The following is a 576716-nucleotide window of genomic DNA, read 5'->3' as shown; positions in this document are numbered from 1 at the left end:
TTAGAACATCAAATTGGGATTAAACAAAATCCAGATTTGATGACTTCTTGGCACTTCTTCCATCAGACTGCATGGCTCACAGTATGCAGTTTTTTTTTTTTTTTTTTTTTTTTTGCTGCATCACACCAAAACATGCAGGTCAGCAGCTTATAAGAAAATAGCCTAATGCAGTGGAACCTGCTGACACTTGGAAAAATAAACAGATTTATGGTGGATCCTCCATCACTTGCTACCTCAGCCCTTATGGGAGATGAATGAAAATGGTTATCTTGTTTACGTCTAAATGCTTGATGAAACTTTGCTTAATATCAGCATTTATAATATAAAGTGCCATGAAAAAGTATTTGCATAGGTCAGGCCTATTTACTCTCTGACCTGTGGAATCAAGAAGTCACTTACTACTAAGTAATTTTCGTTACTGGTGTCACACCTAAACTGTTATAGCTGGAAAGTAAACAAAGTCTGAGGGACTTCTTTTGTTACTGTTATTATGTCCCTCTGTGGCAATTTAAAAATGGGTTCTCGTCAAGTCTTGCGGCCATGACTGAAAGGAATAAGCCTCTTTCATGTAAACGCCAGGGAAACAGAAAGATCATTAAAATTTTTAATAACACTCATCTTAAAGGGATTGATGCCACTAAATATTTTGTTAAAATATTTCTTAATGTGGGATGTTTTCACCTCTGAATAGATTAACTTAATGGCTGGACTTTTCTAAAATGTGCAGTGTTACATTATACTAGTGCAACAGTAAGTTAATTTAAGAATTTTCTTCATATCTTTACAAATGGTGCCATTAAACGTGGGTGCTAAAACAGCTAAAGGGATAACCTGCTGAGGTTAGCTTTTTGGCAAGCCCTCAGGCAAGTCTCAAGACTGGTCCAGCAAATTAACCAGAAAGTTAGCTCAAAATCTGGTCTGTCCATTTGCATTCACTTCTGTGTATTATTCCTCCTGTTTGTGTTTTCTTCCTCCTCCCTTCAGGTTTGAAATAAGCCATCTGTCAAACACCAATGTCAAGACAAGATTTAGCAGATTTGCCCATCAAATCAATTTCACCCTTGTAATGTAACATGGTGACAAATTCATATACACATAGACATGACAAAGTCTGCAGACTCGAGATGCCAGCAAACATCTCTTCCTCAGAGAATGGCGTTATTTGGCCCTAATCAGGAACACAACAGAGATAATTAGCTGACATTGTGTTGCATGGCTATTATTTATTTAGACATCATTTAATTAGTTCCTGGCGTCCATTTTAGTGTAGGATACAACATGCAGAAGTTAACATCCAGTATGCTGACTGGCTTTTTTTGTATGGGCAACACAGCTCAGGAGTTGAGGAACACTGGAAATCTGTGTGCAAATATTTAAAATCACTGAAAAATTTACCCGCATGTCAACAAAACAACCTAGACGCAGCCTAAAAATAATCTCTTCACAGTAAGACTTCAGAAAATGGATGTAATCAAGGTCCACAGTGGGCGTGCCTGAGCTCTGAAATTGATCCGTAGGTACTCATTAAATTACCCTGATTAAATAAGGTATCAAGTCTCAAGACAAGAAAGGCAAAGGCACACAAACATAATCTATTCACAAATCACAGGAAAGCCGAGAGGTGTTTTGATCACAAAGCCTTCCAGGATGCCTGATGCTACCTCGAGGCTCTGTTGGTATGAAGAGTTCATATCAAGACTACCTGCTTGTTGTCACGGAAACTAATGAGTACTTTGACGTTCAGTTGCAACTGGATCAAAATTGTATCTTCCTCAAAGTGCATGACAACGTCTCCGTTTCCTAAAGACATAATGCTCAACTGTGTCTTAACAGAATTTGTCAATCCCAAGTTGTTATGAATGCACATCTTATACTGAAGGAAAGCAAAAGAAGGGAAGAAGTGAATGTGATGGAAGAGTTTATATATATTAGTTGTGCTACCCGGGTGAAAATTTTCCGGAGGACGGACGAGACTGTACTTCTTTGGAAAACATGGGTTTTTGTAGAAGTCTGCCCTGGAGGAAAATCAGTGTTTTCTATGCTTGCTTAAGATGCTTGCTTAAGAATATATTAAGATGTCTGTTTGCTTTCTAAAAATATTTGCACATGCTAGATTCTTATCTGTACGACAGAAACTGATCCAACATGACACTGAAAAAGTAACTTCAACTTAAATGCAGCATTTAAGTAACCTCAACTTAAATGCTGCATATTTTTTACAACTGGGTTATCAAAATTAGATTTATCCCAGCATTTTTTTAAAATAGTAAAATATATTAAACTGTTCCAATAGACTAAGGGATGTTATATGTTGGCACTAATTTATACTGTAGAGTATTACATGTGTTCCTGTATTGTTTTTTTTATTTTATTTTATTTTAAAGCCCGGGGGCGGGGGGAGTCTGAAATAATTGAAAGTAGAAATTCACAAAGAGCTCACTCATGCCGGCCATATTTATTTTGCACAAAGAGACAATGGCTTAAGGCCTTTTAAGTAGACAGTGGGCCATGAAAATGAGCCCCTATTTAAGCCACCTTAGTGTTTCAGATGCCAACAACTTCATGTCATTGTGTTCTTACACAAATGACACCAGAATTGTGGCAGCATCATTGTTTCCTTTTCTCACTTACTCCCTGTTTTGCAACATAATTCCTTTCAAAGGAAAATCAGAAGCAGGTTGACTTCAAACCCGACCATTCAATGCATCTCCGGCACGGCTTGAAAGAGTATTCTCACAAAGGCTATTAATGTCGGACTGTGGATCAAACATGCATTAAAAAGATGGTCTTTATTTATAAATGTAAATGCAAAGATGAAAAAAAAAATAAAGAAAATTAAAACCCCGGCAACTGTACTGCCACTGTGTGGTTCAATTTGTCTGTAGATTTATTCATCTCCTCACACATTCATCTTTCCCCTCAAAACTTTTAAAAAATCACTCACTTGAAGTTCAAGTTTGTCCAGTTATCTATAGAGGAACAGACCATAACAGGAGTCACTTAAATATCTTTAAGATCCGATTTATATCTGTTTGTGTTAGATTCTGAATTGAGAGATCAGTATGTCCAGCAGGGGGCCTGTGATGTCCAGAGAACAAAGTACCAAGATCTTGAATGTCAAGTTCCATTTAAATAAAACAACATGCTTATAAAACATTCTAGAATAGGTTTGCTAATGCGTGTGCCACTCCATATGACAAACCTTTTCTCTGTCCTGGACAACAGAAAATGTTATGTTGATGCTTCTGTGTGGGTATTTATAGAACCAGAGCCACAGAAAGACAGATTTGCAAAGAACAGGACAGAAATAACTTCAAACACTGAGCTTTGTACCTGTCATTAAAACAACAGGGATATGCAATCTATTCATCATTTAGCTACTTTGCTTACCGCTTCTCAATTTTCCACATTCAAATAGAATAGCAATAATAAAACAATTCAAAGCACCCGCAAGTCAAATTGAAAGTAAAGGCAATTTTTAGAGATTATTGACAGAACCAAGGGTTTGTATTCCAAATATTAGCGTGAAGAAATTTAGATTGTGCCACTATAAACACATTTTGGGGGAATTGAAGCAAAAAGTACCTTTGCAGAGTCATGCCTGAATGCTGAATCTGTGCTTGTGTTTGAGTGTGTTATGGGGGAAGTGTGATGCAACGGTTTTCCTGTGTCTTCCCTGTTTCCCTGTTTACACTGTGTGTGGGCATTAATTGCGTATGTGTTGCCAAACTGCAGTGCCTCCAAGAACGCAGATCACATTTATCTGTTTGCTGCAAAAAGAAGTGATGGATGGTTGAAAAAACATTTTTAGAATTAAGAAATGTTCTCAAATTAAAAAAAAAAAAAATCTATTATCTAAAAGGTTTGTAGGCTTTAGTACAAACAATTTTTTGGGGGCAGGGGGAAAGAGACGGTAGTCTACAGTTTGTGGAACAACAATACAGCAAACCAGAACATGATCCATCCCATTGTCAAATCCAGAGACAATCTTTTCTTTGCAGATCAGTCTGACGGCTGCTCTAGGCCAGAGCATCCATTTAAAGCCATGAGAGGCACTCTGAAGCTGTGATCCGTTTAAAGCACCTGTGCTAATCCCTCCACTCGAGGTCAATAACCAGACACTCCCTGAAAGCTAACAAAAAAAAAGTCTTTGTTAATGCAGCTGTCAGACAGACACTAAACACAGCTGTTGCTGACACATATTCACAATGGTCCATGTCCTCTTAGTGTCTTACAAAGTACATCTGTCTACTTTCTAAATCAGTCAAATTTAGAAGACTTTCAAGATTTTCAAGTTTTGTTTTTTTTTGCTAATCTTGCAATTATTAAAGTTCGTATAAAAATGCTTGCTTTAAAATTCCAAACATATATATTTCAATAAAAATGAAACCATTTTCCTCTTGTATTTCCCAATAAAGGGCTACTGTAGCTTGAATCTAACCAGGCTGAACATCTGGACAAATTGTTGTTCTGTGGTGTGAAAGTAATCACTAAATTCATGCTAACCACCTGTTGAAGACCTGTTCTCCAAACAGTCGCCTAGTTCACAAATAAAACTGCCAGTCAACCATATGGCAAACAGCAAACCGACTGCAAAACAAATATCAGTCTCTTTATGTTGTGTAGATATACTGGTTTTACAGCTGCAGGTTATTCAAAAGGGTATGTAAATCCCAGGATTGCATACATAGTCACGTCATCTGGTATATCGATTAATTGCTTTTTTACAGGCGGATCAACCAATATCATGGCAGCAACTCCATGTATTTTTCCCCATAGTTATAAAAGTGATCTGATAGGGATGAAAAGGGACATAAGCAGCTTTGACTTTCAAAATGGTTGTTGGTTTTTGATAGGTTAATGTGAGTATTTTACAATCTTGTGATCTGCTGGGATTTTCATACTCTCTCAGGGTTACAGAGAATGTTCTGAAAACATGAAAATACTGTTAGAAGTGAGCAACGTGGGAAAACGTGTGTTGTCAGAGTGGTTTAAGACTATATAAATAAACTTAAATAGCCACTTAAATCACCACAATGTATGTAGTAGCAAGCTATATCCAATAAAATGCACTTCAGAGTATATAAACACTGAAAAGTAAATTATCTTGCTATAAACAGGTCATAAAATGAGGTAAATAAATTGTAAATTAACAACTAAAGGTTTCATACTGTGATGTGTGAAGAAAAGGAAATCATCAGTCAAGCAAAAGAACTGCAGAAAACCTTGAGGACCCTTGCATAGTAAATAAGAGGTTAGGTAGAAACTAGGTCTGCTTCTTAGACATGCCTAATTAACTGATAATCTGCATGAGTAAGTTCATCTATCAAAGTAAAGGTTGCCATTGTCTGCTGAGTATTTAGGGATGTTAGCATAACAGTCATGAAGGATGATAACAAGCATATTTCAACTCATGAAGCAATAAATGTATGTGTGCACTCCATACTGTATGTCTTCTAGCCCTCATGTCCATCCCAGAAAATCAAACCATTCAAAGATTACTAAAAAGACACTATGGTTTACCTTTCAAATTTTAAATACTATAGTTAGCAAGTAAATTCTACGCATATGACCTATTGGAAATTATCTATGCATATAAATAAGTAAATATATAAATACATGTATTATTTATAAATTATATGAATAATATATATATATTTTTATATGTAAAATAATATAAATAATCTAATTTGGCAAACAGTAAATGGCAAAGAAATAAAGAAATACATAGATAAAGAAAGAAAAAAGAACAAATGAAGGAAAGAAACAATCAAAGGAAGAGAGAAACAAAAGAAAGGAAGAAGGAAAAACTCCAACTCTGGTCAATAAAGAGATCACACCACAAAGTGAGCTGAAAATAGCAGTGTTATACCAAGATAACATAAATACCAAATTTGGTGACAATTGTGAAAAGCAAGCATGCCTCTCACCACAAATATGCTGAAATGTAAGTGTGTCCAACTCATCGAAGAACTACTTATGTATCTTAGGGAGGCAGCAGCAACAATTATCCCTGCTGCTATTAAACTTAAACTTATTATTTGCGTTTATAACTGTGTTCTGACAGCCAAACAGCAAAAGTACACTTTGTTTCAGTTTGCTGATTGGTAATGAATAGAAATAAGTGGGGGGGGGGGGAAGGATGCAGCATTCCATCACTATGTACCCCACAAATTCAGAAACCACTCCAGTCATTTTTTTCTGGCATTTTTAAACTTTGCAGACGCTTCACCCACCTTGCCTTCTGGTGAGGGTCAGAGGGCCCGGTGGTGCCAGTGCATGGTAGCCACAGCCACCAGGTCAGCTGTGGCTATGGCTAAAGCTGACCAGTAGCTTGCCACCGTCACGCACACACGCGTGTGAGTGTGTGTGTGTGTGTGAATGGGTGAATGACTGTAGTGTGAAGCGCTTTGGGGTCGAACGAACATGGTAAGACGCTATACAAGTATAAAGCCATTTACCATTTCTACTTCGAACTATAAGAAATGGATGATGGAAATTTCAAAAGATTTTTAAGTTATTTCCTTTCTGACCTCCTGGTATACTTTCATATAGTCACCAGTCCATGCCTACCATGAAGTTTCGCATGCTGACTTAAATAATAGCAAGGGAAAACCACAAACAGTTTCAATTCTTGACAAAGAGCAACAGGGAAGTCTGTCTCACACTGCCTACATTTCTTCCATCTTCCTCACCCCGTGCCTTCCGAGAGTCATGGGAAACTGGGTGCAGACCAATTACCTCACACTCAGACCATGCTGTTCATTTTTCATCTTTCATTACTGCATGCGGCAGTACTAAATCAATGCAATCAAAGGAGACAGCCCCAGTGGTCAGACAGACAGCAGAAGACAGATAATCAGAATGGATGATACAAACAAGAATAGACGTAGTTGTAAAGAACAATAATAAAAACAAACAAAAAAATAAATAAAATCACCCACACAAAAAAGGCAGGAGCTCACATATGCATTCAAATTTATGTGCGTATTTATATAAAAGACGCACACAGAGACACCGCCAGAGCCACCAGATGTATTTGCACTGTCTATATTTGCACATGCTTAACGCACACAAATGCTGGTACATAAGAGATGAAAACCGACTCTCATAAAGAGCAGGATATTGGAAGCAGCTGTGAAAAATGATCAAGGGGTGACATCAATAACAGGACAGTGCACACAACACAGGAGGCAGCTGCATATTAATTGGACAGGCACCCCATTAGAATTGCTCTTACCAGATATTGTCTCCTTAGAGTGGCTCCATTCAGACGCACAACACAAGGTTGGATTGGAGAAGGTGGCTTAGTTGAATGAAGGGAATGTTAAATAGTTGAATATCAATCACTGTGAGCACTAAAGCAAAGATTACGTTTTTACCCCATATGTTCAACAGAGGTATCCTAAAAAAATTAAATATCAAGAAGTGAAACATGTCACTAAACACTGTGACATTTTTTCAAGCATTGTTTATTAGTTTTGATGTTAATGAATGTTGGTGCGAATGAAAATCCCAAAAAATCACCTTGACAGAAAATTTCAGCGTTGCTTAAGAGTAATATGAAATGTGTGTCGTGATACAGAAATATAGACCTACTGAGAAGTATGTCCATATAATACCTGGACACGATACTTGGTAAGTCAGAACTTTGATCTAGCAGCAGGTCAGATGCATCAGGTAATGATGGTTTTCTAGCCCAGTTTTGGTTGTTTTTGCCATTGTGAGAAGGTTCTGGAAAATAAATCAATTTCTTGTCAGCAGAAATCAGCATTAAGAGTTCCTAAATTACCTGGCTGTGCAAACGTTGGACTTGATAAAACAAGAACCACACTGTGTCTACTACCACACTTTTTCCTTCCTCTCAGTTTTTCTTTGAGCTGCTTGGATACAGCACTGTGAACAGCCAGGTTCTTTAGCAACCCCTCTCCACAAGGAGGGCTTACTTTCCTCGTGGAGAAAGACTGTCATCTGGAAACAATTTATGCCTACCTCATAGTTCTGTAGGTGGGACCATGACTGTTAATCATCTCTACTAACAGACCTGAATGCTTGGATTGTTTGTAATGAGACAAGAGATGAGTTTTGCTTTTAAAATTGAATTTATGAAATAAATTATCTTTTCAATGACACTTTCCCTAATTGTATGGTGATGTATTTTGTGCCATAACAATAAGGAACAGCAATGTCTGTTGTGGATTTTACAGTTCCCCCTTTTATTCTTCAAAACATCATGTTTTATAAGATGCAGTTTCAACATCATCACATTGCTGCAGAATGAGTTTCTAGAGGACGTTTTTAGATCAAGGAAGATTTTGTATACGACTATTTAATGACAGGACGGCACATAAAAATGACAGCCTGAAAAACCCAAGAAAACTGAAGAGAGAAAACACTGTCTGCTGCACAGACCTGAGGTATATTTCTACAGAACCTGGGAAATTACTGCCGAGAAGTGGTCTCATAACCCCAACCTCCCAAAGGTAGAGATGGGTTACTATCAAAGATATTTTGGTAGAATAGTTGGTCTTAGAAATGATTAAGTTTATTGCCTTTTTCACTAGGGAACATTTATTTTTCTCTTCATACAGTTTGTCTCGAGTTATTTTAAGTTAGTTGTAGTTTTTGTTCCTGCCATCTTTTTCTGAGTCTATATGATCAACTTCTAAAATGTAGCATTGGCATTTCCAAAAAAAAACAACAAACAAACAAACAAACAAAAGAAAATCTAATAGTTTCTGTTTTTGCATGTGCATATTTTTAAGAATCCCAAACAGAACCCTAAATGAGGAGCGTTTCTGTTCCAGTAAAGCATTAGGACTTCAGAGGATATTACTTTTAATTACTGCTGAGTCTGCCAACTATAATCACATACGACCAATGAATTTATCACAGTTTTGCAACATTAATGGATCTTACCTTGGGCTAATGAGACTCTTGCCAGAAAAAAAAAGATAATGAGAGCTTTGGAATACATCTAAAACTTTTTAAATTAAGGGAAAAAAGTTCTTAAGTCTTCATGTCTTCCTGAGGAACTTCGAGAGCAGTAAAAAAAATAGGACACAAACCATCTATCTGAAATCCACCACAAAGATTCTGGAACCATGAAAGGCTTACCCTTACTCCTCTTATCCATCCTCAGGCTATTCTGCTGCCTGCTAATAGGCCACTGAGTTCTTCTTCAGTAATGAAGTCAAAAGGTCTGGTTGGTGTAATGAGATGAGGTTTGTGGAGAAAGGATACAAGCAAGACGACTAAAGACAGAAGCAAAGATGTAAAGGGAAAAAACCTGCAGAGTGACCACTTTAACAAAAAGCTGCCAATGAAATTGGAGATGTACAAGTAAGAAGTGAATAACACAATTAGACAAACAGGTTTGTGAGTGTTGGACATGTTGCGCAAGTACAAGCAGAATCTTCCAGGCATTTTGCTCAATCAAAAACATATCAGCATATCAAAAGGCCTTTGATGATACACTGCAGCTGCAGCCTCTTCAAAAAAGATTAATTCTGCTTGTTTAATTAAATCTGAAAGTGCAGCATCTACCGCTAAAATACACCTTAGTGTGTCTGGACCTGTTGGATGCAAATGCTTATCAAAATGCACACAGCCTCTCTCATCTCAGCTCACTGGCAGACCTGATGAGACGAGCTGAGGGAATTGTATCCTGGATCAGGAATGGGAACATTCAGACTGGGTGGTCTTCATATCTACAAACAAACTAGAGGCAGCGCACATCACTGCAGCTATTCACAGCATTAGAGGACCTGGCATTTAGTAGATGTGAGCCTGACAACCTCTGGCAAAGCGCCAAGATTGATGATCATGTTGTAAGGAAAATACAAAGCAGAAGGAGGATTACTAAAGGCAAAAAAAATAAATAAATAAATACTTCACAGGAGCTTGGCATCAGTGGGATGCATAAATCTTAAAACATTTTGTAGGAATTTCCCTTTTTCCAAATTAAGGAAAGCAACATAATGAGTAACGGCAGTAAACTCAACATCAATGTTTGTTGTCCAGGTAGCATTTATACCTTATGCTGCTGGGAAACACTGAATAAATTAGAAAACTATCATCTTGCATGGAAGGAGAGACTGGGAGAAAAGTTCTTGCATTTTCAAATTTCAAAATGATCCACTTGTGATGTAGTTTATTATCAGACTTTAATGCAATATGCTTATGAAACCTTAAATCAAATTTATCAGCAGAAGTCTCGCTTCCACATTGTGTTGATAACTCCTGATAATGTAGAAAAAGGATTAAAATAGATGCATTGTTTATTTTATCGAATCACTGGTGGTGTACTGTATTGGATTGTACATGTTTAAATATGAACTGGATATTTCCGCCTCGTAGTTGAACTGAATTCAAATGAATAAAATGATTATTTCAGACAAATCTTTATCAATGATTCAGACAATTGTATGGAGTGCTGCATATATTAAACATGTAATTTTTTCCAGTTTCATAAGCTTCATGTCATATGTGTAAGAATTACTGAGCAACAGCAGTGAGTCTGAATAGCTAGACTTAAGTTTAAAAGTGTTGTTCATGCAATTTGATAAAAATCTGCAGTCGATTACCATAAAGTAATACCCCCCTCGTCCTTACTCATCCATCTTTGTTTCACACATGCTGTCACACAGTTACATAATCACTTTCTTGCTCGTGTCATCCATCTCTGACTCTGCCATTACCTCAAACACAAAGGCAAATCTGAGTCACATCACCAGAATCCCATCCAATCTGTTATCGGATAAAACACTGAGGGTTCGTATCAGATGCATTTGCATGCCTTTAATTAGCGTGATTTTTTTTTCTTTGCAAATAAAGTCTCTACTGTGCAGATGTATTGTGAAGATTGCACCAGCAGTGCACAGGCAGCACAGTACATAAGCTCATATGTATGCAAATCAGAGGCATTCCGTTCTGGCGGTGGGAGAGGAGTGTTTTGGGTGTTAAAAAGTAGGAGAACCCAGCTTACGGCATTGCAGGACAGAAACACCATCTTAATACTACTGCAAGTCAAGGAAAGTGAGATCACCAAAACATAAAATATTAATACATAACTGATATAATAATTCATATACGAGGAATTATTTATAAATAGAGGTTTTCTTTAACCTGAAGGCCCAGTTAGCAATGGCTGAAAACTCACAGTGGACTCATGTTAGAGAGACTGTATGAGATTTTCATTTGTAACAGGTGAACACACTGATGAGCAAATCTGTGCTTCAGGGCAGAGAGAAATGGAGTTTCTGAACCAGCACATATTTCGTTTGCATTAACAGAACTGCATCTGGAATCTTTTTGAGATTCTGCAGCAGTTATTGAGCCTTGAGGGGTTTGCTACATGGTATTTTGGTCCAGATGTGTCATAGATGTGTTTATTTTAAATATGCAAGCATGCCATTTAAACCTTATAGGAAGATATTATTCCTTTTGTTTTGTTTGTTTTTTTTTCCAGAAAACATAACATTCTACATACCAGTTAATCAATTCCTGTTAAAGTAAGAAAACATAATTCAAGAATTGCTAAAAATACAGGATACCATAATGTTTAAATATTAAAAATTTTACTTCAGACACCAATTTAAAAACAGAGCTGGTTACTGTAATATCAAACACGATTTAACCTAAATTTAATTTGAAAGAACTTTTTAATGTGTAAACTGTTTTTAAATGTGACACTCTAAATCTAAATCAATACACAAAGAACAGAATATAACAATATAACAAAAGAATATCAATTCAAATCAATGAAATGACGTAGAACTCCATTAGTAACAATCATCAACTACTAAAAATATTCCAAATATGAGGACCAGTGAAACCCCAAACACAAAGAGTCATGGATCATGGCAGCCACACTGCTCGACTCAACCAGAGTTTCAGATTTAATATGTGTATAAAAAGTGTGTTGTTGTTTTTTTTTTCAAAAAGTTGCAGAAATGCTAAAAAAAAACAAAAAAAAAAAAACAACCAGTCTGTAGCTGTAGCAGATTGTGGCAGCAGTGAATTGTTTCACTGGTTCAATAATTCCCTTTAAGTGGATTTAAATGCTTTTATCAAACACGTCAATCAAATGCTACATCGTTTTTAATATACATATAAGAGATCTTGAACAGCGACTGTGAGGAGTTTATTATGAGATTTGATAAATGTAACAAAAACAGTAGAAACAATAGTGAAGCCAGTGCAGACATACCACTCAACAGAGATGATATAACCAAGTAAAAAAGTGAAGAGATTCATGCTCTGCTTAGATTAGCATTACCGCATTTAGCTTTAGGTCCTCTACTCCCACACTCTTATAAAAGCTATCTCACATCATTCCACTCTTTCTATATCTGTCTGTCTGTCTGTCTGTCATTCTGCAATCTTTGAATTATTTCTTTCTAACCTTTAGCCTTTAACAAAAGCACTGTACTTGGATCACTTAGTTACAGCAGACACACTTCATTCACCAGTTGGAGCCACCTGTTCTCCCCCCTTTGCGAATCTTCCCCTTTCCTCTTACATAAACAGACATTGCAATGTTGCAATGCACCATCAGGCACTGTTGTGCAACAACATTAAAAATACCTCAGGGTCGGTGAGGAGGAAAGTTGAAAACATAATATCTGAGTTATTCCAGTGTAGAGAATGGAGTCGTGAGGAACTGTGATTTGAAGGTAAAAAAAAAAAAAAAAAAAAAAGAAAACGCTGTTCAGACTCGGCTTTGTATGCATACTGCCACTAAAAAGCTTAGAGAGCAGTCAATAGCTTTCAGCGTGAAAACATTTTTTTTTTCAATCTCGTCTTTCTAAATAGGCAAAGTCAATAACAGCTATCTGTCGACATACCTAAAATGAATATCAAAAATGTAGGAAAAGAAGATGTGGGAGGACAATGAGCATACGTGAAGACAGAATGGTATTTTTAACTCAGGAAAATAAATTCAGTGATACAGATATATACAAAAAATACAAAATTTAGAGTAATTGGCCTCTTTATGTCTTTTTGACTGTTTTCAGATTTGACAGAATCCATTTGAAAGATATTTAAGCCATAATTCGATCACTATAAGTCTCCACAAGCCAGAAATACCATCCTGATAGGAAAGACACGAGGAAAATTACTAGGGAATAAATCTGTATGTTTCATGGGGGATGCAGTAACTATGTACGAAGGGAAAGTGTCCTCAAAAATATTAATTTGGACCCCCTCATATTTACCATAAAAACGTTCTTCCTTCAGCACTACATCTATTGGTTTGTGAAGGAAACTATTCCACTTGACTGACAAGCGAATACTCATACGGCTAAAACTCCACTCCGTGTTTTCCTGGTTACCTACAACAACGGACCGCACAGCTAGTGCAGGCTGCTGAAAGCTGGACAAGAAAACGTCAGTTTCATTGGCTGCAATTGAGATGATTGAACTGCAGATGTGTGTGAAATGTCTTTGCCGAAAGAGAAGTAAAACTGGGTCAAAAGTAGGATCAGGCAAGAAAACAATGTCTCTGTCTTTAAGCACCTCTTGGATTCCTTTTTAATACACTGTCTGATCATGGCAAAATCATGACATTACTGCGGACATACCAAGACATGGCTGACCACAACTGCCCAGGCAAGGACAGCATTAATCAGAGAAGAAGCCAAGAGGCCCAAGGTAACTCTGGAGGAGCTGCAGATCTTGGCAGTTTGCCACAAGCATGTAGGATGAAGGTGCTCCACTAAGATGAGACCAAAATTAAATGTTCTGGCCTACATGCACAACACTAACATGATGAACACCCCATAATATGAAATAGCGCGGTGGCCGCGTCATACTTTGGGCATGTTTTTATTAGCAAGGAACAGGAGGCTGATCAGTTAATGAGAGGGAAAAATGACAAATACTGAAAGAAAATTTACTAGTGAGAGCAGAAAACTTGAAATTGGAAGAAGAGATTTATCTTCCAAGGGGACAACATCCCTAAATACAAAGACAGAGCTATAACAGAATGGTTTAGATAAAAGCATATATGTCTTTGATTGGCAGAGACCCAAGTTCAATTCAGAATTTTTGATCAAACTTGATGTTCACATATCCTTTCCATGCAATCTGACTAAGATGGGTTTTGCTGAGAAAGAATGTCCAAAGAGTTCGGTGTTGATATTTGATAAAGCTAGAACATGCAACGCCAAAGTTTGCACTTCTGTACACCTTCCGGTAATTGTTAAATCTACGACTGAATACCTATATTTTCATTTATAAAACATTTCAAAGCCATGCATCAGTTTCCTTGTACTTCAACAATTATGTTTGAGCTTCTGTCTATTGCAAAAATATGCATTAGAAAAAAAAAAAAAACATGAAATGATGTTGCTAAGCCTATTAGAAAATAAACTTCACATCATCACTTTTAAATAGTGTATTTAAATATGCAACATATTTTTGTTGCATCAATGCTAACAATTACATGCAATTAATTTATTTAGGGGCAAAGGAGACAATTAGCCCTAGAGATGCTTTCTCCGAAGCATTCTCAGAGGAGCTGTAATGCAATTTGTGAATGCTTTTCAGGGAGTTGAGTCCATAAAGCTGTACATGAGGCCAATCGGCCCACGGAGAAGGATTTTCTTGTTAATGAAGTGTGGAGCAGAGCCACTGAGGACAGTGTATGTCACCAGATTTACACCACAGTGGTCCTGTGATTCCCTGCAGCTGTAAAACAATGAGGATGTGATTGGAGTAAATTACGCTGCAGTTGTCAACATCCACACCACTCAATGGTGTCTCACGGTGGATTTTTTTTTTCTTCTCTCTGACAAATTGTTTCTGCCTTTTACCCCTGGCTTACACATGTACAGGCTAGTTTTCTCCTAACCTCCTACGCTTACTTTATCTCTGTGACATTCACTCAGTCACTTTTTTCAAATGTCAAGAGACAACACAAGGGCATGACCACGTCACTCTCTGATTAAGTGCTCTTTCTACTTTCTTATTACTCATTTCCTACTGTGCCCTCTCTCGCATATTGTCCTTTTTGCAGCAACCTTTAGAAAAGTATTATCTAAAAATATACCTATAACTGCTTACAGAAACTTGTAGCATATATACAGTATATGGCTACTGTCCCTGCTGTCTCGAGTACAAAGGTAATTTCTTAAGGAAGATCAAGTGAAGGCTAAAGTAAACACTTTTATAAGACTATAAAAAAAAGTATGTTTTTGACTTGAGAAGAAATTCCAAATCAAGACATTATTCAGACCTCACCACATTTCTAAGCCAAACCTGCTAGTATGAATAAAATTACATTTTCATGATCTTGTGTCCTGAAATGTCCCCGAAATTTGGAGATAGGTGGAAGTAAGATAAAAATGTGGAGAAAACATTCATAATATAAAATATAAGAAAAAAACCTGCGTATGACAGAGACTGAAATAGGACATTCTATCAGACATAACGTGCGCCGAGATAAAAATGGCAGATAAACCTCGAAAATGACTCTTGTGACAAATTTTTCACAGCTTTATTGGTGCTCTGTGTAAGATGCCGCAGTCACAGCGGTAGGTGTAGGTAATGTGTTTTTTTGTTGTTGTTTTTTTATCTTGAAAGCTATTTATATCTGACTGTAACATCTTTTTATTCTTCAGAAAAAAATCAGGATGTTGATTATTGGTGAAAAATCCAAAGATTTCCATTCGCAATATAAAGATTTATATTTTGCTGGTGGTATTGGATGCTCTAAGTGAGATGCATTTTCAGTTGCCAGTTTTCTTTTCTATTCTTGAATTGATTTAATTCAATAGTATTTTTTTTCTTTAATTTTATCTCTCGCTGAGTCTGTCATTATTTAAGAATTAAATGACATGGTGATGATTTGCATGCAATGGAAAAATATTCACATTTTCAGCATGTCGTGTTGCAGACACTTCTTTTTTTTATTTGGATTTTAGAATCATGCATATTGCAGAAATGTTGGCATGCACTTTTGTAAACAGGCCCCTGTACTCTGATGCCCTCACACAAAGTCTAATGCAACCAATTGTTTTTAGCTTAGTTTTTTATAAATATTTCACCATTCACCAAAGTGTAATTTATTCTCCACATTAAAACCAATCCAACTCTACTTATAAGCACTTTTACAACAGGAAGATTGACCAACGTGCTAAACAAACATCATAAAAGCAACAAACATAAAGCAACCAGGCACATGAAAGCTATTATGTGCCATTTTGTTAGAGAACAAATTGTGTAGCTTTTTAGCTACACTATTGTTCAGAAAGAACTAAAAGAAGCACTTTCTGAAGTTTTCCACAAATAAAAAAATATATATGAAAGGTGTTCAGGTCAGATAAAAACATTAGGCTGCTTGACCTTCATGCCAATCTCTATGTGGTAGAAAGATGATACTGTACAAGACCACAAATAGGCTTTCTTTCAGCTGCTGGATCTTGCAACTCAGACCAATAAAATGGGTTTGGAAAATAATATTGGAATAATGCTGGTGGGAGCATCATGCTTTGGGAATGAGCTGCTTCAGCACACTCAGAGAGCCTGAATTGATGGGGTGATGGATGAAGCTGGAGACTTGGCAATACAGGAAGAAAACCTGTTAGGACCGGTAAACGACTAAGTGAAGGTTCACCTTACCAGAGGCTCTCATCACGCAGTCAGAATTACAATTGTTTGGATGAATATTCATGTATTAAAATGGCCCAACCAAAGTCTGGACCTCATATTGACAATCTGTTTTAAGACTTAAAATTGGTCTATTAAGTCTAGAGACACAGAAATACCCTAAAAAACCTGCAGCTGCAATTTCATGAAAAGGTGCTTCTATTAATTGTCTTAGGGGATCTGACTGAAATGCATGCTAATCTTTTCAAATATGAATTTATTAAAAATGTAGAAACAAACAACAAGACGTCCCTTATACTTAACAGAAAACAGTTGGTGGTCTGTAACTTAAAATCAAGGACAATGAGAAAACAAAAATAAAACCCAACCAGCCCATGTTTGAGTGCAGTTATAATTAAATGACCTCCATTTGTGCTGTGGACATAACTACCAATTATACATTTCGATTTGATCACTGGGCTGAAATAACTGAGTTCCTGATGTGTTTGTGAAGATAGGAATTTCTGAATTGCATCATGTCTGATAAAGATGCCAGAAGGAAGTCGTCTTCTTCTTGCAGAGGAAGAAGTGGAACACAAGACGTACAGTAAATGAGAAAGCGGGTAAAAATGGAGGGGAAAAGGAGATGAAAAATGAAGAGGGGGTGATGAAAAGGGAAGGTGTTTTGGAGGGAAAGGAGGATACATAATTGGTTAGAAGGGGGGAAATCAGAGCTGGGAGGAGGGGAAGAGTGCAGAGAGGAACAAATATGACTTGAAGAAAAGGATGACGTGTGGGCGAATGCAACAGAGGCTGACAGACGGCCAGGAATAGAAGGCTAATTAATAGTCAAAAAATGCAGGCAGGCAGGTGTGGAGAGAAAACCACAGCGAGGGGGAATACATGTAGTAGGTTTCCGTTATTTACTATAGAAAGACAGTTTTTTTTTTTTTATTATTATTTTGACTGAAAGAGACCACAACTGCAGAGAAAGTACAGGAATGGGGAGCGGGGATAGACGTAAAAAGGGAAAGACAAGTACGAATGGCTAATAGACACACAGAGCAGAGAGAGGGAGAGACACTGGAATAAAAATGAGGTGAGAAAGAGCAAAGCAGAAACTCATTATCTAAAGGTGAGAAGAGGGTTTCCAAGGAGATTTCAGAAAAAGGAATTTGTAAGAGGTATTTGCCAACACAGTATTATTTCGTTCTTCCCTGCGTTCAAGTTAAACTGCAAACAAAGTTTAATGACTCATAGGGGTTATTCCACTGTAACTTCCCTATCACACAGTATTAAGCAAAGTTATATGCTTGAAAGTTTGCAATGGGTGCAGCTAAAATCACACATTTTTCTCCAAATAAAGAACAGATTCATGGAATTCTGCATGCAGCCACCATGCTGGACGTTTAACCCTCACCACGTATGTGCAACAGTGAAGCGCCTCTGCTTGTGAATGTTGTTGTTGAGCAACATGCGGCGGAGCAGTCGCGGCGAGTTGCGTGGAGAAAGGCGTGGAGAGATGGAGGACGGCGACCGCCGGTGTCCCCGCGGCCTCTCCGGCTGCAGCAGGTTCTCCCGCAGGATCTTCACCAGGTCTTCGTTCAGGCCGGAGTGTTTGGGCATGGGCGGCACTGCCAGGGTGTCCTGGTGGGCCACCCCTGTGCCTCCCTGCTGCGCCATGCCTACCCCGGCTTCACCACCCCGGCCTCCACCAGCAGAAATGCGGATGGGACGTGGGGACCGTTGAGAAAAATGGCAAGAATAAAGAACAAATGCACTAGAGGCGTGCGTTTTCTAAGAAAGTGTCAGTTTAAATGATAAAAACAGCAATAATCCAAAAGTCCTCTCTCTCTGATAAAGTGAAGGGGGAAAAAAATCTGCTGGTATTTTCTCAAACCGGCATCTCCATTTTTCCAAAGGCAAATGAATTAAAAGAGAAGGGGAGCTCCTTTTCCTCCCTTATTCCCCATGAACAAAAAAGAAGCACAGAAGCCAGCTGCCTTTGTCTGCTCAACACTGGATGTCTGCGGTGAAAGTGTAAGAGAGAAGATGAAGGCAGGATGAAAAAAGAGGGAGGGAGAGGGTAGGATGCAAAAAAGCAGGGAATTCCATGTCTAGCTCTCTATCCTCCAGACCTGCAGGAGAACTCCTCCCAATCCAACAGCATAAAGCCCAGAAGAGTTGAACTTCGCTAATTCAGTCTATTTGAGCCTGGACCTGCCTAGCAAAATTCAATAGAAACACATGCCTTAAACAATAATGAAAAAAAAAAAACAGAAGAGGAAAAACACACATCCCAGTATGACCCAGTCCAGTTAGGTCAACAGAGTTCTGGTCCGTTCGGTCAAAGCAATTTCTCTTTCCCTCCCTTCTCTCCCTTCACTGAGAGAATGACTGCTTACTGCAGCCAGTTTATAAGCTACTGCTCCTTTAGAGCTGAGCAGAGCATGAGCGTGTGTGAGTTTTTCAGAGAGGGAGGGAGTGAGAAAAAGAGAGAGAGCGTCAGAGCGTACTTGTGTGTGTATGCAGAGAGAAGGGAAGCCGCGAGGAACATGGAGGGATGGAGGAAGAGATGGTGAGCATGAGTGACAGTTTGAAAAAAAAAAAATTTTTAAAAGCATGCTTTCTTCAATGAATTCAGTTCAGTAACCCTACACAAGATTCCATGTGTGAGAGCCAGGACTCCCTGTATATTCACAAATTACCATTTTATTTGAATCAGTATTTGCACACAGTACTGAAAACAAGAACACATGCAAATGATCTACCAAAACAAAAGTGACACCCACCCCTCTTCTTCTGCTACTCCCTCATAGTGTTTGTTTTCTAGTTGCATATAAAATGTCTGAGAGCATTTTATGGCTCTTAAAAATAAGATCAAATGAAGAACAGAGATGTAAGATGCTATTAAAAATGAAACTGCGTCTTTTGTGACATGTTAAGTTTTCCTGAATTCAGATGCAAGAGAACTGGAGAGAGCAGAATTTTCAGCAGATAACAAGAAGGCTGACTGTATTAGAATGGAGTTGCCCTTTCTTTATCTTTTGAGGTTTCAACCTTTGAAAACATTTGAAGCATTTTCAAAATCTTTGAGTTAAAATAATGATTTAGGGAAATTATGGCTTTAGCTATGTTTATGGTGCTAACTACGTAAAAGATGTATAACCTTCCAAACGCAATTAAAAATGCAAACTGACAGAAGATCACAATCACAAAGAACTGCTGAATGGCAATATTTGATAGGATATTACAGTTCAAGAGCTATTCATTGACGTTGAATATCAGTAATATATTTATGTGGAGAGTTAGTTGGATGTCAACTGGCTTATGATGTAGAACAACACTCGTATGTTTTAGCAGGTAAAATGTAAAAGTTCACTTATAGTTATGGAGACTTTGTATAATTGTAATGTTAGAAAAATTTTATCGCGATCAAAAATATTTGCTCATTTATATGTCAAGTTTCAATAGCCCAAACTATCAAAACCGGTGTCCTGTTTTAACTTTCTGTTATCAACGTTGCAAGTTTCGTAGAGCAAAAGCATCTAGTTCAAATGAATATGTTACGCTTTGGCTTTTCAATAGTGCAGTACGATGCTACTTCCTGCTTAGTCCTACTCTTTGCAGTAGTTTTGGGAAGCTGTCAGATATTGCCTGATGAGCAAAAGCAACTCCCAATGAAGCATTCCAGGAAGAACTAAAAATATAGTTGTAAAAACATAAACACTGAATCTCATTGAATACCATTTGCATTCCTAGGCTTTATGGAAACAAGACTAATGCATTCCTTTTGCTGACAGTGGTAAGCACAGTGGTGATATGGAATGACCTCTACGCCATCAGCGCTGGTGTTTACATGCTCACAACAATGTTAATGTACTGTAATTTACTTATGTTTGTGTTCACAAATGTAGTTCAGCGTGTTAAAATGTTCACATCCGGAAGCATTAACATAGTTCAGCTGATGTCAGTGGGAAATGAGCTTTGGAGTCACTTCTCTTCAACCTGTTTATGCAACAAACTGAGGAGTCAGGAAGTGAGCCAAGGTTTAGAATCTGCCCTCTGGAACACCACTTAAATATTACACCAATTCATATGGAGATATTTCCCTGACTGATTTTGAATCTGCACAAGTGTTTATACATGATATTATAGCTGACACTCACCAACATCAAAGGATTCCTTTTCTGTGACTAATAGCTCTCAGCCTGTTCATGGGTATCCTATTTTATCAATAAATGATGAGGGTGCAGCATCTAGAATTTTTGTGAAATTTGCAAACAGCATATTTAGAGGCTGTATAAGGAAGGGAAAACCTATTTGATCCATGTGATACATGCTGAAATATTCTCACTCCTAAAAAGTAGGTATGTAGTAAAAACATTGAGCTAAAATTTTAGGTAAGCTTAGCTTTTAAAAGTTACACTTCTGCTCATATAACATAACATGCAAGAATGTTTGAAATACAAAGTGAAAAGTTGGAACAGAAACCTGGAATTTCTCATAACATTACATCATTATAACAGTCTGGGGGACATTGCCTACCAGTTTAATGTTCTGTTGATTCAATATTAAATACATTTTTGATGCAATAGAAAGATAATATTAGATACGAACACCGAGCTGAACTAGGAACACACTAAGAATGTTAAAATATACATTTATATTTTAACATAATATAAATTTATGTTAAAATATAAATATTTTAAGCAAAGCAATACCAAAGAGTTTACATGTTAAAATATAAATTTATATTTTAATATAAGACTGACACAAAGTGTTTTCAGGCTACAAAAAAAACCAAAAAAACAAAACATAATAAATAATGTTACAGCATCACCTTTCTCAGCATTAACACCATAGCCTACGTAATTTAATCACCACATAAATCTGCGGTTATGACGGTCTGAAAGGCTGGAATTTTATAATTAATTCAGCTACTCATTATCTGACCACCTGGAAGCACTCACGACACTAAAAGTTCATGTCCAGACACTAAGTTTAGCTTTAAATATAAAAAGAAAAATAAAACAAGGCAGTTACACTACAAAAAAATAATAAGGCAACTGAGACATTACAACATGTGGAGCTACACACCAGGTAAACTCCACAGTATCAGCAAAACATGCCTGGATCATTAAGGAAAGCAATACCAAAGAGCTTACATAAATAATATTAGTGATGTAATTTGAAGGAGGGGCACCTTGAAAGTCTCTCCGTTAGCTAAATCTGCATTTTCAGCTTTAAAAGGTAGGACAAAAAAGACCTTAGATATCACATTTGCCATCGCTCCTAAACAACTGGGTAAGTATAGCATTTAGTTGTTATACTAATGGTAACGTCCAAGATGCTCCTCAATGGTGCAGGCTTCTTTACAGTGCTTTTTGTAGATGAAGTTACATCCCCTACCATTCTCCTTACATCCTCCATGTGTTGTGGCAAGATAAAAAACAAAAAACAAAGTCTTTGTTCAGCCTAGTGAAAATTGGGTAAAAGACAGAGGCTTCCAAGTCATGTCATACTGATACTTTAGGGAGACAGGGAGTCATGGATTACTGATCATCAGGTCCAAGAGACTGATTAACTTCAAAAAGTAAGGTCTTCTGTTACACGCTTTACTGCACTAGTAGTCTGTTTTGTATGTCTCATGTATTTCTCATTTAGAAGACAAAAATGTCAGCTATTTGGAAATGACGTGGAAACTAGAGCGGGAATCTTATAAGCATCAGATTGCAGGTTTTCTACAACAATAGTTAGCTTTGGTAGTTATCCAGCTGTTAAAAGTTTGTGATGCTTACAAATGGCTCTTAAATTATGAAGTTATATATTCTGAGTTGTGTTGGAGTCTTTTACTTGGTTTCATCTGCAATATTTATAATATTAAAGCCAGGTCTACAGAAATCCCATACTCTTAAACCGACACTGACACAAATATTTCTATCTAGATTCATACTTTTTTTTTTCCTTTGGCATAATGCCGGTTAAAAATCCTTCCCTATTTACCTAACTGTTTAACTATTATTACTCCGAAGCAACTGCAGTTTTATTTGACACATAAGGGAAGTTTCACATAGTCAAAGCTGTGTTTGTGAACTTTAGCCATAATGTCGACATTCTATAGGATCGTGCTTTCAAGCTACATCAGTGAAACTGTGGAACCGTAAATGGAGTAGATTGATTACAAGTCTTGCTATGTCTGAGTAAGGCGAGTACGATAAGCTCCTCAGTGTCACTAAAGGAGAAATTTATAGGAGGAGCTGTGAAAGACAGACTCACATGACTCTCTAATCTCCATAAAGAGTGAGTCACTGTTGGCAATGATCTCTCATGCAACCGTCACTTAGATAACCCAAGCTACACAGAAATATGCATAGTTTTCACTTATAATCAGAGTAAACACTGATGATTACAATATATAATTTCCCAATCCAAATTAATATAGACTTTTTTTGTAAATTTGTTGGTCAACATAATCACACCAAAATGCTATATTAAAACCCAATGACAATCCAAAAAATTACCACGCTTTTTTCAGAGCTACTTATGTCTATTACTCTTTATCAGCCAGAAAACATCCATCACTAGACGTAATGTTTCTCAGACTTTTTTTTTTTTGCACTTCCTTTCCACACTTTCTCATTTGGCTTCTGCTTCCTGACTGATTTTCTCTTCCCCTCCTCTGCTTTATAAAATATTTCTCATAACCGCCGCTTGTTGCTGTGCATGACGTCCATGAGCATTTCCCCCTGGTTACCAAGGGCAACATAGATGGAGACGGCCAAGTGGATTTGTCAAGAACTGAAGGCTGAAAGAACAAAAGGAAGAACAGAAACGCCAATCTGCAGAAAGTGAAGGAGATCCATACACTCAAACATAGCTGTACAATGAAAATGCAGCAGAAGAAATAATTTCTTGGTGCTATGGACTAACAAACTAAGTTTAATTCCTTTAGTTTAATTACTTTTGCTGTGGGACTAAAGTTAAATAAATGTTGCTGTAAAGCTGGAGTAATGCAAATTAGCACAGCAGGTCAGAAATCTTCCACAGGACAGTTCTATCCATCGATTTCAGGTCAGCAGTAACATAATTTGACAGAAATTCAGATCAAGGCACGACAAAACACCTTACGGAGAAAAACAACTGCCAGAGTCTCTGAACAACAAAACCAATTTCACCAATGTAGCATCTTATGTGGGAAAGAAATTGATTTTGCAAATATTATAATTGTTAACTTTTTTATAGTCTTTGAAGAACTCCCCCCTACCCCCGCACTCCTAAAAAAAAAAAACTGAAATTCCTAATATGTACTCATCTTGCCTTTGATGCAATTTTATCTCCCTCTCATGGTTGTATAAACCTCAACATTTCAGTACTCAAATAATACATGAAATCTGCATGCGTATTCCGCAAGTTCTGTGCAAAATATTGTTTAATCTCAACAGATTGGGCGGCTCTCTTTTGGCAGCACACAGCATGCCGTCACCTCAGTGAGCACAGCCTGAAGTCTGGTTCGCTACTGGCAGAGTTCACTCACATGAAGCTGTCAAGGATGACTAAGATTTACTACATTTACCTGTTGCTATAGTTACCATTTACAGCATTCAGACATATGATGGGTTATGTGACAGTGCTCATGAATAAGTGCAAACTGTGTCACACACTTTAAAATCACACAGAGGATATCACTAGAAATTCAATTTTAACAAGTATCACTTGACAGGTAAGGGCTACTGTAAGTTACTCCAGGCCCTAATATAACTTCACTTACAGATAAAATACATCAACTCTCCTTATGCAGCTTTGTCTCCCTCAAGTGGACATCTTTAAAAAATCCTTATCCAGGAAACTGGAATAATGTATTCAGACACAATTTGAGTTATTTTCTTCTCAATTATTTTAAGGTTCTGGGTTCGATTCCCGGCCTGGGGTCTTTCTGCACGGAGTTTGCATGTTCTCCCTGTGCATGCGTGGGTTCTCTCCGGCTTCCTCCCACAGTCAAAAAATATGACTGTCAGGTTAATTCGTCTGTATGAATTCTCCTTAGGTGTGTGTGTGTGTGTGTGTGTGTGTGTGTGTGTGTGTGTGTGTGTGTGTGTGTGTGTGTGTGTGTGTGTGTGTGTGTGTGTGTGTGTGTGTGTGTGTGATCGTTTGTCCTGTCTGTCTCTGTGTTGCCATGCATTGGACTGGCAACCTGTCCAGGGTGTACTCCGCCTCGCGCTCACTGACAGCTGGAGATAGGCACCAGCAACCCTCCCCTCCCCAATGGGATAAGAGTGTAAGAAAATGGATGGATGGATGGATGGATGGATGGATGGGTGGGTGGGTGGATGGATGGATGGAAATTTAGGAAACACTGCAAAACACGTTAGTGAAAAAAAAAATTGCAAATATTAAATTAGTTTAAGAAATAAAATTAAATTATAATTAAAGCTCCACTCAAGTTGAAAGCCACAGAGTAAAAATAGGTCACGTCATCATATTTTAGAGGCAGAAAATTATTTAAATGTGAAACAAATTACAATCATTGTTCCAACTGGTTCACAAAGCTCATGAGTCATTTTAAAATTTAAAGATTTTATGTTGAAATTTATTATAAGCCAAGACATTTTAATATAATTTTTACTTAGCCGTTTTTTTATTAAAATAAAAATAAATGTCTTTTTTTCAAACAAATATCTCTTATATTATTTTTATTTATTTTGCTAGAGATTAAAATTCATGGATTTTGATGCACACATGCATCAAAATGCATGGATGCAAGAGGAGAAGATGCAAACTCCTTGCAGCAAGACCACAAGCTGCCATACAAATACAGAACTACTTGCAACAGTGAAAACCAGTGCGGCACCATGCAGCATCAGCAAAATGCTGTATTTATTATATTTCCTGAAGACTGAATGGAAAAGTAACAGATTATCACTGAACTGCGGAACATGACATGAAAGTTATGTTGCAGCTGACAAATATCTGCATGTAAGCAAATGAAATTATTTACTACATTTGAAAGCACTGCATTGCTGCTAAATCTCTACTTAAAAATACATTAAAAGTCAAATTCTTTATGAAGAGAATCACCTGTAGTACTTCCTACTACAGAAAATCATCAGTACACTGAAAAGTTCTGTTAGGTCCCAGCATTTTATTTCAGATAGCAGCAAATTAGACAGTATCACAGAAATCACTTTTTAATGACGGTTTAGTTTCTACTTTTGGCCAACAGATGGCAGCAGTTGTTCAAAAATTATCAGAAACGCACAGCAAAACTTCTCATCCATGTCAAGGCAAGCTGTCCCCCATATGCTGCGCCCAACAATTATGTGGATGTTTATACTACTGCAACTCCTGTTACTCTTTGTCATGTCAAAATGTTGCCCTATTTAGAGCTTGATCAGCCATACCTGCTATTTTATACAGAGAAATTTAGTAGCACCACTGCAAAATGGCAACTCATTATTTAACATAAACATGAACAAACAGTGCCACTGTTTCCTTTTAATTTTGGAAACAGTGTGAAAATGTCTACACATTTAAATGGGGTTAATTTAAGAAATTTTAACCACAATTGCCAAATTTACTTGTTTTCTTTCAAGTGGAGAGAGGTGGGGGGGGGGCTGCAAATGACAAACCGTGCCACAGTAATTATCAGCAGCTCCCAAGGGTTTCATGCAGAAAATAATGATCTCCATGATACTGCATTCTAAAAGAATTATAGCAGCTTTGCATCTCTACCCCACAGATAAGTGCCTAGCAGAAAAAAGAAGCAAAATTTGATCATCAAGATCATGTTAGGTGCAATAGTACAAAATGTCACCTGAAAGCAAAGAGAATGTGCCATCGTTTTCACATTTATTCATATGAAGGAACTGATTGTCTCTTTCTAGGTCTGAAACTCCATACCTGAAAGGTATTTTGTGTGTTACCTTTAATACATGAATATATCTTATTTTTCACACTTTTCTTGCATTTCTGCTTGCTATGCCTTCATCTCTTCGTTAAACAATGAGCTACTATTCTGTGCAGCTGGTACCTCTGGCCCAACGAGAATATTTTTTGGACAGATTTTTGGCTGGAGCAGCAGTACCCAAGCCATCAGAGGGACAGTGGTGTGGTCCCTTGCCCATTGACAGTTAAAGGTCACACCCTTTGTCTCTGCAGGCTTAAAACACACACACATGCATTTTGGCAGATGTGCAAAGAGGTTCATGTCTACCAAAATAGTTATGTAGCAGTGATGGCATCATTTGTTGCTCTGATTTCCAAAACTGTATTTCAGAATGTAAATTTCCCAGCTTTGTCCCTAATTAACCAAATCTGTAAGTCATCCATGAACTGCCAGAGAAGGGGAAGAAAAACTATTACTAATGTAAAGCATGCCCACTCAAAGTGAGTGTGCATCAAGACTGAATAATCACCCATTAAGCTAAAACCTTCAGGAAGTATTTCAGGCTTCACTGCCAGGAGAAAATGAAGAAACAATAAAGAGCCTGGCGGGGATTGATTCAAAGGATCCACCAAAATCCCTTTGTGTGCTGAATGTTGTCTCGGGTTCGGTCGTGCTTGCTTTAGAGGACAGTGAGAGTTGTTATTTAGAGAGTGACACAGTGCCGTGATGAACCAGCCAGCCATGATGAGAGAAAACGGGCAGGGCGGGGGAAAGAACTGAAGGGGACTGGGGGGCAGGGGGTGGAAAAGTAGCAGAACAGCTTGCCAAGCGAGAGGGGAGCTCAGAGCACGTTGTAACTGAAGCGGGGTGACAGCAAATGAAAGTGGATGAATACAAATGACCACAGGGACATGGAACAGGGGTTGAGAGGGAGCAAGAGTTGAAGAAATCGCAAGAAGACCACGGTGGCTTTGAAAATAACTCATGGTGTTAAACACAGTAGTTCCTGGAAGGATGGAAGTTCTGCATATGAATATTTGCCTTATGTAGCACTGGACATATACTGGGCAATTCATTTGCAGGAAATGGCATAGCAGTAATTAATGTGGTAAATAAGGGACTAAGTGTTTCAATCAAGGCTGATGGGTGTCAGTAACTATAGTATTTCTGTAGATTGTGGCCTGATGTGAAGAATTTTTTTAAAGATGCAAACAGATTCTATTTAGAGTCACCAGTCCTTTTCCTGCTCCACATAAATTCACACTCTCTCAACTCACAAACAGCTCCCCAGACTAGCGGTAGCAGCAATTAGCAAACACCTGTTGGAACTGCGCCTCTGCTGAGCTTATTATACAAACTACAACACTCCTAAGAACGGTTGTAAACGGCATGGAAGGACAGGATGGAGAAGCAGTGTTGTGACGATGTGCTGAAGGGAGAGAGTCGGAAAGTGTAGGTGGTCCTTAAAGTGACAGAGGCCTATTTCAAGGTGCCAGTTGCAGACATGATTTGAAGTCAAACATCGTTTAAGTTGTTCTTGATATATCCACCATTTTTATAGCAACAGAAGGTGACATTTACTCAATTGTGGTATAAAATGTGCCTGAAAACAAAACAAAAAAAAAAAAAACATAATACTCCACCTGACGGCCTGTCCTGATTGAATAGGTCAGGCTGTAATCAGCCATGTGTGTGGATAATCAAATTGAACCAACTACAGGTTCAAGGAAACGTGGAGTTTAACATGGCATCAGAAATAGATTAATATAATGTAAAGGTGTGTTTGTGCACCTACCGCTAGATTTGATCTTTCTGAACAATGCAGAAAGATCAATTAAATAGCATTAAATAGCACGGTACTATTTAATGTGGTGAATCAGGCAGTAGTTGTTGCTTATCATGACCTTCCAAGGTCAGATTTGGTGATGCATCAGTCTATTATCCAGAAATAGAACTTGGCCAATTTTCTATTGATCATTTCTTACTGGTGATCAGCAGGTCAAATACTGAAAAGTGTTGGTGTTCTTCCCCTGCTCATAATAATCACAATGAATTACTACTTTTTTTTTCAAATTCTTTGATGCTTTTTGTTTTGAGTATGTGGAAAATCAGATTAAGGTTAAGGATGGATGCTTTGATCCTGCAGAATTAAGCAGCAGCTTTTGTAAGTGCTTTATGTGCTTGTTGCACAAAATGTTATTCTTTTTGTTGCTTTACTCTTTTCCAAAAACAGTGCTGGAAGATGAAAGTTGGGTTAAAATGACAAACAAAAAAAAGCATTTGCCTAATAAGAGATGGGTGGTGCCCCTGTAGTTTCCTTGCTATGACTTTCAAAACAGATGACTGTCTTTTCTTCAAAGCTATGTAAGCAACTCGTCCTGAAACAATCAGCTAGAAAAAGCCTGGTCAATACATCTTTAGTCAGAACAATCCAGCTTTTTTGATTCAGCAATGATTGATTGGTTCAGAAAGAACTTAATTTACATGATAATAATGTGCTCTTCATGGCAAGAATGTTGCACTTTATATCTATGCCACACCCACCTCGAATACATTTTTAATACAGTATTTGAGGTCTCTATAAGTTCAGAGTAAGAGACTAAAAATGGCAAACTTAAAATAAATGCTTTCAACAATTAAAAAAAATAGATACTTTAAATATTTTTATCCTTTGTTGTAAACAAAAAAGTCCTTAACTAGAACTCTACACAAGCTAGCATACAGAGCTGATTTATAAGATCCAAAGATATACAACAGTAGTTAACATTCACAATCGTATGTTTCAATATGTGTAATCCATTCAGACAAGGAATAAGCACCCTGATAATTGGTACTGTGATCCTCATATTCATAGCAACGAACATTTCATTTATATTCAGATTTACTTTTTTGATTAACTCCAAATATATTTTATCAATGTTTTAACATACCAATGGGTATTTCAGTCAAATTCAGCTATTTCTGTGCAAATAATAACCACTAGTCTACAGCAGTCCTTGAGCAAAAACCGCCTGCAGTCACATCAAAAAGTTATCAGACTGAACACAGGCCCCTCTGGAGACATACAGAGAGTGAATAAAACATCAAGAACGGCCATGTTGGGTTTTTCTATTATGTATTTTTGTGTGGAGCTTGCGGCTAAGGTATTGTGAAGCTGCCTCTCTGACCAGGGATGTGTTAATGCTGTTAGTTACAGTCTTGCCTATCCCATGATGGCAAGTCAATGTGTTAGTTGTATTTCTATAAGGAGTTTTCAACTGGTTGCTCTGAGGCAGAATTCGGCGATGTCTTGAATTACAACAGTCTAATCTTTTTAGTTGTTTAATAGGAAGGTCAAAGTTAAAATTTCAGATGTATCCTAACAAAGGTTAATCATATAGAGAACCAAGTCAACCAAAAGTAATCATATTAAAGATTTCCCACTGTAACCACACAACAAAAAAACCCTGCCTTGACTTGCAGAAACTGCATGACAAATAAAACAAAAGACAAATAGCTGATATTTCCAAATATGCAATAAAAAAATAAAATAATTCTGTATTCAGAGTGTCACATTATCCTCAAGAAAAATCTTCCCATATGTATGACTATGGAGATGAATAAAAGTTCATATTTATTTTAAATAAAACATTTCTAGATAGAAAATGATTAATTAAAACTTGTTTTACTAAAGTATCTGAGTCTTTAGCAATTTTTGGTCACGCTTTTCAGATCATCAAAAATGCTATAGAAGATGAAAAATTTGAGTAAATACAAAACAACCTTCCTTTCTGAAACTATTTAGAGTTTCAACACATTATTGTCTCAGTGCAGTATGTAAGTGCACGTGAACTTAAGATCACAAACTGATGGCTGATGGTTGGAGTTACCCTTTATTACAGTGACGATACATGCAAAGTATTGAAGCTGCTTAAAGTGTGAAAACTGCTAATCACTGACTGACTAGGTGGTGTTACTGGTTTCAAGAACTGAACTCATCATTGTTAAACACTGAGCTACTAGGAAAATCAACAAGGTGGTCCAATGGCAGAATGTACATGTTTTTGTGCTGATGAGAAAATGCAGCAAAACCAAGATGAACCCAAATGAGAAAATGCCTGCCATTGTGTAGCTGTTTGTGTTTATCGCAAATCGTGTCATGCAACTTTGCAGGCCAACTTGCTGTGATCTTAATGCCTGCACTCGCGCTAAACTCAGGGTCATTGGGATGCACATGACTGGCTCTTCCAGGAGCAAGCTTAATCATAATTTTACAAGTTCAGTAAAGTCACAGAAACAGGCAAAAACTCTATGCCACGTTTTTTTTTTGTGTGTGTGAACTACTAAGTGATGGGAATAAAAGAGAGCTGAACATTAAAGCTGAGAGAGATTCATGTCTGCTCATCTTATCAAGCCCAGAAGAGCACAGTAAAAAACGAACAGCAGACATCAACTCACTGTTTAACTAAAGATTCAATTTTATGTGAAACTATAAGGTTTTAAATTCAGGCTACATTTAATTATTAAAATACTTAGTACGGTACTTAATTATTTAAATATCTAACATATCTAATTATTATTTTAATAATTATTTAAATATCTAACATATTTAAATAATTAGTTTGTCCACTGATTGCCAGCTGGATCTACCTGTTCACATTTAGACTCTTTTAAGAGATCAAGACAATCTACAAGTGTATGGGAAAAAGACAAAAGAGGCTTAGCATTGAACTGGGGATGTGTGAATGGGAGGAGGGCGCCAAGTGGTAGCTAAGAGTGTGAGTTACGCCAGCTGCCATGAGAGGATAATTCATAAAATGAATGAGACAACTGGGACGCTTGGAAGAAATAAAGATTTTCTTCCGCCCACTTTAAATCATTGTATTCCTCCTGAGGCAGAAATATGATAACATATGTAATGTTCATCTGTCAAATTATTGAGAGTCAACCCTTCAAGGAATCACTATACTGGATTCACTTTATAACAGTATTGTAGATAAAGGTTTTAATCTCATTCCAGACACAAACTCATTGCAGTTGCATGTGAGTGTGTGCCTTAATAGATGCAAATGTCCTACTCTTTGCTTTTCTTTCCACAAAACAAAACAGTGAGAGCGTCCGATTCCTTGGAGAGCAGCAACATTTACCTCTCCACCTCCCACTGCTCATCTACTGCTTCCTTTATTTGCTCTCCTGCTATTGTGTGCTCTGCCACCGCTGTGGTTGCAGAAGATGTGGTGGGCCTGACCCTATCTGAACCTCATGATAGTAAAAAGAGAAGAGGGATGGGGAGGAGGCGAGGGATATTTATCCTTATTTCCTCCTCTATTGCTACCTTAAGGCAAGGTCAAATTCAATGACTTGATGCACATATCTGCGCTCACATGTAACAAGGCAACAAGGTAGTAATTACTGTGCTTAATACTTGCTGTAGTTTCACTTTTGAGCTTTACTTGCTTTACATTTCTAGAAGATAAGAATACATTTTTGCATAATTAAAAAACGGGTGATGCTCTAGATAGAGAATACGTAACAAACACATATCTATGTGAACATTTTAAGGTAAACGTAAAAATGAACCAACATTTCACCACAGTATCGATAAAAGAAAAACTGTAGCCATTAAGCACACTGCAGAGCCTCAGAATTATCTTATTATCATGTTCTTATTTATGACAGATCTCTTTCAGCTAAAGTTCAGGGCTGTGCATGAGAGACTCACATGATCTAAGAGTCACAGCTCCCACAGGCTGAACCTTGATGCAGTGAAATCAATACAAGCAGATCGGCTCTGTCTTTTATGCTTGACCTGTTTTGACAAGTTGTCTCACATCTGTTGGTAATGGAGAATTTTATGCAAAGGTGACTGGAGAGTAAATGTTCTTTAAGAAGAGCTCTGGTGAAAATTTATGGGACTGGAGGTGTGATACTAACACGGTAATGTAATAATCTAAATTTTGTTCCAGGCCATCAAGGAAAAGTCCTCACATTCAAATCAGAGAGCCATCACATAGCAAGTAGGGTTTTAATATCCAATCTATAGTTAAGCCTAAATGTATCCACACCCGTAGCACTTAAAACCTTTGCACTTTTATGCTTTACAGCAAAATGTTTAAGCCGTATCTGAGAAGATCGCATGGATTTCAGAGAGATTTGGAAGCAGTGAAACACATGGATGGAAAATAATGTGAGCAGTGGAGTAACTAAATTTTGACTGTTTTGAAAAGAACTGCGTATCTGAATGACGCTTCCCATCACAGTTTTCAAATCCCACCAATCTTTCCTGTTGAACTGCTGCATCGCCCCTACATCTCTGCCAAAAATAATCGCTAGTTAGACAGACTTATTATGAGCCTCACCCTAACAGCTAGCCCTAAAATGAATCCAGGTGCAGCGCCGTTCTCGCAACAGTATATCATTAGTAAACATCAGAGAGAAGAACTCAGAAAAACCTATTGCTCAGCAGTCTGGAAGAGATAAGCTTTTTTGGGTTAACCCCAGTAGTATCAGTTGAGGCCTCATGCAGCGTCACTGTGCTGTAAAATCACTATACTCTCCATGGCAACATCCACAATGCTTTGTGGCATGGCAGGTCATCACTTAAACTATGTAAACTGTTTGCAACTCAAATTCTGCATATCTCTCAAAATAGGTCAAAAAGTCACTTTTCACACCTCTTTCATGTCATTGACCCAACTACAAACAAAGCAGAATAAGCAGCTGTGTTTATATTTGTGGGAGAACCAACACACCACTTCATAATACCTTTAAAATAGGATTTAGAAAGAAAATGTGATTTACACGACAAGTCAATGTGTGACTCAGTGATGCATTAAAGCAGTTTTATGAACCTTTTCTACAAGTACATACTCAGCGCAAATCGATTCTACTTGGTTATTAGGGTTTTCCATTAGTGATGGTTACGTGGTACTAGCCCCTTTTTAGTACCTACTTTGCCGGGTAATAACCAATTACAGACTGATGAAGCCTTTATTGGATGAAACTCATGTCAGAATAGGGCTCCGTCTGAAATGAAGAATGAACAGCTGCCTCAGACCCATCAGTTGATCCATTACAGACATTAATATAGACATTGCAAAGGAAATAGCCGGCTTAGAGTTTTCTTCATATATCTTATGCCTCATGTGGCGAAGAGACTCCCTTATCTAGCTTCATTTATTAAAGCCCATTTCATTTGACCCTTAAGGGGCCATATCAGTGGCCAATTTTCTATTCCTTCTTTGGAGATGTCTAACTGGCAATCCAGACTTTCAAAAACTACTTAAAGCATGTTAAGCCTTATCTTCCAAGTAAAAAAAAAAAAAAAAAAAATATATATATATATATATATATATATATATATATATATAAACTCTAAAAATGACAAGGCTTTCTGAAGATTCTGATTAAACTGGATAAAGCTGAAAGTTTAACTTTCTGCAGATTGTTTCTATTTACCTGTCTCTCACACTGAAACGTTTAGATGTACGTTTAGCACTGTACGTCTAAACGTCTCACCAGAGCTTTAGATGTACAGTGCTTTTTCTTTACCCCTCCAATTACTTACAACTCTGACATCTGCTCCACTTTCTTCTCATCCAATTTAAAGCTACGAGGCATTTATGCTCTCTCTCAATACTTCAAACAGCAACTGCAGCTCTCATTGAGCCTTTCTCTGCCCCTCTGATGTTCTGCTTGTTGGTGCATTCGTGTACAAGTAGTAACAAGGTCATAACTTATTCATTTATTTGCTCTTAAGCTCCTTCGTGAATATACAGTTCTCATTTGTATGAAGCTATTCATTCAGCAGTGAAATATTTCCGATAAGCACACTAAATTAGATTTTCTTTGATCAACTGAAAGTACGAAACACTGTTTGGCTTTCAGATCAGAACCAACTCAGGCAATTCTAGTCTGTCAACAAGAACATATGTGGGAATTAGTCATTTAATTTTGCTCTACAGCCTCGCCTCATGACTAAAACTCCTAGCTTTAAAGCATATGAGAAATATTTGATGATACAAGAAGCTAAATCTTTGTACATTCATAATCAAATAGGGGGGGGAAATCCAATTTTACAAGTTCCAAAATTGGATTAATTATTTGATTCCTGGACTGACAAAAAGAACCCAACTGAGGCTCATCCTTTCATGTGGTTAGTTTAATCAGCCAGACCATTATAAGGAGGAAGAAAACAATCTGGAGGACTTACTGGAAAGCTCAGGTGCTAAGTGCATGTTGAATCACCTGAGCTGCAGTTCACTTACAGAGTGCCTGTGTGGTTGCAGCTTTCTGTTTGTGCTTGCTTCTTGGCTGGGGAATTGGTTGTGTGGCTGTATTGCTGATTAGCTGATTGGGTGTCCCTTTCTAGGGGACAGAAGACCACAGCACTGGTGAACACATATGCACATGTTAAACTTCTTTCTTCCTTGCCACCTCAGTGAATTTATTGCCACCCCAACCAGACTGGACAAACCCCCATCAAAAACAATGATGTTCTAACTGTCACTAATGTAAAGGTTAGAACATCTTGTCATCCAATAGCTTGTCTTACTCCTTGAACCCATTTATTCACATTGACTTCCCTTTTCTTCTTTCCAGTCCTCGATGGATTTACTGGTACGTTTTAGGATTGCTGTAATGTTGTAAGTTCCAGTTGTTATTATTATTATTAGTTTTTTTTTGTTTGTTTTTTTTTACATATGGACCTACATTTTTCTCAGGCATCCTCTGATACAGGATAGCCTATAGAGGTGATCTGTTAGGACTCACAATAGGTCTGAGCTTATTTTACCAGAGTGCTGTATTTAGTTTATGCCACATATGTGTTCTCTCTTCTGGTGTCCAAATAATCCAAAGCATATTCATTTGTCCAAATAACATTAACCTAAAATTTACACTATTTAAAAGCAGACAGGGTTTTCTGATAACAAAATAAACAATTTAATGGGATACTATAAACTCATGTTATCCGAGCGCTAATGCTACTTTTTAAGTAATGTTGAAGGTTCGCGCACACATTTACATAGTGATGGTGGTGAGCTACACTGTAGCCACAGCTGTCCTGAGGCAGTCTGACGGAGGAGTGGATGCCATGCCAGCACCACCAGGCCCTCTGACCACCCACCACCAGCAGCCAAAGCTGATGAAGTATCTTGCTCAAGGACACAACTGAGACAGATGGAGCAGGTTCGAACAGGCAACCCACCGATTACAGAACAAACTCCTTACATCATCACCCCATATTTGCTTTACTTTATCACGTCAAAAATAATGGCGCAGGAGATCATTTGTATCTCACTCTTGACATGTCCATACTCTAATTATTAGCTTAACAATATGCTTACCCACTAAATAAAACACAACCACCTCACCTCCCTGACAAGAGTCAAATCACGCGATAGTTTCCCTGCAGCTCACTATGGCTTCAGTTTTATCTACTTTTTGGCATTAGTGGGCTTTATTGAGCAGTAATATGACAGGAAACTCTGAGGATAACATGTGGTCTCTGCTCATGCTGTGCCCACTCTACTTACTGAGGCGCACAGTGCCCCTCTATCTTCAAATGTAGCCCAAAAAAGTGGGTTCCTGTCTGTTATATAATTGTTGTTCATTGTCTTGCACACGATTCAAGTTAATCAAACACACTTTCCATCATTTCATTACTAACAAATACATCTATATTTTACTGCAAATTAATCTTAGTATTTCTACAAAAATGTATGAATTTATTTTAAATAATACCTAGTACATAAAATGTTGTTGGATAATAAAAATAAAAAATCTCTGCACATTGCAGCAAAGTTTAAATAGTGAGCAAACACGTAACTGGCCTGTGTTAATCATCATGGGACTGAAGACATAAGTAACCACATACAGAGAGCTTCTTCACTGAGACAAGCCTTTTAACACTGCAAAATACCCTTGGACAAAATCCCAGTAGCTCAAATATTTAGTTTCACCTTCCAGCTTCTTCAACTACTTCTCCAATTTGTATCCATTTCTCTATTAACATTTAACATTTAAGAATGTCAGCCACACTCTAAAAACAACTAGCACAGAGTGAAGTCAAACGAGTGAGGGCAAAACTCATTAAATCAGCAGAGGATATTTTTTTTTTTTTTTATGATAGGAGCTTCCTCCATGATTTTTTAATGACATAACCGACAGCAAATATTTAGCTCAATTAACAATAGAAAAAGACCCAACAAACTAATCACTTCCTGCAGGATTTATGCAATGAATCAAAATACTAATGGGATATTTGCTTCTAACAACTGTAGGAACTATAGCAGTCATTTGTCCACAGAGATTTGGATGCTTTGTCACTCGTGTTAATTATCATCTTTTCAAAGCAAAGTTCAATGTGAGTGTTGTGCAATGCTTTTCACTGCAGTGCATTAAAATCATTCATTTGATTTTAATGCACTGCTTTCTTCAACATTGGTCAGGGGGAAACAGAGAAACTAATTACAATGTTGTTTGCTAGAAGAGCACAAGCTTTCAGAAGCCTGAATGCTTTCAGTTCCACAGCTGCTTTTGATGACATTTACCAATTGTGTCTCAGAGCAGCTTTAATCTGAAACTACGGCCCTCTTAGGTACCCATCGAGCATACAACACAATCAACAATTTTCCTCTGTAAAAATCAAGCAAGCAAGCAATCACTGTATTTGCATAGTGCCTTAAAACAAAGCCAAATGCAAAGAGATTTTCAGATTAATGTAAAAGAAAAATGCTAATTAACAAAGCCTTGAGTGCCATCTTCGTCGAACCTCATATGGGAGCTCACATTATTCTGTAATTATGTGATTATTAAAACAGAAGATAAATATTTATCATTGAGGTAAAAGCTAAAGTAGATGAGAAATTGTTTTTAGAAGTTTTTTTTACATGATACATTTTGGATTGAATGAAGTTGCAAAGTTGTGAGAATATGGTTCACCCTGAGGTGATTTAGTTCTCCAAACAAAAGTTAATTTTAACTCACCTAAAGGATTTGTGTTAGTTAGAAAGAAAATAATTGATTTAATTTCAGTGCAAATGAAGCTGTTTTGAAATCAAACAAAACACAATTTTCGGTTGTTTTGTTTGTTAGCCAGATTTCTTTTTAAAGTGTCCATGTGGGGGATGCTTTTGTTCAATAGGGAAGCTGATCAAAAGTGATGGAAGCTAGGAAAATTGTCAATCTTGAAAGAAGATGCTTATGGTGCAGGACTGGAGACGAACAGAAATCTATTGGGATGTTTTTATGGCTTCTTCATGTGTTCAACTTACCTAAATAAATTGAATGGAAAAACTGTGCCCTCCATCCTATCTAAAAGAGATTAAAATATTTTGAGAATAAAAAACATGTGATGGTCTATCACTAGTCTGGTATAAACAATCCCCTGTTTTACGCTACTTATTTCATACACAGGGTCTGGGCTCTTAGCTGTTGAGAAAGTGATGAGACTTTAGTGTGAGTAATTACACCATCCTGTTCAATCATGTTTCTATAAAAATGTGCAGTCAACATTATATTCTTAGAAATCAAGCTGTTAGTAAAAAAAGAAGTCTTCTTTGAAGTTCCAGAAAACTGCAAAACTGAAGCACAGAGTTTCTTTAAAATAGGCTAGAAACCCGCTTTGCATATTATTAATATGCTCATTCTACAGGATGTAGTCTCATCAGAGTAGACGGCCATGCCTCACCCATGCTGCTAAAGGCCACGGAAAGTATTGGGAACACACACGGGAAGAGAGGGGTGATCAAAATTCTAACGCAATACCATTAAGTTTTTTTTTAATGAAAAATAGCCTCATCACATGATTTTCCAATATTATGCATCTGCTCCTGTACAAATATTAAAAACTGTCTATAATTGATGAAATAACTGGGTTTCTGTAACAAAAACCTCCAGCACTGAAAAGCAGCTTTTCTTAGTTTGAAACTCCTAAACAGATTTTGTCTTTTCTAAGGGTTTACTGGGTACAAAGCTCTAGAACACATGTGTCAAACTCAAGGCCCGCGGGCCACATGTGGCCCACCATGTCATTTTCTGTGGCCCCCGCAGCATTTTATAGGCCGACATTGACTTACAATAGGTTTTGAGCACGAATTGACTACAAACTACATCTCCCACAATGCATTCCGATTGTTACCAGCTAACATTACGGCTTCTCGCCACTAGAGAGCAGCAGAGTCACCTCAAGCTGCTCATTAATTTTCCCAGCGAATAAAACTGAGACATCGACATGCTAACATCAAAATGTCCAAGAAAAGAAAAATCGATTTACAAGTAAGACTGTGAATGAAGATGTGTGTGAGTTGGTGTCAGGGCGGCAGGTCGCGCTAGACGTTACCTTGACCGACAACATAAAAAAAAAAATCGGTCCTGTACTATTTTATCCATGAAATTACAATCATATTAACATGACTATTTAGTCGCATTTTATGCGGTTTAGTTAATATTCACCGTGACTCCAGATCCCATCACAAATTAAACAGATAAATGCATCTACATTTTTCTCGTAGTGACAAAAACCACCCCAATAACTTTTAATAAATTAAATTAAGTGACTTCACTTAAATTAGCATCACTTCACCCGCTGGGGTCTGAACGCACTTCCTCCTGGTTCCCATCTGCAGAAAAATCTGCGCTAATTCATCAGTCAGTTGGACCTGTCTGATCCAAACAGATCAACTGAACTCTGAGTGTTTTACCCTGTGCGATCCGGTGTGCGCTTTTACCAGGATTATTTATTTATTTATTTATTTATTTACCGTGGTTTCGCTTCTCTGAAACGGACAGATGTTACGTCTGCAGGTCCTCCAGACCGCCGCTCTCCTGGGTAACGTACACCAAGAAGTCTCCATTTGTTAAATCCACTGGATGAGTTTCTCCCAGCGGTTTCTAAGTCTTTGCAGCGGCGGAGCCACATCCGCAGTGGTTGAGCAGCGGACTGCGCATGTTACAGTCTAATTAACTTTTGCATTGTTATTTATTTCCTCCAGATAAACTACCGGCTCCTCAAATGGATTAACACAACCCTGCATTCTCTTTAGTTTTCTCTGGTCTGTAATGGAGACTTGAATTTAACATGCCATTTCAACCAAATGTTTGTAATGCGCTTCCTAACCATTTTTTATTTGTAAGTATTGATTTTATTTTTTAGCCAAGCCTCTGTCTCTGCTAATGACATCTTCAATACATTTTTTGATCCCAGGCTTAGTTTATGGACTGAACAGACAGAAAAAGTTACCATTATACATTTTGAAGTGTTGATTTTATTTTTGAACCATTTTTTTTATTGTAAAATGTAGATTTTATTTTTGAACAATTTTTTATTTTAAAGTGTTGATTTTATTTTTGAACCACTTTTTATTTTAAAGTGTTGATTTTATTTTTGAACCATTCTTTAATTTTATAGTGTTCATTTTATTTTTGAACCCTTATTTATTTTTGAAGTGTTGATTTTATTTTTGAACCCTTATTTATTTTGAAGTGTTGATTTTATTTTTGAACCCTTATTTATTTTGAAGTGTTGATTGTCTGAAAGACCTTACACATGAATTGCCCCATATGGGATTTGAACCAATGACCTCAGCATTTCCAGCATGGTGCTCTAACCTGCTGAGCTAACTCACCTACCTTACAAACTGTTGAGTTTCCATGGATTTAAGAAGAACTCACATGATCTTACCAATGGAGATTTGATAAAAGTGCTTATATTCCAATGTTTTCCAAAACAACATACATAATATTTTATTTTCCAGAGATTTTGTATTTTGAAGTGTTGATATTATTTTTGAACCATTTTTAATTTTCAAGTGATTGTATTTCAAAGATATTTTTATTTAATGTCTTAATTTTATTTTTGAACCATTTTTTATTTGTAAGTATTGATTTTATTTTTTAGCCTTTTAGCCAAGTCTCTGTAGAACCATTTGTCTCTGCTAATGACATCTTTAATACATTTCTTTGATCCCAGGCTTAGTTTATGGACTGTAATGTGAAATTGGGCACAATTATAAATCTGACAGTTTGTTCACCAAGTTACTGTGCTCTCTCAGAGGATCTGTGGTGTAAGTATTTGACATTGTTCCATGCCCATTGTTGACATTAGTCTCTAACAAAATGTGGATCATCTATCAGGAACACTCCAAAGAGCATGAGTTTCTGTAGTGTAGTGGTTATCACGTTGGCTTTACATGCAAAAGGTTTCTGGTTCGAAACCAGACAGAAACAGATTTTGCATGTTCTATTCATCACAGGTGTTTACTAAAGGTCAACAAGGGTACTGTGGTGTCATGGTCTGTACTCTGAATCCAGGCATCTGAGTGCAAGCCTCAGTTGAAATTTTCATGCGTTGCATCTCACATCATCAACTTTGGAACCTCAAACTGAAACAAAGCAGAGAAGTTCAGTTCCTGTAGTTTAGTGGTTATCATGTTTGCTTTACACGCCAAAGGTCTCTGGTTCAAAACCAGACAGAAAAGGTTTTTGTAGGTTATGCATCTCTTGGGGTGCAGTGAGACAACAAGAGCCTTCCTCTTTTGTGATGGTTCATTTGCCAATCAACTTCAATGTAGGCTTCTTTGAAATCGAAGCTACTTTACTTCAATTACCAATTGGCAGTTCTATGGCATAATGCATATGTGTCAAACTCAAGGCCCGCCGGCCACATGTGGCCCCCCAGCATTTTATAGGCCAATGATTGACTTAAAATAGGTTTTGAGCACGAATTGACTACAAACTACATTTCAACCAAAGGTTTGTAATGCGCTTCCTAACCGGACGCTCCAAAGCGTCCAGGTCCATAACTCTTCAACACGCTGTCAGCTCCTGGTCAGAAAGACGCATTTAGTTCAGAGACCATGAGATGATATTCAGAAAGGATTTTTTAAATTAATTGATTTCAGTTGCCTCTGAGACTAAATCTTTGCATAAAGTCTATAATGTCTGCCCATGTGACTTGTTTTTATTATTTGTTTGCTTACCTTTAAACACTGATTTAAATATTGTAATTTTTAAACTGAGCAGTAATTGTACATCCATGGAAACTCAAATGTAATATTTAAAACTTCAATACATAAAATCAGTTATTTAACAATATGAGGTGGTGTTTAATTTATTTTTAACATTGTATTTTTATACATTTATGCTAGAGGTGCCCAAGTCTAGTTTTCCAGAGCTACCATCTGCAACTTTAGATGCATTCCTTCTCTAACACACCTGGACCATTGACTCATTATAAGCCTCTACAGAACTGAATGAGGGAAGTCAACCTTTTGTCTGGGGTGTGTTTTAGCATGGATGCACTCCTGATCTGTACCGTCAATGTGGCCCGTTGAGGGGGGCCAATATGCTGAAGTGGCCCTCGGTGAAATTGAGTTTGACACCCCTGCTCTAGAATCTGACTTTTCTGTTCTTTATATATATATATATATATATATATATATATATATATATATATATATATATATATAAACCAGCAGGAAATAGAAGAGGTAAAAGTGGGAAACAGGAGGAAGAGATTGCTTCTCAAAATGAACTGCCAACTTGCAGGCTTACACCTTTAGTTGCTATCCAGCAAGTCAGATTCATTCTGTTTTTGATCAAAAATAAGAGGTAAATCTGAGGGTTATTCCAAACTTTTAGAAATTTGTAAAAATTGTTACATTTTTTGTAACTATCAATACCATTTTGGTTTTAAAATAAAACCAAATTGATTTATTCTTGATCAACAACGGTTCTTTAATACGTTTGTCTTTAGAGCTGGAGAAATCACTCCTCACAGATCAAAACTGCTATCAAACCACATACCACATACTAAAATATCAGAAAGATGAACTCTTCTCTTCAATATTGATAATAGAAGGAGAAATTAAAAAATATATATATTAAATTTATTTTTTGCATCCAGAGAAATGCTTGGCCATACATTTTTTTTTTTTTTTACATTTTATCAGAGCAAATTTGGGAGTCCATGACCTTTTGTAGCTAACAAGCTCAGATGATTACATACCTTGTCATAAGAACCGTCCTTTTTCTTTTCTTTGTCTCACAAGCCATGATTCACCAAGTTGCACAATAAAGACGCACAAGAAAGAAAAGCTTTACCAAGAGCAACGCTATCTTTTGTCTAGTCTGTCTACATGCTTCTGTTCAACAACACCACTGACAAGACAGTTTCCAATTATAGCAACCAGACACTCATGAAGAGAGGCAAGTTTCACTGTTCGCTCAGAGACTCCAGGGGCAACTTACTTTGCCATCACAAAGCCACAAATTTACTGGCTTCAACGCTGTAATCTCAGTAATTATTCTTGATTTTCTTTTAAAGTATTCAGTCTCTTTAAAGCTGCAGTTTGTAACCTTCATAAAGAATGTTTTTTGCATATTTGTTAAACTGTCACCATGTCGTGACAGTACGTTATGAGACAGAGACCACGATCCTCCACCTTCTCCGTGAGCCATTAGTGCCGTCTAAAGAAATGCACCACTCTTAACGCTGTCATTCAACCTCATGTATTCGCTGCTAAATGTGCTAATGGTGGAGAATTAGCGTTACAGGAAAACCGTTTATATGCCGTCATCAATGGCCATGCTAACTAGGCTGAGCATTCACAACAGGTAAAGGGGGGGGAGATGAGCAGCGCCACACGAGATTGTGATTGACAGCGTTAAGACCCCATGTCCAGGTTCTGACTGGATGATTGATTTCTAGTTAGCGCTGGGAGGAGCCAGAAGAGTTTGATTTTTTTCACAGATCATCTGACTCATACCGTACTGTCACAACACAGTGACATTTTCAACATGTAAAGAAATATTTTTTTATTCAAGTTATATACTGCGACAGAGATTTTGGGAATTTATCAGTTTCTTGTGAATCCAACAGTATGTCCTCAAAATATTCGCCTGTAGTTTACTTCTTAAAAAGGCTTCAGTCTCAGTGACTGTTGGTTCTTTTAATTTTTTTCCCCATTGTTGTAGCTTGTTCTTATTTTCTTTGGCCTGGTCAGAGGTGGAGTCAAGTGACAGTTTACAGGATTAGTCTGCCAGCAGCTCTGTTCTTCTGCTGCTCCAGAATAGAAAACGTTACTTTTAGGCTTGTTTTGTCTGAAAGTAAAAAGGCACTTAAACGACAGAAACAAACTTGTATTGTGAAACATTCTTTTTACCTGGACTCCAAAAAGCAAATATAACTCAAATTTTAGAGATATGTATCAAATCTTAAATTGAAATATCATAGAAATGAAAAAAGTAAGAGATATTATTATAATTGAAATATTCTTGTGTGGTGATTAATGGAATAATAATTATTTCATTTTTGTATTTATTTATAGTTGTTTAAATTTTTATGTATGGACCAACAAACTTTATTTCAGGTAAACATTTTCTATCTTCTACATTCAAAATTTGAACATATGAACACAACCTCAACAAACGAGTCCAACCTGCACTAAATTAGATTTTAAAAATCTCTTAGAAACCTCTAGTACCTGCATTACATATTTATATGAACTCTATTAAGACAGACTGTCAAGCCCATGTTGAGGTTTAGGTGTCGATGGTGGTTTATGCCCTCTGCACATTTGCTGCACTTTGAATTTTCATCTCTCTCATACCCATGGAGCTCACTTCATCACCAGAGAATATTATGAGTCTCCATGGAGCACACATACAAAACCATAGTAAGGATATATATACGTATATATGTATATTATGCTTCTGCTCGAAAGGAGATTAAGGGAGACTTTGAAAGCAAGAGCAAGAGATGGTGGGGAAAGAAAAGTTAACCGCTTAAGGAGAGATTAATAATAGCGCCTTCAGTAAAAGTATTTAACTGGAACCAAGACCCCAATCTCCTGCAACATAAGATGAAGGAAAATTTTACCCACATAAAGTAAAGGTATGCAAAAAACAAAAAGAAAAACATAGCTAATATATCCATCTATCCATTGTCTATGCCCACTTACTGTCATCCGAGCATCTTTTAAACACCATAGCCTACTTGAGTTGTTGCTGACCATGTTCATCATTTCATTTCTACTGCATACCCTTCATGTGGTAGCTCCTTCCAGCAAGATAATACACTTTGCTATGAAACTCAAATCTTCTCAATCTGGTTTTCTGAACACGGAAATTTGTTCCCTTTACTCCAACAGTCTCCACAGTCCCACATCTCAGTCCAACAGAGCACCGTTAGGTTGTAGAAGAATGGGAGATTTGCATTTATGTGCAGCCAAAAAATCTGTAGCAATGTAGTTATCCAATTACATTTGTATGGACCAAAGTCTCTGAGGAATGCATCCAGTACCTTATTGAATCAAGACAGTTCTGATGGCAAAAAATGGTTCAACTCGAATCCAACCCAAGACTTGCAATACATACTTACATTTGTGTATGCAAGAATGTAGATCAATAAAACTTTGAAAACACAGATAGGTAACAATTTGAATGTCATTCTTTCATCAATAGACTAGTCTGACTGAATAAATGTGAGGTCATAAAGCTACAACAATCACTACAACTTAAGACAAATAGGATAGAGTTAATCACTTTGTACACGATTGAAAGCCAGTGACTGAAAGGTGCTCTATTCATAGAAATTGCTACAGTGATAAAGGCGATAAGGAGTTACTACTTTAGGAAAGTAACTACATTTATCTCACTGCCATTAAATTATAAATCCGTGTTAAATCAGCAGTCACAGAAAGCATAGACTCATTATCTGCATCATGCAATGTCCTTGTGATAAGGACGCTGCACAAGCAGGCAAGGACAAAACTTATAAAAAATGTGAGTGGAAGAATACTTCTTTTTTTATTTAAGTTAACAATAATATATTTGTTCATGCAAATTACACACAGACAACCCACACCGTTTGTCATAATCTGTTTCAACATAAGGGACAGACAACAGAAAGCTACAGTCTTTCAGAGAGACTTGTTTCTGCTGACGGTAGAGGGCAAGAAAAGAAATACTGCCCCAATATGAAGGACAGTCTCATTAAACAGAGACTCAGGGGAAATAAGCTTGCTTGCATACCTCACCCAATATGGAGCAGAGCATGTGAAATGTTAAAAAACTGTGTTGCTCATCACCTTACAGCCATATTGTGGTGCAAGGAGAAGGAAATGTTGGGATTTTATGGGAAAGTTGTCATGTAATTTGATAGCAGGGGTAGAATTTCTAACAATGGTTGGAATAAAAATGGGTGTCCTTTCTCGACAGTAAAGGCTCTGCAGTTTGCAGCTAAAACAAAAGTTGACATATGATGAACGAAGTCGGATGCAAGAAGATAAATGAGTCAAGATACTGGTGAGAGTTCATGGTTTTATGGTGTAGAGAACAAGTTGTGCAAACCCCAAGCTGAGCCATGTTATGAGTGCACATACTATGTAGGGACATTAAATCCCTCCAAATATTCTACATTAGCTTTGGCATTTTAATAGAGTTGTGTTCCTTATTGTTTGTGATGCTGTTTGCTTACATATGTTCTCTAACAAAAGTCTAAGGCCTTAACTGAACAGCTAGATTTATATGGAGAATAAAATTAATAGGCTGAACTGGTTTACATTTATGGATCTCCTAATAAAGGAGGACAAACACAAAAGAATGTCACACTTGTTAGATTTTTATGTGCAGAAGTATTTTTGAAAACCCTCATTGTTTGAGGTTGTAACATGACACAAAATGAAAAACAAAAAAAAGGGTATGAATAGTTGCAAGACTGTACAAAACAGTTACGCTAAAGTTTTGTTAGCATAGAAAAATAAACGAATTGAAAACCAGGTACAGAAAATAACAATGGCACAAACCTTCTAATTACTAATCTGTTGGGGATTATTTCATTTTAATCCTTCATTAATAAACATTTATGAGACCCTCTTTGACAGTTAAAAAGCAGTGATGGAAAAAGTTGTGGTATTAGTTTGTCGTCATGACATGGCTGTTATATAATGTTCTCCTGTAACTTTTCCAACTTTGACTGATATGTCAGCTTATCTGAGGTGAGTGGTTTGGGAGTATCACCAAAACTGGGCTGATTTGTGCTGAACTATTTGGTAGAGTACATACTGTGTGTTATCAGTCTTCAGTTTGGAACACTCTGTTATCTCAACTTAAACTGTCAGGAAAGTCAGGAAGGCTACACATCAGCAAGAACTCCAATAATAGACATTTTTAGAAAGGAAATCTTATCTCCAACTCATTTTTTCCCACCCTGGATCTGGTTGTATATTATTGCCTCGGGTATTAAGATAGTAGTTAGTAATGCATGTAAAACATTTGTATTTTTGAGAATAACTGAAATAATTCTATTTTGTGCATTATTTCATCTTGGTCTTGTTACTCTCAAAACTAAGTGAAACATTTGCTGCAGAGCATTAACCTCAGAGAGAAAGTACAGGAATATGTGCTGCTGTGAAGATGCGACCCCCAGTGCAGCTTAGGAATGCACCACTTAATTTTAATGAGCTCCTTCACCATCAACCCTGATCCTTCAGAGTCAAAGGTCCTTCAGATGTGACTCAAGGCATGGTTTAGTGGTTAACCACATAAACAAGTCTTAAAAATTAGTTAAGGTCTCCAACCTAAAAAAATCTGCGTCATACCATTTTGACAGTTTAAGGTCCTTTTTTTGTGACGTGCCAGAAAAAGGAGTTAGTAAGCAGAGATTTCTCCAGCTGTATAAAGGGTAGAGTGATATGGTGCAACCACCCTTCACCTGCTCCTGCACACCCAGAAATATGTTTTGATGCAAAATACGCAAACATTCAAGGAGCGGAAACTAAAGAAGCCCCAACTGTTAATCTAATCTAGTCGGTAAGTGATTTTAAATGAAGGCATTGACATAGTGATAAAAAATCTTCTTTGAGTTAGTTTTGTACCATGAAATGCTGGTAACCGTGGTAGTCATACAATGAGAATCTTATAGCAGCCTTGTACCAAGCCATCAGTACAAGATCTATGTGTAGAAAAACATTCTCTCATAATAATTAAGTTTAAGGAATAATTTTATTACTGAACTGTTTAAAAAGACTTCACTGAGTAGAGTATAAATAATTTTTGACGCATTATTTCTAAAATGTAAATAACAATCAAAATTCAATGTGCATTGTCTCATTATCTTTTGAGAAATATAAATATGTGCTTAAAGGGTAAAACACCACAACCACAAGGTGTACTGTTACATAAGAGCTAGTTTATGGAGCTATTGGTAAAATAAGAAAATATAACAGGATGTGATATGAAAACAATACCAAAGTCTCACTTCTTTGGCAGATTGTCAGCATAGTCTAATCTTTCACAATCTTTTCTTGTATCAGCCAACATTCCCCAAGTTCCTACTCTTGGGACTCTCCTAATAGGCCTTTGTTGCCCTATACATCCCGAATAGTCTCTATAGAAATCACATCCAGAGAAGTTAGCAATTGACACTATGTGTTGTGTTGCTCAAAGCACTCCTGCAGCATTTTGACAGTGTCTTAGGGAGCATCATGCTGCTGGAAGAAGCTTCTGTCATTTGGGAATTCCTGTTGCCAACCTTGCTCAGCTACAATTTTCAGGTAAAAACTGGATGTCAAAATAAAGCACATGTGGACAAAAGGTTTTTGCCCAAGACATCACACATCTTCACTGATGAACTACTGTCCTTGCACAGTACATCTTGGGTTTGTTTTTTAAGAAAATGAGATAAGAATTCATTGCTATGCATTATTAGAATATTTTCATTTATCAAGGGTTCAATTTTAAGTATCATGCGCTGATAAAAAGAGCCTCTTGCATTGAATCAGTATTAACTTATTACTTATACTTTTATATTCTACTTTTGTTAAAAAAAAAACAAAAATAAAAAACATTTCAGTTCCTTTTTAGGTTTAGACCACCCAAGGAAGATGTTTGATAGAGTTTAAGATCACAATGTCCTTCTTGGAAGCACTTTAACAATGTAGTGAGAACTGGAAACTTAAAACATCCCATTACTGCAGTGAAAGTGCAGAAGCAATGACCTAGGCATCTTGCGAGCAATGGCAAGTTTTAAAAAAAGACAGCTTTGTCTCCTTAGTGAGGCATTATTCTTATCTTAAAACAGAGTGGAACCTTGAGAAAAATGCACCATTCTAAAGCTAATGGTCGATATTTTTTTCTGACGCTTCAAAAAGAGAATTCTCCACAGTAGATCAGCTCAAAGTAGGCCACAAGCACTTAAATTATAAATTCAGCCATCATTCCCATTAGGCCTCAAAGTTTAAAAAAAAGTATGCCCTGAAAATGTGAGCACCTACTTAACAAAAATGGAAACCACTCTATGCAAGTTTGTTTCCATTTTTGCCAACTCTCTGCAAATATCCTTCTTAGTGCACTTTCTTCCCTGTCCTTCAAGCATCCTCATGAGATCTCATCAAGAAATTAATGCACCCCTCAAATCAAGGTGGCTATGGTAACCATTCCCTAAATGAGCAAGGTGACCTTCTGTGAATGCATTTAGGGGAATTCCAACAGATTATGATTCCCCTATAACTTGACATAACTACATCATTTTTTTACTAATGAATCTATTTTAACATAAAATCAGCCCCCAACTGTAAACATCACATCAGCAGTACAAGTCGGGGTCTGGAGTTCCTGGAGGGAAACTACTGTCAGTAATTTATCTAATGGTTACTTACAGGCTGGGGCGATTTCTACACTTTTCCCCCCCATCAAGACATCTTCAATTCTTTGAGATTGACAGATGGGGAATCATGTTCTGGACATTTTTGAAGGCGGTTGATGGTGTATTGTCAAGTGTCACAGTCTGTGAAGGGGGAATGCTTCAATCTCAGACATTTGGGGTTTTTAGGCAGTCAGCAGGAAAGAAACTGACATTGGTGGCAAATGTCTATCTTCAGAGTTATACTTAGTAAGGAGATACAGAGCCATTATGTCACATTTACTTTAACACATACCCAACACGCCAACTGAATATGTGAAACATAAAAGTACGAACAATAACATAATTTTCACTTATAGTACTCAACTCAACAGCAAAACATCTTGTAAGAAGACACTGTCCATAATTATTGAAGTCATGTTAAAATAATGGAAAAAGAAAAAAAAACTTTAAAGCTACAATTTCATATTTGCCAACTTTTTGATGCAGTCCTGCAAAGTGTCTGGAGTGAATGTACTTAAGAGATCCCAGCCCCTAAATCTGACAAACCCAGCTCCTGACAATTACCCGTAGCTGTTTGCATACCCCCTAAAAAAAAAAAAAAAAAAAAAAAAAAAAAAAATCTTCAACCTTACCAGAGTTGCTCCATCACCTACCACATTGTCAATTTCAAGGCATGTATGGACTGATTAGACAGATAGATGAATCAGACACCTATATGTCTCAAATGATTCCTTGACAAACTTGGTTACAACAATTCTCAAGGCAGAATCTCTGGCTCTGTGCTTTCTTTTTACCTTTATTGTTCGGCGGTCATAATTTTTACCTCATTACATGTTTCATAGGCGGTATCGCGGTCACACAACATGGTTCTTTTTAGATTGAATGTGATGGAGGAAGGAAACGAAGGAGAGTTAAATAAACACCATAGTGCTACAAGAAGAATATTGTAGATGGTGCATTTCTGATTGTTAAAATGACATAGCCTGCAGACATAATCAATTCCTGCTGTTAAAAGTAACAAACAAATTCAGTGTTGTGAATAGTCAAACATGATTCATTCATTTGAGGACATGGGAAAAAAAACTAAATGAGGATCTGCAATAACGAGCAGCATGGGGGGTAGAGTGGCCACCCCATATAGTGGCAATTAGTTCACAATGCAGTCATCCATTTGATTCCCAACTCTGAGACCTTTGCTGTTTGCCTTTCCCCCGTCTCTCTCTACCTATTTCCAATGAGATATGCTGCAACTAAAGGCCACTTGCGCCAGAAAAACACTTCTTATAAAAAACAGAGAACTTGATATGATCTATAATACGGATATAGATTTATACCTATATATGTATACAGTATATAACAAAGATGTCCTTTGTTGCTGCAACATCTGGACTGTAAATGTCAAAAGTTGACTTTCGTTTGGTTTCATTTCTAACATCATTTCAGTTTTCTCTCTCTTACTATAAAGCAGATCAACCAATCAAATTCAGATGTTCCTTGCAGGTGACATTCAATTTTATTGTCTATGATGATGATGATGATGATGTCTAGAAAAAGGCAGGGATATGATATGAATAGGTTAACTAAAGGCAGAGTGGCAGTATCCATCAAGACCAATTCTTCATTCACTCATTACAATAGATGAAATCTGTTTCCTGTTAATAAGACTATAAAGCTATGCCAATATATTAGTCAGTCATATCCCCATTGTGATGTGAATCTTACTCATCAGTTACAATATTTAACTGCTTCTCCAACAGAGAGAAGCAGTTAATTTCAAAAGGGTTTCCTTTTGAAATTAACACTTCCCTTTGGTTTGAAGGGTTAATGAAAAGGGAAATTGAAACATTTACTGAAAGCCTGACTTAGTCATTTTGAATTCAAGTATTCAAGTTCATCACATTTACCACAAAAACTTAAGCAACTGAGTTTTCTTTTTAGAGCTCATGGTAATGTTTTTGTATCTGTAGCTCCCCGGCAGAGGAAAAAATTAGAAACAGTATTTAGTAAAGTTTATTAATTTGACAGAATAGTATATTAGCATAACTTTGCCCTGCCACAGTCAAATGTATCGATTTATGTATGAGCTGCTTCTACCCAGTCAGTTATTTCTCCTGAATAAGAAACAAAACCATAAATTCTTGGAGTATCCCTTTGATTGTCTCTATGCAATAACGTTTAATTTAAACTGCAAATAAAACAGCTGCACTGGTTATTGACATTAACGTAATTAATGTAAAGTAAAACAGATACTAATGTGACTGATAAATTCAGAATGAAGAAAGAAGATTATTTTCGATAGTTGTATACATTTTATATTCCATTTGTCACACTGAACCTCAACATTACTGATGCACAATGAATTATGCATGCACTATGAGATTAGCTATTCACCTCCCACCCAGAAGACCACATCCACACACACACACACACAAACACACATCTCAATGAAAGTATCCAACATGCAAATTAAAGATGACCCCGTGTTTCTTTTGGGGAGTACACTGTACACCACAGAAGAGTTGGCATAACTGCTGGCAATGGTTGACATTTAATTACAACATGATTCATGCCAACATGATTATCTTCAAGTGAGATTTATTCCCCAATTAGATTTTTTATTCATTGTTGCTTTTAAAGTACTAAACCTTCATGTTTAACAATAACTTTGACAACTGTTAAATAATTGCTCCCACATAGCCATAATGAGTTGAGTGATGTAAAGCTGGATAATGCTGTGGACAACGCAGGAAATCAACCTGGGCCTAGAAACATGCAGATAACAACAATCTTCAGAGTGGAAGATGTCAATGATGGAAGATGATGCCAAGTTAGCCTTTTTGAGTTAGATGTTTAAAACATTTTGTCAGGGAAGTACAATAAACTGTACTTTCTCTGATATGGCAAGACATATCTGCAGGTAAGTCAGGCTATGAGAGAGCGATACAGCAAAACATTTGGTGGATAACAGGAAGGCTGAGTAGAACAGAGTATAGGTACCGACCTTTGGAGGTTTTAACCAATGTCTGTCATGGCTCAAGCTTAATTTAGAAATATCAAATTGAGTGTTAAAGCAATGTAGATGACATAAACAAATTTAATTCTCTATGATATACACAGAAATGTCTATTTCTGCAATATTAGCAACACCAACTAACTGTGTTAATTTCTAACAGAGGATGTTTAAGCCAATTTAAAATGACAACTCACCAGGCTGCAAGGCAAAATGGTTGGCCAGGCACAATGTTAAAGTATACACGGAATCATTTGGTCTATGTTTTGAAAGGCTGTCAGACAATCCAGCAAAACAGAGTCCCAGATTCGAGGATCCACTTTCCCCCCATCTTTCTTACATCTTTCAAAATCAGTCCACTAGTACTAAAAACATCTAAACAAGAGAATATATGAGTAATAACAGGGTTTGTAAATGCGAAATTGATTTGGTTCTGAAAAAAAATTATTTAATGTAAAAAATAATAAGTATAATGCTTGGTGAAATATAAAAGCAGTTGTGAAAAATGAGGCCAATTTATTTGGCTTTGTTAACACATAAGCAAAATTTAACAGAAGCAGATGTTCAGGAGGTGAGCATCCACTGCAGGGCTGTTTTCATGACCAGAGAGGGCCAGTTGACATGAGTGTGTATGGCAGTGTTTGAAATGAGAAGAGACAGATATGACAGGAGACATGAGGCCCTCAGCAGGAACGCATTCAGCAGAAATTCACATGAGGAGCAAGAGGAGTCTGTAGGTATAAACGTGAGAGCAGAAGAAAATGAAGTAAAACAGCTAGAAAGAAGATATGTTAATGGGGAATAACTCTATGTTGGCATGGGTTGATGTGCACCAACCAGTTATTTGCAAGTATGAGTCAGTAAATCAAGAAATTAAAAAAATGCATCAGGAAAGCAAAATGATTAAAAGAGAGAGAGAAAGAGAAAGAGAGAGAGAAATAGCAATTTGTTGTTGGGGGGGGGAAGGAAGAATTAAAAGCTGAACAAATATTTAAAAGCTGAGGGAATTATATTGCAGATTACTCACGATGCATAAAGTGTGAAGCTGTTTACGGCTGACCACATTTTCATCCTTCACTACACTTTAATATAAAACTCTCCTATTGTACAAAAACCTTGCCTCTTGCTCTGAGGCCAGTTATTGCATGTTTATGCCATTTAGCATGTATAGTAAGGTCACTAAGTTATTGCAACCACTGAGTTAGATAATATGTTTTACCATCAATTCATGTGAGTGACTAAATCACTTCTAGTGAGTTCTACTTTAATAGCACTGAAAGAGCCAGACGGAGCAAGACTATTCTCAGTTCTCAGCATCTTTATTACAAATATCTAAAGACGCACAATATTAAAACAAGTCGACAGATTACAAAAAATTTACCTTTTTTAATTTGATCGGCCTCCAATGGTGACCAGCCATCTGAAACCTAAAAACTTTGATCATTTTTTAATGAACACACCCCACAAAAGCATTACCACTTCACACAACAAACAAAAAAAGACAACATTCAGCTATTTACATCCCAACCAGCTATTTGAATCCCATTATTCTGTCTTCACCCTAAAGACAAAATAATATTGTTAATACATAACCCCTGGAATCTTACAGCTAAGAGACACTTTTTTTGTCATCAATTGTTGCTGTTTTGCATAAATACTGATTGAATAAGCCAATGTTTTTTGAAATACTTTATTACATGACATTCCAGTGAGTGAGATAAATGCAGCAGTCTTACAATGCTTAAAAACTCAATGAGATTGTGTTAATTTGACAAACTGTTACCGTAAGCCTTCGGAATGAAGAGATCATGTTTTCTTTTTGCTGTTTGTTTGTTTTTTTTCCAAATCAGACTGGGGAGCAAGTGGTGGGTTGTACTGAAACCACTCAGTGGTGAAGGAGGGTGAGAGAACTTTTTTGCAAATTTCTGCCACATAAATCACCACAAAGACAAATCTGAATCAGTCAAAATCGGTATCATAAGGTTCAAGCCTTACAAAAACTAGATTAGCCACAAAATCAGAAATGGTGCATCTCGTTCAGATATCCTGAAAAAAAAATTATAAGTCTTATCTGTCTCAAAGCAATTAGCAGACCTCACAGACCAACAGACCAGTTGCCCACTCAGCCCCAGTCTTTATCGCCCTTTTGAGTGTAATATGATCAGAGCATCACAGCCTGCCAAGAGCTAAGGGAATTACCCGGCATCAAGCGGGTAGTCTACAAAGCCTTTGGCTCACAGCCGCTTACAAGAAAGGCTGTCCTTCAAAAATGGTTTTCATGCATTTTATTAGCCCAACAGATGACCAGTGAGAGAGAGCGAGCGCCAGGAGAGAGCTATGAAAAGCAAATGCCTGTTCCTGCTGGTAAAAATGTCCTCTCTGATTCACATACACTGTCGGAGTTGTGAGATTTCACCATTTCTGCACAGTTCCTCTCTTCTAACAGACAATAATGTTTCCCCAGAGCCCGTTACACACAGTAGCTTGTGTTAGGTGCTGGACATTGTGTAGTTTTGACATTTAATGGATTTGTTCCCCAGGCAGAATTCACTTGCTCCATCCATCAGCACAGCTATAAACAGTTGATGTGTGCATTAAACATTAATTTTCCTAGTTGTTGCCCCCTGATTTCAGATTTATTTCGTTTGGTAAAAGATGACATCTCCTCAGTGAGCAGCCACACTTTTCCAGTCATGCAAAGTAGTTTTTTTTGTTTTTTTTTCACATCTATGCCGATTTGTATGGACATATTAACTGTTTATTAAGCAAAACATGTTGTGCATGACCTCTTTCACTGACTGAAAAGAAGCCAATTAATATGGCACCTTTCTAACACTGAAACAGCTGGAAAATGAACAAAGTTTGTGTCAATTAATGCTTCACAAACATGTATCAGAAGCTACTTGCCCATTAAATAAAGGCACAAGAGTTCAAACTAAAGCTGTGGAGTCAGTTTTTCAACACAGCTTATTGATCAAATGTGTTCAGATTTAAGAGATGATAAAAAGCCTCTAGGTACCAGAGAAATTATGAACAGCCACTCGACTTGTAACACCTTAGATGTCAACCAGGAGCGAAGTATTGCTGTAACATCTAACCCAGAAAGATAAGTGGATGACATGTGCTATTTCTAGGTCAGGCATGTGTCACTCAAGCCGGTTGCGCTCCATTTGAAAGAAACCATCTAAACTGTAACTGACCATGAAAAAAAAAAAAAAAAAAAATCAGCAACCCCATCAGTAACTGTTATATCAGTAAAACCAAAAGCTCTTCATGATGACATAGCCTAATATAAAGGCAAATTAATAATAACAGTTAAACTGCAGCCATTTCCAGTCAGGTTAGCTGAAGAAAACCAGGTGAAACTTTCCAATGGCTGTTCTTGTGTTGAAATCAATATCAAGCAGTAGAACAGACCCCAATTTGCAGTAAGTGGGGGAAGAAAGAAACAACAGCATTTTTTAGACAGCCGTTCAGAGAAGTAAAAGCTCAAGTGGGAACATTATTGGTGGATTATCTCACCCTTTCATTTTGCAAGATAAATGGTGATAAGTTTTTCATCTGGCCTTAATGCTGTGGATATTCAATATTGTTTACTGTATCAGGAGGTCTTTCCATCTTACTTTTGTGTTACCGTAATTTATTTCTAAACATATAAGGAACAACACAACAGCTTAATTAAATGAAAAGAGGCACATGTTACCATCCTAGGAAATAAAAGTAGGACATGCATTTGGTATGTGTTGTGGATATCATACCTATATTTGGGTCATATGTGCACAATAGCTGCTGACTTGTTCACTTTCTGTGCTGTCCTTAATACATTTCTAAGACTTTTCACTAACAGGAGCCAAACCTGAAGGGACTGTTACTCGGCGATCCACAAATCCCTCATGTAGCTCAGAGATTACATGCAGCTCAAACTATAATATTCAGTGGCGCAAAAAGTGGGTATGCAGCGCATGCAACGCATAGGGGCGCTGCACCAGAGGGGGCGTCAAAACCCCGTCTGGAGGGGGCGGCACCCCGATGATGCCTTCGCATACACTTCACCGTGCCCTTACGTTCCTTCACCTCGCGCACATGTAAATGTAAATGTAGCGAGTTTTACCTTTCACGTGTCTCGGGGGTGGGGGAGGTAGAGCGACCGTATGTTTTCTACGCTCCTTCACCCTTATGTACCTTCCTTTGGGGGGGGCACCGATTTATGTTTTCGCATCCACCTGAATAATGTAGTTGCGCCCCTGGTAATATTAAATAACAAGAGCACAAATGTCAGTCTACACTGTGTTCAAATAATATCAGTCAATGTTCAATGACAAGTTGGGTGTTAGATGTATACTACTTATGCCATTCTAAATGCATAATGAAATTTCTAATGAGAATGACTGCAATCAGTAATTTCCAAAACTAAATCAATTTCTTTTAATAATTCAGTATCAGTCAGGGAAACTTCAGCACTGGATCAAAGGAAACAAGGTACCAGGCCTGAAATAGTTTCTAAAAGTTTCAAATGGCAAAAGTTACAAAGATCTTTCAAGCTAGAACTTTCACTCACTCACAGAAAGGCATGCTGTTCAGGTATTTGCCGTTTCAGGGGTGCAGGTACTGTGCTTATAATTCATGTTTCCATTTATACTAAGACAGCTGATAAAATATGGGAGATTTTAAGAAGAAAATCAATTAAAAAAATGAAGAAAATAAGCCTAGACAGTCAAAATATGAAACTAAAACTACACAGTAAGTCAAATTAGCTTAAGCACAATAGTGAAATATGAGCATGTAATTTTGCAGACAGATGCACTTCTGATACTTGAAATGTTGCTACCCCTGGACAAAATCAATTTCCACTACTAACGCAAAAAAAAGGTGCAGTGTCCCAAATCATTATGCACAGACTGGAGTACAGGCGTGAGTTAGAGAAATTTCACACGAGGACCTGTAACAATGTTCCCCACAGACTGAACAGTTCAGTGGCTCTCAGCATTTGTATGAGCCTGATTTTTCACAATGTCGAAGAGGAAATGGTGACTGCTAGGAATGCTGACACATTCTCACAAAGAAATCACAGCATCTTAGAAAATATACGTGTGAGGACCCTACATATCTCCAAGCTAATTGGGTTTTAAAGAAATATTTTCTAAAGAGCAATTTAAAATTATCAATAGACATACTGCTGCACTCAAAGGCAACAAACTAAAAGTTTTGGGTTATTTTCTTCCAACATACCTGCCAGAAAAAAAAGAAAAAAAAAAAAAACACAAACTACTGACAAACAAAACTTGCTGCCAACGACATACCGACAAATCGCCTTTGGACAAAGGCATGAAGACTATACAGTGACTGACCAGGGTATATGTTCATGCATACAAGTGTGAGCACCTCATGCAGAAAAGGGGGCTGACCAGCTCTGATTGGAGATTTAAGCAGAAGAGTTTAAGACAAAAGGTTGGCAACACCTGTTGTAGCACCGTGCTGCTCAAATAGTCAGAGATACACAACAGACTTGACATTACACGTAGTTGCTGCTCTAAAACTTACTTGGTGAATGATGAGCTGTGAAAGTTAAGTTATTAGATGCTAAAAGTCACATCAGTTTAAGATGTCATTTGTTTTGCACAATTTAAAAATTAAGCAAATGCTTATGTCAACAGTGCGTGAACAGCATGCACATAAGATTCAAGATGTCTTATTTTATAAATTACATCTGCCATTCTGACAAGGATAAAGCTGTCAGTGGTACATTGCTGGTCTAACACAACATGGCTAATGAAATTCCAAAAAGTCGCTTCTGTGAAACGTGGAATAAATGCCCATCTGGGTATATAACAACAGCAATAATTCCCTGTATTTTCTTTGGAGTTGTATGTAACAGACTAGAAAAAAGTAGAGAAGTGGAAGAATACAGTTGCATGCTTTTCAATTGTATTTAGCCCTCAATACTTTGATACACCTAACTAAAATCCAGCTCAACCAATTGCCTTCAGAAGTCACCTAATGAGTAAACTGCAGTCCTCCTACTCTTACAGTGCTTACTTGCAAAACCCGTGTTACAAGTTTGTACCATTTTGAGGTGGTTTATCTAAAGATAAATTGTAGTTGTTATGGGACAAAATCCGAAAAAGTCCAACGGGTATAAATTATTTCATCAAGGCACTGTCATCTTACACTAACATCCTCCACATTATTTATTCAAAAGAAAAGGGAGGAACAATCAAACCTTTACTTAGTGAGGTCCTTTTACAGTCCTGTTATGATGTGACTCTAAGTTGGCTCTTTGATCTGAGAAAAATGTTTGCTTTAGTACCAGCACTGTTTAAGCTCTGGAACCTGTTCCCTGGTAAAATTCTACATAAGCACAAGTAAAAAAAAAATCTCACAAGATGCAAAAATACTATAATAATTAGCTTCCTTGTCTTAAATCCTTTAGTTCTATGGCATAAAACCTCACAAAGAAAATAATAGCTCTTCAGCTCATTACCCAGGCTACATAATGTTTGCTGATGAGCTCAATAATGGAAAGTTTATGACCGCAATGTGTTCATTAGACCTTTTGAACTTGCTTCACTCCGAGAAGTGCCGCCATACAATGTATCTGAACTGCAGTGCTGCAGAAGCCTGTGCACTATGTCTGTGATTAAGGCAGTGACTACAGATATTTATAGCTTTGTACCCAATAGCAGTTCCTGCCTCGCTCATGAACACCCTAGGGATCTAATGACATAGCCAGGGGTTATTCTTCGTACTGGTTAAAAGCTTCACTCTGCAAATGCCATTCAGAGTAGGAGGACTGGCTGAAGTGAAAAAAAAAAAAAAATTCAGAGGCTGATAAGTACAGTACAGACTCAGTGAGTGGATTGACTTCCAATCTTTATGTGAAGGGATACAAAAACCCAAATGCAATAAACGTTATCCATCACCTCTTCTCCCTTTGAGATGCTTACATCATTTTTGTTTTGATATTTTGCCTCCCACTGAATCACCCCATCTTGAGTTGTGACTGGACAAAAAGGAAAGCAACCATAATCTTCCTCTTCACTGACATCTCCAAAGATAATGAAACCCCCTGCAGCGTCCCCATGGCAGGAGCAGTCAAGTAGCAGGAGAGGAATGGGAGAGATGCCACCTCCACATCAAATGATGATCCAGATTTTAAACTGAGGTCTCACAGGAAGCCTGGAGCAGAACCGTGGCCCGACTGTGACTGCGACATGTCAGTCCTTTGACCTCAGGACTGCCGATCTTTGCACCACACCAGCTACTTCACCGGCAACAACACAAGTACCTTCCGGGCAAAAATTAACTGTCTCTCCCTATAGGTTAAGCAAATATCAGCAGCATGTGTTAAGCAAGTAGCTGGCACTTCTCATTAGCTTTCTACCAGGGTCCAGCCTCAGAAGTTGTTTGTATCTGCCTGTTATAATCAGCGTATTTGTCTTGTTAGGATGACTTGAAGCTATAACTCGATTGCAGAGGCTTGCATGTGAAGACGTGTGACCTTCTGGTGTCTTTTTAATTGCAGCAGTCGGTCGAAAACGGGATTTTAATGTAAACAACACATGCATCACACACCAGCAGTGTGTAGGTTTAGGAATCCCTTAAAGGAAGCGAAAGAAGCTTCCTTTCTCTTCCTAGAAGTCAGAACAACTTTATGCCTGTACTGAAAACACACAGTCTTGTTTTTTGTGTTTTGTTTTTAATGGCAGGTTAAGGTAGCATTTAAACAAAATGTGTGTTTTTCTTTAATATTTGCACTTACTGGCCCTTTTTTAAGAGAAATAATGAATAATCCAAAAATATCGGAGTACTTTTATTTATTTAGGCCTGATGACTCGTGGAAGGATTACAATAGGGAAGAAAGAGCACTTAAAATATCTTAACCCATTAACTATCACCCTCTGAAACGCTTACATATAAGTCAATGGGTCCATAAGGATGCCAACGTTGTTAAATATAGCATGGTTGTTGGCAACAGATAGGCTGGTCTGAGTCTTTTAAAAACTGTTGATCAACTGTGAACTGTTTCCAGGGTTTTTCCACAGATGTTTTTTTTTTGTTTGTTTTTTTTCAGAGAAAAGACTAAGCAAGAAAACACATCTAGCGAGCATCAGTTTGTGGGCAAACAATGCCCTGTTGATGCAGACTGGTTGAGGCAACTGTAACTTTAATAAACTTCCTGTTACAACCAAGGTATGCAAAACACCTTCTCCAAACCATCCATGTCATACTTAGAAACCGTTTGACTACAGCAGAGGAAGCTCATACAGGCCGTCAATCCTGTCAAGAAACGAAACCGGAGACGACAATTTACACAGACACCAAAGTTGGACAAGAGCTAGGTGGAAAAGTTTTTCCTGGTCCAATGAATCTTTAGCAGCACCTTTTAAACTGGCAGGTACCCACACATTATTTGTCACCTTTTTCCCATAACTGCCCGCTGAAATCTTCCTTTACTTACCCCTGCTGTTTGATTTTCCTCTCGTACCTTTATGATTCTTCTGTTGCGTACTCATGTATTTACATTTCTATGTGTTCACATGTTTATGTACAATTTCTTTAAAGGATTTTTGGCAAGATCATGTTGGTAAATGAGAACTGGCTCGCTAACATTTTACCTAGTAATGTAAAGTTTTTTTTGAGGCAGTTCTAGAACTAATGAAAGATAAACACCTAACTGATGCACATAAAAATACAACTAATTAAATGTCTGTTTTAACAGTGAAGAAAGATGTGGTACACGGGGCCCACGGTTTGGATTTAGCCTGGTCTTAGTACATATACTGGAGAGCGATGTGTGCCTGTTACGCAATTAGCCTCCTGCGTGAAATCTGATTTGTTTGGGTTAATCTAATTGAAGCCTAATTTACCTCGTGAAGCAAATGTGAATGTTGTTTCAGTGGTCCACACTCCAGATGAACTGCATTCCTTATTTTAGAAATATATGAATCAATTTTAAGATCACATGGGCGTTTTTAGTTCAGCACACCAATTTGCGCTTCCACCCTGTGTCCCAGGCGTCCGCTCCCTGTGTAGCCGTTCTGCCTCCGTTTTGTCTGACAGCCAGAGAAGCGAGAGGAGCCAGCGACACGCTTCCTATAGCCGACTTCCAAGGTGACTGAACCGGCGGGCAGGCATCACTCATCCAAACCTGCATTTATGGAAGAAAGAGCAACCGCAGGAAACGGCGAGCCATCTGACACAAACTTCCATCAGTAGTGTTCACTTCAGCCAATGAGCTTGAGGTGACCTTCTCAGATTTCATTACATTTGGTCTTTTTTTTTTTCTCCCTCCTTTCTCTCCCACTCTTCCTTCTTTCCCAGAACAAGTGAGTAATTAGAGCAGAAAATTTTTCCCCACACACCCAGGCTGTCTTTTGTGTCAGGCTGTATATGCAGACAGTTTCACTACAACAGCTGCAACTGCACGGAAAGACCCAGCATATGTTATAGGTGTGCTGTTCTAATCCATATAGTCAGTTCTAATATGGATTATTAGTTCTAATCGTATATAGTCAGTGTGCCCTCTCAGGAGAGGTTGTGGTCATTGCGTAATTAAGGAAGCAATAACACCTCTCTTTATAGCGCATAGTGGCAGCCAAGGGACTAAGTAACATTTGGCTGCGTAGAGATACTAAACCTAAGTAGCATCAATCGCACAACACATTTTAACATCATTGTTTTTGCAGAAAAAGGTGACAAAATGTGATGGGTTCAGGTGCCAGCCCATTTTAATCTTTCCTCTGACCTTTTACTTTTCAAAGCCAGACAATTACTCCAAGCAATCTTTGTCACTGCAGAAGAAAAAGCAATCCGGAGGCATCATTAAATGGACCAAAGATATTTATTGATGTCTTTGGTTCATTTGAGATCAATAAGTAAATTGATTTGAGATCTGTAAGTAAATTGATATATGTTTATCAATTTACTTACAGATCTCTCTCTCTCTTACATATATTTACATATATATATATGTGTGTGTGTGTGTGTGTGTGTGTGTGTGTGTGTGTGTGTGTGTGTGTGTGTGTGTGTGCATGCGTGCGTGTATGTGTGCAGTTTTTCACTCATTGTTTTTGAACTCCAATTATTTTGTTTGTAAACATACTTGCCAACAGTATGTGCTCTGATGTACTTTTTTATTGAAATATGTTGGTTCATATTTTGACAAGTTAATTTCTTTCCTAAAGGACTAACACTTAAAGGGGAAAAGCTGCTGTAGCTTCTTTCATGAGAAAAAGGTTGGAGGATTATCTATTTATTTGTGTGTACTATGATGGATGTAAAAGAAACATGCACTTCAAAGTACATGCTGTTGATTGGTTGGTTTTATGGACCAAAAATTGTTATCCTTTTTAGAGGGAACTAATTTCCAGTATTTAACGTGCATGTATAAAACTATCCGCAATGCATTTAATTTTGTATGTTGTAGTCATTGAGAAAAAAAAAATCTAAATCAGGCAAAATTTTAATCCTTAGTTGAGACTTCCAAAATGAAAAACATTTTAAAAAAATCTGAAATAGGTATCAGTCAGTGACCGGTCAGTGCAAGATTCTCAAAAAAAATCTATTCAATTTCAACATTCCCTTGTTTAGGACTCTGAATCTTTACAGGGACAAAAGTCTGAAAACACATCTAAGTATATGGTTGTTATAATTCTTAATTAATTATGTATGTGTTCTTATTATAACCCAGTCCTCATAAAGCTGACACGTCTTGCCTGACCTAAATCAAACGGCCAGCTAAGCATTTGAAAGCGTCAATGCTTAGAATACTTCAAAAGGGAGATTAGCTTAATTTATAATCATTTTAAGTGGGTTTGGGATAATAATACTGTAACAGTTTATTTTATTTTTTTTATTTTTTGCATTATTCCTTATGCTATCGACCGAACTGCATGTGACATTTACTAGTTTAACCTTTGTCCCCGCGTCTTTATCAAAGCTTTGCGAATATTTTTATTTATTTATTTATTTATTTTTTGCTTAGTGCATTAAAAAAAAAAGTCATGTAAAACTAAGGGTGCGTAAAAAGAAACAAAGCCAAACCTAATCCTCTAAAAGTTGCTACTAAATACAAGCGCATCATTTTAGGTCCACAACGCCCATCTCCACCGCCCGAGATTAAAGAGAAACAAGCTGAGGAAGAGCTGTTTCCTCTTTTGTTGTTGTTGCTGCTCCTTACCGTCGAAGACCTTGAAAGGAGGACGGCCACGACATCCTGGATTTCTTCAGCCCGGGTCGGTGCCCCGTGTCCACGGCGTAAGTCCGGTCCATGTTCCTCGCGCTGAGGTACCGCTCGGTGTCCGAAAAGCCTCTTTGTCTCACGCGGTCGTTCTTGCGTACTGCCAGCGCGTGGCGGAGCGGAGAGAGCGACGCCTGGTTCTGCTGCCTCCACAGATGTTTGGGCGCCTTTGCACTCACGCCTGCTCCGCCGGCGGCAACCAAAGGAGCCGTCCCCACCGTCCCGCAAGCAGGTTCCATCCTCACTGATCCCGTTGTTTGTTTGTTTGTTTTTTTAAAAAAAAATATCTATATATATATAGATTTTTTTTTCCAAGTGAAAATAAACACTTTCTAAACATGAAATCGGAAGAGGTAAAAATAATATTGTGAGAGATTTCCTCAGGTCAGGTTTTTCCCCCCTTTTATTAAGTAAAACATAGAAGCAGCAAAGTAAAAACAATGTTCCTCGGTTTCACGTCCAGTATGTTTTGAGTTCAACTCCATCAACTTTGTCCTTAAAGCCACGCGCAAACGGGACAGAAGGAGCCCAAATTGAATCCATTTACAAATTACTAGGCAAAGCTCTGTGGCTGCAGTTTGGACAGGGGGAAACTGTCCCAGAGTAAGCTTACAGAAAGGAGTTCACAGCTGAGCCCGGTGTCCATCTGCTCCCCGCTTTGTCCGTGCATCTCTGTAAAGTGCATGTGGTCATGCGGCAGCTGTTCAGGACAGTAGTCCCCAAGAAACGTGCAAAACTTCTGAGGGTGATGCCATCCGGACGTGTCACCATTGTTCCTGCTTCTAGGTTTGCTTTGCAGGAACGACAGCCGACCGGAATATATACAACAGGAACATACATTAAACATGAGGGACCCACCCCGAGGTACCTCCCCTAAAATCACCCCGAGTAAAGCAGGATGTGGGATCGGGCATGGAGCCAGGTGGTTAGATGGTGAACAGGTTTCTCCCAACAATAGCAGGCTTTTTTCTTTTCTTTTCTTTTTTTTTTTTTTTTTTTTCTGGTGTTGCAAAATTGGATAGAAAGCAAAATGTTGAGCTTATGTGTTCCATCATACAGATAACACATGAAAAATAAAAAGTTGATCGGAGTAAATAATTAAACTGAGACTGTGCAGGATATGTGTCCATCACTGCAGGTTACACAGGAGTGCAAACATCCAGTCCATCTCGTTAAACTTCCCCTCCTTTGCTGTTTGCCATCAATTCCAGGGCAAAGGTGGACTCATCTTTCCTTCATTTCGCCCTCCCCTAACGCTCACAGTGCAGCTCGAGCCTGTTATCCTGGAAGCTATAACGCTGTTGGCAATGCGGTCGCACATGTTCTAGCAGCAGAAATATAATCCTCCAGGAACAAGGAGAGGGATAACGGAAGTGGCAGGTAAGTGTAATGGTGGCAGGACGGCACAAAGCACACAAAAGACTGTGAGCACAAGCGTAGCATCCAGGTGGACTCCATGTTAAAACTCCCAGACAGAATCGTGTTATATGGAGTCCAACCCATTTGTAGCAAAATGGCAATCCTTCAGTGAACTTTTCTTGGGTTCTGGATGCCTGCAGCAAAACTATCGAGCTACCTGTGAGAACATTGCATAGTGTGCAAAAGGCTAAATAAAATTTCCCAGATTTGAGTTTCAAATACCAGCTATCCTGCTGTGACTTGCAAAATTGCCGAATAATTATGCAATGACTGCCAAAAATGATCTCTTGATGATCAAGAACGATAAAGGTAGGTCCTCTGCTCTCTTTATGCACTTTGTAGCATGTCTCATGCATAATGTTTTGGATTTCTATGACTGCTGTACTGGCATGCAACATAACTGAGACTATGTCATCAGAATGCAATGTTTATGTGTGGCGACCATAAACAGAAATCAGTAACACACTAAACTCTGGGAACAAACAGAAATAGATTGATCCCAGTTTGAGGGCTAAAGAAATTAATCCTTAATTTCACCAACCAAGTTAGACTCCAGCATCAATAGGTTTTCAGAAACATATTCTTATGCAGACATACCCTCGGATCTTCGTCTTTCTGATTTTTATTTTGTTCATCTCCGTCTGAGTTGCATTCCTCGGGGAAAAGGTGCTTCAGAATCCACCTGAGAATGTTGTCATAAGTCACTCTCTCTCTGCACGCTGTTCACTAAAGCCAACCAATCACCTTGAAAGTGCCTTCTTTCCATCAGTCCCAGTTGATTTGAAATTTTGGTATCTATCATCAGGTTTTACAACACCCACTGGCTATTAAAAAGTTTACTTTGCGGAAATATTTTTGTACACTTTTAAAATTTGGTTAGTGTTTTTAATCCTTCTTTAGAAAATCAAAGTTTTATTAATCTGCCCCTTTTTTTCTAATTGATGTATTGGTAAAAAATTAATAAATAAATAGGCACCTCTGCTATGTGCTTTAAAGTCAAATGTCCGGTTCCTGTAGCAAAATGTACTCTGACAATGAACGCTTCAGTGACTGAATTTGTGAATGCATTTCTTTTCTATTTATTTCAGAAAAAGAAACATATCCATGTAAATTACACATAAATAGGTTTATTTGATTTTTGAAACATCATTTTTTAATTTCTTTTCTTTGGTATACATTTCATCAGGAGTTTTTCTTTGTTTATGTTGTGTTTGACTGTTGGATTGAAGATAAAAGCCAGTCCCTGAGGTAAGTACGGTACAGTCAATAATTAGTGATTTCCCCTGACTGCTCCAATACAGATCTCTTTATTCTCACTGGGGTTATCAGCAATGCTTGACTAACTCAAATAAGCAAGTTCTTTAGTTGCAACAATTTCGTGAACATTCACAGACATAATTATGATTGGCACAAGTCAGGAAAAAAAAACATATTTGTGCATAAATATTTTTGCAGTACAAATTATGCTTATTTGCTGCTTTATGTTCCTTTAAACATGGAAAAATGAACCTAATCAGTTCCTCACACTGAGCAGTGCAGAATTTTAATTAAGAGGAGCGGGGCAGGGGAAAGAGCTGGTATTTGACTGGTATCAGAGGGGGAAGAAAGATTTGTACGTCTGAATCTGAACGATCGTGAAATTGTTCTCTTCAATCTGATTCCTAGTATAAAACATACAATCCACATGACAACGTTTTCCTTTTTAGGAAATTTATACTGCATTAAAATTAGATTAATCTCTCGTAGTCCTTGGCTGTTCATTTGGATCAGTCTCAACACATAGTTTTGCATATGTACTTTTTTTCTTGGTTTATTTGTTGAAACTTGTCTATGATGCAAATGCAGAGTCCCGGCTTTCCGAACACAAAAACGTTCATGTATATGTAAATGGAGCAACGTTTCATCTACTGTTTATCAGCGTTGCATCAGTTGTTGTGCCAGCGAATCGTGGTCTCTTTGGACTCGTGGCTGGCAGTGGAGTCGGCTGATGTTTATGTGGGACTATGCTACAAGTCCAAACGCAGTGAGTGATATTTCACAGAAATCTAAAGTGCTTTGGTGGTTGCAGAAAGACAGTACAACAACAGAGATTGTCCTTGCAAAAGTATTCACACTCTTTTAGCTTTTGGATTTTGCTATGTCTCAAGCACAAACAGCATTATACATTTGGATTTTGTCTGCCTGTGAATAGCTAAAACCCATACAATTTTGAGCCCTCCTCTCAGACAGCGAATACCTGCCTATTTTAATTGTCCAAGCATCAAATGTATCTTGATTTGCATTAATATCCACAGTGGAAATATTCTTAGCACTACCGGCTAGTAGCGTGCCACATGCTATTCCAGGTATTTCAGTTTCCCAGTTTCTTTTCAATATTTTAGGTATTTGCAAATAGATTGATTTTAGGTGACTACTTTACAAAGGCTTAATGAAAATCTGGTCCTAAAAAATAATGCTTAAAGATACTCTCCATCCAAGCTGACCGAGTTTGAATTATGTTGCAAAGGAGAATGATCAAAAGAGTTCAGTGCTTAGATGTGGAAAACTGGCATAGACATACCTGAGATACTTTCTCCTGCAATTGGAGTGAAAGGTGGTCTTGAAACAAATAGACTTAGCAGGACTGAATGTAAATTCATGCCACATTTTTCAGATTTTATCTGCCCAAAAAATGGAAAACTATGGATAATGGACTACCATCAAACTGCACATATGGTGAAGGGTTATTGCAGTAAAGCAGAAAAACTATTCAAAGTTTCCAAGGGCCATGAATACTTCAACAAGGCACCTTTTGTAGTAAGAAAAAATGCTTTTGGCCTTGCAATAAGGGGCTGAGATTCTTATTCAGCCACCTATAAATTTAGTGTAACAAATTTCTCTCAGAAGTTGAAGATGGTGCATTTAATGGCATGTCCTCCATCCAGAATGCTAGACTCCAGCTGACTGATGAACAAAGAAAGTGCAGCTAAGATGTATACCCCTTGTTAAACACTCTTCCCATCACCAGTTTCCTCTCTGCATGTGTTCTGATTTGAGCCAGTCAAATTTCATCTATGTGATTTTTGTCTGACAGTTTGACTAAATTCAAAACACCAGGATTCACGAACCTCATATTGTAAAAGATGAACTCAACAGAGCATGAGACATTGTGTTTTTTACACATGAACTGGCCACCTTAGAGTCTTAACCCTATTTTAACACAAGATTTGCTGCACAGAGTATGACTCATCTTAAAAACAACTTTAAAATGAAAAAGAAGCAAAAGTCTTATCTGCTCGGTCAGATTAGATGAGTGTCAGTGAATATCAGTTAACTTTTGCCACAGATTCTTAATGCTAGTTTTTCCGCCATGCATGGCATTTTACATGTATTGTTCTTGATGTTTTGTTTTTCTAAGTGTTTGCTGTGTCCCTGACATGGCTTGCAATGGGAATTCTTACAGACTTCTAACAATTCTTCTCACCAATCTTTCTTAAAAGGTCAAATATTATCCAAAATCTTACCCCGGACTTCTCTGGTGTGTGTGTTTTTTTGTTTGTTTTTTTCACGATGCTGTTCTGTCATTAAAGTTCTTTAAAAATATGTCAAAGGAACAACTGTATTTATATTGAAATTAAACTGGAAACGTGGTCTTGCTAGAGTAAAGGCACAACATGCATCGTCAAAATACACTGAAGATTGCAGTTAGTGGAAAATCTGTTTAAAAAAAATCAACACCTCAATACTCAATAAATACTTTTGCCAGACATGTTGCGCCTGTTCGTTTGTATTCCAGGCAGTGAACATGTCTAAAGAGTTGACAAAATCCAAACCAGCTTTAAAATCACTGAAAAAAATCTATCGCATCTATTTTAAAGTAAAGCCTCTAAAAGATCCACATTATATTTCTGTAAATATGACAGAACTCTTTATAATGATAAAATGCTAATTCAGCTAATACAACAGTGCTCTGTAACATGTTAGGAAAGCTTGCCGATTGCTGATCAACCCATCAAAGTTCACTGACAGTCAGACGGAGGCTGAGCTGCCTCTACATCAAATGCCCTATGCCTTTTTTTCCCCACATTATCAGAACAGCAAGATGAATTATTCAGTACTGACAATGTTTCTTCATTATGAGTGGCAGGCTCTGTCACAGATACAGGTGACTGAGCAATGTAGATGTTCAATGCATCTATGCGGCAGGCAAAATTGCCAAATTGAGAGAACATGTTCTTGTGAATCACACAGCAATTACGAGGAACAGGAGACAGTTTCCACAGATTTGCCGTGAAAATAGCTTTGCTCGCTTGAAATTTAACTACTGGCAACTTATTTTATGTTGTTTTTCTAAGTTTTTGTCATGCTTTATTGCTATTTAAAATACACTTACAGAACTGTAATCATGTTTTTTTGTTTTAAACTGTGAAGTTCAAACAGCATTTTGCTATATTAAGCAGAAACTGACAGCTCATTTGCTGTACCTAAGGTCCTATCATCATCATCTGTGGTAAAAGCACAGAGGGAGAGCTAGAAATGTGAAGGATGAAGCTGGTGTATTTTCCTTCTCATCTGGCACATTAGCAGCCACTGCACAGAGGTATGCAGGTAGCACTATGTGTATAAGTAAGATTCAGAGCCCTTTTGAAGACTGCCATCAAGATCAAAGTTGAGTCAGAGAGGACCATCATTGTCCCCTGTGTAAATGAGAGGATTCTGTCATGTTTCAATGGAGACAAAGTGGGATTTTAGATTTGACAGACAGTTTTGACCACTGACTTCACAGGCTGCTTTAAACTTACTAGCTGTACTTCGATTTCCAAACTGCATCATGATTTCCCCACTGGACCGCCAGCTCCAATAGAGAAGGCTGGCTGGTGGGTATATATAAAACCCTCCAGGAAAAAAAAAAAAAAAAAAGCAAGTAGGAGAAATCGTGTTTTCCTTTGCCAAAACTGACTTTATCCACAACGCTGTGCTAGCAAGAATCTCCAGACAGAAGCTGATTATTTCCCTAGATTTGTTTTCCAACACATTCGAGGGTCATAAATAAATAGCAGACACAGTATGTGTAAAACTGCTTTGTGTTTTACTTTGAAATAAAATCCATTGATTTCTGGTTGCCTTAGCTTGTTATGTCTGTAATGTTCCCTCTTTTACTGTCAGGATTAGTAAGTCACAGAGGTGAGGAACAGAAATCTGTTAGACCTCAAATGTTTGATGAGTCACACCGTCTGAAGCCAGATGGGGAACATTTAAATACCAATGCTTTGCGTGTTATTAAGCCACTAACAGCAAGGATACTTTCCTTTGCTGCAGACTCATTTCATATTTTGCTTTCTGCCCTTTCTGATGCTCTCTGTTCCTGTGCAAGGACACCCAGTTTGTTACAAAGCTGACTTTCTGTGACAATAGACATTCTGTCACCTTTTTTAATTACCACTCTCTCTTTAGGAATAAAACAGAAAGTGCAGACGTAAAAACTAAACTAAGACTTCATAGCTGCAAGAGCATCATTTGCGGGTACATACAGTTGCACTAATTGATTTTGCCAAAATTAATTGATTTTGCCAAAATCAATTAGTCCATCACTAATTGAATTTTTTCAAAATCAATTAGTAATGTGGATGTAAATATTGGCTGTTTAAAGGATGTGAAAGATGATGGGTTGATTCTTTCCGTTCAGTAATTCATTCTTAGATGAATAATAAATGAGAAACGCCTCAGTGGACGTATTTTTTTAATAGAGGTAATTTAAGTAAGCTTTGGTTATGTCCCTGTACTTGCGAAGCATCCCTTGGAGCATTTCAAAACCAGAAGGTCAGTTTTCTGAATTTACAAACCAGAAAACAATTGACTTACAACACCTTTTGCACAATTTATCTCTTTTGAGACATTACTGACTAAAATATCAGGTACACCTCACAAAAGGATGAATTTTACCTTATGTGACATCGCTACTTCGTTATTTTTATAAAGCGGTTGGAGCAGCAAGCCTTGTTTGCTTTCTTCTTTTGCATCAAAACTACCGCCACCTTTTCAGTAGATGATGTTTTTAATACAATCTGTGTGTTGTGACTATCTCCGGTCATTTAGAAAAAAATATCAGTAATTTATAAAAACATGCCTAAGAAATGGCTTGCAAAATAACCCACTTAAAATCAGGTAAACTGCATCAAAACAAATAAAGCCAATTTAAAATCTAGTGTGCTGCTTCACAACTAGACAGACAGTCATGCTGCCAACAAAAAGATTCTTCAATCTGTTGATTAAAGACCTCAAGGGGAAAGAAAAAAAAGCTCTATTTTTAATATCACCAATTTAATTCTCAGGGATTTTGATTAATGTGCGATTCTCCTTGCCATCAAACTCCACATTTTACAAAACAGACTGGCCTCTTGGTTGAAGCTCCCTTAGTACTATGCTGCGTTTGGTTTGCTTAAGACTTTGGTGCATGCAGGAATTGCGAACACTCTTGGTAGTTTGAAAAGGTTTATTGAGATCATAGATGGTTTGGCAGGTGGCAGGAGGAGCTGGATCCCCACTGGAAGAGAAGAAAGAAGAAAGTCTTCGATCTTTGAGATTTTTCAGGAGAAGGAGATGGGCAATGGAGAATGGAGTTCATCTTACTGTTTGGGAGGAGAGATGAAAATCTGAGGAGAGTTAAGTATATCCACAGAAGAGTTTGTGGTAAGTGGATGACTAGTTTGAGTAGAGATTTTTATCCGTTCTCTATGTTCCAGTACTAGCAGGGGTAAATGAATACTAGAGGTTGAACAGGAATGTAGATGCATGACGAAGGTCGGTGTGGAGAACGTACAACGGAGAATCTGGAGAGGTCGAATGAGACCCTGGAGCTTGTCCAGGTAATTCCTAATGTCCTCATCAGACAGCGAAGAGGAAGAGCGATCGAGTAAGAGTCTATTTACAAAATATACAGTCCAACAAAGGTCAAGCAAAGATCATCACAAATGTGAGAAAACCATTCGCCGTCTACTTCAGGGAAACCGCTCTTCTAAATACTCCTTTGTAATTTTGGTCACATGTATTCCATCTAGACCACGAGTGCAAGTGACACCTCACAGAGGAAAGACAAGAGAAACAACACGCACATACAAAAAAACCTTCTTCTCCTGCACAGAACATTGTGAACAAAAACACAATGCGCCCATGCTGAAAACCTGAGCAACACAATTCCAGCTCGTTGTAACACCTTCCACATTTGGTCTTGTCTGTTTTCAAGTGCCCTCTTCAGTGTTCAGTGCAGTTGGGTTTAATTAACTACGGTCAGTGACTCAGTGTTCTTCTTCAGTCAGAACTTCAAGACATGTTTTGGCCTCGTCATTGTGCTGCAGTTTGAGTCAGGGTCCAGGTGATTCAGTGGAAAAATCCTGTTCAAAAACAACACCTCCAGTCTGACCACCGCTATTATTTTCTATTCTGTTTGACTCATTACACATACAGTTCTGGTATTGCCATGGATATAGAATGTGTATCTTTCAATTAGTGGGATCTTTCTTTTTTCTCTTCTCACACTTAACAGTGCAGTCTTGTATAATGGGGAGTTGACGAAACATTGTTGAAATAACAGCAATAGTGACTCAGAGAAGTGTTGGACATTTCCCCACCAGCTGTTGATCATTCATAAAATATTATTTTTGTTGTTTCTTCCGGCTTATTCATAAGCTTTCAGCTATTTGTCCTGTTATAATCCCTGTGTAATATCATCAACCTTCTGCAAGGAATCTATTAAAAACTCCTGCTTTAATTCAATTATTCCAGCCCATGTACTTGGGTTATCTATTCACTACTCCTCCACATCATCATGTGTTAGTTCTCCAAGCAAACACAGACATTAACCCTGATTAAAGGAATAATGAACTCAATTTTTGAAATTTAATTGGAAAACACTTAATGTGGGGAACTCTTAGTTATCACTCATGACTGCAAGAGAAGCACAACAAACAAACCTTCTGCCTCAAATCATATTTCATCTTTTATTGCCTCAAGTTTCTGTCTAAATGCTAATCGCGTATAAGTAGAGTTTAAACTCAAATGAATAAGTTCATGAATTTTAACAGGAGTGGACTAGGACTCATCTGAACAAGCATCAGATGAGGAGCTTCTGAAGGATTGTAGCCAGTAAATAAACTTTTCTGCTGATTAGTTATTGACCGCGCAATATTTCATGGACACTGGAGCCAGTTCTCCTAGACTGGCAGACAGGTCGCCCTTTTTGACTGAATCCCACACAAGTACATGGAAAAGCCATACAAACTCCAAATACTCCTGTTTGGGATTTGAATTCAGAAACTTCTTGCTTCTTGATTAGAGATGGTAAATATTACAGTAATTGGAAAAAAAAAAAAAAACTATTTTCAGCCATTTACAATGAAGGACAAGCACAAATGAAAGCCAAATATCAAGTACATGACACTAATATTCTGTCAGTGCTTCTCTTTTAACTTACTTAACAAAGATCTATAGCTTTAAACACTTCTGTGACTTTATACAAATCTGAAATTATTGCAAACACAATTTGGTTTCGAGCTCAGCCAGGCTGCCACAGGTTTGAAAATTATCAAAGGGAAAGTAGATTGTTGTAGGAACTCTCATTATCTAAGTTTCTTCAGTTAATGCTGCTGTGCTGCTCTGTGGGTTTTGCAGCGTTGTTATAGCCAGACGTGTTGTGTTGTTGCGTTAGAGTTTTATGAAGTTGCTGCTTAAGGTTTTAACATATTGATTTTCATTTTAATAAGCACCCTTTTTCAAAAATTCAGCTCCAGAGGTTGCTGGGTGGTCTTTAGAACAAAGCAGTCTTATTTATCGGCTTTTCGAAGTTGCTTGCTCTGATGCTAATACCCTAACAGATGGCTCTAGATGAGATTGCACTTCACAACAGACCTAAAGATTATATGCAACATCTTGCTGCAAACACTGAAGGACCTGAGCTTCCTCAACAAGGAATGTCTGTAATATCTCTTAATTTAAAAAGGCTGAGCAGGAATACTGTAAAGTGCTGGAGATAATCCAACATATTTATTTTTTTGTGAGCAAAACATATTTTATTTTGGGAGTAAAAAAAATCTTATGTCAGAGCTGAAATGCTTATATTCATGTTTTGCATTTATTCCAGCTTTTCCTGAATAAAATGTGGATCTAACATTTGATTAAGAAAGCAAAGGAAAAGAAAATATGTTAACTCATTGTGTAAGTTTGCACTCTTACAAAATGCTCTCAAATTTGCATGACAGTTTCATTACAATGTGAAGAGGCAGAATATTAGCTAAAAAAACCAGAAATAAACATAACACCAAAGTTAAAACTGATTTGTATGTCATAACTAAAATACTTATTTAGTCTCCGTCTTCTCATTTGGCATCCAGATCAAATCAGATTAGTGACTCTGATCTGATCTGGATCAGAGTCACTGAAGATCAGAGTCAAATGTAAGTTTGCAATAAGTTTTCCTAACAAATGTAGTAACAAAATATATGACGCAATTTGCTAGAGTGACTCTGACAAAGAGCTGCCAAAGCATGCCAAAGACAAAGAGCTGCAGTGAGGCTGAAATGTTCCCCAATACTTTCTTAGTGAGAAGGTGAGAGGTGTTGGTGTAATCATTGGAAAATGGAAGAAATATAATATTGACGGTTCCCCTCAATTTGAAGCTCTATTCAAGAATTTGTCTCAAGTAGTGAGAATTTAGAGAAAGTTGGGGAATTAGGCATGTTGTTGATCTGAAGACAGTGCAGACCAAAGTCATGACATGACAATTTTAGGACACATACAGGCCAATGGATGGTACTCTGAACTAAAATGAACTAAAACTTTATATTCTCATGCAGAAGACAAAAGATGGGTGATGAATTTTGCATCACTGGCCTCTCTGAATACCAACAGTACCAATTAATGTAATCCGGTATTCTTTGTACATTGAAGTCAGTATCTTTGACAACCAGGCTTTTCTCCGTCTCCCTCAATAGAACTTGACATATTGATCTTTTTGATTGTGTTTCCACTTCTGTCTGGGAGAGCTTTGAATACAACTGATTAAGTTTCTGTTCAGCAAGGCAGAATGACGTCCACAGAATCCGTCAGTCTAGTTATGATTTTATGGTAAAAGGCCTGCAGATGCTCTGTAAAAAAAATACATAACTTCTGTATCTGTGTTGCAGTTCAAAGAGGGGGACAAAAAAACAACAACTCACATCTTGAATTTGTTTACATTTTATCACCTTGCAGCTGCCAACTTCAGTCTTCAGCAGACCCACACAAAGTAGTGCATAAGTGTTTCACAGAAATAAAATGAGACATTGCTTTTTGATTTATTTACAAAAAGAATTCTAACTACTGATAATTGCAACAACACATCAGGGTGGGGTAAAACCAGCTTGCCTCATGACGGACTACACCCAGCTCACGTTCTCTAGTAGTGGGTGAACAATCCAACGCTTGGTAAATTCTGCTTCACAATGACAGGAAGAGCCGACATCAAAGGAGCTTTGAGATCCCCAAAGCTCAGGATATTGTTTTGCAACTTAAGGACGCTTTAAACAGAGTTTTGATCCCACATCTTAATCCTAGACTCCCCTGCTGTGTTTTTTGGTCTTCATAATACAGCTGTTTTGTTTTTGTTTTTTTTTACTCTCATGTTCTTTGACAAATTACTGAGTCCTTTGTAAAACTGGTGTAGTTTCTTTTTACAAGAGGCCCATTTGTCAGATTAATAGTACCTTTTGAAAATAAAAGCCTTTAAGCAGGTTCTAGACTTGCTTTTTAATCCCATATTTCTGTATTGAAATAGTTTTTTATTTGTGTGCTGTAATATAATTTTAAATGTTATGTTTTCATTAGATGAGAACAGAAAATGATCAGCGTTAACAAAGCAAAGGCTTTAAAACATTATGTAATTAATCTATATAATGAGAGATTTATCTGCTGGTTTTGGTCATGTGACATCACTGGGCGCCACTTAGTGTTGCAGATTGGTTATACTGTGACTGACTAAGCTTTTCAGGTTTTATTCATTCTATGCCATGTAGTTGTTTGAGGCCCACTTGTCAACATCCTCCTACCTGGTGGTGTCAGCAGAGGTGATGGCGATGAGTGGCGGTGCTCGTAATGGCAGTGTTGTGGGCCGAGGTGGGACTGTGACTGTGTCCGGCTCAGGCTTTCGGTCGCAGTAGTACTGTTCAGCCTGTCTAAAGGCCAGGGGAGGTAGCTGAACTGTCCGGCAGGAGAGCCTCCGAACCATAAAGGGCTCCATGCAGGTGACGGGCCCTGGTTCTGGGGAGTCAGATGACTCATCAGACGCCTGTGGGAAAAGACATGGCTGTTAAAATCTGACATTGAGGAACTGTCAATGTAATTACAAGTGCAGGCTTGTAATTACATAAAAAAATGTCTAGATCTATAAAGGCTGGAAAAAACCCTGGATGGAATATTATAAAGCACCAGTTACTTTTATATTATGTTGTCTCTTGTTCACACAATATCACCAATATCTAATCGAAAGCCTCACCAACTCACATTATGTTTAATATTAGATTAAATCACAAAGGCATCAGTCAGGTTTCTAAGGGCTTTAGCAAGCACACATTTATTCAGGTCAGTGGCAACCTTCATTGATGTAAAATATATTCTCTGAAGCCCTTTCAATAGGACTCTTTTTATTTGAAAAATCTGGACTAAGCATGTGCAGTGACAAAGTGTGCTTCATACCACTTGAACTTTTAACAGTTTTTTCAAGGAACTGCCACATTATTCAATATACTATATGAGGACTTTCTTCTGATAGAAAAACCCAAAGTGGTGTACAATTGTAAAGATTTTTTATTGTTAAGAAATGTGGTGTGTGTGTGTGTGTGTGCGTGTGTGTGTGTGTGTGTGTGTGTGTGTGTGTGTGCATGTTTTCTTTCACTGCAGTTACAGCAGAAGGTCTTTAATATGTCTCTTCTGACATTTTAAGTGTACAAGTTGAAATTTCTTTTCAGTATAGTTCATCTTCAGTCAGACTGGAGTAGGAGCATTTTTGAAGTCAATTTTGAAGTCTTACAGAAAGACTCAGTCTTATGCATTTCAATCTTGGCCAATCTAACAGGCAAATGTTTTTAATCTAAATCATCCCATTATAGCTATAAGTATATTTAGGATAATTATCCTCCTTTAAGGTGAACACATATCCTTGCTGATGTGCCTTATTGCATATTACTGCCATCCCCATGTTTAAGTGGGGAGATAATATGCAGTAATATGCAGTACCAGGTTTCCACCACACAGCATTTTGCATGTAGGCCAAAATGGTTCATTTTAGTCCTGATTGGCTAGATAACTTCATTCAGTGCATTTCCTGTTTCCTACAGATGACTTGTGCAAACACTACAACAAATTCTTTTGACTTTTTTTCAGTAATTCAATCAGTTTGTCAGTTTTCCACATGATTTGTGGAGTGCATAGCTAACATTTGTCACTTGGCTCAGTTTGAAGTTGTTCCACACTCTTGTTTTTTTTTTTGTTGTTGTTGTTGTTGTTGTTGTTGTTGCTGGATTGAACAGTGCTTTGAGAAATGTTAAAAGCTGAAAGCATACATTTATTACCAAACCCCACTTCAAACTTATTCACAACGTTATTCTTTTAATAGTAAGATATTTAGAAAATGATGTACAATTTCCCTTCCATTTCTCAATTTTAAACCACTTTGCATTGATCTCTCCCAAAAGAAAGTCAGCAAAACCCCATACTACTGGAGTTTGTTGATGTAAAGTAAAAAAAAAATTCAAAGGCTATCAACAGTTTTACATGGTATTACACAAAGTATATAGAGTGAACTAAAGACAAATTTGCAGGAGTAATTCTCAGAATGCTTGCAAGAGCCTTGTTGAATTTTCAATATGATTAAGATTGTGCCCTTACTCAAAATAGTACATGAAGCCACTAGAGCAAGGCTGCCTATTTTGAATTTAATTAAAAAAAGTTTTTCTTTGCTGCATCAATAACCTTGCAGATATGGTTCCCAGCAAATGCAAATATAGTAGCCGTGCATTCAGGAATACACACCCGATAGCGTGCTTTATCAAATAGACAGCTACTAAGAGAAATTACACATCATGAATGAGAACACTGTATCCCATTTTTACTTGACAAGAGGTTCAAACACAAAGCGATTCACTTGAGAAGAAGTAGAAGCTTGAAGTGAAAATGACACTGTACAGACAAGAGAGGAGGAGAGTGGGGAGAAAAAAAATACGGATAAGAGCTCCAGCTGCGGGCAGAGACAGGCGCCTGAAAAAAATGAAAACTTTAAACGTCTGAGATGAGACGAGAGTGAGAAGACAGAAACTCATTTTACAGTGGCAAGTTAACCTGGAGGAAAGACATCGGGTGGTCAATAAACCATTAAGTGGTTATCAGAAAAGTTGATTCTGGTGCAGTAATGGCTGCAGCAGAGCCTTCCCTCTCAAAACACTCATCTGAAGCAAGGTTAGCCTTGCTTACAATTTATTGCAACTCTTTCGGATGCTACTTTTGTAAATGAATTAATAAATATATTATATTCAGAACTAAAATTATTGAAGACAAGTTTCCATTCCTAATGCTTTCAGGGGTTTGTAAAATTACTAAGACCCTCCGAATATTTTTCACATTTTCCCCCCTTAAGACCACAAGCTTCTTTCAAAATGGATTTTAAAGTGGAAGGAAATGATAGATGGTTTACATAATCATTCCCAATTAAAAGCTGGAAAGTCTGGTATGCATTTGTATTCAGCCTGTTTACTTTGATATCCTAAAACCAAAGTTTTATAGCAACTAATTGCCTTGAAAAGTTGTCTAATTAGTCAATCGAGCCATCCGGTGTGTATTCTAGCTTCAGTGTAAATCTAACTGGTCTGTGAAAAACCTTGGAGGTTTGTTGGAGAACGCTGACGAACAAACAGCATCATAGGAAAAACCAAGCAACACGGCAGACAAGAAAGGGATAAAGTTATGTAGAAAATTTAATCGGGGTTATAAAATGAGAAAACCTCTTGGAGTAGTTTAGATCTGTGGTGTACAAAGTCACTCCTCAAGGGCTAGTAAACTGCAACTGTATGTCCCTACAGATCAACATACCTGAATTAAATGACTGAATTATTATCCTCATTCACTCAAATTCAACAGACTCTTACTGACAGTTTCAGGTGTTTTAAGGCAGAGGCAAATCTGACAGTTGCAGGACAGCCGCTGTTTCCCTGCTTCACCACACCTGAATCAAATGATTGGCTTGTTAACAAGCTTCCGCAAACTTGATGCCATTCAGCTGAAGTTAATTCCACCCATCTTCAGTGAACGTTGAAGGGAATGATGATCTAAGTCAACACCAAACAGAAGTTCAATGCCATGTCAATTTTGTGATGTATTGTCCATGGGGGAAACCACAGAGGCAATAGGTTTTCTTGGCAATGAATGGCTCCGACCGTATCTTTAAGGATTTAGGACAAACACCAATACACCAGCACACACCAAGGTGTACTAGTGAGGCAGCATGACAAACTGAAACCGATCAGGTGCTATTATTAATCTTCCTGGAAACTACACAGAGCCATTGTTCTGCATGAATGAAAAAGGATTTCTTGTTAATAGTTGGGTCAACCGTTAACATTCATATTCGACTCAGAGCGTTTTTTAAATGGCCGCATCATCATGGACGTCTTCAGAGAGTCAATGTTGTTTCTCTTATTCCTGCCCATTCTGACACAAAGTGCAAGTAGTACAGTAAAAACAGTCAGTAGCACAGTTATGTTATTGCTCTACTGAAAGGGAGTCCAACAGCAACAAAAATATCTGCAAATGTGCTGGAAAACAGAAGGAATATTCTCAAATGAACACCTTTTGGCTTTACTTTAAAAGTTTGTTTGGTTGATTTTGTTTGTTTTTCTTGCTTTGTAGCTCATCCAACTAATCTCCAGGCTACAATCATGATAAGATGTCAGGTTCATGGCATCATATATATTTATCCCATTTGTGAAGCAGATTTGCTCATAGAAGATATTTTAAGCCCGAGGCTTGTAGCTGTGAGTGTTTTTTGAGCCGTATGGATTAGGACCACAGGATCAGGAGATCACAGCTAACCCCGTAGGCAGCTAAGCGTTTAGGGGGGGTTATCCCCTGTAAGGTGCAAGTATGACTGCTGGAGTTTAAACAGAAGGTGCTTTATGGCCACGCCATAGTGCTTACTATTACTGCAGCAGTAGAGTGATGCTCCTCAGGCTCAGAGGAGACCTTTTGCCAAGAACTACACTGGATTTCATCCTCATTGCTTGGGAGTCAGCTTCCTGGAGCACCCATTTGAAAGATATATTCCTTATTATTCACTGACAGTAATTAAATTTGAATGCACCTTTCACATCTATAAAAAAATCCAAAGTGCTTCAGAAAGAGAGAGCATAAAAAAATTGAAATGGAAAAGGCAAAACAAAAACCAAAATGGAAAAATGATTGCAGATTTTATTGAACTGACTGATCACCACATTTTAGCTTGCAAATGTATGATGTACCTTTATGACAGTTTCTGCTTGTTTTTGCCTTGATTTTGTTCCTTTGAATTTCTCTCGGTCTTGAGAAGAAATTACTAATAAAATCAAATTGACTCAAAAATATCCGCACTCCTTCAACACAATCGGAATTACCTTGAACTGCAGAGAACTGAAACAAACTTAGGTGAACTGAATAAAACACAAATCAAATGAACTGAATTGGACTGAACTGAAATTATTTGGGTATTCTACTTCAAGAGATTCAATAGATTCTTGTAAAATAGCAAGCCATGTATACAATTTGTTCCGATATAATGAAATAAGTAATTGGCAACACCAAAGAACTAACAAATATGAATGAAAACTGATTTTAGTTATTTACTAGAGCAGGATTAGACATCAGTTATTTGCACAGAGGTGGAAAATGAAAGAATGAAATTAAAATCTAATCTGGTCTTATTAAGAAAAATTGAATGTCAGACAGCAAAGATAATGCTGAGTGTTTGAAGCTTAAATGTAAGATACAAGCAAAGCATACAAAACGAGGAGCAGAAACTCTGAAATTAATTAGGGTTTTAGCAAACTAAAAAGATTTCACATTTTTGTACCGATAACATTAATAGAAACGGCATTCCCAAGGCCTACAGTAGCAGCATTTTCTGCTGCCCAACACAATACCAACGATGATAAAACTAAATGAGCCAGACTGCATTGTTTTGGTTTTATTTCACTGAAATAAAGACAGGAGTTATAAAGCAATTCTGATTATTAAGATGTCGGAGCTAAAGATTTCTGAGCAAGGTTAAACAGCCCATCTTTCAAGACACTAACACCAGCTCTGATCTGAATAGTTCATGTATGCCCTGCAGCAAGCTGCCAAATAAAATAAAACCCCTTCGGCTGTAAACAAATGCATTTCCTCAGTAGTTTGTGCTCCACTGTTCCCTGCTCCTCACTGCAACACATGTCTCTATCAGCCAAGAAAATTGCCCTAAAGTACTGACTTACATATGTGAATGTGTGGCTTTATCATCCCTCCCCTTTCTGTCACGACAGTTCTGTCTCACCAGCTCCAGCTGACACACCTCGCCCCTCACCCCCACCACCCGTCCACCCCTGCATGCATCAAGATGCCAATCTTCATCCAGAAAGTCAAGCAGCCTTTCATTCCCACATAATTACCTGCATTAGACTCATTGGCAGACGGTGGCTTACAGAGAGGAACGGGGGAGCCAACATGATTTCCCATCACTTTTCAGTGGGCTGTAGGTAAAGCAGGTGGGAGGTGGAGCTAATGACTCATTGAGATTCAATTAGTACTAATCTTAAATTCCTTTCATGACACAATCAGAGACCACAGAATGAACTTATGTAACGGCCAGCTGATCCCTCTCTCCCCTCGGTTATGCTCCCACTTGCCCTTCAGCTGGCTCTAATCCTCTGTAAAACATTCATTAAATTCCCCAGTGTCTCTCCTTCAGCAGCTATGATATTAATTAACAAGGGGAAATATTTGCATACCTAAAAAAGTGAGCATTCAAACTGGTGCAGCTCAGTAAATTAGAATGTCAGCCAAAAAAAAAGTTGAACTGATTGCATAGATTTGCTACACAGAAATAAACACTTAATTGTCACTGAGTTAACTTTGATCCTTATGACTCCCAGCAAAAACAAAACCCAATTTTCAGGTACTTGAAAATTTTAATCTTACATGACACCAATACAAAAAGTGTTTTTTTCCCCTTCCTTTTTTACTTACTTATTTCTACTTTTTAGACATGACAGATGTCCAGCTGACAGTTCTTGACACATTCCCCGAGAAGGTTAAGCTACAAAAGGGCATTGCTGAAGGAGCAATGACCTTTAGCATTGGGTTTTCACTGTTTTCAGTGTTGCATCCAAGTATAACAATGGAAGATTTAGAGGGAAGGGAAAAAAATGTGGTAGAAAGTGAAAGCAAAAGGATCAAATATTGTGAAGCAAAATTCATAAAATAGTTTGAGGGAAGGTTTTAAAGTCTAAACTTCAGCTGGATTCAGAACCTTGAGAATCACGGCTTGCAAGATCATCCAACAAATTAGCTATAACCGTAGCATTCATTGTGTTAGGCCACTCTTGAACCAGAGACACCAGAATTGTCGTACCTGGTCCAAGAAGAAGAACTGGACAGTCTAAGGTGAAATGAAGGTAAACCTGACTATTAGATGGGAATCAAACTCCCAGAATCTGGAGGAAAAGTGAACAGAATCTACTGAAGGGCCAGTGAGGGGGTGCCACAGTGTTGGTTCACTGTAAGAGCAGCTAACAGGTCATTGGAGAGCAAGGTTATCCTTCCCTCTGATGGTAAGGTTTATATAGATGCTGATTTGAGTTTCCAGTAGGACTGGGCAAATACAGCCAGGTTTGATAACAATTACTCAATTTGATTGCAGCAAATTATTCTGACCTGAAAGTCCATAGATAATCTAGGGAGTATTGTTAAGAGGAACAGGAGACGCACCAGATCCAACAATGCCGATGAGATAAAGGTCACTTTTTGAACTACTTGAGCTTGCTTAAGACTTCAGTGGAACCACAGGTTGATCACCTCAATACGGCTTATGCAGTGGCTGACGCAGAACTAATCAGGGCATACACTGTATGGTACATGGAGACTGAGTTAGAGAAGCTGGACCTCTGAGGTGTGTCTAGTGAACCCTTCAGTGCAACATCGGTCTTCTGCACACCGAATGCTACTTGGCGTCCCACAGCACTGCAAAAAGTACCATAATTAGGTTCAAGAAGTTATGACTTTCCAGATTAGGCTATTGTTTAGGCAAGTCAAGTTAGGTTTATTAGTATTGTACATTTTAGCAGTGAGACAGTTCAAAGTGTTATATGACAATCTGAAAGTGGCATCAGAGTTTGGATCCCTGTTGTTGTTGTTTTTTCAGCAGAACAATGAATAAGATGGTCAGTTATTTGTTTCATCTCTGTTTTTATCATTTGGATACTCAGTATACATGTGTGTGTTCCTACTGTATCATGATTATGCACATGATCACTTCATTTTCACTCACTTTGGCTGTCCCTCCTAATGCCTCAAGTGTCTCTCTATGATAAGTGGGATCAGGGAAAGGTTAATTGGTCTGCAGTGACTCTCTTGTGCTCTCAGTGGACTTCATATTATAATCTGTGTTGTCAGGTTGACCTGTTCCAGTGTGGCCAATTACATGGTTTGACCCCAGTGGATGGATTTCCAATAAACATCAAACAAACTTTAATTATTGGGAAAAGCATTTAAAATAAGAGGAAGATTGATAATATACAAAGGAAAGCAAGAGCATGGTCTGAAGCATATGGGTAAATATTTAGACATTTGCATTTTTCATATTGAAAGTCTGCTGTTATTATCTATTCATCTATTCACTGCCTATACCCACTTTCCTCGCAGGGTCACGGTACCGCACAACAGTTGTAGAATATTTTTCTGCAAAGAAATTGCAGTTATTTTTAAAAAGTTTGAAACAGACAAATGAGCTCATGGGAAGTGATTGTCAACCTTGTTTGGGGAGCAGATTTTATCAGCTAAGTTTGCAAAATCGTTACCCTCCCACCATGAAATTAATGCACAATTTCTATTCTAATCAGAAGGTTAGTCACTATTTGCAGCTTGACAACATAGAATCAGTCGGTGCTAATGTATGCATCAGCCAACCAGGATCTCTTAAATGTTGAGGTCTGACTTAAAACATACAACCCTGTAACATGTTAAAAATATATTCTAAAAAAAAATGTATATCTTCCAAGTGAACATGATAAAGCAGTGGGTGTCATTGTCGGCTTGCAGCAAAACGTTCCTAGATTCAAGTCTTGGTTTGCCTGGACTTCTGCTTGGAGGCTGTATGAGTCTCACTAATTTGCCCTTAATTGAGAATGAGAATGTGCATGATAGTTAGTTTTGCATGCCTCTGTGTTGCCCAGTGATGATCTGTTGTACTATTCCCATCCTCTCACCCAGTGAGAATGATTTATGAACTACTGTTCTAGCAATAAATGTGTGTTTATAAACGATATTAGCCCAAGATTTTTGAGACTTTTTTATTAGCAAAGAGCATACCTAAAGACTAACATTTATATGTGATTAGCTACTTTTGTTAAAATTGCATAAACAGTGCAAATTTTTATTTAGAGAGCATTTGAGAATACATGCACCACATATTTGACATTCTTAGCCAGATGCTGTCACCATGAACTATGCACTTTAATGCTAGGGTTAGCATTGTGACTGGGAGTAACACTGAAATAAGCTTTGAAGAGTTTATTTCCATTCTTTATCCAATGCTGTATCTTTCACTAGAAGTGTATGGGCAGTCAGGTGAGTCACCCAATGTGATGCAACTGAAGGAGGTTAATATGGCAGAAAAATACAGGGAACATCATCCAAATGGAACAAAAGTAGAAGCTATATAATGTAAACCACAGGAACAACTCCAGGCACAGAGCTCAAATAAAATAAATCTCAAAATCTGACAGATGATGATAACACGTGGACAGCTTTAGTTGCTTTTTTTTAAATGTGCCCTGTTAACAATTTAATTAGCAAGATGAGCTCTTTAACAGTCATGTGCTAGAAAAACACAATTTTGAAATACAACTTGAAGCAAATATTTTGCAATCATCTATTAGTAAAGTGCTTAATTTTTGGCAAATTGAAGGTTAGCCGTTTTATGATGGCAATTTATCTTCCTGTCAGGAAACCCATCCCAATCAGCTTTTCTGCAAAGGCTAATAGTTTAAAAGATCCAGACGAAGTGATACTTCAGGTCCTTAAATTAGCTCTGCGACACAGTGAAACTCTCTTTTGGTCTCGGTGAAAAAGTACCTAATCCAGTTGATCTAATTTTAGGGGAACAGGCAGTTTAAGAAATCGATGTAAAATGGGTCAGACTCTAAATTGAGCTCTTACCTTGCAAGATTCCTAAAGATAATCTGAGTCGTATTTCACGGACCCGCAAGTAGTCTTGTTTGACAGAAAGTTTGCGTGCACACCAGGATACGACTGCTTTGAATTACTCATTTTAATATCTGCAACCAATATGAAAATGCATCTTAAGGGGCAGCAGCTGGAAAAAAAAAAAAAAAAAAAGACAGCTCACGCTCTGCTTTGATTTACGCTTTTATTATGGAAGTGGTTAAAAATGGATGTGGAATAAAATTTATGAGTCAAAAAGAAAAAATAATTCATCCACTGTTTCTGTAGGGGGTGGTAGCCTTTGATGAAAACTCTTGATGTGAGGCTTCACAGAGATGCAGGTGGTTCAATACTGGCACCATTCAGGTACTTTTCCCCACATCAAGCTCTTCCTTCTCCGAGGGCTGAAATCCTGCCTTATCCTTCATTTTAGAATATTTTTTCCCCTCTCCGCTCGGTCCACTTCTTGCCTTCCACATACAATCTGATGAACTGACTTGATATGAACTCCTTCTCAGGATTTCACATTTCAACGATTCCTGCTGCACGTCAGACATTACTCATTTCGTATCATAATGCAGTGCCGTTTCCAGGCTCGGCCACTTGAGATCCAAAAGGCTTTTTACATGTGAATCTTTTCAAGTTACTCACTCTTGTGTTCACGATCGATGAATTAATTCATTTCACTTAGATTCCAGCGAATGGGAAATGCATCAGTTGAATCTTTTATGAGATTGGTTTGAAAGTGCTCTCTTTTTTCTTTTGACCTTTTCAGAGATTAATAGACCACCAAAATTCAGATGGCGTCGCTTGGCTTTTGGACAATTTCTGGACGATGTCTCAACTCCGTGGCTTTGTTTGGTTTTTATGACAATTACCGTCACCGACAGAGTTGGTGAATTATTAGTATGCGGTGTGTGCACTCTGCAAGAAGTCGTTCCCCTGCAGCTTTCCCTCTTTTTTTTTTTAAAGCTTACAATTATCAACAGCATCTGCTAAAAGTGCCTGAGTGAAACCTGAGGCAAAGCCAAAAGGCATTCTCTCACTTTCTCGTACAGAAACAAATATCATCACCTTTTCGACCTTCACCTTATCACAATAACTTGATGAATTTCTATATTTTAGACTGTATGCATCATAAGTTTATAAAACAGAACTATTTCCTCATAAAAGTTAAAATTCCAAGTCACAGAAACCACTTAGATAACAAAAATATTCACACAGTGTCTTTCTTCCATAAGTCACTTTACAAAATATCAGTTATCATGAGATGCTTCAAGGGATGGATTAAAAAAACAGGAATGCACTCTCTTAATTCCCACCCAGAGGGCAGAGTCAAGCTCAGTCTGTACAACTATTCATGATCAGTGCCATCATTCATCTCTGTTCTCCGATTTTACTGCTGCAATAGATTTTTTTTTATCAGTGGAGAAACTTAAATGGATTCTGGGGAACACCCTGAGGCAAGAGGAGAAGAGGAGTGACAGAAGCAGAAAGAAGTTAACACGGAAAAAAAAGAAAGATGTCAAGGAAACAAGCGAGGTAATTAAAAAAAAGAGATTGGTTTGAAGGAAGTGCAGTGAATCACCAGGCTGAAAAAGACATTTAGTACTCCTGTTTGTCTGAGTTCATTGGCAGCACTCATCTTTTTTTTTTCTTTTTTTTCCTAAAAGCTGTGACTGCGTTGGTAACAAGCCAGAACATTTTATTTCAGGGTTATTGTATGGGTGGCTTTTTTGTTTCAAGTTTTAGAAACCCTGAAACTGCAGAGAATAATTCATTCACAATTGTTTTTTGTTACTCTGCTGTAATAGGAGTAATTTCTCATAAAACATGGTTTTTCTTGCATTTTATGCAGGCACTGTCGGGCTAAAAAATCTGACAGAGGTTTCAGCTTTATTCCACGGCGAGAGTCTCTGGTATTTACAAGCAGTGTAAGCATCTTTACTGCAAAAACAAAGCTGTAAAACTGTGGGGTGATAAAAAAGAAGGGCTCCTTTTGTCTTCCACATTAGACAGATCACAGGGCTTACCAGAAAATTACATTCTTGGCCTCTATCTATCTATCTATCTATCTATCTATCTACATAGACACAGGTTCAAACTTTTTCTGTAAGCTTACCTGTATAATCCTCTATCAAACATCTCCTTCAGCCTGTTATGAGTCTGCTGGTACTGTCATATCAAGTTCTCTCTGTATTTTTAGCATCATCCTACCATATATATACATACACACACACATATAAAAAGCCATAATATTTTACCAACTTCTTCTGCTTAAGTCTCCTGCAGATCCTTCGTTGAGCATTTGAATACTCATGCATATTCTGATTTTGATGTGTTACGTTGTGCACATGTACATGCTCCTATCAAGGTTGCAGAACATCAAGGCTCACAGCACGGTAGCTCTGTAATGTATGTTTCAAAGGCAAAGCAAAACCGTGGACATGACAGCAGAAAACTCTCCTCTTTTTTTTTTTTTTTTTTACGCTGGTGTTATTTGGGGAAAATGTGATATGAGAAATAATGGCAGGAAATGTGCAACATTCCAGGCTGGGTATCTGCTGTCTTTTAGAAGAGTCATGCGGTCAGTGCATTGTCAATCCCTGAATGATAAGTAAAATACTCTATGCATCCTCATTACCGAAGATCAATCAGATAAACGGTAGCTGGGAAATTTTTCAAAATTTCAGTTAAAGTAACAAAAATATGCAATATGTATAAAGATCTAAGTGCATTTCAGAATGAACAAACAGTGATGCCTAGAGGAATGAGTTGTAGCGTCTTCTGCAGCTGTTGTGGAATAGTTTCTGCTTTCAGAGGCCAAGACTGTACCGACTGGTATAAAATAAATAATGAGTATGCACAAGAATGAACAAATTTAATAAAATCACAATTATTGCTATGCAGGGCTGCACAGTGGCGCAGTTGGTAGAGCTGTCGCCTTGCAGCAAGAAGGTTCTGGGTTTGATTCCCAGAACCTTCCCAGTCTTTCTGCATGGAGTTTGCATGTTCTCCCTGTGCATGAGTGGGTTTTCTCCAGGTACTCTGGTTTCCTCCCACTGTCCAAAAACATGTCAGGTTAATTGGCCTCTCCAAATTGCCCCTAGGTGTGAGTGTGTGTATGCATGGTTGTGTGTCTCTGTGTTGCCCTGCGACAGACTGGTGACCTGTCCAGGGTGTACCTCAACCAGAACATTGGCTGGAGATGGGCACCAGCACCCCTCCTGACCCCACAAAGGGACAAGAGTGTAAAGAAAATGGATGGCTGGACAATTATTGCCAGTTTTTTTTCCCCCCACCACCTTAGAGCAGCCTCTTAATTGCTTCCTGTTTGAAAAAGTTGGCTGGAGAAAGACACAGGGAAAATCCCAGAAGAAAGCCAGTTAGGAAATAAGACCTCAGAGAGGAACATGATCTGCAACATAAAGCCAGAGAGGACTTGGAACAAAGCATGTTCATGTGTTAGAATGGCGCAGTCAAAATCCAGGTCTATATAGTTGTGAAAAACTATGCTCAGATATTTTTCTTCCAATTTGATTGAATTTGAACTATTTCTCCAAAGGAGAATGGGCAAAACCATTCGCCTCTACATGGGCAACCCGGATATATGCAGCCATAACGACAACAAAAGGTGGTTCAACAAAGCATTTACTCACGAGGATGAATAGAAATGCACACTTTTAGATTTCTCTTTATTAACAAAAACATAGAGTCAAAACAATTTTCTAATTCATAATTACACCATTATTTGTCTTGATGCATCACATAAAATTGTAATACATTAATAAATAACTTAATAAATCAAGGTCCTGTGTGTGGAATAGTGAATCCAGCAGTGACTCTGTTGGTAATGTTTTGCCTGGAATCAAAGGGACACATTATTCACCAGGAGGTCGCAGTGACATAAACCACATACATAAAACAATGGCAGTGTTCCTTCCTAAAGGATAATGTGGCCTTCAACATGACAAAAATAGTTTGAGAATGCTCTGGGGATCAAATCAGCCGAGGCACGTGGGAGTAAAAGACGCTGCTACTGAACGCACCACCACATGGAACAAATCTGGGAAGCGAATAAGAAGCCAACAATAACTACCAAAATTATTTATACGTTAAAATTTAACCACTACTGCAAGATAAGAGCATTACTAAACAGACTGCCTCCCCCCCCCAAAAAAAACTACATTGCCCAAAGACTGTGAAGCAAATCTTGACTTTAGCCTCCTATTCTTAAATAACGCAGAAAGTAAAGCTGGTGGTGAAATGAGCTTCTATTTGATTGGGAGAATATGGGATGATTTTTCTTCCAAGTTCTGCCCTCTAAATAGCTGTAACATAATCTGCAGAGTAAACACACCAGAGACAAAAAAAAAAAAAAAAAAAAAAAGTCATTAGCGGTGTGTTTTCCTGGAGGGATTCCCCATGTCTTGCTATTACAAAGCTGTGCAATAATACAAGGCAAGATTCAGGGGTCACTCATCAGTCCGATCATGGTAAATGGCAGGGACATGACCTAGAGTTTTCTGCAGCTTTGGGCATTACTGCGTGTTGCTTGATGCATAACAAAATAAAAATGAGATAAAATGCCTGCAACCATTAGGGAGAATACAAACTTAGCATCAGAAGCAGATGGGAAAAAAAAGAAAGAAAATAAGCCTGATTTCTTGGCTGAAGCTATTAAACTAGACAAAGTACATTTTCTTTTATTTCATCATCTGGGCAGAAGGTCATTATCACTGTGCTGTAATGTGGAAACTTCAAGATGTATAGCTGAGCTTGGTAGCAGTTTTAATAAAGGTGTTATAAAGACAAACAATTAGAATCTGCTCTGCTTCAACAGAAGGAAAAGCCAGAAAGATGCCACTCCCTGAAGTAAACAGAGGCAAACCTTCACTTTAAGAGGTCAGCAAACATCTTTGTGTCCTCACAAACGACCTTTGCAGGCAATTGTTTAAACATCACTCTTCATTCATCAACCTCCGGTCGTGGAACGAGCACACCGCCAAACATCTCATGCAAGATTAATCACGCTTTAAACACAGTCAACAGGCAGCGAAATGAGAATGGTTAGCAGGCAATAATGTTTCTCCACACACGGCGTAAATCAGAAGATTAAATACAAATCAGAGTCTGCGCAACCCCTCTACCTATCCGAGTCTAGAATTAAGCAACATTTATATGCAGGCTCAACTCAAAAGAAAACTGCGTGAAGAGCGCGCTGATAAAAAAAAATAAAATTAAATTAAATAATTTGGCCCAGAGAGATATTTTGAGTGCCTGAGGACCTCCCCGTTGTATGGTGATGCAAATCCAATTACATGTTTTGAATTTGCAGCAGATTGCTCCACTGACTCGTGAATAAGCGCGGAGATAAGCAGAGGCTGAAAAGCAACTGACAATGTTTTCTGTGACCCCCACAAATGAGCGGGAAGTAGAAGGTTCTTAACGACGGTGTCACGTCACTGACCTGTTCTGTGTATTGTGCAGCAGTAAAACTTTTGAGAAAGATTTGTGGCACTGCTCAGGGATCACAAAACTATTAAACCAAATAATCTGTCCCAAATGAGTACTTCCATTAACCATTTTTTAAAATTAATTTCCTTCATTAGACCAGACTTGTTCCTTTGAAAATATTTGCAAATAGGGCACTTCAATTCCGATGTTCACAAAAATAACAGTTAGTAGTAAATTACATGAAAAACGATTTTTGAAACTCCTGCTTGCAGTTCTCACAGTCCCCAGAATTGTCACCAGACATTTAAATTCTTGCAATAAACCTGAAGTAGAACTAGAAATTGCCTGGACTCTGCTTACAAGATCATTCACAAACAAACCATTTGATCGTAAAAACAAAATATATACACTTTCTCTAAGGAGTTAAATTAAAATCAAATGATCAAGTGTGCCAACAGATTTAAAGCTGTTTTGCTCCTTTCACGTTTCACCATGCTCATAAAACTGCACTTTAAAACAACTTTTTTTTTTAACAATATAAGAAATTTCATTACATTTAATCACGTTACAGAAAGCAGAAAACATTGATTCTAGTATATTGTTGTCTATTTTCTTTATTTTGTTTGCCACAGCTGTTCTTTTACTGCTCATCCTCAGCCTCTTCTCCCCTTTTCATATAACGCTTCTCTCTGCTGAACTGCCCAATCTAATTTCGTTGCTCTTTTATTAAATATCTTGTCATCCACTTCCCATCTCCTCTTCCTGTCAGCCCTCACCTGCACGTGTTGTTTGGTAACTGGCTTTATCGTTAATTAATGTGATTTTAAGTCAAGACCGATCAAAATCTCCCATCTGCCCGCCCTTGCCGAGCACATTCACCTGCCGTTTTACTGTCATTTTTCCTCATTTCCCTCTGTTGACTTGCCTTTTTCCATGCCATTCACCTGAGCCACCAAGCAAAACACTCGGTCTGAACGCTTTCCCTGCCAGGCTCTAATTGGTGATCAAGATGTGCACAGGAAAGGAGACAGAGGAGCCTTTTGCCCATTTCTGTTCCCTCATCACATTCACGGGGCCACAGTCACATCTGCGTAACCATGGCGATGCTGATAAGGTGACTCATGACTATTCATCAATGGCACCGCCTGATTGGACAACCCCCGGGAGCCTTGGGAAGCGTATTCATCAGTGCAGCCTGTGTCCCCGCTCTACCTTAATGTGCCCCTTGGAACGGTGAGAAAGCCTCTCTGCTGCTTTCTGTTTGTTTTTCACACTCACCTCTCGTCTTAATCGCTTCCTTTAGCTTTCCTCCCATCTCTCTAATTAGCTGTCCCACCCATTCTCTCCCACTGGTGGGAGGTCAAGTCTCATAGCTGCAACCCAGTGACCTGCACGCTTCACTCTGATGAGGTCACCATTCACGTCCACGTCTGACATGAGCTATTACTTTCTTGGCTAATTTAATCATTCATCATCCTTGTTATTTCACAGCACAAATGAATGGTACATCTCAGAGATATCCAATAACTTTTCCCCAGGACACTGTCTTTCAGAACATTCTCTTCCAAAGCCCCCTCTGAGACATCAAATGTGAATCATCAAACAATTTTTGCTCCATTGGTGCCGTTTTATTCCATTTTAAAGGTCATTTGCTCTTGTCTCCAACAGTTTTTGCAGCAACCTTTTCTGTTTGTACAGTCTGCTCTGTTCTGCCAATAGGAGTATCTATTTTTGTTTTTTAGCACACTGGCATGAATCAGTTTGAGCAATTCTTAGAGGCAAAGATGCCATTTGATTTGATTTTTATTTTATTTTTCAAACAGCTGACCTTTGGCTTTCTTTTCTGGCAGATTTGGAGAAATTATAGTCATCAATGTTTTTGAAGTTTATCTGACTACATTTTCAGTCAGATGTTTCCATACAATGCAAAAAAAGGGGAAAAAATAAGGCACAAAGTTTTAAATTTCTTGTGGAATTCTTACTATTCAACCGAAATAGAAAAAATACACATGCAGGATGAACAATATCTATACAACACAACTTACATTTAATTTATATTTAGATATTATTGTATCTGCACCAATCAGTTTTTGAAATAGGTTTGTTCACAATTTTTGGAAGTCTGTATGTGTTTTTTTTTTTGTTTGTTTGTTTTTTGATTGGTTAGGTTTCCTGATGTAGAACAAGGTTTCACAAATTTACAATTCAGTTTAAGTCAAGGTTTAGAAAAGGTAATCCAGGAAGCTTACTGTAAAGATCCGTCATCCACTCCAAAACTATATTTTAAGTTTAATTGGGATCCTTGGCCACCTGTATCTGGGTTTGATCTCGATTACTAAGTTGCAGTCACTGACGGAAGAAAATAAGTTAGGATCTTCAAAAGCAACCTGTGTCCTGGCTTGATGCAGCCTCGCTTCATAGTGTGAGCGGAAGCCGCAACACTGTTCAAAAGAGTTTCCCTTCGCCTGGCGGACCTTCTGCCTTCACACTATACTGCCCCCTTGTGGCGTACTCCACAACCGCATTCACCTCATAATCAACCAAATAAGTAATAACAAGTAATCGCCAGAATGATTTTTCCCTTATAAATGGAATGCTCCTAATAAAGTGTAAATAAACTATTCTCAATATAAATGTGGCTACACAGTTTGGGTGCGTCAAATTAGCAGGTGGCTGATTTGGAAGGAAACATGGAGAGACTATTATCCTAGATACTGTGCCAGCTGTCATGCATGGTGGTAGCATCATGCATTGGAGTTGTTTTTATTTATTTATTTATTGTAAGAACACATTATATAAATTAGGTGAAATTATTATTATTAAGACAAAACTATATCCAAATACTTCAACTCCATGTCAAATCAGAGGCCAGGCCAGGTAAAATTTGCTTGGGTTCTCAAGGAGGACATTAAGACAAAACACACATCTAACACAGAGAGAAACAGACATGTAGGACCCACTGTGGCTAAGTGTGTAATTCTCTTGCACTCAGAAGGTTGTGAGTTCAATTCCACCTCCATGTCACATGTTAGTGGGAGGAAGTGTGAAGGCACTTGTCCCCAAGTGATTTTGGAATGATGTTTCTAGTGTGGCCCCGTGTTTGAGAAACTAGGTGGGGCTGGCAAATGTCAAAACACTTTACCAGCATGGTGGTGGCAACATCATGCTGTGGGGCTGTTTTACTCCCACTGGAATAATGAAGACAGCAACTTGTCTCCAAATTATTCTACCTCGCCTCAGATCATCACGCAGGTTGAATTTGGGGCAGAATTATGTGTGTTTCAGCAGAACCATGATCCCAAACACACATCTGAAATGGTTTAAGAATGGAGAAAGAAGGCTAATACGCTCAATTCCTTTCTCAAAAATGACCAAAATTGTATTATTCTTCCACTGTGAAAAGGTGCAGTTCAAATAATCTATTTAAAAGCCGAAATCAATATTTATGCTGATGAGTTAATCCATCAGCATAAATATGCAGCATAACCTTTCACTGGCACTGTTTTCACATATTATTTCAATACATCCTTAAATAAACTACAGATAGTGTGATAATATGTTAACGTCCGTCTACACACAGGAGATTGAACAGAAACGCTCAATTTAAAGACTGTTTTATGTGTAGATGTTGAAATATGAAACAAGTGTTAAACAGCAGCAGATCTGTTGAAAGACATTTTCACAAATATCTTTCAACATCTTTATCTTATTTGGTCAGACAAATAAGCTAAAGATCTGTCTTTATCTTATTGTCCTTCTCTCGGGAAACAATCTCATGCAGTAGACCTACATTTGGACTTGAACTCAAGGTCAGGAGGATGGCTGGATATCTTATTCATGTCTGTTAGATTAATCCTGACAGAGGCTGCTGCTGCTGCTGCTGTATCTGATCTTCATCCTTCTACTCTTATCTGTGTTGTTTTTGTGAGGATTTGCTGGGAACCTGCCTCGTCCATCCAGATGGACAGAGGTGGGTGATGGACAGCTTGCACACAACTCTGACAACATCGTGTGAGAGACGGTGCGGTGAAGCTGTTGTGGGGGGTGGGAGGACGTGATGAAGAGAATGCAAAATACCAGCTTTGCACTTCTTTTAAATATTTCTAATTTTGAGCTATAAAATTTTTCACTTGGTAGAATCTTACCACCTGAAAAGACAAATGTGTGACTAATTATTATTTTTTGTATGTTTTAGTCAAAAACATTCCATTGAATTGTATATACTTGAAATATTTATGACTCTTCAGCAACAAAGACTTTAATCATTACAGTTTGCAGCTCTGCTGATGTTTGAAAGTAGAAGTAGCTCAATAATAGCCTTCGTTCACTGCAGCAGCACAGGAAAATTATTACGGCTAGGATAATTACTTTTATATTCACTGTGGTATTCTGCATTAAAATATATTTGTTTGTTTGGGGTTTTTTTCATTACTGGTGAAACCAGCTCCATCAGGAACTAACCATGTATAAACTTACCATCAGGAACTCCAGATTCCACAAAAACAATTTTTCTGCAATTCAAAACCTTGGAAGTAAAGCACTTGAATAAATATTCAGTTAAGGTTTCACACAAAATAGATTTTAATTATTGTTTCTCCTATTTGAATACAACACTCACTTATTATGAGGAAACAAGGAAAAATCTCTATTCATATTGTTTGTGGACCACTAATTCTTCAAAAGAGAGGATGAAATTTCTGGAAAACAAATGTCAAGGTGGCCATCAACGTACAAAAAGTCCAGACAAATCAGATGGTTTATCCGCTTGAGTAGGCAGTAGGCCTTCAGACAAAAGGAACATATATTTTGAAACATATTTAATCATAATACTGCTGTTTACAGTGGATATCAGTGACGACCACTATGGACTGATATACTGCATTGAGCTACTCTAGAGGGGACCGATGAAGATTTTCTGGTATTTAAATCCAATTAGCCTTTTATCTTTATCTGAGAAATCAGAAATTAGGGCAGATGAATCAACAAAATGAGACTTCGCTATTCAGAGAAATCAACAGTTTTAGGTGAAGAGTAAAATAGGGCTATTATGGCATAACAGAGTGCATGTTCAAATATGAGGTTTGTACCAGACATAAGCGCCACTATGTCACCCAGCAGAGAAATTTGTGAATATCATGTGGAACATTGTTTTGGAAAATAGAAAATAAACAATTCACTCAACATATAAATTGAGCATCAGTATTCAGGGACGTGCATGTAAAATATTCAAGTAAAAGACCTTTCTGCTAAACGGCGGAGTCAAACTGTCGACTCTGAAAAGCATGCTCAGAATTTCAATCTTCCTACTACGACATGCATCACAGTTATTGGGTTTCGTTGCAATCTCACTGTGCCACCTTAGATGTCAACTGTGGCCCTTAATGGGTTACTCCAACACTAATAAATCCCAAAAGCATAACTGAAATCTGATCCATCCTAAAGCATATTTTTAAAATGAACTATTAAAACTGGTGTTAGCTTACACTTTCCCGCTGGCTGTCGTCCCCGGACCGGTCATCCTTTTGCATGTTGCGGGCCACCTCTGGCAGATCTCGGTCCCTCACAGTTAACTAGAGAGGGAACTAGCAGAGAGCAAACATAAGAAACTGTATACAGATGCAACACCAGACAAAAAAAATATTCTACAAATCAGTGAGCAATTCACATGCTGTCTACATATCTGTTGGTATTCCTGGTAAAGATGTGTAGGAAGCCTTTCATTTAATGCAGAAATATACATGGAACATTTCTAGAGAAAGCCAACCTTTCATCTGAGCACATTTATTCACTCGAGGAGAAATTCACAAGTTAAGAAAAAGGGGATTTAGACAAAATCCCCTGTGGCACACTTATTGACTTTCCTGCTGGGTGTAATTTGTCCCCAGTAGGATGCCTCACTCATACAAAAAGAGAGATCTTTGATTATTCTTTTTTTGCACAGTCCCTTTAAATCAGGGGTCCCAAACTCCAGTCGTTGAGGGCGGGTCTCCTGCAGGGTTTAGATGTTACGTCTGCTTCAGCACAAATGCATCAATAAGTAGCTCGTTAGCAGAACTCTGTGGAGGTTTACTGCGTGCCGAGGAGGTAATTCAGCCATTTGATTCAGGTGTGTTGGACTGGGGATCTGTATCCAAGATCCCTGTGACTAAAAGTTGCAGGGTGGCCCCCTGAGTCCCAGCTGGGGTGAGTTTTCTTCTCTGCAGCTCACCCCACTGGTTTTCTACATGATTTATGCTGAGGGAATGAAATGGCCATAAAAGAACACTGATGCACCATTGTTTGGGTGATTTGAATCAGCGTCCTTCAGAAAATACCAATTTTCTATGTAAATTACATTTTGTTTAAATACTCACTTTGTAAGAGTATGAATTAAGGATGGAAGGGCCCATATGTTCCAGATAAGCATAAAGACAGGGCTTTCAAATTTAAAGTCCATGCAAACTTGACTCAGTTAAGAAATATAAAGGATGAACTAAAAATACTTGAGTTATTTTTTATTTTAAAAGGATCATAAGGGCAATTAACAGTGCAGTTGATTATTATTACTTTTGTAAATTATTTTTTTTCTGTATTCGCTGTTGTGGATCCTCGCCGTCTCCCCCTTTGCAAATTCTCTCGTTCCGTGGATTTTTCTATATAGTGCAACTCCAAATTATTCTCCGATTTTTTTTTTCTCAATCATTCTAAAAACAATGCAGCTTGGAATGGCAACATACCTAGGTGCAACATTACTTGACATGCCATTGGCTGGCGTTTGTAAAACTGACAATCCAGGAGTGCCATTCATTTTCCTTGGCACTAATTGGTCAAGGAAAATAATACATTTTAAACATGATGAACATTTATCGTTTCCTCAGTTTGCGTCCTTTTCAGCAAGTTGGCGTGTGTTTAACAGATCGAGGATTCCTCCTTCTCTCAGGGGCTTTTAGGTAGAGGAATATAAACACTTTGATCTCCCAGACAACCAGATAGGTGTGTGTACATGTGTATGTACGCCATTGTGATGAATGGCCATCATAAAGCGTGTGTGCTTATGTGCGTGTGTGTGTTGGTAACAAAGGAGACATGCTGGGATCTGCTGGCCTATTAGAATGCATTAGAGTGTAAAAGGTAAAGGTCAGTGAATTATCAGCCAGAGTTACACAAGCGTCTTCTGTTTACCTGGCCTAATAACCCAGAGCCTCCACCTGCCCCATGTCTGTCTTCTTTATCTGCTTTCCACATACACACACACACACACACACACACACACACACACACACACTGTAAACACTTAGCCAAGACCAGCGGTGCTGAAATGCATCTGCAACTCCATTTACTGAGTGGAAGGTGTTGTGATCCTGCAAAAGCTTCAAAGAGAAAGAAAAAAATTCAATTCCAATTTATTTTTTGTAAATAACAAAATCTGAGCAGAAACTTTGGGAACAGCGCCTGTAACAGATTTAGACCAACCAATATGTCAGTGGCGGTTGGGAAACAAAACGTTTTGTCCTGCAGCCACATTCAGAATCGTTCACATTCATATTATCTTGGCTCCGTCTTGTTTGGTCCGTACATGGCAACATATGTAAATATGTCTCTGGCAATTACAACCAGCAGATGAGAGACAACAGCAGGCCAAAGTTTCTCTGTTCCTGCTGAGAAAAAAGAAAACGTTTCCCCACATCACTGTGCTGCCATCACCATGCTTCAACATGTGTACGGCGTGTTCAAGGCGATGTCTAGCGTTAGCGTCATAGATGCGGCTTTGCATGTCAGTCATGGTGTTTCAGTTTTCTCTCCCCTGACCAGGGCATCTTCTTCCATTTATTTACTGTGTTCCTTACATTACTTGTGGCAAACTTTGAAAGCAACGTAAATGTTTCTTATAGCAAATTTATTTGTTTGTGTGTGTTTATTTGTTCATCTATTTGTTTGTTTGTTTCATTAATTGATTAAAAAAAAACAGTAATGTTTTAATTCAGTTTCCATCTGCGTTGACCGAGTTACGATACGACTGCCAGATGTTGGTAGATTTGTCGTGCTTTGCAGATTCTGCTCAGTTGCTCTTTTTGTTGGCCTATAGGGGCTGTCTGAAAACCCAGACAAATATTTTAGATGTGTTTACTCTGGAAAAAAAAAAAAAAAAAGCCTTTCATCAGCTGGAACTGCTTTTCTCTGTTTGCGTGTAGCACTTGGCAAATAAAGGTCTGGCCATGGCATGAATTTGAAGAAAGCTGTTAAAGGTGAATTAAATAAATTCTCCTCATTTTCATTGGCATTCGAAGAACATAAACCTTGAAAGCACAAGGTTAATTTAGCACAAATGAAATGAACAGCAGCTATGAGTCTGAAAGTGAACAGAGGAGGGAAAGTGGAAAGCTTTACACTCCTCATCTTAGTCAGCCGCCATTATTCACCATCCTAGACGTGTCACTGAAAACTGCTCTCAGAAGATGAAAAAGGCGATTCCAGTACCTAAATTTTCTTACAGTTTTTTTTTATTTTGATATTTTGAAGACACAAAGCATTCGGTAGCTGTGTGTGCGTGCGTGCGTGCGTGCGTGTGAAATAGATCATCACAGGAGTTCCTGCAGTCGAACCACAGGAGGCTGATTTCGGTCTCAGCTCACAGACTTCAATCCTGGTCAGAGTCACTAACATTGCTGGAAGTGTAATCACAGCAGTTAGAGTACCGACAGAGAAAGAAAATGCTAATTCTGTTGTTTTGTTTTGTGTGATTATAGATAGAAATGAAAAAAAAACCTTTGTCCTTTTTAAATTAAAAATATCTCGATCCCTGTAAGAAGATAAAAGACATATAATAATCATGCCCCCTGTGGGGAGTTTCAAATGGCAGACATGGACTAATACATTATCTTTTTAATAAAATCAATCTAATTTGCAAAATACCGAAGGCAAGGCCATCTTGTGAACTTTGTAATTTTCTGTTTTTATTATGTAAAACAGCCTTGCTGCTGAAATATGCTATACAAATAAACTTTATTGACTGATTGATCTTCTGAAAGGATAACCACAAATAACTGTAAGATTTCTAATAGTTGAAAAATAAAGTTGCTCCTAAAGCTACAAAACAATTACTAGAGATTTTTTGGTAAAAAAAAAAATATTTATATATTGTCATGAAAAAAACTGCCAAAGAAATGTGAAAACATTAATTGAGATAAAATGAAGAATACACATCCATCAATGGCATCTCTTCGTTATCCCCTGCTTTTCTCTTATCATCTCATATAGTACGTTCTGTTTTTACTATGAAGTCAGATCTTGTAAGTGTACTGTTCGAAATGCAACAATATTGCTTTTTTAGCTTACAAAGTTTCTGAAAAATAAGTTAAATTGATGTTAAGCTAGCCAGTGTGTCCATATTCCCATAGTTAGCCATGAACAATGTGAAGTAAAATACATTTAATTTGTCAGAATGTGTCAGCGGGGAAGGACCTATTCTTCTCCCATCAGAGGAAAAATGAAAACTGCCCTCCATAGATGTGATTTCCTCCTATGTCCCTTTGATGCGTCCACTGATGGGGTTTTCAATTAACTTCCTGCCATTTTTGTTTTTGTTTTTGTTTTGGAGAGTGATGATCACTATTTGATCACATTAAAGGCGAGGGTGCAAAAGGGAGCTGAGCTATGGCTTCTCCTCATCCGGCAGTAGAAGGTCGCGGCTGCTCTCAATTTCAGCTGCCGTTTGAAACGTCTTCTTTCTCTTGTTGAGAACCCACAGCTGCTTATTGAATAATCGCTCAAAAGTATCTCAGCCCTTTATTGTACCCATTCAATAAGGTGAGATGAGCCGGCCTCCATGGCAGTGTTGAAAGCAGCCCGTCACTTTTATTCCATTTGGCAGAACAGTGTACGCCACATTAATGAATAACAGTTCCTCTGTTTAATTCGTCAAACTAATTATTTGGCGACAAGCCACAGGAAGATTGTACATTACAGACATTAATATTCAAACTTGGATGTCGAATTGGGGAAACATATCTTTTAAAGCTGCCGCAAAAGTTCCGTCTAAGATTTTATCCAATTAGAATAAATTGCAGTTCATTACGTGCTACATCACAGTGTTTTAGTAAATAGGCAGTGACACTTATCTGAGAACTCCCCACGTACCTTCCAATTATCAGTCTGGCTGACTGAAGTGGCATTCTTTTTTCACCTTGTGGAGCTCGTTCAAAACGCAAATCATCAGCCTCTCTGATTCAGACCGACTTTATTTTAGTCACTGATTGCAGCTTTAGGGCCGCTGTTGAACCAAGTCTAAAGTAAGCTGGGCTCTCGCATGGATTATTACCAAGCAGTAAAAGGAGCCGGTGTTCACAAACAAACATCAGCCTCAACTACCACTCCTCCAGGTGATGCCGCAAAATTTAGAAGTGGGAAGAGACTATTTTTACCCATCGTTGAATATTCTAAAAATAGGAAATCAACGTAAAAACGCAGAAATATCAGGTTACTTGAAAGAGGCTCAACCTTCTGTTGAGATATCAAAAGCTTGGAGATCACTACACGTTTCAAGAAGATAATGATTCTAAGCACACCAAAAAAAATTTAAAATTAAATTCAGATTATATTTGCTACAGTTTTAAATAGGAATGCTGAAGAACTGTTAACCGATACAATAACTTCTCCTCCTAGGTCATTATAAAAGCATAAAAATGTGATTTTGAAATAATGTGAGTATTTATCAGTATCATGTAATTCAAGTCAAAATAAGTTTTCTCTGCTGCACTACAATTAAAAAGCATGCAACATGAACAAATTTGACTTTATTTTAAAAGGCAACTGAAACCATAACAACTGCATGTGTTTTACAGTTAACCCAAAGCCAGAACAGGGGTTTCCATGTGAAGGGAGATTTAACAGCAGTACTGGATTCACCCCATTCCAGCAAACATGGCAATAAAAGCTGCCCTCACAAAAATAGTTATTACAATTATGACTGGGAAAAAAAAATTGCTTACAAACTTTGGAGTTTTTTTTTTTTTACTCCAGAATGTGCACCACCAGTATGACTGTGAACCAGCCCTGGGTGAACTCTAGATGTTTTCGGACCCCCAGGCAAAAAGAGGTCCACACAGCCACAACCTCTGCTTATAACTCTTGCCGACCATTAACTTCCACAGAGATTCATTTTTAGCATCAAGCGACTGTTGGAGTTTGACTTTTCATGTACAAAGACCATTTCTTCTTCTGAACCACTTCAGCTGGCCAGCTGGATTTTATGAAATTGCCAATAATCAACTTTCAGAGTGTCATTCTCAAAATAATAAGCTGGTTTCTCAAAATAATGTGTTTTTCTGACCTTCCAAACTGCTGCTGTGCCGTTTTGCTTATGCAAAAGTCTGAGTCAAGCCAGCCAGCTGCACATCCCTAGGAACACATTATGCGTGTGGAATATTACTGCTATCGTTTCATACACTCTCCATTTCAGGAAATTACAAAGGTCAGTACTTAAAAACATATAGATTCAGTGCTTTTTACAATATCAAAAGTTTACTGCTGCGTATATTGGCAAACTGAGTATGGCTGCAAAAATGCCAATTTTTATTTATTTATTTTTTTGCTCCTCTGAGCATTTCGTTGGTGAGAACAAGCTTTAAACCATTTCACCGCAAGCCAAGCAGGGATGATAATACAATAACATTTGCTTAAAAATGCAAATTAGCTCTCACACCTCAAGCTCCTTGAAAATAATGGTCTTATACTCAGCTCATTGTCTACCAGACCCAAGGGTGAGTTCATTATTTTCTTTTTGTGTGTGAAATCGGTGCCATCAGGAGTGGAGTATTTTGAAAACAGTCTGAAACTCAATAGCAAAACAATAGAAAATGTCAGCACTTTTATTTCTGCAACAGATAAAAAGAATTGATTTGATCACTTGTCACAAAGAAAGGGCATAACTATTATTTATTTAACAATAAATAGAGACATGGATGCTCAATAGTTTCAAAACAATTTTTTAGTGCACTGGCAAAAGAAACTAATAAAATGTGGGATTTTAGTTTTTTCACATGATGTGATATAATCCACATACACAGTGTCTATTAAAATGTGTTGGTAGTGATTATGTTTTAGACATAAGATGCATAAAAATCCATAATTTGCACACTTAAAATTTGCACACACCATGGCAAAAACCAGTGGACGCCTTCCACATGCCGACTGGTTGCTTAGAAAGCATAACATTAAAAAAAAAAAAACAAAAAAAAAACTTTCCTGTCCTACACACAATTCCTTTTAACAGGAATTGTGTGTGCTTTGTTGAGTTGAAAGGATTTTTGAACTTCCAACAGCGTTATGTCCAGTGGGATACAAAAGGATGACCATGTGTTAAAGCACCTTATGCTCATTATTATGGATGTCAGAAGTCGATCCTGTGAGACTACATCTCTTCTGAACTGTCTGAAAAGCTTATTAATGCAAAAAAAAAAAACAAAAAAAAAAAACACAAAGTACAATTTCGATGAAGCTGTGATGGGCACTGCCAGAAAATTGAAAATGGTTAATACTAACATGTCCTTCTGCAGGACGGTGACCGACTACATAGAAATACATTAAAAGTTTACTGAATACAAAGTTAACCTGTGTACACGGCCGTCTCAGTCATGAGACCAAAATCCTGAAGACAACTTTGAAGGTGAGTCGAATAGAGGAGCACAGAAAAGATTCTAGGACTCTGGGTAATATAGAAAGATTGTGCAAAGAAGAATGGTCAAAGATAACATGAACTTAAATAAGCCCTCTTTTATTACTAAATTAACATTTGCCATTTCACCCTGCTGCCTTGATTCAGTCTTATTTTTCAATTACCTGGCTCTTCTCTCAAGACCATAACATTCATAACAGTCTTCACTTTTCTTTCTTTCTTTTTTTTTTTTTTTTTTTTTAGAAATTTCACAGAATATCATTGAAAATGTCCTATCTATTTTTATTGAAAAGAGTAAAGCAGATTGCTTTGATTAATCCAAGATGTCTGCTAGCGCTTGTTTACCGCTTGCTCTGCTGCCCCCATGTGGTTAAAATAAATAACGTACCCTAAATTATGTTGCAAGAGTGGGTTTGTAGCAGACATTCTAAGTCGGGTCAAACAAAACAGACTGACAGTGCTACTGATAAATTATGTGACATAAATTCTAAACTACGGGATATAACATTTAATGTATATCCCAAATATCAGATTTGCATTTATAAGTCTGCAGATATTCTGTTTCGGTTTTTGACTCAGTGACGGACACAAATCACGCTAACAGTTCAGGCAAACATTTAAATGAATGCGATTGAAATTGTAACCGTTTGTAAATAAACCATACTACTTTTTTTTTTTTTTAACATTCTCCGTTGATACATTTTACGGAGGAAATTCCTGCTTTGTTTCATACCGCCACCAGAGGGCTCTAGAGAGCCACAGTTGTTTGGGGTGTTTAACAACTCACAATAAATCATTGTTACCTTTCCCAGCCTCCAGTTTCATAGCACGGTGAAATCATTGCGCAGGTACTGTTTTAAATTTACCTTTCGTTTTCTCACATTTATTCAAAAAGTTGCAATCATCAATCCCAAACCAAAGCACTCTTGCACAAGGCATCGCCGGCTCACTCTGACACGCATTGCACCTTGGCTTAATGACTTCACTGACCCGAGGCATCAGTGAAGCCCCGCAGAGCTCCTGATGAGTCACTCCTGACCATGCAGCCCGGCAGAAAACAGCAGGCACATGGTGCGAGCTAAATCTTGGCCTGCATCTCTCTCATCATGTTGTGATTCAATATTCACAATGATGAATGACTGAACACTGCAGTTCTGCCCAACATCAAGGTCACGGAGTCTGGTTAGGTCCTCATACATACTGGTCTGGGGAGAGAGAGTAGAAGACAAAGCAGCGGTGGGAGCCCCACATAATAAAGCACTGCCATATGTTTGGAAAATCATAGCTTTTTGCGTTTATGTAAAAGTTTTACATAAAAAAAAAAAAAAGTGTGCCTCTTACTCTACCTCCCCTAACGAAAAAGCTTTTATGGAGACACTCGTGATAAAAAGCTTGCATTAGACTGTTTTATGTGTAATATAACCCACAACACAGTTGCATTCACTGTGAAGCTAACACTAGAGTCATGCACACCTGCAGGTAAGGAGGGAAAAAAAAAACCCACACAGTGTCCAAGCACATTTATACACTCTCGCCCAAAGCCTGACATGATTTTTCCTTTAGTACAATAACTTCAGATCGTGTGAATGTCTGCTGTGTCAGTGTTACACAGTTTGTTCCTGTTTTTATCAGGGAGACTTTCTTCCTGAGATTTCCTTTGTGTTTGAAATTCTGCAGGGCAGACTGTTACAGCATCATGTAATCATTTAAAATATATCTTAGAGAACTGAAAGGAAAATGAGGCATCTTGTCACAACCAATTTTACAAATAACATTGAAAATGTTGCTGTTTACTTGCATTTAGCCCCTTTTACACTTTATCCAGGGCAATCACTTGTCTGACAGATCAAGAAAAACGTGGCGAAGTTTGAATCTGGACTAGTTTATGAAACAATTTCTCCAGTTTTAGAATATGTGCAGTGTTTAACCCACGATGTGAATATTGAAAAAGCTATCAAGACGAGTGTCATGTTTGGTTTCCATTTTGGACCCAAATTCTGTCGGCTCTGAGGCCGAGAGGTGAAATAAAGAGCTTTAACAGGACATGGAAGCTGCATGAGTGTGACAAAGAAGGTGCCGGAAGAACCCAGGAAAAGAACAACGAGAACTGATGAGGATATATACTGAGGCAGAGGTGGAAAAGAGAAAGGAACCAGATGAACTAATCAGAAGAGATGTGGGACGGTTACGACAGAATGAGAGCAGGGAAACTGAGGAAAAGAGACTAATTACCAGAGAGGGAGCTGAACTAAGACTCAAACTACAAACCAGGAGGAAAAGATGAAGGTCAAACCACAGAGATGATTGAAGGCAACTAAATGCTCAAAGAACAGAACACAAAAACAAACAAGGAAACTGAACCCAAAGAAATACACCTATATGGCAAACCATTCTAACAATAATGAACACAGGATAATGAACTACATATGGCAAGACACATTGGACATAAACAAATCACAAGGAAATTATGGTTTATAAAACCATAAAAAAAACAATAACAAAAGAAAGCTGAAACCCAAACACCACAGAAGAGTAACAAAAGCATTTGGCCTGAATCAAAGAAGAAAGTCACTGATTAAATTAAATGACACAACAGTCCCACTGGCAGTTTGCCCAAAGCAGCACAGAGGACACAGCAAGCCTGTGGAGGAAGGTGCTTTTGTCATGGTAGAGCAAAGCTAAACATTTTGGACAAAACTTTAAGTGTGAAGGAAAACTAACAAAGCAACCGGAACACACCATAAGATATGGAGGCATCAGCACCATGCCGGAGGGAGGATTTTCTTTCAGCAGGAAAAGGGGAAACGAGTTGATGGAAAGTTGGACTGAGCTAAAAAAACAAAGCAAACCAGGAGGAAAACCAGCTACAGGCTGCACGAATAGATTTGAGACCGAGTTAACCTTTCAGCAAGACAACAACTCTAAGCTTAACCTCCTGACTAACAGGAAAAAAAAAATATTGTCCAATCACCATTTTTTTTTAAACCTCACATTCTTTGTAAGGTAATAAAAGGTTTTATGCACTTACTTTGTCTCTTCCCATAAAATGTGTTATTACTGATGAACGCAATTTTTATGTATTAGAAAAAGATACGAACAAAATATCCCACCCCTTCATATGTGGTATCATTGAAAAGCCCTAAATGTCCTCTCCAGATACCAAAAGGAATTAATTCAGTAGAATGCAGGGGGTGGGAGATATTCAAGTTTAGAAATGTCCTCAACAGAGGACAAAAATGAGCTACTGGTGGTCAGGAGCCACAGAACGGACCAGTCAAAGTCCAGATCCAAATCTTACCAATACAACACTTGAAAATATCATGAAAAAGGTTTCACAAAATCTTGACTCTAGGAGGGTGCATATGATCCACTTTATGTATTTTATTTGTAAAAGAATTTAGAAAAATGAAAGACATTTGTGTGATACTGTAGAGTTTAAGAGCTTGCTCTTGTTGCTGGTGGTTTCTTTGTCTCCTGTTGTCAAGTTTTTGTGCTTTTTTTCAGATTTGTGTCTGAAATCACTTGTGTGTCTTTTGTTTGTTTCAAATAAAACTTCATTTTCAGCTTATCAACCTGCCTCTCGCCTTTGGTGTCTCGAATGTGGCTTCATGCCCTCTAGAGTCAAGAGTAAAGAAGTCCAAAGAGAAACAATAAATGTCCATGTGTATTTTTGCCGTTTCAATTGTTGAAAATTGATTTTCTCCTCTGTGACACCAGAGAAAATATACAGTCCGCTTGAAACCTTGCTGCTTTCAGGTGATTTGTTATCTCAGACTCCCCTTCATGTTACGTAAGGAAGAGCCAGCCCCCGAGGCTTAGGTTGGCTTTGGATTAAACGAGAAGAGACGTGAGCCTGATTAAACATCCGTAATCTTATTTTTATAGAAACATTTCCAGTGGCAAAACCACAAAGCAGTTCTGACTACCGAAGTGATATGAACAGATTGGAGAGTATGGAGAGCATAGAGCAAGTGTGTCGTCCAGAAGAGCGAGAAACACGTTTCCCACCAGACAATATTATATATTATTATAAAATTCTCATGGCAGCCTTTTTTTTTCTATGACTCAAAATTCAAAACTTGTATAGATTAAAAAAAAAAAAAAAAAAAAAGAAGACCACTGGAATAGCCTGGTGTCTTAAAGTAATCCGTCTAGAATCTCTCTTACATTACATTTTATTTATAACAATTTGTAAGGCCAACCTTTAAAAACACACTGATCCACATACTCCAAGTCAGCATATTGTGATGCTTCACATTCATTTTTGATTTTCCTGAGGCTTTCGAGCCAACATCCCTCTGTGGTCACATTGGATTAGAACCTGGGATTTTACTGGACACTTTTACAGCCAGAAAAAATAGGTGAGAGTGGGTAAGCAATACAGTAAAAAAAAATAAAAAAAAATCATATTGCTATTTCCTTTTACACTAAGAAAAAAAGAGGGCTTTAAAAAAAACAGGCTTTAGTGTGTAGGCAAGGATTAAGTGTTTTTGTGCAGATAAAAGAGATTATAAAAGTGATGATAATGTGTAATAGAAATAATAAGATTTTATTCTGTTTGCAAATCTCACCCCTGAACCTATTTTTTATGGAGTTTGCATGATCTCCCACTGGACTTCAGGTACACGGGTTTTCTTCCACAGTCCAAATGAATTACAGTTGCTTATGCCAATTGATGTCTTCAATGTATTTAATGTTTTTCTGTTTTTATTTTGTTTTTAATTATGTAAAGCGCCTTGAAATGCCTTGATGTTGAAATGTGCTATACAAATAAAATTTGATTGATTGATTGATTGATTGAATGCTAGGTTGATAGGGAGATTTTTGATTTGTTTATGAATGTGAATAGTATTAGTTAACATAGTAACACTGCAAACAATGCAGATGTCAGATCTTATCTCAGCATCAGCACAAGACAAAACCACCACGAATAGGATGAACATTAAATTTGTACATCCAAGATCACATACTTTCGATACCATTACATTCTTAGTCATAATCCTAAAACCTCTCTCGATTACTGCTAAAGGAGTGCCACAAGTGGTACCTGTATCACAGTGAACCATGGATCCAATATAAGTAATTAATAACTTCCATCATTAGTGATAATTAGTAATGTCTAGAAAAACATATTTTGAACAAGATTATGTTCAAAAAGATATATTTTTGATCACAATCTTGTTTTGAGGTTCTTAAAGTGAAAATGGAATGAGTTCATTTCAGAGTTGTCCGTTCACGGTTTTCAAAAATTGGATATCGGAAATCAGTAGAAAAACTCTGTCCGGTGCATCCCTAACTCACAGTGCTTAAAGCATGAACCCATCCACCCACTAATCCATACATCTATATACAGTCATATTTAATGCAAGCATCAATGTGTTTTGAGAGACTATTTCTGCTTATGCAACATATCTTCAACTTCAGCTGCATGGTTGTTTATTCTAGCGGCAAGATGCATATTTTCACAACAAACAGCACAGAGATCACCAAAATAAATGATATCATCTTCACATCTTACTATAAGTTGACAACGTAAATACTGTGACAGGTGGTGAACAAGTTGGCTTTACCAAAAAATGTTGTACTGGATAGTAAAAATAATCATTTTTAAACAGCTTGCCCAAAGCAAAGCAAACAAAGCAGTTCAAGAACCAGCCCTTAACTTCTCACTCAGAATCCAGATGTTGAATTTTGCTGTCATGTTAATAAAGGATATTCCTGCAAAGAAACACCCTTGTCTTCAAAAGTAAATCACTGCTACCCATCCATCCATTTTCTTTACACCCTTGTCCCTATTGGGGTCAGGATGGGTGCTGGTGCCTTTCTCCAGCGAACGTTTCGGGCGAGAGGCGGAGATCCAGGGTACACCCTGGACACCCTACATAGTAGATCAATGATAATTAAATTGACAACATAGTGTTTGATTTTTTTTTTTTTAGTTTCATAACAGTTTCCTGAGCTCAGAAGATTATATGAAGTAAAAATAAACAAACATGATATTCACTGATCTCGCTAAAGCTCTGTAAGTAAAAGGGAAATTCAAGTAATTTTGGGTCAGATAATTTATTTTCTGGTACCGAATAGTTAGAATAAAGCTTAGCCAACCACAAACTAGAGGCTAATATACAGTTCACTCAGGTCATCTGTGTCAGATGTTAAAATTAGTTTGGTCATTTTTGAAATACTTAAGTGTTACAGAAAAGCAAAACAGAAGAAATCTGCGAGATAGGCAAATACTTTTCTCACAGCATAATGATAACATTTCATAAATAACAAGGCTGAAATCCGGTTTGGATCTGGAGCAACAACAAACTGTACAACTTGTTGATAATTCGTAGCAGGCCCTGACCTAACAAGAACACAGAATGGTCTTGTTTTTGCGCAACTCCTGGGCCCGCTGGTTTGAAAAAAACATATTCACCAAAAAAGATTCAGAGGGTGGAGGCTCTTTGCAATTATCATTATGGTTCTGTTTCGGGAGAAATGCATGAGATAATCAGTGTCCAATTCTTAAAATACATTCAGCCAAACTCTTGCTGTCAGAAGTACTTAACTGCACTTCCTCTGATTTTATTTAGTCCAGGCGATGCAGTCGTAACATAGTGAAAGTTCAGCTAATATGGTGCAGAGTAACTCTATCCATCTGTGTCTGGTGGAAACTCTGTAGTCAGGCTTGGAACCTTTAGTATAGGCTCTATGAACTTCTTAAAACGTGCATATATAGTCTGTGTTTGTATATGTGGCCTAGTGATTTGTGTAATGGTGACAAACATCTCATTTGATAACATTTAACCTTTCACACATATTTAGTCATCCCCTACAAAGTCCTCCTACCAGCTAACGTCTCATATAAATAAACATCTTGCAAATAGATTATGGTAACTTGTTCAACTGCGTGTTCTGGCTGCGTGAAGTCTGACGAGGATGGATGACCTTCGTGTTAAGGTCTGGCCAAGACAGGCCACAGCAGACTAAAAGTAAAAGGAAAATGTTGTGTACTTGTGTAGCACTTCATCAACTCAAAGCGTTTCACGCTACATTCAGTCATTCACGCGCATATAGACACACTGATGGTGGCAAGCTACTGGATCATAGCCACGGCTGTCCTGGAGGAGTCTGACAGACGTGAGGCTGACATGCACCAGGGTCTCTGACCACCACCAGCAAACAAGGCAGATAAAGTGTCTCTCCCAAGGACATGACAATGGAAACGGACAGAGTGTAACAAGACAAACTCCTACCGCCGTCACCACTGTCAGTCGCAGACCAGGACAAGAGAGGAAAACTATGAGAACAATGAAAGCACAGAAGTATTCTTAGCAGTCATTGTGTTAGGCCACTCCTGAACCAGAGGCACGAGAAGTGTCGTACCTGGCCCAAGAAGAAGAAGAACTGGACAGGTACTCAAGCGGTCTAAAGTCCTATTTTCACATGGCTCAGATCTGCATTTGTGATTAAGCATCAAGCATTTTTATAAATATTGTGACTATGGGATAGAATGGCATTTTGTCTCAGTTTCAAATCTCTGTCTGCATCATTGGAAAATTATTTACATACCTGGGACTGGAATATTTGTTTAATTGGTGTAAGACCAATGTCACTAATTTGTATATAATCATAAGTGTGTAAAAATAGATTTTGTGAAATTTTCTAATTCACGATCTCCACTTTATATAAAATATGTTTCACAGCTAAAACACAATTAATTAGATTATTTATATATATTTTTTTAAAATAAAGAGCTGGTGGAAAATATAGGATCTCTCCATGGTTTTACTAAATATGTGAAATATTTTCTGGGACATGTAAATAATTATTCCATTGGAAATTATGTTTCACAGATGAGTGACTCAAATGAAACTGAGTCTTTTTATATTAATATCACGTTAAGGAACAATAAAACTGCTATATGTGAATTTAAAAAATAAGTTTTCGTTTGGGGGGGGGGGGGGGCCACCAACAGAAACTCAAAGCCTTCCTGGTCTTGTGGGACTTATCTCACAGAGATCAACTCTGCAGCTCAAATAGATCTGAGTTAAATTGCACAATTGTTTATGGAAAGTTTTTTTTTTTTACAGTTTAGGAAAAAACTGTATTATTATTATTATTTTTATTTGTGAAAGCGTCAGGATGCAGCATTCTGGAGATGACCAAACATAAGCATCATACCCCTTCTCTCCAGGGACATCATCAAGCCCCTCTCCCCACCCATTCCCTCCACAGTTCAGGCCATCCAGGCCAGATTGCTGAAACCCATAACTGTGCATATAAAGAAACATTTTAAGTCACTGCCATTTGTTTTTTCAAAGAAGCTCACAAACACAATGACAGGACATCCAGACCAACAGAGGAAGAGGGAAGGCCAAGTGAATTGTATCCACAGCTGTTTCTCTCTTCTTCTTCTTCTCCTCTGCCCTGTCCCTTGGAGGTCACTCTTCCTGCGTAACATTACAAAGTCAACACACACGGACACTGCTGCTTCTGCTGCTGCATGGCCAGAAGTCTTCTCTAATGCTCTTCTGTTTCATCAGCCTTTGAGCATGTTTACGTGCAGTTGTCTTCTGCTGGTTATAACAATGCAGCTTAAGATGTAATGTTGTGGTTCTCTTGATGCCATCCAGCTGGACTCTGGATGTGTACTTATTGCACTGCAGATGGAGGAAGAGAAGGATGAAAGACTGGGAGGCAATCATATTTTATCTTTTTATCTGCTCCGACTTCCATGTCTGCGTAAGTCGCTCTGTCGTGGAGTGCGCCTAAGATGCTTGCCTTTTATGGGCGTGCAAATAGGAAAGACTCCTTCAGAAGTTAAAAAGTTAAGCAGCACACACTGCACCGAATTTATGACAATGAAACCAAACATCTGGAGTCAGGGAACATCTTTACCTAAGCAACCAATCATCCGCAATTGCCAAAACAATGTTTTCCCTCACTCTGAAACTGAAAAACAGGCATAACACCAACAGGCTTTTGATAATCTGAATCAGATTTCCATACATGCCTAGTAAAAGTTAGTGCAGCTCAATGGTCCAAGAATGACCTAAGATCACTGAGTACACAGAGATTTCCCCTCATATTGTTATGAAAACAGCCTCTCCAATAAAAAGGGGCTTGAATAAGTGTTTGCGTGTGCGCGTGTGTGTAACATGTGTGCGTGCGTGTGTGCGTATGCATTATGCAGTGCATCTGCGTGAGAGCTTTGGAAGACTTATGCATGCTCTGCCTTGCCAGAAAATTCGAGGAAAACAAACAGTGTCTTTATTATAGTAATGAATATGCTTTGGGAAGCAAACAGTTTAATTTTCCATTAACCCGCCCCCCATCCACCCGCCCCCCTGCAAAACACTCATAAAATACCAAGAAAGGCTAAGGGAAACCTGTGACATTTCACTTTGTTGGCACCAAACACTGCAGTCTTCCACTGCTGCTTGACCCTTGAACCCTCACCTCTGGAAAATCCTCACTCACAATACGAGCCCCAGCTCAATTATATATATATATTTTTTTTCCCACAAAAAGAGTCATCTCAGTACAACAACTTTTGACAAACATTTGAGTCGACACTGTCACTTTAAGTTAAGGTCAAGCAGAAGATCAGATTTGTGCACACGGCGTGTACGTGGAGACGTTCAAGAAAACAAACCACAGAGAATCCTCTTTGGGAAAACAATGCAAAGCTCTGCTGAGGCATTTTACATTCCTGTAAGTTACACAGAGTTTACATCAGGCCTTTCACTGACTCTGGAAGAACGTGCGAGAATAAAAAGAAATGAATGTTTGCTTCCAGATAATTTACTCTGATGTAGCATGGTTTTTAAGGAGCATTGGAGCAGAGGGAGGTGTGAGCACTCCTGTTGTGTAGCCACTGCACAACAAGTCTAATAGCCACAGCGGTCAGGTCAGGTGTGCACACCTGAAACAAAGAGCTTATTGTGCTGCTTGCACCTCATTGATTCACCCACGTGGAGGTGGAGTGCAGCACCGTTATCTTACAGTATATATTTGCATAGTAGAGGTCAGCCACAACACAGGGCTCTCTGTGTTTCTCGCTGCAGTTAAAGGCAATCTGGCTAACAGACTTGTAGACATTGTAAACTGTAGGCTAACTCACCTGCTGGAGAGGTACAACAGGCTTAGTATGTTGTCACGTACACTTAGGTTTTAAACCTTTTAAAAAGGTATTGCTCAAGTCAGTAACATTTTCCATCATTCCATTCCCATGATTTAAAGTTTTATTCTTAAGATACCATAAAGATTGTTAGAGTGGCCATAGTTTTATTTCCAACAGGATGGATTATGACATAAACCACCACATTCCCTTCTAGCTTGCCATGTGTGCTGCATGCTGCATGGGTCTAAATGTGATAAAATAAGAGTCATTTTTGTGGAACATTAAGTGATGTAACTTCTATTCAAGTGTGTCTTCTTGTGATGCTCTCCATGTTTTCTATGTCAATTATGTATTGGGATGAAAGTCGTAGTATTGATTCTGTTCTGCTGTATCAGGATGGGGCTCTTTGCTGTGACGTCACCATCTTGTTTTATTTTGTTTTCACTACATTTATGGATCGACTCACCATACAGAGATTAATGCCAAATCAGGTGTGACGAAGGTCACACAGTAATTAGCTTGATTAATCAGAAAGTAGTTCAACCTTCGCTCAGTTCAAAAGTTCAGCAAGTTCAAGTAGGTAAATCTTCATCAGTGCAGACAGAGTGTCAGCAAAGCATACCATGAGTTAAACAGTCACTTTATCTTTTTCAGACAAAAGCCTTGTATTTCCCAGCTTCCGTTTTTAGTCATTTTTTTTGGTGAATATTAATAATTGATCAACACCAATATTGATCAGTGTTCACATCAGATCAATTTTAGATGTGTTCCCATTTATACATATGCAGTAAAAAGCATAAAAAGAGCATATAACTTATAAATACTTTATTCATTTCCTGAAATGTTCCATTTTTGGATATTTACAAAGATGATGTTTATGTCAGACTTTGATGTCAACTGACAGCAGTGGCTCCTAAGCAATGTTCTTAAAAAGGCTTTAGGTGTCTGCTGGACATCAAGTTGTTAATGCTACAAATATATAGGAGTTCGATGCTGAAGCCTTAGTTCCTCAAACTTATTTAAAACTCAAGGCAGGTATGTAATAGCGAGGAGGGTGTAACATATCGGTGCTCCACCTGTTGCTGTGCACTACTGTTCAGCTGAGTGAAAGAAGGTTCCAACACTTTTTTTATTCCTTTGTTGCAAGGAAGCTTAATTCTGCAGTTTGAAATCATTTCTGTCCCTAAAAAAAAATCTAGAGAAACACCACACATAACTCTCATTATAAGGTAATGCTGTTTAAAAACAATTGGGAAGCCGCCTGTGGCAGATCTTATCCGACTGCAGGCCACAACCGAGCAGACCAAATAATTACTTGCAACAAAAGCAGAATGCTAAAAAAAAGTTATAATGTTCTGCAAAATACAAAAATGAAAACTAATAAATCTAGCATCAAAATCCAAAATGATAATAAATAAGTACTACAGAAGTAAGAGTCAAAAATAAAATTTTTGCTGTAGCTTCAACAATCAGCGCATTAATTCATTTTTGTTTTAAATAACAACCATCAGGTCATGCTATGCATGTTTGTTTAAATTTCCAGAGTAATTACAGCGATGCGGCGCCATTTTTAATCAACGCTGCCTGTGAGATTCTCATACCATCACCAGACTCAACAAAGTGCTTTGTTTGTTGTCATAAACATGACCATGAACTCAGCTCCTCGAGTGGAGTTGCTCTTAAATTAAAAGGTGAAATAAAAGTTTGGATGATCTCAGAAGAATGCTACAGACATGTCATGAGTCTGCGGTCTTCACATTTGAGAGCTGGCTGGGGTTTGAAACAGAAACAGGTCCGTATGGTTGTCAGAGGATCAGCTGGCTCAAAGATGAAACCTCACGGGTCAAATAAAAGTCATATCTGAGAAAGATCCACATTTTTATCCTCGCTGTTCCAAATTACCTAAAAGCAAGGCCACGCTCACTGATGTCTGCTTTACTCTACAGCCAAGTACACTGATTTTAGTGGCACTTATAAGAAACAGGAATTATTGGCGAGGAAAACATGAAGAGAATAACTGTGATAAGTTAACAAGCTCAGGTGGTTCCTTATATTGGATTCAATTTAAAACCAAAGCCTGAACTTGGGAATGACATTGCTCAGCCATTACCTGTTCCCTTACTTGTATCAGACAGACGTCAAACGAATATGTACTTAATCAAAAGTCTGGTGAATTGCTAACAGATAGTCAAATATATCAAATTTCAATCAAATTTAGCTGTTAAAACAGCTCAAACTGTAAATGTTAGGCATTATATTAGCAGACAGAGTTCTTCAACAGGACGACTTCCATGCTACCATGCAAACTTTATGTTGCTTGACTCTGTGGGCAGTATCAGTCCACCTGATCATCTGCAAATCGTCAGTCCGCTCTAAGTCTGTCAAGAGTGGTGTAAACTTTCAGATTTTCCAACGCGCTCTCATTTGTGTAACTAAAACAAAGATGGTATGCTCCGGTGCTTTTTCTAGGTCTCAGTTCTTTGGAAAAGGTCCCAGCTTATAAGGTGGACTGGAACAGTTGACGCCGTCAGTTGGTTTAACTTTTAACAAGGCATAGCTTAAATTGTCAAGAAAAAACTTGACAATGCACTTAATTTCAAAATACAAAAAAAAAACATTTTTTTAATTCAAATGGGAAATTAAGTAGTAGAGTTTGCGTAGGTTCTGACAGAAGTAGAAAGGATCTCCAGTAGCAGTCAGTAATACAGTCTGACGAAGCCTCTGTCTGAAAACACTATCATTTCATGGCAGACTGATTAAGAGGATGCTCTGGATTGTCTGCAATTTTCTTAATTTTAAAAATATTTTTTTCTGCTCAATCATCTCCAGAGTTTCCAGAGGAGTCTTCAGAACAGAATCAGCCTTCTTTATCAGCTTGTAGAGCTTTTTAAAGTCACTGGTTCTGTTCGCCTGAACAAATCACAGTAGAAGGCAGTGACGTGCGGTCAGGGGAGGCAGGTGAGGCAGAGCCTCACCTGTCATCATGGAAAAATAATATATAATAATAACCTTGTGGTTTGTACTATAAAGTACCCATTTTTCATTTAATTTAACCAAATCTGATGGTTTTTTTTCTCCAAAATCGCTGAATTTTCGCATTTTCCCATTCAAATGCTCAGAAGCGAAGCCGGTGAGGCAGCAGCGAGCTGAGCCTCACCTGGGATTGCGCAACCTCTCGCTAACTGCACTCTTCCTTATGTAGACAATAACATGCAGGAGTCTAGATTTGTAAACCCAATTATAATTAAGTCGGTGCCTCACCAGCTATGACCCTCACCGCACGTCACTGGTAGAAGGGATGGCACACTTCACAAGAATGCCACAATCACAAAGGACTGAAGCTTTCTCAAGAAAAGTCTGCAGTCTGCTCTGTCCTTTCCATTGCTCTGTGGACTTCTTTACCTTTGTACAAAGTACCCGCAATATAGCATACTTTGCTTTAAATAATTCAAACTAATAACTTTAACCTCAGCTCTAAGAAGCAGTGGAATTTGCTAAGTAAAATACCAAGTGACCAGGATAAGTAATAAGCAAATGACAGATTTTTTTTCCCTTGAAGTGGTCTTCTACAATGCGTGTGAAAAACTTATGGAAGTGCAAAGCTTAAGAAGTTCAAGCTGCTTTTGCCTTTTACTAGCAAGTCAGACAAATTGCATTTTAAGTCAGGTTTTGTTTTTTTGTTTTTAACTTTTCCTCTAAAAGTTCTGCTATCTAAAGGGGCAGTATCATGTAAGATCAACTTTTCTGAGCTTTACATCATGTTAAAATAAACAAAACATACCTGACGTTTTGCCTTGAGTCATTCATTTCCGTTTCATAAACCTTTTAATCTCCCGTGGCAACTATTCAGCTGTCCAAAACGCCTGACTGGACCTAGCACCACCGTCCAGAGACAGCAGCTCCTCCTCAGAGCTTGCAGTTTTCAAGCTTTCGAGCTTTTGTCTCTCAGAGCATCGCTCCCCTGCAGCTCCTCTACTCAGCTCTGTCAGACTCACCAGCAGTAATTAGCAAACACCTGATGGAATTATGCATTTGCTGAGCTCTTTATATGAGCTACTTCTCAGTGCAATGCTTTTAAAAACGTTGTTAAAGGGTTAATAGAGGAGCGACGCTGTGATGAATTCTTGAAGGTGGACTTTCAGAAAGAGCAGGACTTTTTAAAGAGACTGAGGCCCAATTTCAAGACATTAAGGCAGAAAGTAAGATTTCTTTTAAGTCATTTTATATAAATATATATAACAACTGAGTGTGGCGTATGTACTTGGTTGCGCAACAAAATGGCTCTGTGCACCTGGAAAAAAACACCTAATACAGCCCCTCTAAATACTAATATCTGTGGAAACTCAAGAGACGAGACAGATTAATCTTTTTTCACTTACAGCAGCCGAATGAAAGAAAACTTAATTTTTACAGGTAGATCAACTCACACACATAATCTGCACTACAGAGTACCATCTACATTCTGTTAGTATTTACCAAAGAGACAATCGCTCTGTTACAAGCAGAGGATTAAATCACTCTAAACTATAAAGCAAACACCAGCTGGGTTGTGTCTTGTCCACTCTGAATTTATGTGGGACTGCAGCACAATTTGGAGCAGGCCTATTTATAGCCAACTATATACCAGCAACATCCGCCACCAGCACCCTGCAGCCTGAAAGTCACACCGGGATGATTTTGGGAGGGGGAAGTCCTTGAGCTCCTCTGTCAGTGCGAGGCATTGCAGTGACAAGTTTGCTGATGAGGTCGGTGACTGGGAAGTCGCACTGCACCGGTCCCCTCTCACAACCCCATCCCTCAGCTGAAGAAGACTACTCCAAGTGTATGCTTTACACCCACAACATAAACACACACACACGCAGCACGAAAGCTCATACACTCCAGTGTGTGCGTGCCTACACATGCAGGCATGAGCAAAAACATTCCCTCCCAAACTCCACGTGCAAGCACACAAGCTGGTTAAAACTGTGCAGGGCTAATGTTTTGACTTTGTGTCTTGCAGAGTTGACGTCAGTCCCTCATGTGTTATTGATTGTTGCTTTGTCGGAAATTTTTATGAAGCCACTGTGGCGTTGAAATACAGCACTACAACTGGATATCAGTTTTCCCAATGACAAAACAAGACACTGAAGCAACTCACCTTAAGCGCTTCAAAAAAATATCCTGGGAGATTATTTCTCCACCTCCAGCTCTTGTCAAGTCTCCCCCCTCCCCCCACTCCCCTGTGCGTTTCCGAGAGTCCCAATTAAAAATCACCAAACAAACAAAAGTATCTGGTGTGCATCTCATACACAGCAAGTCCCACTCTGCTGCTCACTGATGCTCTCTAAAATAAGGAGGGAACTTTGCTCACAGCTGCCAGGTTTGCAGCCAATAACGTCAAATTGCTTTCCTCTTCTTGGCCAATCGTGTGCCTCCCCTGCTCCACCCGCTCACCCCTCCTCCTCTCCTGCCTCCTCCAGCTCCTCCTGCTGCTGCTGCTGCTGGGAGTTCACTTTGTGGTGGACAAACCCAAAGTCTCTCAAAACTGAGATGAACTGCTGGGACATTTACAGGCTAAAGAACACAGCCGTTGTGCAAACAGAAAATGAGACAAGGGGAGAAAATGAGACTAAGTGGGAGTGTTTTACATGTTCTTTGTGAAGAGGTGACTTATACAGCGGTTAATATTAAAAAGCTGTTCTCCTTCTCATTGTTAGCATTGACAAATCTCTGCTTACTAGCTGCCAGTGTCAGACATTAAAAGTATGGGATTATATTAAAGAAGGGATGATAGGGGATTACTTTTGGAGGCAACAAAATAATAGAAAGGCAGCTCATTGAATCCTGTTGGGATTTCCAAGTGTGTCTTTCACCACCAGGAAATAACTCACGACTTAAGCGTAGATATATATATATATATATATATATATATATATATATATATATATAAAGGGGAAACTTCCCTCGACAATACTTTGACACATTTTAGCTTGCCTTGTTGAACCACATTATGCTGCTCTTGCGTAATGCTAAAACAGGCTCTGTCATATTTATTTAGCCATAAAAGCCTTCACTGATAATGCCACCGATGCAGCCATGCAAAGTGAGACATCTTTGTTTTTGCTTTCAAAGTACAAGAGCACTTTCGTTTTACTTTCCAAGACACATTTTCACCTCTATACTTATGAATGTAGACCGATTTCCCCTCACAGGGAGCAGAACATTTTACATTAGGAACATAAGCTTTAATATCAGGGATGAACGCATCGCAAATAATGACTATGTGCAACATGGAGATTCTTTAAATAAAGAACTTCAATCACACCATAATAGGGTGTGTAATGATGTTGCAGAGAGTGCAAAAACAAAGCAGCACACATTATATGCATAGTGAACATCAGAAATAATTCAGCCTTATGAAGAGTGCATCCTGACCTGTAGGCAGCAGGATTCTGTCTTGTGAGCTGTCCTGTTGTACATCTGCAAGAGTTTTAGGTTATTCTTGTCACCCATACAAACAGGAAATCTCAGTAGTTAATTTGGTATTTTGTATCAAATTCCACTTTCAACTCAGAATTTTACTGAACGATATTCATCCGTTCATTGTCTTCTGTGAGACCGAGATCGGGTCACAGTGATCACAGGTCCAGGACGTAGATATTGCTGGTCTCCATGACACTCTCAAGCTCATGTTGGGGGCTGGGATCCAAAGATGTTCCCAAGCTGGAATAGACATACTGGGTCTGTCCTGGTGTCTCCTTCCAGGGGGAAGTGGCTGGAAAGCCTTCAAAGAGAGGCGCACCGCAGGGACACTGATTAGATGCCAGAACCCCCTCAGCTCACACCTCTCAACCTTTCAGCCCTGAAAAGCAGTGGCTCAACTTCAAACTCCAGCACCCTGTGGGACGGGGCTCATTTGTATTTTATGCTTTCGCTCATGCTCCATATCTCATGACCCCAAGTGAGTGTTGGAATATAGACAGACGAGCGCGTCAACCGACAGGTGGATGAATAATGGCAAGACTGGATGACTGAGAACATAGTGCACAGTAAGGTCTCCCCTAGCAAGAATAAAGATACCTTCCACAGCAACCAATGGTGAAAGTCCCTATTTAATTTCTCACTCGATTCAGTTATTCAGGCAGCAGAGTTGGTAGGCCATCGGGGAGCAACCAGGCAAATGGGCAAAAGCAAAGCAAGCAAGCAAGCAGAGTGCCGCTGCACCAGTCTGTCTGGCCCCAAGGTTTGTCAAACTCACAGGAGCGGAATGGGTATTATGCCTGCAATATTCAAATAGGGTACAACTTGTTCCTTTTTATGCGCCATATGTGTAAACAAATGGATATTGTTCTAACTTGACTGAAAGTCACAAGAATGGGGATGTAAGCTGGGCGAGAGGCTACTTGAATGAAAAATAAACTTTTATTACAAGAAACTCATGGAGACCAAGAGTCAGTCAACTGAAGCCTTCAAGACTGATCAATAAGTCTCCGATGGGACTCATGATACATGGCTTGTGCTGCAGAAGCCGACTCCGTCCATTGGGCCAGAACACATCACGTTTGTTCCACTGCTCTGCACGCAGAGAGCCTGCAGAAGTTGTTGACAGCAACCACCTCCGAGGAGGGGAGAGAGGTGTTCTTCATGATGCGAGGTGAGAGGACACCGTGTTCTGGAAAATCCTGCCCAGAGGAGCAAGCACATACAATTATTGCATCTAACGATGTAAAAGTGGAGGTGAGCAGTTAACGCTTGCGAGGCCTGCAGAATCCACACTGTTTGGAAAGCCTGGAGACGAATAAAAAAAAAAAAGAACGTCATGCACGTGACGCCGGGGTCTAACATCACCGTCGTAGGTGATGTTTAAGAGGTGGCGTAAATTAAAATGTCAAACATTAGCGCAAAGTTGAAATAAAAAGGCAAAAGTAAAGGCTTTTTTGTACTGAGAATATCATGCCGTAATCACATAAGCCACGGACTGCAACATCTCCAATTTAGAGACATTATGAAAGAAAGCAGACTCTGTTCGAGTGGTGCAAGCCGTACTGGCAGTATTTCACTCTCCCACCGCAGATTATACCTATCCTTTACCTCTAATAAGCCAAACAACATTGAAAGTTGATTTTTACAAGGAGAAAGACAGGTTAGCATTAGTTAAAGCATCTGGAACCTATGATTATCTAAAAATACCAACAATTACTGTCACATCCATGTTCCTATACGTCTCAGTTCCGCAATTTTCACACAAACTCCTAATGTCCCTGGAGCTTAAGAAGATCCTTAGTTTGACCTGCTTTTTTGTTGTTATTGTTTAAACTTTTTACTCTTTGCGGTCTCCAGCAGCTGCTGTTCTCTCCCACATACTTGGTACTTCTCATTGCTCATTGTTCTCCTTGACTTGTAAGTTTCCAGGGTGCTGTCAACCCCTCTGTAAAGAGAGGATCCGAAGGCACACAGACATGCTATGTTTGAAAAAAAAAAAAAAAAGTGGTCACGATTTGTTCTAAATCACAAAAGGAACCGGGCTCCTGAGGGTGGCACTGCCTCGGAGAATCGTGATCTGGTAAATTACAGAGTCCACAAAGGCAACAATTACTCTCTGCTTTTCCCTTTTCTCTCTTATCTGCAGTCACCTCCTTCTCAGAACAACAACTCTGCCTTTTAATATCACAACCCCGCTGTCATCAGAGGACAGATCAGGAGACAAATGTGTGACAGGTCATATATCTATATATATATCTATATATAGATATATATATATTAGGGCTGTTGTAAACGAATATTTTAGTAATCGAGTAATCTATCGATTATTCTTACGATTAATTGAGTAATCGGATAAAAAAAATTCTAAAATGAAATATTGGTAGGCTAAATCTGGCATAATACCGGTGTTACTATCAGATATCAATATCAGTCCAATTTTTCATATTTGAGCATCCCTAACAGTTGCTTTTTCGTAGTTTAGAAAACTAACCTGTAACAATAATAGCTCACTTTCTAAGTTAACCAGAAGAAAAGTTATAGAAAAATCTGAAATTATATTGAATTTAATAACAAAGAGGCAGGCTCACAAATATGCTTATAAAAAATGTCTACAATCCAGCTTTTAGTTTATGTATTCATCTTCAGTGAGTTTAATAGATTAATTTAAAAAAAAAACCTGTCACGCTTTGGGTTTGAAAATACGGGAAATGCCGCCTGGAGTGGGAGGAGAGGGCGAATGAACGAACGTAAGATGGGTGGAGGGGAGGAAATAGACCAGCGGACTGACAAACCGTTAGACCGGGGGACGAACACGGGGGAAGCAATACGGGATATTTACGACACCTTCACTGGTCACACTCAGAAACTCATCTACCAGCCATGTACGATGCGCTCCGCCACCCGTTTCTTCAGACCGGGATATGAAATTTATTGTGCGGTTCGTCGGTAAAGCTACATTTACACGGTAAGCATCAGCTACTCAGCCGCCCGCCCTGTTCAGGCTATCCGCTCACCTCAGCGCTCTTCCCGCCGTTCGCTTTCAACCAGCAGCCCCGGAGGAGAAATGCTGCCGTACTCCAGGCATTCCCCCAGTCATTTTAAGGATGCTTATTGGTTCCCCAAAAACGATAAAAAGTCGGGCATTATCATCAATCAATAAAATCCCCACGCCAATCTTGAAGATTGGACTTTATGCCGCTGAGACTTAGCTTTTGTCAACAACTCAGAGGCGGAAGTGAGAGCTCCGCGCAACGCAAATGAAGTCCCGGCCGGAACACGGTGCGCTAAATAATAAAACATAAATTAACGAAGCTTCGAGTGCAATTGAGCTATGCAGTGTGGGTCCCTAGGCAAGACCCTTGGAGCTATATAGCCTACCTCATACAATGAGAGACACTGATAAGCATGACATGCCGGCTCAGACGTCGCCCGGCCAAACAAGGTCTGCGTCAGGTGCTGGGGAACCAGAGCACCTTGATGAAAAATGGGCTACTGGAACAAGACGGAAATGGGCGAGAGACGAAAACATGGATCTGTTGGAATGCTACTACTCAAGTAACCCTAGTCAGAGGGGTTACATGCAAAGACTGAGGGTGGAATGGTTACTTCGACACCCACAGTCTACAATGACTGCCAAACAACTGGTAGCTCAGTGTTCCAACATCCGCAAACGGCAACTGCTATCACAACTTGAGATTGACGAGATACAACACAAATGCTACGGCAAGAGGGAGGAGCCCGGATGTAAGGTCAGGGGGGAGTTAACTACAACTCCCCACCCCGAGACTGGGTATGCAGCCCCAGTAATGCAACTGACCTGAGAGACAGAATCATGGCCCGAATGAACACCAGGCATAGTACCATCAGATAGTCTCATTGAAGATGTGAATGCAGCATTGAGAACAATCCCTACCAACACCATAACAGAAACCAATGAGCTGATATACAACTCAGCATCAGTGATCCTTGAAATGCTCGGCTATAAGAGCAACCATGAGACCCAATATCCATCATGGAAAAGACGGTTAGAGGCTAAGATCAAGATAACAAGGAGAGAAGTGAGCCAGCTGTCAGAGCTCCTAAGGGGTGCAATGAAAAGATCAGTACCCAAGAAGTACAGCCAGATGCCCATACCTGAAGCACTCGAAACTGCCAAACAAAGGCTCCAAGCCTTGGCCAGCCGCCTAAAGAGATACACAAGAGAGAATGAAGCCAGGAGGATCAACCGGCTCTTCTCCACCCAACCAGCTAAAGTGTACTCTCAATGGCAGGGTACTAACAACAGAGCAGACCCACCAAGGCTGGAGACTGAACAATACTGGAAAGGCATATGGGAAAGGGAGGCGTCCCACAACAGCAATGCAATCCCGGTAACCATCACTGTGGCAAATGTCCAAGAAAGAGTCTCGGGTATGAAAAACTGGACAGCACCAGGGCCTGACATGATCCATGCCTACTGGCTAAAGAAACTCACTGCCCTCCACGAGCGACTGGCAGCTCAACTGAACCAGCTGCTACAAAATGGGACTCACCCTGAATGGCTAACTGAAGGGCGCACAATCCTGATCCAGAAGGTTCAGTCCCATCCAACTATCGGCCGATAACCTGTCGCCCGAGACTGCAAAACCCAATCAGACTGTAATCAATCCAACCGCTTGGATTGATTACAAGAAAGCCTATGACTCAATGCCACACACCTGGATCATTGAATGCTTAGAGATGTACAACATCAATAGGACTGCTGTTCTGCATAGGCCTGAACCCCCTCAGCCAAATCATCAACAAGACTGGCTACGGATACCGACTTAAGAATGGGGCCACAATCAGTCACCTCCTCTACATGGATGACATCAAGCTGTACGCCAAGAGCGAGCGAGACATCGACTCACTGATCCACACCACCAGGATCTACAGCACTGACATTGGGATGTCATTCGGACTAGAGAAGTGTGGCCGGATGGTTACAAAGAGAGGGAAGGTCGTCCACAGGGGTCTCACTCCCAGAAGGAACAATAGCAGACATAGAGCACAGCTACAAGTACCTGGGAATACAGCAAGCAAATGGCAACCTCGATGAGGTCACAAGGAAAGGAGCCACAGCCAAATACCTCCAACGAATAAGGCAAGTCCTGAGAAGCCAGCTCAATGGCAAGAACAAGATCCGTGCAATAAACAGCTATGCCTTGCCAGTAATCAGATACCCTGCCGGAATAATTAGCTGGCCAATGGAAGAGATGAAGGCCACGGATGTTAAGACTCGGAAGCTACTAACCATGCATGGAGGGTTCCACCCCAAATCCAGCACCCTGAGACTGTACACGAGCCGTAAGGAAGGAGGCAGAGGACTAGTGAGTGTGAGAGCCACTGTCCAGGATGAAACATCCAAGATCCATAAATACATCAAGGACAAAGCCTCAACGGACGATGTGCTCAGCGAATGTCTCAGGCAATGGGGAACAGAGGACGAGGTGCTGGAGGAACCATCATGGGAAGACAAGCCCCTACATGGGATGTACCACCGACAAATAACTGAAGTGGCTGATATCAGGAAATCCTACCAATGGCTGGAGAAAGCTGGACTCAAGGACAGCACGGAGGCCCTCATCCTGGCCGCCCAGGAACAGGCCCTAAACACCAGAGCAATAGAAGCTCAGATCTACCACACCAGACAAGACCCAAGGTGTAGGTTGTGCAAGGAGGCCTCTGAGACAGTCCAGCACATAACAGCAGGGTGCAAGATGCTGGCAGGGAAAGCGTACATGGAACGACATACGACATTTTTTTTATAAACACCTGCAGTAGAATGCTCAGAAATTACAGAATATCTTTGTTCTATTATGATATGTGATATCCATAACATAAAATCACAATAAAATACATTCAGATCAGAGACTGTTAAAATACTTGAATGAATACTTGAACTGTAAATCCAGTAAGTGACCCAATATGGATTCAAGTAAACCAAATCTGTTAGTAATAGAAAAATCCCCCCCCGCCCCACCCCTTGGTTAATCTGATCAGACAGTTTCAGGGAATCCCTTTATAACACAACAGTGATTAGAAACTGACTTGAGTTTTTATTTATATTTCATTATCATTCTGGAGACGTTTTCGTTACTTTGTTGCCTTCTCCAGTCCTAATGTGCAGAGAAGGTGACAGTTCATCTGGGTGCAGTTACTCATCAAGCAATTAACTTGAAGCCTCTGACAATTAGACGAGACAAAAATGTCACTGAACAAATACAATTAGAGCTAGTGGCACTTATTAAAGCAATCAGTTCAACAGACAGAAAATAAAGCTAACTTGAATGTTTATTTTAGCTGCTATTGAAACTTAACTTAAGTCTGACATGAGAAGTGCCACAGATGTTTTTTTTTTTTTTTTACAAGTGTCAAAATCAGTTTTAGTCAAGAGCTGGTCTGGTAATCATTACAGGATTTGATTTGTGAAAGCACTGAAATGGTCAAATGCCATTTAATTCTGACTCAAGTGGGAAAAAAAAATAGACAAAGCATTAAGTAAGAAACCGTAACAACATTTTTAGGTGAAAAACAGTAAGGAATCCTGCTCATTGCCTCTTCTGTGGGCCTTTCTATAGACTCCGCTGTGATAATGACCCAGTTCTCTTGCACTGAAACCAGGAGAGGAGCTGCAAGGGTCGCTCGAAGACAGACAGCCGTTGTTGAAACTCATCATTTTATGGGGCGATCATCCATGCCCTTATAGGGCTGAGTTGTCCTGCTGTCGGTTCTCATCCCATGGTTTGAGCCCTTTAACCCCCTCCACTCAAACTCAGTATTTATACATATTTAACATGAAAAACAAGGAGGGTCTGGTGTTACTATGAGTTCTTTTCATGCATGAATGGAAGCTCAAGTTTAAAGGACAGGTTTTTGTGTTGCTCTGTTGCAGCAGAAGACCAAGCATGTAATGTGTCGTTCTTTAAATTTTTGACTTAGAACACTACTTAATGAGATATATTTAAATGTACTCGATAAATGTCATTAAAATCTCTCAAACCACTTTCTGCACTGGTGGTCTTTCTGCTACTCATAAGGCTCCATGGATACAAATATGTTTGGACTGTAAAAAAAAAAATTGCAGACATATGGACAATCTTAACATGTATTACAGTTATTGATAATAATTCAAACTTTAAAATGCATTTGAAATTGTAGGTATAGCAAAATACATGGCATCGCAGCAAATTTTATCCTAGATAATACATTTAAGCTTTTGTTCATTACGGTTGCAAAGGGTATTGAATCAAATCAAGTTTAGTCTTTCAACACCCTCTACTGGTGACAAGAGTTTATTACAGTGACAACTAAGCTGCATTTGTGGAAAGCAAATATTTTAGATTCTACCAAGTCAGTTTTAACTTTAAACTGTTTTTATCTCTTGACTTTTACAAGTTTTGCCAGGATATTGTCACAAACTGCAATAGATGTCATAGAGATTTAACACAAAGAAACCGTTTACTTCCACAGCAGAAGAAAAATAAACGGTTTACAAAATGTTTTAGAAATACAAGTTTTCAGAAATGTGGCACACAAATGTATTCAGACCCTTTATTTCTCTATAATTGGAAGAATATAACTAAACCCATCTCCGTTCAACTTCTCTGCAGCAGAGGGAACTCCATCTCTGCAGCATGATGCTGCCACCATCATGCTGGTGATGGTGGCAGTTTTGGTAATTAGGCAATTTTGTTTTGACAGTAATGCACTGTATTAGTTTTGTAACATGTTTAGTGCACAGCTTTGGACTAATCTGATGAGAGCACCTTCCATTCATTTTGTCCCCTAAAGAACTTTTAAATTTTCTCTCAACAATTACTTTGATTTTGCCACTCTTCCATACAGGTCAATTTTTCACACCAAAGCTGTGGATCTGTGCACCCAACCTCCTGGCCTTTGCCTCGCTCAGACAGCAGAAGGTATTGCAGGAAATACCTTCTGCAAGGTATTTCTGCAATAGAAACCATACATTTACCTTTTCAGGACATAGGTTAGATCGGTTATTAGTCAAGAAAAAAAAAAATCATTGGATCTTCACTAAGCCTTTCAGAACTCCTTTAGTTTATGGCTAAACATGGTTCTTTTAGTGTCTGATTAGTTCAAAACTGAAATGGTCATGAATTATTTTTCCTCATGAAGTTAAGGCGCTTTGGAAAAGATTATTTGGACAGATTGATAAAACAGATATGTTCACTTCACTGTTCTACACCAGGTAGAAAGTCAAATTTAAATTTGAAAGTTGTTAAACACTGCAACCTAAACTGTGGCAAAATTTAACAGATGGCAGGACTTCAGGTAATGTATAATTTGAATATCAGTACATGAATTCAGAAGCAGCTTCAAAGTACAATCATTGTTTATTTTTACATTAATACATATAAAATACAATATAAACAAGTTTCTTTACAGTATTGTTCATTGGTATAAACGGTTCTGAAAAATTTTGTTTTTAAAAATTACTCGTCTGTAAACCTTTTGGGATGATTTGTGCTTCATTAAAAGATGGAACCTCTTCCACACAAAGCTCAATCCTGTGTCCTCAGTCGCCATAGTGTTACATTCATGGTCACAGTTGAGATCAGTAGATATAAAACTGACAGTCAAAGGCACCAACTATGGAAAACCTCATTAGCACACCACTCAAAAGTAAGAATGCTCGGCCTAAAAATGAACCGTTATTGTGCAGTATGAATCGGTGAAGACTGCAGCTGTGGTTTTAAAGGTCTGTTCTGGATCCTACAAGAACCACGGCAGTCCATTAGGTTTATACTGGGCAGTCACAACGTTGCTTCATAGGAGAACGGAGACAGGAATGAAAACTGATGCCACTGCAATCAGACTTGACTTTTCACTGCATGTCTGTACCATCGGCACCTGCTGTGGAGAAGTGACCATACGTTCATTAACAAAAGTAATCGGTGCGTAGCACGCCGACATCGTCGGCAGAACAAGTGAACTAGACAAACTTTAACATTTCAGTGCACTACTTAAGAAAAAAAAAAAATACATAATTGAAGTCTGAGAAGAAATGGAGATTTAAAAAAAATGATGGGAGTAAAGTTTTAAACTCCAGGTGATCTGCACAGCTGAGGGTCATCCAGTTTCACCTTCAGCAGCTCTATGGTCAGTTTGAGACTTACAGAAAAAGAAAAAAAAAAAAACAAACAAAACATGTATTTAAAGTCTCTGTAGCAAAACATCACCTTCAGCATAAACAGAGGTCAAGTAAAAGCTTTTAGCCTTTCAATATTGTAGGTAAAGGTCAGGTTTGGCTATAATTTAAAGATTGTCTTTAACAGATATAGAAAACAGCCAACATAAATAGTCCAAAAACAACAACAACAACAACAACAACAAAAAAAAGAAAAAAAAAATTGGGTGGCATCCCGCTTCACCACAGTGGTTCGCTTGTGTGAAGGAGGTCAACCCCAAAAATCAGCAGAAGAATGCGTCACTGGTATTTGTCATGGTCTACGTTTCCATTCATGACTCCGTTGGTGTGGTGCGCCCATGTCTGAGCCTGCAGCACTTTAGGCAGCCTCTTGCCCTTGGTGTAGGCGTGGTACCAGAAGTTGAGGAAAAGGAACAGGAAAATCAAGCCGTACAGGCCGATGATGTAGATGAAGATGGGGAACTGGTATGGGCAGTCTTTCATGAAGAAGTACTGGGAGATGTGGGTGGTAACCATGACAAACTGGATCTGAGGAAAAGCAAAGAAAATAAAGTTGGCGTCAGGACACTGGTTAAAGAGAATGTGAAAACGGAATATTTTTAGCAAAAGTTCAGAGTACACACCAGCTGAATGGTAGTGAGGTACTTCTTCCACCAGAGGTACTTCTGGTAGTTGGGGCCCATGGCAGTCAGCCCGTAGTATGTATACATGATAACATGGACGACACAGTTCAGAAGGGCGTGGAAAGTTCCCAATCCACCTGAAACAAGGAGTGTGCCTGGATTAACATCACAATATCACAAATACTCTTACTGTAACATCACAGGGAAACGAGTTCTACCTGGAGCAAAACGTACACCAAACCACCAGGTGAAGGGCATGATGGAGTGATGATAGACGTGAAGAAATGTCACCTGGCTGTTCTTTTTCCTCAGCACAAAGAAGATCTGCAGAACGGGATTCAGTTTAATAACAGAGTAAAGAAACAATCTTGCTGTGCAATGAACACTCGTCTCATTTACCGTGTCAAGCATCTCTATGAACTTTGAGAAGTAGTAAAGCCAGCACGTTGCTGCCATCTAGAGGAGAAAGTTCAGAGTTAAACAATTATTACATGAATACAGATTTACAATAGATGAGGAGCTTAGAATAATTAAAAAAGGGTGTTAAACTAGTCAGTGTAAAAAAAAAATAAAATAAAAGTGAGCTTACCCTCATAGCCTGCGGCGAGTCAGAGTAGTCAACAAGGTCGCAGTGAAATGAATATCCAGTTCCCCACCCTGACATCACAAACTGAAGGAAAAACAGCAAAACATGAGCTAAGAAATATGTTCAATTCATTTTGTATAAAAAAAAAAACAAGTTCATTGAAAAACAAGGAGAAAAAAAAAAGAATCAAAGAAAAATATTGACAAGTTGCAGAGCAGCATTTTCAAGAAAGACGAAAGCACTAGCTTATCTAGCTAACAGTTAAAACCAACTCTCCAACAGTGTAACCATGACTCCGAAATCCGAGATGAGGAAATGCTCACGTTTACTCATCTTTCAGACCAGTACTACAAACTCTGACATGACATCTAAGATTCAAGAGCAATTTACTAGCAGTCAAGTTCCAGGGTCACGCCACGTGAAGAGAAACAGAAGCCCAAACACACCTCATAGCACATGTAGAGTGACAAAGCCACCACACTGAAGTTGTAGACTATAAGGACTCCTTTCAGGTCAAAGCCTTTCCGGTTCTCCATCAGTCGAGGGCCCAGTGACGTGACGAAGTAGATGTAAGCTGCGATGATGATGGTTTGGGGAAGAGGAGACGACATGAGCAGCCATTGTTCTGTCCGTGAATCTGCAACAGGATCGAGAAGTGAGCAAGGTTTACACAGAATGGACAGACTGAATATTATATTATGGAGAAATGGGAACATTTATCAGCAAGACTCACCTGCGTTTTGGATGAACTCATCATAAATGCGTGCAACAGAGGTCTGAAGATTAAAAAACTCCATTTCAGGCAAGATCCCAGCAGTTCAGCCTAAGGGGAGGACAGGCAAAAGGTTACAGTGTCAGTTAGTTTCCCTCAAGTTCACTGACATTTAGAGAAAGGGTACAGCATATGTTGGTGATATTTTTCTTCCACCTAGAAAAAAAAAAAAAAAAAAAAAAAAAAAAAAAAAGCATTTGCATTTCACAGCATTAGACATCTCTGCAAGTGAGGAAGACGGCTACACTGACAGAAATGCAAAGCTGTGTTGAACAGTGAAGTCTATAAGAAGTCAGATATATACTGAAAACTGACCGTTTTCTTTCACTTAATGAAACCAAGCCGTTTCAGGAAGCATTTTAGGAATCTGGTAAGACCTGAATTCTGTTTAGTACCCCATTAGTCACACATAAAGGAATGGAAAAATACAAGCAATTAATGTGTAGGAAGGGGGTGTCCTTTTCCAACAGGAAACAATTCATTTACAGACAAAATGTACTTTTAGTAATTCATTAAAAGTCAAGTGAATCATATCCTTAAGAAAATGTCCACTAGTTTGTGTGTACTTTTATATCCATAATTACAACAATTTTATCAATTATGACAGTCACAGTAAGAAAAATTGTTTTCATGAGTGTCAGCAGCCCGGCATAAAGAGCAGGGTCAGTGAGGCAAACACTCATTCTTCAAGTTTATCCTGACAGGTTTATACATTATTCCAGTAATAACTTATAGAAATTGTGCCAACACTTAACTTGTGCCAAGACAGATTAGTGCCACAGCAGGGGGTTAAAAGAAACTCCATAGCAACTTATTTACTCTAGTCTAATGAAGTGTGTGTGTGTGTTTGTCAGCGGTTGGGGAAACTGTAAATAACTGAAAAAGCAAACATCCCATGCAACACCCTTCTGGACAGGTTTCTCAAGGTGTGCCTCCTTGATTGCAAAAAAAAAAAAAAAAAGCCTGTCTGAGTCTCATCCTTAACAACCCAGTGACATGTCGTGACACGCCAATTCACGTTTCTCTCCTCCTTTTCTTTTCATGGATGATGATGATGATGCAAAAATGCTCCTGCTGCCATGGCGCGCCTAATAATTAATATGTGTACAAAGTTCACCAGAAAAAGAAAACATTTCAATTTAATGCAGAAAGTCTGCAAAACTTAGTCAAACGGTGTCCAATGCCACAATTTGGGTCTGCTTTAGCAAGACATATGATAAGCATACGTGTCAAGCATCCAAGCAATGAATTCACTCGTAGCTCCTCACGTTTCTACGGCACTCCTCAAACACTGTAGCTACCGAACAGAGCAACTATTCACATCCATTAAACAACAGTATGGTGTCAATACAAAACTTACTTTTTATACACACTTTTTAATTTTCATGACTTGAAAAAGTTTTTTTTAAAAAGTACACACCTGTCGCTTCTGTTGAACCAACGCTGAATCCCGTCGAGTTATCTTTCCACCTGTTACCTCTTGGCAAATGTGCTTCCCCTCTGGGTCAGTCTGGCTGCACGGTCCTTTTGATCCGGCGGAAAGGGGCGGGCCTACCTGTTAAGCAACGCCCCTTAATTTCGTTGATTGGTCAATTTGTAGTCCGACAGGGTTTCAACGAAGTTGGTCATTGTTGAGCGATGCCTCATAGAAAAGTATGTACGATTTAGTGAAAGAACAATACATCTTCAAAACACGTAAATTTTGGCTTGAGAAAACACGAGAAAAGGAAAGAGAGAGAGAGAGAGAGATATAGGACTTAATGCGGGTATTTTCCACTACCTTACTTTTGTCACAGCAAGATGACAAGATGAGGCTGAAGAAGATACGCTAAAAAATCTCAATATCTGATCAGAGCAAATTTCCTATCAGCAGTTTGGGTTAGATATTTACAAGGTCACTTAAGACAAAATGTAATACTGAAAGGCATGTTTCTCAAATGAGAGGTTTCAGTGTCCTTCCTTGCTCCTTCTAGAGGGGCTAACAAAAGGATCTTATAAACAGATGTAAATTTCCCCTAGAAGGACAAAGGGAGAATCTGTGCTTTTAATGAATGGTAAGTCTTTTCAAAAATCACCTGCAAAAAAGTCATTATCTGAAAAGACGTCTAGAGCATTGATCACCCTATTTTGCCCTCGGGTGTGACATCATCACATGAGGGCATATGTGAGAGACCAACACAAAATAGAGTATAATTGTGAAGAGGAAGGCAAGTGATACGTGGCTTTCAACATTTACTGATAAAATAAATAAGTGGATGTTTCTGTGTCTGCTGCCAAAATTGCACTGGTTTTAATAAAAATGGCAAGAGTAGCTAGCCATTGTCGAAAGAAGTCTTGTTTGCAGTTTGTCCCAAGCCATGTAGGAGATATTCCAAATATGTAAAAAATAAATAAAGTCCTGGTGAATTGATACTAAATTTAAACTTTCTTCTCTATACGCAAAACTCTATATGTGAAATATGTACCACTGAACATCTTTCTGAACACACCGTGGTGAAACATGGCAGCATCATGCTGTTGGGTTGCTTTTCTTCAGATAAGACATAGAAGCATGTTAAAGGTCACAGGAAGATGGCTGGAGCTTCCCTTTGCAGCATGATCATGCAAACTTAATGGAATTGTTAATATCAAATTATTTTCATGTTAGAATAACCAGGTCAAAGTAAAATAGACAGTTTGTGCCAAGACTTGAACATTTACGTTAACAGGATGTTAAATATCCAATCTGACTGCACTGAAGTGACAAAAAGAAAAAAGTAAGTCTGTAGTTGTCCAAAAGCAGTAGAAACATAATCTCAAAAATATACCAGCAGCTCTGAGAGCAGTAGAATGTGGTGTATCACCAAAAATGATCATAAAACACATTGAGGTTGGTGGTTTTAACATGATAAAATGGAAAAAAAAAAAGTTCAATGGTTTTGAATGCTGTTACAAAGCACCACTGGTTTTCAAAATACAAACAGATGCAGCACCGAAAACGAAATCAAATTACTTTTGAAAATAACATTTTATTGATGTAAAAAAAAAAAAAAAAAAGTTAAAAAATATGGGGCTACAAAATGAGCTCTACTTGTAAAAGGTCCCTTTGGTGTCACTTCAAAATAGCACAGCAACGGAAAATGTATAATTTAGTATCAAATGTTTCTAAACATAACATTGATTATAGTTCTATGCAAAACAACAAACACATATTTACATATTTCTATAAGTTTTGAAGGCTGTCGTCTCTGCTGTCAGATGTTTGACAGCAGCAATTTACATAAACTCAAAAAGAGAATTCCTTACACTAGCTTTTAATTAGTTTATTTGGCGTGCCTCGGCTGTCCGCACATTCCGATCCTTCTTATTAATCTTCATCGCTGCTCCAGTTGTCTTGAAAGGCAGAGTTCACAGCAGAAAGGCCGACAGCAACCTGCGAAGAATTAAAATATCTACATCAGCTTCACATGCGAAGACGACGCATTTCTCTGAGTAGAGCCTTCACAAAAATAAACCATACATGTAACTTACAACATTAACGCGGCAGATATTTGTGATATATTACAACTAACAAGTGTCGCCGTGTTCCAGATAATGCTGACTTGGCATAATTTAAATTCCCAGGATGACATTTGTGGTTTCACTAGAACAAAACCACTCCAGCACGTTTCTGAACTTCATTAGGAGGCGGCTCTATTTTCTGCCTTTATCACCACTCTTCACACAATAATGGTTAAAAAAAATTTATATGAAAATAATGGATGTAATAAAAATCTTTGCAATATCAAACTTGAAATGCCATTTAAAAGATAAATTAGGAAACCTGTAAATCCAAAGCACTGAGATTATTATAGGCTTTACTTTAGATAAACTTTTTTTTTTTTTTTTTTTATTAAAATATTGGCAAACCATGACTGCAAAGGCAGTGTTGATACTGTTGATGTTTAGAGTTGAAATGTAGTTACTGTTTAGGCACTGAATAAATGGCAAACAAACGCAGATGGATTTTGTTTTTATGGGATACAAAAACTGTATAGCATCAATCAAAGTAAGTCACACAAACTGATTCAGGCACGTTGTGTACTAAATACACGTGAAATGTTTTAGGGGCTTGCTTTTTAATCACGCACACTGGAAGCTGATTTGGAAAGACCTGTGTAAAGACAAATATGAAGAGGGAGAGCACTCAAAAGAAGGAAAAACCTGTTTGAGTATTCTCGTCTGAGCTTTGAAACCAGACCTACAGCCTATCCTTTAAAAGGGTGGAGATTTTCCATTGAGCTCAAATCTCTAGTGAAAACAAAAGCAGTCATTAATTAAAGTCAGCTCTATCTTAGACGTTTCTTTAATTTTCAGAATTCGTTCTTCTGTTGATACTTTCAATTTTTAACGGCCTGTACCTTATTTTCACCATTGGGCTCTTCTTCCACGTCTGCGGTGCGGACGACAGGTACCCACGACAGCAGGTTACCGTCTTTACCTCCGCTGTACAGCTCCTGCACACAAACAAGCATCTCTACGTGTCACCTTAAAGTCCCCACAACAATTTCCCAATGGCGCCAGCCTTAAATTCAGTTATTGGGGCCAAGTGTACAGTAATTAAAGGACCTAGAAACAGCCACTCAAGCAAGTTGTCTCCTCAGAGACATTGAGTTAGCTTTGGGAATGATTGAGTTCAATGTAATCGAACAGGAATAAAAGAAAAAGTATGCTTTCAGGACTAAATGTCCTTTCCTGGAACTATGAGGTGATGAGCTGCTAAGCAACATTCTTATTATTCGTCACACGTCGAAAATGTGTGTGTCACCGGATGCTGATGCTACCAAATAAGGCTGACAGAGGTCGAATGACACTCTGCGCCCCTCCTTAAAGACAACTAATCTAAGCTGATCTAATTGCTCTTTTGATAATTTGTCAGTAATATATTTCCATTTGTTTAAAAGTTCAACATGGCAACAAGCCTACATGATTCATCTGAATCTCCAAAACAAAACTTTATTGACATTTAATATACATAAAAGTCAGCAGAAAACTGTTGATGTTTACCAACTTGCCATGCAGTTTTAGAAATTTGTACCATAAAATATATGACTATTACACACAGCATTCATGAGAATATTTAACAGCTCCGGAGTTGTCTTATCTTTTTTTTTTGTGCAAATTTTTAAAATATACATACAAAATTTTACAAAGAATTTAGGGGAAATATTTATACAATTAAAATACTTGTGGGTTTTTTGTCTGTTTTTTTTGTGTGGAGCACAAAAAAACAGATGGAAATAAAAGAAAGAAGAAGAAAGAAAAATAAAAAAAGACATAAAGAAATGTCAAAAGGAAGTGACAAAGTGAGGAAGGGAAACATAAAGTAAACAACTTTGGGGCTATTTGACAAAAAGTAAAGTTTGTGAAAACACATTAACATTTATTTTGAACCACAACAGCCTAGAACTATGAGGGGCCGTTTAGGACAAAATTTACGTTTTGTCTCTCACACACTACCAAAAAGTCTCGCATACTCCAAAAAAGTTGCCTCGCATACTCAAAAAAATTACGTTTTGTCTCTCACACACTACCAAAAAGTCTCGCATACTCCAAAAAGTTGCCTCGCATACTCAAAAAAATTACGTTTCGTCTCTCACACACTACCAGAAACTCTCGCACACTCCAAAAATTACGTTTCGTCTCTCACACACTACCAGAAACTCTCGCACACTCCAAAAATTACGTTTTGTCTCTCACACACTACCAGAAACTCTCGCACACTCCAAAAAAGTAGCCTCGCATACTCAAAAAAATTACGTTTTGTCTCTCACACACTACCAGAAACTCTCGCACACTCCAAAAATTACGTTTTGTCTCTCACACGCTACCAGAAACTCTCGCACACTCCAAAAAAGTTGCCTCGCATACTCAAAAAAATTACGTTTTGTCTCTCACACACTACCAGAAACTCTCGCACACTCCAAAAATTACGTTTTGTCTCTCACACGCTACCAGAAACTCTCGCACACTCCAAAAAAATAGCCACGCACACTAAAAAAATACTAAAATGTCACACACACACAAACGTTAACTGTCTCGCACTACTAACAGCTCGCACATTCACAAACGTTAACTTTCTCGCACACATACACTGCTACCAGCTCGCACATTCACAAACGTTAACTGTCTCGCACACATACACTAACAGCTCGCACATTCACAAACGTTAACTGTCTCGCTCACATACACTGCTACCAGCTCGCACACACACACACACACACACAGACGTTTATCTCTCACATACACAAGACTAAAGTTGAACACACAGTACTAAGACTCGTTTTTTGAATGTGTGAGAGCGAGACTTTTTTTGAATGTGTGAGAGCGAAACTCTTTTTGAATGTGTGAGAGCGAGACTTTTTTTGAATGTGTGAGAGTTGTCACGGAAGAGGCGGGGCATAATTTTTGGATCAAACTGCGCATGCGTAGATCCTAAACCTTAAGTTTCGATTGTTGACTCACTGTATGTTCTATTACTTAGTAAATTTGTGCTATATATATTTTAAATATATATAGAACGTTTAATTTTCTTGTAGATTAAATGTGCTATAGAAATAAATGAATTTGATTGATTGATTAAAAATAGCAAAATTGCTGTAGTACAATCTGTCCACTGGGTGCCAGCATTACAGGAATTATTAAGAGGTCTTGAGAGAAATTCTGTTCCCCCGTGAAAATATGTTCCCTGTGACGGGAGCGCGCATTGCAGCCAGAGACGTGGATCCGGTGAATCTGACCATTTTCACGGCGCTTCTGATCGATTTCTCGGTAAAAACTACTCATATGATCATATCAATGTGTAACTTTCAGTTTAATCGGCAGCTATCAAAATAAAAATACATACATAAATAAACGAGGTCTGGTGTGGAGGTCTTTTTTCGCTGTTTTGTGTTATTTTGAAAGCGAAGAAAATCGATCTTTTTTCAGCTTTTGTCTCGTAAGCCTGACAAATAAAAGTCAGTCAACAAACACAGGTTCCCAACACATAGTGTGCATTTATAAGTTTTCATTTCTGATGAAGGAGGAAGGAGATTAATATACCTGCAAGATCTTTTACTTTGTTTTCAAAATATTTGCACTATGTTTGACATTTGTCCTTAACATAGTTTAATATAAGGTAGCTATTGAAAGATAGTTTCAATATATTTATATATATTTAAAAGCACAAATATACTAAGTAATACAACATACAGTGAGTCAAAAATGGAAAATTATAGTTTAGGATCTACGCATGCGCAGTTTGATCCAAAAATTATGCCCCGCCTCTTCCGTGACAACTCTCACATTCAAAAAACGAGTCTTAGTACTGTGTGTGTGTGTTCAACTTTAGTCTTGTGTATGTGAGAGATAAACGTCTGTGTGTGTGTGCGAGCTGTTAGTAGTGTATGTGTGCGAGAAAGTTAACGTTTGTGAATGTGCGAGCTGGTAGCAGTGTATGTGTGCGAGACAGTGAACGTTTGTGAATGTGCGAGCTGTTAGTAGTGTATGTGAGCGAGAAAGTTAACGTTTGTGTGTATGTGCGCGAGCTGGTAGTGTATGTGAGCGAGCTGGTAGTGGTGTATGTGAGCGAGAAAGTTAACGTTTGTGTGTATGTGCGCGAGCTGGTAGTGTATGTGAGCGAGCTGGTAGTGGTGTATGTGAGCGAGAAAGTTAACGTTTGTGTGTGCGTGGCTATTTTTTTGGAGTGTGCGAGAGTTTTTGGTAGTGTGTGAGAGACGAAACGTAATTTTTTTGAGTGTGCGTGGCTACTTTTTTGGAGTATGGGAGAGTTTTTGGTAGTGTGTGAGAGACGAAACGTAATTTTTTTGAGTGTGCGTGGCTACTTTTTTGGAGTATGCGAGAGTTTTTGGTAGTGTGTGAGAGACAAAACGTAATTTTTTTGAGTGTGCGAGGCTATTTTTTTGGACTATGCGAGAGTTTTTGGTAGTGTGTGAGAGACAAAACGTAATTTTTTTGAGTGTGCGAGAGTTTTTGGTAGTGTGTGAGAGACAAAACGTAAATTTTGTCCTAAACGGCCCCTCATATAGAACAATGCATCCATCACAAACAAGTATTTTCTGTATCAAGTTCCAGTTAAAAAAAAAAAAAAAAAGAATCATTTTCAAGTGGACAGATGTGAAACTGAACTTTTTGTTTCAATTTCATTTGGTGTTCCGCAGCTAAGCTGAAAGCTGAGAATAATTTCATTCTGCTGTTCAGTCCTGAACTGTCAGCCAGTTCAAGCAGATGTCAGTTGCGGATCTTAGTAGTGACGTTACAGACTAAAATAAAACAGTCCTCACTGTCCTGACTTATTAAAAATGAAGCATTAAACTTCATTTTACATTTCTACACACATTAAGTTTAATGTGTGTAGAAATGGTCTAACTGAGGTAATTATGAACAAACTGTGGGAATTGTGAACAAACGGGAACAAACGACAAGCAGCATGGGAGTAACTGCTTCTTCAGCTCCACAGGAACGCCTGCATTTAAATTTATGGATGCAAATGTTGACACGGGAATCTTATCTGTCAAAGGGAGTGGCTGTCACATTGAGAGCTGAGGTGATGGGTTTATGAACTAAGAAGACAGACAACCTGACATGGACTTTCCAAGCACACAGGAGAGAAACGTCGGACCGATCCGGAACTAATGAGTCGTGCTGATACGGGGCCACGTGTAGCCTGGTACTTTGGAGAGTCTCACCTGGTAGTCTGGGTGAAACTCGCAGCAGTCCACGTTGTTGTAGTGACCCCGCAGCATAGTGATCAGTTCTCCTGTGTGCAGAGCGTACACCGCCACCGAGCTGCCGCACGGCACAAACACAAACTCTGGGCTGCAGCCGTGAGACACGGAGAACTGCAGCCGTTTACGGCTCTCATTGCAGACCTTCCCATAATTCACCTGAGAGAAACAGGAAAAGAAACTGGATGTGTGGGATGGTTGAATTATTTAGTTTCACGACTGTGAAACTAAATAATTCTCATTGCTAAAAGGTTAAAAATGTCACTGCACATAAACTAGAAGAATATATACAAATGGGCATATTACATCATCACCTTTTCTCCTTGGGTCAAATTCTTACTTACTGTAGCTCTGATTCACTCCTTAGACATCTGGCTAAGGTGGTTCAAGGTGTCCTATTACATAATCATTACTGAAGTTTGACATTTGACCCAAAGAGATGTTTTTTTGGCCTTTAAGTAAAGACTGTGCCTCAGTTTCATAAGCTTATTAAATGTGGTGTCTATTTATCACATACTTTTATTTTACATTTTAACATTTAGTAGCCAGGTTCTCAGAAAACAAAAAAAGGAATGCAGTAAGTTTTATATATTTTTACTTGCCATTTGTACATGTTTTGAGAAGATGCTCAGCCAGTGAAACTGGTTTTTTTCTTCTGTAGCTGTGTCTTTTGAAATGTAAATCAAGGATGGCTATGAGGACAAAATCAGATTGCGTGAACCTTACCAGTGTGTTTTTTCCTGTGGTGCTATTCCATAGCCTCATGCGGTCATCTGTGCCGGTGGTTAGGAGGTAGAGGCCATCAGAAGTAAAACGCAGACCATTCACTCTGCCGTTATGGGCTGTGTTTTCTAACCAGAAACATGTAAAACATTTAGATTTGAATGTTTTCCTCCACTTCTGCTGGACATTTACGACAAAGTTATTTTTTATTTCAAAAGGTATTGGCGTACATAAACATGTTTCAATAGAGAACTATTTTTATGGGTTCAGTAATGTGTGTGCATCCACAGACCTTTCAAAATTACAACAATCCAGTCATTTTCCTATCATTTACATTGATTTATGATATATTTTTGTAACATTTATGTACAACATAGTACGACTGATGGTTAAAAAAAATCACAGGGCAGTGAAAATAGGTATGATAATTCTTGAAGGTGTCTAAGCCCATGATAATTTACTATAACGGCCTGAATAATTGGGAAACGAACCTGCCTGTGACGAGGCTTTCGACTTCTCTCCGTTGTGCTGATCCAAAGTGAAAAGACTACCTGAAGCTCGCCGCACATCCCAAATGTTCACCTTGCTGTCTGCACTTAGAGGAAGGAATAAAAGACATTATTTGCGCACTCACTTTCTCCTTGTCCGTACATGACAGAAGCCAGTGTGTTTTAATTTCGACTGGCATCTGCAATAAAGAGAAGAAGCTCAATATTGTTTATTTACAACAGTGTTTGTACCCTAATTCTTGTTTTTAAAGGTCAATTTTCTGTTGGGAATTACCATGCTTGGCTCATTATAACATCCGTACATTACTCTAGGCTCCTCGCTGTGCCAGTAGTTTTCAAAATCACTTACAATCCAAAGGCAGAGTGGTGCACCGATCCCAGTGGGTTAATTAGCAGGTCTAATGTGGCATGAAAATAGGTGGGGACTGTATCCACCATATGCTAAACTGACAGCGCCACTAAACCACCACATTGCCTGTCTGGTAGGGACGTGTTACCATTATCCTTGACTCTAAATGTGGCCAGATGGCTGGGATGTCATATGCCACAATCAGCTGGGCCACACCATAGTGGAGATCGCGACAATTTAAATTAGCATCGTCTGTGTACGATGCTCAAACTGCAAACTAGGTTCAGTTAAGAAAAAATATACATACTGCTGCAAAGCAGAGCTTACCTGGCAGTTGCTAAGATGTTCTCGTATCTTGGCGACCACCGCACAGCCAGCACTTCTGCTCTGTGACCTGGATATGCAAATATTATACTGGTTAACACATAAATATGGACGCAACCACACATACTGTGCAAATCGACAGCTTACAAAGGTTTAGAAAATTTCCATTAGAGATGCATCGATCATTTCTTCAGGGATTTGAAATGATGGCGAATTTCTTCTAGGTTGACTGAGCTGTGATTGCCAAGCTCCATACTGATTTTAAACTTTATTCATCAAATACACCAAAACAAACTACAACCATTTTGAGTTTCTAAGTCAATAACCAATAGCTTGTGCTTTGATAAATGTTTTCTGTTTTCACTGTAAATCAGATAAAGGATAATTTATCTTTTAATAACCTTTGGTGCATTATTGGGTATAATCTTAAAATTCCTACTTTTTTTATTATTTCAAAACCGCTGCCTGCATCAAAGAATTTGCAGTGCATTTATTTTTTTATTTTTTTATCTTTTATACGTTAACATGTCTTTGGAAAAGAAGAATCGGAATTAGTCAAAACTGGAAAAAAAAAATAAAATAAAAAAAAGAGAGAAATTTGAACTAATCAGTTAAACCCTAATTGATGCATCCCTTTTTTGTGAATGCATTTAGATGAACCTTTAGCCATGTGCCTAGTTAAAGCTCTGCTGACAAACTGACGACAGCCTCAGTTTTATCGTCATGAACTTAGAACGCCTTTTTCTCTTGTGGTTCCTCCCATTAGGGTTTGCGCAAGACTGGTTATTCTGCCTTTCTCAAATGCAAATTTGTGTCTAATACAACTTCTTTAAGATCCAATAAAAATGAAAGCACTTTCTTTATTATCCTGAATTTAGTCTATGCCACTAATCTATGTAAAAGAATGTCAACTCTGAGAAAAATACTCATCATGCAACTTTAAGAATGTTTATTATTCAGGACTATCAACTATTTGCGTGCTTCCTTGAATTTCTACTGCAAGACTTCACCAAATATAACATTTGACCAATTCTGACTGTTAAATCTATTTTAATACAGCTCTATTTATTTACACAGAGCAAAGTCACAAAAAAATATATATATATATACACACACACACACACACGCACACACACACACACATCTAATCTCAAGGCTATTCACAGAACATACAAATTAAAACCATAATCAGACGTCTGCAGTCCAGTGCGGTCCACATTCAGTTCCGATCACTCCCAATATTTAGTCGATTTAGGTCCAATTACATTTACTCTCATTTGATCCCAAATATAACAGTGAAGTCAAATTCATTTGATGATTTAATGCCAAGAGGTAAAAGTTATCTATTTAAGGAAGTCCAGATGATTACATCAGTTTTAACAAAACAATTATATTCTATGTTGTAGCTATGTTTTATGCACAGAAAGATGGATCTTATTTTAAACATTTTTAAATTGTCAAAAGTTATTGTACAAAAGAACACAAACCCTGAAGAACGTGGATCCGTGAACCAGACTTCAGGTCACAAAGTTGAATTTTAGGGTTTTTGGTACCAACTGGAAGCACAGACACACACACACAGGTTTGTCTTAAATTACAACAGTGATAAAAGAGAAACAGATGATAAGCACAGCCCTCAAAGTATATGATACCAATCATAGTTTATTTACGTGGTTTCAAAATAACAATTCTTCCTATTAGCATCCAGCAATTACCCTCATGTAAATTCTGTCAGAATATTTTTCACAACATTAAAATTCTAGAATCTTACAGATAAGATTTGGTTAAAACAACTGGTGATAAGCGACAGACTCACACACCCTCTTCCTTTTGAAGTCATGAAAAAGGGAAACGCAGATATACATCATTCACAAAACCAACTATTGCTTTAGATGGTGGTTAAAGTATGACTTGATACAAAACATTAAATATGCGAGTTCAAATTGCTTTTCAGGAAGTTTCCTTTAAAAGCCTTTGTTTCCATGGAAACAAAACCACACTGTGGGGGATGCATGTAACCTGTTTGACAGGCCTGTCTGAGAAGGAACACCTTTGGTCTTGAAGCAGGAGGCAGGCTGAATGTACTGGTTTCTGTATGCGACAAGGAACTTATCGGTGTATTTGTGAGAGGACACACACTCAGCAGGCCCGACGAACCTGCTGGTCCTGCTTCGTTATCCGGGAACGAGGAGATTCCGACAATGCTTCTCCGCTGAAGTGAGCTCATATGTAATCAGTTTCTGATCCTATTCTGTCCCCTCCGGGTTGATGTCATTTCACAGCCTGAGGTGCGTTGCGAGGGGTTCTGTCTGTGTTGTTTTGTGGAGCAACATGTAGCACAAAAACCGAAACCAAGGGATTTCTGCCCTTGGTTTTGTGTTTGAACACAACGCAGGAAGCGCAAGAAAATTCTGAGGATGTTTCGTGTTAATAGGATGAGCAACAAGTCACGGTGAGAGAAAACACACCTGCGATGAGACTGTGCTTCCTGGCAATGGGCGACAGGTGGTGACTGTAGACATTCCCCTCAAACTCAAAAACTTCAGCTGGCTAAAACAAAAAAGCAACAAAGAAAAAGGGAGCAATTTAAAATCGGATGATTAATTAAACAGATTAATTGAACAACAGAAGCCTTATGGTTTGGTGTGGATAAATGTCAGCAGAAAAAGAAGAAGAAAAAAAAACAAAGATCATTGAAAAAAATGAATATAAGAGGGAAAAGAGAGAAGGCACAGCAGCTCAGCGCTCACTCGGGCAGCCACTGGTGGTTACAATGCAAATTCTTCTGCAAACATGAAAAGCTTCTGTGTGCTCCATCTGTCAGTGAGTGCCAGCACGAGCATGGACTGTGCCAGTGGGGGGAGGAGGACAAGGGGGTTGGCGGGGGGGTGGTGGGGGGGCGTTGCACAAACACTCAGTCACACACATACAGAGGAGGATCTGTTTGCATACAAATGTCACACACAAAAATGGAAAAAAAAAAAAAAAAGAGAGACAAAGAGAACAACAATGCAAAACACACAACACATTTGGAAAAAGGAGAGAGCGTGCATTTGCGTGGCGCTCACACACAAATAGAGTAAACTAATTAAAAGGTTAGTGGGTTCTTTTCTGTCCCTTCTGCGACCTTTAGAGGCAACCGTGGTGCCAGCGTAATTCTAGCACAGCTCTGGGCCTGCCATATGGGACGTAGAACGGAGGGACGCATGAAGCAGAAAAGAAGAAAGACAGATCGAGAGGTGGAGGGAAGTGCAAACAGGGGGAATCAATATGCTGAAGTTATTAACGTAAGAGGTAGACTGTGAATATAAAAAGCTTACACACCCTGTAAGGAGAAAATTTGTGGCATAGCAAAAGAAATCAATTCAGAAAATGTACGTGCTCTATAACACGGACAACTAAGTTAAAAATCAAACAGATGTTTAAGGTGAAAAATAATAATAAAAAAGCATAGTACTGTTGTTGTTGCATAGTTGTTGATATTTGGCCAATTTTCTTTGAAAAGTGATCCAATTTGTCAACTTCTAAAATAATGGCCAAAGTCAAAAGGGAATTTTTTTTTGCTAGTATCAAGTCTGGCAAAACATGACTTATTATTATTATTATTTTAGGAAGGTGACAATAATTTAGATTATGCAGGCATCTACATGCATCTACTGTGCCATTTGTTCATTGACTTGGATCAATGCTCTGAATAATTCTTGTTATCACAGATATAAAACTTTAGTTTTCTTGAAGAGGCCTGGAGGTTTTTTGATCATGTGGCCCGACATTCATAAATCCCTCCACTTTCCCTGAGGCACCAAATCAAGTATAATGAAAAACAATTATTTTAGTAATCTATTATTCTATCAGTTATTCTGAGAATTAATCAGACGTAAACACTGGCACATCTGCAGATTTACGGTAATCACGTAAGATTCACACAACTTGAAAATACATAAAAATTGCAAATAATTCAGTTTTTTTTTTTCAGTAAGCAAAACATTGCTGCTATTGCATCTAAGGTGCAATAACAGCATTCATTTAGTGAAAACTTGATTATTTGTTGCTAAGTATGCATCTACAGCTAAAAAAAATATTAACATCAACAAGTGAAAAGCTCAGCCTTTTTTGCTTGACTTAACCATCAATACAGTGTAGGGCTGGTCTGTTTTTTTTAAGGTTTTCCTATTTTAAATGCAACATGTATATATATTTTTTGTAGTTTTGGCTTTAACTCTTCTGGGGACTGATACATTTAGACAATGAGATCTCTTTGATGCATTGGATGCATATCAAACGCTATGGCATAGAGGTATTGTAGTAAATAAGTTATGTAGAGATCATGGCTTACCTTTAAAGTCTCTGTGTCCCACACTTTCATGGTCTTGTCAAAGGAACTAGAGACAAACATTCCTGTGTCATAAGGATACCACTGAACTGTCTCCACACTGAATTTGTGGACATGTCGACTTGACCTGTGAAAACAAAAATCATAGTCAAACCCTCCTGACATAACTACACTAAATAGTGTTTTCTGTTCATGTTTTAGTATTGGTAGGACATAAAAATGAATTACTGTGTTGTGTTACATCCTTGCAAAAAAATCTTGTGAGCAACTTGAAAACAGAACAATAATAGATTGCTGCCCTCTAGCGGATGACAAAAATAAGTTGCCATTTACCTTCCAACAGTCCGGACAGGTCGGCAGGTGTACTGTTGTTTCCCACTGTGGTTCTCCAGGTCATAGATGACAATAACTCCATCTGCCCCTCCAGACAACATACTAACAAATGGGAAAATATTTATTCTCAAAACAAATTACTTTGTCTAAATATGTATGAATTTTACATGACTCCCATTCTTTAACATAATTTGCTGCTTGTAAATTGGCATTTAAAAATAGAATACTGCAAACATGTTGCCCTATTGGGATCTTATCACTTTTTCCAAGAATATTTTCTATTAGATTAGTGGATAGCTCTGGTTAACTACAAATCCGAGTCTTAATAATATGCACAGGTGTAACAGCATAGTGATGAAACAAAAACTTGAACTGCAATAACATTAATCTTGTGCAATATAACTGTAGGGAAATGATAACTGACTGAACTTACTATCTGCCTTCAATTGCATCAATGTCAATGGTATTAATCCCATTTCCATGAATCCGGTCCACATCTCTGTCAGGATTTAGCTTCAGACTGAGGACTCTGACAGATACAGAAAGAGAGAAATTGCGTGAAACCTGATATTAAGACGACAGATTTTGAAAACAATCTGCTGAATAAACATTGGGGTACAGAAAAAAGTTACAGCTATCAGCTTAAAGGCTGATTTATAAAAGCTAGAAATATTTGCCACAAGACGTGCAATTTTAGTCCATGCCTGCTTCTTCGTATTCTTTACTCATATACTAATAGTACACATTATATTATTATAGTTGTAAAGCAAGATGATTATAATCTAATCATCTAATAGATATTTGATTCATATCATCACTTTCCACAACGACTTTTTGAAGATCTTATTTAATTTTCCTTCAAGATGAAGAAAGTATTTTTGAACTGAATTCAACTTCGATCATTACAGCCTTACTCTTTAGACAAGGGGTTCCCTCACCTGTCTGTTTCTGACCTACAAAATGAAAAATGTATCAGGGTCATGACCCTCGAGGGTAAAAGAGAAAAATTATTTTAATAAAGTAGCAAAGAAGAATTTAAATATACCACTTTGGTACGCTTCCTTTGAGATATTCCAGTTAGTATATAAAAAATTATTTAGCATGATGATTAACAAGATGTTTAAATAACCAATAAATATCACGCAGATACTTGAATTAGAAAATCTAATTTATATTAATCTTGAGTCATTAGAACTTCCCCGTACAACAGTGTCGCAAGCCATTTAACTTAACCAGCTATAAACGATTTACAAACACTTCAAATCTACCAGAGAATACATCAGCATATTTAATATTCATCGTACAGTTTCCCTCACCTTCTCGTTGACTCAGCACGTCTAAGTCGCAAAGGGTCATCCACACCGGCCTGTCTTGCTGATAAGAATCCCAACATTGCATCAACTTGAGGAAATTTGGTTGTAGAAATAAAAACTCACATTTATTTCCACCAGTGGTATCTAAAACAGCTTAAAGGTTAGCATGTCACCGAAGCTAAGGTGAGTTTACTCCGCATGTAATCCATGCGGAATACATGCGAATTATATAAAGCATTTTAAAGCAAAACGATTTGCGTTAAACCATTTTACGCATTTAAAAAAACGTCTAAGTACTGTAAGGTGCTATTATTGCATTTTTGATGGTTATTTTGAACGAAACCTAGCTAGCTTCACATAGGTTCCAAACAATAAGCCGCCATATTGCCTAGTGACCCAAAAACAACAATAACGGCTGTGATTGGTTGGAGCAATGTGACTGACCAATCACGAAACGGGATGCTCGCCGTAAAGTGAAGCTGTCAGAAAACTTGTCACCGGATAAACCATTGCTCTTCAAAATTCTCAGGGTGTCCTCCAAAAATGAGCAGGATTGCTGGGCTCCTACGGCGAACCTTTGGAATAGTACGTGAACACGTCGGGACAGATCACCTTGGGAATAAATATTACTCTATTCCCGAACAGAAGACGTGGACAGGTATCAACACTTTTGTTAAAATTAGCTTGTCCTGATTTCAAGTATAAAACGTACACATGCAGACATCTGAAGCCAACTTTGGAAACCGTTCGGTAAAGTTTTAAACCAGACAATGTAGGTCTTGCTCTGTTAAGCTTCTCTTGCTCTGTTACCTAAGCTTCTATAATTTCTGCTCCATTTTTATTATCCAACTTTAAATTAATTCTTACGAAGTTAGAAACAACAATTGTGGATATTTAAGTTCTTCATTCGCATTAATGTGACATTGTTCTCTTGTTTACTGTAGATTATGACATTACCCTTGCCCTGAATCGGTCTGTCCTTACCCTTTTGCCGTTGTAGTACTCAATTATCGCCGCTAGATGGAGGAACAGTCCAAATAGCAGCCAAGCAGTAGTTCTGCGTCTGATTATTATTTATAAGGAGGCCCTGCTGAAACCTGGTATCACTCACTCCAATCAGGAGAACTGTGTCCATTGGAATATAACAGGGCTTCCAAACTCTATTGCGAGAAGTTGGGTGAGTCTTTCCAAACAAAAATTGCGTTTGGGCCCTAATTGTCTCATAGTGTGGAGACACTGATCATGGCGACCACAACACAGTTATTGAATGTTTGTTGGCATTAATAGAGTTCCTTGTTGTAGTTTGAGATGTATTGCAGCTTATACTGTTACATTATTTTCAAAAAAACAAGGCAATGCATTTAAATGTAATTGCATATCCACTATGGCTGGCAAAACTATTCATTCCTCTTGAAAACATGGATTTTATTGGAATGTTATGTGACTGTTATGTGACCAGCATAACCATTGGCGTTCAGAAAGTCACTCAATTAGAGTCTCGGTATAGATACAACTGTTCTATCAAGGCAAACATGTGGATGAAGGTGCCATGGTCAGTTGAGGCCAAAATTAAACATTCAGACCACTATGTGTTACAGAAAAATAGCACTGTACATTAGCTAGAACACATTATGGCCAGTGTGAAACACAGGAGTGTCATGCTTTGGGCAGCAACTTTTAGATATTTCAGAAGAGGTGCAAAGACAACAACTCTAAACATAAAGTCAAAGCTATAATGAAATGGTTTAATGCATATTAATGTAAAACAAAAGTCGCCTCAATAAAATTCAGGAACTAGAGATTCTTAAACTTTCTGTTTGAGAATCAGTTGCGAGTCTTGAACATTGGATGTTCATGGACTTCATCCAATCTGATACAGGTTTGTTTATTTTTCAAAGAAAAATGAGAACATTTTAATCTCCAAATGTGCAAAACCTAGTAGAGATACTCCCCAAGGCACATGCCGCTGTGATCACAACAGAGTCTACGAAATATGTACTCAGGAGGGCCGGATGCTCATGCATACCAGTCCTGGTTTTATAAATTAATATGGAAAGCAATGTCTTAATTTTCTTCCGCTTCAAAATTCTGCACAACTTTGTGTTGATCTAGCACATAAAAATGGTTTGCAAGGCCCTGCACATACATACACTTTATATCCCAAGTGAAAGAGCAGAGCTTTTGTATCTTTCAGTCACCCATTTCTCGCCAGTTTAGAAGAAAATGTTTTGCCATAATTAATATGACTGAGTGGTTTATGACATGAATGCATTCCCTGCTAAAGAAATGAAGCCATTGTCTTTGCATCCTCTGTTTTGCTGTGGAAGGATCCACCTCTTGCGGATTAAGCTTCTGCTCATTTTTTTTTCTCCCTAAACGTGACTTTATTTTATTTTTTTGGTTCACCTTTTCTCAGCAGTTTTTGCGGGGGAATCTTTCACCTGCATCGTATTTATAATTCATTACAAGGTAGCTCCTCCACCCCTGCCTGTCAACCTATTCAAATGAGACATCACAAAAGCTGCTCTCTAGCATGCTTACAAGGTAATGTATGCACTGTCCCATTGCTAAGACTCACAACTGCAGATAGGCTAGCTAGTTTATGTGAAAAAAAAACAAAAAACTGTTGAGATAAACACAAGTCTAAGCAGCAGGAGGGCACAGATAAATGCTTGTTTTTGCATTTATAATAAACATAGAAAGCGAGTGTTGCATCCGTTTGTCTCCATTCAACCTTGTGGAACTAAATCATATGCATTATTCAGTCCATATGTCTTGCAGAAGCTAGCTTTTGATCTCAAACTGATAGGCCAAGCATGGGCTCAGGGCCTGGAGGCACAGACCACAGGGCTTTTCACTCAAGCGCATAAGTTTTGCTCGAAATAGGTGAGGAGTTTCTCTCTCTTCTGTCTCCCCGCTCTGTCTACCCATTTGTCCATCTCTCCACATTTACCCATGCTTAGCTGCTTCCATTTTCTACCTCTCTCCATCCGTTAACTTTTTTGAAAACTGGGGCGTAAGCAATTCTACGAGCCAGAGGTGGACTGCGTGTTAGGGCTATAATGGCTGCCATGATAGAAAAAAAAGTTTTTATGTTTGTTTTTATGTGCATTTGTCTGATTCGATTTCAACAACTTCTATTTAGGTTGTGCTTTTTTTTTTTTTTGTTGCCCTTCCCCTTGTACTTCTGCCTCTACATTTTTTTCCCTCCCCTTTGAAGTAAGTCCAGTGAAGATTCTATTCAAAACACTAGCATAGAGGGATAGACCCAGCAGAGAGCCTTCTAAATCCCTATCCTCAGATGTTGCTCCTCATCAAAATGAAAGGGCATTGGTATAACGGGGACTTCTAGAGGGACAGGGGAGGGAAACGAATCTCGGCTTCTGGTCCAGCAGCTTTAAAGAGCTCACAGAAAGAGCTGCTCTGCAGGCTGCGGGGTTCCTGTGAGTCTCGCCTACAAGAAGAGCTGCTGACAATGTGGCCACTGGTCTTAGAAGGTCTTTGCCTTGTCGCTGTTTTCACTATGCTGAGCTGAGAATCTATATTCTCCCCCCCGTCTTTTTTTACGTGCACGTCTGTCCCCTAGGCCCATCTCTGCCTCACTCTGCATGGGGGCACCGTGTCACGCTGCCCAGATGAAAGCCTGAGCGCTTTCTGGATGGGCTCATTCGTCTTCAGCAGCCAGACCCGGAGTCCCGACGCCCGCCTTCCCTTCCCGTTTTTTTTTTTTTTTTATTATTTAGGGAAGCGAGAGGCACGCTGACATTATCGGCTGCTGCAGGCACATTTGAAAATAATTGCCTGTATGATTGCTATTTTTTCTTACCTCTTTGAGGAGGTGTAGCCTTTGTCTTGGAATCAATGGCTGCTCAATACCGGACAGGGGAAAGGCAGTTTCCTTTCATGTCTCAGTGAAAGGGATGTATTTTTAGCGCTGTTCGTTTTAGCCATGTGTGTATGTGAGTGTGTGTGTGTGTGTGTGTGCGTGTGCACGCGTGTGTGTGTGTGCCATGCAGTTTTAATCTATTGGTCCTCTTTTGCTGTGTGGAGAATGGAAGAGATTCAGAGGTTCTTCAGAGGTGTGCCACGCAGGCTGGAGAGAAAAGAAGCATTGACTTGTCGTCCTATCGCTGTCTCCTCTCTCTCTCTTTGTCTATTATTTATTAGTATCCCCAGCTTGGTTGTATGAAGTGAAAAAGTACTCAGTTCTGCTATTTTCAGGACGGGGCGACTCTTGAGGGGGTGGCGGGGGGAGAGGAAGGAGGTGTTCTTTTGCATTAGTGCATCTGTTAATGCACCATGACAGCTGCACACCTCAAATTTGTGTTTTTAAAGAAAGTAGAGAGGGAGGAGGGGAAAAAATATCATTAGTTGTGTGTTTTCTCTCCACTTCATGCCCTAACACACTTAACACAACAACAGATGGCTGTGTGTCATCAGAGCGTTGATTCAAGCCTCATATTTCCACGCAAAGACTCACAGCGGAAAGAGACGAGGGTCCAAATGGCTGTTCATTCTGCCACAAGTCATCCCCTGGGTGTGATGAAGGAAGGTCTATCCCGCCATAGGACACCGAGTCAGTGTTTACAGGAGCGTCAGTGTCCAGAACCGCCACTGTAAATCATGCTAATTGATCAGAGGCGATGCAATGCGTGGGGGTTTAAATGAGGGTTCTTTAATCATTATAGGGTCTAGCTCATCTAGCTCCGTGCGCCCTGCCAAGAGCGTATTTGCATGTGTGTCTTGTGGCTCATCATGGAGTGACTTCGCTTGTTCATTAAAAAGGCATTTGAAGAAATAGATGCTGAAAATGAGAGAGTGGCCGCATTTATTTTCAATGGCAGAACAATCCAAGTGGGCTGTGATCCAGCAACGGGGTGGGGGTGTGGGGGGGAATTCAAGTGTTTTGGAGGTCCATTAACTGCTGCCTGTCTGCAGTGCAGCTGGAGATATACAGTGCCTTACAGGAGTTTCCGTTCTCGTCTGAACTCTTTTCTACATTTTCTCATCCTAGAACAACAAATGTCAATGGAACTTATTAAGATTTTATCTAATGGGATCAACATAAAGTTGCGCGAAAGGGTGAAGTGAATGTAAAACCATGCATGGCTTTCAAAAATTATTTTCCCCAAGAAAAAAGTAAAAAAATAATAATAATAATTAAAATTAAGCCCTATTTACTCTTAGAAACTCTAAATAAAATCCAGTGCAACCAACTGCCTTCAGGCTTCCTCTGATTGTCCAAATATTCAGAGAGGGCCACAAAGGTCATCAGGAAGACAAGGGTCAGGGATAAATCTGTGGTGAAGGTTACAGCTGGGTTATGCTATAAGCAACATGCTACACTTTGAATGTCTCACAGCACACTGTTCAATCTGTCATCTTAAAATGTAAAGATGTAAAGACATGACTGTGCATATACTGATAGAATTAGAATTCCTATGTCGTCATTTAGCAAGAAAGCACAACAAAATTTAATTAGACTGTTGATTATCCAGTCCAGAAATCTGGTCCTTATGAAAGGGTGGGAAGAAAAAAAACTATTGTTGAGAGAAAGGCAGGGCACACGCTGGACAGATCGCCTGTCCATCACAGGACAACAGAGAGACACACAGGACAAACAACCACACACACACTTTTACCTTAGGGCAATTTAGAAAGACCAATTAACCTGACGGTAACAGTCAAGTTTGTGGGCTGTGGGAGGAGGTCAGAGTACCTGGAAAGAACCAACACATGCATGGGGAGAAGATGCAAAATCAATGCAGAAAGACCGGGATTCGAATCCAGGACCTGGCAAGGCAGCACCGCTACCAACCGTGGCACTGACCAGTTTTCCTGAACTGAACACTGAACCTTTTAAGCAAAATGGTATTTGTTTAAAAAAAAAACTACTAACTCTACACCTTGACATCTCCATCTTTACTGTGAAACATGGCAGGTGTAGCAACATGGTGTGCGGGTGGATTTATTCAGCGAAATCGGGGAAACCGGACATAGTTGTTGAGAAAACGGATAGAGGTGAATACATAGCAGTTATAAAGAAAACCTTTTAAAGGCAACAGCAAGTTTAATACTGATGAAGATAGAGCCAATTGAAAATTGATATTTACATATGCTCTCCAATTAGGGTGACTAAGCTTGAACTTAGTCAGCCTACTTTAATCTAATATATATACTGACATATAGTCTACTTTGTGTCAGCATATCATATAAAATCCCGATAAGATACTCAGAAATGTAATTTATTGAGTTTTTTGTCGTTTTTCCTTTCTTTCTAGCCTACATTCACTGTATGATTTACAAAGAGAAGGAACCAGAGCGTTAATGTAAAATAATAATATTCAGCTAGCCTAGATGTGTTTTGACACCCGAGGACTCTTTGTCGGTCAGAAGCTCAACGTGGAAGACTGACAGACAGGTAAGGCACAGCAGCAGACGGCTCCTGGAGCCTGCCACTGCTTATTCAAGTCAGAATATTTTAATAAAGCAGACAGGCAGAGAGAAATCAGGCAAAGTGGAAACGGAAAGGAGAAAAGATAAGACCAGGGGAAACTATTGGAGGGTGGAAGAAAGAAGGTGGGGTACATGGGATGAGTGACAAAGAACAAAGAAGGTGCTGACATATTGGGGTGAAATTATAGAGCGGAGTGGAGGAAAGAATGGATGGAGTAAAAGTGAAAGGAGGGTTTCTGACAGGGTAAAATGAGTAGGTGGATATATGCAGGGGGAACGCGAGGTGGTAGCGATAGGTTAATGGTGAGAGAGTGGTGGTTTTTGAAGATGTAATGGAGGGAAAGGGATGGAGGGAGCATGGAGGATTGGAGGTGAACAGAAAGGGGTGGACAGCTAGGTTTGTGAACAACATGCACATGGGCCTCAGAGGAGGTGTGGAGGAAGGAAAGGAAAGGAAAGGGGGGGTTCAGACCGCTCCAAAGCCTCACAAAGGATTCTGACTTCCTGCCTTACCGTAGTTCCTTTTACAAGCCAGTTAGGGGTTGGTGAGTAACTTTGTAAGGATGGGTGGTCTCAGACAGAGCGGGCCAAAGGATCACTGCCACCCTTATGTCTGCCTGCCTTTGGGCATACGATCACAAACGGATTAAATTGAGGTTTGTATTTTAAATTAATAATTCCCCCACATTCTATCATAAATTGCTCAAACCTCTTTGGGAACAAGAAAGCGTCTGATAAATTAAACTGATCATTACTTTACGCTCAAGCTCCTCCCCACTGTAGAACTGATGGAAAACAATGACTGGCATTTTCCTTCTAAACCTCATCCCACATCACTAGGCTTTAGTATAACAGGTAACCATGGTTACAGGCTTCACATATGCCTTCCATGATTTATTTTTTTTTTGCCCCTACTGGAAAAGAGACTGTGAGGGAGAAAAGAGGGTGTCCTTATTGGGCATCGTCACCCCTGTGTATCAGTGATGCTCATTGGATCTCTCCATCTTCATAAAGCTGTCTGTTATGATGCAGGCATTCACCCATTCCCCACACACAGCTCAGCTGGAGATAAATAAACTTGGCTGAATGCGACCTGACAGGCCCGCTCTGTCAAGGAGGCTTTTTTTTTTTTTTTTTTTTTTTTTTTAGTTTTTGCTTTTCTTTTTGTCCCAACACTGCGAGTCCAAAACCTTCCCCGTCTGCCTGAGAATGTTGCTCTCTATTGAGAGATGGTGACATTGCAGTTGGATCCTTTTAACACTAAAAGTTCTTATTTAGACTTTTCTCCCGTTTTTTTTTTTAGTCTGTTGGATGGGCTTTGACTGCTCTGGATAACCGCACCTGAGCAGGGGCCAGCCCTCATTAAGAGTGAGAAAAATGTGGGTTTATCACCACCGATATGGTCCTTGCAATATCACAATTGCATGTTTTCTTCGTATCACGCAACTATATTTACAACAAACATGCACAAAAACTGCTGCCTCATTCTTCACTTTGGAAATTGCTGCTTTCAGTGTTTCAGGAAATCCAAATGGTCAAAATAACTCAATCAGTGGGCGATTCAGAGGAGTCTAGATCTAGAAATTATACTTAGTCAAGGGCAAGCCGGGGTTGAAATTCAGCCCAGGAGCTTGGTTTGGACAGGCCTTTAATCTGATTACGCAACGGACAAAAGTGGAAACATAATTTTAAGACAAATGTATAAAAACACAATATTTTTTTCCAACAGTCAAAACTACGGTGTGTTTGTGTTTAATGACAAAATTAAAAACAACAAAAGTTTATTAAGGAAGCAGCTTATAAAAATCAAAGCAAATATTAGGGAACCAAAAAAAATCCCATAAGTTAAACAGACCTATTACATTTATTAAGTGAAATTATAGGTTTTTAGACAGTTTCAGATGTCATAAAGTTTGGACCACAATCCTTTGACTTTAAAACGTTAACGCATAACATCCCTAACCTGCTGTAGTCGTGCTGCTTGTTTCTAGTGTCATCGCTCACCTTACCCCCTTCATCACAGAAAGTATCTGTTAATTTGATGCAACTTGCCGAGTCCTGCAGTAACTTTTTTGTTCTTTTATCCCAAAGTTTTTCAGCCCCACCAATGTTTTCTCCTTACTTTTTTTTTTTTTGACAAATTGGAAAGGACCACTCATATCTCCATTTAGTATGGAAACTATCACAACTGCCTATGAAACTCCAAAGTGGCTGTGCTGATGGGCTTTATGGTGCAAGAAGAAGCAACAGGAACAAACCAGGCTTTTGGGAAGCATCATGAATCCCTGTACTTACAACAAAAAATATATAGACAAAAAGTTAGTTTCCTTAAAAAACAGCGCCTTCTTGTAGTTTTTTTGTTGTTGTTGTTGTATTTTTAGCTGTTTAGGAATTTGTACGGAATTCCAGCTGTGCAAATTCCTATACAGAAATTTCCCTGCAGGAAATTTTCTGTCCTGCAAGAAAATTTCTTATCGAGTTCTTTGTGTTCCTCCGCAGAAGTGGACATTTGCATCTAAACGGTAATTTATGTATCTGGTAAAGGTTATGTCTGAGAGCTATGCCAGTTGGACGATGACAAGGGTAAAGACTAGGTGAGCATGGTCTGATATTGGAGTGGGATGTTGCATTCTGGTACGGCACAAATGAACACGGTGTTTTTAAGCTGTAGATGTCAGTGCGGTGATAAAGGGAGGGTGTGACAGAGTCCACCTGTTGGGGTCTGGTGCAGAGTGTGTTTTAAGGAATGTCTTCCGCCGTTGTTGAGCGACATGTTTTCCCCTGACATCTTTCTCTGCAAGAAAAAAAAAAACAAAAAAAAAAAACAAGACACAGCAGAAGAGATGGTATGAAGATGCCGGGGATGACATTGTGGAGGTGAACAACCTCTCAGGCCGCCCCCAGCGGTACTCACCTGGGAGCTGATGTGTGAGATTGTTTGGGGGGGGGGAAGGGGGAGTGAGGGAGTGAGGGGTTTGCGTGTTGAAGCAGGTGATGGAGTTTAGTGGGGTGTGTTCAGGGTTCAAAGAGCAGCCCTCGGAGCGCATCATGTCTTATTTTAACGAATGGGAAGGGTTGAGGTACGGCTGCCACGGCAACCCCCTCACCCATCCTGCTCCTCCGCTTCCATCCTTCCTTCTTTCCTCCCTCCCTGCCTGCCTTCCTTTTCCTCTCCCCTCCCCCAGGATTCACAGCCAGCCTCACAGATGAGTTGTGCTCAGACAGGTGAGATGGCTCATGAATATTTATGCCGTGGGATTTCATTCCTCCCTGCCGCTGGACCCTCCCCCTCCTCTCCAAGGCGGTGCTGCGTTTGTCCTTCACGGTAAAGAGGCAGCGTCCTCGCTCCTGTCCCTCAGGTTAATCTGCCTTGCTCTCTAGCCAGTTGTGTGTTGGTGTGTGTGTGTGTGTGTGTACAGGTGTGTATTTGACTAGTAAATAGGCTTCCCCCTAGTGAGTGATGAGAAGGCAGATGTGTCACAAGGGGGCCCGCTGAGATTGTGAGCTCCTAACATCCTTCATACCTCTCTGTGTCTCTTACTCAAGGTGGAGAAAGAACTGTGGAGCAGACAGATTACATACTGATGGACGGATGTGGCAGGAAGAAGTTATTCTACCATCAAAACATGCAATATTAATATATAGGTATTAAGATTTACTCGTTTATTAGATTTTGGATTCTTTTGATGAATCAGGTTTGATCCAGAAACATGAAGAGGCAAAACTCGGTGAGCCACATTTAAAGAGCCTGGACACAACTTCCTCTGCAATTGCATTTAAAATGAAATTTGTAATATGTTGTTTTTAAAATGTTTAAATGCAAATTCACTGGTTCTGGGAAGCAACCTTGAAAAGATCTGGTACAGTATGGTCTGACCTTAGTAACGTTTTAAGTCATGGATAGATGAAAAGATGTGCAAAACCCTTTAACTTATTCACTTCTCAAGCTCTAACTGTATTTCACTGGGATTTGGTGCGACAGACCAACAGAAAGTAGTTCTTGGTTGTGAAAAAGAAGGTTTCAACAGTTTTAAGCACAAATAAATCTGAAACAAATGTGCGTTTGTATTCAGTCCCCTGGGTCATTACTTTTGTAGAACCGCCTTTGGCTGCAGTTACAACTGCAAGTCTTTTCAGGTGCGTCTTTATCAGTGTTGCACATCTGCAAACAAAGTTTCTTGCACATTCTTTTGCAGCACATCTCGAGGTCAGTCAGATTGAATGGTGAGCTTCTAGGAACATCAGATTTATGACTTAGCAAAGATCCTCAGGACGTTTTGGCCGGTTGTCTTGCTGGAAGGTAATCCAGCAAAACTGTTTAGCCCTCCAATCCAGTTTAGCTCCACTTAATCTTCTATGCCTACCTTTTACACAGCATGACGCTTCCTCCACCATGTTCCATTGTGACAAATTTTTCAGGTTCATGTATAGTGTGTTTTTTGCATGAAATGACAAAAAGATCATTGGTCTCATCTGATTAGAGAACCATCTCCCGCCTGTTTGCCGTGTCCCGTGCACAACTTGTGTAAGAGACGCAGCAAACATATGGGACAATAAACTGGAAAACCCTTTTCCAGTTTATTGTCAACTATGGACACTGCTGGTTGAGCTCAAGATATGCAAAGCACCCAATATTGTTTTATAAGCCCAACTCTGTATTAAGCCTTTCTCAACTCACAGGTTTGTGGTTGGGGAAAATGCAAATCCAAATAAATGCTGTTTGTACAACACTGTTTGTCCATCACAAACATGCTGGGAGGATCCAGAATGTATGTACAAACAGTATTTGTCACTAAAATCCAGGGATAAAACCTGTACTGGCAGTGGGGTTTAGACATGCTGCAAAATCATCGTTACAGGAGTGGAAGCATGTCGGCGTTAAACAGGAAGGGAGGGGGGGGGCGCATGGGAGGAGAGGGAGAAACACAGAGGAGACAGAGAAAGGTAAGCTCCTCTCTTTATGCTTATTATTTAGGCATTAGCTCGCTAAGCACATTGCATGTGGGGACTTTAATGCAATTTTCCATTTCATTCTGCTGCCACCCACTCCTGATGCAAATATGGATATGATCTGTTTATAATTAGCATACCTGTTAAACGCCTTAGTTAGTATTGCCTAGAGAATCGCAGCCTTTTGTTTGCAGGCGGTTGTCTATGCCGTGCCATCTTGGGAGAATTTCAAGGAAGCATTTTCCCCGAGAGACATCCAAGATTGGTTTTTGCTAGCTAATTGAAGGATCACATTGTTCATTTTCCCCCTTTTTGCTATAGTTTAGCAGCCGAACAGGTGAAATCTGGTGCTTGGATGCCGGCGAAATCCATCCGCGTGCTGAGCCGGAGCCTGCGAGGGGCCTTTTGTGACAACCTAGTGGGAACCAAGGCAGAACTAAAGCATTACTAGCCTAATTAGCTGACCTGATTACTGCACGGACTGGATGGCGTGTGGAAAAGAACCATCCTCACAAGACATAATTACAGAACAGCACACAGGCGCTGATTTTCGATGGGGAACCCAGGGCCGTGAACAGAACTCGCGTCGTCACTTTGGAGGGCCATCGTTTATCCATCCCAGTGCCAGAGCTATCTGTTATGGCTGAAGTAAACATTAAGGCCATCAGTCTGCGGTGCACACGGCGCTGCTCGCATCCATTTGTCCGTGTCCAGTGAGCTGCGGAGAGACTGTGATGGAATCCTGACAGATTGTCTGTGTTTTGGAGCGTGTTGTTTTCTTTGCCCATACATTTTTCTTCTTCAAGCCATGTTTGCCATGCATCATCACGCGCTCTCTCTCTTTCTCTCTCACTCACTCTTGCTGCCTCCCTGCTTCTTCCTCCTCCCTCATCGCCTCATCCCTTCTCAGATAGACATCTGACTACCTGTGAGGAGAGAAACTATGGAAACACAGAACTTGTTATTTTTGAACACGACTCGTGTGAAGACGACACGGCAAAAAGCTGGCTCTTTCTTCTCCTGTCTCTCTGCGGTTCCCCCTCCCCGCCTTCGGTCGCCGTCTCCATGTCACTGTGTGCCAGCCAAACTTGTCTAATCAGCAGATTTGACCAAAATAATTGGCAGTGGCCTTGCTGCCAGCAAGCGTCGTGCTGTATACAGATAGGGAGAAGGAACGCTTAATATTCCAAGCAGCTCGTGCCTCTCCTGTTCCCTCTGATATCTGACCTCTTTTGTCTCCTGCTGGGCTTGATGTTGATTTTGGAGGGCATTGTTAGCCAGGGCGCTGTGATTGGAAGAGGTAGCCGGTGGAGGGGGGCCGTGGTTGGTTGGGTTAAAGGAAAAGCCCATTTGCATAAAGGCTTAGCCCAGATTTGGAGCCACTCAGCGAGATCTGAGGAGAAGGGCCCGAGGGCCGCGAGGTAATCATCCATGGCCTGTCACAGCGCTGTCATCCCCGCGTGGATTTGTCTGTGTGTCTGGAGAACATTGTGTCTGGACTACTTTGTGTTTATATCCCTTTGCATTTGGTGTGCAACACTGGCGAGCACCTCCATCAAATCACACTTGCTGTCTTTTTATTTTTTATATATATATATATATATTTTTTTTTCCCTTTCCAGGGAGGCAGGTCCGTGCCAAGCGGATGGTGGAGGCAGCCAATCCTGCAGAGTATGAATATATGGAGGGCAACATTCCGATAGAGTGGGAAGGTACGTTTGGGCTGCAGAATCTGTGCCGCATATTGTACTTATCACTAATTTTAAACAAAAAAAAAAAAAAAAAGCTAAAATAAAAGAGAATGACAGATCCATGGCTTCATCTTCTGGGACCTTGGCTAATCCAATGATTTAGTTTTCTCTCTCTCTCTCTCTCTCTCTCTCTCTCTCTCTCCTTTTATTTTGTAAGATGGAATGGGGGCTGGGAATGAGTTTATCAAAGATGCCTTCTGCCGGCGTTATACAACAGTACCATAAAAAAGTGTTTCTTACAACTGGATACAAACTGTTCCCTGTGTCTCAGACTGGCTTTATCCACCTTAAACCCCCTCATCCTGCCTCGCCCCATCCCTCATGCATTTTCATCAGGATGCAAATAAGAAACGGATAAAAGAGGCACAGAATCCCCATGCTAGCTGGAGCAAGAGTTGCAAAATCTCTCCCCCTCTCTCTCTTTCTGGCTCCCTTTAACTTGCTCTGCTGTGCAGCCAGCTCAGCCAGAATAGAGCTTCCTCCACAGAGGGAGGGAAAAGAGATGTGATGGAGAGAGTTCTGCTGAGGAGCGGAGGGAGGGATGGAGGTGTGTATGAGGAGTGACGGAGCATGTGCTTTAAAATCTGAAGATCAAGGACGATGGACGTGTCTCGCTGACCCGGTTCTGCCAACACAAAATCCGAACTGATGTTTTGTATTTATCATGAACTATAAGCTTCTTTAAAAAGTTGAATAATTTTCCACATTACACCACATCTACAAATTTTCATGTTTTTGGTTGGGAATTTTTTGTGGCTGACAAACATGAATTAATGTTTTTTTGTTGTTGTTTTTTTTTTTTTTATTAGATCTGGACAGTGTGGTATGTATTTGCGTTCACTTCCCTTTGACTCTGACGCAGCTGAATAAAAAAAAAGAGTTTAAACAACTGCATTCAAAAATCAATTTCATAATACATAAAGACCATTTGTGAATAATTTCAGTGGAAATCCATTTGTTCTGTGGAGGCTTCGTAAGAATGTTGGTGAACAAACAGCAATGTGGAGGAACGGGAGCAGACTGGTCAGGGAGGAAGCTCTGGTGACGTCTAAGGCAGGAATATGTTATAAATGTTCAACTTTGAACTTGTTTCATAGGTTTGATCAGTTTATCATCCAACAGAATACAACTTCAAACCTAACAAGACATGATTCAAAGAAGGCTGAATGCAAATGCACAACACACTTCAGATTTTTATTTGTAAAACATTTAAGCTCATAAATTCCCCCTCCACTTCACAATTATGAGCCACTTTGTGTTGGAACGTCTCATCTAGTCCCAATGAAACGCAGACATGTGTTGTGCACTAAATGTGAGGGATATATATCATTCAAGTGATAAGAAGAATCCTGTTGCAAGGCACAGTAGTTCTGGATGCTTCCGGTTTACAAAGTCACATAAAACGAGACCAAGTGAATCAAAAGCTGCGTATCAGTCCCCAGCAAGCATGGAGGCTTCCTCAGTAATGCCGGAGCTGCAGCCTTTAAATATGACTGCGGGTTTTGTTTGTGCAGCGTATGTTCGTGTGGGTGTTCTCACTCTCATGTTTTTTTTTTTCCTTCTTCTTCCTCCTCTCTTCTCTCCTTGCAGCTTGGATCCGAGGCAGACGGACGGAGCCTCCCTCCATCGAGGTACGCTCTCCCCTCTCCTCCCGCCCCGCAGTTCCCCCGCTGTGCTGATGGTTGGACTCTGGGGGACTAGTTCCAAGGGAACGAAAGAAGCAAAGCTGGAAAGAAAAAGCTTTGATTTGTTTTATCGTACTGAATCCAGGAACTTTAGGGGACAGGTGTTAAAATAAACAGCAGCTGAAGTGCCTTGATGGTGAGACTGAGAGCAGAAACAGCCTCCGAACAAGGAGGCTCACTGACACCGTGTCCCAGTTTACGTTCTCTTTTTCCAACAGAAGCCTCCATCTCGGCTTTTTGTATTTTATTTCTGGCACTCTCCGAGACGGGAATGGTGAAAGCGTGCAGTTTTTGTTTCCCCCCCACACACACACACACTCCCGCTCCTCTCTCTGGGTTTATTGCTCTTTAAATGCGAGAATGCTGGAAATTATTTGGCTGGGAAAATGTGGGCCTATAGGAAATCCTTTGGAAGGCCGGTGCTCAGGCACTCTCTCTGTCCCCCCCCGTCCTCTGTCCCTGCCAGTAGCCGGTGCCATCTCCTGCCTTTCTTTTTGCCAGAACATTCTCTTCCAATTTTCTGCCTTACTTCTGCCCAATAGCTGCCATCGACAGCTGGACGGCGGCGATGCGGCCAAGGCTCCACTCCCAGCACATTACCCTGCCCCTTGTCACGCTCCCTCTTTTCCTGGTCCAAATCGACATAAATTGATTGGATTAAATCCTGTCATTAACAGGCTGGAAAAGCAGCTCAGTATGTTTGTCTCCCTCCCCAAAGCAAGACTTTTTGGCCATAGTTTCCCCCCGCCCCTTTTTTTTTTCCTTCTTTTTTTTCCCCAGTCCTTCAGTTTTGCCAGCACACAACAGCATCATGCCCAGTCCTCCCTTCCTCTTTGGTTCCCACAGCCAGGGCAAGGCTAACATCACTGTGAACACTAGATGCAGGGCTCAAGTGGGTAACTATTGCACCGGTGCACTGTTCATTTTATAAGCGTTTCCAGGATTTAAATTGGTTTCCGATAATGCAGTATAAAAGCCTCCTGTCCTTTCAGTTTACCAATCTGTTCCAAGTGCTACATTTTTAAGAAGCGGTGATTATGTCGCTGCAGGTTAATGGAAAGTTACGCTTCTGGCTCAACAGAAACATCTGTTCATGCAAGGACTGGATTAAAACTTTATTTCTCTTCTGATTTGGACGAGTGCGAATCAGATGCTCCAACAACAAAGAGAGGTCCTTGATTAAGGAGGGAAGCTCTCATTGCTTTCATTTGAATGTTCCGGCCAGTTATCTTGTGGTCACTATTCTGGTTTTCTGCAGCGTTTTTGTGCTCTCATTTTCTTAGGAGTTTGAAGCTCAGCACTTTAACCAACACATATATTTGTTTTATGATGAAAATTAACTAAAAGTGTCAAGATACATATACCAGATGTTTGAGGGTTTTTTTTTTGTTTTGCTCTCATACTAGGAATGATGATGAGAATTAAATCTAAAAAAAAATAAATAAATAAAAAAATAGTAGGACTTGTTTAGTCATGTTAAAAGAAAATTTCAAGGAGGATTACATTTATTTTATAATATGTTATTTTTGCATGTAGAGAATCATTTTCTCCAAATGATTCTCTACATTTAGAACTTTTTTTAGAAAAAAAGTTCTAAGATTTTTATTTTTTTTGAAATGTTCAGATTATTAAACTTTAGTTTTGTTCCTACAATAGAGGTGTAAACATCTTGGATAGCTTTGTGTCCTATTTAAAGTAGTAGTGTTCTAAATAATTGGGATTGCTTCTGTCTGTGAACTGCAGCAACTGCAAACAGTGCTAACCCACAGACTAAACAAAAAAAAAATCTAAGTTACTTCGTAATTTCCTTATTTAATCAGTCTGAATGTATTTATTATGCACCTATGAAACTTGATATTATAACCTTGTGGTTTATATAGGCCCCAGGTTTGCTGCCAAAGCAGCCCAGATTTCTTAAGGTTTGGACTTTACTCTCAATGGATACAAACCGCTGCAGACTGCGAACTCTCCACCCTCCATATCAGCTCACATCCTTCCCATTCCCCGTTTTACCTTCCAACACAGAAACTTTGAGCACAACATTACTGCCCTATATATTTCATCCACTAACAGGTGTCAAGATGAATCGGTCTAATTCATTTCACACGTCAGTCAGTGTTCACAATGTTTCGCCTGACCTGTCATTATCAGCCGAGACGTCATCACATTCCAAAGACGGTTAAAGTGATTTCACGCTGCTTTTTATTTCTCTACGATCTTAGAAGCGTTTAAACGTTCCCGATAGTCCGTGTAAAGAACGTAAACGCATGTGGTTTGTTACTGCAGGAGCTGATGATGAATGAGTCCCAGAGGAACGAGATCAAGCTGAAGGCGATGGAGCTGGAGGAGAAAGATCTGGCACTACAGGCTAAAGAGCACGAGGAAGGCCTGGTGGCGACTCCTGCGAGGACTGTGGCCAAGGGCCACGCGTCCGCCGCCGTCTTTGGCAAGGAGGAGCTCAGTGAGGAGCCAACTAGCACTGCGAACAAGTTCCAGCCCGGTTCCTGGATGCCCACCTCAAAGAAATAGCTGGAGACCTCCACAGAGACTGAGACATGAGACAGTGCAAAGTAAAATACAGTCCACAACGTTAGCAGTGAGTGCTTTGCTTAGGATATCAAATTGAAGACTTTAAATATAGAACTGATCTGTTTTTAAGTTTAAAGAAAGCCTGAAATAAATTAGTGTGATTTTTCTTTAAAAGGTCCAACTGGTTGATAGAACCAGTCATTCTGTCAGACTTTATTTACAGAGCACTTTTCTTACACTCAGGTGCAACACAATGATTTATAAATGTTAAAAACAGAAAGAAGGGACAGCGAACCACAACAGACGCAATGAGATTTATCAAAGTGATCAAATCAGGGTAAGTGCAGTTGCATTATATTGATAAATCTGATTTAAACAAATGGCCTCCACGTTTCTACTACCAAAACGTACAATAATATCTCATTATAATTTCATAAGCAATCCTTTCCTTCATTCCAACAGATTTCTGTCAAAATTCAACAGAGAATCACATTGGGGGGGAAAAATTGCAGTTGGAGATGTATGTATTATTTTATAAATGTTGCCTAAAGATACAAAAATAAAATTTGCCAACTTAAAAATTGACAACAGATTCACGCCTCTGCTGTTTTGGTTTCTAAAGACAAGTGCAAGAAATAATTATTTAAAAAAAAAAAGGCTTGGATTTTTAAAATAAAATTGTTTTAAACGTTGTCTGGTTTCCCCTTTTTTTTATCATAACGGATAGGCTTCTGTGCTATAATGACAAAAAGGACAGGGACAATTAATACAAGAAAATAAAGCAGCTGATGTGCAAAATGAATGTGCTGAAAGCATGAAATGGATAGCTCAATTTGGAACAACTGGAATGTTTTAATAACTGCTTCTATTAAGATATTATGGGTTAAAAAAAAAAAAAAAAACTTTTAGAATTAAGTAAATTTAACTTCAGCTGAACAACTCGTGAAATATTGCAGTCAGTGTTTTTCAGCACTGGTCCTCAAGACAAAGTGCCATGCAGGTTTCAGCAAACCTGATTTTAATTGATAGCTGATGAACAGGTTGTTGCTGAACTGGAACTGTCTGAATGACGCTTTGGAACAACCAAAAGCCGTGCGAAAATGTAGAACTGATTCTGTTTTGAAGGGCGGTCGTACTAAATATCGTTAGGTTTAGATTTCTCCAGTATTCATTGTTTGAAAGATTTTCATCCATGCATCCATTACAGCTGCTTGTCCTTAAGCCATCTGGACAGGTTCTTCTAAATCTTCTGTTTTAAAATTCCATCGTTTTTCATATTCAATCTTCAACATGTTTTCTGGTTTACTTTTTTTAGACACAATAGCTGTTGTGATACAAATATTTACCAGTCAGGGTTTATTAACAAAAACAGCAGTACTGAGTCAGCAGTGTGATGAAGGGCGAGTTCACAGGGTTTTTACAACAGGCCAAGTTTAACTCAATTAAAACCCAAGACAATCAGATCAAAATCTTTTCTAATTGCTGTTCCACAAGTCAAACAATAAAAAAAACGTAAACTTTCCTTCATATATCAAAACTAAAAAATGCCATCGTTTTCTGTCAAAGACTTCTACAGCTTTTAAGTAAAAACCTTTTTAGTTTGATATTCAGATAAAGGTTAAATATATTTATTTTGATTCATAAATGGGGATAATCTGTTAATTCATTCATTAACCTTTGATACAAAACAGGTTTCTTTTGATATTAACCTTAAAAAATAAGAAAAAATCAAAATAGTGGTCGGGGCAGTTAAAGCAAAAAAACCTTAAAAAGCCAGGAACAAAATGTTCTCCGTAATCAAACGCATACAGGAAGCTCCTCTCAGTTTTATCTCCATCTGGATTTATTTAGAAATATGTTTCAAAGTATATCTTCATTCAGATCTGTGATGTACAGAATCAAAAGAACCAAGTATTAAAGGCATTTAATTCTATTAACCATGAACATTTTATTGATCAGAAAGTTTGAGTTTTGGTAGCAAGTAACTGACACAAAACATCTTCCAATAATCATCATCATCATCATTATTATCAGGTTAATTCAGGAGACCAGGGATGTTAATATGGAATGCAACGTTTTAGCAGCTGCACAAATAAAACCAGAGATCTCTGTAGAAAAAGTGAAGCAGAGGACCACCGGGCTCCTGCTGACCAGAGTCCCACAGGGACAGCACTGTCCACTGTTAAGCCCAAGGGGCCAGCGTCCTTCCTCTTGGACATGAGGCATAGCAGCCCGGTGTTGACAGCAGGGCTGGGACGAGCTCGCTCGGTTCCTTCACCCCCTCCATCGCGACCCCCCCGTTCCTCCGGCGGCTTCAGTCTTTCTTCCTCTTGGCTTTGTTTATGTTTTCCTGACGCTTCTGTTTTCTCTTTTGTTCGCGGTCACGTGCCTCGATCATCTTGGCCAGTTTCCAGGACAGCAGCGCGCTGGCGATGAACAGAGGGGTCAGAGCCAATATGACGGTGGTGAGGAAACCGTAGGGGTCTTTGGCAGCCCACTCCACAACATACTCTGCCCATGCTCGCACATCAATCATCCTGCTCAGCAACGGCCAGCGTCAAGTCAAACCTGAAACAGAGACGACCGTGAGCAGCTGAGGGCAACGAAGACACATAATCAGCTTTCCACAACAAACTTTAATATATTTTACTGGGGTTTCATTAATAGACCAATATGAAGTAGCACATCGCTAAGAGGAGTAAAATCAAAAATAAAAAAAACATTTTAATGTACAAATGACGTTTAAAGAAGAATTAGATTATAAAGCAATATGCAGAGTTTTAAAAACCTCAGCTCAGTTCAGTCATATGCAAGCATGTGGAAGAAGGTGATCTTAGATGACACCAAATTTAACACCGAACGCCATTTTCAGATGCATCCCTGTCCCAATCCACTCGAGTCAAATGACTGACTCATTATCAAGCCTCCGCAGCAATCAATGAAGTGCTGGAGCAGCGAAGCATCTAAAAGTTTTCACACAGCAGCTTCCGAGGAGACAGGAGTTGGAAAGCCCTGATTTGTGTGTGAGCATGTCGGTCCAGTCTGACTAAGCTCGGGCTGTTTTGCAAAGAAAAATATGCAAAAATATCACTCTTTAGATATGCAAAACTGCTAAAAGACATAGCTCAAAAGACCTGCAGCTGTTAATTTACAGAGGATGAATACAAATGCAAGCCTCACTTTTCAGACTGTTTTGTTGTAACGTTTGAAAACCATGGCGGAAAATCTCCCCCCCTCCCCCCCAAGAGTCTGTATAATGACCAAATATGCTCAACAAAATAAATGAAAAGCAGTTTATAGATAAGCAGAGCCGTGATTTAGTCATTAACAGAAAATCTACCCACAAAGCTTGGCTGGCCGTTTCTTGTTGAGGTTAACTGCAAATTTAATAGTTTTGGGTCCGAGTGCACAAATGTTTGGCTTCACCTGAGAATCAAGCTGGCAAAGTTACACATTTTGACAACCATTTTAAGTGAATTTAGATTTTAGAAACATCTTTGAGAAAGAAAAAGAAAGAAACGAGGATTAACAGGTTCTTTGTTTTAATCCTCAACGAGAGGCATTTTATCAATATGCTGTAATAAAACAAGCAATAAAGCCTTACTGCTTCCAGACTATGTCTTTACAAAAATTTGAAATGTCAAATTTGAAAGAATGTCAGTTTTTAACCTAGAATTAGACAGACACACTGAGTCAGGTGTACTGCACAGCTCACCCTTGGACCCCTAACGACAGGCCCTATTCTACCGTCTGGTTCTGAACAGGATTAAACAGAAAACAGATAGATGTTCATCACACCTAACATTTAGAAAGCAGCTTTGGCAAGTAAGTCAAGGTGCAGTAGTACATTACTAAACTTGGGGTTGAAGAGGAGGCTGACCTTGAATTTGACGGTCAGGTGAGGACGGTTGTGAAGTCCAGTTTTTATCAGTTAAGGAAGTTGGCTAAAAGAAAGAAAGCTGTATCTTTCTTTCTTTTAGCCAAGAAAGAAAGTTAGGACTTTGAGACAGTAATCTATGCTTTCATTACTAGGCGACTGGATTACTTTACAGGCACTTTATCTGTGGGTTAGTGATTCCTATATTACCCAGCTACAGCGAGTACAATTTGCTGTGGGATGTTTTTTTTTTTTTTTTTTTTTTCCTTATTACTATTATTATTTGGTGGTGCTAATATGAGAATATTCCTCTCATTTTAGCCTCACTCCTACATTTTAAAGTTGTTGTATTTGTTTTTAAAGCTCTCCGTGGTCTTGCCCCTTGCTACCTTTCCCAGCTGCTGAACTATTACACTTCCTCCTGCTCATTCATGTCAGCTGGTCAGCTGCTCCTGAGTCTGCCTGAAACAAGCGGAAGCTAGCGGGGAGCATGCTTTTAAAATGTGGAATGACTTAAAACTGCACATCAAACAGGCTATTTCGCTGTTTCTTTTAAAATCACGCCTTGTTCCTATTCTATGTTGTTGTTTTTATTTTATCTTTGTAATGATTATTTTATGTATTATGTGCCTTACTTTCGTCCCTCTAAAAATGTAAATCAAGTTGGACTAGATAACAACTCAAGCTCAAAGCCATTTTCTTTTACTTCTAGCTGCTTTTATTTACAGCTTATTCAAATAAATATTAAAGAAGAATGCATAGCTAATAGTTTTTATTATCATGAAACTACCGTAAAATCGTGAAAAATTCGTGCTACAATGCAAACTCCTGTATTACTAGTCTTCCCAAAGTGAAGTTGAGTAACTTTACTTACTGAACCCGACCGGGGCTTAATATATGTATGTATGACAAAATACTGTGGTTTTTATCCACCAGCTTCCTGCTAATGTTCAGAAAACACATGACCATTTGCTAACTAGCATTATCCTACGTGGCTGCTAGCACTTATCAAAAGCCGAACGGTTCTATTACACTGGATTAAATCTCCAACCAACAACCCAAAACCGAAAGAAAATCATCTCCGTTATAAAGACTGACTATGGATTTCATTGATTTGATGAAAAATTATTTATCTGAATTGCGACTACTATCGAAGCTAATAAGGCCAATCTGCAAGGCCCCATCTTTCGAAAGCAAAATCACTGACTTTCGGCAAAGAAGCATTGCAACATGAGGAAATATTATCTACTTAAGATTTCACAAAAGTAATAATGGTTTAAAATCCAATATAAGAAATAAATTAACTCACCAAAGTGCATAAATATGTGTTCACATCCGCGATAATAACCACCAGCTCCTCCCTGTTTCGCTTAAACCGTTTCAACATTTGAGGCGTTCAATAAATTTCCCTAGAAAGGGGAAAAAGCAACTCGTCTTTACTTTTTTTTTAATTATGAGCGTTTCTTGTATTTTGTTTTATAATGTGCACTTACCTATGTCTTGCATAACTTTGTAACATGTATCAAAGAAAATGGTGTGAGCTTTAACAGAGATAGTGCGGCAGTGTCAACATTTTGTGAACTATTTCAATTTTAGGAAATCCGTGCCATGGTATACCAAAGAGGCCGTGAATGCAACACAAGTTTTCGCTCGTGATAGGATATGACGTATACCGTGGCTGATGGGCAATGTAGTCCTTTAGCTTTGAAAACTAAAAATATTAACAAGTATCCCTAATTTTGCATTTTTTTCAGCTTTTTAGACTTTCATTATCACTTTCTGTCGAACCAATAGTTTAAATGCCTTGAAATAAAACGTTCATTTATTTCAGAGCTTATCAAGAACAACTTTTATGCCCACTTCCAATGTTAAGTTAGCAATAAACCCTGATGTTTGGTCTAATAAAATAAGCTTTTTCAGAATATGGTAAATGTAAGAATGAGTTGTTGTTGTTGTTGTTGTTTTTGTCGATATAGAATATCAGGAGCTCTGATTTACTAGCAATCACTGGAACACTATCTCACTTCTGAATTTTAGAACCATGGATATGAATAAAGGAAATCAAAAGTGTTATGTTTAATTTATTTTTTGTTATTTGTGAACTAAAACACAAATTGTGTTGTTTTAGTGAGTGTATATACTTCATTATGTAAACCATAAGTGTGACAAAATAGCTGCAACAAAAGGATGATTACAGCCTAATGGTACAAAAGACTTGAATAACAGACAAGTGAATTTTCCTGCAACATACTGAACAGGATGACATTTATCTGCTGCTGAAACATTGAATAATCTGCGAAACAGTTTTGACAAAGTTGAAAAAAGCAAATTATATAGCAACAACTGTAAGGGGAAAAAAACATAAGACTTCAGTGGCCCTCTGAGAAAAATTACTAACATAACAAAGGAGGACCTGCTGGCTTTGTGAACTTCCTGTGGGGAAGTATTGAAACCAAATCAGGTTAGGCCACATCTGCTCTGTCCATACGGCATGGATCTCTTTCAGAGCAGTTCAAAGGCCAGCCTTTTTAGACTTACTCACAGAGGATGGAGAGGGGCAGCTGAGAACACATGCAGCAGATAGAGGCTCTGCATGCACACATCCTGGTTTACCAGCATAGTTTTGGCCAAGTTTATAGACAATTTAGAAAAACATCCCCAAGGTGGTTACTTTTTATTTTTTTAAAGTTGCATTCCTTTTAGATTCACATGTCTAACCACACAGTAAGACCCAGAAGGTAAGCAATGCAAAGCCGCCCCTCCCTAGCTGCTGGTGAGTGGTTTGTTGAAACAAAAGTGAGGCTCTTTACACTATGAACATCATTTTAATAATTAAAATTAATTGATCATGTTTGGATTACTTTATCTAATGTATGGGTAAGTGGAAATGATGCACTATGAATTGCAAAACATAATGCATTTAAACTGCCTTGCAAAGAGTACTAAAACCCCTGAAACCATTTTATTTGCAGAAATCATTGTTATTGTACAATGTTCTTGTTAAATAAGCACATAAATTGAATAACTGAAATTGACTAACATAAAGTAGTATTTGATTCAGAAGTTAAAGAAAAACAGTTCGTGATTTATTATGTTTTTCATGAATAGAAACCTGAAAGATGTGGTTCACATTTGTGTTTTGCCCTTCTTTGTCAAGACTTTGAAGACCACCTTTCATGGCAATTGCAACTACAGATCTTCATCTAGAAACTCCTATCTTCATCTTTGCATATTACACACGGATCACTCAGATTGGAAGGAGAGATTATTTGAACTTAAATTTCTTCCTACAAAAGAATCACAGTTGGATTGAGGCCTGAATTTCTCCATTCTGAAGAATGAATGTCTTGATCTGAATCTTTCCTTTGTAGTTCTGGCTAAAGGGTTGCTGCTGACCTGTAAAGCGAACTTGTGTGAATGCAACTTCTTTTGGGACAATGGCTGTCTTTTCCTATCTCTTCCATAATATGCAGATTTTTGCAAAAATAATGATGAAGCTATCAACATATTGTCTCTCCTGAACTTGCAGAGTTACTATGAGTCTCGTAGTGGTTGTCCTGATAAATACAGCTCCTGCTTGCCTTGTCAGTTCAGTTGAATGGCTTTGGAATGGAATGGTTTGAAATACTTTCTCCATTTTCAAATAATGGATCGAACTGTTGCCCTGCGACAGACTGGCGACCTGTCCAGGGTGTACCCCGCCTCTCGTCCGGAACGTTAGCTGGAGATAGGCACCAGCAACCCTCCTGACCCCACTGAGGGACAAGGGTGTAAAGAAAATGGATGGATGAAACTGTGTTCTTTGATATGCGTAAAGTGATATTGTTTTATGACCTTTATAGCTTTACTTTAACGTTTTCTAGAGCTTTATTCCTGGCCTGTCCCCTTCCTTCGTTTTAACAATGCTGCTTGTTCACTGATGTTCTCTAGCAAAACTCTAGGTGTTCATAGAATAGATCTAGCTTTACTTCAGTACCTCTGTTTATGAATAAGGTGACTTGTGAAAGCCAGTTGAGAAACTTGATTTTATTTAGGGACATCACCTTTTTCTTTCACATGTATTTAATACTTTGTGCTTATTTATGAAATAATATCCAAACAAAATACACTGAAGATTGTAGTTGAAACAGAAATGTGAAAAAATGTAAGGTCTGTGAATATTCATATATATGCACCGATCTTTAAAACCGTCAGTGTGCAACCCATTTTGGTTTCTGAAGATAGAATGGTGACTCCCTTCAAAACACACATGTTCTCACATGGTGAGTAGCTGCTGAACTCTTCCTCTTATTTAAGTCACTGTTTTAAAGCAGTCACAATATGAATCTATCTCTTTCTTGGTTTCTTGGCATTAACTTTTCAACTTTAACTTTTTTGCAAATGGAAATAACAGTGTACCAAACAGCTGACCTATATGTGAGTGATGTGACCAAAGTGGACAGGCATGTCCGCTTCATATCATAATGTTCCTCCTCCTCCTCCTCTTCCTCCTCCTACGGCCCTTCTATCTCTGACAGCTGAAAGTCCTTTTAAACCTAAGCTACAGAATCAACCATCAGTTATTGAAGAAACTGGAGCTCTGGGTGATAGCTTATCCTCCAAAGATGGGGTAAAGAAAGTCAGTTTTCTTGGCCCCTTTTACCCCTGTGGGAAACTTCGAGGCCGCCCCTGGATTAAGTCCCCGCCTTTAAACTCAAATAAAAAGGAAACTTCAAAGGCCGTCGGCCGCCTGGGCTCCGCCCTCGCGCTCCCGGACGGCTTCACAAAGGATTTGCCGACGTTCGGGAATTCCGCCTCCAGTTCCTTTTATAGCGCCACTCGTGCGCTGGCTGCCTTCCAGGGCCCCGCCTATCCTCGTTACTTTGACAACACAAAGGACTTCACGGAACTCACAAGCTCCGCCCACCTCTCCAAATAAGGGCAGCCTCTCCATGTACGGCAAACAATCGGTTCGAGATTGCCCTTTTCTCTTCCTTATCCCGTTTATATGATCGGAGAGGAACTGCGCTTCAGGTTGGAAGCGGTGCGATCATGGCCGAGCGAGTCCAGCAGCCCCCAGCCAAGCGGCTCTGCTGCCGGCCCGGCTACAACCCGGCATGCAGGCAGGGGCAGCGGGCTGGAGGAGTCCCGTGCGGCGGCGCGGGGTCCGCTCCGGGAGGGTCCGGGAACGGGAAAACGCACAACCCCGAGTCGCTGCTCGACATCGCGGCGCGCAGAGTCGCGGAAAAGTGGCCGTTCCAGCGGGTGGAGGAGCGGTTCGAGAGGATCCCGGAGCCCGTCCAGCGCAGGATCGTTTACTGGTCATTCCCGAGAAGCGAGAAGGAGATCTGTATGTACTCTTCTTTCAACGCCGGGGGAGAGGAAAGTGGATCTAGCGGGGACAATAATGACGAGACCCAGCTGCCTTTTCTGCGGGGTGTCACTCTGCTGGAGGGTGGCTGGGTGGACAACGTATTGCAAGTCGGTGAGTGGACTAAAGCGTCACAATAATGCAGGAAAAACAGACTGTAAGAAAGAAAACATATCTCACTCGCCCTGTTTGCTTATTCCCGTGGACCTTCCACGGGGTCTTGTGTTTCTTTTCCACAACCGTGCCTATTATAAACAATGCAGGGTATTTCCACACCAGTCTACCCTATAACTGTGTGAGAAAAGCCTATTTTCAGATAAGCCCGTAATTTTAGCCCACTTCTCCTTGTTTCTAACCACTGAGCTGTGCGCATTGAATGGCCCCCGAGCAATTCCAATTGGAAGCTCAGGACTTTGTTCCTATTTTTGTGTCTTTCCAGCTCTCCATGCCCCCACCAATGGGTACGCAGACAAAAGCCCCCTATATCTTTTCACCGCTGGCTAAATAGACGATATTTAGAAAGGCTGGGGAGGGACGGCGATTTAAAGCCACAGTGCTTCTATTTTGTTTGCCAAACATCTTTGTGAGACACACTGAAGCTTTTTTTTTCACCCCCCACCCCCTCCCAGCTTCTCCAACATTTATCTGAAGCCCAAGCTGCATGCACCTACACAGACAACGATTTGTTGTTGTTGTTGTTGTTTTTGTCTTCCAGCTGCATTATTTGTGGTACAGCTAGGAGTAAACAGAGGTGCTCCAGGCTCAGTAAACCCCCTCTGATTCCCTGCCCCTCTTGGCTAGCTGGCTTTGCCAGAGCCCGAATATTTCACTAGATTCGTCAGTGCAATAGACTCAGCTGTCAATCTGACTCCCCACCCTTGGAAGCGGTTCAGGATTCTAATCCCATTACCCTCCCCAGTTCATCTGAATCTTAATGCATTCTGTAAACAAGATTTTATGCATGATCTTCCTCCCTCCTTGCCTCCCTCACCATCTCCATCTCTCTCTCTCTCCCCTTGTTCCCCCCCTTCCCTTCCTATCTCACTTCTTGGCTTACTATCTCCCCCCTAAAGAATCTGTGGAGATGGCTTCAGCTCTTGTGGGCTCAGAGAATGTGCAGTGCACAATAGTAGCCATGGAGCAGACAGACAGGCAGGCAGCTCTCCCTCCTCTCTCTCCCTCTCTCCCTTTCTCTCGCTGGCCTGTTTACCAGATTCCCCAGCATTAGGCTCATTTATGTGCTCACTCTTTTTGGGGCTTGAGGAAACTGAACACTCAGCCCGGGGTGAAATAAAAAAGTATGAGGCATCACTAAGTAGATAAGTGTGTGCGCTTTGGGTTAAGTAGTCAGAAAGAGGGGAACGAGGTCATTTGCAACTAGAGATCCACCGAAGCGTCGTCCAGAGGTTGGAATCAGCCAAGTTTTCCCTGTTTGGCAGGTAAAACGTTGGGGGGGGGGGGGGGGGAACAACAACAACAATATATTTCTGGTTTCTAATTAATGCATCAAAGCTAAGAATTCCCACCTATTTTTTTTTTACTAAAATGAAACCTAGTAATTTTCTGATGACGTGTTTTGATACATACACAGAGGGAAAGTTTTCTAATTCCTTCATTTTCTGTTGGTTTCAGAACTACCACCTCTACACATGACTTTAATTTAATCATGTGTTATAGTCTTCAGATAAAGAAGAAACAAATAAAATCGGAATAGATAAGTCAAAGAAATCGCCTGCCTATTGTTTTGTCACTTCTTTAGGATTCCAAATCTAAATGGGGGGGAAAACAAAAAAAGAATCTCAACGGCTCGTTTTGGTAATTGTTAGTTAATAAAGCTTTTATCATTGCATCTCAATGAGTTCTCAGTTTGGACGTATTTTTCTTTCTTTTTACTTTTTTCAATTCAGAGCCAGTCCTGCCACCAGTATTTGTCACAAGAGAGGAAAAAACATTGGCGACACTCAGAGACCGGAATCAGCTTTTTTTTCTCCCCATGTTTCAGCTTTAATTGGTGATTGGCAGATAAAATGCTGAAAAATCCAACTTTTTTCCCCCATGACTTTAAAGTCCATCAGAACTAGAAACTCTCACTGTTTTTGGTTTATAAACTCATCAACCCGTAGCATTGGCGTTGACGCCCATTTTTTGAGGTCAATAAAAGCTGATAAAGGTTAGGGAGATGTGTGCTTTAAATCATGAACGATTATATTGTAATTCCTTAATTATCAGTTTGATTCAAAACTACAATTAATAGAAATCTATCAATAATCAGGATCAGCAGGTCAGACCAAAGAGAACATTGGTATCGGCCAGGAGGAGCCGGATCGGTGCAACTCTGTTTTCTGTGGCCGTCTGTGTGGTTCTCTCTTTTTATATATATATATATATATATATATATATTTTTTTTTTTTTTTTTTTTTTTCTTTGGTGACTGTGTGTAGGGGGGTTTAAAAAAAACACAGAAAGAGGTTGCACACACACTCACACACACGCACGTGTTTGTCTTCATCTGTGCGGGCTGTCAGTCTCATCCCGCATGCTCACAGAGTGGAGAATGACAGGCGAGAACACAGCAGGGAGGAGGGCATGTTATGCTGATTGCGATTTTTGCCCCAGAATTTCTTACACTCGCTTTCTCTCTCTCTCTCTCTCTCTTTTTTTATTTTACTAGCTGGGGAAAGATAAAGCCAAGGAAGAGCAAATGATAAATAAAAGATGCAATCTACTCCAGGGGACAGGCAGCCACTGGAGGATGAGGGCTTAAAAGCAGGACGAGCTCGGGAGGGTGGGGACTGGGGGCTTGGTGGGGGTGAGGGGTGTGTGCGTGTGTGTGTGTGGATGTCAGCCACATCACACACCACATGTATTGGCCCCATCAAACACATCCACTGGGTCTGGCCTGTAAAAGAAGCATGGGCTGATTGCGAGGGTGTGTGCAGGCGAGTGTCGGTGCATGCGTGGCTTTGTGCGGTTCCTTCTGTGTGTTTGTGCTGTCACTGGGATGGGGTTCAGCGCTGATGATGAAAGACAGTAGCGCAATAGAATAGACGAAGAGGTTATTGTGTACGGAGGCGGGAGGGGGGAACTAATATACTTCAATGGATCTGCTGTCGCCGTATTCCTCTCCTTCCTCTCCAGTCTCCTCCTCCTCTGCCTCCCTTTGCTCCCAAGTGAGCAGCTATAAAACTCTCCATATTTACTCCCCTAAGGCCAACTACCAGCCCCCAGTCTCCTGTGATTATTTATCTTTTTTCTCAACGACATTAATCACACGCTTTTTCTTTTTTTCCTTTTTCTCCCCTTTTCTTTTGCTCCATCTCTTTCCACGCATCAGTGCCGCGAAGAGAAGAGATTGGAGGGGGTAGCTTTTTTTTTTTTTTTTTTTTTTTTTTTAAAGGAGAAGAGCAATAGATCGGGTGATATCAAGAAAAAGAGGGGAAGCCTAGAGGGAAAAATGTGGGTGGAAAATGCAAAAGAGGAAAGAGAGGCATTGAAATGGTGATTGCAAGTGAAGGGAATGTATGAAAGTAAAGAATGAGGCTCAGAAATGGGGAGAGAGTGAGACAGATAGCTTGTTCTTTCTCCCATGCGAGCTCATCTGTTCCAATGCCAGCCTTCGGGATAAATATTCATATATGAATGCAAAGTGTTATCTAGCAATCCGCTGCTCCTCGTTTATAACGGGCTCATACAAGCCAGCTCCAGCCCGCACCTCCAACCCACTCCTCCGACTGTCAGATCACCGATGAATTTGTCACCTGCCGAGTGCCGAGTTGTGGAAGCTCAGCCTTAACAAGGCCTGGTTCTAAAACAGATTTAGCTCTTGTTCAAACATTTTGAGCTTAATCTGGAGCCTAAACAGAAAATAATTCCATGTTTATTCCTGTTTCCTTTCCCCTACAAAAATACATTGATCACAGCGTTACTAGCATGTTTAGTACGTCATTGTGCTTTGACTGTAAAGCACTTTGGTCCACATTTGTTGTTTGTAAATGTACACACATAAAATTGACAGCTTGGATCTGAACGCTGGGCTTCCCCAGTTTACTTTTTCTGCTGACCTTTCTCCTGTTCTCCATCCTCAGTGAAACTGTATTAATTTGGGCAGAATCTCAGTAAAGCTGTTCTCATCCACATATTTTCATCATATAGTTGTCAGAAGGCATATTAAGTCTGAAATTATAGTGTACGTTTGGCAGATCAGACTATTTGCAGCCTCCCGTAAAGCACTACAAGGTTGGTGCTCCTCTTAAATAGAGTCCTGATTGCATTTTAACAAGCTGACAAAAATGTTCACAGCAACATCCGTGGTATTCTTTCGGTCCTTACTTACCTGTGCGATTGTCAGAGAGAAAACCCAGAGGAATATGAATGCGTTAAAGTGCAGGTTTGTTCCTGTGCTAGCCTCTGCAAACTTACAGCTTGACTCACTCTCTGTCTCCCTGTCAGCAGCAGGCTCCCACACAGAACAATTACAAATACTGTGCAGACATACCTTGCAGTTTGGATGCTTCGGGCATGGGCCTTCTTTTATAGGGAGAAAGGTATGCATTACACCCATGATTATCGAACTGTGGTACAAGTCCCTCTGGAGGTACTTGGGTTGTCTTTAGCTATAATCAGAAGAAATTTAGATAAATCAAAGCTAATTAAAAGCCAAAAAGACGAGTTGTGCAGCACATTCACCTTTTCTTCAAAGAGAAGCTGCTCAGAGAGCTGCAGGGGACGATGTTTCCCGATCTCTCAGCATAAACTGAAAGGAGATAAAAGTGAACAAGGAGCAAGTGATGGTGACAACTTATTTACCTCACAAATGTCACCATACCCAGCATACCAAGTATGTTCCAGTTGGAAATCACAGCTAAGCTACTTTTAGCAACACTTATTTATACCAATATGTATGAAGTTCAATAGTATTGGGCATACTATTGAACTTTTAAATTATTTAATGTCTGAAAAACCCCAAAACTGACAGTGTTGTCGGGATTGTTACTTCTACCATTTCCTCCACTGTTGATTCCACGAGAGAGTAAATAAATATCTTTAATTTGAAAAACAAAAAACTATGATGAAATGCAGTTATTGTATCAAGTTTACTGATTAAGTGAATCGCACTTCTTTGGCTAGTTATCTAGTTATCTGCTCACACAGCAGTTGCGAGTTGTACTTTTCAGCAGTGTTACATCAGTTGGAGTGATGAACAGGGATGCTTTACTGCCACGCCATGTCTTTCTTGTTATTTTGCAACATGAAACATTTTCAAAAAGCCAAAGTGGTATATCTTCTAAGCGAGGAAAAAGTTTAGTATTCTTCTTTCACCCAGCTGACCGGCAGCGCACAGCAACAGGTGAGGGAGGTGCAGTGAGCAACTAGAGAAAATGGTCACTCCTGCACTTTCTCTCGCACGATGTCGTGTAAACCTTTGAACATTTTTGAGTCCGTAACTGTAAAACTTTTTTCATGTACTTTAATACCAGTGACGCACATCGTACCTGGACCTACCAAGCCACCTTGCAGGAGAAATTGTCATGAGGTGATCAGAAACACTCTGCCGTTTCTCGCTGAGTTTCACCTTCTTTGAACTTATCAGTCAGTCTGATCACGGTGGCAGCCGAGCATCAATCCACTGTTAAAGCAAAACTTCAAGACCTGCCTGTTCTGTTCTGATCGCAGCATCTGTTCTCCTCTTCCTTTGTGCAGTTTAGAGTCAGCGGCTCATCATGCTTGAAAAGAAAGGCTAGCATTACGGAGCCCCATCCTCTAATTATAGAATTCTAATCCTATGGCTCTAGCATGGCATGACAAAGCATGTTTGCACTTCATTACCTTCCTTCCTGTTTCAGCCCTCCAGTCAGGGTCAAGTTCATCTCCTCTTGTCTCATTTATTCAGAACATAGACAGCCCCGCTCCTCCTCCTTTTGACCCTTCATCTTCATATCCCTAACCCCCTCCCACCTTCTTTGTTCTAAGAGGTTAAAAAAAAAACCCATAATGCCAAGCATCATACACACACGCACACACACACTCACACACACACCCTTACTATCCTGTTACGGTAAGCCCCATGTCCCCAAGGAGTGACATACTGATGCCTGGCATATGTCGCTCTCTGCTATATCATTAGCATAGGCTACATGCTACAGCCTATTTATCCAGTTTTCCCCGTTAAGCTAATTTTTCACATGAGGCTGCATGTCATTTTTATCACACCGCTGCCCCAAATCAGAGTGATGAGGTGGACACTTTGAGGCTGCTTTAAATTCAAGTAGAACGGAGAGCAGAGTCGCATATCCTGTCGACTATTTTTGGTGTGTTTTCCACGGTGGTGTTGCTGGAAAAGATAGCCTGTAATAATTTGCTTCTCCCCTGCCTAAAATATCGCTGGATGTCCATGGCGGTCATGCCTGTTTGAGTGTGAATGTCATCCTCCTCTGCTCCACCTATTTCAGAGACAAATTGGTGTGTGTGTGTGTGTTGTGTGTGAGGAGATCTGTCTTTTGCGTCTGCATGCTCATAACTCAGGTTAATTTGTTCACGCTCTGGAGAATCTTAATTAGGTTTCAGCGTCATCTACTCCAGTTCACCCCCTTTTCATCATGATGTCAACGGGATTGTGAAATAACAAGCACAAGGATGCTTCTTTTTTTTTTTTTTTTTTTGTTTTTCCAGACGGTTTGTTTTTAAAGTCGATCATCACATAGACTTCTCTTTGGTTGGATCTCATTTTTTAGGGTTGTCCTCACCTAAGCCCTTCTCCTGCACTTATCCCGCAGCATTTAATTCAGGTAATAAATATAAAGTGCTCCACCTAGAAAAGACAGTGCCCTTAAAGACACTGGTACATTATTTGATCTCTCTGATTACTGTGTACGTGCAGTAGATATGTTATATAAACATGGCACAAACCTGCATGAGGTTCTCATCATAAGATACCCTTAGGTAAAAATACCACAATTTCACTCTCTGGCAGTTTTATGGTATTTAATTGCGTCTAATTAAAACCAGAAAGCAGCTATTTTTTTTCTTACTGGTGCAAAAGTTGCATAACTTACGTTTTGCAGGCAATACTTATTTATTACATTTATGTATCGTTATTTTGATTGCTGAGTAGAATATTGTGCATGTTTTGTTGTCTTGCTTGAGTAAACGGGCTGATATTGAGTAGTTATTTTATTGGGCTGTCTGCTTGGGGAGCCATCTTTAACAACCAACTGTAGCTTAGACAGTGTTATCGTAAAAAGAGTGATGGGTTGTGCTCCTTTCGTTTATTGAACATGACCAGTCATGATGTTCTTGATCAAAAACAAAAGAGTATAATTTGTAAAGGTGCTGTACCACTGCTTTGTATTTTGCCATGTTCCATGAGTCTAAGGAAATGAAAGGGACTTTATGGAACTTCAAGCCCTGTCAACTTTTGTAGTGTGACAGAACAGTTTATGTTGCCTTTGCTATGCTGTCAGTTACTTATTGATGTCGTTTTTTCCTTCCTAAAATTTCTAATTAAATTTCAATGTTCTGTGAGTGAACACAATTGGTTGGTTAACTATTAGTTGAGCTAATCAGAAAGTAGGTCATGCCGTCAGTAACACAGTCGTAATAAAATTGATGCCATAACGTAATTTAGCATTGAAATGCAAGTCAGTTGCACAATAGGGTTATGCATAGAAAACGTTTTATAGCCTTCTTTCAGCTAGCTGAATGGCAGGGTGCAGCAACAAGTTGACACCAATAATCAGCCCTGGCCTACCAACAAAATATTTGAGACCGAGAAATACGGTTTTATTTTTGTTTTTAGTTTTTTTTTTTTTTTCAGTTTTATTGTTTTTAAGAACTGAAATGATAATCATGGCTGTTATGACAATAAAATATTTTATACTAAGGTATCGTCAGCTTGTTTTTTCTGTGTTTTTGCTGATTAACAGTAAATAACTGTGACTCCAAATAAGTTATTTTGTTAACTAAAAGTTAATTGAGAAAATATTCATATTTGAAAGGATTTTTGTGAGTATAGCTCTTACGTCTGAAAATCCTTGTTTAGGGCCAACAAAGATATTTCCCTCTTCCCTCCCTCTTTGCATAAACAATTGCAACAGTATGCCCCTTAGAAATGCAGGGTTGAGGACTAAGAATGAAGGACAATGGGTGAAACGGGATTCAACATAAAACTCTTATTCATCTCGAAGGAAAGCTGTGAGAATGCATGCCAGCTTTGGCATTCAGCATTCTTCTGAAGATATATGACAGTTTCTGACATTGTAATACAGCATGAAGAAAGACAACAAAACAAAGGAGTGAAAAAGAACACTCTGCGCAAACTAGTTGGCTATTGTTTGTGTGAAAAAGCTCTAAGCCAAAAGCCAAGGAGAAATTTGGCTTAAAGCTTAAAGCAACATCGAGCTCTTTTGTGAAAGAACACCCTCAATTTCCGTAGCAAGGCTTTCAAAGGGCTTCTTGAGGACCCACATTGACTTCTGAAGCATTTTGCTCACGAAGGTGCAGAATTTGAGATCCAAAACTTGAATCTTGCATGAACATGTCTTCTACACAACACGGGCAGGCTCTACAGAGATTTTTTATTTATTTATTTTTATTTTTTGGTGTGTGAGGGCTTATTCTCCCTGTTTGTGTGTGGGCTGTTTCTTTGTAAGTGGGTGGATCTGGTTTTGTTTTGCTGTTGGACTGGAGCAGTTCCTTTATCTTTTTACAATGCCCATTGAGAATGAGCCCACATGCCTACCACTGACAACAAGGATACAGAATGCTTTAAAACATGCTGTTGTCATGTGGGAAACCATGTTTTTCAGGGACAAAACTTTTGACTTTGAAGCTAAAGAAATACTGGCATGCTATGATGTATGGTTCGGAAAAATATTGGCAACCCTAATTGGATCTCAAATATCCTATAGTCATGAGAACAGATATAACCTTTGGACACAAGTCCACGGTGAGCCTGTGGACGTAGCAATTTGGTCCAGGATCTGGCGCCTCTGGTCTTCCCTTAGGCATGTGACTAACCCTGAGCTTGTATCATCATGGAAACATGGCTTAGCCCAGAGCAACTATAAACATCTGGCCGTCCAATAGCAAGGGGCAGCAAATAAATGCAAGCGAAGGTTCTTTAGAGAAAATGTCCTCGCTGTCTGGCTGTGTGTATCTTAGTGGACAGGAGAAACAGATTCCAGTCTTTTGTCCCCTTGGGTTGGATGAATGGAAAGACGAGGGGATACCTTTCAGCTGTTGTGTAATGGAAACACATTAGCCCAGCCTGGCTTTGTGTCGGCCTGTCGGATCCTGCAGGCGGACACAAAGTTGCAGGCTTTGTGTCCGCCTGCAGGATCCGACTTACTTTGTTTAACATGTGTAAATGTTAAACAAAGTATGCCCTGTGTATGCTCTCTGTATTTAGTTCTAGTTTAACATAATTATTGTTTAGAAAACATTGCTTTGCACAAATATCATATATGTAAGAAAGTATTTAATTCATTCAAAAGGAAATTAAATATTTCCATTCCAAAAAGAAAGGCATCCAGGAGGCACTATAAAGCTAAAAATGTATGTTTAAAATTGTGTTCTGTTGCATAAAATCAGTTTGACTGTCCTTCTTAACTCTTCTTAACATTAAGCAGTTTTTTTTATGACAGTGCCACCTTGCATATATTGAGGATCAATTTTCCAGAACATACTAAGCTTTCTCTGCTTTGTCCCCACATCCAACAACTTCAAAATACAGACGTTAGAGAAACTGCCTCATGATCAAGAGACTTTCAACTCAGTGAACCTTAACTGTGGACTCACTGGTCAGAAACTCTGGATTAGCTATTTTCAGTATCAGTGAGGAACGTAAATTGGTAAACACTGATCTGTAATAAGTAGCCTGTAGTTCACAATTTAAAAAAAGGAAGACAAAAATAGTGTGACTAATATATTATGTTGTGTTTTCTAAATAACTAATCAAAATGCACGAAAATTGGTTTAGGCAGCTGTGATAAACTGGTGATCTGCTCAGGAAATCTGTCTGCTTGGCCTCTCTCTCTCTCAATGATGGATGGATGGATGAATGGATGGATAGAGGCTAAAGCTTTCACAAAAAGCAGAGGTTAGAAACTGGCTAGAAATGTTTGGTCAGTGGACCTCAGAATCGCCTCTGGATATATCCTTCCTATATGGCAAAATGTATTCTTCTGAAGAGTGCCTTATTCACTGTCCTACAATCTTTTCCTCCTGTTTTTATTTTCAGCAATGCTCTACCCAAGACATACATTTAGACAGCCCTGGCACCTTCCACAGGGACCAACGTCTGGTTCCCTTATTTTCCCAGCCCGTCTACCTGACTGGAGCCAACCTCTGTCCCAGCACTATTCCTGGTCCCAGACATAGTCGTTGCCTCCCTTCCCCTCTTAAATCATCACTCCGAAGACCAAGCCTATCTTCCTTGAATCTGCCACACTGCAGGGCTTTTGCAACCAATGCTTAAGGACCTCTCCAAACACGCACTACAAGAGTTGCATGCATTAGGCCCTATTTAACTAAACCAGCTAAAGTAATAAAGTTCCAGCCTGATCTCTGTAATGTCTGCCCACGTCCCCTACCCCAGTCCAGCCTGGCTTGTCTCCTGTCCCAGACTGTGGCTGCTGGGTGTGCGTCAGCACAGCTCTTCGGCTGGCTGAGTCTGTCTAGGAATCCAGTCCTGCTTCCACAGAGCTGCTGCCCCTCTAGTCTCCGCCAGGCATTGAGGCACAGGGAACAGAGGATAGAAAGGCTACTAAATTCACAATGACAAGGGCCCTATTAAAAGACGTTTTTTCTATTTCATTTAATGACTTTTATTACTAGCCGCCCCTCTCTCTTCGATTTGGCAATAATAACAACAGGGGAATGCAGCTCTCAGCATTCTCCTATCTGATTGTGCCGTTTGCTTTTATTTTATTTTAATGAATTCCTCTTTGCACCAATGGGATGCTGAAATAAGCACAAACGCCCAATCCTCTACTCACTGCAGCGGAGGATTCTTGCATTTTTAAAAACTTTATATGTATGCACATGATGACAGTATAAGTCAAACAGTAAACACCTCATAGTCTTTAACCATATTACCAATAAACATCCTCTCTACTTGGTTTAGCTATTTTACCTGAGGAGGTAATAAACCTTCAGAAAACCCCCCAAAGGTTATAAATATTGCTTGAAATTTTTAGCCATATTTTTAAATTACATCCCAATCTCTTTGCTTTTCTTGTTCGTAGGTAAACCATTTTGTGCACATTTGTGCACTTGACAATTGCATGTGACTTTATTTTTTTGTATATTATTATTTAATTGTACATTTCTGAAGTATGTCTTATTAGTAATATGCTTAACTCACTGAACTCAAATTAAGTCTAATCAAACCAAAATACCTTTGACGACCTCTTGCTGGTAGATAATATTTATAGGGGTCCCGTAACCTCTGTTGTTTTGTTTCCACCTACTTCTGTGTGAAATTTATCCTTCTACTCTGAGACTGTTAATGCATCAGTTCAAATCTGCCAGAGGGACTTTGGCAGTTTGACAAGCGATGATTTAAAGTAATTTTTAAAAAATGTACTTATGGTTTATTGTAAGGAAATGCAAGCATTTGATTTCAATAAATATCTGTCAGCAGAAGGTCACTTTTGTTCATCTAGTGTGATCGGGGGCTATAATCTTTCATATTTCATAAACGTCAACTGGCCCAAACATCAGTGAAAGGGAGTGTGCAATATTATTAAGCTTACAAAAATAATATTAAATTCAATTCAATTATACATGAGATTTGAGAACTGGCAACATGCCCGGGGTGTATTCTGCCTCTAGTCCAATGACTGTTTGAGCTAACCACTATTCAAACCCCTCACTCGTCCCCACCTCACGACCCTGCATGGATAAGTTGTTGTAACAACTCTTCAAGCATCTTCATAAACATGCTTGACGAGATTCAAGCATGTTTATGATCTTTTTAAATCATAAAACACTCATAAAGATGCAAAATAAGAAAATGAATTGGGAATGGTTTGCTTGCCACTATTATACCACAGCTGTTTGGGCATTTGGTTATTGTGGGTCAGGATCAAAGCTCATCTGAACTCTGGTCCAGACAAAAACTAATAAACTCTAGTCCACCTGAAAATGTTGGTCGCATTTCACTTGAACCAAAACCGTGACGTAATTTGCTTCGAGTAGGTGACGTCTCCAAGACATACAGTATGATTTGTGATTTTCCAGGTAATTTTTCCAACATGAGCTGGAAAAATTAAATAGTTGCTCAGCGATTTTAACATTTAATGGGTAGGAAGGATAAAGCAATTATCTATTCTATTTTTTGGTGGTGGAAATCAACATTTGATGTTTTCAGAATTGTTTTCTTCCAATGCCCAATGACCATTTCGGCTACCTCAAGAATTAGTATTAGCATTGTCATTAGCTGAAACTAAATTATTAAAAGGAGAAACTTTCATTTCAGGTGTGACTTTAAAATTAAAATAAGAGCTAGTTTTTTTATTATCACTAAATGCTAAAGAGATTGCCATACCTGTCTACTGCTCATGCTGGGCAGCTTTTTGGGATAGCCAAAGTTTTAACTGCATTAAACCATCCAGGTAGTTTGGTTTCTTTAAAAAGTGCAGTGTCAAAGTGACCCAAACCAAATGAAGGCATGACATTTTTGGCAATCACTCCTGCTTATCAAAAATATTCCTCTGGACTATTTCAGTGTGAAACAGTCCAGAATTGCTGGGATTTAAAGTTTTGTCCCATTTAGGACAATAATTTCCTAAGTAAAGTAATATCTTTACACAAAATATCAATGTTGGTATATGTGGGTGGATTCATTTTGTACCTAAATAAACTCTTTCAAAGACTCACCCAGCTGAGTAAAGTTAGACTCTTACCGTTTATTTTACCTGAATACGAGCATGTGAGTGTATGAGTCTGTGTTAATGGCTCGGTGGAAGGGTTTATGGCCGTGAGTGTGTCAGACTGAATAAAGGTGAAGCATGTTAATGATAAGAGGGTGGATGACATTCCCGTCTGTCATCACTCCCACCCTATCTCATTTCCACCCTTGTGTGCACGCTCTTGTGCCAAAAGGCTTTAAGACACACACCAACGAGGCGCCTCAGAATAAACACCGGCTGAGGCCATGGGTTTACCTGCCACTGACCCTCACTCTTTGATGGAGGTGTTCACTCATTGACTGGCCTCTCCCCCGGTTATTGAGCTGGCCCAGTGCTGACCTCCTCACTTGACCCACAGGGATTTACTGAAGTCAAAGGTCAAGCTGGTCAGACTGTCCCTCCAGTGGCTGATTACTCTGCTTGAAAGACAGGCCAGTGCTTCCATTATTGTTTTCCAATGAATAGCACATGACCGAAGGCAAAGATCACTTGAATGATTGAATGTTGTGCTTTGCACATCCCAATAAGCAGTTCTTCACCTGAGAGTTCAGTCTGGCAAAGGACAATGAGTATGGCCTCTCCGTTTGTGGAGCACTCTGGAATCTAAGCCAGACTGAAGTGAAGAGAGAGAGAGAAAGGGGTGTTTCACCCCCCTTCCACCTCCTTCTCTTTTCTGCTCAGCAAGCTCAAGTGCCATGTGAGCTATGTACTGTAGTCTGAAGAGGAGGAGGTCCTGGGAGTGGAAGGTGCCTCTGGCTGTGCCTGGTCCAACGATGTCGTGGCTGTGTGGCATGTGAGACATGCATTCATTACCCCATTGCAGAGCCAGGCTGAATAGAGCTGGAAAGGCTCTCCAGGCATGAGAGCAATGGAGACAAAAAGAAAGAGAGGGATTCAACAAGAATGAGGGCTAGGATTTCAACTGATGAGGGAATTTAGTTTGCCTTTCTAAAGAGTTTCGTCTTTAAGGACTTTCTCCAAAAAAAATTCTTTAGTCATTTTCTTTCGAACTTGGATTTTTTTGGGCTCTTTAATCCTCTTGTCATGTTCCTGCCTTTTCTTCTCCTCCTGATTACTTCATTCCCACCCTTCCTACCCTCCCTAGCATCGCCTCCTTGTGTTTACAAGTTCTCATGTTTGCTGTTCATCCTCCTTTTTGATTTTCCACTTTTATTTTCGAATCTCTGAAGCAAAAACTCAGTGTGTTAGCATGGCCTCCATCTAGACAGAGCATGTTTCCACACTCTGTCTTCTGTCTGCACTCCCCAAACCAGGTTAGTGGCCTCGTTAACTCCTGCTCTCAGTGCTGGTCTGTATCCAGACCTCAGAAGCTGCTTCTGTTATTCTATTCAGAAGCTAGATTTAGCAGTGGGTACACTTATGAGATAAACATACTTATGCTTGCATGGTGTTCTTTTTTTTTATTTCTCCGACTTTATTTGATAATCCTGAAATTACTGTTTTACCTTAAAATTTGTGGCTGAGTTCCTTGAACATGCTGATAGTCCAGGGATCTTGACTTCTGTTCAGGGAGTATTACTCATAGCACAAAAAATATGTCTGTCTAGTCTTCCTGTTGTAAGTCATCAATTTTTAGGAGCAAAAATTATGTCATACTGTGTCTGTGTGTGTGTGAGAGAGAGAAAGAAAAAGAGTAGTTGTTCAACCTTCTTGTTATCTGTTACAGATTTTGCTCTCTCTTGGTCTCTCCCATCCTGAATGAACCACCTCTCTTCCTTGTGTCGTAGAAAATAAATCTTTCCGTTCAGCAGTTTTATATCTCATTTGTGCTTTCTATGACTTAGTTTCTAAGTGCCTGATTGAAAAAGAAAGTATCTAAATTATTCCCTCATTGTTAGCGTCCATATGGAAGAGTGTTATCAGGGTGACCTGGTCGTGTTTAGGTATGGTGGTTACAATGATCGGAAAAAGGGTTTGATTTTTAATTGAATACAACATTTTACTGTGAAACATTCAGACTTTATGTTGTCTGCTAAAATTGGCAATTGGTCGGTTTGCTCCTTTGACAGTTGTACAAAAAGCAGAGAACAAACTTTTAGTGCACTAAAGTATGAAACAATCAAAATCACAAAGCACAAAATGGCAAAAGAGCGAAATGACTAGAACTTAGCTGAATCTGGCTTTCTTTCATAACAGCTTGTAGAAAATGTGGTTTCCTTTTAAATGGTATCTTACACCCGAAAATAAATGTTTTTATCTTTATGTTTACGGATTTCCCAGACCTTTTTATTCACATTGACTCACAAATCAGGATATAACAATGGAGTTAATATCAAAACAATAAACAGCTTATAACCACTAATCAAGTTCCGTCAATGTGACAGGTGTGACAGTGTAGAAATAGAGTGCAGAAAGAGACAGCAGTAGGGTGGATGCCACGTAGTTCATTGATGATTAAAAAGGTAAGTTCGAGTCTCCTATCTGTCACAACTTCAACACTAAAATGTTGTTGCCAGCTTGCAAAGCTTATCCATTGTGCATGCACTAATTATAAAAAGTGTATTTTCAATATTTTCTGACCAGTTTCATTTCAAATTTCTTCTTAGAATTTCTGTGATTCCTCTGACTTCTTTTTAAAATACCTTATTTAGATTGAAAATATCTCATTGCCAGTCTTCTTCCCTCAGTAAGATCTTCCATACCTGATGGGGTTGTTGTCAGTGCTACCTGGTACACCACAAGTATGGTAGGGTCAAGGGCTGCACGCACTCAGGAAAATATTTAATTGCAATATTAATGCTGAAAATTGAAATGATAATATTGATTAAGATTGACCAACATTTTACTGAGACTCTCCTTTGTTCATTGTTTCATATCATCTGCATTTGTTTTAGCATCTCCATTAAGATAGAAGTCAGGTTGGGGTATTAAAGACAGAGTCACTCCAACTGGCCAAATATATAATCAATATGCATTCAAGCGCAATGTCTGAGACTTGTAATTCAATATGCTATGAAAAACTTTGTCCAAGCAGCCTTTTGAGATTATAATTTAACACGCTCTGAGATTCTGATGATGATTGGGATTTGATTGATATAGTAGTTCTGGTATGTTCACTGGTTGGAAAATAATGAAATCTTTGAGTTTCAAACCAGCTAATCACCAAAACCTCCCAATTCCTGTCACCAGCATATTTCACTGGTGACTCTCTGGCTTTACTAAAGCTTTTTTATTTTATTTTATTTTTTGTACCTCAAGTGCATAGTTCAGCTACTTTTTTGGTGAGTTATAATATAGTAGTTGCTTAAAATTTGAGGTATACGTAACCAAAAAAGGGCGGAGGCCACTTTCTCCCCTCAGTGGTTCATGTGGAAATACATCAAGTTGAATCTGTGCCATGTTCTGAAGAGTAAGTAATTTCCATTATGGTGGAATAAACTGATGTTTTAGCTTGGCTTTGGAAAGAAAGAATGTCTGCCACAATGTGTCATTACCACTTTGTCTGCATTTTTTTGCCCAAACCTCACTATCCTGGCCTGGCTGTCTTTCTAGCCATGAGGTGGCTTGCTGCTGTCCCTCCTGGGTGGCTACATCATTTACCCCCCCACCACCATCCCATACCCTCCTCCACAGCCAGTGACAGCCTCAGCCCAGGGAGACATGGGTAATGGTCCTCTCTGATGTACACCCTGACTCAATTGAACTGGATGGCAGACACACGCCTAAAATAACAAAAGGAGAGGAAGGAAAAAGGGGGGGATTGAGTGGAAAGAAGGGGAGGGAAGGATCCAAGCGATCGATAAAGCAGGGACACATTGCCTAATAAAGATTTATTTCTTTTTGTCCCCCTCGCCATTCGCCTTGGCAGGGCTGAGAGGGGGAGGAGTGAATGTGATTAGTGGACTTCTTCTCCCAGGGTGCCTCTGATAGCGTGTGCATCTGCAGCAGTACGTTTGCCCCGATGCGTTTTGTGTATTTTTACATCTCTCGTGAGTTTATCACATGTGTCTGTCTCTCATCCCAAGAGCGAAGGGGGTTAAAAACAGCCTCCGCCGTTTGTTCAGCCAGCAGTGGCACTAGCAGCTGCAGCTGTGTCCCTGCCCCTCTCTGCCTCTCTTCCTGTCAGCTAATATTTAGTTAATCTTTGGTCTGGGACCTACGGGACTGGCCGGAGCTCCTGGTGCCCCATCCATCTCGCACTGATCTATATTCCACGCTGGATCCCTGTGCCATTAACCACCACCGAGGGGGAAGATGGAGCCGCAGAGAGGTAGAGCACAGAGGAAAGGGCAGATGGGTGGAGGTAGAGCCGCAGAGAGACAAGAGAGTGATGGAGAGGAAACTATAGAAGGAGGAGGGGAGCTGTCTTCCATCTCAACACTAAATGAGAAGAAAACGGTATTCCAGTTGTGGCGGAAACCTCTACTCCTAATATTAAGGACATGTCTGTGCAAAAATAGTGTACTCGGTTGCGTTTTTAAAGCATTAAAATCCTATTTCCAGCCTGGGAGGGAATGCTGCCTCATTGTGTACCAAGGAGCAGGTGAAATTACAACCTCAAGCCAATCTTAAGTGTTTTTTAGGCATGGTCCGGTTACCATTATCCAATTATTCAAAGATTTAAAAAAGTTATTTTTTTTCTAAACCATTACAATTATGTGTTATGCTGCTCCTCAGGTTTAATGTAGTTGGTGAGAAGCCAGAGAAAATAGTCTCAAAGGCTGGAAGTTTTTCAGACTGTATGGAACATGGAGTAACGTGGCATTGCCCCTCCTGCACCTGTTGACACACACTGCCAGACAGCCACCAGGAAAAGAGGTTGCTACACATTTCTCTCACATATAAGTAAGGCAAATTTGACAGTATAGAAATACTGTCGGTCCCAAAGAACATGGCTAGTTGAGGTATGCAAACCAAAGCAACACTTTCCATCATTCAATCTAACCTAACTGGTGTCATGCTTGAGTTCATTACAGGCATAAATAAATAAATAAACAAAAAAAATATTTGTTTGTTTTATTTATTTATTTTTTGTTTGATCTGCAGATTTAAATTTTGACCAATTCACATTTTTTGGTTCCTGGAAATATCAGATATAAAAGAAAACCTGTTCTTTAGGTTTTTTGATATAGGAAGGAGATTTGAAACCAGTAGAAAATGAAGGAAATACAAGCTCATTAGCATTTTTATCTCCCTAATCTGTAAAAAAAAAAAAAAAAAATGTTTTTCAACTAAAAGAAAATTGCATCAAATCACATCCTGTTAGTTGATTTGTTCATTATGTGAAAATGTTAGGAATTCTACGTTTTGATGCATGAGATGAATCTCTTTTTGTGTTTGATCTTACCGGAGCAGAGACAATCTAAGGAAAATCGCCTGATACCGACATCTGGCTGATTGATTGGTGACTTTTTGTTTGAAACTGCAGTTGGCAAGCTACAAACACAAACTGGCTACCTCAGCAGATAGCATGACTAATTTAAAAACTGAAATTAGCTTGTCATGCTTCTTTTATAGAGGATAATATTCCACGTACATGGTGGCCAACTCCAATCCTCGAGACCCAGTTGGCTGCATGTTTTAGACGCTTTTCTTGTCCAACACATCTGTATCAATTGAATGGCTTATTAGCAGGCTCCTGCAGAATGTGAAGACATGTTAAAGGGTAATTCAGTCATTTGAATTGCCTTTGTTGGAGCAGGAAAACATAAAACGAGCAGAATGTTGGCCCAGGCCCTTGTGGGCTGGAGTTGGCCACCTCAGTTCCATGAGTGGAAAAACTACTTCTAAATTTAGCTGATGACTTTTTTTTTTTTTTTTGTCAATGTGTCAAAATAACAACTGCACATTATTGAACCTGCGTCAATGAATATGTTATAACGATTTAAAAACACAAGGAGTATTTCTAGCTAAAAGCAAGGTCAAGTTTTACAACTTTGTTTTAACATTTCTGCATAAATAATGGATGATACTGTGACACCACAAGAACCCTTACATACACTTAAATTCAACATTCAATAAAAGGGTGTGACACCTGTTATTGACTTATGTTATGGAAGTGATTCCAGGTGCGACAGCCGGCCTGGAAACTAAAAGGAGCACTTGGCATATACAAGTGGATACTATAAAGATGGAGGCGGGACAAGGAAGGCGGAGTTGGACCAGGAGATGGAAAAAAACTGAGGCAGAGAAGCAGGAGTGCATGGACTCTATGCAATGAGTGGGCCACTTGGTTGATATGCATTGTGCAGTTATCAGAGGATCCACCTGCGAGGGCTCTGAGTGCTGAGTCACTTACGAAGGCAAAGACTTAATGCTTCTCTGCCAGATGCATGGTCCATCTCAATGGAATATAATAGGCTGTAAAGTGCTTTGTAAGCAGTGACTGCTCGCCTCATGGCTAACCCTCGACTTTCACTCTCTTGAGCCCTGCTCCAAACCTCATTTTATCACTTTTATGGAAGCATGGTGTGTATTTTTTTCTGCTCTAATGACATTTATTGTTTGCACTTTTCCATTCCCATTCGTTTTTCCGTGTTGCATCCCAGTCGGCCACACGGAGATGTCTCTTCTCACGTCTTCATTCTGCACGCCCCTTTCAATCTTCTCTCTGCTGGCTTGTGCACATGTGTTTGAACGCAGGCACCTGTTTGAGATCTTAGTGTGTATGTGTGCGTTTAGGGTCATGCCTGCGGGTCATGCGTAATGAATAGCAGGGCTGTTGTTGAGGCACAACTGGCTGAAAAGGCAGCAGCCAGAGAATAGCTCACCAGTGACGGAACGTGAGGAGGAAGAGGAGGAGGCTGGATGCAGAAAGGGAGGAAAGGAATGAGGGAGCCGGAGAATCACAGAGGAAAGAGAAGAGCGGTTGCAAAGCCACTGAGCCCTAACCACCTTCTGTCAGCCTGTCTGCTCTCAGCGCTGTTTTCTCTCTCATAGGAATCTAATGGCTTTTCCACTGTCCCCTTTCCAAACCTTCACCTCCCTCTTCTCCTCCTCCTTTTTCTAGTGCTGGACTGTTTTCTTCCTTATTCCTCCCCATCTCCTTTGCCAGCTTGAATTCTCGCATGCAGTCTCTGTGCTGCCTCCCCTCCCATTCAGCCTCCTTTTGCGTCCGTCCAGCTGTTGGCCAGGGGAACAGCTGACTAAATCTAAAGCTTGGGGCCCCCGGCTCTGGCCTGGGCTCCGGCCCCAGCTCCACTCCCCCTCCACCTCTGGCCTACAGCCCTGGCTCCTCTGAGCAGCCCCTGCTCAGCCTTGGCCCTGCCTCTGAGCTTCAACTCCAGCTCTCAGCGGTTCCCTCCAACCAGCCCCCTCTGTCCCACCTTGTGGCTAAGAAACCTCAAAACCCTTTATCCTTTGACCCTGTCCTCATTTTTTGTCCCCACTTCCTACTTTTTTGTATTTCATTTGCTCTCCCTACCCTCTGCTTCCTGCTCTGACAGGCTGTAGCTGGGCCCCTGGTACTGTCCCAACATATCTGGACCTAGGCCTCCTCCAGGCTGGCAGCAGTTCAGTTCTCTGGCTCCAACAGTTAGCCACTGTAGCCAAGCATCTTTCTCTCTCTGGCTAGCCACTGTAGCTCGTTGCTTTACTCTAAGCAACATTCAGCTTGCGCATTTGGTTAATTCTGGCTCGGCATTACCCCGCAGAGCTTCCCGACTCTCTACCCATCTCTTTGTTTCCTCCGATCTTGTTTCTCTGCATCTCTTTAACTCGAGCAGACAGGCTCAGCCCCGGCACAGGCACAGAAGCGTGCATCCAGCGAGAGTGCAAAGCATATGACACATGATTGGCAGCAGGGGGAGGACGGGGACGAGCAGTGAAAAGGGGAAATGGGCCTTGTCACTTCTCCAGACGAGCCGCGGGCTTGAGTTTGATCGCTGCCCTGGGAAGCGAGCCTTTGTCCCTCCTCCCCAACCTCTGCGGCTGTCAGAGCAAACGGAGCAGGCTCGTGTGATTAGGTGCAGGCCCAGGTTCTGCCATCACGCTCACGAACAGACACCTTGGATGAAAGACACATGTCAGAGCCCTTCCTTCTCTCTGACGTCCAACTGCTCTGAAATGACTGACTGAGGGTTGACAGACTAAGGTTCAGAGTAAGCCCCTTTAGCTACGCTGGGATGCACGTTCCCTTTGATTGAAAGTGGGACAGTCGAACTCAGGCAAGAAGATACAGTCAGTTGGCACAAGCTGAACCTCATCAGAATCTTCCATTGAAAACCCCTCGGCTGTTCAGCTTCTCCCCATCTGTCTAATGCCTGGCACAGCTTTTCTTCACCCGTGTTGCTACTTTTTGTTGTCGTGTTTTGGTTCTACATACAGTAGGTTTGTGGAGAAGAAACTTGGAAGTAGTAAAACATTTTCCTTTGGTGTCACCTTTTTTTTCTCTTTGACTGACGGATATGGAAAAATGAAAGCAAACCGCACCATGACACTGACTTCAAATATTCCTGTGTTTCAACAGTTATTAACAAGGATGCACAACAATCTGAGGTGTAACGGTACATCAAGACGTTGCAGGATTTTAGTCATTTTTTTGGGTGGGTGGGGAACTGGGAATAGTTAATGTGAACTTGACATTTCCAAGCTAAAAGTTGGAAAAATTCTTAGAAATAGTGCTTTTTAGGACCTTATGTTGCAGTAGGGAGTTGGACTGCTAAGATGAGTATATAGAAAGTTCCTGTTTTTCATACTTGGCACTAGAATAAGATTACAACGAGATTCTCAAACCCAGACACCGTGAAGAAAATGAAACGCTGCATAAACAGCCAATATCACATGTTTTTGGTTTACTGCGATTAGCTTTAGTTCATTTTGAAAGTTCTCAAAATCTCTTTGAGAAGGTTTCACACAAAACAAAGATCAGTGTGCTTGATAAGCTCAACTTTTTGGTTGGTGATGGTTGCTAAAAGTAATAAGGCCTTAGTTCAACCAGGAGGTTGAGAATCAGGAGCTATTGAGACCAGATAAAAGCAATTAAAAATACTAACTTCTTGCATTTAAACAAGTATAATAAAGGTTGTATAAGGCTCAAATATGTGTGAGAATCTCTATTCAGATTTGAATTGTCCGGTTCAGCTTTTTAACGAAATATTCAACAAATTTAGTCCAGATTCCTTAAAAACAATAAAATTGCTATTTTCTTTGATGCTTGCTTTGCTAGCAGCTAATAGGCAGTTTTGATATTCTCCCAGTTCTTACAAATCATTCATATCTTTCCTTTCACTCAGTTTTCTTTTAGTTCACAGAAAAGATTTCAAAGTGGTGAAGGCTTCTTCAATACTCCGTAACTAAATGTTATTGACAGGCATGATTATCAATGTTTTTTAACTAACTGTATTGTCAATTAACAATTCAGGAACTGCTTTATTCTTCAGGGTTTCCGTCAGTGTATTATAAGCCTGGCGGGCCACCAGGTTTGTCTTATTAACCACCAGGCTATGCATTGTTGGTTTATTTCAGGTTTTTTATATTTTGCGTTTTTAAGATTTTCTAGTTATTTGGTTGTCTGTCAATAACACATAATTACCTAGAGATATTTTCAAATTTTCTGTCAACTTCAAATGTAACCCGCTGGATGACTGCACTGGTGCCTCTTCTATCGAGCATGGCAAGATTTCTGGGGGAAACCTGATTCTTCATTACAAAATAAAAGTCTTAAACATATACATGGTGCCAGACTTAGAGCATCTCATACACTAGACACATTAGGCAAACTTTTATGCTGACAACTGAATAGTGCTGTCAATGGAAAAATATGGTGTCATATTGCTATGATAAGATGTTGTATTCCTAACAGCCCAAATCAGATGGGGGAATGCAAACTTTCTCACTGGCTTCAGATGTGCTCCTATTCTGATGCCAAGGATGTTTTACGGACCAGTGGAACATTAATTACCTTGGTGTAAAAGCCAACATGAACTAAGCCGCTTGGTCACGCTCTTCTAACCTTATAGACTTTCCCTCTGTCTTCCCTTTTTATGCCGTCTCTCGCTCAGGACGGTACCCATTGACTGCCGCTGACCTAATTTGGGCAAATTTGACTGACCTACTTCATGGGTGAATGCTGACTTGCAGCGGGAGGTGATTCCCTCACCCACATTCACACGTACTATTCTCCATCCTCATGATTATCATGCGGCCCCTCAACCTCCTGTTGCGAATGCTCTAGTACAGGGCAATTTGTGTGCTTAAACACACCCTCCTGTTCAAATTTCATCCTGCACTGTTCCCTGAGCAATCTGCCTTCCCAAATGGATGTAATGAGGATCTAAAAGTCCAAGCACATCATAAAAATAAAGAAAGTATTTGACTTTTGTTTCGGATAGTCTCAGAGGTGACATAGTCCTTCACTTCATGAGTCACCCACGAGACATAATCAGCATAATTGTGTAAGGATGTGATTATTCACTGGTCATCTGTGCAAATGCTAATTTGAACAAATTTAATGAAACAGTCTTGAGAGCATTCGAGGGTACAGTTACAATTGAGGTAATTCTTTTATGAAGTTGAAAGTGTAAAGACTATCTATCAGACATGGTAATCCCATTGGAGGATTGTCTTTTTAACCGCTTAAAAATTAATTTGTGGGTCATTTCGTCTCAATTCACAGTAGAACGGACATGTTAAATTTCTGGAGTTTTCTTATTTTTGTTGAAAAGTCATTACAGATGGAGTATTCCTCTCAGCCCCTGCTTTTTATATAAATGCCATTAAAAAAAACAGTTGAATACTAATGGAATACAACTCAAAGCCCTAAACTTTCCCACTATTGCTAACTGTGCTGGGATCTACACCAACAGTGAAGCTGTTATGCTGCTGAAGAAAAATCACATCTTTGACTGCAAAATAAGGTCTTGAGGAAGTCATATACTGTACAAATAAAATAAAAGCACTGAGGTATGCTGAATGCCTACTGGATAGCAATGTAGTCTGGAATTAATCCATACTGACCACAATGAACTAACCAGTCTCAAAGAGTTTTAGCATCTTTGTCACCTTTACCAAGTGTGGCCATGAAAGACAGCATAAATCCAGCTAACAAAATTCATTATTTGCAAGCTCTGTTTAAATGCATGGTATAAGACATACCACCCAGGCAGTTATTTATGCAGCATTGCACACATTGGTATAGCAATTAGGATTTAGTGTATGTTGTATATCTAAATTATGTACAAGGTATTAGCATTTCATTTGATCACAATTACATCGAAGATTCATGAAAATAATTGTCCATAAAAACGATGATAAACTGTGGTTTAAACATGTTGATGTGAAAGGGTTTGTGCACTAGTAAGAAATGGGAGTGGCAAGATTGGTGCAAAATAAAAATAGATGATGGAGAGAATTGACTCAGGGCGACCTAACTCTGCTTCAGCTGTTTATCATGATGTATTTAATATCAGCACCATTGCCTCTTGTAAGCGAAAGATTAAGTGTTGCGCAATTTTTGACTACAATTCCAGAGATTGCATAGATGTTTTCAAAAACAAGGGAGCCCAAATCTGTTTCACTTAATTAAACACAGGTAATTTCTTCCTGGCCTTGTGCAGCCAAACTAGTTCTGTGTCCGAAAAGAACAAAAAAAAGACGAATTTGTATTTTTGTCTCGGCGTGGACCTGCCTGCTCTCCTCTGTACTCTGACATGTATGCACAATAAGAGCATCAACAAATAAAAACATATGAATACAAACAAACTCAGAATCACCCCAGGGCAGATAGATATGTGTAGTCATGGTAACACGTACAGATGATAACAAAAGAGGGGAGGGGGGGATTATTGTCTCCCTCTTGTCCAGCAGGGTGCAATTTATCTTAATGTAGCCCATGAAAGGCAGCTATTTACATGAAACGAGAGCTGTTTCTGGGAAATCGAGGTCTCTCTGAAGGTTTTGATGTCAGCTGCCTGCTTTTAGCTTGAGAGTGGAAACCCTAACCATCCAGTGAAGGAGAGGAGTAAGAGCTGTAAACCTACCGAAACGGCTTGCTTCCCTTGTGCGTCTGCTGCTCTTCACCCCTGAAAGTCTCTCATTGTTTCCCTTCGATGCACTAGAAGAGGGGCCAGGCGTTACGTGTGATTTCAGGCGCTTGCTGTTTGCACTGAGTGAATCTAACCCGCTTGCTTTATAACTTATCCTTTGGAGAGTGATGCTAACATCAACGTCAATATTTACAGGAATCGCCCGCAGGCAAGCAAATCGACCACCTCCATTCAGCAGAGACACGTTCAACCTTTTGCCCGCTCCCCCTCCTTCCCCCCCCTCCCCCCGTCTTCCAAGCCTCACTCGTCTTCATCATCCTGTTTTCTGCTCGACGACGCGGCTTTTCTGTTGTTTGCTGACTTTGTCCGCTTGTTCCGGTGAGGTGCGTCCTGCATACACGTGCGAGGGATTTCTGACGGGGCCACCGTGGCTTTGAAACAAGGCTGAGCGGCTCGCTGTTGAGATGCTGGATGACGCATGTCAAGCGATATTAAACCTTTCCTCCTCCCTCATTGAATGCCCCTGCGCCCCCACTCCGTCCTCTCGCCACGTCTGCCATGGTTAGTGTGAGCTATGACACTTTTCACTGGGGCTTTTCGGGGAAAGAGGTGCCACATCTGATGCACAAGGCCTCACGCCTTTTTGTGGAAGGGGCAATTCGGTCTGCAGAAAATCAACACACAGGAGCAGCTGAATGCGATTTGTAGCTAGCTCACCCGAACATCTGAAAGGCTGACCTGGGGAAAAAGGTGAAATTGGGCGAAATTGACGTCAGATATCGAAGTACAGTAAACCTAAAATCGGCACAGGGATATCTCATTACTTTCACAATTATTCCCCTAGATTTGCCAGAGTATAATAAAAAGAGGTGGTCATACTACCTTTTCCCCTTTTTTTTTTTTTTTTTTTTTTTTTTTGAACGTGGAGAAAACAAACAACTGTAAGTGTGACCTCGTTGACTCCAGAGAGCGAAGGGTTAAACACGAGTCGGCATCGCTGCGTTACGCAAACTGGCGGCTGGCTGGAGCTGAAAGGGGAAGTGCTGAGCTCAGAGGAACACTGGCTCAGAGCCATCCCTCCCCTCCCTACTCTGAAACTCCCCTCTTCCCCACCACACAACCACCCTCCCCCACGTCCTCCCCGCCTCCTCGCTACAGCTGAGCGCTCCCCATGCTTCCCACCGCCAGGCGTGGTGATGTGTGTTTGTGTGTCTGTGTGCCTGTGCAGGAATGCAGCTTCCCCCTCGGCTGGGGCCTGCGTTTGTGTGTGTGTGTGTGTGTGTGTGTGTGTGTGTCTGTCTGGAATGATGCCTCCCCTTGTCTACTGTGTGACGTCAGTACACACAACGGGTCAGCTTAGGGCTAGGCAGCATTCTCTGTGTGCGTGTGCGCGCGCGCGTGTGTGTGTGTGTGTGTGTGTGTCATGGGGGTTTGGTTGGGGGGGAGTCTGTTACTGGAGAGAGAAAAAGGAAAGAGGTGGCACTGTTTGTGAGCAGAAGGAGGCTGACTGCAGGGAGTCACTGAGGCCAGTATGTGTGCATGCATGAAGGCACTAAGAGTGTGTATCAAAGGGTGGAGCCGTGTGTGTGCGCGCGTGTGTGTCTGGTGGAGTGTGTCGAGTGACTTTCCAAATGAAATGGGAAGGGTAAAGAGTGTAAGGTTATTTCCCCGGCATGGAAAAGTAGACGTGAAAAAGTGCACAATATTTCATATGTGCATGAGACCATTGTTGTTAGTGGCCTAGCATTTTATGATGCAGTAAGCTACCATTTACTTTTAGTGTCCTTTTGTGTGCTGTGTTAACTTAATTGATGTATTTTACTGGATCTTGTTACGGTGTGACATTTTTTTTTAGATCTTTGGCATGAGGCTGTATGTGTAAGGCTTCTAAAATAACTTATTTTTTTACAGCTATACTAATATTACATTTTTTGTTAGTTTGATTTGATACTTGGAGAATACAAGAGAAGGGGGTTGGTGTATTGACACCACTCTGACTCGCTAAAACATGGATTTACCTTGTAAATGTAATATAAATGCTGTAAGCTGATATTATGAAGGAGCTGAGCCAGCACCAAAACACTTCTTGAAGACATTAGCAGAAATATTAGGAAAACAAAAATGAAAAAAATAAAAATCTGTTGGCAAAATATACAGCTAAGAAGCTGAAGCAGAAACATGATGAATAAGCTAAATTGAAGCAGAAACTCATTATAGAAACAATAAAAGGAAAATAAATCTTTCAAGAAATGTTTTAAATAAGTATAGCCAAAGCCTGGTCAATAGCAGGAGTAGTAGAAATCCAAAAATGGCAGAAGCTGAAGTAAAAGCAGACAGGCAGAAAGGTGTTGAATCAGCTGACCAGGACTCACTTTGGTCCAACCATTTGAAAGCAATATCAGCACCAAAAAACTGTTTTATTAGTATACTTTGCCAACAATAAACTTAATTACTGTATAAATAATTGAGGGTCAGAATATATTTTAATATAATAATTATCAGATTTTTTTTTTCTTGCTCAGTCTTTACTTTCTTAAGAGACACTACCTCTATGTTTTATATCAGTACCGTCACAGCTAACTAGCTAACACAGTCATAGCATATCCTATGTTACAGTGGTGGTAATATTAGCTAATGCTAATTTACTTTATCTACCATTGTCACAGCATCTTACTTTTTATTAGCTAGCATGTTTACATTAGGGTGTTGGGCAATGTTAGCATGTCAGCTAACTACTTTCAACAGAGGAGCTTACATGGATTTCAGAAAACTGGAGAAAGATGTGGTGAGTTTGGTCTTTTCTGGTGGCATGTAATTAGAAGGAATTTAAACCACAGGATGTGATGTAAAACTTAAGCAGGTTTGAAATGAAATACTGGTATGCTGTGATACTCTGTTATCAGCTGATGGCATCTTACAACTTTACAAATTTCACTCTGAGGCGACTCATTGAAGAATTTATTTGTAAAAATTCAAAGAATTATGCGAAAGATCCAACGTAAGCACATTCCAAAACTAACGAGTTTGTGCATTTTGTATTTTAACCAGATGAGTTCATGAAGACACTCACTCACTTTCTTCATCCCTGCACGGCATCTGCTGCATAGGTTTGTCATTAAACGCATAACCTAGCCCTGAAGTAGCAGACAATGGCTTTTCGATGGATCCCATTACCTCGGCGTATAGGATGCGTAGCTCTACTGGGACCCACCTTTGCTAATTGCATGCATTTTTTTCCACCCAGCTATAATTTCATTCACACTAATGAACCTTGCACACGGACGGGCATAATGTATAGTTAATGCACATGCAGGAGATGGAATTAGCAGGCATCTGGCTTCTCCAGTGTCAGAAATTTGTTGAGCTGCGACCTAGAGTGACACAAGTCAAAGATACTTGGACCTAAAAGGTAAAATGAGATGAAATTGTTAAACAGGTCCTTACAGGTCCCTCAATAGCCCAAGTCCCTGATGTTATTGACTTTCCTTACTGGTCAGCTTTCGACAGGCTTTGTGATACATCAGCCAAGCAGTAACACCACCCCTGCCTGACAAGCCCAATCCAGCAAAATTAGAGTCTATTTTGAAAGTGATAGTTGGGAAAATTGCAAGTCATTCCTCATGTACTGCATGGCAACTAAGTGGCAGCAGCCAAGCAGTTGACTGTCATTTTAACCGCCAGCTGATGACAACTCCAATCACCCACACATCCATCAGTGCACACACAGACACATACACGCATTCAAATATTCCCTGCCATCTCTCTGAATTGCATTCAGACTTTTTTTTTTTTTTTTTGCTGTCAGAATCTCAAGCTGAAGTAAAAGCATTGAAATTCATAGAATATCTCAAAACATTAATTTATGCTTGCCTCTGTCTGTCAGGATAACTGTGAGGGTGTGTGTGTGTGTGTGTCTGTGTGGGTGATAACGCACCCACAGAGGGGAAAAAAACGTATCACTCCACCAGTGGGTTCAAGGCATAAATACAGCAGCCCCTGGAGCTTGCCAGTGTTATTCCAGCCTGTCCCACACCTAGGACACACATGCACACATACGCCTGAAGCAAGGTCTCCTGCAGAAAAGCACTGATCTCTGTTTATGGTCTCTGTATGAGTTCTTCCTTATAGGACCACACACACGCATGCATGTATTGTTGCTCATACAGGCCTACCCTCCAAGATGCTGAAAGGCCTTATCTTGCCTTTGTACCCTTAATAATTGGAACAGTTCAAGGAGCCGCCATGCAGGAAATGCTCTCTTTAGCTGTGGGTGGGATGGGGGTTTGGAGGTGGTTATTGGGGGTGAGTGTTGGGCTGCCAAACAGTTCTTGACCCTTCCTCGACCTACACTGGAGCGTTGCTTTTCTTCAATTGTGGTTCAGATCGTCTTTCACTGGGGCCTCTCAGTTCAATCCAGCCAAATGGATTGGATTCCAGTCCAATAGCCTTCCCTCTGTGAGGTTTTAGCAGGCTGTCTTTGGTCAACAGAGAGTGGGATCCAGTGTTAACGCTCCAGCTTCCGCAGGTGGTCCCCTTTGGATCAGGGAATCAGTCAGATTTAGGTGTTGATCTGTTTTTCTGAAGCTCATGGGGTAACTTGATTTAGGTAGTAAGTTTCATTTAATCCTTGCAGGTGAGTAAGTCCTAAATATAAACACTCACTAGTCAGTATATTGGGCATAGTTGTTTATTTAGTCAAAGAAAAAAATGAAAATCAGGCAATCACATGGCAACACTGCATTTAGGTATCCATCCAAGAAGGCAACTTGCTGAAGTTCAGACCAAGCACCAAAATTGAGGAGAAAGGGGGCTGACGTTAAATGGCATCACTGTTGGTGTCAGGCTTGCTGCTTTTAGTATTTCAGAAACTGTTCATGATTTTCATACAGAGTTTACAGAAATTGGACCAAAAAACTATCGACTGGGGTGAAGTAGTTTAGATGTAAGTGCCTCGTTCAGTTGAGAAGTCAGAGAAGGAATGGACAGATTTGTTTACTTTGATAGAATTACACTTATACAAATAACCACTGATTACAACTAAGTTATACAGAATACCATCTCTGAAAATAGAACGTGTTAAACCTTGATGGGCCGCGGCAGCAGAAATCCACGCCGGGTGTCACTTCTGTTAGTTAAGAGCAAGAAATCAAAGCCGCAATAACTATTTGGAAAAATGTTTCCTGGTCTAACAAGTTTCGAGTTAAGTTTGGACATTCAGATGGTGGGGTTAAGGACCCAGCATGCTCAGGCCAAAATCGAACTATTGTCAAGCAGTTGCAGAACATTTGTTTACATCCACACTTTTCAAGATTCACAAGATATACCGAGCCATGCTCCTGTGAACCTGCTCCTGCTCCAGTATATGCCATGGTGTTTTGTCATATATGCAATTTACAACAAACACAGCGACCATAGCAGAGAGGAAAGACTATGATGAGTTCTCAACTTTGAAAGAAATAATGGTTCTGTTCTTTTTTTGTTGTTTTTTGGCAAACCTACAAAAATGAACAGAAAGCATCGGTTGGCTCTTCGCTTGCGGCCTCGTACGAGAATTGAGTGGAGACAGTTCAGTGTTTTGATCTAACTGTGTGTACTTCCTCATGGCCTCGGACAATCACCTCTCAAAACTATCCATGCTGAAAAACCAGCTTCTTGAAGTCGAGTAATTGGGACTGTTTTTAAACATACCCACAAAATTCTCACCAATCACACAATAGTTTTTCACAAAGGAGGTGAAAAGTTTGCCAGGGGATTGTGACAAGTAGGGGCGGACGACATGAGGCCGAGAACAAAATGATGCAAATTTTGTCACGCGGCTGCAAAGATGTGTGAATCGATTTTGGCACTTCTGTCCGACCTCGTAGAGCGCTTTGTACCAACTGAACATCGTTTTCACTCTTCCTCAGAAATGTTGCTGACCATGTCTGTTTCTTTATACCCACCTTCTGATGGATACTTCCAGCAGGATAATGCACCGTGACACAATGCTTAAATCATCTCAAGGTGGTTTCCAAAACACAATGATGGGTTCACTGTGACCTCCACAGTCCTTGGTACAAAAGCTGCAACTCTTTAATGCCGTCGCGTAAATAAGGACCAAAATCTGTGAGCATTTCATTAAACACCTTTCTGAATGTATGTGTCAAAGATGTTCTGAAGGAGGACTGACCCGTTACTGACAAATTGGCGAGTGAATGTATTTTCTCCGATATCCTCTTTCAATTTTCCTTGACTTGCTTTTAAAACCGGCTTTTTGTCTCAACTTCTTAGTTTCACAGACAACCGTTGTGTATTTTTATTCTATCACGCACAAATCCGGTAAATGAATGCTGTCTGAGCCACAGGGTGCCATATTAGATTTAGGTGACAGTCATTCATAAACCAATACAGCCAATAAACTAAATGACCTTCCCACTGTTAGGGCTGAATTTTCTCCATTGACTTGGAATCTTAATGTGATTGTGGAAATATATGTATGTTGCAGAATCTAATTTAGTTCAGTGATTTTGCTGCACTGGTGAGCAAACCTCTGAAGTCGGGCCCTGATTCCTGCCGTCTGCCTTCATGTGGGAAGCATAATCTTGTTTTATAGGGATATTATGAAAGTCATACTCTGATACCGGTGTTGAACTTGCGGGTTCCGGGTCCTTCTCTTCCTTTTAACAATAAGAGGAATCCAACATTTCTGGAGCTTTTTGTGCTGAATGGACTCTAGTGCTTTAAGCACTTCGTGGGTGCAGTACAAAACTGCAGTAAACGCTCATTTGTAAGATTTCTCTCATGAGGGTCCCTTAAGAAGTCGGTGGGCCACTGGTATTTGTGGAATCTGCACACGGACACACAAAATACTGTGCAAAATAATTAGGCCACCCCTAACATTTTAATACTTTGCTTTAGAGGTGCCTGGCTTTCTTGTAATCTTTTGAAGTGGTCTAACCAATAATTCTTCAGTCCTTCTTTAGGTCTTTCAGTTTTTCCACAGTGTTTTGAACATGTTGTGAACAAAATAAGTCATTTTATCTTCATGAAAGTCATGTATTTGGGACTGAGGAAATAATACAGCAAAGACCTGAGACAACACTCAAGAGATTAATCATGTCTTCTGTCGACTGCATGCCAAGTTTTCAGTTAATAGTCCTTTGGGAATTATCTTATTGGAGAGAATATATTTGTTTCTCTCTGTCAAGCTGTGGCACTTTTGAAAAAAGTTCCATGTACTGAATTTTGAAAAAAAAAAAAAAAAAAAAAAAAGTATTACCTGGTGCTAGTCTTTTCACTCCCTGAGAATTTGAACTTTTGTACTTCTGGTTGTCTTGTGCCTCTTTTCTTTGAGTGCAAAAAGAAGCAGTTTGCAAAGGAACATTTCATACAGACCTTGAAAATCAGTTGTGTTATTTTTTTACTTGTACTTGGAAGTCAGGTTTTTTTGTGTGTGCTCCAAGTCTGAAAAGGAGTGAAAACATGGCTTGAAGTTGTAATCAAAACTAGAAAAGTTGGAGGTCTCTGCTTCAACCTTAATATCTCTTATACTTAAAAAAAAAAAAGCTGAATAAAGCATTTATTAGCGCTTTAGGCAGTTTTTTTACATGAGTGACACACCAATTGTTTTGTATTTATTTATGTGCATATTGTTTTTTTTTCTTTGCTTTTTTTTATGGATAAAATTGGCATACATTGTCTTTGACTTGCACTGATAATAGCAGTTAGCACCAGAATAATCAGAAAATCCCAGCTATTTTCCAACTTGGAACTAGAAGCCACTCAACTTGAGTGTATCATCCTTCCCAGATTTACTACAATTTACTCCCAGTTAGGGATGTCATTGTGAAACCATTGGCATTTTGCAGTGGGATATTAATTACTGTCTTTTTTAGATTGATTAGATTAGATTAGGTTGTTAGATTAAAACAACGGGAATAAGAATCTCTCAAAAAAAGCCATTTAAAATGCATTCTTTTTTTATGTGCACATTTTTAGCCCTGTAATATTTAAAACGTTGAACGACTAAGAGAAATTAAGGTGTACCGAATGGGGAACAATATTTTATGGGTGACAAATGTCACAAAGGGAGCACAATATGGTAAAGGGGAGAACTGACCAGGATTTAAGCTTCAACTTTTCATATTGGGTGAAAAGGCAGTCAGATTCCGAATATATTTTTTCAAAAAGATCTTCGGAGGGTTTGAAGAAACTTGAAAACAAGAGAAGTATGGATCTCTCAACTAAAAACACAAAATGATGGGGCACGACTCTAAACCTAAGCATCACAATGTATAGTCCACATCTTCTCCATCTCGCTCACTCGGTCACACGCTGTTCTTGCAACCTTGCACTGTGCCTTGTGCCAAGTGTGATTTCACCAGGGCGGTCAGAAGGGGTTTCTAGGGCAACCTCACAGAGGCCTCGTTCTAAAAATGGCCACCATGGTTACTTTGAAAGCCAACTCTGGCCTCTTGAACATGTGCTGAAAAGAGCCGAGAGCGCCACTCTGGGAAGGGATCTGGGTGGATTGGGTAAGGGGGAAACCAGGCTCTCTAATAGCTAGCACATGAGACACTGAAGGTTTCATACCCACCCATCCAGGAGTTATGGGAGGTGTGTGCATGTGTGCGCGCGCCTGAGCAGTAATATCCCTGTACTCAGCGCTTGGCTAAATTAAAAGGGCATTTCTGGCACAAGGGGCATTTTTTGGTGCCCAGACGATTGGACGGGGAAAGGCGAAACTCATTACCTACCCATCTGTCAGAGACTGAGAGTGAAAGAGCTGTGGGAATGTGGACTGACGGAGGGAGGGATGGAGTAGGGAGGGGGAGGAGATGCAAAGGGCTCGGAAGGTGAAAGAGCGAGAATGTCCGATAAAGCAGGGGGAAACATGACAGAATCACCCCCCACCCCCTCGACACGCACAAGCACACGCACACACACACACACACACACACACACACACACACACACACACACACACACACACACACACACACCTCCAGCTTCAAACCTGCGAGTCTTTTATCACCGGTTAGAGTTTCCATGTGTTTTGAATTTTACAGTGCATCGCCGTTAATTTTCCCTTTGAGAAAGAAAACATTTGCAAAAGAAAGTGCAGCTGCCTTTGTAACCTTCTACTCAGAATGTGTCTGTGTGTGTATGTGTGTGTGTGTGTGTTTGCTTGCATCTGAGGGTGATTTTTCTTTGAGCTCTCTCAGCTCCCACATGTTTTTGATGTTCTCTGTTTCTTTTTCCTCTCAACCAGGGGCCACTCTTGAAATTCTCTTCACACAAACAAACACGCACTTGCAAACACACACATATCCATACGAGAGGTATCACTGATTATCAAACGCTCATTTTCTCATTTGTGAGTCGCGTCGCAGTAAAATAAGTTGCTTTTCTTTCTCTCTCTCTCTCTCCTCCATGGGCCAGCTGCGGCATGCGAACCTTTTTGTCTCGTTTAGGATTGTTTCAGTGCGGCTCCTTGTTTCCCTCCGTCTCCCGCAGCTGTAGACATCTAGGCTTTGATCACAGCACATGCGAGGAGCTGCCATATTCGATCCACACCCCTCTTGTGTGGATATTGTTAACGAACATGTGCTTCCTCTGCCAGCTGGCTTTCAGAAGGGGAAAGCATATCTCTGTGGCAATGTTTTGCAGCTCTGCCTTGCATCATATTTGCAGCCAACACTTTATAGTTCTGCGGATAAAGAATTAACAACCAGGCTAACTGGCATATTCTGTGACAGTGCAATTTATGTATAATCCATCCATAAATTCAGCCATATTTCCAATAGTCACCAAGTCCTTGCAGTTCTAGCACAGTGAACAAGAGGGAGTTTACTCTTCAGATATGTTTGGAGCAAATAACTGAACAGATACGTTGTGGGACTTGGGGAGGAAGCTGGAGTATCCAGAGAAGATGCATGGATGCCCAGAGAGACATACAAACTCTGCACCAACAGTGTATTGTAATTTTGTTTTTTTTTTTTTACTGCTTAGTAGAAAACTCAGTGAGAACGTCCAGAATATACACAAAGTCTTTCAAAAGTAATTGGAACCCTTGACCATTTTTTGCTTCTATTCTGGGATCATTTTATGTGAACCCAACACAAACGAGAATGTAGTTTTGAAGTCAAAGAAAATTGTTACTGACTTTTAGTTTTTTATCATTACAAGTCAGAAAGTTCTGGTGTGGTTTTTCTGTTGAGCATCCCAAGATGGATACTTTGTAGAACCACATTTTTTTGTTGCTATTGTCTTTTATTTTAGTTTATTTTTTACCAGCTTTATACATCTAGATGTACTTTGCAAGAATTTCTATTCATAGTACTTTGCATGTAGGCTACAACCAGAATACCTTGTTTCACATTTTTGCTCTCTTGTTGCAAACCGCCAGTGGAACTTCTTTTGGTCTATCAACCAAGGTTTTCTTCCAGTCATTCTCCCATAAAAGGCCAAATTTATGAAGTCTACCATTAATACTTTTCCTGTCAACAGATTCTCATACCTAACATGGGGCTCTGTACAGTTCCTCCACAGTTTTCATACAATGGCTTCTTCCCAGATTCTTGCATGACCTGTTGCTCTGGATTTTTGTTCGCAAAAGATCCACATATGTGTTTTTTCTGCTAGCAATAAAACATGTTAAATTGTTTGGATGTGCAGATGTTTCCAATGCGCTATATAAGGTCCATCAACGCCGTGCTTTATTTTTACATGCATCCTGAGGGCATAAGCAAGGGTTATGATCTTTTGTTTACCATCCTTTTCCTCGTTCTTCACATCCACCTGCGTTCTGACTGCATCTCTAAAGCACAGAGGATGGAGAGCCACGTTGACCTGACCTCCGTTTAGCTTGCTTGTGCAATCATTTCCATCTATAACCCATGAAAAATTCAACCCTTGCTCCTCCCCTCTCTCACCAGAAAAAAAAACAAAAAAACTTTGATGTAGATGCATTAACACATGCATCTACATCGAGGCTAGTCAGCGCTCAGCCCTTTGATAAACACATTAAAGATATGTGTGTCTTTGCCTGGTGCACATGAATTGCACATGTTTCTCCTGAGTACATGAATGCATTCATAAAGCCGCACCAAACCCCTCCCATTATTAATAAGTCATGATCTCACACTGCGTCCCGGCACTTGGGCGCACGCCTCAATCTTTCATGCGTGTGTGTTTTACGACACAGCCGGGGGACCCCACCTGGCTCATTCATATTCATCCCTGCATAATGAGTAGCCACGCCTTCGGATAACGCAGTCAAAATGAGATCAAACAATATTTTCGAACAAGAGTCTGTATAATTCATGCTGGTACAGGCTTGTGCTCACCGCTTCGCTTCTTTTCTCAATTCCACTTGTCGTTCATCAGAAGTTTCATCCATCTGGGTGGATTTCTGTCAGATTAATCTTGATTGTCATATACAGGTGCACCGTATTATAACTTGAATATTAACAAAAAGTCGAGCTATTAGTTCAAAAGATGAACTAAGAGCGTGCATTTTGTCAAGTTGTGATTAATGGGCACAGATCTTGATAAAACACAATGGACCAACATCAGGAGATGTTGGTCCACAATCATTACCGATTGTGGAAAATTCACATTGAGTCTAATGCAACTCAGACTTTGTGCCTCTTAATTTTTCTTCCAGGCTCAAGCAACTGATAGTTTCCAAATGAATTGCAGACATTAGACTAAGCTGAAAACAAGACATTGGACCACTGAGCAAAGTCCTTTTCTTTTTTCTTTTTTTTCCCCCAAATGATATGTTGCTGATGTCTCTGGTTTAGGAGTTGTTTAGCACAAAAAATTCATGGGATACAAATGTGTGTGGTGGCTTTTGAAGCTCTGATTACAGCTCAGTCCACACTTTGTAAATCTCCCCAAACTTTTGAATGGCTTTACTACACAATCACCTTAACACTACAGTCAAACTTGCTGCTTGTGAACTTTTTTCTTCCATTTAACTTTCCACCCAGGTCTTAGGATGTAGCAGTTTGAGAAAAGTCAGCTTCTTTAACAACACCCTTTAGTGATAGGCTCCTGTTGGGGAGAGTGTAAATAACTGTCTGCTGAACATCCGGACAGCCAGCAGTCCATATATCATATGCTTTAATATCCTCAGAACAAAACATTCCTATCTTAAAAATCGGTGATTTAGGCAACATTATAATTTTCTTATAAAATGTTTTGGCCAGGGCTGCGCCACTGTGCAGCCCTAGAGCTGTTGCCTTCCAGCAAGAAGGTTCTGGGTTCGATTCCCGGCCCCGGTCTTTCTGCATGGAGTTTGCATGTTCTCCCTGTGCATGCGTGGGTTTTCTCCGGGTACTCCGGTTTCCTCCGACAGTCCAAAAACATGACTATCAGGTTAATTGGCCTCTCCAAATTGCTCCTAGGTGTGAGTGCATGGTTGTTTGTCTCTGTGTTGCCCTGCGATAGACTGGCGACCTGTCCAGGATGTACCCTGCCTCTCGCCCGGAACCATAGCTGGAGATAGGCACCAGCAACTCTCCCGACCCCACTGAGGGACAAGGGTGTAAAGAAAATGGATGGATGGATGTTTTGGCCATTAATCATCAGAATGAATCAAATTAAAGACCTGAATTATAGAACTCTTTATGTCATAACTTTTCAGTGTATTCTACATCAGTGGTCCCCAATCCCCGGTCCGTGGAGCGGTACCGGTCTGTGGACCAATTGGTACCGGCCGCGCAAGAAATAATTAAATACACTGCTCAAAAAAATAAAGGGAACACTCAAATAACACATCCTAGATCTGAATGAATGAAATATTCTCATTGAATACTTTGTTCTGTACAAAGATGAATGTGCTGACAACAAAATCACACAAAAATCATCGATGGAAATCAAATTTATTAACCAATGGAGGCCTGGATTTGGAGCCACACACAATTAAAGTGAAATGTTCCCTTTATTTTTTTGAGCAGTATATTTCCGTTTTATGTATTATTTGAGTCTGGGGGATCTTTTATTTTGAAAATCCTTTAACCGGATTCTCTCGGTTACTTGCGCGCCAACACTGAGCCCACAAGCAGCAAAATGAGTAAGAAACAGATCAGATGTCTTTGGAAAGTTTCTTTGCAAAGGGGAAAAGGCCCAGAGAAGAGACAGGAGAATGGATTTATCCCGAACCGGTAGGTGAGTCAAACATTACAAGCCGCTCTGAGTAACATGCGGCGACCGGCTGCTAATGAGGCAACGAAGCTTCAAACTGCTTCACCACGTAGAGACCCAGCAGGCTGTGGATATGAGCAACACTTCGGGTGTTGTTGTCTCCATCACTCCCAGATGGGACCGTCTCGTTGCAGAGAAACAAGCTCAGGGCTCCCGTTAGTCATTATCGTGAGTTAAAATTTTCACGAAAGTAAAATGTTCGTTTTTGTGGCGCATGTGTATCTTATTTTGAAGGGATATGTAAACGTTACCATAGCGACCAGAGTCAGAGAGCGTTTGGGCAGTGGTCGAGAGGAGACGAGTAGAGCTTGTGAGTCTTAAGTCTGGTTTTGACAGCAAGATTTAAGAATTGTTGGCCGATTCTCCAAACCTCTGTGATCACAGAGCTGATAAAAATACAACAGGTTCGATCGGTTCGTGTCTCACGGCAGGAGCAACACGAACCGATTCCAGTCACGAACATCGCGATTCCAGAAGAAAATCCACAAAACCCCCAACATCGCATACGGGAATTTAGAATAACCAAACACGAATGACGATGTAGAAGCAATAGTGATAGTTTGTGGAGTCATTTTAAGAGATAAAAGACGTAACAAAAAGAAAAGGCGGTGGATAAAAGAGACGGGAGCAGGGCTCTATTTGCTGCACTATGATTTGGAGGCGACTATGTTTTTTCATAGTTAACACTTTTAACTGAATAAACATATATAATAATGACCTTTACATATAATAATAAACATTTCCACATATCATCTCCGATAACCACCTGGCTCACAGTTGCGCGATATGTGAGCTGTTTGGGATTCCCCTCTGTTCTTACGTCACCGCGCTTTCTGATTGGCTATCCATCACATTCAACAGGTTGTATTCTTGTTCCTAGTCAGGGGAAACCCCGCAGGCTGCGATAGAAAGGCCAAGACAATCCAAATTGGGTATATTCAGGACTTAGCGGGAACACCAACATGCAGAAGCCTAATCTGACTGTTCAGCCCTCCCCTCCCCCCATTAACCCCCCAGGCCGCACCAAAATTTTCGAAGTCTTGACCGGTCCGCGGTAATAAAAAGGTTGGGGACCACGTTCTACATTGCTCACCTGCACCTGTATTAACATCCTGAGAGTCTTTGGTCTTCAATAATGTCACTTAAAAAAGGACACGTTCATTGAGCTGATCAAGCGATTAAATTTGCAGGTAACTGATTCTGGATGCTGTGTGGACACAGAGCTCCTGACATTATCGAGCTTCTGCTTAGAAATGATTGGTTCACGGAGCAACGGCAGTAGTAGGAGTAGAAACTAGTCCTGGAAATCACTTCTAATAATAACAATAATAATAACAACCCCTATCTATTGAAAAAAAAAATCTATAACAATTCCTCTCCCTTTTCCGATTTTTCTCCAGGTTTCCACCTGAGCGGCACGGTGACAGATCCCGCCACGCCCTCGTCCCCGGAGCTCGTCTGCAGCGTCAGCGTCAGCTTCGACCGCTGCAAGATCACCGCCGTGACGTGCACCTGCGGCAACAAGGACATCTTCTACTGCGCCCACGTCGTGGCGCTGTCACTTTACAGGGTGCGCAAGCCTGAGCAGGTCAAGCTGCACCTGCCCATCTCGGAAACGCTGTTCCAGATGAGCAGAGACCAGCTGCAGAAGTTCGTCCAGTACTTGATATCGGTCCACCACACCGAGGTGTTGCCCACGGCGCAGAAGCTGGCCGACGAGATCCTGTCGCAGAACTCTGAGATCAACCAGGTTCACGGTGAGGAAACCAGCGTGTGTTAGAGGATGGTTAGGATAACGTGCCCATCTGCTGTTGACTTGTACCTTCCTGCCCCTACAGTCATAGATATTGATTGTCTGATGAAGGTAAAGTGTGTCAGGATCAATGTTACTTATTAATGAGATCCATGTAGCAGAGCAGAGACTGTAATCAACACTGTAGACCAATTTAGGTCTTAGAGGAAGATGAGGAAAATAAAAAGCAAAGCAAAAGATGGAAAGAGAAACCCACAGGGGCAGGAAACATAAGACTACTAAGAAAGAAGATGAGCTACTGCTGAGTAGCTCTGACGAGAAAAAAGAGACATCAGAAATAAAGACACAGGAAACTGACTTGGAGGAAGGAAATATGAGGAAACCGAGGGAGGGGGGCCACAAAGAAAAGAGTTGTGAGAGGAAGAGACAACATGAGCAAAGAGATCAGCGAGACCAAAGAAACCTTTTAACCTTCTGAGAAAATCTCTGCAAATGCAAACCAAAGGCATTTTCACAGTCTGGAGAATCAGTTTCTGTCAGGGTCCAGAGCTGCCCTGTCACACATGTGCAAGGGATTAGGAGATTGTTTAGTTCAAATGCATTCTGCAAGCTAGAAACAATCTGTCTTCTCAGCGTCAGAAGAAAATGCAGGATCCCACATGATGCCTTGCAGTACGTGCTTTTAATTGCTTCAATATCTACAATCTAGCATTGTACATGTTAACTTCTTAAACAAAACACTTTATTAGCATTCTGCAAAGTCACATAGAGGAAACTACCAACACTTTGCTCTTGGAAGCTGCCAGACTAAAGTCCAGTCAGCGAATGAAACATATTTTCAATAAAATTAGAAAAATTAAACTCTTAAAATGAGTGCATTGTAAAAAAAAATCAAATCAAATAAGAAAAGGTCCCATGCTAGTTTGTCTTTTTTTTTTTTTTTTTTTACAAGAATGCCAGCACTATATTTATTGGTGCCCCTAAACATTCCTATGAAATAAATATAGATGAACCATTCTCATCATTGATCATTATTTACTTCTTTTTTAAGTGGACAGAGAATCAAGTAGCCTTCTAATAAATGACTTCCTGTTTCTCTGGGTTGTAAATGTGAGATGACAAAGAGTCCCACTTCCTTTCACTTACTCTTCAAAATGGGAAAGACAAAGAAACAGAAAACAAGTAGGTTGTTTTAAAACAACTAGGTTTGTGACAACCGACCATGGACAAAATGCTAAGGGAGGCAAAAACATTCAGGTTGCTGCTGGAGAAGTGCAGCAGAAAGGAGGATCCCAGGTGAACAAAATGGCTTAAACAGAGACACTGAAGCAACAGTTAACAGTTTTGTGAATTATTTTATGCTGCTGTAATTTTAAATCAGATGAATACATGTTTGTGTTATTCTTAACTTGTGTTGTACTTCTCGTATTAAAGATGTTTCTTTTTATTTGTAATTTTAAAACTCACCAAGGTTGTGAATTAGACTTCAGAGTACTTTTGGCTAGGATAATGGGTTTTTTTTGTTTGTTTTTTATGAGTGTTGCATTGTTTTATAAATTGATTAAATAAATTCTAAAGAAATGAATAAGCTTGACATCACCAAAAATATATTTTTACTGGTTTTACACATCTTCACCAGGGATGGCATGATCATAGAGATCATAGGGATCAATGCTGGTGAAGTACAGTACATTCAGGAAAACCTTTTGTTTCTAGGTTGTTTTTGTTTTGTTTGTTTTTTTGTCTTTAAGATCAAACACAAAATAAACAACACATATCCTACCATGGTGTGAAATAACTCGCTCCCCACCTCTGAAGCTATATTTGTCATCAAAACAAAAGGCTGTGGGGGAAATCCAAGTGCTATGTGCTTTAAGAGTGTATGTTTTTTTTTTTTTTTTTTTGCCCGTACAGGGGCCCCGGACCCTACAGCTGGAGCCAGCGTGGATGACGAGAACTGCTGGCACCTGGACGAGGAGCAGGTTCAGGAACAAGTCAAGCTCTTCCTGTCCCAGGGAGGCTACCACGGCTCAGGAAAGCAGCTCAACCTGCTCTTTAGCAAGGTTGGAACCGCGTTCACGTTGATTCATCCAGAATCAGAACAGAAAACACACTCACACACAGCCTGTGTAGGTTCACGTCCCTCCCTTTGAGCTTTCTCGGGTCCTTTCAATAGATATTTTCTCCCACTCTCTTGTGCATTTGCATCATCCTTTACTCCCTCAAGAAATGGGAATAAAAGAAAGCACATAATGCACATACATTAAAGGGCAGACCGTGTCTTAGCTCAGGCTAATTGTAGGAGTGAAGGAACAGAAGATAAAGGGAGAAAAAAACGAGGTATAGAAAGTGGGAAGCCTTGCACTACACACCGTATATTAAACGCTTACATGAGAGATGTTTGCCTCACTCAGTTGCCTGCTATTACAGTGGCTGAGCAAGGCCAGCATTAATGCATTGTGTGCTATGTAAAGACCGCAAGCCAAGGCCATTATCATCCAGCTCGCCTGGCTTTTAGAATGTCTCTCAGCTCCATGCACTTTGAAGCCAGTTATCTTCTTTAATATAACACACACACGCACACAATGACAGGCACGTTTTCTCAGCCACCTTGCACAGATCCTTAAGCGCCCACACAGAGCTGCGTCTGCACACTTGTAATTCAACAGCATCCTCCCCAAACAAATAAGTGAGTAGCAAAAGTTAGGAATCCATTCTCTCTCTCCTTTTTTTTTAATCCCACACCTTTTTTCTGTGATCTTTTGCTTTAAAGAATATACAAACTCTTTGAGAAATTGCAGAAAAAAGAAAAAAAACCCAGAACACAACAACAACAAAAAACAACTATTGAGGCAAATTTGAAAAGGTGTTTGAGGCTTATTTCAAGTAAAGCAGAAAAGAAAAGGCAAGGACAAGGTTAGAGAGCTCTTATGAATACTTCAGAGCAAAGCCAAGCTACATAAAATGAGAAGAATTTCGTCACAAGACTCGTTGAACAGTTTTTTTTTTAATTTGTGGAATAATTTATTGAGTTGACCATGAAAGGTGGTGGTCATGAAAGCTGGCATGTCTTTGATGCAAATTTTGCATCGATTTTATTCAAGACTGGCAAACTTTTTTTTATTGGTTGGTTGCAATCCTCAACAACTTCAACATTTTCTATTAAAACCAAAATTAAGTCAAAGTTTTTTTTTTTCACTCTGTGAGGTTATTTAATAAATTCCCTCACAAGTGGGGCCTGGAAAAAACACACAGAAAGTAGCACTCATTTTTTTTACTACTGAGCAGCAGCAAACAAAAGTGACACTCTTTAACACATGAAGCTTCATACATTCATGTTTTATGTGTGCATCAGGTATAATGCACGCATGAAAATCACTGACCAGGAGATTTCTCCAGCTATCTGAAGCAACACAGCCCCTCCTTGTTGAGCACTGCCGGTCAGCTGGTTGAAAGAGACCAGCTAAATTTTTTTCTCCTTTCAAAAAAGTCTGAAATAGGCTGTTTGAAAATATTGCCAATCACACTCAAAATTTTAAATATTCTGTTAAAAAAATTACATTTCTCAAGTGTTCTTACAAAATGTTTGTGTATGTGTCAATATAACAATAAAAATAGCTAAATCCTTTATACCCCTACCAAGATGTATTTTCATTCTGAAGCTACACTTCATTGTTTTTTGACTTTCAACTAGTTGAAAATTGACTATACATTTTCTTAATTTTATTTATATACCTGTCTTTGGGTTACATTTGAATCTATGTTATAAAAATTAACTGACCTAATTTAGCCAAGAAATATGTTTCTATCTAGAAAGGAACATTCCAAAGCTTGCATAGCACAGGGATAAATAAAAATAACTTGTCTGGCTTTGTTTACATTTTATTAAACAAAATGCTTCATAATAATTAGTGGGATAACTGTTTTTTGGCATTAAAACAGTCAAATGCTTCTTATAACAACTAACAGGCCTCCAGTGGTATCTCTCCCCTTTAGCTGAAATACAATAATAACCTGTTTTTTCATGTCGTCACACCATGATAATCTCATACCAGCCCATCTAGACTCAAAGTAAATTGGGATTAATTGAACCTTTGGATAAGGTTTCCCCTGAAACCTGATATCCTAAATTTCATATTCTAAATTTAGTCATTGTAGCTGAAGCATGAATATGTTCAGCTATCATGTCCGCTGCTTGTTGTGCATGTCCTGGTATAAACTGTGTGTGTGTGTGTGTGTGTGTGCGCGTGCGTGCGTGCGTGTGTGTTTCTGTCCCGTCCCTCCCTGTGTAGGTGAGGGAGATGCTGAAGATGCGCGACTCCAACGGAGCGAGGATGTTAACACTGATCACAGAGCAGTTCATGGCCGACCCTCGGCTGGCGCTATGGAGACAGCAGGGCACCACCATGACCGACAAGTACAGACAGCTCTGGGACGAGCTCGGTGAGGGGGCCGGGGGGGAGACGACGACGACAACAACACACACACACACACACACACACACACACACACCTACACACACACACAAACACACACACCTCTCCCCCTGTATACACAGGAACTGACAGATTTAGCAAGATGGGTGATCGAACCCAGACGTTGACACAAAGGCACAGAGGCATGTTTTTGTTTCTGTTTGTTTTCTTGTGCTTTTATGTCCAAGAAAGCCCACAGTCTCCGATGCGCTGACTCGTCGCTGACAGCCCGGTTCCTCTCCCTCCCTCGCTGTGACTGTAGCTCTGGCAGCTCTAGACGAGATCTACTTGAATTAAAAGCCGTTTAATGCAGCACACAGAGCCTCACCTCTGCAGTGTTTTCAAACATCTCTCCTTATATTCGTGGTAGATGTGACAGAGAGCCGCTCGGCAAACGCCGACACGGTTTGAACCCCGCAAGCCCGTCAGCGGGACGGCAGCCGCAGCATCTCCCATCATTGCTGCTCTCCCCTGGCGTTGCTGTTGTTGTCGCCGTCGATGATGAAGACGGTGTTTGTCCTCCTCTACACTCTGTGAAGACAGCGCGGTGATCTCGTCTGTTTCAGTCCCACGTATTTTTGGACTCTTTGAAGTCCGCACTTCAAACCTTTCTTGCAGAGTCCTTATCACTCCACCTGATGTGTGAATACTGCCTCTCAGCACTGCTATCCCCGCTTTTGTCTTTCTCTTCTTTTGAGTCTCAGCTGAGCCACAACCACTTGTCCTTGCCCATGTCTCGCTGATACACACACACACACACACGCACACACACACACACACACACACACACACACACACACACACACACATATATATATATATATATTTTTTTTTTTTTTGCTTTTTTTTTTTTGCTTTTTTGTGTTGCAAATCATTTCCACTCTTGTTTTTTGTGCTCTTCTGTCGCCATAGTCTGCACATACTGTTCCGTCGGTTTCAGCCTTCACATCCCTTCTCTTTGCCCTTGTTTCGGGTTTTCCTCCCCAAAATGTTTCTGTCTGTTCACCCGCGCATCTGTATCAAAATCACACACTCACCGCAGAAGCGTATGCATCTCCAGCACTCTTGAGAGTAAAATCCCTGAATGTTCTCGCTTCCCCTGAGACTGTGCCGTTTTTCACATTCTGTTTGTTCCAATGTATTCCAAAATGATGTGTGTGCAGGCAGCGTTGCCTCTGGATAAGTCTCGTTCTGTCTGAGCAGAAAATGGCGGCAGCAAAGAGAAAGAGTTCTAAGGGATCAGATCCACTGTTTTTTTGTTTTTTTCCTGAAAAGCAAAAAAAAAAAAAAAAATACTCCTTTAAGTTTTTGACCTTACACGATAGTAGCTGCTTTTTAAAGCTCAAAAGACACGCTTTCCCACTTATGCCGACATCATCCTCATATACACTAGATTAAGTCTGTGCGTTCGCTGCATGTGCAGGCGCCCTGTGGATGTGCATCGTGCTGAACCCCCACTGCAAGCCCGAGCAGAAGTCGTCGTGGCTGCGGCAGCTGCGCCGGTGGAACAGCGTGGACGTCTGCCCCTGGGAGGACGGCAACCACGTCAACGAGCTGCCCAACCTCACCCACTCACTGCCCCAAGGCGCTCACGGTAACCAAGGTTAGAAATCTCATGTGTCACATTGTCACAAGATTGGTACACATTTGAAAATGATCACTTTTTGTTCAACTGAAAGGGAAACTTTCCATTGAAATTAAAGGAGTTATCGTTCAGCCTTAGTTTAAATTAATCAACCAGGTTATTAAATTTAATTCAGTTTATTTATGAAGCGTCAATTCAGTTCAACCACACATGCAGTCCAACTCATTTAAATCTCATATTAAAGAGATCTCTGAGGTTTTCGTCTTTCACTCTGAAAATATTGCCAAAATCACAAATATCCTGTCCAGGAGTGATTCCTGAAAAACTAGTCCGTCAACATGGTATTTTATTTAGATTTTATTTTATGCTCATACAAATTTAGCCATTCTCCCTAGAAATTGATAAATGCATAACTGCATAAATAAGCAGATTTTAAAGCAGTTTTGAAGACGTTTGAGCTCAAACCGTCTCCTTCCTCTGCAGAGATGCGTCCCCACCGGACTGTGTTCACGCGAGCCATCGAGGCCTGCGACCTGCACTGGCAGGACCGACACCTCCAACACATCATCGCCAGTGACCTCTATGCCAACTACTGTTACCATGACAACCAGGAGGGCTCCCTCTTCGACTCACGCGGCTGGCCTCTGTGGCATGGTGAGTCTGCATATATATGTAGGTTTCAAATGACTTATTTAAACACTGAAATTGGGCTCCGACCATCAGACAGCAGGAGCCGGGTTATTAAGGTGGGACTTGTCTTTTCCTCAGAACACGTCCCTACGGCCTGCGCTCGGGTGGACGCCCTGCGCTCACACGGTTACCCCAGAGAAGCCCTCCGTCTGGCCATCGCCGTGGTGAACACGTTACGGAGGCAGCAGCAGAGGCAGCTGGAGCACTTTCGACGACACAAAAAAGGTAGCTGTGGGATTTTGTTTATAGGTTGAAAACGTCAGAGCCGCCCTAAAAATTCACATTTATACCCGCCTCTAAATTAGCTAAGCAGAAATGTTAAAGCTTCTCTTCTGAAGAAAACTGCTGGAAGGTGTGTGGTTTCATGCTGACACACCAACTGATGAGTAGAATCGAAACTGATGATTTGTATTAGGACAGAGAAAAAGATGCAGACGCGGATCGCAATTCCCTCCTCTGCTGCTCCTCCGCTCTTTGGTGGTTTAAAAAAAAAGAGCTGAAACAAAAAGAGCTAAGCTTTCGTTTTCTCAGTTCATCTGCAGTCTTTCGATGCCCAAAAAGAACGAGATGCCTGATAAGAGCGGCTGAAATTAGCTTTCACTCTGGGGTGGCTGGACTTAACCTTTGAGATAAGGTGAGGACATCAGAGCAGAGCTCCTAGGCATCAACATGAGTCATCTGAGGTGATTCAGGCATCTGATCAGGATGTTAGGGGTTTTTTCAACTGTAAAAAAAAAAAAAAAAGAGACTCGGTGTAGCAGGCCTCAACCTCTCTGGATAGACTATATATCCCTTCTGGGCTTGGACCGTCAATGGATTGATCTTGATGGTGTCAATTTGGAGTGCATGGATGGATTTCCAAGTAGATCTTGTACCACTTTATAAAATAAATCCCAGTCATTCAACAATTGCTTGAATATCTGTTCACAGAGTTGCTCCATAAAGGCCACACCTCCATAACGAACATGGAGGGCTGGGTGGGACACCCTCTGGATCCCATCGGCACCCTGTTCAGCACCCTGACGGAGTCGGGACGAGCGGGTGAGGAAGGCTCCAACACCTGCTTAGACCTCTCAGGTACTGAAGAGTCACATGAACAGCAGTAAACACTAGTTTCCACAATAGATCCATAATAGATCTGCTGTTATGGAAGCATATAGAGGACCATGTGCATTACGAAAAAAGTATGATTTCTATTGAGGTTTTCTATTGTAAAATGTACCAAATAGGGATGGGCGATACAGACTTAACGTGTTATTACAATATTTTGTGCTGCCATTGTGATAATAACAACTATTTGTTACTAACTTGGCTGCGACTGCATGGCACAGCAATCATAGTTCCACAAACACAAATACTGCTCTCGAAAAACATATCCGTTTGTAATATGGTTCTTTAGGACTCCAGTCACATAAATTGATGTGAGTTTTATCACTAAACTGCTCACACTGACTGCATTTGTTCATATTTTCCAATGTGTTGATACTCTTATTGAACAAACAATATAGACAGTTGGTAGGTAATAAATTTAGATCCTTATTATAAGGATCACAGTATCACAGAAATGATAAGCAATACAGTCGTAATATTTTCTGTTCTGGGTACTAAAACTCTCCTTTCCTACGCGTGTGGTTGTTCAGTCCCTCGTTGCCTCCTCTGCTAACAGAAATAGCCCTCTACACTAAAGAGGAGCAGTTAGCACAGATTCCCTCCTAATGTGTTCACATGCATTTCACATGCCCACTTAGAGCTGCTTTCGTAGGATCTGCAGGGAATGTTCATGCAAACTAGAGCCATCTAGCATCCAAAACCCCAGAGAGTGACACAGACGTCACGGCGTTGTGTTCGCAGACTGCTCCAGCGTCGTGAGCCGAGCCGATCTTCAGCGGATGCCCGTGCAGCGGCTGCTGGGAGACGGCGAGTCGTACATGGCGCTGGCGGTGGAGACGGCTCTGATCGGCCTGGGTCAGCAGCGGGTGATGCCCGACGGGCTGTACGCTCAGGAAAAGGTGTGTCGCAACGAGGAGCAGCTGTTGGCCAAGCTGCAGGAAGTGGAACTGGATGACTCCCTGGTCAAAATCTTCCGTAAACAGGCTGTGTTTCTGCTCGAGGGTAAGGAGAGCCACAGATTGATTCTTTCGGCTTTTACCGTCTGTTGATTTTTATTTCTCTAAATTTCCCTGCAGTCCGCTCTGGTACAAATGCACACAAATATATACACAGCAACGCCTCCTCCCTGTCATTTCATAACCTACCCACACACAGAGAGCCAAGGCATTCCTGCTAAAACAGGAAAAACACATTTGACTCTGTCTCACTATTTATTATCCTTTCATTTTGTGGCGCAAATAGAGGCTGAGCCGTCCTGGGCCAGACCAAAATGAGCTCTTTACACAGCAACGCCAGGGGTATTGTGTCAGCACACATATGCCGGTACACACAAAAGCGTGTGAGCGTTTACAGGAGCTGGAGCTGGAAGAGAGCGAGTGGGTTGTGGGGAAGAGGAAGGAGGGACAGAGGTGGTGGTGGAACCGACCGAGTCAGACTCGGCTGCAGTCCCCACCCAAATCCCAGCCCTGCCTCGTCCCCGGCGCGGCACGACCACCCACCTCTGGCTCCTTCGCTAATAGAGCAGCTCGGGTCTGAGGCCGCTGCGGGGGCCCCAGGAGGCCTGCAGCCGCGCCGCTCTGTGATGTGGTCTGCGGCTTAGAGGCCCGTGGGGGTTTAAAATAACCCACCAGAGATGAGGGGGCGCGTAGGAAGATGCGGAGGGAAGGAGGAGGGCACGAGGCCAAATCCACACACACGACCATATGTGTTTTGACGTCACGGTTTTGTTTAAATGCCGCGTGGCTCCCCGCTTCCTGTCTGGAAGGGAGCGTCACTCCTCAGCATGCCACAGGAAATCATGACTCAGTCTTTTTTATCAGCATGAAAAGTTTAAATTCCTTTAGTCTTGGTTTGCCGCAAACACATTTGTTCACCAGCGTGTTGCGTTATGTCGGTTCTTCTTCACAGCTGGTCCGTACTCTGGCCTCGGAGAGATCGTCCATCGAGAGAGCGTCCCCATGCACACCTTCGCTCGCTATCTCTTCACCTCTCTGCTACCTCATGACGCCGAACTGGCGTACAAAATTGCACTGAGAGCCATGCGGTAGGTCTTCTTGTAAATAAAGTTAATCCCTGTGAAGGTTCATTAAGACTTCAAAGTTGGAGTGAACTCCTTAAACAGGGTCCCGCTGGGGTTTTTAAAACGTAATGTGAATAATACTTAAAATATAATCAAAACAAAACGTACATAAACCCAAATTAAAAAACACATATATTTTGTTTTTGTGTAAATAGTATAAAAATGTATTTCTTTTTTTTAATTTTTATTCATTGTTAGTTCCAATAGGTTTGATCAAATAGAAAGAGAAAAGTTGCTTAGTACAGTGCTAATACCCTTGCTATGACCAAGATAAATGCAGCGGTACCTCCCTCCCCATGTTTAAGCCTCACATCAGAGCAGCCTTTCCTCCGGTTCCACGTCTGTTCTACGTTCAGCCAGGGTCGCCCCTCTTGGCTAACGTGTCCAAGAGGGGCGTCTGATCTCTCCATGTTTTGCTCCCGCGTGTTCTCAGCTGTGGACGGCGTGCGGAGCATGCGCGCGCGCGCGCGCTAATCGCCCTGCGCTGCTCTGTTTTGATGTTGTGACTTGTGGGAGCTGGATCCGTGAATATTAATTACATTAATGAGAGTGTAATTAGCGCAGCTGTAATGAGGAGGAATCACACGCACATATACTCGAGTACACACGTCGAGGCAACGGGGGAGAGAAGGTGGGGTGTGGAGGGGTAATGTTTGTCTTTCTGTGAAGCTAAGCTGAGCTGATCAGGATAGTGGGGGGGAGAAAAGGCGATCATTTTAACGGTCTTTCAGACTGACTCGGTGAAGGTACTGGTGTGAAATAAAACGCTCTTTTCTGGTGTGATTGGAGATTGTGATGTTAGTGCAAATTCAGTTGTTGTTCTACTCGCTCCTCCCAATGAGCAGGGACTCACACAGCCGGCCAAATCGTGTCCATCCCAGCGGTAGCGGACAGGTGGTGTTCGCCTCTCCACACGTAAGGAGCGCCTGAATCACTGCTGGCTCATCCCTTCAAGGCAGTTGCCTCACTTTCCCACACTGCTATTGACAGTTATTTTCTATTTTTGTAAAATACATAGAACAAAACAAAACAAAACACTGACGTTTTACTGCAACATGTTAAAAACAAAGCCACCATAGAGAGAAAAATATAGTAAAAAGCCAAAAAGAACACAAAATAAATGTGTTCAAAAAGTGCTAACCTTTTTCTTCTGGGTCATTTTTACTTTGAAGTCTTAAGCAGTTTTTAAACTCTTAAGAACATTATCCCTCCCATTCTCCACCTCTTGGCAAAGATCATTGCACTTGCATGAAATTTGAACATTATGCAAATTATGTTATGATGTCATTTAGCGACTTTTGTGCAGCTGAGGAATTAGCAACTCTGGAAAAGGAAGTGAGTGTCTTGAAATATAGCAGAAGGATGACAGACACTTCTAAACATGTTAGTATATAGAAAAATAACATCCTCCTTATAGCAGGCTGACAGGCTCTGTGTTTTATCCAGCTGGTTGCCTCCAAACCAGAGTTCCCAACCTGCTTTTAGTGAGTTGGCCACTCTCTCCCCATCCTCACCACTTCCCCTCACCTTTTCCTTTTTGTCCCCTTGCTTCCTCCATCCTCACTCCTCCGGTGTGAAACCGGCGATTTAGAATAATACAGCCACTTATGAGTGCTCCTGGGAACCAGAGGTGTCTACTCAGCACATAATGAATGTGTGTAATGTAGCGTAGTGTAATGTGATAGCATATACCTCCCCGCTCCCACGGGACAGCGGACAGTTAAATATAGAGGAGGAGGTAAAGTAACCAGGTCTCTTTTAATGGCCCTATTATAATACTATCATTGATAAAAGAGGAGACAAAAGAGTCGAGCTCTTCCTCCCTCACATTGTTTTCCCCCCCCCCTCTCTCCTCGCTTTTTAAAATTTGTCTTATCTGTCACACTTGCTCCACAACTAACTGTCTTTTTAAATGAGAAGTCGGACTGGCATAGTATGCGGTTTACTCAAAGCGCTGTGTGTGTGTGTGTGTGTGTATGTGTTGCTGCGTCTTGGATGAGGTTAATTAGTCGGTGTGACACCAGCATATGCCGGCCGATGGCTTGGTGCGAGTGACCAGCATTAAAATAAATAAATAAATAAATGAAAAGAGGATCTGCCTGCTGGTTCACAGGCTGCCCACAATTTGATTTCCGCCAGAGAAACAGAAGAAAAAAGTCACTGCCTCTTCAGACTGTGCTCATCTTAACTGTTTGTGAGCCAAAGAGAAGAGACCTGCTGTTATCGTGGGAGAGGTCCAAATGAGATGCAAGTTTTCCAGATCTAATAGTGCTGGATTTTTACTGCATAATACATGGTCTGTAAGCAGGGGGAACTTTTACTACAAATTGCCAGAATTTTAAAGCCAAATATCTTAGGCCTTTAAATGTTTACTAATTTTAAATAATTTGATCTTGTTCCAGTTTTGGCCAAATATTTGCTGCATTAAATGGAACAATCAGAGTGCTTTTGCATGTTTGCCAGGAATGTATCAACGCTTTGCCAAGATTTGTAGTTCATCCTAAACACATACACTGCCTTGCATAGAAGCATAGCCACTGAACTATGGCTTTAAAAAAATGATGCATGCATTTAATTCCATGCATTTGTATTCGTTGACCTTTACTCTTCTACATGTAGTATGTCTATTTGTTTTGCAGCATTCATAAACAAGGTCCTTTAAAAGTGCTTTGCAGAAAAATAAAGGACCAAAGTTAAAGAAAACTGCAGCCTGCCACTGAATGAGCTCTCCAATTCACCGAGAGTCTCCATGCATAAAGCTGTTTTTGAACTGGAAAGCCCCTTCACTGACAGACTGTTGCATCCTAATGTTAACTTCAAAGCTAATTTATATATCTGATGAAATATCATCTGATTCTTATGCTGAAATAACCACTTATCCTGTATATGTTGCCCTTCTACTTTTAAATCCATCCATCCATTTTCTTTACACCCTGGTGTAAAGAAAATGGAGGGTTGCTGGTGCCTCTCCAGCTAATGTTCCGGGTGAGAGGCAGGGTACACCCTGGGCAGGTCGCCAGTCTGCACAGAGACACACAACCATACACACACCTAGGGGCAATTTGGAGAGGCCAATTAACCTGACATGTTTTTGGACTGTGGGAACCAGAGTACCCAGAGAAAACCCACGTGTGCACAGGGAGAACATGCAAACTCCATGCAGAAAGACCGGGGCCGGGAATCGAACCCAGAACTTTCTTGCTGCAAGGCAACAGCTCTACCATCTGTGCCACTGTGCAGCCCCTCTTTTCAGTCTTTGAATGAAATGCTGATGGCAAATTGTCGTTTTAATCATCGCGCACACTTCGAAAAAAACACACACAAAAAACCAAAAGAAAGATATTCCGTGTTTGGTCATGTACGACTTGGTCCTTGAAAATCTCCCCTTGAAAGAGTTTGTGTATACAGTCGCGGTCTTCCACCGGATGTGTCGCATGTAGCTGATAGATGTGTGTTTGATGAATGGTGAAAGTGAAGGCTGTTTACAGTCAGAGCGGGAAACGCAGCATGAGGTAAAGAGGTCAGTCGTCATGGTGATGCAGAGCAGAAACCCAAAGGGCCTCAGGATTTAGGTAAAACCTATCAGGACTGCTTTTTCTCATCATCTCAGTTGAGCCTCTTTGCTACAGATTTTCTTTATAGTTCGTCCTGTTTGTGTCCATAAATAAACTTTGGCCATCAGCAGCCTTACAATTTTGCCTGCTATTCTCCTACATGACTGTTTATGAAATGTCTAATTACATGTGCGTATCCAGGGACTGTTTCCGTCTTCATACATCCAGCTCACGAATACCAGAGGTTGAACATTTCTGTTTGTTTCATAGACAGAGAAAATATTCCACTTTGTTTAAAAAAAAAAAAATCTACAATGGCTGTTTGATATTCTTGTGCAGATTTGGCTTCTCAATGTTTTGTTTCTAATTCTGAAGTGGTCCTCGTGAATAAAATATTGAATTTCACATTCCTTCTGTTTCACTAATAATATAAAGGTTTCATTAATTTAAAACCATAGTGTCAGGTTAGTCCTTCAGCTTAGCACCAATAGGAGTCTATGAAGCAGGTGCTAACTTTTAGCATAGTTAGCAGACACCAGGGTCAAACCTTGTTTCTATGATGAGAGAATAGGCGGAGGAGGTGGAGCATAAATGCCTCGGTTTTGACCTGAACAACAAACTGGATCTGCATGAAGTGACTGAACATAGTTTACTTCTTGAGAAAGCATATGCGCTTCAAGATTTGTAGCAAGTTGCTATGAAACACTCTACATGTCTCTTGTGGAGAGTGTAATCTTTTCTGTCATTATCTGTTGAGGAAGCTGTATCAGAGTCAGAGACTTAAAAAGGCTCAACAACCTGATAAAGAAGGCTGGTTCTGTTCTCGGGACGACTGTGGAAGCTTTGGAGAGGATGGTGCAAAGAAGGATTTAGCATAAAATCAAGAAAATTAGTCAAGGCAGCACTGGGCATTCTCTTCATGAGACCGCTACACAACAACATTGTCTTCAGTCGGAGGCTTCTTCAGAACCACTGTAATACTGACTGCTCTTTGAAGATAATTGTGTAGTATGTTTATTCCCTCTGGGACCAAAAAAGTCTTTTTGAATTGAACTGATCTGAATCATCTCAAAACTATTTCAAAACTATAGGTTGTCAAGTTCACATCATTGCTTATAAGAGCTAAGAAGCAGATTCTCACGTTAACATTGTTGGCACCTAACAGTTATCTACTCGCCACATCTTTATGATTTGCAGAATGATCTACAAATCATTCGTAGTTTGCTTCTCATTCTGTGGCTTTTTAATTTCTTTTGCTTAGTACCCAAATGCTGCCAGATTAAGGTATTATCAAGCATTGTCAGCATCTTTATTAGACAACTTTGTCAACGCAACAGGGATATAACCCAAAAAAATGATACCTTTTGTACTTCAAAATAAGTGTCTCATAGATGCAATGTATCATGTTTTTAAAGAATCTGTTTGCTGTTACATCAGCCCTTTATTTTAGTAACGATGGCAACTCTGATGCCAAAACATTTTTTTTTATCTTGTGTTTCACTCTATCATTTCTTTTTACTTCCAGATTGATAAATACAGTAACTTAGTATTGTTGACCAAACCAGAGATATTATTTGCTGACTTCATCAACACAACAGGGCAACAGTTCAACATGTGTATAAAACATAAACACAGGCAGTTTTTAATTAATCTCTTCTTGGTGTATGTTCAGCCTTTTAAAAAGTCCTCAGACCGATGATAACGTTAGCATTGTTAGCTGCTAAAATATTAGTCACAATGCAGAGTTTTAGGATTAAAGCATTTCTCCATTTACTTGGACTTATTCCAGCAGATGATGTTGTGTGCTAGCAAACTTCACTTTGACGAAATAGCGTAGCACTTTAATATTGCTTCCATAGTCTTTATAGTTATTGATGACACATTTCTATTTCAGCATGGTTGTAAAGAAAAGCGGATTTAATTTGTTTTCATCACACTTGTCAATGTCTTGAGAGTTTGTTTGGCAATGTCCCAGCGTTTAAAACGTGTAAGCACTGTTTGGCAGGGGGTGCAACATGCTCAGTGAGAAAGCATCACTGAATAAACTGTCCTTGTGCTATTTTATCAAGCAGCCCACAAAGACTTTTTCAGTCCTTTTTGTAATCATTTTTTGTCTTTTGTTTTCTACTGAACAATAACCTGGTATAGCTTTTTCCTCCCAAACCTTTTGAGGAAACTATTTTTCAGTCCTCTCAAGTTCTTATCCAATGGAGGCCTCTGGCTCTCTGGTGAAAACCAAACAAAGACAGGAATGTTGATGAGGCCTCCATCTTTACTCAAGGCTCTCTCTCTTTTTTTTTTTTTTTTTTTTAACTCTGCTTTGCTTTGCAGTTCTACACCCCAGGAATCTTTCTGAAGGCCCCAGTGTGGTAGAAGCTTTTAGCAGCTCCTCAGTTGTATGTGGCGTGAACTCTGCCGTTGCTGGAGCTCGCAAGCAATCTCTATTTTGCAGCAAGTGCTGGTGTTCACACTTTTGTTGTGTGTTTTTTTTTTTTTTTTTAGCACTTTTGCTGTCTGAGAGCTGAGCCCTCCCCTTGTGCTCTTGTGGGCAAAAGTGAGCAAAAGACAAGACTGTTTTGTTTTTTGTTCTTGTACATGCCTTCACTCACGTGGCAACAAGATCACATGCACTTTGCTCTGAAATTGAAACTGGCATTTAGCATCACGTTGCTTTTACCAGGCAGCTTTGATGTGTTTTCAAAAGGGCAGGTGTGTGTGTGTGCGCGCGCGCTCGATGTGGGTCTCTTTTCACTGATGTGTGTTGGTATTTGTTTGATGTGTGTCCAGCCTTACAGGGCTGGAAGGTGAATTCCTTAATTTCCCCACGGACTCAATTAGCTTTGTGATTGGCTGAGAGAAGGCCAGGTTGTGCCGTCTTCTGAAGGAAAGAAGACATTTGAAACTGAGGTGGGAGCAGAGGCAGGAAAGAAAAAAAAAAGTGAAGTAGAATAGGAGATGAGCAGGCCACAGTGGTAATCGTATGGGGCTCCTGATGCTCCAGAAGCCTCGGCCCCGTCTGGATTATTATAATAAGAGACAGAAACCTGAGAAGCTCTTCCATCCTCCAGCAGGTGTTGCACAACTCTGACTTCATTATGACCAATTAGAGTGAAGAAAATACTAATTATACCTTAGTTTCTAGGTGATTAAATGGTAGGTTGAAAGTAAATTGCAGGGATAGGGTAACTGAAATCCCCCCGGTGGCGACTTGAGTCATTTTCATTTTGAAGTCACACTCAAAGCGCCATAATGAAGACTTTTTCTGTCTATGCAGTATTCCTGTCTGACTGCTTGTTACACTAGGAAGAAAGAAGTGATTTCATTATGATGTTGATCATTTGGGCAACTTTAATGTGGTTCTCTCTGATCACCAACCCTCATTTATCTTTCTTCTGCTTTTTTCCCCCCCCCCCCATCATTTTGCGAAAGTTTCTAATTATTAAAGTAAAAGGAAAACTTTAAAAGTAATGTCATATTTTTAAAATGGAAAAAGTATCTCACAAAGAACACCTTTTTTTCTTTTTTTTCTTTTTTTTAACTGTGTCTCTCCGTCAGGTTGCCGGTGTTGGAGTCCACGGCATCGTCCGGTGACCTCTCGCGACCTCACCACATTGTGTCTGTAGTTCCCAATCGCTACCCGCGCTGGTTCACCCTGAGCCATATAGAGTCTCAGCAGTGTGAGCTGGCCTCCACCATGCTCACTGCAGCTAAAGGTGCAAATTCACTTGCTTCGAAAAACAAGGCTTTACTCTCTTGTAGGCATTTCTTTATTTACTAAGATAAAGACACACCTAGCTTACTTGATGGCCAACTTCTCTTGCCTTTCCCATTTTAAGAAATATGGAACTTCTGTGTTACATCAGAACTATACCCCAGGAAAAGAGGAAATGAAGCATTATTAATTAAAAGCTTCTACACCTTCGGAGCCAATTTAATTTAGACACAAATTGCAATAATGCCTGAATTAGATTATTGCTCTAGGAATTACTAGCGGTACCAATAATTGTGGCACAACTCATTTTGTTGACAATTACTTCTCAGTCTTTTGTCCCCTACCAAATAAAAGTTAAATAACAGTCCGTTTAAAGTTTAGTTTAAGTTGATTAAGTGATGACCTTACCCTAACTTATTTCTCGGCTTGTATCCTCGTAGGTGACAGTCGCAGGTTGGAGACGGTCCTGGAGTCCATCCAGAAAAACATCCACTCCTCGTCTCACATCTTCAAACTGGCACAGGATGCTTTCAAGATCGCCACTCTCATGGACAGCCTGCCGGACATCACTCTTCTTAAGGTTTCTCTGGAGCTCGGACTGCAGGTGTGCAAACACATAGTGGCCGGCGGCAGAAATGGCCACCCGCTTCTAGCAGTAATCACAAATCAGACGGTTGGTGGGGCTCACTTGTGTTTGGCACCTGAGGCTATAGTCACTGATAAGCAGGTGAAACGGTTTTTATCTTCTTAAAAGTTTCAGTTTCCTGTAGTTCCTGTAGTTCTCTCTCTCTCTCAAAAAAAATCCATCTCCTGTAAGTTAAAAAGTTTTTGTACAGACACACATTTTGAAAAGTTTTTTTTTTTTTTTTAAATGTCTGGACATGTTCTTGCACGGTTTTAAAGTTCTGTGTGTTGATTCGGTTATTTTACCAGAATCCCTGTTCTTTTTTGTAGTATTATGTTGTTGCATTGCTGCGTTTTATATTCACCAGTTGCTGTGAATGATGTAATCATGCAAATTCTGCACTGATTTGTTTTGCTCTTAGGAATAACATTTGTTCTACAAATTCTACCAACGCAGTCTTCCTGGACCATGAGCTTCTAATCATAACTAAGCAAATACTTTTCTATTTTCTTTCATTTTACCCTCAATATGTTGCATTTAAATGATTTAATTCCTGCCTCAAATGATCGATAGCATTCTTGCACCATGACTTTATTTTTATAATAGTTTCTTCAAATATTTATTTTATGTGTCGGTTCCGTTTTAAATGTGTGCATGTATTTTGCTGAAAGGAAATCTACGAAGCAATGCCTGAAAAAATAAGCAAAGATTATAGCAACAATGTGTTGCAATATCTAAATCAAAGTCCAGACCTCAGTATCACTGACATTAACCTCTATGAACGTAATCAGGGTTGTTAATGAGATTAGTTTGGACCAAACCGTAATGGAAAAGCTTTCCTGCATGCAGTGTTTTTATGTGTTTTGGCATTTTATAAATCCATCTGTATCTGCTCGATAGCCTGCTGCAGAATTAACAAGAGCTGGAAAGGAAAACAGTTCAGCCCTTCAGATAATGAATTAACTCACCTGTCTCTCCCTTCTCCATCACTTCTTGCCTCCTTCAGGTCATGAGAATAACACTGTCCACGTTGAACTGGAGGAGGAGAGAGATGGTTCGCTGGTTGGTCACGTGTGCCACTGAAGTTGGTGAGTCTTATTCCCATCATGAGCTAGATCTGCCGCTGTTCTCCAAATTTAACCTCACCTATTGTTTTTATTTTTCCCCTCAAAATGTGTCCTCCAGGTGTCTATGCACTGGACAGCATCATGCAGAGCTGGTTCACGCTCTTCACTCCCACAGAAGCCACCAGTATTGTGGCGACCACTGTCATGTCCAACAGCACCATAGTTCGCCTGCACCTGGACTGCCACCAGCAGGAGAACCTGGCCTCGTCCGCCCGTACGCTCGCCCTGCAGTGTGCCATGAAGGACCCCCAGAACTGCGCCCTCTCCGCTCTCACACTCTGTGAAAAAGACCACATTGCCTTCGAGACAGCCTACCAGATTGTACTGGACGCTGCCGCAACAGGAATGAGCTACACGCAGCTGTTCACCATTGCGCGCTACATGGAGCACCGCGGCTATCCGATGCGAGCGTACAAGCTGGCGACGTTAGCCATGGCTCACCTGAACCTCAGCTACAACCAGGACACGCATCCGGCCATTAACGACGTACTGTGGGCCTGCGCGCTCAGCCACTCGCTGGGCAAGAACGAGCTGGCCGCCGTCATCCCCCTGGTGGTCAAAAGTGTGAAGTGCGCCACCGTTTTGTCTGACATTTTGCGGCGGTGCACGCTGACCACCCCGGGCATGGTGTCGGCGCTGCACAGCCGCAGGAACTCTGGGAAGCTGATGTCGCTGGACAAGGCGCCGCTCAGGCAGCTGCTGGACGCAACCATCGGGGCCTACATCAACACTACGCACTCGAGGCTCACGCACATCAGCCCGCGGCACTACAGCGAGTTCATCGAGTTCCTGGGGAAGGCCCGGGAGACGTTCATGATGGCTCACGACGGACACATCCAGTTCACCCAGTTCATAGACAACCTGAAACAGATTTACAAGGGCAAAAAGAAACTGATGATGCTAGTTCGGGAGCGGTTCGGCTGAGGGCGAGGCTCCTCTTCCACTCTAGTACTTTTCTATTAACTTGAGTCTGCCTTTTGAACTTCTTTTGGACTAATAGACAGGTAAGAGGGATGTGACTTGTAGAATGAAGCAAAAAGAGAAAGGAAAAGATGACAAAAAAATCAAGAGCCACATGCGGTATTATTGTTCTTGCTGTTGTTATTGTTATAAACATTATTGCTATTATTATTATTATTATTATTATTATTATTATTATTATTATTACTACTTATGTGTACAGAAGCATTTTTTTTTTATTTTTAAGGAGAGAGGAAATTTGTCACATTGTGAATGTTGTGTGTACTTCTCTACATGTGTGCGAGATGAAAATGAAACGTGAAATGGCTTTTTTTTATATATATATATATATTTTTATGATTTTCAAGCATCTTTTTGCTCCCCCCGCCCCTATTCTCAGTGTATACTGAGTTTTACGTTAATGAGTGGCTGAAGCCTTTGTACAATAGCGCTCATGTTTAAAAAACAAAACAAAAAAAAAATCAAGAAAGAAAAAAAAACAAAAAGCAGACCAATTTCAACGTCTCGGTATCCTCAAAGAGAAACTAAGGCTTTAAAATGACACAGAGCACCTCCCTTGGTCTAGGCCCCTGCTGATGGGCACTGGGCAGCATTGCACAGCTTCGCTCGGCTCGGCACAGCTTGGGTTAGCACTGACTTAAAAAAGGCACCATCAGCATTTCCTACCACACAGCAGCAGCAGCACTTGAGCAGCCGTTAGCTTTCTCTGGGTCACTTTCCACACAACAATGCTCTTAGCTAACTCTTGTCGTTATAATTACTGTTATTATTATTGTCGTACAATTTTACCCACGCGCCGCAGTGGCGACGCGTCAAAAAGTGAAGTGTTATATCTACATTAATGCAGCGCGTTGCAGGCGGAGTTCTTCATTGCTGAAACCGGGCTGATTTATGGCGCTTTTCAAAAGAATTTATACCTCCTGAGCTTTCTCACATTTGGATAGCGTTGGAGACACAAACATCAATGTTTGATTTTGTAGTTCTTGTGTTGGGCATATTTGTGAAGTGGAAGGAAAATGATACGGGATTTTCACATTTTTTTCTGAAACAAATATCTGAAAAGTGTGCCAGTCATATGCATGTATTCAGCCCCCGTGAGTCAGTACTTTGTAGAGTTGTTTTGGGCGATGGCTCTACCAGATTTACGCATCTGGAGATGTTTCTTCTTTGCAAAATATCTCAAACTCAGTCAGATTGAAGGAAGCATCAATTAGATTTATGTCTGGATTTTAATTTGGATTTGAATTGAAGCACCGGTGTTGCTATAGCAGCATGCTTAAGGTCCTTATTCTGCTGGAGGGTGAACCTCAACCTAAGTCTCCACCCTTTATTTCTTCCAGGATTGTCCTCTATTAAACTCGGTCAATCTTATCCACTCTGTCAGTTTTCTTTCTCTGCTCAGTAAGCACAGCCCCACAGCATGACTCTGCAAACACTCTGTTTCATAATAGCCGAGTTGTTGTCAGGATATTGTTCATTGTTGGTTTTCTGCCAGACATAGTGTTTTAGATTGCAAGCTGAATGTTTGATTTTGGCCTCATCTGACCACATATTTGGAGTGTTCCTCCGTGGTTTGTGGCAGATTGCAGCTGGGATTTTGTTTTCATGCCGTTCTTTCAACACTGGCTTCCTTCTTGGCAGTCTTCCTTAGAAGCCTTACTTTTGGAGTGCACAACTAGGTCAAGGTCAGTTTTACGTAAGATATTTAAATAAGGATGTTGTACCAAAGTTTTTCAAAAGTCAAACACAAAATTACTGAACCTGTATGCTGGACACAACAGGGAAACTGCAAAACATGTTTTAAAGCAGTGACTTGAATTAGAACAAAAATACAAGGAAAAATGGTAGTTGTCTTGTCTCCCACCTGAGCTGAGGATCTCTGTATCTCCTCCAGAGTTCCCATAGGCTTCTTGACTGATTCTCTGAGTAACACTCTCCTTGTCTGGCCTGTCCGTTTAGGTGGATGGTCATAACTCGGCAGGGCTGCAGCTGCACCACTTTTTTTTTTCCTCTTTTCAGATGTTTGAAGCTTGGAATCTTGATTTTTTTTTTTTTTCAGAACTTTATCCCTGACCTGTCTAGTGTGTTCACTATTCTGTTCACCAATGTTCTCTAGCACTGAGTAAAGAGGGGCTGAATACATATGCACGCCACACTTTTGAGACTCAAAGTCAAAGAGTATGAATCCTTTTGTAAGCAGCTGTAGTTGCGGTTATTTTGCGCAAGAAATTCCTGGGGGGCGGAGGGAGAGATGGCTACCTCATAATGTGGTATTGAACCTGCTCCCAGTTTTTGCGTTCATATTTATTCACTATGATAGCTCACAGTGTTAATTTAAAAAAATAATTTAAAAAAATGTTTGAAATCCAGCGTTAAACGGAAACAAAGAGTCGGAATCCTCCTGAAGTCCCTTCTCTGCTCTGCTGCCCCTCCCTCTTCCTCGCCGCCCTCACTGTAAGGTGTTTTCAGCCGAGGCCAGTGTCACTCCGCTCTGTGCATGTGAGTCACAAACATTTAGACTTTCTACTGTTATATTTCGTCACGTGGAACATTCAGCAACCGGAACGTTCTCAGGGATTTTCTCTAGGCAGGAAAAAGAAAAAGAAAAAAAAAAAAAAAAAAAAGGTGGAACAAATCGAACGTCTCACTTCGAGGATGAAAAAGGAAAAAAAGAAGAAAAAGAAACACGACATGAGCAAGCATTTATTGTACTCTGTATATATGCCATAGTATATGTCTGAATATGGAGGATCTGAAAGTATATGTTAACTAATTTATACAGAGTATTCTATGTAATGTGAAATACTTGAAGCCGCTGTAGTTTGCTCTCTCCCTCTTTCTCTCTCTCTCTCTCTTTCTCTCTCGCTCTCTGGCTCTCCATCGCTTTCTCTTTTTTGTCTTCTCATTTTTTTCTGTTTTGTTCCTCTTTTGTTCAAATTAACATATCAGAAAGACTAGCATGACCTCCTTGAAAGTATTTCTTTTTGGACTTACAAAGCCACAAGTGTTCATGTTTGAGACCCTGGATTTTTTTTTTTTTTTTTTAATCAGAAATGCAAGATTTCTCTCAGAGAGGATGACTGTACTTCATTCCTGCTGATTGATGCGTAGAAAGGGGAGGGAGGTAGACTGCTTCAGGTTGCTGGTCAGCACAACCAAGAGGTTGTGAAGATACTGACGCTTTTTTTTTTTGCTGTTGTACCATGAAATTCTTTTTGGGAAAACGAAAACAGCATAATGTTTTTGTCCGTTCATTTCAGAATGTTTCTCAGCTCCATCTCATTTTGGGGAAAAAATATAACAACTGCCAGAGCAGTTTTGTCAAAAGAAAAAGTATTAGGATCCCTGTCTGTAATCGTACACAGGTTCAGAGCTTCAGTATGACAAATCTAGCTTTTAGAAAATGGAGTCTCCTCAGTTCTCCCTTCATTTGCAGCAGCATTTCCAGAGTCTCCTCTGCAAAGCTCGCCGCTCTCGTCCCATAACTAGTCTTTTTTTATTTATTTTCCTTTTGACCGTACTTCTGATTTTTTTTTTTTTTTTTCTGTTTTTCATTTTTGTCTTGTCTGTGTTGTTGTGTTGATTAAAGATAAAAAGCAGCCTTTTCTCTTGCCTTGTCTTAACGCTTTAAAGTAACCAAACAGAAGATCTATCTAACAACCAAACGCGTTCGAAAGAGGTGAGAGACAACCAACCTTTTTGGTCCCAGCTTTAGTGTCCTTAATTAGTAAGTGAATGGCTGTGTAACTCCATGCTTTAACAAAGCAATTCCTCACGCGTGTTTGATGGGAAAAAAACAAAAAAAAAAAAAAAAAAAAAAAACGTCGTCCAGTGTCTCTTGTTCTCTTTGGAAACAGTTTCCTCTTGAGTCGTCTAGCTGTTTTTTATTTTTTTTATTTTCTACTCTTTTTGGTTTGTGTAGGAATCTTCTGCGCTCTCATTTTATTTATTACAATGACCCATGTATACATGCTTATGAAATTAAGATTTGATACACCGATATCAATTTATTTATGTAACTAAATCACTGTTTTATAATCTTGTTAATGAGTCAATAATTGATTTGTTTTTTTGTTTTAATAAAAGTTAGTTTTTTGAACTGTAAATTGTTTTAAAGCATGTTATGTCATCAACACACTGCAAAAAGAAAAATATCTCAAATTTACGGTAAAATACTGGCAGTAAGCCGCTTTATATATCTGCAGCCGGAAACTGGTTATTTACGATAGCTTAAGATCATTTAGTTATGCCCAGGAGACAATGTCAAAGTGATTCACCAAATTTGAGTTAATTGGAGGCATGCTTTAGCATGCGTTTTAAGGCAACAATTCATTCCCATTGCTTTCTTGTGCGACGCCATTGAAAAATGCAGCAAAAAGATCAAGCAAGAGAATTGAGGACCTTCACAATTCTGGTTCCTCCTTGGGTTAAATTTCCAGACTGCTGAAGTTTCCGAGTTCATCTGTTCAAACAATTTTCTGCAAGAGAATGTTCATGAGGGAGATGGATTCTGTGTCCCAGAGATGAACCGATTTGGTGCAAAATGAGTTTAAATCAACTCCAAACCGAAAACCAGAGGCCTTGAGAAAATGCTGGTTAAAGCTGTAGGGGAGTTTTTTTGTTTTTGTTTTAAAGTATTTTGTAAAACTTGGAGATGGACTGACTTTGGTCATCCTGAGATATTTTAGATTTTTTGAATGGTTTTATTTGACATGTAGTTTTTTTCTTCAAGAGAAAGACAGTTTTTGAGTATTTTGAGTTCTGTTGGTATATGTTGGGCACATTTTCCTGCACTCACATTTTGTTTCAGGACAAGTATATAGTATAAAACTATTGCATGTCTAGTATGTGTCTAAACTGGTAACTATGCGAGGCTTGTTTGAAATATTACGGGGTGGAGCAGAATATATCCTCAAATTCTGGAGTAATTCTGAACCTTTTCGTGGATTAGACGAAAGCCACAACAGATTTCAGCTCGTGCATTCAAATGCATCATTTATTTGGCATTCATGGAATTAATGAAGAGATATAAATTTCTAATTAACACCGTAACATTTTGATTCAGAGTGTTTGTCACGGAGAATTATGGTCACGCGGCCTTTGAACCCGCAGGCTCACGCTGAAGCGAGAGCCGGTCAGGCCTCCATCACACCAGCCGTGTCAGAAATAAAGGCAGAGATGGATCACTCTCTCTGGCAGCAGCTCTCACACCGTCATCTCAGGCAAGCTCACGAGGAATATGAAATGTATCAATTGATATTCCCATGGTCTTTGTAGCTTCTGTCAGGCAGCCAGGCTCAGCCAACCACAATAACCTGTTTACACGTTCCCAGCGCTGACAGTGGTGCCACAGGATGACTAAATCAGTGTATGCAGTTTGTCAAGTGTGTGCCCGCTTGTGTAGACATGCTGTTTGTGTGCTGTTTTCTTGTTTGCATGCCTCTGTATGTCTGCGTATGGTTTAATATGATGCGTGTGTGTGTGTGTGTGAGTTTGTGTGCTTAGGTCTTTAGGGAACCAATGGGAACAGGTGGTAGCTCCAGACTAAGGGAGCTCCTGACAGCAGCAAGGTCCCCAGACTCCCAGCCCCTCATTAAACATTGACACAAAAACACTGCAACTGTCTGTGTGTGAACAGTAATGAAGCGCAGACGGCTACACCGGCGTACACACTGCAACTTAGCGCAGCACGAGCCCGCGACTGTGGGTTTGCCTGCAAGTGTGTGTGCGTGTGTGTTGTCCATCTATGGGCACTCATTAATGAGGTACATTTGTCTACAGAGGTGTCCACTCGGATATTGAAGAATTTGTCAGGTTTAGTAACAAAAGCAGGAGTCTGCTGTCGGACGCCAGACAGGACTGTCCATTTCTTATGTGACGGATGCCTGCCTGTGAGAAATTCTCTGTGTGCATTGATGTGAGTAAGCATACACTTACTTTGTGTGTGTGTGTGTCTTAGCCTACTTCCTGTGTGTCTGACCTGTACTCAGGTCCCTGCTCACTTCCAGTTGGTAATGACGTCCCCTGGGTGCAGCACAGCACAGCAGCCTCCTCCAGTCTGTCTTATTCTATACTTCTAATGACATCATGATCACACACTGGGCCCTTTCATGCCAAAAGCCCTCTTCCTCACCATCACCATCAAAACTCCTTCTATCTGGAGCACTCATCGTCTCTTCTCTTTGACACACACTCTCGCTGCACCATGACTCTACATCATGGTCTTGACATTTTCTCATATAGTAGGTCCTTTATGTAGCTTCCACACATAGAAAGCAGCCATTGTTTAGAGTTTCTGTGCTGCGCTGTGGAAAAGTGTTTGGCCCCTTGCAACTTTCTCTTGCCTTTTTGTTTGAGGTTGTCAAACAAATTGCAAAACGTGGGTTAGGATGGAGTACGGTTTTTAAATTTTTGTTTCTTTTTAATAACCAGCCTGTGCAAAAAATGTCTCTTTTGTTAAATCATGAACTTAACTGTGATTAGCAAACTTCTGGAAAGCTTCATTCAGTTTCAGTAGCCTCAGCCTGGCCTCATTACAACCAAGAAAACACTTACAGAACCTGACAACCTGAAGTAGACTAAAATCTAAAAAAATGAAAGAACTGTTAAAAAATTCTTTCATTAACATCTATAAGTCTGGCAATGGTAACAATCAACTGCTTTGAGAAATCAGCTAAACAGTTTAATGTATTTGTGTGTAATCTAATCTTCCAAGGTGGCTTAAATAGAATTATATTTATATGTAAGAATGACCTAGTCAAAGTCAAGACCTAAATCCAATTAAGGATTTAGGTCTTTAGGTTGTTAAGTCTTAAGTTGACAAGACTTAACAACTGACGGTCACAGACACTCTTCACCCAATCCAACTGACCCAACCGAACTTTAGCAATGTTTCAAAGCAGAAGTGGTAAAAGCATAACCCAAGAGACTTTCAGGCCTGCTACCACAAAATATTTCCTACTTTTTGCTAATCTGCAAAGTAGAATCTCATTGAAGTCTGTGGTTACAGTGTGTGAAAAATGCGTAAAAGTTCAAGGGGTTTGAATGCTTTTGCAAGGCACTGTACGTCCAGAACTACATGACAGATAAGGTCGCCTTTTCTAAAAGAAAGACAGCGAAGGATTCTTTGAGATGCTTTGAAAAAAGGCTCATAAAATGCATTTGATGCTTTTGACATTGAAGTGTTCGTGGCGTCTTACCCTGCATGAAAAGCATAAAAAGCCTCAATGTTTACTCTGGTGCCAAAGTTAAACTGCACTGTAATAAACCTTTGGAAACAGCTGCATGGAACCGTTACTTGTTAAATATATATATTTTCCATATAAATAAGTGATAAACAGAAAAATAGTAAAAAATAAAATAAAATAAATAGTCCGAAACATAACTGAGAGTGAGAGTCCCACAGGACACCTCGGTGAAGTTCAGCATTTGCATTACCCAACTAATCATACAGGAGGAGAAAACAGTTTTGGTTTTCTGATGTTTTTTTTTTTTTGCTCTCCTTCTTACTCTTTTCACTGAAGCATGCCTTAACTCCATTTTCCAGGCTGCAGCTGTGAGAAGCGGTTTAGATTTTAGATTCTAAAGTGCTTTCTGCCTCTGACAAACTTCTCATCCTTGCAGGCAAACAGCAGAAATCAGAGGGCCACAAAATCGCTGTTTGTTGTTGCAGGCGGATGGAAGTCATGCATTCTGAAGAGGAAGCCCTCGGACCAGCTGCAGTCCTGAAAATGTTAGGTTCACTTCAGTGAGACTTTAAATGTCTGCAGTGCTTTGACCTTGTAATCTAATTATCACAATTCTTACCAAGCTATTTTTTTTCCTGCTTCTCACACATAAAATCAAAGAAAAATTTAACGCTTCCTTTCATGTACCGCCCACCATCTAATAGGTGGCTCAACGGAGAATTAATAAGGGTTATTGACATCTGTGTTCAATATATGCCTGATGGGTGTATACAGTGTTGACAAAGAAAAGACTTAAAGGCAGGGCCAGCCAAAAACTAATGTGCTCAGGGCCCCCAAACTGCCAGGAGACAAGTAGCATTGTCCTGTTTACAACTGCAGATCTTTCAGATAATTTCAAAAATAAAACTCGTTAATCTTAATATTTCAAATGTCAACAGATTTTGGCTGAGGACCGTGACTGTTCTGCTACTACTCCCCACCTGTCTGCAATCTTCTCGTTGTCTGCTGAGGATTGGAGGAGCTATGAGACAACCTGTCTTCACCAGATGATCAGTAGTCAAGCACAAGTATGCCTACCTCTTGAGTAGTTTACCATCCTTAAGCTTCTTCTCTCCTTGTTCCAGTTTATCCTCCATGCTATCTGTGCCAAATCTCTCTGTTGCCAGATCATCATCCCCTTCACGGCTGTCCACAGCAGCTTTTTTCATCCTCAGCTACCATTTACCTGCCCACTTTCCGACATACTCATAAAGGTTTGAATTTGGATGACATAAATAAGTTGTTAGTTGAGTGGTGATGATTGATGTTCTCCTTAAACATGACACACTGTTGTTTCCTCTCAGCAGTGGTTCTTACACGAACGGCACCCTGAATAAGCTCCAACGTCTGCGGTCCCAAACCAGCTAAAGTCGTAGAAGCTGTGAGATTCTGAACTGGGTCAAAATACAGTTTGGTTCTGCAAAAAAAAAAAGCATGAAACATATTCTACCTTTTCTCAACACAAAAGGGTGCAAACTCTCCTTTCCAATAAGCATGCAGGCATTAATGGTGAATTGAATTGACTTTAAGTGTATGAATATGCATTGACTGGTGACCAGTACAGGGTGCAGCAGGGTTTTGCACAAGTACTTCTAGAATTCTCTCCGGCGCCACACAGGGCTGAATAGAATTATCAGGTTAAGAAACGGGTTCAGTAATGGATGACTGCACTTTAACCGAGACGTTCAGAAACCTAAGAAAAACAGACATACAGAAAAACAATAAGCAAATTGTGATGTTAAATGCCCAGGATCCTGATAACTCACTTCATTTCACAAGCATTCAATGGTTTATGCAAAATCAGAGGGATTTTCAAGCACAAGGGTTTAAGAATAAGCTTTATTACCTCCAAATCCTCCAGAGTTTTATCCTTATCAGTGCTCATTTGCTGATCTACTGAAGTCTAGCAAGGAAAAGCTCTCAGCCAGAGCAGTATCTGCGAGTGCAGTCTATGTTCATCCAACTCTGCCTCCATCGACAAAAGGTCCAGGGCCTTTACGGTGCTTCGAGCTTGCTATCATTACAGGAGTACAAAAAGAGGATCATAGACATGTGTTCTTCAGCACAGCCTCCAGCATCGGCCCAGCCACCACAGGGACCGTCTCTCTTTGCTTCCCTTCACGCAGAAGGCCGCTGGAGTTTGATCTCCTCTCTCTTCCCTCCATTGGCCCCGAGGCGTCTGATTAAATGCTAATTAAAGCCGTTAGCGCTGCTATCACTGCTGCTAACTCCCCTCTCTCTGTCACAGAGATTAATGCCCCTCGTTCATCATCCTACCTCTCCCAGCCCGAGTACCTGCCCGCCTTGCAAAACCTGATCAAGTCATCAGCCCCCACCAAAAACCCCTTCTCCCTACGCCCCAACCCGTCGCGCGAAGATGGACGAGGGGTTTAAATTTTAATTTGAAAATTGCCCTCAATTACTTCTGTGCCGACCACTTGCCGGAGCTGCTCGTGCGCTTGAGTGGGAAGGGGTTACAGCAGCGGGTCAGTGGCCGTGATGAGCGATAAGAGGACATTAATAAGAAAGGCAGAGGTTCATTTAAAAGCAGAAAGGACAGTGGGAGCAGCTTTCTCATTATTTAACTCCCCCAGCTTTATTTAAAGGACTTTATTTAAGGATACCAAGTTAATGTGTCCTCCAGGACAGACGGTTAAAGCGCCTGACAGAGTGAGAAAGTTACGGCCATAACTTACACCCTGAGCACACACTGCGGTGCCATCTTTTTTTTTTTTTTTTTTTTTTTTTTTTTTTTTACCTCTTCTGACATTCTCACCGTTTTCAGCCAGAGCACAACGAGCCTCAGAGGGACATAAAATCTCAGAACAAACTTACACACGTCATTTAATTTTATTCTTTCACAATTTCTGGCCCACAAATGTTTTACTGGTTCCAGTATTGGTAATTATTATAAGCTACTGGAATACACAGAGCTTTGTGTGACAAGTCAGCCAAAAGTCACTGGAACTGATCTGGTATTATGTGAGGTTTGGCCTGGAACATGCTGCTACTCTGAAGAGCCTCATCTAGTTTTTGTTTCATGCATGTCAGCTTGTCTTATCTCCGCTCAACTTTCCTAAATGATCAAATTTTGTCTCCTTTTATAGTCAAACTTGAACCAAACAGAGATTTGTTTGGATTGAAGAGCCACAATTAGCTTGAATGAAGCTTTATTTCAGAAAGTGCTTTAAAGGTCAATTTTCAGGATTTTTCTAAAGTGAGGAGCGACAATACCACTTGGCGCAATAATAAACTGCCATTAAATTTCTCATCCAAGAGAAGTCTGTCTGAACAATTGCTGCAGTGGCCTCCTACCGCAATTTTTTCTGGCGAAGTAAGAACAGTCGTAACCATCATTATTAAAACATAAAGGACTGAAAACATCAGCCCGTATGTAATTAATAAGGCTGAAACCAGATATTTAGATACACCAAGCAAAAAACACAAACACACTTTTTTAATGTCTGAAGTTAAACTAGACTAAACTTTTATTGTTTCAGGTTGTTTAGATTATTTCTATTTGCTAAATGGCTGAAAACTTAGAGTGAACTTGTTTTTTAGGGACTGTTTTGTAACTTTGTTCAAATTCAGAAGTGTAAGTACACTTTTAGTATAGATGATTAGCCAATGACGTCAAAGAGATGTTACCAAAGACTATCCAAATTCAAAGGCTCTTCCAAATGCATCCTACAAATCCATTCCCTGATTATAAAAAAATGCATCTGGTGTATAAATTGTAGCCTTACCATATCCCAAGATGAATCTCAGGCTGAACAAGAGAGTTTTGTTCTTGTTGTAATGATGGCTGCAGGAGGAGAGGAGTACAGTTTTAAAGATAAGTTTATTAAAAACTCACAGTCCAAATACAAGAACTTAAAGTAGTTGTGTTGTTCTACTTTTGCATAGGCAAACTCACTATTTGTTTGTGAAACATGCTGAGTGAAACATGGAAACTGTCTGACATGAAATTTATTTAAAAAGCAGAAATGCTATGCCACATTATGTACTGTTTCTTCAATTCATTTTTTACGATGTCTTACCTATGTTACCTGTTTCTGGAGTTTTTAGTCTGAAAAATGCAGAAGACCATTAGTTTCATCCTCCAGTACCAGATTATGCTAAGTGAAGCCTTGTTTTCTACTTGTAAGACATCAACCTAACAGAACCTCATGTCAAAAATCCAAAAATATCCCTCGTCTCGAGCTTCACATTTTCCTCCACCTAGAAAGAAAATTGTGCCAATAATTTCAACATCCAAGGATTTCCAAAGACAATTAACAAATATGGAAAGATTTATGCACCTTGCCTGCTCCCAACCCAAAAATATTTTTCATATCTTGCTGTTGTTGCCAACTTCTTGCCGGATGGCTGTTCAAAGACCCTAAATCTATTTGCCTGTGTTTATATATTGTCACACTAAAAGCTGAAAAATGGAGGAAAAACGCACTTGACTCCTTTTTCCCTCTCCTGTAAAACATTCCTTAGATACAAAACATAAGTGGAACTGGTTGCAGAACATTCATTTTTTGTATTGTTGACTAAAACTTCACATTTAAAATGACCCGAGACTGCTTACTGCAGCATTAATCGCCATCAGGGTCAAGGTGGGAAGGCTCCACAGGAAGAGAAAGTCCTAACATTCCAGTGCTAGTTGATTAAAAGCCTAAATGGGAAGCAACATAATGTCCCCCGCTCACTCCATCATCTCCTCGCTCCTTCTTCTTCCTTTCTATCCGGCAGCAGCTGGCAGCATGTGTCCAGCGAAAAGGGAACAAAGAAGGAGGAAGAGAGACGGAGGGGGGAAAAAGAAGGATGGAGCGACAGGAAGAGGAGAGAATGAGAGCATATATCAAGGCCGCTTTCACTGACATTTGTGCTCTCGGTGCGGAGAGGCCCTATGAATATCAATATGAACCCATGGAGAGGAAACATAGTCCTTTCCCCCCCCCCCCCCCTTCTCACTGAGCTATTCATGCACACAAGAAATCCATTCAAGTCAGCGTAATGGCCGGTCTGTGAGCCTGTGCACGGCTGTGTGAACAGTGCTGCTTTGCCTCAACAGTTTCCCTCTCATGACTGTGGCTTGTGTTAGTGAAAAACACTCTATGTCAAGTGCAACTGTGGTGAGCACTACAGTATGTAAATCAGATTGGATTAAATAGATGGCATGAGTCGCAGAACCTCGGCTACAGCTAGCAGCGCTCGCCGTGTATTTTCTGGTGCATTCACACACTCTTTCCTCACCTCTTCCTCTCCTCTTCCTCTGGTGCTCAGAGATATACAGTCAAAGGGATGCAAATCTACCCACATCCTTCCTCCCGCCCTCGCCCTCCCCCATCTGCAAGCAGATAGCCCCAGGCCAGTCCCAGGCCTTTCTATATGCAGAACCAGTGACAGGAGTTATGCACTGTTCTCCCCGGGTAACAAACTGCTCCTTCCATAACAAGCTGCAAGCCCGACTCTCTCTGGGCGGCACATATGAAGCCGCGTGTGATTGGTTTTGCACGGAAATAACAACACAGGAGTTGTGGGATTGCTGCCTCCACCCTTTCGCATTTAGATCTCTCCTTTCCCCGCACACCTTCTGCAGCCGTAAAAAGGGTGTGCATTTGTGCGATTGCCGACGTTCCAATCCGAGCTTATTACTTTAAGTTGTCTCCAGTCCTGCCACTAATCCCTGCCTTCTTCGGGGAGGGATAACAATAATACAACAAGATCCAGAGCTCCTAATGAAGTCCTGCAGGGTTCCTTGAATGTGGGAGAAAATGAGAGAATACCGAGAAGCGTGAAGACTGAGAGAGTATTGATCGAGCGGAGACCAAAGCTGGACCAAGATAGGAGGAAATGATGGGGGAACGAGAGTCCGAGAAGGGGGAACTGAAAAGTGAGTGCATAAACAGAAGCGGAGCATGGTGGAAAATAAATTAGGGCGTGAACGGACGTGGAGGAGAAGCAAAGGCGAGATTGAGAGTGGATGTGAAAGTTGAGCGCGGACACAGTGTTTTCTCTTCAGTGACCCAGCATAGCAGCAGCTAAAAACGCATCAGCCCTGACTCGAATGGGTTTCAGACCCAGACCGATTCCTCCTCCTGCATCTCCCCCGCCAGACCCGCAGTTCGCCCCTGGGATTGAATTAGGCCTGGCCCATTATGCTGTTGCCATGGGGACCCTGACACCTCCACTGACGAAGCGAGAGCCACGCAAGACAGAGCCGCTGATCAGAAAGTGTGTGAAAGTGTGTGACAGTGTACGTGGGTTTGTGTCAGTTGCAATCACTCAGAAGAAGTGTGTGTCTGTAGATATCACTCAGTTAGGAATAGACTAGAATCAGTTGCTCCTTTTTTAGTCATGCGTCCGGATTTTTCACGCATTAATATGATATGCTGCAGCTTCATCAAAACCCACTTTATTCACATAATGTCATTCAAGACTGCTTTGTTTTAAAGCGCAACTAATTAGGTTTGACATTTTATGACATGCAACAGGAAAATCAATGAAAATCCCTGTGAAACGTATTATTTTTCATAGAGATGTCACATTTTGAGTCCTCACATTATTATAGCGGTACGTTTAAATTCTAGACTGACAGCAGGCAGCTGAAGCTACACAACGCCAAGCATTTGGTCACAAGAGTATAACTATGCATGGATTAAAAAGCACAAACTGAAGTTGTTTATTTCCACTTTCACCACGTGCTTGATCAGAATGAAGGATTGCCGCAAAGTCAGTGACATGATGCAGTTTACTCAGCTTCTGCTCTGAGTGCATTATGGCATGACTTGGATTAAACTGGACTGTATGAAGATAGATTTTGATGGACGGATAGGTGGGGTCAGGAGGAGGAGTTTTGTAGAAGAAGCACAGTAATTGTGCTGCAAAGTTTTTGGGGTTATTGTCTACAGTTTCTTGATTATCCCAGGTTGTTGTTTTTTTTTTGTCTCATTTTGGTGATGTCCTCCTGGTCTGATTTTCATGTTGTGATATTTTGTGACCTGTTTTATATTGTGGACTCTCTTCCTTTCATTCCTTAAGAGTTTCATTGAATCAAATTTTATTTATTAACCTTCATCAGCCTACTTCAGGAACTTGGGCCTGCAGTAACTGCGCATACCTCACACTACATATCTGACATATCTGTCCAAGAAACTGCGGAAGTGGTGAAAGTGGATCAATAGATGTGGAAAAATGCAAAATCTCTAAAAGGTTTCAAAAGATACCAATCTTTGATCATACAATACGTTAAATTCAATGCTTATTTTAAATCTTTACTTTAATTTAAATGCCCTTAAATAAAATCAAGTTGTTGTTTTTTTTTTGAGAATGCAGCTGTTCCTGTGAATGAAGGCAACATTAAGCAATCCAAGCATGTTTAGTTGTTGTAAAGAGGACATTTTGTAGTTAAACAGAGAATCTGTTATTAACTAATGTGCAGATCCCAGAGGAACTGTGTTCATAACATTTAGTATTTAGTGAAGATGCTGCACAACCAATTTACTTTTTTTCTTTTCTTTTTTCAAAATCTACATGTATTCATTACACTACATCTGTCCCCAAAGACTGCATTTGCGGTACACATCCCTGTTATCCACATTTAATGTTGTCAAGCCACTCACTCACACACACACACACACAGACACACACACATACATATACACAGTTGGATGAATTCTGAAAGTGGAAACCTTGTCTGTCTTTCCTTATTGGAATCTTGTCACCAACGCAGTCCTAATGGATGGCCAGAGAAAGGATGCCACCCACAGCACCATCTGGCTAATGCCCCGTCCTCTGCTTATGAATTACGCTAAATTGTGCCCAAGAGAGAAAAGCCACATGTTCATTATGAAAGCTGCAGGGGTATTAGAGATCCCTAGAGTCGTGCCAAACGAGCTGCATGTCACAGGACGCCGTGACACACAACACGGCGCCATGATGGGGAGGAAGTGAAAAAAAATCCCAGCCTCCACTGGTTTAATAGGATGCATTCATCAGAAGACCTTGACTGAGCTCTGTCAGGGTTGGTTTTCCATTGTTTCAATGATGATCAACTGCTTTGTGAGGGCTGAATATTTATCGTGGCCATTTGGAAAGTCATGTGGTTTCACACTCCACACGGGCTGTTGTGAGTTGAAATCAAATCGAGTATACTTTAAATCCTTGAACCGAGTTTATGCTGCGTTTTATTTCAGTTGGAAGACCTTCCTGGACTTTGGATTATGCCGCACTCACATTAACCTTCTTACTCCTGCAAATCCTATTTGCTAATGGCAGGGTTTGTACCCTGAATTTGGTATCCTGATGCAAAAAAATCAGCAGTTTTTGACCTCAGTGCACAATAAGGCTTGCCTGGGGAATTAAGTATGGGTCATTTTTGTCATGAAATGATGAAGAGCAGAACCCAAATCCAGGGAGCTGGCAGATGAAAATAAACTATTTTATGTTAAAAAGGAAAGTCTCAGGAATACAAGGGACAGCCAGGTGGCAACACCAAGAGGATGCGACGCTGAATGAGAACCAAGTGGCATTTGAGCTCAGCAGCATGATAAGGCTAGAGAGGTGAGTTGACAAGTGGATGGGAGACAGCTGGGGGGGGGTGAAGGCAGCTGAGACTCTGAACACTGAAAAACAAACACTAACAACACACTAAGAGAAGTAAACAGAGATGCAAACGTAAAAATACACCATAACACAAATACTGTACAGCAGACTGAGAGACAAGAGGTGAGAAACACTAAAGCACACAACACAAACACAAGGAATCTTAAAACGAAGTAACGGGGTGTCAGTTAAAAGTCCTTTTGACAATGCCAGAGAAAATTGCCCTTAAAAAAACTGCTCCAAAATTGGTATTATTCCTGAATTTTGGTCATAAACAAGGTACACCTTTTCCATCCCCTGAAATACACTGCTCAAAAAAATAAAGGGAACACTCAAATAACACATCCTAGATCTGAATGAATGAAATATTCTCATTGAATACTTTGTTCTGTACAAAGTTGAATGTGCTGACAACAAAATCACACAAAAATCATCAATGGAAATCAAATTTATTAACCAATGGAGGCCTGGATTTGGAGCCACACACAAAATTAAAGTGAAATGTTCCCTTTATTTTTTTGAGCAGTCTATATTTATATATTTTCTTATGATGTTGAAACTTAATTGGCTATATATATATATATATATATATATATATATATATATATATATATATATATATATATATATATATATATATATATATATATATATATATATATATATATATATATATATACTTTTTTTTTTTTGCTTATTTTTTTAAATTGTGTACTCAGGCTACAGGGAACACAGGTTGTAATCTAAAAAGGCTTTGTCGTTGATGCAAACACATTTTGTGCCCTGAAAAAAAAACAGTGTCATTACTCAGGCCGCAGGCAGGCTCTAAACCGAAACATGATAGCCATTTCGAAGCACGATGCTTACAACATAAGCCAGTGTAGGCAAACCACCATTAGGTGTCTTTTTCTGTGCCCAGGCCATCGTGACACCAGCCCAACAGCATCTGTCAGTCCCTGCAAAAACTCCCCTGGCACCATAAAAAACCGAGCTTCCTCAGCGAGAGAACCGAGACTGGAGAACCCAGTGGGGACCCATACGACGGCAGGGAGAGAAATAAAATAATCTGCTGCCTTTTTCCCCTTCCACTCTTTTCATTCCACCACAATGTGCACCATGCATCGCCGTGAAGGCAGATGGGGGAGGTGGAGGTGGAAATAAAACATGCATGAGTTGCCTGCAGCCCAGGAAAATAATTACTGTCATTTAGCAGACATGTAGAGGAGAACAGTGCGGCCCAGTGTGCCCACAGCATATCGCCACGCCGCCTGCATACCGATGAACTGGAAGGAAAGCTAAGAGGTGGGATGCCCTGAGTAGGAGTGTGAGTGTTTCCCTGCTCAATGGTAATGGACGCCATTGTTTATTTATGTGGTTGTTTTCTTATGTCAATCACATATGATAGAATCCTGCTGCAATCACTGGAAATTTGACAGACTTTTCTTTTGATCTGTTGCGCTGACACATTACGGTGAACTGCTCTGGCTCCGGAGGCCTCACAGGACATGAGGGGTACTGTATATTTTTCAGAAGATCAGAGAGAGAGAGATATTTGACCTTTGTGTCTTTGCCAAGGCTAAATCATCTGCTCTTTATCTCTCTGTTTTCCTCTGTCACTCATCTCTTTCCTGCCCCCTTCCTTCACATCTGTCCATCTTCCTCCTCCTCTTCTTTCCTCCGCCATCACTTCCCTCTTCTTTTTTCTTTTTTTCTGCCTGCAGACAGAGCACACCAAAAAATTTATAGGGGGTGGAGGAGAGCCAGCGGAGGTCAAACGCGTGAACGGCTTCCCGTCTGCCTCTCCTATCATTCTTTATGGCCGATGTAGTGGCGGAGCCTTCATTACCCTGAATTATACGCTGTGATTATTACCTCTCCCCCTGGTCTATGCAGACCGACCCTGGCCTTATCGTCTTATCATCTTACCCAGGAGGAACATAACGCACCCAGCTATGGATATAACACAACATCTGCCTTCAACATGACTCCGCTGTGTTTCTTTGAACTTTACAGGCTTACATCCACAGCATGTGATGTATGGGGGTGCATGACTGGCATGGGTTTATTTACAGAAAGCTATATTGGGCTGCAGAGGCAAATTTCTGATGCGGGTGTGGGACTGACTGCTGTGTATAATCTGTGGGTTAAACAGATCCCCACATGACTGGAAATCTGAAGTTTTGCTCCCTGGTGCTAAAGTGTAAAACCATCCACAGTTGTTCCACAGCTCTCTATGATCTTCACTGTACCTCAGAGGAAATTGGATCCAGTTCCTACCTCAGAGTGGCTTGTTAAAGTACTCGCACCCATCATCTGCTGTTTTTTTTAAATTTTTATTTCATTTTATCACATTTTAATGCCACAGCCACAGATGTCAACGTATTTTCTTAGGATTTCTTGGTTTACATTTGTCTGTAAGCCAAGACAAATGTGTTGTATAGCGGTGAAATGATGATGGTTTGTGAAATGTCTGAAAAGTGTACATTTGTATTCAGGGCCCCTGAGTCAATAGTCTTTAGAAATATTTTCTGTTGCTATTTCTGCTTCACTTATTTTAGCGTTGTGTCTCAAACATCACATCACGTTTTTTTTTTTTGTATCTCTGGCTGTATGTTTCCAGTTGTTGTTCTTTTCCAGGCTCCAGGTTTTCATCTGTGACTGTACTGTATTTACCTCCATCCATCTACCCATCTACTCATCATCTCTCTGGTATAATAAAGAGCTTTTTCTGAGGAATGATGCTGCCACCACCAGGCATCACCATGTAGATGTTGTGTTTTGCGTTGTGTGCCACAAGGGTGGACCAAAACTTTAGTTTTCATTTTATTTGGCCAGAACACCTGGTCACACGTTTCACATGTTTCAGTTATCGCAGATATTGTTTTTTATAGCTCTCTTTCAAACACTTCTTTCTTCTTTTCCATAAAGGACAGTTTTTTTTAAAAGTAAAAACTATTAGCTGTTAGACCTGTTACAGTTTTGACCGTTCTACTGTGTTTGTCAAGATCCTGGTTTGAGTGTGTGCTTTGTGTGTTTGTGAGACTCTTTCTCTTAACCGATGATCTCTGCTGGAGGGCGTGGCCTGCCTGCTGCAGACTCCATGCCTGCCTGCAACGACCTCATTGCCTGCAGAGGATTTGAGGGGCTGCCAGATGAAGTCTTTTCCAAATCAAAACCCTCGGACCCTCCGACAGGGGAGATCTGAACAAGCATTCAGATCTTCCCTGAATGCTCACTCACTCTTTGGTCATCTGCTCCAACTTCATATTCCTTAATGCCCACCTGCCTGCCTACGCTCCAACATAGTAGTATGCTCAAAGCCATCAAGGTGTCACAGCCAGGATCTCCACTCACCCCTTAACATCAGTTCACTTCTTCGAAACAACAACACTGAACTCTGATCCAAGCCTCCTTTCACTTTTATCTCTGTAAATAAAGTTTTGTTTGTTTGTTATTTTTCCCGTCCTGGTTTCTTCTCACCATCCTGCATGCGTGCCAGGATGTTATACAGAAACATGCAGTGCTTCCCTGTTTTTGTGACGCTGTTTGTTCGCTGATGTTGTCTAACAAACCCCCTGGGACCTTCACAGAACAGCTGGATTTATACAGAGATTATATTACGCACAGGTGAACTAAGTAGGTATTTGCTAATTAGGCGACTTTAATTTATGGGGAAGGAGGCTGAATGCAATGCATGTTGATTTTTTAATTCAAAAACACATTAATCACATATTTGTTTCTTCGACTTCACACTCAGAAAAAGCATTGAGGAACAAACGCATTGCAGGTTGCTGTAAAGACGCACTATGTGAAAAAGGTTTAAGTGGTCTGGGTAGTTTTTAAAGGCACTGTATAATCTTTGTTTTGTAAGATATTTTCCACTTGGACCCACAGCGACTTCCATATGCTCGTTTTGCAGCTCTTTTGATTCTCATCTGGTTTTGATGTTTATGAGAGAAATACAGCGATGATCCAACTCCAAAGAAATCTGGCTGAAACGCTAAAAATCTTGTTCCTATTTGTGAAGAATTTTAGAAACTGTGCAACTGTGATGTAAACCGTGCAAAATCACAAGGTCTGGACTCGTGTTCTTGTTGCTCCTTCCCTCATATTTGTTTCCACTACCGAGGAGCCTGTGTGAAGTCTGATAATGCGGGAAATCAGCAGGGTGTTCAGTGAGCAGCGAGCGCCGGCGGTCCTGATATAGTGTACTTTTCACAACTCATCTTTTGAGTGGGCACCCTGAGAGAATCGGTGTTGTATCATGGAGCTCATATCAATGCAGAGACAGAGAGGGGGGGTAGCTGTCAAAGACTAGATGACACGGACAATGCAGTAGACTTCAATATCAAGGCGAGGCACCAGAAATACATCTCTAGGTGAAGATTTGTCTTACACACGTGTCAGTGTAATATAAGACAAACAGGATCAAAAACTCTGCGTCTCGAGAGGTTTGAAAACACACCTGGTGCAACTTTGTGTGTGCTTGTATTTGCTTTTCCACATGGAAAAGTGTCATCCAGCTGGATGACGCTGGATATATGTAGTACATATGTTGTGTTTCCTAACCTTTTACACCTTATTATCTCACTAAATGAATGTTGAAGAAGCATTTTAGGACCATGCAACTCAATCAGGACCAAAAATGTTCATGGATTAAACGATTAACAAAAATCTGAAAGAAAATGTGATCAACTGCACGGTTATTTGAATAGACAGCTGTTCTTAATGACAACATCCATCCACAACTTAAAGGGTGAGAGGGTCAATGAAAGTCTTTATAATACAACATTTACCAAAAACTTGTGTGAGGATGGCATTCGTGGCTTTCAGTTTGGCCTTTAACGCCTCAACCTCAACAAGCTGGTGGATCAGAGACTTTAACAAACAGGCACCAGTACGTCCACGTAGATTACCCCACCTCTTCCAACCTCACACTCAGCACAGGAAACCTCCAAGTGCTCAATCGTGGCCTCTGCTCTCTGTTTACCCATGACTGCAGGGCGATCGCAACAGCAGCATCACAGGCCTCATCAATTATCACAAAGTTGGGGCCTGCAGAGAGGAGGTGGCTGGCAGTTTGGCGCAGGAAGGACAACCTGATCCTGATTACTAGAGATGATCTTCAGGGACTTCAAGAAAGTGAGGACAGATCATCCAGGATTGAGCATAAACAGCCAGTAAGTGGAAAGAGTCAGCAGCTTTAATGTTGGGGTCCACATCTTGAATGAGCCTTAACACTTTACACCTGATAAAAAATAAAAAATAAAAACAAAAAGTTCAAGCTTACAACAAAGCTGCCTGTTTTGTTAGCAAAGAAGCTCCTGACTAGATTCCACCGATGCACAACAGAGACTGACTTCCTGTTGCATAGTGTGGTACTCTGACTGCACTGTGGTGGCGAAGAAGAGCCTGCAGTGAGTGACTAAAATGGCCCAGTGGATCATCAGATCCCCACAGCCTGGCACTGAGAACATCTACTCAGCACGCCTGCACAAGCATGCAAATAGCATCCTAAAGGACCCCACACACCCAGGATGCTCCCACTCCTCCGCCCTCCCATCCGGCAGAACGAGGGCTCACAGGGCACACACAACCCAGCTCAGAAATAGCCTTTAGATGGTGGATACTCTGTTAAAACAATCACTTCGAAAGTGGATGAGTGAGAGACAGAGGGCAGCCCTGCTGTAACTCTCAATTATGTGCCTCCTGCTTATGTGCCTTTAATGTCGTTTTTAATCTTTTATATTGTTTAATATTTGAAAACTTTTGTATCAGTACTTTGCTGTTTCTCAGCTGTTGGACTGACCGTTGTCAACATAATTTCATTGTATTATCATAAACTGACAATAAATCTGCTCATCTGCGTATCTTATCTGCCAATTTGCAAACTGCAATTGGCAGTCGCAAACTGTAGTTTATGCCACTAGATGTCAGTCCAAAGCTCTGCACTGCGTGGATCGTCATCCTAAACTGCCCATTTGTAATCGGCAAAATTATTACCGACATCATTTCTAACAATGGAAAATAATAAGTGGAGCACACGCATTTATACATTTATAACCAGGCTTTTATAATTTGTAGAACCACGTTTATAGAGACACTTTTATTGAAAAGCCAACTTTCACACACAAATCAGCTCTTATTTACATTATTAAACTTGGCTAAATATAGCAAGCATCTGAAAGGAAGTAACCCAAGTCTTTCTTATGATTAAAAATAAATTTGTTCAATGGAGCACCAAATAATTTAAAAACCATATGCCTGTTTTTTAATAAATGTGCAAAATCCTTTTTTAAATTTTGGACCTATGATTAATAGCATCCTTTTCCTACAAACAAAAATATATATATTAGATTACTTTATCTGCTTGATTTTAATGCTTAATATATTCTTGGTTCACAAATACTTTTGACTTGACAATTTTGTCCCACATGAGTGTCCAAAAAGTTTGGACTCTTTCTTTAATAATGTATACCACACATTCTTTGAGCCTGTTTTCATATATGAGAGTAGAATAGCAGATCACTTATAATAATCTCTTCTCCACAAGTATGTTTCTTTTGTTCATCAAAGTTGTGTGAGGTACGTCTTCTGTAACTTCCTTTTTACAGGGCCTTTATCATCATGTTTACTCGTAATAAAGATGAAACTGAGCTCAATATGGTGCTTTGCTGCACTCACAAGGCAATCACCTCCATCAGTGCAGTACAATTACCCACCGTGTTGTACTGTATCATGGCCAAAGTGTAAGTACAGACTCAGCAGGGTTCATAGCCCTTATTTAGGATGGCCCACACACACACATGCGCACGCAGTCATCTCCCCCCCACCCCCCCCCCCCCAGTGTGGTGCTATATCAGGCAGTCAGGCAGGGAGTCAGGGAGCAGTAACAGGGCTATTAGGACTCCCAGGGACCCTATCGATCTCCTCATTGATCCCCTCCTGCCTTGGCAGATCCAGACAAGCATGTGGGCTCACACGGCTACCATCTGAAAGAGCCATGAAGCACTACAGACAAGAGCACACGGAGCAGCAGAAGAAATATTAAGTGAGGCTTGAAAGTTACCTGTAGTGCCTTGCAAAGTATTCATGCCTCCTGAACTTTTCAACATTTTGCTAAGTTGCCATTGAAAACATCAGTTGCCCTCCACTGAGATTTTATGTGAGCAATCCATATAAACCAATCCATAATTATGAAGTGGAAGGAGAATGATAAATGGGTTTCAATGTTTTTTTTTTGTTTTTTTTTACAAATAAAATACATATTCAACCCCCTCTATTGTGATACTCCTAAATAAATATCCGCTGCAACCAACAGCCTTGAGAAGTTGCAATATAAATCCAGCCGTTCTGCGAAGGACTCAGAGGTTTGTTAGAGCTGCTGAGATTCACAGCACAGGTGGGAGAATCTGTTGAGAGAGCTGCACAAAACCTGGCATTTATACACAGAATAGTGAAAAAACACAGCAAAAGAAGTTCTGTTTGAAATTAGCCACAGGCCACGTAGAGAACAAATAAAACATGTGGAAGAAGTTGGTTCAAAGCCAAATAAAATTTCCTTACATGCACAAAACATTACATGTAGTAGGATAAAGTGAGAAAATGAACAAATCATCTTCACAATAAAACATGGCTGTGGCAGCATCATGTTGGGGTTGCATTTTATTCCACCGAACAGGGAAGATGTTACGTGTCAATGGGAAGATGAATGGGGCAAAATACAGAGCTGTTCAGAGGCAGCTCAAAACGTCAACCAGGACAAAAAAACCCTGGACATAATGCCACGCTACAATGAAATGGTCGAAGTAAAACCATGCACTATTCAAGTGTTAGAATGGTTCAGTCAAAGTACAGCCCTAGAGCCATTTGAGGATTTGTTTCATGTTTGAAAATATATGTTCACATTATGCTCTCCACCCAGTCTGACTGAGATTCAGCTAATTTGCAAAGAAAAATAAGCAAAAGTGAGACCTGGAGAGACCTCCCAATGTGGTTACAGCAAATGATTCAGGGTGCATTTGTTTAAAAAAAAAAAGGTTTGAAAACCAAGTATCAGTTCCCTTCCACTTTACAGTTATTAGCTAATTTGGAGATATGGTGAAGTTTGTAAACATAGTGTAACAAGTCTAAGTAAAACCAGAAAGTTTTAAACCCTCATTTCCTCCTTTGTTGTCTCCCAATCTCCTCCCTTCCTCCCTTTAAGAAAATGTTCTAAAATATTTCTTCCTCTATCACACATGGCTCTGATTTTATAAAACAGCTATCTGAAATCATCTCCAGATCCATAAAGTGACACTGCTGATTGAGACTGGAGTGAAAGGTTTCACCATTATAAAGATGTTCTCTTAAAGTTAAGAAGATTTATAATCTGTGACAAAATGGGCAGAAAAACAAAAGAAAAAACTTGGCCACAGTTTGCAGAGAGAAGGAGCATCATGGTGGTTATTGAAACCAGGCAGGCTGGAAACTTCACTATTCCTCAGGCTGGCTCATATTAACTTACATAACTGAAGGCATCAGGTATACTTTAGCACCTCAAAATGAGCTCATCAAGCTGGTTGCTGTGGGGGAAACTGTGTGTTTCAGACAGTTGCTTCAAATCATCCTAAACCACATGATTACCAAGCAAGCAGCACAGCAAACTTTCCCTCTTGCATTGACAGCAGTGGTCGGGTGGGGGGAAAAAAGATAATGCAACACTGCCACAAGTGGAGCATCACTGCAACTACATCTGTACCTCTCCACCGGTCATGCACACACTGTGATTTATGTGCATAAATACAACACCATCGGCTAAACAATCAAATTGCTGATATGTATTGAGTTAGTGACCATATAACAAGTGAAGTTGTGTTCTGCTGAGCGTGCAGTCTGACCCTGATTGATGACGGGGGGTGGCAGGTCCTCATCAGGGTCCATCTGATTAATATCCGGCCCTTCACTCCTTTCCTCGCTACTAATGGCTCCCTGCTTCATCCTGTCTATTATTATCATTCAATAATGAGATCTAAAAGAAGGTATATATGTGTGTGTGTGTGTGTGTGTGTGTGTGTGTGTGTGGGGGTGTGTGTGTGTGTGTGTGCAGGTGTGTGTGTGTGTGCGTGTGCGTGCGTGTGTGTGTGTGCGTGCGTGTGCAGTTGTGTGTTGCACATTGAATTTATAAACAGTGTACATGCATCCTCTTTTGTATTAGAACATGTGAATAAATTAGATTATTTCACAGCTATGTGCAAAATTGATGTTTTAAATATTTATTAAAAAGTTTTCTGGGTACTCCGGTTTCTTCCCACAGTCCACAAACAGACTGTTTTTTTCTCATGTGTCTTTGTGATGTCCTGTGAGGGAACAGGTTGCCATAATTGATTGATGTATTAATTTTGTTAGATTTAGTAATTGTCTTAATTCAGTTAAAAACAAAAAAGTTAAATGAATTGTGTATGTGTAATGGTTAAAAACCCTACTTATAATTGTGCTCAGATGCTAAACAAACAAAAAAGAAAAATGGTCAGGAATTGACAAAAAAAAAAAAAAAACAGTACTTAGACAAGATGCTTCTTCAGTGCAGTCAATTAAAATATACATTCAGACGAGCCTTATTTGTCAGATTAAAGTAAATTTTAAAATATTATCCTTTAAGCAGGTATGAAATGTAGTTTTTAAAGCCCACTTTTCTGTATTACATTTTTTTCTTTATTGTTCTGATGCAATTTTCCAATCTTAAATGTTTTGTTTTCAGCAGCTGGAGGAGACAATTCTTATAATAATAAGGAGCTATTGAAATACATACATTTTTCAATAATACTTTCATTTTTTTTTTCAAATATGACTGTATGTGCATTGCATGCCCATGGTTTTATTTATTTAAGGATAGTTTTGGCTCTGGTGTCCTTTATTAGAGCCCATTCATGATTTGTGCCCTCCACCCCCTGCGCCACCGTCGCACTCTTTCCATGATTTTATAACTTAATGTGCTTTATATCTCACCAATTCAAAGTGGCCATCAAAGCCTTCAAAACAAAAGCTCCAACTCAGAGCTTTTCCAAATAAATAAAATAAATTCACTATGAGATAGGATTTTCTCAACCTGCAGTAAAACCGTTGTAATGATTCAGGCACCGACATCCCTCTAAAGACCAACGCATTCCCAGGAGAAATCAGATGAAACTTGCCTCTGAATATGTGCCTAATCTGTGGCATGCACAGGCAGAAAACTGCAGCATCATTCAAGGCTTCAGTTTATGTTCTCAGGGCAACCGACCAGACCAGACACTGTGTGATAGCTGTGCTAGAGATAAAAGAAGTTGTCATCATCTTCAAAGCCCTGTAAAGTTCCTGGGCTGTTAAACACAGCTCAGTATCGCATCTGTCATGATTTTATATGCTGCACCAGGCTGCAGAATGAGTGCATCAGCAAGTGATGTATGGCTTGCTTAGCAATAATTAATGCCTTGATTCAGACTTAATGTTTGGCAGCTTCTGCATAGTCTGGTACTGTGTAGAGTGTCTTGTCAAAAGTATTCAAACTCCTTGAACTTTTCCGATGTTTTCATGTTATGACAACCAATAGTGGATTCGTAAGAGGTTTCTTTTTACCACTGTTTTCTTGTTTGTTGTTTTATCTTTCTTTTGAGTCATGTAAAGCACCTTGAATTGCCTTGTTGCTCAAATTTGATATACAAATAAAATTGCCTTGACTCCATGTGACACACCGTCACTAAATGGTGACGGTGTGTCACATGGAGTACACTCTACTCCGTATCTTTTTGCAATGGCTCCAGGCAGCAACTTTGCACAACTAGAAACACATTTTTCCTCTGGTTTCCTTTGAAAAACAGTTCAGACTCAGATTGGAAAGAGAGCAATTTTGAACTCTTTCCAGATGTACTCAATTGATTTGTGACTGTGGCATAGGAACACATAAATGGGTTTTGATCTATATCTGTCCACTGCGGCTCTGGCTGGATGTTGTCCTACAGGAAGGTACGTCTCCACCTCCATCTCAAGTCTTATCTCGTCTCGAACAAGTTTTCTTCGACAATCTGTCAGTTTACGTAGGGAGCCCAACACATGGCTCCCTGAGCTCTCTGAGCGTGGATATAGTTTTTTAATTCAATGCCACTTTAAACTTCTTTTATTTCATTCCTGACTTGTTTGCTCTGTGGTTTTCATGGTGCAATAACGTTCTCCAACAAACCTCTTAGACCTACGAAGAACAGTTGGATTTATACCTAGATAAGAACACACACACTCACACACACACACACACATACACAATTGGTTGCAATGTATATTTATTCAGAAACATCAAAGTAGAGGAGGATGAACATAAATGCCATATTTTAATTTGTAAAAAGAAAATTACTATTTTCTTGCACTTTGCTATTTATGCATTCCTTTGTGTGCATCTCTCACATCAATCACAACAGAGTACAAGTCATGCTCATTATTGCATCAATGTGTGCAATATCACAATCACAAATGATTGCTTGGATGCAATATTTGGTAGGTTCATGTATTTCAAGTGCCCTGCACACCATTCCTCCATATCGGTGATATATTTGTCCTGTTGTGTGAATTTTTCATTGTCATCTACATCATTGTCACAATGTTCAGCAATGCTATGGTAATTACATGTTTTCCTCATATTATGCAGCCCAAATTAGAGGGTTTGGACTTGTGTCAAATGGTTTCCATTTTCAGATGATTAACTGAGGATTGCTCAATATGATGCTCAAGGCTTAGAAATTGTTTTATAGCCTAACTCCACTTTAAACGTCGCCAGAATCTGATTTCTGAAACGTCTTCAGTCTTCCGCAGTCTTCGTGAAGCCGTTCAATCACCATTGTTTTCTAACAAACCTGTGAGACCTTCACAGAACGGCTGGGTTAATGCGCAGATGAAATAACACTTACCACACACTTTTCAGATTGCCTGACTGGTTGTCTGATTTTCCTCCCATTTCACAACAATGCCCTGCGTTTCCTTAATCCATTGTATGAAACATATTATGTTTGCTGTTGCTATGCGAGAAAATTCAAAGGTTTGAGAATGTCACAGTTCTGAAACACTGGGGTGTGTTGAATAGAATGACAATGCACTTATGGAAAATCAAGATATTTCTCAAGCTGGACTGCACTCTGATATGATTGATAAAGTTTATTGAGCAATCAACCTCGATGAGCATTGAGGAGGGTGGCGACCTTTCATTCATGAATATGAAACTACTTATAAGGGCTTGAAATGATCCCATGATGATATTGTGCAACATATCAAAAGCAAAGTGCTCTACTGAAAGCAAAATGACAAGGAATGAAAGAAGGATCCGTATCAAATATGTAATGCTTTGCAAAAATGTTACCCACAAAAAAAGTCCTAAATAACAAACCCCATAAGCGCTGCATGGTGTATTCATATTTCTGCAGAGACTCATGACAGCAACAGAAAACCTGTTAAACTGATTCATTTCTCCGGCTCATATCCAGTTTAACTATTTAGTACTGACATTTTTCTTTTTTTTTTTGTATGACAAGAAAGTTAGAAGAATTTCAAATGGAACATGTAACAAGCATCGAGACCAAAGCATCCCGAGGACTTCATTGAACATGTTGGGTTTGAGTAACTTTATTTAAGGATGCAATTATGAATACGCAGAGTGCAATAAAAAAATAACAATAAATAAATAAATAAATAAATAAATAAGAAAATACATTCACAAAAAGGTTAAAGATCTTAAGCACTTGCAATCCATCAAATTGATGCTGACAGAAGTGAAGCTGAAAAATTGGGTTATCTTTGGTTAATGGAAACATGTTTATGGAAACATTACCCAGGACCTGTGCAAAGTTTTGTGTTAAAGTTCTTTGAGAAAAAAATGTTGTGCAATGCTGTGAGAGTTTACAAGCACAGGGACAGGGGAAAAAAAATCTGTTTGCTCTGTTTATTGAACTTGGACCATGTACCATGAACTTATAAACTAGATTGATAATTGTATTTCTGTTTCTTTATTTGTATTGTAATATTTAGCTTACCTGTTGTCTAACAGTACATTTCAGGTGTTATAAAAGCAGTAGGATATTAGCAACTGAGAGCTTAAGATGGAATAATGTAATAAGAAAAGATGCGTCTTTGTCCTTTTTAACAAAACTGGCAAAAATGAAGATTCATAACGTCTACCAAAAAACGGTGTCGAAAAAAAACTTGACACCTTCATTGACTCTTGCTCCCCACTACCTCGCATGCCCACTGAGCCACAGTCACACTTGTTAGCCTTTTAATATCAGTAAATGATAACCTGAGTAAATGAAAAGCAGTGTTCAAACAATAAAAAAAAAAATACCAAGGAATAATACTGAAGGACAAGAATGATGCAAAAAGACTACCGAGACTCAAAGTCATTAGAATCAGGGCCTTTAAGTGCTTCACATATATAAAAGAAATTGCAGAAAAGTTTTCATACCACATCATCAACAAACTTTAGCCTTTAGCACTAGCATTATTGTTTTATTTTTTTTCCCCCCCTAGTGTTTTTGCCAAACCACGGGAAAGATCTCTCTCATACTTGTGACCTCCCTGCGTTAATATACAACCCAGCCGGGAGGATCTTTGCAGCCACTTTCTTTTACAACCGACACACGTGCTCACTGAGATGTGTGTCTAAGAGGTGCCGAGACATTTTTGAGCACATTCAATTATCTGAGATGTGAATGCACTGTTGTCATTTAGAGGACACCTCCACCGTGCACCGAAGAAGCAACGTACAGAACAATTCAGCAGTCATGGACGTGAAGAAACAGCTGTTGTCCTTTGCCCGCATGTTCTTACCTTCTGTGGGATTTGTGTTCACGTGCATCGGAGCCTACCTGGTGTCCCAGCAGAACAGGCCAGGGTTCGATCACAGGATGGTCCCTGTTTACATCATGATCATCTTCGGCTTCCTGGCCATGCTCATCGGGGTGTTCTGGAGCCTCTGCCACATCATGAGGAGCAAGATGTACCACAGAAGAAGACACGACAGTGACATCCAGATCTTCACAGTTGAAAGGTGAAACAGCCAGTAAATGCTTGCACTGATTTTTTATTTTTTTTTTCTTCATGTGATCACACTTGCATGTAAAAGAAAATAGCTAAAACTGTTAGTGTTTTTGATAAACCCATTCTTTCTGAACGCGGATCTTCTCTTCAGCAGGCCGAACTCCTTTCCTCCTCCGTACGAAGAGACCCAGTGTCCCTTCGACGTCAGCCCGGGCAGCATGCATGAGGAGGTTGTATCAGTCGATGGAGTTCCCGTGGTTTTGGATGTTGCACCTCCACTCTACACCCAGGACAGTTCAGAGAGTCCAGACTGCAGGTGGAGCTGGGAGCCACCACCTCGATACAGTCAGGTGGTCCACACTGAACACAGTTAGAAGGATGCATGTGAAGAGATGCTTCTTCCAACACCAACGGAGAAATGGGTTTTTAATCTACTCCCTAAGAGCGAGGACCACCAACTAGGAGAAGGTTCCCTAAAAAACGATGGACGTCACTAAATTTGTGACTTTGCTTTACTGCAAAATGACATCAGCTGCTGTGTCAACGCCCAATCTGCACTGTCTCAGTGGACACGGTTTTCTGGGACTTTACTGGGTGAAAACTTGTTGCGTTGGAACTGAAATGTGTGTTTAAGTTACTTGAATGATTTTGCTTCTGGATCAAAAAGCTGTTTTAGCTTTTTAGCACTCTGTCTTGGTTGTGTAACAAGCAAGTCGGAGAACTGAATAACACCTCTGTTATATGTTTTACAGAGTTATATACTTTGTTTTACAGAGTATAAGATCGTAACATTTCTGAAAGACGTTGCACCCTGTCGTATTGCCTGTGTAATAATGTATATTTTGTTCCTCAGACGGTCTTTTATAAAGGCTCAATATTGTCAACATTTCTATATTTATTCTCAGATTTTTATGTTGCAACACATTAAAACAGTTAAATTGTCTTCAATAACTGTAAAGTTTTATGTTAAACCTGAAGTTACTTTAATTAAAACAAATCAGTTAACTTATTTAGGCCACAACTAAATTCATTTACACCAAACTAACCTGTAAGTAAGTAGAACAAACAGTACAACCCAAAACAAAATGCAATACTTAACACATATTCACCTTTTACTCTCTTCCATTTGATTGCACTTAGTGTTATTGAAAAAAATATAAATTTTAGAGTTTGGCTGCATTAAAACTAGGGAACAAAGCAAAAACATAAATAAATAAAATACTGATACTGAAATGCATGAGTGAGATCAAATTTAATTTATCGTTTTTTAAAAAGCCAAATCGTGGCGGATGTTTTATTTTGATTCTCAATCAATTTCACATAAATAGGAACAATACAGATAACTGTTTTCAACCTGTTGCTTTTAGAAACCTTACAGGGCCTGATCGGATGAACCAAAAGCTCCAGGGAAAACATCAGACACTTGGTCTTCTCACAGTTTAGCTGAAGGGAAAATTGGGCAGCTAAAGAAGATCATTTTGTTTATGAATAGTCCCACGAAATGACTGTGGCTACGTCGTTTAGTCAAGTTATTCAAGTCAAAGGTTGCAACCACAACATTATAAAAGCAAAGAAAAGATTAACTAGTACGTCAACAGAACACCACAGCTCAGCAGTGTTTGTAAAGAAACTTCAGGAAGTGTCTCATGAATTTTAAGTATTTCCTTAAATCTCCTTCAAATATCCCACCATATCTGTGCGTATGTCTATCACGATCCCCAGACGGGTCGTTTATGTTCAAAACGCCCCGATGGTTCACTTCGGCACAATAAGCATTCAGGTGAAACAGTAACCAGAACTTCATAGCCGCCATGTTTTTATGAACTTTACGAATGTGATTAAAAAGACTTGTTTTTGTTAATTACATGATTATATCAAAATATCATTTTATAATGCCCCTTATCATTTGCACTCCAGGATTCATTTTTTATAATCAAGGATTTGACTAGGAGCAGCACATTCAGCAACACCAGCAGTGACGCCTGGCACCATAAAGATGGAGCAATAACCTGTACGGACCGACGGCTAACGTCTGCATGGCTGAGTGAAAGCATCCTATTGAATATCTACTGGCTTTATCCTCAAATCAGAATGATGGCAATCAACATGTTTATGATGTCCTGCTGTCAGCGTCTCATCGGAGCGGTGTAAAGATCAAACCTCATAAGCTCTTATCACAGCTCAACGGCTTCAGTTTGTTTCCTCTTCAGCTGGAAAACAAGAGCTGTTCAATCACAGCAAACAAGTCCAGCGATGAGGACACTCCTTACTGAAAATCCCCAACATGCCAAAGGGCAACGAGAAACTTTTTTATTTTTTATTTCCTCTCAGTCCGAATGCGCACAAATGTTGATTCATGAGGAAGCTGTAACTTTTCTTTCTCGTTTTGGTAAATAAATTACTTGCAATGTGTAATAATAACAAATGATATGTGCACTGTAAATTAAATGTTCAATATTAGTGAAGTGATAAAGAAAAAATAATAAGCTGACACTAAGCAATATAAAAAAAAATCAAGAAACGTTGATATTCTGTTGTCAGGTTTGTGTTTATTGCTTTTTTAGCTTCCACTGTGTAAGTACTGCATTATTTCAATTTGCTTCATGTTTATCAATAACTGACTTTTTATTGTGAACAAAAATGAACATAGATGTGCAGCTGTGACACTTTTGTCTTTGAGAGACAAATTCCAGCAGAAAAAAAAAAACAAAAAGATTCTCGGGTTAAAAGCTGTTCCAAGCAAAGTGAAGCTGCAGAAATAAGTATAACTTATCAGTGTGGGCATGATAGATGCATATAACATGTGCGTGTGTATGTGAGTGTGTGTCTTCCTCATTTTCTTTTAACTCATGTGATGACGTTTGGGCCGCGCCGTCCTGTCCTCTCATGAATGTTGGAGATCTTCAGGGCGATGGCGATGAGAGGACCCAGCACCACCTGCAGAGAGAATAAAACCCAAAGTAAAAACCATATGGGTAACACTTTATTTGAAGGGGTGTACCTAAGACTGACATGACACTTTCATAAACATGACATAACATCTGTCATGAACCTAAAGGAGTTTTTTGGTAAATAATGACACTTTTAATGCAAAATTGCTCTAAAAGTTGCATTAAAAGTCCATTAAAAGTGACAACTTTGCATTAAATTATCATAATTTACAAAATCATGCAAAGTTGGCACTTTTAATGGACTTTCAATGCAACTTTTAGAGCAACTTTGCATTAAAAGTGTCATTATTTACCGAATGACACTTCATGACAACTGTCATAAACATTCATAAAGACTTTGTTATGTTCATGACAGGTGTTATGCCTTAGTCTTATACACACCCCTTCAAATAAAGTGTTACCAAAATGGGTAGGTAGATCATTGTTTCACTCTGAAATGAATTAAAGAATTTTAACAAATGAATAAATAAATAAAAGAAAAAGAATAGCAAAATAAATAAATAAATGGCAAATTAATCCATGGATGATTTGTTTCTTATTCATGCGTAATTCTTAATCTCTTAATTGTTAATAATGCATTCTCAACAGAAAAGTTCACGATAATGGAGTCAAAACAAAACAAAAAGTTTTAATGAAGACAAAAGCGGTTTGCCCCTGTTCCAGGCGAAAGCAGGAGAAGCGCGCAGGTCCTTCTGCGCGTGTAGCAGATAACACACAACTCCCCCCACCTGAGTCTCTCTGCTGTGTCTCTCAGGGTCTCTCTCAAAGCTCTCAGCATAAATGCGCATGGTGGCACCCGTCCCTCCTCCGCTGCCGCTCATCCGAAACACAAGACGGGAAGAGTCGGTGAAGATAATCCTTAAACCCTAGAATTAAAATAACAATAATTATAACCTTTTCATTACCTTTTTCCAATTCATTTAAAGGAGTCTTTCTGACCATTATCTAGGTAATTTTCTTTGGTTAGCTATGTAATTCAATTTACACAACATATATAATTAAATGCACTTTGACCAGGATTCCATGTGTTTATTTCTACAGTTGAATCCCTGATGTGCATTGAAAGCAAATTTCCACTAGATGTCGCTGTCACCGTGCCGTTTGCTGGGAATGAGTCATTTTAACCATGTTCAGCAATTAAACAGCAATATTTTTAAATGATATGATCCTAAAAAAAAAAAATTCAAATATGATGCCAGATTATTTGGAGCTACTGAACTAACTCCAGTTTTTTTTTCTTTTTTTTTTTTTTTTTTGAGAAAAGAACATCCAGAGGCCCGCAGTTTGTTGTGTTCATCTGTTCAGCAAACAGGATTTTTTTTTAATTTATTTTTTTTTTTTGTGATAGGTTAGTTAACCTTATCCCCTGCATGGTAACATAAACATAATAAGTTTACTTAAAGCATTATATTGAGAGAAAAAAAAAATGGTAAGAACTTTAAAATTTGTTTCCTTGCTGGTAAGTTTAACAATAGAATACCTTTATTTCATCTGTTAGCTTTTCAGAGATTTGTCAACAATATTCCCCACCTCAGGCATCAAAAGGTAACAACAGTTCAATTCAGTTTTATGGATTATTTTTAGAACAAAAGTCACATGGGCTCTCCATGCAGTCAATGACGGGGAGAACATTTTAGACCATTCGCTGATAAACAGAAACCTCTGGAAAACTCCAGTTCCTCACCTTTATCATGACTCTGGACGTTAGGAGGGAAGTGGAAGCAAATGTTAAAAGAGAGTCGGTGATAATGAAAGATGTCCGCCTGTCTTTCTGTATCTGGGAGCGTGCCGGCTCAGCTCTAACAATAGAGCAGCGGTTATCAGCGGGCCGTCAGACTAATGCTTGTTAAAAGCACCATCTGCTGCAGTGCTCAGAGGCTACGTCTTTAAACGACGTGGATTTTTCAAAAGATATTCACACTCCATCAAGATGTTCCACGTTCTGTCATGTTGTAACCACATCTTCCAATGTGTTCGATTAGGATCTTATTGTTTTTTACGGTACAACATTTTCAGAAGTCTCACCCACCTTACCCTGATACTTTAAATAAAATCTGGTGCAACCAACGGTGCATGAAAGCACCCTTCACCAGGCACAAACTTTGTAAATAAAGCCTACTTGTGTGTCATTTAACCTCAGTTTACATCTCAGAGGTTTGTTGGAGGACATTAGCGAACAAGCAGCATCAGAAAGATCAAGGAACGCAGCAGACATCTCAGGGAGAACGTTGTAGAGAAGTCTAAAGCTGGGTTAGGTAGGGGGAAAAAAACTAGCTTTGAACACTTCACAGAGCACTGCTCAGTACATTATCTGAAAATGGAAAGAGTTTGGCATGGAGGCACACATGCCCCAGACAAGGCTGTCCACCCAGTTGACAACTCTAACTAATGCATGCTGTGACTTAAGAGGCAGGGGGAAAAAATCTAGTTGTGGAAAGAAAAGAAAGTCAGAGTGTTCTCTGCTCTTAGTACCCATAAAATTACAATGACTTGCTGAGAGATTATGCAACCTAACTTAAAACATCCAGGTGAACAAATACAAATCAAAGTAAACATAAAAGAAAGAGCCGACCCCCCTAATGCAAATGCCTTCGTCAAAGACAAGTTGATTATACGTTTATCTCGTGAAGAAAAGTGGAGATGAGAACCGAAAAGATGAACACGTCGGTGCCACATTGCACAAAAACAGACAGCTGAATCTAGGGGCTTAAATCCATCCGTTCTCTGTCTGATATGCAGACAATGCCAGATGAATTCAGTAGCCAACAACAGAAATGCTGCCATGCAACTGCAGTGTAAATCCTCCAAGCATTGTCTGGCACATCTCTGTTTGAACGCGTTTGTCTCGGCGCGCCTACTTCCTCCCCCCTCTGCGATGGAGACGCTGCAAGAGAGACGACAGCTGATATAATTTTGTCCTGGGAGGAATGTGAGTCATTAGGGGCTGACTGGGTTGCTGGGGATTTACCATTTCGGGGTGACCGACTAACTAGAGATGAGGCCTGCTGCATCCATCCTGAGATGTGCTTTTGCTTTTGCAACCCTAAACTGAAACGCTCAGAGTGTGTGCATGTATGTGGGTTGACAATATTCTTGGCGGGAGGGACTAAACCTGCTGAAATTGAGATTGAGCAGGCATTAGTTGTTGTAGCATTAGTTTCAAAGAAATACAAAATGATCTCACGTTTGTCTGCGGAATAAGAAAGAGAAAAGTCGATTGTGAAGACTTGAAAGACAGCAAGGGAGTTAAAAGGATTGTGACAGGAAGGTTGCACTAACCAAACGTGTTACCAGCGTGTGTGGAGACCTAAACTGTGTGCTGTGTGTATATAGACGAGTTTATGATTTAAAACTACAGATAAGATGTTCATATCCAAACGAAGCCTCGCAGTGGGTGGTCTGTAGGGCAGGAAGAGGGAGAACAAGGGCAAGTGTGAGACCTTCATGGGCCCATTTAGATTTTTTTTATTGCTTTTTAAACAATTTGTCTTGTTTCTCCAAAACCTTACCAGTATATACACAAACTTCATAAAATGTGGTCGAGTTGTGTATTATGAATGCAATTTTCATTCCACTTTCCACTTTTTATTTTTCTGTTAACATGCATTTTGTATCCCTTTTTAGTGACACCTTCACTGAAAAATGATTTTTGAATGAACGACCTTTGCAACCGGATTTCCGTTTTAATTGTATCAAACAATCACCGATTTTCTTGAGTTTTAAAAACTTTGCATGAAAGAAATGCTCCCAATTCACACTTTAAAGATCATGAAATACCCTAATAAAGCACTTGTTTATTTATTTATTTCATAAGGGGTTAAAAAGTTAGAAAATATATTATTGTTTATTTAAGACGAGAGCAGAAGTTAATAATGGCATTCGCAAAATGCACTTTCTGTGACTGTCTTTAAAAGAGCCTTTGTTGCATCCATTCCAACCACTGATGGGTCAACCTATAACACTGTTTAGATTGTCATGGCAACTGTTAGGGTGGAATATATTAGGCCATATCCAGTGAAAACCAGATGATAAGTGCTAAATTGTTTTCCCCTTTATAAACATAAATATTGCCCCACCTTGTGTAAGGTGGGGCAATATTGTAAGGTTTTATTAAAACCTTAAAGCCTAAGGTTTTAATAAAACATTATTTGTTTTAACAGTTTTGGGAGTTTTTTATTTATTTCATTTTATTTTATTCTTTTGTAGTTTGCAATTATTTACAGTTTATATTTCTTCAGTGCTCAGTTTTATCTCAACTTATTTTTTTCATGTGACATCCCACATCTGGAGCTGTCTCACACTGACCTGGTTCCGAGCAACTGTCCCGTCCACCGGGTCGATGTACTCAAAGTTCTCCGCCTTTTCCACGCTGTAGACGTGATCTCCAACAGCAAACTTCTGACTGCTGAAAGCCTTGTCGGAGATTACTGTCTCCAGATCCCTCATCAGGTAAAAGGCTGCACGTGGGTCCAAGCCTTCATAGTCAAACCTGAAAGTCACAAACAGACAAATGGACACGTATATTCAAACGAGACATTGCTAGGTTCAGAGGGCTGAAAAAACTGAATTCTCAGAGATGATTAATGAGGGTGAATGACTTATATTTTCTCCAAATGCTGACAGATGTTTAAAAAATCATGATCATGGATGGTCCTTATCCTAACTCATTTGTCCTTGCCACTTATGTCTTGTGGGAAATGCTTGTCAGTTTATAAAAACCTTCTGTGGGAATATGCAGTACAAAGCTAGAGCAGCTATCACTGGGAACGCTTTCTGCACAAACTGTCACAGGGGAAAGGGTGAAATAAGGACAAATTACATCCGAGCGAAACCTTGGCCTACTGTACTTATTTAGCTTTGGTGGACTGGTAGAAGAATGGAAAGCATGGTTACTTTTTTTTTTTTTCTTAAAAAAAGGAAATTCATGAAGACATTTTAATGGGCCCTGTCACCTACTATGACCACTACACCATAGTAGTGAGCTTGGCCCAGCAATTCTGTTTTAAGACCGAGATCATGTTATCAAAATAAGACTTTTAGTAGTAAATTTTAAACATCAGCAAACAAGCTTACATTAGCATGCTGCTATGAAAATAGCCTTGCTGAAGTAAGAAAATGACTGACATACTAGGATTATCTGACTAAAAAGTAAACTGTGAGCTAACAGAATTAAGCTATGCTATGTGCTATGCTAATACCAACTAATATCCTTTTACTAAACCCTATATTCCATCATTAGTCTCATCTAACTTAGACAGCATTACCTCTAATATTGTGATTGTAGCATTTGTACTATGACTATAAAATGCTAACATTGCCTACAGCAGCAACTTTAGCATTAGGGCTAACATGTTAACATATGCTTAAAGTAGATTTTATACCATCAGTTACTTAAGATGCTAAAATTAGCTAACTGCAGTAACATTCCAATGTAGTGAACATATTAGATTCTGTAGATCCTTTCTGCACCACCATCCACAACAAACCTGAATATCCTTGGATGTTATGTGCAACATTTAATTTTACTTTAGGATAAATAAAGTATTATTAAATTGAATTCAATGTGAAATCTATACCTAAAATGCTGACTTTAAAATGGATTTGAATTGCAAACATTTACTTGTTAGTTCACAATGCACTGGATTGCTCTCGAGTCATTGCTATAGCCTTCAAAATTTGACTGAAAAGATGAAAACACAACATTATCACTGCATTCAGAAACAGATGACTGAATGTCTTTCAGAGATCATCACCTGCAGAAGTAGTTGCGTCCAAATCTGGCCCAGTGTTCCCTGACAATCTGCTCCACGCCTTGTTTCCTGGCTGCTATGATGGACAACCATGCCAACACTGACCACAGGCCATCTTTCTCACGAATGTGGTCAGAACCTGAGGAAGAAAAGGAAACAGGATATCACATTTCTCGTGAAATTTGTTGTATAGTTTCAGACAAAGCATCGAAAGAGAAACATTTGTCTCCCATAATCTCGATGTTAAGCAAACTATGGAGAATACACCCTAATTAAGATAAATGGCGCTGTTTAAGCAAGAACGCACCTAATGAAACATTGTTGATACAGACTGCATGTGTGAAATTGCAGGGCGCTTGACTACCCAATGCATGGGTGACTTCCATATATGTGAAGAGGTCACTGACAGAAAAAAAAAAAAATATTGAAATTTTTGAGAAAGTCTGAGGTAGATCCATGGTTACTTTTGTAAAACAACGCTAAACCATTTTGTTGACTTAGAACAGGCAGGGTTCATAAACAACCTTCCTGTGTCAGGCCTGCCTGCCTGCAGCTTCTTTCCAATTAAAATCATACGTCTCGTCTGATAAAGCAGAAAGCTGAACGTGGACTTAGTCAAAATGGTGAGGGGCAAAATTACCCACAATCGGTCTCTGTTGGGAGTTACAAAGAGTTGCAAAAGACAACGGCAAACATGCCAACACAAACGAGGTCTGCTGCTTCCACTAGACACAGACATTCACACACACCAAGAAGACGATCACCCCCAAAGTCTCTTTCACAAGAAGGCTTTCGACAGAGACAGCTGCACCATAAAGGTATCTCAAAGGTTAAGAATGTGACAGTAATGCTTCCATGTGAGAGCCAGAAGTGGGAAAAGGACTCCAATGTTTATGGGTGTCTTTCTAAGTTTGCTACATCTGTGAACAGAAAAAAAAAGCATCTTTCTGTCTCTTCTACTTTGTAAATTAGCATATATAGTTATTTTCCTCATCACGGACTGAAAAGATGAGAAGAACTGTTGATCCCTGTGTCCGGCTCCATCAGCGTACAGTTGTTAGGAAACTGACAGTTGTGATTATCTAAGCCCAGCTTTACTGTCTGTCTACCCTTTTGTCTGTCGCTCACTTTCAAAGAGGGTCACCCTGTAAAACAGATTCAAGATCTGTATCGTCAAAGCACAGCTGCACTCATTAATGAGCGCTCGTTGCTGCAGCGATTTTCGTTTTAGCTCAGCTCTGCCCCTTCATCACCTGCTGCTAGATAGCCCTTAAAAGCATGTTAACAACTTTTCTCTAATGTTTTGACGAAAATATTTTTGAACAAACTCCAGCAGATGATTCATTAATAGTTTTGCTTCTTCTTTTTTTTTTTTATCTTAAGATCAAAGGCCTGGATAATGAGAATCCCAGAGCACACACAGCAACGTTGCAGTTCATTCTAGTGAAGAGCGGGAGCGGTGCACAGCTCTAATGATTTACTCTGCAGGGCTCTCTCGAAGCTTTTTGCCTTACAAGGACAGACAACGAGTGAGCTCCCAAAGTCCTCTGGGCTCTCAAACCCTCCGTTTACTCTCCTCTCATCTCGGTCGACACTTCTTCGGTTCAGACTCGGCCACCGTCTGTTTTCTTCTCTCGCATTCTCACCTCTTAGAATCCTTCTGCTCATACCGCCCGGTTTTACTCTTTGATCCGTCAAGTCGAGTCGACCAGAAAAAGACAAAATAGAAACGTACCCTAGTGGGTCAGATTTAAAAATGACAAAAGATCAACAGCAGCAACTAAAGCGCACGATGTGCAGAGTTTGAATTGTTAAAATATAAGTTTGAGTTAAAATGATTTCTGGCGTCTACAGTGTGTTAGCGTGCCTCTGAATTTGCATTTACTAAAAAACATTTCCCGTGGGGGCTTGTCGGCATGTTGCGGTGATTCACGAAGCCCCTGTCTCCTTTTATAGCAGAGGAATGAGGATTATTTACACATGCGGTCAGGGTCACAGCCTTATCATCTATTAGAGTGCTCTGACTAGGGCTGAGGGCGACCAGGATGCACTGCTTACAACTCTAGACCTGAAATAGACCGAAAGAGAAGCAAAGCTGCGACACTTAGGCTGACATATGATCACTTGCCCGTTTGGCTGTTCCTGCACTGATAATTAGATCCCATACAGCGCTTTGCAAAAGTGTTCATATACGTACCGTGAACATTTGCACATTTTTCCCAATATACAAACACAAATGTCAATGTATTTTTCAGCGCTTATGTGGTAGAAGAACACAAAGAAGAAAAGAACTGCGAAGTGTAGGGAGCATGCTTTTCAAATATTTGCATAGATACAAATCTGAAAAGTGTGGCAAAAAACCTGACTTATAGAGTCAAGAGAAAAGCTCCTGCTTAAATGAAGCCAGTAAAGTCTCTTCTGAAATATATTTAAAAAATGCAACGGACAGAGGAATGGTGGAAGATGATCCGATTGGAGAAGACAAGAATTCAGCCATCTGGCTGACGGCAGTTATACAGTTTGATGGGAAACTAAGCTTTGGATCCAAATGTATTGACAGGATTATTAGTTATTGCATTCAAAAAAGTCTACATGACTGGAAAGAAAAAGAAGAAGAATTGAAAAAAAAAGCCATTTCATTGTCTTTTTTTCAGTATTTGCCACAAGCCATCTAGAGAAGATAGCATGCACAAAGGAGAAACAGGTGAAACAAAAATTAGAAATATTGTCCTCGAAGCAAACAGTGGAAAACAAACACTTCTGGAGTCTAATCCTGTGCTGGACTCTTGGGCTATTGGTTCTTCTGTAATATAAAGCCGGAAAAAAGATTTTAAAAGACCTTCAGAAAACCTACCAAACTCTTGATCAAAAACTTAGAAACTTTACAAGGAAGTTTATGTCCATAGATGAAAAACATATCAGATTAAAAGAGGTTGAAGACTTCTGCACAAGTACATCTGGAGTAAAGTAAAAACAACTCTGTAGAAGCTGGTCAGTGCAGTACTCCAAATGTAGGATTGTTTTTAAGGCACCTTGACAACAGTTGATCCACTAGGGAACGGGGTGAGGGGAATTTCTCAGGCCCAAAACCTCACAAATCCTCCACGTCAGTCCACAGATTTGCATCTATGATTCGTTCTTTCCTGTCCAACAGTCCGGTTCTGCTTTTGTTTTTATTATTTTAACTGCACAAGACATTTTAGCAATCGCAAATCTCTCTTTATGAGCCTTTTATGTTCGGAGTGTGTCCTTGTGTGCTAGATCGTACCAGTTCCAAAGCTCTCCTCCCCACATAGGGAACAGCGCCCAGAATCCATCAGGTTCCCAAAGTACCTCCAGCCTGTGGGAGTCTCATAAAGGGCCAGCTTCATGGCTTTGGCTACCCTACAAACAGCACAGAAGAGAGGGAGAGAGGGAGAGAGAGAGAAGCAAAAACAAAGTTTGTACCTTTGCTTTTATCAGATCAGAAGGGTGAGCCTGCAAGCAAATCCTCTGACCTTTCAAATAAAGCAAACCAAATGCTGCATGACAGCAGCTATCTGCCAACAGTTCATCCAATAACTTAATAAGGCAAAACACTGCAGGAACAAAATGAGTCAACCTTTCACTCTATGTGCTCTGAACACAGGCCATGTAGTCTCCAAAGAACAGGAGAAAAGAGGGATTACGAGCCGGCATGTTTATACATCTTATAATGGGGTCATTATAAGAGTGAGCTGTGTGTTTGTATGCGTGAGTGTGTGTATGTCAAATATGTGCGAAAAGAAAGGCAAAAGGAGAATCAGGGGCTTTTCCCATAGCAAACCGCTTTTCCTATGAAAGTTTTTTTTTTCTGTAAGAAGAAAATAACAAATTTCTGGGATTAATTTTCCCAATTACAAAATTGAAGTCAAATAAAAATTCAGAGTTGATCAAGTTTCAAAAGTGCCAGAATTCAGTAAATAAATAAAATGCTAATTAGATAATTATGCGTGGTTGTTTAAATAAAAATGAAATACCAGTGCACAAAAATAAAGTCAGGGGAAGCAAAGAAATATAAGAAGATATTTAAAAAAGAAGCTTTAATTTTCATGACATGTATGTGGTTCTTTCGGGATGTGAGAGAGAGAGAGAGAGAGAGAGAGAGAGAGAGAGAGAGAGAGAGAGAGAGAGAGAGAGCAACACTTCAAGCAGAAAACAAGAAGGCAAAATGAAATATAACAAAGTTTGGCTACAGTAGGAATAATAAAGTACAATGTTATCATCGACACTACTTGTTGCTACCCACACACCATCGATGCGTTCTCTGTGATCACAGCAGAATATGCCTACTCCAAGATTTCCTGAAGCAATATTCAAACCAGCAAAACAGATGTTTCAACCAAACGGGCAAAAATGTGGACATGTCGATCCTTGAAAACCCACTGTACCATGTCTGAATGTGGGTGGCTTTGTAGGGTTTTTAAGTGGTGGTGAAAACATCTGCATAATAATCTCAGACGTAAATAAATCCCTGCAGTGTTCGGTGCAGTTGTTTACAAGTTAGAAGGGATGAATTACCAAATATGAGTAAACCAGCTTGATCTCCCTCTGGGGATGCAAGCACTGGAACGGAAAGCCTGGCATTCCTTAAAAGAAAACAAACAGGCCCCTCTGATGAGCCTCTGCCGTTTTAAATAGCACGTCCACCGGCCAAAATAAGCCAAGAGTCTGAATGCAGGAGGGTCGGCTTTCAAGCTAAATTACAGACAACAACAACAAAAAAAAGTGTGAAAATCAGTTCACTTTTGCCCTGATAACTGCATCGATTGACTGAGAAAAAAAAAGTCCAGGACATAAACAGCTCACAGTTAAAGTAACTCCACACTCCGTTTGAGCAGCTGATTAGTGAAGGCAGAGCTCTTTATTTTGCAGCTTGTTTCTTATCTTATCACACATTTCCAGAAGCATTTTCAGGGTTGTCTGTACCTCTTATGTCGCTCTGGTTTCAACAGTGGCTTGATTATATTGTCCTGCTGCATGACCCCAAAATCAGGAACCTTCGAGTCAAGTGAGCCTTTGGGGCAGGGCGGGGTGGGGCGGGGTATATCTGCTGTATACCACCTTGAGCGTATTTGACAAACACACCATGCTATTTTAGTCGAGTAAACAATGTTTGCCAAAGAGGAACAGTAGAAGGTTTCTATTTACATATTCAATCCTCTGGTGCCATTTTGAAACTAGCTTCCCACAATAGCAAATGATGTGCTATGAGATAAGTGTCAGACGTGATTTTGTTTGCAGTGGTTGCCAAAAGTGCACATGCATCTTTTAAAATTCACAGATTGATTTTTGCGATATAGAAAAAGAGACCCGGTTAAATATTTTCAAATGCAAAGAAAAGAAAAATTGGTTACAAGGAAAATGCTAAAATATATATATATTTTTAAATCAACTAGGGTGCATAATCATGCACAATCTTAAATAATATTTTGTCACCCTGCAGATCTGCTGTCAGATATAGTTCTTGATCTCAGGCTTACACCATTTCAAAACTGTATTTTTTTGTGGTCATCTTATTGCTTTATTTACAAAATAATAATAATAATAATGCCTGGTCACACTGTAGAGTTGAAGACTAAAATAAATCAAAGGTTTAGGGCCAGATCTGGCAGGAAATCAAAAACTATTCTTCAATTTTAACCAAAACAGTGGTACTTCCATCACGATGCTGCTAACCCATTTTTCACTGTGTTCATGTTATTCCTTTGCAGACGTACAATGTTGCTTTTTGTGCCGACAATAATATTTTAGAATTATGCCCAAAAGTTAAAGTTTGATTCAATCAGACGGTAACTGAATCATGGCTTTGGGAGATTTTCAGTAAGGCCTGGATGCTTTCTTTATAAGAAAAGTGTTTTATTTTACAGCCCCACTTCATGGGCCAGATATCTGAACATCTGCTTGTTGTCACATGCAGAGAAGCTGCATTATCAGGACGTTTCTGCAGCTCCTGTGTCTTGTCTTTTAATCAATTCTAAAGGAATGTCCAGCTTAAGACAGTATTGCACACACTGCTGTTGACAAACAAAACAAGGAAACATCTTCAAGTTTTCAATGCTTTCAAGAGTTCGTAATACAGAGCACTCTAAGAACACTGCTGGAAGAGAAGCAGGCCCGCAGCATCACACATTTATCACCATACGGTGGACATGAGGGGCTTTTTAAATGACAAACCAACAGGGAGTGTTCGTAGCAGAACACTTTACCGGTCAAATCGGATAAAAGTTCCTGGTTCCTGGAATAGTCTCAGTGGCTCTTAACAAACTCCATGAGTATGTTTTTAATGATAAAGCCACTGCAAACAACCAAATTGCATGTAGGTAATTCAATTTAATTTAATTTAATAATGCGAGCTGGAAATTGGAAAAGGGCTGTTAAAGTCTAAGTAATTGTCTCTACTTTTGCTGCAGTTCTCCTCCAGCAGGCTTGAGAAAGATTTTGTTCCCTCCTTTACCATCCTCATCCAGCCCAGAGAGCATTGGTTAAAACAAATGAGCCTCTGTCTCATGTCATATTCATACTCTGAGAAAACAGAAAGACATGGATTACCAATTATAAGGTCCTAGAAAGTCTGATCAACAAACACATATACAACAGCATATACATTCTAAAAATCTCTTCAATTACATTTATTTGGGTTGTTGAGGGCTCCAGTGATTTTCCTGAACACAAGATTCCCCTCCTTCTCCTCCCACTCCAAAAATTGAACTAACATGTGCAGAGTTAGATCTTGCAATTATAACAAAAGTTGGATGGATTTTAAGTGTGCGATTAAATCAGAAAGTGAATGAAAAATACTTTTTTTTTTCCTCATAAGTTAAACCTGATCTACTTGTTAACTGTTTTCTCTTAAGAGCCAGCTTGTTGACAAACAAACTCATAAAATACCACCAATAACGAAGCGAGTGCAATAAAGCACTGCTTGGACTTAAACCTCACAATGTCACCCAATCAAAAGCTGCTGCAAAACATGAGCACTTTTTGAGCTTGATGTGAAACATGTGCCTCAACAAAAACTGGCACTAAAGCTCTGGTCCTGTCGGCTGTTGAGCTGATGGACCACGGGGTCAGGAGCAGGGAGAAGGGGGGGGAAGTGACCCATAGCTGGAACACCACAATGGTAATAAAAAAAACCCTTAATTTATGAGGTGAAAGTTAGGAGGATGCAATCGCTTTTTCTGTTGTTCCTTCATTCTATATGCTCAGGATGTTTTCCTTTGACACCCAAAATGGTTATTTTTAAGGATTGCTATGAAAGAAATTATAAATATTTTTTAAATTAAAAAAAAAAAATTGTGGTAATCCATTGTTAATTTCATTTCTTATAAAACCAAAGCAGTAAATTCACATGCCAGTGACTCAGTCCTCTTCCATCCCTACATTCTTGAAGTCAGCAGACGTTTCCTTTAAGATGTATATACTGCTGTCCTCTCCTCCATGTCTGCGTCAGCTGTTTCTTTTTTCAGTTTGTGTCAAAAATGGCAAAAAGAAAAAACAAAACAAAAAAACTCAGGCAGCACAATCATAGTCAGTCATCCCCGTAGGGGTTAATATAGTTGGTAAAAACATGTCACCTTTTCAGCTGATAAATTCCTTACATTTCTTGAATATGACTGTACATTTTTCAAAACACAAACAATTGCACACAGGTTTTGCAACACGGTTACGTTTCTACAACACTGTGCTTGACTAGCCAGAAACACAGAGCAGGGGAGGCTGGTGGGGGGGGAAATCTCAGTCGAAACTCCCAGAGACACCATCCTAAAAAGGCTCACACTTGGGTCGACTCCAACATCGCACACACCACACCACCAGGCATTTCAACACTTCCTGGAGTTTGTCAGAGACATGCAAACTTTTCCCTGAGTGTTACATTAGGAACATGAGAGGTAGCAGTGCAACTGAGAGCTGAGCAAAGTGAGTGTTGCAAGTGCAGTGAGCATAAAACTATAGGTGTGTGCTGCTTTACGAGAGCACAGTGCAGAGGAAGGTCAATTATTCTAACGGACATTTCTCTTTTTGAAGGACACAAGAAGTTGCATAAATGCATCGCAAGGATGAGAAAATGGGGCCACATTTTTCTTTTACTCACTTTTGTCTCCTTCTTATTCAGCACAACAAAGACTTTCTCTAAAGCCACCCCGAAGCTTTGAAAGGTCAAATTTTAAATAAATGCATAGCTTTACAGGTATCTCATTAAATATGAAGGTCCACCAAACACATAAGGACAAGATCAAATATGGTCTTGCCGACAGGGACGGGGCGTTTGTCTTAAAGCAGGGCATGATTTAAAGTTCTTGTTAAAAATTCTCAGTAAGCGTTGAGGTTTTTATCTGCATTTAATTACAGAACATTGGCCACTCATCACAGACTAAGGTTTTCTTGTAGAGTTTGCAATCAGTAAATTAGATTTCAACTAATCTCGTTAGAAACACTGTTTTGTGAATATATTTATAGGTCTGACTGTCTGACTTGTATCCCTTCTGATTAGTTAACTCTTTAACAACCTGTTTTCTGCAGGCAGCACTCAGAGGAGAGCTCCTCTGGGACTTCTCCAGCTGAGAGAAACATTAATGGGGATAACTTTAGCTTCGTCGCAGGCGTTCACTCAGCACTCTTTGCTCGACTCTTGTTTTAAATGACAGGAGGTATTTATGGACAGAAATCAAATCAAGGGTGTGTAGGAGAAGGATTTTTATGTGGTCTCAACATGGGGAATATCTCTTTTTTCAGATTTCGAGCTCCTCAAGAGTTATTGTAAAAAAAAAAAAGTCATCGTATCCTCAGACGACTCCTTCCTTAGTGTGGGTTTGTGTGCTTGCTGTACCTGTCGAGGGCTGCGCTGGTGGCCATACTCCTAGCAAAGCCTCTGGCGCCGTGTTGTCGGAAGTAAGGGATGGTGGAGAGGTTCGCAGCTATGACTGCAACCGAGTCCGAAGGGTTCACAAAGAAGCCGTTTTCTCCGAGGATCATGTACCGGTCCTGGTACGGACGCATCATGCAGGAAATCAGGAGTCACATTTAGATAATACATATTGTCTTTTAGACCTGGAGGCAATGTGAAAGTGATTCTTGTCTCTGACCTAAAATAGTTAAGTCTGATCACTAAGAGACCCGCAGCTGATTTAGAAGCCAACAAGTCGGAGTGTTGATATGAACACCTTACCCCATCTGCGTCAAACGCCGCTCCAAATCCAAACTCGCCCCCTTTCATAGCATCTACCAGAGAGGTGGCGTAGGTCAGGTTAGGCTCCGGTGGTCGACCACCAAAGTCCTCCAGGGGGACGCAGTTGACCGCAGAATTGGCCGGTGCCCCAAGCTCGTCACACAGAATCCTTCTTACATAGGGACCCATCACTATGCCGACCAACAGAGGGAATATGTGAAGCAAGTAGTGAAATTAACTCGATTTGTTCTAAAGTTTATTACACTGGGTGCCAAACTCACCTCCATTCATGGCATCTATGTGTATCTTCAGCTGATCTGGTCCTGTGAGGAGACTTTTAATGGCAGAGAAGTCAAAGATGTTTCGCAGCATTTGTAGGTAGACTTCAACTGAGTCTACGATCTCCACTGTAAAGACAGAGGAAACTATGTAGGACTGTGCAGCATTGATTTCTGAAGTATCTCAAATATATATTATCGCACGTAGAGGAATATATATTTGCACATCATGCATGAGCTTTGTACCTCTAAAAGGTTTGAACTTGTTCTCAAGATCAAACTCTTGCCTTCCAACCCTTGAGAGGTCAATGCGCAGATCTGGGCAGATGGCGTACTCCTCCAGAGTCCGGCTCACCTGAGAGATTCTCTCCATCACCGTGTCAGTAGACGGGCCTTCCAGGCAAAAATTTGTATTCAACTTAACACCCAAAAACCAATTGTTTTCAACTACTTCTGATGTCCAAAACAAATGCAAAGTCTTCACCTCCGTTAGCCACGTTGAACTTAATTCCAAAGTCTCCGCCGGGACCTCCGGGGTTGTGGCTCGCTGTGAGGATAATTCCACCAATTGCCTTGATTTTCCTTATGATGCATGACACAGCAGGAGTGGAAAGAAGGCCATTGAGACCGATTACCAGACGACCGATCTGAATGGAACAGAGGGCCGTCAGAAAAAAAAACACATCTGAATTTTACTTGTCAGATAAATCACCTTGAAAACCGTTCATCCCCTTGAACGCTTCCAGATTTTGTTGCGCTACAATCTCAAACTTCATTGTATTTTGGAGGGATTTTATGAGATAGACACCAAAGTGGTCCATAGTTGTGCAGTGGAATGAAAAGAACACAGAAATTATAAGTATGTATTTTCAATGAGGTTTATTATTATTATTATTATTATTATTATTATTATTATTATTATTATTATTATTATTATTATTATTATTATTGATGTGAAATAAAAGAAAATGAAGATAGAAATGTGGGAGGCAAGGGAGGAGCGTGGAAGTTTTTTTTTTATAACATTAATATTTCTAGACATTTTTTGTTGAGATTTTACAAAGACCACCACAAATTTATGCATAAATAGGAAGCAGAAGGAAAATGAAACGTAGTTTCAAACTTTTTTTTTTTTTTTTTTTTTTTACAAATAACAAAAATAAATGTGGTTTCCGTGATTAATACCCACCACCATGCATCATAGTAGGATGGTGTATCCAGGGTGGACGGACAGTGGTAGTTTTTTAACAAAACATTTGACTTTGCATGCCTTTGACCAGAACACTCCTCCTCATAGTTGCTGTGTGCTGTGTCCTCTTCATCACTTGTGACAAACCATGACCAGTTTTCTTTCAACAACTGCTTTCTTCCTGCTGCTCTTCCATGAGATTCATCCACCAAAATTGTGGATCTCTTTACTTCCTCCAGAGTTCCTACGGTCCTTGTGGCCGCTTCTCTGGTTAATGCTCTCCTTGACCAACATGTCAGTTCAGGCTGTTGCTAAAGTCTTGATAAGTGACGGATCAAACACAAATCAATTTTTCAGAACTTTACCCCAGACCTGTCTGCTGATGATACCATTTCTTAACTCATGCTCTCTGACAAACCTCTAAAGTCTTTGGTTTTATCTCTTTCTCTCCACTTCCCACTTACGAGCTACTTTGTTGGTCTGTCACTAAAAATACAACAAAAGTTTTGCAGTTGCAACATGACAACATTTGAAAAAGCTCATGTTAAGAAGGCACTCTATAGTATATATTTGCATAAAAATCTCTAGTTTTGACCCAAAAAGGTTTAAAAGAAAGAGTTCCCAAAATATTGTATCAGTTTACAGGGACTAATTTACTGTTAGCTTTATCAAGTAAACGATCTCCACCCAAGTGGGTGCAAAAATATCAAGGCCACACTCTCTATTTATACTTTGCATGCTACTTATAAAGTGCTAATACCTACATCCTGCACATCGGCCGCTCTAAATAAGAGTTCCCTCAACACAAAGGAATTCATCCTCCTAAGAAAAAAAAATTTTTTTTATAAAGGATAGCTTGGGGTAGTGAAAATCTGAATTGGTGTGAACTCAGCTATGAGTGTAAATTAAAAGGAGATGGAAGGCCTGGGTTTGTGTGCCAAGTGTTGATGCTTTATAGTTGGGTCTTTTCCACACACTGTGACAGGGGTATCCCCAGTGTGTACAGTTCTGCTGTGGAGAGGTGTAACAGTGCTGCGGGGGCGAGCTGCTGGTGTGGCCGAACGTAGGCAGGAAAAGGAGCAGGATGGATGGAAGTGCTGATAAGGCTGACATCAGGAGACATTTGGCCAGGGTCAGCAGAAACATAAGGACCGATGTCAACAAAAAATTATATTCCCTTTGGCTCTTTTTTTCCTTTGGAAGTAGTCCAAGGTAAACTTCTCACAGCACAGAATTTTGGAAGCAACTCGGGGAGTTTCCTCTGAGTTTTCTTAATCTCTCGTCATATTTTTTGTAATCAACAGCTGACATTATTATTACAAGTTTCTTCTTGTTCTGTAAGTGTTCTCTAGGAAACCTCAGAGACCTTCACACAATAGCTGTATTTACAGTGAAATTTACCAGATGAGGACTCCGTTGAACAATTAAGGTAATTTTTTACTACAATTTCTTGAGCTAGATTTTATTTGCGTCATCTAATCCGAGTCTGAGGGCAGACCAGAGTCCAAGTTGTAGTTCAGGAGGATTATGATGAAGCATATTTAATTAATAATAATAATAATAATAATAATAATAATAATAATAATAATAATAATAATAATAATAATAATAATAATAATAATAATAATAATAAACAATCTACAATCACTTGGGGGGGAACACACAAGGAGTCAGGTCACCAGACCAACAAAGGGAAACCAAAACAACAGGGCAAAAGTAAGAACCCAGCAGTGTGTGAAGGAGAATAAGGAGGTTAAATACTGAGGAACATGATTACTAGATAAAGAAAAGACTGGAAACAGAATGAGGATGTGAGGAGAGGGAGATTGAGGAAAGGACGTAAATGAACATGAAGAGAGTAGAGAAGAGAAAAAAATAAACCAAGGGAGAAACACTGAGCAAAAGAAAAGGCAAGAATGAAACTAAGTGATCAAAAGTGGAAACAGAAACAAACCCAAAAAACTCAAACACAAGATCACGACAGTTTGGGATTATCAGAGTAAATATATGTCACAGTTTGTTTTTTTTTTGTTTGTTTTTTATTTTATTTTTTTTTCTATTTGAAAAATAATTTTCCTTCCACCTCACAAATATTCACTACTTTGTATTGTTTCCCCCTTCACATTCCTTAACGAACACAACGTTTATTATAAATAGGGTCACTAAATGTCAACCAACCAACTGTGACACAATGTGGGACATGTGCTGAAAGGTGGTGTGAAAATTTATGTTTCCAGCCTAAAAATAAACACAACCAACAAGGCCATAAGCATCACAGATTAGTCCTTTAACATTAAAACCCACAGCCCTATAATCTCCATACTTTTAGTGTAGCGATTGTTTTTCATAGCATTTTAAAAAAAAAATATTATTCTACTTTATATTTTCTAATTAATTTTAAAGCTTTGTGGGGGATTTCATTGGTTGTGTTTCCAGGATTGTGTGAAAGATTTTTCTTTTTTCTAAAGGTTGGCCTTTGGGCGTTGGAGACTTCCCTGCTTTATTCATTTATTGGATATTAGCCAGATATTAGAACACACTTATTCTTATGTGCTGCTTAAAAAAAGAAAAAAAAAAACAACAAAAAAAAAACACACAGAGCCTAGGTGGGACATAGTTTGAACTTTGGACCAAATGACTTAAGTACTGCACACCCAAATGATGTATAATATTTAGTGAACTTCTCCAGCCCTCCTTACCCCATTGGCAGCTGCCATCTGCACTATCACCTCGATGGCAGCCCGGCTGAAGTAGCGGCCGTCGCTGCCCACCACCATGGTGCAGCCCTGTCTGTCCCGCAGGTCGATGGAGGACAGGAGGCTCTGGATGTAGTTCTGCAGGTAGTTCTTCTTCCCCTCAAACACGGCAGTCTTCCTCCGCAGCCCGTTGGTCCCGGGCCGCTGGTCCTCAAAGGGGGCGGTTTGGACCGTCACCACCGGGATGGGGCTCGTCTCCATCCTCCGTCTTGTTTTCTATCGCGACCCAGCGGGGTTGCAGCAGGCAGCTGGGAATAACCGATCACGAAGTAAAAAAAAAAAAAAAAAGGAAAAGAAAATTAAAGTTGGAAAACAAAAAAAATTGTGGAGTCAAGGCGGCTGCTTACAGCTGAGGAGGAGACCGAAAAAGTTTATTTTCACCGTGACAACTTAAGCCAAGAGAGGAGCATCCCTCTATCCTGACTGAGTCCAACAGCAAAACCTCCGCTCAGCTGTTAGACTGCTCCCTCTTTTCCTAATAAGAATGAACAACTGACGACAAGAGGAGAGGAAAAAATCAGGGAGGGACTGAGCTTTCAGTGTTACAATCAGCTGAGCCTCACGCCAAAAATAGACATCTGACCGAAGGGAGTAGAGGAATTGTGGTGGGGCCCGGAGTGCAACCGGACACTACATCTGTGTCTTGTACTGTCCTGCCACCCCGGTGAAAAAACACACTGAAAAAAACAAAACAAAAAAAAAAACAAGTGGTTAGACTTTAAAGAAAAAGAAGAAGAAGAAGAAGAAGAGTGTCACGTTTTGATTAGGGTGGTGAGGCTCTCCACTCAGGATGGCACTGCCTAGGGGCCTCAAAAAACAAGAAATTAAAAATCATCAAGTTTTTTTGCACTAAAATGAGTCTTCTATAGATTATTTGCATGTCCAGGCAGTGCGAATGGGCACCTATAGAATGATATTGTTATTCACCTCAGGTGACCAACGGCCATGAAGTTGGTATCTAATTTCCAGCTTGAAATTTCAGCCTATTTTAAAGGCTTCCTTCTGTATGGAGAGAAACTGCAGTTATTTTAAAAAAAAATGTATACTGGTCATACCTGGTCATCTCACTCAACTCAAACAGTCTTTAAAGCACTATTTGAGATTTTGTAGCCTTATATTATATTGTTAAAACACAAAAATATCATTTTAAAAGCTCTTTTAAAAGGGTTAATCTATTTTTCACTGTTTGCAGATGTTTGAAACATAGTTTCATTTATTATTGTTGGGTAGAGCTCCTTTGGTGGTGAGATCAGTGTGGCTGGTTGTGTGCAGTGTTTGAATGTAGAGGAAGGGATTTCCCAAGGACATCGTTCATCCAAGAACCACTTATGTTTATAACAATGTGAATACTTGTTACTCAGATTTGAGTGAATATTTCTTTGCAGAAATTTTGCAATTTTACCAGCTAATAATAGATGCATATACCTTGCTAACATTTCAACACATTTTTTAACAAATAGTCAAACATAGCTTCTTTAACAGTTCTACAATTGTATTAATTAAAATACACCTGGGTTATTTATCTCCTATCTAAAGGACATACAGGTAGCAACAATAATAAAGAACCACCAGCAACACAAATAAGTCAATTTCACTGTGATATGTTGGTTTAAGTAAACTACTCAGGTGTAGATAAATGCAAGAGGAACAGACAGAGTGAGCATCCAAGAAATAGTTCAACTTCAGAATATGTGTGGGAGAATATAACGGTCCGCAAGGCGTGATGGATCTAACAGTGAGGAATTCAGCTGTTTTAACTATTTTATGTCATTCACTTCTGTAAAAGTTAGTGCAACAGCCTTTTTATTTATAATCGAGGGTTTGTGACCTGGCCGCTCATCTTCAAATCTATGCATGTTTTAAGAAACAGTGCTACCTAGTGGACGGTTAGAAGAAGTGCACTTTTTTTCTGTTTAAAGAAAAGATGCATTCTTCAGATTGGCTAAATGATTTCATGAAACCTAAACAAAACAAAAGAGTTTATTAAATTTTGCATTTCACTGTCTTATTGATAAATAAAGTATATATAAAAAAAGAAGGATGGCAGCTAAAACTTTAAGAAAAGGCTGCTAAACACATAACAGGAAAATCTGACAATGTGTGTAGCCAGGATGCAGGTTAAAACTGCTAATTAATAATTCTGTTCCTAAAGATATGTTCTTTCTTTAGCATTAAACCATCAACTTCAGTTCTTTATTTTTTCACTTTTGTATTTCAAACTTCATCACATTTGCATTTGGAAATATGTTTGATATTTAACTGTATTTTTTACTTCGTATGTTCTTGCTTGTGAGTAGGTCTCTGTGTTTGTTTTCAACTTGATCATTGCCACCAATGCTACCACACCACATTCTAAAGTAGTAAACGCAACAAATATATTTCTAACTTTTCTCCCTTTTCTTCCAATCCAACCAAGTGAAAACCAACTCAGAAAAATATTTTATGAAACAAGAATATTTTAATCCTAAATACAATTTTATAGGCTTTAAAAAAAAAAAAATCAAAATTCCATATTTTTTTTCCAACTCATCACGAAACCAAAACATATTTTTCAAACATTTATTTTGACACCCTAGTTGGTATAAAAACAATAAAACAACTATTTTGTATCACCATCCAATATCACAGATATATTACCACTCTTCTTATTTACATTACTCCCTTTAAAGCTACAGGTAAAGCACATAAATATCATGCAACCAAAGTATTTCTTTAAGAAACAGACAAAAATGCAGACTGTAAAGTGTCTCAGGTGGCCTCAGCATAGAGGAGCAGAACGTAGGAGATGCTCGTTTATTAAAGGAGCAGTGCTCGGCATTGCAGGCCTGTAGTACAGGGGAGTCTTTAAAGGCTGCAGGAGCGCTGGTACCAAACGGGATGCCGGGTTTGACATCAGATGGCCAAATCCAAGGCCGTCGTGAAGAGAGTGGGGTGGATGTGGGTTTTGTGCACTGCTGGGAGATGGTCTGCTCATGATGCTGTCGATGCTGAATGAGCACTTTGCTTGCGCGCCAGACTTTGGCTCTGTTACGCACGGCTGCGCTCTGGAGTCTTTAGGCCCGCTGCGTTTCCCGTTAGCGTTTAGAGCACGCGGAAAAAGATGGAAAGAAGAAGGGGGCATCATAGTGCCATCCTGCAGGGGTATGTACCGAGCAGGAGCAGCGGGTAGGAGATTTACCTGCCCCTGCGCGCTATACGGCTGTCCGTACGGCCTGTAGCTGCTCGGGTTGGAGTAAAACAATCCGCCTCTGCTGAATTCCGGCTGGTTCCTCTTGAATCGCTTTCTCCTGCGCAGGAAGCTGCCGTTGTCAAACATATCCTCAGACGCGGGGTCCAGAGACCAGTAGTTACCTTTCCCCGGGTTCCCGGGCTCCCTCGGGATCTTGATGAAACAGTCATTGAGAGACAGGTTGTGTCTGATGGAGTTCTGCCAAGCTGGGAACTTCTCCCTGTAGTAGGGAAACTTGTTGCTGATGAAGTCGCAGATGCCACTCAGCGTCAGCTTCTTCAGTGGGCTCTGCAGGATGGCCATGGTGATGAGAGCGATGTAGGAGTACGGAGGCTTTACCGAGCCGCTCTGAGCCTTCCTGGGCGTCGGAGCGTCCGTGCTGAAGCTGCTCTCGCTTTCCCCTGAGGAGTCGGGCTCTGAGGAGTCAAACTCGGCACCAGATTCTGTCGAAAATCCAACGTCCGTGGCGCACTCGGTCCGCAACACCAGCGGGTGGACAGGCTCTTCACCGCCCTCTATATCAATCTCATTCTCTTCCACAGACAGTCTAGTTTGGTGAGGCGCCTCAGATTCACCGGACAGAATCATAATCGCGCCTAAACTTTGTGTGCCAAAACAAGCGTAACGCTGCGTCGTGCGTAAAAGCGCGTTTGTGGTCTGCCCGTCTAAATACAAGGCGGTTTGCGGTAGTGAGCGAAGAGGTTTTATAGACAGAGATGCTTCTGCCCCGCAGGCCAGTCCCATTAATCCTTCGGACCTATCAGATCCCCCTCGCTGCAGGGGGCCACAGCAAGACAGGGCGGAGGGGAATGCCTGGTTGGTGCGAAAGGTCCTTTCGCCCCAAGAATGGCCGAGTGAGGCATTCTTTAGGATACCTGTTAGTGGGGAGGTAGTTGGAACAAGACGAAGAAAGAAAGTAATTACTAACAGAGGCGCATCCAGAAGTGTTGGAAAGGGAAGCAATGTGGGGGCGCCTAACAATGCTGAAGGCTGAGAAGAACAGAATTTCGCCCTTAAGGGAAAAATCATCAAGTTGAAATTACCCACGGGTCACAAATTTTTTTTTCAAACATCTTAATTAATTGTGATTTTTTTTTAAATTATTGTTTATCTACTCAGGAATTAAGTAAACATGCAATATTTTAAGACACAAATTAACTGTTGCATGGTCTTAAATTAACCAAGTTCAATTTAAGCTTTCCTAAATAAAATCCCCCCCCCCTTTAGTTATTTGTGACAAATTTTGATTACAAATTACCACACTGGTGAGGTGGGGGATGTGAGCATGATGGGAGTGCTGGGTGTTAGTGATTCGATGGTGACATGCTCTTGCCACTTAATGCAGCAATACACTGTAGGCCTCAGCAAATAACATCTCGGCCATTATAAAGAATAATGTATGTCGTGATACTTAATTATCACACAAGACATTTTTTTATTGTCCTATATTTTATAGGCTAAGATCAAAGACTTGCCTCTGCAAAGAGGATATGAGAAACCAGTTTCTCTGCTTTACCTCTTCAAATAAATAAATAAAATAACAACAACAACAACAATAATAATAATAATAATAATAATAATAATAATAATAATAATAATAATAATAATAATAATAATAATAATAATAATAATAAACCATATTCAAGCGTGAGATGGTGGATTTACAACCTCACACCTAACTCGTGATAAGAAACCTATAGGGCTCAGTTTTCTACCTCTAGATGCCCCGCGGGTGGTGTGACCGTGAGAATAGCGGTGGGATGGGGCTTCCTGCAACCAGCGGAGAGAACAGGCAGTATTTGCTCTTAATGACGAAATCAGCATGAGAATCAACAAGGAAACGGTTCAGCTGCGTGACACAGCTCGGGTTGGGAACACGGAGCTAAAAAGGCAGCGCTCCAAAACCCCCATCGACACGAAGACAAAAAAAACACAAGAACAACAAAAAAATTTCTGAAGGAATTTAAAGAAACGTGCCCATCACTTTGGACCCAGCGTCTAGTCTCGCAGAATAGACTTGTCCAGGTCTGACATGAATTGTCCACCACTAAAAGGAAATGACTGAATATTTATATCAGGTTCAAAATCATCGTGCAATGGATGACCTGATTCACCACTACTGTACAATGGATAAATCCCAAGTACATTGCAATCCGAGACTTACGACTATAAGCTTCGCACATGTGGTTCTCACTGACGGTCCAAAATAAAAAAAACATGAAGACAGTGGGTAATTGTTTATTTCTAAAACATTTTCAACCTTCATACTAAGGATTTTAAGTTACACACAAAAATTCAGAGAAATAATAATTTTATGTAAGCAAAACATGAATAGTCACAGGAAATATGTATTCTTCCCACAATGCATTGTGAGACCTGGCTCTGTGCTTGTTTGTGAGACTACTCACTGCCTCTGTCTGGGACCCGTTGTTATTGTAATTAATTATCTGCACCTGGGCTGGCTCTCTCTGTCAGACAGGACGCTGGAGACAGAGTTTCTATACTTGTGAGACACCCAGCGTCGGTCTCCAGGACCCTGACAAAAAACCATAAGCCCTAGCAAAATTTTAAAAACATTTTACAGGAGCAGGCATGTGTATCTATGTCATGACCAACTTTGAGATCAATAGGCCGATATTTGTGCCTGTGAGGGGGAGTTAAAAAGAGTTTTGGAGTCAGACCTCCACTGTGCTGTGTGTGTGTTTCAGAGAGAAATCTTAGTGATTCTGTGAGACACTCAGCCTCAATTTTTCTCAATTTATGTCGTCATTTTAACTCAGAATCCCACTAAAAGTAATAGCTCCCTTCTCGGGATCAAGCTGAACGTTTCGATACTTTTGTGGTGGTACACGCTGCTGTACAAGCCGCATTAACGGTGACGGAAGAAAAATAAATAATATCCAGACATTCTAGGTGCCTGCCATGCAATGCATGGAGGCAGTGACTGACTTATTTAGTAAGTCAGCCACTGTCTCCATGCATTGCTATGGCAGGCCCCAAGAAACACACTGCAAATAATCAACGAGGAAGGGCTCCACCTACTTCCTACTGGGTCTGTTATTCTGTGTGACAGGGCTGCTTCTCACATGCTCTCATCATGAAGAGCAAGGGGGAAATTATTTGCAATCCATAAACATGCAACCAGTATGCATGCATGTGATTTAACTAAAACCTGCAAATGTCTGTAGTCCTTAACACCAGAGTCCTAAACTTGATCGATGCTCGAATGCTCAGTAGTTATTTTATTAATAAAACAGGAAACCTGCCATTTAGTCCAAAGAAATGATCTGATTTGCTTTTACCATACAAGCCCTGGAGGGTCTCTCTGGTCTTCTGATGATACTTTAAGTGAAAGTTGAAACTCATTCTTTTGTCACCTTTAGAGCAACTTCCTTTCAGAACAAAACATGTTGTTATTATTATTTGATGAGGATATGACAAAAAAGTGACAACACCAAATTTAGAAGAAAATTTTATTTAAATTAATTCCAAAATACAGAACTGAAAAAAGTCTGACATGGATACAAGTTCAATTGAGTGTCAGAAATGTAAATACTGGCAAGCTCATTTAAAGTTTCCTTTAAAAAGTGCAATATGTTAATAACTCTCTTTAATCCCTTAGGAGTTAGACATTTTTTTCACTTTAGTTTTTCACTATTTCCAACTCTGGCTTTTTCTTTAGTAGAAGTTGTGATTAAATATAAGTTAAATAAGTTGCAGTTATCTTTACTTTCTATTCTTCCCTTCGGTCATTCATAGAAGAAAATAAAGTTTGAGAAGCATAATCAGTTCTACGAAGTCTGCCATAACCTTTTTACCACACAATCAACTACAGAGATTTTCCACAAAGGAACTTCAAACTCCAGCTTTTTTAACTCCATCCATCACAACAGTAGAAATAAAAATCTCCTGCAGGATGTTCTTGTCCAGGTTCTTTCCTGCAATTTAAAGTAAAGGCAAAAAATAAATGTAAGACAGCAGAATAAAGACACAATCATGTTGAAAAATACTGGACACACACCTCAAACATTTTCTCATTTCTGCTACAATAACAGACTTCAATGTATTTTGGGACATTTTGTGATACTTTGACAGAAAGTAGAGAATAACTGTCAAATGGAAGAAAAAAAAAATTATTTGAAGCTCTGGATTAATGATGTTGTCCTGTTGGAGAGTGAACCTCTGCACCTGACTCAAGTCTTTAGTGCAGGTTTCAAAGAGGCTTTACCTGTATTTAGTGAAGTGCTGCTACTGCCATGTTTCATTATGGCGATAATCTGAGCAGGGTGATGTGCAGCACTCTTCTATGAAGGCCAAATTTACATTTAAGTAGCAATGTTTGAGAATATTATTCTTGCTACAGTGTTGCACACTCTTTATCTGGAATGACAAAATAAATTCGAATTTGGTTTTGAGCAAACAACAGTTGTCCCACTGACAGATTCTCCCACCTGATATCCAACGCTAATCCAGAGTCAACATAGACCTCTTATCTGCTTCTGTGGCCAATATTGTTCATGCAATAATAAAAATTACATTCTAGCTTGTGGTTGTATGATAAAAATGAGAAAACATCCAAATGGGCCTGTGTACTTTTGCAAGGGATTGTACCTGCAAATCCAACCTTCATTTTACAACCAACTTTAATGACACTAATCAGTGTAAAAAGTAATGCTAATAATAAAAATGATCATTTATGATGATTTAGTGGGATATGTTTAATGAAGCCAATGACTAAAATGTGTTATTGTGTAATAAAATCCAAAACATCATGTCATAAATTCACTGAACCCCCCCAAAAACAACTTTAAATTCATTAACGACTTTAATCAGTTTTTTTGACAACGATGTCTAAAAAGGCGTCAAGATGTGTGTGTACATGTGTGGGTGTGTGTGTGTGTGTGAGCTCACCTACCTATAAAGACCAGCCTGTTCGTGTGTGGGTTTTCCTCCCAGAGTTGTGGAGTCTCATTTAACTCGTATAGCTCATGGACCCCCTGCAGCATTACTTGGTGCACTTTGCCTGCAAATGATACTATACCCTGAAAACACACAAGTCACAAGTAAAACATTAAGCGGCCTCAAATGAACAATCCAACTGGTTAATAGATAATAAAACAACTGGGGAACTATTGTGCTCTGCCGTACCTTCAGCCGGATGACACTCATGGGTTCCCCTGCTTTGTTACAGAACTTCTTTTCCCAAAGCAGATCCTGTCACAGTGGAAAATGAGTGTTTACGTTTCAAAGAGTGCAGTGGTACCAAAACTAATTAGCAGCGGCAACAGGGACAAGAATAATAGATTGCGTCTTTACTTGGATGAAGGTATTTAGGGCATCTTCACAGAGGTCTCCCGTCACCTCAAACGTCGCAGTTAAAATACTCTGGAGGTGATAGAAAAAAAAAAAAAAATTATATATATATATCCCCACATTACATCACACTTATTATACCCACAAGATATTAAATTTACTGGGTAGAGAAATCCTGCAAAATGCCATGGAGTGGATGAAAGGTAGATTTATGTTGTTTTACAAAAACAAATAGTAGTCACGACATTAAAACTGAATGCTTCCATATGAAATGCAAAGCTCTATCTGTATTCGATACAGAATTTGTTGAACAGCACTGCTGCTTTAATAACTTCGGATTCTTATTTTCAGGAGCTAAACATTTATTTACAAAGACGTTTTCAGTTTAGTGAGACTAATGGTGAGCGCTGAACAAAAGATGCACTTTTTACGCCCCGGCTGAGGACTTTGTCAGTGAACGTGTCAAAACCCACGGCCCCATTTGGCACCCAAAATGGAGCGACGGTGTCTCGCCCTTTGCATCTTTCTCACACACACGCTCGCCCCTCCCTCTTTGATGCTTCCTCAAAACGTTAAAAAGGACACCTTGCAGATATTCGGGGGGAGGTTTGGGTTTTAGTGCTACAGTTACACACTTCCTTGTCATTTGGTATAACAACAGAAAAAGCAGCATTCTCATTTACATGAAAAGAGGGGTGTGATGGAGGCAGTGGTGGTGGAGGTGTGGCCGTGTGTCAGGGGGGTCTGAGGGACAGTGGGGCTTCATGCGGGAAAAGGAACTCGGGAGAAAACACACAAACAATGGTGTTATTTACCCACCCGAATAACCCCCGTCTGTCCTCATCCTGTGATAAAAGTTCATGTGTGTAAAGCACAACGAACTGCAGCAGAGCGTCATTTGGCGTGGTACTGCCATGTGAAAAAATATTAAACAGGTCCAGAAAAATGATGGCTGACAACATTTTGAGAGCCTTACAAAAATATTTAACTCCGTCTGAACTTTCTGCATACTTTCCAAAAATACAATAAAATAAATCAATGTATTTTATTGGGATTTTATACAAAATAACATTTTCGTTGGAGTCCACATATATCTGCTGTTGCACAGTCACGTTTTGTAAAAGTTCTTTTGTTTTTTGAAACTCAAAAATACATGCACGTTCTCAACTATTTTTTAAAAATTAACCTAGCCAGTTGCACACTTGGACTACATTATTCTTTAATTATATATTTGTGTTGAAATTTTGACTTCATTCTGCAGTATTTTATCCTTTATTTTGTTGCTACATATTTTATATTCTATCTTTGTGTGAACCTACTTACTTTGATTACCAGTCACTTTGCTGCAGTAGAATTTGCCCCGTTGCGGGACAGTACATAAATTTCTATTCTGTTTTATGTAAAATTGAAAACCCACCATCCTCACTTGGAAAAAAAATAATGCGATAATGCGATATCTTGCTGTAGAGATTGAAATTTGTGGTTTCAAAGTTACAAATATCTAAAAAAAAAAAAAAAGTTAATGTTGCCGGGGAGATCTTGCTAGTCTAGAGCAAAGGTGCTTCAGTGTTTAGGTTGTTTTTAGCTCCAATTGACTCCATTTGTAATCTAACGCGAAAACATCAAACGCATCACACAAAAAGTACAGCAGGGCGGGAGATTTCCCTGAAGTGTTGAAGCCCCGGGGTAACGCAGGGCTCTGAGAGCACATTCCCCTTTATCCTGCAGGAAACGACGTGCTCAAATAAATTAACAAACTAAAAATATGGTAACACCCTCAGATATGCACAAAGCAAACTCAGATCGGTGTAAACAAACCTTGTCCAGGTGTGGTCTGGTCGGTGTCACAAGCTGGAGCTTCTCGGTGAGTCTTTCAGATCAGAGAGATAAATAGACATAAAAACTTGTTTCCAAATGTCATCCAGCAATTTTATCCAACGTTATTTTTCAACATCTGACAACTTGAAGAAACATTTTGAAGTTGTTAGGGTATGTTAGACTTATTAATGATCAGATAAACCAAACTTTTGTTTCTGATAGTTTGAGCTTTACACTGCAACTCATGTTTCATTAACTACCTTTAACATTAAAGATGCTTGCTTAGTTAAAAAAAAACAAAAAAACAAAGCATGTAATTCATTATCTTTTAAATTAAATTCTATCCATTTAAAAGGCTTGGAGTATGGAAACATTTGAAATTCCCACCTACAGAAGAACTTTTGCTTCCGTCTTTAATGTCTACTTGTGTTGATGCTTAATGACGTCCCTAAATGGAGTTGCGAACGCTTTAGAAATGGCAATTAAATCCTTTGGGATACTGACCACAGCTCCCAAACAAACCATTACCCCCGTTCCCTCTGACCTCACAAGGAGGCTAAATGTTGTGTCCAGCTGCTTGAGCCCTCCGTGCTGCTAGTACCACACAGGCAGAGCTTCAGACGGGGGCCGGGGGACTTCAAACGGCCAGCATGGGGCAGAAAAACGAGGAGGGGCCAAGACTCAAAAGGCAGGGGGAAAGGAGCTATCTGTTGGGACAAGGAGGACTCACTGGGTGCCAGAGGACACACACAGCTCTAATCCTCTGCAGCTGGTCGAGAGACACTGACTCGGGGCATGTAAGGGAGCTTTAACGCGGCGGCCGGTTCATTCATATGAAGGGATGAACACCGATTCTATTCATGAGAATGAGATTCAGCTGGGGTATACAATATGATGACCGTCCTGCGGTGTGATGGGGGGGGTGGGGGACGGTCAGTCAAAAAAAAAAAAAAAATAAGGGAGTCTGTTAATTAGAGAGAAACATAGCAGCAGTAACAAAGGCTGATGTCAGATAAACTAGTAACAAAAGCTAACAATGGAATATAAGTATTTTTCCCCTGCAGGTTTTACAAGTACGCCACATTATTAGTTCACATGTTGCATAGTTTTAGACGATAAATACCGAAGTCACAAGATGCATAATTTTCTTTAGTCATGAAGCATTTCTCTTCGTTTAAGAAAACGCGTGCATCAACACGTCAAAAGAAAAAGCTGGCGTGTTGATGCATAAGGGAAAATCAAATATCTTCACACTGACTCCAGTTCTCCTCTGACAGACGTCAGTTTGGGGACAACGCTGTGCAAAAAGCAGCTGAAATACTACTTATTAAGTTTAATGAAGTTAGTTTAATGATGGAGCAGCACAATTTTTCCTGTCCATTTTGTCTGTACACAATTAAAAGTAAGCTGAAAATTTTTAGGAGCAGACTTACTTCAGCTTGTGTCAAAACAGAGTGAACATGCTACCAGAATCCGAGCATTTTCATAAATCATGTTTTCTGCTTCATGAAAAGACCATCAGTACAAGACGGATGTAAATTTACTGAAGATGGACACAGATATATCTTTTTTTGAAAGAAAAAGCAGATGTTAAATGCAGTGCATTATTTTAAGTGCATGTGAAAAGTAATTATTTTAAAGAAGTCAGTGCATGTCCAATCTTAAATGAGTCAGATCATCATCAGGAAGATTTTTCATTTCAGACATCCTTTGTAAGTATGTAACTAGTACATTACTGCAGTAAAGTTTGTAAGTAAGTAAAGTTTAAATCGTGCATAAACTACTAAATTGTGCACATTTCTCTGAACAACAGCAAAATAAAAAGGTGGCAAACCAAACTTACTTTGCTCCATCCTGACAGTCGAATGAATGCAGATCCAGGACGTCACAGAGGTCCACTCTGCAAAGAGGATAACATTTTCTTCCATTTCATTTAAACTTAAAACAAACCACAAGAATAATTTGAGCTTTGGTCCTAAACTAACCCTAAAAGGTAACAACGAGAACTAACCAACAATAAATGCCTCCACAATACTGTTTCAATTAACCCCTCGCTGAACGGCCTTTCATCTGTTCACCCAGGTCTGAGCTCTGCAGGAGGGCGGCGCAGAGTCCAAACACACCCGACCTTTCATTTGCACCACCGTGTGTTAGGCCTCTGCGGGCTGCTACGCATGCATTTGTGTGTACGCACATTCAACGTGGAGCCACCCTGCAGGCCCCGGGGTCAGAGGGCAAAGACTTGTGGGTAACTGGACACCAACGTGGGGTTGATGTTTACTCAGGGCGCTGTAGTTTGTGTTTGCTTATGTGCACGTCTCCTTGTCTGAGCTGCTTCATCTTTGATACAAAGATCTGAGCAAGAGTTATGATGAACACAGCAGGACAGCTGGACCACAGAAAAAGCTACTTAACCTCATCTCAGAGAATGACCCTTTATTTGTTTGAAAAAAAGAGGGACTCACCTTGATCTCTGGGTCTCTAAAATCTTAACAAGACCATTTATAGACCTGAGGTGAGAGAAAAAAAAATTACAATCATTCGAATTGACAGCTCAGCCTTACTTTTAAACCCACATCAGTGATGGAGGATTGGTTGTAAGAAGTTGCTGTGGACCTGACAGTGTCTCGAACTTGGTTCAGCTCCTCCTCCTCCACCAGATCTGTCTTATTGATAATGGCGAGGTCAGCAAGAGCAACCTGTCTGAGAAGATATTAAGTAAAAACAGAGTGAATAAGGTAAAGGTTCCTTTACCATCAACAAATCTTTACTCTTAAAATTCAGAAACACTGTTCTAGCGGTAATAATGGACCAGGATAAAGTTTTGCCCAGTCATGTTTGTAAACTGTTTTTTTTACCCTTGTTAGCAATAATTGACCTAATATCTGAAAGCCAGCTTTATTCATAGTGTTTTTGAACTCGTCCCTATGTTTTTTAAAAAGTTAAGGAAAAGAATATATTTTAGTGCATGTGCCTGACTTAAACAGCATGTTCTCTAATCTCTCCCATTTTGAAGAGTAGCAAGGTCTGAGAAGAGAAGAGTTGAGCAACCCCAAGAATAATACTGTAGGTTCAAAAAGAAACAGCATGGTTTTCTCCATCAAGACATGGAGTAAGAGGAGGCAGAAGTTGTTTTTCAGACTGGGCGACTCAAACATGTTCTTCCTTTCTGTTCCGTTTGTGCCCTGTGTTCAGAAACAGAACAGAGGATTAAACTACGAGCTTTGTAGAGTTCCTATGAAGTAAAAATTGTTCCCACCTTTGTGGATCTAAACTTAGCAAAACAGAAAAATAATAGTCAGTGATCCAGAAGTGTGCTGATGCAGCAATTCACCATCATCATTTTGACTATATATAAAAAACTAACTAACTAGGTAGGAGTTAAAGAGTGCATGGTTGGCATGTATCATCTGTTAAAATTATTTATATTTAAAACAGAGAAAAAACATGCAAATTAGATATTTAATGTTTTTTTTTTCATACTAAAAGCAGAAACTTTACATCTAGATGCTTAAACTTATTTTTGTATAGTGCTAAAAAGAGTTTTCTTATATTGGCATTTCTTTCACATTAACTTAATAAACCGAATTTCAAACTCAGATCAGGGCTGTTCATTATAGAGCACTTGAGGAATTTCAGCTTTGACCGAAATATAACCTTTGCTTTTTTAATTGTTTGCATTGATAGTATTTAGTGAGCAAGAGAAACAAAGTGAAAAAAAGAGCAAAAAAAAACAACATAAATTTCAGTAGTCAGACCTGGATGCCTCATTGACAAGCCCTTCTGCTTTTTCCTCTTTTAGTTGCTATAAAAGAAGAAATAATAAAGATGTTACACACAAATTCTCAAAATTAACTTTACCATATTATAGGAGACATCCCTACAAATACCAGGCTTGGGATTTTGTGTGATAGACCAACACAAACTAGTGTGACATTATAAAGTGGAACCACAAGGGTATATTGTTTTCAAAGGTTTTTGCAAATAGAAATGTGTGTAATCAGAACCACCATTTGCTGGAGTTACACATGCAACTCTACTGGAGTACGTCTTTACCAGCTGAGCATAGCTAGAGGCTGAAATGTTAACCCATTCTGTCACAAGAGAAACACAATATGTTCGATAGATAGGTAAATTTCATGGAGGTGTGGGGGGTGGGGTGGTTATTTTTAGATCAATATCAAAAAATAAATGCAATGGGAGGCAGGTCAGAGGACATGACAGGCCCATAGCAATGGTCATTCCTCTGATATCTATTACTCTGCCAACATGAGTTTGATTCCCTCCTATCTGTCAGGATTCCCTTCATCTTGCTTCACAAAATGCCATGAAATGCGTCACTTCACTGAGCATGACACCTCTAAATTAGAGCCCATTATCTGGGTGTCACTTGTCTTGTTCCTTTTAAGTAGCACAAAAGAGGCAGGATGTGTTTGTTCACTGAAAGGAGGGGAATGCAAGAATCTCAGAGGTTAAGCAGACCGCTGAGGATGTAAGAAAAAACAAAAATACAAATAAAATAAAATCTCTGCTCCTTCTGCCACTGCACCATGGTAAATATAAAAATCTTTTCAGGTTGCCTGATTAAACCTGTAGAATTGCTATTTTTTCTTGTTTTCTTGTGAAAATCAGAAAAACTACTGAAGAATTTACAGAAGAATAATCTTCGGTAACACTTTATTTGAAGGGGGGTGAATAAGACTGTCATGACACTTTCATAAACATGACATAACACCTGTCATGAACATGAATAAGCCTTCATGAATATTTATGACTGTTGTCATAAAACGTCATTCGGTAAATTATGACACTTTTAATACAAAGCTGACATTATTCAAAATGTCTTTGTTATGACAACTTGACATTAACCAATAAATCATTACTGTTTAAACTTTACCTTTAATAACATAAAGATACCTAATTTTTAAAGTGCAATCAGTAATACTTTTATAACAAATTTATATCAGTAATGATTTAAATACCAGGGATTTAAATTATTCATCCCTTTGAATAATGTCAACTTTGTATTAAAAGTGTCATAATTTACCGAATGACGCTTTATGACAACAGTCATAAATATTCATGAAGGCTTATTCATGGTCATGACAGGTGTTTATGACAGTGTCATGTCAGTCTTATTCAACCCCCTTCAAATAAAGTGTTACCTAATCTTCTCTCAAATGAAGCTAAAGAGTTTTTATCCTGTGTAACTATTAAAACAAACATCTCCATCACATACCTGAAGCCCATATTTGGCATCAATGACGGTCACAATCCCTGCAGTAGGACAAGCAAACACAAAAATATCAGAGCATGAATCGAACACTTCTTGTTCTGAACCAACGCTCCATTTCGGTGTCTGTCAGTGATTCTCTGAGCTGTTCAGTCTGAACAGAGAACGTAGTGAATGAGCCGGAACAGAGAGAACGGCTGAGCGTTTAGTGTGAGGAGCAGGGGCTCATTCATTCAAACACACACACACATCCCGAAATGAGGCAAATAAACAACAAAAGTGGGAATTGAGAGCAAACTAAATATAATGTAGTAAATATTGAGTTAAAGCTGCGGCCCACTTATGACAGCTAAATATTACTTGGGCTAATGGTTCCAGTGTGTGGCTAACAAGCCTGCTGCAAATGGATGCTGACCAAAAAAAAAGAACCACATGCATCAAAAGAGACACCTTTAGGCTCAAAGAAATTTAGCAGCTTCACACAAATATTGAGTAAAGCAACAATGTTTGGATGACTCTGCATGAGGTTTTCAAATCTAAGATCTACCAGCTGTTAAGCAGGGTAGAGGTAGGATCATGCATAATGGGGCACGACCTTTGGTTTCTCAATCTTCACCCCGCATCAACAGGAACATGGTTGAAACAAAGGGGCTCACAAATTAAAGAATTAAAATAGAAAAAAAAACAGATATTCACCATCTAAGTAGACATCACTGCCGAGTTCTGCGTCGACCCAAAACATGGAGGCCACAGCTCCTGCAAAGAGGAGTTCAGTATATTAGGACAGGAAAGAAGGAGGGAAAAAAGGGGAAGATTAAAGCTGGACTAGTGTGAGAACAGAGATAAAATTCATACATAACCTTGCCAATATGCTAATATATGCTAAAATTCCAGTGTAATTGTGTAAAATTATTTGTGCACATTATCTCAGAAACCAAAGGATTATGTTAATCAATACGGAAATTGGCCTAAAATTTATGACAGAAGCAGGATTTTTATTTTCTGATTCATTAAGGCTTTAGATTTTAAAATAACAGAAGAAGAGAACTTATGAAAATGGCTTCTTGTTTGATGAACAATAATACTTCAACAAAATAAAAATAAACATTTAAAATGCCAGCAAGAAGAAATGAAACTGGAACCAGATAGAAAACATGACATTTTAAAGTGAAGAGAAATGACTTGATGTTTGCTTGCTCTTATTAGGAATTAATCTACTTTGGGATTTTCCATACTCAAACTTTTTTTTTTTCAGGCAGAGCCCAGAAAACCGGAAAAAAAGCAATTTCAGAAGCCATCAATTGTTCATGTCCTTATGGTTCATTTGGTTTGTTTCCATTTCGCACTTTTGTCAAACTGTCAGGTGAGGATAAGTAATAATTGCAAATATATGATGGATGCATAATGCAAACACAGTTTTTGAATGGCATGTTTCATATAAGTCATCCAACCTCCCGCCTGAAAGAACAGAAGAGAAATCTCCCTGGAGTCTTTATGATTGACAGCGCTGCCGGAGCCAATGACAGGCCTGTCGGGGGCCATAACGAGCCAATGACGAGGAAGAGGAGTCAGGCCAGCCCCAGTCTGAGTCTGCTCTGTTTGTTTTGACCGAGAGCTGGGGTAGCGAGTGTCTGCCTGTGACGCTACCTCCTGACACCTGTCACTTAGCGACACGCCACAATGCCCCCCCTTTAATAGCTTAAAGCTCATTTCCAGATTGGCAGCAAAGAGATGAACGGACAATTAGATGCTTTTCAGGATTCCCCTTGGTGTTGCTGTCACAGCAACATGACTCTGTTCTTCGGCTTGTCAGAAAATGTCCAACTTTTGATGTGAGATTTACAAAGTATGTGGTGAAACTATCAATTTGGACACACAAACAAAAAGAAAAAAATAACTTGGTAAAAGATGGATTCAAAATGAACTGAAATGAAGAAAACAGTTTTACCCTTTTGTTTAACTCTTGTACAACTTGTAACGTGTAAATTAATCTTTTATTCTAATAGTATTAAACTGAAATTTTTTGAAAACCCAAAGTTTTAATAGGAGGAGACAGCAGACGAAAAATACAATATTAAAAAAAAAAAAAAAAGGTTTTGTTCACGCTTAAAATAAAAATCTTACATATCATCCCTAACATTCCCTTTAAAATCAATGCAATTAAATGCTTTCTTAATTTAATCTTTCCTATTTGGAGTTAATCACTACATCTGTAACATTTTTATGGTTTCAGATAGTATAAACATCAGCATAGAACAAAGACAAGAAAACATACCATTCAACTAGATACTGTTTGCATAGATCAGGAAACAGCTACATTGCTGCATTTAAAGCAGTAAAGTTAAGTGACTGATGTTTAAATAGACAATATGAACAGTGAAAACCAAGGCTAGAATTGAGTTCCATCAGTGAACTCAATTGCGCATTGAGTTCATTGATGGAGAACTCAATGGATAATGTGACAACCTGTGGTCTTCACTATAACATGATCAGCCAATCAGGAAACACAAATTTATAGCAACTTGCCTGAATTTATCTTCATGTGCGTTACCTGGATCAGCAAGTCCTGTTGTTTCTAAAAGAATGTAGTCAAATTTTCCTTTCTTCTCCATCAGGTTTTCAATGGCTTTGAGCCCGTTGTCCCTAAGTAAAGAAAGGAAAACAATCAAGCAATAACAATGACCAGGTAAAAGCCTTGATTTGAAAAATACTGAAGAAATCATCTTTTTAAAATAAAACAAGCAAACAAGTACAAAAAAAAAATCCCGATAACAGTTTACAGACATTTTCAAATCAGTTTGATTGATCTTTATAAACAAGAATATAAATATTTTTATTCTTCCATGTGATTTTTTTTAAGTTAAAATACATTTGTGACAAAAAAAGTCTATATTTTTATCAGTGCATTTGAGATGAACTGTAGTTCCAACGCATACTTGACAGAGCAGCAAAGGCAGCCATTTCTCAGCTCCAGCCACTCCTCATACAGCTCCCCTGCTTGACTCACTGCTAGCGACTTCTCAAGAGCGCTCCCTGCAGGAAGGGGAAGAAGGTGCAGAGGGGAACAGAGGTTAGGCAGCTTTTTCTTATCTGTGTATTCCATAAACACATAAACTCAAATCCCGTATTGTCGAGAGCAGCGGTCTGTAAACTTTATAATACAAATAGACATTTTGCCTGTACTTCAGCTACATACAGCTAATTAGGTTTAATAACCTTTCAAAAAATAAAATAAGTTTTAATAAGAACCTGCAAAAAATGTGCTGCAATTCTCAAAGAACCACCATTTTATGTGTTTTTAAAAAGAGAAAAAAAACAACATATAATTCAGTCTTCAGTAAGAATCACAAGTGAGCCTTCTGCTCCTAATCACAGTTGTATTTTCCTGTAGATAAGTATTCATGTGTAAATTATAGACATTTCCCTATTCTATTCCCTTGTGTTGGTTCTAACCTATTAGTTAATATTAGTCCAATGAAGTAACGCACTTCTTTTCTTTGCACATTAGCTGTTCATAGCACAAATGCAAGATGTGACTCAACCACCTACTAAACAGGCTGCATATGTTTTCAGTTAGGTTTTACGTCACTTCTTCTCCTCAATTACCTTCTCCAAACTCATTGAGAATAACAGCAATCCGCTTATTGTGTTGTTCCGTCAAGATATAATTCAGCAGTGTGGTTTTCCCGGCACCTGTAAAGAAATGGATTTTATGTTAAGGTTTTGTGCACACACAACGGTACATATGCAAGTCCCATCAGTCATATTTATTATTTCAGAGCCTGAGTCTGTGTTAAGAACTGGCTCAATGCTTCAGATTGGGAAGGAGGTTCACGTTCCAGCAGGACAACACTAAATACAAGGCCAGTGTGATGATGGAATTGTTTAAATGAAATAATGGTCATGTGTTAGATTGTCCCAGTCATAGTCCAGACCTAATCTGTGGCAAGACTTGAAAAGAGCTTTCACAAAGACTGAATAAAAATGCACACCAGACATTTCAGATTTTTTTATAGTAAAAAAAAAAAAAAAGGACAACCACAAATTACTTTTTATTGGCCCATCACATAAAATAAAATGCTAAAAAAAAAAAAAAGATCAAGGGGTATGAGTACTTTTCCAAGGTGCTAGGTCTGAGTTAACAGTCCTGCAGCTTTGTCTGAGCTTTTAATCTCCTTATTTAGTCCACATCTCACCCAGGTAGCCGGTGATAATGGTGACGGGGATCTGCCGAGCTGGGAGACCAGGCTGGCTGTCAATGGGCACCAACTCTGGACAATCATCCTCCTCCTCCATTATGTAAGCTTAACTGGGAATAATGAATGCAAAAGTTACATTAATTTGGCCACATGAATGTAAAATGCGTGCATTCATAAACAACTTACATAAATGTTAATATGATAAAACAGATGGAATGAAGATTAATATTGACTCAAAATTAGACTTGGTGTTTCTATAACTTAATTCCTGGCGAGGCTGTTAATAAATGCAAAGCCTAAACAACTCACTCACTACTATGTTAGTCGAAATCTAATCAATGATAAAACAATGATAATAAACACTACATAAACATATAATCCTCCTACCTGGTGGGTGATCACGGGAACATAAGTTATTAATTTACAAAAAGCGTGAAAAAAAAACTACCTCGGATTGACAACTTTACTCCCACAAAGAGCTTTACAGCCCCTCGATTTGTAGTTATGACGGCGTGCCACGTTAAATGTAGTCCGGTAAAATCCTCAAACTGCAGCAAAGGTTCCGCTTCATTCTTCTGGTTTTACAGTTCAAGAATCGCCAACTACTAAAACTAAAACAACACATCGAAATGTAAAATAGCTGCGAGTTTTAAAAAGCAAAACGTGTTTTCGAAATTAAATAAACGAGAATTTCGTTTTTCAGCGTGTTCTGGCAATAGTTTGACAGAACCAACGGACTTCCTCAATGTACACAGTGACATAAGTCAACCAGAAGATGTCGACAAAAACATTTTAAATGATCTTACTGAACTCACTCTCATGGCAGGAATGATCACTAAAATGATCGGGAAATGTGCAAATATTGTTTTTACTAATACATTATAATGGTCCATTAATTCTGCACTTTCAAGACTTTGCATAAAAATTATATTTATCAATCACGATTGTTTATTTTAGTTTATAATATTTAGTTAAATTATTTTATTATTTATTTATTATATTATTTTTATTTTTAAAATAAAGGAATAACAACAGTCAATCTATCTAAATATAGACATCTTAACATATTATGATAACAACAAAAGTGCTTCATTTAACAGAGTTCTTTGTCTAATATTCTGTAAAGATTATTTTAAGAATTCAAAAGTGACATTAAACCTTCAAATGTGGTTTGAGAAGGTCGGTATAATACTAATAGGATAACATATACAACTCAGACACTGTAGGTCAGTCAAGTTCAAAACAATTGTTTTTATTAGTTCATTATTTGTTTCCTTTCCAATCTTAAAGTGTGGCTGAAGCAGGTCAAAATTATGCTATCAACATATGCAGCACATAAAGTGTGAATATTTTTCAGTGTATCAATTTGAATGAATATAAAAGTAAGATAACTTACAGATTCTTGTGACTTCCCTGCAATCTTTAAATAAGTTATTAGTGGATAGTTGTGTTTTCTAAGGGTCTTCTAAAAAGTTTATTTTGTTTGACTCCTTCTTACTCAAACATTTTCAGGAAAAACCCTGTACATTTCATATGAAAAGCACCATGTGATGCCTATTCTTAAAAATCATGCAAGTGGGAAAAAAATTACTGAAGCAGTTTCTGAAAATAAATAATGTGTCTTTAAGAAATAGAAACAAATCCAACAAAAGCCTGACTCAGCCAAATCAACATTTCCATAAGGGTCCCATATGGACAGGAAGTTGATTTCACAATGTACCCCAGATGGCATTGTCCACATGGTTCTAAAAATGGCTTCATGATAATAGAATATAGTTTTGATTCATTGCAATTTTTAGCAATGCATCAAGTGAGACCCAGGTAAGAGCTACATATGTTTACTACTTTCAACCCAACCAGCTTTAGTCTATTAATTCAAGTGGGTCCTCTACTACAGGCCCAGTTAGTGAATATCCAACCTGAGCAAATCCATATGGTTCCCATATAAATGTTGGCTAGGAGAACCTTAGAACCTTAGAGATCTGCTATGTGGTTGTACTGTCCTCAGCTATTTGCTGAAAATCTAATTGGGAATTATTTCTTTGATTGTAAAACATTATTTTACAAATGCTGAACCGTGTTATTGCTTGTATTTACAGATGTTTTTTTATGGGGAGGGGATGAAAAATTAGTTTCTGCACCTTCTGTTATTAGCTGTAGATTGTTGATCCACTTTTCTCCTCTTTTTTCAGTAAGTTTTTTCAAGTGAACTCCCTTGTGACCAACTACCTTCGAAACACGAAAATAACATTTACCTTTCTCTCTATTAGAACGGTTGGAACAACGTACAGGTCACAGATTTCAGACATTTTGATGCTGGATCAACAGAAATAAATGGGCTGAATTTACTTCCGGCCCTCCATCTGCATTGGGTGACGTCGGTGCTACGTCATCTGAAATCCAGCAATTAGTCAGGCCACTTTAAAATACTAATATGCAAAAGTAGGTAAGACTTTTGCGCAGTACACTCACAAAAGGCAGCTTGGGGTGAAGTAAGATTTTCCAACATGCCTCAAATGCCTTTTAAATAAGAAAGATAACTTTTATTACTATTTCCATTTTTATTTACGTTAAACCATTTTAAATTGTTACGCATAACGGGGGTCCGTACTTAAAAAAATAAAAAATATATACAAATAAATATAAAAAAAAACATATTGTAAGACATTTCTGTGGTAGCCTACTCTTTTGTATTCAAGGAACACAGGCAGAGCAAGATGACAAATTAGCAATTTTAATTAGTAAGCGGTTTGTACAAAATATATATAGACAGTGCGGTTTGAGTTGGGGGGAAAAACTGCGCTTAATCGCAAAAACTCTTGAGAAGGTAACATGTTTGACATTAAATGAGTATTTTAGTGTTTTAGTCTTGCTGTGTTGAGGACTGTAGTAAATAATTTCAAATAAATCAATCTAGTAAATCAATCTAGTAAATAAATAAATAAATAAATAAATAAATAAATAAATAAATAAATGTCTGGTAACGCTCATGTCAGCAGCGAGGGAGCGCATGTGCCTCATGCATCCACCCTGTCTGTCCCATTCTCTTCCTCCTCCTCCTCCTTCTGCCTCGCCGCCGGTGTCAGTCTGACTCCCTCTATCTCGCACTTAACTCCCTCGACGGGATACCTCAAAGCACATGCGGAAGTTTCCACCCCGGACAGCTGCTGCTGCCGCCGCCGCCGCCGCAGCAGCAGCTCAAATGAGCTTCTGACAGTTGATCAGTAGAAGGGGAAGCAGTAACAGCGAGGAGGTGGGCGAGGCGACACCGCCAGGAAACGCCACAGCCGGATCCGCTGGACTGGACATCAGACCCGCGCATGGCTTCTCTCGGCAGCGCAGAGCGACGGGCTTTCGCTCTGAAGATCAACAGGTAAGGAAAAAAAAAAAAAAAAAAAAAAAAAATCCTTATGATTTGTTTTGATCCTTCGGGATGAAAAGAGTGAATGCAAAACTGCCGAGAAATAATGGGAGGGTGCAGTTTGTTCAGCGCGGAGCAGGCAGCCACATGTGAATAATAAAAGCTGCAGGTTGATTCACTCTGCCCCGGAAAAAGGCAGCCTGAAGGGCTATCAACTGTCCCAACTTTTCGCCAACTTTACTATGGAAGCCTTATTAAGACCTGTTATAACAGGCTTGGTAATATTGATAATGCTATCTTTCACAAGTTCACTCTAATTTAGATTTTGTTTTTTCCGTCCCAGATAATGGTATACATTTAGGAAGCAAACCTTGTGCTTTACATCTGTCCATGAGTGTCATTTCCTCTTCTTGACCATGCAGATTCTAATGTGATCATTTCCTGTGGTGAGTTAGCTCTGACAAGTCCAGAGAATTGGTATAAATGAGGGATGTGTGATCATAGTTCCTACTGTGAAGCTGACCAGGTGGGAAGGAAGTATGCATATGGAAGTCTATTGTGTCCTGTTCCTTTTCTGTTTTTTACTTCTGTTATGATTAGACCTGCAGTGACTCAAAAGCGTGTGTGTTCTGTGTAATATTGCAGAAGTCTGACAGTGCACTGGAGTTCATTCACATTGTGAAAGTGGATAAATAGAGGAGGGGTTATGTTTTCTTCATATTGATTCCAAAGTATTTTCCTTTTCTCCCTTTTGGTTTGGTGCAGTGAAAGTAATAATTCTTTGCAGTAGTCGCAAATGAATGAGTTTGTCAGCGGTCCGTGGGATCGCTTCTTTGTTTCCCCATGCGCAGTAATAATAGAGCTGCATTCTTGATTGAAATAGCCAGGAGAAATCGTGGTTCTCTGCTTTTGTGCTGCGCTGTGCAGAGCTGAGCTCAGCGGTTGGGAGATCAGAGAGAAGTTGGGCCAGAGCCTGAATGCAGTGATGAGCCAGCATCTGGGCTGCCTAGACCATGTGGTACTGTAGCATTGCAAGGTGTTTGAGCAGATTTATGTATTGACTGTGTAATTTCATTAAGCCTCAATGGACCAATTGAATGCAATAAAACTCTGCAGTTTGCACCGATTAGCAGATAAGAGATTTTTAGCTGTTGCAGTTTCTTAATGTTTTATGTTGCTTTAAATCAGGGATCTGGTTGCTTTCTCTCAACAAAGATGCTCTTATTGCAGTTGTTATTTTATCTTAACCTGCTTTAAGTTTGTTCACGTCACCTCTAACTTATCTGCGGTGTTTTTTTGGATCTTCACGTAACAGCTGTACTTATTCTGACATTAACCACAGGTAGACTCACATTTACTATTTTGGTGACTTCTGGAGGCTGTTAGTTGCACCTTAAGGTTTTATTTAGGGGTGTCAGAGTAAGTGGGGGTAAGTGCGATATGCTAGCCAAGCATTTCTACATTTTATTTGCGTACCTCTCACATAAAATCCCAATGAAATAAGCTATAGTGTAAAAAAGTTTAAGGTGGAAGTATAATTTTCCTTTTTAGAGCACTGCAAATACCTCATGTCAGAACGAAAGACGAACTTTATAAGATAAGAGTTTAGCTGCTAAACTCTTATCAGTGAGCAAATCTGTAAAAATTAGATAGAGAAGAGTTGTCAGATAATGGAGAATTTATTTCTGCCAAAAATGCTTTCTAGGATGTAGCCCCACATGTTTCCATATTATCTCCTTGGAAATGCTATAGTGCAAACAAGCTTGAGGAAATATAATATGAGATAAGAAAACCTCTGATAAAGGCTGCACACTTGTATGTTAAACTATTTATGCATCTGCTGTGGCTTGAGCAAGTGCTGCTATTATTGGTGCTGTAATGCAATTTGATAACTAATCAAAGGCCAGGTGAGTCCTAGGATTCCCCTCTAGACCCAGTGGAGGTGGTGAAGGGTAAAGAATAGGAACTCCCTCCTGGACAACCTCTCCCACTCGTTGCATGTTACAGCACTGGAGAGCTCCTTTAGTAACAGGCTTCTGCATCTTAAACGGACATAAGAGCATTATAGTGGGTCTTTCCTCCCTGCAGCTGTTTCTCACTCAATAAGCTGTTTACATTTCTGCTCTTCTTACTCAGGTTTCAATAATCAACAATTAGACAACACATTTTGTATTTTTTTTATTTTATTTTATCTAAATCATCTGTACATTCCTTAAAATCTACATCTTCTACATTTGCTATTTATTTAGAATTTTAGTTATCTTTTGTTTGATATTACTATGCAGTTTCTATTTTATTTGTTTATTGCTGCGGTTACAGTTACATTTTCCCACAAAGGGACAACTAAAGGATTCTATTCTATTCTATTCTATTCTATTCTATTCTATTCTATTCTATTCTATTCTATTCTATTCTATTCTATTCTATCAGAGTGATTCATTTCCCATGAATCAGACACTCACATCCATGGCCATGTCACAGGATAACAGTGACTCTGACTAGTGCAGCGCCACTTCCTTGTGGATTTTGTTTTACTGTTTTAAGGTAAACCTAATGTTTACAAACTACTAAGGTGGATAAAAATAAAGCAAGATACAGTGTATGATTTGTAAAATGTTATTACAACAAAAAAAATGTTCTTCTATTTGACTGTCATGCTCTCACATTGTATAAGGACACTTTTGGCTTGCTCTTTATTACGTTATTTTGGTTCATTGTGGTTTTCTGGTTTAGCCCCGCCACAGCATTTCATTCAGTTTGTTGTTGTGTTGATGACCCACTTTTAGCCAAGAATTAGTTGTCAGACAGACAGTCTTTTTATGTTAAGCATTGCATTTAGACATCACAAGTTCGATTTCGGGATGAATTAGCTACTTGGTAACTGTTATACATTTTTACCACTTATAAATAATCTTTTCTCATTTTAGATCAGATTTAGACTTTTTGGAAATTGTCTTATAGCTGTCCCCCGATTATCTGGCAGCATGTTGGTCAGAAGTTGGCATACTTTTCCTTAGTTTCTTCTAGATTTATCTTTGAACTCTATTGCTTGGGTCCAACATTTTGGATGTCCTTCCACAAGTTTCTCACAAGTTTGCTGCAGTTGTGTCATTTCTTATGACTGAACTTGTGCAAGTGAGTCAGTTTTGTTAGCCACCCCACTCACACACTCGTTCAATCAGCAACACCCAGAAATGTTCTGGGTGTCGCTGATTATTACTTTGTGACGGCAGCTTCAAAACCCTTGTTTCCTTAGACCTCTTTGTAATTAATTTGGTTGTGTGTTTAGCCCAGTTGTTTATTTTGAAGAGCTCTTTTTCCCTAATCTTGTCTTGAAATGTCGTGTCTATATTTTCTTACAATGATGATGATGTTGTGAGGTGCACCAGTCCTTCCTGCAGGAAAACACACTTACAGCATGATGATGTTGTCCCTTTCGTACCTGACAGTTGGGAAGGTGTTCCAAGTCATGCAAGTTCCCCCTTTTCCTCTCCAAATGTTACAAAGATTATCAGACACTTCAAATTTAGTTTATTTCAAATTTAGTTTATCAGCCCACAGGACATGCTTCCACATGTAGTGTTTTTGTCCCCGAGTTCAACTGTAAACTGTAATCTGTTTTTTTTTTATGTTGCTTTGGGAGTAGTGATCCCACTGAGGGGCCTTTTTAGAAGTTGAAGTTGATGAACGAAGTAAACATATCTCATTGATTTAATTTTAAGCTTTGGGTGCATTTGTCAAATAGCTGATAAATACAGCAATAAACCAAAGGGAACTTGGAAAGTAAGCCAGCCAGTCACAAAGAGGAACAGCAGACACAAGTTGAAACTCTAGTGTTAGAGTAAGATGAAAATATCTTTTTCTTATCATTTATGCTGATACACATTTGTAGACATGGTTGCATTGTGCTTATCAGGCTGAAACAATCTTTTGTTTATGCACCCCATAAAATATTGTATAGTCTCAGGAGCACCTCCTTGCCTCCACATCTTTCTGTCAGCTAGGCGTGTGCGAAGGAAATCCTGCAAACTGAGAACACACCATCACTCACTGGTATCACTTCACTTTTCAGTGTTAGGACAGGAAATGTGTTTCTTGATATAGGCACCGAAAAAAGGGGAATGGAGAAGAAGTTTGCCTGTTAACAAATGCAAGACATTCATCATACAAGAGATGCCTGCTGAGTTTAGCTGGGAAAAGTAGTAAATATTTAATAATCTCTCATTTGAACTTGATGTGATTTAAGAGCGTATGGTAACAGGTGTGAGGACAGCTGTGGGCATGCAGCCTCTATTGTTCAATACTTCTAAGTGGAGAGGGGGGCTCTGGATTGTGTTTCATCTGATTTCCTATGGGTTTTCGGCAGATGTCATCTGTTGACCACCAGGTCTGTTGGTGGGCCGCCCTGGTACTGCTCAGTAAAAGACAACGCCTTCAAATCCAAGAGACTTTAAGCAAATTCTGCCTTTGTTTTTATGAAAGTCTCCTTTGGACCCTGGTTTTCACTTGAAGCCTCCAGCGACACAATTCTTGCAAATGATGGCTATGTTAGTGTGTGCCTTCCTTCGAGAGGAAGTTGAGTTGTGATGCTACTGATAGCAGTAAGACCCATTAAGTTTGGAGACGTATGATAGGATGAGACGGGCAGAGGGGGCCATCTATGTGGTCCTCTCACTTTTCTTGTGTATGCCACTCTGCTTTTCTTGATCTCTTGTCTTTTCTTCTTGGCTTAGATTAAAAGAGAGAACTTTGATTCTAAGGAGAAGGATTTTAAGGTTTAGGGAAACACTCCTCTCGTAGACAAACGAATAGGACTGCAGACGGTTTTCAGAACAAATTCCCTCAGGAACTGACTCGTTAGGAGTAAAACCAATAGTTTTGTTACATGTTTACATTGATCTAAGGCATTATCATTTATATTTTAGGAATTCACCAGCAAATAATAATAGAAGTCTTCCCCCAAACTGTTAATCTTTTTAGATTAAGGCTACAGTGCATAAAGTTTAGAGGACATTAATTTATCTCACTTCAGTTCTGTTTGAAAGATAACTGAATGGAAAAAATGTAAAATGATATAAAAGTCTTTGCGTTTTTTAAATAATATTATATTATGCGAATTGAATAAATATAAACAAAACCGAAAATTTATTAAACAAACAAACAAACAAAAATGATTATTCAAACAATGGAAAGAAGTACAATCATTCAGCCACTTTTATATTGTCTTTAGAGCAGAATTATTGTAATTTCTTTCTTGGTTTGTTTTATAGATAATTGGATGTGAGTAGCAAATTGATGGATGAATAAAACTATCTTTGATAAAAAAAAGCTAAGTTATTTTTAAAATGTAAAAATAAAATAAATAATAAAGGACCAGCTTCTTGAAAGTTTCACACCTGAGGAATAAAAGTCACCATATAATTGCTTTAAAATAAATCTTTATAGTCATGCAATGAGCAAATGAAGTACATATACAAATATATTAAAAACTAAAATAATAAACCATTAACTGAATACAATGAAACAATTCCAACACTTTTATTATGTTACATTTTTAAGAAGTATCTGTGCACCATTAAATGTTTCTGATTTCTTGTAGAAAATATTTTCTTGTATTTGGAGCAGATATCATATTGGCATTCCATTTCTGCTGGAGATTGTAGGGGCCAGTTTCAAGTTTAGCATTGTAGGCTAGTTTCTATGTATGACCTTAACAGATTAGAAGTATCTTTTATTGTCCAGCAGTGGGGAAATTCAGATGTCACAGCAGCAAGTTAAAGTAAGTTGGAACACGTATATGTTAAGGCAAAAAAAACAAAAAACAACAAAAAACAAAAACTGTGCATCAAAAACAAATTTACAACATAAGAAAAAAGATTCTGTACACTGATTAAAATAGCATACTCAGATAACAGCAATAACATTTTGAGTTTGTTTGGAACAGTCATGGTAATAAAATCATACAGGTGCTTGAAGGCAGGACCTGCAATAAAGCACTTGTGTGCACCTAGGATGCAGCAGTCTGTCACTGAAGGAGCTCTCGAGTTCAGCAACAGCTGAAACAGCAACAGATGGGCAAGTGGACAAATGTTAAACTCACAATTTAAAGAAATGCGTCTTTTAGCATTGTGTAAAATAGAAAGTTTAAGTCATTCTCCCAAGGAGGTTTACCTTTTTTAATGTGTGTGTGACTAAGAAGCCTGAGAGTGGTTTAAGAAGTATGTTAAATGTCTCTGAGTTCAGTGCCTCAGGGAAAATGTAAATGTTAATTCAAAATCATATCTGACTTACAAGTACCTAAATATTGTGGCAGTAGGATGAAGTGGTATGTAGAGAAAAAAAAACATACTTTAAAGCACCAGATTTTCAACTTATAAACATTTTATAAAACAAAAGCCCCAAACAAGCAGTGATGGTTCACATTCAGCTTGAAGAAGAGGTTTGGGAATGGTGCCAGAAACGCTGACAGGAGCCCACCATGCTCTCAAACAGCAAGTGTAGGCCTGCCATGTGTGACATAACCAAAAGCTCCCAGCTTGTTTCTACGCAGATGCATAGTAGATGATTTTAGGCCCACAGCATATGCTGAGATGAGGTTTCATGGAAAATTTCCTGACACATTTTGGAAATCTTACCACTTTAACGACGGATGATCATTTTAGGAATTTGTCCTCCAGTGACAGTCTCATGCTGTCATCATCGCAGCGTTGGATTTCACAAGCGGGTTCTTAAAATCTTAAAGCTTAATAGTTTGAAGTTTATCTAAACTAGGGAGAGGTGAAGGATATGGTCTACATGCCATAAATATTTCACATGAAAGCTGTGCATAGATTGAAATTATTGTTAAAAATGCTCTGCTTTGCTTTTGCACATGCCCGGTATATTGCCATGAGGCTCTCGCATGGTCAGAATTTTTTTTTTTTGAAAGAATGGGAAAATAAAAGTATCTTTCAGGTCTGATTATTTATTCAGAACAAAAATGGAGGATAAAAATATCAGCATTATCAGACATCGTTCCTTGTCCAGTTCTCTAAAGAGCCATCTGTCTGTTTGAAAAAATGAGCTTGTATGTCTATTGTCCTGAAAAACAACATTGAGATTGGCCAGAATTAGCAAGTCAGACCTCATAATCAATATTGGTCAGGAAAAGGCTGATTGCTATTGACTATAACTGAGTCCACTGTATACAGAGTGGTGAGTGCTGGAGCAAGGTAGTGATTTCAGATATCAGAGACAGGTACTCCAGTCTGAGACTTGGAGGATGCATTGGCCCCACAAGATGCCACCCTGGGCGGTTGCCCATGTCGCACATCAGAAACCCACTGCCATAAAAGACTGTAGTTCATTTGTGAATTCCTTTATTGTGACTTTTATGTTTAGTGCAATACATTTCTGATGACAATATTGATAAATATGGTAACAAATTACATACAATACAAACACGTAATTCAAAATTTTGAAATTGTGACATCCCTATTATTATTGAATAATTATTGCAGAGATTAAATACATACCCTGTAGAAATGAGGTTTTCATCCAATAAGACGGAAATCAAAGACTTGACTTGTGAACATGACCAATTGACATGTTTCCAATTTAATTATGTAGTGTGTCTGATTTGTTGAAAGATTCATGTTTTTATTACTTTCTTTTTAAGTTCAAATGACATCATGTCATTGAAAGAACAGTGACGAAGTGTGCATTTTAGAGAGTGCCACTTTGACTATTTTCAGAGATTTGCAGTAAGGCAGAGATTTTGTGTTTTGATGAGGTTTAACGTCCCAGGAGCAGCAGCTTTTTTAGACCAAAGTGGTTACACTTTTTTTTTCCTTTTCTTTTGGCAGTGGGGTTTTGACCTCATTCATAGATCTCATGGACTTCTTGTCCTGTCATCCAAAAGCTCCAGATGTACTTCTGATTGTCAAATACTCCTTCACTTGAAGTCTTGACTCTGGGTTTGGATCCTCACAAGAACTTGTGTTTTTTTTTTTTTTTTTTTTTCCAGAAGTTTCGATGCAAGCTGCTTTTGGTAAAATGACAAAATCCAAAGCTTTTGTTTTTATCCTCTTGACTGGAGCTTAGCTTTTATGTGACAAAAGATGCCCAGGGAGAGGCCCGCTGAAGAGAGAGACAGCTGTTGCCTGCCGTCACAAGCTGTTTGCTTACCAGTGGTAAAATAATGTCAGCTTGGTTCTACTGGCAAGAGCTGATTACAGTTTTCATTCCCTGGTCTTTTTATAGATAGGCCCCTAATGTCAGTCATTGTTTGTGACCTAACAATCTCCCTTGTGCATGCCTGCAAGATTTTGTGCCTACAAATTAGACATTTTGTACATGACTTGTATTGAATTGTAGGTTGAATCATTTTGGTCTTTGTAGGACTGATGAAACATGCAGAAAGGAATTAATGCCAGTGTTGTTAGGATATTACTTTGCACTAAGGATGTCTTCTCGGGGAGTCATGTTATAAACTGTCTTTCAGATTTTTAGTTGTCATTTAGAAAAACTCAGCTTAAGCAACAAAGAATAAACCATTATTAAAAATGTTTTGTTTTTGTTTCAAAGTTTTTGTGTTAACAGGATAAACTAGAAAAAATAACATATCTAAAAGTATACATTTTCATATTGATCTGGTAAATTATACTAGCAGCAGATTTATAATTCAAAGACAAGTCATTTTGACTAAATACAAGGAAGGCCTATAAAAAATATTCACCTCCCTGAATGTTTCACCCTTTTCATTGATTTTTGCAAATCAACCACGATCAACAGAATTTGGCATTTGCAACAAAATCATTTACAAAATAACTATGAATATTTGACACAAAAATAAGTGATTGCATCACTTACCGTCTTCAAAATGACTGACCTAATTCAACAGAGGTCCAACCAATTAGAGCTAGTGGTTTCACAAGGGGTAGAATGGAGATTTTCTGAATGCAGTGATTGTTGTCCAAATATATCTGTGTCTGGGAGGTCCATGCACTGGTTAATCAGTATTTCTGGCTGTGATTACAGTATGAAGACATCAGAACACTCCAAGGAGATCAGAGAAAAAGTTATTGAAAGTATCACTCAGGAGATGGGTACAAAAAAAAATCTAAGGTACTGAGCATCCTATGAAGTTCAGTTAAGTCATCAAGAAATGGAAGGAATGTGGTTAATGTGTAAATCTGCTCAGATCAGGGAATGGATACTTCTTATAAACACTGTATGAGTCTTGTAGGGCACAAACCACAAATGACTTGAACCTTTCTTAAATTTTAGTTTTCTTAAATATTCAATTCTCTTAAACGTTTGCGCATATTTTGACACTACAACCACACACCTCGGGGTATTTTACTTGTAATTTCTGTAATAGACCAACAAGGTGTGTACATACTTTTGTAAGGTTGTGGCATTCCTCTCAGAAATCAGAAGCATAAAAAGTATACGGTGAGCTTGAAGAGCATAATAAGCTCCTGACACAATCATTAGCTGGTCTGCTTTGGTGCAAGGTGCAAACATGCTGCTTCAATAAACCAGTTAAGTGACCAACAGCACTGTGGATGTTTGCAGAGTCAGGTTGTAAGACTGTGTGTGCGCACTGTTGTTGTGGTGGGTTCTGATGATTTCAAAGCAACTTTTGCATTCGTACAAGCTGCAGAGCTTCATCGTTTGGCCTTGTAATAGAAATGCACCGAAGGATTCTTGTGGAAACAGAATGTGTGTGTGTATGTGTGTGTGTGTGTGTATGTGGTGTTTTTTGTCCATGGTAATAATAGCTTTATGATCTCATTTTATTTCTTGAGCTCACCCCGTAGAACTGTTTTAATCTTAGTTTGCAGTGATGTTTTGCTAAACGTTGTCTTTAATCTTTTTATTCAACCATTTTATTTCATTGGCAGTATGGCTATGTGTTTGAATAAATACCACTGGCCTGCTGGACTTTGCTCTTTGTGTAGATTTGTTTGCACACCACCCATGCCTTGACCTTTTCTGTACTGACTCAGCTTGTAACGTGATTTATAGGGACAGTGGAACAGGAATTGAACACCTTGATATAAGCAATATTGGATCTTATATAATATTAACTGTGTTTACATGCGAACGAAGCTGAATGAAGCTGTCTTTCTGATCTGCACATAATGTGTTTTACTACAGCTTCATAGATTTTAGTGTCCTGACACTCGCTCCTAACATTTTGTTGTTTGTGGTTTGTGGAGATAATTAGTAACAGTTATGTTGCAACAGGCTTAACAAACTCATGAGACTGACCACAGGGGAAGCAGCCAGCAGCGTGACCCATTTGCTCAAGTCTTTTGCCCTTTAAATATTTGCTGTGTGGATGTATCACAGTAAAGCACTTCTGACATTTGAACATGCTAACATAGGCACTTATCAAACCTTTGTTAATATGCAGACAACATATATATTTTTTAATTAGATGAAACAAGTAAAGGATTTTTTTGTGGAAGGTTTGGTCAATCTCCCATGACATGGTAGATTAATTATGAAAAAATAGACGATGAACCCACTCTGAGGATATGGAATGTGAGGAACAAACTGGGGCACTGTCTCCCAGTTCTTGTTCTCCCTTCCTTTTATAGGGGTAGCTCTTGGAAAGCACAGACAAACACTGTCTACCCAACATTTCTGAATACTCCTTTATCCGTCTGTCATGCTGATTTCCTGCTTGGTTTGACCCTTGAATCAGAACGCCATCATTTAATCCAAAGCTGGTTTATTTTCAACTTGACAAAGCATGTCAATGTCAATGGAAATCTGCTAGTGGAAGCAAAAGCATAGATAATCCAACTCAGAAATTAATGGAACACAATGTGTTTTAGACCAAAATTGGATCTAATATTATTTAAAGATATATTCTTTCTGAAGGAAGTGGATGAAGTTTTCAGAATTTTTTTTTGTAAAGTCTGAATCTGTATCAAATCAGAAATGCACTAATGTAAGATTTTGTCTTTTAAACAATGATATTATTTTTTTTTATCTGTGATCGATTTTTGACCAGCTCCAGTTTTCTTGTAAGAATGACAACAGCTGAATATTTGTTTTAGTAAACTCTCGTAATAAAAGTCTAAAGTAAAATGAAACAACAATTTCTCCCAAAACAGAGTTTGTTGCCTTGTCTGACTTATTTTCAAACATTCCACAGATGAGGAAAGTCTTCACTCAGTGTCAACTTCCAAACCAGGGAGTGTTGTTGTCAACGCAACCTAGAGTATTTGCATATGGTGTGTTGGCTGAAAAGAAGCTAATTTCTTGGTGTATCTATAGCTCAGATAAATTATGCTAATTTCCTTTTTTCTGCCTTACAATCATAAGGCAGAAAGGCCTTATAAATATCTGTTTCTTATTTGCATTCCAGGCACAGTTCTGCAGAGGTTAGACGGAACTTCATTGGGAACTATGGCTTATATCACAGTCGGTCCAACTCCAGCTCGTCTCCCACGGCCTACGTCAATGTGGTGAGTTTCGTTCTGTAGGAAAATAATACATTAGTGTTTGAATTCAAACCTGTTTATTTGTTTTATGAAATTTTAAATCAGGGTCGAAGGAGATCGGCGGCAATAACGAAACCAAACGCTGTTTCTGCTAGAATTAAATGTGCTCGATTTATTTCCCCACAGATTACAGCAAAATAACATGCATCAAACACTGTTACTGCTAGGACAAATATGCTCGATTTATTCCCCACAGAATACAGTACAAAACACTCTATGACTAAACACGTGATGCTCGATTCATTCAAGTTACCAGCACTTACCTCGTGAAACGTGGCCGGAGAGCCTTCGGCCTAGAGACAAAGTAGCAGCATCAACGTAGCTGGGCATTCGAACGCGACCCACAGCAGACTCTGACCAAAACCGCGGGCTTTTTCGTATTTTATCTCTTAAACAAAGGGATGTCTGCGTGCAAAGGGGGAGTGGCCATCTCCATCCTTGCAGGCGAGCCATCCAATCAGAGGTAGCCGCTCTCCGACCATGAGCCAATCATGGGCTGAGAGCGCGAACCAGCAGACCAATCAGAGCCCAACCCAAGTCAACCAGAGCTAAGCACGCCCTGTTCACGTGATCCATATGAGCACAATAATCTGAGCAGAATAAGTTTTATATCAAATTATAAAGCAAAGAACAAGTTAAAAGATAAAGAAAAGATAATAAAAAGAATAATGATTATCAAAGAACATAAAAGATAATAAAAAGATAAAAATACAAAATACCAGATCATTATTCTACTGATATCCCACATCATCATCTTAAAGTATGCCTTTAAAATATTCAACTAATTCTGAGATAGCATAACTGCATGCAAAGGAAATGGAATATTTTTTTTTCACTGATGTTTTTTATTGCTTTTCCTGCTATTTAATATAAACTTTAAGGATCATCACACTAAAACATTGTAAATGTTTCATGCCAATAATCTGTTGTAATATTGTTATGGTTTGCAGAATTTTTTGCCCCTAATGCAGCACTCTAACAGCTTTAGTGTTTGTAAGCGTATCATCCTCACATCCTCTTTACTGTCATTAGCCTGGAGAAAGACTGACTCAGTGCAGAGTCTAGTCTTGGAAATTATACTTTAAGTCCCAAAAAATCTGCAACAAAACAAGAAAATGCCTTAGCAAAGACGACTGTTTGAATCATCACAGTGGATGGGAATAAGCAGGTCTGTCGAGTAAACATGCTAAATAATTAAAAAGTAAAATTATTTTGCTAATTCAATTTGAAATACACAACTTGCATATTAAAAGGACTCCTCATAAATAGTGACATGTTTCAACTGTTTACTATTGTTCATTCACATTTTTATGACTTAAAGTTAGTGATTACACAATATCTTATTTAACAAAATCAATTTTTAATTATACTTAATGATGCAATATTGTCTGTTGTTCAGAAGATGGCAAATAAAATCATTCAGAAGGAAAAAAAGACACCTTTCCTAATGGAGCTAGTTGCTCAGAACGCTTTCCAAACATTTTAATAGAATGTTGGATGGAAGAACAGCTTTGGTAGAAAACAATGCACAAATGCGTCTGCAGTCTTTAGTAGGTTGAGAAGTAAAAGACCATTTTAAGAGTTCAGAAGAGATTCACAAAGTGTGGACTGGACCGGAGTCAGCGAGCGCCACCACATACACATCTATATAATTCATGCTCTACAATCACAGGTGTCAAACTCCAGTCCTGGAGGGCCACTGCCCTGCAACTTTTAGATGTGCCTCTGCTGCACCACACCTGAATAGAATAATTAGGTCATTAGCCGGCCTCTACACAAGAAGGAGGTAATTAAGCCATTTCATTCCAGTGTTTTGTACCTGTGGCACATCTAAAAACTGCAGGACAGCGGCCCTTGAGGACTGCAGTTTGACACCCCTGCTGTTGTTCTACTCCTTGTATTAAGTCACTCCTGAAGCAAAAATGTTAGAAGTTTCTCATCTGGTCTCAAGAGAAGAAGGAACAGACTGTTTCTGAGTGATCCAAAGTTCTTTGTTTTTTAGATGAGGGTACATTTTGCTCTTATCTTTGGGAGCTACATTTCTGAGAGGGACAGACAGTTTTTGCAATCCATGATGGGCAAGGGAGGTAGGTCATCTGCTAGTGTTGGTCCACCTTGTCTTCTTAAGTCCAAATAAAGCACAGACATCTATCAGAAAGTTTCATGTTTCTCTCTGCTGGCAAGCTATATGTGAATGCTGATTTTCACATTTTCCAACAGGACTTGACACCTACCCACTCTGCCAAAAGTACCAATGCCTCCTTAAATGAGGTATTAATTGAACAGCAAATTTGTCTGACCTAAAATGCAACAACAATCTATGCCATAGACTATATGGCATAGGCGTAACCTCCATTACACCTTAGGAGAGCCACAGGCTAATCACCTCCATGCCACACTGCATTAATGCATTAATTAATGTAAAAGGAGCCTCAACTAGTATTGAGTCAATGCCCTTTATTTCTGTATGCAAGATCCTTTATTTTTTGGTATTATGTATTTTTGGTATTATGAATTGTTTGTATTTGCTCAGAAACTGATTTTTTTTTTTATCAGCTCTAAACCATCATTATTCAAAAATAATTGAAATAAATTCTTTAGGATATATCACACAGTGTAAAAACATCTACACGAGTTTTATTTTTTAAACCGAATTTCTGAAATGCATAATCTTTTTCATATTATTGTAATTCAGTGAGATGTACCTTGATAACAATACATGTTTCCTCAACATGGTTTGGAAAACTCTGGATTTCTTTCTACATAGCATCGTTGCAGGTTGGAGCATAGCAGGTTGTTATCACAGCTCTTCTGAGCAAACAAACAGAATGATGCAGTCTAATCCTGTGCAGGGATTGGTTCCCACACTACGCTTCAAGATTTCCTGTGGCTCCCTTTGAGTCCCTGTCTCTGCCTTCCAGTGTTTTATCTTCCACTTCCTTCTTCTTTGTTTTCTTTTTTTTTTATCCTGGCTTTTCTCTGTCATTTCATCCTACTCCGCTGCTCTACATTTTTGTCACTCAAAAGTTTACCAAAGCTCTTAAGTGCTAAGTCTCCTGACATATCTGTAGCGTGACTTAGCTGAAACCCTGTTTTACTTCCCTGGGTTTGATCCTTGAGCTTCTCAGCTGACGTGGTTTCGGTTGCACTACTTAGACCCTTCACCCCACTCTTCCACCTCCACCTGCTGGCATCCAAGACTGTTAATCTGTAACCTGCTTGAGTCGGGAAATGGGTCAGCGCCTAGGCTGCCGACTGGCACTGGATGGGGCTGTTTACCTTTGAGCTTATGAGGGGGAGCGAATGTTTAATATGTCTGGATTTGGCATGCAGGGAGAGAGGTTTTAATGCCATAATCTCTGGGACGGTGGTTTTCTTGTTATTCAGCAGTGAGAGCTCAGGGATGAGTGAGGGATATTCACTGTGGCAGTTGTGCTTGGAAATCTGTGTGTTGCCGGTTGAGTGTTATTTTAGTTTTGCTGCAAAAACGAAGAGCTTAAACGAAAAGCTTTGCATGATATTGTGTGCTGCTAATGTTTGCCCCTGTGTAATCTGTTCCTGTGTTGAAACACTGGTTGAAAATGGGAGCGCTTCAGTGATGTCACTTCCTACAAAGCGTTGGTGGTTTTTAAGCATGTTCAAAGTTTGTAGTCTGAATTTAAGCTAATAGAAAGCAGGTGGTGCCATCTTTTGCTCCAACTGGTCCTGATGTTGGATGCTTCCCTCCACAATTCTCTGTAGTTTTCGTCTTCTATGAATAAGAGGATGAATGTAAAGAGGATCTGTTTGCTAGCTTGTGGTTTGGTTTCAGTAAAGAGCAATCAGCGTCAGTAGAAACGAACAGTAGTACAGGTTCCCATATCCGGACTGCGCCATTTTGTACACTTCCTCTTTAAAGTGGCACTTTTCAGTTGTGAGCAGGGTAAGTCTAACATATCTGTTTGAGCCGTGCAGGTACTAACAGAGACTTTAAAGCTATGCTAAAACGCTCATACGTCTGTGGCGAGGTTAAATTAAGTTCTACATTTTAAAAATGCTGCTTGTCTACGATTTCTGTTTGCAGTCTCATCTGGCTTGATGGGGTGGATTTCAAATAGCAAAGTGTTGGAAGATTTATCAGTTTCTTGAATAATCATATCTGATGTGTACTGAAAATGTTTAAATCAGAGAATTCATTATGTTGAATCTTGGAGCATTTTTTTCTCTTTTATCCTAATAATGAAGCACATGAAAGGTTGCAGTTTGTATCATCTGGCCGATCTGCTTTAAGAAGTAGATTTTGCAGAAATATGATCATCATCATTGAGAGCTGATTGAATACTTAAGGAGTTTTCCTTTCTCCCTTGTGTTAACTCTGCAGAGCACCATTCACAGATTACAAGCATGCATGCATTAGCATTCATAATTTTTTTTTTTGGGGGGGAGGGGGAGAGTTCATGCTCTGCACTAAAATAGAGAGAAGCTATGCCGTGATGATTGTTCTAGCTCTGAGTAAGACTGCCTCATTTGGAATCTTGTTGAGGCACACACCATCCCTGTAGAATCGAGGCGCTTCACCTGTGTACACAATATTATGCCGCGTAGCTCTTTTTTCAAAATTGCTACTATTTTGTAGCTTGCTTGCACAGCTGCTCGTGTCATTAGTTTTGCAGAGAAATGCGCTTCAGGGTGCGCGGATGTGCAAAAACATGTCTGCAGGCAGACAGAATTTGCTCTGCCCGTAAGAGTTGCGTAGAACAATGACTCATGTTGTTGCTGCAGATTTCCCCACCTCTCCTCTGTGCACATACTGCTCATGAGTGCGTGCATGACATTTGCTATAGTACCTCTGTACTTTTATTTTCCTCTATTTTCACCTCCCCTATACATAGTTTTAAAAATACTTTCCTAAACCCTTGTAGGAGCATAAGCATGATTAAAAGCTTGGGTGTTTTTTTTTTTTTTTTGTAAGCTGTTCTAAATATTTATATGCAAGAAGATCCTATTTGTCTTTTTTGCATTTGTGCATTGCCTTTGTAAGCTATTTTTAATATTTCAGAAGGAGACTGTTGTGTTTCTGTAAGCTGTCTGCTTCTGCACCCTGTTGACAGATTGGAAATCTGCCCAATTTTCTGTTTCTTTCCTGGAGGTTCATCTTTTTACCAGCATAACCAGCTTTACCTGATTACTTTCTTTCCTAATCAGTTGGACATTTTGCTACCAGTTGCCTTACAAAAAAGGCTCACATAACCATTGATCTTGGGGATTTGTTAAAGTGTGTATTGAAGTGATTATATTAACTATGTGCAGAACTGCCTTTATCCCTGTATGTTGAGATAATTATAGATTTCCTTTTAATCTACCTGAGAGGAGAGTGGGGTTTTAGAGTTTCTGTCTAAAAATAGGTTCACTAAGAGCAGAAAAGGCCCAGCTGTCTAAAACAAGTCAGGTTTGTACCAGTTACTATTTATGTCTGTGTGTCTTTTGTTCCTAGACAGGTATGAGCTATTAGAAAATAATCATGATTCAACATGTTTGGTCCTACCCCCTTTTTTTTCTAAAAAAAAAATCTGCACTGTTTACAGAGAATTACACAAGTATACATGCTAGCTGAACTTTTTCACATATTCTCAGATTACTACCATCAACTCCAATGTATTTTATTGGCAGTTTACACAATAGACCAACGTAAAGTAATGAATAACTATGAAGTAGGAGGAAAATGAGCCATGGTTTCTCTTTTTACTAATAAAAATATAAAAAAATGTGATGTGTACACCAGACTAGCTTTATTGATGCATTTTATATCCACCTTTTTAATCCTTCAGATATTTTGGAATTTGTCTCTACTTCCTTTGCAACATTTTTCACCCATTCACCCAGTTGTGCTTATTCTTTGCAACAGATATTCCCCACCTGAGCTGTGAATATCTGCAGCTTCTCCAGAGTTACAGTGGTCCTCTTGCCTGCTTTTCTGATTAACTTTTTTCCCTGACTAGATTCGACGAAAATCTGTGGCCCTAATATTTTCTTGCTTTCATGTTGTTGAATGTTGCCATGGTGATCCCACGTCTCACTTTAGGCTCACTCAGATCAGTATCATGTGAGGGTGTGAAAGTTAGCTACAGTTGCATCCAAATGGACAGGGGTATTTATTTTGACATCAAGTTGCACGCAGCAGACTCTCGTCTGCCGCCTTCCGAAAGTAAATTTGTGCGACTGTGTTTAGTTTCAATTCAAAGTAAAGATGCCGTAATATATTTGCAAGCTGCACTTTTCAGATTTATGAAGAATTCTGAAGGTATTATTTTCTTTCATCTTCACAGTTGGTCCACTACATTACTTCCATCTAAAATATATTGGAAGTTGTGCTTATAATATGACGAAAGTCCTGCACAAACTCATTAGCCAAAATATTAATTTATTTGCATTACCTAGGGTGCTTATACTTGTAATCCTTTAAAGAAATCACATATAATAATTTTTTTTAGTAAATAATTCATTTCTCTGGAGATGCAAAGCTTTAGTGCTTACTTGATTATATTTGCTGCTAAAATGCCTTAAGATTCCTTTAGTCTCCTTCCATCAGAAAACTTAACTTTCATATCTATGACCTCTGGGTTTCTCAGCCTCCGGCGTATGACGCAGTGGAGCCATTGGACCTGGAGGAGTTCCTGATGTCACAGTTAAGAAGTGAAGACTCAGATCTGATGCATGAATTTGGAGACTTCCCTGACGATGACCTGAAGGTGGAGCAGGTGGAGAAGGAGCGACGTACCATCCGGCACTCTGTCCCAGAGGACGGGTGGGTTAAGAGCCAGAAATCATCAAAGAGAGGAATATTTATATAATGTCCTCACAGTTTCACAATCACTTAGAGAAAGACTTTAAGACACAAGGCTTTTATCGGAATGTTTTCTTTCATTTCTCAAACTATTTTGTAATTTTATCTTGCTAAACATATGTGTCCTGCACCTTGACCATGACTCTCAGATAAGCTGAGACGTAGAATTAATGGTTTTCAGATGTCTTTGAACGTCTGCTTACATATTTGCGTGTCTACATATTTTTTTTCCCCTGTTCTCATTCCTTTCCTTTCAGAGGCGACTTAGATCCACATGTGAGAGATTGCGTGAAGAGTTACACCCAGCCATGGCTGGTTGTTTCCAGAAGGTAAACTCTCCAACTTTGTTTCAGTCCAGTGATCTCCATGTTTCCCCGAATGACAAACTCCAGCGTTCTGTACATTGCATGCTAATCCTTGTTGTTGTCTGTGTTTGTGCATGTAAAGGTGCCAGGGGGATGGCTGGAGTGCATATTCAGAGCGAGTCGGCCTGCATAAAGTCCTGCATAAGCAAATCTTTGAGTCTGATTTCCAACCAGAAAACAAAGACAAACCAGTAAGAAGCCTACTTACTTACAGCACTCCTTGTATAGCATTTTAATTCCAGCCTCTTTTGAATAGTTTAAGCACCAAATAGTTTGTTAATCAAACTAATGTGAAAGAAACTAATGTCTGGCTGAATAACCTAGGTTTATGGAAGGTTTTTGGCCTTTATTCTCTTTTCAACGATGAACAAAGTTTGCGGGGAGAGGCTCAATGCAAATGCAAATGTAATATTCCGGACATCATAGCATCTGTTTTATCACATGACCACCTAGCATGTAAATATATTTGCATGCTGGCCATTGAAAATAGCTGACAGTCAGGTAGGCATGAATCACCTCTGCATTCAGCTGATGTGATAATGCAGACTTCGTATAATCTTTTTCATCTGTGCATGATTAGATGTCTCATTTGGTATTTCAAGTAGCTACTGACCCTTCAGAAAGATGCCAATCTCTGCACACTATGCTCCTCGGAGTTCACTCAGCGGGCCACAATTGTTGCTGTTCACTTTCACTGTTCACTTGCAGTTGACTCTGGACTATTTAGTAACAAGTGAACTTTACAACTGGACTTATACAGGTGGCATCCTCTCACAATAACAAATTTGAATTCCCTGAGCTCCTGAGGATAACCTAGTCTATCACAAATGTTTGCAGAAGCAGTATGCATGCTAAAGTGCTTGTTGTTGCACTTATGGAAGCTAAACTTCCCTTGTGCTTTCAGTTAGTACACACAGTTGAGCTGACCTCTCAAAATCCAGCTTGCTCCCATGTACATGTATATGGATAAATTAACATTTGTCCACTGTCCTCGTAGTCAGACTGTTTTTTTTAAAGGAGCTGCAGGAAAAGCGTGGTCTCTTTATTTAAAGTGTCTTTTGTTGAAGACGCTTCACTAAGAGCAGTATGGCAGTCCATACTGATGAAGGCCTGAGAAGCATGAATGTGAAAAGCAAGGGGGTGGGTTCTTTAATACCGAACACAACAGCGTGTTGTTATTCTTATCACTCCCTCCACTGTGAGAATGGCTCTTTCAAGTTTAGTCGGCCTCGTTTGCACAGAAATAAAACGTGCTATTTGCCCAATTTGTTTAACGAAATAAGTTCCTCATGTTGTAAAAATGTGGAAAATTATAAATTCACCAACCGATAATTAGCTGCTCAGGTCACTGCCTCATTTTCCTAGTGGTGATTTATTAGGCCAACTTCCCACGCTGGCCCCTCTGCAGATTTTCTGTCACAGAGTGACCAAATCCCTGGCAGTCCCTGCCACCCAGCTCCCTTAAAGCACCACTTCCACCCACTGCTTGCTCTGGTTAATCATCCAAACCCAAAGGCCCCCTATTACTGCTGCAGGCTTCCCATCATGTCTATGCCAGAGAGAAAGAGAGAGAGAGGCAGAACAACACTATTGTCCCCTGTCCTTGGTCCAATCTGTTTCAACAAAAGCCTCGGGTATGTGGTGTGATGGACTCCTGGAGCCTCGACAGGGCGAAGCTTTACCAGGGTGGCTGCTCGGTCAGTCCTACCCTGTAGGGTAACGGCTTGTATCTGGGCTTGATGGATGATGAGAGTGAAAAAGACAAGAAGAGTGGGGGGTGGCATGAGAGAAGGTCCTCATCATGCAGTGTGGCTGCAGAGGAGTCATGCCATGCCCAGTAGCTTGGTGTTCATGCCAGGATCAGAACTTGCTCTTTAAACATAAAAAGGTATTGAAATTAAAGAGTATTTTCTGTTAATCATTTCATCTCATCATTGGGATTAAACTGATGAATGAATGAATTTCATTACTTTGCATGTACATTTGCAAAGAATCTGTCAAAAAAAGATGGATTGTCTTTTTTTCCCAAGTCAGGGTTCTGAAAATATAATCTAAAAACACGGCCTTGTCCCAACACTCTGTCTTTTGGTGTTGAAGTCCTGGGGTTTGCTCCAAAGAGCTCTTGTGTAAACAGTTTAGGAAATGACCTAGCTATGAGTGAACCTTTTAGGAAGGTTGTATTATTTTAAGATGGCTCCAACCAATCTGGAAGTACTTTGATACTACAAATGGGTTTATTATTCAGACATGATCAAAGATGATTCTAAAGGGCCTCCGAACATATCTGTATATCACAAAAAGGAAATTCACTTGATTAGTGGAAGTTCCTGCTGCTTTCTTCAGTCCAGATGTGTTGCTTGCAGTGTTTTGGTTGTCAAATAATCATCAACTCCAGAAATAAATGAACAGATCAGTTCTGTACTCTGTGCTGCTCGGGACAAATTGACCACATAGCCACCAGTACTTTTTATATAGAAAGAGCAGAAAAGGAGTACAGTAGGAACAGTGCCATAACTATTGTTTTCTCTGGATATTCAAATTCACTTTAACTTATCAAAAAACATTTCAAGTGTGGTCCTAAATTGATGGCTTATTGATAAATTGCTGATATTAACTTTTGTATCAAAAACTGGAGTCACAAACATTTATTAGAATTCGGAAAATGTTTATTAAAGCCTTAAGGACCAAACAACAAAGACTTGACATCACGAATGGGTTTAACTGTCTCATCAACACAAGCTTTGCCCGAACTTTTAATTTTGAAATACTGTTCAAGCAGAAAATTAATATTTACTATCTAATTATAATTTAACAAGAGGAAGTCGTATCTAAATGTCTTTTAATAAGACTTTCCTCTACATCTAAATATAACGTTTCATTCAGTGTATTCATATAGCGCCAGTTCACCATAAATATCGCCTCAAGGCACTTTACATAAAAGATGGTCATCTTTTCTTCATCCATCATTTTTCTCTCAAGTATTTTCATTCCTGTCACATGAATGTGATTCTGCTGGACCACGCCTTCGCACCAACGTGTGCTCCTCCATCTTTGCCTCAGGTCAAGTCCCCGACTCTTGCAGGGCTGAGCGACGACTCCAGCCGCACGCTGACCTCGTGTGATTTTAATTTGCGAAGCCTGGCTCCGGACCAGAGGGTCGAGGGACTGCTGGCCTTCAGCAGCCACGAGGAGCTGGATCGCTTCAACCAGGAGGCGCGGCATGCAAAAAGACATCCCGAGGTGTTTGCGCTTTACCCGCCACCTGATGAGGTGAAGTATTCACTATTTAGCTATTTAAATATGTATAATTCACATAGTTAAATCAACCAAAGCAATTAATCAAGGTTTTATTTGTGGAGACTTGTGCAACTTTTAATATCAATGTTGAACGCTGACCTTCACTCTGAGCAGATTTGAGCTTTGGTTTTTGATGTTCCACATCTGCAGAACATCAAATATTTAGGAAAATCGGCCCTTGCATTGTGCAAAAAACATTTTTCTGAAAATATAAATTTTCTTCCAGTCTGTCCACATCTGCTTTTCATTTTTTTGCTTCTTTTTGTTTTTGTTCTAGGACGATGCGGTAGAAATCCGGCCCATTCCCGACTGCCCCAAAGAACACACTGGAGAACGCATCTTGATTCGATGCCAGGCCATGAAGTATGTCATACATTTTCATTATATTGTGGGAGGGAGAATAGTTCTATCATTTCATCAGCTGCTTTCTGTTCATTGTGCACGGTGGGCAGAGAGCCAGCAGTTGCTTGTTTTAAAGTGAAAATCTTCAAGCACCCTATTATGTATGAAAATAAACTTTTCTGTTTTATGTAGCAAATAAGACACTGATGGATTTAACATCTGATTGTTACTTATGAGTCTAAGTAGATTAATAAAAAGGAATTAATTGACAGACAAAGCAATACATCAGGGTGGAGGACTGCTCTGTGGAGGGGTTCCTCCCTAAAAAGTCTGTATTCCTCTCTCTACTTGCTGAATTTTTCTGTCTTGCGCACACACACACGCACGCACGCACACACACACACACACACACACACACACACACACACACACACACACACACACACACACACACACACACACACACACACACACACACACACACACACAGAGAGACCACTCACATTTTTTCTGCCTTACACTTTTCATAATGCCTGTCCCTGTGCAGCCCATACAGCTGCCAAATGTCTGGGTTAATTTCTCAAATTGCAGTGGTTTGGCATCCGACTATCTGACCCCCTTTTTTTTTTTTTTTTTTCTTTTGATCCCTCAGTTCAGCATGTCATCATTTAACGTTGGGACAATTGGTTCTTTCCTGTCACGACTGCCGTTTACAGGAAGAAAATATATTCTGAGCTCAACTGTAAAAACAGAGTTCCACTCATTGGCCATACTTAATTTGCATATGTCCTCTTCTTCCTTCACTTTAAGGTTTGAAATTGACATCGAGCCCATTTTTGCCACCATGGCCTTATATGACCTGAAAGAGAGAAAAAAGGTAAGGAAACTCGTTATTTTTGCAGAATAGCTACTCTTATTAGGGAGTACTAGTCTGCTGGGTGTGTCCCAGTGTTCTCATGTCTACATATGCACAATGGTATTTCCTCACATTAATTCTAATACTAAAAATGGTAAATGGACTGAACTTATGTGGTGATAGTCATAGGCCTGTCGCGATCAATGGTAAATCAATTAATCGCACAATAAATTAAACCTTTCGACCTCATTTTAATTATCGGCTTTATCGTCTCTTCCTGTCTTTTTTTTTTCTTTCTGTTGATGACACTGAATGAAAAAAGGCTCAACTCCGGCACTCTTCCTTATTGTAATGTCCAGCGCACACTACACGAGTTGTTGGCGGACTGTCGGCCCATTTCCAAAACCTGACAGAAATCCTAGGTATAACAGTTCAATCGGGTTTGTTGTGCCGTGTGGTGTCCAGCCACATGGGTACAAAATAATGGCTACAAGTCCAGTTAACTAATTTTAAAACCAGGCATTAATCAATGCTTTACTAGAATCTACCTGTGATGCATGTGGCTAGAGTCAGTGTAATTTTCTGACTGAATGAAAATCATTATAACCTATTTATGACACGTTAACGAAGAACAGCTGAAAACCTGCCGGGTTTTCAGCTGTTTGGCTCCAACTCCTCTCCTGGTCATTTCTATATTCTTTGACCTAAATGTTGAATAAATATTAATGTTGTTTCCACATATCATCTCCAATGTTCGCTGAGCTTCTGTGTCAGCTGTTTGGGATTCCCCTCCGTAATTTCCCCTCTGAAAGCTCAGAGGAGAATCCACGCTTTCTGATTGGCTACCTGTCACATTCAACGGGCTGTGTTGATGCTCCCAGTCAGGGGAAATCCCTGATTTAGATTGGAACGGCCGGACGATCCACCGTAACACACCACACACTGCAGGATGATCAGTTACGAAATCACCAGCGGCCAACGTTCTAAGATTGTCATAAGGGAAAAATAGGAGCAAAAAAATAAAAAATAAAAAAAATCGTGTATTATGAACCATTGCATTAGGTAGTCGGATGTGCCCATCTTCTCTATTTAAATCTCGTGATTACTGAAGGGCAACTCTTTTGGTTGAATGCAGTATTTATTTCCACTTTGGCTTTATGTTATTTAGTTTTTATTCAAGTACGTTTTTTGTTAATGGAGACTGAGAATCCATTTTATTTTTGTTTTTGGTTGTTTAGTTTAGTTTATTAGTTCCAGTGTTACGTGTTCTTTTGAAAAGGCTTAGGGATAGGGTTAGGTTTGTTCTTGCATGGGATGGCAGGAAATCGCATGCGTTAATAGTCATTTCCATTAAATTAGTGTCACAAGGTCTCAAAACAATATTATCGTTTATCGCAATATTTTTTTAGACAATTAATCACTCGGCAAAATTTGTTATCGTGACAAGCCAAGATAGTCATTCAGCTATATCCTTCAAATCTTTGTAAAGATGTAGGACTTGGGAGGAGGTCTCACTTCTCCCTCCAGTTTGACTCAGTTTGAGCTACTTTTGTATGACAGAATGGGGGAAATTAAGTTTAAGTCTCTAAAGGAGGGAAACTGATAGAGATATCTTGGATGATCCGCAGCAAAGGTGGTTCTACAAAGTATTGACTCAATGTAGTGAATGCAAATGTGTGCCAAAAATTTCAGGGTTTTTATTTGAAAGTCTTTCTCCAAAACCATTAAACCTTCCTCCTGAACTTCACAGTTATGCACTGCATTGCATTGGTCTCTCACATAAACTCCCTCTTGCACTGTAAATGGAAAATGCCAAACCAGAGCAGTTTATCTTGTGAGAGTTAGATTTTTTTTTCTTTTAGGATATTTTTCATCTTTGTTGATTTGAACTTGTGCTGTTTCCACTTTGGCCTAATAACACCGGTTTTCACACAACCTCTTTAAATTTGCATAGGGAAATACCACAAAGCAAACCTTTTAACATCTGAAGTCAGTTTTACTGCATGAATATGTATTAAAAACAGAAGTAAACGCCAAATACCATGTATTACATGAGCATGCTTTATGCAATATTCTGTAGATAAACTAAATTAGAAAACTGAATGCTCAACACGACATATAGGAAAAAATATATAAGCTGTTGCTTAAAAAAAAGAAAACCATATTGTTTGGCAATTGGCAGCCATAAATTGCTTCCAGTGATTTGAACAGAGGCAATATGACCAAGTAAATCTTTAGCTTTAAAGTGAATGACTACTTGTAAATGAATAGCTTAAGAGACGTCTGGATTTACTTGAGTGAATATTTTTTGGGAGGGAAAGGAATGGAAAAATTATGAGCATATTGACCTCTAAAATGAGAATTTTCTATTGACCTTCTGCCGTTCTGCTCTCATGGTTTTTGTGCTGCTCTGGAAGATTAACAGCATTAAGATACTCCAATGGATAGAAGAGAAGAACTGAAAATTACCACCACAGAAGGAGATTTATTAGCATATATTTCCGGATGATACACCAAACAAAAGCTTATTATTGCCCACCTCCTGGCAAAGATTAGTAAAAAGCCTCAGAACAAGTTGATGTTTTATTGCTGTTGTATGCAGGAACTGTATTTAGAATTGTATGTCAAAGAACATTCGGGGGGGAAAACGAGACCCATTGCGTAATGGGTTCCACACCGTACTTGACAGTAGCTACATACTCATCATTCAAATTTCTAAGTATTTGTTTCTGAAAAGTTTAAACTTGGTCTCATCGAACCAAAGTGAACAATTACATTTAAAAATACAGCAGCGTTTAGCAGACGCTGTTGTTTGTGGTGTAGGACAGAGCGGGCTCTTTCCTGGTAGGTCTCTCAAATAATCGGTTGGCAGGTCGACAGCTGGTATTTAGACTAGGTGACACTCTGATTGACTTTAGGAAATGAAAGTATACAATAAAAAGTGGAAAGAGAGGAAATTTTAGGGGTCCCAACAAATGTGGCAATACCCTCTCACCTTAAATAAATTATATTGAAAGTTGGTTTTCAAAAGGATAGTTAAAAAGATATATATTTTTAACTATCCTAGGCTTTTTAAATTCATTTTCACCAGGAGCGCAAACAAGCCTAGAGAGCACATTAAGTTAAAAAAATGATTACAAGTAACGTGAAGTTGCAATTCTGATAGTATATCTTTGAGGCGGTGAAACGACTTCCTGTCTGTTACTATGGGTAAAAACAGACGCTGACTGTTGAAAAGTCATGAAGCCTGTCTCCGTCTGCACGTTGAGCAAACTGTCGCTCTTGTTTTGTCAGAGGTGATTACAGCTGAAACTACAAACCGATCACTTTTGACCTACTTATCTATAAAATTGTCACCTTTTTTCCTCCTCTATACATTTCTGAAGCTCTCCTCGGTATGCTTGTTTAGCCTGTTTTTCTCCGTTTTCAGTGTTGTGGTTAAAAATAGGTTGTTTGTTGCTTGTGTTGTGTTTTTTCATGCACCTCTCAGGCTGTTTTACGTTTGTGAAATCTGCAGCAGATGTTCATAAAATTCCACTTAATACTCTGGGTTATTAAAAAATGTCCTTCTTAGAGCGCAGAGGCAGGCTTTGGCCCAACAAGCGGCCTACTTAGGATTTCAAATGTGCAGATGTAAAACAGACAGAGGTTTTACATTAGGCATGCAAGCAAATGAGCTTATTTTTACAGCAAGAAAGAAATTGATTGTTTACAAGTATTTCCTATTATGAATGATGACCTTTGTTGTTTTGTAATAAAGTTTATTACCAAGATATATCATTCCTTAAGAGCATTCCTCTGTAGTCAGCAGTATAAGGTCAGACTCATGCAGTTTATGCATAGAAAATTAGCAGGCATGCTAGATTTTTTTATTTTTTCTCCAGTAGTTTTCACAAAGATTTGTTTTGATTGAAGCGGTTGGAAGATGAGCGTGCTACGCAGATGCTAATTCAAAAGCACCAGATGTTCTCCGTCTGACAATGCAAAGCTTGTTGGTGCAAGGCGGACGCATCACTCTGTGATCAGAAACGATGTCATGTTGAAGAGGGGTTATTGCATTCCATGCGTCTCATTTCATCACAGTTTAATAGTGATTTGTAATAATGATTCTCTCTAAATATTAACACAGTGAACACTGGGCCTTTGTTCAACATTTAGCGAGTAAGTGATGCATGTCTAACTGTAGAAGTCGGCTGGCTCATATTAGCAAAAGATGAATAGTTTTTTTTTAATGTTTCAAAAGTAAAGTAAGAAAATTATAGCATGCAACTTATTCATTACCGTTAGTCTGATAACCTGAAACAAAATACAGTGCAACTAATTACCTACAGAAGTCCATCTAATTGTTGAGTTTGCATGTTTTCTATTGGTTTCTCTCCTGCCATTCACGTAATGACTGAAGATAGAGCAGCTCTGCGGGTAATTCTGCATATATAAATGGATGGACGTCTTGCAAGAAGGTGTATTTGCCATGAAGCAGAAAAACCCCCAAAACATTTGCAGTAAAAACAGACGACATGGTATGAGGTGTTTTGTGATAGATGAAACGGATTAGACAAAAAGACTGCGGCAAAATACTTAAAGTTAATCTTGATGATTTCCAGCTACCAAACACGGCAGGTTTGGTTTGTTTGAGTGTGTGCTGCTCTGGTCAGTGCAGCAGAGGTATGTGCAGTGTTATGGACAGAGGTTAAAAGCCCTGCAGTGAATAGGATCACATGACACGCTGCAGATCCGGTCAGATCAGAACATTTTCTTTCTGCCTGCAGGCTGTAATAAAAAAAGGGAGAAGAGAAGTTGCTGAGTCAGCAATGCTTTTTAATCAATTTATTGAGTCTGCTGCTTGTCCAACGTACTACTCTTCTCTTTAAAAAAAAAAAATCTGTTTCTTTCATCTTATCACCCAGATATCGGAGAACTTCTACTGTGATCTCAACTCAGAGCAGTTTAGAAACTTCTTGAAACCTCACACTCCACATGTGGATCACTCCACCCTGGCCAGATCTGCCATCTTCTCTGTTACTTACCCGTCCCCTGATATATACCTGGTCATCAAGGTAAGAATAAAAGAACTGATGTCCTTTAACAGTCGTGTGGAAAACGGCAGAGGTTCCTGGGTTTAAAGAAACCCTATAGTTGAAATCTAAAATATACTGCGCTCCCTGTAATTCAATGCATTATGAACCTTTGCCAGCAAGATATCGATTTTTTTTAGGGGGGGGGGCTTAAATGTTGCAAGCTTCTCTGATTACTTGTGTACATCCTGTCCGTGTTTCAGATTGAGAAGGTCCTCCAGCAAGGAGAGATTAGTGACTGTGCTGACCCCTATTTAACAATGCGGGAGAGTGACTCTACGAAGGTAAAGTAGCAGAGCAATCTGTTTGTTGTGTCACCAGACTCACTTCACAGAAATAAGCTGGCCTGTTTCTTTCTTCCCCTGGTAAAACCAATGATTCTTGTGGGTTTATTATTTAACTCTAAAATTAAAAGTAAATGTTTGGCTTTTTTTTTCTTTCTTTTTTTCAGAACAGAGACAAACTTGAGAAACTGAAGAGCCTGGCAGAGGCTTTCTGCCAGAGGCTGGGCCGCTATCGCATGCCTTTTGCTTGGGCGACAGTTAACATCATGGAGGTCATCTCTCAAACTGCAGCCTCGGACCGCGATGTCACAGATTCTGACAGCGTGAAAGGAGGTGTGTACGAGTTTGTTCATAGAAGAACCTGCTTCAGAGTCATTTCCTGCATGTGGTTTTTCCATCACATTTTGGAAATTTACCAGAAGATCCAGGTTATGTTTTATTCTAAATGAGTACAAAGTATTCTTGGGCACAACTTCTTAATGCTTCCTTCACAGTATATTCACATAGGGAACACATTTTCCAAATGTTGATTTTAAATGAGCCTGGATGTCCCGTCAGGTCCTTCCTATCGACTGTAGCAGTATATTGCTGGAAAAAAAAAGCAGGAGAATGGACTAGTGGGAAGAAATGTCAGACCAAAAAGATTTCTGAAAGTCCATCCATCCATTTTCTGTACACCACTGTCCCTTAGTGGGGTCGGGAGGGCCGCTGGTGCCCATCTGCAGCTAACGTTGCAGGCGAGAGGCAGGGTTTCTGAAAGTCATGCCTTAAAAAAAGATTAAAAAAAAAAAACTGCAAAGACCAGCACAGGGACTGGTGAGATGTGAGAATTGGTGCAAAGCCAAGATGGAAAGGGGATAACAGTGATCTGCAAACAAAATCAATTGTCTATAAAACTGTCTAGTTCTTTATACCCTTTTCTAAATTAGTACGTCTGGATATTCATTAGTGATATCAATAAATCATCTCTCGCATGTCAACTTTTCAGCTAATTGTACTCACTTGTTCTCTGGCAGTATTGAAAAGTGTTTCCACATATTGTAAAAAAAAAACCAAAAAACATTGTTTCCTTCAAAAATCTGTCATAATAAATTCATTTTACCCGAGTTAATATTTATTCAATCTTTTTTTGTTTTTTTTCTTCCTGAAGGTAAATCCAGCAGCATGGACCGGAAAGCGCAGCTCCCCAGGAGGAACTCCGAGCGCTTCACTAGCATGGAGGAAGCTTGTTATAACGTTCACACTTTCAAACCTGCAACCATCACCATCCCTACGATTTTCAAACAGGTTAGACAGCCGAACACAGAAATCAGACTTTTTTTTTTCTTCTTCTCCTTTTAAAGCTAAACTCGACAAGATAGATGTCGCAAAGACACAAGGGCGTGTACCAGCTTGCCCCTGCGGCCTATTATGAAAAGAAAAACGCACTGTAAACGTATCAAGCTCTTTTAATGTTTCTGCGTTGTAGTTGCACCTTTTGTATATTAGTTACTTTTAGACCTTTTCATTTTTGCCATTTGTGTAAATTTATGGAAAAAAAACTAACATTGCGTGTGTTTATGTTTCAGGAAGGGGATCGTCTAAGTGATGAGGATTTATTGAAATTCTTAGCTGATATTAAGAAATCCTCAACTCCACAAAGAAGGATCAAGACAATACCAGGTTTTTCCTCATTGCATTTAACTACTTGATCTGTTTACTGGCTCTCATGCAGCAGCTTTTATTTATTTATTTTTTTTCACAGAGAGTAAAGAGGAATAATGCAGCTAACAGTTCTCCTTAACAGTTCTCCAATTTTATGCCACTCACACTGGCATCAAACTGATTAAGAAGGTTTTTTTCTAAAGTAGAGGTATTGATCTGATATCATTCATGGCCAGAAAGTGCATTTCACTGAAGGAGTGTTTTTTTTTTTTTCTTTCCCCTCTCTCTCGCTCTAATTATCGAGTGTCTGTTTCTTGGCTGATGCAGTATTTATTGTGCCGTATAAGCAAACTTTAAATGATCGTGTCTTCCAGGTTGCATTAAATTGGACATGTCTCCCATCCACGACACGCCGCAGGCCTGCCTGTCCACCGAACTCATCCCGCTCATACCCGTGGCTGAGAAAAACATCCGTCCCATCAAAGAGGTGTTGGAGTTTCCCTCCAGTGAAGTTTACGTCCCTCACAACATTTACAGGTGGGTTTGACGTCTGTCATAATTGTATACAACAGATCTTGTTGGAAGTACAACAAAATTCAAAGGCTACATCAAAGTCCTGTTTGGCTCTACTATCTGCTAAAAGTAAAAGAAAAAAAAAGTGCTGTTTGTTGAAGTGTTTTGCTCTGCTGAAGCAGTGAAGACTCCAATTGCATTTTAGAGAAGAGAGACTTTTGCTCTTTCTTGATTGCCATCTCCCAGTCCAAGGCACAATAGTGGCAGACGGTTATCAGCAGCTTCTGGTCGATGTTTTCCTTCTTGCGCAATCTCAGGAAGTGCAAATATTGCGTTGCCTTCTTAATAACAGCCATGGTGTTAGCAAACCACGAGAGGCCGGGAGAGATTTTCGTCAACTTGCCACCAGATAGCTAAAGATATATTTGCCACAGGAGCGCCATCTAGTGATTTGTTTTGTAATTGCTTTTTTTCGCTCGCATATTTCTTTGGATTTTTTTTTTTTTTTTTCTTATGTTATAACCAGGAAGTCTCATCCTCATTTCCTCTGTTTCTCTGTAGGAACCTGCTCTTTGTCTACCCTCAGAGACTGAACTTTGTCAACAGGCTCACATCAGCAAGAAATATCACCATCAAAATCCAATTTATGAGTGGAGAGGACCCCAGTTGTGTTCTGCCTGTGAGTGTAGCTGTTTAAAACCATTAAACACGCTGAAAGTTGACATTGTGAAATAAATGCATTCATGTTTTTATTCATTTTTATGTTCCTTTTTATCTTTAGGTTATTTATGGGAAATCCAGCGGCCCTGAGTTGTTACAAGAAGTTTACACGCCTGTTACATACCATAACAAGCAAGTACACATTATTGCATATATCCCTGATTCCTTAAATGTCGGGCTTTGTTGTGATTTATAAAATATATACATGCAAGTATGAATGAATAAATAAAAAAAAAATTAAAACTTGACATTTGGGAGATTTGTTACTGTAGTTCATCGGCATGTTTGTTTTGAAATATTTAATCCTTAAAGCATATTCATTTCTCAGTTTATTTTGTACCATCTTCCCCTTTTAGAAATCCCCTGCTTCTATTTTTTTCTTTGTTTTACAATATTCATTATTCTATTACATTTCAAAGGACTTCATTCTCTGTCCTCACTTCGCCCTACTTTCTTTTAATTCTTCTTATTTGATAAATCTTTTTTTTTATCATGCAAGTGTTTGTGGATTTCTCCTCTCTTACCCTCCAGTCTCATCTTCTTTTCTTTTGCGCTTTCTCTTGTTTTATTGTCTTTCTCAGGTCTCCAGACTTCTACGAGGAGGTGAAGCTTTCCCTTCCCGCCCGTCTGACGGAGAGGCATCACTTGCTGTTCACTTTCTACCACATCAGCTGCCAACAGAAACAGAACCAGAGCGGCAACTGCGAGACCCTCATTGGATACTCTGTGAGATTTAGCTTTTCTCTGATAACGCTCCTCGCTTCAGTCTTGAAGTCGTCAGTCTTTGACTATGCTGATCTAATGAATCTGGTGTTTGCCCTTGGTGCAGTGGTTGCCCATCCTGAACTGCGACCGGCTGCAGATGGGGCAGTTTTGTCTGCCCATTGTTCTGGAGCGACTTCCTGTCAACTACTCCCTACACACTCCAGAGGTACACACAGCTAAATATGTGAACTGCAAATGTAGCCATACCACTTGAACTTTTTCACATTTTGTAAATCTTGGTGGAATTTGTCATAATAAAGCTGGCAGAGATGCATCGTTTCAGGCACTAACACATTTACTTTGAAGTTAATTGATTTCCAACACATGACAGAATAAATGAGGTTAAATATCAATTTAAAGGTGTCTCTAATTACATTTTTTGGGTGGATATGATGCATATCTCTCTAAAAATTGCACATTAAGAATGGTTTTGCAGACTGAAATAAAAAATTGTTCTGCCGTGTTCCTTATAGAGACTTCCACCCCAGGTCCCTCCGGTCAAGTGGATGGAGAGCCACAAAGGGCTTTTCAACGTTGAGGTCCAAGCTGTGTCGTCTGTTCACCCTCAAGTAAATACAAATTTCAAAATTTTACTTGTTTCACAGACCAGACAGATCATCTTCAATTACAACCTGTTTTTGCTTTCTAACACGCCTTTCTGCGTCCTTTTACTATGGCTTCTCTGAAACAATCATCCCTTTACTGCACCAGGACAATCACTTGGAGCGTTTCTTCACCCTGTGTCATGCGCTGGAAGGTGGAACAACATTCCCCGTGCGGATCAAGGACGAGAAGATTCCCGAGAACAAACTGGAGCACGAGCTGAAGCTCAGCATCATATCTCTGCCCTCCTCTAATTTAGAGCCTCTGGTGCTTTTCCTCCACCGGGTACTGGATAAACTTTTCACCCTCATCATGCAGCCCATGGTCATAGCTGGCCAAACTGGTGAGATGTCACTTAAAATAAGATGTTTCTCATATTTTAGAGAAAATTGTTTCATCTTTTTACTTATTTCTGATTTTAAACTTCTAACCATATCTATGTGCGTATTTGTGCACATGTCTCCCTTTTTTTTTTTTTTAGCCAATCTGGCCCAGATAGCCTTTGAATCGGTGGTGTCTATTGTCAACAGCCTTCATAACAGCCAGGAACTATTCAGGGACCAGCTGGGAAGAAATATCCTCTTAGCAACCTACCTTTACTGGGTCTTTCGTCTTCCTGATCCCCCCCGAGACGTGCAGAATGCCGGTAATGTCCTCATCACTTCAGTCACTGAAGTGTATTTACTGCCAAAATCTCCAGATTTGTGATTTCTATGGGCGTTTTTTGGGGGCTCTTGCCCTCAGGTCCAGCAGGTTCAGCTCCATCATCAGACAGCCGTTACATGACCATAGGTCCGTCTACGGCCGCCAGAGTCGGCAGCATGCTCCTCCAGTCCCGGATCCGCAGCAGCAGCAACCCCGACATCCCTGCTCAGCAAGCTTCAGATGAAGATGCAGAGATCAAAGACATTCTCTCTGCAAAGGTATTGATTAATTTGACCAAACCAGATTGAATTTGAAGTGTTGAGTGTTGGCTTCAGAAGCGCATCAAGCCCGCACATCATTATCTGGCCATTTTCGCTTACACAGCAACACTAGTTTACCTAAACTTTTAACTCTGAAGAAAAATGATAAATAACACTCACATTGCGACATTAATATTCTTGGTAATCCCTGACGTAAAACAGCACCGGTTCAGACTGATTTAATGCGAAACAGGTGGACGAAAAAAAAAAAATCTTATGTATGTTTTACAGAGTGTATGTAAATATCTGGTTCTATCTGTAAACGCCCCAACTTTTCCGTTTATACAGAATTTACTCTTCAGCCCCTCTGTGTGTGTTAGGTATTGTAATAGGCCACCACTTAGCCAGTCTAATGAAAACATCCATCATAGTTTGATGGAACATTTTGTCTGCAGGGCCTCAACTACCCGGGCAGCCGCGTGTCCACCTATGTGGAAACCAGCAACTACCAGAACTCTGCAGGAAGCACAAGGCCGTCCAACAGAAAGGTACCGACTGAAAAGAACAGAAAGGCTGCAAATCTAGTGTGATATACATGTTTGTTTCTTATTCGGTTGGTTTGTTGTTTGGAAAATTAGCAGAAGAGAGAATTGTTTTTGGGGAAAATAGAATAAGGATAGGATACCATAAAGAGAGTTCCGCTACTGGTCATCTGAGGACTCATTTCTTCTTCTTGCTGTGCGTTACTACTATCAACAACTATGTGGTAATTAAAATATGACCTCATTCTTTGTTGGACAAGGGGACTTGCTCTTTTAGGAAATGACAGATTTAAGTTATAATCTGCACACACACAGAGGAAAGGTGTGGGAAAAACAAATCAAACACCTGCAGTCTGGAAAATTCCCCATCCATTATCCTCTATTAGCCACAAGGTGGGAGTGTAACATTGAGGACATTGTGTTCGGTCAGAGTTCAGTCAACACTGTGGATGCACTATTTTTCACTACATTTCATTTTCTCTATTACAGCAATTTCACGAGGAGCTGGCTCTGCAGATGGTCGTCAGCACTGGCGTCTGCAGAGAAAACGCTTACAAATATGCCTGGTTCTTCTTTGAGCTGTTGGTCAGTGTCATTTTTTTATATTTTTTACGACTCCATGTTTGAGTTTAACTCGCAAGGCAAAAAGTTAAATAAACGTATGACTTTAAATATTGGTAATAAATGGGGTAAAAAATCCAAAGGATTCAAATTAAACATTTACATCACTGTTGATACCGACAGTTGCCGTTTGGACATTCTTGCTGTCCGCAAGGGATTGCACAGCCTGGGAGGGGGGTGGGCATGGAGCAAAGGAAAAAGGAAAAGAAATATACTTTGTGTAGAATAGAGTTTTGTATTGCTAATACACATGCCCAACAAATTCTAATGGCAAAGAGAAGAAAATACTCCAGAACACCACAGGTGGCTAAGTAACATTGAAATTGGTGTAAAACATGCAGGTTAAAATTCAGAACCAAACTATTGTTTGTTTTAAGGAGTCTACAATGTTCTCTATCTCAAAATGTTCAGACCTAAACTTATGTATTTTATTTGTAAGAAATTCTTAAAGCAAGATTTAAGATTTGTCAACCCTTTTTTGTAAAAAAAAAAAAAACCCAGAAAAGATAATTTTTCAAACTTGAGCTGAATTTTCTGTTGCTGGCTTCACATGCTATAGAAGTCAGTGTATAGGCGAAACCACAAATATACTCTATAGTTTATTACATGTATTGTTAAAATATGTATATTATATTGTACATAATATAATATAAATAGGGCAACATTTTTGCTGGATTTGCCTCTGATAACAGGAGAGTTTAAAGGCTGCTCTTTATAAAATTTTAAATGCCTTCAGTGTATATTTTTCATCAAAATTAAGGTGTTTCTACTCCTCTAAAATAAGACGATTCTAACATTTAACTATGTATCTGAAAATCTCCATGGTGTCAACCCATTTCCAAATACTGACTGTGTGGTTGCTGCATGTGTTTGGGCTTTTTATTTTTTTTTTTTTATTTTTTGCCCCCCTCCATGTTTTCCTGATGTGTGATTCCTGTTTGTTTCCTGTGTGGCTTGTGTAAACAGGTGAAAAGCATGGCTCAGCATGTGTCTCAGCTCGACAGGTACACTGTCCCCCGAAGGAGCCGCTTCTCTGACAGATTCAAAGATGACGTCACCACCATCGTCTCTGTGGTCACAGCGGAGATTTGCACAATCCTCGTCAAACAACAAAAGGTGACAAAATATAAAGACGTTTCATCAGCTGAGCCAACAACAAGCAGATTTCCCTCAACTCGAATCCCAAAGCTGTTTAATAGAGCTTCTGATCTCTTGAGCTGGGCTGTTTGAGTGTTCATCTTCTCTGTGTCCTCCAAACAACAGGGAGCTGGAAGTGCTAATTAAATTTGTCTCTGTGGTAACAAAAGCTTGGCTTGCTCAGCTAGATGCTTGTCGAGATCCGGTCAGTGCAGCTTACTGATTGCTGTTTGTTGACTGTTGTTTCAGGAGGTAGAGCAAGCAGAGAAAATCAACATCAGTCTGGCCTTCTTCCTCTACGACCTGCTGTCCCTCATGGACCGAGGGTTTGTTTTCCAGCTTGTGAGAAACTACTGCAACCAGGTGAAGTCGCACTCGGACGCAAGCGGAAGCATCGTTTTAGATTTAATATATACAATTTTGTATAAAATAACGTGCCTTGAAGATATTGATCATTTCTCTCTTTTTTTTTTCACTTGTAGATGTCTGCTAAGAGCGTTTCAATGCCAACTTTGATCAGCATGCGTCTGGAGTTCCTGCGAATCCTCTGCAGCCATGAGCACTACCTCAACCTGAGCCTCTTCTTCAGCAACCCGGCTTCTGCGCCTGCCTCTCCGTGTCCGTCCATTTCTTCGCAGGTGTGCCCCACTTGAGTGGAAGATTTCGAATTTGTATCTAAGGCCATTGAATTTAGGGCCGTTTTAAAGCTAAGCGCGTATCTCTGCATAACACATCGTGGCTGTAAATGCAATGTAACAAAGTTGCAGACCACTTTATCTGACTGTTTCCCTTTCATTTCATTGTTTTTTTTTTTCTCATTCAGAGTTCTGGCTCCTACCAGGAACAGCAGAGGATCTTGGCGTTGTTTGATCTGTCTCAGGAATTCAAGCAACAGCATTACCTCACCGGTCTGCTCTTAACGGAACTTAGCGCGGCACTTGACATGGAGTCAGAAGGGTAGGGAGGAACTCTGTCAAATTGTTTCCAATTGTTTTTATGCTACTTTCAGATTTTTTTTAATGTTTTGTATTCTGTATCTTCATCAAATGAGGAAATGTTTCACTTTTTGTCACAGTAAAACAAACAACTCCTGGATTTTAAATGATTGTCCAGTACTGGGTAGTGCATACTGACGACAAAATGAAATGTAAACCTTTTTGCCTATAGCTCGGTGTGGCAGAAAAACTAACATGGGAAACTCTTTAAAGACCAGATTCCCAGGATGAAACATGGTGGTGGCATCATTATGGTGTGGGGAATTCTTGGAGAAAAACTACTAGATGTTGCAAAACGCTTCCAGTGATCCTAAATTCAAACAGAGCTACAGTTGAACGGTTTAGTTAACGCATATTGTATTAAGTGGCCCAGTCAAAGTCAAGACTTCACCTTAGTCAAGAATTTGTGGATAAACTTGAGACTGTTTACTCTTTTCTCTTCTGTCTGAGCTTGAGCTGTTCCACTGACTAGATGTGTAAATCTGGTTCAGATGCACCCCAAATTACTTTTAACCATAATTGTTGCAATGGATAATTTTACCACAATGCTGATGACAAATGCATGCCACACTTTTCAGATTTTTGTCTGCAAAAAGTTGTAAACCACCACTATCTTTCGAAATTGTTTGTGAAGGTCTATCATAAAATATGCTTTTTGTGTTTGTGAGGAATATGAGGAAATGTGGAAAAACAGTCAAGGAGTGTATTCAGTCATACTGATTGACCTTTTTTTTTTTCTTCTTCTTTTTGCAGGGGGAAGGTTCAAAGAAAGGCGATCAATGCAATTTACAGCTTGCTGTGTTCCCATGATCTGGATGATCGTTGTGTTAAAGCTGATGTCAGAGCCAAGGTGGCTGCTCTCTACCTCCCCCTGGTGGGGATTATTATAGAGTCGACCAACTACCTGGATTTCACAGGTATGTGGAAAAGTATCGCATCATGAATCGATGACAGTTTTTTACAGTATTTGGGATAAAAAAAAAACAATAAAATACTCAAAGTGTTGGTGATGAAGATACTGTGGAATCTGCCATTAATGAGGTTTAACAAAGTGAAAGGTTAATGCCTTTAATCATCAATTAGCCACAATGAAATAACTTTATTTTCCATCATCCATCTTTCTTCACACTGACATAAATGTGTTAATGCCGGACTCTATTGTCTGCCTTACGTCTACTTAAGACACGGCAGTGCTGAACTTACAGCTGTAACTCCTCTCTGCTTCACTTAAATTTGCCCGGCTCCTGTTTGTCTCATTCAGTTTGTGACACGCGCGCCGGCAAGAACAAGACCGGCGAATCCGAGGATGACCTTGAAAATGTGCCGCCTATCAATCAGTCTGTTGCCATGGCGATTGCCGGGAATCCCTTCAACACGTTGGGGCGTAACGTTCTCATCTCCATGGCATCCCTGGTAAAGTTTATGCTCCCAATTGGAATGACGATTGTAGAGTTTTAAATGGCTTTATAAACTTTTGGTGAGTGTTTTGCTTCCCAACAGGTGAGCTGGGCAGATGCTGATTGATTAGCTGTCAGAGCCACACATGCACTTCATCCATCCTGCAAAAAAAAGAAAAAAAAAAACCCTCACTCATTCACATAAACACGCACATCTGTGGAAGATGGTTTATGGCCAGGCATTGCCGACATAAGTGAACAGGGCCGTCCTCCTTGACAAACACATCCATCAAGCTGTGGCTGCAACAACAGCAGCACAGGCACCAAAACTGAGCACCGCCATTCTCTTCCACTCCAGAACATGAATCAGTCCCCTCCGTATGTTACGAGAAATGCTGTTGCGGAAAGAGCGGTTTTCACGTGAACAAGCCCTCGGCCTGGTAGTTGTCAGAAACCGGAGGAGCAGCAGCCAGAGCGCCGGTTCCTCACGTTCAGGCAGCATGCCTTCAAACAGAATATGCATGAATCATTTAGTCGCTGCAGGAGAATTGGTAATGCGCACATTCAGATAAACAGTGACACGTTTTTGCTTACATGCGATGGTGTTCAGTGTCGGTTCTGGAGAGCATTGGCTCAGTTCAGCTCCGGACAAAAAGAGACTTGAGTAACCGGGTTGTAGGTGGGACACATAGGGCAGTGGGAGCTTAATGCCTACATTTATCAAAACTGCCACACAATGAAGCAGCAGTAGTCATCCACAGCAGTGATTCATCATCACACGAATGAAGCTAAATTAATCTGCAGGAGATTAAAGGCCTGTTGAGATGAGGAGGAGCCGTACTTCTCTGAAGCCAGAGTGAAAGAGCTGACCAATCACTTCACAATGGGGTTTAAAGAAGCTTGTGAATGATATACTATTAGATGCACTTATTGATGTACCTCAGCTTGACCCCTTTGAAAGAGGAGTGTGGCATGATTTTGAGTTGGGTTACCTATAAAAGGGGTGCCAAAAGATGCATGCATAGACTTGTATCTCATAAAGCATCCAAATGGGGGATCAGAACCAGAATAAATGTGAGTGCTACTTAAAAATGTTTCAGATGATAATACATCAACTTTGTCTTGAATTCAATTCATTAAGCATTTTAAGAAACGTTATAAGTTTTGTAAATTCTCAAATGCTACAGAAGCTAGCATGATATAACATTTTTCTTACATGTGTATAAAGTGGTTTGCTTGCAGATCTGAAATGAAAGAGACAATAAAAATATGCAGGTACAAAATGGTCTTATGAATTGACAAAGGTGCGATTTGACCCGGAGGCTAACCAGACGCTTTGTCCACTGTTTGTTTTGAAAGTGTAGCTCAGACAGAACCAACCAATGACCCAAGCTGAACTCGGGTTTATGCACACACATGCTGCTGCAGACTCCAGCCTGGGGACTCTTCAGACATATAAATACGTTATAAATCAAACTTACATTTTCCCTTATTTTGTATATAATATAATTTGTATCTGTCTGTCTTCATGTGTTCCCAGCAAGGTAAATCTGTTGCCACCCTGGCTGCAGACACCAGTCGCCACCTGCTAGTTTGTTTCCTCTGGGTGATGAAGAATGCTGATAGAAACCTTATCCAGCGCTGGACCGTGGATATGCCTCCTTCACAACTCAATAAACTGCTGGAGCTCCTCACTATATGTGTATCTTGCTTTGAGTACAGGGTCAGTTCTGGGGCTTTTTGTTTCTTAATAGCGCAGCTGGAACAATTTTCCTTTACCTTTTTTTTTTTTTTAAAGGATAAAATGAGCTTATTCTAGTTGTATTTTTCGACTTTCTTGTCTGCATTTACATATTTTTATTTTATTACAAAATATTCAAATTGTATGAGTTGTGCTTTCAAACTGGTGATTTTGTTTTTGATGTGCGTCTGCAGGGTAAGCAGAGCAGTGACAAAGTGAGCACACAGGCCTTACAGAAATCTCAGCAGGCCAAGCTGCAGCTAGAAGAAGCCCTGCTGAGAGGAATGGGAGCCCGTGGAGAAATGATGAAACGGGTTGGAGGTAACACGTTTGTTGTTGTGTTTTTTATTTATTTATTTTTTTTATTTTAAGGAATGCAACTTTTCTTTGATGTCTTGTCATATAAAAAAAAAAAAATCTGCAGAACAAAGCTTAAACAATTTTCACATAAACTCTCTTCAGCATGAAGGTTTAAGCAATTTTTTTTCCAATTAATGAATTCTCAACTAGTTTTTTTTAACTTAAGATAGGCCAGTGTAGGTTTGCAATAAATATGCATCTTGCATACAGGGACAGGTTCATATACTGAATAAAAAGCATAGGTAAGTTTGTTTGACAGTCTTCTTACTTTCTTTTCCTGTTTATTCATAACTTCCGTTTGAAATCTTGACAGGAACGGACAGAACTGTGGGTCAGAGAGAGAACCTGCGCTGGAGGAAAGACCTCACTCAGTGGAGACAAACAAACGATCGGCAGGATAAGTAAGATTACCATCCGTGACTTCTGGTTTTACTCTAATTACCAACCCCTATTTCCTACAGTCAATATGCCCTATTTTTTTTATTTTTATTTTTTTGTGTGTGTGTAACCTTTGTGTCGTCGCCTTTCAGAACAAAAGCAGAGTTGGACCAGGAGGCTCTCATCAGTGGGAATTTAGCCACAGAGGCTAATCTTATAGTCCTGGACCTTTTAGAGACCATAATACAGGTTGGAAAATTATCTTTTCATAGTCACATTAGGACTGTCACCCAGCTCACTGAAGTAATACAATTTACGGCAAATTACTTCAGATACAGATTCAAAGAAATGAAGAGAAACAGAATTATAAAAAGAAACATTGAACTGGCATGAAAACAAGGAAACAAGTTGTACAATTGCTGATCTAAAGGCTTTTAAAATGAAAGGCAGCTTTTCCAAACCGAATAAATTATGGTTAAGATTTTCTATAATTATATGTAATTATTACACTTGTAAGTCTTTTTTGCCAGTTTTTTAGCTGCAGTGATGGCATGGAAATGTTTTTTGGTGTGGGTGTCATCTCTTCCCTAATTTATTTCATAGCGTCTTCACAAACCTCAAAATCAACATTTGGATAAAACCTTCCTACTTGCTAATGTGGAATAATTTTGGCAAAAAGGTTCACAGCAATTTGCTTGGATTCAATCCCATTTTGTCCCTTTTCCCTTATTCTTAATATTGACTGGATGTGTTTGTGCTGTAAGGAAACCTCTACTAGCTGAAGCTTTCTAGCCCTTGGAAATGTGGCAGGAGCCAGGCTTTCAAATACTGTCACAAACATATAAAAAAAAGTAATTCGAAAAGTATTTTTCTATTTTTATTTAGGAATTAAATTCTTGTGCCCTGCAAGTACTTTACAACTTTACAAATTTAGCCTACGTTGCGAAAAGTTTTTAACACCACCGGTCTACACTCACCTGGAATTTTACCACAATGTTAATTCTTTATATAAAACAAAGTGCAACATTTTAAAGTATAGGCCCACGTTTTTGTTGCACTGGCAGAGATCAAAATTGTATGTTCAGTCTGATCCTGGTGAGCTTTTCGAAGATGATGCCAAAGTACAAGGAAAACCTCAAGGTAAATCAGGGTGAACCATCAGTTATTCCAAATAATAATAGATAACAGTGCAGTTGTCTCACCAGATGTTTTAATCTCGGTTTGACATAGTCGGTTTGCTGTGTTGTGTCCTCTCGGTGTTTATTTACCGGGTTCCACCCGCAGGTGTTTCTATCTGCATTTAATGACTAATTTCGCCATCTGCTCTGTGTGCAGGCGGTGCCGTTAAATGAGTGTAAAGATAGCGTTGTTGGCGGCGTGTTGAAGGTGTTACTCCACTCTCTCACCTGCAACCAGAGCACCACTTTCCTCCGTCACACCTTCAGCACACTGAGAGCACTTGTCGTCAAGGTAGTTGCATTATCATAATCGTGTGTGTGTGTGTGTGTGTGTGTGTGTGTGTGCTTTTCTGAAAAGGATGCCGCGTGTGTGGGTTGGTGTCATTACGCAAACATTATCCGAGTCTAAATGAGATGTTCTTATTTGTTTGTGTGGGTGTCAGACCGCTGATGTAAGCTAGAATTATAGACGTATGTAAGCACACCGCCTTGTAGAGCACACCTGATGGTTTGCTTGCGTGCAGTTCGGAGACCTGTTGTTCGAGGAGGAGGCGGAGCAGTGCGCAGATCTGTGCCAGAAGGTGCTTCAGTACTGCAGCAGCCCTGTTGACGAGAACAGGAGCCAGGCATGTGCCACGCTCTATCTCATCATGAGATACAGCTACAGTAATGCCAGCGTAAGTTAACACACACACACACACACACACACACACACACGCACACACACACACACACACACACACACACACACACACAACAGAACATCTCCTTAAGCTTTGTAAAAATCCTGCTTTAAAAGTATCCCTGTGCAAAGATGAATTCATAGTCTGTGAAGTAAATTTACAGCCTTTCGAATGTTTTCATACCTCTTTATTTTTTTTTTACATCTGATACCTCAACATTTTTTTACTCATATTTCATTTGATAAGCGAACATAAATTAACTTGTAATTGTGAAGTGGAAGAGAAATTTTGTATTTTTTAAATACATTTTAGCAAATCAAAATCTAAAAAAGTGTGGAATGCTTTGGAATGAACCCCTATAAACATGCCTACCGCATGTCTGTGCCACCACCATGTTGTTTTACCACAGTGATGGTGTGTTCATTGTGGTGTTATAATTTACTTATGAAACAAAGCTCTGTTCAGGCCTCCACTGACCAGAGCCACTTCTTTCATATGCTTGCTGCATCCCCTGCATAGCTTGTGGAAAGGTGCTATTTGTTATTTCTTTTACTCAACAATTTGTCCATCTCCAGTTTGCCCTACCTGAGCTGTGGACCTCTGCAGCTCCTCCAGAGTTACCGTGAACTTTGTGACTGCTTCTTTCATTCTATTCTTTCTTTGTTAGATCTGTTTAGATTGGGTGTCTGCAACCTTTGCAATCCCAAAAATGTTTATAGATATCCTCTAATCTAAATTAGCTTATGGACTCTTTAAAAACTATTTATTTACCTGTATTTTCTTTTTATCAGACTAAAGAACAAAAAAACCTCAAGCTTTAACAAAATGGTAATGAATACATTTCCACTATTGAATATTTGTGGAAATTACATCAACTAAGTTGTGACCAAAGGACAAATATTTTCTGCACTTAGTCATTCTGTTGTGTAAATTGCAAAAATCACATGAAAAGACTCCGAGGGTTAGAATTTCTAGCACCTCATTCCTTAGCTCTTTAAAATGTTTGGCCAGAGGTGCCAAGTGGCTTAGAGATGGAGCAGACACGCAGTATATGGAGGCTATAGTTCTCGATGCAGCTGTCCCTGGGTTTATTCCAGAGCCCCAGTTATTTACTGCATATATCCCCCCTTCCCCCTCTGCTCTTCTTCCTGTCAAGCTATTCATGAATAAAGCCCACTAGTGCCACAAATTCTTAAAAAAAAAGAAATTAGACAGACATTAATTAAAGCAAGTGCTAAGGGCCCAAAGAGTCACCTGTGGCTGTGCAGCAGGAGGCTGCAGACTCGTGTTTTAAAGTGTAGAAACATAAATTACAGAACCGTAAACAAATTAAATTTTATGACACCAGATTCTATTAACTTGTCCCTCCGATAACTTCTCAAATGTTTTAAGGCCACCACAACACTTTGTGTAGGTGCTTTTCCTTCTACTTCACAATTATACTCTAAGTTGTGTTGGTCTAAAACCTCACATCCCAGTAAAACACATAGAAGTTTGTGGTTGTAATGTCACAAGTACTCTTTGCAAGGCATTGTAAATTTTGTGCCGGTGAGAATTCAGAATGGCTCCCTGCTTCAGACCCACTGAAGCAACGAGTCACTCAGATCTTTATCCTATCTGCTCTTCCTCTCTGCTCAGCTTTAATGTCTTTTCCATGTCTATTTTGAGCGTGCAGGAGAAAGTTCCTGGTGAAGGATGTGTCTCTAAGTAGAGAGCAGAGAAATATGTTACTGTCTGTCTCCCTATGTTCTTACCCCTCTTTAACTAATGACACCCCTTGTGTGTGTGTGTGCGTGTTTCGGTATATGCGTGTGTGTGTACGCGTTTGTGCCACACGGGGAAGGAAGAGAAGGAATTTCAAAGGGCCCGGAGAGAAGAAAATCTTGATGAAGATAGAGGAGTGTTTGTAACAGAAGTGAAGCAGCAATAGTGGGAAATGAAAAAGACAGATCTAAATGGAGTCGCGAGCACAAGACGGAGTATCTTCTTTCATTTTCTTCACCGGTTCGATAACTGCTGCTGCAGTCGATATTTCCTGTGTTTACAATCTGTTCACTTTAATCAAAGTCAGGCGCCTGTCTATGGAACACGCTTACACGCACATACATACAGTATCTCCACTTTCTAGGGAGTCTTGCCCCTCTTCGTGTCCCTGTTTATGTTTGTTTATACAGTGTATACAGAAGGAGCTGTGATCTGAATTAGCGTAGCAGCCAAATGAGTCATCCATACAATGTTTACCGTCTACCTCTTTCTTTGTTTATGGTCTGATCCTGTTTTCCACCCACATTTTGCTCTCCATCTGTCACAGACGCCTATTTTTTCATCTCATATTTACCCTTCTTTGTTTAATTTTGGATTATAACAATAAAATGAGAAAATACCAGGAAGAACACATCCAGTTCCAGTTCTGGCAAAGTGAGAATAATAGCCAGAAGTTAGAGGGAAGAGGGCCAGATGAAGCTAAAAATAAAAATAGAAAGAATGACAAAGTGGTTTTATGTGTTGACTTAAACTGTCGTTAAGTCCGTATTGTAGGGCAAACACACACATGCACACACACAGAGTTAGAGGGCAGTGATGAGTGGTGAGCCCCTGGCTCCATGCTCAGTTGAACAGAATGGGGCCGTAGAGATGATCCATGGGTGATTATGTCTCTGCTAATGGGAGATCATTTCCCGCTTAGCCAGTCATGCTGGAGATGGATGGGACATCTCGCAAGCACGGGCACCGTCTCTTTCGCACATTTGCTCAGAAGATGGAAGGGTGTTTGTCAGGCTCTTGTTCTTGGCCAGGTAGTGTGAAAGAGGAGGAGACAAGAAAAGAGAAGGGGGGGGGGGAAACAGGTATTTGTTCTTCCCGTTTTAAATGGGTTTAGTTCATGACTGGCTGTTTCAGTCATGTATTTACAATTAAGTTAATTGTAAGCAGATATAGATTTGAAATTATTTCCATTCAACCAAGAAGTTTATTTAACGTAGAAGATTAAACAGACGCCTCTCAAAAAATAATAGAACAGTCTAACTGGATTTTTGAACAAAATCATAAATAAATTACATGATATTTTATCCTCTTCAGTAATCAAAGGAATAATTCTATATTGTCATCACACCAATGAAACCCTCGTTAATTCTTTACCAGCTTTCGACATGCTGTCACTGGTATTTTGACAATTCATCTTTGGCGATGAGCTCCAGTTTCCTGAGGTTGAAAGGCCCCCTTGCCATCATTTCAGAGTTTTGCTCCCATTGATTAGGATGTTTTGAAATGACAGCTTAGTGGTGATTAAAGTTGATGTTTTTCTCGTTTCCTCTTTAGTTTGGATCTATTGGTGATCCATTTCTTTGAATCCGATTCAGTAAATTTATTTCTAATAAATCGGCTGTTTTTGGATTTGGTTGGATCTTCGCTTTTATTCATTCATTTATTATTGCTCATTATTTACATAGTGCAGACTTTTATTCTTCACATGAAAGTGAAGTTAAAAAGCACCTAATTCTATCAATATTCTTTGTGAATCCATGGATAATTCACATTGTATGGTTAATTGTTGTGTGTTTTGCGTTCTTCTCAGAACTTTTCAAGGGTGAAGATGCAGGTCACCATGTCACTGGCCTCACTGGTGGGCAAATCATCAGACTTCCAGGAGGAATATCTAAGGCGCTCCCTCCGCACCATCCTGGCTTATGCAGAGGAGGATGCCGAGATGCAGAACACCCAGCTGCCCTCACAGGTGAAGGCTTAAACACAGAGTCAGAAACCACGAGCAATCCCGATTAAATGTTCTAAAAAGCATGATCTTACTCACATCTGGATGTTCAGGTGGATGAGCTATTAAGAAACCTCAACAGCATCTTGTCAGACACTGTGAAGATGAGGGAGTTTCAGGAGGATCCCGAAATGCTTATGGATCTTATGTATAGGTAAGAATGATGTAGAAAGAGGTACCTCCTTCTTTCAGTCTGCCTCTCTATATCATCTTTTTTTTACATTTTGCTTATCATTCTCTTTGTTCTTCCAAATCCCTCAATGCTGGTTCTTATTTCTCTGTGGTCTGCGTTGTTTAGACCCTATTTGCTGTCTTCACTATGGTAACCATGTGGTAGCAGTTTAGTCCTCTGATCTGGTTTTGTGTATATGCAAAACTAAACAGCGTGCGTACAAATGCGAGAGTGTTTGTGTGCATTTGAGAAGGAGCAAGTGGGGGATGCATCGAAACAAAGAGAGCATACATGTGCTACTGTTGATTCTGGCACCCTACCTCGTTGTGACTCAGTGATGTATCGTGTCTTATTTGTCATGCAACTTTCTGTTCAGGCTTTGCTAGTCACCTGGTGAGTGGCCTGCAGGAGGACCTTCACCTACTAATTTTTTTTACATGCACCTAAACATGCATCTCTGTGCACTTAAAGTAGATGATTGACAAACATTTGAGATGCAGAATACATTTTTACTTGTAGTGCAGTGATTCACTTGTTTTTTTTATTTTTTATATATATATATATATATATATATATATATATATATATATATATATATATATATATATATATATATATATATATATATAAATAATAAATGAGTCATTTCAGATTCAGAAAATATTTTATTTTTCTTGATACCACTTCACTATAGTAGCTGAATTTTATGTTATAGCTCCCACGCTGGTCCACATTTTGCTCCAGTATTATCAGTAGGCCTAACATTTACTCATATTTTCTACATTTTATTTGGAAGACATTTAATTTATTTCTGTTTTGTCTTTACAGTATGTGGAGTGGAGCTGTGTCATACTCTTTATGTTTTCATATGAGGATTTGAGCTGTGAGATATTTAAGATGTTCATTATTTTCAACTAAACAGCTGTGAACATCATTTTGGTCTATCTCCTAAAATCACAATAAAAACCTTGAAGTTTGGGATTTTAATCTGATGAATTGGGGGGAGGGGGGAGCTTAAGCGGTTCAAATATTTTGCAATGTACTGTAAATGTGCTTCGTACTGCATATACAAAATGTTCCCACTCAGTGCTCTTGTTTGTGCTGCAAAAGTTTTTTGTTTTTTTTTCTCAGTTGAGTTGCTCTCGAGGCAGATTTTAATCTTAATTAGACTTGTAAGCGATTAAATAAAGGGTAAAAAGGAGGGAAAACTTATGCTCTTTTTCTCTTTACCCTCCAGGATAGCAAAGGGCTACCAGACGTCTCCTGACCTCCGTTTGACCTGGCTGCAGAACATGGCAGAGAAGCACAACAACAGGAAGTGTTATACCGAGTCAGCCATGTGCCTGGTCCATGCTGCTGCTCTGGTGGCTGAGTACCTCAGCATGTTGGAGGATCACAAATACCTTCCTGTTGGAAGTGTCACCTTTCAGGTATGCAGAGAAATGGCAAGAAACACATTGAATGATGCTGGAGGAAGCGATGGAAAATGAGGGAGGACAAAAAACCCCAAAGTATCCTCATTTTGCAGCCAGCTGACCTAAAGCGAAAACAAATGGAAAATAAACGGCTACAGCGGTTCCAAAAATGATGGCTCCATTAATGAGGCGTTTCTCATACAAGACCTCTGTAGTACCCTAATAGCACAGGACACTGAATTCTACATCAGTCAGCAGTTCATTGATTGGATGATAATCCAGATGGTTCCCTCTCGCCGCAGCAGGACACATCCTTTTAAGCCACTTGATTGATTATTTGATTAAGTGGGCTAACTAATTGATTCGGCGACTGATTTTTGTTTTTCGTCACAGAACATTTCCTCCAATGTGCTTGAGGAGTCAGCTGTGTCCGATGACATCCTGTCCCCGGACGAGGATGGCGTGTGCTCGGGACGGTACTTCACGGAGAGCGGCTTGGTGGGATTGCTCGAACAGGCCGCTGAGCTTTTCAGCAATGTAAGACATTAAAGATATAGCAATGCGAAATATGTACCGCCATCTGATATCATTGTAAGGATTACTGTAATTCTTCACAATTTTGAAAATATCTGGTTACATGTGTTCTAAGTGAAATGCAAATATTGATGCTGTTAATTTTATTTGGCAGCTCTTACAATTAATTATATTTTATTAACATATCATAATCTCAGCCTTTAATCTGAGAAAAAAATTGTGAGGACATTGCGAGGATATTTCAAAACATCTTTTAAAATATAAAAAATAAGTGCATGCTATTTTTTTTAGGGTAATTGTGGTTAATGGGAACTTTTCATGAATAATTCACCACTTCCTGTTATTTTTTTCTATTTGCCAATCTGATAGATGAGGAACCTTTATTATTCGGCCTCTATTTGCACTGAGATCGGACCAGTGATTGAACTGGGGTTTAGAGTTACCAAGTCTCCATAACAACCATCATAAACCAACTAATAAATAAACAAACATTACTATGTGACGAAACAACTGTTTCGCATAACTGTTTCATTAAACAGTTGTGTGTGAGGGAAACTTGGAGTTTGTTGAACTCTGTTGTGACTTGAACTGGAACCATGTGCATTGATAAGAACAAGTCTTTTGGAATGTAGTTCCCCAATAAACATGCAACCAAAGAACCGCCATTGTGGGGTCAAGAGGAAAGCATTTAGATCGTGGAAGGAAAGGATGATCTGAAAGGGTCTTAAGATTGAGCTTTTCAGCACCAAACACTCAGGGGATCAGATGCAGCCTTGTTTCTATTCAAAAGGGATACTTTAAATCAAAATCTAGTATGCCATAACAGTACACTGAAAAAGGGTCTTCATTGGGTCCTTCAAGAGGATAATTATCCAAGACTTGTAGTCAAATCAACACAAAAATGCAAGTTCAAACTCCTATGGCCTTGTCAGTCCCTAGACCCATATCCTATTGAAAACCTAGAGAGATTATGCCAAGAAGAATTCCTCATTGAAAGAGGAATCATTGGAAGAATGATTCCTCTTTCTGTATGATCCAGTCTTGTTAAATGTTCTAAATAAAAGCCTGAGTGACATCCTGTTGTACAGGAGGGGTGCCAACAACTGAGCCACGTGTGACCTATAAGCTCTTCATAGATATATGGTTAATCTTCATGCTATATATATTTTTTTTTCATTAGGGTGGTCTCTATGAGGCAGTGAATGAAGTGTACAAGATCATCATACCAATCTTGGAGGCTCGAAGAGATTTTAGAAAACTGGCTTCCACACATGACAAGCTTCACAGAGCTTTTGATAACATCATCCAGAAGGTAAAGACTATAATGAAACTTCTAATTTATTCATCTAGGTGATGTTAAACATACAATAGAAAACCTTTTTTTTATGAGGCTGGGAGCCATTTTATAAAAAAAAAAAGCTTCTCCTAATTATGGCTCTCAAAAGGAATCCTCATGTAAAAATAGAATTTGACATAATAAAGAAAACATGGCACACGTGCCATAGCGATTAAGCTGATTTAAACTCTTCTTGTTTTCCCCGTCAGGGCCACAAGAGGATGTTTGGCACCTATTTCCGTGTGGGTTTTTATGGAGCCAAGTTTGGAGACCTGGATGAACGGGAATTTATTTACAAAGAGCCTGGAATCACGCATCTGCCCGAGATATCACACAGGCTAGAGGTACAAGGGACTGAACTGTATGTGTGTTTTGACTGAAATGAAATGGGAAGATGGTGCCCAGCTGGACTGGTAGAATCCCACAACAGCAGAGGGACTTTGAGTGAACAGCATGAGAGAGTGCAATAACTAGCAATTATCCATCTGTTTTTCGTGAGCCTTTTAGGAGCATGGAAAAATCATTTACATGCTTGTGAGGGGAATTAAGTCCATATAATGTCAGCATCAAGCATTCATCTCACCAGGGAATTGGCTATGCTGTGCTTTAGAATATCCTTCAAACATCAACATGGATTAGCCCAAGATATTCAGTATTTTACAAAGATTATATTAAGTTAACAAAAACTTTCTCTCTTCTCAGAACTTCTATAGCCAGTGTTTTGGAGATGAGACATTGGTGATGATTAAGGACTCTACACCTGTGGACAGAAAACTGCTCAACCCCAGCAAGGTAGGTCTCTGTACTACTGTAATACACAGTTTTCCACTGATGTCTGTCAAACATCAGTGAGTCAGTATGAAGTTTAATGGCTGAAACTGACCAACAGATAATAGACACTAAGCGGTGGCACCGTCAAACACTTTTCTGCTTTGTCTTGGTTGTTTTGCTTCTTTCCTTTCCAAAATAAACCAAATTTATTTGCATTTAACTGACAACCCTGTCCTCACTCAATATATTTTTGCAAAGTAAATACAAAGTCCTTGGTGCGTGTGGACTGGATATCCGGTAAAGTATTCCTTACCCATATGCAGTCCACACAATCTTACTCAATTTAAACTATTCCATCAAGAGTGCATCATCAGTTTTCAACGAATGTGAGGGGAAAACATCAAAGCAAAGCAAAAACCTGAACTGCACAATGCGCTTAATCTCAGTTCTCAAATAAACCACCACTTCTGTCTAGGCGTATATTCAGATCACATACGTGGAACCCTACTTTGATGACTATGAGATGAAAGACCGTCTAACGAACTTTGAGAAGAACTTCAACCTGAGGCGGTTTATGTACACCACGCCCTTCACCAAGAGTGGACGGCCTCGGGGTGAGCTCAACGAGCAGTACAAGAGGAAGACCATCCTCACCACCATGCACGCTTTCCCCTATGTCAAGACACGCATCAATGTCATCCAGAAAGAGGAGGTCAGTTCCATTAATAGTTTCTAACCACTTTCAGCACAACATGCTACACATATTTGTCCTGGTCTTTGTGGAATAATGGAAATGCGATTATTACAGCCCTTAATCATAAAAATGTTAAAACGTTAAATCAAAAGCTTTTTTGAAACCATGACCATGACATGGCTTTTTCACACAGTCATGATCAGCATGAATGTGTGAAACTTTATTGCGGCTTCATACCAGAGACCAAGCCATGCATGTTTGGCATTAACACCATTACATCGCAATAATTTTACGTCTTTATCCCTTCTAGTTTGACCTTACTCCTATAGAGGTGGCCATAGAGGACATGCAGAAGAAAACTAGGGAGCTTGCAGTTGCCACACATCGGGAGCAACCCGATGCTAAGATGCTACAGATGCTGCTACAAGGCTCTGTGGGAGCCACTGTTAACCAGGTAAGCAGGGTTTCAGATTCACTTTTGATGTGCTAGCTGGTATTAGACAAATCTGCAGTGCGTTTCAAAATAAAATTATTTTAAACAGCTGTTGGCATCTTAAATCAGGTTTACCATGATGGACATTATTAGTGCGGCTGACGATGATGACTCTAAACACCAGTCTCTGTTTGTAAGAACTCCTAAGATGACTCCTGCTCTGTTTTGTCATACAATGAACATATAGCAAACTAGATCACCTTTATTTCTGTTATTACATTTACAATTTTCATCTTAGTCCAAGTCTGCACGTGAGACAAAAGACAGCGATCCCACATCAAAGCTTTCATCCTATCTATAACCTTAATCCTTCCTTTGCTTCCTCTTGATTCAGTTAAAACGTCAATCCATGGACCCTTTCTCCTTTCATGTCTCTGCTGCGTGGCGTGTTGAACCGGAGGTCTCTTTGATCTGATAGCTTCCAGGTTCTGCCAGCATGGCGAATGTTGGAGTAATGACAAAGCAAGCTTCAGTGTCTCCGTTTCCTTTCTCCCCTTATGCTTTATCTTCCAGCGTCTTAATCTGACAGTTTCTCTCGCTCTGACTTGATGGTTGTATACATAACGCTAATGCTCAGCAGCTTGGTAAACATATAACTCCTGACTGTAATCAGTGCAGGAGGCTGGATTTCTGCGTGTGCGTGGACCTGTAGCTCAGACCCAGGACTGAGGCCCAGGCCCAATGCATTTATGATGCTAATCAGAGCTGTTTAACTGTGCCTGTCGTGATGCGAGCTTAGTGTGAGCGTTCTGTGGTTTTATGATGAATATAAGTTAGGATAACAAGATTTCATGCTGGGGAAATGGCAGCCAAATGGTGGCGGTACGCAGGCTTGGCGGGGACTTTAGCCATTCAGTACGCTAATCATGTCTCCTTCTCTGATCTGATCTCTTCCTCATGCTTTGGTTTAGTGCCTTGTTTCCTAGTTGCATTAGACAATAAGTTCATTTCCCCCCATTTCTAAACGAGAACCATTCTTATCCCTTCTTTTGTTCATATGCTCCCAAGCACTTCCTCTCATTCCTTCCTCTGCCATGTTTTCCTTTCTCTTTCTTCCTCCCTCTCTAACTTTGTCCCTTTGTGTTTTGTTCCTTCCCTCCACTCTCACCCTCTCCGCCCATGCTGCAGGGCCCGCTGGAGGTGGCCCAGGTCTTCCTGAATGAGATCCCGGCAGACCCCAAGCTCTTCCGTCACCACAATAAACTGCGCCTGTGTTTCAAAGAGTTTATAATGAGGTAAGACAGGAGCAAATGACCACCACCTTATGATGCACACCACAGCAGATTCATGCAAAATTGAAAAAGGCAGCATAAACATACTGTACTTAACCACCACCAGTGTGCGACTGACTGAATGTAGTGTGACGTGCTTTGGGCTCCTCTGGACTTGGTACAGGGCTACGCAAGCACAGGTCATTTACCTCATGTAGATGCTTTTTAAGTGAGTGATAGAAGTTCATGAGCCCTTTTTTATTTCACCAGTCGGTCTGTTTAGTGTTTTTGGTTAATGGCAACAGCTGACAAGAATAAAAAAAGAAAAGAATCAAACTTAAAAGAAAGTCTCTTTGTAGAAATGTCAGTATCCCAGGGACTGTTTTCCCAGGTCCCTCTTGAAAATGAGATCTGGATGTCAACGGGGTTTACCTGGTTAAATAAAGGAAATAAAAAAAATATATATATTTTTTGGTGACGACTTGAAGAAAGTAAAAATCCTCCCTAGACATTGTGTGGTCTTATTGCTTAAATTATGTTAATGCAGAAGGCTAAGGGTTTTTCTAAATTAAATCAAGTTATGGTTAAAGAATATAAATTGACAATTAAGTTTTAATCCTGACTTTCGAAATGCAAGTTTAAATTTGGGTCAAAGTGCCAGTCAGCTATAATAAAAAGAAAGGCCTTTACTGTAGCAGTAAAATCTCACACTAATACATTTGAAGCATCATGTCTTTATTAGAGGACAACAGTAAAATAATTCATTGTTTTTAACCAAATTACCAGTGGAATAATGGTTTCTATCATTACTTGTAATGCTTGGTGCCGTTCCCTTTTACCAAATAACATTTGGTTAAAAGGTTGGAACATTCAGAGGGAGAGATCTGTGGCCATTCCTCTTTACGGAGTTTTGCAGGGTTTATCCAGAGTCCACTCTTTTTGTTCTTTCTACTTTTTTTATTATGTTGAAAAACATGTTTTCAGTTTTCATGCAGCACTCACCACGTTTTATTAAAATGTCCTGCTTTTTCAAATAGTCTGTAATACCATAAACTCTGTAACACTTACTGGAACCTTTGAAAGTGACACAGACTCCTCACATCACAGATCTTCTGCCTCCTTTGCTATGTGATGGCAGAACAAAATGTTTCTCATCCAGCCTTGTTTGTCACAGTTTTGTTATTTATTTTTATAGTTGCTTCCTGACTTATGAAGGTAGACACTATAGCTGTTCAATATATTGCAAATATATCATCATGGCAACTTCAGTTTGCACAATATTCATATTGCAAAGGATTGTTTGGAGTGCAATATTTGTTGGCTGGTATATTCATCCAACAATATTCTCTTCACATATTGTCTTCATGCTAATGTACTAAATACATTTTCACAGAAACAGATGATCACACTGGACACAATATTTCCCAAAATGCTGAAGGTCAGAGAGTGATGGAAGTGTAGAATAGAATGAGGGGAAGGAAGAAAAAACACATTTTGTGATTATCGTCATTGCAGTATTCACCAATATTGTCACAATCGCAAGATTTTCAAAAATTACATATCTTTAGTAGACACACATATATATGCCTTTTGAAATGCCAAGATCTCTAAAATTTTGAACAGTGACTATAAACAGTGGCTGAACTCCTCCCCTGGTGAACGTTTCTGAAAGTCAAGGCTGAATTCTTTAAAAATGTTCAGTGTGAGATTATGCTGCTGAAGTAAAGAAAAATAATATATTGTAAGAGTTTTTACACATCTTTGCCAGAGGTTTCAATGTCTCTGAAGGGTTCTGGTTTTGTTCAGACTATTTCAAATTGAGTTAAAATGTAGAGTTTTCCTACATTTTGTATATCCTAAATGCAATCTTAACCTTCCTGCTGGTGTCAGAGCGACACCGTGGATGTTTGTGCACGGGTGTCTTCATGTTTGTGTTTCTGGCCACTCATCTCCTGTGCATGTGATTTCTTTCCTAAAGATGGTTTACATTTTTCCAACCAACATGTTGCATCCAGCTGCCTTGATTGCTACAAGCAGGTTGGCAAATATTTACACTAATTTCAGAAAGGTTTATTTTTCTATTTTAGATCCAAATCCAAACAAGACAGCATATGATTGGTATCCTAATCTTCAACAACAAAAAGCTGCTCTTAGTTTTGTTGTATTACTTTTACTTCCCAATAGATTTAATGTGTTGCACCTTAAACAAAATGTCCGTCCATCGCACAGTGATCGGTGCTATATCGGATTAACTGTGTGTGAAATTATGAGTTATAAAACCACCTTTAGATATAAAAATACTTATAAATTATAAGTTGTATTTAAATTACAAGTGTATGCAAACAAAAAAACAAACATTTAAATGAAACTGGTAGCAAAAAGATGATCACATGCCCACTATGATCCAGAAAGTAGCATTTCTCCCTTAGCTAATAAGCAAAGGCAACATGTTTTTTTGTTTCCCATTAAAAAGTCAAAAGCTGCTTCACTTCTTCTCCTATGTGCCTCTTAAAAGCACAAACTTGTTCTAACCTGCTCTTGTAAAATACATAATTGTAGAGATTAGGACTTAAACAACCAGGTTTTTAGAGGGGGGTTGATTGATTAATGAGTATGGGCCTGCCTATCTCGAGCTTTGTGTTGCTGTGACTGGTTTGTAAACTGCCTTTGGCATTAATCTATTAAGCTGGAGGATGATGTTTGACGCATAATGCAATAAAATGACTTTTCTTTCAGACCTAATGCTATTGACTTAAAAAAAATAATTGCCATCGCTATGATTAGTAAATCAGGCCCTGCTGTGTGCAATTTGATCTCGGTATGAGTAGCGCTTTTATTTTTTGAAGTGTTCGAATTCTTCTGGGTATGCAACATTTGTGAACAAATAAAGCATCATAATGAATCCCAGAGTCCCAATCTGGGAGAGCATTAATCAGAGAAGCAGCCAAGAGGCCGAATATGCGGCAGCTCAGGAGCAAAACCTTGTAGGAAGCTTCAAAAGACTTCAGACTGGGGCAACAGATCACCTTACAGCAGGGCAAGAACCCTCCACATACACACCGAGTCAAATAGTTGTCTTCAAAATATATGCAAATACTAAAACTGCCCAGTCAAAGTCCAGATCCTCGTAAGATTTGTAGCATGACTTGAAAACACACACTGTGTATTCAATCTGACTGGGCTGAAGCCGTTTTGCTAAGACGAACGGGTACAAATTTAACTGAAAACGAGTTGATGGAGTATAAATACTTTTCAAATGCACTTTTCCTCAATCTTGATTTTGATTGTGTGCTTGCAGTGCTGGAGATTTTTTTTTATTTTTTTTTTTTTATAATGTCGCCTAGGAAAATACAAGGATGATGCCTGAACTTGTGCAAGCAGATTTTACTGTAAAAGACCATCCTTATCTTTTGATTTACTTGGCAGAGTGATGCCAAATATCTAAAATGTTCATCAGATGGAACGTTGTTTAGTCAGTCAAACACCAGCAGATGTTTTGTGACTCTGCCATCATTACCGCTTTTACTGAACATTCTTACGCAACCCTAGAGTTTCCATATTACCTTCATTAAAAGCTAAGAGATAAACACAGACATGTGTTTGCAATCAGCGCCTTCTTTCTTATTTCCTACGTCGGGCTCTGTATGTTGGCCGTTAAGACATGTCGTGATAGAGCACCGTGGAGAGAAACCACACACTCCCTCTCTGCTCCAGATCCTTTTAGTGCTTTCCTTCATAACAAGGCTTTGTCCTTTTTCTAGCACATGAGGGAGGCCAGAATGTTTTATTTGTTGGTTAGTTGTTTTTCCTCTGCTCTGTTTAACTTTGCTCTGGGTCATGCGCGGTCTGTTTCACATTTCAGCAGGAGTACTTGGAAGGAATCCAATCAACATATGGAAATTCCCAAGAGTCTAATAAACTGGAAACCCATTTAGAGATCTGGTGTGGAAAGGACTCAGATTTATGTCAAGTAGTTACAGGACATTGTTAGCATGGAACACTGTAGTTATTCTTGAAGGTTTGAGTGGGAGAGAGGGGATTATGAATAGATCGGCTGCTCAGGATTACTTCTGGAGCTCCTTTTAGCTTTAAAGTTATTTTATATATAAAAAAAATGCAGTAGTGAATGAACTTGTTTTTCATTTCATGCTGTGGAACCAAATTTTGCTTGTGACAGCTGTCTCGCATTGTTTTGCTCTTTATCTTGTAGGTGTGGTGAGGCTGTTGAGAAGAATAAGCACTTAATCACATCAGACCAGAAGGAGTACCAGCAGGAGCTGAAGAAGAACTACAACCGCCTGAGAGAAAACCTGAGGCCCATGTTGGAGAGAAAAATTCCCGAGCTTTACAAACCCATCGTCAGGCCTCGGCTGGAGAACAGGTGAGCCAAGCAAGCGTTTTTTTATTTATTTTTTTATTTTTTATTTTTATTTGTAACAAAGGAATAAAGACAGACATTTTATTTCAAGAGTTTTATGTATTTTCACCAATAATGCCAACTTGTTGAGATTCTGCGTCAATACCAAATTACTTTCAAGCACAGCTTCAGTAAAGACTGCCACTCATTAGGTATTTTTAGAGTTAATCATCATGAGCTTAGTAGATCTTTCACTAAAATTCAGGTTGGTTTCCGTGCATGTCATTAAACAGCATCTATGAGACAGTTTCTATTAGCAAACTGCCTGGTTTAAATGTGCTAAAATTAGAATATTCTCCTGATAAACATAAAAATGTGATTCCTCATTTTTCCCTCTGGCTGTATTTAGAGAAGTTAAAGAGAGGACATTTTCAAAAATAATAAAATAAACCTTTTTGCAAGAAATGTATATTAGTATGGCCTTTCTATGAACTGATATGGAACAACTTTATAAATCCCATTATATTTGCTTTACTTTGTAATCCTTACTAATATTATTCCTTGTTGTATTCACATTTTTCATGTCTTTTCTGATCCATTGTCCAGGGACTCTTTCAAGCGTCTGAGTTTCCGCAGAACTCTGGAGGAAAACTCCTGAGGTGCCTCAGTTTGTTGGGAAGTGCTGCAGAAAGGAGAGGGAAATTGTCACAAAGTATAAGACATAAAAGAAGATGAGCTGAAAAGATCTGCTGGTGACACCTTGGAAAAAATGAGGAAAAAGGCGTGTCAACATGGAGGACTCAACTTTTCTTTTCTTTTTTTTTTTTGTAAATTCAGCATTGTGCATACATGCATGACCACTTTTGTAATGTTATGTATGCTGTATAAGAACAGAGCACAGAAAAAAGGATAAATGGTTATCCTGACCAAAAGCTTTTTAAATATTTCACTGTAAAATCAAGTCCTGATAATGCTGCAAACATTTTCTCCTGGTCAGCAAAGCTCTTTTACTGACCCCAGTGTTCATACTGTGTATATTCTGTTAATTATTGTGTCTTGTATGTATGTACATCTCTGAATGAACATGCTGATTTACATATGGCACAGAATAAGAGTTTTTAGTGATCAACAGTTCTGGTTGGCACTACAGAACTTCTGGGTTTCTATGCATGGCGTTTTTTTAGTTTAAGCAGCAATTATTTGAACTGGATGGATTATGCACTGGAGAAACATGTACAAATTTCTGCGTTTGCTTGTATCCTTGTCTTGCTTCCTTACTTCTGGACATCCAGCATTTAACGAACAGGAGCAGGAAATCCTCACTGAGGTCTAAACTGCAGTTCGCAGATGCATAAAAGCCACTTTTTTTTGTATATAGTTCCACTTACAAAAATTAAAAAGTGTTTTGCATTTTATTTGATAGCAATCTTTTTGTGTATGTAGCAGTTCCAGTGCCAATTTTAAAATGTTTCTTTGTATCTTAAATGAGAAACTTCAGAAGAATTGCAATATTTTTGAAAATCCAGCCAGCACAGGCTATGCTGAAATACTCTTTCAGTAAAGATTTGCAATACCTGCTTTTGAACAGGAAATTTTGCTAATCTTATTTACGTACATGACTGCTCAACCTGTTAGTTTTATGTTCTAGGTCACAATGTATTTAATGTAAATGTGTTTATTTTTCATAAATAGAAATACATTTCAAATACATTATCATTGCTCAGTTGATTGTATTTATTAGCCGTTAGATTTTTTTTTTAATGGCTTAGTAAAACAAAGTCATGGAACTTGCTGTATCAACTAAGTATTAATTAAAGTGCATTTCTATTTTTGAACTAATCTAAATCTGTGTTGTAAGATAAATTTGTGGCATTCAAATCTGTTGTGTATTTGTTCATACTGTTTGTTTTACTAAATTAGGAACCTCTGTTAAGCACAATCCTTATGCAGAAAGTTAATAAATTTAACATATGCATATTTATGTTCTTTCTATAATGTCCAGTTTGTTGGTATAAAAGCATTTTGAGTTCTGCACTAAAAATTACTCTAGATCAAATGTTTTAGTGTTATAAAAAAACGCAGTATTAAAAGGAGCATGACCTACTACTAAATACATCAGTAAATAATTTAAGTGTATCAAGTTGATTGAAACTGTAAGCAAATTAGCAATCATTTAATAAATATTGGCTATTGATGGCAAAAACTATTTTTAATATATATATATATATATAATTTTTTTTTTTTTTTTTTTTTTTTTTTCATTTTTGTTTAATGATTGCAGCCTGTAGCACATAATAAATGTATATTATTCTCAGATCTGGGGACATTTGTAGTTTTAGTTGGGCAATCAGTAGGATTTTGTATTTGTGAAAAATATGTGAAAGCTGTCAGAAGCTAGACACAGAAATATTACATTAACTATCTGTCATTGATTTTAGTTTTTTGTTTCAACTGATTATTTCCCAATTAAAAATAAAAATACTGACCTGATGCAATACAAACAAATGAATATATGTTAAAACAAGATTTCTTTTGAGATTTGAATGATTTAGATGCGATTTTATATGTTTTTGGGTGTCCTTGAAGTGCTATGTAAGTTAGAACTACAAGACGAGACTTCTGCCGTGGAACTACAAAATCTGCTGCTGTCGCTTTATGGTGACGACATCACTGCTGGACTTCGACATGTTTGACTGCTCGGTAGTAGAAGTCTTGAACGATAAGCGCTTTCTTGTTGTGCTCTGCGGTATGTTAGCAGTTGTTTGCAAATTATTGCTGTGCACCCTTATGTAGAGGGGGAGCGAATAAAGCTTTAGAGTCTCAACAGTTCCAGTTCTGTGCACTTATGCGATAAATGACCGGTTTTGTGATGTAAAGTTAGCTTTTTATCAGCAGGTAACTTCACTGTTTAGTCTCCACACAATCATATGCAGTTCCTGTTTTAGCCGTAATGCTGACAAAGAAGTCTTTTGTGATTTTGTGCAAACCCTAACAAGGTAGCGTGCTTCGTTTTTATCTTTTATTTCCGCACATAAGCCATAAAGCTTGTGAACTTTTTCACGTATCTCGTCACGTTACAGCCACTATCTTTAATGCATTTTTAATGGGATTTTGTGTTGTCGGACATTGACAAACCCAAAGGGAAGTATTTCGAGAAGTAGAGGTTGAATGATATGTAGTTTTTGAAACGTTTTCACATTACAATCTGAAAGGTGTGGTGTGCATTTTTTATTCAACCCCCTAGTCAAGTTCGGTGCACCTGTTATGCATATTTTAGGCGTTTCCTATCTTCCAAACAACCGCCTTAATTGAATGGGTGATTAACAGGCTTCTGCGGCATTTATTAGAGGTTTCGTAGTCATTTGAATAAGGTGTTCTGGGACAGAAACACATCTAAGACGTACAAAGCAGTGGTACCAGGTTTGGGAGTCACTGCCTGCGGGATAATAATACATATTCTATTATATGGCAAATACTAACAATATTTGCCATAGATTTTTATTCCAGAACTAATTATTGGTCAGAAAATTTAAAAAAACGTGCCTTAATAAAGAGTTAGTAGTTTTAAATCCAACAGAAAACAAAGATGGTGAGATTATTTTTTATGTAGTAAATGTCTATTATATATATATATATATATATATATATATATAATTTTTTGTGTGAATATGCATTCACCCATCTACTTCAGCTTACTGCTGTGACACATGAATTTTAGCACTGTGAAACAATAAAGGGTATTCTTTTCTATTATATCCATTTATGAATCAAACCTTATTTCACTAGTTTAGAGGTGCCCAACTCCAGTCGTGCAGAGCTACTATCCTTGAACCTTGCATCTCTTCTTTTAAACATCTGAACCAATGGCAGAATTACCTCATCAGCATGTCAGCCTGTCATTTGACTCGGGAGAGGCCTGGTAATGATCCATTCATTTGATCCAGGTGTGTTGGAGCAGAGACGTATCTAAAAGATAGGTTATTTGGAGATGTAGACAATTTTTAATTTTTTTTTTAACAAAAACAGAAGCTTAATATGTCCACTGTGTTCTTATGTTCTGATTTAGCCAACTTCTCCTCCACCTTGACCTAATTTCAGTGACATGGAGCCAGATGGGGAGCTTAATCCGGACACAGACGACCTTCCTCTCAGAGCCAATACTAACCACATACTTGTCAGACATTACGTATTGGATCTAACCGTTTGTTTTGACAAGAAGATCATCAGTGGCAGTATTGTTCTGTTCCTTGAGCCTTGCTCTGCTGAGATGGCTAAAACTAAGGCTGATATTGGACCTGAAACTGGAAATGGTGCAAGGCAGGAACCCAATGAGGAAGGTACAAAGTTTGGAAGTGACACTCAGGGTTCAGATTTATTTCAGAGCTCCAATGCTGAGGATTTCACCTTAGTGCTGGACTGCTGTGACCTTGAAGTGTCAAAGGTGGAAGAGGTGGACACTGATTCTGTATCTGCGGCATTGGGTTTTCCCCTGACGGCTGCATCTGAAGATATTTCAGTGGACTCACAAGCAGGTTTTATTCGGCACCTTTTCTCCATGCCCTCTTCCCATTGGAAGGAAAAGCATCGGTTCTTTTCACTGTGCAGCCGGAGCCCTGGCATCCAGAAGGGCAACTCGCTTCACTTTCACACAGATCGCTGGAGTTTGCAGGTGAAAAAAATGGGGGTCACAACTTCGCAGGACTTCCCCCGTATTATTAGGATCTACTACATGACAAGAACACTGGGAGGCTCAGTGAGGTGGACCAAGGACCAGGACAACAGGTTTGCTTCTGTGCTTCTTAAATCGCATTCTAACACAACCATGTTAAAGATGATATTATTCATTAATTAATTCACAAAACAAAAAAAAAACAACAAAAAAATAAAACACCTCAGGCAGTTTGCAAACTATCTTCTTCAGAGACGGGAGGTTTTCATTGCTCGTGTGAGTTTTGTTGTCCTGAAAGGAGGTTTGTTTATAATTTACCTTTGTTTACCCTTCCAGGGAGTGTGTTTACACCGCCGGCTCTCCCATCAACAACCGGGCCCTCTTCCCCTGCCAGGAGCCTCCTGTTGCCATGTCAACGTGGCAGGCGAGGGTACGGGCCCCCAGTGACTGTGTGGTGTTGATGAGCGGGGAGGAGGAGGCTGTTCCAGCGGAGGACGGGGACACACGTAAGCTTTGAGACCCAGGAGAAGTCAAACTCATTTTAATAATCTGAAATGTTTGTTAATTGTGTGGTGAAATATGTCACTCCTTGCAGTCTCTTGCAAAAGTATTTGTTGAAGTTGTTTGGATCTGCATTATTGCAAATCCTTCCTCCCAGCAGCTATAAGACAGCATGACCATGACTGCTCCCAATAAAATCAACGAGTCTTTATAGATTTAGATTTAGTTGATAAAAGCAGTTGAAGAACTCTTCGTGTTAGTGAAGAACCGTTAGTGACTTAAACAGACTTTTCAACCCTGTGCATGTTTTACAACCTGAAATTTCAAGATAAAACATGCACCTACCTGGAATTTTTTTACCCATCATCACTAACTACTCACATCCCCTAATGTGTATCATTTAATATTTTGAATGATGGCAGACGATTGAAAACGTGTAGCAAAATCTGAACTGAACATGTATTAAAAAAATGGTAAAAGGAGCAAATGTTCATATGTTTGTACATTAGTTCTTTTATACTTTGTAACTGTGGATATTTTTGTTTATTGTACATCTTTAGATTTCCTCACCTGGAACTATTACGTCACAATGCCCATGCCTGCGTCCACTTTCACTTTGGCTGTGGGACACTGGTGCCGGGTTCCTACAGAGACTCCTTCAGCTCTGGAAAACGAGGTTGAAGGCGGGGTGGGCTGCAGCTGCCTCAAGGCTGAGCTTGTGTCAGAACTTGCAAAGTCTCCTGGTGAAGTAGTAAGAGGCGCTCCACGTCAGATTGGCAGGTATTTTAATGGTTTTCCTGTGTCCTTTTCTTGTTGTAGGACCTCCTCTTCTCCAGACTGCTATTAACCCAAGTCTGGCCTTCAGCATTCCTTGTTGAAACTTTCCCTCTCACCAGACCAAAAATGGTTCAGTTGAAGTTAGGGTGATGGATAGTGTTCAGAACATAATTGGCTTTTTATGAGAAATGGGTTAAAGGTGGAGCTGCAGATCATTGCATTTGCTGGCTAGGGGAAATTATCTTTGGAGAGAAAAAAAAACCTAAAGACATCATATTTTTTTATAGCAGTACAGGAAATAAAGTGTAGGTTGGAACCATTAGTCAGGTCCAATTCCCACTGTGCAGGGCAGGGCTGTGCCGGTGTTTCCCTCTCCACTGGCTGGCAGGTTGGCAAGTCTGCCAGTAGTTTCCAGTAATCCTCCGCCTCTACTCATGGTTTTTCCTCCAGTAAAAACGTAGCCATAGCACAGAGTCTGTACAAGGGACGTCTTTATGCTCATTGAATGGCTGGAAGGAAACTTGGCTGTAGCTCGGTACCAATGGAAAGTTCCTGAGTACGAGGACGGAGTAAGTGGTGAATATTGGGTTAGGGTGAATGAGATTGCATGTCAGCACTTAAATATTTTGACATATTTGTGGTTTGACTTCATGCAAAAGTATTCATACCCCTGACACTCTTCCCATACTTTGTCAAAATACCACACACTTAAATTCATCTTATTTTGAATTTATCTGAAAGACCATCACAAATTATAGCATAATTGCACAGTACAAGGAAAAATAAATGATATTCAAAATGTTTTTTTAAAATTAAAAATCTGAAAAGGCTGACATTCAGTTCTATTTGGCTCCCTTTGCTTTGACATTGCCACTTTTAATCTAGTACAATCACTTGTCACTGGAAGTCATCTAATAAATGATGAAGCATTTGTAGTGGCAACATTACACTGTCTAACTCCTTGGCATCTCACATTGAGTAGTCCATCACCAACAGTAGCTCTTTCCAAGAAGCAGCTCAGGTAGCAAAATGTGTTGACAAGACTACTGTTAGTCGCTTGGTGTTTCTCAAATCTGGCCTTTATGAAAGAGTGATAAAAAGAAAGCCATTGTCAAATCTGAAAAAAACAAAAACAAAAAAACGCAAGAAGTCCTTTTTACAGTTCGCTAAAAGACATATTGGGACAAACTGATGGAAGAAACTTCTGAGGTTCAATGAGATGAGTATGAAACTTCTTGATCTTCTTATGGAACACTAAATGCAGGGAAAAATAAAACTACATTTGATCCTGAACACCACCCTCACAGTAAAACAGGGTGGTAGAGGCTTTACACTGTGAGAATACTTGATTTCAGCAAGGACTAAGACGCTTTCCTCAGTTATTGAGAAGATGGACGGAGCTAAATATAGGGCAATAATGCAAGGAAATCTGTTAGGTGCTGCAAAAGAATTTGAGTTTTGGCCGGGATACCAAAGATAAAGCTGCAGGGGAAAGGTTTGGATCGTGCCAATAGTCATGTGTTTCATGTGTTAGAATATTCCAGTCAAACCAGAAAGGTGGTTCTACAAAGTGATGATGTCCCACAAGAGCTGAAATACATATAACGCCGTCCTGATTTTATTTTAAATAAAAAAAAATTTAAACCATATCTCTTTTCTTTCACTTTACAATGAATAACACACTTGTTTGTGTTGGTCTGTCAGATGAAATCCCAATGAAAACATTGATGTCTCTGGTTGTTATGTGATCACCTTTTAAAACTCTAAGTAGTATGAATACATTTGCAAGAGGCTGCAAGTGTTTCTTTAATTATTTTGAAAGAAAAATTCCACATAATGAGTTGCGTCACTTCCAGATTTTTGTATACTTAAAATGATAAATCCAAAGAAACGGTTATTAATTTTAAATATTTTTTCTCCCCCCTTTGTTTTTATCTACCTCAGCAGAGACAAGGCCACCAACTCAGACTCTGCATTCTGTCACTCTTCCCTTGGGCATAAGGAGCTCTCTTTAACTGATTATTCAGGCATGGAAGATGACGGCATCTCTTGTTCCCATGGCGACTACCCTTGTCGGTTTACTGAACGGTCTGCTTGGTCCCAGCGGGTGGTTCCACACCGTGTATTTAGCCCTGCCTGCCTGCTCCAGAAGGCCCAGGTGGGGTTCCGACAACTCAGCTTTGAGACTTCGGCTAATTAGACTTTAAAAGATTAAGGTCTGTTACTGTTGGTTAATGTTTATGTCAGAGTGTCATGTGTTTTTTTTTTTTTACTTTTATCCCATCAGCACAAATGTTACTCATTTAACACACTAATTTGAAACATTCTTCTTGTACACAAATCAGTAGAGCTGACTTGACACAATGTTTTACAAAACTTAAGTAAAAGGCGGTGGTGAAGAAGTACAGCATATTTGCAAGCTTTTTGCATATCTCATGTATCATTTTGTTAACACAATTAAGACTGAGAGAAGCTTGGGTTTGAATGTATTTTTTTTGTTTTGTTTTGCTCTTATGGTTAACATAATTTGTGTTTTTTGGCAGATGGGAATCCTCAAGCTGCTGCCTCGATGCTTGGCTGCAGCCCATGCTGTTCTAGGAGTTCACCCTTTTCCCCGTCTTGACGTCCTCATCGTCCCAGCAGGGTTCTCCAGTCTTGGCATGGCCAGGTATTCACTTGTCTGTCTTTGATTAGACAAAGAGAAATGGCAGAAATTTAACATGAGCAGGTAGTACGCTGGTATATGAGGTTGATTGTATTGGTTTCATTCCTACACCGTCATTATTTTCGAGTTATGGATACGAATGAAACTGAGAAAAACCGTATGGAAACCAGACCAGAGTTTTATTCTTTTCCTCTCAAACCTTTGTTTCTTTCCTTCTCTCATTTCTTGTTCCTTCATTCCTTCTTTGCTTTCTGTTCGTACTGCTATCCCACCTTGTGTCTTTCGTGCCATCCTTGTCGGACCTTCCTTCTTCGTGACCTGAATCTTGTTTTTTGTGTTCTTCCTCTTTTCCTCTGATCATTCCTTCATTGTATGTTGCATTCTTCCTAAGTTGCCATTCTTATTTTGTTGAATTTCTTCCGTGCCCCTCATTTTTCCATTTATCTTTTCCTTTTTTTTTTTTAAACTTATTGCTTAACTGATAAAACAGAAAACTGACAGAATTAAACGACTGTACATTTCCTGCCAAAAGGACTGGTTAAATATCAGACAGAACTCAACTAAAACTAGTTAATGGTTATAAAAAGTACATGGCTTCTCTGTTAGGGGACTTTTACTTGTATTACTGCAGGTGTTTAAGCCTGTATGCATTGCTTATAACCCAATGTCTACAGGATAAAATCTACACCAAATTATAATTGGTTTATATATATATTTTTTGTCACCTTTTATTCAAGTTTTATTTCACTTGTATCCATGTCACTGGTAAGTAAATAGAAACTTCCAACCACCAATGTATCTGCACATGAAATTACAGACTCTGAAGCCAAGGGGAAATAAAGGTTTCCAGTAATCTTTTGCATCCTTGTTAATAGTTGTGCAGAAAGAAAAGCAGCAGAGCTCCTTGACAGAAGGAGCATCTCAAAGCCAAACCACTAAGCCTGCTTAATATGGCCACTGTGTTCCTTTAAGAACTGATAAAAAAAAAAAATCACAATTCTACTGAAGTCTTTTAAGTTAAATTTTTTTAAGTTGTTTTGGGACTTTGGAAAAGCAGAACTTTATCTGCTGAGATCGTCGTATTATCCGTATTAGCCTTTGTTCGGCAGACACAGGCTAATGTTGTCAGACAAGAGTTTGAATTGTGATGTTGTCGACTAATATAGATATAATCTCAAGTGTCTCTTTTTTTTTTTTTTTTTTTTTGGCCTTCGTTGATTCCTGAGGGGAATATCTGACTCATAACTGCTCAGTGTTACAGAATGTTTACCAGCTATTAACAAAATGGTTTGCTAAATAGTGCATGGTGGTTTGTTTACAGGGGGATTTAATGGCCTTTTTTTTTAACTGAACGCCACTACCTTCAGCATTTGTAAACAGCTGTGATAAAAGCAGTAAGAGTGAACCTTAACGGCTAAGTTGCTGTGTGAGTTCGGTGAGCTAAAAGATACTGAAAATGCTCTTCATCAGGGATTTGTGGAGGTGGCAATTATCTGGGTGCATTAAGTGAGACCTTTCACAGTGCATGTGGTTATTTTATCTGCTGCTGAAATATGGATTTATTTATTTATTTATTGGCAGTTCTTTAGTTTAGCTAATTATTTTTATTTTATTTAAAGTAAAAAAAACAACACATTTTTCACTACTAGATTCTACATTTTATTTTGCATACAATATACACATCCTGGTGCTTGTTTTAAACTTACTTTGTGCTGAGTTTTTCCTCTAAAAATCTCCAGACACTTATTGTCACATTAATTTTCAAACTCTTTTTTTTTTTTTTTACACTGTCTTATTCTGCTTAGTAGATATCCACCTCACCGAATGTCTTTCTGCCTATGTCCTTTCTTAGATGTCATTTCCATTCCAACTTGCCACTGCTTCTAACTTGGTACTTCTGGCATACTAAGTGTGTTTACTGACAGAATATATATCTGCCATTTCACTTTTAAATTTAGGAGTCAGTGAAGGTGGCATTGTTACATAGGTATATGTATAATGATTGTAAAAAAGTGTATCTGTGTTAGAAGCTGTCTTGATTTTAAGGTTTACTAACCCTGTTTTCTTGAGGCAGTAGCAATATTTGGTTTTCCTGAGATTAAATTACATACACAGATGGACTCTGTTTAGTAATTAGCAGACTTCTTATATCAGTTCCTTATACTGGATTATATTTATATACATTAGAGTGAGGAAAGGTGGATTAAAATGTACCCCATACTTTGAATTGTATGAGTAAAAATCTAAAAAAAAAACTATGCATCATTTGTCCTCCACTTAACAAGTATGCACCAGCTTGGGTTGTTTTGTCTTCTCCAGTAAAATGTGCAAAGGTACATTTTACCAAAATAAACTTTATTTTCTTATTTTATTTATTGTACTATTTTCCTCTATTTTTGTTTAACTTGTACACTTCATATGTCCATTTGTTTTGTTTTTTTCCACTAAAGCATTGGTCCTCTCAATGCTCATTTCTGCACAACTTATTTCTGTTTAAGCTTGAAGTTTTACTTCTTGTTTCTGTCTGCAATTCTTTAAGCCAAAAATCCCTGTACACCAGACCCCGACGTTTTGTTTAGTGTTGAAGTGGTTTGGAAGCTGATCAACCGCTGTAGACGTTTCCACCCTGCTCCTTTCGTATGTTTATCCTCATCTTATCATTATTCTTTGCTTTGTTTTGCCGTCTTTTTTTGTTTGAAAACCATCACTGCCTTTCTCATATCCCTGTCTCTTTGCCCTTCACCAGTGTTGCTTTCATTTTTCCACTTTTCATCATGTTAGGAGATGAAAAGTGGACCTTCATGATATCCCATTTTCCATTCTGTTCCCTTCACTTCTATATATAACCAATAACTTCTTAATCTAGCCTCCAGCATTCCGACAACAGTGTCAGTTTTTTCTGGAAATCACATCTTTCTTTTCAACACAACTGTTTCTGCTTGTGTTTGGCCTCCGTGTGGATGCAATTAAAGGCTTGTTAATCAAGATAATTTGAAAATTGATGCAAAATAAATGCCCTTGATGCCTGGCCTTTTTATTTTAAATGTTACTGATAAAGCGGTGTAATTAGAGAGGCCTATTAAACATCCCAGTGTCTGTGGTCTGCACCACAGTCTTTCATTTTTTCCTCCATCTGCCTTTCTCTTTCTTGCATGTTGGTCTCCCTCGAGAAAAAGTGTCCCAGACAGGATATGAGCTCAGACCAGAATTTGTGTTCTGCTTTTCTGACGTCATGGCTAAAAGTGGTCTTTGTCAGAGATATTTTGAACGAAAGAGGGCAAACTCGGTTACAGTCTGGGCATCGTTTTCAACCAAAATACAGTGTTTCCTTTGATCAAAGTGAACCTTTTCCCAGTGTTGCGAAAACTTGCCTCCGCTATGTTTGCTTTGAATGAACTTCAAGTGCTGACACAGGGGCTGCTGTCTGACGGATGTTTTCGTTTCCTTAGGCGGAGGGCTCCCAAGCAGTTCTCCTTCTTTCCTTAGCTCGGTAGGCCGCTTTTCACTGCAGATGACCAAGAAGAGATTTAGGGCCTTCATTAAGCTTAGTATAGCACCTGCACTGACCCCCTATAAAACTGTTCATGGTTCTGAGTCCAATGTGAGCTCAACTGTATCCACCCTTCAACACTGGTGGCTCAGTTCTGGATACCAGTGCACAAAACTGCAGGGCTGTGCCATGGGAAGGCTGGGAGGTCAACTGAAATTGAAGGGTAGATTAAGATGGAGATGAGAGAGGGAAATTAAGAGGGCAAAGGCGGGGTTCACAACAGGCCAGCGGATCCCCAGGATGTGGGAGAGGATGTGTGGATTATTCCCAGCAACAAAAGCCATTAGCCCCTGGAAGGACTTCAGAGGCTGGTGCTATTTAATCTAGAGATTGGAAGGTATGTGGGCCCCAATTGTTGGGATGGAGCCAAGTGCTGTTTTTCTGTGCAGTGCCCCAGTGGAAACAGCAGGAATGGAGGGGGGCTTTGTGGCCTGAGAGCTGCAGCAAGAAGGCACAAAGCTGTTGCAGCGTGATACATGGAGGGAAAACAGTGCCAAAGGAGGGGCAGGAGTCACAGTGGCGTGACGTTTTTGGGCTGAGATACGTGAGGAAGGCAAGTAAACCGAAGATTAAGAAGTCGGGTAAGGACATGTATGTGTTCAAGAGCTGTGACAGAAGTGCTGTCCACCCACGAGTTGTTTTCATTCACGCAAAGATACCTAAACTTATGCAACTTCACAAGATTGTGCAGCTAAGCTCCAAGCTTATGATGGAAGCACCAACGTCTTACCTCTTTTCATGCTGTAGTGTCATACAAAGTTCACATCCCTTAAACTTTGTCATGTTTTGTATTTTTGGGAGTTGAAAAGTGACTCCTTGTAGAGCCACCATTCACTGCAATGATTTTTTTTTTCTCTCCCTTGTTTTACACATCTAGCGAGTGAAATTTTTGCTTCTTCTTATAGCTCAGACTCTGGTAGGTAAAATAAAATAAAAAAAAAAAAATCCCCTTCTCACCCTCTGCGGGTGGTCTCTTTCATCCTCTGAGCTCGGGTCCACTACCAGAGGACTGGGAGCTTGAGGGTTCTGTGCGTTTTCGGGGAAACACGGTATATATTATACACAGTAGTATCTTGGCTGTATTTATACAGCCAAGATACTACTGTGTATAATATATACCGTGTTTCCCCGAACGTAAGACAGTGTCTTACTTTCTTTTTATCCCCAAAAGCCCCACTATGTCTTACTTTCAGGGTATGTCTTATATTGGAAAAAAAATGTCGAATTTTTTGTTTTAACCATAAAATTAACATTTATTAACAACCTGAACAGTATTGTATTCCCCACAAAACAGTTTTATAAAAGGCGCTCATTTGGATCAGACGGAGGCGGCAGACGCGGTGACGTATGGAGGGGGGGCGGCGCGCAGCTAGATGAGAGGTGTTTCCCCGAAAAGTAAGACATATGTCTTACTTTCGGGGTACGGCTTATATTAGCTGACCCCCCTGAAACCCCTGATACGTCTTACAATCGGGGGTGTCTTACTATCGGGGAAACACGGTATCTATTTGTGAATAGCTATTCTTTATGTTCCCCCTGCCCACATATTCTCCATTGGACCAAGGTCTTGACTTTGAATAGGCCATTTTAACGTATAAATACCCGTTGGTGAACATCATTTCATTGTAGCTCTGGCTGTATGTGTGGCATTGCCATTTTACCTGATGGTGAGCTAATCTTAATCAGTTGCTGCTTTCAGTAGATTTCTTTTTACTCAGTGCTTGTCCATCTTTATGTCAGCTCTGGACAGCTTTCCTGTCCCTACTGAAGCAATGAATCCCCACATCATGATGCTGCCACCAACATGTTTTACCAGGTGTATGGTCTGTTCAAACTGATGAACTGTGTTAGTATTTCTTCAACGTCCTATTCTTTCTTTTCAACAGGACTTTGTTTAGCTTTCTTTCAAAGGAGACTTTCTGTTACTGAGGGCCTTTTGATTCTTTCTCTGATTAATAGTCTCTGTTCCCTGTCTTGGTAGACATGTGTGGGTAGGTTGCCGTTTTGCTATACTTTATGCATTTTCAGGTTGATGACTTTACAGGGCATTGCATTAGTAAAACTTAAGAGGAAGAAATAAACAGATGGGTGGTTAAACATTGATTGGACACCATGAGGAAGGCTTAAAGTAAATTCTGACACAGATGGGGAATCCCTTACAGTTGAATCTACCACCAGCTTGTATAAAAAGCCCATTGTCCTGAGTAATTGAAGGACATGGGAGTGATGTGAGCCAAAAACTTAAATACCAAGAGTTTATTCAGTGTTAGTCATATTTAACCGCCCACTGTTTGATGAACATAACCAAACAGTATATATATATATATTTTTTTGTTTGAATTTGTACTATTCTTTCTCTTACTTTTATGTGCCTCAGCTCGTACCCTTTCTTCCTTTTTTGAATGCATAATCTTTTAATCGCATCAAGAACACGTCATTTGGGTCCGACTGGGAGCGACAGGAAGGGCACGGCATTTCCTCTCGCTCTTTGAAGCTGACGTCTATGTGTCCCACAAGTGCAGACTGGACATGCAGGACTGATCTTAGATCAGTGTGCACCCAAATGAAGACATGTCCAACATCCCCGAAGAGAGTGGCAGTTTCCCCCACCCAGCCGTGCAGCAGGCTTCTCAGTGGTGTGGGCGATGTGGGGTTTGTTTTTGCTTCACTGCTGATTGACAGATTCCTGTGGTTGTGTTTGTGTTGTATGAATGTGTGTACTGTTTAAATAATTGTGTAGACGCGTATTTGCTTGCAGTGGCATCATGCCGAAAGAATGCTACACAGACCATTTGTAGTCTGCCGTTAACAGGGCCAGGTCAGTGTTGTTGCAGATGGCATGATGAACACTCGTAATTGAAAAAAAAAAAAAAAAATCTCTCTGCAGATCTGATCGATGGCGCAATTAGCAGTTTTGATACCCTTAGCAGTCATTGCTGTTTTTCAAGCTGAAGTTTAAAAAACACACACACACACACATAACAAGGCTGTTACACTTTTCCCTTTTAAAAGCAGGATTTTCCCAAATATGGAATTTCCCATCCTGTTCTTTTGCCCCTCTTATCTCATGGGGAGTGCCAGGCTTAAAATATGGTGAGAAAAAAGGACCAGCTTGCTTAACTGCTAGTTCCACATGCGATACAGCACAACTGAGTGGCCATAAATTTGTCAGTGGCGCAGGTAAAATTATAGCTGGTATATACCTCTTGACCTCTATAAGTGGCAGAAGAGGATTTTCAGCCTGACTTAAGTTGATTGCGCTGTTTGTTTATGGACTAGCAGGAAGTTACATCGACTATTGCTCCCTGTTGGGAGGAAGTAAGGAGCAGAGGAGTCAGGACCCTAGAGTATAATCCACTATTTGAGCTCTTTAGTGTGACACCTGGGCTTTTCAGGACCAGAAGCGAGAGAACCATATTGTCTGAGTCAAACAGTATGATGGACCAATTGATGGTTGGCGACTCAAACCCAGTATAAATTATGTATTAGTCAAATAGTCAAACTGACTGCTTCCATTAGTTTAATATTAGTTTTCACATTTGATTTACCCATATTTTTCGGACTATTTGTCCCACACTTTGAACCATGCGGCTTTTCTGTGGATTTTTCTTTAACCACCAGGGGGCACTTTAGCAGGTAGTGAATCATTGGAAGTCAAACTTGGAAATCAAAGAAGAAAGTGCTCTTTCTCTTAGATCAAGCACATGCTAGCAGCAGGCACGACTGAGAAATTTCTTCAAACTCATACTCCCTCTTCATGGAAACAACACGAAGAAGTTCATATGATTCAGCTTTTAAGTTGAAGGCTATCGATCTGGCAGTACAGGAGGGAAATACGTAAGCTCGGCATGAACGTATCCATGGTTCGGCGTTGGAGACGCAGGGCTGCGTCCCTGTGAAAAACAGAGTGGCGGAGATATCAGTGGCTTATAGCAAAGTGTACGTTTCCAGTTTCAAAAAAAAAAAAAAAAAAAAAAAACTTCATAGATGCGGTTTATAGTAAGGTGTGTTCTATAGTCCGGAAAATATGGTAGTCATTTATTCCAATAGACACATAGGATATTTTATACTTTCAAGCAGTGAAAGGAAGCTTTTTTAAGGATCTCCTGAATCCAGCCTCCATTTCCTCTGTGTAGGAGGCAGAGTCTGAGGAGTCAAGGGAAGGTGAGTCCATAACCCTGGCAGAGGTCGCTGTAGATTAAAAAGCTCCCTCCCAACAAGGGTGGACAAGCCCTGCCCTGTGTGCTGTGATCTGTGTTTTCTGTGTATTTATTTTGAGGTTTTTCTGTGTTTATTAGCCTGTTCCACTGTGAGTCTCTGTCTTCCCTGTTGATTGTTCCCAGCTGTGTCTCATTTCTTTGATTACCCTCCCAGTGTATTTAGTCCCATCTGTTGTCTTCATCTCTTGTCGGATCCTCGTTGTGTGTAACCAGCCTGTTTCCCTGTGCCGTCGTGTCTAACCAGCCTGTTTCCCTGTGCCGTCGTGTCTAACCAGCCTGTTTCCCTGTGCCGTCGTGTCTAACCAGCCTGTTTCCCTGTGCCGTCGTGTCTAACCAGTCCATTCTGCCAGGTTCTTGTGTTCCTGTGTATATCATCATTAAATCATCTTCACTTCATCCTGGGTTTGCCTGCGTCTTCCCTCACCTCATCACCAAATCACCAATCATGGCACTGTGATGCTGAAACGACAGGACATTGTGGGGCAGCCGTGGGTAAGGATGAGATGGGTTAAGACCGTGATTCTGGATAAAGGTTTCTCCAATTAATTTAGACAGCACGGCGTCTGGTGGCCCCTTTACTGATAAGATGAGGAACTCTATCATCTGAGGTGAACTCAGAGTGGAGCCATGGCTTCTGCTTGTCAAAAGGAATCAATTTGGGTGATTTGGGCATCTAAAAAGGACGACTCTTTAAAGAGGATTTCTGGATGTGTCTCACCGTGTGTAGAACTTGGGGAAGACTCAAGTTCTACACACGTGGGCTTTCTGGTATTCAGAATGAACTGGAGCGGGATGTCTGGGTTTTTCTCCTGGACCAGTTATCGATGTGATCCGACATCAGACAAGCAGATGGATGAATGAATGGACTCACAGAAATCACTCAACAAACAAGCAATCTTGAGACAATATAGGGAGCTTTATGTTTTCCAACCTGTTGGCGAGAGATTCCATGTAAGCATCTTATCCTTTGGGTAAATATCAATTTGAGATTTTCTGATCAAAATATTTTTATTTATTTATTTTTTTGTCCCTTGTACCGATTTAAGATAATTTAAGTTTCAACCCCCAGTTAACAGTACATTTAGGATACTGCAGTATTCACTTTTCCTGACAGTCACACATATTTTATCCCATTCAAAATTTCTGCACAGCACAGCAGCTTTAATATTCCACTAAAAATGGGGTTAATGAGGTTGAGATGTGTGTCAGCTGCTCATTAACACCAATGTTATTTGCTGTGCTCTAAGGATGAATTTGCCCAGCTCACAAGTTAGAGAGAGGCCTCTTTATTTTTAAATCCTTTTAAATCCTATTAAAATCTTGTATACACACTTCTGTCCTGCATAGTAAGCATATACTTATTCAATTATTGCTTATCAATTAAGCTGTTGGCATTAAAATCACTGATCACAAGTGAGAGAGGGGAGAAGCCTGAGTGCAATACTTTTTTCCACATGACGATCAAGGTCAAGTAAAAGAATCACTTCTGCAAATTTAGCCACCGCTTGCTAAGATCTTTAACAAAAGCGCAACGTTTTCTGCTTGTTACCACCTCTTGACAAGCTGCAGATTAAAATGAAATCTTAGCTTGTGGTTACAACCTGACCTAAATACTGTTGTTTTTAACCTCCACGTTAATTTGTGCAGCTCTTTTTTTTGTTTTGTTTTTTATTTTAAAATTCCTCGTTTGCTCGTTTCTCTCCTGTTGTCTCTGTGGATATTGTCTTTTTTTTTTTTTTGCTCTCTTCTCCAGTTTGATCTGCAGAGTAACCCTAGAAGTGTGTGACACAGACCGGCTCTTTCAGGAGGCTGTCGAGGAGTTCAGGGAAGGGAGGGCAGCATCCAGGGGGTTGAATTCTTTTGGCACAGAGGACATAGCTGTTAATCAAACGGTCAAGAATAAGGTGTTTCCTTTCTTCCCAACTTGTGTGGATCTCCCTTTTGACTATAGACACACAAAAACTGTAGGAGTTAAAAAAAAAAAAGACGGCACATGCATTCTTGCACCTGAACAGAAGGCCTAAGAGTATTCTGTGTGTGCTTTTAAAATGATTGCAAGTAGTTAATATATTTATCTTGTTTTTTTTGTTTTTTTTTCTGTGCTGTTGTTCTGCTCGCTTCCTGTAGACAGCACACAGGAAAGCTCCTAACCCCATAAGGAGAGGCTGCTGCTATCCATCTCGTTTTGCTTCCTTGCTCCTTTTTTTTTTTTTTTTTTTTTTTTTTTTCCGTTGGTGGGACCGTTCTCTGTACACTTAATGAAGATAGCAGGAGAGCTTTTGGAAGTGTTTTCTTATTGCGGCAGCATTCCTTTCCAGTTATCTCAGGCTTCACCTTTCTCTGCCCGTCTGCAGTGTAAGTTTACCTCTGTTCCTATCATTTCCCCTCCCAACTGAAAGAGCACTCATGACATTGTGAATGGGTAGTTTTTGTAATAAATACAATTCTCACTTGTTTTAATTTGCAAGTGACTCTATGATATACATCTATTGCAACTGTTGAGTTGTCACCAGATATTGGTGAGAGATTGATGTGTTGTTTTGAACCGATCTGAGATGAGAACATGCAGGCAACAGCTGGCGTGTACTAATACATTTAACACTAACACAGCCAGACTCTGCCATAACTCTGGATTAGAGTCACTGGAAAGACAGGCTTGTCACCGCACTCCTATTTCACTAACGCAGGATACATTCTCTGAATTGATGGATAGTTCCATTGTGTTGAGTGTGGTGGGGAGGAGGAGGAGGTGCTGCTGATCTCTGAATGCATCCAGAGGTGTGTGATAGTAAACCCTAAAGGCGGAGGGTAATTTTATTTATCTGTGAAAAGCCAGACATTTCAAATGTCCAGCGGTCATTATGCGCTGAACTGAAGAAAAAGAGACATCTGAAACGAGTGCTGGGAAATGTTCACCGGACAGGTTTAGATGTCGGGGAGGAATTGTACCGACCTGTGGTTTTGTTTAAATTATAGAATTTAGCAAAACATATGTTAAACATACAGTGGAGAATGGTTGTAGCTATTATAACTGCAATGATGATGATGATGATGACAATGACAGAGTTTTGAGTGTAAAAATTAAAACACGGGTTAATTTGAACTTTCCAGAGGTTTTCCTTTACATACGTTTAAAATTTTAAACTCATCTTAGTAATATAATGCCGTGAAAAAGTAATTGGCTAATTTCAGATGACTTTTTCTTATTTTTACATTCTTAATTGTTTAATATCATTCAATAGATTATGAGATCAAATAAAGGTAACCAGAATACTGTAAATACAAAATGCATTTTTCAAATGATTATTTTTTATTTTTTTTTAGGGGTTAGCTCTATCTGAACCAGTCTGGCCCAATGTGGAAAAGTAATTTCCCTCCAAACCCAATAATTTGTTATTTCACCTTTGAGGGCCACAACTTCTTCCAGACACATGATGAATTTGTAATCAGTCTTAAATATTGCTTTAAAAAAAGTCCCACTATTCTTCGTAGAATAGTTTTAATTAAGCTTTATAAGCACTGACAACCTGTCATATAATCTTTACAAGCTTTAAATACAGACTTTCACTAAGCCAAATGTGAAAGTCTGTATTCAAATTTGAATGCCAAAAAACTTTTTTTGGCATTCAGAAGGGAGTGAGCGCCCCACTATTAGGGAAGTATTGGATTCATCCATTTTATAATTAAACAAGAGGAAAAATTATATTTTCACATAGGGCCGCATATGTTCGTTTGGATTGCCTAATGTCTTATTAATCAAATAATCATTGGGAAACTTTGTCTGATATCAAACTTTTGAGGATCTGACACAAACATCTAAGTCCAGAAAATAAAATAGACTTTTTTGATTGCATCATTTGTGTTAATGTGTCATGTATACTCATAATATAATCATTAAGAGACTGTAACCAACTATAAATTAGACCTATTGTATAATAAAATGAGTACAATTTGAAGAATTAAAGAAAAAAATACACATATGTAACCCAAATGCATTAATGCCTTTGCAATAGGCTAGTGGTGACAGCTGTTCAACACATATCCGTCATACAAAAGAGCTTTATATTAGCGAGTCTACATGCCGTTGGAAGGGTGAGATTCTTGCAATACTTTCAGTGCTAAGCTTTTCAAAATATATGGTGTGGAATGCGTTTGTGTGCCCATTTTGTTTTCAAGCCTTACAATGCCATCCCTGTCTTTTGCTTTTTTGTAGAAATAAATGAACCAATGTCATCTGAAATACAAAACAGTTGCATTTCAGTTTTTAACATATATTTCTAATGAATTTCAGTGAAAAATAATCATAAAGCTGCCCAAATTGCACAAATAATTTGATCAAATATATTTTCAGATAAAAAAAAAAATCAACATATCCTTAGATATTGGTTCTGATACCTGTTTTGGCCGATAGATTCTATATGACATTTTATTCCCCCTGACAACATTTATGACACAGTAACCCCTGTTGGTTTAAAACCAAAATATATAAAACATCTGTTGACGTTGTATTAACCTCCCAGACCCTTCAGGTCTTTTGGTTCAAGCAAGTAAAAGCAGCATTTAGTTTTTATACCAATCTGAAACAAACGTCAAGAAAACTGCAAAAATGCTGAAACACTGTGGTTCTTAAGTCAAGACTAAAGTCCTATTTGTTTACAGTTGCCTTTAATTAATAACAACTAAATATCATGAAGTGTAGTCTATTTTAAGAGATCATTGTTTTTCTTTACTTTGCCTTTGAAACGTAATGGGTTTCTTGTTTTTGCTTTTTTTTTTTTTTACATTTTCATTCTAATCATGTGAAGTACTTTGAATTGTCTTGTTGCTCAAAACAATTCTTTTAGACTTTCAGGGCATGCAAATGTTAATGTGTTTGCATGGATCTGTAGCTGGCAGCTATGCCTCATGTTTTATACTTAATCTAGGATTAACACCACGTTCAGATCAAGTTTGCTTGCAAACATCCCCGACCCTGTTATGTCAAAGTAAAGTCAAAATCAATCAGCTAGAGCTTAGTCTTAACCAGCTGGCAACTCAGTCAGGTGGCAGCCTGAATGCTCCATTTGAGGAGACACCTCTGCTCTCACTGCCTAATTTCACTTCAGTCCCATCATCATCCATCTTTCCATTCTGTCAAACACTTCTCCTATAGCCTCACCACACTGAGACGTCGCAATTTCCATCTCCTCACTGTCCCATTCGCTCGTGTTACGTAAGGGAGAGAAAATAGTCTATGTATTACCCTAAAGGCAAGAAAGTGTCTCAAATTATAATCCTGTGAAATAGATTTTGTTCAGTCCTTTTTATTAGGGGGTACAGTGGAAGCCAAAGGAGGACTCAGACTGCTGTATGATGAGTGATGGGGTTTGCATGCTAATGGAGGCAGTGATAGAGGAATGTGGGTTATGAGAAATAAATGCCATGTCTACGTCTCCTTTAGGCTGATTGATGAGGTGCTTGCTGTTGCCAAATCTACTCGTACTGCAGTGGATTAGTACTCATTAAGGCACATTCTTTTCAAATTAATCCTATTAAAATGTGTCGTTTTGGGACAGTATATGACTGGGTTTGAAATATGTTGCATTTAGATTTGGTCTTTTCTCTGAAGTTTGTTTTGTCTACTCTCTCAAAAAAAAAAAAAAAAAAAAATCACATTTATTTTTGCTTTAATTTTACCGTGTTGATGCCCATGGCATTAAATATATGCAGGTTTTGTGAATTTGAAATTTTCATGAGTTTCCCCCCCCCCCCCCCCTTCAGGTCATATTTTTATGTGCCTAAAAAACAGCTATTTTTTTGTCCCTTCTGCAGTCTTTGTGCCCCTAACTCCTATTAAAAAACATTTTTAAATATGTTATCATTACCATTGCAGTATTTGTTTTTTGGGGGGCTTTTTCACCCATGGTGTTTCCTGTAAAGTCCATTATTGTATTATTTCCTATTCGAGTAAGTTCATTTTTTAAGTTCTGTTAATCCTACATGTGGTGTGGGGGGGAAGGGGGGAATCACATTTTTGAAAAATTAAGTTTGCAAAGGAGAAAAGATTGAATTTGCTGCACTTTTTTTTTTTTTTTGACACCGTCAGTCTTGGATATTACCATCATAAAATTAAAGGTGCATAATGGAAATGTTCAAATTATTATTTTACTTTAAGAAAGACTTACCTAAAACTCGTGCTTCGGAAGTTAAAATTAAGGAAAATTCATTAAAGGGATGGTATTATGTAAAATCAACTCAACACATACATGGAGTGTTGCTTTGACTAATTTTTGCATGCGGAGAAGTCCTTCTGTACTGTTTGGCAGCCATTTACGAGTGTTGACGCCTGCTCAATATGCTGTCTATTTACCCAAAGCTCCACCTTTAAACTGTGAGGCACGGTTAAGTGTGGGGATGAGCACAGGGGTGAAACGGGGTTATGGTCAAGATGAGGGAAGCACTCTTGCTTACTTATAAACTTTGTCACTATAATTAGTGACTTTTTATCAAAGCCCAACTAGTTTTTCCAGTATTTTTGGAGACTTCTACGGCGAGAACGCTCTGCGTATCTTTTGCAGCTCTGCTGTATCCTGACCGAGCGGTAAATTCTCCCATGAGCACCTCTTGCTTCATGTCCCTCAGTCAGTCTGACACAGTAATCCACGCTGCTGCACACCATCACCAACAGTCAGAGCCGAGGAGACCCATTCCACTCCATGTCTACATTGCAAATTAATCACACATTGGTAAATCGCTGTGATCAATCCTCGCCACGGCCAGACTTGGTATTCCTATTCCTGGATGCTGTAAAAGCACGGAATCTAGAGCACACAAGTAGAGAACAAAAATAAAGAATACCCAGCATAAAGAGTTAATGTATACATTGTGTGTAGCATCATATACAAGTCACTGTCATTGGGACATTCCACTTGTGTGCTGTAAATGTTTCTCCAAACATCCCAGCTGACCCAAATTAAAGTAGGATTTCACACTGCAGAGCTTCAGTTTCTTCAGTGTTTCTTCTTGTTTGCGCATGTCCTCTATCTTTTCTGCAATTTATTTTCAGGCGCTGATGCTGTGAGGTGTGTGGGTGGGGCTGCTCTCTAGGGGCCCCTGCCTGGCCCATGTTCATGTGATCAGGCCCTACATGGTGTGGCATTTGGACTGGCCCTGTGGGTCCCTGTCTGGAAGCAGGGAGCTGTTCTGCAGCCAGTCTGGAATGCCAGACATTTGAAGTTAGACTTGTTAAAAAAAAAAAATGAAGGGTGGTAGGAGTTTGGTCAAACCGGCTCCTGTGTCTAAAATAGCCCACAGACTCTGTCCGGGTGGGAGGGGAGTGAGACAAAGCCTATTCCCGTAAACTATGAAAGGACACTAAAACCTTTGTGTGAATAGAAAGGAATGGACGTGTTCTTTTGAGTTCTCGTTTGTTATTGCTGCTTGTTACTGCCTCTTGTTCTGCAAGGCACCTGAAGTAACTGTGAGTGAGAAAGAAACGGAAGCTTCAAAGATAATGCAAAAACTGTAAAGTGACATCTCTCATTTTACAGACAGAAGAAGTAAATAAGATATGCTGTTATTTGTCTCCAAGCAACAAGATCATATCTTTGCACATTTTGTTGAACAGATGATGATGATGTGGCAAAGGTGCCATGAACAAGAGCTGTTTTCTGGCTTAAAATGCTCAGGATCTCCAGTCATGATGAGAAGAAAGTTGACCCTTTGTCTAATAATTTTACTAATCGTATAAATGTAAGATCTTATACTCATGCCTTCAATGAAAGAGCATTTGAAGAAGAAATTGATGTGAATTATCAGTACATTTTTGAAATTGCCTTTTCAATCCACTTCAAAGTATACACACAGCATAATGTAACTTTTATCTTTATTTTTACTTATACAGTGCTAATTATTACAGCAGTGTGAAGACTGCGTCCTTATCTAAAACATGCTAAGACTAATAAAAGTGATAGTTTCTCACACTATAACCATATGTTGATGATAATTAATACTTTGATAATAGTAAAAAAGTATGTGCTTACAGAATGTACAGGTATGCCTTTGCCACTTCTCATACCAGTTTTTATTCTTTTTCCACCAGATATTTTAAATACTGTTTATAATAAGTAAAAAGAAAAACTAAAGAAACATTTTAAAACATTAAAACTAGATTTATTGCTGCTATTCAATCATTTCTTTCAACTTTGTTGAACTCCTCTATATTGCTTTGTGTTGCATTTAGTCGTGTTAGCATCTTGCTACACATTCCAAGAGATTGACAAATACAAATTTCCACTTTCAGCTATTATTTTTTTATATTTCATAGATCTAATTGCTGTTCTGTCAGGTTTTGTGCGTGTGATTCTGTCTGTTTTTTTTTTTTTTTGCTGTTTTTGTGTCATCGTAATTATACAGTAATTACAGCTGGGACACGTGTTCTCTGGTAGAGAGGGAAGCTTATCTCTCAGCGTGGAAAATGCCTCAAGGCTCTTTGTTTACCTTTCTGGGGGGGGGTTTCCCATGACAGTCTGTTATAGCATATTTCTTTTATCTTCTTAAAGTCTTTTGGTACTTTGTAGTCTTTAACATGATGTTCGCCATATATCCGTTAGTGTTAAGCTGCGACTTACACATCCGGTACACACACTCCACTCTCATCATCCTTTTCCTTGTCCCTCTCCCTCATGGGGCTTTTTTATTGGTGTCCCAGCACTGGTCTGAGCAGGGTTGTGGATGTCATTTACAGGACTACGATAGGGCCCCTGCTGCATTATGCATGGAAGTGTCCCGCTGGGGGAAAAATGGCCTACAGCCAACAACGATGGATTGAGGGATGAATAATGGATGGAGAGATGGAGCAGCAAGACACTATTGCAATCTGTTTCTTACTAAATTGAAGATTTGCCCTATCTCACACCTCTGAAACTCAGGGCCAAGTTACCTGCTGTGAAGTGGTAATGTTTGAAAGTACAGGAGAGTTTTTAACAGTGTTATATTTTGTGTTTGAAAACCCACTGAGATTCTGCTATCAGAGGAATACCCATCGGGTATTTTTTTTCCTCAGTTGATTCTGGTCCAACCAGTTATTCTGTGTTTCTGGACATGTCGTTTCAGATCTGTGTTGCCCTTAACAATAACTAGTGTTATGTTGAGGTCACACAAATTGTATTTGAAATAATTCATGTTCATATTTCACCGCCACAGTATTTTGAGGCAGAAGACGTAAATGGCATCAGGCTTTACTGCTGTGGGCGACCATCCCTGGACCCAGAGATCAGAGAACGGGCCATACAGATTTAAGCATGGCTATTCCCACTTAAATGTAAAATTAAAGTAAAACAACGACAAAAAAAAAAAAAAATACAGCCTTTACTACTAAGACTGTGGTAAAAATGCAACCATATATAAAGGGAAAAATAAATAGTGAATTATATAGCTTTAGTTGTTTTGGGAGTTAATGGTACCTGCTTTAAAATGTAAAATAAAATGTCTTGTTACAATTGAACAGCAATAATTCATCTTATCATGGAGCACTCTGCACGTCACAAAGTTTTATAAAGCTGGTGACTGCTGCCAGCGAGCTGCTACGTATATTTTGTTGCTGTGGAGCTCATACAGCTAAAATCTTTAGCTTCTTTGCACTGAGCCTGTGAATCTATTGACCCTGAACGCTATAAATTCACGCATTACTTATTCTTTACTTCTCCTTGATGCATATTCAGTTTCTACAGAGTTCTGCTGCACAAGTGTCATGCAGGTGAATCTGAGTTAAAGTCTGAATGAAAACATCGATTGAATGGATCTGCAATGTGTTAGGCTTCTGCAAACCTGTTTTTATCCTGTTGTAAATGCTTAACTCTATTACTTTTTGTCTATTGTATTTTTACATGGAACACAACTGAATGCGTCACTGACGGTTTCAATTCCAAATGGACTAAAACACAAATTAAAGAAGGAAATGAAATTACAAAAATCACATTCATAAATGCAGATATGGATAGTTGTAACAAAAAGTATTTCAACCTTTTACCTCTGGTAGGTTTTCTCAGAGAATCTAGTCCAAATATTACATATTTGGACTAGATTCTATGTAATAATAATAATAATAAATTACATTAATTAAGATATATGTTAATAATTAAGACATACATTCTCCTATAGATATATTATCTGGATATTTAATAAAATATGAAATTTCACAACTTGTTGACCAATACATGTACATTGCAGATTCAATAACTCAATGTTTTTCTTATTGAGGCAATATTTTCAGGTATATTTACATAGTCTTTGAAAGAAAAAAATATATTTTCACATATTTTAGTGTGTTATGTAAAAAAGGAATAAGAAAATAAATGCAGAGTGGTAATTTGTTGAAATTATGCATATGATCGTCTTATCGAAGCTCCATTTAAATAAAGAGCTCACAATGTATACAGTTTTAAAACACAATTTGATGTATTCCTTAAGGCTCAGAAAGCAAGTGCGAAGTAGAGAAGCGGCGATACAAAAAGTAAACAAGCTGCTGTCAGCAAGAGAGTTGCAATATCAGGAAACTCAAGCTTTATTTAAAGATTGCTTCAGTCACAGCTCCCTACAGCTCTCAAGGTCACCACGTATTTGTTCTGAAACTCTGAGTGAGCCTTAATGTGTGTGTAGTATAGGCATACCGACTGACACCAAGACAATGATCTGAACTGACAGCTACATTTTAAACGTACCGACACCCTTCAGCTGCCATTGGCTGCTGCCCAAATATTTAAGCTCAAAAGTGGCGTGCAGCACTCTGACGTTATTGGAGTCATCTTTAAAGATGTTTGCAGACCCTCCAAAATGTGTGTGTGTGTGTGTGTGTGTGTGTGTGTGTGTGTATATATATATATATATATATATATATATATATATTCTTTAATTCAGAACAAAAAAGGCATTAAGGTTTTGTCACTTTTTATTCAATTTGCAAATACAACAGCTAAATTTACAATTTCATTTCAGGCTAATTAGTTTCTATTAACCCTGAGTGTGTTGGGGTTTGAAGTATATATATATATATATACCATATATATATATATATATATATATATATATATATATATATATATATACCATATATATATATATATATATATATATATATGGTATATACAATTATTGTGGTAGCATAATCATAAGCTAAAATGTTAGTTTTATTAATTTCTTCAAATAAACTCTGCAGTTATTGATACCTCTGCAGCGCTTCGTCTTTGGACAAGCAGAGGGGAATCTCTGACAATTTTTTATTTTTTTTTTTTCTTCCACAATCTCTGTTGATCACCCAGAGTCCTGGCGTCCTTTTCTATGCTCTAGTCTCTTCAAAATCATTTCTGTTGGAATTATGTCAGGGGAATGTGATGTTAAGAAAGAAGCATAAAATCAAAGATTTTACCACATGGTGTTGTTCAGCTAAAATGCCTGATCATATTTTCTGTCCACACATTGCCCGGGCCTGCATTGTACTTGACAGTGGACACCTCATCCACCTGGAGTATTTCTTGGTCAATGCTCAGTAGGCATATCTGACCAAAATACTGAGTTCAACAAACCTTAGACCTGCTTTTGTTTGTCGATTAAAAGACAGTGAAGAAAAACTGTTTAAAAAGAAGCAAATTGGCAAATTCAACCTGAAAGATTGCGGTTTTCAAACCTGGCTGTATAGATTGATTTATGAAAGCACACAGACATTATTGACTGTTTATTAGGATAAGAGGATGCAGAGATAATGCTTATGTAATCAAGGAAAGCAGACGCAGACAGAGGCTATATATGCATAGATCTGTAGTGTTCGTCATGCATGTATCCCTGCCAGATCCCCGATGTCAGCTAACGCCAGTCAGTGTGTCAGTGAACGTGAAAGATGCTGTTGTTATTCATCACCAGCGTGGTGGGATGACACGATTTGTCACTGTAGTGATGGATTCCGTCTCCCTCAGAGGAACATGTGCAAGCGGCGTCTCTGAAAAGCTGTCTTTGTGTTTCACACTCGCTACCTCGAACACACAGACGCTGCTGAAACTGACAACAAAGAACTGCTTGTCCAATTGTGCAGGGAGAAGATTACGCTTTCAAAAAAAAAAAAAAAATTATCAGACTAATGTTAGCATCCTGTACTCTAGTGAGAGCCACTGTTTGTGTAATGAGGAAAAACAGGGAATTAGATCAGAGGTGCTATCTTAGGAATAATGCCCATAAGACTCTCTTTATATGATGTTGACATGTCTGTAAATAACAAAATAACTCTAGCCTGCCTTTCGTCTGATGTAAGAGTCCTGAGGGAAATGCAGAGTAGTTGTTTCTCAGATATCTGATTTTGTTTTTCCCTCCAAAACAGGTCAGCAGATCCATCCTGACCTGCCTCTTCTCACTTCTTTTCTTCTATAATCGACTCATCTTGTCACTGGAATTAGGGGATGTCCAGGAAAAATGATCTCTTTTAGTAGATGATGTTGATTTTTGCTTGATTACAGCAAATTATTTTATAAGTATAATTTATCAGCAATAAGAGCATTTAAGCTTAATTTGTCTGCAGAGAGCAAACTGAAATTTTACTGAGGTAAAATAAGATCTCAGGAATCTGAAGTAGAAATGCACTAATTGTGAGGCCAATTTCTGATTCAGATTTTTATAAAGCTACGTTATAAAAACAAAAATTTTGAAACTCACCCCATGATAAAAAAAAAAAAAAAAAAAGGCATTCGCTCATATATGAATGCCTTTGATCATATAAGTGGTCCTAGAGCGTTTTCTTTTCCCCAGTGTCCTTCTGGTGGTTGTTGTCATTTCCGAAGTAAGGGGTTGTTAGCTTGAAGTTTCTTCCAATTATTGGAAGAAACTTTGCAGAAAACTCTGCACCAAAAGTGTCCAAGTGGAGAATTTTCTTTTCTCCTCTTGTGACATTTGCACTTAAAGTTACGGATCTTCTCCAGCTCCGTCTTCAAATGTTGTGATAACAATGTTAAGTAGCCACGAGTTCCTTTTGAATGTGCAGCTTATTGGCTGAAACCAGTACCAAAAAGTGTGTGCATAGCTAAACAACAATGGTATGTTAATCAGCTATGGGTTTCCATTTATTTTAAATTGTGACCACCTGGTCTGGTGCCCATTGCTATGTTCTATATATATTCAAAAATGTTCTAAGTTGTCTTCAATACATTTTAACATGTTTGTTGCTAGAGTTGGATACAATACCCCTTTGAAGGAAAAAAAAAAAAAAAACAACTTGCAGACCTACAGTTTGCCATAAATTTTCTCACATGTCATGTCAGTGTTATTTGTGACACTAAAGGTCAGGTGAGAGTGAAAAGGTCTTCAGACGGTCTAGTGTTTTATCTGAGTCTGCAGAGAAGGATGCCATTCATTTGCACCTCTGCGACCCCTCTTCCCCATTTTTGCGTTGAAGACTTGCCTCCTTTTCATGCACAGGTGGCCCCCTCGTCCTCAGGGTCATCGCAGCTTGTTATGTAAGAAAGCAGGGAAAAAAAATTCAATGAATCTTCTAGCAAGATCTTGTTTTAACAGGTTTTTGTGATTGACAGTGTTATTTGCACATTTCCAAGATAAAGTCTCAGAATCTGGACTAATAACTAATAATGGCATTCATATGAGGAATGATATGAATGTTTTATTTTCTCTCTATTCCTTGCTTTGTTCCAAATGTAGCACAGCCACTGTGGATTACTTTATATATTCCAAGTAATAAGTTCTGCTTCTGTTGATTTCCAGGCTTTTCATCTGATGCAATTTATGAAACTTTTCTGCAGCAAAAGCATTGGCTACTACTACTTCTCAGGAGTCCTAATATTTGTATTAATTACTATTTATTCTCAATCTAATGCTCCTTTTACATTTTTGGGCCTAGAAACTAAACAGCTACTTAACCTCTGACATTCACTATTGCTTGTCAGCCTGCTGGTACTTTGTTCAAAGAACTGGTTAGCAAATCCCTTAAATCCTTTGGTGATGGATGTGTTTTAAATTCCTGTCTGTATGCTGTACTTAATGTCTGCCAAGTTTAGTTTCATAAAAATTAGACATAACGGTGGAGTTGGAACTAAGGAAGAATGCATTAAATGTTGGCTTAGATCTGGATCACTGAGAGCTGTCAGTCAGCACTTTTGCCCGTCATACTCCCAGCTTTGCAGAGCAGAAAGCACTTCACATATGCACATGATTTTTGAACCATATTTTAACTATTTGACGTCTAAGCTAGTAATTTTTTTTTCCTGAGTGGTTCTGCAATAAAGTGAACTAAGAATCAGTAGCATAATCAAAATTTCACAAGTGTCTATGCCTGTTATGGTGCAAACTAAAATTGTATTACAACTTATAAATGTTTTTCTTTGGTAGATCTGAAGATAAAAATCCAAACTCTTCCCTTCAGAGAAACGTAACACAAAATATTTTAAGAATGGGGTGTGGTTCTTTACTTATCACTAGAGTGCTTGCCACAGGCAGTGAAAACACTTTCACTGTCAAATCTAAGATGTACTCGCTTAAATAGCGATACAAATGTAAGAATATCTAACACATTATTGTACATATGGAACTATATATATATATATTCTTAATTCTCATAATTCAATAAGTCTCGTAATTTTCAGATTTGTTCAGATTTGTCTTTGCCTTCATGCCTTTATCAGATTCAGAAGTTGGTCAGAGTTGATGAGGAATATAAATGGAGCTAAATACAATTCAATCCTGGAAGAAAACCTATTTGATGACGCAAAAAGATTGAAACTGGGCTGAAAGGTCACCGTGCAGCAGGACAACAACTCGAGGCATTCAGGCAGAGCTACAATGTATTGATTTAAATCGAAGATCAACAATTTCACAGACATTGTTTGTTCAGTCTGTCTGAAAAGAATAGAATTTTTTAAAAATAATAATAGGATCATATTTATGTCTGTAGATGCACAAATCTGGTAGAGACTTTCCGCACTACTCTGTTTCTAATTGCCACAGAGTTCCATACTGTAAAATAATGTTGTTAAACAGATGGGGAGGCCATAATTCTTAGATTTGATTTTGTAAAACATTTTGAAAACTTTTATATCTGTTACACAATCATATAAAAATCCATAAAATTATACTATTTATTGGTTTATTTGACAAAGCACACTAATGTTTAACATTTATTAAAACTTACGTAGTTCAATGGAAAAGGCAATCATTTCTCTCTAATGCATTGTTGCAGTTTCTAACTCCTTTTCACCAGGTTACTCAGTGAAACCGATCTTTATGACTCTGTTATCTGACTAGTCTTCTTTGCATGCAGACATGACATGTTTTTCAAGGTAAATATTTTAAGTGCAGTGCCTTTTTAGGGTGCATGAAGGCAGTAGGTGAAATTGAAAACCACTTTAAATACACCCTGTAGTGTCAAACAATCAAAACTAAAGCTGCCCAGAGTACATTGGCAAAATCAGCTCGTAGAAAGCAGTTAGCTTTGGCATGAACGCCTGATGAGTAAGCTGACCATTTCTAAATATAATGTAGAGGATTGTGTAAAGAATGGGCGGCTTCTGTTCTTGTTGGAACACACACGTGGATTTGTCTTGCATGACGTGCAAAGACTTAATTTACTGTAATCCTAGGTGTGGAAGAGTAGCTCAAAGACGCTTGGAGGACGCGTCATTATGTCCTTATCTGCCTTTGTGCCGTGTTTTTCCTTAACCAGTAATTTTGTTTGGCTTGCTTTTTTCTCTTACTTCCTTAATGTCCTCGATCTTGACACATTTAATTCTCAGATTTCATGTCCCTTGTGTTCTGCAGCCCCCATATAATTTTCCTGTCCCAGAGTGTGTTGTGCAAGGAATGTCCTGGTTCTGGACTGAACAGACTGACTCTGAGTGGATCCAGGATTTGCCACGAGATTGCCCACTCCTGGTTTGGCCTGGTTATTGGAGCCAGAGACTGGACAGAGGAATGGATCAGTGAAGGCTTTGCTACTTTCCTGGAGGACATTATATGGGCCCAAGCACAACAAGTACTTATTCCTAATCATAAATATGTTCTTTTGTTTCAATTTTATTCTCAATTTTCACATACTTTTGAAGGTGTGTTTTTTTTTTTTAATCTAGTAATAAATTCATCTGTCAGATTTTTTAAAGTAGGATGCTGAAGAGAGGCTGCAAGCAGTTATTATCCCCTCTTTAGTAGCTATAGGTGTCATATTACCTCATTTTATCAATACATGTTCTTTCTCACTTACTAAGCAGAGTAGGGCAAATTCTTGCAGAGATTTTTCAATTTTATAACAACTTCAGTCTCATTTGCAGTTGATTTTGGAAAAACAGATGCTTTCATCATGGATTTCTTTTCACATTTGTGGTTTAAAAGCATCTTGAATATACCACAATGAAAACACTTATCAGCTATGTCACAGGGAGATGGTGTGTAAAAGAAGGGACCAAAGTGCTGAAATGGCTGAAAGTCAAAGGAGCTAGCCAAGCAACATGGAGGAGGAGGAGATTTCCAAATCCAACTACAAAATAAACCATCTAACATAATACGTACAGAGTTGGACAGCAACAACCCCTCAAAAATATATATTTTAGAAAACAGTCCAAAAAAAACAGGGAGCACATTTCCCGTGAACTTCAGTTTTAATCTTCGCATGCACATTCTGATTGCAATGTTTTTCTTTTCGTCTCTTGTTCCCTTCTTAATCCTATTGCTCAGTATGCTAAATAAATTTGGCCTTGTGAAATAATTCTGACCGATAAACACTTTTTTAATGTCTCCGATACTTTACGCAGTATTGGAAACATTTCAGTCTGGTAAATATCTGACGTTTATGTGGGGTTTTTTTTGGAGGGGGAATCTTAATATTTGCCAACATCTGACATGTTCTTTATTCTCTCCATTTTCTCTGCAGCTCTCTTCACGACAGACTGCAGAGCAATTTGACCTGAAGGCGTTGTTGAGGTGGAGGCGACTTTCAGATGAGTTGCAGAACTCAAATGAAGAACTTCAAATTCTTCGGTGTGTACCTCTATTTATCGCTGGTCTGCTGCTTTGTGAAGGAATTAGGAAATATTAGTACAAAATAAAAGCTTATGTGCTTTTATTTTTTGAGATGTACATTTACTTGACGACAGACACGAGTAATGTGTAATGGTACAGAAATAGAGAAAACGAGTCTGTTTTCTGTATTTTGTGCGTGTGTGTGTGTGTGTCTAAGTATAAACTGTATGCATTCCAGGGGAACAGGTGTGGCAAGAAAACATATTGAGGTGTGGTGCACCATCATGTCTCAGAAAACTCAACACATTGAAGACACCAGGCATGCACTAACTCCTCATCTCATTCTGACAATGTGGGACCCACACCCTGTTTGTTTTTATCCTGAGTGGAAGGAAATTGTCATCGGGCATTACAGCTGTGAAAACCCCCTTCCAAGAGTTAACTTTTTAAATATCTATAAATACACATATGAACATTTTAGATGTTGAATAAAAAACCTTGGAGATGGAGGGAGCTCTTGTATTTATAATGAAGTATTGATATTCATGCTTGTAAGAAGCAGTAGAAAGTGTAACAGATTGCGTATTATTGATTTCATTGCACCTTTCTGTGAAGCTTACTTCTGGCTGTATCACCTTAATTAGAAATGTTGTCATCATACAATACAATGACCTTGACCAGAAATCAAATTAACTGTCTCTGAACAGTGAAAAGTGCATGGGCAATTTTTTAATAATTATTTTACTTATAAAAGGTTTACGTCAATCAAAGCGGACGCTGTTGAAATCAGAAGCTTTTTTCATTCCTAAATTATTATAAGATTCAGTGACTTATATGACAGCTAAGTACCGTGTCATGAAGGGTTTCAGAGGACAGCTTGTAGTGCGTAGAAATACACAATCGCAAAATAATTAGCACCCCTAGTAAAGAATTTTGAAAAAGCCTTCATATGAATACCACATAATACCATCTTAATTAGAAAACACTTTATAAACAACAATTCAAGCTGAACAGTGTCAAAAGAATTACTTGTTTTAATGCAACAGCATAATCCCACACATCTTTAATACATTATTTAATATATTAATTTATTTAATGAATTCAGTTTCATATAAAACTAATGCCACTGTAATTCAAATTTGTTTTACTGTAAGCAACTGGAAACATTTTTATTATCAATTATCTCTAACCACTCTTAAATCGGAAAGGCAAGAGAAAATCGACTATTTTAGTGAGGCAGATGCACGTTGACCTTTGCAAGTCGGTAAATGACTAACAAGAGAATATCTTCTCATTTAAACATTTCCATATCTACAATCATAACCATTATTTATAAAATGTTAAATAACAAAATCTGTGATAGATGGGATTTATCTTTCTAGTCACGGTGAGCAGGATGGTAAGACCTAAAAACACCCCCAAAGCTCATGTTTTTGGAACATCATATCTCAGTAAAACTCATATTTTAAAAGTTATTGCACACCTATTTATCAGAGTTGCCAGTAATATTGGAGGGCACCATATGCTATCCTCCAGCAACATTCTTTCACATTCATTGAACAATTGGAGATTTGCTTTCTGAGATAAATGCTCAAACCTGTAAAAAAAAACAACATTTGAAATATTTGTCTTTTGTTATTTTGCTTAGCAATAGAAAACCAGTAGGTAAGCTGGTGTATATAGACCAGACACTTACAGTTTGAGCAAGTTGGGAGTCAGTATTGGGAACTGATTAGGTAAAGTTATGGAGCCTAACATGACATTTACTTAATAGGAAATGTCACAGCCATGTTTGCAAATTTCTAGCCCGCAGTTCATGTCTAAAGTATGCTACTGGTATAATCTTCAAAGGTAAACGATGTTTCAGTAAAACAACTAAATATGCAATTAAAATCTCCCTCTGTCTGCCTACAAGGGTGTTCCTCTACAAGGCAGACATATGATTAAGTTGGATTAGGTTTTTCGTTTCCTGCAGTATTAAATCATTGTGACTTAAGTTGCTGTCACACAGCTTCTTATCTTTCCGGGTACGTTGTTTCATAATTGGTTTAAAGATACAGAAACAAAGCACATTTTGTAAAACATCAAGTTCAGTGTGAAATATTTGTCATGTCTATAATTTGCCACAGTTTTATACAGTAGCTGCACATTCAACATTCTAATGTGGAAATGTTCATCACTGCAGACAGGCCAACTGTATTGTGTTGCATTACATTAAGTCATATTATTGGGTTGATGTATATTGGGTTGATATATATATATATATATATATATATATATGTGTGTGTGTGTGTGCATTCTGTGGTATATATGGAATGTCTAAGTTGCAGCGTACATGAGAGATTTGCTGGGATCATTTTCAAATGACTAGTAAGGAAAGTAGAGGGGCTTACCATCTTTGATACTTCTGCATAGCTCTCTAAAGAGCCCAAATTGTTCTTGGCAGAGTTAGATTGAACTGTTGAGTTACGTCTGATCTGGCGGATTGATACAGTCAGCAGCTTCAAGGAATGTTTCTTTCTTCCTGCCCATCTGACGTAGATGTGTGGAAGCAAACACGCATCTAAAAGTTGCAGGACACCAGCCCTCCAGGATTGGAAGTAAAGACTTATGCTATAGTCTGTCAATATCTGTGAGCATAACGTTGTTTCACAATAATAAAAAAAAAACCCACTTCGATGGCCACAAATGTTTAAAATCTACGACCTAGGCATCCATACTGCTTTTACAAACATTTGTTAAATTAAACAAGTCCCTCTTAGGAGCTCATTGAATTCTGGTGTGGTACTATGACAGTGTAATAAGTCCAGTCATAAAAATTTAATTCCTGCTTCCTCAGTCAAGTTTTATTGATATTATAACAAATTAGAAACAATAACAGCAACTTAGTCATGATGTGTTAGACCACATAAAATCATAGAGCAGGGTCAGTGGAGGTTAATAGTGCCAGTTTCCTCGTAGTCAAAGGCAACAGACCTTCAAACTTTATATGGAGCATCATGGAGTAAGTTTACATGGCTGAGCAGCTCTATTTAAACCTTCCATAACCAAATTTAATGCAAAGTACCAGATGCAGTTGCTACCAATACAGTCCGGAGCAGTGTGAATGCGTTCTCTGAAGTGGCAAATCATACTTCTTTTGGTTAGTTTGATGAGTCGCTCTAGGTTTGGCAGTTTCCAAGAGGACAGCAATGACCTGACTGTGTTGTCTAAAGTGTAATGTTTGGTGTAATGTAGGGGGTTTTTCAGGAGTTAATCTTGGCCCCTTGGTTCCAGTGAAACTAGATGTTATTGCTTCATGATACCAAGAAATTTTGGAAACGTTTATGCTTCTGACTGTCAGAACAGTTTGGAGATGGCCTCTGTAGTTTCACTAGTGCAGTGGTTTCCAAACTTGGTCCTCAAGTACCCCTGACCTGCATGTTTTAGATGTGTCTCTGTCCCAACACACCTGATTCAAATGATTGTATGACTTCCTCTGCAGACACCAAATGCTACAGAAGCCTATTAACCACCCATTCATTTAAGTCAGGTGTTTGGAAGCTAGGAGACACCTAAAACATGCAGGGCAGGGTTACTTTAAGACCAGGATTGGGAACCACTGCACCAGTGCACCCAGCACTGCTCCAGAAATGAGCAGTGCTGGGTTCTCTTGTAGTCTTGTAGTGTCTGTTATTTTTGTCACACATTCTTCAGCGACGTCCAGTAACTTTTCTTTTATTTCCATGAGCTGTCCTTGAAAATTACACCACCATGAGGTCCTAGTAACATGAACAAAATGCTAAACCTATTTAGCATTTTGTAAATCAGCTGTCAGATTGAGCAGACAGTAATTGCTTTACAGTCTGCAGGTCAGTTGAGAATGCAACATGTGCTCACATTCGTACATTATTTTGTTCACGTAAAAAGAACAGTTTGGATATTGAAAGAGAAATCTCCGAATATTTACTGTGGATGTAATCATTATCCCAATAATTGCGACCAAATTACATTGGGTTCCTTCCAGGAACTCCTCATTAGAATCATAAAGACATTAGAAGGACATTAACATCCCAGGAATACATTTTGCCATTTTAATTAAAGATTTATAGGATAACTAACACATTGCAGACTCTGTCTGATGGATCGGATAACGGTAATAAGTTCTGCCTTGCGCTTGTGGATGTACATGAAATATTATTCTCTCCTTTGTCGAACAATAGGGGGAGTGTTGCCATAGTGTGAGGAGTTGTAATTACTCTGTGAAAAATGTTTCATGTCAGAGTACCACCCATGTAAAACAGACAAAGGATTATTTATTTATTTATTTATTTTGCAGAAAAAAACACCAGATGAGCAGCGTTGCTTTGACTTCTAATGATCATACTGATATGGCCGATCGGCGTAGACAGAGATGAAGAGCATCATCCTCTAAGCTCACCAGGAAAACAGACAAAAGCTAGATGGCAGGTTGTTCTTTTCAAGTTCAGTAGGTCACAATCGACAGCCTATGATCCAGCAGGGGCCCCAGTGGCCAGTGTTTATCAGACCATTTCAGATGAGTTATATTTAGGGCAGCCCGGGCCAGACGCCATTCTCCCTGCTGATTTACTGGGCTGCTAGAAGCGCTGCTCTACCTTATCCGGTTTCCACAGTCAACCCAGTGTAATTTGTCAGGATATGGCTCGCGGAGCTATAAACCTCTTTGTGTTTGTGTGCGAGTGTGTGCGTTTGACATTAGGTTCTGTCAGTAATAGCTCCCGATTTCCTTTCTCGCTCGTTCTCTCCTTCCCCAAACTCGGCCCCACCCAGGTGCATGCAGAACAACAAATGCACAGAACAGCCTTCCCCTTTTGCACACACACACTACAAGTCAGATATGAGCCCTGTTTATTCAGAAATGCATTGATGGATTGTGGGTTGTTCAACGCAGCGATTGGTTTTTTCAACCTGAAGCTTTATCTAATCCTACGTGTTAAAAAGAGGCAGAAAGTGAGGGATTTACAGGTCTATGAAGTCAATATGTGTTATCCACCAGTGACGGATCAACAATTTTCTCCTGTGTAACATGCACACACAGTGGAGCTGTTTTCTCGAGAAATACATGTCCTGTCACTGCTTTTATTTCTTTAGCCAAAGTCCATCTTTTTTCTCTGACTGGCACACAGATATACACACACACACACACACACGTTTGTTTTGCTATCTTTGTGGGGACTTTCCATTGACTTCCATTCATTTCTACTCATTTCTACAGCCTAAACCTTACCTTTACCCTTTTCCTAACCCTAACCATCACATACCTAACCCTAACCCTAACCAAAACTCAATTCATACCTTAGCCCTAACTCTGACCCCTGACCCAAAAACAGGGTTTCCCCTCGTGGGGACCAGGCTCAGGTCCCCACGAGGAGCGACTGGTCCCCACAACGTAGCATATGTCAGGAAAATCGTCCCCACAAGGTATTACAAACAAACGCACACACACACACACGCACACACACACACACACACATTCGCCCATGGATAAAGGATCCCCTGTTGTCTATAACTGAGCCTATGTTATCTTATCATCACTAACAGACTGATATGGACACTTAGAGCTGAGAACTGAACAGATCTGAGAGGAAGTAAAAAAAAAATACAAGTGCGTCTTGACAAATTGGAATCATCTTAAAGGTGATTTTATTTCAGTTATTCAATTCAAACAATGAAGCCCATTTATAGATTTGTCAAAGAGATGTGAGATTTCATGTTAATTTATGGTGATTATTGCATGTTGGTAAAAAAAAAAAGGGAAAAAAAAGACTTTTAATACAGAATTATTGACACAAAGACATAAAGTCCTGCTGGTAATTTAAATTGGCATCTTGTTAAGCTTGTAAACCAAGGCAGACGGCTATGGTGACTTTCAACTAAACACAGTGAACTAACACCAGGTGATTACGTAGATCCCCAAACCATCACAGACTGAGGATATTTCACACTGAACCTCATGAAACTTTGATTCTGTGCTTCTCCCTTTTTCCTTTGGTCTCTGGGATCTTAAGTTTGAAATGAACTGTAATCTACCTAATTCCTTTTCTCCTCAGCCCAGGTATGACCATCCTGTCTTTGTTTGCAACTCAGGAGTTTCTATGCGGCTGTTCTTCAAGCTCCGAGTCCAGCTGCAGTCCAAACCTCCAAACTCTCAAATGAGTTTTGCTTCACAATCCTCTCAACGCTGTGGTTTTCATGGTTGCTCCTGCACCTTTTCTACCACACTCTTTTTTTTTTCCCCCAATAAACTTTCCAAATAAAACAGTCAGCTTCTTTAACAGTGCCGTTCTGTGGCTCACCCTCCTTGTAGACGTCTGCAGTCAGCAGTCTTCCCCATGATTGCATATTATAGTCATAACATCAAATTTCTGAATTAAAATTATTTTATTTTGTAATTTCTGAGAAATTTACTTTGGAGTTTTCTTTAGCTGTAGGCTTTAATAATCAAAATGAACAGAAATTACCTGAAATATGTTTGTCATAAATCTGCATAAAATATCAGTTTCCCTTTTTGAACCTATTACCAAAATATACTTACTTTCATCACAATACAGGATACTAAGATATACCTCTTATTTGTTGGCAAGTAAAATAATAAAACACTCAAGTGGTTCCTTCATATTTTAAGGTAATTCAGTTCACCTCAGGCTGAGAATATTAATGCAAACTTTGGCGCAATTTCCCCAAAGTCTCATCTTGAATAGAAATACATCCTCGGATGCACGATGAAAGCTGTTGCAAGTGTCCAGTCAAATTTAGAAATTCCAGGAAGCTGATGACTTCCTCTCTCAGTCTGTTTAACAAACCAAACATTCCTGTCTCTCTCCTGTCCTCGATTTCTCCCTCACCACTTGCTCCTTCTGCCAGCCGCCGCAATCTACTTCATCTCCACCCGTACCCCACTCTTCTGCTCATCGTGTGGGAGAGACGGATGAAAAGTTTGACTGTTGACTCATTCCTCACACCCGAAGCCATACCTGGTTTATCTGAATCTCTGGTTTGCGTGGTCGATCTCACTGCTCATCTGTTTTTTGTGCATACGTCCGCCTGGTCTAGTCATGAAGCGCTCCCGTAGAAAGGTGCTAGGCAGTGATGAAGGGGGTATTGATCGCTGGGCCAGGCGCCTGCTGTATCGACTCGGTGGGAGGGTGATCCTTCAAGGCCCTCCTATTGGCACACGGAGTTAATCTGCTCATCCTGATCGATGCCAGCTAACTGAAGCTATCACTGCACGCCGTCCCATGTCAGGGCTTTGTTTGCCCGTTTCTTTATTGGTTTTATGTGTGTTTGTTGGTGTGTTTATGGAGGTTTAAGGCATGATTTGTGCTTAGGTGACATAAAATGCTAAATGCAGAGTTCTGGTAGTCAGGGGTGCTTTATTTGTGGAAGTGTTATATGTTTGCATCGTGACTCATAGGTAGTAAAGTCCAAGTGCAGCATTGTGAGGTCATATAAAGTCTATAGTACTCCATTATAAATCTGAAGCTTGAGTTTCTGCCTGCCTCAGGCGATGCATGGCAACTGAGCAATCTCTTCGTTCACAAGTGAGAGATTGCCTGACTGGGTGGATTTAGTGATGCTGACAGTGAAGTCTTGATATGTAGAAACTGTCGTTTTCCTGCTTCTGAAATGTCACTAATATTAGTGTAATATGGACTTTCTGTCCATAGAGTCTTTGTCTTTATCTTCTATTTTGTTCGTGCACTGTTTTTCTTCCCACTACTCAATGACTGCTAGTGATGTTAAAGCCATACATTCAAATGGTTCAATTCAAACAACTATCACATCTGAGATGCAAACACAAGCTATTTATCACAAATATTTCTAGAACTATGCTCAAACACATGGCCTTTAAGATAAGGTTCTTTGCCAGAATCCTCATAACCAATTTTTCATCAAAGATGGCCAAATCTCTACATAAAAAGCAAACAAATAGAAAATATGGGTGAAAATCTAAAAATGTGTAGCTTGAATAAACAATGTAGCAATTGTGTGACAGTGTGTAACAATGCAACTCCAGTTCATTGTTAATCAGAACATGTATATCAATGTCTCCTTAAGGGGAGTTGAAAGTTTGTAAAAGTTTTGTGTGATTTTGTTTATACTTTTACTTGTTTGTTTTCCTGTAGACCGAACATGGACAGAACTGGTCAAGTCAGCGACTCTGGCTCCTCCACAATCAAACACGCTCTTAACCTCGACAAAACATTCATGCAAGTCCACTATCTCAAGGTAAGAGACTAATGTATTAAAGACAGGAAGGAAATAAGAAAATAGAACCAGAGTTATACAGAGGAAAAATATATAAAGTACTGGAACTGCAGCGTTGGCATATTAAATGATAAGAGTGATTCTAGATTGTCCTTTCAATTGTCCTGCCAAAAAGCTCCAGTGTGCTTGGACCCGCCGTTGAATTTATTTGTGTTTCTGTGATGGATCATGTTTTGTTCCCTGCCTAGGGCTACTTCCTTCTCAGGTTCTTGGCCAGTGAAGTTGGGGACCAGCACTTAATTGACTTCTTCAGATTATTTGTGAAGAAATACCATGGACAACTTGTTTTGTCTCAGGTGAGACTGAAGTTCTTTTAGAGGAATATTTTTGTCTGCTAGTATTGATGCTTGGCAAAATTGTGATTTTGCTTTAACACCTCCCATTGGTTAAAACAATAAAAAAGGAATAAAAAAAAAAAGAATAAAAAATTTGCGTATGCATGCTATGTTGGATTTCAGTCAAAAACCCTATTCTATTTCAACAAGTGATGCCATTGTCACTGTTAAACTACATTAAGACAGATGGAAAAAAAAAACCCATGAAAATATCTCAAATTTTTCCATATGCAAAATGGACCAATGCTTTGATGTGGCATATATATGTCTTTTTTTAATTTTTCAATATTAGTGGTTGCAGCTTATATTCAGGTGCACTCAATAGTCTAGAAATCATACTACATATGGTTATAAAGAAACCACAATATGAGTCATTTTCAGGTGTCGTTTTCACATCTCTCACTTTTTGCCATGAGTATTTCCACTGACTTTGTTTATATGAATGACTGAGAAAATGGTAATTGGTGTCAGAGAAAACTCAAGATGCAATTACTTTGGGAGAAGCTTAGAATTTTCTTTAGAGTTATGATGCCAACATTATTGCTGCCTGCTGACACAACTTTTGTATTACAGCACCTTTCATTATAACCTTACCACGCTTGAAAATGCTAATAAAAACACTTAAAATGAGAGAAATAATGTCATTCTATATTTAAGATAGCATTTCAAGTTGTGCAGCCAATTGAAGACCAATTTTAATGTTCAGCGTTCAGCTCCGTGTATGAGCAGATATGCAGACGTTTATCCTGCTGACACCAGCACCTGAACAATAACACCTGGGAGTCTGTACGTGTGCGCGTGTATGCATGTGATTCATTCCACCTGGCTCCTGCATCTGCAGTGGCAGATTGAATCTTCTCACTAAATAATGGATGTAACATAAACATGGTCTGACCTTGCACACTTGACTTAACATCAGGTATGCCTTGCTGTCTCTTACACTCTTCCTCCCACATCTCACTTTATGCCTCCCCATTTCTTCTCATCGTGTTTTTTTTTTTTTTTTTTTTTTTTTTTTCCCCCTTAACAGGATTTCCTGCAAATGTTCCTGATTACCTTCCCACACTTGGAGAGGTATGTAAGTGGCAGCAATTACTGTTTAATTCATGAATTATATGAACCTCTGAATCCATTCCCCTGCGTTAAAGTAGGGGATTTCCATTCCAGTCAAATAGCAGAAACCTTTAATAATCTTTTCTTTTTTTTCTCCCCAAAAGTAGCTTAAGCATTTTAGTCTTGGATGATGATGATAGCTTAATGTGAAATAGGCAGGCTTCTGTTGATTTACTCTCTGTGGAGGTCCTGGTGTGGAAACAATCAGTCTAATAAAGCTTCAAACACCAATCTGGCTAACTGAACAGTCTCATCCACTCTCATATTAATTGAAGTGTAAAAGGATAACTGCTCCTCCTGCTCTCCTCCTCTCTCATTTTCTCTCTGTCTCTCTGCTTTATCATTCAATTCACCATCTTTTCTGATTGCCTCATTAACCTCTTCCTGCATCTTCCCGTTTCTCGGTCTGTATTTCACATTAGCTCTCCCAACCTTCAAACTTTCTGTTGCAAGCTCTGTTTTTGCCTCACCTTTTGTCTGCCGTGAATCTTGTCGTCTTGCCTTCTCTGTCAGGTGGAGCGTGCTGCTGGACCAGCCAGTAATTGATTGAATTAGACAGAGAGAGTTGGGCACAGTCAATATTTGGATGTGATCCCTCTGTCTGTAAACAACACAAAAAGACAAGAAGGATTTAGGATCAAAGTACCGGTTTGTTGAGAGTCATGGCTGCCTTTTGCATGTTCATACATTAGTGGATAAAGTAATCAAGACATAATCAATATAGGATTACGCAAATCTATACAAAAGATAGCTTTTTCCTGAGATCTCCATCCTATGTAAACTCATTTCTCTGTTAATTGCCAAATAATAATCTGGAAACCGCAATAAAGTTGCCCCTCAGGTACATGAAATATGGGTAAATTTGAGCCTTAAATGCTCCCGTGAGACCAAAAGCTTATGTCTCAATACTTCTATTATGAACCAATTCATCTTGCCAAAACCTAAGGCTTTTCTAGTAAAGCCTGTGATGTTTGTGCAGATTGTAACATTTTATGTTCATTGTACATCTGAATATGGATTTGCTAATGATCATTAAAAGCCATATATTATAACTTTTTTATATAACTTTTCCTTCTCAGCTGTGCTTAGACTAATTGTCCATATCAGTTAGAGGAGGAAATAAGGGGGGAAATTACCACAAAGCAGCTGGTAATTCCAAGGAAAATTGCTAGAGTCATGATGTTACATACAGGACACCAAACTCTGGCATCAATGATTAACACAGCGCCTACCCAAGAACAAAGTAGTGATAACAAATTCTCTTCCTGGAATGTGGGTTTTTAAGGGGAGGACTTATCTTCTGACTTCTCTGGTAAGGAGGATGAAGTCAGGGGAAATGTTTTCTTTGAGGCAGTGGCTGGGAGGCCAAACAGTCTGACACCACATCTGTGGAAATAAAAGTGGTTTTTGTCAAGCCTACTACCTGTTATTTGCCATAGCCTTTAGATAGTTGTTCTATTTTCTGATCCAGTTTTAGCCAGCATTGCCATTGATGAGCATTTGCCAGTGTTCCTTTTTTTTCTTGGTGCTAAAGATGCAACTGAGGGGTTTAGGAAATGCGTAGAGAAATATTGTAGCTGCAGTGAATGGAAACAGCTGAAAGTCTCGTCTTTCTACACATCGTCAGTCTGTGTATTAATCCTCACAGTTTATCTGCACCATGGTAATGTAGCGGTCCAAAATGGACACCTTGTGTCGTACAACTAAGGCACAAAAAAAGACACGTCAAGTTAATGTGAGAAAAATGTATCTGGAATTTGTTTTAAAATTATTCTTGGAATTGAAAAAACAAGGAACATTTTGAATATAATTTATTTGTGTCAGACTTTAGTGTGCTTTCAGGATCTAAAATATTATATCCACCATGTAAATTACCAAACATTATCATTAGTCTGTATTGTTAGCAAAATAACTAAAAATTACAAAATAAAACTCAGCCGATGTCAGTGAGCAAAGAGTAAAGCCTGGTCCCTACTAAGTGCCTGTGAGCTTAATTTATTTTTAGCCACACTAACTGTGGCGTGACTGATTTGTCTGTTGACCCCTTGTCCCTGTTTAGACATATTTACAACCCTCACTGACATGCTTTCGGTTTTGCTTGCTAGTATTACTTTTTGCATAAATTCACACAGCATAACTGACATTTAATGAACCTTACTGCAGTTTAAATTTGAATCTGGGAGACGGGATTTTCAAGTAGCTAAACTGAAAATTAACACAAAAAAAGAGAAGATTATTTTTTAAAAACCACCTCTTTAAATTAATATTGAAGCACTATTTAATGTCTAATTCTGTAATTCTGAGTAAACAGTAAAAAAAAAATACTATTTTGAGGAAGGTCCTATTGGAATATATTTGGCAAATGTATAAAGCCAGTAATTGAGCCTCTGTTAGGGGAGCATAGCTGTAAAAATAAAGATGGAAATGAGAACATTTCATTTAAAAAAAATGGCCTCTTTAATGGACTGAATCTCACGGCACACAGTAAAAGCTTCAGTGCGAGAGAGTGGAGACTTTTTTTTTTTTTTTTAAACACAGCCAGAAAGATTAATAGTGTGGTGAAGGGTATGCCGTATGGTTACTCTTCTACTCTGCGTGTGCTTCAGAGTTTGCATACCTACTGCTGACTGCTTGTGGAATGTTTGTTTGCACACACATTTGTCTTTGCATGTTGCTTCGGTCACTGTGGCGGTTCTGTCCGAGACGGTTTTCATCCACTAAACATACACTTTGTCTCATAGACGCAGCTACACTTTTTCATACAAATGTTTGTCTGCATGACATGCATATGTCTAAATCCTATTCATTGTCTGTACATGTCTGTTTACTCTATCTTGTATAGGAAGACGGGTGTGTCCATGATTTTTTTTGTTTAAGGTGTTGGCCCAAACTCAAGCCCGCCAGAACCCTTCCAGCTTTTTCCCAGAGACGTGTTTTTTAAAAGGGTTTCTTGGGCAATAACAATCATCACTGTAATAATAGGAATAAAACTAACACTTGTGCCATTGTGTTCCAGAAAGGGCCTCACCCTCAGTGCTATTTACGCCGACTGGCTTGATCGACCGGGAATTCCAGAGGTATGAGAAGTCTCTTTTGCAATCTGCCTTTTTAATGAATGAAAGTGTAAATTTCTAACTGAGGCTTCTGCTCTGAGAATTTATTGTATTAACCTTTATGTGCCACAGCAGAACTGGCAGGACTTTAAAGACAGTTTCCCAAAAATTGTAGTTCTTCATTTTAAATCAGTGATTTCTTTTTTTTTTTTTTTCTTCTTTTTTGGTCTTACTTCTTTAGTACTGTTGGTGCAAACATGCTGTACCACCAGATAAGGAAAGACATAACACTGGAGGATATCTTTTGAACATCTCTAAACATCTGTGTAATACAACTCTCATAATCAAAATGATGCCCCCTATTAGATGTAAATAACTGGATAAATACTCCAGCTTAAATGTGGTGTGACTGTTTGCCAGAAGGGATTGAACAACTGCTTGATGATGATTGCTTTCCTGCTAACAGCTTTTCCTGGGAACTGGAAAAAAAAATATATATGGATATTTATGTAGAAAGATAAATATCTAGATCACTATGTCAATTAATTTATTTATAAATTATTTATCTATTTATATTTATCTATTTATAAATTCTAAAGGAGGGTGTTCAGCCATCAATTACTGAGTGATTCGCTACCATTTATTATTATTATGTTTAGTGACCAATTACTTCTCATAAAGGGTCAAGTTGTTGTGATTTGGATAGCTTTCTTTCCCTTAATAGATAAAATAATTATTTAAAAACAGCATTCAGTTTCCTCAGGTTTCCTTTATCAGATTTTAAAATGTATTGGATCACCTGAAACACATATGCGAGACAAAAAAAAAAAGGCTAAAAAATGAAATCTATGTAATTGTAAGTTATAGATTGTTATTTTATCTGAGCAACACAGCTCCTCCACTGGCCTCTAGCTGGGAAAAATACCCCCAGTCATAGATTATTGGATTACAAATACACACCCACACGATCAATCCACTTTAACGGCTTCTTCAATTCTCCTATTTCTATGGTAACTGATCTTAATTACCACACAGCGTACGTGCAAATTTTGTGTCTGTGTTTTGTCCTTTTTTTCTTTTTTTTTTTGCATGGCTGTCTGGGAACATTCACCTTCTAGATTACGTGCTGATGTAACTAGAGCCTTTCAGGGGCCTCTGAGGGTGGGAAGGACACTGTGGAGGGGACTTCTGTTTTCTCCTACCTGATTGGATAAGGGTTGAGTGCTTCTGCACAGGCTCGCTTGTTTATTTATTTATTTTTGTTTTGATGTGCCAGTCACTGGCTAAGTAGATCAGCCAGATCGATTAAAACCTCTTACAAATGCGAGCACTTGTCCATTGTGTACACGACACACAAACACATTTAAAAAAAAAAAATCTTTCCCGGGTTGTCTCGCTCTTTATCGCCGCAGACTCCCTTGTGTTGCTCCACAATCTGGTCTGGAAAAAAAAAAAGAGGCAGGAAATGGTTTGGCCTAATAATAAACAATGACACACACCAATCCTGGAAAAAGGGATGGGGAATGAGAGAGAGCCTATTTTAGATATTTTAGTTTAGATGAGTAAGCACTCCCTTTGGAGGGGGATAGAAGTAGTCTCAGATACGATGGCTGAACATAGGCCAGCCTTGATGTGCCAAAACTTTCATTCTGATATATTTTTCTCCAATTTTTTAAATCTAAATAATTATTAATTAATATGTTTTGATTATTGTTGCATGTTTTATCTTGCAAAAGTGCTCATACTCTTGTGAACAGTTTCATATTTGTTCTCATAACAATCACAAACATGAATAGTTGTGAATGTAAAATGAAAAAGACATTTTTATATGAAAGTCAGAAAAAACAATTATTAAATAAAACAATTATTACATTTTATTTATGGAAAGTCATTTGGGGTTTGTCTCTCCCAGCTGTGCACATCTGGAAAAGGACATTTCTGCCCATTCTGTCTTGCAAAGAAGCTCATGTTCAGTCAAATTGGATAGAGAGGATCTGTGAACTAAGTTTCAAAACTTGCAACAGATTCTCAATTAGATTGAAGTCTGGACCTTTGATTGGATCATTTTAACACTTTTGGTCCATGGCTGGTAGCAGGCCATAGACTAAATTGAAGATGTCTCTTTTGCCTTGTGGCTTACTTGGTTTACATTAAACAATGACATACTTTCTTGTTTTTTTTATTGGTTTTGGTTTGTTTCATTCTTTTGTTCACTGCCCCTATGAAAAGACAGCCCCAAAATATTATAGAGCTATATCTTTTCATGATTCAAATCTTACATAGGATTTGTCTTAGGTTGGAGTTTCCAGAAGTAATGCAAACCTTTCTAAAAATAAATAAATACATGCTGGATTTCTTTCTGTACTCAAAAAGAAATGCAGCAGCCAAAACTCAACGATTTGTCAAAGTGTGGACATTATAGAAAATCTGAAATAACGAGTTAGGTTGGATATAAAAATATTAACTCTCTGCTCCTTTTATTTTTTTTATTTTTTGGCATGTTTTGACATCAAAACATGCAAAAGATACCAAATTTCCCAGATTTCTAGACTAGGATATGTCATTCCTATTTAGGAGTCTAGATTTTAAAATGCACAAGATCTAAGCCAGACCAGATGTCACAAAAACAGGAGCAGAATACTTTACCACTATCCAAAAGTCAGAATCTGATTGTTTAATTACATGAGACCTGCAGAAAATACGATCTAAAACTACTCAAGCTGTTTAATATTTTGTAGTCAAATGCAAAAATTTTTATTAGAAGTTAACAAAAATAACTGAAATAAAAATTATTTCTAAAAAAACCTCATTTTTTTCTGAAAAATGCTTCAGAACCCTGTAAATACAGAAGCAGAAACATCACAGAAGATTCATTAAACCTACATAAAATATAAACAGATATTTTTTGTCAGCCTATGAAGTGTGCATTTGTGATATGTAACCAGAACAATGACATTTATAGGGTTAGAGCTACACATTAGAAAAACATCAGCTTAGATCAATCCACATTTTCCTCACTCGGATGTTTCTGTTCCATGAACACAACAGTCAAACCAGAAATTTATTGTGAGGCAGAGCAGTAATAGCATACCAGATACTACATGCATTCAGTCCTTTGTGATTGCATTATTATGAACATTGACATTTGCATTGTGGACTTATCGTTCAGCTCTTCATTGACTCTATTTATTGAATAATACAAAAACTCAACCAGCTCAACTCATATGCTAAGGGGGTTCTATTATAAAAAAATATGTTTTTCTGTGCTGATAGTCTCACAGTTGGGACTGGCAGTTGGGTGTCTGCCAACTCAAAACCTCAGAAACAAACAACCCAGACCTGTCACTTGTTTTTGAGCCCTTAAGGTTCAGTGAGCTGTTCAGACTTACAACAGAAATATATGTCACTTCTTCTGTTCAAAGGAGAAAACATCCTGCCTTCTTATTTTTATCTCTTCCCAACTTTTTTGTTGTTTAAGTCACAATGACCGTATCTAAAAAGTGAATGGAGATTCACTGATCAGTTTGTGGACGATTCTCGGTCTTTACAAAGCTTTGTAAAGTGCTGATGACATAATGTTTAATTTATTTTTTGTTGATTCCAGTTTCTCTTTGCGATCCATAATTAACTTTATTTTAAAAAAAAATCCAACATTCCAGGCTATTGGTGATCATTAATTATTTATATTAGAAATAGAGGCAAGATCACTCAATGTGTGAGAGAGAGAAGTTGCTGTAACTCAGCCTTTTTCTATATTAAAACAGACTAAAAACTTTACTGCATTGACATTTAGTGTTGGAGACGAGCATCTGTACACTGAAGAGCAGTCTCTTGACCTCTAATTTACCTTTGAGTTTTCCAAAGGTTGCCAAATTCCCAAATCCAGCCTCTTAAGTTACAGAGGATGAAAGCTGAAAATGATCAGAGCAACTTGTCTGCAATATGTTTAGTCTACATGTTTTGCTTAAAAGTAGCAGCCTGACAGAACAGCTTAGCTTTTGATTTCAATAGTTTCCTTTTAAGTAGCTTCTTATACTCTTTTTTTTAATTTTTTTTATGCTTCCTCTGATTATCAAATGGCACATTGACCAGTAAGGTGGCTAACTTTGAGTCTTCCACACTGAAGAGTGTGGAAGTTGTATGGTTTAGGCATGGCACGTTCATTAATTGGAAAAATATTCAAGATTTGCCTTTCACACTTACTGACCAGAGGTCAGGGAAGGTCAATATCATATTCATCTGGTTCAGGTCACCAGTTAATTTTTGATGCACCTTTAAATCTTCATTCTTAAGTTATATATTATTCACATAACCATAGACATCAGGACAGTAGTAAAACTCTACCAGTGCCTTGTTAGTGGTATTGGTTCTATGTAGATTTGATCTACCTGGCAGGTCACTCCACTATGTTGCTAAGGTGCAAAATCTTACCAGTGTAGACGCGTTAAACACATGATGTCATCCATTGTGTCCGAAAATGAGGGACGTTGCCACAGTGCCACTATTTGTTCTCTACATACACTCTTCATTTAGAAACTGATATGCTACAAATGACAGTTTTGAATCCAACAGTTGACATGATTTATCGCCTCCTTGTTTGCTGAAGGAACGTGAGATGAGACCTTTAGATGTCGTCTAATATTGATCCAAAAGAGAAACGCAGCACAGCCACAAAAACAGGACCAGGGTGTTAGATGTAGACAAAGGGCTTTTTGTCCAGAGAATAGTTGTTGAGATCCAAACAGCAAAAGAGCTATGTGTGGTATCCTGTTACACAATGCCAATTTACTGCCTCAACACTCACTACATTCTATACTGCCCACTCCAACACCTCTCTCTCTGCCTCAGTACATCTGATGCTGCTGAAGTACCTTTGTTTTTTTCTTTTTTTTGTTTTTTTTAAGTCATGAAGTACTCAGGCATGCAGTTATACTACTGTACTTGGTGTGTGTGCACGTGTGCGTGTGGCTATGGTAACTATGATAGCTAAAATGCTGCAAAGGCATGTGTGGGAACATCTGTGAAGTGTGTGTAATGGGCAGAAGATGCTGCTTCCAGCTTGATTATCAGAGCGTTTAAAGGTACCTTGATTCCATGCACTACTTTTTGTCCCCTTATTTTCTCAACATCATCATTGCAAGCGCCCAGTATTATTGTCTAGAAGGAAAGCTGAGATCACTTCATACTATTTCCCAGCAGACTTTATGGGGACTCCGATTTGGTTTTCCAGCAGAACTTGGCGCCTGCTTGCATTACCAAAAATGCCAATACCTGCTTTAATGACCGTGGCATCACCAGATCTAAATCCATAGATAACTTATGGAGTATTATCAAAGGGACGATGGGAAACCCCATACCTGAGAATGTAAATGTGATTGGAAAGCCACCATAAAACCAGCCTTAGATTAAAACGTACTGAAATGCAGCTGTATAATTCACTGCACTGCAATCTTAAGGTGAGAAGCTCTGGTCAGGGCTCCTCTCTGTACGTAGGTGTGTGTGTGTGTGTGTGTAATCACAAATGAATGAATGGATGAAAAAAATAAAACAGAAACGAGGAATGAAGTGAATTGTCCATTCTACTTTTCTCCCCGTTTTTCTCTCCTCTCCTTCACTTTCCTTCTGTCTCTCCCTCCGGAGTCAAGTAGCGAGTTTCCGTCAGGAACAAGTGATAGCGCACCCACCTTCTCTCCCTTTCCTCCCACCTCTCCTCCCTCCCCTTCCTGCTTCGCTCGGTCTCTCTCTCTGCCTCTGCAAAGCATTCCTCTCCGTCCCGATCACTTGCCCCCCCGGCTCACTGCTCTCCCCTTCTCCTCTGTCGTTCAGTGGCTGCATGAAAGGAGCGCCGTATGGTCACAGGCGAGGCTGGTAGAAGAAGTCAAAGCAGAGGTAGGCGCACAACTCCTCCGCTTCTCTCCTTTTCTCTCTCTCTCTCTCTCTCTTCTCATCTTCAGGGAGTGGCAGACAGTCTTCAAGAAAAGCGCTCAGAGTGGAAATATTGCACATGCTTGATATGATTATCATCTGATTTTCATCAGTCTTCTCTTTTACCAAGTTAATTCCCCCTTCTTTGCCTCCTCAGGGCTTCCTTTATTAATTTCTGGGCTTTTTAAAAATTGTTCCACGTTTTATTTCACATTATTTTGATATAATCTCTTATCTCTACCTCTTTCGCACTTTGTTTACCTCTCTTTCCCACATTCGCTCCCCGCTTCAGTCTCTCCCTCTGTCTGCCTCCGAGAGGAGTGCAGCGCGTGCGCGCACACAGCGCTGTGCATCTGTTGCGTGTTGTACTGTGCTGCCTATCAGATTTCCCATAATGCTCCCATGTTGTTCTTAATTTGCCTATATTTTCACATCCTCGCATTCATCTTCCTTCTAAGAAAGATAAACTGTGCATTTTAAGTTTAAAGCACCAAAATGGCTTCAGTGACTTTATTTAAAAGAAGATCTATCATATTTGGGTCTAAATGTTCATAGGTATTTCTTTGTTCTATGTCATTCAACCATATTCATTTATTCCTTTTCTTGGAAACACGTGACGGCTGCGAATTGAAAGCTGCTGTGCTCCGTTTTATTTATTTTGTCTTCGCTGGTTGTTTATGTTAGTTGAGTGCAGAAAAGTTGCAAATGAGTGCAGGGCTGTTTTCGCAGTGTCAATTTTTGTTCACTTTGCACTCTGATGAGCTTTCTGACTGCTCTGTCGTCCTGTGAGCGTTGTATCTGAACTCGGTGTCTGAGAGCTTTTTTTTTTCTTTTCCATTGAACAATGACCACTTTTCTCTTTCTGATGTTCCACTCTCACCTTTATTTAATCTTTGTCATTTTTTTTTTATCCTCCACCATCACACTGTTTCCCCCTGGCTACTCCGTTTGTTCTTTCTATCTTTTTTCCCGCCTTCACCTCCTCACCCCCACCATCGTCTCTCCTGCAGGTTGTAAAATGGATTCTCTCCAGTCGGACTCACCAGGCGAAGGGCAGAAAGCGGAAGAGAGCAGAACCCAAGGTGAACTACAAAGAGGTAGGCACTCTGCAGCATTAAGTCTGTTATCTCCTTGCTCGCTCTACTTCTTCCTCTTCAATGTGGCCCCTTTTTATCCTTAGAGGACCTTTCTCTTCCCAAACTGCTGTCGGTTTGTCTTTAAACGTTGCTGTGATTTTTTTTTTCTTTTTTTTTTTTTCTTTTTGAACTTCAGAGTAATTTTGTTTGTCGGACAACATGGTTATCCCCAACTCTGTTGATGTGTTGTGTCTGAAAGGACAGACAGCCCTGTACTTTTACAGTCTGCGTTTATGTCCTGTCCTCCGCTGGTGTGTGTTTAACCTTTTAAGAGCTTGTATACATCACATAGTGTGTGTGTGTGTGTGCGTGTGTGTGTGTGTGTGGTCATGGTCAAAGTGGATGTGGTGTCTGTGTTTTCCTGGGTGGCAGCCACCATTGAGCCCTTACATTCAGAACTTGAAGGAATATTTGAATATTTTAAAGTGTAATTCTGTGAAGTTATTGTCTGTCCCCTTACCTACTGTAGAAAAAAATTGTTACATCACCATGAGTTTGCAGAAAAGTGAATACACCTTCAGATCAGTGGAACACTACCGGCTTATGGACCGAACCCGATATTTCCACAGCAATTCAATTTAGTTTTTTTAATCTACCACAAATTCAAAACAAAAAGTTATCTCAAAGCATTTCATGAATAGTCTAATTTATATAAAGAAACACAGCTATGCCCAAAATTGTTCAAACTCCTTCCAGGTTTATATTATGCAAAATATTTTAATGTGATCAACATATTTCTTCTGTCTGGACGTAATGATAATGAAGAAAATTTAAAAATAGTAACTGCTTTTGTGGCTTAATCTTGGAAAATAAAACCACATTTTTTTATGATGCAGTTGTAGAATGTATTTGAAACTGACATTCAGTTATTGATAGAAGTTGTTCCTTCTGTGGTTTTGTCCATTGAAAGACAGGGCAATTTTATCCTGTATAGAAAAAGAACACGAAGTTCAGCCTGTAGACAAGAGACTGCTCATTACTGATTTCTTAGTCAAGTGATGGCCTGGTTTCTAGGGGTAATGGCAATATTTGAGGCTGCTGGCTCTATTGAGCCACTCGATTGACAAAACTTGGGACAACTGGAATAATTCTTCAATCAAGAAAAACACCTGGAGAAGCCCTGGAAAGCACCATCTTTGAATAGTGTTTTGCAAAAATGACAGCCATACGTTAAGTCCAGTCTTAAAGGGAACGGATGAGTAGCAGCAGATTAGGTGGATTGGTGCAGATTGCAAAGTCAGCCACACCAATATAAACCAGGGTTGTTGCTGTTAGTTTCCCGCAAGGATCATGTGACCAATCATGATTTTTGTTGAAGGCCAAACTAATGGATGGACACGAGCGTTTATTTCATAAAGAACTGGTTATGTGATCTATTTTCAAAAAAATTCTTCCAGAGACAGAAGACCTTGCCACTGACCACCGTTTGACCAATCAAATGTTACCCACCATATTGAAGCATTATATTTAGTTGAGCTATATAATTATGTTTAACTAAAACAGTTGTTTGAATTGACCAAAGTCTCATGTTTTATTTCATGTTTAGTCTGTGAATTAAAACTGAGGCTGCAAATGTTAAGAGGAAAATCTGACCATGTTTTCCACAAACTAAGCACACCACTTTAACTCTGACCTCCACAAATAAACACTTTTTTTTCTTTTTTTTTTTTTTTTTAGAAAAGCTGATATGTCTTAGGTTAACTCACATCTCTCCGTTTATGAGTGCAGAGTCGCTGCTGGAGGATTGAATGCGATGGCTTGTGTAGCTTTGGAAATCATGAAGCAAAAGACGAGGGCTTAAAGATGAAAGCTAATTTTTCAAAATAAAAACTGCATGTTTGGGCTTGTATGCAAAATAAGCACATTATGCATGTTTGTCATCCAGTTTCTCTGAGATTTTTCTTAACTTTTCTTCAAACAGAAAGAGAAACGACATCTGTCTACTACTAGTTATACTAATGTGAGAGAAATTTGCTAAAAACAAAACTAACACTTTACAGGTAGTCTTTATTTTCTCTGAGCTTACTTGTTTCTGCATTCTTCCTGTCAGTTTAAAGTTTTAATAACCACATAAAAAGGTAGAAATTCAGTGGAAAACTGAGGGGGGAAAAAAGCACAGTTTTGCCTGCATGTGTTGTGTTAATTAGGAATCTCTGGAGACAGCTAATCCCCTCCACCCACTAATTGACACACACACACACACTCGCGCACGCCTGCATCATTAATGAACACACACTGATCTATAAGCCACCGAGGGCCAGAAGTCATTAGCGAGAGTAGAGCGGCTTTTATATATCACTCACAATACGCTCAGATGTTGTAAACTGTTGAAAACCTTTTCGAAACCACTCATCTTTTTCTTTTTCTTTTTTTTTTTTACAACACATTTTATCTCATGAATAAGTTAGGCAAGCACTCCTTGGTGTCATGAAATAAAATCTTGCCAAGACAGCTGCCTTTATAGACTTCTGTTTTTTTGTTTCTTGAACACAATGTTCTCAAGCTTAAAGCATTTGTAATTGAAGAAATATTAAAAAGATCATTTAAACACGTCTAAGGTGATTCTTAAACCCATTTGGCGTCTCATAAAATCCCGTGTCGGAACATGATGAGATTACCTTAAATTCCTGAGTTTGCTGTGAATAAAATGCCAGCGCAGCCACCGCCCCCCTCTTCTTAAAACCACCTGATACCTAAATGTCTGGCATATTTTACAACACACACGCACGCGCACACACACACATATACACTTACTTCTGAGAGGCAGCTAAAGGGCCCCTTCCTGTTGGGGTGAGGGGGGCTGCTGAAATCAGCCTCATGAAAGAATAGCCAATTACTGTCCACTTGGCCATACACAATAGTGAGAAAGAGGAGGGAGGCGCAAATGGACGGACGAATGGAGCGAGGGAGCAGGGGGGTGGGTGGGAGGTCAGCGTTTGAAGTAACACCATAAAAGCCAGTCTGAAAGGAAAAACGGAGAGACCCCACTCCCTCCCCTGCGGACCGACCCTCTCCACTCTCCTCCCCTGTGTCCCCCTCCCCTTCTTTTGTTTCTAGGAACAGTGAGTGCCCCATGGATGGACCAGGTGTATTTTATATTACTCCTTCATGTACTTCAAACACCCCAACAGCCCTGTTCCTGCTAAGCTCCCTCTCTCTTGATCCTCCTCTCTCTTTCTCCTCCCTCCGTCTACCAGCCTGTTGCAAGGTTATAAATCAATCAGCAGAAGTGATCGCAAAAGGCAATTGAGGACGCTCGAAACGAAAGAGGCAAGACGGTAGAATGTGATGTGGGAGAAGAAGTTAGGGTATGGCAGAGATGAAGGGAGGGAGGTTTTTTTTTTTTTCAGAAATTTGGAATGAAGAAAAAATTAGACAAACACGATGCAAACAATGGAAATCAAAATCTCGGAAAAAGGAAAAATACTTGATGAGATGGAAAGGGTTCAGGTTAGGATGATTTTTGTGGATAAATAATGACTTTTAAGCAAGGACCCTGGTCGATTCGTTATTGCAAAAATATTGAAAGGTCATGAATGTGTTAGTATCACATGACAAAAATGATATATTTTTCCTTTCAATTCAATTCAGTGTTTATATACCTATACAACATAATGTCCCAACAAATGTCATCTCAAAGCACTTTGAGATGACAAACAGGACAAATTCTTATCCAATTAGATTCAATCCAATTTGCTCCAGATGCAATTTGAATCTATCCAGTTCTTTTCAATGCAATTCGTACAACCGAGTTCAACCCACATTATAACACAATAGCGCCAAATTCAGTTATTACATTTTGCCAATTGATGAAAGTTGTCTATCTTAGGAAGCTCAGGTGATCGCATTGATTCACTAATTTTGTAGCGCTCTGTCTTCCTGAGCAAGCACGTGGCAGCAGAGGAAAGGAACCACACAGGAAGAAACTTCCAGTACAACCATGCTCCCTCAGAACAACCATCTTCCATTATTAGCTAAGGGCTGAGAGGAAGGCAGGAAGAAGACACTGAAAAACACAGAAGCACTGGGCCAGGAGTGCTTCCTACTGGGGAAAAAAAAGTGGAAGGTGAAGGTAATGGCAGCCAAAGCTCCATAAACTACTCCATCCGTGAATCAAACACAGCTACATACAAAAGCACTGGAACAGGCGAACCTTTTATGGGAAAGAAAAAAAAAGTGACAAGGTAGCGGCAGGAAAAGCTCCATCCAGGAAAGCATATTAAAACTGGCAGCAATAGGTTTGGCCATAACTCCAACCAGTGTAGATACACAAAAACAGAAAGTCTGAGACAGTGGTACTTTCTATATGACAGAAAAACAAAAATAATGCATAAGTTGAAGCCATAAGACTCATCAGATGTGTAAAAAGAGTTAGAAAGTGATGGTAATGATGGTGAAATGGTCTCATAAGGTGGATGTGTAGACCGAGTCGGTTTTTGTATTTCTCATTAATGACATCAGGGACCATTAGGAACATGCACACATGTGCACTCTCACAGAGATCTGTATATGCGGGTATCCATAGTGGGTTCCAGACGCCCCCCACAGAGTAGCCCCAGATCTGGTCAATATTGTAGAGACAAAGTTTATTACCAACTTCCCCTTGTTTCAGTTTCAGTTACCCTTATTGATTAACGAGCATCATAACCTGCACATCTGGCCTTTCTATTTTTTATTTTTATTTTTTTTTGCGTACGAATGCAACTTGTGTGTGCACGGCAGTTGCGTGTGCATGTGAGCAGTGTGTGTGGAGAGGTCTGCAAAAGGATATTAGTCACGCCTGCATGGTAATGGGCCTCATTTTGCTCTCATTTTCAACTGCGGTCACTTTAATGAGAGGGTCCATCTGCCCCTGCTGATCAGGACAGGAAACCCTGTGGGGAAATTTTTAGGGTAGCAAGGGATCTCAGGTCAACTAATGACATGCCTTTCTTCTTGGTAAAGGTTTACATTAGGAATTGTAATTGACCCGGTTTTTACATTTATTAAATTCCATGTTAACCTGGAGAGCATAGGCATCATCAAAGGCTTGAACCCTCTATGAGACCTTAGAGTAACTTTCTGGGAAAGTGTGTTCAATAATCTCAGGCTTTCATGGAACAACTGGTCTGTAGAATGGGCTCAATGGCTAGCAGATGCAACAAAAATTCCTATGCTTAAGTTTTAGGCACATAACATGTCCATCTGCACTAATCCGACTGTACATTCAGTCTTTGATGTTACTGAAAGGTATGATCTGCATATTTTCAGCCTGTATTGTTCTGATTTACACTGCATTTGGTGCAAATATAAGGCGTTGCATGTAGGCAGTGTTTGTACAGCTCTTACCTTGGATAAACAAATTCCAGGGAATGGTGTAATCCTCAATTCTTATCATTCCTTTTTAAATTACTCTGCGGCACACTATTTTTAACTTCACACCTTCAATGATTACAGAAGTGTTCAGAGCTCATTTCCAGGAGACTACTTCCAATTAGCTGGAAAATATAGAAACATCATATGAGGAACATAACATTTTAAGATACACTCAACATACACATGCATTTTTATGCACTAAGTTTCTGCAGAGACGGATTAAGTAACAATCCGGTTACAAGAATCCTTCTGTGCACTGTAGATGCAACAGAATATGTAGAGAATGAGTCAGCTCCCAGTTCAGTGTCGATTGGTCTGCTCAGGAGGATGGGAATCTGCATCACCCTGATCGATGGGATCAGTTTATGTACAGATTAGTTACAGCAGTATACAAATATGCTTATATTATTAATGAATTTATCTTTTAATCCAGAACCTTTAATTACATTTGATTACATTTATTCTGCAGGGAAACAGTTTCACACTAAGGACAATTTCTGGTGCCACGATTAGCTGCACACTTTACAATTCCTTTAGAATAAACGTAACAGGCGATTTTTAATTGATAGTTTAAGTTGCTTAGTCTGTAAACGTTGACTTGAATATCAAAACAATAATTTTTTCCCTATATATGAAATGACTCAGAGGTCTATTCCTCTTAGCCTCTCTTTAAATAAAGTTGCCAGTATGTGCATTCAGAACAATAATTTAAAAAACTGAAAACATCTATAAATGTGACAATTAACGGTGGTATACCTGAAAACATTGTGGAAAAAATACATCACCCATAGTTAATATTCCATGTGTTTTGCGATCTGAAAGTATAGTTTTTAAACAAATAAATTGGGGAAAGGTATTGTTTTCCTGCAAGCTCCATTACAAAGACTGTTTTGGAGTTTTTGTGTTTGCCCAGTCATCGTGGCATCATTCATTTCTATTTTGGAAGGCAAGCTACTTGGATCAAAAGCTGCAAAGCAGCTACTAAATGGACCTTGCAGTGCTGGTGTGCCGCAGGGACAATGCTGCCAGCTTCTATTTTTGCAGACAATGTAAACCCACAAAGAAATTAGCTATGTTTGAGTGCTGACTGAAATCTCTTATGCTGTAATGAGGTGTGATGCTGATGGTCGGACGGGGTGGGGGGAGCGGCCATGGTAACTGGAGCCCCTGTGTGGGAGAGCAAAAAGGCCCTGATCAAAAGGTTGTTCATTTGGGTGGGGTTTGCAGGTGGTGCACATTATGAAGCTATAAATAGAAGATTTAAAAAGAGGAGGAGGTCAATGTAGAGAATTATTTCAGTCTGTTTTACTTGCCGTTAGTCTTTCAATTTGAAGTAGAGATAATTAAAATTAGGCATCCGATTAAAAAAAAAAAAGGCTGTTTTTGTTTTAATTGCTTCTCACACTTCTGTGCGTCCTCAAACTAAAAATAGCTAGTATTTTTTTCACTCAGCCAGAAGAAACCTACCTTACTGGTACTTATTGTACCAATATGAGGTAACTTAACTATAAGTTACATCACACCTAAGTAATACTTAACTATGGTGTCTCCCATGAACTCTGATTATGTTGTAAAATGGGAGGGGCAAACTTAGAAAAATGCAGAGCATGATGAATATTGTAGTATCCGACTGGCTGATGAAACTAAAAATCTCCCAATATGTGTCACTGTCTTGGTGCATCCCCACTTTGAAAAGTGGAAATCAAAGTTTTCAAGGTGAAATAGACGAGCAATGTAATGCCAGCACGCTGTTTCTTTTAAAGGAATGGAAGAAACATTTGGTAGTCCAACATTTTTGTCCTCCTGTTTCCCAGTCTACCTGTATTTATTAATTTTTTTTATCAGTACCACTTGAAAACACAATCCATACCATAAATATAGATATATTTTTTTCTAACACAGCATCTGCTTTTGTTTTGTTGCTCCATTCAAGACTCAGCCATATTTGGCATCCTCTCAGTGTGTGAAGTGTTGACACTCACACATCTGGTTTTCCCCCTACATCTCTTATTTCTCCAGTGCACTGTCAACTGTTTCATTTTGTCTTCCTCTCTTCCTTCTCCACTTTTCCTAATCTCTTATGCCTTTTATCACAAAGTCTGTCTCACTCTTTCTGTGTCTGCCTCTTAGTGTGATTTATTGGCAATGAATCAGGGATGAGGGAGTATGCCGGAGGAGAGATGGGAACATTCAGGGAAATGGCTGTTTCCGGCCAGACTCTACATCAGGATGGGAAATGGTTGGAAGAAGAATGTCTGTGTGTCTGCATGTGTGTTTCTCCATCAGTAGGCTGTCTAGGGGATCAGCTAAGGGCTAATCTAGAGCACTACTGCTACTACCAACGCACCCGTCTTCACATGAAATACATTTTGGTTTTTGCTCAAAGAAGGTATTCCACGTGTTCTACTGTATAAATCGCAGCAAAGATTGTCAGGATAAACAGAGGTGCATTTATTTCAGTATTAGATTCACTTTTATGTGCCAAGTTAAGTTTTCCATCAAACCTTGATATGTTCTGGGATGGTTTGTGTTTTTCTATCCAGTGGGAAAGTAAAATAAATGAATAAATAAATAAATAATAGAAGTTTGTATTGTGCAGCTGTTTGCTTGGCTGTCGTTCAGAGCAGACATTGCCAGATTAAACAGGTGTAAAGTAAAAAGTGACCACAGGGAAGAGGAAAACAACCTGTGCTCGGTTTCATGCTTATGATTTTTGCGTTGGCGTGAAGGAATGTTATTGTGTGCTTGAAACTTACTTCTCATCAGGGTTTCAAGCTTCTTTTTCAGTTGCAGGCAGGATGAGAAAACATTCTGGTGGTTTTACAGATAGACCAGACTGTTAGAAAATATTGAAAAGAAAAGGAACAAAAGACAATCAAAGGCAAAAAAAAACAACAAAAGGCTAAACCCTGGACATCTAAAAAGTCAACAGAACCAGAGAAAGACAACAGATCAATAAAAGCATTCTGGTAGCTTCATAAATTTTTGCTGTATCTTTTGTGGAAAGTGCTGATCGGGATGCAATCTGTGGGAATCAAAGGGTCAGTGCAGCAAACAACAGCGGTTTGATTCAAAGGACACTTCTAATCAAAAAGCTGTTGATCCACTTTTAGCTGCAAATAAAACCACGCAGGTCAACTGTGTGATTGAATAAATAAATATTTAAAGGTGTCCCTTAAATACAGCCATGCAGAGGACATGAACAGCTGTGTGTCCATCTGTGTTTCATGCCAGCTTCTCACCAGCAATGTGCAGTGTGTGCTTTGCTGCAGCACCTGCTACAACCTCCACAGTGTTTCTACATGGTGAAATCTTTGTGTTTGGTAAAGCAGACACTTTCATATAATCAGTTATTTATATAATTTTGATATCTATGATGAAAATATTTACTCAAATGCTGATTTCTAAATATATTCAGGGTCATGGCATGACTCTTTCACACAATCCTTATTATATGTTAAAAGAAGTAGTATATGTTGTACATGTATAGATGGGAATTTATGTGAAATATTTTTAAACAAAATACTTTGTACTATAAAAACGTTCATTAAAATTGAACTTTAAATATAAGTTTTTAGGAGGTTATTATGACTTGATTTTAGAAGTCCGGCTCAATAAAGACACATTTTGTGAGTGAAAAGCCAAATCTGAGGTGTTCCTTGCTCTGCACATCCAAGTTAATCAGGTAAAACATCTTATATTTGGTTGTGCCTACCCAAAAATTACCAAATGATTCAGTTTCTTGGCGTGTCCTTTGACTGGAACAATCCTTATAAAAACATTTGATTTATGAAAACTAGGCAAAACTTTCAAAACTCTGTAGGTTTCCAGTCTTGCTGAAACTTACAGGCACGTGACTGTCGGCTGATGTGGAGTCCCTTATCTATCGTCACGGCAGTTAAAATGCAAACGATGCTTCTCAGCACATGCTGAACACATGGTATGAAACCTGCCTAAAGCTTCCCCTATATAACATTTTTATTTCATGCCGTGATGTCAAAAGATATTTCTGCATGACTTGAAAGTACAAGTCACAAGACGCCTGGTTAGGTAGCTGACAATGAGGTTTCTTTCTGAAACAGATTGAGAAACCAATGGGAGGAATGAGCACTAAGACTACATGTAACTGTGTTGTTCAAATGTGGTATGAGAAGATGCACATTTACTTCCAAAGGTAGAGAGGAGACAGGTGTACTTGTGCCATGTTAATAAAGTGTTGTAGATAAGGTAAGAATGTTAGAGGAAGAAATCTGCAGAGTGTATTTCTCATTCATCACTCATCAGCTGTTCTGTGTTCAGGGTCATCTAAAGCTCATTGTCTGTCTGATCTCTTACAAGAACTTCCTGTCCTCTCACTGCTATGTGGGTAAATGAGGAGGTGTGGTGAGAAGTGGTTGTGTATGGACGTCTTTCTTCTGCTGTGAGAAGCTTGAGCACGGTAGATATGCCAACTAAGAATTGCAGCTCAAGCCTCTGTTCCTCTGGAAAAGTGCTCAGCGGAGACACATGGAGTGTAAACCCAGGATGATAAAAAGGTGGTTGTGTGATATTTTTGTAGTGCATATCTAAAATATCCAAAAGATGCATATCCGTGAGAACATGCAGCTTGGGTTGCGAAAATACCTAGATATGCTAGTGACTGACATTTGCAAAACAACCAATCCAGGAGTGCCATTTATTTTCCTTGGTCCTGATTGGCTGTGACCTCTAGAGCAATGATAAGGAAAAATGTAGACATTAGTTTCAGTGGTAGTGCTAAGGCAGTTTCCACTGTTTATATTAATGCATCTTAAAGTATATTTGGTGTGGGAACTGTTACGCTAGGCAGGCCTAAAGTATTCATGGATTATAGCTGTTCCTGCTCTGTTGTTGTCTCTAACCCCCTGCGACTACTGTATAGCAAAAGTTTTGCTTTTTATCTTATACAGGTGTTTTGTATTGGTTTGCAGTGCAGTGCTTTGACTCGTAGCTAGTCTATGCATTTGTCTGGTGTAGTTCAATCACTGTGCTATGCAATTATGTTTTTCTGAGCACTCGCTGTACATCTGCATCATAGATCGTTCAAGATAGAAACATCTCTACTCTGATCGCATAAAGTGGTTCTTTGAACCACAACTAACTGAAGGTTCTGCAGTCTGAACATAGCTTGAGGGAGAAGCTCAAACAGGCATTTTATTGAAGTGGTCAAAGAGAACAAACATACACATACACACATACATATGCACGCATGCACGTGCATTCGGAATCCCAAAAGCATTTGAGTGTCATTAAAGTGCAGCTGTGTTTGCCTTTCCAGCACACATGGAAAACATATCGAGGATGGAGAGGAAGAGAACAGCTTTCTAAATATGTTGTCGACAACGCATACAAAAACTAGTAGCCAGTAAACTCGCGCAACTGCACATAATTCTTTCTGGAAACCATTCAAACACAAATTTAGACATTTGGTGTAATGCGGTGCAATAAAAATACAGAGCTGTGTGTAGGTCACAGGGTGTTGAAAAGCTGGTGACACTTTAGACACATAAAGTGGAGAGTCATGGCAATATTGGGCTGAGCTGTAAAAGGGAACTGGCTTTTTAGTGGTGTGAAATGAATCAATACTTTTCCCATAAAGCCTGATTTAGGCGTCACCCAGTCGCTTTTATAGGTACTGTATGTAATGTTGTGTCTGCGCACGTCTGAGAATGCTGCATATTGAGTGCTTTAACATCTGTCTTTGCTGGTAATAACCGGGGAGCCTACAGCACCCTCAGACAGACATAACACATTTAGCCTCATCAACAACACACATAGGCTTGCACACAAAGTAAAGGCAGCCATATGTGCTACTGGACCAGTTAGAACCGAGTGGACTAATGTCAAGCAAATGTCCCCCCCCCCCCAAAAAAAAAAACATTCTTCTTGGAAAAACTCATCCACATTTTCACATTGATGACTGCAACAGTGTTTTTACAGGTCTGCCTAAACAAGGCAGACAGTTGCAGCTGATTCAGAACGCTGCTCATCACATTCTCACTTGAACCACAAAGATGCAGCACATCACCCCAGTTCTAAAGTCCAGACACTGGTTCCTTGTAGCTCAGAGAACAGACTTTACAATACTTTTGCTGGTTTATAACGGAATGGCTTGGCATCAAAATCTTCTGGTTCATGTCTACTCAACCCAAACCAAACCAGTAAATCAATTTTTGTTTTCCAATACCATCAACTTTGTAAAAAAGGTAAAAAAAAAATATTATTATTGCAAGTATTTGCATCCATAATGTAGGTTTGTTTGCCTGTAAACCAAAAAATGGAGGTCGGGGGGCACAAGCAAAGAACAGTCAGTCTAAGACAGATTTTATGAAGAGCATATTGTTGCCAAATATGGCATTGTGCAAAAAAACATAGATTAATACTACAATCAGATGAGACATATAATAATTTACATCCTTTACATTCCAATTCATCTTTTACAAAAATAGAGGCTAGGATGTTTTTCTTTACTAAATTCAATTTCATAAATGTCAGAACTATGAAAAAGGAATTTAACGGTTTCATAAATCAAATCAATATGCTCTTATTATTATTATTTTTTAATAGCAGCCAGAAACTCGACTCGTTTCTATTTTCTCTCACATTGAACAATGAAAGCAGAAAATCTTTATGAATGAAAAGTAAGAACGAGGAAATTGAATCTATTATTACCTGAGAAATAAAAAGATTGAGGAAATTCAATTATTAAATCATAAGGGAAATGTTAAATATTAAATCATTATGATTGTTTATGAACATATACATAACTATTGCCTTAAATTAAAACAGCAACCCGCATACAAAGACTGTTCCTCTTGAAGCTGTATTTAATTCTGTAAACGGTGTGGTGTGATGATTTATAATTACATTAAATAAGGGAAAAACAGTCGCTACATGAATGATTAATGCTTGTTAGTGATTATTATTTAACCAGCTCTTTCAGTTTGGCCATAACAAACGTTCAGATGGAAAACATCGTTTTGCAGTCACTTCATATGACAAAAAATCCTACTCTAAAAATATACTTTTACATTTCTGAATTGGATGGAAAGTGGAGAGTTTTCTCTGAGAAGTGTTTTTGTGAGGGGTTCAGATGCAGAAAGTGTCGTGGATAATTTCAACAGTGGCATTTGAAATATGTCCTGCTCAAAGGGGAAAGACTCCCATAAAACAGAGGTCATACAACACTTAAGCAAAAATTATTTCTCGGATGAACTTGTCTAATAATAACAGAGAGGCGGTTCTATTAACACCACCCACGGGGACAAGCACACTGTAGATTTACAGCCTTTATCTTCATACAGATCTTGTGAGATCCACTTTAAAATGAGAAGAAAATAAAAGGCCATCAGCAATTCTCCAGGCAACATTTCCTACAAATTCCTCAGACTGGGAAATCATGTCCTGCTAAGCTGTAGCATATATTTTTTTTATGATATGAGGGTATGTAAAGTACCTTGTAAAAATATTACCCAATGAATATTTTTAACATTTTGTCACTCTACAACCCCAAACCTCAACATATTTTAACTCAAAGATCTGCATAATCTACAGAAGTTTGATCTGCATTTATATTCAGTGCCTTCAGATTCATACATAATCTTCCTCCGTATCGTGTTAATATAATAAATCCAGTTGCTTGATGAAACATCATAGAGCAACTGGATGATATTGGACTATCACTAATATTCTAAAATAGAGAATATTAGTGGAACAAAACAGCATCTGGTAAACCAATGAATGCAGCAGACAGGTCAGGAATAAACTTTAAGTGAAATTTAAAACAGGGTTTGGTAAGTATGACAAAACTGTGAACCCACCAACTCTTGCCTGCCTAACTAAACTAACGTTAATTAGAGATTTAGACCAAAGGGGTCATGGTGACTCTGGAGGTGCTACAGAGATCCTCGGATTAGGTGGGTAAATTTGGGATGCTGCATTTTATAGACTTTTATTTGTAAAAAAGAAACTCTGAAAACCATGTATGCTTTTTTTGTTCTCTTCCCAAATATACACTACTTTTTGCTGATTGTTTATATTTAATCCGGTACAAAAATCCAGATTTGGGACTGGCCTGTGACAAAACGTTGAAAAGTTTAAGGGGTTTGACTTTTAGAAGGCTTCGCATACGTATCCATGTGTGTTTCCATTATTCTGTCCTGACGCTCATCATCTCTTTCTTTCTGTTGTGTTCTGCCATCATCTAACCTTCCACCCGCTTTCATTATCATCTCCCATTGTTTCTGCGTGTGGCTCGATGTGACTGTGCATGGCTGCACAACTGCGTGCGTCTGTCAGCCTGTGCCTAGTCCACCCTGAATACCTCTGTCAGCTCAGAATGCTTAAACCAGGCCAATCTGGAGTTCACGTAAAAGACGACACACACGGGAGTCAAACAGCTCACACACGGGTGGAAAAGCCGTGGAGCTGCAGGGGAATCCGGCCTCCTCCTGAACACAACCTTTCTCTGACGGTTCTGCTAGCCTAACCCCGCTGTCTCCTCTCCTTGCCGTCACTCCCACTTTGGATCCGACTCTGTCATCCCATCTTGTTTTCTGTTTTTTCTTTTTGTTTTTTTTCCTCTAAGGCTCTCAATCTCTGTATCTCAGTGTATCTTTCAACAACAGTAGATGCTATCACTTTGCGCTGGAGGTCATTGCCAGTGCATGTTTGTGTTTTTACCCCCATTATTGTTATCGTCTAATTTAACGTGGCTTGAATAGACAAATCCTTGCTGCCTGTGTGTGTGTGTGCGCGTGTTCACGCGTCAATGTTTCTTACATGCTTTTTGTATTCAGTGTGCACGCTGACATTTGTAAGACGATCTGCTGCGAAATGCCACGGATCCGACAAAAGTTTTCTGAGCCTTTATTTTGTACGTGCCTCTGTGCAAGCCCTTTAAAGCCTGGTAATTATTAGGATCAAATGTCTTTTGCTTGTTACGCTGATGTCTACAACTCCTTTAAAGTAACTAGAATGAGGCTGAGTCAGTTTTTTTTAAAATTATTATTATTTCTTTCATTTGATACTTTCTCTAAGAGAGAAAATGTAAGTGCAACCCCTGGCTGCTCTCACCTATCCAGAATCCTGACAGAGCAAATGACATTGGGAAATGGAGCCTGGCCTATTTTCAGCCAACGCCACTTTTCATTCTTCTTGTTAAAGACCTAATGTCTGCAGGGAGTGGGCAGTACGAAATCAAATTAAAAGTAAGTCTGAAATTGATATTTATGTTAAGAATGTGGATTCTCTTAAATTCTTTAACTCCACCTCATTATTTAAACATCTTAATTAAATAGGGCATTTGCCCTGTTATGAAGAAGGAAGAGCTAAGCCAAAAAGCAAAGCTTTTGATTTATCCATCCCATCTACTTTCTGTCCCTCCACTCTGGTCATCAGATGCATAAAGATGTAAGTAGCTGAAAAAGCTTCCTCCGTGAGGCGGCTAGACTCAGACTTAAAGAGCTCGATCATCCAGAGAGAGATCAGGGAAGAGCCTCGCTCCTGTGCGCTGAAAGGATTAAGCCGTGGTGGTTTGGGCACCAACATGCATCAGGTTTTTCAGACACATCCAATAACATTAGGCCCTGGGGAAGACCCAGAACTTGCTTAAGAAATTAAAAATGATTTTTTTGGTCTAGAAATGTTTTGGGATCTCCTAGCATTAGCCAGAAAGTGTCGTTGGGGGACGTCTGGGTTTTCCTCCTGGACCCTGAATTTTCCCTGTTGACTCAGAGATTTTAGTTTTTTTAAGATCGCGCAGAATCGCTGGACAAAGCTATAAAAACTTTGTTTGCCAAGACGGCAAATTGATGATGGATGATGATGACTCCTTATTTAAATTCCCCTACAGTACCCTACACAGATCCACAAACCAGATAAGGTCTTGACCTGGGAGTGCATTCTCAACCAGAGCAACTTGGCCCACTTTAAAAAAAAATAAAAAAGCCTAGAGTTCATCTATTCTGATACTTCTGGTGTGGATTAAACAGTGGAACTGTTGTAAGCCTGAAAATGTGGACCCTGGTGAGGTTTGATGCAAACCAAAAGGTGAAAGTGACGCATGATTTACAAACATGATCAGAAAGTGTACGCCATGAAACCAAAGCCGAGTTCTTCTTCTTCAGTCAACTGACTGACAGTGAGCAGCAATAAGTGAGGAGGGACAGTGCATTTTTGGTCTGTAAAGGAAAAAACACTCTTGTCGTCCACATTTGAAGGATTGTATGATTGATCATTTTAGTAATTGCAGATCAGTGCATCTGTGAAACCCTGATGTACCTTAGACGGGAAAGTGGCCCATGTTTAAATACTGTGTGAATAATTTATGATTTACCAGACAACAGACTAAACGCACACAATTTTTTTTCTATAAAGGTAATTATAGACACTTTCATTGGTCTCTGAAGTCAAGATTATAATAGAAATATTATGTTGGAACCATATTCCGGGTGTGTAAAGAATTAACTTTGTGGAACATGCGGAGAAACACGAGTCTTGTTTTGTATATTTTAAGAACATAACTAATTTTAATTTCCAGTTTTTACTGAGGTCCTGCTACACTTGCGTGCTACCAAGGATTTTCTTCAGTGCAACATCTCACTCTAGCTTACAAAAGTCTACGACTCCACAATGTGTTGCTATAATAGTTAATAGCTGAAATATTGTTCTATGTAACAATATTTCAGCTCTCATACACAATTGGATTTTTTACTTATCTACTGATCTATTTGTTTCTCTGACATCGTCTTTGTGCAGCCATACAAAACGAGCCTGTTCTCCACCATCCTGTCCGCTCACCTCGGCTTTTGTTTAAACTAACGTCCAGCTGTTTGGATGTGTCACAGGATTACAAATGCTACAGATTTTTCCCCCTCGCTCACAAACAGAAGTGTCTTTGTTCCAGTTTAGTTTCAAAGGCCCGTCTCTTTCAAAGGCTTATGGGTGGTGGCGGCGCAGGAGGGTAAAAAGGCCACCACAGAAACCTGGGTTCAGTCCTCTGTGGTGGATCCTTATGGTTATAATAAATAACAATAACAATGCTGTGCATATTATATTTTCAAAAAAAAATTACCCAAGTACTACAAATGTGAAGTTAAAAGATGTTGTATAAATGAAACTCAATTTACCCTTTAGGTGAAAACAGTGGGAAGAGCGTCCTTTTTTATATTAGCAGAAGCTCAAATAGTGACTTCAACTAACCTATTAGGGAACTTGGTGAAAAAGCTAGAAAGATTAATTTGAGGCCCGTGCCCTTTTCGTTTGAGAAATTGTGTGTTCCTCCACTGGGGAAGGCACACACCGGATCGTGGGAGGAGGAGGAGGAGGAGGAGGAACGTTAAGAAGCAGGCATCCACTGGAGACGCTCAGATTTGCAGCGTGCGTCAAAGCACAAAGTGCCATAGATTAATTAAACTTCCTCTGTTTCAGGGGCCCGTGTGTGTGCAGTGGCTATGAGTCAGAACGGTGATGAGTAGGAGGGAAAACACGTTAATTGCCCTCGGATCAGTTCCAAAATGCAGGAAGACAGAATTTTACATAGCAAACACCCAACCTTCTTCAGGTGCAAAACCTAAAAATCAATTAAAATCCCCCTTACGTCGCTAGTGTTGTGCTTACTCTAAAGCTGTGCGGTGTTTTATTTTTGCACTTGTGTTTTACTTGCTATGTCTCAACTTTGTGCCATTTTAGCTTATAATACCATAACACCAACAAGGCTATATGTTTGGCATTGTCCTGCTGGAAGGTAAACGTCCATCCCTTTGCTGAGTCTTTTGCTATCTTTCAGAGGTTTTGTTCTAGAATTGTGTTATTTTTTTAGTTTTGATCAGTTTCTGTGTCCCTGCTGAAGAAAAACTTCCACACAGCGCCAGCACCATCTTTCCATTATGTGGTGATGAATCCCACAACAGTGTTGTTTGTTCCTATATCTTAGCATCGGATTTACCGTTTCTTTTTTCTAAAGTTGCAGCTAAACATTGTTCAGGTGACCACCAGACGCACACAGGCCAGTCAGATATTAGGTATTTGGGAAGGAAAGCACACGCTAAAGTGTGAAATCTACCCAGCTCACAGAACAGTCCTCGTTTCCCCAGAGGCCTCTAATGATTAGCCGTGTATCTTTCATGCCCTGCATATTCGTTCCCATCATTTTCAAAACTGGAGATCAGTCCTGACAGTCGGCTTATTGTCAGCCTGTGTTTGTTTGGAGAAAAACATTGAGACAATTGATCCCAAAAGCGATGATTACAAGGTCAAAACGTCTGAGGCTTGTTGTCTTTTCTCCCTTTGTTTCTCAGTTTTGGTACTTCTGTTTTGTGTGTTTTGATTAGGCTCCAGACTGATTGCAGCGGTTAAGATTCATAAACACACAATCTTTTGCCTTATTCTGCTATCTGCGGCTGCTGCGGTTGTTGATTGGAGCCGTCGTCGAACCGAACGAGGGCTATTAATGATCAAATTAAAGATAGACAGTCGGAGCCAACGGTCATTGTCGAGGTCATTTGCGCTGTAGCAGCAGTACGTGCGACATCATTTAATAAAAATGATGGAACAACATGCAGCTCTGTTGCACAAGTTGAAAGGTCAACATGTGACTCATGGGTAACCTTTCAGTATCTCCTGTAGGCCTGTTTGCATTCTGACCATTACGCAAAATTGGTTTACACATCCAATATGAGCAACGTGTTTTATGTCCCTTCAGACTTTGTGGATCACAAAGATTGCTGTATCATTGTGGTTTGAGGAGGGCTTTCTCCTCTATAGTCACTTATCATGGTTATAGCGGTCCTCACATTACAGTCTGAATAAAAATCTCTCATGGATGTTTCTAAAAATGACCCCATGACGTACAATGCTTCTTATCATAATCCTTGAACTTTTTCTCTTACAAACACAAACTTAAATATGTTTTACTGGGATTTTGAGACCAACAAAAGTAGTTAATCAGTTTGGAGTAGAAGAAAATGATACCTGTTTTTTTTTTTTTTAATTTAACAAATGACATTTTTACTAATTCTATTATGTAAAATAGCTCAAGTTCAGATTTGATGGAAAGAATCAGTGCAAATCAATTCTCAAAACATCACTTAGATCTGTATTTAGGAACAGGCTTTGACTGATCATTCAAGGAAGTTTCCCCACAGCATCATGCTGAGTAGACATGGTGAGTTCTAGGCGATATTCAGCGGCGATATTCCCGATCTGTGCAGTGTGTTCCTTGGCCTTCAGAGTAAAGGGCACACCACAGTATAGATTTTGTTTTTTAAAACCTTCTGAGATATTTTATTCTTATCCATTGATTTTACAATTATGGATTCCATTGTGTTGGCCTACCATTTGAAATCCCAATATAAAACACTAAAATTTGTGATTGTTACATAAAAAGGCTCGAGTAAACCTTTTGTAATAATTTTGTACGAATAATTTTGTTGCAAGTTTTCAGTTTGCAGTTTTTTTTTAGCACCTGTGTGAGCCAATTTAAAGTGGATATTTATAAAGGTGTCACATCTGTTTACATACGTGTCCCTCCTGAGGACCTAATACTGCCTCCACAGTTCCACCTGACAAGTGATCTGGGCCCCATGTGCAGAATTAAGGCAGACAAATATATTTAAAAAGGGCAACAGAGGAGTGTTTAATTGGCCGAGCCAAGCACAAGAGTTTGCCCCATTGAAAAGGTGTAATGAAAAGATCTGGAACAGAGACAGACAGCAGACGGCGTTGGAGACAGAGGCAACAGAAGAAAGAAAAGAAAGGATCTGAGTGAAAGAAAGAATGAAACCTTAGTACCTGAGGGGCGGGCCGAGTCCTTTGGCCGCCGGTGCCAGAATGTGTCTTTACGAGCCTGCGGTCAGAAAGAAATAAAAGGCAGCCGAGTGACTGAATGGCACCACACACAGACGCACACATGCACGAACGATTCAGCGGCCGCTCAGACATTACAGTTTGCTTTTATAATGTCACAGTCGGTCAGTGTCTCCAACCCCCCATATTGATGCGTGGCTCAACGAGAAAGACCTCCCACCCCCTGTAGGTACAGAGGTAGGGGTACGTATTGCTGAAACATCTGTCTTCCTTTAAAGCCAAGTCATTTCTAGTCCAATTTTATTCACTGTATAATGTCACAAGTCACAAATTTAACTCAAGGCTCTTTATGGATTTTACGGCCTCCTTCATCCTCTGCAGGAAAAAAAATAGCAATTATTTCACAGTGAATAGGTTTTCTGGTTGACTTTTAGTAAGGATTTCCTGTCTTTGTTTCTAGCCGTCAATTCTTTTGATCCCATCCTTTGTATTAGTCCTAAACTATCAAAATAAATGTTATATCTTCAGGTATAAAATAGTATATGCTATAGTTTTTCCTATGGCCAATGAAAAGTGAGATGATACGCAGGTAGGATTCCGTAATCACAACAGCAGGAAAAACAAGTGATGAACACGTCAACTGTTTCTCAGTGAATATGATTTTCTGTTGACATGAAATTAACACCAGATGTTCATAACAACTCGAGTAAATCCACACATACAAAATAGTTAATTTATCTGTAATAAAGCAGACTCTCTCAAGTAACTACTGAACTTTATGAATTGCTTGGTAGAAAATCCTTTGTTGGCAATGACCACTTCAAGATAAAACTGAAGACTGGGAACATCTTCCATGCACTCTAATCTTCACTTCTGTCCATAAAGTTTGCAGTTAGTTGATTGACTGGTGCGTAATAGCAGCTTTATCTTCTTTCTTTGAAACTAAGACTTTTCTTGGTACTACATTTGGATTATTGTCAAGCTGATGGATCCTCCATGGTTTCATTTGCATATTCCTATCAAGACTGTTATGGTACATTTTTTATTAATCTTTCTTTCAGTAAAATGAAATGTGTTAATACCTTAAACTAAAAACCAATCCCACACAATGTTTTCACCTCTTGTATTTACGCATTATATAGTACCGTTTCTCCTCCAACCATGCTGTGTGCAGTTGTACCCAAAGGGTTCAGTTTGGGATTTAATTTGTTTGTCCTTATGTTTAGCAGCAAATCTTAAATCAACTTTTGTGTATTTTTTTCTCAGCTGTGGAATCTCGCCTAGGGAGTGTGCATAGAGGCCATTGTGGTTGAGTGCATAGGTTGAATTAATTGTTTGCATGGAAATCCTGTATCTGTTATTTCCAGGTCAAGAGCAGGTTCTTGGACAGCTCATCAGAATGTTCTCTTGACTTCTCCGTCAGAAATCGTTTAAGGAACACCTGTTCATGACTGGTTCATGGAGAAGTTGTGCTTTTTGCTCTTTTGGATTATGTCAATTTACCAGGTGGTTTTGACGTTTAGAAACATGTCTTTAACCTCTGCCATGAATGCAACAATACGATTCCAGATGTTAACTTAAAAGATTTTAAACCCTTTTTAGGGACTAATTCATTTGACATTAATTTCCACTGGAGCTCACTGGAACGGTTCGCAGCCGAGTGTGAAGCGGCTGGGATGAGGATCAGTGCCTCCAAATCCGAGGCCATGGTCTTGAGCCAGAAAAGGGTAGAGTGCCTTCTCCGGGTCGGAGGAGGGATGTCCTGTCCCAAGTGGAGGAGTTTAAGTATCTCGGAATCTTGTTCACGAATGAGGGACAAAGGGAGCGGGAGATCGACTGGTGGATTGGTGCAGCGTCTGCAGTGAAGCCGGTGCTGTACCGGTCCGTCATGGTGAAGAGAGAGCTGAGTCAAAAAGCGAAGCTCTCGATTTACCGGTCGATCTACGTTCCCACCCTCATCTATGGTCATGAGCTTTGGGTCATGACCGAAAGAACGAGATCACGGATACAAGCGGCCGAAATGGGGTTTCCTCCGCAGGGTTGCTGGGCTCTCCCTTCGAGATGGGGTGAGAAGCTCGATCATCCGGGAGGGACTCAGAGTAGAGCCGCTGCTCCTCCACGTCAAGAGGAACCAGTTGAGGTGGCTCGGGCATCTGGTCAGGATGCCTCCTGGACGCCTCCCTGGTGAGGTGTTCCGGGCACGTCCCACCTGGAGGAGGCCCCGGGGAAGACCCAGGACACGGTGGAGGGACTATGTTTCTCAGCTGGCCTGGGAACGCCTTGGGGTTCCCCCGGAGAAGCTGGAACAAATGGCTGGGGAAAGGGAAGTCTGGCCTTCTTTCTGAAGCTGCTGCCCCCGCGACTCGACCCCAGATGAAGCGGAAGAAAATGATGGATGGATTAATTTCCACTGACAAAGGGACAGGAATCCTTTCTATTCCCGCTGTCAATTGACTCCATTACCTGTTAAGTTATTTAATGAAACTAACATATGTATTTTTTTCTTTGTATATTTGGATTAGTTTGTTGCTGATGTCTGGTGTAAATTTCATGTCAAGAGCCTCATTATACATATATTTTAAGCAAAATCAATTGGGTGTTTCATTACTCATTGTCTGTTTTGTATTTAGTTTGTTAAAGCAAAAACATAAGATGATGACAGTGAAGATTAATTTTGCAGGGTTGACCATGTCTGTCATATGTCTGGCTGCAGTAATAACAAGAAACATTTGAATCGACTTTCTCAGGTGTTCTGACCTCATTTAGCAAAGGGGATGTAAGTGACAGATTAATAATTTGAGTCCGATTTATTTTAAAATTAGAGCCTCCTGATGGAGTACAAGGTTCTGCCCCCCTCAAACAGAAAAAAAGTGGCGCCAAGTGTCATTACCACAGAAATACTGAAGAAGTGATGGATTGCTGGGGAGAAAGTACATCTTGGCACGTTCAACATTTTCCAAAGGAGCAGGTGCAAGGGGATCAGAAGCAACTTTCATTCTATCGTCTTCTCATTCTGATTTTTTACTGATAGAAATACCATAAATAGAGGTGTTTTGTATGAAAAGGCAGGTTAGCTCAGGTTTCCAATCATTGTCTATTGCATTAAAAATGCCTCCACTCCACTGGGGATGGGTTTGTCCTTATTAAGACATCGCACCGACTGTTGTTCCTTAGGTGCAGACTATGCCAGAAAAGCTCCCTATGAGGTAATGAACAAACAAGACTGTTTTATTGTATTCATAGCTTAAAGTGGACATCATTTCCTGTCTTTACTATTGCTGTGTGGCATTGAGCTGTCAGTCAACTAACCAGTCTGTATTTATACCTACATCCACACACATGGGTGTTTGTGTGTGTCATTGTTCTGTAGAGGTTTAGAGGTCAGTGTGTGTGAGGGGACATTTCAGCAGCATATTTCCCAGAGGTCCTAACAAAGCTCAATTCAATGTACAGATGGCGAAACAGACCTCCGTCAGCGGATTGTGAACACTGGCGTGTTAATTGTGTTATAATGGAAGATGATGCCGTCTGGAAAAGTTTGGAATTCGATTTAGGTGTTTTCCAGGTCTGGATAAGTATAGGAAAAAAAAAAAGTAGACTTTGGGAAACATTTAAATTTCCAAGTCTGAGCTGTAGGATTTTCTATCTGTCTTGACTATCAGCTCTTGCGTTACAAAACAGCCTGAAAACGTAGAACTCTGGAAATTCTGGGAAAAGTGTGTTTATTGCATGGATTCTGGTCCTAATATTCCCTGCCAGCAAAAAAAAAAAAAAACTCTCTATATGGCTTTGACTAAGCAAACAGGTGAAAGCCTCACAGTGGAAATATACTGCATGTTTACATTCAGACAACCTTTAACCTGTAGCTTTAACCATAGCTGTCTCTGTGAGTTTTCTTAGTTTTTTTTACAGCATGAATCATGTGATCAGGAAGAAATTACTCTTCTCTTTAGTGTGAGGCATTTTGTAGAGAAATCTTGTCTCTACAAAAAAATATTGTCGAGAGCTGTAAAACCTATTCAGCTCTTTTTAAAAATTATATCTCGCTCAGTTTCAGAAATATGTTTACTATAGAATTCTTGTTCTAGTGTAAAATTATATAAATATTTTTCCCTTGCTTTAGATTTTGCAATAAAGAAAATCATCAAGTCTTTACTGAGAGAAAAACACATAAAATTGCAGTAAATTCTGCTGAAATTTGGCAGAGATGTATAATAAGAACAACATATAAAGTGTAGGTTTTGCTCAGTGTTGTTGTGTAGGGGATGTACAAGTAAAAGTGGCTCTGGAGCCACATGTAGCAGACCCCTGGTTTAGGACGGAGGCTAAATGAATTTCCTAATCCATCATGGTTGAGACAGGAGAATGACGGATCTCAAGTTCCGAGTATCTACTTAACAGAAAATAAGTTAAACATTTGTGCCACATTAGTGCTGGTTTATGCTGCAAAACCTTTTTTTTGTGCTACTTGCATTATATAAAGACATGAATAAAATTTTTCAGACATTACAAAAGCCTGGTAACATTTATTTATTCACGAGGCATTTATTTTTCACCACTGAGTGAAAAAAACAGATTTGTCTAATTTTTTTTTCTATTTGTGAAAACAAGCTATTGAGAGCTGTGATATATATATATATTTTATTTTATAGAGAAATTTTTAAGAATTAATGTGGAGGGTGCTGTAGGTATAAAAACTATTGGTTGAGAAAAGTTTATTTAGTTTTTAAGAAAAAAAAAATCATCTGTGCATTTGTTTCTCTCCCAGCTTGTTTTGTATGACACAAACAGAAGCTTAATCACTGTGAAAACATTTCTGAATTTTTCTTGTTCACTCTCCTAAGTTTTCGTCTTTTTTTTAAGGTTGCAAAATGAACACCACAAATTTGAAGGAGCACAGAGAAGGAAATTCCAGGTGTAGGAAAAAGTAGCAGAGAACGTTGTGTGAATAAGTAATCTGCTTTCAGGCACGTGTTTTATTCTCCTGAGGGGTTCTTTAAGGAAACAGTTCAGGCCATCTTGAGGCAGAAGCGTGGGAAACAAATTACTCGTATTGGACTTTGTGGGGTGGAAAAACAGCTCCTGATATTTTCCTGTAAATTTTAGCTAATTGTAAGATTGAAGTAACAGAAAATACGGTCCTTCTTTGCCAGCAACGGCAAATCCCGTGTCCCTGTTAAAGTGCAGGATAGTGTTTGCGGGCGCCGCTGTTAACTGCTGCTGAAGTCATGAACGGGTTACGTTTGATAAGGGAGACGGTTCCATCCCTGTCTGCCATGAAGTGCACGCTGTGTGTGACGGGATAATAACAATGTGAACTAGTTTCAAATGTATCATCATTGACCAGGAATTTGTTTCTGGAGACACTGGTGCAGACGTATTGATTACCGCCATAGCAACATAAATACATACAGGCAAAACAGGACCTCACAGTCACGGCGTGCAGCGAGGTTGTGTGAGCGCTCCTGTGAGAGCGGTGTTTTATTGCTGCCAACTGCTCATTTTCAAAGAGTAGGGAGGGGTGGGTGGGGTGGGGGGCTGAGAGAGATCATGGGTGGGCCCCAATGAGACTCATTGAAGATGGAGACGTCACTTCAGAAAACACTCAGCCTTCACAAAATGGAGGGAAGAGAGACGGAAAGAGGGAGTCAATAGAGGGTGAAGGGAATCCGGGATATCACATGTTAACTATTGTAAATGTGTGTGTGTGTGTGTGTGTGTGTGTGTGTGTGTGTGCGTGTGTGTTGCAGCAGCGCACCGCCTTGCGGAAATATTCATACCTCTTCAAATTCTTCAGATTTTGTACCGTCACAACCAGTAATCTGTTCATATTTTATGTGATGGTTCAACACAAAGTACAACATGATTGTGAAACTGAAGGGTAACAATAGATGGTTCCCAAGCTTTTTGCTACAAAAAGTACAGTTTGTTCAATTGAAAATCAGCATAAATCCAGCTGTTCTGCGAAGGCTTCAGAGGTCTATTAGGGAACGTTGGAGAGCAACCGTGAGGATAAAGTTGCCGGTTGCTTTAAATCAGGGTTATCTTTTAAAGCAAAGCATCAAGCTTTGAGCACCTCACCCTGTTTGATCTAGAATCTTAAAAAATAAACAAAAACTGACAGCATTAATCTTAAGTAGCTGCCACGACTGTTGACAGAAAAACTATTGGCTGCGCACTTGAAAAACCTGGACTTTATTGAAAAGATGGGAGACGAAAGTCACTGTTGAGAGAACAAAACAGATAAGCAAAGAAGCATGAGATGTCTTTTTTTTTTTTTTTTTTTAATTTTCCACAAGCAATGCAAATCTGGTTGGAGTTAATGGGAAGATGGGTGTAGCTAGGTACAGGGCAACCCTGGAAGAAAACCTGGTTGAGGCGGGGATGGAGGGTTACCTTCCAGCACAACACAACCCTAAACATGGTGCCACATCTACAACGGTTCATGTTAAAGCACATTCATTTTACAAAGGTTACTTTTACAAAGTATTTACTCTTTCTTCTGATGTTTATTTGTAAAATTTTGAAAGGCATGTATTACTTTCCTCCTTTTCACATAAAATACCAATAGAATAAGTTCAAGGTTCCTGTTGTAACGTGACTTAAGGTCGTCGTTTATGACATTCATGCATGATTCATTCACTCCAACTTAAGGTAGGATGTGTTGTTTCTTTCTCGCACTCTGCCTCCTCTCAGTCACACACAAACTTCATACTCATTTTCACATTGGTCTCTATGGGGCCTCCAGCCATTAACTGTGTCCCAGGCTGGGAGCAGGGGGGGAGAGAAAGTGTTGGGTGTACCCAGCAGGGAAGGCAGGCAAGGCTGGGCACAGCTGTCCCCAGAGGAGGAAGCCACTTTCTCATATCTCTGCCTACATGGTTTCCCAGAATACTCGTCTCTGAAGATTTTAGTCATCTGAAAAAGAAAAAGGCTGTTTACTCCAGGACAACAGGATAAAAGGAGGCAAAAGCCAGAAATTCTTGAAAACATTTGTTCTTTTTTTTTTTCCTTTCTATTTTAAGACCCAGAAATGATTGCACTATGGGATTCCAACGCTTAAAAAGCATAATTGTGCTAACAAAAATAGACTTTTATAGCACTGTTTATTCCCAAACAGGATTCCTTCTTTTGGTTCAAAGCTAACACAGACGGCATCCCTGCTTGCTTTCATCTCACTTCTCTGTCTTGCTCTCCAATCGTAATATTTTCGCTTCGTCTCGTTTTCTCCTGTAATATTTCTTTGCAGCCCAATATCCTTCCACATTATCATATTTATTTATTTAGCATCTCTCATATTCCTGTGTTTGAGGAGTTCAATTAAGTGCCAGATTTCTGCTGATTTTCTTCCGTGAAGGCACAGAGAAGAAGATTAAGCTTTCAGAAAACAATACAAATGTGCTTGCAAGCAATATCCGGTATTTAAATTATTTTGAAAGCTTGGATAATTTTGCTTGTTTGGTGTTGTTTGTTGCAATGAAGAAGCTTAGACGTGTAATCTTTACTAGTGTGTCAGAGTAAGTTTCATAAGTGAGCCTCTACTGATGTTATAAACCGTTTTGTCTCCTCAGCTGACGACGGAGCAGCTGGTGATGCTTTTGGAGCTTCTGCTGGAAGAGTCGGAGCTGAGTGTGTCATCGATGCGCGCGCTGCACAAAACCTACAATCTGCAGAAACAAGATGCTGAGGTGAGACACAACGTGCACATAAGCTCAGACAAGTGAGCAAACATAACCAAAGTTCTCTGAACTCGACTACAGGGATAAAAATCTTGTATAAATTTCTATACACCTTGGAGTTTTCAAATTTTCTCATTGGATTAAGGTCTGGACTTTGACTAGGTAGGTCTAACACCTAAATATGCTGTGGTTAAAAACAATATGCAATTGCAGCTCTGCCTGTATGCTTAAGGATGATGCCCTGCTGGGAGGTGATAGAGAAGAGAAACATTCCCACAGCATGATGCTACCACTGCCGTGTTTCATGATCACGGTTTTTAGTTGGAAAAAAAAAAATTAAACATCTTGAATTTTCCATCTGCATTACATTAGGGTCCACTTATCCACTTTTTGTAGGTAATAATAAAGTCATTGAAGTGAGTGGCTGTGATGTGACAGAATACAGAAAAGTTCAACTGTGATGAATACCTTTATAAGCCAATGTAGGTTTTATATGTGTGTATATATATATATATATATATATATATATATGTGAGTGTGTACTTTTAAAACAGTATTAAAACAGTATTTGTATATTTTTGACTGTATAACCAAGTTTATTTTGCTGTACAGAGTTGGTGTAAAGTACAGGAAAACACAGCTGTGGCAGAAACCCGTAAACTGTCCACACCAACCTCTGTCGTTAACACATGGCTCATTTTGAAAAGGAAAAACTTGATACATATTTAGGTTTTTACAGCTTCCTATTAATTATACGAGCTGTTTTTGAGGCTGCAGTGCGTCTAATGGGACTCAGATGTTTTGTTGTGGAGTCACTTGAGCAGTTACTGAACTGAGTCCTAATGAGAAAAGGTGCATTAAAATATTTCAATAGAAAAAATTGCATTGTCTATGACATAATCACACGAATCAAAAAACCGTATCCTTTTAATTTGTATAATCGCTCAGTGGCTGCTTATCGACCTCGTAGTAACAAAACGAAGGCCGCTCTATGTTTGGCCTCGGATCCAGCTTTCAGGACCAGGAGACTTCCTGGCAGATAAAATGCAGATTCTCCTCCACAATTTCCAGGAAAAAAAGCTCTCACTATTTGCTAAAAATAAGCAGGACCATTACGCAAGTAGTGATGCGGAAATAACACACTTGCAGAAACATTCGCACTTACACACCTCTCTAAAGGCAGTGGCGCTGCCCGGGGTTATTTGTCTCATTCTTAAGAGATTAATCAATTTCAACTCTCCTCATAAATCCGGTTATTTATTTTTCTGTGTCTGAAACTTATTTTCTTCCACTTCTCACTCTCTTGTACCACATTCTCTTCTGATAAATGATAATTCATTTGTATAAAACTCTTGGATTAAAACAGATCTGAGTGCCGTTTCAGTCACAGATGGGAGATTTCTGGAGTTAATGAATATTGGATGATATAAATGGATGTTTATGATTCTAAAAGGGAGCTGATAATACAATCACTTTGTAATGGTGCTTTGTCAGATCGAACAGCATACATGCCACCTCCTTTTTTGATAGTTTCACAACATAACATATATATATATATATATATATATATATATATATATATATATATATATATATATATATATATATATATATATATATATATATATATATATATATTTTTTTTTTTTTTCATTGAAATATGATCACAGCATGCTGTTACATAATGTTTCACCATATGTTCTTGTGCTACACAAATATCTGCAGAGTGCCGAGACACTGTGGAATAAAAGTGATAAAGCTCGTCTTTGAGCAGAAAATGCTGCCATGTAGCATTTTTGTGACTGTGAAAATCTGAACCAAAGTGAGAAGCTGACTGCCATTGTGCGTGCAACCAGGCGGCTTTGTGTTGGCTGTTAGTGGCCATGAATATTTGCTGGTGGACCTGTGTGCATATGTTTGCATGTAAGAGTGCGGGTGCGTGACTTTGGCCCACTTCCCTCCTAACCTGGTGTGATTTGAGGTCGAGTGTAAATCTACCTGTGCACGTTTGGTGGGGTGCACATGTGTGAAAGGCGACTCATTCTGTTAAGTTTGCTGACCACAGGTTGCTCTGGAGCAGTTCAAGAATTTGGTTTATGCTGAGTAAAAAAAAGCTGTCAACTGTTGCAGATCCTTTTTCTCATAAACAGTTATTATCTTTTGTGTGAGTTCTGATCTAAGGGTAAGATTATGTAGGTTGCATCAGACATCCTTTAGGTATTTTTTTTTTTTAAATACTTTCTGTCCTGTCAAATTGTTACAGGATTTTGCTCATGTGGGTTGTAGTCTGTTGCCTCTGAGGAGAGATGGGACAGGTGGGCATTAAATTACAATGTTCCAGCCTTATATTGTTATATCACAGTGTTTACACTGTGAAACTGAATTCACATCATAGTAAGTGGATTAAACTTTATACAGCACTTTTCTAGTTATACTGACCACTAAAACTGCTGTACATTGGAGCTACAGTCACTCACAAATCTATGAATGAAGTCCATTACCATGTTTGACATTTGATAAAAGTATCAGAAATAACAACTGTCAAACACTAACAGACAAAAAATGCTATTAACATGATTGTTGAGACATTTACTGGCTGGAAAAACATGTAAAGTTGGAGATTTCTTTATCTTCCATTTACATTTTGTGCATGATAGCACGAAATTAGTGACTAAATTAGTGCCAAAATTTCCCTCCCTCCTTTAGCAAGCAGTTGGGACACTTTACCCCTTGGCCGTATTGTTTAAAATGTAACTGCCAGGCTGGCTGATAAATGGTAAGTGGTAAAAATATGAGAGTAAATTACCAATAGGTGACGATCGTCAATCATCATGTTTCAGAACAAATTAATCAAGTGAAAGCTCATTTGAAATGTACATACTTCCCCGACCAATGATGCAGACAAAACAAACCTTCCTGAAGTGACCACTGATCCAGCAGATAGCAGTCAACCTGCACTAAAAAATCAAGCTCATACACTATTAAGCAGAGTTTGGAGCATTTAGATAGCAGCAAATAAAGACAAAAGATAGTCTGTAACTCTGCTTGCACACTGAATATTTAAGCAACAGTTGTTGTTCCTGTGTGTGATAACACCGGGGGTAGAGAGGAGTGAAGGGAAGAGCGGTGGTGCAGTAATAAATGAAGGAATGTCACTGCGTAATTGCATGTGCTGTCAGGAAGAGGGGCCCTGCGAGAGGAAACATAGTTTAAAAAAAAAAAAAAAGGGAGAAGAAGAGGTGCACCAAGCAGCTGCTGTGCCCCAAGGCTCTCCCCAGGAATGTAACCCAGTATAGTCAGCAGCTGCTGGGGCTGCACAGGCCAGGAGGGCAGAACTGGCACTAGAGGGTAAACATATTGTGCACACTCTTGCAAACACAGGAAGACATATTTCTAGAGGGAAATGGAGCTGAATTTTTTTAATTTATCTCCTTTTCGAGTCCTTACTAAATACAACTTAATAAAAAACAAAAAACTAAACTAAAACTAACCTTTTTGGCTTCCAAATGAAGCATTGGTCGGTCTCAGTTGTGACACTGCAAAGTTGAAAGGAGAAGGATGTAGCGTTTTAAAGACTCAAACTTCTGTTATGAGAGTGAAAGCTTGAAAAAAGGCCTTGGAGGGATCACTTCTGCTCACTTTCTAAAACCTCTAAATGAATTCCTGTACCTTTTCTTTTCCCCAAAGCTTGAGCTGCTGAGATCAAATCAATCACCAGAAATCCCACACTGAATTCTTCAAGGGACTAGTTTATTACCCTGACTCTATGGAGACACTTTGAGGAAGACTGAAAACACCCACGAAAAATGCAGTCAAGGGGGAAACAGCAAAGCTTTAAAAGAATTGATGATGCTTTAAAAGATTTTTCATCTCGGAATTTTTAGCGCTCCTCAATATCTTTTATCGTCCTCTGCCAGTCTCCTCAACAAATATATAAATGTGCATACACACACACACACGCACACACACACACACACACTCATGCGCGCTCGTATCAGATGATGACGGATGATGGTTGAGGCAGGGACAGAGGCAGTCTCTGATCTCTCCTGTAACCGCAGCAACAGAGCTCCTATTGATCCCCCAGGAAAAAGGCCAGGCTGCAGCTTTCACAAACGCACACACACATACAGTTAAACAACAAATACACAGTCAGAAAATCAAATTGAAGTTTCATCACGTGTTTAGATATTATTTTCAGTCTTAACAGAAGCCCAGATCTGTTAATTCTACATTAACCTCTTGAAATTTTTAAACGAATGAACCGCTGTATCCCACCTCTGATCCAATGACCACTGGAGATGGGCAGCAGGCCACCTGCGACCCTGCATGGACAAGCTGTTCCAGACAGTGGATGGGTGAATGGATTTTTAAAGAAATGTAACATTCAATACTATTGCGCTTCTCAAAGATAACGCAAGAATGATTACCAAAATTTACTGACGAGTCGACTAAAGACGTCAAAGAAAATCAAGTGAAGTCGGGTTTATTTATCGTACATTTCATACAGCAATTTCAAATTCAATATGCTTATAAATAAAACCATAAAACTAGGTCATCAAACATGGACAATTTATAAATCCTAGCAATGACAAGATATGTTGTTTAACAAATTGGTTGGGTGCTATGGCTGTGACAATGAGCCTGTTTTTTATCCCAAGACGCCTAATTTGCAGCGGCACTTATCCTGTGACAATGAATGTCTACAAACTAAATTAACCCTACGACTACATTGGCATAATTATGGCACCGCTTGTGCTGCCTTATCACCTACTAGGCCATGTAGCTTGGTAACTATCTTTCTTTAAAGCCCACAGGTGTTGCAAAGAAGGGAAAATGTACAATATTCTGAAATTGAAATTTAGTATTTATCATTAACAGTTGTTTATTTTCCCCCTGTTTTGGTTGCAGGTCCGACATCGCTGGTGTGAGCTGGTGGTTAAGCACACTTACTCTCAGGTTTACTGTGATGTTGAGGACTTTCTGCTTCATGATCAGGTAAAACATTAGCATTAGCCCCCTATTCTATAATCATTAAAGTCATGTAGAAAAGCAAAGAGAAGATTTAGAACAAAATGTGTGTGTGTCTCTGTATGTGTGTGTGTGTGTTTCAGGCGATGGGTGTGTATCTTTACGGGGAGCTGATGGTTCAGGAGGATCCAGAGCAGCAGGCGTTGGCTCGTCGATGTCTCACGTTGGTCCAGGAGGAAATGGACCAATCAGCACGCAGAGTTGTGGAGGAGATGATTCTGTGACACTGGAGGTGAAGTGTCATTTTTGTTTAGCAGATTTTTAGTTTTAGTCGCTCCTACAGGGTTTCTGTTACTCTACTGAACAGTAGCTTTTAGTTCTGCTGGTTCTTTTCCTTCCAACAGTTTGAGCAGAAACTGCTAACTTTAACCAACACGTGTCTTAAAAGTCCAGAGACTTCACTGAAAATTAATATGCACTGGATACGTCAGGGTTCTTACTGAAACTTTGCCTTATTTGACCTGGTGCTCTGTAGAGGCACCTGATAAAGAAAGCTCTGTGTTGAATCTATTTTGATCCAATCGATCCAAGCAGGGAGTCTACATGTGAATTTGCTGGCTACCTTTACTGCGCATTCCTTTCTGACCTGTAAGTGAGCTCCTAGACTCGTGAGGCTTCACGGCAGCACCATTACCATATTTGTCAGAGAAGGAATTTGGGAATTTGTTCCTCAAACAAACTGTGCTGGAAGACAGTAAAGCAGAGAAAATGGGTCAGTGAGCATGTGCTGAAGGGCTCAGGATGGTCTAGACTCAGTTTGGAGCGATTTGCACACAGTCCAGCCTGGAATTCCTCCACTGGGTGTTGTTTATATGCATAATCACAGCTGTCAACTAGTGGCCTCCTGGCTTATCCTGAGCAGTGAGGGGTTTCTTACTCTGGCACTAAATGAAGGAAAGATGAAAAGTTTCCTTCTCTCATTTGGAGAGAACGAAAAGGGAATCAGAGACTGGTGTGCAAACAGATCACCTGGATGTTGGACAATTTAAATAATTATAGCAAAATGTTAGAAGCATACCGGTCAGGGAATTATCATTTTTCCAAAATTGCTGGATATAGTTGTCTTGTCTTGTGTTGATGAATTTGAAACAGAAAGTGCCTGAAAAATCACCCTTATTCATGAGTAAATCCAACTGTTTTCATTTTCTATCCAAGAGCTTTTGTCAATATGAATCAGCAAGCAGGTTGTTTAAAAAAATGTCCTAGGTGTTAAAAAGAAAAAAAGACTGTCACTAAATTCTTAGCACAATGGAGGAATAATAAATGCTGTAATGAATTAGTAGTGTTTAAATTAGAGCCTCACAATATTAGGAAAACATCATTAAACATCACTAAATATAATGAAGCTATAGAGAGCCTGAGGGCCTGGCACTTAAAGTAGAATTAACTATTATTTACTGTGGTCCAACCAGTTCAAAGGAATAACAGTTCATTTGTGATATTCTTTTACAGCAATACCTTAAATGTTAATGAAAATGAAAGGCAAGAACAGCTATTTCTACAAATGTTTTATAAATACCAGCTTAAGGCTTCAGATGACAGGTAGTAAAGCTCATCATCTCATGACGGTTTGCGCGACACAAGGAAAACACGACCTCGCAACGTTTTTGGCGAATATTATGATGAAGCTATTTGTTGAGATGAATTACTGCTTTCTATCTTTTCTATTGGCAAAGTGTCCCAAACACTCATCCTGAGCTCTGTGGTCACAAGATCTATATCGGGTGTGGGGATTAGGGACAGTGAAGGTCAAATATATTACTGCCCATCCCAGAACCTTTATGTCTGGCACTTAAAATATTATAGCACACTAAAAATGATATCTTGGCAGTTCTTTGCAGTAGGAAGTTTGTGCACTTTCAAGTTGCAATATCAATTGTAATTTGATTGATGTTGATACTGAAGACTGTTTACCCTTTCAAAAATGTCATATTTAAACGCTGTTGCAGATGTAGCTTTTGCAATTCTGGTAAACATGTGTAAATAGATTTTAAATAGATTCACCTTTAATTTATAATAATCCCACATAATTTAAAAAAAAATCTATCCTTTAAATCGATTGCAATTATTCAGTGAGGGAAAATGGCACAATAAGAAATATTAACTATTTGCACTCTTTGTAATCTGTCCAAAATATCTATAACTGTACAAAATGTACAGTTTACTTATTTCTAGAGGATATAAATATGATGCAACACATAGGCCCATTTCTCTTGCCAGTGGCCCTACCAGGAGCATCTACATCTGTCTTGCCACCAAGAACAGTAAGGTACATAGTAAGGGAGGTATACAGGAAAAATCACAGTTTACAGTGAAAGAACTGCAGCAATGATGACATATTAGGGTCAAAAAGTTTAACACATATGTTAATATATAAATTGGTTATTTTTATTGATGCCACAAAAAGCTTTTCCAGTCCTCAAACATAGCCATGTGGAGAAGGCGAAACTCCACTGGGACTGTAACTGGAACCACTGGTCAAATAAGACTAAAATTAAAACTTTAGGTTCGTCTGGCGTGCTATGAAGAATATATGTGCAAAAGTTGTTGCATAGTATGAGGGAAGTTTGTCTTCAAAGGCCTTGGGAACCTTATTAGAGTGCGTGGAGTAAGGAATTCTTATTCAATTTTCATCCATGGCCATCAGAGTCCCCAGACCTAAATCCTATAGAAAACCTGTGCGGTAAACTTACGCTTTAAGTAAAGAACATAAGAGTATTCGGGACGATCCAAATTATGTTTTCAGTTCCGTTCCTGGAAAGCCAGTGTCCTGCACATTTTACATGCCTCCCTGTTCCAAAACACCTGAATGAAATGAATGGCTCATTACCAGCCCTGCAACACTTGACATGCAGAGGAGGTCAGTCAGCCATTTGATAAAGGCATGCTGGAGCAGGGATACACCTAAAAGTTGGAGGATTGTGGCTCTGGAGAACAGGAGTTAGAGGCCCCTGATCTGGATCTATTCTCTACAAGAGCAGACTAGGTGCTCAGCAATAAATGTGCCTCTAGGGATTTTGGTAAAACAATTATTTCTTAAAATGCCATTTATTTTTTCCACACACTGAGCAAATACACTCAGATAAAACATTAGCTTTTTCAAAAGATTTGATTAGAACGCTGTTATAGAAGACTAATTTATTTCAAGGCTTTTTACACATCTTCACCAGATGTGGCTGATGCCGTGTCTGAAACTTACATGAAAATTACATGATCATAAAAAAATAAAAAAAAATCCCACCAAAATATAAGCAGGTACAGCAAATGATCAAATGGAGCTGTGTTATTATTTCTCCTCCCTCCACCTAATAACACTCGAGAAGGCATCCGTGACCTTGGTTAGCTCAGACTTTTCCAGAAGGTGCTGCTAAAAACTTGTCCAGCATCAAATCTCGCAGCTCTGAATCCGCTTCGTCGAGCTGCCACGGCAGGCTTTTATCTTCAGATAGTTTTTTTTTTTCCCCTGCATTTGCTCTAGATGCGAAAGGATTTCTTTACAATTGTTTGGCATCCGGCTCTGTCCTGATAAATCTCGCTGACACAGACACGCTGCCACAACCATTCCCACATCCTTCTGCCATTCCTCCTCCTCCTGTCACCTCAAAAAGAGCAGAAGAAGCATTTAGAGATTAATACTCCAACTTTTACTATGGCTTCCCCTCGGACCGACCCAAGCAAGCCCCCATAAACATCAGTGGATCCCACTGGTCATCTGAGATCTCACTCCAATTAAAATGATGGATGAACAGACCTCCTTGCTGCCTTTTCATATCTCTCTGTAGGGAGGTGGATTTATGTTTCCTTACTCAGTTTGTGTTCCTAAATCGTCTTTTTTTTTTGACAGGGTTCCTCCACAGTCTGGAACTTGATTTCAGCATTCTCAAAGTTTGAATAAGCCTGAAAAAGGAAGGCAGAGTATTAAGAAATATGACATTTCCAGACTTTATTCCATGTTCCAGTGGATCGTGGAATGTTGTCCTTCCTCCTTGGGTCCTACCTCGCTTGCTGTCATGTCGTCATTCTGTCTTCAAGCAATTTATTGTGTCCTTTATTTCTTTGCTCCTAGATGTCATTCTGCTCCTTGTTTCTTGTAACCACCTTCCTTCCTTATGCTCTTCTTTCTTTACTTTCATCCTCCCTTACTTATTTAGGTCCTCATGTTTTCCTATCTTCTTCTGTCCCTTCATTTATACCTCTTTTCTTATATGTCTTTGTTCCCAGTTTCCATTCCTTGCTTTGTTCCTTACTTCCTTCTGTCCTATGTATCATTCTCTTCTTACTTTCTTCTTTTACTTCTTCCTACCTCCCTTTCTTGTTTTTGTCATTCTGTTTTTCCTTCCTTCATGTCATTTATTGCATACCGTCTCTCTTTCTTTTTTCCTTCTGCTTTCTCTCCCTTCCTTGCTCAAGCCCTTCATGGCCATGTTTTCTTACTTTCATTGCTCCTTTCTTCTATTTTTTTTTTTTTTTTGCAGCCCTCATTATGCCCACTGCAGAAATATAATTTCATTGTAGTATTTGATATTTTAAGAAGACTGAACTGGTAAACCGTTAGATATTGACATAGAAAATGTGTAGGAACCCTAACTTGAACAGTCCTCCCTGTACCCTTTGCCCCAAACAATTCAGTCTCAATCACAGTGGATTATGTTGATTTTGCTGAGGCAGGCTGAGTGGGTTTTAACTGAAAACAACATGTCTATGAAGGCGTGCTCTCTCCTGAAAAGCACAACTCTTTAGAGTATTAGGGTGGTCTTTCTGTACCTTTTTTTTTCGTTTTTCCATCCTTCCCTGCTCGCTGTCTTGTAATTTTCCTCCCCCCAGTACATGCCTTTGGAATCCCTCTTGATCCGCTTAATGAGGGGCATATCGCCAGGTCAGCCAAGCGTGGCGAATAGGAGACGAGAAGAAGGGTAACCAAGGAAATAGCGGGTGAGAGTAAGGCAGTGAATGGTCTGCAGTTGTGGTCTTTCACGGCTGAGTTCTTATGGCAGACGTGAGGGGAGAAAAACAGGAGGCCAGAGCAGAGAAAGTTTTTGCTTTCAGGGTGTTAGCAGTGAACTGGAGTCTCATTCAGCAGGTAGAGAGAGAGAGAGGGAGGGAAATGAGAGACAGAGAGGAGATCTTGTTCTTTCATGTCTGGGCTGTGAGGGTTCCTGGCGTGCTGATTTGTGGCTTATGATAAAATCACATTGCCAGGGATTACCACACAGTCCTGACCCCGCCGGCTGCTCTGGCAACCAGATCTCCTCCAGTGCACAAACATCTTCACGCACTTACACACTGAAGAAACCAGAACTCTAGAAGGCCTGATTATTTAAGGGTTTGCGTGATTACGTTTGAGGAGACGGTGATTTGAAATGACGACGATGAGGGGGACTCATCAGCACGATGGTTTGACCACACGTCAATCACCTGGGCCAGCTTCTGAAGCCTCTCTCCAGCCAGATACAGAGCTTAGCTGATTGGTGAACAGTGATTGATTTCCTCTTTGTTCACAGTGGCTAAGTTCTGCACCTGAGGAGAGCTTGACCCAGACAGGGAGACAATGGGAAGAAAAGAAATGTGTGTAGAGACAGTGGAGCCGTATTTTTCAGCCTCTTCAAAGTCCCAGAATCTCTTTATCTTCCGCTTCTTTGCCGTTTCTGGATCGTTTTTCACCTCTTTCTTTCGAGCTCTTATCCCAGTCATCGTTTTCCAGAGCCTGCATGTAAAACCTCCCCACACACATCTCCGCCTCCGCTTTGATCCATATATCCAGGATGATTCTGCACATGATGCCTTTATCGGGCTCCGTAATCCTGGCAAAGGTGGAGAGCCAAGCACCTTGGTGGGTCTACTTGCTGTGTACTAATGAGGCCTACTGAGACCCTGACTCTGCTTACCGACGCTGACATAGATTTAATCAAATACAAAGCAGCGACCACAGTCTGACTCGTCATCATAGTTCTTATTCTGCACGACAGTCTCTTTTCAAGGCATTCTGTCAGTCAAAGTCAAAGTTAGACCTGCCAGCAAAATATAGCAGTGCTTCCCACTGATGCAATATAGTTAAACTCAAGTTACAGTGCCTTGCAGAAGTATGAATAATACTTTTTTTCCCTCTTTTTACATTTTGTAAAGTTGCAACCACAAACCTCAGGGTATAACGTTAGGATAATGATAGGGTTAATCTCTGTATAACACTATAAAAAATTCAATATTTACTGCAGCTGAAACTTGTAGTAACGTGTTGTAATATAAGGACAGATCTTTGGTTGGACGCAGTAATAACACAACTTTGGCCTAGACGAGGGGTTATTTTATTTTATATGCTTTATTATATACCTTGTATCTTATTTCTTATTCATTCTGTCAGTGTCCATACCATCAAAACTATATGCAAGATTCAATAAAAAAAATATTTTAAATTGAATATTAATAAAAATGCAACAAATGGGATGTAAAATGCAATTACATAAAAGCAAAGCTGTTATCCCACGTTTTAAAGAGATTAATCACAGCATTGTACAAAATAATATACATTTATAGTATAGATTAATGCAAAGCGCAGCATAACTGTGAAGGAAGAGGAAATTACATGGTTTTCAAAGTGCAAAAAGGTTCATCCATCCATCCATGGATCTATTCAGATAGATAAATTGATATGAGACTTTCATGACATTTTTTCAGCTAAATCACCTTTTCTTGAAAGATATGCCCCCAATTTATCCCATGGGTTTGTTTTGCACAAAATAGGTGGAGCTCCAAACTCCCATATTGTTTAACTTCACTTAAAAATCAACAAAGTAAACATTAGGGTGTTCTAAGAGAACTATGATCCATAACACACATCAAAACTTCTTTTGGAATTTAAAAAGTATGGTCAACACAAAATGTTTTTTTGTTTTTTTTGCAACTTGCTAAGCTAAATTTATTCTATTTGCAGATATACAAGTTTGTATGTAAATATATTTTTATTAACTTTGTTTTCTCCTGTATATATAATTTTGACTCAATTTATTAGAAAAAAAAATCTACACTAAATTCAAAATTGTCCACTCAGTCACTGTTTTTCAAATTTATTATGTATAGCATTACATTTTTTCATTATTACAAAAAATGTGGTCCAAATAAATCATCAAAAGCCCAAAATACATTTATTCATGCAAATGAGTGCATGTATGCTTTTAATGAGAACTCTAAATGCTAAGCTTGTTATCTATTAGGGGAAAGAAACACCGACTTTCTTTTTTGAGAAATTAGTTTTCTCCCTCAAATATGCACCAAATCTTGGCAAAAATGTTTAAAATGTACCATTCAATATCTCTCAGGCCTCTTAATTCATAGCTGTATTACAAAAACTGAAGGCTGAACTACAACTTTCTGAATTTACTGGGGAAACTTTGTGTGAAGCTCTTTCTTGGCTTGTTGCAGTTCATTTTTACTGCCTTACAGTTCCAAGATTTAAGGTTCGAGTCTTTAATGTTGGCCAAGTCAACTTACTCACATCCTCACAGAAAAAAATGCAAACAGTCCTTCGACTTTGCAGTCAAACTGGGAAACAGATGTAAGATTTAAAAACAAACCTGATTAAGACATTTAAATCACTTTAACCCCCCTCCTCCCCCCCCAAAAAATAAAAAAAAATCTTTTTGTTGCATAAAGAATCTGGAGGTTTAGGCTTAAAATGACGTTGGTGGTGAAAAGTGCTGCTGAGGCGTCCCTGGCTGATGTGCATTGATTTCTGATCTAATCTGAGCCTGAGGCAGCCCAGATACAGAGAGGCAAGTTCTCACACATTCCCACTCAGAGAGGGAAAACAAGGCCAAGACCTCAAAGATGAATCTCCTGATAACATTTTCAAGGTTCTTCAGCGGGTTAGATGTCATTCTAACTTTATTGGATCCATTAAGTGTTTTTATACTGTAGATTTAATTTGCATTACGTAAGCGTCTTTTGTTTAGTCTCAGACTCTGAGACCTTGTAAAGCACCTGCTGGAATTTGTAGCTTGGTCATGCGACATGCTTCGTTTGGAGATCCTACTGAGAGAAGACTCCCAAATTAGCGGAAAAAATAGATAAAAACATAAAGGTGCTGTGCAAGAAGGTGCTTGTTTCTTTAGCAAACCCATTGGATCAATAACTGTCTTCACATGTTGAGGTCAAAAGGGAATCACCATGAAATTAGTCACATTACTAGCTGCGCAATATTTGCATGTTCTAACTAATCAAAAAAAAAAAAAAAAGAAAAAAAAGAAAAAGAAATCTCCTTCCAGCTAATCTTCTGACAGCCAATCTGTTGATATCTGAAGCTGGGATGTTTGCTAAAGAGTGTAAAATTCCATCTTAAAGCATTAACTTCAGCTGCATCGTATGTGTGTGCAGTCTGCGAAGAGTCTGATGTGTAACAGGCTAATTGTGATGCATTTCTAGATCACTCTGCTCCTTGATCTAAGCCGTCCGTGACAGATGGCTGAAAATGAATTTCAAACTGGTCAGTCTTGGTTCCTTTTTTACATCTTCTGCTAGAATATATATGGAGTGAGGAGGTATTACAGCGCTCTACATTGGCGACGACAAAATGACGACTAAACGAGGACAGATGTGTGAATTAGCAATGAGGGCCATGTGGAGCTTGCCATTTTTAGACCTATATTTAGGGCCTGTTAAAAGAGTAATGACCATCAAAGACCTATAAAAAAAGAAAGAAAAAAAAAAGAGGAATTACCATCAGAGCCTGAATCTAAAGGGTGATTTATTACTCTCTAATGGGAAGGGAAATGGTTCTCTGCACATCAAAGGATCAAGCAACGCTGTATAAAGCTTCCGAAAATAAACTGATTTGCCCCACAAAAAGCCCACATCTTCTCCTCATGTGTGTTTAAACTGATTGTCTCTTTTATGTCAAGTGCATTTCAAAAAGCTGAAATGCATTGGATTGCATTTCAAAGAGCGCATTGGAAAATTCTTTAGTCTGAAATGAGGCAGTGTGTGGGCATCAGAGAAGGTGATGAGATGTGACCATTTTGCATTTTACACGGCGTCACACAGATATTCACATCACAACACAACCACAACTCTGTGTGGATTTTATATGACGGATTGATACAAAGTGGTGAGAATTTACAAAGTGGAAGGAAACCTGATTATTGTTTTGCCTCTTTACTCTGGTGTTCCTTAATAAAACCGAGTGCAACCAGCTGACTTCAGATAACACCTGACTGGTAGTAGAGTGTGTAGTTTCAAGTCAGCATAAATTCAGCTGTAAAGGCCTTAGAGGCACCAGGAAGAACAAGGAACATGGCAGACAGATCTGGTACAGGCCAGTCCTGGAAGAAAAGTTGACACCGCAGTGAAGGTTCACCTTCTGTCAGGACAGTGGTCTCTTCCACAAAACATTTGTGTCATAAATTTGCCTGGATGAACCACTTCTAAGCTAGTTCTGACCATTTATATACCTTAAGCGGAAGATGCAGGATAACGGCAGTTGTGGTGCGGCTTCGTCATTAGCGAATGGTATAAAATCTGCGTCAGACATCTCTCCATGCATTTCTTTCAGTACAATAATGTCGGATTAACTCAGCTTAGCAATATTGTTTTTGCCTGAGTAAATACTTCAAATGCTCATGCTTTTCAACCCTGCGGCGGTCTGGTTGCTCAAAACATTTGTCAGCACTAACTCAGCTAGAGCTGGCTTGCCCTTATACAAGTCGGCTGATAGGCAGGTGAAAAACTATCTTTGCTTGGAGAGTCAGAGGTATAACAGCAGTGTTCTTTCTGTGCCAGCTTTGCATCAGTATTCTCGAACCACTCTGACCATTCAGCCAAGAGCTTCCAACTATGCTGACGGCTACAGAAATTGAACAGTCAGGTGAATCGGGTTTCTGGTAGGTTTGCATTGGTGTCATTGAAGACAAAGTACAAAATAATCTGTTCACAGCCAACTTTGGATGAGAAAGACATTTGGGCTGGGATTCCTGTGCCTACTGAGCTGATAATCAGTCCTATAGAACCACTGGCTCAGTTCAGCAGGAACAGGAGTCCAGTCCACTAACAGCAGGAGCAAAAACCGGTTCCATCTGGCACGTCAAACAAACAGCCGATGCTTCATTCAGTTGAACTGTTAAAACTTTAATTTGATGCAATTATCAGGAAATAAGTTTAAGCTTTGTTTAATACTTGTTTTTGAAGGAAACCAACTGATCTGTAAACTGCACATCACACACTGGGCCAGGGTTACGCTCCATGAAAAATAAAACAAAGTACACCGTTTATGGCAGCAATAGATCTGTCAATGGCTTCATATCGGAAGCGCCAAGACTACTTACTACGGAAAGAAAAATGGAAAAAGGAGAATAGAGTTAATGGCAGCAAAAGAGAAAAGTTCATACATATTAGTGCCACTAACTGCCAGTAAGCCATACATATTAAATCTTCATCACTGATAAATATTTGGACAAATAAACTACAGTTTAATGCGTCGTGGCCCAGATTGCTATGGACTCTAAAATTATTTACTGATCTGCTTGAAACTATGACCAAATGTTACACAATGTTCCAATGCGTGTGTCTTTTATGGTTTTTTTGTAGGTTTGCAGAATGTGGACAGAGACAAGAGTTTGGCCTGGAGGATGTACGAGGATCCAGCATTCGCGCCGTATTTCTCTGGGACTCTGCAGGAACACCAGAAGGCTGCCTTTGTGCTCTACAGCCAACTGGAAAGCTCCAGCGTATTCGATTACAATGAGACTACACAAGCTGTCAATAGCGGAACAGCTTTGTCAGGCAAAATAAAAACCATCATTCTTCATTGTTTTTGAACGATAATGGAGGAAAAATGGGGATTTCACAGATCAGACATGTTTAACACTGTGAGCTTAAGTTGATGCAGTTGCCATAGGTGTGTTTAGGGATGAGTTCACATCTGTTTAGTCTTAAATCATGATCTGATTCTCTGAAGTTTACACTGGAAATTCTTTAAGGGAAGGTAAATTTCACAAACGTTATTCCTACTTTACTCTTGACTGCAATAAGACTGACCCCAGACAGCTCAGGGCATTTTTCTGTGTTGGTTTAATGAATTTTAGAAAAGTAATATTTTTTAGTAAATAAACATTTCCACAAAAATAAATGAGTTGCTTCTTGTGTTTTCTGTTTATCCTAAACTCAAATTCCTTTATCCCAAAGTTTGTTTGTTTTTTATATCACACAGGGGTCTATTAATGAGAAAATGACAAAACCAGTATAAACCAAATTTAAAGAACTTTAGCCAAGTAGGTTAAAATAAAGTAAACTTGGCTAAGTCTAATGTAAGAAATGCATTGCTGTTTTTGTTTTTAAAGTTGCAGGAATCTACTTATAACATTTCATCCAAATTTGTGGGACAACTTCAAAATAAAAAAAGTTAAAATGGTGCATGACTAGCCAACACCTGCTCCCTGTGGCAAAGTTTCCATCTGGTCCAGACAGATGGAATACAAGCTACTTTGAAAGATTACATCTTTTTAAACAACAAAAAAAATCAAAGCAAACAGAAGCAACTAAATTCAAAATCTGGCATGAGTGAAATTTAAATATAAGTTTATCCTGTAAGAGAACAAAGCAAGTCAGTGTTTCTCTTTCTACAAGCACATTGATACAAATCACAATACCATAGGAAAATCTATTTTTGTCAATAACTCAGTTCAGAAAATGCTCTAAGATTCTACACAAATTTTCTGAGGTGAATGAGCTAGAAACCATATCCACAAATTAATCAAACAAAATAGTTGAAATCCTGTGTTTTGACATAAATGCATCTCTTGTCTGAACACATACAGGAAGGTAGATAGATTTTTATCTTTTCTTTTTTCAGGTGTAAATAAAATAAATACAATTCCACTGTAAATTTACAAATTAAAACTAAATATCAAGGAAATGTCTACATTCTTCATAGAAATCTGAAATATTAAGTATATATGCATTTACATTTGTGAGTTTGTTATAGTAAATGTGATTCTTCCCAATTACAAAGAAATACACAATACACAAATGAACAGAACTATTTACAGTTTATAGCATACTCACAATAATCTACTCTCCATGCACAGTAGGTTTGCACAGGTAAAGCACAATCACTGGTACTGTTGGGTATTTCTTACTGTTGTCTTGCGTTCAGCCTGTGCAGTTTGATGGGACTTATATTGCAGAAATTTAGTGAGCGGGCAGACTGACACGTACACGCAGATGCTTCCTAACACGGGCATCTATCGCTGCTCAGCAGTGCTTGTGGGACATGTAACTGTCTTACGTATGTGTTTATAACTCTGTCCTCCACATGTCCTGTAATCTGTCCTCACTGTGCTGTTTTCAACAACCTCCCGCCAACGTAGGACAACACAGCTATGTGTCAGTTTGTGAGCGTGCATCTGGCTTACATTGGTTTTTTTATTGTGTTGTGAAGTTCCTCGATCCTGAGATGAACTCTGTCGTTTGCAAAGCTGCCTCGGTCATTCAGTCTGAGACGCAGCGAGCTGAGAACACGTGCTGCTTCATCCTGCAGACCAGACTGATGCACCACCTGGAGTGACACACACAATCAACAAGTCGTCGCCCATGAAAGGCTGAAAAGAAAATGATCTGGCCTCATCAAACCGGTGTAGGAAAAAAGGTGGGATTTCATTTGACAGAAATAATTCTGAAAACCCACAATTACCTCTGAGTAACTCAGAAAGCATCTTTTCCCTCTGCTAACCCTTTCCTTAAGTTACAAGCATGTATTTGTGCCTGAATGATTCATAGCTTACTTTCAAGTGGTTTCACAATTAATGAAAAAGAATCTTAAAATAGTTAGGTATAAAGACTGGACGGAAAATGAATTTAAAAAGGAGCCAGTTTCCAAAAGTTTTTGGAGACCCTGAGGAAATATTGTTGAAAACCAATTTAGGTAATCTGAATAAAGTCTGGCTTCTTGGAAGCAAAATAAAACAGAATTTAGGGTGTACTGCAACTATTAAATAACCAAGATGATGGTTAGATTTTATTTTAAGCAGATGTTCTTTTTCTTTCATCATTTCAAACTGCTTGGGCAGGAAAGAAGCTGAACCCTAGACCAGTTTCGGATTGAAGAAAGAAGTTCAGCCTTTATCATCCCCTTGTAATAAGTACAAGATAAGATGAAAGAAAGAGAGTGTTAGTTCTTTACATCCAAAAAATGAGGTATTGAATTAAACTGTCCTTTCTTTAGAAGTACTCCCTTATCCCCTTAAGGGCTTTTTTACCTACTTTATAAGAACCAAATAATTATTTTTAAACATTTTATGCACTTACTTTCTATTAACCCTTTTTCTCATGAAATAAACAATATATGTTTCAGTTTTTCTACAGATATTTAAATTCTGGATAGGTTCTTTTTTACAAAGTTAAAGCTGAACAATCAGGAGCGCCTATGTAAAGGACATAAAGAAAAAAGAAAAAAAAATCTTAGTGTTTTACATATTTTTTGTGATTGTGAATGTTTTCTTGGGTTCTGTACCAAATGTTTAATAAAGAAAAAAAAGAATGTGACAAAGAGTAATAGTAATCAATAAAGCGCTTGAAACCACATTACTGAGAGTATAAACAGTGTGTAAATCAAGTGTTTTCATGACATGTTTTCATCAGTACTACTAAACCTTCAGCTGTGTTGTTCCCTACTACCAAACTTGTTCGCTATATTAACAGAGGGTCTTTTAATAGATGGCATTGCTTAGTTTTCTTCTGATTGGGGAATTTAGGCCTCCTACTGCTCATCTGTTAAAGTTACTGAACATTTTATTGCAAAAATCAACTAGTTGGTTATGAAATATATTCCACGCATCCCACAGCGATGCGTGGAATACAAAGGAAAAAGACACATAACAGTGCCTTGCATAAGTATTCATAAACTTCAGATTTTTTTCTATCTTGTCACCACAAATCTTGATGTGTTTTATAGAAGTTCTAAAAATGATGAACCAACCAGAAATGAATAATTCTTAAGTCAATTTTTAAACATGAGAAAACTGAAATGTGTGGCATGGTTTCCCCCTCTCTTTTGTCTTGATCTGCACTTTAGAACAAGATGATTCTGTTTGCTTTCATCTGCCACCGTAGGTCTAAGTTTAAGTCTGGGGACGTTTTCCAGCTGGAGGGTAAACCTCCAATCTCGCTGCAGGTCTCTTGCAGCCTCCAGAAGGTCATGCTGGACATGGTGTTAGAGTGATATTGTAATTTTTTTTTCCCAAAACATTCATCTTTGGTCTCATCTGACCACAGCACTTTGTTTACATGCTTGCTGTGTCCTGTACATGGCTTCTTCTTTGCTCTTCCAAAACAGCCTGTTTTCTGGAGTGTATGACTAATATTTGTTTAGCAGAATCTCCCACTTGAGCTCAAGCTCCTCAAAGTCACAATAGCCATCTAGGCAGTTTCTCTAAATAATGTTCTCTTTACTCTGTAAATTTGACTAGAGAGAAAGCGATGGTCTTTCCATTTTTGAATGATGGATTGAACAAAGCTCTGTGAGCCTGCCTGTCTTGAACTTTTCGCAACTGTATCCCTGACCAAGCCGAGTCAAGGCTTTCTACCCTTTACTTGGATTGTCTCCGGTCAATTTTAAATGGGCCAATCAGCGAACAGAAGGAGAAGTTGTAAACGATGATGTCGATTTTCTGCACTGTTTTAGAATTGTTGTCTGCCTGTAGTTTTACCAACAGAAGCGGACCAAGTGTTGGAAACCCTTCCAAATATTGAATTAACATTAACAGCCGCCTTGTTCGGATCAGCACTTCTCTCTTTGCAGTGGAGAATATTAGTAATTGGGTAAAATTTACAACCTCAACACAGTCTATACCTGTAAGAAGCAATTGTTTCTCAACAGCCGAGAGCCCAGACCAGCTGGATCTAGTACGAGGGGCTGGTCTTTACCAGACTACAGTAGAACAGGTTGAATATAAAACTAGTCTTTCTCAACATAGACTTATTTAGTTGAAATCAGGCCCGAAAACCATGTACTTTTGATTTCTTGCATAGTTAGGGTCTTCTTTGTGTTGGTCTGTCATATGAAATCCCAACAAAATACACTAGATTTTGTGGTAACAGGACAAATGTGATGTGGTATGAAGAGGTTTAAGGGAAGATTGTTTCCTCACCTTCTGTGTAATCTCTGCTGATGTACTCTGTGGAAGTTGACCAAAAGTAGCAAAGTTAACCAAAAGGTTAAGGGTCAACGATGGGGCAAGTGACGGCTGCTGGGGTTTCGGTGCCAGCAGACTGATAAAAGACTGCAGGTGGTCAGCAGGCAGAGGATGAGCTACAATGGAGAAAAGACTGTACAGGTGGTCCCACGCTGCTTTGGCTTGGACCTGGGGACAGAAAGGTCATGTGACTAACTGTGACCTTCCTGCAAACAAAGATCAACACACTTATTAATTAGAAGAGATAGAGAAGGTAAGCCTATTGCGAGATGAGCGTGTCATCGTAAGGGGCGGTGAGTCTCCGATGGTTATGAGAGGAGGCGGACAAACTGGAGACATGGAGACAAACCTCAGGCCAGCTGGCCAGACGCTCACTGAGAAATCAATACTGCATTCCCCTTTTCACCCAGCTCCCCTCGCTCATCTGCACCGCCTCCTCTTCAGCTCTCCACTACCTCTCACATGGGAGAGAGGATGGGGAGGGTGGTGTTGTCATCCATTATTTATTCTTTAATGTGTCTCCCTTCTCTGTGTTGGCTCTTTGGCTTTCAGCAACACCACACCTGTCTGCAGGAAAATAACAGGCCTTCCACACCGTTGCCCGGTTGAGTTATGATGCTGCGCAGACTTGATGAGATTTTATCCACACTGTGTCCACTCAGCTCACAAAACAAATGTCAGCACCTTATAACTCTGTTCTTCACAATTTAGCTCTGGCAGAGCAACACAACGCAACTGAAGTTCACAGCACCTCATAACTCCTCAGACAGGCGAAAACAGACGTCTGCATCACATTTGAAAGCACTTTCATCTAGTCAGTGACAGTTGGAAGCAAAAGGATGCGCAAAAAGGACAATATCGTACAGGAATACAGCACCTCGCAGAAGTATTCATATGCCTTAACATTTTCACTTTGCAACTGAACCTTCAATGGATTTTGGGATTTAAGGCAATTGACCAACAAAAGAAGAAAATGAATGCAAAGTGGAAAAAAATAGCTCAAGCTCAGTCAGATTATATTAAGTGAGTGTGAGCAGTCACATTTAAGGACTGCCACGAGTTGGCAGGTAGCCCAAAATGTCAACGATGGTCTCCATTTGACGGACTGATTTAACTTGCTTGGTGACGGTAAAAAAAAAAAAAAAATGAAAGCAACATTAGCATTCCATCACAGAGTATAAAACCACCTGAAAGAGAAGAGGTTCCTTTCACTATGGTTGTCCAGATACAAAAATCCCCAAAAACAAGAATAAAACCAATAAGTTAGGTGAGAAATAATAAGTATTATACAAATTAAATCAAAGACCGAGTTAAAAACCACTTTTTTAACCCTAAAGAGTGGTTCATAGATCTGCACATAAATTTGGTTGTTGCGGCCCAGATGTTGAAAGTTAAGTAACGTCCTTTTAGTTCAGTTCAAGAGTGACAAAGACGTTATATTTATAATATATTCTATGATTTAGCAAAAACTTTTGTTTATATTCTCTATATATAAAACAAACAACATCTGTTAAACTTAGAGAGCACTACTGGTAAATTTGACTCGTGAATCAAAAATAATTTATCAAAGATTTCAGAATTCAATTTGAGACTATTTTAGACGTGAGCATCATTCTGAAACAGGCGATACATTTTTTTTTTTACCCTTAATATATTGAAGTGGTCAGGGTGTGTATGTGGATGTAATTTTAAGAATGACCTAAATTTATTTATTATGAGCTGTCTATATCAGGGGTGGGCAACTCCAGGCCTCGAGAGCCGGTCTCCTGCAACTTTTGGATGCGTCTCTACTTCAACACACCTGAGTCAAATAATGAGGTTGTTAGCAGGACTCTGGAGAACAAGACTGCACTAAGGAGGTGATTCAGCTGTTGGATTCAACCGTGTTCGACCAGGGAGACGTCTAAGCACTCCAGGATCAGGATTGCCCACCCCTGGTCTTTAATCTGGTCTTTCAAACCATCAAAAGGCCACAGCTCATCCAAAGTTATCATGGACCTTCACATTTAAGTAGACAGCCAATGTCTCGCCGGGTTTGCCGTTGTGCCAAATTCTCAGGCTATAACAGCACAAAGGTTTGGAAAACATATACACTTTTCAGATTCTTATTTGAACACAGGTGTGAAAAACATGCATCATATTTTCTACTTCATAATTAAGAGTTATTTTGTATTAGTCTATCACATAAAATACATTGAAATCTGTGGTTGTGAAGAAAAATTTTTGCAAGGTACTGCAAACGCCATTTATGAGAAAAACTCTCACCAGCTGTGAAGCTCTGTGGTGCCACCTGTTGGTGGGATGATGATAAAAGGTCAGTAACCAGAGGAGGGGACCACAGTCTTCGGGACCTGATGTGACTAGCAGCTGGACCGCCACCTGCACCCAGTAGGCACACTGAACCAGCAGGAACCACGCCTCAAACACTTTATGGTTCCCTCTGTAGGAGGAAGAGCAGCGACCACAGGTTAACAGGTAATTAAATCTTTCATGAACATTTGGGTAAAAACAGTTTGGTGGTAGAGAAAATCACCTGTAATTATTTAATTGTAAAAGTCATCAGCAATGTCTACTTACTTTCACCTTGTCAAGATGAAAATCGTGAAAAGTGAAAATATTTCCTTTTTGAAATAAATGAGTAAGCAGGGTGCGATGGCTGTGTAAAACCAAAGAATCCTAGAGAAATTAGACCACGGTGCAATGCAAACAGAGCAGTAAACAGCTCATTTACTCAAGTGGTTTGGGTGGTCTGGTTTAATTCTTTTAACACCCTGGCACTGAACCCACCCAAGTCTCAGTTTTTCCACTATGCTATGCATCTCCCACTTTCATAAAAACCCACTGTGAAGTCATAATTTTTAGCCCAATAGTTTTCACACAAGCTCGTGAACTAAAGCTAAGATAAAGCTTAATAATAATCAATCTGATTAGTCTGAAGCTATTAAATCATATTAGTTTCATAAATGAATGACAACACTAAGTGTTTCTAGCAGTAGAAATAAACCCAACTTCCAAAGAAACTGTCATATAACAAATTATTACAATTATTGTCACTGTTGGGACAATTTACTAAAAGTCAGTGTTGCTCTAACTGAAAAAAATAATAAAATCAAGATAAGCATAATAAAAATAAAAAATATATATAAGCTTTAAATGCATTGCAGATTTAGACAAGCTGTTTGGCTTCTGAAATTTTTTTTTTTTTTCTAAAACGGTTGACTGACATGTTGTTCAATGGACAGCTGATCAAATACAAGACACTATGCTCTTTTTATACATCCATCCATTCATTTTTTTGTACACTCTTGTCCCTAGTGGGGTCCTGAGGGTTGCTGGTGCCTATCTCCAGCGAACGTTTTGGGAGAGACGGGGTCACCCTGGACAGGTCGCCAGTCTGTTGCAAGGCAACACAGAGACAGACAGGATAAACAACCATGCGCGCACACGCACACACACTCACTCTCACCAGCTGTGATTAACCTAACAGTCATGTTTTTGGACTGTGGGAGGAAGCCGGAGTACCCAGCGAGAACCGGAAATATACAAATCCCATGCAGAAAGACCCTGGACTGGGAATCAAACCCAGGACTTTCTTGCTGCAAGGCAACAGTGCTACCAACTACGCCACTGTGCAGCCCCCATGTTGTATTTATTTTAACATATTTTAAATATTATTTAATATAAGAACATATGTATATTTAAAATGTTGGTAGTGCAGCACACAAAGTGATTGGCTGAGTAAAGAAAAAGTACTGTGAACAAATCTGTGTCAACTTCACTTCAAATCAACAGTTAAATGATTAAAATTTTGAGTGTCCCAACTAGAAAATCAACTCAAACTAATCAGAATCGGCTTTAGAACGGATACCGCAGGCTAATAACAGTTTTGAGGCAGCCTTCCTTAACCTCAGCCTATATTAAGTAACTCATAAAAAAAAGAAGAGTTCAAGTTACAAAATCTGAAATTTATGACATTCAAGCCTTTGACATTGATTCAGCAGTAAACGATACCATTTTTCTTAATTTAAAATCTAAAAATAAACAAAAAAGGGATCCAAGCAAAAAATAAATTAATTAAACCCACCTCCACTGCAACTATCTTCCTGCCAGGATGTTATCTTCTTCTATGATGACAACATCCTGCTTTGTTCACTGCGACAGACATATTCTCTGTCATGGTTAACACAGGCAATGCAACTGAAATTGCTAAAACAACATTTTGTTCAACAGACATAGGGATGGGTCGGCGTCCTAACTCTGCAATAAACCTGATAAACTTCAAAGACAGAAAAGTCTCTTCAGTCATATTAGTGTCCTAAATATGCATGACTTTTAAAAAGAGGAAATCATTTACAGAGCTGGAGTGAATATAAAAACTGTGGTAATTATGGACTGCTGTGACAAAAATAGATTGTAAACAATTTGGAAATTAAGAATGCTGCAGCAGACTACACCGAGCTGCATAGCCGTAACACTGAAGGCGATGTGAGGAGTAAAGATGATTCTCACATTTCCTCTAATACCATCATTTCTCTCCTCATCCTCCCTTCCACTTGGCTTCAGCATACCAACAGCAGCAGCCCTCTGCAGGGCCTTGGCAGCAGTAAGGCACTATTTACCACCGCTGGCTCGCTTAGAGACTTTTGAATGGAGCTTCAGATTCAAGCGGCGGCGGCGGCGGGATAATAGGCCCCGTTCAAAAACCGCATCCTGAGGGTATCAAGTCACCCGTCTCCATCTTTACGACATCATCTGTTTTTCTTTTTGTTTTTTTTTAAAGCATGTTCCCTCTCCTTCCTGCCCCCCAATCTTCCTTTAAAAAAAAAAAAGTTCATTCAAGACAACTGTACATGTTTTCTTTTTTCCATGGCGATGTTATTTAATGTGTGCACCTTCTTCCTGCTTCTTGTCCTGAACTACTCCTCTCACTATTTATTGGACTTCATAACGTCTGTTTTTTTCCAATGTGCTTTTTCCCCCCCAAAGCTAATGGCCTCTAATGAATGCTTGGAGAAGCCACACTGTGCTCCAGGACCGCTCTGCTATGATGCAACGGGAAATTACTGACTAACCACCATCTCAATGGCAACTAATGGAAATAGGAGCACCATGCTGAACAGGGTTCCAACATGTTGCTGGAAGCAGACGCACATTAGCACATTTCACTGTCGAGTCTCTCTTTCTCACCTGATGTTGCCACTATCTGAGTCTTCCTCGTCTTCTTCCTCCTCAGTCAGCCTCTGTAATGAGCTGCTGACCCACATCAAGTGGTTTTTCAAACTCTCCTGAGGCATCTCTGAAAGAAAAAAAAAAAAGTACATTAAACCGATGTAATTGCTATTTGTGTTTTTTAAAAAAGGAGAGAAACACGTCTAACTAAATTTTACTCCAAGATCACGATTAGTGTGAATGTTCTACATTTTTTTTTATTTCCAGTACACTTTTTGCCACTTAACTACTTCTGCATACTATGTGCTATTTCAACCATTCAACTATTACCTTATTCCGATCGTTCAGACTATGTATTTATAACCGACATCTTCTGTGTTTTATGAAATATTCAGCTTTTTGCAATCATTTTTGGCCTCTTTGAAGTGCACAGAACATCCCATAATTTCTTTAAAAAATCTGTTATAACCTCATTCTATCCCTCATTCCTTCCCTCCTTCCACATCTCAGTACAAACTTAAATCCATCCCTTTTTCCAAAGCTAATTCAAACCCTCCTTCCAACCCTGCTTACAAACAATGTTCTGCACATATTTCTAATAGTCTTTGGCTGGGATTTTTGCATTGACTGAAAGTTTTCCCTTCTCTTTTACAGTTTTCTTTATTTGCATTTCGCAGGCTTTTGCCTTATTCTGCTGGTTCTTCCCATTTCTTACATTTCGGCACATCCTCTGCAGTTGACTTCAAATGCTTCTGTAGTTTTCACTTAACATATTCAGCTTACAGCCCTCACATTGCATTATGAAAGGAAATGCTATTTTTTCTACTTTTAATTACAATTTATACATCCTTTGTATCCCACCTCTGAGTACAAAATGAAGCTGATGCTTCTTACCACGGTCTAGTGACAGGAATTGTTATTGAACATTGTAAAGACAATTTATATCCAATTACAGGAATAAACTTAACTACAACACAACCTGCAACTTGTTTACAGATTGAAAATGGACAAAATAGCAATGGCTTGGTAATAAATGGGTGTATAAAGTGGCAAAGGACTAATTAATGCTATTTCTCTTGTTTTTAAGTTGCAACTCTTTCATTATTGTAAGTAAATTACTTATATTGCTGCTTTCACAGTGAAAGTTCACAAAGTAGTTTACAAAGACAGCAAAAAAAATAAAACATGGCTAAAACGACAAAAAAAAAAAAATTAAAAATGAAGCTGATGCTTCTTACCACGGTCTAGTGAAAGGAACTGTTATTGAACATATCTAAGGAGACTCTAAATTCAAGGATACTTGAATGTTATGTCTTCAGCTTGTTTTGTTGTTTCATTGTTTTTGCTGTTGTTATTAAAAAGAAGAAAATAAAACAGCTATCAAGTTGTGTTGATGACCAGAGTAGAGTTAGGAACTGCATTTTGGGAAAATGCTTTTCCTGTAACAAGGACATCTTCCCACAACAAGATGACATTTCAGCTCGACAAACAAACTAACAAATATCTGAGGGTCTCCTTGGGGTAAGTATTAAGAATGCAATGCTATTTGTGTATTTATGACTTACACAGGATGCGTGAAACTTGGATCCTTCACCTTTTTACAATATCATTACTATTCAGTCCCTAGTGAAATATTACCTTTCACCACAAACACACACACACGCGCGCACACACACACAGAGTAATAATTAACTGTGATTTCTGGCAGGGCTTCAGTGTGTCCCTAAATGGCTCCATTCATGTAAATAATTCCTGCCTGTGGGCCAGTCTGGGCATACACTGATAAGCAGCACTCCTGCACTCACCTACTCTGCATCTCTTCAACCGTACACATTCCCCCACATAGAGCTGTTCAAACTCCAACACTTACTCAATGCAGTTAAGCCTCTCTGTGTAACTATTATCAAGCCCATGAGCTGGCAAAGCAAATGATTAAACCTGTGTATCGATCTTGGAGAAGTAATGACACCTCACGTCATAGTAACTTCGATGTCTGACAAAAATAGTTACTGTATAAGCATGTGACATATAAAGACACAAACTTGAAGAAAAGCTGTTTACGCACTGCCAAATAACACTTTATTACACTATTAGTCACACTGGAGAGTTTTGTGCATTTTTCCCAGGAGTTAAGGCAGACAAACTCAGTGAGGATGTATGAGCACACTGACCTGAAGGCATGGTAAAGAGAGGAATCAGAAGACTTGGAGGGGACTGTGGGAAGAAGGCTTTTAAAGATGCAGATGGCTGAAATAGAGGGAAAAATGTTTTAACTGAATAGTGGAGATAAGACTTCACGTCACTTTCTGCACCCTTCAAATGACATCCTGAAAGGTAGGGTGATAATGCTGGAGCAAATGTTGGAGCAATGTGTCGTCACATTGCTCCAAATAGAAATTTGGACAACAACAAATGACACAGAGGTCCATACAAACACCATAAGTCTTCCATCGGCTCTGATTGCTCCTACCGCAAATATCAATATTAAAAATCTAGGCTTTTCCACTTACACATTTTTAGATTTTTTTTTGTATAAGTTGAATCAAATTGTATACATTTATTTTGAAAATGCACATAACACATTGCATTTGAACTGCTGCAGTCTATCCTCGTAGTCCATGGAATCTCTAAGACTAATCAATCGCCTCTGATATGTTTAGTAGACACAATCATGTAAACTGAACATATCTTTAAAAAATAAATGTATCTTTTTAATAAAAAATACAAAAAATGTCTAAAAACTGCTGTGTGTGTAAAGAAAAGACACTTGATGCAGTTGGTCATTGAGAGTTTCAAACATTTCTGCGTGCTACAGATAATTTCTGTTTCACTCTTGATTAAACCTGGTTTTTAAATTCACACATGCTAAAATAATCCAAAGTATGGAAATACTTCAAGTCAGACGACAATGAATGGAGGTTTGAATGTCCTGTAAGGCAAAACTTAAAAAAGTTTTGTTGAAAAAAAATACTATTGAGGCTTTAAAAAGTAATAAAAAACTAATTGGAAACATAATCAGTTCAGTTTTGTGTTCCAATAACTGTATCTTCCATAAACCACAAAAAGTGACAAAGACAGTGTCTGAAAAAAAAAAAAAAAGATTATTTCACATCTTTTCTTCCAACGCCACAAACTTAGATGGGCTCAAATTAAAAATCATTAACAGACATACCATGTCAGGGTTGATATTTTCCTGTTTCAGATTATTTCAATTGTGAATTTTGTAACATTTACACATTAAAAAAAAAAAAATGATAAGACAGTTTTGGCACATAATTCAGACCCACTTCAAAACTCGAAATTGAAGTTGACTAGAAACAAACAAACAAAACAAATCCAATGATAGAATTTAACTGAAACCAAAATTGTTAATGCCAGAAACTTGAAACTCAAATTGTGTAGAAGTGATTTAAGGAACAAGAATGGCATCAGAAAATAAAGCGAGTATTTAGGAACTCAGTTTTAGTTTTTTCTTCTGGAAAAACAAAGGCATTAAATATGAAAAGAAACCGTTATCTATACTACATGGTTTCATTTACCATACTTAGTCAAACCTACGAAAACAAATAAGCTATTTCGATATTTTTTTAATAACTTTTTAAAACTGTGCATCACCCTTGTACTTAGATAAAAGTTATGGAAAATATACAGCATTCACCTTGTTTCGTAGATAGTACGTGGATTTTCAGAGTACCGCATTTACTGACTGCCTCTTAATATTTATGTATGATATGCAGGTGCCAAATAATTACAATATGGTCATACGTGACTTCTAATTGGATGATAAAGCAACAGAACCATGCTAAGGGCTGAAAGTTTCAAGCTAAAGCACACAGTGACACACCAGGGCAGCATATTCGCCAATCACTCCAGGTGATTATCTGGACAAAGGTTTTACGTGTAAATTAATCATTTGAATTCATTGTCAGTCGAGTAGAGGTGTCGGCTATGGGAGTGTAGTGTGAATAGTGGAGCTCTCAGCTGGAGATGAAGTGATAATGATGGTGAAGATTCATCAGCAGTGAATTTTCCTGCTGAGTGCAGGAAATTGTTCTCCACCTTAGGTGTTCAGCTAACCCTGTGGTGTAAAAATAAGCTTTTCTTTTTTTACTTTAATAATGAATCATCTTCACTTACATTCTGAATTTTGTAGAGATTCTCTTCTCTCAAGTTACTAGATACTGAAGATGATTTTTTGCTTCAATTATGAAAAGGAGCTTAAACTGCAGCGTCCTCACAAAAACAGTCTTCTGCACAATGATTATGCAAGGCTTTGCTGTCTGTTATTTTTGAGTTTTTCTAGGCTTTAGCTACAACAGATTATGTACAAAATCTTTCCGCTTAACATATAGTGTGGCTTTCATCACACAACCAAAGACTTCATTCTCTAGCATGTAGGGAAAATAGAATGTAGTATCAAGAAAATATGGACATTTAATTTCCTTCTGCACATTATTTTCTTTAGCAGAGAAGTTTAGATCTACAGATATTGTTGATTTTTGTGTTCATTCTGATTGCACTTATTAGTTTGTCATAATGCAATATCAATCTTTTTTACTCTTTCCCCTTTTTAATTTTTCTTCCATCTTTGTCACTATGAGAAAAAATAAAGTGCTTTACTGACTCTAATATTAAGCCATATAATAAGTAACAATGTGAGTCTCTTTAAAAAGGAGAAATAAATTTAAAAAAATAAAAATTGTCTTACCTGAGGCTGCAACCGTGAAAGCTCCATGAAGAAGCATTTGGTAAATGTTTGAAAAACATTCTTAACACGCTCATTCCTTTCAGTCTGTTTAAGAACAGTCCTGCCAAAAGTGGAAAAAAAACCCAACATATAACTAAAATATTCAGCAAGAAACTAAGAAATAGACTATTGTTAAATGACGTCTTAAATTCAAATTAAATCCACTGCACTTACCTGAAGATGTCATTTACAACCAGGAATACTGAACAATGTTGAGCACAAGCTTTAGGCTAAAACACACAAAAGGGGCAAACTTCACAAGCTATGGCCAGACATGTTAAAATGCATCTACAATATCAGCAGGTGTCAGAAAACAATGGCAACAATAAATCACTTTTTAACAAGAGTGCTTAACCACCAGGTGGCACTGTTGGACCATCTAAATGATTACATTTGAAATCATAGTTTCTCTGTTCTCACTTTCTCCTCATTAAACACTCAGTTTCCCACTCTGTCAAGCCTCCCTAACACTCCCACATACTCATTTTCTCATCTCCTCTTAATCCACACTCATCATGTGTTTCAGATTTAATACATTCTAAAACGCCCCAGTGCAAACATTTAACAGCTGTACCGTGCATGTCGCCGAGTCCCTAATTATCTGGCGCTTAATACGCAACACATATAATACCATGTGGTTCACATGTCATATACCTCACAGGCTTTACCCCAGCAGAGCAGTACAATAAGAAGAGATGAATGCTTCTTAATGTTGTGCTTCCTCCTTTTTTATTGTTTGTTTGTTTGTTTTCGCTTGATTTACTGGCAGCTGGTGGAAAAGCAGTGATTTGTGGTTTAGAACGCATTAAGAGTTGGGACTTCATATAGTGCAGGTAAAATATATAATGGACTCTATGTCCATATATGAACAAATGAGGAGTAACCTGATTAAATAGAGGGAATAAAACCGGACATAGTATCAGTAACAGAGTTATTAAATGAAATGGACAAAAGACCAGGGTAGGAGTCAAATTATAACAGAATTAAACAACAAATAGTTCCACCAAGTGTCCATACACTGTAATTACAACCACAAAATACTCCAAACTAGTTTTTACCTTCTTCTTATAAAACAAGACCAAGCAATTGCCCATTGCATGTCTCTGCTTGTATGCACATCAGAGATTAGTTACCAAATGGCTAGCATAAAATTGTACATCCTCACTTTCATTCATGGATGTGTGTGAAGCATCAAGGATCCCGACAGCTGCGTTTTTAGCATCCTCCTCCATACCTTACGACTAACACTTCACAGAGAGTCAATTACAGCACACAACAAACATCCTGTTTCTTTTAGCAGTCTGGGGCAGGAAGTGGGTGTTTATTGTTATTGGGCCCTCTGCCTGGGTCAGAAGGCGGGAGGAAAAGCCAGAATGAGGAATGCGAACGCATTTTTATGTTTCCTATTTTTGACTGTAGTATAAACAAGTTCGAGAAAGGCAGGCAAGCGAGGGGACGGACGGAGCCCAGACATCTCAGATTTCCTTACTTTTTATTTTTGTGTAGAAGTATCCCACACAGTCATATAAACAGACACATGAAACCTGAACCTCCCTTTTTCTTAATAAAAACACAATGCCAGATATAATGTAATAATCAATACAATGTGAGTAGATGATGGACTGGATTAACACAAGGGCACATAATTAAGAGAATACATGGGGCCCCAAGACACTAGAAAAGGAAAAATTCATCCTTCAGGTATCAACCACCGCTTTGTTACTGGTCAGTTGATTCCATTTGGAGACGCAGAACAAAACCTAATCTGAATAGGTGATTAGCTGATTAGTTCAAAGCTGATTAGTTCAAAACCTAATCTGAACAGATTAGGTTTTCGTTCACTTACAACCAGGAGTACTGAACAATGCTGAGCACAATCTTTGGAATATTTTGTGGATATTCCATATGCTTTGGAATATCCATAAAATATTGTGAACGATCAAATAGTCTTAAGAATTCTGCAGTATTTATAATATATCACATGATCATTTTAGGCATCAGTAATTGGAAAAACAACTCGAAACAATTGTATTGCAAAAATGTGCAACGGTATTTGTTGATAAATACAAGCATTTCAGCTTGATCAGCCATATGTAAGGGCTTCAGGAATAAATAGTTTGACGATCTGATGCCCCCTTTGCATGTTCAGACTTGTGCAATGGCACCATTATTCTGATCTTTAGGAGAAAAATCTAAAGGAGAGTGGCCAGCCACCATGCCTGACCTTTAGTTCAGGCACACTTGAAACTAATTTTATGACAGAACAGTTACTCAAAATGACAGATTTAATCAGATTTATCTGGCAGGTTTAATTTATATATATGTAATAGTAAGCCAAATGAATATGCACTAGTGTGCACTGCCATCTCTTAATTTGTGAGAAGTATCTCTATACACAAAGAGTGTGCAGTTCCCCTTGACATATAAACAGGTTAAGTGGACCATCACTACTGAATAAAACAAGCAGCACCGCCTCACAAGCCTGATTAGTTCAAAACAAAAGGTAGGTAAGTTTGTCTTTCCCACTTAAATTTTACTGACATTCCTAATTGCCAAAAAAATTGCAATCAGAAAGTGAGGTAAGCAAGATGTCAATAATAACCTTTGTGTGAATAATTTTATGGATGTGTACAGAAATTTGGCAGCGACGACATACAGAAAGCACGCTTTGGCAAGATTCAGAATTTGCTTTATCAAATTTCTGCTAGCGTAGTTTCTGTGACGAATTAAATTCCTTCACACTGATCCTAATCTCCCAGTGACTAAAAAGTAAATCTGGAAAACAACTTGCATCTAAAAGTTAGCCTCTCTTTGGGCAACAAATGGTAAACATATCACTGTATTGCCGAGATGAAGTTCAGTAACGGCAATTCTAAAATAATAATAATAAAAAAAAAGAACATATATGAAGCCATATGAAGTGACGAGCACTGAGCCATTGAAGTGATAGTGAGTATGATATCACACAGCCAAATGATGTGAGATGTGGTCTGGAGCTTGCCAAATTATGTGAGAGGCAAGCAGAACAAAAGCCAAATAGATCTGACAGGCAAAGAGCTCGATAATGACCCACCCCAAAAAAAATACAATGGAACATTCCTAAGATCCTCACTTATTAAAATGGTTTGGTTTCAGTTTACAAAGTGCTTCAAAGGGGAACTGAACACATATGGATGTGTGCAATGGTTTCTCTTGTGAGACTCTTTAATTTGAGGCAGATGAGACGCGGTGTACCAAAAAGCTAATTTAACAGGAGCAACATATTTATCAGAAGCTTATCAAAGGGATCAAGTGTTATCAAATCAGGCAGCAGAGAAAATCACAAAAATGCTACAGCACAAAAGTAAAGAAATTTATCTTCGACTCATTGATAGGCAAATTAGAAGTTATAACAATTCAACAGTTTCACATTTTTCTTTCCTAGGACTTTTTATATATATATATATATATTTTTTTTTTTTTTTTTTTTTCACTCGAGTGTGTCTAACATCTAAAACATCTTTATATTAATTTAAAAAATGTAAAATACAAGTTTGTTTTTGTTGACACCCTGAAACGCAGGGACAAAATCTGTTTAGAAACATTCATTTTGTATTCTGTCTCTTTAACATCCCTCCTCACTAATCACTCAAGCTGTTCTACTTGGTCAAACATGGTAGCGTATACAATAGTGCTTCGACAGTTGTTTGTCACGTCCCACTGTCAGATGTGGGCAGTCGGACACGTTTCTATAATCACGAAAAGAGGACTCACCAATAACGACTTCGACACTTGCTCCTCCACCTTGCTTGGTGTTGATCCTGCTGCAGTAGCAGACGCCAACAGATTGAGCACAGCTTCCTCCAGGCTGGGTAAGCTCTGATACCACAGGGAAACAACTGCCTGCTCGTCCAGTAGCAGGTCGCATCTGGAAATATTTGAAGGGCTGTATTTTAAAATAAAATTTTATATTTTTGACACTATATTATATTATATTATACTAGATACTATTAGCACATATGCTAATGGTAACTTGATCCTTTTTTTGGCATTTTCAGGAGAATTGAAGCAGGCAGTAGAAGAACCACTAAAATATCTTGCAGCTGAAAGTGAGGAGTAGGAAAAACCTTACTCAGACGTGATGTCAGCGACGGGTAGATGGCTACCAGAAGTGTTTCCCTGCAGCTATTTCAGTCAAAAGGGGGTAAAGCCACCTCTTAGGTAGGAGGGTGTTCTAGCTTTTTTTCCTCAGTTGTAATCATTTAAGTAGAATTAAATCCCTTTCATCTCCAAATTGGACACAAATATATTAAGATTTATGAATAAATACTTGAAAACTGTATTCAGTTAGATTTTACAGCATTTCTGAAAACCTCCCAACTTTTCTAGTAATGAAGACTTTACATCCTTTTTACAACTGTGGTATGAAATAGTCCTTAATGAGTACAACACTGCACTCTACTGAGACACTTAGCATATTTTTCTCAAATATGGCAGCACAAGCTAAAAATGCAGTAGAAACATTTGCTGTACCTGGAGTAGGCAGAGTGTAGAGCACCAAGGAAGTTTTCACTCAGACCTTCTCTGATGCAAGTCATCTGCTGCTGCAGCAAAGCACCAATAAGAGGAGACACTTCAGGACATGTGATGAGAGGCACACAAGCCTCTGATGCAGCCCAAACACTGCCACATGAACACCTATGTGGAGTTTGAGAAACGTTAAAGAAATTTATATTATTGTGCAGACAGAACAATAGGAGGTGAAGATTAGACTTAATGTTTGCTTATGTTTCCTGCATAGCTTTGTTTTTCATTTAAAGTCAACTTCTTCATAGTTCCCCTAAAAAGCACAGACACAGTTGTAATGTTCTTAACAGAACTTTTTATTGCAACTATTTATAGTGTTTATTTCTTTGCTTGTTTGTTTTTTTGTAAATAAAGTACTGTACATTAATGAGGCAGACATTAGATCCTAACCTTAAGATTCAGACCACAAGAACAGAACAAGCTAAAAAAACGAAAAACAAAAAAACCCAATAATTTTATCTTTTTGAACTCAAATGATGTTAAATTAATTTACTAACGTTATAAAAATCACAAATTTGTGAAACATTTTAATTGTGGGAATGTGATGCACTACTGCTGTGTGTAACTGATCAACAGATACTTGAACGTCTTTTTGTATTTATTTTATTTATGCATTTTTTTGTTTTATTGATCAAATTTCTTGCAATTTCAGTCAACAGAACAGAAACCAATCTACCATCAGTACAGCTTGTTTGAATGTGAATTATATTTACCCCTTATTTGTGCTGCTCACAGAACACTGACTATTCCCAATGCTTTCCTGTATTCTTGTCACCATCTGAAATGTAAGAAATCAAAATGAAATGCAAGTATGCTTGTAAAGAGAAGCTGTAAAAACAAAATACCTTTTTCAGCACGTTAAGATGGTACTCTTTGGTTGGCACTGCTAAATGCTTCATCAGTGCCACGGCTGCACCATCTTCTTCGTCTGTAGCCAGATGACACAGGACTTTCTGTGGTGGAGCAGAAGAAACAATATGCAGCAGAGGTTTGGCACCTCATGAATGCAACAATTTTCCAAAACCAAAAGTTTCAATACAGCAAATCTAATTGGTTGCTGGAAAACCAGATGACTATGTCAGCATCACATCATTTGAAACACACGATTGGAGAAAAGGTATTCCAATAATTAAGTATGAATGTAAGGGGCAGCATACAAGTAGAAGTAGAAACGAGCATTCTTTGTAACAGACCCTTGCCGTTTTACAACCGGGCCTCATGATTCACAAGAATAATGAACCCAACCCATAATCAGCTGCGAACAATGTTGGGTGAAATGAAGCAAAGGAATCCACTCAAAGTATATGGTAAGAACATAAACTGGACAATGCCAACTTTATTAATACAGTAATTTTTTTTTAAAAGCTGTACAGCAATAACGTTGAAGCAAATCTGTGGGAAATATAATAACTTCATAGAAATCAAAACAGAATAAAACTAAAAGTTGTAATGTAGCAGAAGAAAATAATTAAAAAATACAGGAAAAAAATATAAATATAAAATTATGTTAATTTCCAACCGGGTCACAGGACTAATTTTAAAAGCATCTTAGAAGTTTCTATTGGAAGGCAAGAGATTTACCAAAATAGAAGAACCACCTGAAAAGCCACAATCACCTCTACATTTTAGATTAGATCTGGTAACATCTAAACGCACCTTAGAGTGGCTCCCAAAGATGGGGTCTATACCCCAGCCAAAAGTGAAGGGTCTTGAGATAAACCTCAAGACATCAAATTTAAATTAGAGGTAATTGCTAATTGCTTATGTTATTGCAAAATAAGAATCACAAAAGTCATTGAAGGATATTGGCAGTATAATTGTTAAGGTCAGCTGTTTACTCATTATACCTCTGACTGGATTCAAAGCAGTGTCTGAATGCTTTTTATACAACTTTGTGGTTGTGTTGTGCTTGTATGCATGCGTGTGTGTGTGTGTGTGTGTGTGTGTTCTTGTGTGTAACCCAAGAATACCAAATCAAAAGCTTGTTCAAGCCTTTGAAACAACCCTTTTAATTTAACCACAAGAAATCGACTTATTAATACAAGCTGAATACCTAAAACTTGACATCTTGTCTACACAGCAAAACCAAGGCATATGGCTCACCAAGTAGTGAAAAAATACAAACCGCTTTGAAACACCAGGATAAAAGACAAAAGGAAATAAGAAGAGAAAGACACTGTGGGATGTTGAGTATGTATAAAAAGAAGAGAGCAGTGAAACCTAAATCTGAGGAAAAGTAGTACTGCAGAGCTGTTGGTGCAGCCCTGTGGTTTTTTCGGCCTGGCTGTGCAGCACGCTAGGATGCTTACCCTCCACATAGTCTCACAAAACCACCCCAATCACTACCATCTGAGAGCCCTCAAACCCAGCACATATAGTACATACAAAGCCAATCACACTCAACCCACAGTTAGAAAGGAGGCACAGTGGGGACGGGGAATGAGAAGTAAGGAAGGTTTGGTTAGAATAAGTATCAGAGACTGAAAGTCACTGTGATGTCTGTATTCTGAACGGGGGGAAAAAGTGTGTGGTCACCAGAGGAATGGGATAAAGAACAGAAAGATAGATGGGTGGCAAATACTTTAGGTCAAAAGCCATCTTTCTCACACAGAAAAAAGCAACTTGAATTGGCTTTGGGGACAAGTTACTGCCATAGCAATGATCCCCCCATAAATCTAAAATTAAAACAGAGGATGTAAGAAAAAAGGCATGAGGCAAAGACGTGCTTTGGATGGGTGTCTGTTAACAATTACTACACCATGATTGAAAAACCAATGACAGACTTAAGTATAGCCTCAGATGGTCAAAACAGCAGAGACAAAAAAGGGGAGATGAAATCCACTGGAAGAGCACAAATAAAGAATTTGGATCTCTAAAAGCACTGATTTAGAACCAACCCAACCTCAAACTTGGTGTAATAAATCTGTATGCCCATCCAGTATTTGTACAACACCCACTAACAGTCGAGGGGCTATAAAGGGTTAGCCCACATAGTTGATGGTATCCAAAAAAAAAGTTAAGTGTTAGTTACTTTTATAAAAAAAAATAATATCCAGCTCTCTTGTATATTTCTCTTTATGCACAGTTAACACACTTTTCCTTTCAAAAGTGTTCATACCAAAGCAACATGTTCACATTTTGACCAACACACCCACAAAATTCAATGGATTTTATGTGACATGGCAAAACAATGTGAGTGTTATTAAAGCTAAAAGCAAAGACTTTACTTTTTTAGACTTTTAATATCATTATAATTTAAATTTAGGAACCACTCAATTTAATGTGGAGTTTGGTTTCAGAGTGTCAATGCTGTCCAGAAATGCTTAAAAATTATGATTCAAAACCTATGTGAGTTATCTCACTTTCCACAAGCCAAATTGCTTATGTTTACATACTTTATTAAAATTATAATACTGTAATGTCATGTTTTGGCTTTTGTACTACATATTGAGCAGAAGTGTTACTGTGCTACTGTTTTATTTTCAGATATTTTACTGGTCAAATAATGAATACCCAAATAACAATACCCAGCCTCAGTCCTTACAGTTTATTATAAGCTAAGCAAAAAAGCATTGAGGATGGATTTTAGTTAACTATTACAAAATTTCTGTAAACACACAGAACCTGTTTAAATGTGCATTACTAAGGAGCTGGAAGTGGATAATTTAACAAAAATGTTGTAAGTACATCACTCTTAAACAAATACAAATCACAAAACAAAGTAATATAAAGCATATTTCCAAAATACGAATAAACTGCAAATAGTTTACATTTAGAGACTCCAAAAAATTAAGACCTTGCAGACAACCAACCACGGAGTCATGAGGTTTTGTTTTTTTATGCACATTCCTTTAGCATTTTTGAAAAGTTTTAGTTAGATAACTGTCCATTTATTAAAATCTATAATTTAATGCAGGTGGGATTTATTTTATTTTTTTTACTTTTGTTGTTTACAAAGAAGGAGAGAAAGAAAATCACAAACTAAGCAAAAAGGAAGAGAACGAATGAAGGCAATCATCCAGGTGATTGGAACCATGAAGTGAATTTTATTCATACAATGACATTTAAAATGAACCTAATATGAAGAGGGAATGTTTTTATTTTTAATAATAAAATGAAAACTTAGTATGAGCAAACAGCTGCAAATATATAAAGTGGCTACAGTTGCTGCAGGGAATATTTGTGGTTCCTTGAGCAGCTAAAGACCAGATTAAGCTATCACTCAGCTGATTGTTTGGCTATCTAAAATTACACCCTCACTACTTACACTCTTACTTGCATTACTGTCATCTTCTCAAAGATCATTTTACTGCAGCACTGTGAGGTCCTTTTACATGTGCAGGATGTTGAGAAACAGACCAACAGAGTTAATGACTATCAGCCTGGAGCTTTGTGGCTATACCCCAGAATGCATCAAACCCTATGTGAAAGCTCAGATGTGGAGAAGAGAGGCAGACAGGGAGCTGAAGCAAAGAGAGAGAAATACTGTACACACTATATGCATCAATTGGGGGAAACATGCCGCTGCAAACATGCAACAGCAAAGAAACAAAAACATTTCATTAAATTCTCAAAATCACCTAAATGTACATGAACAAAGCATTTGGATGCCACATAGCAGCTGACAGTCAGTTTCTCAAGAAGGAAATAAGAAAACAATGTTAAGGAGAACAATCAGTCAAGGATAACAAAAAACAGGCTTTGCCTCACATTCCAAGACAGGCAGCGCTGTGCAGACACAGAGACAAAGAAGGAGCATCTCTGACCTAAAACAGATTATCTGCTCTGCTCTTCCCGACAGACAAGCTAAGTTGTTGCGAAAGGACTTTGCTGTGCTTCTCGTCATTCGCATCACTGGTGGTAAATGGAAGATTCTTCAAAAAAATAAAAGGAGGGAATGTAGAAAAGCTGACAATGACTGTTGTACAAGATGCTTTTGGATCCTTGAAAATCTTGCTCTATAACTATAAAGTAGAAAAAATAATAATTTTCAAGATCACAGCAATATAACAAAATGTGCCATACATTCGTATTCAACCTCTTTTACTCTAATGCCCTTTTATAAAATTCGATGCTACCACACTTATCTTGTTTTTGGTCAGAATTACTAAAATTGTTTCCATTTGCTGAACAATAACAGGAAGAATATGTCAGATTTATTTATTAATACCTTCAAAAATATAAGTTTACCTAGAGAATGAGTAGAATCTCTTCGAAATACGAGGGAAACCCAGATTACGGTATCATGGTTTTGCAAACTTCTGTTACGTTTACTGACACACTTGAGTTAATTGGAGGTAGATGGATGTATTTCAAGGAAACACTGGGAACAATGTGGGAAGTCTTTAGACAATTTGAAGATGCTTGAAAGTTGAAAGTTAATCTGTCCAAGCAATTACACACAAGTATAGATGTGGTGGGAATGTCTAACCATCCTACCACTCAGGATGGAGGTTAGTTCTGTGTCCCAGAGATGGATGTGTTTTGGTCTGAAATATGCAAATCGACCCCAGAACAAAAGCCATAAATAAATAAATAAATAATTTGCAGTTTTCTAATGCAGATAAGGACAAAGACCTTCATTTTTGGAGACATGTCCTGTTGTCTGATGAAACTAAAGTAGAACTATTAGGCCACAATGACCACTTTTACATTTGGAGGAAAAATGGGGAAGCTTGTAAGCCTGCAATCTATTTACAGCCTCAATACATCACAATTTCAATTATTGTAACTATTATTTTACCTTCTACACTACTGAACATTTGGCCAGTATATCCTGCACAAAACATACAATATTGCCACACATAGAAACATCTTGACACAGATGCAGACACCGCTGTGGTCACTTGCACTCAGCTTCCCCTCCGACAGGTCAAAGAACATCTGGCAAAATTCAAAGTTTACTTTCTAGGCTCTGTTTTAATTAGCAAGATGTTTTTTTAGATGAGAAATTAATCAAAAGAATACAAACACACAGTTAATCTGGCAGAAATGTGAAGGTTTCACATTGTTTATCATAAGCCATCTGTGTGAACCCTCTCAAAGTTGAAAATGGCAGAAGCTTTTCTTCCCCCTCTTCTCTTTCCCTCCTCTTTGCGCTCGCCTACAGAACACACAGGGCGCTTTGCTGGCTAGCCCTAATATAAAGGCGGATTCTTAAATGATGATCAGAGGCTGTGAAACAGCCACTTTTAATTTGACTTTAAAATGTGAAACATAGTTGGAGACTATGCAGACTAAGACCAATAGAGACACAATCTACTCAATTCATTATGACTATTCAATTGGATTGGAAAGACAGAGATGGAAAGCACATCCCTATTAAAATAAATGAAATAGAAAATCTCTTCAGCAGTCCAGAGACTGTCAAAGAAGAATTATTTAAAGAGCTTTTGTTTTAAAAAAAAAAAGTGTTTTATTGCCAAGTAATCTTTATGTCAAGTCATCCAGAACACAAACAATAAAATGACCCAGCCCAGTGTGATGAAAACTGGCATATGAAAAAGATCTGGAAGAATACACTGTTACGCACAATTTACCACAAGTAATTCAATATCAATAAAGGCTGGAAACACAGGAGATTTTGTCACAATTTTTTCCAACTTTGCTGTGCAGTGGCCATCAGTTGTGTAATTCTGTTAAACTTTTGCTTACATCCTCTTTACACAAGATTAAAATTCTAGTACAGTTTCCAGGATCTCTAAGAGGGTATGGATGTTCAGTCTCCTGCTCTCTTGCACTTTGTTATGTCCTCCCCATCAAAGCAAAATCCTTAAAAATATGGGTGGTTTCCACACCTCCACCATCAATTTCAGCCTGCCTGATTGTCTGAGTAAACACCATTTCTCCCTGATATGAGCAATATCCCATGGTAAAATGCAGCGCAAGTGGTAGATGTACAGTCCCAAACACTTGCAATAAATTAAACTACTGCCAGCCCAGTGTGGGTGTCATTAGGTTTTAAGCGTGGCACAAAAATAGTGTGGTCATTCCTCCTTCCAAATCTCCATTGACCAAGCCACAAAGGTTTATGTAAGGAACAACACCTGGATAACTTACTAAACTGCTGCTTGAGACTCCTCCACACTCCACACAGAACCCAAAGAAGCTGCCACTATGGTAAATAGTAGCGAGTGCATTGCTAAAGCAGCTGTTAAAGAATGTAATTTTGGGATTTCAGTTTGGATGTATTGTCTTATTTTATTGCACCATAAAACCAGAAACATTTAATAATGAGAAACTTTATCCTTTTATTTAGAAAAATACTGCAACCCATCATTTGATTTCGAGTATTACTCCTCTTTTTAACTGTTAGTTAGAAAGCAGATGATCAAAGCCACTAAGAAGGCAGAGCCTGGTGAATGTGTATGCCACAGACAACAGGAGGATAAAAATGGAGGCGGCAATTAAAACGCACAGAACTAGGTAACTATAAATTAGCACTACTTAAAGTAATACTCATGAGATCAACTTGCTGTGAATGTGGAAAACCGCCTGCTACATCCCAACTTTATCTGCCTCAAGTTTGGACTCGTCATGGGTGAGGAGATCCAGAAGCAATCAGTAACTATCTTCCTGTGGTTTCTATAATAGCTCTGCTCATTCAGAGATAATTACAGATGCCTACTTTAAAAACACCCAGGCTAATAGTATTAGTATTCACTTGGGTCTCAATGTCTCTTTCTTGTTTTTTTTTTTTAATGATTACATTTCTTTTTCTTTTGCTTTGCTTTGTCATGTTGAATCTAGCCAAAATGCATCAAATGTAACTGTTTTCCCTAAAATAATTAAGTCGATCTATATTGTGATTGATGGATGAATCGCTTCATGTCATATAATTTTTCTTTCTGTATTTCCATCCATTCATCCATTTTCTGCACACCCTTGTCCGTAGTGGTGTCAGGAGGGTTGCCGGTGCCTATCTCCAGCAAACGTTTTGGGCAAGAGGCAGGGTACACCCTGGACAGGTCGCCAATCTGTCGCAGGCCATCTGTATTTATATAATGAATTTCATCACTGGCGATGTATCTTGACATGTGTCGTGTCTAGATACATCTAGTTTTGCAGGCTAGAGCTGCAAAACTAATATCGGTCAATAAAACTATTAAACAATGGCTAATTTGTCAAGCAGTTTATTTTAACAGATCAGTTTCTACCTGTATCCACTGGTTGGCTTTTCCTTCCACTGCATTGCTTGGATGCTCAGAATACAGAGCCAACAAACACTGGAGGAGAAGTCCTCTACTTGCACCTGCAAGACACACACAAGATTTACCAATTTTCTCAGGTTAATTTTCATACCTGTTGTTTCTGTTTGTCAGTGGGTTTTAAAAAGACAGATAAAGTAATGCCCAAAGCATAGATTCACCTTCTGCAGTGACATGAGGGTTCCAGCACAGCCGGCCTAAAAGCTGACCTAATAAGGGAAGCCTATTCAAGGTTTCTGCTGTGGAGCTCTAAGAGAAACAGAATAAAAAGGAAAGAAAAAAAGACAAATTAACATTTAAGCAGTTTTAAAAAGAAACGATATCAACGTAAAAAAAACAAAAAAACAAATTCAGGCCTTTATATTTAAACAGCAGTGTGTCATGGAGAAAGACTAACGACTAATTTGAGAGGATGAGATCACTACTAATGGGAATCATAATGGTAGGTCAAGCAGAGTTTAAATAGAACATAAATACCCCAGCTATTGTCTGCAACAACACAGTTTCTGTGTGTTGCTCAGCCCTCACATTTGGCCTCCCGATTGCTGAATAGTCTATGGTAAATGCTGTACGGTAAACGTCTGTGTGTTTGTGTGTGCATGTGTGTTGCTGATGCAACAGAGAAGGAATGCTCATTTACAATACAAACTGTTGAATGCTCTGTGACTGAAGGAATGCCCATAAGAATAAGCCATCACAAAAGAAAGCAATTACGACCGACTACCAGGGCACAATTGGCATCAAAGCCTCACTAGCACTGTCTCTAATTATGACCATGTATCTTGTTGTGATTACAACCAGACATTCTTTGACAGAAGTGACTGATTACATACTGGCCAAGGAGCCTAAGGAGACATTTTATAGATTAGAATGAAATAGATGGTGAAGAAAGACACCAAAGACGCAAAATATGTATAAATCATGCATATGTATTTTAGGGTTTATCTAATATGTGAAGCTCTAAACTGAGACAAGTTTGACAAGAAAAACTATGAAAATGTAAACTTTTGTCATTTTAAGGTACACGTGGAAGTTAATGGTTCTAATGCATGCACAAATTACATCCACGTTTGTTTCTACTAAAAGAGCAAAGGAAAGCAATCCAATGAGAAGTTGGTTTACCAGTTTCAGAATTTGCAGAAGGATGTGTCTGATAAGCAGCTGGAGAAAAGCCCTGGATTTACCTCGAGGCTCCTCTGAGAGCTGCACCTACACAATAACTGTGTTCAAGTTTAATTGACGGAAAGAGAGCTTCTTCCCAGCATGCGGGGGAGGGTAGTACACAGACTGAAAGAATGAGAACCAGCCAATCACTCCAATAAAACTTTAGAGACATTACCCCACAGCAATGGACCCAAACAAATCAAGCATTAGCATGTGTGTGTGTGTGTGTAATTCATAGTAACTAGACATGCTAATCCTGTTCTACACACTAACAGCTTCCCTTTTTACAACTACATAAAAAAGATTAATTCTTCTTCAAAAAGGGTTAAGAAAATATTAAATCAATTACAAATTGTTTATTTGAATATACCACATAGACGTGAATTTATTTAGGCGCAATTGGACATAACGGTGATTAACCCCTTAACTGTCACCCTCAAAACACAATGAGTATCCTCATGATAGTTAAGGGGTTTTACACAACTCTGTGTGTCTCTGGTAAGTAGATTCTTTCAGTAGCAGCAATAATTAGTTAATATTACAAGAAATGCATTATGGAAGTTCAAAAAAATTACTCCATCTCCTTCTGTGACTGTGCAGGTAAAATGTGCACTGGCATCAGCTTGAAACAGTATCAATCCATTCTCACAACTCAAAACTGTTGTAAAGCGAAGTGGGCCACAAAAATAGACCTGTCACGATAACATATTTTTCTGGACGATACATTTTTCCACGATAATATTGTTGAGACCATCACTGTGAAAATGGAGACCGCTACATCTAACAAAGAAAGAAAAAAGAGTAACTCTGAGAAGTTCATTTTAAGCATTGGCTTTTGTAAGTGTTGGTGTCTGTCAATCATCCTCACCTGTTCTAAACACGCATAGAACCTGGAAATGAACAATAGGATTATTTCACATATTGGGTCATAAGCCACAGGAAAGCTGTAAAGATATCAAAGGATTCATGTCGTTGCCAAAAAGTGGGCTATCCTCAGCTGGTCTTTTATGAGCCCTTTGCGAGGAAAAAAAAAGATTTCAATGCAATTAAGCTTTACCATACTGTTTCTTTGCATGTGCGCCATAACTCTGCTCATTCTGACTCATCTGCATTACGCAGAGCCAGAATTATGCTGACAGAAAGAGAGACCTGCAGGAAAAAAGCGAGGCTTGATCTATAAAAATATACTGGTAGATTCAAAAGTCGAAGTTGAAGTAATAAGTCAAATATAAACCGAAAACTGATTTTTAACAACTCACTAAATGTTTCAGTAAAACATTGGGAAATTCCAAACATAATTTCCAAGGGCAATTTAATAACGATAAACAGAAAATGATTTAGCTGGAAAGTTAGTCTAAAATATAAGGAATAATCTTAAATGCTGTGAGTTGGCGAGTTGTAGAAAAAAAAAAGAAGATTTGATCAGAAAATTTCAGGAATCCCAAAGAACAGCAGACCTCCTGTCCTCGGCCCTCTTCCCAGATTTGCTGGATCTGATATGGGGATACATCAAGTTAGCACTCAAGGTCCCACTGCGGCTATTACCTGACTAACTCAACACTGCAGTGCTGCCAGCCAGGCATACACTGCCTCAGCAACACACAGAACACTGTCTGTTAGCAGGACCCTTCCATTGAATGAATTACCGTTCAAGCCTTGGCTAAAACTCAGAAGGTGTGGGCGCATGTTTGAGCAAACCCGATAGTCTTATTTCTGTATTAATTTACTCAAAGTTTCATTAATCAAATGGCTGCTGTTCTGCCTAATAGGTGAAGACTTTAAAATCAATATAGTGCAATGTTAACCTGTAAAGACGGAAAAACAGCCTGTTGCACTCCCCTCGCCGTATTATTGTGGATTAGTTTTAAGTTTTGATGGCAGACAAAAGTCCACATAAATAATGGTAAAACATGCAATTACAATGCATCCTATGCTGTAGAAAAAAAACAACCAAAACACTCACCAAGGGAAAACAAGAAGAGAAGTTAAAGGCAGTTTGTTACTTTGGACATCATTCTGTGAGGAAACCCTGACTTCTCCCATTCATGGAAATGTTCATTTTACACATAACAGCTACCTAAGCTTTGTTGAAGATGTTAATCAGTACTTCCTGTAGTCTTTTTAATGCCCCTGCCACATAGCAGAAATGGGTCAGAAGTGGTCTGAAGTACAAGAGACAAAGAAGAGTACAAGAGTATCGAATTGGTCTAATTCCCTGGATATCAATCAAATCCAACATCTGTAGAATGTGCTCCAAAAAAAATCTAATCTATGAAATCCACAAGTCACAGCTTACAAGACATAAAGGATCCACTGCCAACACAATGGTGGCCGATACCATGGAAAACCTTTAAGGAATCAGTGGAGTCCATGTGCAGATGCATCAGAGATGTATTGGCAGTAAAAGGAGGACCACAACACAATTAGGTTGGTAGTAATGATGTTATGCCTGACAGCAATATCTCTGAGAGCCAACTTATCTACATTATTCCTGTAGCACTATAATCAATCAAACACATTTACTCACCACACTGCTGATTTCTGTGAGAAGCTGCTGGAGGAAATCTCTCAGTCTCTTCAAGTGCAGGGAAATGTCTTTCCATGTGTGTGGAGTGTCAGTTTGGCCCCAAGCGATGGCTTTTTCAAGCCAGAAGGGCATCTCCTGAACATTTGGCCAGTGTGCTGTTGTTTGCTGGACCTGCAGCTCAGTCATTTGACGTTTTCCACAGGCAAATTTACTTTTGAGCTTAAAGAAATCCTAGGAAACAGCAATAAATGTGCCATTAAAGTCAAGAATTACACAGAAATTGTCATGAAACTTGAACTTTACCATCATATTTTGTAAGTATCAAGACAGAATCATGGCAAATGGGATCTTGGCGGTATACCATTTTTCTGTTAGCATATTTGTGGACATAGATGTTTGATTTATTTTGACATCTCTTCGTTTCCCACTATCCAGTTTCATTGGCTTCAGATGTTATGCAGCACTAAGCATGCATTTAGAAATAAATAAGAAAAGACAATAAACCAATTTGTTTAACCTGAAGAAAACACAAATTGCGTTTGGTGAGAACAAGATTTAAAAATAAGGGAAACTTTGATTACAGGAAAACTCCAGATTTACTGTTACAATGACAAATAAAAACTCAGGTTCACTTCTTTTAAATAGTGAAAAATATTTATAAGGGAACTTTTTCTAGAAATGAGTTTCAAAAAATTTTATTATTAAATAAAATCATGATTTGTCTACACTTGGTACAAAGTAGGAAATAATAAAAACATAAACCAACAGTCTCTAGTTGGCTGCTCAATGACATAAAGAACAGCATAAGATCCTAACTTGAAAATGATAGCACCGTCATAACGTTTATTAAATAGAGAGAATATTGCTGATAATGTTCATTAATAGAAAGTAGACAACCATCAACAAAGACGTTGTCACAATTAGAGATACAGAGAGAAAGTTATTAGATGGGGATGTATGATATTAGAAAATCATTGGTAAATATTGCTTTCATGATATTATATATGCTTATTTCATCATTCAACTCTCATATGTGCTTCCTTCAGTCTGTGATCTTAAGCATTTTCTCCAGTCACTTGTGCCCGGTGTGAATATCTGATGTCATCAAGATTCTGCCTGCGCAACTGGCTAAACATTACGCTAGGATGTAAAATCCAAGTTGATAACACTTGGAATATATTACTCAACAATTATTGTGCTCCAAACAGTTCTTTGCAATTTGAATATTGTGATGATGATGGATTTGTGCAGACTTAGCATTAATCTCCCCTCAGTGCTCCATCTTGTTTATTCTCATTGAGCTTGATTTTCAACCTGACCAATCAGCAAACAGAAAGAAGAGTTATGAATGGTTTGACACTGATTTCCTGCGCCATTTCAGAATTGAAGTATGCCTTTGCAGTTTGGCAATGGCAGCGGAGGAAGTGAAAGAAGCTATTCAGTCCGTGTTGGACACGCTTCAAAATACTGAGCAATTAAAGTTGGAGGAATATCTAAGATATTTTATTGCTGGCAACGATGAACCTTCTCCCCACTGGAATGTTTACAGCTCACGCAATTTCCGGTAAGTTTTATTGAGCTGGCGCTTTACACATGTCCCAGCCAAATGTTTAAAAATTCAACAGAGTCCATGCCTCCCGCAAGCGATCGCCAAGGGTCCCAATCGTCCGTACGTAGAAAGCGTAGAACAAGCGGCTGGTTTTTACAAAGGCTAGTATTAAATAAATAGTAACTAAAAACAGATGCTTTTGACAATTACGTCAATATCTGCATATGTGGCCTACATCCTCCATAGCCACCCTTGCTCTCATAGGAGGTTAATAGAATAAGTGGAATGAATAAAAAAGAGGAAATAAATTGTTTTGATCTAGTTATTCTACCCTCTTATTACCACAATTTAATGATCACATTCCTGTGATCCAGGCAATATCTTCTACACATCCAAGACTGCCTACCGAGAAATAAACAGTACATTCTTCACCTTTCATGAAGATGGGAAAAAAAGCATAGGAGGGCCCCAAGGGTGTGTATGAGGATGCGTTTCATGTCTGCATATAGCTCGAGAATCGTGTGTGTGCGTGTTTGTTGTGTTTTGCCATAATGACAGGTCTATGTGGGACACCACAGGCTTGTATTTTATGATCACCTCGTAACACACGACTTGTTTAATGTCTTGCCATCAGCTCGGCTGGAAAGCCCCTATGGCACGCTGAAATGAATATATAAATACTCATTTCAGGGAGGAAAAATGCCAAACCAAATTAGGAACAAACGCCTCTTGTTGACTTGTCTCTTAGGGTCTCCGTTTTCAGAAAAACTGAGGGTGAGCCTAAAAGAAAAACAACCTTAGCAGAGTTTCATCAACATCTCTGTCCTGTCCATAGTTACAAGTACATAAAGGCACAGACAGAATAAAATACAGTTACAAAAAAAACTTCTAAAACTCAGGTTACAAAAAAAAAAAAAAAAAAAATCATGTACATGTACAAACAGACTCAGCAGCAGCTCTGGAATCAGTTATGCACATTTTGGAGGAGGAACGAGATGTGACTGGTCAAATATTATCTTTGAGGATGTGTTAAGCTAAGTTTGTGGACTTTGGGTTTTGCTGAGTTTGCTGATGTAATTATGAGATTGTTGACATTATTTCAGTACAACCAAAATCAGTTAAGCATCACTTTCTGCAAATTTACCTGCATATGATTTCCTTAGGTTCAACAAGGTTTAATCAGATGAGAAATGTATATAGTTTGATTCTGACCATGCCCCACTGCAGTGGGTCAGCAATGTGCAAGTCTGGTGCATTGGTTTATTGTTTATTTGGAATATTTAAAATGTATTTCAGTTAAAGTGTTAAATGTCCATTAGAATTTAATGTTTATCAACCTTTGAGAATGAGTTCGTGCATTGTTATGTCAATAGCATAATATTACTTGAATATGGTCCCAAAACGACAATGTTGTCATTTATCATAATAACTTCTAGGACAATTTATCATCCAGCAAAATTTGTTACTGTGACAGGTCTAGTTAAATGCTGTGTAACAATAAATGTCACTGCTTCCTACAAAAACGTAGCCATTATTTCCATCCCTACCCTAAACCATCACAGATCACCAAAATTTTATATTTTGCCTAATAATAGTACCTAACCTATTTTATTTCAATTGCTGTATATGCAGTGGCTGTGGACATAGAACCGGAAATGATCAAAGACTGGACAGGTAGATAGATGGATGTCTGGATTAATGGACAAATAGAAAGACGGAGGCCTAGAGCGCATATGTGCCGTACCAACATCAGACCACAGGATGGCAGTATTTCCTCCTCTACAGGAGACAGTTTTATAAAGGAAAACTATCAATAAAAACCCAACTCAGCCTCAAACCACTGCTGTTGTATGTCAGTCGGCTTCAAAGTTAAGTTAAAGGAATACATTTAAACGTTTTAAAACTCTCTTTCATGGGTTGTTTTTAATCTTTTAGAATGTTATCAGCAACATACATACTTGACAGTCATTACCCGTCGACTAGAGATTATTCAAAGGTGAACTTACTTTCAAATATGCGCAGCACTCAAACTGATGTATTTCCAAAGCAGAAGCTGGTCATACAAAAATATTCTTTACAGCCTCAAAGGACAAAAACCTTTTTCTTTCCGCGAAAAGAAGAAACTGAACTTCCCTCTTCTATAGTGAGTTCCGGGTAGGGAAGGATCCTATTTGCTGAGAGCTATGACGTACGCGGACTTCCCCTTGGAAAGACTCCTGGGAAATGAAGTCTTACAACTCAAATTATAATTTTTTTAGTTGTATTGATTATAAAGTCAAGCATATTTTATTCAAGCATATTTATACACCAGACTTTTATAAATAACTGACTTGACTGTGTTTTCTTTTGCCACTAAATTAGATCTAAAGATCTAAACTTGAAAGTAATTTGGAGTAATTATAAATACGATATTCTTAAAGCAGATGAATTAGAATTAGGATTACTGCTTTCTTAATTTGCTTCACAGCCCTACATTTTGTTGTTGTTGCTGTTGTTGTTGTTGTTGTTGTTTGTTTGCATGCCAGAAATTGTTTTAAGACAAACAATTTTATTATAAGCAGCAAAAGTTATGCATGGGTTTAAGGAATACATTAATCAATAACTTTGGTGTGTCACTGGAATGTACACAACCAACTCTGAAACTGTGCCTATTATTGGTATCTGTGTGCAGATGTAAGTGGGTGAGTGGGTTCATTCATTCATTTCAGTGTCAAACATTTTAGGTTTAAACATCAAACGGGTGAAGTAGAGTGCATTCCAGGGGCAGGAACTTAAAGGTTCCAGAGTGTGTCCCACAGGGACTTCCGAGGGGTTCCCAGCAAGCATGGCTCAAAGTGACAAATCACCTAAGCTTTTGCCAGACCCCAAGAAACTTGCAGCAGCAGGAAACGAATTGTTTAAAATACGTAACGCCCCATGTGTTGGTTTGAGCATGCACATGTGTGTGCATAAGTGCACAGCAGGCTTGCATGAGAAAGAGATTATACACACGTAGTTGTAGAAGTGGATTTACTCATTTTTTCTGTTCTGGTGAATGCAGTCCTTGTGTCTATGTGCAGTCAAATATTTTTTAAATCATATTGCTACTTGAATTCTGCAGAGCATTTCAGGACAGGCCCTGGTCTGTGCTATATGTGTGTGCTCACCTTGAGTAACAGCAGTACAGTTTCATAGATAAAGAATAAGTACAGCACGGTTTTTTGCCTCTAGAGCAAACTCCATAAGTTCTGTGGTGCATGTGAGCAAGCAGAAGTGTGTGCACAGATTTGTGAACATGTGGTGTGTGTAAGTGTTGATCTATTTTGTGTGTGTTGTCTTTTTCTTTTAATTAAAAAAAAAACATTAGTATTTGAAGTGTTTGGGATGTACTAAAAAAAGGCATTTTTCTTGGTTTTTCATTAAAACGTCTTCAAACACATGGTCTTTTTAGTATGCCACCCATGTAGAACCATCCTAATGTGTAAATGGTAATCTGTGCAGTATGACCAGTTCCTTAGTAATTTCTTTTAGTCTTTTTATAGTAGTTGCTTGTTTTTGTTTTCATTTTGTCTTCTTGGTAAAAACATACTTTTCCTCATACAGTAATCTGTATTACTGTATAATGCAGATTATACATTATTTTTCACTGTTTTGTTTCTTTATTTCTTTTACTTAGAAAACACACAAAAATCATCAAATTTGTTCAAGAATTCACCTATTTGTTCTATCAAATGCTGTTCTTTACTTGGTGATCTGATTACTGTTCTAAAAATGTTTGTTTTTTTATTTCATTTAAATTTAAACCAACTCTATGAATGAATGAATGAATGAATGAATCAGGTTGTACCTTGATTGCATGCTGACGTCTGGAGAAATTTGCCAGAGTCCCTGTGATCCTGATCCAGTTAAAATGGATGTATAAATATGCATTTACCAGTTTTTAACTATCTAAATTTGATCTACATGAATCATGTCTATGTGTCAGACTGGGATGTGCTTACAAAAAATCTGTTTTGAACAAAAAAGCTATTTTAATTCTTCATAGTGCCCCATTTTGTTGAAGTCTAAAAGGAGCAGCTGGCAAAAGGACACTATTATGCCGGCCAACTACAAAGTAATATGGGTTTTTGGTATCAAACAACAATTGCAACAAAATGCATTGTGTAACTTCATGTTCAAACTTCCCACATTAGACACTAAGCAAATTTAACTAAACAATTAAACTGCATATTTAGCCAGACAATGTTGTATGTATAGTACCTATATATATTTTTATGTAAGTAGCAAAGGACAAGATGAATCTCAATGGGTTGCATCATTTATTTATCGCTGTGTTACGTTGTTGTCCTCTGTAGCAACCCACTTACCACACCCCTCATATATAACAAAACTGCAATAAAAGTACTGTAATTGTATTACATCTGTAGATGGAAAAAAAGATATAAGACATCTGGAATAAAGATGGTTTAAAATAGTGGTAACATACATCAATCCCTGACTTTGTGTTTCACTGCACAAAAGTGCAGAAGATGAAAAGAAATGCCTCGCACAAAGCACTTCAAAAAGGACATACAAATCTGGGGAGCCTCCTCTGCTGGTGTGGGCAAAACACAAAACGTGTGCAATATTCTGCCTTGAGGAAAACAATCATCTCTTACATAAGACTTATGACATTGCATCTTACGCTGTCTTCTGCTTCTGAGGACAAAATCCACATGGACATATAATGAAAACACAAACATGTACCTACTGCATTCCATCTAATATTTTAAGAACAAACAAATGTAGTCACATGGATTCACTGTTTATGTTTCCAGGCATCCTTCTTTATTGCTAGGGGAGGAAGCTGAGGATTGGTGGAGAAAAGGCGAGTGATGCTGTGACCAATGTGAAACAGCACTGCGTCCACAAGACACAAGTACAATGTGCACCAAACCTGCACTGCAACATTCTCTGCATAGTGAGAGCTGCACTTTGACATACACAACTGATTTACCAACTGATCAATAATCTCACAATTGGTTGAAATCTTGTTTAATTAGAGTTCAGCTTTACTGAATTTTCAAGCCAACTCTGCCTACTTTAGCTATTTTTGTGTCCTGCATAGTAATTAGCGCTCTCTCTGCTCTGTTTGGCACTCAGCAAGCTGCTGAGAGTTCACATTTCCAACTACCACTGCGGATGTCCAAAAGTGACAAGATTCAGCAAATTATTGAATGTTAAATGATTACCAATAGAATCTGAAGTAGAAAGCAAAGGACAAAATATATTTGTCACTGATTAAAAAATATTTCAGTTGTTTAAAAAAAAGCATACTTAACCCACCTATTGTCTTTGCTTGGTAACCCTTGCAGGATTAAGTGCCTATTTCCAGCAGTCATTGGGCAAGAGGCAGAGCGCTCAACAAACAGATTACCAGTCCATTACAGAGAAACACAGAGACATAGAGGACCATAGGAAGACACCACGTGTGACAGTCATGTTTTTGGACCATGGGAGGAAGTTGGAGTACCAGAAGACAACCCATACATGCAGGAAGAGAATGTCCAAAACGTCAGATCGGCGTTTGAACCCAGTGCCCTCTGGCTGCAAGGCAACAGTACCAGCTGCATACACATTCATTTAACTCTTTAATTTTTACATACTAGTGTTTTGCTTCAAAGGTCTACCCGTTGGTGCATTAGTAGGTGGTGAAAACACTAATATGGCACAGATAGTGGACAGTTTATAGTATTTCATCATGCACTGAAACATAGGAGACATATATACAGTCAATAAATTACATTAAATTAGAATATTAATGACAACTTCATATATTTCAGTAAGCAAATTCATTAATAGAATTCCATTAATAAATTACAGAGACTGATGTCTTCAAGTTTATATTTCCATTAAATTTGATCATTTCCCATTTTGAATCAGACTGTTGCATCAGACCACTAAAACAGTTTTGGTACTAATATGAGGGATTTGTGAGAACCATGTTTAATGCCTGCTTAAAGGTAATTATATACTAAAGACACTTCTAATGTGACAAACAAAATTGATATTTTAGTTTATTGATTATGAGTAAAGATTATGTCACAAAACAATGGCAGATGATAATTGCCTATGTGTCATAATTTCAATATTTATGTTTTTTTGTTCTTTCAAAATAAGGTTATTTATAACTTTAATAGATTTTTTTCATATTGAGTTAAATTTTTTACTTGTCAATTTCTATATCTTGCTTTTTTCTTAAATATTCATAGATTTTATTTGTTTATTTCATATTTTTAAGTTATGATATTATGCAATGACGTAACATTTCATCTTTGTTAATGCATTGCAGTTGTCATGTTTAAGCTCTGTTTTTTCAGTAGCCAAGTCAATTCAACTTCAAAGTTCGTCTTGAAGGTTCAGAAAATCTAAATTGCAGCAAATCGACTTTACTATTATGCTCGACTGATTGATATTACGTTGTTTCATTTAAACTTTTGCAACTACCACACTAAAACCTGCACAGTCTGAGACTGTGTTTAACTCAAACTATCTTTTTTAGTTTTGGAACCTGTGGAATTTGAAAAGACTAAATCTGAAATGAAAGTCATTCAAAAACTAACAGGAACTTGTTTGAATGTTCACTTTATCCCACGAGTTCAACAACCTGATACCAGAGCTTTTTATCCATTTTCACTATGACATATCTTACACTCACACCAACACGAGAGAGCAAATTCAAGGGAGAGAAGGAGGGACGGAGAGTGAGACACCTGCTTTCTATTAGTCCAGTAGATTGCAGGGAAATTGAGTGGGAGTGTTAAACACAAACACATCCATCTATCTGCCCCTCTGTCTGCAATAATTACACACTTCCTGCTCTAAAATGCTTCTCTGATAGCTTTTACTCTAATTGAGTCTTTGTTTAAGCTCAAGTGTGCACATGTAGGTATTCAACTGAGAGCATGTGTCTCTGGGAGTCTCACAACTGGTCACCAAAGGCTACAGATATATTTTGATCAAATATAAAACACACAGAGAAATATGAAAGACATCACTGTTGAGGGACATAGCCCAAAGGAGGCATTCAAGCACTTTTAGTCGGGGGAAACAATTTGGCTTTTAGGTGATCTGATGTGCCTGAGATTGGGTTATTTATAATCTAAGAAGAATCACATGAAGTCCCTATAATATACACTTATTATAGCTTGACAAGATGTAAGAATGCTCTGGAGCTATGAATACTTTTGCAAGGCACTGTGAATAAATATCTGCAAACTGTAATGAACTAACAAAATATAGTAAAGAAAAATGGTCAAAATCTCTTAACAATTTGAGTCATTCAGAAAACAACAGCAGTGCAGGTCAGTGGTTTTGTTACTAGTTTTCATGTCCATCGTTGTCCTTCTCCATGTCCTCTGATGGAAGCTCAACAACGTTGATGTATATCAGTGCAGTGCTACATATTTTCTGCTAGTCTGTCTCAACACATAAGTGAAGTCTCCCTCTAAGGGTCTTCAGAGCTTTTCTCCATGTCCTGTTCCTCATTAGGTGTCTGTCATGGTGCCAGAATCAATAAGCACAGATGGAAGGAAAAAAAAATATTTCTCCTCTCCTCGCCTCTTTGTGAATGGGCAGATCATTAGTAAATTCCAAAGTGAATACCATCATCACCCTGGAAAAGACCCTCCTCAAATATACGGCTTTCTTTTCTTTTTTTTTTTTTTGTTCTTTTTTTTTTTTCTATTTTAGAAAAATTTCAGCCTTATTTTTATTCCTTATGACCCCTAGCTTAGGGCTGCAAAAAATGTTTAAGGCATCTACTTTGACTTTGAGAAAATTGTAAATTTTCTCAACAATCTCAGTCACACATGAAAATATTTAGTTGTGGGTTTCTTTCTATCTCCCTTATTCCCGGACTGACTCTCCCCCCTACATGGTGTTTAGAATGACGCATCTGTTTCCATACAATGTTGCATGTTTCCTGGCAAAGACAAACAGCACAGTTTAAACAAGGAAGAAGGTGGTGGGGTGCTCATCTGGTTCAGTGTGTGAGTGCCCACCAGGACTACATTAAACAAAAGGAAGAAAGCGTGACACCATCCAACCTCAGTTTGTCTTCCTCAGTGTAAATGGACGTACATCATGCTAACATCTCACATGTGCGCGGAGCACATTCGCACCCGTAGCAGTAACGAAGAGAAAGGGAATGGAACAAGATGGATAAAGGCAAAGGCAGATGGAAGCAGAACAGAAGTAAAGGAGTGCAGAAAGCTGAGGGCAGGATAAATGTTTCCAGTGTAAATGGATGAGGGGGAGATTGTGACATTGGCTTGGCACCACTCTGGAGTGCTCGTCTGTAATGCAAAAAGAAAATGCAAAGGGGGCTGGGTGGGTTTTCTACCTCAACAGAATAAATGATGCGAAGGGAAATGGGAGTAAACAACATCAGTCATTATAATTATTCTCATACGGCTACTCCCTGCACAAACCAGCACCCACCCACCAACCCTTCTCGTTTTACCCCTCTTCCTCCTCCATTTTTCCATTTGTTTTAACTCTCAGTCTTTTCTCTGCTCGTTCCCTATGGCTAGGTTACACCTTATGCTTAATTATCTACAGTTCGTTGGCTATTTCTATACATCCCTTCTTAATCTCTGGCTGTTTGAAAATCAAAGTGTTCTATCTCTGAGCAGAGTGGTTAGGTCCAGCCTAATTAAACATTTCCACATTTTGTGTCATGAGTTGTTTCAAGTGGGAGACTAACTCAAAGAATCACATTATTATGAAGATGGATGAAAACATTTAAAAGAAAATCATCTGAGAAGTGAGGTGTGGTTGTTTGACAGGCCAAACAAGGAGAACTTTCATCAATGAAGCAGTCATGAAGCCTCAAGGATCTCCAGAAGAGTCACAGAGCTCTATAGGTGGATTAATTCATTGGCCCAACAGTTGAAAGTAGCAAGTGGAAAGCAATTGTTAAAAGAAAACAGTGAGACATCTCCTTTAAAGCTTTCCAAAAGCCTCCTAGAGGACACAGCAAAAGTGAAAGAAGGAGTTCTGGTCAGATGATCATGATGTCTTTGAGTTTGTCAGGACATAGATGTATAAAGCTGAAGAAACGTTTTGCTTCTTCTTCTTTTTTCCTTCTATTTCATGGCGTATTTACAGACTATTTTACGTTGGTCTATCTCATAAAATCAAAATGAAATACATAGAAGTTTTGTGGCTGTATTTTGTGAGAATGTAGAAAAATGCAAGCCGAATACTTCTGCAAGGCACTGTTTGGAAAGAAACAACCAACAAAATTCTTTAATTTATTATACAGCTGGATTTATGTCTTTCGTTTTCCCAGATGAAGGCAGTGAGAATAATCCAACTGTTGGCTCTGCAGCTGATTGTCTCGCATACTTGATGATTCTGAATGCTGTGCAGTGCGCAGTGAATCATGTCGGTTCTTTCTTAAAGTTGGAAGTGCTTCCCTTGGTCTCCCAGATCTGAATGGTGCTTTGCTTCCAAAGTTTTGTCCTATTCATCAAACAGTTCCTGGAAAGCTCAAATGGTGTATTCAAAAACTGTGTTTAGCAAATACTTCATAACCGTTTACAGAGTTATTGAGGAAAAATAAGGTTTCTGAACCAACAATTCTACCAACTGTGAGTAGGTAAAAACATGTTCACTTAAACTAGAAGAGGATCACCTTTGTAAAACAGCACTGATAGTGCAGCAGCATAATTGTGTGGGAGATTTGAACGTTGTCAGTGAATGCTGTTAATGCAGGATTTAAAAAGCTAGAAAAAACACACAAAGACTACCTGAATCTCTGAACCAAAGTAAGATTTCTTGCTTTCATGCAATAAAACTGATTCTGAGAATGCAATACATTCTACAGCATATTTCAAATTGAATGAATTTCACAATAAAGATTTTGCAAAGACAGTCAAATTTAAAGGCTTCTTTAAATTCCTGTGACTCAAACCACTACAGGAGATTCTACGTCCCCACAGCCATCACCCCCTACAAAAGTAGTTGACCTGCACCTTTGGGATCAATAAAGTATTTTTGAATTTGAATTTCATTCAATTTAATTTATTTACACTGGATTTAATTTAGTAATTTCACACTAAAGAAAGCTGCATACTAAATACATGACATGTTTTTTCAGATCTTTTTCGTTTGTAAAAACAGTTGAAATAATGCATCCTTTTTATTCCATTTCATGGTTATGATCTGCCTTATGTCTGTGCAGCACATTAAGTCACATTAATATGTGAAATTTGTGCAACACCACAAAAAGTGAAAAACAAAAAACAAATTCAACACCTTTTCAAGGAACTGTGTGTTGCATAGAAATTACTTTTGGACGTGACAAGGTGAAACAAATCTAGAAGATGTTAATTACTTAAATCATGTTGAAAACACTTCAGGTTGGAAATATTTTAGAATATTTTTAGAATGATACTTTTCCATTCCTCGCTCATTTTTCTTCATCGATGAGCAATCTTTCCTCTTCAAAATTTTTAAATGGGTGTTGACTTTTCTAAGAACCAACTTAGGGCAGCAAGACATGATGTTTTGGTTCATCAAAGATAGGTTACAGAAGACTGAACAATCCTTCTACAGCTATTTGAGTTGAAGTAATCAAAACTATCCTAAAGGAGGGAAGCTTAATCTCATCTAATGCCAAAAAATATGAAAAAAAAATGTCTCTCCATTCTTACAGTGTAGGTAATATCAGGATGTAAATATTTGATTTTCTCTGTCTATTTCTGTGTAGAATATAAAATCTGTAAACCCACTGGCAGCTGCAATACACAGTTTTTGACCTTAGTGCAGTCAAATTCTGCAACTTAAGGTCGAACGCTTACAAAGCTCCCATGGCTTTGACGTCAATCACGCTAAAAGTACTTGTTCTGAAGTTTGTTGTTGCCCACAGACGAGCAGGCACAGACACAAAAGCAGGTTCATGGTTGAATGCTTTTCAAGGTGTCTCTAAGGTCCCCAAAGGCAAAACCCCTATTAGTTTGGATCTGGAGTCATATCAACACACCATGTGATGTTTCCTGCAGATTTATTCTTAAACTCCCCTGTTCATAAAGAATGTGCAAACCAGGCCCTGGATTTGGCAGGAGCGATCGTGCATGCATGTGTGTGTCCCGTGCAGTCATGTCAACAGAGCAATCATTCATGTGGAGCAAAGTATACACTTGGAGGGCTTAGCTCTGCCGGCATGTGATGATGGACAAGCCTTTCAGGGAATAAGTGAGCGATGGAGAGAAGGAGGGGTTGGGAGGTGGGGGATGGATAGATGGAAAAGAGGGAGCTAAACACAAAAACCAGGAAATCCCTTTCTGTAATTGCATTTACAAATGTAGGTTGCAGATAAGAAAGCAAAAAAAAAAAAAAAAAAAGTTACATAAAGAAAGATAAGCTTAGCTGAATATCTACTCTGTTGTCAAGGCGAGCTGGGCAGAAAGCCATGGCTAACACTCCACTAGTCCAGAAGGGAATAAACTTCCTAATTGCCGCCACTTTTATGCTTCCCCCATCTTTCCAACCCCCTTTCTGTCGGCTTTAAGGACAGGTACCGGAAACACTTATTCATTAACAACCTTGAGCTTGTTAGCCTCAGTGAAGCACTCTTCAGAGTGGGAGGGGAGTTTAAGAGTGTGTGTATGAGTGTGCAGATGTGTTTGTGAGGAAACAAGAGGTAAGGGGGGGTTAAAGGGTAAGGCAGGGCCATTTAGAGGGGGGTGTCTTGGTTTGGTGACCTGGGGTCCTCGAACAGATGAGGGGAGTTCTGGTGAAAGAAATCTTAACAACATTGCAACTCAATGAACCATGTCCCTTAGAAGCAAGCTTTGGGTGGGCACATTCATTTTTAGGATGTCTTGCACTTTTAGAAAAGTATGTGTTCTGGTAAAGCATTACTACTCTGTTAAAGCACTTTCACATTTTGTCCAGTCTTTTTGTTAAAAGCACCAACTTCAAAATGTCGAGATTTTATATAGCAGACCAACACAAAATTAGCTGCCAAGCAAAACACTACATGATCACATCAGCCTGAAGTCACTATTGCAATGGAAAATCATGGAGGTGGCGTCATCATGCTGTGGGGAGGTTTTCTTCTGCAGACGCAAGGAAGTTAGGAAGTTGGCCAAAGTAAATGGAATGCAATTAAATACAGGAAAATTCCTGAAGAAAACCTATTAGAGGTTGCAGGAAAAACTTGGGGCTGTGGTTGAGGTTCGCCTTCAAACAGGACAACCCTGAGCATACACCCAGACAGACAAGGGAGTGGTTCAGTCAAAGTCCAGACCTAAATCCAACTGAGAAGCTGTGGAAAGACTAGAGCACTGATGTCTCTGCAGGCTCTCAGCCCCATCTGACTGAGCTTAAGCTATTTTGCAGGAAGATGATGGGTAAACAATTCCACCTCTAAAGCTGGTAGAGGTATATCCTGAAAGATCTGCAGCTGTAATTGCAACAAAAGGTGGCTCTACAAAGTACTGACTTATGAGGCTGACAACAAATTCATGGCACATGAAGCATTTTAGCATCCACTTTACAAACATGCACTACTTTAAGTTGGTCTATCTAAATCCCAATGAAATACAATAGAGTTTGTGATATGGTACCAACATGACAAAATATGGGAAACTTCAGAGATTAGGAATACTTTGGAAAGGCTCTATAGATACTAGGGGGGGAAAGCAGCATTTAAACATCCTTCTGGTCTGTATTATTCACAGCTGTCTGTATTTGTATCCTGACTGCTGCATGACAAACTCCGCATTAGTCTTCTACCTTAGCTCTGTGCTCTCATGAAACCACAGCATAAAAAAGTCAAGTCTTGTTAGAGAAGATCAAAACATGATGCACAACATCCGAGCGCTGAGGTCTGCAAACATGTGCTGTCGTTTCCAAGACAGCAAGCAGAATTTGGTGCTTTTATTGGCTTTAAAAGATAATTACATGCCTACTGCCTTCCTCTTACAGCTGATCCAGGGTCAGCAATTTTCCCCATGCAAGCAAGTTTCAAAATCTATTGCATATTTTTTGTCTTGATCGTTGAAATTCAGCTAAGGCTTCCTTCCCAAAACCTCTTCTTTGCCACCCATGCAGCTGACAAAGCCCTCCTTGCTCCACCATCAGTGCAGTGAGCTCAGGACCACATGCCCTTTTTCATTACTCTGAACAGGCCAGCTGTATTGTAACTACAACCAATTTCCTTGCAGTCTATAAAGCTGTCAATCAAAATCATACAGAACAGGGAGTGGAGGAGGGAGCTGCAGGGGCGGAGCTGGGTGGGCTTTGAGGGAGGGCTGCGGGGGCAGGAGACCAGATGTCAAGAAAGAGGATAGAGGTAGTAAGCAGGGGTCAGAAGGGGGTGTTCATGAAGCAACATTAAGACCAAAGCTTTCTTTTTAAATTTCCATTTATTAAAGTTATGAACAAAAGAGACAAATAAGTTATATTTTCATTTGTTAGAATTCTATCAGTGTTTGAACATTAATATTTAGAGAGCTAGTACAAAATTCCTACTTTCATGGCTAGCTTCTGATAAACCCATAGAACCAGCTGTCTCTCTCCAAGGATCGGAACATAATACTGAAGGGGAGGCGGCCATGTTGTCTCACACAACAGTTAGCAATGAAAGTGTGCACCTTAAGGCTTTTTCTCTTTTTTTCTTTCTTTCTTATGGTATATCATTACATATAAACTCTTTAGAAATATACTTCTGTCAAATACCTTGACAACTACTATGTACACTACAAAAATAAATTTTCATATAAATAAATTATATGGCATACATTTATCTTTGTAACTGAAAACAGCATAAATCCACGCCAACAGTGACCAAAAAAAAAAAAGAATGGCAGTCTGAAAAAGTCTGATTTTTTTCCTTTTAAAATCCTCTAAGAGCTATGATGAGACCTGTTGTGTACAAAACAAAACGTTATATACTCTTCTCTTCCTATTTAACATTAGTAAGCACTTTATACAGATCAACTCCATTAATGTAAAAAACATTACTGTAATAGTGTTTTTTTCAATAGACATAAAATCCCTGCATTTTGTTATCCACTGGCATTTTAACAATAAAAATCGACATATTTTTATATTACAAAAATATAAATATAGAAATTTAACAAAGTACAAACAGAAAAATGAATAAAATAGTTGCCAGCTATGATTCTCTCCGCTGCTGCCAATGTGACAAATGGGAGGAAAAACAAAACAAAACAAAAAAAAAAAAACAACTAAAACAACAAAGAAAGTAACCCATTTCAGGCAAGCAGCTGATGTACAGTGGCTCTCAAATAGTACACACCCCATTAAAATGCCTATTTTTTGTGATGTAAAAAAGTGAGACTCTAATAAATCCTTTCAAAATGGTTTCCTTATTTAAAATTGCATAATATATTTGCAAGGGAACAAAAATTTTCTTTAAATAAAAAAATATGAAAAATACAAAGCTGCACCGACTTGTTTGTAAAAATGTGAACATTCTTAAACTAATACTTTCTTAAAGCCGGTTTTAATTCAGTTTTAGCATTTAGTTTGTTTTCACATCTCACTTCCCTTAAATTACAGTGAATCTATTTACACAAAGTTACATTTTAGAGGTCCTTGAAGGATTGCCTGTTCATTTGCCAACTTTAACGAAAGCCACAGTTTGCACAGGGGAGGTTAGAAAATTCAAATGTTCTCAACATTAAAAGGTATCACTCAGGGGAAGGCTATAAACAATTCCCACAGCAATAAATATGCACCAGAGCACACTACAGCAAAAAGCTGTAGAAAATATGGCACAGCTGGGAATTTACAATAACTGCTCATTTCTCCAAAACTAATGAAAAGATGAGAGTGAAATTTTCTTTTTTTTCTTTTTCTTTTATTGAGTCCACGCACATATTTGAATCAGTGACAGAATGATTTTATTTTATTATATAAGAGAAAAATTAAAGCACTGGAATTGCCTCACTATAGTTCAGAACTAAATCTGACAGAAAATCTGTGGGATCATCTGAAGGGGGAGAAAATTTCTGCTTATTGTGACAAATTTGGGGAACTTTTGTCAAGCAGAATGCACCACAATTGCCAGGTTGAGATGTGGGGACGGTTACAGACTCCTGCCAATGAAGACTAAGTACTAAAAATGAAGTATTGGTTTATACAACCAGGTTATTGGAGTGCCGTTTCCCTACATACAGATTAAATTCTTTATTAGCTGAAATGTCACATTGAATGAGGAAAAGGTTTTGAAACATTTATTATGACCAATATTTTTACATCACAAAAACCTGATATTATAACAGGGGTGTGTAGGGTTTTGAGAACCACAACAGCTCAGTGAACAGGAGAAAAAAAAAAAAACTATGAATGTTCGAGAATGAGTCGGAGTGTAAGAAAAGGTTGTTGTGGAAGGAGACCAAAGGGGCCCAAGAAGTGTACAGGTACGGCTGCTGGCACTGACACCAGTAGGCATAAACCTGCCATATCTGGTGAAGGTGGGGTACAAAAAAAACTGACCCGACTCTTCCTCTTCCACCTTCCACCCCCATAAGGCTCAGGCTTGTGCAATTTAGCAGCTGAGTGGAGACGTCCAATTAGTGTCATGGCCTTATGTTGTGGATTTTTAAGAGCTGAGGTCAGTGAGGACAGCTGTGGCCAAACTATGACCAGTTGTCTTTATTGTCATGAAATAAAGGGGGGCCTCAGATCCAGGCAGAGGACAGGAGTTGTGGAGAAAACCACTACACACACAAACGCACACAGCAAAATATGAGGCCTTATTGGTCTTAGCCCTTCGAAGGCTGCATGGTCTAGCTTATTGGATGGACAGAAAGAGCTACTTCAAGCGAGATATATTCCTGTGAATGAAAAGCAGTCAAGTGCCATTTTGAGTCGGGTCATACAGTATTATAGTTTGAGCTTTAGCTTATCCACAAGACAAAGCCACTTTATAAGGTGCAGAGGTAGCACCTTGTTGTTTTGGCCCTGTTCCAGAATCAGTAACGTGAAGGTCCCTGTAAAAAGGTAAGAGTTAATTTCTGAGGTGGGTTCTGAGGCTGCTCAGAACCTGTTTGAGCCTGCTAGGGTTGTTTAACATCACAAAACCTCTTACAGTAAAATACAACCAGCCTAACAGACAGTGATACAAAGCTGAGTGCAGAAACAGGTTTCAAGGCCGTAACTAAAATAAAAATAAGGCAAAAAAAAAAAAAAATCTTAAAATGTCTTCATACCAACTCATTTTAAATAGCACGCATAGCGTGTCGAGTTAAAACAGTAATTCTTTCATATCTACCACAGGTTTGTGATAAAAAATTAATAGTTTTACAAGCGTACCTTTATACAATAATAAAAACACACACAAACAGATATACCATAGCTTTGTTGGATGATTCTAACAGTTTCCCTCATGTTTTAAATGAGTGTAAATGTTAGTCTGAACTGAGGATGCATCTGGCAAAAGGAGCTGTTTCACATTACACAACCTGACACACACACACGCACGCATACACATACACACATTCATATACCTTGACAGATCACTGGTTCTGCTTGAAGAGAGATTTGCATAGTGTTAAAAATGTACATTAGTATAAAAAAAATAAAGTTCTGAGCAGCAACTGTGAATGCTGACAGGCATGTTTGTCCTACATTGAGCTTCCTATTGGCACAGATCCACAGAGAAGTGAACAGTAATCAAAATACACACTGCATTCATGCACACATACACACCTACAACATATACAGCCCCAGTCTATTAACAAGTAGGAGTTGTACAGCTCCTAAAAAAATTATACCTATTTGTTTATATTTACATATGTATACATCTTTTAAATATAGATAGAAATATCTAAAACAAGAGTCCACTGTGTTACAGTAACATTGAGCACCATTATGGCAACACTGGCAAGCTTTTACGCTACATGGGGTCAGAGGTGGGGTTGTGCCAAGCTGGTCAACTGCTTAGCAAGACAGGGGAGTCCATCTTTGGCCATAGTGCTTCTCTTCCCCGGATCTGGAAAAAAAACAGTATATACATTAAGATGAATGGTCAGATGTTTTACATTCAGGCACTAAGTAATTTTATTGTTAGAGATGCACAGAGAAATAGGCTGGTGACTGTAATCAAGATGATTTTCATCTAGATCAGTTTCCAGCTGGTGATCGGCTGCTCAAAAACAAAAAATTAGACCTTTTTTAGAATCAGTAATTTGAATCCCATATTAAAAATCCCCTCTAAAACTATAACAAACAATTTCAACAGAAAAGATCTTTTTTTTTTATTAAAAGTGCTTTTTGTGCTGAGTTTTAAATAAGAAAAAGCTCTAAAGAATTAATGTTAAAATGTGTTAATGGCCATGTTTCAGAGGTAATTAGTAAAAGTTTGATCTTAGAACAAGGAGATGTTTTCATTTGTACGGTATTTTATCAACATGCACCCTATCTATAGGGTAATCTTTTCTAAATTTAAAGCTCCACAGATTTGCATTGTTTTTGAACTCCCACTGATGTATACTGGTTCACTCTATATTGTTTAGCACTTTTAAACCTTTTAAACTATTATTTTGAATTTTGATAAATGTGTGTGTTCTTTTTAAATTTTAAGTCTTGCTCTTAAAAGATAAAAAGTTCTGAGTAATAGTTTTTTTTATTCCTTAGTTTTTAAAAAATGGAGCCTTTTAAACCTTTACCAGGGACTGAATCAGAAAGTTAACATTCACCTAAAGGGCCAATGAACAAATTGTATTTCAGAATCTTGCCCAGTAAGTACTTTAATTTGATGATTTGATGCATGCATTATACCTTTAAATCTTCTTCCTTCAGGAACAACTTCCACACTTAATAATTTTCTTGTTAGTTCAACTTAGTAGCACTAAGTCATTGAATTAAACTGATTCTGGTGACTTGTCGATTTCTCTGTGCCAACGCACAGAGAAATCAACACAAATCTGACTCCAACACCACATTGCACAGGTTTCAGAACGTCCTCCTCCCCACCTCTTCGCCTCACCTCCCACCCAAAAAAAAAAGACAAAAAACATCCAGCTTTTCTTTTATAATAATAATAGGGCTATTATTGCATAAAACAATAATAGCCAGTATTATTGCTTTATGCATTGTCTGTGGTTAAGCCAGTTATGTGTATGAAACAAATCTACCTATGAATCTGCTAAAGGAACCAAACTCTCACCTCAGCTAGCCTGTTGGCCATGGTTCCTGTCAGCTGCCTCTAATTCCAAATCCTGAAGCTCCACAGATTCCACCTTAGCCTCCCTACCCCCTGTGTGGGTGTACAAAGGCACGTGGGGGTCTTGGAAAGCCGATTCTGACTCCTCTGGCCCCGATGGGCAGTAACTGTCTGTTCCCGTGTATTCTGGGAAGGAGGAAGCTGGACCTTGGGCGGAGAATGGCACAGGGTGAACGGCTACAGTGACCGAGGCCGATGCCGTTACTGTGGTGATGGGCTGACAAAAAGGAGCGTTGTTGGTGTGTTGGTGCGGGAGGTGGTGATGATGCTGTTGGTGATGATGAGGCTGCGAGTTGTGGGAAGAGTGGCCGCTGTGGCCTGCTGAGTGTTCTCTGTAGCTGCGAGAGCTGTGATGGCCCCCAGCCTCGGTTGCAGTTTCAAAAGCGTCCATGCGCGGTTGGGCCGGGGGCGAGGCCTGCCAGTGCTGCTGGCCCCTGGGGTCCCTGCTGCAGTTTCGCTGAGTATTGCCATGCTGGATACCAGAATCACAACCCTGAGAGGGAACAAACTGTAGAGAACCACAATAAGACACTCATTTAAATATGACACATGCAAAGAAAAATCCATCTGTGATAGTTCCCTACCGAAGACACAGTATAGGCTGGGGGGTCAGGCTGCTGTCTCGGTGAACGCCGTTGCCCTGACCCCGCTCTTCTTTCCTCCTCTGGCTGGGCCACTCTGCCCCTGCTGGTCCGGAGGTGGTGGTGCTGCTCCTCTGGTTGAGTTTGTCCTCTGTGAGGGTAAAGGTTGTAGTTCTGCACCTCTTGGCTTATTCCAGACACTGTGGCATTAGAGCTGTACTCCGAGTCTGACGAGTCTGTGGCTGCACCAGAGTTCGTGACGGGTCCAGAGGTTTGGCGTGGACGGACCGAGAAATGGACCACTCGAGGAGGGGCCTCTGGGCAGGGGGTGGGTAGCCGACTTCGGCCATCAGTGGGTGAAACCTGACCAATGAGAGAAAGGCAATCAATTTTTGGACACCTGTAAGTCACTTTCTATTGACAAAATCACAACTGTAATGTTCAATAAAGATTCTACTCTCAAGATCTCAGCGCAATGTTTTCACAATATTTCTCATAAATATTAAGTTTGTTCTGCAATGCATCATCCAATCAATGCTTGCATTTAACTTCATCTGGTAAGGTTAAAATTGTGATGTATGGTAATCTATCAGCATAACCTACAACTAAGGAGGAGAATACAAACAAATTGGCTGAAAGCACTCAATCACATTAGAAAAAAAAGCCCTTGACACTTGAGAATACAGGAACCGACTAAACAAGAAAATTAAAATTGTCATGGTAATCGGATGTTGGCATGATATTGGAACAATTTAATGTTTTGGTATGCTGAGGACTAAGTAACTGACTTAGTGACGAAGTGGCCGCTCCTCTCGAAACTGCCACTCAATATTCTTCCCTGGAGTGAATTAAATTATATCCCTACTTTCTATTAATAAAAACACAATTGCCCTGGTTGATTAAGACTGCATTCAGGTTGAGGTTTCAGTTTTTTAAATTGTACCTCTGGATAAGGTCCAAAGTATGACAATAATACTGGGAGAAGGACCAATCCATTCAGCACTCCAAGAACTGTCAGGATGGCTAACACTGCAAAGAAATACCTGCAATAAAAAAAACAACAAATATACGAAAAGGATTAAAAAGAGTAAATAAAACTGTCAACATATTGTGAATGCTGAAAAACAGCATTTACTATTTATTTGGCTGTTTAAAACATTTTCTAAAAATACAGTAAAACAAACATGGAGCAAAGTGGATGACACTGCCAAAAAGCATGGGCATAGGGTTGCTAAGACTAACAAAGACAGACATGAGGAAACAAAGAAAATACCCCCAAAGACCACAGATGTTTACACGTGGAGAGAAATGCGCAGGTTCATTCGCCACACATGCCCAAAATAATACTTCCACACTGACACCAGCCACTCCCCAAACAAAACACACATGTACAAACCCCCCACAGATAGCTGATGCGTGCACTGTGGTTCTGAGGAGCAGAACAGAAAGGTACCTTGTGTGTGTCTAAGTCCTGCCAAAGAGGGTTAGTCTTAAAGAAGCCACAGAAATAAAAGAAAGGGGAAGCATAATTAGCAAGAGCTGGTTAATTCAAAGGCACAGGAATAAAAGGGGGGGGGGAAGAGGGGGAGGTGGGGCTATTGGGGTGAGGGCACTCTCTCTTGGGTGTGCAGTGTATAAGCAAACACGGGGAAAACAAAGCAGAGTGGAATGCGAACGGAGGGGGTAAAGGAGGTTGAAGAGGGAGGACATTGGGGTATAAAGTGAGGGGGGGTACAAAAGGACAGGGGCCTCTCTTTCCTCTCTGGTTTAAAAAAGAGAGAGGGGCAAACAAATGAAGTGAAGGGTATAGAATTTAAACAATTTAGTCTAGGGACGAAAAGAAGGAAACCCTGAGAGCACCACCCTTCCCTGGCCTCTCTCCTCCCTCAATCTTTTTTATTTTTCTCTCCATCTTCTTCACTCCCTTCCTTCCAGCTAAGCTCCTGTGAAATTCCCGGCCACTGCACAGTCCCCTCCACCTAATTAAATCTGTATGTATCAGGTAAGACTCCACACTCTCTGCTCTGAATCTCGCCCTCGCTCAAATCAAGTCACCTACATGAGAAAGAGCTCTCCTTGCCACCAGCCATGTGAAGGGACACTGTCAGGACACCCATATACACAGCAGCTAGCCTATCTGTGCAATTTGTGACTTTTGAGTGAGGCTGGATCACTTGAGGTTCTGACTTGTTTGTGCGCTATACAGATGATACTGTAGTGTTCTGCTACAGTAGTCTTTGTAGGTTAGACGGGGCTGCCAACTTTTAAGTGAAGGCTGCAATGACATCAGTCCTGCATTTAGTTAATCAGGACTATTTCAATAAAATTTGCATTGCATAGCTATCCAGTTAGGATATTTGCTCTACATTTATAGGGTTATATTTTGGATATATTTTAATCAATGGAGAAAGGAGCAATTGATGGCTGTTCATGGTTTTCATGTCTTGGCTGTATGCACTGCGTTGCCTTTTGTTATAAAAGTAGGTTACACATTTTTCATGTAGAAATCCCATACTTTTTCTGACTCCTTTTTCCAGATTTCTCAGTCATTTCAAATTATAAGAAACAAACATTCACTGTGAATTTAAGGTACATATTTACATATGGCACCATCAAAAAAAATTGTAAGGGAGGAAGGAAGGAGAGACAGACTTAAGGACACATGGAAGAAATGTATGTAGAACACAAGAAAGACACAAGGAAGATAGAGAGAAGACGAAAGGAGAAAACATAGGAAGAGTGGTCGATACATGGACTGCAGTACACTTAGAATGAAAGACAGTAAGGAAAGTCATGAGGCCAGAGGGGCCTTGTGATGGACTGGCAACCTATCCAGGATGTAACCCAGCTGTTACCCGTATGAGATAGGCACCAGCCCTCCTAAGAGCCCTGCAAGGAGAAGCGGGTAAAGAAAATAGATGGATGGATGAGGCAAGAAGGGAAGGTAGGAGGAAGGAAACAAGAAAAGAAAGAATCACACAAGGAAGTAAAGATGAAAGAACACAAATAAGGAAAGAAGGATAGGAGGCAGGGTGCACACACAAGGAAGGAAGAAAGGGCCCAAGGATGTTAAGGAGGACATAAGGACGAACTGAAGGAAATACATAAGAAAGGAATGGAGTAAGGACTCAAGGAAATAAAGAAAGTTACCAGTATAACAGATAGGACACCACAAAGAAGGGAAGGCCAGAAGGACATAACGAATGGCGGTTTGACAGAAGGAAAGAGGGAAGAAAAAAACAGAGGGAAAAAGAAAAAAGGAGGTAGGAATGATAGACACAATGCAGAATGGAAGGACAGAGGAAAGGAAACATTTACACAGTAGAATAGGTAATGAAGTCCGACATTAAAATACTTTTCATACTAATGGAGAAAAGAACTCGGATCAGACTCCAGACTGTTCATGACAGCATCGGAACCACATTAAGCTGCTTAGCTTGAACATACTGTTTGCAAACCTTTAGCTTGAAGTTAATTGGGAAGGAAAGGTCCAAATGATTAAACATTTGATGTAATTTTTGGCTTATAAAAATGAATAACAGGCGATTCAATTGAATTGCATAAAAACAATAAATAAGCTGTGTCAAGGGACTTGCTACTATGATTTATTTTACTGAAACAGGAACCTGGATGGATTAGTTCATTCAAATTCTTGTCCAATTAGTTAACTTATGAGTGTCCCGAGAGCCAGTATGAGGTAGAAAATCTGAGCTGATTTATCATGCCCTGAGTCCACCTACTTTCACTTCTTTCTGGTGAAGCTCTGACCACACACACGCACTTTTACTGCTTCAAAGCATCCATCTCGTACTTTTAGTACACATCAAAACCGTTCTTGTAAATCAATCTAAAACACCAGCACTGGTTAATGCTATGTCATTGCTCGAATTTCATCTACTGTACATACGGATGCATGCAGCCCACATACCGGGCAGTGAGTCCCGCCGGACTGTTTAGAGTGAAAACATTCACAGGGCTGACAGCGAAAGCTAGGGAAACATTTCTTTCAGCGCATGCAGAAAAATACGAGCCAGGCCCTGTTGTTATTGCACCGTCTTGGGGCGCTGCTTTGTTTGCTCTGACAACAGCAGGACCTTTAAATGGAGGCTCCCAGACCGAGGCAGAAGCCAGAGGCGCAGCACACCGCTGGAGGTGAGGAGCGAAGGTCCATTGGCCTCCAGAGTTTGTGTGTTTGGATACGCGTGTGTGTGCGTGTGTGTGTGTGTGTGTGTGTGTGTGGACGTGCAGGCATGCCATCATTGACCCCAATGATTACAGGGTCAGGGAGCATGACGGTGTGTGTGTATGCGTGTGTCTATATGTAGGGACTGCGTGTAACTGTTGGCATGTACATACATGAGCACAGTTTGTGTAATTGCAGATCAGATGGAGTTCATTGCTCCCAGTTCTTAAAGGAACAGGTCAACAAATTTGTACAGTTAAGTGCAAAGAAGAATGCATGCACTGAGCCTATTTGCTTAGAGGAAAATTTCTATAATAGTCCAGAGAGGAACGTACACATTACTTAAAACCTGGCGTCCGACAGAGAGACTCAACAGTTGTAGTTTATTTTAATATCCTTCTCTACAGTCATCTCCCTTGCGACCCCAAACAAACAAGCAATAAAAAAAACTGAAGCTATATCTGTTCTCATTACTTTTGCCTGAAAGTAATACGAACAGATACATATGGATGCATGCAGCCCACATACCGGGCAGTGAGTCCCGGTCTGAGAAAGTCCATCTTTCAATTGTTTCAACACAAGGAAATACTGAACATGGGCATTTTTTCAGCGAGATCGTCTTTCAACAATAAAGATAAAAAGTTATCTCATGCCAGGAAAAAAAAAAAATGTTTATAGAAACAGAGCATGCAGTGCAGATATAGGGGGTGTAAAACAAAAAGACCGATGGAGGAAGATGCAGAAAGAGAAAGGCCTTCATGCATGAGTGGTGGCTCAGGGACATTCCTGCAAAATGCAGGTTTAGACATGGTCTCAACAGACTATGGACGCCACACAACTGCCATATGATAACCTTTAAGTGCAATCCTATGACAAAGTCTTGTACTCACCTGACGATAAAGTCAAACTCGGAGCCTGCGAGCATTAAGACACCCAGTAAAGTGGAGAAGGCGCCATCTAGAACTGGAGCAAACATGTGCTCTAGTGCCAGCACTGCCCGTTTGTGACGATCCCCAATAGCTGTAAGGAATGCCTAAAATAGAGATAAAGATACAGTTCAAATCTTTTTTTTTTTGGGGGGGGGGGGGGGAGGTAATAATAATAATAATAATAATAATAATAATAATAATAATAATAATAATAATGACTGTAGAAAGACATTCCAATGCAGTAGGAAACATAACATGCTTTGGACAATCATCTCTCATTTAAAGGACCCCAGATTTGAAATAGTCAGTAATCAAACAATTAGTATTAGTGCTTTCATATCTCTTGTGAAAAGAACGACTCAAAACTACAGGTCAGAATTATGGACAAATGTACATAATTCCTCACCACAACTCTGTCTAAATAGGTTGACTCAGGCCTGGTGTCAACTTTGACGCAAGTTTTGTCACGCCTCTATGTTAATGAATGTTGATTTTGGGACTTTGGATGAAGTATGTGGGAGCTTTTAGTCTTTGACTAAGATGCCTTTAGACAGGACAAGAGTTTATTTTAAAGGTAACACTGTTTCATATCTTGTCCCTGTTCAAATACATTTTAAATTATAAATAGACAGCAGATGTTGCGGCACAATCATTTATGAGGTTTAGGAAGGAACTACTTTTTTGCATCATGCCGTGTTAGTTTGGACAGCAATTTTCCCTAAAAACCTAAGTGTCACAAAAAGCAAAACAGAAGCATAGCAGAACTGGTGTTGAAAAGAGTATGCTTTCATTGGCCTACCAGAGCTACATGGACTGTAAACTCCACTCCAATGCCCACCGAAGCGATGAGAATGACCACAGGGACGGCGCTCAGCTTGATTGCCATCAGTCCCATGAAGCCAAAAAGCTCCACAGTCATGAGAGAGAGCACAAGCACCTGAGGATGAAAAAGAGCTTTCTGTCAGACAGGAATGTGGGTGTACTTAAAAAGAAACATTCAACATACGGTTCAGGGGGAAAAAAACAAGTTCTAATCTGGGCCAAAGTTTCAAAATACACCTCATATGTGCTTAAGTTGCTTACAATAATACATCAATATGTCGAAAATAAAATGAAGAATGGTCAGCTGGATGGTCTGGAAACAGTTCAGTTCAGTTTTATACATATCCCAAGGGGAAACTAGTTTGCAGGAAGCATCAGAAATACAAGAAAGCAGAACTGTCACATTAATTATCTTATGCACAAACTGAGAGAAATAACGTATGCCCTAGTGCATTAAAGTGCAACGTGTTCCCAAACAGCGTTACAATGCAATTTTCCTAAGCAACTTAGCTGTAAATTTGTTTATTTTGTATTTTTTATGACAAAAGCAACATGGGCCCAGTTATAATACTGAAAGGGTAAGAGGAAATTTTACTCAACTTACTAAGTCATAAAACTAAATGTACAGTGCATCAGTACTTCAGACACGAGCTGTGTGATTTTACAAACATTTCATGTTGGAGTTCAGTAAATGAACACACTCGAATGTACACATCGCTGAGAACGTCTACATTTAAGGCTTGCTATGAATTTATCACAGATGTCTTTGCAATGGAAGGATGGATTGGTGGTTGGAGAACACATGGAGAAAATCAAACATCCACACCCACCCAAATCAGGTCTTCTGGGTGGATGACCTTGAAATTTACAGTTGATCTAAACTCTGACTGTGCTCAGCAGGCAGCAAGACATCAGAATGTGAGGAAAATGTGTGTAACTCTGTGTGGAGAGTGGATTTTCCCGGGCAAAGCAGGACAGGACGGGAGCTGAGAGTAAATACCATTATCAGCTGACAGGTGTCAGGTTACATGAGACCTAAATCCTTTGAAGAGGCCCAGTGTGGGCAGGGGATGGAGCTCTGTGCACGAGTGTCCAGAGGTAATTTTTGTGGCCGTGCCATGGTCTAAGATGCATTTCCATGAAGAAAATTTGCTAACAAGTGGACAAAAATACTAAGAAAACATTACCTCAAGATGAAATTCAGGTCTCATTTTGAATCTTAAGATTGATCAGATTTATGCCATTTGTTATATAGACTAAAACAATGGTATCAAAAGCTTGGATTCTTTGTCTAAATGCCTGAGGAAATGCAAAATGACAAAATGGAAATACAGAACGCAAATCATATTTGATGATTACTATAACGGCAACATTAAGTCGATCGAATATAATCTGTATATGGAGACAATGCAATGTGAAGCAACTAGCTATAAGCTTGTAGAGCCAGTTGTTTGTTTCTTGACACCTCTCTGTAACGAACCTTTTGATGTTGCTAGTAAAGCCTGACAGATGACCATGAACTCCCCTCCTACCTCGTTTTAATGCCTCAGGTGGCCTAGCAACTGCCTGTTATAAAGTACAACGCAGCAGAGAGGAGAATAACCAGAGTGATCTGTATGTGTGTTTCTCTGTGAATCAAGTACCTGGACGTTTATACATTGTACATTGTATAAATGCACCCTATTTGCTTGCCTGTGTTCATGGAAACTTCATGGGTGAGACAATTAGTAAAAGACAAGAGCAGAGGATGGAAAAAAACAGGACAAAGACTGCTTTTTATGAGGGTCAGAGTGGAAACTAGCTGCTGGAGAAACTTAGAGTTCTGTCAACATTTATTTCAGCATTGATGTCTGGGAGTGTCAGACTAGACTAAACACAGTGGCCCAACAAAACAGCACAAGATAAACACTGGTGAGGGGCCCGTGATATCGCACAGCATCCCTTCTTTTTGAAACTTTGTTATCATCATACTCTCAAAGCAGTTTTATTTTCAAAATGTTTTTTTTTTTTGTTTTGTTTTTTTACTTATTGAAAAAAAAATGGATTCATTCATTACTGTGCACCGGGAAATTGGAAGATTTTCAGCTTAACTGATTCTTTCTGACTGGCCATTGTCTAAGTGATGACAAGCTGTTGTAACACCAATAATGGTCTTCGGTGTGGAAGTTATTAGTCAGAGTAGAGGACTCAAAGGGTCCAATTCTCACAGTCTGTTAGGTGTGAAAAAATGTTTGTTTTTTCACTTATTGAAAAAAAAAATAAAAAATGGATTCATTCATTACTGTGCACCGGGGAAATTGGAAGATTTTCAGCTTAATTGATTCTTTCTGACTGGCCATTGTCTAAGTGATGACAAGCTGTTGTAACACCAATAATGGTCTTCGGTGTGGAAGTTATTAGTCAGAGTACAGGACTCAAAGGGTCCAAATCTCACAGTCTGTTAGGTGTGAAAAAATGAAGTCAGAGAAAGCACAGCAATGAAGGAGGCTATTAAAAAAGGAAATAGAATTTTCTGCATGTTAAGACAATTTGCAACTCATTTAGACAATGTTGTTTTAGCAAAACTGCCTGCACTAGTTGCAATAAGTGCCAATATAAAATGCTAAATAGATTTTAAAAGATAACAAAAGCACTTTTTTTTAGTCAATACTTGATTTATTTTTTTTATTTTTTATTAACACTTACTATGATGCCAGCGGTCCATGGGTTGAGCAGAAACAGGGCACAGACTAGAAAGGTGCAGGCAAGCACAACACTGATGGAAAGGAGAAGCCAGTGCCGCAGACTGACGTACTGCTCCCAGAAGAGGAAAGGGTAGCCGTTGGGGTAGGAGGGCAGGTCTTGTCGGCTGTAGTTGTTGCAGATTGCTCGCACGCTCTCGATGGCCTCCACAAACTGCGGGGTCTCTCGGAGCCCGTTGAGGTAGAAGGGGAACTGTGCGTATTCGATGGGCTCGGCAGCGGGAACTGAACGGAGAAGAAGTGAGAGGAAGATTCATTTACTTGCACCGATCTTGGTTTTAATTTGGTTATAACAACATGGATACATTTTAATTGAGGAACCGAGTGCTGCTGGATAGTAAAGGGGGAAATATCAGCTAAAACAACAGTGGGAAGAATAACCTTTGCAGATAACACAAATATGTCCTGTTTAGGCTCTGGTAACTATTTAATAAATCCACAGTGATAATTTAAGACAGTTCATCTATACCACGTCGTGGTCTAGCTATTCTAAATTCAACTTCATTCAAGGAGTAGTTACATCTGTGGGTGAGTGTGTTTGTGCTTATGTGGAGGTGGGGTGTAGAGGTGCGTTAAACAGAGCTCCATTGACTCGAACCTGGCCAGACTGAAGCCAAGTCTGCCTAATGAGGGCCTATCAGTTCCAGACACAGCAGACTGTCAGAACTAAGGTTGATTCACAGCAATTACAATGTCAGGATCATTGCCATTACCACACCCTAAACACAGCACCACCACATAAAGAATAATATAAATGCACAAACACGTATAGCTGCCTGTCACTCGGCAATGAAGTAATACTTGCTGAAAAACAGTTTTTAATTCAGATTCATGCTGTCATGTCTTTGCTGCACATGGCAGTTTTAAAGGATTTATTTAAAGGATTACGCAGCAGCTGCATGTCTATATACAGTGCCTTTTAATAGTATTGATACATCCGTTCTACATTTTCACATTTTGTCATGTTGTAACTACAAAACTGCATTTTTGTTTAAACTGTAAAATGGAAGGAAAACAATAAACTGGTTTTCCACCTCTTCGGGGGAAGTTTTTTCAAAAACACACATACATCATCCCTGAGGTGGCACAAATTATTGGCAGCGTCAAGGAGTGGGAACAAGGTTAGGATGGTCAGAGTTGATGAGAACAAGGGTGAAGCTAAATACATAGTAATCCTGGATGAAAACCTGAGCAGAAGTCACATGTTCCAGAAGTAAAACACTAAACATATAGCCAGAGCTACAACGGCATGGTTTAGACCGTGGAATAGCCCAGTCAAAGTCCAAAACTAAACCCAACTGAGAGTCTGGGTCAAATCCTGAAATTGTAATTGCAGCAAGAAATTCAAAACACTTAGCAGCGTAAATCTACACTGGTGGATCACACCGTAAAGAACCTAATCCAATAACATTATCCCAGTCCCAAACTTCCTACAACTTCTCCAGTCATTCATCCCATCCAAACTCAGGTTCTCCTAAACTCAAACAAGATCAGACTGTAGTTTTATGTGATTTGCAGTCTGTTTGTGGTAAAGAAATGAGAGCAGGTTGTGTGGCATGATGAGGGTCACTGAGTTTTAATAAAGTGTGTGTGAGTGTGCTCGCAAGAGCCCCAGGGTAGCCAGGATTATACCACTGAACCACAGGCACAACACTGAGTTGTGTCCCAGCTCTCAGCTTTGCAACCTGAGCTCATGCAAGTGCACACTCTGCTCTGGTCCAGCAAAGTCTATTACCTCATTTTGAGCTTAGAGACGGACACAAAGCAATAAGTCAGACCACAAGAGGTAAACACAACTCGGAGCGTGGTGGCCTCAGCACGGTACCAGCAAACGCTAGTGTTGAGACAACGCTACACTGCACCGCAAGGCCGTCCTGTGTGTTGACTTACTGCTGAGACGCGTCTCGGGCATGGAGTCAGTCCGGTCGTTGAGCCACTCAGGAGGGTGCGGACGGATGTTGGCTTGTGAGGCGGCATAAGCGACGGGATCGTTGCTGACCCAGGCGGTTAGGTAGATGTAAAAAGCCCCAGGATTGATGATCCCATCTGCATCCACGAGTCTCTGTCGAGTCAGCTACAAAACCCACAGAAAGGGATGGATTAATGACAGCAACCATTGCTGATACACACTTAACAGTATGGTCTGCTGAAAGGCCTTTCATTAAAACGTACATGCACTTGGACGTTATTTTCATTTACGTTGGGCTGAAAACTGTAGTCTGAACTGGAGTAATTAGCCTTTAGAAATAAGAAAAAAAAACAACAAAAAAAAACGATTTTAACATTTAGTAAAGATTGTGGTGCTGCAGCTGTTTTGCCACGATTCTGTGGAAATCAACCATGTTTTACCGTAACATTCTACAGGTGAGCAGACCGCAGAAATGTTTCCTTTTACACATGGATGAGTGCAAGAGAACGAAACTCCATTCAAAAGCAGGAGGCAAATATTAGCCCCGCTCTCTCTCCATTTCCAACCAAAGAAAAATCAACAAGTCAAACACTGGTTACCTTCTCTGGAAATTCCTGTATTTCTGATCACAGCTTCCCAGAATTATCATGCCACATTAAAACATGGAAAATGTTGAATCAGCCTCTCCCTTTATATACAGCAGATACTGGCTGGTCTACCTCAGGCCATATGTCCTGACCACTCTGAATAAACGTCTAAAAGTAACTTTGGAGCACTCTCATACCAAGAGCTTCGGGCTGCTAAGGAAGAATTAACACTGAGTCTTTATAGACATAAAATGTGGAAGGACTTTTGTAGTTATTGGTGAAAAGAAAATTAGGTGTCAATTTTACTGCAAACAGTTTTACACGACTTGTCACGGTTATTCCTTCAAACACCGCTCATATTTTATGTCTCTGTCTTGAGTGTTTCTGTCTAAACTGATAAATGTATTTAAGAAAATAATGGCTGTCATGTATACAAGCCCCCAGCATATGTAAGTGAGTAAGTAAAAACTTTACTTATATAGCACCTTTCGAGATTTAATGATCACAAAGTGTTTTACAAGACTTGTTAAACAAAAGCAGATTCAAAAAGATAGGTTTTTAAATGGCTTTTAAAGAAAGCCACAGAGTCTGCTTAACTCAGCGCCCAAGGAAAGGAGTTCCAGAGTATTGGAGCCACTGACAAAAAGGCTCCGTCTCCCTTTATTTTCAGTTTAGTACTATTAGCATGCACCGATCTCAGGGGACTGAGGATGTATGGGTGCAGCAGTGCTCTACGATAACCTGGTGTCTGCCCGTGAAGAGCTCTCCATGATAAAACAAGAATCTTGAAATGTGCTCTAAAGTAAACTGGGAGCCAGTGCAGTTGCAGAAAAATAAAATCTGAGGATTTGGATGATGTGTGGACGTTAGAATAAAATACTGCTGGCTCCAAGAAGTTGTAGCTTGGACTGCCTGGGCCATATTTGAAACATCTACTTCTTTTTTTTAAATCAGCATAACTTGGTACTAACAGTCCTTATACAAAAGCTTTAAAAAGTGCTTTTAAAAAACAGCACATAAAATTTCTTCTTTGTATTTTTCAAATGCATTTATTTTTCTTGCTGTGCAAAACAATGAAACTTAAAGTTTATACTCTGAATAATTGCTATGTCTGCAGAACATCAGAATTGAGCAAATAAAACTAATCCTTAAAATTCGTCATGCAAAATTGCGACTCTAAGCTTCTCTTAGGGGAGAGTCACACAACCTGGCATTCATCCATTATGAACCAGAAGTACAAACTGTTTATTTAGTTTTTTTTGTTTTCTTTTTGTGATGGCTTCAACTGTTATTTCATTTAAATAGCTGTATCCAGTATATGTCACTTAAGGTTGCTAATTTAGCCCTCATATGGGGAAGCAAAGGAGCGTGGCCTAGCATCGCTACCTCCTGAGAGGTAAAACCATTACTGTACAGTTCCGCCACTCTGCCTTCTAGGAACCATAAATCTATCTTTCACAGAGGCTGGGAGAGCTTTCAGGGGTCCAGTTGGACTCACCGGGTTACATATATGAAGAAAGGTTTTGGATTTTTTTTTTTTTTTTTCTCCTCACATTTCGTGGTGGTGGTGGAGGGGGTTAGCGAGAGAAAAATTGCTTGAGTTAGCGTAACAATAAAAAAAATTGGCTGGAGTCCCTGGGCGCGTCTGTGTGCAGTTAACCTGGTTGTTAACACTGAAGGAAATGCCACCCAGCAAATGGAGTAGAGCTATAAAAATAACACAACATCTGTACAAATGTTGCTCACACTTGGTTCTCCTGACCCCTATGGGTACCCAGAATGCCTGGCGCCACAGATTCAATCGGCCCTAAAAAGAAAAGAGCTCTTGATAGTGTTAGCCCTGTCTTTTCTTCAGACTTTCAGTCTTTTCACCTCCTCCTTTGTCTGCGTGCTCTCCCCTCGTCTGGATTCACTCCGCGAAATGTCTCCTTTCTGTCACGTTGCTTTCAAACCAAGCACACCAGGACTGAATAATCACCAGGAAAAAAAGATGAAATGGAGGGCAGAGATAAAAAGTTCTTCTTGCAAAGGACTGTAAAGTGGCATATAAAAATGAGATAGTTGGTGAAGAACTGCTCCTCTGTTTTAGACACAGGGGAAAAAAACAAAACTACTGCAATATGATAACACAGAGCTGGCCCAGATAAACAAGTGTTTCATCCCGTCTCAAAGAAGGAGTACACTGGAAAGTAGCACCGAGGGCAGAGGTTTGTGAAGGTAATCCTGAGAGAGGGAGCCGGAGTGAAAGCTGAAATCCAGTGGATCTGGATTGAATTTAACAGCGGAATAGGCAACAATTGCATGTCTTCAAGCTGTCACGGGAAGTGCAGGCAACTCTGCCGGCGGCCCCTCGCAACTCAGAACAAGTACAATTCCCTCACAGGGAGAGGAAGTGATGTCACAAGGTTTCACACCAGAGCTGCTTTTGCTTTCTGTGAGCTAGAAGAAGTAAATCCACCACAACCTAAACACTACAAGATCATTCTCAAAGCAACGCTCTTTAGAGTGGACGTTGTTACTGAACACGAGTAAGGAGTTTAGAAATAAAAGCAGAGGAACCACAAGAGTTCAAGAAGTGACTTCAAAGGAAACTATACTTTATACAACATGCTGAGAAAAGACAACGGTTCGTTCAGGCTGTAAGAGAGCAAGAGAGAGCACGACTGTCAGCAGATAACAGGAAGATGCTCTCTTATTTATCCCGTGTCTTCTGTCATGGGATATGCTGGATGTGGAAATATTTGCACTCTGTTGGAAAGTCCTGAGTTTAGGTAAGGGTACCGACGTCACTATTTCTCTATAGGCAATGCACATGGGAGACAGCTGCTTTACAGTTAGCAAAAATAGTCACTAATATACGATGAAACATTTTGAACACTTGCACTTACAGTACTACTCTCTCCAGTCCCACTGCCTGTCAGAAAGGATGTTCTGATTTGTGTTGAGTCCAGTTAATAGTATTAACTATTAAATGCACAATAGTGATTTTAACAATAAAAAGTCATTACTGTTAAAATTTTTCTCCAAAATTCAAAGATACGAAAGTTACCACAGAATTCTGATTGCTGTATTTTTACACAGGATGCTGCAGTGTTTATTAGACTCGACAAAAATGAGCTCAGTGTTGAAAAGAAAATGGATTGTTTTGTGTCTGAGGCTCGCAGGAGTCCTGGCCAAGAATTTTGTTTTTATATTTCTTCAGGTTCTTATCTCTGTTTTCACTCTTCTTGCCAAAGAACGCAGCAATGAATCTACATCTCCTTTGTTTTCATAAAGTGGTTAAAAAAACACACTTTAAATTAAAAACACATACAATCCTCCGTTGTCTTGTTAAAGCTGCGGAAATTTCCTCAGCTCCAAAAACTTCAATCTTTCCCCTTATTTCATCCCATCCCCTCCTCTCCCCCCCACACTCTCTCTCATTATCAACACATTGGTATCTTTCTGTTGACATCTACGAGACTTGATTTGATCTTTTGCAAATTTCTTTTCTAGACCTCCATCTGAGATCTAAGCTGCTCACTGGGTTGACTTGAGTCCCAGTTAGATAACATCATCTCTCACAATGTCAGACTGGAGACAAGGCTGCTTCCACAACTGAACTGGAAATTGTCGAATGATAACATCGTTTGTTTCATACTTTTCTAACAGCTTTCGAGTCAAGGTGAGGTGTAGATCTCAACCAAGTGCTGTGCAAGCAGGACCTCTCAAAAACAGAGTAATGGCCTTATCGTTGCTCTGCCAGCACTAATAATGAAATGCAGTGGGTGCTAAACTCAGACCACCAGACAGCAGAACGCAGCCTCTCTGTCCAACTGGTGTGCTAAGCTTTAAAATCAGAGGGAGCTAATAACACACAAGGAGGGCGGGGGGGCGACTCACTGTTCACCGATCTCACACATGGAGGAACTGAGAATTATTCAAATGCAGAGTTATTTTTCAGAGGCAAACCAACATTTCAGCGAATCAACGGACAAACTCTTACAGTGAGTCGAGTCTCTTTGGAAACTATTTACATGAATCATATAATAAACTGATATTTAGGTTAGAGACTCAGCTCAACAATATCTGCTGAATCCAAACTTGAAGTTTGCATGCTCCAAAAAAACTTTTTTTTTTTTTTTTCATAGCTGCAGGATATAATAGTCCACAAGAGAATATTGGCTCCCAATAATCTGTTCCCGTCACTCTCCGTAAGCTTTAGTATTACTCCTTTGTATATCTGTTGTTAGCATGAAAGGAGCTTAGAGGCCATCCAAATGATTACAGGTTCATCTCAATAAATGACAATTTCATTCAGAAGTTAATTTATTTGAGCAGTTAAGAAAAAAATTAAATAAATAAAGGCGTTCCTATTGAATAGGATAATCAAATTTTTGCAGAAAATTTTGACATTGCGCCCCATGGTGCAAGTGTTTCTCGCTTGGTCAAGTGACTGAACAGGAAAGGTTTAAATCCCCCACATACCTGGCTGAAGTTGATGGGTTTGTCCCTGCGTCCCGTCTGCACCAACAGTTTGTAAGCCAGGACGCCGTCATCAGAGCCGTTCTTGTAGCTGTTGACGGTGATGTGGCCGGCCTCCCAGTCTTTGTCAAATGCCTGCTGGAGTCCTGTCGGGGAAACCGAGTCGAGACAGATTGGTTAGATTAGGATGCTTAAAAGGTTACATGCTCTGTTATCTCCAGCCTTCCTCTATATGACAATTACAAAGCACAAGTTCACAGGAAAACGGAACACGCAATAACCCGACGCGGTAAAACAGAACATGACACAACTCTGCAAGTTAACCTTAACCTCCATAACAAGCGTCATTGATTTCATATAACTCCATCTCCAACCACAAAGCGAGACTTCAAAAGCCTGAAATCTGCTGGCTTTAATTCATGGTGATCGTTAGCAGATATATCAGTAACATATGTCTCCTTTTCTATACTTCTCCCCTAATCCATATGTGTATCACTCCCCTCCTGTCTACTCTTCCCCCTCAAGGCCCATGCTGTGGTCCGTCTGTGGGAGATGTTGTTTTGGGTCTCTTTCTTTGGCCTGTCTGGCTCCAATTTGTCCCACCATTGCGGAGAGGAATATCAGACACGGCTCTCCCTTTCTCAGCGCCCCCCACACACACTCTGTGTGGTTCTTCAGCCGGTTCATATACAGACTCCCACAAGATGCCACCGCATATTTTTTTTATTTTTTTTCATAAGATTACATGCTCGTGTATTTCTCGTGCCAATGCTGTATCGACTCCAAATTAAAAGTCAAGTAAATATATGCCACACTAGGGTTCTTACGCTTTTTTCATTCTAGATTTCCATACAATTTAAGCCCCACCTTTCTGGGGTTGTTTATCTTTTTTTTAACCAATTTATAAAGAATTTGTATAAAAGCAAAAAAGTTTACATTGAATTTATGGGAGGTTTTTCTACACTGACCTGAATCCAAGTATAGAACATGAAAAAACAACAAACTAAGCAAAACGGAGCGATGTACAAAGGGATGGACCCGACTAACAGACAAGAGTATAAAGAATAAGGTTTGGAAACCTGGAAAATAAACTGAAATTTAAACCTTTCTATAATTTCTCAAGAACCTTGATTTCACTTTTAACTTTTAACATCAACTTTTCAAGTTGATGCTAAATCTTCTGCTTTTCAATTCCTAAAGCCCAGAATAAAAATAGTGTCTTTAACATCTTCTCCATCAGCCTCCCTTATGGGATTTTAATCAGCCACTATCAGCGTAAAGTTTGAAATGCTTCCTGCTTTTTGAACCCCAGCCTAACATCTTGTTTGCTGTGGATTTATGTCAAACAAAGACGAAAATGATGATCTCAAAACTTTTTCCGCAAGAAACTAAATCACTGCCATTCCTCCCTCTGCTATTCTCAAGAAGTGAACAAAAGTTTCGGTAACACGGCAGTCGGGAATCAAATTTTGAGCTAACTGAAACTGACATACAGAGCAGTCGGCTTAACATCTGGCCGGAGTCCTGATTAGAAACCGGGCTTAATTTCACCTTGCAGCCAGTCCCTGAAGTAGTGGAGCCACATGCGGGGAAGCTGGCCGTTGTCCTCCTTCAACACGTAGCGAACGGTGTGGAACCTCTGGTGGAGCTGGTGCAAGAGCGGTTGGCTCTGGGCGTAGTCGGCCCGCTGCGTCACCACGTACATGTTGTAGAACGAGAAGAACTTGAACTGAGCGCCGATGAAGTCGTACTCGCTGGTCTCCCTGGGCACGATGTCCGTCAGTTCCAGGCCGTCACGCACCTGGGTGGTCCCGTATAGACTGATTCCCAGCAGGCCCAGGAATAGCATAATCACGACCACCTGGAATCAGAGGGATGGACACAAGGATGGATTGATCGAATGGCTGCATCTTGTGTCTTACGAGCCAAAGAGGAGCAGAAATATCAAAGGTTGATGCGTGATCTTAAAAGTGTCTAATTGTTTAATCAACAACTTTTTGGTCATAGCAAGCCAAAATATAGTTCTTTGTAAAACTATCCACATTCTGCCATGTTAGAACCACATCCTTCACAGTATTTTACAGATATACTACACAATAGACCAGCATAACGGAGTGATGTTTAAAAAAAAACAAACTTGAATGTGGAAGGTTCTATTGGTCTACATACATATGTGACAGAAAACTAATACTGAACAACATCAGTTGTTCAGTATTAGTGGACACCACCATGTTCACCACTGTGAACATGGTGGTGGCAGCATCATCCTCGGGGAAGCTTTTCAGAGTCAAAAAAAACAAAGACCCAAACAAACTCCAGCCTAAAAGCTAATTGAAAATCTGTGCCAAGAAGTGAAAGCCAGTGTTCACAGGACCTCTGAGACCCATCGGCTCAGCTTGAATTGTTTTTGCAAAGAACAAGTTGTAATTGCAGTACGGACTGAATGCAAACGCATATCACAATTTTGGGATTTTTATTTGTCAAACATTTGGAAAATCATGTATCCGTATACTTCTTCTGCACGTAGACGTATTACTTTTTGTTGACCAATCACATAAAATCCCCCCACAATGTGTGCGTGAATACTTCTGCAGTTAGCATAGCATGTTGTGAAACACTTCGTCAAGTAAAGGCCACAAGATGTACTTCAGCTGAGAAGAGTGGCCACCCAGACTGAGGTCAGAGTGTGCTGAGTGTGTATGACTCACAAAGGACACGACCACAACCTCCGCCCCAGATTTCGTCCTGCTCAAATTCACTCTGACTAACCCTCCCATTCAAATTAGGACCCCAGTGACTCAGTGAAAAAAGAAAAAAAAAACACACACACACACAAACACACCACTGCCCCACACAGACACATTAATTCTCTCTGTATTTTCATTTTCTAAAAAAAAAAACCAAAAACATATGTATTAAGGAGTTAAGCTGACCTTGGTGGTGGGTCGCAGAAGGAACGGCGCATAGTGCTTCTCAGCAAAAGAGGCCAAGGTCCAGCGGGAGCAGGAGGGCTCGAGGCAGCGCAGACCCATTGAGGCCTCTCCGATCTGAGACAGCAGGTCCCGCGTGGAGCTGTTGTTCTCTGGGCTCTGGCTGGTCGTAGAGGCTGAGTCACCCTGAGGAACGGTGCAGGCGCCGGATGTGGGCGCCGGGCAGTGATGAGCGAAGGCGGCAGAGCCTGAGGAGCCCCCATTACCTCTGCTCCCACCGAGGTTGCTGCCTCGGCTGTTCATGCTGCTTCTGCTGACGTTGTTGTTGTTGTTGTTGTAGTAGTCGCCGCTGTGGTTGCCCCTCGTCTGAACCGGGTTGATCGGCTGCACCGAGATCTGCGACCGGGGCTCGGCCGTGGTGTAGAAGGCCTGCGTGCGGGGGTCGTACTCTGTCCTGAGCTGCACCGTGGACTGCATGGTGATCTGGGTTTGCTGGGCGAAGCTGTGGCTGCTGTAGCTCGGTGGAGGCGTGTGATAGGAAGGAGGAGACGTGCGATACGATGGCGGAGGGCTGTAGTGTCCCGCGTCTGCTCCGTCCAAGTACGCCTGAGGCTCGATTTGAATCACTCGATTGGCACATGGGCTGGGGAGGCATACAGAGAAGCAGAAAAAAAAAGATTAAGCCATGAACAGCTGTGAGATAAAAAAATATATATATTAAAAAAAACTTCATGGCTAAATGAAACACACTGCTAGAACCTTCAGTTTTGTAAAATAGAGCACAGCGATACATCTGTTTGAAATATTGTTCAGCCTTTTGGCATTTTGGGTCTTCCTCTGCCAACAGCATGAAATATAGCGGTAACAATGGAATTTAATAGCACAAGTACACATCTGCACTAAGGCAGCGCCAACAAGCATGCCCAGGCTGGCAGGAAGACCGGTAGAGTCTAATAAAGACAATGACAGATAAACACACAGCGAAACAACCGAGCAGCCAGACAGACACAGACAACTTTAGCTCTAATTAGGTTCTGATTCAGACGGATTATTGTAATGGATAACTGGGAGATAATGTTGTCCTGAAGCTATTTCTAAGAAGATAAAAGCACAGAGAAAAGAAAAAAAAAATCATGAAAGGAAATAACTGGAAAGCAATCACTCAGAATCGAAAGAACTGATCTCACCTGTAGAAGCAGCAGAAGATGTCAAAGCGCCTTTCTTCTCGTCTGTAGAGATCCATGCTGAGGATGGCGGGAAAGATGAGCAGCACCATGGCGAAGTTAAACACCACTACAACCGCGGCCTGCAAGACACCGAGACGGGGCAATTTTATTCCCGAAGAGCTGGTAGAGTAACAGAGATACACAATCAATTGCAAAAATACATAGGTTTGAAAAAGTATTCGTTTTCTTTAAACCTTTAAACATTTGTATTTGCGCTTATTTACTCTAGAACTGCTAAATAAAAATAAAGGGGGATCAAATGCATTCAGAAGCCCCTTAAGAGTCGGAGATGCTCACAAGTGGATTTCAAAGTCAGTTCTCAAGAGTTTCAAGACTGAAGTTGATATTTTCTAATCTACTGCTAACCATTCAGTCTGCCTCTATCACTGTATCCTTGTAAGTTCAGAGGTTAAATCTTGTACCGTTTTGCCACATGAGCATTTAACAGTTATCTCTTTGTCAGGTCACCTTTTATTCAACACGCAAAAAACTTTGCAACCTCAGTTTATTCACTCAATTTGAGTTAAGTTCCATAATCAACTTACAAACACGTGGTCTTACCACACTTAACCCAAATCATAACTGAAAGGTGGCATTGAGCGAATCAGATGTCGAAAGAAGCTATTAAAAGCTTTTATAGAGATCTGGGAACATACAATTTTATACATTAAATATACAATTGATTAATTATTTCATTGACTAAGATTAACGGAGCAATGTTGTGCTATATCCAGACACATAGTGGCATTTTATAGCATAACCAAAGATTAAAGGACTCCTCAAACATGAAACATGATTTTCTAAATACTATAAATATGCGTTTATGTTCAAAGAACAATAATAGAAATCGACAAACACATATGGTTTTTATTTTATCTTTGCAACGAAGTAGTAAATACATATCCAAGTTTGAGTTTATGAAATGACAGTGAGAGTTACATGCAGGGAAACATTGTAAGAAAACCTGTTAGAGGCTGAAAGAGATTTGATACTGCAACCAAGGATCACCTTTCAGCAAGACAATGCTAAATATGCAACCAGAGCTACACTCGAATTGTATAGAATAAGGTTTATTCATGTCAAAATAGCCATGTCAAAGTTCTAGAGTGCTTAAAATTTTGAGTTTTATTTATATTCTTTCTTCTTAACAATTATGGCAAACTTTGTGTTGGTCTATCATGTAAACATTTTGTGAAGCACATAGAGATCTGTGGCTTTAACAAGATAACGTGTGAAAAAGGGATGCGGATACTTTAGCAAAACACAAAGTATTTATTCCAAAGAATCTAACTTTTACTACCCATGACATGAAGTCCAAAACTGTAAAAACAACTATGAAGATGAATGGCCAGGAAAGAAAAAAGAAGACCGGCGTGACTCTCAAACAGATAAAAATAAAATGTGCAAACGTAAAAGGAGAAAACTGCCTTTCAACACATTTTTAGTCTCTTTCAAGACTTAAACAGAGACTGTGCAGGGAGAAACAAAAAAGGGGGAAAAAAGGCAAGGCATGTGTGTATGTGTAAAAGAAGCCAGTACAATGTTGTGGTTAAGTATTTGAAGGTGGTGCACTGGAGCAGAGGCTGGGGGTTGGGTCCCTGCCCAGAACACAATCTGGATATTGCGTAGTTGCCAGACCACTACACACACGCACAAACACATGCGCACAAACGCACACAATCGCATGTGTGTGCCAGACCACCCAAGAAGCCAGAGGCCCGCAGGCTCTGAGGTGATGAGCAGGCACTGCGGCTGCACAGACAACGCTCACACAAAAATGCACATAAACACACACATATCTTGAGCAGCGAAACTGTACGGCCTCCCACTTAAACCACACCTTAACACCAACCAGACACACACATTAAAACACACTTTCTTGCTGGGTCAATGGGAGTGAAACCATGTCATAGCTTTTGTTGTGGATTTTAATCAATCCTGAAGGGAGGAAGTGAAGTAAGGAGAGGATAGGTGATAAATCAATCAACCACAGGAAGCATTTAATGCTGATAAAGAGGCACGGGGTAAAGAAAAAAACACATCTTTGCCAGGAAAAAGCAAGAACTTTCATTTTCTTTCCACGAAGTCTGTCCTCTACTATACGCAAAACCACAAGTATAAAGTATGCATGGCATGCGAATGTGTGTGTGGCACATACGCGTACAAAATGAGGCGGCACGGATTAGACCCACGGGGTAAATGGATCATGTTTGACAGACTTGCTGTACTAAAGCCATCTATCCACACATGCTAATATCGTACTCAACGTGGCGACATCTTACCTCACTCGGCTGAGTGTATATGTGTGTGAGAAACGGAGATTGAGCCTGAGAGGAGGAGAGCTGAGAAAGACGATCACTTTGGTCAACTTCAGCAGTAAAATCTGTCACTTACGTAACTGGGAATAATTGAGCACATATGTATTTTTTTCCTCCCCCTGTCTCAAAAAGAATTTTAGTTTGAATGTTAGATTGTAGTCAAAGGACATAAATGTTTTGGTTTTTTTCCCTATGTAAAACAAACATAAAAATTAACCTTGTTGGATTTCTACAAAGTTTTTAAAGGATTTCCAACTGCACAATTCCATTTTTTTTTGTTTTGAATGAAAGCTCTGCCTAAATTAAATTTAACAATAAAGCCAAACCCCTCTGAAAACCCAGACATCCCGAGCAGGTTATGGTTCTCCTTAGAAGATCTCACCCCAAAACCAACATCTTGTTTTTTGGTAAATTTGTACAGGCTGACAAGGTGCTTTGAGAGAAGTCTAAGATCTTAGAAACTATTTGTTATTTACTACAATACGTCTGCACTTCATTCAGGCTGCAAGAGAGCAAAGCTTTCAGCAGGTAATAGGAAATCTGACCACTTTGCAGTAAACTTGCGCTATTTCATTGACTTAGTTCTGCCTGTTTCTGCAACAACAGGCAGAACAGAAGGCAACGTTAGTGTCATGAGACAGATGTCGTGTACAGGCACATATTTCTTCAGGTTAGAAACTCTTTGTCATGTGTACGTTTCTTTATTCTGCCAAAATACTTTGATTAAAAATTATTTGAAAATGGTGGAGCTATTTTTCTTACTCATTTTGCAAAACAAAGTTATTGTGACTGCAACTACATAGTACACTGCGATTTTTGACCTTGATCAGAAATATTGCCACAATGTCCAATAGGACGATTTTGTGCAAGCAGATTTAGTTGAAACAACAATGAAAAAAGTCCTAGTTTTTGCAAAGTAACAATTCATAATAGACCTATCGCATTGACACTACTGGCTCATAGTAAGTATTATACTACTGACCAAACAGCAAGCTGCTACGTGTTTTTAAAACATGTTTCAATTACTCTCACTCTACTACTGGGAAGATTATACCTTTCAAAAAGCAATCATCAATAGTTTCATCTCTTTTTCCCTTTGTATAACCATGACTGGGAGCATTCACAAGTCTGTGATTATTGGAGGCATTTTGTCAGACACCGCTCTGGTGACGTCTATAATTACTGACAGATGTTAGAGAAGTCAGAGCTCCCCTCTAGTTCTCCCAGTGTTAGTGTGGGAACACACACATACACACTTATACGCGCATACACACACACACACACACACGTACACCAGACAGTCTGTTGCTTTTCAAACCTCCCACACAGACAGTACGAGCCTCTGCTCAGCTCTCACACACAGAAAACCAACGCGAGGCGATCCAAGAACACCCATTCGCACATGCAATCAGATTCAGTTACACGGACCTCGGCCGCAATCTGGACAGAGACCGGGACCACCGCTTGACAGCCTCGAAGGAAGGAGGGAGAAGAGCGGGTGGATTTAAGTGGAAAATACATAACTCCTTTAAGTCTGATGAATGAAATCAATAAAGCGACAATCTGGAGGCAATGACTACTGTAGCGTGAATTTTGGTTGCAGAGATCTCACACACAGATTTTCACACTTGAGGCTTTGAGCATACCTGCAAAGAAAAAGCTCGAAGTGCTGGGATGGGGATGAGGGCTGCCATGAAGAAGGCCGTGACGTTGCTGATGGAGGTGAGAGCCACGCTGGCCCCAGTCCTCTTCAGACACTCCCCAGTGCGGTCCTGAACGGAGACAGAAAGAGCAAAGCAAACGGGGGGGGCGGGGGGGGAGCTATTAAACATCTGATCAGCTCTCAGCCAGAAGCAGATGTGTAATGCAGCAGATTATGAACAATTATTTTAAAACCAGCATGACTGACAGTGATTGCGAAGCTTTCTGAAGCCTTGAAGTGCTCGGAAAACTCTCCCGGGCCTGTCTGCCTCACTTTAAGGTGCAAAAGGAAAACCAGAAATGTTCACTTCTCGCAGAAAACACACAAAAAACAAAGAGTAATACACATTCAAACAGTGTGTGTTTTTTCTTTTGTTTGTTTTTTTTCTGTAACTGCGTGATGATATGGGGACGTGCAGGACCACACACGGAGCATCTCCAGGCGTGTCCGTCCTTGTGTGTGTATGTGTGCGTGTGTGTGCGTGTTTATGTCTGTCAGACAGCAGAGATCAAGTTCAGCTCTGTTTAGTTTTCATCTCAGTCACACAAAGGAAGCTAGAGGGGGGAAGGAGGGAGTGGAGAGCTGGAAGGGGAGGAAAGCAGTGGAAAACAAAAACAAGCAAATACATGTCTGGAGATGAACTGTTCAAAATCCAAACAATTACGTCCCATGTGAAGATGGAGAGATATATACGCTGCGTGTTACAATATGCGCTTGAAATCGCTATAAGCATACAAAGTACTTTTCGTATGGAAAGAAAAACACACAATTTGTGTATGCCTGCGCTAAAATGATAACACAAGAGCTTAAATTGTGGCAAAGGAACACAGACACACACACAAAAAGAGAGTAGAGACTGCTTGACAAGCAGTGAGAAAAATCATACTTCTAATACGGAGCATTGCTTAGATAAGCAGGCTAAGTGTGTGGCACATGAGCTGTGCGATGTTACTTCACAGGCACAGACAGGCTTTCACACATTCCTCCGCAGTGGAGATAAGACATGAAAGGAGCTGGGCCAGCGTGACTGTGGATGTTTGCCTCACCTCAAAGGGTATCCTCTTGTTCTGTCCGGTCTCACTGAAGGCATGGGCGAGGAGGAAGACATCATCCACTCCAACTCCCAGAGCCAGGAAGGGAAGAACCTGCAAACGGCAACCAACAAATATGAACTGCTGAGCATCTTTTTCAGCTTTTATGCAACAAGGCAGGTGATGATATTGAGTTAGTCAGTCCTCAAAGATTTGAGATTTAAACCGGATTTTATTTTACCCGTTAGAAATACTAAATGTGCTAAACATTTATTCAGCTACTTGAAAAAGCTGTCAGAATACGATTGCTCGGGACAATGATGGCGACAGATGTAGGAGTTCGTCCCGCAATCAGCAATCATTTTTTGGCATCATTTCACAAGCTTTACTATTTGCTTTATTACTTTATTTTTTGGGTATGTAGGGCACCTTGCTCACACACACCTTTTCAGGTGTGCCCACAGTTTAATGGGACTGAGATCAGGAATTAGTGATGGCCATTGACTTTGCTGTTTTTAAGACCCTGTATAAGTAATAACTGACTTGTCTGCTTGTGCATTTGGAAGATCAGTTTATTGGTGTTTGCAGGCTTGCAGGTTTTCCGTTTTTCTTCCATGGTAACAAGGATGGAGCCAGGTCCTCTTTCTGTTTTTTCCCCTTTAATAAAACCTTGACCCAACTAACTGATGGATGAGAGGAAGCTGCCCGCCGTCATGTGCGTGAGGTACCTGCGTGGTGGCAGCATTGAAGGAGATTCCCAGGAGAGAACAGAGGCCCAGCCCAGCCGCCACAGACAGCGTCACCAGAAGGACTCCAGCCAGCCCCACGGCACCCTGGGACTTGGCACAGTCCCACCGCAGCATGGTCAAACACGCATAGGCCAGCTGAGCACAGACGGGAAAACAATTAGTCACATTCTCCATGCTTTTATTTTATATCTGTGAGATTCATTTTAGTACAGGATCTGCTTTTAGTTATGAACGGGCCCTCACCATCAGCAGGTATCCACTGGCCACCCGGATAACACTGATATCAGAAAAAGACTTGAGAATATCCTCCAGAGTGGTGGTGGTAAAGGACAAGACCTTTTGGGAAGAATTTGTTGCCACACTATGCAGAACTGCCTAAAGAGAAATAGATGAAAGAGAGAGTGATTCAGGCAGGAATTAATGCAGACATAAAAGAGTTCAGGCAATAAAACTAAACAGGCAGTTTTCCATGAAAATGCAATGCAGCAAATGTGGAAAAAAGGCCTTTGGTTGCTCAAGTTGAAATTTTTGGCCTGAATGCAAGACATAATGTTTGGAAGACAACTATACCATTTTATGCTACATTAAACAACTATGGCCACATGTATTACTGGCATAAACTCAGTGTATTTAATATTTAGCTAATACTTAGCGTAGTCCAAGCAGTTCTTGGCAATATAAATATTCGGTGCAGGGATATAGCAATAACAAAAAACTTGCAATATATTGTGCAGCCCTAGTTAACAGATGCTCTCCATTCAATTTGACTTAAATCGTGCTACTTTGCAAAGAAAAATGGGGGGAAAAAATGTTGACTCAAGATGTGCCAAGCTGGTAGACACACGCCCAAAAGACTGAATTTGTAGTTAAAGTAGCTCTAAAAAGTAACGTCTCAATAAAACCAAAAGAAAAAAAGAAAAGCTGTTCATCCTTTTACGTTTTCTTTATGATAACGCGGCACTTTATCTTTTATCTTTCACACTAGATTCTAATAAAATACTTTGAGGTCTGCGGTTGTACCATAGTAAATGTTTAAAAGTTCAACATTTTTAAATACTTTTGCGAGGCGCTGCAGGAGTCTGTGCAGACAGCACCATGATCCCTTCTCTCTGTGTTTTACTATCACAGACAGACAAATAGCTTCAACCTCAAATTCTAGTTACAGCTCAGTGGGGAGCAATGCTGGCTGAAACACATTAGGTAACACACACTAGATCACCCACACGTGAACTTGCAAATGCCAAACTGCACGCATATTTTTGCAGACACGCCTAAAAAATTCACACACCGAAAACACACACTGAAAATATCTGGCGTCTTTTGTCTTACTCGACGATTAATTTTACAGTCAATTATTTCCTAGCTAAAAGATCAATACCACACACATGTATAGGGTCATGTGGAACAGAGAGCTGGGCCTCCCAAAACAAAGACCAGATGATGTCACACATGAGCCACCAATGGGGCCACAGCTGGGAAAGTGATTGTGTGTGAGCTCTGGATTGTTGCATGTGTGTGCGTGTGTTTGTGTGAGAGTTAAGCTGAAGAAAAGAGAGATATCCAGCACTCTCTTAATGTATTCCAGACACGCATGTTCTTTTGCTCCATCACTCCTCTCCAATGAGCAGCGAGAAGCTTCATCCCTTCTACCACACACCAACAGAGGTTTGACTATCTATCAGGGGCCTGGGCTTTAGACGAGGCCGTTCCGTGTACACCTGTATCCGGCCTGTGATTTACTGTGTGGTTGTAGAGGATTTAGGGAAGATTTCTTTTCTCTTTTCCTTTTTCCTCCCCCCATTTCTGAGCCTTTAGCCCTCACCTCAGAGTATCTCCTCTGCCAGGCTTCCAGGATAGCTGCGGCCTTTTCTTCATTCCAGTTGATGTGGGAAACCTCATCCCAGTCCCGAAAGTGCTCAAACATCTGCTTGGGGGTCATCAACTGGAACATGGTCTGTAAAGCCTGAGCACTAGAGAGCACACAGGGAAGAAGAATATTGAAAGGATCAAGGACAGGGAACAGAGTTACAGGTGCAAGGCTAAGAAAACTTCCTCATATTAAAGATGTAAAAAGAAAGCACTCTGGGCACACTCTGTTTTTGGGTTTGATTTAATCAACTAATAAGCATCAATCACCAGACAGGGAGAGGAGATGTTGTATTTTGAACAACCTTTGACAAGCAGTGCATGTTGGCTTCAAAATATCACTTATTCAGGAGCATCAAACCCACCGACTAGAAAAAAAAAAGCAAGCTGCTTCCAGCAGTACATCCACTAGAAAATACACATACGACGTGGGTTTCAGTTCCAATGGAGGAGTTCTAAAACAAGATACAGAACTCTCTTACATTTTTTTAATTATTCTTTGGTTCAAAAATACAACAAGTGGATGGATGGATGGAAGAACGGACAGATGGCAGAACAGAGAAATTTATGGATGGGTAGATGGAAGAACTAATGGACAGACGTACAAGTGAGTGGATGGATGATAGATACAAGTTTTAGATAGGACTATTTAGACTATAGGACTATTTTTCCAGCCATTATAGACTTTAAAAGAAACCCTGTTTTAATACACCTTTTTTAACCACTAAGAAAAGTAGTGCAGTTAGAAGGGTGAATCCTGAAAACCATTCAGCTTAAAAATTGCCACTAGGAGCAGATGTATTTCTTAGATCCTTCATCATTTCCGAGATTTTTATTTCCAGATTCTCAAAAATATTCCAAATGGTAAAAATGGATTATACTACAGTATAGCATTTTATCAAGGCTATAGGTCGACAAAGCGCTTAAATTAAATTCAGTAATTCACCGACTGACTTGCTGGATGGTGGCAAGTTACTCAATTGTAGCCACAGCTCCCGTCAGAGGGGAGGCTACCATGCACCAGTGCCACCTGGCCCTCTGACCACACCCAGTAGGCAAGGCGGGTTAACCGTCTTGCCTGCTCTGTCTACCAATTAGAAGACACACTCCTTCCACTGTTGGCCCTATTTTCCCTTTACAAGGTCTAAAACATCTTGTTTTGTCCACCCCTCGTCTACCGTTCTCCTTCTTAAAGCCACGAAATGAACAAATTGCTGCTATAATCAGGGATGACTCTACTTGTGCACAGCACTACTGCAGCCTCCCTCTGAAATGCCTCCACAAGGAACCTGATTAGAAGAGCCATAATATCAAGTATAATGAATACTGCACAACCTTAATGAGCAGATTAGCAAGCCAATAACGTAGTGCAAGTGATTAGTTATTAACAAATGAGACTCGACTAGAGAGCAACTTGTGAACAGCGCTCAAGTCAGTCCGTGTATTTTCGCATCATCAAAAAGCAATGAAACAAACAGCAGACATTAGCCTGTCATTCTCTTTATGAATGTGATCTTTGTGGTATGGTGATAATCACGGCAATGGTGGCAGTTAGTAAACAAGATGTAGAAACCGAGTGCCAGCAGGAGCAGCAGCAGCAACACACTAACACACACACATGCACGTGCACACACACAGTGCAGGAACACACCAGCACTGTAATGACCCAACTTTGCCAGGAAAACACAACCGCAAAAAAACAAAGAATGCAGCCAACTGTACTCTCCGAGCAGGATGTGTGTGAACGTGCATATGTACTTTTCTACGTACATGACTGTGCCATAAACGCTCTAATTTAGCAAGTACAAAGTGTGCAAGCAAAATATGTAATAATTTTTCTAATTGCAAAATAGACCCGTTTATTTTTTTTGTATTTTTTTTTTTTCAATAAGATTTGAATTTCTGTATCCGTTTGGTATTCAAAAGTCATGGATCGAACATAAAACTGTGTAAATGATGTATGCACATCACCAATTCCGCAAGCTTTGACCTGGTGCTTGTGTTGGACTTAAATCTGTGTATCTTAAATTGCTGTATATTTGAAGAGACTAGCTGAGCAATAGATCACTCTGTGCCCCTCTCTGTGTATACGAGAGTCAGAGGGAGGGTAGAGTCCAAGCAGTGCAGCCAGGGCTGAGGAGCAACAGCTGGAGCTCTTAGAATTTCACTGGAATCTGCTAATGACTGCAAGATTTATCGCATACAGCGCACATGCACACTCAGAAAGCGTAACAGAACAAAAAACATCCAGCGTCTCCAAAATAAGCTTTGTTAGAATCCCCGTGGTGTTCTTATGAATCTGAGGATGTGTAAGCATGGGTAGGTTACCTGAGTAGGGGTCCGCTGCCATTCTTTGTGGTGCCTCCTACAATGAGTTCCTCTTGCCAGTGCATGTACTTCCTGGACAGACCGTGGCAGCCACCACTCAAAGCCCGTGCCACGTTGAATGGCTGTTGTGATTAGGAAGAAGAAGTTAAGAAAGTATAACTCGATACTACGCACTAAAGATGCATAGTAGAATCAGCTAGTAACAGGATTTGTCTAAAATGCAAAAATACCCTAATCAGTGTACTCATCATAACCCAGCAGAATGCACTAGTCATCAAGAATTTTGCAGGGTTTATGCCAGTTTTAGTAAGGCAGGTTTGGCACTTAAAGGCAAACTAATTTAAGGTACTTAAATTAGTTTACTTAAATTAATATTTTGAATTCAATTCCAGTTCTTATTTAACAATTGTAGTTGGATAAAATACGTATAGAAAAAAGCAAGCCACCAATTTACTACCAGTTTTTGATTGATGAACTTCTAATGTTGCACATGCATGCATAACATTTTCTAGCCACGATCTTGATGGTAGTTATGAACCAACCTTAGTTGAGTTCTTATTGGGTGCAGTATCGGGGCAGTCGGGGTCAGCGGGGTTCAGACAGGGCCTATCCATGTAGCCATGCCCGACGTCCGCCTTTTCCAACATGTCCTCAAAGCTATCCACAGGAAAGTGTGCTCTTCGTAACTTTTCAAGAAACTCCTTGGGGTCAAAATTGGTCCATTGCATAGGGTTCTCACCTCTGCAAAGTTCAAAAGCAAATGTTAGCATCTCTTCTCCCAACCACTGTATGAAGAAAACATATTTCTTTTTAAGAAATAATAGCTTAATTTTTTTTGTTTTTCGAATTTTATTGCGAACTAACTATAAACTTTACAACGTTAAAACTTTTGAGCGCAGTAAATCATTGCCGTGCTAGGTAACCATTTCCCATCGTGCAACAAGTAATTTCCTGCTCCATCCCAGATCTTGTTTCTCCATTCTCTCCTTTCCTCACACATTCCAATCTTCCTTTTTTTTTAATCTCTCATTCTGACTACATTGTACTTGCTTAACCAGGCTTGGGTTATTATTCCCAACCTCCCAACCAGAACATAGTAAAAAGCCTTATTTACTATTCTAAACAAATAGGCAATGCACACAGAGGGATGTACACATCCATTGATGATGGCAACCCAAACCGGTATGCTTTTCACACATGTACAAGACACATGGATGCACCACCGGCGAAGGCACACACTTACTGCGTGGACAAACCCATGCAGAGGTAAAGGTCTGCTGAGTATTACTGTAGCAGCAGGCTATTAGCAACAGAACGGCCAGACAATGGCGTGAGGCCCAGGGCTGGAGAAAAACCATTGCCAGCGATACGCATGCCAGAGACCACTACAATAGAGCCTTCAGAGGGGACGAGTTCAGGACACACATGCACACACTCTTGGTCTTCTATGGTGTCTCTTTGGATGGGCTCAGTGTGCTAAAGTAGCCTCTTCTACCAGAGGCAAAAAGAAGATGCAGAGGAAAGCGTCCTGGTGCAGTTTACGCTGAGCTAACATTATAAACCAGTGCAGAGAAGCTCAGTTCTCAGAGATGTCCCCAAACATAGTTTTGATCGGTTTGCCAACTGACCTGACAAAGAGAAAAGCGATTATGTGTGCCTAATTAGGATTTCCGTCGGCCCTCCGTGTGCTTGTCAGGATATAGTCGAGCAGATAATACGTTGCAGTGCAAGGCTGGAATTTTCTAAAATTACTTTTTTATCAGTTTTGATAAGTTGAAATGTGGTACTTACGGGAGATAGACCATTCCAGAGTGGAGTTTAGCTCCTTCCCAGAAACAGTCCAAAGGGGTGATGATGAGGCAGGGATGAAGCTTTTCTATAATCTGATTGGATAAACACAAAGAAGAATTCACACCAAATGACAGGTTGGTATCAAAGTTGGGGAGATAATGTTAAAACAAATGATTGTCTCACCTGATTCATAAAATGTGTTTCTGTGACTAGTTCCCCTGATTTGAAGCATAAGTGTTCCAATGTCCATTGTCTGAAATAAACAGAAATTAGATATGCATTCAGATTTTTTTAGGTTTGTTTTTTTTTTTCACCAGGGCAGGCTTTGAGGGAAAATGACATGGACATTTAACATAACAGGATTTAATGTATTACGGCCCTATCACAAACATCAGAGATGAGGACAGAAAATATTAGTTACCTGTTATAAAGGTAAACATGAACTCTGCTGGCTCGGAGAGCAGACTCCAGGTGCTGTAGAAGGGCCTCCACCGTTAGTATGTTGGCTCCCTCCTCCCGCGGTGTCTGGATCATCAGCTGAGGGTTAAACATGGCCTCCTCCCCCATCTTCTGTCGTGTGTACTTCAGTTCCTGGTTAACACGCCCACCAACTGGACAAAGAAGAGTTAAGTCATTAAGGTGTCTTTTTTTTTTACCCCAATGTGCAAATATTTGAACACATCTTATTTATATTTGAATGCAATATCTATTAAGTTAATCAAACCCTTTGTAATTCACAAGCACATAAACTTAATGATGTGCATTAGCTTATTTAAATTGAAGAGTGAGGTCATTTGTTTCGCCTCTAGTGTCTTTAATCGAGGACTTTAACTTAGAAGTGCACGGCGGGTCTATTTACACAGGTGGAGCGGATAGACTGAACACAGTGGGCAGTAGCTGATGCTTAGCGCAAGTGTAGCTTTATGGACGAACTGAAAAATAAATTTCCTACCACCGGGTCGCAACAAATGGGTGCCGGAACACACCCTGGTGGTGCATACCTGGGAGATGTGTTTCTGTGAGTGACAAAAGTTTCCAATCTCATCGCTAACACGCACACAAAAGCTATAAATTGCTGGGAAAAGTGAGAGTTTATCTATTAAATTGACTGAAGATGAATATAAAAACTTATATCTGGAGAATAGACATTTTTTTTCAGAAGTGTATTTGTGAGTCTGTTGCTTTATTATTAAACTGAATATTATTTCGGATTTTTGCATAGTTCTTGCCCAGATTAACTTAAAAAGTGACCTTTTATTGTTATAGGTTAATTTTATAAATTACAGAAATGTAATTGTTAGGAGTGTACAAATATAAACATTTGGGCAGATGCTGATATCTGCTGTTATGGCAGTATTTACATGTATATATCTGCAGTTATGGCAGTATTTACACACACACACATATATATATATATATATATATATATATATATATATATATATATATATATATATATATATATATATATATATATATATATATATAAAATAAATGTTGTAGTTAACAGAATTCTCCAGAATACACTGATGAAGCAGAACATTTTGACTATAATGTGGGCACTTTGACTGGGCAACCCCTATACACAACTGTGATGCATTGTGCATTCTGACACTGTTCTCTCAAAACCAGAAACAACATTTAAATCAATATAAGCCTTTGCTGCAGGTTCACCAATGCCACTTCTTTAGACCACTTCCGATAGATGCTGAACACTGCACAAAAACAGCAATTTTGGTAGTCGATTCATCTAGCCGTCAAAAACTTGCTTTTTTCTGGTGAACGGCTTGTGGACGTCAAAGAAGAAATTGCAGATTTGTTTGACATGATGGAAAGGTGAGTTAGCTCAAATAAGAGATTTGCTGAATTGGATCTCTGAATGCACAACATGTCAGATGGGTTACAGCGACAAGTCCATACCGTGCGCTCATCCTGCTAAGAACAGTAAATCAAGGCTAAAATTTCCGCTGGCTTACCAAACTTAGACGATATAATGATGGAAAAAACATGGTGTGGCAAGATACACTGGGCAATTTTACCAAGTAGGGATGCAAGTTATCAATTAATGAGTTGATGTAAGGTTCATTGATTCTTATCGATTGACTTATAATTCCATGATAAGTGGCCATTTTCTTAAAACCCTCATATTTCTCTTTTAGCAAGAGGGCAGTCTTACAATAACATGAAGGGCTAAATGTTTCATAATATGATGAATATAAAAATAAAATAATTTTAAAAAATTAAATGAGCTGTATCAAATACCAAGTAAACAGAAAATTGTGCTTTTTTGACACTGTTCAACTTATATAAGACAAAACAAAACAGGAACCTTAGGATGCTGAATAGAAAAATAAAAGATGACTAGAATATGTCAAACAATTAATTCCCCATAAACTGAGAGCTATACAGAAGCCTGTGGTTGCTCTTCAAAGGCTGTTAAACCTTGCTCCATGAAGTGCAATAACTCACCCCCTCAAAATCAGTCGTGCTTATTGGCATAATGGTTTTCTGTTTGTTTGTTTTTAACATGACAAAAATGGGGGGAAATGGGAGTAAAACTCTCTACTCTTCTGTCAAGGTCTCAGGTGCGGTGGGTGAGAGGTGGTGAGGAGAGACGCAGATACCCAGGTTGTAGAAGAAAATGATGAATTTAATAAAGATGCTTAAAACAGTCCAGATCAGGCGGCACGGCAGAAAGATAGCACACAGCTAAATACCAGTAGCAACTGAAAAAACTGAAGACTGAAAACGAGAGCTAGACCAACACAGGACTTAACAGTTCAACTGTGAAGGTAAGCAGACCAACAACTGACGTAAACACAACATACAACAAGGATCCAACAACAGATAAAGACAACAGCTGGGACTAAATACACAGGGAGGGTAATCAAGGAATGAGAAACACCTGGGAAGCAATCAACGGGGAAGACGCAGAAACAACAGAGACTCAGGACAGAAACTGAACACAGAAAAACCTTACAATAAATACACAGAAACACGGATCATGACACAAGGTCTTAAATGTTTAATCAAAGCATACAATTACACACAAATCTAAAAATTTGAGAAATTTACAAATTTGTTCAAACTGAAATAGAGCAGGGGTGTCCAAAGTGTGGCTTGTGGGCCATTTGTGGACCTTCGCTTGATTTTGTTTGGCCCCGAACTGCAGTTCAAGAATGATACAAACTTTGCCTGCAGCACAGGTGGTTAATGCAGATGGAGACTTTTTTAATTTTAACTAGGGTAAAATTATTACAAACATAATTTTCTTACAATGGAAAATCTTAAAAAGAGTATTTCTCTTTTTATAACCTGGCTTTAACAAAATGTAGAACCACATTTATCCATGGCTCTTTACAAAAATAAAAACAGCTTTTATTTTTTATTAAACTTGTATAATTAAAGCAAGCATTTGAGAGAAACTGACTCAAATCATGTTCTTATTACAGCAAATAAATTTGTTCAATCAGGTCCAAAAGAAACTGAAGAGTACATGTCTTCCTTTTGATCCAGCAAACATGCAAAATTACTTTTAAGTTTTGCATCTGCAATAAAAAAAACATCAATTTAGAAAACAAAAAAAATCTGGATACTTTATTTACTTGATTTTAGTTGTTTTTTTTTTTGTCCAGCAAGTACTTTTGGTTCGAAAGCTTTGGCTCATGTGACAAAAAGTTTGAATGACCCTGCCACAGAGTCCTAAAACAAATTTCTATTTTGAAACATGAATTTAGTAGTAATACATTTTACTTTCCAGAGCAACATTTTTTTTAAACCTTACAATCAATGTCAGGCCAATTTTGTCTGTATACAAATATAGTGTGTAGTTACAGTGATTTTATGATAGCCTGCCTTTTATTATCTGTATCCTCTAAAAAGGATTGTGACGACCAACTGCAGTAAAAAATTAAAAAAATATATAACTTTTCTGTGCAACATTTAGGATTTTGCAATTCTTTTCTTATTAACAAATCCTTTATCAGCCATGACAGCAATATTTACATCAAAAATTGATACTGTCCCAAATTTTCACATCAATGCATTCCTAGGAATATTTGTATTTATAAATTTGAAAATAAAAAGAAACAATACTTGAAACTGACTTTAAAACAGTAATCTAGTCATTTAATTTCAGAGAGTAAAAACAAATTATTCTGTAGTGTAAATACCTTGTTTCAATGCAATTGAAGTAGGAGTGAATAGCATTATAACATACATAATCAGTGGCAAAAAGATACAGACTGTGCTATTTGCTTTAAAAGTGATGACAAAAACTGGAGAAAGACAAAACAATGAAATAAAAATCACCAAAACCATTACGGTTTAATCGCTGTAGGAGCGCTTTTAATACCAAGTGTGTGACTGTGCACAACTTCAATTTCAGTGTGCCAGATTTATGAGCGGAAGATCTGCACCCCTTCCATCATCAGAAACTAAACACTCAGTGAAAGCTCAAGTAATTCATAGTTGTCTTCTTTCAATGTCTTGAACACACTCACACGCACGCAAACACACAAAACATGAAAAATGCCCAGAAAGAGTGTTGGATGTGTGAAAAATCTGTAACATTTTATTATGCCTTAATCCAATTTAACAATTCGGCTCAATTCGTGCAACAGTAGGCATGGATTGAATGTTTTTACTCCATTGTAATGGCATTAAAGTTGAACATAAGCAGGCCTGTTCTGCTGGGCCGGACCACCCAGTCAGACCAATGGAACGGGAGGGAGGGGGCCATGTCTTGGGGCATTAGGAAAACACACTTGATTTCTTCTTTTCTGGACCCAAACAGCATTCCCATCTGATCCTGTCTGAAAGCATGTTTATAATACTCATCATTAATAGCAGGCCGAGCCTAACTAGAGCGACATGCTTTCCAGTACTAGGCCAGCTACACAGCTATGTTACACCAGCAACTGCCTTCAAAGGAGCATGCATGGAACTGATTAGGACCCGATGTGCACTGACAGTGCACTAACAAGTCAACTTGTCCAATGCACTCAGCACTCGGACGCAAAGCTAGCCTCAGGCTCGGTGTAAGTGCACTGCCAGAAGGAAGAAAGATAACACTGATACAAGGAAGGAAGCACATCTATTTTCACCCTGCCTCTCCGTGTGCGAGAACATGAAGAAAGATCTAATTGGAAAAAGATGGGAGGGCTGTGCTTAGAAAGAGCTCACTGTCTGGCCGGAATGCTTTCCAAGTTGCGGACAGCCACCCAAAAAAACCCTCGAGTTTACAGCGAGCGAGCAGTAAAGGAAGGGACAAGTCAAAGGAATGTAGTCTTCTTCTACAGGAAACAGCACATTACAGCCTTGGGCTTCAAGAATTCCTCACTTCACAAGGTTGCAAAGTTTTGGGGTCAACACTCACACAGCCGTGGGGTGAAATTAACACCCCAGCTGGACCAGGAAAAAGTGTGAGTGTGTGTGCACACAGCACTGCGTACGTGCAGGGGTGTGCATACGAGTGTGTGTACACACAGCTGTGTTTCTTCAATGACACATATTCCCATATTCCTCCTCCAAGGAAAACTGGGTGACCCCAGCTTGTGTTGATAACTTGAAGGTGTTCAGCTCCAAGTTCAGCTGCTGTGACCAAAACAAAGTGTCACTGACTTTTAAATACTTGCTTTAACAGCACTATTTTTTTTTCCTGATGTGTTTTTCTTCTTTAACACGAAAATACACTGCTGCTTCAACACTCTGGACTGCTATACGATCTGCAGCAAACAGCACATTTCGCCTTAAAAGAAACCTCCAGTATGCTCCAGATCAGAGCTCAGCATACAGTTTTTATAGTAAAAATGTGTCCATGTTTTTGGAAGAAAAATAGTGAGAACACAGCTGGGTGATTTAAGAAAAAGAGCTGGGTTGAATCAGTTGGTAGTGGTTGGTAAAGTGAAGGCAATTTTTCCAAGAGACACACTAAGAACTGTTAACCAGCTTCAGTCAGTAATCATGGTTGCAACTAAAACGTTTATATTTATTCAGATTGAACTAAGAGCAACTATCTTCAGTGCAGAAGTTATTATTGTAAGTATTCACTAGCAGACTCTGCTGCAGAGAGTGTCTTTGATTTCTAACATATCACCTCGTTTTCCCAATCCTTTGTTGCCCCTTACAAATTATTGTCAATATGGATTCATGACAATCTCCTAAGCTGGATCAGTACTGCAATATTGTTGTGTTGACTTCAACTCCCCCATTCTACGTTAGGATATTCCAGTTAGTCATGATGTTCAATAAACATGTTGGGAATATCAAAAGATAAGAAAATTTGTAAGAATCTAGATTTTTGCTAGAGGAAGTGTGTTTGTATTTCACTCCTGGACTTGATCTCTCAGAAAAAGACAGTTAATGCAATCCATGATAAACATCCTCAAATGTAAGCATTTTATATTCATTTGTTTTAAACGGGCAAAGATGAAGGATCAAGTACAAAGACTTATGTGGATTGAAACACCATCTACTGACTGAAGTTGGACATTGCATCAAACCCCGTCATTAGGGAAAAAACTGGGTTTGTCCCTTTTGATGTACTGTATGCTGATTCTTCAGTTGTAACAAGGATTTGTTTTTACTTGATAACGGGAACATACATTTTTGTACACTTTAGATCATCTTTTGTCAAACTTTGTACACAGTGCAAACTTGAAGAGTAACTCGGAAACTTTGCCCATTCCAGATTTCACATACACTTACGCCACAAATACTAATAAGGGTTGAAGAAACATGTGATAGAGCTGTACCGTTTGGTTTTTGACCAATGCTAAAACAATATATTAATCAACATCTAAGTTTGGAATGACCAATTTGTCAACACAACAAGATTCCACTCAAAACTCTCTACATCACTGAGAAAATTACTGAGAGAAGAGAAGAGGCTTGTGCATGCCCCTGTGGCAGAGCCTTCAGTGTGGGTATTGAACATGTTGCATAACATTAACCCCTGGGCTCCCCTATTCTCCAAGTGTTGGAGTGGGGGGCAGTGGGCTATGAAAGGAGAGGACGTAGGTTTCTAAGGAACTGACATCACCCCCTTCGTCCTTTCAGTTCTGGACTCCCTCCTCCCATTCCTACTCTCATTTTCTCTCTCTTTGCTTTATTCAGCTCTACCCTGTGATTGGCCAGATCATGATGGCAATCAGCCCGGCCCCTCTGTCAAAGCCAGCCCAGCCCCCTTTTCTCCTTGCCAACTTTCTCTTTTTTCCATGCAGGACACACAGCACCAGAGCCCCATCCCACAGACATCTCTCATGCAGAAAACGGAAGTACCTCACACTTTCAAGGAAAACAACAGCAGCCACGTCCTTCAACTAATCCGTGTGATGTACACGTTGGAGAAATATTAGATATGACAGAGAAAAGGTAAAATGGTTAAAAAAAAATCTTATCTCCGTTAAGCAGATGTTCAACTGACATTAGAGCATCCAAGATGTATGAGTGTATTCAGTGTACATGCATGTGGCCAAGCACACCTCAGTAAGTGTGTGTGCACACGTGTGCATGTATGCAGAGAATGGATTAGCTGGATTAGGCCCCATCTCAGCAAGAACCCCCTGTGGTGTGGGGAACGCACCGGCCCCTCCACCCCCAAAACCGGGTCACCTTCCTGCAAACAGCAAAGAAATCTCCTATACCCAAAGCTACAGCTACCGCTCAAAGGATGAACAAAAAACACTTTTCAACCAAGGTAAAAATAACCACAAAAAAAAAAAAACTACTTTAATCCATGGTTTCTACACTGAAGACAGATAAAGAGAGTGATTTAATCTCTTAAGAGTGGGTATATGTGAATCTAAATTCCAACTGCAGAAAAGATGAAGATGATCGTTGCAGGCAAGTTATGTGAACCAAATCTTTGGTAGATACAGTTAAAACTGTATGACAGTGATGTCAACAAAGAAAACAGCACAATAAGGCACAAAGTCGCTTTTCTTTTACTAATTTCAAACAACTAAAAAAAAAAACAAGTTCAATCATTTTTGTCATCGCAAACCCACAGTGTTCAAGTTTCCAACAATGAGGTCTCCTGTGACCATCACCCGAGGCTCAGCATGACTGAATTTGTAAAATTCTTCAATAGTAAGCTTACATCCACTTTACAAATAAACTGATCACACTTATTTAATGTCACTGAGCAAAGCAACATACCCATAAGTCATTTTCTCTGTTATGCTGTTATGCTGTGACTCAAGTGACACGGCAGTGACAAGAAGAAATAAGATAGAAAATGGTCTCTGTAAAGACCACGAACTTGGTTAATCCCGACCTTGTTAAGCAAGCCAGTATAAATAGTCATGCACTAAGAAATAGATTAGTGAGCAGAAGCAGAGAACTTTTTAGCCTGATCTGCACCAACTCCACTCTCTCAAAATTCTTAGTTAATCTAAGAATTTAGATTAATCTTAACAGTTAATCTAACTGTTAAGATCCTTAACAGTTAGATCTTTAAAGTTGAGTCAGAAGTCAAAAAAACTTCATCACTCTTACATCCATCCATTCTTTCTTCCTTCCTGCATTCCTTCTTTCTATCTCCTTCCTTCGTTCCTTCCATCCATTAAGCCTGTACAAAATATCATCATCGCAATATCAGTTTTCACATTGCAAAGGATTGTTTGGAGTGCCATCATTGTTGGCCAATATAACCAAAGTGTTATGAACATGAATTTTTCAAGCTAATGTAATATTTAAACAGTTGAACAAAGTTTCAGGACACCAGGTGATTATATTGGACACAGACAAGAAGAAAACAGGAACATATTACAACTCATATCATCATCACAGTATTTACCAGTGTAATTGCCATTGCAAGATTTTCTAATACTGCGCAGCCCTACCATCCATCTATCCATTCATCCATCCATCACCTCTTTTTAAAATTATTTTTACCATGAATGTCGGCACTTCTTAACTCAACACAAGCAAACCAATAGAAGCGACCAATTCCAACTTGCACTCTCACTAGAAGAATAAAGCACAAGAGCAACAACAGCTGTAGTAGTTTCTTAGAAGCAGCATACATGGTAGTTGTAAATGCAGGTGTGCACACAGCCACAAATATGTGATGAAAGGCCTTACTGAGAGCGGAGACCCTATCTGACCCATGACAAGCCCCCCCCCCCCCCCTTTCCCTCTCATGCCCTTTCCCCTTGTGCTCTCCCTGTACTCTCCCCTGTTAGCATTTAGACAGGAGTAGGTTTCCACATAAGTAAGTTAGAAAGAGGGTTCTGTAAAATGATCGAAAAAGTGAGAGAATGACAGAAAAGAGTGACAGAAAAAATAAGAAAAGAGCAGAGTAGAAAGCTGAGATGTGCCCAAAACAGCCCGACCCCCTGACACAAATGTGACACTCCAGCTGCCAACCGCTGCACCCCCTTAAATGCAGCATTACCATATCTATGGATACCCTCGCCCCCGATTATGCTAATCACCTGTCCGGCCCTTGCAACTCCTAAAATGGGTGTATTTAGCAGTCGGCTGGCTCCCAATGCAGCTTCTCCTGGGCCCGAGGTGTACATTCACACAGTTCTCAATGGGCAGATTCTTCCACGTTGTTGCCTTCATTGAAATCCCCAATCTCCTCTACCAACCCCCTAAATCCCACTCCCCCCCAAAAAAAAAAAATCCCTTTCAACACCAATGGATTCACAAGGCAGCAGAAAGACTATAAGGTAGATGTAGAAGAAAACACTGACAGTAAAATGTCTGTTTTTGCAACATGTGCATGCATTTGTGAAGTAAACGTTGCAAGTAAAAGGGATGCACCTTCATACCTAAACTAGAAATGGATGCAGCTGTCATTGCAAGGTGATAACATTGTTCATCCTCAGCAGTTAAACTACAGGTGCTGGTCATAAAATTAGAATATTGTGATAAAGTTCATTATTTTCCATAATGTCATGATAAAAATTAAATTGTCATATATTTTAGATTCATTGCACACCAACTGAAATATTTCAGGTCTTTTATTGTTTTAATTTTGATGATTTTGGCAAACAGCTCTTGAAAACCCAAAATCCCTGTCTCAAAAAATTAGAATATTATGAAAAGGTTCTCTGAACGAGCAATAAAAATAATCATCTGAATCAACAAAATAACTCTAAACACCTGAAAAAGATTCCTGAGGCCTTTAAAAACTCCCAGCCTGGTTCATTACTCAAAACCGCAATCATGGGTCAGATTGCTGACCTGACTGCTGTCCAGAAGGCCATCACTGACATCCTCAAGCAAGAGGGTGAGAAACGGAAAGAAATTTCTGAACGAATCGGCTGTTTGCAGAGTGTTATATCAAGGCACCTCAGTGGGAAGTCAGTAGGAAGGAAAAAGTGTGGCAGAAAACGCTGCACAACGAGAAGAGGTGACCGGACCCTGAGGAAGATTGTGGAGAAGGGCCGATTCCAGACCTTGGGGGAAGCAGTGGACTGAGTCTGGAGTAGAAACATCCAGAGCCACTGTGCACAGGCGAGTGCAGGAAATGGGCTACAGGTGCTGCATTCCCCAGGTCAAAGGTCAAGCCACTTTTGAACCAGAAACAGCGGCAGAAGCACCGGACCTGGGCTACAGAGAAGCAGCACTTTGGACCACTGTTGTTCAGTGGTCCAAAGTACTTTTTTCGGATGAAAGCAAACTTTGCATGTCATTCGGAAATCAAAGTGCCAGACTCTGGAGGAAGACTGGGGAGAAGGAAATGCCAAAATGCCAGAAGTCCAGTGTCAAGTACCCACAGTCAGTGATGGTCTGGGTGCCATGTCAGCTGCTGGTGTTGGTCCACTGTGTTTTATCAAGGGCAGGATCAAGGCAGCAGCTATCAGAACATTTTGGAGCACTTCATGCTTCCATCTGCTGAAAAGTTTTATGGAGATGAAAATTTAATTTGGTCTGGAATCGGCCCTTCTCCACAATCTTCCTCAGGGTCCGGTCACCTCTTCTCGTTGTGTAGCGTTTTCTGCCACACTTTTTCCTTCCTACTGACTTCCCACTGAGGTGCCTTGATATAACACTCTGCAAACAGCCGATTCGTTCAGAAATTTCTTTCTGTTTCTCACCCTCTTGCTTGAGGATGTCAGTGATGGCCTTCTGGACAGCAGTCAGGTCAGCAATCTGACCCATGATTGCGGTTTTGAGTAATGAACCAGGCTGGGAGTTTTTAAAGGCCTCAGGAATCTTTTTCAGGTGTTTAGAGTTACTTTGTTGATTCAGATGATTATTTTTATTGCTCGTTCAGAGAACCTTTTCATAATATTCTAATTTTTTGAGACAGGGATTTTGGGTTTTCAAGAGCTGTTTGCCAAAATCATCAAAATTAAAACAATAAAAGACCTGAAATATTTCAGTTGGTGTGCAATGAATCTAAAATATATGACAATTTAATTTTTATCATGACATTATGGAAAATAATGAACTTTATCACAATATTCTAATTTTATGACCAGCACCTGTATATGACTTAAAATCATGCAGATGGATGAGGAGAGGACACATATCCTGTCAATGCCTGTAAATTTGAAATCAGGTAAGCTTTCACTGCCTCCCCCCTGCTGGATTTACAATCTTGTGATTGGCCCACCGCCCAGTCATAACAGACCGTGACATGAGCCTGAGCAGCCAATCTCAGCCAGCCATCTCTTTGTCATTTCCTGTAAAGATGGCCCATGATTGCAGGTATCCCAAAATCACACATTCCTGAGTGCGGAGAAAAAGGCAGAGGCAGAAACAAAAAGAAAGCGAGAGGAAGAGCAAAAATTATCCTGAGAGCAATTCAATATTCCATAGTCCTGTCACCCTGGCTGACATAAACCAGTGCAGTGCAGTAGGGTTAAACAATCTCCAATTCTTTTATACTTTCCTTCAAATTAGCCAAGAAGCTTCCTTGTGATGTAAAGTTTCTGAAGCTCTTGATTTTCTTTGGACTTATGCAGACCAGTAATGTCTGTCATAATTGCAACTTGATTCTGTCTTCTTTATTATGCATAAACCATCTGACATGTAAGCTGCATAAATGTCCTTTGTAGTCATTGCATCCTGACTAATCTTTGCATTTGTTTATATATCCAACCACTTGCTGCTGTTCAACTAACAGGTTGCTTTGGTCATATAACTTTAACTAAAAAATAAAAAAAGAAAAACATTTAAGAAAATGGCAGTGATAGTGCCTGTTTAGATCATAGTTTAATGGTAATTATGTGAGGAGCATGTCCCCTACACCTCATAACACTTGCCTGAGTACTGTTTCTGTCTTCTTGCTGACAGCCTAAACTCTTGGGAAACATCTTTGCATGTACAGCATCTTTCATGACAACCAACGACCAAGTTCTGAGCTTTGACTTTGCTCCTGCTTTCCATTTCTTAGTTTTCAGACAGTCTTTGGAGGTGTGATTGGTATTTTTTGATCATTGTCAGCAGAATTTATGGTGGACTTTATAATGGTTAGCTCGTTTTAAGTGAAACCATTTGTTGTGATCCGAGTCTATGACTTTTTGAAACCATGTCTAAGAGTGGTCCTTTTGTGAACACCCCCGTAGAGGTGTAAAGTACTCAACAGCTGTGAAAGTGCACATGTGCAGCATGCACAGGGTTTATTCTACATTTTCATGGTCAGATAACAAAAACAATGGCGGATAGCATTGTGTTACTTAACCTGTTCAGTTTAGCAAAATTTCTGATGCAGTAAAATGATCTCAAGTACTTGGTTCATCGAAGATGGGTTACTATTTTCCAGGGCTGGGCTGTCAGGACCCAGAAGGCCTTCTCTCCAGGCCTAAGCACTATCAAAATCGCTAATACACATCTGCAACCATGGAGTCTCAGCCGTGAGCAGTGACACTTATAGCTTCTGCAGCATTGCAGATAAAATGCCTAGAATTTGCTAAGGATACAACAAAGAACAGTGTATAGAAAAGGATGTACAGATGAGATTTCTATGATGGTCACTCAAGTGTGTCCTGCGTAAAGACAGGAGGGTGGATTTTGTCTAAATACTCCACAACTGGGTGAGTATAATGTGCTTTATTTTTTCTGATTTTGGCACAGTTGGCTATAATGTAGTAGTTTGGAGTTGCCTTAGTTGGATTTCTTGCAGTATTCACTCAATCTGAGAAAAAAAAAAAACACTCATAATTAATTAGGCTATTTGATGAAAATGTAAATTATGTATGTAATAATGCAGCCCCCTCTCTCTTCCGCCCTTTCTTCCTCCGCCTATTTGCGCATAATCATTCTGTTGCAGTACAATGGCGATCATGTAAAAATATCAGAAGGAAATCGCCATTATTTGGTCTTACTTGTCTTCTCTCTTTGTTTACTTTGATTTATTTAAGATCCATGTCATCACTCAGGACGCATTTAAATGCCCGGTCTGAACGACACAAGCTGGAAGATTGAAATTAGATCATATGAATATGCGTGAATTCAACATCAGTTTTATTACTAATCCCATACTGTTATATTGCATTTTTTGTTTTCAATTGTACACGTGGCTTGCATACTTGTTAGGGTGTTCTAATCACATGCTGCACACATGTGGTGTGTTATTTTAGCTATTTTAAATGGGAATAACGGTAAAGGAGTCAATATTTAGCTTCCACAACAAATTTAGCATTTTTTTGTTAAAATTTTATATTCTTATTTAAAAGGTATTCTAAAAAATATTTTACATAACAATATGTCCAAGTATGTTTAAAAAAATCTAAAAGGTTTTATAGAGTGTCCCAATTTATTTTATCTACATATTCATATTTTGTTCTTTTCCTGTCCATTTAATGCCAATAACAAAATATTTCCTCAAGTTATTGCACGTTAGTTTAGTAAATTCTTTTTTTGTAGTTAGGTACTATGAAAACAATCATGAAAAAGTCTAAATCTTACATATAGTTTAATTTACCTGTGTATTATTTTCATAAGACTATTTATTACATCCTGTTTCCAATAAGTTAGGTTCTGATCCCAGTTTTGCCATTTGACTCCTATTAAAACATAACAGATTATGATACTAAATCAAACTAAAACAACTCTAAGTGACCTCCTTTTGGTGAATGTTATTTATTGGAGAAACATAATCCCATTTCTGTCAGTAGAAGCCGAAAATTACCTTCCATCATCAGTCGAAGCAGACTCAAAATTTTGCAAGCTCTTTTAGGTACAAAACATCCAAAACTGCAATTTTACAACATGGGAAAGGGGTATTTAGTCAGCTCTCCATGACGTTTACCTTTAAAAATCTAACCAAACCGAAACATACATTTGCTGCCATTTTTATTGTTCTAATACAGACTCAGATATAAACTCCAAACTCCTCAATCATCTGACAGAAAATATTTACTCTCTTTTCATGCCTTACATGTGCTTGTGTGGTACTTTGCTGTTACTGCCAGATTCTGTGACGACGTGTTGCAGGAATTGCAATGAACTATAAAGCTATGTATGTAACTGTGGTAAGCCAGAGGGGCTGCATAAAATTCCAGCGACTAGCACACATACATACATGAAGACACACTTTGGATATGTGTGCAATAAAATTCTCCACACTGCAGCCTGAGATGTATCAATCCACACTCCAATCTCTCTAAGTCTACGGCAGATTCCGTGGCCAAAACACAAACACACTACTGCTACTATACTTCTTTCTCTCTACTCAAGCGCGCGCGTGCACACACACAAATGTGCTCCCTCTCCTGTTTTGTACTTCTCCACCCTCCTGGCAGCCAGCACTGTGAGGGAGGGAAGAGAGGAAGGGAGAAGGAGGGTAGGAAAGGAGGGAGGCCAGACCACCCTGCTCTCATGGCAGGGCTGAGTGTTTACATTGCCGTGGCTCACTCTGTAATACATCTGGCATTCTGAGGCCACTCTCTCCAGCCAGGGAGGGGGAGAGGCAGAAGAGGAGGGGGGGAAAAAGACGCTTGAGTAAAAGAGAGAGTCCATTCTAGCAGTGGGGAAAAGAGTGGAACAGAGGAGTAAAAGAAGGAGGTAAAGTTGGGGGGCATGGTGGTAACTTTCTACATAGTCTCATGTGGTCGGTCATTTGCAGGGCTCTGGTTTTTGAATAAGAGTGCCTGAAAGAATGCAGAATGTAAACAGAGCACTTGGAGGCATCTCAGGAAGTTGTTTGTGAATGGGAGTGTGCTCTTATTTGCAGCATGCGCGCGCACACACACACACACACACACCCACACACACACACACACACACACACGGATAACTTCACAACTCGAAATGGCAATGCACTTTAACTTTCGGCCAGGTAGGGCTTTCAAATACCGGGGAGCCAACTTGAGAAAACATCCCTGCAAAACTCTGCTTACAGAACCATAGGCTCAATGTTCCTCCAACGCCAAGTCCCTCACCAATCCGCCTGCGCTTTTCATCAACTCATAAAGTTTAACACAACACACGCAGGAATGTTATTCCTTATACCAAGGGTTTAATCCTGTTTGTGGCTAACTGATAAACACACACTTAATTGAGTGCAGTTTGTATGAGCGTCTGAGCGCGCAACTGAAGAACTACCGTGCAAGAGCAAAACAGATGACACGACAACGATAGGCGCCTAGAGTGACTTCTCAGCTAACTGGGAAAAATATTGGGTGTGGGCACACTTTTCTGTGTTCTCAGTGCTTGCGGTTCTTGAATGAAAGCTGCAGAAGAAAAAAATACTGCAGTGGGGGAGAAAAAAATATATAACATGCACGACAGGAAGAAGAAAGAGATAAAAAGAAAAAAAAAACACTCACACAAAAAGGGACGTCTAATTAGCCTGCACTGGTCAACCACCTCGTCATTCACAGAACCAGAACCTCAAAGCCTCTCTGCGTGCAACAACAGTTTTAGAATCTGTGTGTGTGTGTGTGTGTGTGTGCGTGTGTGTTTGTGCACATGCATCCATGCATGTATCACTGCTTTTATGCACATCAAAAGCTGAATAATTCAACCATGTAAAACCACAATCGTCTCAGCTGAAGACGCCACATTCTGGGAGGCGCTCCCCCCTCCTCTTCATCTTTCTCCACGAGGAGTTTTTCTGCAAGCACTTAACATTAAAACTGCAGTCTTTCTCACTACCATTCCCACCAAAACAACCACCAACTTTGTCAGCTCTGCTGTTAATCACAGCAAGCACAAAAGCAAAGCACAAAGGAAGTGGATGTGTCCTCTTTATTAAGAGCATTGATTGATTGTGTGGATAAATAATAATGAAATACTGCTATCTCACATATAATTTATTTTAATATAATTTTGTATATTGCATCTTTTACCGTGGGTTTTGATCCCTATTTGGAGAAGTCAAAATAAGGAAAAATGACTGATTAGAACTTGTACTCAAACCAATAGTTAACCATCAGCAATTTCCTGCTGAAACAAAATATTTACTGGCGTCACATAACCAGGACTTTGAGCAGTTTATAAAGGCATCTTTTAAAATCATTGACTGCAAAGGCGTGTATGAATAGTCTTAATCCAGTCAGACCTAGAACAGGTATGAACATGACCAAAAAAAGCAAAAGGACCAATTTGTGAAGGTGCAAAATGTTTACAGTGGCTTTTTTTTTTTTTGCAATTCAGCAAAATACCCACTTTAATTACACACATCAGTCAAATTATTAGTATTGTGGTTTAATTTCTTGTTACCACACACAATAATGAATCAAGCACATGACAACAACTCAATGTTTTTAGGCATTAAAGAATGGCTAAGGCGATTTGCTGAAGTTTGAACAGATCAAACTTCAGACAATTATGAAATGATTGTCTCATGGCTGGTACAATCATTTCATAAAGTGCTGATTTTCACACACAACTGTCTCTCAGGTTTACAAAAACAAAATCTGAAAAAGAGAAACTACCCAGTGGTTATCCAACAGACTTGCTTAAGATGAAAGACAGACCAACAGTAGCCCTAATAACCACTTGTACAAACCAAGGACTGCAGAACACATGCAACACTGAAGCAGATGAGCTGAACCAGCAGATGGCCACACCTGATGCCCCTTCTGTCAGAAAAGAATAGGAAACTGATGCTGCTTCAAACACAGATTAGACAATAACAAATTGAAAACATTTTGCCTAATCCAATGAGTAGAAATCTCAGCTGCTCAAATGGCAGAGAATCTGAATTTGGCACAGACCAACATGAAACCAGGAATCCATCCTGCTGTGATCAGAAGCTCAGCCTGGTAGTAGTAGTAGTGTAATGGTTAATGGGATATTGTTTCGTTACACTTGCAACCCCTTTGAACTAAATGAGCATTGCTTAAATCACAACAGTTAACCTCAGCATTGTAGTATTGTTACTGAGCACATCTGTTCCTTTATAAACAGATGCCTACTTGATGGCTATTTCATCAAGTTAAAACAGAATATCACAATTCAAAGTGATCTCAAACAGGTTTGTTGAACATGACACTGTACTCCAATGGCCTCCACCGTCATCAAAGCTCAAACAAACTGAGGTGATACGGTACAACAAGTGTTTTTGATAATAGATGTGCAAGGCCAAAATCCCTGATGTTTCTGACACCTTGCTGAACCTATGGGACAAAGAATAAAGCATCTGTGGAGGTCCAATCCAGAACAAACAAGGTGTACATAAAAGTGTCTTATGACTGTATATTCACTGAATTTAAAACACTGGTCACACACAGTGTATATCATACAAAGAAATCTGCTTGGAACCATAAAAATGTGGGAAACTATAATTTATTTTCAGTTAGGGTGCTCATAAACATCAGTTCAAAGATTATACCTCAGATTTACTGCCCTCTGCTGGACAGTTCTTTTCACACAAAAATAAAATAAAATGCATTTTCAGACTCCCTTCTAACAGTCAGGTTCAAAAGATGGACCTCTTCACATCAGTGCCTTGGTGACAGCTGCGACTTCTGCTGCATTTCTTGCAGCTCCCGCCCTGCACCCCCCTCTGCTGTGAGTCTTCACTCTGCACCCAGGCCACAGGCTGAGTATCAGGTGAGGTTTTAAATAGCGGGGCCTCAACGAGATGACCTCAGGGTCTCTGGAGTCCATGCCCGTGGCCCCTGGCCTCTGCACTTATGCACCCAAAGAAAGTGCTGCGGGACCCCAGGGCCTCTCGTCAGCCCGTAGCCATGAGACTACAATTCATGACTCTGTGCCCCCAAGTCCACACCATAAATCTGGGCAGTGTGAAGTCGTTTCAGCTTGAATTGGGACATTTCCGTGAATGCAATGACCTTCACTAGCACTAAGAACAACTCCAGCTCATCTGCTTCATCAAGTTCAATCTATGCCAAGAGCTTGTAAACTTTTTACCCACTTCTTGCTACTTCTCTTTGCCAATCAGCAAATTGAGGCGAAGTCAAAGGCGCAGGGGACTTTAGTAGTACAGTAAGCCGATGTTTGTTTGATACCTTTTTAATTAGAGGCAGGCAATGGTCTTATTTTCTTTACAATTTGGCCTCGGCTCGCCTTGGCCCCTTGATACTGTGAGAGATACCATAACTTGCTATTTGTGGCCAGGAAGAATAATAAATCCTTCGTGTTCCTCAAATTCGCGTCTCTTTTCTCTGACAGTTAATCATTACACTGATTTGAAATCGAGGGTGCATCTTGAGTTGAACACTCGCCATGAGGCATTTTCTCCAAAGCTGACTCCAAGCAATGTTTGTGTGTGGGGGAGATCAAGATAGGACATCACAATACTACAACTTCCTGCTGGAGCTAATCATTTCCTGTGAGTGGCACAGTGAAAATAAACAAGGAGCTTCTCAGCAGTGTGGATGCATTCTGACCTAAATCACTTTTTTTCAAAGAAAAGTGGACTTAAAATATTACTACCAGGAAGACATGAGTCAGTTACCAGTATACCGCAGTTTAAATAAGTTATGAGTCCAAAACATCAGAAATGTTCTGTAGCACAGTTTCTATATTTTAAAGTCCTATTAATGGGATGTCAGAGAAAGACCCGGAGAGACCAGGGTTTTTTCCAGCTTTATGGAGGGTAGCCTGATATAATCCTGCCCCACCCAAACCTATAACTGCCGGTCAGCAATCTGAAAGAAAACAACAAAATTAATATCATGCATAGAAGAACATCAAATTCAAAGTACGATTATCCATCACTCTTACAACGTTCCGAAACAGTCGGAGTTTGGGTACAACAGCAGATAGCTTGACCAGTTAACCAACTAATTACTACTGATGAGCTTTTTATGCTTGTATTATGGTATAAAGGGCAGAACAACAAATGTATATTTTGCACAATATGCACTGAAATGTATTCTAGATTTTTAAAATGTAATACCAAAATTATAATAAAGATAATATTAACAGCAATATTGTAGCTCATACTGAATATGAGTTACGAGAATATCATTTAAATTAGTAGCAATACTGATAAGCATTTACTTTAAATTAAAAAAAAAACTAAATTGTATGTATTTTTGTTTTACATTTTTGTATAAGAAATTATATAGCAAAAAAACATGTTATAATTACTTCAGATTATCAGGCTGTGAAAAGTGAAGGAGCATAATCCACCATTCCTCTTTAGATAAAATTTTAAAATGTAACTGCTAATCTATTGGTCACGTGACTGTCAAGAAGCTAGCTGCAGGCTAGACCAATTAATTAGTCAGCTAATATTAGCTAATGAACTAATGGCACTTATTTCCGGACTATGGAGCGCACCTCACTATATGCCGCACCCACAAAGTAAAAAAAAAAAAAAAAAAAAAAACTGGAAACGTAGTATATAAGCCGCAGGTATCTCCGCCGCTCTCAGTTTTTCACAAGGACGCAGCCTTTTATAAATCTGCTATTAAGAGCGCAGCCCTCCGTCTCCAACGCCGAACCATGGATTTGTTCACGCCGAGCTTGTATGCAGCGGCTATCGCGCTGTACTGCCAGATCGATAGCCTTCAACTTAAAAGCGGCATCATATGAACTTGTCCGTGTGGTTTCCATGATGAGGTTTCCATGATGAGGGGGTATGAGTTTGAAAACATTTCTCCGTCGTGCCTGCTGCTAGCATGTGCTTGTTGTAAATGAAAATCAGCACTTTCTTCTTTGATTTCCAATTTTGACTTCCAATTCTTCACTTCCTGCTAAAGAGCCCCCTGGTGGTTGAAGAAAAATCCACAGAAGAGCCGAACCGGGCTATAAATAAGCTTATGCTATAAGCATACCGGGCTATAAACCGGTATGCTTAGCCCGGTATAAGCATAGCGGTTCAAACTGTGAGAAAAAAGTAGCGGCTTATAGTCCGAAAAATACAATACTCTTATTATTTTGACATTATACATATATTTTTCTTGTATTATTTTTCTTTTTCTTTTCATCAACTTATTTTCTTATCATTTTTGTACAGCACTTTGGTGCAGTTTTAAACCGGTTTTTAAAGTGCTATATAAATAAATTTGGCATTGACATTGACAAAATGTATAAAGAATATTATTTTGCACGGTATAACTATTCTTGCACTTGCAGCGGTAAACTTTGGTTATTTATTCTTTATATGGATCCAAAAAAATACCAGACTTTAAACATTATATATGAAAATAATCTAATTGTAATAATCACATTTTTATAGTCATAGGAATAACTCCTGTCTTAGTGTTTCAATTAAATGCAGTTAGAGTATTTTTTGTTTCAAGTCTTTCTAAATACAGTGCTTCTTGTTGAGGATCTACTTTCCCATACCTACAATCAATTCCTTATTGCTTGAAAGATAAAATACCGGCTGTGGCGTTGGCACAGGGGTAAAGCGTGACCAACGTATGGAGGCCTTAGTCCTCAATGTGGCTGTCGCAGGTTCAAGATCTGGCCTGATGACCTTTGCCACATGTCTTCTCCCTCTCTGACAACTTGTTTTCCTATCTGAAAACTGTCAAATAAAGGCCACACAGGGGCAACAAAACCTTTAAAGAAAAAAAATACCGGTCCCTCCGTGTTTTCTCACAGTTCAGGATGTACAAGGAGACAATCACCCCTTTGCACGGGTATGTGTCTCACTCCCAATTTCTCTCTGTCACTTTGTCTAATAAACAGAACTTCCTGTGTCTGAGCATTTATAAACAGTGCAGAGAGAGTGCAGTGAGAAGAGACAACCCTTGCTAATGCTTTTGCACGTGACAACACGTAGAATAAACACCCGAGACAAGTGCTGTATGCAGTTGATGGTGGACGGCTGGGGGATTCTGGCTACAACCAAGAAAGCAGGCAAGAATGAACCCCAAATGAAATCATGCAGAGTTCCAACAGTATTGTAGCGTATGTGCGTCTGTGGGCCACACAGCTTCCCTAGGCAGGGTCGTCCATGGGTCGCCTGCGGAGGGCAGTTCCAGATGAAACATAAACAGCTGGTCTGTCCTCTTCTCCTCTCGCCTCTTTTTCTTCGTGGATGATGGGCCAGTTCCCCCAGCACGGCCCAGCACAGGGCTCCGCGGTCCAGGCAGAACTAATCTATCCCTCAGCTGTGCAGTCTAATCTAAACAAACAGATCTCTCCCTACCAGCATCTGGAACCCCTCATGCACTGGGACCAAGGAAACCACCAAAGCACTGTCTCCTTGTCAGTGTATGTGTGTGAGGAGGTCCCTTCTTGTAATCAAAGTGTGTGTGCATTTTTACTAATGTTTCCTAGAGATCCCTTTACCACCAGTACCTGGTTCACTTGAAACCAGGTGAATTGATTTTATAAAGAAACAGACTGTTTGGTTGGGTTTGCAGTTTTAACAATTTTTTTTGTGGTTGCCTTAAGAACAACAATAAATGTTAAGCGTGCTTCAGAAAAACATGATGGAATGCAGTCATATCACAGTTGCTTAGTTGCATCAAAACACAGTAAAAGTTGTAGTGAAGAAGCCAGTTTGGTAATGAGTAAGGGTTACTTTTTATGACAGAAATTGTTAGTATCAGATTTTTGACTGTGTGCATTGATTGAATTGTAGGCAAAAAAATGCATTTAAATGTATGATATTAAATCATTTTTATTAGCCATTGCTACCAGGATATTCTAAGAATAAGCACAAAATTGTTTTCCTTGCCTCCTTTCGTTTCATATGCTTTGTGTCAATGTACCTAACCACTAAGAGTCCATTTGTTTATCACAATAAGTACGGTAACTACAAAATGTTTAAATCTTACTCAGAAGTCAATTTAGTTGTACGGTATATTCTGAAAAATGTATGTTATACCCTTTTTCCATTGATTGTGATTCTAATTAAGGTAATCCATATGAGCTCAAAATGTTATCATATTTGGGGCATTTGCTGTGATTGCCTTTTTAGGCAAAAGATAACATTTATGCACGGTGTACATTCACACAGTGTTAGAGAACAAAGAGCCTGCGAATAGCTCAAATCTGCAAATACCTGAGACCTATTTTAAAAACATTTGTACTTGCCAATTTTAATCGTTCAAACACAAAATATACCCTAATACACTTCAATCAGTACTATTAAAGAAGCTAATATCTGCAATCTTCCATATCCATTACTAGGGGGGGGGGGCACAGCCAATCAGCACCAAGAACAAAGAATGACACTCCTGGAATACCAGCCAGTAGCTTAAGTAACATTGCATCTAGGTACCTCACCATCCAAAGCTGCATTTTCTTTAAAATATTTTAGATATGCTCTACAAAAATAATCCACAAGTAGGTGAATCTGCAAATACTAAAGCCTGAAAAAGCAGGGGTTCAAAAAATATTCTAAAAAAATTCACCTTATTAAACTGGTTCCTTCATTCAAATCAATTAAAATCATACTTTGAAACACAAATTTTTTTTGATGTTCTCATGAAAATAATGATGAGAAATGGTTCAAATCCCAGAAGTTACAAACTCAACCATGCTGGAATTTTTGGGGATTTATAAACAACAACAATTAGAGTTTATCATTATTATGCCAGGATGAGTAATTGTGATTTTATTGTCTATGCTAACTTTAAAAAATAGGTAATTGAATGAAAATTTCTATTTCTGATTCCCAGTACCTGTCAAATGTAGCGAAATACAACAAACTATGACTCCTGTTCATATCAAAATAACTAAGCATAATCCTGGTGGTAAATAATATCTGTTAAATGTAACTTATTTTCCCACGATTCAGTGCAGTAGACTACTGGTTTGATTTTAGAAAATTACTTTAAATTTTTGGTTGTAAAAGTTGTTATGGCAGGCGATTTCTTTTTGCATCAGAAACATCCATAAAACAACAGAAACTGCCAAAGTATTAAACTGCAAAGGAACACAGTTTTTCACGCTACTAATGTTCAAACAATAACATTTTTACTATTCAGCAACATTTCGACCAAATATATCCATTAAGTTTAAAACGCCTTATAATATGCAAACAGATCAGATTCTGACTACTGAAAAATATGGAAAGTGCACCAATAGTGCCAAAAAAGATTAATTTGCAGGCAAAATCTCATTTAGCAACAGTCATAGTAGAGCAACACAAAACTGTAGATCAATAAGTTGTCTGGAGTCGCATTAGTAGTAAATTTCAGCTTTCCACTTTTCTTTCTATAGGTTTTTGTTGAAAGAATCTAAATAAGTCATTTTAACATTTAAGACATATATGTCACCCTGAGTGTAGAGAATAAACCAAGAAAACTGGGTACCTGGTCAACTAGTGGCCTTTATAGTTTCAGTCGCTTTTATGTTTTTTATAGGTACTTTAGTAATATGCAGTTGCTTGTATTGTTTTTAGATATTTTTATATTCACTGGGTAATATTTTGTTGCTGTATAGTCGTAAAGAGAGAATTCCCTCACTGTGGGACTAAGACAGGACTAGTCATTCCCACCAAATGGACTTTCAACGCACACTTTAATATCTGATAAATTAGTTATTTTCTTTAGTCTGCTTACAGTCTATAATAGAAAAATACTATTATTAGACTCCAGTAGGAGGTTGATCATAGTTATGTTGGTTTTATCAGAGGTCATAATCTGTCATATCACATATCAGTCAATAAGCAAAACTGGTTTACAATTGTATTAAATAGAAATATAGAACCATGCAAAGAAAATATAATAAATACATTGAATTATTTGTGAATTTTTAGCCTTACTTAAGATTTATCTTCACAATTTTTAAAAATGTCAGCAAATGTTTATTTTGCCTAAAGAAAAACATTAAAATGGCAGGAAGACTGAACAGATTTATCCTAACAGCTAAAATACATTTTCTATCACTCTGCCATAACATACTGCATATCCTGTAACGCCTTCTCGCCCCGGTCCTCCTGATCGTGGTTCTGGCATGTGAAAACTGTGTGATCCTCTGAGTACAATCAGGAATGTGTGTTTGAAGAGGCTACTTTATGCACAAACCGTGATCCAACTGCGCCTGCGCAATGCATTAGAAGACCACTGTCTGTCAGACCCCTGCAGCAGCATGCTGCAAGGATGGACTAGGCCTGCAAGCCCAGGGGAAGAGGTCAGGAATCCGTCCGCTTTGATGCTTAAGCTTAAAAAACGTGGATTATTTTCACATAAAAAAGGAATGAAAGAATGGTATAAAGGTACAAAATGTATGCAAAAAAAAAAAAAAAATATATATATATATATATATATATATATATATATATATAAATTTATTTATTCAAATATACAGTTCAGTTCCAAATAGTAGATTATGTCTTTTCATTCATGAGTGGAACAGCCAACTTGAGCCATATGTACAGGAATGCAGATCAAAGAGGGAGAAAAAAACTCAGCCTCATGCCTTTACCCCCAAAGAACCACCCATGCATACACTCTCTTTCCCTCTTTAAAATTTCTTCATTTGCCTAAATTCTCTATAAGAAAACAAGAAGAAGACTGAGTGACACTTCCACCATAGCTCCTGTCCGTGCTCTGCTATTTCCCTGCAGCCAGAAACAAATCTTTTTGGAAAGTTGAGAGCTGTCCAAAACAGGACCACACACACGGCCTCTGAGCCTTCAACTGTTGGGGGCTGGCTCTCACACACACCAACACATACACACACTCACAAAATGGCGGCTTTGACAAAAATTTCCTCAACTCCAAGGGCTGCTTATGAGCCTAATTACAACCTTCTTCACGGGTGACGTTATTGTTACCTCTTGCAAATCCAACACAGTTTTGCTCGGCCACTTTCCAAGACACAAACTTTAAACAATTCTCCTTAAAGTCTTTATAGCTGGTGATTTTCGTACATACACTCAAGAAACTGTGCAACTGAGCAAAAAAGCCAATAGCCAAACATCGTCTTACCTTCCACCCAGAGTTTCTCCACGTCCGTTTCCAGATTAGCTGCCCTTAAACCCACGGCAAAAGCTCCAAAAATCATAAGGCCCACAACCAAAAACTTTCCACAGTTCTTTTGTATGTAACAGCCGAGCCTGAATAAAAATCTCTGGAACTTCGCTCTCAGCCACAGAGGTGCTTTTCTCCCAGTCGCCTTCCCCTGTGATAAGACAAGAGAATGAAGTTACTGCCAATGAAAGCAAACCGATTACACTTACCTGACCAGATAAAGCCATTGGAATACAGAAAAAGAGGTTATGTACACACATGATGTGAATAAAGTAACAAATTTTACCCACAAAAACACATCTGAGGAGGAGTTAACGTTGAATAAAGATGCACCAATCAGACTTTTCCAGGCCAAAACAGTTTTTTTTTTTTTCTAATAACTTCAACATATAGAAGAAGAAAAGAAAGATCAGTTTTAGAAAAAATATCATATTTTGGTATCTGACCTGCTGATCACAGATCGGAGGTGATCAATGAAAAATTGATTACCTCAATTTTTCTGAGGCGAACATACGAACGGCAACCACACGTCAGCATAATCTGATTTCTGATCCATTGATCAGCACATCTCTAGTCATTAGGATTCAATTTGATAATGCACATGAAGGAATTTCTAAACAATAAATCCCTTATATTGCCCTATCCTGGAACATACATATCTGGTTTATTGGTTATACATAGAGTCCTGTCACTTCACAGCTGCAATAATAAGCTATGGATAGAGTGAAACTGAAGAGTTTGAAACTGGCTTCCAGCTGGACCTCCAAAGTCGATGGAGGTAAATGATGGGAAAGAACCGACAACTTGACCTGCATCATTTCATGAAGATGTGCAATTGTGTACAAACTGGTGTCCTACTGTACAGAAATGGTTGACTCCAATAAATAATATCTACTAACAGGACATTATTTTTGGACTACTCAAGGGTAATAACCTATTGTATTGTACAAACGTAGACTATCCTTAATAACTAATTATTTTTCTCCAATTTTTTTAAATATACTTCACTACAACAAAGAAAAAGAAGTACTTCGTCATTATTTATGTATTGGGCACAAAATTATCTATTTACTGGTTCTGAATGTTAGTAGACTTCTGAGTGAAGGTCAATGCATGACTATAAGAATATAGTTTCCAGCCAAATACTGCATCCAGTAACTTTTGTGATTCTAATATTGAACACACTGATTTTGTGATTAGTTGTATCGCGCAGCTCTACTGTCAACTTATCATGATAAGTCTGTGGGGTTTTGACTTAATCTCTTTAGCCATTTTTATGTATGCCTTTAAAAGGCAAACTCAACAGGAGTTTTATATCTGAGAGCTTGAAACTTCAGTTATAAATACATGGCAGATATCCCACTGCACAGAGACTATTGTATTCTAAAGGGAAGCAGTCTATGAACTGTCCCTGGGGTGGCTTTCACTTCCACCGTTGCACGCCCCACACATCAATAGGTGATATTAAATACCCTGAAGAGTGCATGTGGTTAAAACCCACAAATACCACCACACACGTTCACACACACACACACACACACACAGACAGGCAGACAACCCTTCTCCCTGTGGAGCTGGCCGTGTGTTCCGGTCTGCATGGGGAGTGGAGAAGCCAACACCAGAGAGAGAGAGAGAGAGAGAGAGAGAGAGAGCGTGTGTGTGGTGTGTGTGTGTGTATGGGGGGGGGGGTTACTGGCAATATTTGTGAACGGAAGAGAACAGCCACATGGATTTTCAGAAGACTCATCCAAGCTGAGATACCTGTCAGAAAAAATATATGTACAGCTGTCTTTCCAATGTTTAATAGGATAAGATGCAATGTTTTTGCCATGTGCGTTATTAGTTTGGATGCAGTAGTTTCTGTATTGATAAACACAACAAGAAGCTTGTTTCACATGCGTTTGAAATAAAAATAAGCATCCCCCCTCCCCTTCTCGTGTCCATGCTTTCAAGCACGTCTTGTTACCTAGTAGTGACTGGACACAAAGTTTGGCCACTTTACCCCCTCCAGTAAATACAATGAAACAGGCACCACGCAGCTCTCCTGTAGTGAAACATGAGACATAAGCACCTCTGATATTTGCTCCAGAGCGAAGCCCGCATCGCAGTAACTCGGCCGCTGCAAATACTCCAAATCCAGCGGTGTGCCGCGGGTATAGTCCCCCCTGTTCCTCCGCGTTATCCTCGGCCGATCGGGGTCTCTGTTTTCCTGCTCGAAGGGCGCATTAGCAGCCGAGGCCATGTTGCGGGGACTGCGAGGTGGTTACCGTTTCCCACTTTATAGTATTTCCCCGAAAGCGTGTAGCGATATCCCGAGGCGACAGAGTTTCACTCGTGGAGACCTCACACCCGTGAAGTGGGACTTCATACTCCTGTTGGAGACGGCGAGTCAAAGTCTGCGCCTTCCATCCCAACATTTCGTGATCCGGAGGTCTCCGCCGCTCTCACCGCTTTCACCTTGTCTCTTAAAAAAGAAAAAAAAAATTGAAAAGGGGGGAAAAAAGAAAAGAAAAGAAAAAGAAAAAAAAACAGAAAGTTTCTCTCAAAAAGCGAGGCGCGCGAAGGGATTCCCACACACAAGTGGTCGCGTATGAAAGCTCGATGGTCGCAGCATTCTGCTGAGATCTATGTGGTCTTCCCCTGGGCCGCGCGTCACGGCCAACTCTGAGATTCAATAGAAGAGGGAGAAAAAGACCTCTCTCCGTTTGGAGGCAGAGAAAGGAGGAGGGGTGAGAAAAAAAAGACTCTAGATCCCGCCTCTGGGGCTGTCAGATCGCAGGACTTTCTTGCATCTGATTGGTTCCAGAAGGGCAAAAATTACTCAGCAAACACGACTATTATTAGCTGCTTAGCAACAGCTCACTAAAGTAGAGAGACCACCCAGGTGGATGGACCTCGTGTGTGCATCTCCGACTTCAGGGGGTGGGGACGGTGGGGTTCTCCGAGAGCGGAACCTCTCGGTGCGGTCAAGTTTCTGCACAGCAGTCCGTTGCAGGAGGAGGGAAGCATTTCCACTGGAGGAGATCTCAAGTCAGAGGAGAAGTCCCGGACCTGTACGTCGGAGGAGAGCTGAGGAATGTCAGAAGTGAAGTTTTTAACTCCCTACCCCTCACTGCCTTAACCATTATGGTTGTTGGGCCTCAGATTACAGTGGTTCAAGGGGAGGCCCGATACCCTTTGGTTATAAAACTGTGGCTAAGTGCCACTGGTTGTATTTGAGCTATCCTTTAGTAGGTATTTTTAGCAGTAGTCAGTTTGATATGAGTGATGTGGCTCTCCCCTCAGGGCGGCATGGCCTGCGGCATGCCATGTAAAAATGACAAAAAGAAAGAAAGAAAGAAAGAAAGAAAGAAAGAAAGAAAGAAAGAAACAGAAAAATAGTAATTTCAGAGAAAAAATAGGAAAATATAGAAAGGGGTTTTCTATTGCTCATTTGCATTTCCAGTGATGGTTGCCCTCTCTTTTTGTTCTCAAATGTCAAATTTTCAGAGTTCCCAATCAGGAATATAAACAATTTATTGTATATTCATGATATATGCCCAATGTGTGGAGCCCATGGAGCAACTGTGCATGTAGAATCCTGTATGGTTGGGCAAATCTAAAATGTAGTGAAGCTGACCTATATAAAGAACTCTTAAGCTCTTTTAACAATTTCAATCTCTAAACCAATAGACTGTATACTATGTACTCACTTTTTCTTCTTTCATCAACTTTAGAGTGACATCTGTATCGTTGTGGTAGCACCATTGATGTTTGAAATTGTGTGATAAATTCAATAATTAATCTTTCCCATTTTGATTTTTTTTTTCCTCACCAGAATTTGCTTCTACAATACAACAATAGAAGAAGAACTACCCTCTGGTAGCACAGAAGAACAGCTGCAGGAACTGAAATCCATTGGCATTTGCGTAAACAGAGTTGATTTGAACAGGACCACCAGACGCCACGCCTTACAGTGTTGACCTGCTGCCGGTGTGAGTGGTTTCATAGAAAAAAAATAGGGACATGTTTTTTGAGATGATGCTGAAACTACAGGTGTGTGTTGCACTTAAATCCAGGAATGTATTTCTCCAAAAAAAATTCTAGAAATTTCCTTCTGATTAAGCAGCTGTGAAAATAAGGGACTATCAAGTAATCATTTTTTGATGCTTGATCAAAGTGGGTGAGCAATTTTTTGTTTTTACTTATTTATGCAAAACTTGTCTTACATGTCCTTTCTGCTTCTTAAGTTTTCTTACATTAATGTATCTGTCTCCTAAGACAGAGTCGCTTCCTCCTTCAAGTAAACTTGTATTTTACCTGCTTTCAAAATCATCCCTTGCAGCACCTATCTTGAGCTGAAAATCTGCTTGCCCGCTCTACTTTGCTCTCCAGGTATGAAGTCTGGGGGGAAAAAAACAACTGCTATGAGAAATTACAAGCCACAACATATCATATACCACATTCAAGCCACTCATCTCTGGATTCTCTGCTCTGGATACAGCAGTTCTCCTTAAATTTATAAAAATGTATACTGTACAAAAATATTTTAATGGCCCCGCTCATGAGTGAGACAATGCTTTACAACAAAAACTAAGCCATGCTGCAATGCCCCCTAATGACAATGAACTGAAGTTTGACTTTGTGGGGTAAGACATTACTGGAAACAAGAGTCATAACTCCTGGACCATATCTGTGGGCCAGACGTATACATGTTGTTTTCCTGACAGTACAACGCCGTAGGGCTCAATAAAAGTGCCGTGGGTCATTGTGGAAAATGGTTATCTTCTTTGAGCTCTGTAGTGTAAAGGCAGTAAAGATATGCCTGTAAAATTGCTCTGGAAGATTATATTGCGAGCATCTGTGTGAACTAATGAAACACGTGTGCACATGTGATGCCAACACACCCTTGACCAAACATAAGGATTTTCTGTGTTTTGTTTTTTTTCATTAACAGTTATGGGCTAATATAAATTACTTGAGCCAGGAAAAAAAATAAAATAAAATTGATTAACAATTAGACTTATTAAAACCTCATCCTCTTAAAATCTTATAAGAAATCAATAATAAATCTTATTGCCTAAGGTTCCTTATTATCATTATTATTGTGTCATTAACTGATATCATAGCTGGCTGAACATACAGCACAAAAAGTCAGTAACAAATATTACACATTAGCTATATTGTCATATTGCATGAACTGTGCCTGGGTAAGTCCCTCCTTCAGGACCCCACAAAACACAAGCAGAGAGTGACTTTTTTACAAAAACTCTTAACATGTAACTTAACAAAAACAGTGTAAACTAAATAATATTTATCTAATAGTAATTCACATGAACAGATAGATTTATTTCAATAATATTTTGGAGGAAACAAACTGCCAAACACATTGGTGGTGCTGGATTCTCTACCTGTAAAATATTCTATTATTTTCTATTTATCAGCCTGCAATAGCAACATTTCAGCCAATGTTCCAAGACTTAACAGTGAGCAGTCCATGACTTTAGTCCAGTGATCTGTTCTGGCTCAGAACAGATCATCACATCGTCTTTAATGTGTGCTGACACATCGATAGTGGGGTTGAGGCAGGCAGTCCTCCTGAAATGTCCACTCCCAAATTTTAGATGTCATTTCCAGGGCCAGAACTAGCCAATCAGGTGCCCTCAATTCATCTTTTTCTTGGGTACATTAGCTTTGTACTGCTTATGTATCATGGCATGCTTTACCCAGTATATTGCTATGATTATTATAACTATGGTTTTTCACCACCCTGAGTTTTTTTTTTTTTTTTTTTTTTTTTTTTTTTTTTGGTGCCCTCCCCAGACTCTTGGTTCCCTTAGTGCAGTGCTTTATCCTTGTGGGCGTTGCGTCGGCACTGGTTGTCACTGATAAGCCTTGCTTTGTGAGCACTGATAGCATGGAGGATAGAGTTTTAATCCCTACACAGAGATAGTCTCAAATGAGGACAAGCCTTGCTTTTCCTCTGAGGGAGATACCACCCCACACTGCCTCCACCAAAAGTGTTTGGCACCGGCAGAGAGGATTTAGCAAGTTTTTTATGGGCACAACCCACATACTCAGCACTGCTGCTCTACCCACAAATGAGTTTTCCTTACAAATGTAGCACCATTCAGTGGCAAATAAATTGGATTTCCAACTGCATTAGACTTGTTGCCAAGAAGCAGAGTTAGCTCAAGAAAAACGTCAACCCAAACACAAATTTTTGTACTTTTCTGCTAG

At 39.3% G+C, this 576716-nt stretch overlaps 13 protein-coding genes across 17 annotated transcripts; 5 read left to right on the top strand and 8 right to left on the bottom strand.

The window, feature by feature from the left end:
- Window positions 1-128266: 128266 nt before the first annotated feature.
- elovl7a (ELOVL fatty acid elongase 7a) lies at window positions 128267-132655 on the bottom strand. The gene is made up of 8 exons (XM_014985595.2): window positions 132502-132655; window positions 131043-131132; window positions 130756-130946; window positions 130313-130393; window positions 130123-130179; window positions 129942-130047; window positions 129724-129860; window positions 128267-129628 (listed from the first exon to the last, which is right to left on the bottom strand). The coding sequence occupies exons 2-8, from the start codon at window positions 131104-131106 to the stop codon at window positions 129380-129382; spliced, it is 885 nt and encodes a 294-aa protein (XP_014841081.1). The 5' UTR covers window positions 131107-131132; window positions 132502-132655; the 3' UTR covers window positions 128267-129379.
- Window positions 132656-134069: 1414 nt separating this feature from the next.
- ercc8 (excision repair cross-complementation group 8) lies at window positions 134070-148091 on the bottom strand. Its single transcript, XM_014985596.2, has 12 exons — window positions 147716-148091; window positions 146833-146928; window positions 146400-146501; window positions 146070-146193; window positions 144202-144283; window positions 143221-143289; window positions 141737-141803; window positions 141043-141146; window positions 140555-140679; window positions 139790-139987; window positions 135461-135556; window positions 134070-134493 (listed from the first exon to the last, which is right to left on the bottom strand). The coding sequence occupies exons 1-12, from the start codon at window positions 147790-147792 to the stop codon at window positions 134428-134430; spliced, it is 1206 nt and encodes a 401-aa protein (XP_014841082.2). The 5' UTR covers window positions 147793-148091; the 3' UTR covers window positions 134070-134427.
- Window positions 148092-148162: 71 nt separating this feature from the next.
- Window positions 148163-165775, top strand: ndufaf2 (NADH:ubiquinone oxidoreductase complex assembly factor 2). Of its 2 annotated transcripts, XM_014985599.2 has the most exons (4): window positions 148166-148370; window positions 160741-160830; window positions 162460-162500; window positions 164841-165671. In XM_014985599.2, exons 1-4 carry the CDS (start codon window positions 148256-148258, stop codon window positions 165081-165083), a joined length of 489 nt encoding a protein of 162 aa, XP_014841085.2. In that variant the 5' UTR covers window positions 148166-148255; the 3' UTR covers window positions 165084-165671. The 2 variants fall into 2 exon arrangements, with proteins under 2 accessions (XP_087864933.1, XP_014841085.2); XM_088008807.1 differs by lacking the exon at window positions 160741-160830 and having other exon boundaries at window positions 148163-148370; window positions 164841-165775.
- Window positions 165776-166904: 1129 nt separating this feature from the next.
- Window positions 166905-170369, bottom strand: smim15 (small integral membrane protein 15). The gene is made up of 2 exons (XM_014985600.2): window positions 170270-170369; window positions 166905-167651 (listed from the first exon to the last, which is right to left on the bottom strand). The coding sequence occupies exon 2, from the start codon at window positions 167617-167619 to the stop codon at window positions 167398-167400; it is 222 nt and encodes a 73-aa protein (XP_014841086.1). The 5' UTR covers window positions 167620-167651; window positions 170270-170369; the 3' UTR covers window positions 166905-167397.
- Window positions 170370-173940: 3571 nt separating this feature from the next.
- LOC106917871 (zinc finger SWIM domain-containing protein 6) lies at window positions 173941-238155 on the top strand. The gene is made up of 14 exons (XM_088008806.1): window positions 173941-174424; window positions 213758-214114; window positions 216025-216173; window positions 218403-218553; window positions 220009-220188; window positions 220654-220824; window positions 220939-221085; window positions 221791-221937; window positions 222712-222972; window positions 223879-224014; window positions 231160-231317; window positions 231757-231920; window positions 232948-233029; window positions 233127-238155. The coding sequence occupies exons 1-14, from the start codon at window positions 173992-173994 to the stop codon at window positions 233990-233992; spliced, it is 3402 nt and encodes a 1133-aa protein (XP_087864932.1). The 5' UTR covers window positions 173941-173991; the 3' UTR covers window positions 233993-238155.
- A 23848-nt stretch (window positions 238156-262003) lies between these two features.
- Window positions 262004-264687, top strand: LOC106917873 (uncharacterized). Its single transcript, XM_014987153.2, has 2 exons — window positions 262004-263914; window positions 264056-264687. Exons 1-2 carry the CDS (start codon window positions 263577-263579, stop codon window positions 264276-264278), a joined length of 561 nt encoding a protein of 186 aa, XP_014842639.2. The 5' UTR covers window positions 262004-263576; the 3' UTR covers window positions 264279-264687.
- Window positions 264688-266433: 1746 nt separating this feature from the next.
- pgm5 (phosphoglucomutase 5) lies at window positions 266434-286935 on the bottom strand. The gene is made up of 12 exons (XM_014987156.2): window positions 286363-286935; window positions 285959-286263; window positions 282555-282717; window positions 282317-282463; window positions 282074-282199; window positions 281793-281983; window positions 281454-281608; window positions 275874-275989; window positions 272609-272744; window positions 271161-271344; window positions 267584-267721; window positions 266434-266841 (listed from the first exon to the last, which is right to left on the bottom strand). The coding sequence occupies exons 2-12, from the start codon at window positions 286214-286216 to the stop codon at window positions 266752-266754; spliced, it is 1704 nt and encodes a 567-aa protein (XP_014842642.1). The 5' UTR covers window positions 286217-286263; window positions 286363-286935; the 3' UTR covers window positions 266434-266751.
- A 1324-nt stretch (window positions 286936-288259) lies between these two features.
- On the bottom strand, window positions 288260-290054 carry foxd5 (forkhead box D5). Its single transcript, XM_014987152.2, has one exon. The coding sequence runs from the start codon at window positions 289986-289988 to the stop codon at window positions 288774-288776; it is 1215 nt and encodes a 404-aa protein (XP_014842638.2). The 5' UTR covers window positions 289989-290054; the 3' UTR covers window positions 288260-288773.
- Window positions 290055-292703: 2649 nt separating this feature from the next.
- Window positions 292704-306474, bottom strand: zng1a (Zn regulated GTPase metalloprotein activator 1A). Of its 2 annotated transcripts, none has more exons than XM_014987159.2 (16): window positions 306256-306474; window positions 305805-305917; window positions 305215-305301; window positions 304545-304641; window positions 304160-304251; window positions 302305-302364; window positions 301615-301652; window positions 300134-300180; window positions 298992-299078; window positions 298841-298885; window positions 298219-298275; window positions 296376-296427; window positions 294561-294629; window positions 294393-294458; window positions 294160-294286; window positions 292704-293182 (listed from the first exon to the last, which is right to left on the bottom strand). In XM_014987159.2, the coding sequence occupies exons 2-16, from the start codon at window positions 305902-305904 to the stop codon at window positions 293100-293102; spliced, it is 1107 nt and encodes a 368-aa protein (XP_014842645.1). In that variant the 5' UTR covers window positions 305905-305917; window positions 306256-306474; the 3' UTR covers window positions 292704-293099. The 2 variants fall into 2 exon arrangements, with proteins under 2 accessions (XP_014842645.1, XP_014842644.1); XM_014987158.2 differs by having other exon boundaries at window positions 306195-306469.
- A 2237-nt stretch (window positions 306475-308711) lies between these two features.
- Window positions 308712-368626, top strand: dock8 (dedicator of cytokinesis 8). Of its 3 annotated transcripts, XM_014987161.2 has the most exons (48): window positions 308712-309180; window positions 320534-320633; window positions 327278-327453; window positions 327750-327821; window positions 327940-328048; window positions 330918-331127; window positions 331432-331517; window positions 332307-332373; window positions 337260-337409; window positions 337631-337711; window positions 337879-338044; window positions 338862-338998; window positions 339280-339373; window positions 339730-339892; window positions 340430-340547; window positions 340650-340720; window positions 341170-341314; window positions 341418-341519; window positions 341827-341922; window positions 342065-342299; window positions 342438-342602; window positions 342701-342879; window positions 343317-343409; window positions 343893-343988; window positions 344991-345140; window positions 345411-345524; window positions 345644-345799; window positions 345985-346118; window positions 346910-347073; window positions 347418-347569; window positions 349094-349276; window positions 349489-349615; window positions 349968-350055; window positions 350185-350281; window positions 351368-351502; window positions 351735-351887; window positions 355468-355626; window positions 355716-355816; window positions 357072-357264; window positions 357643-357786; window positions 358964-359095; window positions 359329-359463; window positions 359822-359911; window positions 360366-360602; window positions 360895-361038; window positions 362206-362312; window positions 366499-366669; window positions 367252-368626. In XM_014987161.2, the coding sequence occupies exons 1-48, from the start codon at window positions 309128-309130 to the stop codon at window positions 367301-367303; spliced, it is 6282 nt and encodes a 2093-aa protein (XP_014842647.1). In that variant the 5' UTR covers window positions 308712-309127; the 3' UTR covers window positions 367304-368626. The 3 variants fall into 3 exon arrangements, with proteins under 3 accessions (XP_014842647.1, XP_014842648.1, XP_014842649.1); XM_014987162.2 differs by lacking the exons at window positions 308712-309180; window positions 320534-320633 and adding an exon at window positions 322412-322756; XM_014987163.2 differs by lacking the exons at window positions 308712-309180; window positions 320534-320633 and adding an exon at window positions 324279-324591.
- A 627-nt stretch (window positions 368627-369253) lies between these two features.
- Window positions 369254-462860, top strand: aopep (aminopeptidase O (putative)). The gene is made up of 18 exons (XM_014987164.2): window positions 369254-369391; window positions 370712-371427; window positions 371651-371820; window positions 372376-372595; window positions 374537-374750; window positions 375136-375260; window positions 398814-399027; window positions 399919-400025; window positions 408155-408257; window positions 408485-408592; window positions 409662-409705; window positions 412761-412821; window positions 418624-418686; window positions 419733-419819; window positions 446609-446725; window positions 451628-451714; window positions 451831-451979; window positions 462320-462860. The coding sequence occupies exons 2-17, from the start codon at window positions 370748-370750 to the stop codon at window positions 451969-451971; spliced, it is 2541 nt and encodes an 846-aa protein (XP_014842650.2). The 5' UTR covers window positions 369254-369391; window positions 370712-370747; the 3' UTR covers window positions 451972-451979; window positions 462320-462860.
- A 1276-nt stretch (window positions 462861-464136) lies between these two features.
- On the bottom strand, window positions 464137-497006 carry fancc (FA complementation group C). Its single transcript, XM_014987169.2, has 15 exons — window positions 496859-497006; window positions 493304-493534; window positions 489774-489861; window positions 489562-489656; window positions 482251-482358; window positions 482119-482183; window positions 481352-481516; window positions 480593-480746; window positions 477014-477069; window positions 476801-476900; window positions 474264-474339; window positions 472111-472219; window positions 469189-469363; window positions 466879-467091; window positions 464137-464288 (listed from the first exon to the last, which is right to left on the bottom strand). Exons 2-15 carry the CDS (start codon window positions 493487-493489, stop codon window positions 464142-464144), a joined length of 1737 nt encoding a protein of 578 aa, XP_014842655.2. The 5' UTR covers window positions 493490-493534; window positions 496859-497006; the 3' UTR covers window positions 464137-464141.
- An 11224-nt stretch (window positions 497007-508230) lies between these two features.
- Window positions 508231-573425, bottom strand: ptch1 (patched 1). Its single transcript, XM_014987171.2, has 24 exons — window positions 572569-573425; window positions 570456-570648; window positions 545657-545846; window positions 545419-545488; window positions 545236-545327; window positions 543987-544185; window positions 543445-543566; window positions 541073-541220; window positions 539494-539625; window positions 539230-539385; window positions 538517-538615; window positions 537415-537540; window positions 533412-533530; window positions 532228-532867; window positions 530846-531155; window positions 529298-529440; window positions 524225-524408; window positions 522279-522559; window positions 519571-519708; window positions 518733-518875; window positions 514603-514702; window positions 513663-514022; window positions 513022-513586; window positions 508231-511845 (listed from the first exon to the last, which is right to left on the bottom strand). The coding sequence occupies exons 1-23, from the start codon at window positions 572737-572739 to the stop codon at window positions 513023-513025; spliced, it is 4680 nt and encodes a 1559-aa protein (XP_014842657.2). The 5' UTR covers window positions 572740-573425; the 3' UTR covers window positions 508231-511845; window position 513022.
- Between the last annotated feature and the right edge of the window lie 3291 nt (window positions 573426-576716).

This window comes from Poecilia mexicana, unplaced genomic scaffold, assembly GCF_051168715.1.
Source record: "Poecilia mexicana isolate PSO_F unplaced genomic scaffold, ASM5116871v1 scaffold_9, whole genome shotgun sequence".
NCBI classification, from domain to species: Eukaryota; Metazoa; Chordata; class Actinopteri; order Cyprinodontiformes; family Poeciliidae; genus Poecilia; species Poecilia mexicana.
This window is presented reverse-complemented; position numbering and strand designations above follow the sequence as displayed.

Excerpts from the sequence above, each read along its gene's own strand:
- zng1a (XM_014987159.2), bottom strand. The coding sequence starts at position 305,904 with ATGGAGGAGGAGGATGATTGTCCAGAGTTGGTGCCCATTGACAGCCAG. Across the intron at positions 305,302-305,804 it reads CATTATCACCGGCTACCTGG|GTGCCGGGAAAACCACACTG; the intron begins GTGAGATGTGGA and ends ATTTCTTTACAG. Across the intron at positions 302,365-304,159 it reads AACAGGACTTGCTGATCCAG|GAGCTGTGGCCTCCATGTTT; the intron begins GTAACGCACATG and ends TCCTCTTTGCAG.
- foxd5 (XM_014987152.2), bottom strand. The coding sequence starts at position 289,988 with ATGGGACTGGCCTGCGGGGCAGAAGCATCTCTGTCTATAAAACCTCTT.
- LOC106917873 (XM_014987153.2), top strand. The coding sequence starts at position 263,577 with ATGCACTGTTGTCATTTAGAGGACACCTCCACCGTGCACCGAAGAAGC. Across the intron at positions 263,915-264,055 it reads CAGATCTTCACAGTTGAAAG|CAGGCCGAACTCCTTTCCTC; the intron begins GTGAAACAGCCA and ends TCTTCTCTTCAG.
- aopep (XM_014987164.2), top strand. The coding sequence starts at position 370,748 with ATGGAGCCAGATGGGGAGCTTAATCCGGACACAGACGACCTTCCTCTC. Across the intron at positions 408,258-408,484 it reads TGCAAGTCCACTATCTCAAG|GGCTACTTCCTTCTCAGGTT; the intron begins GTAAGAGACTAA and ends TTCCCTGCCTAG. Across the intron at positions 418,687-419,732 it reads TAGAAGAAGTCAAAGCAGAG|GTTGTAAAATGGATTCTCTC; the intron begins GTAGGCGCACAA and ends TCTCTCCTGCAG.
- pgm5 (XM_014987156.2), bottom strand. The coding sequence starts at position 286,216 with ATGGAGACGAGCCCCATCCCGGTGGTGACGGTCCAAACCGCCCCCTTT. Across the intron at positions 282,718-285,958 it reads AGATGGCAGCTGCCAATGGG|ATCGGTCGTCTGGTAATCGG; the intron begins GTAAGGAGGGCT and ends TGTTCCATTCAG. Across the intron at positions 271,345-272,608 it reads GGACGCAACTACTTCTGCAG|GTTTGACTATGAAGGCTTGG; the intron begins GTGATGATCTCT and ends TGTGACTTTCAG.
- ercc8 (XM_014985596.2), bottom strand. The coding sequence starts at position 147,792 with ATGTTGGGATTCTTATCAGCAAGACAGGCCGGTGTGGATGACCCTTTG. Across the intron at positions 139,988-140,554 it reads CCACAGGAAAAAACACACTG|GTGAATTATGGGAAGGTCTG; the intron begins GTAAGGTTCACG and ends TGTTTCTCTCAG. Across the intron at positions 134,494-135,460 it reads AGCCCAATGGTGAAAATAAG|GTTGCTGTCGGCCTTTCTGC; the intron begins GTACAGGCCGTT and ends AATTCTTCGCAG.
- dock8 (XM_014987161.2), top strand. The coding sequence starts at position 309,128 with ATGGCTTCTCTCGGCAGCGCAGAGCGACGGGCTTTCGCTCTGAAGATC. Across the intron at positions 347,074-347,417 it reads CAACTACCTGGATTTCACAG|TTTGTGACACGCGCGCCGGC; the intron begins GTATGTGGAAAA and ends TGTCTCATTCAG. Across the intron at positions 347,570-349,093 it reads TCATCTCCATGGCATCCCTG|CAAGGTAAATCTGTTGCCAC; the intron begins GTAAAGTTTATG and ends ATGTGTTCCCAG.
- elovl7a (XM_014985595.2), bottom strand. The coding sequence starts at position 131,106 with ATGGAGTTTTTTAATCTTCAGACCTCTGTTGCACGCATTTATGATGAG. Across the intron at positions 130,048-130,122 it reads TCATAGAGATGCTTGACACG|ATCTTCTTTGTGCTGAGGAA; the intron begins GTAAATGAGACG and ends CCCGTTCTGCAG. Across the intron at positions 129,629-129,723 it reads ACCTCACTACCATTCAGCTG|ATCCAGTTTGTCATGGTTAC; the intron begins GTGTGTACTCTG and ends GCTTTTCCTCAG.
- LOC106917871 (XM_088008806.1), top strand. The coding sequence starts at position 173,992 with ATGGCCGAGCGAGTCCAGCAGCCCCCAGCCAAGCGGCTCTGCTGCCGG. Across the intron at positions 220,189-220,653 it reads AGGCGCTCACGGTAACCAAG|AGATGCGTCCCCACCGGACT; the intron begins GTTAGAAATCTC and ends CTTCCTCTGCAG. Across the intron at positions 224,015-231,159 it reads ATTGCACTGAGAGCCATGCG|GTTGCCGGTGTTGGAGTCCA; the intron begins GTAGGTCTTCTT and ends TCTCTCCGTCAG.
- ndufaf2 (XM_014985599.2), top strand. The coding sequence starts at position 148,256 with ATGAGCAGGATTGCTGGGCTCCTACGGCGAACCTTTGGAATAGTACGT. Across the intron at positions 148,371-160,740 it reads CGAACAGAAGACGTGGACAG|GGAGGCAGGTCCGTGCCAAG; the intron begins GTATCAACACTT and ends TTCCCTTTCCAG. Across the intron at positions 160,831-162,459 it reads CATTCCGATAGAGTGGGAAG|CTTGGATCCGAGGCAGACGG; the intron begins GTACGTTTGGGC and ends CTCTCCTTGCAG.
- fancc (XM_014987169.2), bottom strand. The coding sequence starts at position 493,489 with ATGACTGAGCTGCAGGTCCAGCAAACAACAGCACACTGGCCAAATGTT. Across the intron at positions 489,657-489,773 it reads CCCTCATGTCACTGCAGAAG|GTGCAAGTAGAGGACTTCTC; the intron begins GTGAATCTATGC and ends TGTGTCTTGCAG. Across the intron at positions 472,220-474,263 it reads TCTCTTTACCATGCCTTCAG|AGATGCCTCAGGAGAGTTTG; the intron begins GTCAGTGTGCTC and ends TTTTTCTTTCAG.
- smim15 (XM_014985600.2), bottom strand. The coding sequence starts at position 167,619 with ATGATTGATGTGCGAGCATGGGCAGAGTATGTTGTGGAGTGGGCTGCC.
- ptch1 (XM_014987171.2), bottom strand. The coding sequence starts at position 572,739 with ATGGCCTCGGCTGCTAATGCGCCCTTCGAGCAGGAAAACAGAGACCCC. Across the intron at positions 544,186-545,235 it reads TCTGGAATGGTCTATCTCCC|AGGTGAGAACCCTATGCAAT; the intron begins GTAAGTACCACA and ends TGAACTTTGCAG. Across the intron at positions 539,626-541,072 it reads GGCAGAGGAGATACTCTGAG|GCAGTTCTGCATAGTGTGGC; the intron begins GTGAGGGCTAAA and ends ATTTCTCTTTAG.